At 38.2% G+C, this 576716-nt stretch overlaps 2 protein-coding genes, 1 non-coding gene and 1 pseudogene across 7 annotated transcripts in view; 2 read left to right on the top strand and 2 right to left on the bottom strand.

Moving 5' to 3' along the window:
• The window catches only part of RFX3 (regulatory factor X3), a 297517-nt gene extending 34539 nt beyond the window's left edge, over positions 1-262978 (top strand). For 2 of the 5 annotated variants that reach the window (XM_068552212.1, XM_068552213.1), the window contains 16 exons: positions 97579-97703; positions 148630-148727; positions 168105-168363; positions 186446-186520; positions 194862-195043; positions 198597-198716; positions 209498-209619; positions 211356-211468; positions 215803-215918; positions 216356-216510; positions 220502-220599; positions 223931-224080; positions 230597-230805; positions 240706-240859; positions 258586-258628; positions 262585-262978. In XM_068552212.1, coding sequence (XP_068408313.1) covers positions 97579-97703; positions 148630-148727; positions 168105-168363; positions 186446-186520; positions 194862-195043; positions 198597-198716; positions 209498-209619; positions 211356-211468; positions 215803-215918; positions 216356-216510; positions 220502-220599; positions 223931-224080; positions 230597-230805; positions 240706-240859; positions 258586-258628; positions 262585-262823 — 2258 coding nt within the window. In that variant the 3' untranslated portion in view covers positions 262824-262978. Of the gene's footprint in view, positions 1-9909; positions 9978-14370; positions 14404-26862; positions 26875-97578; positions 97704-148629; positions 148728-168104; positions 168364-186445; positions 186521-194861; positions 195044-198596; positions 198717-209497; positions 209620-211355; positions 211469-215802; positions 215919-216355; positions 216511-220501; positions 220600-223930; positions 224081-230596; positions 230806-240705; positions 240860-258585; positions 258629-262584 lie in introns of those variants that run through there. The other 3 variants (XM_068552215.1, XM_068552214.1, XM_068552216.1) reach the window with 3 other exon arrangements.
• LOC137770199 (Krueppel-like factor 5 pseudogene) lies at positions 252-1950 on the bottom strand (annotated as a pseudogene).
• Positions 118141-118248, bottom strand: LOC137771101 (U6 spliceosomal RNA). Its single transcript, XR_011075315.1, has one exon. It is a non-coding gene; the product is annotated as a U6 spliceosomal RNA (small nuclear RNA).
• Positions 262979-298282: 35304 nt separating the features above from the next.
• LOC137770945 (histone-arginine methyltransferase CARM1-like) lies at positions 298283-556048 on the top strand. Its single transcript, XM_068553985.1, has 13 exons — positions 298283-298466; positions 402252-402377; positions 458770-458876; positions 459874-459978; positions 478515-478625; positions 516096-516273; positions 521467-521557; positions 535777-535858; positions 537090-537175; positions 539785-539874; positions 541745-541882; positions 546761-546850; positions 556015-556048. The coding sequence occupies exons 1-13, from the start codon at positions 298283-298285 to the stop codon at positions 556046-556048; spliced, it is 1422 nt and encodes a 473-aa protein (XP_068410086.1).
• The last annotated feature ends 20668 nt before the right edge of the window (positions 556049-576716 follow it).

Here is a 576716-nt window from a genome sequence, read left to right as displayed (position 1 = left end):
ACCTTAGAAAACGTGTAATAAACCTATAAAGCTGATTTGCATATTTACAAAATTTCGAATAGCAAATATAGGCAACTCATATTAAAAAAAAAAAACAAAAACCCCACATTTGTTCAATGGCTATTTGGAATTACCAGGTATGCTGCGCACCTCTAGAGAATTACCTAGTATTGAAAAAACTCCTCTGATGTCAAGTAACATCTTGACACACAATCCGGCCGACTTCCTGTGCCTGCCAACTTACTTGTTTACTCAACACTGTCACATTAAACGGTGGTGCTTTGGGAAGAACACTGCAAACACACCCTGCACCCCCAATCCGCACTGAGATGAGGCTGCCTGTCTGAGATGATTGGCATCTGCCTGGGTGAAGCCAGGTTACAGCAAGCATTCCAGATTCTGAAAAGGACCAAACACTTTGGTATTAATACAATGTATTCCCTGTTTTCTCAAATATACAAAATATACATTTCCAGTCTTTTGTTTTCGTTTTCATTTTTCTCTATACAGTTAAGCCTGCAGTTTAGAGTTTTGCCAAGCGGGCGGAGGAGTGGCGGCAGGCGACACGCGGGTGGCGGCGGCAGCTCAGTTCTGGTGCCTCTTCATGTGCAGGGCCAGGTGGTCCGAGCGGGAGAAGCTGCGGTTGCACACGCCGCACTGGAAGGGCTTGGCCCCCGTGTGCTTGCGGTAGTGCCGGGTCAGCTCGTCCGAGCGCGCGAACCTCCAGTCGCAGCCTTCCCAGGTGCACTTGTACGGCTTCTCACCAGTATGAGTCCTCAGATGAGCTTTTAAATGAGAAGATTTTGTATAAACTTTTGTGCAGCCCGGATAATCGCAGTAGTGGATGCGTCGTTTCTCCAAATCGGGGTTACTCCTTCTATTGTATCTGACAGGCTGGATGTTTTGCGAAGCAACTGGCAGGGTGGCAGGTAAATTTGGATTATGAATTGCCAGTTTAGAAGCAATTGTAGCAGCATAGGATGGAGGTGGGGTTAAATTCTGGAGCATCTCTGCTTGTCTATCTGGACTTCCAGGCTCTGAGCTTGGTGGTGATGGGGAGAAGTAAGTGGCCTGCTGGGAAAGAAACTGACTTGGCATGGGGTATGTGCAAGGGGGCATGCTCTGGAATTGCTTCATGGCAGTCTGCGGGACGGCAGAGGTGTGAGTGTTAAGACCCGCCATGGCGGCCGACACTGAAACGTTAAGAGTGTCCATCACTGCTGTCTGGTTTGTAGAACTGGGCATATCTAGATCCGGTGTATTCAGGAGCTGGTACAGGTGGCCCTGCTGGGGAGGGACAGAAAGATGAAGGTCTGGTGTAGGAAGTTCTTGTTTGATGAAAATATTGTTCACCTCTGGAGCTGCGGTCTGGTGGGAGCTGAATATACTGGTGAACTCAGGGAGGGCCTGGGTCGGGGCCGGAGGAGGGGCTGTCGTTTCACTCTGGTGGCTGAAAATGGTAACAGGTTCTGTCTTGATGTGTGTTACGCACGGTCTCTGGGATTTGTAGAGGCCAGTTCTCAGGTGAGTGATGTCGGGGAGGAAGACATTCATGTTGATACTGTAAGGTAACCCTTCACTGTCAGTGAAGAACTGGTCTACGACTGAGGCACTGTCTCGTCTATACTTTTTATGCTCTGGAATTATAGAAACTGGAGGAAGCTGAGGTGTCAGATACTTCTCCATTTCACATCTTGTCTGGACCAGCTCCTCGGCTGGCAGTCTCGGGCCGGCGGCGGGCGGCGGCGCTGGCTGCGGCGGCGCGGGCTGCGCCTGCGGGTGGTGATGCGAATGCTTCAGCTCGTCGCCGGGGAAGAGCGCCGCGTCGCGGGCCGGGTTCGCGGCGCCCAGCGCGGGCTTGAGCTGAGCGAACACGGGCTCGTCTTGCGGGGCCGGCGGCTGGGGCATGGGTCCCAGGCGGGCGCTCATGGTCAGCACCCGCGTAGCCATGGGAACTCGGGGGACGGCTCCGGGCGCGGGGTGCGGGTTGAGCGAGCTTCCCACGTCGCCCACGCTGGCTCGGGCCGGCGAGCTCGGCGCGGGGCGGCGGGCGGAGGAGGGGAGGCTCCGGGCGGACCCCTCAGCTCACAGCAGGCGCGGTTTTTGAAGGCGCGCACGAAAACCCAAACTCTTCCGCTCCGCCTCGCGTGAACGCCGATGTCCTCCGGGCGACCACTTTCTCCCGCCCCGCTCCACCACACTCCCTCGCTCCCCCGGAGCCCGCTCCCGCCACTGCCGGTGTCCCCGAGCGAGCTGCTAGCGCGCGTACCTGCCCCACGACTCTGAGCATCTTTTCATGTGCCTCTTGGCCATCTGTATGTCTTCCTTGGCGAAACATCTATTTAGGTCTTCTGCCCATTTTTTAATTGGATTGTTTTAAAAATAAACAAATGGAACTTAATTAAAGTTAAAAGCTTTTGCACAGCAAAGGAAACCATAAACAAGACAAAAAGACAACCCTGAGAGTGGGAGAAAATATTTGCGAAAGAAACAACAAAGGATTAATCTCCAAAATATACAAATGTCTCAAGGTATTTTTTGATTTCTCTTTTGATTTCTTCATTGACCCATTGGTTGTTTAGTATCATGGTGTTTAATCTTCACATATTTATGATTTTTCCAGTTTTCTTCCTGTAATGTTTCTTGATTTTCTGTGTGGATGAAGTATTCATTTATGTAAGTGGGTTATGAGGGTTCTGCACTATGATTGTATTTCCATCACTTTCACCCTTTAGGTCTGTTAATATTTGTGTTGGATTTTGGTGCTCTTATGTTGGGCACATATATATTTACAAATATTATGTCTTCTCTTTGGGTTGACCCCTTTATCATTATCCAATGCCCTTCTTTTATTGTAGTAGCTGTTTAAAAGTCTATTTTTTTCTGGTGTAAGTATAGCTGTCCCAGCTTTCTTTTGGTCTCCATTTGCATGGAATATCTTTTTCCATCCCTTCACTTTCTTTGTGTGTGTGTCCTTATATCTGAAGTGAGTCTCTTGTAGGCAGCAGATAGATGGGTCTTGTTTATGTATCCATTCAGCCACTCTATGTCTTTTGACTGGAGCGGTTTAGTTTATTTACATTTTAAGTAGTTATTAATAGGTATGTACTTACTGCCTTCCTGTTAATTGTTTTCTAGCTGTTTTGTAGTTCTTCTCTGTTCCTTTCTTTTTCTCTTGCTTTCTTCTCTCTTGAGGTTTGATGACTTTCTTTAGTGTTTTGTTTAAAGTTGTTATGAACTTAAAATAGAATGTTATTTTCATAGGCTGTTATTTGTGAGCCTCATAGTAGCCACAAAGCAAAAGCCTATGGTAGATACCAAAAAATAATGAGAAAGGAATCTAAACAAAACACACTTATTTTTGTGTTCCTCTTACCTGATTACTATAGTTATATTTATTTTTACTTTTGTTTGTCTTTTAATCTTCATATTAGCCTTATAAGTGATTAATCCACTACCTTTATAATAGATTTACCTTTACCAGTGAGATTTATACTTTCACATGTTTTTGTTGTAGTTGTTGCTACTAATTAGTGCCCTTTTTTTCAGTTTGTTTAACATTCCTTGGAAGGCTGGTTTAGTGGTGATAGACTCCTTTAGCTTTCGCTTGTCTGGAAAACATTTCTTCTTCAATTCTGAATGGTAATCTTGCCACACAGAGTATCCTTGGTTGGAAGTTTTTTTCTTTCAGCACTTTAAATATATTGTGCTACTCCTGGTCTGCAAAGTTTCTGCTGAAAATGTGCCGATAGTCTTATGCGGGTTCCCTTGTACATAACAAGTTGTTTTTCTCTTGCTGCTTTTAAGATTTCCTCTTTAACTTTTGACATTTTAATTGTAATGTTTTTTGGTGTGAATCTTTTTGGGTTCAACTTTTTTGGAACTCTAGGCTTCTTGGACCTGGATTTCTGATTCCTTCCCCAGGTTAAGGAAGTTTTCAACCTTTTTTTTTTTTGATATAAGTTTTCTGCCTCTTTCTCTCCTCTCCTTCTGGGATCCCTGTAATGCAAATGGTAGTCTGTTTGATGTTGTCCCATTGGTCCTGTAACCTTTTTTCACTTTTTGAAATTCTTTTTCCTTTTGTTGTTCTGTGTGAGTTCCACTGCCCTTTCTTCTAGATCACTCATTCTTTCTTTGCTTCACCTAGTCTGTTTGAACCCCTCTAGTATATTTTTCAGTTCAGTTATCCTATTCTTCAGCTCTTTGACTTCTGTTAGGTATTTTCCTATATTTTCCATCTCTTTGTTGAAGTTCTCACTGTGTTTATCCATTCTTCTCCCAAGTTCAGTGGACATCTTTATGACCATTATCTTTTTTACTCTTTATCAAGCAAATTACTTATCTCCTTTTCATTAAATTGTTTTTTTGAGGTTTTATGTTGTTCTTTCCTTTCGAACATGTTCCTCTGTGTCCTCATTATGCTCGACTCTGTGTTTGTTTCTGTATATTAGGTGAAACAGCTACCTTACCAGTCTTGAAGGAGTGGCGTTGTGTTAGGAGAGGAACCGTATCTTTCAACCTCACCCTAGGTCTTGGTTGTCTGTTGAACCTTTGTGATTGTCCAAGCAGCCTGATTTATTCCTGATAGTTCCCAGTTGTTGACGGTGTACCCATTATCTATCAGTATTCCAAAGGGAAGTATCTTAGTCAGTACCTAGCTTCAGGCTGATGGGAAGCCAGACCCTCAGACAGCTTTTAAAGGAGGCAAATAGATACAGTCCTGTGGGACTGCAATCATAAACCTTGCTGGAGACCTGGAGGTGTCTTTTGGGCAACAGTTGCAAAAATTGGGGCTTCAGTCATGTGTATAAGCTGTTTTCTGGGAGGTAGTAGAGAGCTGTAGCAAGGCCAAGGGACAGTACAAAGATGGTGTTTCCCAGCCTATGTTCCCTGAGCGCAGTTTTGTAGTCTCTAGCTCTGTGTAGCAAGCCTCAATTCTGCCCCTCAAGATACAATTATAGGACAAGTAAATTGTCCTTTTTCACTGAAAGATCTGGGGTATGTTTCAGTCTGCTGTCTCTTGGTGCCTTGGGGATGGTAGCCTGCCACAACTGTCTTTCCTATTGTTACAGTCCTGTGGGACCCAAGAATGTAAGCCCCTTGGCCACCAGAGCCAGATAGGTGATCAAGGAGAATCCCCTGTGTATACTGCCCATGCCTGCCAGCTTTAATGAGGCAGCAGGAGAGCTCAGGGCTGGGGTGTGCCAACCAGCTTTTGCAGGGCCACAGGAGAGCACAGGGTCAGGGCATACGTGCTAGCATTACCACGGTAGAGGGAGAGCAGAAAACTAACCAGCTCCTCTGCCTCCCCTAGAGAGTTCCAACAGGCCTCTGCCCCTCTGGTGGATGCTTTTAAGACTAGCAAATGAATCTTCTTCACATGTAGTCTAGGCATTTTCATACTGCTGCTTTTGTGCCGGTGTCCAGGGTGAGTGAATCTGCACTCAAGCCCTTTAAGAGAAGTATCTCAGCTCCCTGCAGCCCTATGGGTCTCCTGGATATGAGCCTCATTGTTTTCAAAGCCAGATGTTTTGGAGGCTTGTCTCTTTGTTGCAGGTCCTCAGGGTTGGGGTGCCTGATACAGGGCATGAACCCCTCGCTCTTTAGGGAGAAGGTCTGAATTTGTGAGATCCCTCCCAGTTGTGGGTTGCCGCACTGTGATGAGGTTTTTGGTGAGACTGCCTCTGCTATCTGTCTTGATGTGGCCTTTTTACTGTTTGCCCTTTTACTGTTTGCTGTGCAGAAGTTGTTTGACTAATTTTTTGGTCTTTTTCATAGGGAATTGTTCCATATGTAGCTGTAGCATTGGTTTATCCATGGGAGGAGGTGAGTTTAGGGTCTTTCTATGCCACCATCTTGGACTTTTTCCTAACATTTTGTTTTCTAATATGATAAATGGATAGACATAAGTAGTGACCTACTGAAGCCCATTCTTACCAGCTCGAGAGAGCCAGTGTTGTTAATCTCTTCTTAAATCTTTATTCAGATGTCACATTGCTAGCTTGAAACTAGCCACATTGGGAGTATTTACATCATGGAAATGAGTTGAAACTACAAATTTGGCATTTTTGAGGGTAAAGGAGGGAAAGCTGGCTGTTGAATATATGCCATTGCACAACTAGATATAATACACATAAACAAAAGTTTTTTGGTGTTCTCAAAAAATTTAAGATCGAAATGGGCTCAGGGACCAAAAAGTCTGCTAATCATAAATGAACTGCTGGTAGTTACTTTACTGTACAAGTTCAACAGCAAAGTCTGTGCTAATATATGATCAAGGCGGATTATCAGCCAGGTGCTTTGTCTTTAGAGCCACTTTTCTAGTTCCCCCTATGGTGTCTTCCAACAAGAGGAACTCCATAAAGTGATGTGAAGTCATAAGGTATGTCATATCCTTTGTGGTTGACACCCTGCTAAGTTCATAGCTTACTTACTTGTTGAGCGATCAGAGACTCTCAGTATTATGCGAATATAGAAAATTGGGGATGAGAAAAGATTCTGGGCTTGAGTAGTTAGAGAAGTCTTTAGGGAGGAGGTAAAGCATGAGATGGATCTTAAAAGTTTTTAGGGAGGTGTATTGGCTGAGGGATGTGGAAAAGGGGTTAAGCATATGGGAGGTAGAGGCAAGGTATGATTTTGCTGTGAAGAATTTGAAGAGTTTTTTTAGGAAATAATGAAGCAGATGGGGTTGAAAGAAAAATCAGGCTAAGAATTTGGAACTTAACTGGATAGAGCATAACCAGTAGTGTATATTTTTAAAACTGGATCAAATGTTAAGGTGAAAGAGGTCTTTTACGGAGATTAATCTGGCAGATCTGTGTAGATTAGCAGGGAGTGGTCTGAAGCCAGGTAAACCTGTTTTAATCATCAGAAAGGAAGGATAGGGTGAAGAACCTGGGCTACTAATTCAGAAAGACTTTGGTTAAGATCCTTCTTCTGCCACTCTGTTATTTTCAGCTCATGGATAAGATGAAGATAACTAGCTAGTTGGGTTGTAAGTAACACAAAGGCATGAAAGAGTTTAGTAAAGGTTATGTGCCTCGTACTATGCTAGGACCTTCAGTGAGAGGTATTATCAATGCTACTTTTGCTACTACTACTTCTACTGCCACTACTTTTATAATAATATTTGATGGGCTATAATGAAGATTGAAACTGGTGAACCATAAGTAGAAATAGGATGTAGAAACCAGGCCCATCCTTAACACTGATGGGTGCAAGAGTACAAATGAAAGTTCACTCATTATATTTCTGAATATTTAAATGCTGCAAATCAGTTAACTGTTAAATAAAATGTGCTCTACCTCCTAATTTGACTGATACGGCTTTGTAATGAGGTGGATGATCATTTAGCATTTACAGATTTTTTTAGGAGTTCTGTTCTAGAATATAGTGGCCAAAGGAGAATTGGCCTTCTGTCACCTTGTTCTTCTCCTGTAGTCTACCTCCTTTTGCCCATATCCTAGGTTCTTTGCCATAGCATGTCCACATGCCTATTGCCCAGGCAACCTTGCCTCACCCCTTGCAAGCTATCTCTTGACCGCCCCTTGGGCCTAGAGGTGGGTTTGCCTGCATCTCTGTCTGCCTTGGGGACGATACTTCAGGGCTCTGTATGTAAATTTGGGATCCTGGGAATCTGCTGTGGTAGAGTGCTGAGGAGTCAGAGAGCATGCCCTGGACTCTGCAGACTTCTCACTTCAAGAAGAAGTACCTGGCCAGGGAGCCAAAGTGGGTTCTCTAAAGTGTAAGGCCCAGGGCAGTGACTCTTTTTGCCTGAGTCTCAGGATGGTGCTGGAAGGGATCATCTGACATGGGTGACAAATCAGCAGGATTTGTTTACTATTAGTTGTGGAGTATGAGAAAATGAGTGTGAAAAAAATGAATACCAGGAGAATTATAAAGCCACTGAGAGAGTTAGCATAGTACGTGGGAGCAGATGAGGTGGGACCTGAATACAAAAAACTGTGTTTTGCTTGGCATTGAATACCTAATCAACTTCTAGCATATTGCCAAGCACATAGTAGTGAGTCAATAAATGTTGAAGGGCAAGATGAAGATACTTGGATTATTTGTGCCAGAGATGAGAAGAAAGTCATTGTAGAATATAGAAAGAAACAAGAAAATAAGTTCTTGTGGGGTCAGTGTAGAGTTTTGAGGGAGGGAGCATCTTGCTGTGATTGGCATGGTAGTGAGTGAGCTACCTGTGTGTGTGGACCATCTATATTTAATATTTGTATGTGTGGCGCCTAACATAGTTGCAGTTCTTTTTTAAATAAGTAATTGAATAATATTATATGAGAACAGGCTTTAAGAAATGAATTGGATCTTAAAGTTAAAATGATTAATGGCAAAGACAATTTGTATTATTAGTGATCTGATATGGAGTCTGAGAAACTTGTAATAATTCAAGACATGAAGAGATCCCGAGCAATTGTGTTAGTTTCAGAATGAGGTGGCGAAAGATGTCTTCAAAGAGATTTTACTTGTAACCTGTTTGGAGAGGAGTAGAGGACACAGATAACTGTAGATTAGCTTGAATTTTCTTACTTGATATTCACTCAAGTTAAGTACAGGTGAGGGTGGTTGGAGAAGAGAATCCAAGCTAAAGGACTTGGTAGAATTATCTTAGAAACATCTGATTATGGGTATGTATAACTCATAGTCATTTTGCTCAAAGTTGTTATAAAGTATTTAGTCACTTAATTTATAATAAATATGTACAATAATACCTCATGTCAGAAAATATATGTCATAATGATAATAAGGTAACAGGAAAATCTGATAATAGGGTTAAAATTGCCAAGTTCTTTCTGAGAACTCTGGTGTGTTAATTAGTGTAGATTATTGCATTTTTGCTGTATCTGACTTGTAATCGCCTAAATACACAGCAAACACCTGTGATTACTTTAGTGATCCTTGTCTTGTCATGTTCAAGTAACCCCGAAAATGTGTATTTAGACTGTTCCCTGTTCATATATACTCAGCTGTGCCTGTTTGCTTTGTTATTTTTCTGAGTTTAATGGACCGACATAAAAATTTATGGCAACTGTCACTTAATGTCACCTTTACCTTTAAAGAAAAAAAGAAAACAAACAAAACTAAATCTCGCCAGGCAGCTATGATGCTGTTTACAGTTGACTTAATGATCAGAATACTTTGTACGAAATTTATCTCTGATATCATGGGCCAAATTTAGGGCAAAAACGGTATGAACATATATAAACAATATACTTAATTACATTTTTATATGTAAGTGTTACCCTAAATTTAATTTATTAGCCAGTAAAAATCATTAGTTTTAAAATAGCATTGCCCATTTGTCTCTGAACCAAAGATTTCTTTTTAAAATTTCCATAAAACTGAATAATCATGTATATCTTATTAATTTTCTCCGGTTTGTGACCTGTTTTTATGTTGTTTCTGCTTGTTTATTTTTAAGAAATAAATCTTATTTAATTATTTTTAAGGAATGAGCAAAGGTATGTCAGCTGCTAATCCAGTCTCACTTTTGCTTCTCTATATCAGGCTGTTCTCAGAACTGGCTGGTCTCTCATCTTCACAATTTAAAAGCATAGGTTTTTTCAAAGAATTCTTCTCTTCATTATTTTCCCTCACTTAAATTTTTCCTGATTATTAGATTAATACGCTTACTTGAATTCTAATTCTTTGAAAAGTAGAAGTTCTCTCTCCTTTTCTGTAAAATCAATGCAACTTTTTTTTTTTTTTTGGCTAAATAGGAAACTTTAAAAAATATAGTTATGCAAAGAAATACTTTAAAAATAATGCATTTGTATGGTAATTAGTATTTTTATCCACAAATTCAATAATTTAAAATAATCATATATCTTCTAGATATCAAATAATTAATTTTTAATGTTAACCTAATTCTTCTTGCTTTTAACATTTTAGGCCACTTGGTCACTCTGGCATTTTATGGTAGAGAATACATTGAGTTTGGCTCATGGAAAGAATATGAGGTAATTGATCCATGTTCTCTATAAATTATGAACTAAATGTACACAAAACATAGAGTATTTTAATATGTCAAATACGGGGTCTCATGTCTGAATTTTTTCAATAACTTTTTAAAATGTGAGATTTTGAGATAGGTTTTTCCTTTCTTGATGGTTGACAATAGCTAATATGGTAAGGAACTTTTACTACTTGTATATGTTTAAGACAAAACAGTATTGGAGCTGTTCTTCACATTATACGGTTACAGTTAATATTTTAAAATGCTTCAGATAGCTTATTAGCTCTCTGTGGGGCTATAAAAACCTCAAGAGAACGCCTCCCTCCTATCCACCTCCCCAGCCCACCCGAAGTAGGATTAAAGGCATGCTGCATTGAAAAGTACTAGCAGCTAGCTCAGGAAATAGTGTGAAAGGGCATTGAGGCTCCTATAATGTGAAATTTCTAGGCCCTTCTCAGGGTGGTCTAATGAAAACAAATATGAGCCTCATATGTTAATCTTTTGCTGTCCCTTTGGTACTCTTGTGTCACCCTGCATGATGCCTGACTTGGGCATTCTAAAATGGCACTCAGCTAAGTGCATATGCCACATTCATATCCATAGTTGTTTCATAGATTACCAAGCATCAAGCCTGTATCAGAATTAGTTCAAATTAAAGATAGTAAAATATAGCAGCTATCCTTATGAAATTCAGCCAATGACATGGGAGTGTGAGAATCAGTGGGTACTAACTATTTAGTAGAGTAATTGGCTAACATACTGCTGATGTCATAATTCCCCTACTCAATAATGGGTTGGTTATGTAAGAAGGTGCAGCAGTTTGGTGTGTGAACTTCTGCTTCCACTACAGCAGTACTTTAAAGGGGCTTTCCATTGGCATTCAGAAAGGTGAAAAGTGCAGAGGTGGTAGTGGGAGGGGCATCAGAGGGATAGGCATAGAGTCTGAGTACATGTAAGCTGTTCATCATCATTGGTCTTTGAGATTATGCTTGTACCCGAATTGAATTACTTTCTTACCTTCCCACACAGTTGGAATGCAACTGAAATGCAGCCCATTCAAGGTGGTAAAACACTGCTCTTTTAACATTTCTTCAGTCTTCAGCTTCTGTGGGACGATAACCGTACAATTTGCTGGTTAAGAGACTTAACCAAGACTCAAGAGAAATAAGCTGGAGCTATTTCCTCCATTTCAAACCTGTGGTTTTATAAAAGTCCACCACAGGGTGCACCAAAAATTCCCCTAACCACTTTTCAAAATTTTTTATGTATATAAGGTTGCAGGAAAGATAAAGTAAATAGTTTTATGTCTAAGACCTTTGTAACATGATTTATAACAAAAACTATGCATTTATGTATAGGCGTTATAATTAAAGAGCTATAATCTTTATCACTGATAGTATATTTAAAGAGACTCAGTGCCAACTCTTTCAAATAGTTTTCCTAGGAAGTTTTGCAGCTTTATCATATTTATTAAATCATTTGAGTTGTCTGTATCTAACAAATGAATGATATTCTTTTTCCTTATCATTCATTTTTCATGATTGAGGGCATCTGGTATGGGCATTGATATCATACCTAATAATTGTGAAAGCTCATGTGGGCCTAGAGAAAAGAGTGTCCATAGTGTACTTCGATTAAAAATGCTTGCAAATAATGTTTATTAAAAATAGGTTAGTGGAAATTTAAAATAAAAAACCAGTGGATATTTTGGTGGAGTCCTTCTTCTGGGTAAGTTGTAGGAGATGAACTTAACTTGAATTATCCTGAAAAGTCATAGAAAACAAGTCTATATGTGCTGCCCTTCCCACTTTTTCCTTTTAATCTGACTTTTGGGCTTTCATTTTGATAGCCTTAAACTCCTTTGTTATATGTGAAATAAGTAAGTTGTCTTGGGAAGGGGAGGGGTAGGGAGGGAAAAGTGTTTTTACTTATTGCATAGCATATGGGCCGTTAATTATAATATACTTTATATTTACATCGTAGATCACACTTTACAAGGTTCTTTTGTATGTACAGCATCTTATCTAACTTTCCTCCTGACCAGTTATATGGGACCATATAATGGATAGGAAAGCCGAGTCCAAGAGAGGTTAAGAAACACCTTTGAAAACTGTTGCACAGCAAGTAGTTGGAAGATCTAGCATGTGCACCCAGATCTTGTGACTCTTAATCCAGTGTTCCTGTCCACTACATTAGTAATTTGCAAATTGTATTTTCCAGTCAAAGAAGTTCTTCAGGGAGCTGCCTTGGGGAGTGTTGGTGGCTGCAGAGCAGGTCCATTTTTGTCTCTTTTTCTTTTGAGGCTCTGAGTAGTATTTCATTAGAAGTAAGCTTTTAGAGCCACTGCTCTGTACTGTTTTTTCTTTGTGCAAGGACTAAAGAGAAGCAAACTATATCCCTCTAAGTTACAATCAGGGCTGTATACCTCTTGTCCTACTGGCATTGTGGATCTAGAAATAAGAATTAGACTGTTGGCATTTTCCTTACTTCTGTTCCTTGTCAACTAAGTACTTACTGAATATGTACTGAACACAGTATGCAGGATGCACAAGTTACTAGCTTTTTACCAGGGCCAATGACAATTGGTTTTAAAATAGTAATATAGTTTTTGTAAAAATTAAAATAGAAACTGTTCATATTAAACATATTATATCTTGGTCATAAAGTGACATTAATAAGCATCACCATTTTTATACAATTTAAAATATTGCTTGTACTTAATAATCCCAAGGCTGGTAGTTAAGCATATTTGTTCTTAAAAGTAATTTTCTTAAGCTACTATCTATGTATAGAGTCTTGAAAATTCTAGATTGTAGTAGCATTTATGAGTAATGCTAATAGTGTCACAGAATGGTTCCTTCATCATATTATAGAATTCTAGATTCTTTGATAATAACGGATTCCAAAATATGTTTTCACCTTACCCAAGTATGCATTTAAGCCTTATTGTATTGTAACAATCTATGAAATTACATATCTGCATATAGAAAATAAATTCCATCAGTGGTCAACAAAAACATCATGAAATTTAATAATGGTTAAAAGTTTATCACACAAATTCAAGATAAGAGTAATTGTTATGGAAGCAACCTAAGTGTCCATTGACAGATGAATGGATAAAGAAGATGTGGCACATATATACAATGGAATATTACTCTGCCATAAAAAGAAACGAAATTGAGTTATTTGTAGTGAGGTGGATGGACCTAGAGTCTGTCGTACAGAGTGAAGTTAAGTCAGAAAGAGAAAAACAAATACCGTATGCTAACACATATAAATGGAATCTAAAAAAAAAAAAAAAAAAGGTTCTGAAGAACCTAGGGACAGGACAGGAATAAAGACACAGACGTAGAGAATGGACTTGAGGACCCGGGGAGGGGGAAGGGTAAGCTGGGACGAAATGAGAGTGTGTCATGGACATATATACACTACCAAAAGTAAAATAGCTAGTGGGAAGCAGCTGCATAGCACAGGGAGATCAGCTCGGTGCTTTGTGACCACCTAGAGGGGTGGGATAGGGAGGGTGGGAGGGAGACGCAAGAGGGAGAGGATATGGGGATATATGTATATGTATAGCTGATTCACTTTGTTATAAAGCAGAAACTAACACACCATTGTAAAGCAATAATACTCCAATAAAGATGCTAAAAAAAAAGAACAATTGTTAGACTCATATCATAGCATTGTACACATTTAATGTATCAACAGTTTTGTACTTTTTATTTAAAAAAATTTTTATTGAGATATAGTTGATGTACAATATCATATAAGTAACAGGTGTACAACATTATGATTCACAATTTTTAAAGGTTATACTCCATTTATAGTTATTATAAAATATTGGCTGTATGCCCTATGTTGTACAATATATCCTTGTAGCTTATTTATTTCATACATAATAGTTTGTACCTTTTAACACCCTTACCCCATTTTGTCCCTCCCCTTCCCTCTCCCCACTGGTAACCACTAGTTTGTTCTCTGTATCTGTGAGTCTGTTTCCTTTTTGTTATAGTCACTAGTTGTATATTTTAGATTCCACATAGAGTGACATCATACAGTATTTGTCTTTCTCTGTCTGACTGACTTCACTTAGCATAATGCCCTCCAAGTCCACCCCTGCTGTTGCAAATGGCAAAACTTCATTCTTTTTTTCTGGAGTATTACTTTTCTTAAACTTAGCCATTGAGCTCTTAGTTTAGAGTGCTAAACTGAACACTCTAAACTAGTAATGTTTGACTGTTTTCTCCACAGTTCATTCTGAACATGGAACAATTAGAGAGGCACTGAAAAGGGCAGCAAAAATGGATATTGGCAGGAGTGAGGAAGGATTCAAGAAGCGTGGGGGAATCTGTTTTCAAATTTACTTGTATTTCTCTTTATTTTTTATTACAGAATTTCAGCTAAAAATCAATAAAGCAACAAAATGACAGGTATGTTAGATCCTTAAGTTATCTCCTTGAAAGACAGACGTAAGTAGAATGAGCTTGAATTATAGGAAGGACGATTTTAATTTGTCATAAAGCAGATATTCCCTTAAAGTGAGTGGCAATAGAGGGATATTTGGGATGTCATACTCTATAAAGATCTTTAAGACTGGAATAGTTATCTATTCAACTAAATATATGTTTTATCCTTGAAGTCTCTACCAAGCTGAAGGTTCTTTTAGCTGAAGCTGTTAATTGCTAATTGCTGGAAATTAGCTAATTAATTAGCTAATTAAGCTGCTAATTGCTTGGAAATGTATGCAATATGTATATACTTCTCTTATAACTAAATATGATATATGTAGTTTATGGAGATCCTTATATTATTTTTCAGAGATAAATTAAGATAAAAATTGCAAGTACATTTCAAATTTGGGATTATAGAAAGTACTAAAGTGTCCTTAATCTGAGAGGTAATATATATTCCATATTATTATGTGTGATTTAAAAATACTTGATAAAAAATACAGAGGAAGGCAGCCATTAGTTAAAAATGTGAGAATGAAGCTATATTCTTTGGCAAGGTGGTTTAGTGCAAACAGCTAATGCGTTTATGAGTTAGTCAAACCTGAGGTCAAATCATGGTTCACCCACTTATTAATTCAGTATCCTTATGTAATATGAGGATAATAACTGTTGCCTTGCAGCCTTGTGAAAACTAAATAAGGGATATATGTGAAGTACATAATGCAGTGCTTGGTACATAGTAGTGCTTAATAAATGATACACGCATGCCTTGGAGATATTGCAGGTTCAGTTCCAGAACATTGCAGTAAGTGAGTCACACGAATTTTTTGGTTTTTCAGTGCATATAAAAGTTATGTTTACACTATTCTGTAGTCTATTAAGTATGCAATAGCATTATGTCTAAAAAAATAATGTACATACCTTAATTTAAAAAAATATTTCATTGCTAAAAAATGCTAACCATTATCTGAGCCTTCAGTGAGTCATAATCTTTTTGCTGGTAGAGCATAGACGGTCTTGCCTCGACGTTGATTGTTGCTACTGGTCAGGATGGTTGTTGCTAAAGGTTGCGGTGGCTGTGGCCATTTCTTAAAATAAGACAACAGTGAAGTTTACCACCATTGATTGCCTCTTCCTTTCAAAAAGGATTTCTCTGTAGCATACAAGGCTGTTTGGTAGCATTTTACCCACAGTAGAACTTCTTTCAAAATTGGAGTCAGTCCTTTCAAAACCTGCCATTACTTTATCAACTAAGTTTATATACTGTTCTGAATCCTTAGTTGTCATTTCAACTATTTTCATAGTGTCTTCACCAGGAGTAGATTCCATCTCAAGAAACTACTTTCTCTGCTCATCCATAAGAAGCAACTCCTCATCTGTTCAAGTTTTATCATGAGATTGCAGCAATTCAGCCACATCTTCAGGCATCACTTCTAGTTCTCTTGCTATTTCTGCCACATCTGCATTTAATTTCTCTACTGAAATCTTGAACCCCTCAAAGTCATCCTTGAGGGTTGGGATCAACTTCTTCTAAATTCCTGTCAGTGTTGATATTTTGACCTCTTCCCATGAATCATGAATGTTCTTAATGGCATCTAGGATGGTTAGTCCTTTCCAGAAGGTTTTCAGTTGACTTGGACCAGATCCATCAGAGGAATCACTATCTATGGCAGCTATAGCCTTATGAAATACATTTCTTAAATAATAAAACTTGAACGTTGAAATTACTCTTTGATTCATAGGCTGCACAATGGATGTTGTGTTAGGAGGCATGGAAACATCCTTAATCTTGTTGTATATCTCCATCAGAGGTCTTGGGTGAGCAGGGGCATTATCAATGAGCAGTCATATTTTGAAAAGAATCTTTTTTCTGAGCAGTAGGCCACCACAGTGGGCTTAAAATATTCAGTAAACCATGTTGTAAACAGATGTGCTGTCATCCAGGCTTTGTTCCATTTATAGAGCACAGGCAGAGGAGAGTTAGCATAATTCTTAAGGGCTAGGATTTTCAGAATGGTAAATGAGCATTGGCTTCAACAAAGTCACCAGCTGCATTAGCCCCTAACAAGAGAGTCAGCCTGTCCTTTGAAGCTTTGAAGTCAGGCATTGACTTCTCTTCTCTAGCTATGAAAGTCCTAGATGGCATCATCTTTCATTATAAGGCTGTTTTGTCTACATTGAAAATTTTTTGTTTAGTGTAGCCACCCTCTTGAATTAGCTAGATCTTCTGGATAACCTAATGCAGCTTCCGCATCAGCACTTGCTGCTTTGTTCACCTTGCGCTTTTATGTTACTGAGGTGGCTTCTTTCCTTAGGCCTCAGGAACCAACCTCTGCTAGCTTCAAACTTCTCTTCTGCCGCTTCTTCACCTCTCAACTTTCATAGAATTGAAGAGAGTTAGGGCCTTATTCTGGATTAGACTTTGGCTTAAAGGAATGTTGTAGCTGGTTTGATTTTCTCTCCAGGCCACTAAAACTTTTTCCATATTAGCATGAAGGCTGTTTCACTTTTAATTTGTGTGTTCCCTTTTAATTTGTGTGTTCACATTTAATTTCCTTCAAGAACTTTTCCTTTGTATTTACCACTTGGCTACTTGTTTGGTGCAAGAGGCCTAGTTTTCGGCCTGTCTTGGCTTTTGACATTCCTTCCTCACTAAGCTTAACCATTTCTAGCTTTTGATTTATTTATCTTTTTAATGACATTTTTTTTGATGAGGACCATTTTTTTTAAGTCTTTATTGAATTTGTTACAACATTGCTTCTGTTTTATGTTTTGGTTTTTTGGCCTCGCGGCATGTGGGATCTTAGCTCCCCGACCAGGGATCGAACCCACACCCCTTACATTGGAAGGCTAAGTCTCAACCACTGGTCCTCCAGGGAGGTCCTGCTAGCTTTTGATTTAAAGCGAGAGATGTGTGACTCTTCCTTTCACATGAATACTTAGAGGCCATTGTAGGGTTTAACTGGACTAATTTCAGTATTGTTGTGTCTCAAGAAATAGGGAGGCTCGAGGAGAGGGAGAGAAAGAGATGGCGGAATGGCTGGCTGCTGGAGCAGGCAGAACACACACAAAATTTGTCAGTTAAGTTCACCATCTTGTATGGGTGTGGTTCATGGTGCCCCAAACAATTACAACAGTAACATCAAAGATCACTGATCGCAGATCACCATAACAAATATAATAATAAAAAAGTTTGCAATATTGTAAGAATTACCAAAATGTGACACGGAGACACAAAGTGAGCACGTGCTGTTGGAAAAACAGCGCCAACAGACTTGCTTGACGCAGGGTTGCCGCAAACCTTCAATTTGTAAAAAACGCAGTATCTCCACATGCAGTAAAGCAAAGCACAATAAAACAAGGTATGCCTGTAGTTCCCTTCATTCCCCCATAAGTCTTAATGTTTGTTTAGGAGTTTGGATCAGGAAAACCAATAGAACAGGGAGGGGATTAAGGGGCAAATTGAACTTCAGTCATTTGGGATAAAGATTCAACATACTTCTTGCATTTACTATTTAACTTCTCAAATTTCGCTTTGTCCTGCGGCGGTTTTGGTCCTACCTTGAGCAAAAGCTTCAATATCAGACTCACTCTTAGGAAGAAAGCCATATGGAGTTGTAAGTAGGAAACCACAGGTGAAGCAGAAAATATTAAATGTCTTCAGATTTTAACTTCTGGAAAACTCACTTTTATCGAAAGGAAGTAAATGTTTACTTAAAAGTTCAGTGTGACAGATGCATTAGTTTCTTGGAATTTATGGTCAGTCAACTCTCTGTTTTAATTAGCATAATTGTCTTAGGTTCCCTTCTGACTACTATTCACCCCTGTCCTTCCTGCTCCACCCCCTACTCCCCAGCTATCCTACATTATCTTCACTTCTGAATTTCTAAAGGCTCTGCAAATAGCCAGTTTCCCTAAGTTTGTGGTAAAAGTAATTTAGCTGCAAAACCTGAACAAAATGAGGTGAGGTACTTAAGGGTCTTTCTTTACCCCACTCTTTGAACATTCATTCATTTAGCTGCAGAAGTGTTAATGTGAATGATTATGGGTTGCTGCCCCAGACCCACCTGCAGTGTTGTGTATGGTATTGCTTTCTAAAATTAAAAAAGTTCTGAGTCATGTGACATATCTGAGCCAGTGGCTTCCAGTAGGGGGTTGTGAATCTGTTTCATTATTCCATTTTATAGATGAGAAGACTATGCTAGAAGAAAGTAAATTACCAAGGTTTGAATGGTATATTAAGATGTTAAGTAAATTATTCAGGTAATGCATAGTAAAGCCAAATTTAAACCCAGCAGTCTTATACCAGAGCCCATACTCTTAAACTACAAGGCTGTTTGGCCACCCAGTTGCCAAGGCAAGATTGAGCTTAGTTGGCACCAGTATGCATGTCTTGAGTTGACATAATTACTAATCTTTACTAATATAAGGAGGCATATACCTAAATATCTGTAATGGAAGATAATCTCCTTATAATTTGTATGTGAGTATGGACTATTAAGCTTTTCTGCATATTTGGGTATGGATATGTCTGATCATAGATTTCCCGTAGGTATATTGGAGCCCAGCCACAAAGGCTTGTCTCAGGTTGAGGTAGAAAACTGTCTAGTTTCTCCATTGTCCATCCTCATTATTTATCCTCATTTATTTATTATTATATTATCTATATCTCACTAAGTGCTAGAAATTGTTGTTTTGACTTTTTTCAACAAATTATTAATGCCTCTATGTTGTAGGCTAGAAATACAACGTTGAACAAGAAAATCATGGTCCCTTTCTCAGCAGGGGACACTTGTCATTGTGGATGGGACAGTTCCTGGTGGGTTATCCTATGTTGTAGCATGTTTTAGCGACTGTGGACCAAAATGGCATTAGAACCACTTCCCCTCCCCAATCACTGTGACACCAGAATGACCCCAAAGGTTTCCAAAGTCATCAGGTAAGGGATGGTGGGATGGTGTAGTGGTTTATCTTGATGTTATTCATACTCAGCCTTGAGGATAGCAGCTGCCCACTTGTCCATGCACTATCCAAGTTGAATAATTGATTTTAAGCATTTCTTTTTCTAGAATACTGGCTTCATGCAAATAAATAGAGCTGAGAGAGCTACAAAGCAAATAACTAAACTGATTACACTCCGGGTACAATGGCTAAACTGAAAAGCAAGATTAGTTGTGGATAATCTTACCAATGGCTAATTGAGAATTCTCCTTATACTGTAAATAACGAGCGTAAGTTAATAAACTCCCAAGTTAACATACCAAGATGATGCTATATTTTTTTAAGCTATAGAATCTAAGTCTCTAGGACTTTATATATGCAAATTATTTCTTAAAGACATACAGCACATTTATGCTAAGTATATTTTGTAGCACAAACATTTCTGCTTTGCTTTTATTTTTTTAAGAGAAATTTTTAACAAAATTACAAATTTAAATAATTTGTAAATAGAAACAACTATGAAGGATATATGACTTGAATTTGTCATTTGAAAGAGGAATAAAAATAAATTTTCATTCAGTGTCCATATTAACTGCCTTTTAATCAGTATTTTATATTAAAAGTAATAACATTTGGAAGTTTACAGAGCCTCAGGCTTATGACAGTTGACATTTAAATGACAATAATTTTATTGTATTATGATTACAAAAATTATTTATATGCTATAAAACATTCAGAAAATCCAGAAAGGTACAAAGAAGGGAGTAAAAAAAATATCATTCTGCTCAAAGCTTACTACACATCTGCTCACAAGATTATTATTATCATCTTCTGAGAATTTCTCTCAGTGAGTATGTATGTGCTCACTCTGGCATTCTTGGGTGTGCTTCTCTCCACATATGTGCACGCTCCCTCTCCCTTACAAACACAAAAATACATGCACTTTCTCTTAAAAGTTGGGTCATCCAATTTGTTTTTTAAGTTTGACACTCATATCTTTTCATGATAGTAAATAACATTTTATGCATTCTTATTGGCATATCTACTTAAGCAGCTCTCTAGCTAGACATTTAGGTGGTATCCTGTATTTTGGGTTTATGATTAATTATTGTATGTACACCTTGTGCATCATCCAATTATTTTCTTCATATGAGTTTTTAGGAATAGAATTGCTGGGTAGAAGGCTGGGTACATGTTCAGTGTTTTTATCAAACACCAAATTGCTGTCTAGACAGGTCATACCATTTCATACTTCCAACACTAACACTTTAATGTTTTGTTTCTTTGCATGCTCTCTGATACTAGGTGTGATCAGTCTTTGTAATTTTTTTTTGTATTTTTGCCAGTCTGATAGTTGAAAAAAATCTCACTCATATTTGCTTTTCTTTGATAACTAATGGCATATTTTTTTAAAGTATATTAGCCATTTGTATTTATTTTGCTGATTGTCCACTTATATCGTTAGCACACTTTCCTATTGGGTAGTGTCTTCTCTTCCTCCTCCTTCCTTCTTTTAAATTTCGAGATTTCTTCATAATATAAGGATGTGAACTTTTATTTGTGATTCGTACTCTACGTATTTTGCCATTTAAAGATATTTGCTATTTTTCTCTTTTTGGTTTTGTTTTAGAAATATTTTACTATGTAAATGTATACCTTTTTTTTTCAATTGGTATTCTTACATTATAATTAGACCATTATAACTCATGATTCAGTAGATGGATTAAAGATTAGATATTTTAAAAAATGAAGGTACTTTTCTGATTGGAAACCATTTTGCAGATGAGGAAGGTGATGAATTGCTCATGTTAATTGGATATGTTTGCTGTAATTCCAGTTTCAGCTGCATATAAAAAAAGAATTGTGAGAGAGATATTTTGATGTAGTTAGTTGTAGTTACTTTAAAGCCAGATAGTCCTGGCTTTGTTTATTTTTCTTTAATTTAGATGAGAAATACTTATCAAGCACCTATTATACATTAAACATTCAAAATGGATTTTCCACTTATTAGCTGTGTGACTGTTGGCAAGTTACTCTAAGTAGTCAGTTTCTTGACTCAGTTTATTTATTTGTAAAAGAGGGATAATAACTACTTTGTTGAGTTATTGTAAGGGTTAGTTATAGTTTAGTTGAAGTATTTAGCAGCACCTGACATATAATTAGACAACAATACATCATTAGTATTATTGTTTTTATTCTTTATAGTAACAATACATAATTTTAGCCCATTACTATATATAATACCATTGCTGTGGTAGTAATTTAGCATATGAGGTAATTAACTATGATTATTATAATTTTATTAATAGAGAGAATGGAGCCTAGCTAGACTGACTATACTTAGGATCCTGTCAGATAAATATTACTTCCTTATATTTGTATAGCAGTTTCGTTTTCAGAGCTCTTTCTCATTTCTTGTTTTATTTGCTCTGTACAGTCTTCCAGTAAGAAAAGCAGGGCCTGTATAATTTTCCATTTTGCAATTGAGGAGCTGAGGCTTGTAGAGAATGACAGACTTGTCCAAGGTCATATGGCTTATAAGTGGTTAATCAGGTTCATTTCCTTCCACCTATAGTTAAGATTCTCACTGAACCTAGATTGACCTTCGGTATGGGAAAGAACAGAGAATAGAATCTGACTATAATTGATGAGTCTTCATTTAACTTTAGCCATTTTATAGTTTCTTGTGTTTGCTCACATTCCAGTCATCTGAACATTGGCTTTAATGTTTTAGTAGTCTATTATGTTGATGGTGGTTACAATGAACCACATCTCTGGGTATTCACACGCTTGTGAAGTCTCTTTCCTTTCAATGTGGACTGGGCCTGTAGCTTATTTTAACAAACAGAGTGCAACAGAATTAGAGCTGTCTGAAGTCTGGGCATAAGCCTTAAGAAAGCCAGGTAGCTTTTGCTTTTATGTTTCTGGGAGACCTGAACCATTATGTCAGAAATCTGGCTACCTTCCTAGAGAGACCATGTGGAAATGAGGCCACATGGAGACAGGGAGAGGGAGACAGGAAGAGAGGGAGAGAGAGGGGGAGGGGGGGGAGAGAGAGAGAGGCTCTGAGGTAACATGGAGACAGAAGCCCTGTCACCCTAATCCTAGTATTCTAGCTGAGCCCAGTTCCTACCTGCCAGCTGAAAGCAATTGTGTGAGTGACCACCAGCAAGACGAGCAGAAGAACTAGCTGAGCCAGCCCAGGTTGCAGAATTATGAGCAAAAAACATAGTTTTTGTTTTTGTTTTTGTTTTTTTGAGCAATAAGTTTTGTAGTGGTTTGTTACACAGTAATAGAAAAGCCAGAGAAGCATGACAGTGTACTCGAAAATAAAAGTCTTGCTGAACGGTGTTTCCCTTTCTTGGCCTATTTTGACAGTTTTGGTCTTTTTCTGGTTTGCTAATGTCAGGCAGTGTTGAAGAGAGAGAATAGTAATGAATAATTTTTCCTTTCCAGAAGCTCATCTTACTGAACCTTTAAGTACACAGGTTTGGCTGATACTTGGGTAAACCTGAGGTAAACCCAGTCTCTCTGTGCTGAGTCTCTTCAGAGAAATCTCAGGAGATTGGGCTGCTTCCTATTTTCAGGTCTCTGATTCTTCTTCTCTGTTGAATTTCCTGCTCCCAGTCTTTTGTGACTCTCTTTATCCCTGTCAGAGTTGAATTGGATTTGGCCTAGGTTAGCCAGCTAAGAAAAGATGGCGTAGTCTTTCTTCCTCTCTTGAACTTGTTTCTGTTGTCCACAAAGACTTGGGAGGCCTTTTGGGGCTGAGAGTAAAACTAAGACATGGACTCACCTCAGTTTCTGATCATTTACATATTACTTAACAGGAAAGATATGCTGCAGTGAAACATTACTCGTGCAGTTTATCTTTTCCCTCTCGTAGACCAATTTCTTCCTATTTAACTATAAATACTGCATATTTTATTTTCCCATATAATTAAAATTATAAAATTGTAAAAATAAAAAAATTGCAAAGTGTTTTGTAAGTTTCTGCCAGAGATGAGAACCAGTGAACTAAACGCTTATAAGAATAATTTTTTAAAAACAATTTTGTTGTTGTTAAAAATGCTTTTTTGTTTTAGAAAAAATACATGAAGATAGATTTAAAATATTACAAAGCTTGATTGGCTTCCAGATCGCTGGAGTGAGGGCCTCAGTGTACTCCCTCTCCCTCTAACACAACAAAAACGCAAAACAACTAAAATCAACCAGTTCAGAATTCTGGCAATTGATCAAAGCCAGAGAATGAACTGAAAATTGTCTATCCAAGAGAAGACTACTGAACCTTGAGATGACAGTGGCATCTAACTTGTGCCCACCCCCATTCTCCCTCCTTCCCCAGCTTGTGGTATAGCAGAAACTGGCAGCATTGCAGGCAGTGGAGAGATCTGACCACTTTTGGAGATCCATGAAAAGCACCATCCCTAGATCACAGTTAATATTTTGTCTGAACTTGTATCTCCCTGGGAAAACTCAGTTCTCAGAGAGTGATTGGCTATTGATTTGACTTAGAGCTCAGCTCAGCTGGGGGAAGAAAATGCCTACCCCCTGGGCTTTACTGAAACAATAGCAACTGTTGGCAACATCTCCACTGTTTAAGGCTGTGATTTCAGGTGGGGCAAACAAGAGCCTGGCCAGGAATGTAGAAGGAAATCCTGGAGGATTAGCCAACCATAGGGAACTTTGAAAAGCTCCAACATATTTGTAGATATCTAAAAGATTGCAGATGTGCAAGGCTGTGCATATGCCCAGGAAAGACCTGGGAAAGGAGAGGATCCACCTCTGGCTGACCTTGAGGCTCTGTGCAAGAAGGAAGTGAAAGCTAGGGCTGTCTTACAAGCTACCAGAAGTTTGAAGGTGTGGCTTCTCATGAAGGTTCCTTTGGCTTTGGCAAAGGGTGGAAGATATACAGGCAAGGCATTTAAGGAAATCTTCTGACCAGTCACTGGTTGACCACTAAATTATACTGATCCAGGAAGCCAGGCTTAAAAACAAAAACTTAGAAGAATACTCAGTGGCCACATAATACAGAGACTACAGAATTAGTTCATGAAAGTGCTAAACAAATAAGCAGCACCAAGAAAAAGAAGAGAACTAGTGAGAAAAAATCTTAGTGGGTCAGTGTAGAAGATTCTGCTACCAGAATTGTTAAAATACATTATCTAGATAGCTTGATAACTATCTAGTTAAATAGATAGTTTCAGATATCCAAATAGATATCTAAAACTATCCAAAATGTCTAGTTTTCAACACAAAAATTATGAGAAATAGAAAAGTATGCTACATACATGGGAAAAAAGTGAAAAACTAGCTAACAGGAAAGTGTCCCTGTGGGCCTAGATTTGGACTTAATAGACAAAGACTTTAAGTCAGCTGTTGTAAATATGTTTAAAGAACTAAATGAAACCATGTCTAAAGAATTAAAGGAAAGTGTGAAATTGATATCTTACCAGAGAGAATATCAATAAGCATAGAAATTATTTTAAAAGAACCATATAGAAATTTTGGAGTTTAAAAGTATGATAACTAAGTGAAAAATTTACCAGAGGGGCTCAGGAACTGATATGAGTTGGTAGAAGAAAATATTAGTCAACTTGAATGTAACTCAATAGAGATTATCCAGTGTGAGGAGTAGAAAGATAATGAAAATGAACAGAGCTTCAAGAGACCTATGGGACACCTCAAGTGTACCAACACACACATAATGGGATAATGGGAGTCCCAGAAGAAGAGCAAAAAAAAAAAAAAAAAAAAAAAAAGAAGCAGAAAGAATGTTAAAAGAAATGACAGAAAACTTCCCAAACTTGCTGAAAAAATACTAATTGACACATTAAAGAAACTTAGTGTACTCCAAGTAGAATAAACCCATCATAGTCAAATCATAGTCGAATTTAGACATCATAGTTAAATTTACGAAAGTGAAAGACAAAGAAATCTTGAAAACATGCAGAGAAAAATAAGATCAATAGCTGACTTCTTCTCAGAAACCACGGACGCTGGAAGACATTTTCAAAGTTGAAGGAAAAAAGCTGTCAACCAGGAATTCTGTATCTAGCTAAAATCTCCTTCAAAGATGAAGGAGAAATTGACACTTACAAATAAACAAAAACTGAGAGTCTGTCACTAGCAAATGTGCCGTATAAGAAGTATTAAAGGGAGTCCTTCAAGTTGAAACAAGAAGACACTAGGCAGTAAACTTAAATTCACATGAAATAAAGAGCAGTGGTAAAGTTAACTACATAGGTATTATGAAAGACATAATATAAAAATACATATAGATGCATTTTTCTTTGTAACTTATCGTCTCATGTTTTAAAAGACAACTGCATAAAGCAATAATAATAAAACTGTTGATGGGTTTATAACACATAGAGATGTAGTTTGACAATAATAATAAAAAGGAAGGCAAGGGAACAGAGGCATATTGGAGGAAAGTTTTAAATTATTATTGAAATTAGGTTAGTATAAATCCAGACTAGAATGTTTTAAATTAAAATGCTAATTGTAATTTCCAGAGCAGCCACTAAGAAAACAAGTCAAAAAATTATAGTGAAAGAAACAACAAGGGAATGAAAAAGATACACTAGAAAATATCTACTTAACACAAAAGAAGGCAGGAAATGAGAAAAAAAAAGATATTACAGAGCTCAAATATACCCTTAAAGAGTAGAAGTTACAATGTGTAATTTCCATGTAAAATAATATGTTTATATAATCTTTAAGGAATGTTACCAGTAGAGAAAATTGGTCAATGGATCCTCTTTGGGGCTTAATTTTTTGATGCGATTGGATACTTATCAATAGATTTTTAAAATATGGTATAAGAAAAATGCACCAAAGTGAGGTCAACGTGCAAAGATTCCATTAACCCTGGGTTCTTAAAATGTAGCTTTGTTTCCCTGGAAATGAAACAGTAATGTATGGAAATGAGAGATTCTCTTTATTTTGTTTCTGAAAGTTTGGGTATGGAAAATTTAGTTCTTCCCCTTCCTCTAAATATGGAAAAGAAACGATGAGAAAAATGCTTTGGAGAAGAGAGGAGATCATGGGAAAAAGGCATCTGGAGATAAATGCACATAGGAGAGGGTTGTCAAAAAGAAAAATGTTCTGGACAGAATATTTCAGAAGTCTTGAGAGGTATTTCTGCCTGCATTTTCCATATATTGTTGATTCTGCTCTCCATGGGTGCCCAGCCCAAATGCATATGTGATCTCATAACAAGGATTGTTCATTGTTCAAGCAGCCACACTTATAATGTCTTACATATGCCTTCAGAAAATAAAACCCATGTTTAGCTTTATAGTGTGAAGAAAGTTTAATTATATCAAACAATACATGTAATCTCCTTATTATAGGAAAAGTGATTAAATTGAATTTTCTTATTACTGATTTAAACTATCATTTAAAAATGCAATTCTCAATCTGTTTTCAGTCCCAGCACAGTTGAAGAATGTAGCACAGTTGCATCAGTAATGATGGCTCACTCAACGGGGAGCGTCTCTCTGGGTGAGAATAAGTAATATTTTAAAAGTCCTCCAAGTAGTTCTGATATGGTGTACCTCCTTTCCATTATAAGTAACAAATTTAAATCATAGAGTCCTAGAATTTTATAGAAATTAGTGTTATTAAGAGATTATGGTGATTAAAATTGAATCTAGTAAGATTATGTTGTTTCTTAAGCAAGTTAGAGTGAACCTTTTTAGTACTTTTTCTATAAGCTTACCAAAGTTTTCAAGACATTTTTATTCCTATGTTTTTTTCTCTAACCAGATTAACCATTTTTAACTGTACAGTACAACACGTTAACTATATGCCCATTGTTGTGCAACAGAACTCTAGAACTTTTTCAGCTTGCAAAACTGAAACTTTATACCTGTGAAGAATAATTCTCCTTTCTCCCCTCCCCTCAGCCTCTGGTAACCACCATTCCACTTTCTAGGACTTTTACTATTTTAGATATCTCGTAAACGTAGAATCATGCAGTGTTTGTGTTTTTGTGACTGTCTTATTTCGCTTAGCATAATGTCGTCAAGGTTTATCCATGTTGTAGAATATGACAGGACTGCCTTGTTTTTTAAGGCTGACTAATGTTCCATTGTACAGGCATACCTCATTTTATTGTGCTTTGCTTTATTGTGCTTCTCAGATATTGCTTTTTTTTTTTTTTTAACAAATTTGAAGGTTTGTGGCAACCCTGCATTAAACAAGTCTGTCGGTGCCATTTTTCCAACAGTATTTGCTCACTTCCTGTCTTTGCATCACATTTTGGTAATTCTCCCAATATTTCAAGCTTTTTCATTATTATTATATTTGTTACGGTGACTTATTTTCCTATTGCAAAAGGTTATGACTTGCTGAAGGCTCAGATGATGGTTAGCATTTTTTAGCAATGAAGTTTTTAATTGAGGTTTATGCATTTTTTTAGACATAATACTATTGCACAGTTAATAGACTGTAGTATACTGTAAATGTAACTTTTATATGCATTGGAAAACCAAAAATTCATGTGACCCACTTTGTTGCAATATTCGATTTATTAAGGTGGTCTGGAACCAAACCCTCAATACCTCCCAGGTATACCATTTATCCATTTATTTATTTATTTAAAATTTATTTTATTGAAGTATAGTTTTTTTCAGTTCTTTTTTATTGAAGTATAGTTGATTTATAATGTGTTAATTTCTGCTGTACAGCAAAGCGATTCAGTTATACATATATATTCTTTTTCATATTCCTTTCTATTATGGTTTATTACAAGATATTGAGTATGGTTCTCTGTGCTATACAGTAGGACCTTATTGTTTATTCATTCTATATATAATAGTTTGCATCTGCTAATCCCAAACTCCCAATCCATCCTATCCATTTATTTATTGATGGGCATTTAGGTTGCTTCCACTTCTTGGCTATTTTGAATAATGCTATATTGAACATGGGTGTACAAATATCTCTTCAAGATCCTGTTTTCAATTCTTTTGGATATATACCCAGAAGTGGGATTGCTGGATCATTTGGTAATTCTATTTTTAATTTTTTGAGCAACCTCCATACTACTCTTCATAACAACTGTATCATTTTACATTTCCACCAGCAGTGGACAAAGGTTCCAATTTCCCTGCATCCTCACCGACACTTGTTATTTTATGTTTTTTGTTTTGTTTTATAGTGGCCACCCTAACCACTTCTAGGTTATGTTAGGTCTTTATTTACTCCTAAATCACTTTCTAAAGAAACAGAATAGCTACTTTAGGAGATTTCCTATAGTTATTACAAATCTTCACGCTGCTCCCTGATCTCAAATACTAGAATACTAATTGGGGCTAGGGTTTTAAACATATTAGATTGAATGTGTAAAACTGGACATTTGAATTCCTTCATACTTTACCAGATATGATCCTCTTTAGTTTTGGAATTCATATGATACTACGTTAGACATCACCACCTTATAAGGCAACGATAAAATGCTTTTGTCACTACCTGTAGTTTCTAAAATGGTAAGCGTGCTTTAATGGCATCATCATAGTGGTGATTGCTGTCACTGGGTGGCTTGCCTGCTCTTGTTTCCAAGCAGTCCAAAAATGCCGTATATCTTCGGATGCGTTTCTTCAGTGTATACCTAATGTGCTTCTCTGACGCTCTCTGAACATGGTTTTCTCCATTTCACTTACCCTGTTGCATCTGCATGTGAATCTTTCTGTCATCCATTCTCCACAGATTTCTTGCCTAAGTGGGGTTGTGTTGCCAAAAACTTTGCTTCAGTGATGGTAGACCAGCTCTCTTCCAGTGCCCTATATTTGATGAGCTAGCCAATTTAATAGTAAGTACAGCTTATGGATGATGCTTATGATCATATTCAAAACAGAAGATATAATGCTCATAATCCATCTGCTCCTCACAGCTGAATAAATTTGGGCATTTTCTATTTTGTGGACATGTGGATTGATTGGGAGCTCAGCGTTGTTTCTAACTTGTCTTTGACTCTTCCAAATATTATACTTCAATGTTATAAGTTTGGGGGAAGAAAAGCCACTTTGAATTTGGGGGCAGATCTGTATTCAAGTCTTGACTCTGCCGCTTGGTTGACTACCTTAAGATATGTTTCTTATCCTCTCCGACTCAGAAGTCTCATATGTAAATTGCAGATAGTGATACGTAAACTTTTATTTTAAATGCTTCATTGATATAGTAAGCTTGTGTTTTTAGGAAGTTTTTTAACCAATTCTATCACGTTAGAATTTTCCTCTTACAAATAGTGAAGGTGAAGGGATTTTTAGACTGGTAATACTTTTATAACCCGTATCTGACAGGAGATCTCTTCTGATGAGTTTGGTTCTCATAGTTTGTCCATTAATTGAAAAAAGTCAGTTAATACAGATCATAAAAGATGATGCATACATCCCACTAACATTTTAATTCAAAGCATATAAACAGACTGTCTTTTGATTAGGGCCAAGGCCTTTCCTTATAGTATGAGTTTGCTGACTGGAGCAACAAGTCTTTCTTAAATCTATATTTATAACAAATCATTTCCAGTTTACATTTTGTTTCTCTAGATTAAAACTATAGAGAATTGAAAAGCAGTGGTTCTCAAAGTGTGGTTCCCAGACCAGCAGCATCAGTATCACATAGGAGTTTCTTAGCATGCAAATTCTTTGGTTTCACCCCAAACCTACTGAATCAAGCTAAGAAGGTGGGGCTCTGCAATCTGTTTTCACAAGGCCTCCATGCTAAAGTCTGACAGCCACTATTCTATATTTTATGATTTCCACCAGTTTTTATATTTCTCTTACCCTTGCCTATGTCAACAGCACTGTTCTGTAGTGACTTGCCTTTATCAAGTCTTTCAAAGCTTTTGACTTAGTTTTTAAAGATACATTAGCTTTTGTTTTTGCTTTCATTGTTTATCTAATATGTAATTAAATTTGTTAATTACAGTAACAATGAAACTCCCCTAATCAGCAAATACTACTGATTTGAGGAGAAGATATACTCAGCATTAGGGAGCAGAAGTGAGGGGCACACCAGAGAGTAGTCCACATGCCGTGAGTTTTCAGCACACCACGGGCATCTGTCCGTATGGTTGCAGAGGAAGTGGAGAGTGTGGGTTCAATTAGCAAGTTGGGTAAATGAGGTTGGTCAAGAGAGCTTCTCATATTTATTTTTCTGTGTAAGCTTACAAATTTCTCTGATCCTTACCTTTATAGCCCTTAATTCAGTACTTCTGTGTTAGACTTCTGTCTGTTGATCTGTAAGTAGTCTTCTTGCTTAGAACCTGGAGTTTGAAATGTGTTTTTGATAACTCATAAATCTCTTAGGTTGATGTGGAGAAAGCAGAGAACCCACCCAGCAGCTCAAATGGAAGATGTGTACCTATTTTCATTGACACTGAGCAGGAAACTGCATAGCAGCTAATACTTGAAGTAGAAAACAGATAGAAATGTTGTTTCCTAGCCTGAGACTGTAACTTTTGCTCCAGTTTTTAGTGCCTACTTTGATTTGGGAGAAAGCAGTCATGTGTGGGGACAGTTCAATTCAATACATCACGATGGCCATTCCTGCCGAAGTGCAGGTGAAATATTTGCCCACCATTGAGATACAAAAGGGGTTATGTAAGTCAGTCTGGAATCTGGCCTGCTGAACTGAAAACAGTGCCGTTTGGCAACATTCTGGATGGCGTTTTGATTGAGTGGCTTTTCTAACTGTATGTTTTAATTATTTTTATATTTTTAGCCACATTGCTGATTTCACAAAGAGAAAGGGGGTAAATAGCCTGTCTGTATCACCTCTGGATCGTATTGTTGCTGCAATAGTTGGGTCATAGTACTGCTATGAAACGTGATTAGAAAACTACCTAATACAAAGAAAATAACTATCGTATAACAATATCAGGATACTGTGACAGTGGTCCAGTAAAACAGCAGTACTAGTCCCACTGAAGTTCAGATGCAGATTTGATATTTGTTTAGTATTCATTCTTGAGTGACACAGTGACCCAGTCATTCCACTAACAAAACAATTGCTGCTATAAATCTGGTTAAAAAGAGAAGTGACTGTTGCTTAAGATAGACTGAAGTTTTGTTAAAGATAGGCTCTAAATCCACATATTTTATGTGCGTAGCATAAATTGTGAGTCTCTATTCAAATTCCACTTTGTTGTCTGGAGAAGGGTTTAATAAAAGCAATGAAACTTTAGTTTCATGCCAAACTAAAGTAAAAGGAGAACAAAAATTAACAGATAATAATTATCGAATAAGTTTTGAATGGTAACTGTAGACTAATGATGTAGAACTGTTACATCATTTTATTGTTACAAATATTCCTCTAGAATGTTATTATCTAAGTTTTATAGATGGGTAAAATGGATTAAGAAAACTGGTGCCTTGCCCAAGGCCATGAGCTAGGATTTGAACTGTGGCAAAGCCCAAGCTTTTAAATACTACTTTACACCTTAATATCCGGTGCTTTAATATTCCTGGCCTGCTTTCAAAAACTTCTCTCTTCCTGTCAATTCCAGAGATAACATTCAATAACTTGACAACAGTGACCTTTCTAAACAAATATAGAGTGTTACAGAACTAGGTGGCCCAAGATTATATTTTATTTTTCTGGCTCAAAATAAATTCCCTGCTCTTGGAATGATAAAGTCCAAAAAAGACCCTTCTGTGTCCCAGGACTTCATCAGGCCACATGGCCAGCTAGTGCCCTTTTTCATGAGCCAGTCACGAATACAGAGCCTTATGTCTTTATACTGTAATTTAGATTAGGGCCTAATGAAAGGGCAAGAAGCTGCTTTACTAAATGAGATCATTCTGGCCTTCCGAAATGGCAGTGCATTTGGTTAGAAAGAGTCTGAGGAATTAATGACAGAAAGGCAGTACTACTGTCTGGCCTGTTAAGTGGATATAAGCAAGGAGAAGGCTGATCCATAATTTAACAGACTCCCAAATTAGGCATCTTTTTTTCCATTGGGATTCAAGTAGGATTTTTTTCTAGTATTAGAAACCTTGTTCTTGATCAGTCAGAATCTGGGTGGAAATCTTTTTGACAGTCATAGACAAATATCTTTGGAAAATAAATTCTGTATTGGAAACATAAGTTATGTCATATGGAAGCATAAACATGATGCTTTTATGAGCTCAATTACATTTAGTAGATTTCAGATTTAGAGAGACCAGGTTACACAGGGTAGGCATAGAAATGTTTCAAAGATATATTAAAGCCAACTTGTAATTGACAGTAAAAATTTCAGTGACAGTCACTGGACGTGGAGTCAGGAGGCCTGTGTTTGAGACTTTTCCGTTACTCTGAAGGATCCTAAAGCAAGTGGTTTAAATTCTCTGTGAGTCTCAGTTTTCTCATTTGTAAAATGAGGCCAGAAGAATATTACCTGCCTTGTTTCATTACAGGGTTGTTCTGAGGACCAAGTGAGGGGGCATGTAACAAAGCTATGGCGATGTATAAATTTACGGTGGCATCTAGTACATAATGGGAAGTGTCCTCAGTTGTGAGTAGGGCAGGCCTGCATTTGGAATTGCTCTATTAGTAGTTTGGTGATTTGTGCCAAGTCACCACAATCTTGAACCTTATTTCTCTCACCAGTGTACAATAATAATCCATCTCACAGAGTTGTGAGTGTTACATTAGTTGTAGATGCTATTTTTAAGTTTTTATAAAATAGTGACCAACCAGGAATTATTATCTTGAACAGATTTCAGAAAGTTAGAAAAGAAATAGCCACAGGCTTCTTATCTGTTCCCAAATATCTTAGCAATATTAATAATCCAAAGAATATTAGAATGTTAGTGCTAGAAGGACCCTCGAAGGTCACCTATCTTATCCTCCTCATTTTAAGACAAAGGATTGCCTCCTAATCATATTTTTGTCATTTCTGCTGTGTATATGTGTTTGGATAACACTGTCACCAGTATCATCAATTGTAAAGGATGGCAACCATCACTCAATCTTGATAGATACAGATTTCTAAAAATGTAAAGCTAGAGAAGAATTCTGCTTGGAGGTAGTATTGTGTTATGAAAAGAACCTGGGCTTTGTTGTCCAAAGTTACGATGGAATCTTGATCCTGTCAATTACTAGTTTGGGAACAGTGGAAAATTTACTTAATGTTTGGTGTAGCGTAGCTCCTTAACTATATTATTTCTTTACCTATCACACAGGCCATGTCTGTGTCTATACCTTAGCCATTTCCACATGTGATTCTTGGATCTGAGATGAGTTTGCTTTTTATGCTGTTAACGGTTCTTGACCTTTTTCTTCCTTGTCTCCTACAAATACAATAGTGATTCCTTCAGATGGAAAGGGGGAATTGTAGCAAATCAGACTCTTGGAACTGTGGGTTAGGTGAAGTTAGAAAAGACTTCTCCTTAAGGCTGGTTTAGGAACTTAAACATGAAGCTATTATTTTTAAAACTATAATTCTGTTAGGCCATTTGTCAAATTTTTTCTTACGTGATTGAGTTTCAATTTATCTGTGTTGGCTTTGCTTATATTAGGGGTACATGTGTTTAAAAAATTCATTAGACAGCTAAATGGGCAGTGTTTTAATACGGAATTTTAAAATACTATTAAGTGTATTCCTGTGAGAAGACCTCTTCAAAAGAAATAACAAGAAAATAATGTTTTATCACTGAAAACTCAGTAAGAGCAAATGTAGAGAATGTTTATGTTTATAATTAAGAATAATGACCTTTGAAAACTTTTAAGAACATACTGTTAAGAGATTGCATAGTTTATATATTGATGCTAATAAGCTTGGGGTTTTTTTCACTTATTAAGAGTATTCTTTTCATTCTTATTTGATATCCAGGAAATATACAAGTTGATCCTTAAATTTGGAAAAAGAAAATTCAAAACCAATTAGCTGTTCAATTCTAGATTCTAATGGACTAGGTTGAAAAATGGAACATTGGTAGATAAAGACAACATTATACAACATAGAAGCTGGTGATTCAGTGTGAATTTTCTGTCATTTATCAGCATTTTAACTTTGGAACGTGTTTTTCTTTCTTTCCTTTTGTTAATTAAATAAATGGCTAAAATTTCTCCTTTGATCATCTTAATGTAATTTCATTGCAACCACTAATCTGTGGGGTTTCAGTTGAATTTTTTTAATATGAGTTTATGTAGAGAGGCTTTATATCTTTCTAAATTTTGGCTACGCTAATTAGAGAATGGATATTACAAAAAATTGGCAGTCAGTTTTTTGAAATATTAAAATGAATTGGTTAAGAAAAGGGATACAAATGTTTAGTGTTACATTTTTCAGCTTGTTTTTACATTGTCCTTCAGAATGTTTAATATTTTGTAATGAGATTTCTTCTTGCAAAAAGAAAACAATCGGGCAAAAATATGAGAAGTGTTTTCAGTTGTCCAAGGCTAATGTTGACTTAAATAGGTCTAGGTCTTCATGGTTGACAGCTGCAGATAATTAGCTTTTCTTTCTTAACAAAGAAAGCAAATGGAGCTGCGAGACATTCATTGCCTTTTCTGTCATCATCATAATAATGTATGTATTTAACTTCTGCAGTTCCTTAAATTGATTTAGTGCTAAGCTGCCTACATTACATACAATAGGAGTGACAAGTGAAAGCTGCGGCACATATTTGCGTGGCAAAAGGGAGCAGTGATTGACAGCAAAGTTCCTCTCTACAAGAATTAGCAGTGTTTTGGAGCTCAGAAAGGGCCAGATACACAATTCTTAAAACTGTAGAGCAGATTCACGAAGTGAATTTTAAGAAGTGATTGCCACTTGGTATATTTGAGTGTCTCTGTTCTTGGCTCTGGGTGAGGGGCACAGACGGACAGAATCTCACCTGACTGCCGAATGTGAGGAAGTTTTTTTTAAGCATATTAGTATTTGTAATTTAAGATCGATACTTCCAAATTATAGATCAAATTGTGACTGTATTCAGTAACTGAAAATTTCCTTCAACTCTAACTGATTCACCTTATTTGAAGAAGTCAAATAATACATCTATTCAAATGAGGATTTTAAGACTGTAAATCAAGCTGTTCTTCAGTGAAAATATCCATTTTCACATGTTTCTAAAACTTGAGGGATCATTTTTGGAAAGGTAATTGTGTAACGCTTTGTGATTTCTTTTGACCAGAGAGTGGCTAAGTGTGATCATCTTTCAAAAGTACTCAAAATATCCTGCAGTTCCTTTGTTTGTTCGACAGAAGCCCAGAAGCTGTGGTTGAAAAGACAGTTGGTGATTGCTGTTGAATAATGGTCTGTGAGGAGCCTAGAATACTGGGCTTCATACAATACCATGGAAATGCTTTTTGTTTTGGTGGCAACACCTTGTATGCCTGTGGGGTGGAGGGGAGCCCTACATGTCTTTGTACATTGGCAGCCTCTACTGGCCATTGCAAAGTGTAGCATTGACCTCTGTTCTTTCCACTTCGGGTTGCATATGGTTTTATTTGAGCTCAGCTCTCACTTTTTTGTTAATCCCTTTTAAAAACTAGTTTATCTGTTGGATCTCGAGTTATAGTTATTTTAAGAGCTACTAGTCCAATATTGTTGTCTGTAAACTAATATAAAGAATGGAAATTTTTAGAATTTTGGGAGAAGTTATGAATATAACCCTGCCCTGAGAAATACTTCCATCTAAGAAGTAAGATAGATTTTAAAATACTTTCTCAGTTGCACGCCTTTGATTAGGGATTTACTTGTTACTGGCAAATAAGTCTGATCCCCTGAAAGAAAGCCTTGACTCAGTGATAGATTTAATTAAACACATGTTCATTTGTTCTTTAGTTTTAGGTGTACCAACTATTTTAGAGGTTTACAGAAAGTGGGTGTAAACTCTTACTGGGCTTTATGATTGTAGGTACCTCTGGGGATTGGTGGAGGGTCTAGACTGTTAAGTATAGACAGTTACAAATATCTGTAAATAAAGTATCCAATTGCAGTAAACCCTGGGTTATTCTGGTTTTAGCAGTAAAGACTTAAATTTTGTCTGACCTAATATCTTTGTGTTTGGGGAATAATTTGACCACAGTAGGTGATCTCCTCAACAAAACAGATCTGTTTATTGATATTTCAGTTTTATGAGTGGCTCTACTGGTCTCCTAATTATTTATTTTTTTTGAAAGACATTCTTTATATGCTCTTTTTTTTAATTTTTATAAATTTATTTTATTTATTTATTTTTGGTTGTGTTGGGTCTTCGTTATTGCGCACAGGCATCCTCTAATTGCGGCGAGCAGGGGCTACTCTTCATTGCGGTACACCAGCTTCTCATTGTGGTGGCTTCTCTTGTTGCGGAGCACGGGCTCTAGGCATGTGGGCTTCAGTAGTTGCAGCACACGGGCTCAGTAGTTGTGGCTCGCGGGCTCTAGAGCACAGGCTCAGTAGTAGTGGTGCACGGGCTTAGTTGCTCTGCGGCATTTGGTATCTTCCCGGACCAGGGCTCAAACCCGTGTCCCCTGCATTGGCAGGCGGATTCTCAACCACTGCGCCACCAAGGAAGCCCGCTCCTAGTTATTTTTGAGTCTCTTGGCATTTTCTTTCTTTCTTTTTTTCTTTTTTTTTAAAGATTTATTGATTGATTGATTGCTATGTTGGGTCTTCGTTTCTGTGCTAGGGCTTTCTCTAGTTGTGGCAAGCGGGGGCCACTCTTCATTGCGGTGCGCGGTCCTCTCACTATTGTGGCCTCTCTTGTTGCGGAGCACAGGCTCCAGACGCGCAGGCTCAGTAGTTGTGGCTCACGGGCCTAGTTGCTCCGTGGCATGTGGGATCTTCCCAGACCAGGGCTCGAACCCGTGTCCCCTGCATTAGCAGGCAGATTCTCAACCACTGCGCCACCAGGGAAGCCCCCTCTTGGCATTTTCAAATAAGACACCTTGTTGAACCTTTTTATATAGTCTCATAGATACTGACTTTCATTCCTATTGCTCCCACTTATTCCTGGATTATTACAGTAGAGTACTAGTTGATCTCCTTGCTTCCATGTTCTTTGCCTTCTAATTCAACTGATACATCATGGGCATATGTATTTGACTAAAATACTGCTTTTATCACATCCTGCTTTAAAAAAAAATGATTTAGTGTTTTCCTTAGAAAAAGAGCTCAATAGTATAGAGAACAGAGCAAGAAAGGAGCACTGGGCTAGGAGTAGGAAGATCTCGGTTTTTTGTTTTTGTTTTTTTCCTCCTCGTCTCTTGCTGTAGTACCTTAAGCATAAAAATATACCTTCCTAAGCCTCTGTTTCCCCATTCTATAAAATCATTTGTTGTGAAGATTGGTTGAGATAATGTATGTGAAATTGCCATGAGCTCTGTACAACTCTATTACTTTCATTGCTACAGAGTAAAAAGACCAAATTCCTAAGACTGGAATTTCTTTCCAAACAGCTCCATTTCTGTACTGTGCCTGACATATAACAGGTACTCAATAAATGTTACTTGGGTAAATGAATCCTATCTTTCCAACCTTATCTTCTACTTCTCTCTAATCTTCCAATTCAGGTAAGTAGTCTCTACTTTCTCCATCGAAAATGTTGTTCACATAGTCACATCTGTGTCAGCCTCATGTTCACTCATCTTTTTCAAACCCATTTTTCAGGAATGATCAAGTCCCTCATACCTCATTCTAGTCCATGTTTGCTTTCTTTTCTACCCTAGCAGTCTTCCTTTCTTTATCACTCATCACTCTATTTTGGCATATATATTATCTTGTATTATTACTAAAAGTGTCCTGTATGTATGCCTTCTCTTCCCAGTGTACTATAAGCTCCTGCAATACAGGAATGTTAGCTTTGATTTTGTAGTTACTCTTTCAGGATATTTTAACGTGACTCGTAATATATTCAAATTGATATATCAATAAGTATTGGTTTATATTGTATTTGCCAGGAGATAAAGTTTAGGACTGGCAGGATTGGCAGGTTGTTAGAAGTGAGGTACTAAGATGCTGGCAGACCACTGATACTCTGATTTATAGAGTAAAGACTTCAGATTGTAAGGGCTTTGGGAAGGTTCCCCTATGGGGCACATAATGACCTACATGTTATTAGTTAGAGTCTTCTATTTTAATAAAGTGTCCTTTAAAATATAGATGTCTTGGGGCTTCCCTGGTGGTGCAGTGGTTGAGAATCCACCTGCCAATGCAGGGGATACGGGTTTGATCCCTGGTCCGGGAAGATCCCACATGCCGTGGAGCAACTAAGCCTGTGCACCACAACTACTGAGCCCATGCTCTAGAGCCCGTGAGCCACAACTACTGAGCCTGCGTGCCGCAACTACTGAAGCCCGCGCACCTAGAGCCCATGCTCTGCAACAAGAGAAGCCACCACAACTAGAGAAAGCCACGTACAGCAACGAAGACCCAACACAGCCAAAAATAAATAAATAAATTTATTTTTAAAAATATATAGATGTCTTAGTTAGTAAGCAGGTCCTCATGTACTTATATAGTTTCTTTGCAAATATAAATGAAGTGAAAAAAGGCATAGAAATCATAGGGATGATACAGTGACTGACTTTTCCACTGATAACCTTTTGGGGTTTTTTTTAGCATTTGCATTTTTACTTATTCAAATCAAACAAATTGCATTTATTTCTTGGATAGGTAAGTTACTGTATGTCTTCAGTATATATTTGATTGCTTTTATCTTAATTGGTTTTATTGAGGCATAATTTACCTCAATACAATTTGATGTACAATTTGATGAGTTTTGACAAACTCAGTTTTTTAGTGTACAATTTGATGAGTTTTGACAAATGTGTATGGGGATGTACCACTATCACATCAATATGTAGAACTTTTACATCACCCCAAAAAGCTTGTTCATGACCTTTTACAGTCAATCTTTTACCTCGTCCTCAGGCTCCTGGCAACCATACCTCTGCTCAATGTCATTATTGTCTTGTCTTTTCTAGAATGGAATCATACAGCATGTAGTTTTTGTACCTGTTTTTTTTTTTTTTTTTTAGATTGTACTTGTATCATGTAGTTTGTTCCTTTTTATTGCTGAGACGTAGTTCATTGTATGGCTATGCCACAATTTGTTTATTCTGTTTACTAGTTGATGGGTATTTGGAGTGTTTCTAGTTTTTGGCTATCATGAATAAAGCTATTATGTACGTTTGGTACAGGTATTTGTATTAGCATATGTTTTTATTTCACTTGGGTAAATGAGTAGGAGAAAGATTGCTGAGTCATATGATAAGGAAATACTTTAACGTTGTAAGTAACCACCAAACTATTTTCTAAACGTACCATTTTGCACCTCCACTGGTAATGCATGAGTTCCAGTTGCCCTGCATCCTTGATAACACATAATATTGACGGTGTTTTTTTTTTTTTTTTTTTTTTTTTTTTTTTTTTTTTTTGACGGTGTTTTTAATTTTAGCTCTAGTTCCAGTGAGTATGTAGTAGTAATTTATTGTAGTTTTAATTTGTATTGCACTAGAATGACTAATGATGTTGAGCATCTTTGCATATGCTTATTGGTCATTTGCATATCCTCTTTTGTAAAGTGTCCAGACCGTTTACCTACTTCTAAAAAATCATGTTTTTTGTCTCCTTATTGAGTTCTTTTTAGATATTTACATATTTTGGATACAAACCCTTTATCAAAAATATGTTTTGCAAATTTTCCCCCTCACACTGATGTGCTTGCATATTCATTTTCTTAAGGGTGTCTTTTCAAAGAACAAAGGTCTTATTTCGATGAAGTTAATTTATCATTTGTTTTCTTTGGGCTTTTTGTGGAGTATTAAAATTTTTGTCTAACCTAATGTCATTTAATTTGTCTGTTTTCTTCTAGGAGTTTATAATCTTCTCTTTAGGTTGTTGATACATTTTGAGTTAATTTTTACATATGGTGTAAAGTAAGTTTCATATCTTTCCATATGAGTATCCAATTTTTTCAGCACCATTTGTTGAAAAGACTAATTTTTTCATTGAATTACCTTGGCATCTTTATTGAAAATCAATTGATGATATTTGTGTGGGTGTATTTGAATTCGAATTTTTTTATTATTATCTTTATGTCAGTACCTTATGTTCTTGTTTACTGTAGCTTCATAGTCTTAAAATTAGGTAGTATATGATTCCTCTCATTTTGTCTTGTGTTTCAAAATTGTTCTGGATATTTTAGGTCCTTTGAATTTGCATATAAATTTTAGAATTAGCTTGTCAAATTCCACCAAAAAATTCCTGGGATTTTGATTGGAATTGTATTAACTCTATAGATTGATTTCAGGAAAATTAATATCTTAACCATATTGGGTATTATGATCCATGGACATGACATATCTCTGTTTATTTAGGTCTTCTTTAATTTCTCTTACCAGTGTTTTTTAGTTTTCAATGTATAATTCTTGCATATCTTTTTTTCTTAAGTTTCTCTCTAGGTGTATCATATGTTTGATACTTTTATACTAGCATTGCTAGTACTGAAGTATAATATGGCTGGTATTGAAATATATTTGACTTTTTATGTATTGACCATATAGCCTTATAATGTTACTAAATGTACTTATTATTCCTAATCGCCTTTAAAAAAAATCTTTAGGATTTTCTGCATAAACCATCATGTTGTTGGCAAATACAGTTTTACTCCTACCTTTCCAATTTGTCTGCCTTTTATTAACACATTATTGACTGGGGGATTTTTGCAGAAACTAATGCCTGTGGCCAGAGATTTGTTATGTAAGTGAATATTGAAATGTCTCCGGTCAATAACGTTCAGGTAACAAAAGACGTATTGAGATGTCTCTGGTCAATAAGTTGTTAATCTTTTGGCTTATTGCATTGATTAGAACCTACAATGTTGAATGGAAATGGCAAGGGAAAATATCCTCGTCCTCTTCCTGATCTTAGAAAGAGAATGTTTTGTCTTTGACCATTAAATATGCTGTTAGCTATAGGTTCTTTTTAGATGCCCTTTATCACCTTGAGGAAGTTCCCTTCTATTCCCAGTTTGCAGAGAGTTTTTACGTATGAGTGAAGGTTAAATTGAGGTGATTTTATGCTTTTTCTCTTTTAGCCTGTTAATCTGGTAAATTACACTGATTGATACTGTAATATGAAGCAACTTTTGAATTCTGGGATAAGTTCCATTTTATCATGATTTATTACACTTTTTATATGTTACTGGTTTGATTTGTCAGGATTTTGTTACATTCTTCTGTCTGTTTTCTTGAATATTGGTAGTGGTTAAATTTTCTTGTAATATTTTGGTCATTTTTTTAAAAAACTGGAGTAATGCTGGCCTCATAAAATAAGTTGGTGAACGTTTCCCCCCTTTTATTTTTGGAAATAGTAATAAACACCAATTGATTTATGAATTGGGTGATACGAAAGGTCACTTATGTTACTCTAACAACCTATTTATTGTCCCTGAAATAAGAAATATTTTAATATATGCTATAGGGCATGTTCTTCCTTTCAGATATTCTCCAAATGGTTATTTGTACCTAAAACCAAAATAAAACACAAAATAAGATAGCTTCTGTGGGTATGTTAATGCAGGTATTTGTAAAATTTGATATGCAAAATAAAAACGTAGTGAATTTAATTTCAATAACCATAAATATATGATAGTATATTTCATAGAGATGTTAATACTTGCATTTTTTGTTGTTGTTTCATTGAAAACATTTTGTAAAGTCTTTTGTACATTCTCATTAAGTCACACTTTATATATACTTCAACTTCTTAAGACTTGTCAGTGATAATTGTTACATTGCAGTGAATTTGTGAAAAAACTTTGATCTAGCATTATATTGTTCTAACTGTACTTCTTCCTAGCAAGAACCTATTCCTTGAAAGGGCAGTAGTTCTATTTTATCTTTTTAGATGAGAAGACTGGTAGAATGTATTCCAATTGCTTAGTCATCGATTTGACTTGACCTTATTGGATGGATGGCTTTTTACATGTTGGTGTTAAAATCATTCTGCCTTCATCTAAAGCACATTCTATGAACTTTAGAATGAAGATGACAAATGCAGTTTTACTGACTAACACAGTATCTTTTAAAATTGTTTTGGAGGATTGGGAAATTGGATTAAATGAATAAAAATGATGAACTATATTGTTTAATAAAGAAACACAAAACAATTTATGTTTTCATGTGATGAAAACAGTTTGTTGCTCTCTTATGTACTTTCAAGAGTATTAAAAATTTAACATTGCTACAAGGTTTAAAAACATTTGCTACTTATATTTGCTATCTAGCTTAGACTGTAAATCCCCTGAGGAGAAACCCTATGCTCTGTAAATCATCTAGCATATTCTTGCCTTTATAAATGTCATATAACATTTATTAGAATGATGAGATTTCAAAACTACCTGAAAAGTTTAAATTATATGAAACAGAATTTCCTAAGGTGCTTAAATAGATCCTTTTCCATTTTTCCTCTTACAACCGTCATGAACTTGAAATTTTTCTCCTGTGTAAATTTGCTAAATGCTTACTTTGCAGTAAATACCACCTACATAATGACATAAGATATAAGAATCAATAGCTATAACTAAATTATTAAGCATATTGTTGATATTTCGCATGATTATATTTTATGAAGTATTCACCCCGTGAGTTGCATTTACACTTATTTACTGTATAGAATGACATAAAAAGCCACGTTACAAACTACTCTGTTAAAGGCAGCTGTGGTATTACTACTATACCGTATATTTTAAGTGAGTATTAGTGAAAGAAAGAAAATAAGAAAGAAATAGTGAATCTCAAGGATGTTATAACTCACTGGGAAAAGTTGTATTTTGTAGATTATAATAACCTGTGATTTTACAAGAAAAATATTTTTCTGTGGGAACATTAAATATGTCAAAGTGAGAATATAAAGAAGCATTGGTAGGCGTGTGTAGTTCTCTATTGTACATACAGTAAAATATGTTGCTATTAGGAAATTGATTGGTTAAGTGGTCATCTAAGTATCATTCTTTCTCACTGTAGAAACAGAGGTATGTGTACTTGGAATGGCAAGAAAATAGCAGTGTTTTGGAGCTTTTTTGATAGTGGACATGTGTAGCTTATAACTAACTGCTGTCATGTCTTAATGTAATTAGTGATATTGTTTGAAGGGCTTTTTTAGCCCCTAATATTCCTCTCAAGCCTGGGAGGATGAGAGGTAATGTACTAGCTCTGAGATTCTGTGAAATCCCACCTCAGTTTAGGTGTACAAATAATGAGATGACTAAGTGATATGAATAAACAAGTTTATAAGTTTCAAGTTTAATGTTACGAAAAGTAAAACTGAACATTAAATGTTATATTGTTGTTTTTTAAATGTTGATTTATCTTACTTATGAGTGTGTAAGATAGAGGAAAGCTTGGCAAGTATCAGGACAATAGTCGTTTCATCGAACAAGGACTTTTTCCTAACCATAATGTTAAAATTATTATGTGACGTTGTTAATATTAGGTTATTTCATTTCATGCATGGGTGGATTGAGGTGCAAGAGTTTATTTAGCATAAATTGTTGAGGTGCTCACTTAATGTGTCTCAATATAAAAAAAATTGGCATTTTAGTATAATAGAATTTAATTTTAGGGTCCAGACAGATTTAGTGTCTTTTCTAAGTACCTGATATGTAACTTTTAGATTTTCTCAGTCCTTGCCTTCCACTGTTCAGTTTTTCACAGACCCTTTGACAAAGCTAATGACTGTGCATTCGTATCTAAAGTTGGGTTGTAAGCCAGGAACCTGAGAGAAGGCAAGAGGAAGATCCTAGACCAAGGTCCTTTGATATATATAACCATCTTTTGAAATTGAGAACTTGTTATCATAGTTTTCCCTCATCATGTCACTACCTAGTTATTTGAAATCGTTCTTCTTGTTTATAAAAGGAACACATTTTATAAAGAGGAAAGGAGCTAGTGCCCATATCTCATTACCCATAGATAATATATTTACCTTCCTTAGGTAATCATATTTAAAAATAAAATTGTATTAGAGTCAGTATTGAAGATGCCCTCCTTTAAATTCCACCTTTTATTGAAGGATACCTTATTCTGAATAGAATGGGTGAGAAGATAGTAGGATGAGATGCTGGATAATTAAGTAGGGGCTGAAATGATACTTGTTGAGAAGGTTCAGAGGGGAAGGAGTCCCTGTCAAATTACTGGAGCACAGACCAAATGGAAGAACAAACAGTTGACCGTCATGAACATGTCTGTGGAAATGTAAGGTTATATATAGAGTATTGTTAACCATGTTATATATTATTTCTATATATCATTTATAACTTTTAAAATATATTTTGATTCTGGTTGCTTTTTAGTTAGCTTTCTGCATTCAAATGAAAAACAATGTCTTCACAATAGAGGAACGCCCAATAAGGCTGCCAATTTTGTTTTTAAGTTCTTTATTCTCAAAATTTAATCAGTAGGATCTTGTCCTGGAACTTCCCAGGTGTGTTTTCCACTTTTCACAGATGTGATTAGAGTAGAAATCATTCCTATTTATCTGAATGAGAACCCTTTGGTAAAATTCCTTTGATTCTAAGATAACTAGATGAAATGTGTTGCATAAATCATGTCACAGCAAACAGTTGTCACCTGGCTCTAGAGCTTGATGAAATTTTGCAATGTTGGCTCATTGCCTGTAGGGTTCAGTTATAGTTCTATGGAAAGTCTGTTTGTACAGATGAAGCAGTTCTTGGTAATGCAAGATTCATCTCTCAAGTGGTAGGGCCTGTATGAGTTTATTACAGAGATCCCTACTCTGAGCTGCCAAGACATACTCAGCAAAGCTTTGTTTTAATTTCTCATTGCTCTCCCTTTGGCACACTTATAAGAAAATGGAACAGACCCTCAGCTTGGTGAAACCCTTAGTATTTATGTAGTTCATTATCTACACAGTGCAGGAATGTTTTCAGTAAAATTTCCAGAAGATAGTCAAAAAATTTGGGCTTTAAGATACTGCTTTTATTTGCAGCTATGGACTCCCTGTCAAACCTAGTCTTCAGTTTCATCTTTTACCAAGAGTTCTACATTCCTCTTTACTTATTGGCAGTTTAGTCTGATACCTAGCCTTTTCTAACAGAATGATAAAGATCTACTCAGTATGTGCAGAAAAAGGGTGATGAACCCATGCTTTTTGACTCCAGAATAAACTATAGCTACAGGGCTGTATACTTTACACTGGGCCAAACTTTCTTCCTAAAAACCCCATTAGATTTTGCCATTCCCAGACTTTAAAACTTCTGTCACTTGTTAAGTTTTTTCATGTCTTTGGATGTCAAACAGATGCATGCACACTTTTAAAAAATTCTTTTGTTTCCATTTCCCACCTTCATTACATTCCCTCTCCGTAGGTAACTACTGTCATATTTTTTTTCTGAATCTTTTTATTTGTATAAACATGTAGCTTTATTTTGTGTGCATACAATACTCAATGTGCATGTATTTTAATTTTGCATTGCTGGTATTATGCTCTAGACATTACTTAGTTTGCCCTCAGCACTATTTTAAAGATCTGTACATTTTACTGGGTATACATCTTGATTTCTTTTAATTGCTGCCATAGTATTCTGTAGAGAGAATTTGCTTCTTTTTATTTATCCTATGTGTTGGACACCTATATCACAAGGCCTTTTTATAACTGACTTTATATTTTCAGACTACCTCTTGCACTCCATGCAACTTAAATCCCTGCTACTTGAAGTTAATCACTCTTGTATGAAAACAAGGTATTTTTTATATTACCCTACCTTTGCACATACTTCTAGTCTTTAACGGACTACTTCCTCGCCTCAAGACTCAACTCAGATATCATTTCCTTGATGAAGACTTTAACAGCTATTTCATACTTGAGCTAGTTGCTCTGTACTCTGCTCACACAGCATTTACTTTTATCTTGGTATATAGAAGTCTATTTTTCTTCCCCAAAGTCTGTTTTTTTCCTCTGGATTCCTTAAAGACAGGGATAAGCTCTTAGGTCTCTTTGTATCCTTTGCTCTAGTTTGGTGACTTGCCTGTATTTGGCAAGCAGTAAAACATTAATTGAATGCATGAAATGTCTGCGGTGAAATACTGGCAATATAAGTACAAGTGATCCTCGTACATAAGAAAGGGTTGGAACCCAAATAGAAAAGTAATATAAAAGAGGAGCATACAGGAGGCTGAATCCTAAGATGTTTTGAGGCCTGTAAAGATGCTAAGGACCACAACATATTCTGTTCAGATCGTGAAGGAAAACAAGAAAAAGGAGAAACTATTGCTTGGGTCAGATGGTGTGTAATAATACTAGATGTTGCAGTTAAGGCAGAGCTGTGGTACTCCCGGGTTGGTTTCAACTTCTCTATCAAAAGGAAATGATATTCAGGTTCAGTAAAGGAGACTAATGATGGTAGCAAGGGATTTAAAGTTTAAGGAAGGTGAGACAGTGATAAGAAAGCACTCAATGCTCTCAACTAGTTCATGTTCTGAGATTAAATGACTTGCATAAATGAATGGTTTGGTGTTCTTTGAGCAATTTATGGTCAGTACCAGAGGTGCCAAAAGACTTCAGATCCTGCAGATACTGCTTTTGTTTTCAAAAAAGAGGGGTAAAAATAGGATTCTGAAACTGTGAGATTAGTGGGTTTCATGTCTGTCTTTGGGACTGTTCTTTAATTGATCATGAGACAAATGGTTTGTGAAGACTTAACTAGAAAAGAAGCAGTCCTCTGGAGACCACAGGGGTTCACTTGGAATATGTCATATTAAACTAGTGTAATTCTTTTTCCTATGTAGGTGGAGTAAGTTGATTTTGGCAAGGCTTTGAACAAAGTGTCTCATGATATGTTTATGAAATAGATGGTCAAATTAGGTGCTGTTTAATGAGGACAGGTAGATTCATAGATGTTTGAAAAAATTTGATGAATGGATTGATGTCAGCTTGGAGAGAGGTATTTCTAGTGACATGACCTGGCTCTTTCTTTCACTCTGTTCTATTAATCATTTTTATCACTGACTTGGATGAAACAGGCCCATCGCATTTGCATATCACATAAAACCGTAGCGAAAGCTAATAGTTTGGATGAGGGAATCAGGATTGAAAAAAAGCTTGGCCATCTGAAATGATTGGCTAAAATGAAAATGGTCTATAATAGTGATTAATGTAAAATTCTGCATATAGGTTTGTCAAATTACCACACTAGTAAGAATCAAATAGACATGCTTTAAGAGCAATTCATATGAAGAAGACCTGGGAATTTGTGATATAACTGTCACTGTCTCAGGTGTAGACTGTTTTAATAGAAGCACAGTGTTTGGAACAGAAAAGGTGCAGAGTCTCTGGAATGGTGAGAAAATGCCATTGTGTTCCTTTATAGCTTCTAGGTTTTAAGAAGTGTCTGGGAACTTTGTCATAAAAGGAATATTTTAAAGAATCAGAGTGGTTTCCTCAGTAAACCTTAACTTTTGTGCGTATATGTATAGAGTGAGGGATCATCAGAATAATAGCTGTTTTCAAATATTTAAAGACTAAAAGAAATATTTGTTCAGCTTTTAAAAGAAAGTACCTACTATAGGGCTGGAAATTGTGCTGGGGCATTGGGGATATAATAGTGACTAAAAACAGAAAAAATGACTTCATCTTTACCCTTTGTGGCACTGACAGTCTGGTGGAAAAGTTAGACATTAAGCAAATAATTATATGAGTAAATGTAATTGGAGCTATGATAACTGCAGTGAAGTAGAGGTACATGGCACCCCGGGAGTGTACAGTATGGGCATTTAATTTGGTTAGTAAGGGAAGCCTTGCTTGAGGAAGTGATGCTTGAAGTAACAGAGTATACATTAACTAGGTGAAAAGGGGAGGAGAGAGGGACCCAAAATGAGTGAGCATGGTGATTACGAAGGACGGAAAGCCTGTCCGATTGACGGAGAATACATTCCAAACCTGAAAATGAAGAAGCAGTCAAGCCCCTCAGACCCTGAAGACCTTACCAAGAAGTTTATTCTGTATCTGGAAACACTGAAAAGCATTTGCTGGTCTTACCTCAAAGACTCTCTGATTTAACTTTGGGAAGATGTCTATGGCTACAGACTGGCGTGAGACCAGAGAGGCCGTGGTAAACCACCTGAGGAAGGATTGCAGGGAGGTGGACAGGGGCGTCGTGCTTCAAGAAATGGGGCCAGTCAGTGAAAGTGGAATTCAGCTGTGGCTATCAGCTGGAAGAGAGTGGAGAGAGCACTGTATTTAGGGCCAGAGGTCTTGGGTATGAATCCTACTTTTGCCACTTACTAGCTTGGTGGCCTTGTGCAAATCACACTATCTATCCCTGACTGAATGAACTGCACAACATTTGCTTGCAGGTTTTGTAAGGATTCTATGATTTGACATACATGTGAATGACTTACACACTGTGAAGTGTTACATAAAATGGAAGATTTGAGGGAAAAAAAATCAGTCAACAATGGCCATTATTGGACTGGGTGGTAGTGTAATGGAATGGAATTTCTTAAGTAGTTCCTAGCCTAACCATTTGGGATAGATGGTTCTTTAAGATTTTTATCATTATGGTTTCAGATTTCCATTCCTCTTCCCTTTGTTTTGGAGAATTCACTGATAGGCACAGTCTAAAAGTTTATAGTGACTTTCTAGTTAACACATTATTGACCGGAGATGTATTATTGCCACAGGCGTTAGTTTCTGCAAAAATCCTCCGGTCAATAATGTGTTAACAGTCAAGTTGCTAGAGGTGGTTTCACATTTGAGATACATGAGCTGTTTTTCTTATGTGTGATCTCAAAAACAAGAAGGAGTTTTAAGGAATCTTGTAGCAAACCTCTAAAAAAAAGTAGGAAGTATAAAAAATTCCTCAGATATATCTTTTGGTAAGGTAGTACTTTCATATCTTAAGTTACATTCAAGTACATACAGATACATCTACTCTAGAGTGTTGCCCGTGTACATGTATGTAGATGTGTGAATCCACACAAATACCTAAAAGGTCCTGTGAGTGGAAATAGACCTACAGTTTTTGAAATGCTTTAATTTAAAACCCATGGTAAAATAGAAATCAGTGTAAAATATGTTGTTTAGCTACTTTTTTGAGACAGATAGGAAAGGAATGGTATTTCTAATTACTCATGGGAAGGAAGATGCATTGGTAACATTATTTATTCGCATATTTATACACTCAAAATTCACTCAACAAATATTCATTGAGCACATAAGATGTTTACATGCATTGCTCTAACCTGTATTTTTATTAAAGTTATTTAAATATGTTACCACTAGTCTCAAAAAATCTGTTTCTAGGTAAAATACGACATGCCCCTTTGCAAGTAAACTAAAGCAAAAAGCCAGAATGCAAATATAACCTAAAATTTAAAACTTATGCAATCCTTTGGCAGAATCCCAAAGATGACTTCCAACTGTAGCATTCTGCACATTTAATCAAGTTTTATGTTATTGTCCTTTATTATTTTGTTTTTTTTATGATTCAAAAGAATTATTCAATTCTAAGCATGTTACCTATAGTGCATGACTCCTGCATGTTTCTTATGATTGGAGACATTTCTGTGCAGAGAAGGAAATACTGTTCATTCTCGTTATTTAATGCTTTTTCTTTAGGGAACTGGGAATAGTAATTGCTGAAAGCCAATTGCATTTTAGGGGTGTTAAAACTTGGAAGTTGCTTCTGGATCCATAGCTGAGTAGAAGACACGTCTGAGTGAGAAATCAAATCTTCCCACAGACTTCCATTTATACTGATAAGGGCTGTAATAGATGGACGAGGCACTCTGCTAAGGACTTTACGTGTATTTTTGTTTAATCTTTCCAACAACCCTGTGAAGTGTGGGTATTGTTATTCCAGTTTTACAGATGAGGACACTGGGGTTTAGTGAGGTTAAATAACTAGTACATAGGCGGGTCTAGGTTCTATCTCAAGTCACTTTTGATTCCAAGACTGCTATGCCAGTTGAAACAGCTGATTTGGTACAAAATAAGTTGATTGAAATCATTTTAGACTAATCTCCTGGAGCCATGCTTCTTGATTTTTGCTACGGTACTGTATTAAAAGGAGATAACAGCAGATACAAAGGTAGAAATAAGAAACTTACAGTAATCCCTGAGTAGTAATGGATTTCTTGTTGTTGCTTTTGTAATAAGTTTTTAAAATATCTAGTGCTTATGCATAGTAAAAAATAATTCAGGTAGCCCAAGAGTATATACAGTTAAATCATGTCTCCCTCCCGCTCCAGCGTCCACATAGAGGCAACTGCTATATCTAATTTCTGGTTATTCTTCCAGAGATAGAATTAACATGGATTGATTTTTTTTTTTTTTAAAAGAATGACATTTGAGCATCCAGTCTAAAGAAACAAACTGGAAGCACCCAGGTCTCGGGCCTGGTTAACATATGAGTGGGCCAAACCAGAGATGGATGCAGATGAGACTCAGCGTTGAGAATGCAGACAGGCCATCGCATTAACCCCCTCCCCATCGGGGTAACAGAAAGCTCACCAAGCAGGCTTGCCCCGTTTTAAAGATGAGGAAATTGGTTATTTCTGTCAAGTGGATAGTTGCATATAGAGCCAAAATCCAGTGCAGGACCATGACTCTCATCTTTCCATTCTACTGCAGTGCAAGTGACCTCTGGATTTGAGAGTGTTGTGAAGAATTGTACAATTGAAGTGGTCTAAACTTGACTAGAATTTCTACAGGTAAGCTAGATAGCAAACTTCAGACAGACAAAGGCTGTAGAAGATCTTTCTTTTTTTAACTTTTAAGATACATTTTTAATTTTACAGTAGATTCAGATTTACAGAAAGCTTGTGAAGGTAGCACAGAGAGTTCCCTTATATCTTACATACAGTTTCCTCTCTTATTAACAGATTTCACCATTCTAAAGTTACTCTTTATCCCCTCTTTCCATACTATACTCTTTGAAAGGAGGTTACTACGTGGAGCCCACACTTAAGTCAGGAGTTATGTTGCACCTCTTTGAGGGTAGAGTAGCTTCATAAATTATTTAGAATACTTCTGCACAAGAGATTTGTTTCTCCCCCCCCAATCTGTTTATTTATTTAGCCAATCATTTATTTATGTTAAGTATGGACTCATAGATAATTATTTTATACTTTGGGTTAAAAATCCAATACTGTTATTTTATTGCTCAAATTGTTCCAGTTTTGGCCATTGGGAACTTTTTAATTGTTCTATGTTAACTCCTGTGTTTCTTTTACATACCCTCATCATGATGTGTGTGTGTGTTTTTGTTTTTGTTTTTTCTTTTTTGAGCCCTTCCTTTCCGGCATCTCAGGATGCATCAGACTTACCTTTACGTTTCCTGCTTCACTCCTAGAATCAGTCATTTTTCCAGGGAGCCCTGGTTCCTTTTACTTCAAAATGATATTAGAAACCATGATCTGGATGACAGATAGCAGCTCTTTTAAAACCAAATATCGAGTAGAAAAGAAAATTTTAGCCATTGTTCCATGAAGTACTAAATTAGGTCATTGCAGTAATTTGTTTGTTAATATTGTTAGAATATAAAATTTGCCTGAGTGAATTGAATAGAATGATCCTAAGAGTTTTTAAGGTAAAATTCTAAGAAATATAATTATTACTCTTTTCTGTTACTTAAAAAAAAAAAAAACCTGTCCTTGATGGCACTTTATTTGATATATTTTTTTGTCCTTGACCGGAACCTGAGGCAAAACTTCAAAACATGGTAATTTGAAACAGGTTGGGATTCACACTGGGATTTTGGAAGACTTTATACTCCATTAGGAAAATTACCAAGCATAGAGTCTATGAAAGACATATAATTCATATTTATCTAAAGAATAATGTGTCACTAAGCATTTTAAATTTGTGTATCCATCAGGGAGAGAATATTAAGGAAAAGAAAAAAAAAAAAAGGAGAAAAAAATGACCATTGAGCATAGTTATAGTATCTAGACAGTGTGTCCTAACTGATTTAAGTTATTACAGAGGAATAGTCTCTATTAGAGATCTGGTCTTTCTAACTCTAGCACTGAGGTTTTTCTTAATCTGAGATATTTGTAGATAGATCAGACAACTCTTTGGGTGGGGACGGTTTAAAGGGATTTGTGTGTGTGTATATTTGCAATCTTAGTAGTACTGATGAACATTTCTTAAAAGCTTATTTCTGAATTTTATTGTTTGACCTGCCTTACTAGGCAAGTATTCTCTTTTGCTCTTCAGCATCTACCATTTTAGTAAGCAAGTTGAATTATTACAGCTCATCAAACAACCAGGTCAGAAGAATCACAGGATCTGATAGGTGAAATGCATATAGCGTATGTTGATTGTAAAAAAAAAAAAAATTTTCCTAGAATTAACCAAATGTTTTTTCCTGGGCTATAGTCATCACTATTTATCCTAATCTATTATATTTTAATTTGCTGTCTCTTAGTTTAACTGTGAGGAGTAGTCTTTTGAGTCAATGAAAATAGAAAAGCGTCGAATTAAACTGATGGTGTGCAATTGCAATTAGTAAGAAGCATAGCACTAATGAGGAAAAGAACCAGGCAGGTCAAAACTGTAGCAAAGGTAAATGAAGCACTCTCTAATGAATAAGCAAACGTGACTCAGTGCACAGAAAAACTGAGTGAGGCAGAGATGCCCAGGGAGCCTTAGAATGAAAATAGCCGGCAAACCTCAAAAGGGATGGAGCTGAGTGTAGAGATGGGGAAATAAAAAAGAAAGGGTCTGAGTAAGGGTTACTGGTGAGTCCTGAGGCTGGCAAAGATTGCCAGGGAGAATGTGAGAAACTGAGTATCTTCTTGGTGGTTCTGACAGAAGTGCTAAAGATTATGCTTGAAGAGCCCGGAAACACTGATCTGGGACTTGCTGGAGGGAAACTTAAATGTATTAAGTGTGCACGGTGTGCCAGGTGTATTATGTCATTTAATCCTTAACATCAACTTTTTTACTTATTATGTCATTTTATTCTTACATCAACTCTTTAAGGGAGTGTATTGTTAATTACAGTAATACAGATGAAAGAAATGAGGCACAGAGGGGGTTGAGAATATGCTACAAACCACACAGCAACTAATCAGGTAAACTCTGATCAGGGTTTACAATTTTGAATTTTTAATTTCAAAGCAGTTTGGGAGATCAAGATAGAGAGAGAAAATCAATTCAGTGTAGCATACACGCCGACACTTAGGATCAGGGCAACCATCAATACATTTTTGGAGTTTATGAGTTGTATTGATTAAGAGAGAGGAGTTTAAAATGGTGGCTCTTAGGTTTAGGTAGTTTAGAGCAGTTGAAAAATGAAGGTTGGGGTAGGCTGCTGTACTGAAAGGGCCTCAGAATGGACTGAGGACTGGAGATAGCTAAAGGAGCAAGTGCACTTGGGGATCAACTGAAAGGTGGAGGTGGGGTTATTTTTGGTCCTTTTAATTATCATTTCACATTCATTTTGATCTTGTCAGGAGTCTTATAGACTAAAGAGAGTGATTTGTGGCTCTCCTTTTGGGCGGAAGATACATTTTAGGGGTTATTCTTAGAGTCTGGCAAACTGGTTGTTAGTATAATAGTCCATTTGTGAATGGGAAAGGAGAAAAATGAAAAACCACTGTGAGTTGTAAGGATGTAGTATGTTTTAAATGGTGTGTTTATGTTTACAGAGTAAATCTCAAGAGCAAATTAATTACATGTCTGTAGTTCTTAAGTAGGCTAAGTGAGGAAAAAGCATGATTTAATCTTGCTTTATTGCTGGCCAAAGCTCTAGGCTGGCCATTTTTTCTTTTTAATAAAAATCCCTGTGGTTCCTTGTCTTCCCATTAGCTCATAGTTGAGAGCTCTGGTAAGTTGTCTGTGAGACGGAGTGTATTAGGCTTGCCTGATTAAAATTGTTCATGAGAGATCAAGCAGACAAGGGACTTTTAGCATAATTAAAAAAGCACTGCTAGCCTTTAAAGATGAGATTTCAGAGATTTCTGAACTTATATCCACCTGTAGGGAAGTGTGTTTGTGTAATTAGATTCCAGTTCTCTCATGAACCCTTCTTACTTAATTCACACATGGTGTCCTTTCCTTTTATGGAATATCATATTCTCATGTAGGAGACAAGAAATATTGAAAGGAGCCAGAACTTGAATGAACTGAAACATTTCCCTTGAAAGATCACATGTGATAAGTTAAACAATCAGTTACCTCCTTATGTTAACCTCCTTATGTTTATTTATAAAAGGAAACTCAGGAGCAAAGTTGAAGATAGTAAAAGGAAAAATCAAAACAAATTGCATGTCTTGTGTTTGCCGCCTAATCTGAGAAAATTTACACCAGCTTTTGGAAAATAGTCTCCTTTTATTTAATGGACAGCTTAGCCCAAAGTTTTTTGTTTTTGTTTTTTGTCTTTTCATTTTATAGTCCAAATTTTTCAATGCTGGGATCTGAAATCATTCAGTTATTATCCCCATTTTACTATCATGTTTCAGAAAAAAAAGATGATTACAGTTAATGTGGTTTAAAATGGCTTCTTTTGTCCTTTTAAAGCAAAGTTGACTGCTATATACTGTTTGAGTACTTTATAGAGCACCACAGTTTTCCTCCTATGTGTTTTTTAAAATGCATTTTAATTTTTCAGAAAGGAACCCTTTCTAGCATAAATCAAAATGTTATTGCTGTAATGAGGCAGCATTTTAGAAGAAAATTACCAAGGTGTGAATTTTTTTTTACCTACCTGTGTAAGGCGTTTATTTCATAGACTAAGGATTTCTGCACATGTGAATATTTCTTTAGGAAAGGCATTTTCCTCAGCCGATAACTAATGCTTTGTTTTCACGTGGAAGATTGCTTTCGAACATTTCTCTTGTAATTAAAATAATTTTTCCATTAGCTGAGAGTGGTTCTCAAAGCTTCTTGACTTTTTTTTTAGTTCCATCTTATTTTGCATTTTTAAAAAGAATTAGGTCTAGCCTGATTATAGCATAAAACACCAGTGTCCAACAGGAACCTAAGCTATTTCCATGTCAGCTCTGTACAAGTGAATAAGATGATAAAAGAAGACCCCCAAAATGTACCATAAATTATCCCAGTTATATATTAAGACTGATTTTAGGAACTTAATCAAAGATACATTGGCCAGGCATAAAAATATTTTAATTTTAAATCATGAAGAATGGAAGCAAGGAACCTGAAATTTTAAATGGTGGGAGTTTTTTTTTGATGTCATATTATCTGCAGGAGGAGAGCTCTAAACAAGGTTGTATCTTGAAATGGTAAAATCTGTGAATAGTTTTGTTTGTGGGAGGAGGTCACAAAAAGCTTATTCCTCTGGCTTTCTTCTTGACAAGTAATCAGTGTAGTTCACAGATCCCCTGGTTTCCAACCATTTCATATAGTCTTGAGAATTAATTTTTGCATCAAATTATATATACCCTTAGTTTTGGTTGAATAAACTGTTTTAATAGGGCTGCACGATCCAATAGGCTAGATAATAATAGTTGCTTCGATTAAGGCATAATTTAGGATGAAATCATATAGAATTAACAAGGTGTAGTGTGTCTGTTATAATTGTAGCAACTAGTATATCTCTGTCATAGGCAGTACAGTTTCTTTTGTATATCAATAAAAAGGGAAGACCCTTATGTTTTCCTTATTCTTGTTTAATTCAAGTTGAGTTTAATTCTTGTTACTGGTTACTATAGCCATTTAATTGCTTATTCATCCACCTGTCCATCATCCATTCATTTAGTCAATAAACATTTATTGAACCTTTCCCGTTATGTCAGGAATTGGGCTTGGGTACTCGTGATTTAGAGATGAATAACTGGTTTTGAGATTTTTTTTTGCAAGAAACAAAATCGCAAATAATTATTAGTATGAATAGAGTGATGTACATGTAAAAGAAGGTACATCTAATTGTTGCTGGAATGTCAGGGAAGATTTCAGTAGAGGAGACAATATTTAAAGTGAGTCTGGAAGGATAAAAGTTTCTTCACCAGGCTGAAAATAAGAGGAAGGGCATGCAGAGAAGTGAAAGCAGAAAGTACAAACGTACTGCATTTCATAAGACTTGCCAGTATTTTAGTATATCTGGAATATACAGGAGAAATAAATGGAAGTGGTGTTGGAAAAGTAGACAGGAAGGTCTCTCATTCACCATGTTGATGAGTTTAGACTTCTAAGGAGAGGAGTTACAAGGCACTGAGGGAAATGAAGCTGGATGAATAACATGAGAAAATTTGTATTTTTGAAAAATAAATTGGGCAGGATTATAGGAAATATTTGGGTAGGGAGGAAAGAGATTACACAGTGACCATCAGATGGTCCCTATTTCTTCAGTGAACTAGGAGGCAATCTTATATCATTGGGTTTTGGAGCCAGACTTGACTTCAGATCCTCAATGTGAAGGTCCCCTTAACTTCCCTCAGCCTATGATTTTTCATTTGTAAAATGGGGATAATAGCTATCTTGCAGTATTGTAAAGTTCATGTGTTCAAAATGCTTTGCTCAAATTTCTAGGCTTGTAATATATATTCAATAAATGGCAGCAATTATTATTGGTTATTGACCTATAAGTACTTAGAATTACATGGTAAACATTGTAAGTGCTCCTTTCCCTCAAGAAATTTATAAAAATTTAGTATGTGCAAAAACAGATGAACAAGATAAATACATATTTTACAAACTATGTTTATTTTTGAAGCCTTCTTTATTGCTTTCCCTGTGTGGATGACCCAGTTGAAGATTGACAAGTGTGTTCATTAACCTTGCTCATATATTCCCAAATACTTTAAACCATTCAAAATATTTGGTGTCAATGGCTTTATGGTCTGATGAATATGATTAAATAAATTTCTCCCCAAGTGGAAACTATTCTGTTTTTATAACTAGTACCTTTAAAGATGAAGAAATACTGTCTCCTATCTCAAGTGGGAATTTCTTCTAGGACCTCACTTAACAGGTGATTGAGTTTCTGCTTAAACTCCTTTGCGAGGGTGCTTTACCCTACAGAGAAATCCATGTTTGGACAGCTCGAATTGGAATTGTAGAATATTCTTCTCGTGTATCTGACGCAGCTTCCTTTTCATTTCTACTGCGTGGGTACTAGTTCTCTCTTGAAGCCACATAGGCCAAGTTTAATCAATCTTTCACTTGCTGTGCCATCAGCTGTTTGTCAAAAGCCATCATCCCTTTTTTCAAGCTTCTCATTTCCAGGCTTAGTGTATTTTCAGGTTTTCCAGGTTTTGTGGTTGTTGATTTTTTAAAAAAACAGGTTTGTTGAAGTATATTTGACATAAAATAAACTGCACATATGTAAAGTATACAACTTCGATATATGCACATATCTGTGAAACCATAACTGCAATCAAAATAATGGCTATGCAGTCACCCCAATAGTTTCCTTGCGTCTCTTTATATTCTCTTTGTTCCACCACTCCCTGTCCCATCAAGCCCGGTCCCACCCTCCCAACCCCTGCAATCACTCCTCTGTTTCTGTCAATATAAATTAGTTTACATTTCCTGAAGTTTATATAAATGAAATCATACAGTATGCATTCTCTTTTTTGGTCTGGCTTCTTTCAGTCAGCATACTTATTTTGAGATTTATCCATATTGTTGCAGGTAACAATATTTTATTTTCTTTTATTGATGAGTATCGTCCCATCATAAGGCTATACCACAGTTAGTTTATCCATTCACCTGTTGATGGACAACTGGGTTATGTCCAGTTATTGAGTATTATGATTAAAGTAATTATGACCATTGATGTTATAAGACTTTGTATGGACATAGGCTTTCTTTTTGGGGGAGGAGGGTAAATACCTGGGAATAGAATAGTTGGGTTATATGACAGGTAATATGTTTAAATATTTAAGAAACTTCCAAACTTTTGAAACTGATGGTACCTTTTTACAGCCCCACCAGCATAGTATGAGAGTTCTAGTTCCTCTGCATCCTTACCAATGCTTGGTAAATCAAGCTCATTCTAATGTGTGTGTAGTGGTTTTTCCTTGTGGTATTAATTTGCATCATCCTAAGGTTAATGATTTTGAACATGTGCTCATTTATTATCTTTATATCTTCTCTGGTGTCTGTTCAGATCTTTTGTCCATTTTAAATCAGGTTATTATTGAATTTTAAGAGTTCTTTATACATTATTGATACAAGTCTTGTACTGGATGTATGATTTGCAGGTATTTTCTCCTAGTCAGCTTGTCTTTTCATTCCCAAACAGTGTCTTTCAGATAGCAGAAGATTTAATTTTGGTAAAGTCTAATTTATCAATTTTACCTTTTATGGATTATACTGTTGGCATCTTATCTAAAAAATCTTAGCCTAACTCAAATTCTAAAATATTTTATTACATATTTTGTTATAGAAGTTTTATGGTTTTACTTTTTACATTTATGTCTATAATCCATTTTTATAATAAAAGTTTTACTTTGGAATAGTTTTAGACTTGCAGAAAAGTTGCAAAGGTAGTACATAGAGTTCCTGTATACCACTCATCCACTTTCTCTTATTATTAACATCTTATATAACCATGGTAAATTTGTCAAAACTAAGCAGTCAATATAGGTACATTACTGTTAACTACACTTCAGACTTTATTTAGATTTCACCAGATTTTTTTAACTGTTTTCTGTTTCAGAATTCAGTCCAGAATTTCATATTGTGTTTAGGGCTCATGCCCCCTTAGTCTTCTCTGATCCTTGACAGTTTCTTAGTCTTTCCTTGTTTTTAATGACCATGACCGTCTTGAGCAGTACAGGTCAGATATTTTGTAGAATGTCCCTCAATTTGGGGTTGTCTGATGTTTCTCTTGGTTAGATTGGGATGATATTTGGGAGAAGTGGGCGTGGGTGGACACATGCTATCAACATGCTTTATCACCGGTGCTGCTTAACCATGATTACCCAGCCAAAGTGATATTTGCCAGGTTTCTCCACTGTAAAGTTAATCTTTTTGTTTTTTCTTACCCTTTCCATGCTAAAGCATGGAAGCAAGTCACTAAGTATAGCCCATGCTCCAGGGAGGTGGGGGGAGGAATTATGCTTTACTTCCTGGAGATGAGTATCTACATAAATTATTTGGAATCCTTTTGTAAGATCAGTACTATAAATGGTATTTATTATTTGTCTCTTCTCCTCCACTTATTTATTTCTTCGATAATTTATTATACCAGTATAGATTCATGTATATTAGTTTTATACTTTAAATTATAATCAAGTACTATCTTTTTATTTTGCCACTCAACTTATTCCAGTTCTGGCCATTCCAGCTCCTGTAGGTTGACTCCTGTGTCCCTTGGACTTACTCTTTTCCTTTTTTTTTCTCTTCTCAGCACTTTGTTTCCTGACACTACAAGATGCCTAAGGTCATCGTATATTTTCAGTGCTCCAGCCTTAGAATCAGCCATTTCTCAAAGGAGCCCTAGATACTTTTCTGGGGGTATGTTATTTAGGAACCAAGATGCGGGCACTGGATATGCTGGTTTCTGCTACTGGGGTGTCACTATGTCTAGGTTCTCTCAGCAAGCAGAGCCAGGAAGTATATGTATGCATGCTAACCGATGGATATACACATCTATAATTACTTCTGCATCTATCCATTTTTATCTGTATTAAGCTAAATGTGAATTCATACTGATGTTGCTCTTTTCCATTACCACGTAATGTTTATCCATAATGTCTCTCTCCAGCAGTGAGAAACATGGTTCTCACCATCCATTTAGTACTTATTTGTTCAACCCCAGTATACATGTAAAGCAGTTTCAGAGTTGTTAACCTGTACCCTGCAATCCATTTTGAGTTAGTTTTTGTATATGGTGTGAGATGGATGAGGGTTCACTTCTTTAAAATGTGAATATCCAACTGTTCCAGCAATATTTGTTTAAAAGGCTCTCCTTTCTCCACTGAAAAGCCTTTGCATCTTTGTTGAAAACTGGTTGTCCATTTAGGTATGGGTCAATTTTGGAACTGTATTCCATTTGTTGGTGTGTTTGTCTATTTTTACTCCAATAACTTATTGTCTTGATTATTGTAGATTCATAGTAAAGTTTGAAATCAGGTAATTTTGTTAGCCCTCTTTTCTTCTTTTTCAAAGTTGTTTGGCTATTCTATGTCATTCGCTTTTTTATATGAATTTTAGAATCGCTTTGTCAATTTCTACCAAAAAAAAGCCTATTGGGATTTGGATTTGAATTGCATAGAATCTTTAGAACAATTTGGGAAGAACTTAACAATATTGAGTCATATAACCCGTGACTAAATAATACCTCTCCATTTATTTATGTCTTTAACTTCTTTCAAAAGTGTTTTGTAGTTCTCAGTGTACAGGTCTTACACATCTTTTGTCAGATTTATTCCTAAGGTTTCATATGTATTGATGCTATTGTAAATGGTATTGCTTTTTAATTGTAACTTCCAATGTTTGGTTATTAGTAAATAGACATATGATTGATTTTTTAAATATTTTCACTTAACTTATTCCATCTCTGGCCTTTGGGAGCTCTTTTAGGTTGGGTCTTGTGTCCCTTGGACTTACTTCCATCTTTTTTGTGTGTCTTTTTTTTCCTTTTCTCAGCACTTTCTTGTTTTTTGACACTACAAGATGCCTAAGGCTCATCTTATATTTTCCATGCCCAAGCCTTAGAACCAGCAATTTCTCAAAGGAGCCGTGGTGTCTTGAAACTGTTTAAAACTTAATAGTTCTTGTAGCTAGTTTATAGATTCTGTCTGAGTTTCTATGTAGAAGATCATGTTGTTTGTGAATAAAGAAAGTTTTACATCTTCCTTTCTCAATACCTTTCATTTCTTTTTCTTGCCCAGTAGCACTGGCTAGAACCTCCAGCACAACATAGAACAGAAGTGATAGGAGCAACCATTTCTATCTTGTTCCTGATCATAGAGGAGAAGCAGTCAGTCTTTCACCATTAAGTACGATGTTAACTATAGGTTTGTCATAGATGCACTTTATCAGGCTAAATAAATGTTCTTTTGTTGTCTCCTCTGCAGAGGGTTTTATCAGAAATGGATTTGGATTTTGTCAAATACGTTTTTGGTACCTATTTTTTTTTCTATTTTTTATTTATTTATTTTTAAAATATCTTTATTGGAGTATAATAGCTTTAAATGTTGTGTTAGTTTCTGCTGTACAGCAAAGTGAATCAGCTATATGTATACATATATCCCCATATCCCCTGCCTCTTGAGCCTCGCTATCCCACCCCTCTAGGTCGTCACAAAGCATTGAGCTGATCTCCCTGTGCTATGCAGCTGCTTCCCACTAGCCATCCATTTTACATTTGGTCGTGTATATATGTCAGTGCTACTCTCTCAGTTTGTCCCAGCTTCCCCTTACCCTCCGTGTCCTCAAGTCCATTCTCTACATCTGCGTCTTTATTCCTGCCCTGCCACTAGGTTCATCACTACCATTTCTTTCAGATTCCATATATATGCGTTAGCATCCCGTATGTGTTTTTCTCTTTCTAAGTTACTTCACTCTGTATAACAGACCCTAGCTCCATCCACCTCTCTACAAATAACTCAATTTCGTTTCCTTTTATGGCTGAGTAATATTCCATTGTATATATGTGCCACATCTTCTCTATCCATTCATCTGTTGATGGACATTTAGGTTGCTTCCATGTGCTGGCTATTGTAAATAATGCTGCAGTGAACATTGTGGTACATGTATCTTTTTGAATTATGGTTTTCTCAGGGTATATACCCAGTAGTGGGATTGCTGGGTCCTATGGTAGTTCTATTTTTAGTTTTTTAAAGAACCTCCATTCTGTTCTCCATAGTGACTGTATCAATGTACATTCCCACCAACATTGCATGAGGGTTCCCTTTTCTCCACACCCTCTCCAGCATTTATTGTTTGTAGATTTTTTATCATGGCCATTCTGACTGGTGTGAGGTGATACCTCATTGCAGTTTTGATTTGCATTTCTCTAATGATTAGTGACGTTGAGTATCTTTTCATATGTTTGTTGGCAACTTGTATGTCTACTTTGGAGGAATGTCTATTTAGGTCTTCCGCCCATTTTTGGATTCGGTTTATTTTTCTGATATTGCACTGCATGAGCTGCTTGTGTATTTTGGAGATTAATCCTTTGTCAGTTGCTTCATTTGCAAATATTTTCTCCCATTCTGAGGGTTGTCTTTTCATCTTGTTCATGGTTTCCTTTGCTGTGCAAAAGATTTTAAGTTTCATTAGGTCCCATTTGTTTATTTTTGTTTTTATTTCCATTGCTCTAGGATAATCTCAATAGGTGCAGAAAAAGCTTTTGACAAAATTCAATACCCATTTATGATAAAAACTCTCCAGAAAGTGGGCATAGAGGGAACCTACCTCAACATAGTAAAAGCCATATTGACAAACCCACAGCCAATGTCAATTCTCAATGGTGAAAAACTGAAAGCATTTCCTCTAAGATCAGGAACAAGACAAGGGTGCCCACTGTCACCACTGTTATTCAGCATAGTTTTGGAAGTTTTAGCCATGGCAATCAGAGAAGAAAAAGAAATAAAAGGAATCCAAATTGGAAAAGAGGAAGTAAAACTGTCACTGTTTGCAGATGACATGATACTACACATAGATAATCCTAAAGATGCCACCAGAATACTACTAGAGCTAATCAATGAATTTGGTAATGTAGCAGGATACAAAATTAATGCACAGAAATCTCTTGCATTCCTATACACTAACAACAAAAAATCAGAAAGAGAAATCAAGGAAACACTCGCATTTACCATTGCAACAAAAAGAATAAAATACCTAGGAATAAACGTACCTAAGGAGGGAAAAGACCTGTATGCAGAAAACTATAAGACACTGATGAAAGAAATCAAAGACGATACAAACAGATGGAGAGATATACCACGTTCTTGGACTGGAAGAATCAACGTTGTGAAAATGACTATACTACCCAAAGCAATCTACAGATTCAGTGCAATCCCTATCAAACTACCAAAGGCATTTTTCACAGAACTAGAACAAAAAATTTTACAATATGTATGGAAACACAAAAGACCCCAAATAACCAAAGCAATCTTGAGAAAGAAAAACGGAGCTGGAGGAATCAGGCTCCCTGACTTCAGACTATACTACAAAGCTACAGTAATCAAGGCAGTGTGGTACTGGTACAAAAACAGAAACACAGATCAGTGGAACAGGATAGAAAGCCCAGAGATAAACCCACGCACCTATGGTCACCTTATCTTTGATAAAGGAGGCAAGAATATACAATGGAGAAAAGACAGCCTCTTCAGTAAGTGGTGCTGGGAAAACTGGACAGCTACATGTAAAAGATTGAAATCAGAACACTTCCTAACACCATACACAAAAATAAGCTCAAAATGGATTGAAGACCTAAATGTAAGGCCAGACACTATAAAACTCTCAGATGAAAACATAGGCAGAACATTCTATGACATAAATCACAGCAAGATCCTTTTTGGTACCTATTTAAATGATCCTAAGGTTTTCTTTTTTTAGTTTCTTGACATGGTGAATTACATTTAATTCACCATCCCTGAAACCCTGAACTACCTTTGTAACCAATGATTGACTCCACTTGGTCTTGATATATTATCTTTTATGGATATTGTTAGATTCAGCTTTTTAGAATTTTTATTTATGTTTATGGGGACTATTGGTCACTAGTTTCCTTTAAAAAATATCTATGTCTGGTTTTGGTATCAGAGTAATGCTGGTCTCAGAGTATAGATTGGAAAGTATTCTCTCCTCTGTAATTTTTGGGAAAATTGTTAGGATTATTCTTCAGTGAAGCCATCTGGGCCTGGAATTTTTCTTGTGGGAAGATTTTTAACTATAAATTCAATTTCTGTAGTAGATAGAGGTTTACTCACATTATCTATTTCTTCTTGAGTGAGCTTTGGTAATTTGTGTCTTTCAAGGAATTGATTATTTTTTCTAAGTTGTCAAGGTTATTGGTATAAAGTTGTTATAATATTCTCATATGATCTGTAGATTAATGATGTCACTTCTCTCATTCCTAATATCTTTAATTTCTGATCAGACATCTCTATCTAGACATCTATCAATTTATTGACCATTTTAAAGAATAAGCTTTCTATTTCATTTACTTTTCCTGTTTTACTGTTTTCTACCTCATTGAATTTTGCTATGACCTTTATTATTTACTGTCTTCTGCTTACTTTGGGTTTTATATGCCCTACTTTTTCCTGGTCTTAGGGTAGAAGCTGAAGTCATTGAGTTGAGACCTTTCCTTTTTTCTAATATAGATGTTGTGTACTACAGATCTTCCTCTAAAAACTGCTTTAGCAGCATCCCATAAAGTTTAGTGTGGTGTGTTTTCATTTTTATTCAGTTGAAAATACTTTCTAACTCCACTTTTTGTTTCTTCTTTGACTCTTTGGTTATTTAGAAATGTCTTATTTAATTCTAAAATATTTGGGAGCTTTCCAGAGATCTTTCTGTTATTGTTTTCTAATTTAGTTCATTTGTGAGCAGAGAATATACTTTGTATGACTTGAATTCTTTTAAATTTGAGACTTGTTTTATGGCCAGAATAGTCTATATTTTGGTTTCTATCAGTTTTTGTTTCATGTATTTTAAAGCTCTTTATTAGGTACATAAGCATTTAGGATTATTATGGTCTCTTGATGAATTGACCACTTTATTATTATGAAATTATCCTCTGTATTCCTGGTAATAGTTATTTTCTGAAGTCAACTTTTTCTGATATTGGTATAGCCACTCTAGGTTTCTTTTGACTAGTGTTAGTATGGTGTGTCTTTTTCTATCCTTTTGCTTTTACCCTGTTTGTGTCTATATTTAAGGTACATTTTTCAAAGACAACATATTGTTGGGTCTTGCTTTTTTAGGAGTGTGATAATATGTGTCTTTTAACTGGAGTGTTTAGATCATTTACATTTACTATGGTTGTTGATATGGTTCATTGTAAGTGTGTCATCTTACTGTTTGTTCTCTGTTTGTTCCATCTGTTCTTTGTTCCCTGTTTCTCTTTTTCTACCTTCTTTTGTTTATTTGTATACTGTTTCTCCGATGGTTTCTAGACCCTTTAAGCATCCTGGTTGTCATTGTGTGTTAGCTTCAATTTTTTAAAAGATAAATGTAGATTTATTATGTCAAGGTCTCAAAGCCTGAATGTTTAATGTTTTCTAAATGTTTTTGAGTAGGAATTTAAGGGTTTTTTTCTTAATCCTAAAAAAAAATTGCTTACTAATTTTACATTTGCCGTAATACTTAGATGTTAACGTACATCAATGTTTTAGTTGGTGTTGAATGACCTTTTTTAGGATCAACTATTGGCTTCTGTGTTCTTCCCATTCCTAGATGCAAGACTTTTTATAAGGAGGTGACATACTTGGAGCCTGAGGGTGCTTACTCTTGAGGACCAGATGAAGTGGGTCTTAGAGAAGCCAGCTTGTATTCCTAGGTTTATCAGTGTTCATCTGTCTTGATTCAGGATCTTTTCATCCATTTTATTTAGAAAGAGGAGAAAAAGAGGAGAGAGAAATTATTAGTTATTTTCTATATCAGTCTACTCCTTCTTTCCCAAATAAAAGGACTGATGGAATGTACTTTTCAAAAAAAAATGAGAAACATATTCCTATTTAATTTCAAAGAAGCACATCCAATATGTCATCCAACATAGAGAGCACATTTCATGTCTTGTAATTTCAGTAGAGAAGAGGATGGCATGATGAAGAGAGAAAGGAGAGATGTGCTTAGGTTTGAGTAGTGATATGGTTATTTTATCAGGTTTGGAAGTAGGCAGATCAGCACCTGTCTGTCTTGGATCCTAGGAAGTGACAAAGTATGAGCTCTATATGTAGGTTCCCAAGAGGCCTGTGTTTGAAATAGGCCATTCACTCTGGCCTGGAACTGAGAAAAAAGAATTTCTCCAAACTCCTCCTTTCCTGAAGTTGCCTTATCCCTAGAGGTTTTCCTTGAAGTAGCTTTGTCACTAGAGGATTTTTGTTGAAGTAGCTCTAGTTTCTAGAAGATATATAAATCAGGGTATATTTGTTCATTTTGTGTTTTAAGTCTAGCTCTTAAAATTTCAAAGAAGCAGAATGTGGTACATCCCTATTAAATGCAGGTGCTTTCTGCCCTGTTTACTTCAGACAGTTGAGTGTCTATAGTGGTTAGAACTGATGATTTGTAGGCCAATGAATGGATGCCAAAACCTAAATGTCTCTCGAGTACAGTGGAGCCTATAGTCTAGTCTCCATGAATATTAGGGCAGTGTGCCAACTACAGCTGGCTTAATTCTGCAAGCAGGAGCCCTTTGCAGAAGGACTTGTGGTAATTAACCAATTCAAAGTGCAATATTTTCCTTTCATTAATTTGGCAGAAAACAACTAAATATCTACAGCATGAATGTTTTTGACATTTTCATTTGCTGCTTGGAAAATAATGGATACTTTGAATTGTGCTATAAAAGAAAACTGCTAGGATTTTGTCATTTTCATTTTAACTTCTAAATGTGGATTACTCAATTAGGAACTTTTTTTTTTTTAATTAAGTAGGAGTAGTTGGCTGAAGGGGTGACCAGAATTGACTCATATTTTGAGGTGATTGGCTTGTTGGAGGTTCCTAGGGAGTTTATTGGCTTGGACCCATTGCTTTTTACATCTCCTTTCTTATATGTCTGAGTAATAGAATTCCCGTTGGGTGTAATAATTTCCTATCCTTTCTCTCTTCTCAAGTTTATTTCTTTTTTTTTTTTTCCTCAGGTTTATTTCTACTTCAAATATGACTTAGAATTTCTCTCTGTTCTGTTTCTTTTGGATTAAAGAAATATTTGTTATCTCATTCAGCTTGAGATAACAATAATTGTTCTCAATCAATAATTGTTCATTTTTTACTTTTAAAAAATGTAGATAGGACCAGCCACCTGGAATGAAGTATTTTGAATAATTTTGGAACTAAGGGTCCAGAGATAGCATATTTTTCCCTGGAGGAATTATTGAAATATTTACTTGTTTTAGGATATGTTAATCTTCTTAATATTAATCTGTTATCTTTTGAGAGCATTTACCTTTTTACTAAAAATAAAATCGGTTTAATAATGTTACTCATACCTTTGATTACTGGGGTCTGGTTATTGAAACCTTTATTTTAGTTATTTATTATTTTTATTTATTTGGTTTATTCCTCAACATTTTCTCCTTGTGCAATTTTGACACATATTGGATATTGGCATAACTCTTGAAATCCCAAAGAATAGCCTGGCCTCACAAGGAACTGGACCTCCTCATCGGTAAAGCCATTAGGAACCTAGCTACTAGTAATATTCTCCTCACCTTTTATGTTTGCTTTTATCTACATGTCTCATCGTTCTTCACAGTCTATAAGTTTACTTTCACATGACCAAATATATTGCAACTTTTACGTTTTATTACCACAGTGTTCAATATACAATGAAAATTATTAGACATGCAAACAAACAAACAAATAAATAACCCAGGAAAATTTTATTCCCTAGTGAAGAAAAAAATAAATAAAACAGACCTTGAGATGGCCTAGATGTTGGATTTAGTTGACAAAGACTTAAGTATGCACACCCATATCAGGACTTAAAAAAAACAAAAAACAGTTACTATGGTCTTAATGAGTGAATAGATAGGATATCTTGGCAAAGAAATGAACACTATAAAAAGGAGCTAAATGGAAATTCTAGAACTGGAAAGAACAATAACTATAATTAAAATTTTATTGGTTGAGCTTAACAGCATATTGGAGATAGTAGAAAAATCAGTGAACTTGAAGCATATCAATAAAATTTATTCAATATGAAGAACCTAGAAAGAAAAGATTGAAGAAAGATGAACAGAGACTCAAGGACTTAAGGACAACACCTAATGATTTAGCATATGTGTAGCTGGAGTCACAAAAGAAGAGCATGAGAATGGGGCATAAAAATTATTTCAGAAATAATGGTTGAAAATTTTCTGTATTTAAGAAAACATCAATTTACACATCCAGGAAGCTAGGCACATTATAATTAAACTGCTGAAATATCCAGTGGTCAATATGGTGGTGATAAGGAGACTGTCAAGTGGCTTTAAGTATTCCACCATCATTTTGGAAGGAGCAGTTAACTTTATCCCACATGGGGAAGGATATGGTGCAGGAAGGTAAGGCTGTTTTATACATTTAAAAATATGGAATCATAAGGTCTTTCTACATGCCCAGAGATCCATTTTAAAATACAGGATTTTGCTTTTCATATTATAAAAATAATACATGCTCATTAGAGGAAATATATGATAATATAGAGGTAGAATATAATCTGCTTGTGATCAAATGGCTTTAGGCCCTTTTATTCTACCATGTTTCCTTTTCTTTCTTTTCTTTGTTTTTGCCAAGCAATAGGAGACCATTTTTAAAAATACAGAAGTTTCTTGTTTAAGACATATTGCTTTTTAAAACAATCCTGAAGTCTGATCTCTAGCTAAAGTTTTAACCTTAAATTAAGTTCGGACTGATATTCTTTCTGTGAGAAAAGCTCAGGTTGAATTCAGTCCTCTCTCCTCTCTTTCTCTCTCTCAATTTCTCTCTCTGCCCCACTGTCTCTCTCTCTCTTTTAGAGATTAACTGATTGTGAATGAGAAATTATTCACAGAATTGTAGACCATGAAAATCTCTCATAATTTCTGTATTAGGAAGCCTGAATACATTTTTTTTCAATTAATAAGACAGTCAACTATGTGACTGAACTTGATATTTATCCTTTCTCCTCCCACATCTTGGGGAAGATATTGTCCGCCAAAAACTGTCTATAGACACCTATGAATATTTTTTTTTCTGAATCAAGTGATATGTGGACAAAATGAAATTGATTTTTTACCTGAATGTCACCAAAGACAGCTTCCTGTTTCTTGTTTATTTAGATATTTTTTATCAGAGGAACATAGATTGGAATCTGCAATGGTTCTCAAAATTCCAAAGTGGTAAGTGAGACCATTTAAGTCTTTTCTTACCAGTATTTAATTATTATTTTTTTCTGTATAGTTCTTAACAAATATTTTAAACAATGAGTCACATTAATACTGGGTCCTTTGCTTTTAACAGCAGCTTTCTTTTTAGCAATTTTACCATCTGGTAGCTTTGTACTCTTGTTATTAAAAGTTCTATATCTGTATCCTCAGGGCTTTGATTTATTTGGGACCTGGAACAGGGTTCGAGAGGAATAGTGAGAAACTTTGTGGAGCAGAGGCTACCTTCATGTTGTCCACATTTCCCTCATCCATTTGGAGCTGAATTCCAGAAGTCGATGGCTCTTTGACCCAACTTCTAGTTGATTGTGGCAGATTGAGAATAGAGATGGCACCATCTTGTTTTCACCCCACCAATTCAAGAAATGTAGCCCAGACTCTAAGTCTGAGGCTCATGTGGAGGAGGAAGTTAAAATGAATCTAAAAACATTTACAAGTTTTAAAATATGTGCTTATACGAAATATCCACAGAGGACAAATAAAAGATGCTCAACAAATGGGGACTTAGATTATGTTTGTATTTAACACCAGAATTACTTTAGTAATGAATTTGGCTGTAAATTACAAAACCAGTTTTAAAGTCTTATAGATACCTTGTGTATTCTAGTCTTTTCCTTTGGATGAAGTTCCTGCCTTCTCAGTTTTTGTTGCAAGTAATAAAAATGGTATTTTTTTTAAAAAAATGACTCAATGAATATTGGCCACAAATGAAATACATTAGCTAATGTAACTCAAAAATCCAAAGATAGGGCTACTTTGGGAATGATCCGGTGGCTCCATGACTTCCTTTCTTTATTCTGGCTTCCTGGTTTTGGCTTCATTGTGATATTGCTGTCTTGGTTCTGATTTGGCTCCTAAGGCTTATTGCTCCCATATTTACCTCCCCTCGAAAAAAGAGTATTTGTCTCAGTATTTCCAACAAAAGTCCTTATATTTATTCTGATTCAGCCTGTGTAGGTCATATTTCACCTCAGAACTAATCACGGTGGCCATAATAGTTGAAAGTTGTAATTGTTGAATCGTGCTGGACTGTGTGTTCCATCCCTGAAGTAAAGGGTTGAGTTAACTTCTTTGGAACCCTTGGATCCCCAAATTAAAGTTCTGTCTTCTGGGAAAAGAAAAGAGGAGAGTAAATGTGAAGGGAGGTGATTAATGTTCACCACATATGCCATCATACTTTACATCTGCCTCACATTTAAGAAGTATTTTAAACTAACCTTTCTCTTATTTCTAACATTAGGGAGCTTTTTTTCCCCCTGAAAAGCAGGAAAAACACAATTTTCCTGGTCAATTATTTTCCATTTATAGGACAGCTTGTTATCTTTCTCTGTGTCAACAGTTTTTGGATCATTAGGTAATTCTTGAAATTTCATCAGAAAGTGAGTCATTCTAAGGTGTATTTTATTTTCCCATACTGTGGAATTTTACCATTAGGTGGCTTATACCAACCAGGAACTCTGCATTGAGTATGTTAGTGATGAACAGCAATATATTTTAAAAAGCAAAGCACAATTTTAAAAAATTATTAAATACCAAAATATGAAAGGCATGGTACTAGTAGCAAGTGTAAAGTTCAGTAATTTGAAATCATAAAATTCAGTTCAAGTTTTATAAAAGGGGTAAAATACATTCTAAAAAAAAGACTCTTAGAGGGCATCTAATCTGTCACACTAATTCCCTCTCCAGTAAGCCTGACAGGAAGAGTTTAGCAATGAGAATTCAATAACTACTTTCTTAGAAGGTTCACATTCCATTGTATCTGGAATATAGTGACTATTCAACAAATGTGGTTTGATTTTTAATTTGAGCTCCAATTAAAGTAATTATTGTCTTCTGTATATTGAGGGCAAAATCCCTGTGTTTATAACTTTCACCCAGTAGGTGTCTGTTTCTTCCCCTTAGAGAGTACTGCTTTATACATATGAGGGCAACTATAGGTCCCTATTTCATCTTGTCACCAGACAAAACATTCAGTCATTTCTCATATATGATAACATTGCCAACACACTCACCATTCAACTTACCTTCCTCTTAAATTTCTTTTATTTTTAGTTTGCTTTAAGATGTTCACAAAAGTAGACACCATACCCTTGATATGATCTGAACAGTACAGTTCATATAGTGGGGATATTTATTTCCTTGTTCTAAATATGTTACTTCCAAAATGTTGTTTTTAAATCGCCTTAGTTGAAGTACATGTATTATAAAATGCACAACATATACATTAAAATATACTCTTTAAAAGTGCTCAATTGAGTTTTAAAAATTTTATATCCATGTAACCACCACCACCACAATTGATATAGAACATTTCTGTACCCCTCAAAACTTCCTGTGCCCACATCGGACTCCCAGCCCCAAGCAATCACTGATCTGCTTTCTAGAATTCCACATAAGAAATGGAATCGTACAACGTGCACTCGTTTGTGTCTGGCTTATTTTGCTCAGCATAAAGTTACGATTCATCCATATTGTCGTATGAATAGTTCTTTTCTTTTATTGCTGATTAATATTCCATTTAATGACAATACCACGACAGGTCCATTCACCTATTGATGGGCATTTGATTGTTTTTCAGTTTTTGACTATAATGAACAAAGTTGCTATGAACATTTGTGTACAAGTCTTTGTTCAGACAAATGTTTTCATTTTTCTTGGATAAATACCTGTGAGTGGAATTGCTGGGTCATATGGTTAGTGTATGTTTAACTTTAGAAGAAACTTCCAAAGTACTTTGTGAAGTGATTGTACGTACCATTTTACATTCCCAATGTCAGTGTAATAATAGCTCCAGTTCATACACATCCACTCATTGTTTTAAAGGTGAGTAGAATTCTTAGCATATGTTTGGATAGTTTTAAATTGATGTTAGGAAAGCAGTCTGCAGTCATCCAGAGTCTCCATTTAGTCTGACTAGTCTGTAGTATAGTCCTAAAATTAGGAAGTAACTTGTTTTCATCTTTTCTCCTCTCAAGATTGCCAGTTTTCTTTCAGATCTTCAGCTTTCTGACAAAAAGTACTATTTTTGTAGAGCTTCTTTTTCTGTATGTTTGTTTTTTTTAAATATAGCTCCATTGTGACAGTCCAGTCAGGCATTATACTGAAATCATATTTCTGAAATACATTTCTCCTTTTGAAGTTATTCATGTTTATAAAACCCCCTGCTTCTCAATGTGTCTTATATGTAGCAGATCTTTTCACATAGCAGGTGCTCAGTCAATGTCTCCTTGTTTCTTGAATACCATGTTTTCACTCCATAATATGTATTATTTGCCTCCTAAGCAAGTAGCTAAATTGGGCAGAACTGTAAATAAATCTGACTTTTTATGGAACCTTCTTAACTAGAATAATGAGCGATTCAAATTGTTGAATTTGATCTGTAAATCAATTAGAAGATCTTTTATTCCCCATAGCATCAAAGGGTAGAGAAGAGGTGCTTCTGATAAAACAGTGGTCGGTGGGCTTCTCCTTTGCTGTCTAACAATTCAAAATTCATTTATATTGTAAACTCTAAATCCTATAAGCTGGGACAGATCCACTCCATGCCAGGGCAGAAGAATCATAGTGTTTTTGCCTTTGACTTTAGGTCATTCCTTTTTAAAAATACAGATACACACACATGCACCACCATCACCATTAACAACACAGAAAACCCAAATTTGCTACAGGATCAGTTTGGTAATGTAGGGAAAAGTTTATAAGGCTGAAACAAGACCAGCTTTCCTCTCACATGAGAGGTACATATGTCAGGATGGTTTAGCTAAAGATCTTTCACCTGGAGTAAATCCCATGAATTGACTTTTGTTTTCCAGCTTCCCGTTTTACTGGTCCTTTCTATAGCCACTTCTGCCCTTTCTTAGGCACCTTTTCTATCCTAAAGCACAAATCAGGTCTCTTTTTCCAAATGCCTCATCCCCTCCCATTTTTTTTTTTTTTTCTTTCCTGAAAATTCACTTATAACAAAACATAGGATTTTTGGCTTTTGGAGTGAATAGTTCCCATCGACAGGACTGTAGACCCTATTAATGGACTCAAGTTACCTGTTGGAGTTAACATTGTGATAGGCTTTCATGTACATTGTGTTGGGGAGAGAAGAGCAGAGAGGCAGAGAAAGAGAAACTGGGTAGAAGGAAATGTGTAAAGGAGACAGCATCATTCTACCAGGGTTACTTTCTGTATTTCATTTATGTCATATCGCATCCCTACAACTACCATAAACAAGTCCCATGCCTTGATTTCCTCCCCCGTGAAATAGCGATGATATCCTTTTTTCCTATGTCATTGGGTTAGTGGGATGCTCAGATGATTTCATATAGGTGAAGGACTTGGAATGCTAAGAGTTTTAATCACCTGCTATTCTGTACAATAATAAGTACTGGATAGTATTTGTTTAAAAACGCACACTCCTCCTGTCATATGCTTTCATAAAATAGACTAGAAAAATGTTAACAGTGGTTACCTCTGTGGAGTTGGATGTCTGTAGATTTAAATATTCATTTTATTTTAAGTTTGAGATGAAAGGCAGATATTCAGCTCTTTAGCAACTCCATTTAATCACTAGAGGTTTCTTTTCCATTGTTTTTGCTAGCATCTTCCACTTACTTCGTTTTGACATGCTCCTCAAGACCTTGTAAGCTTTGAGTTCAGAAAGATTGTAAACACTTAATATGATGATCTAGGTAGTTCTTTAGAGGTTCATTAGTATATTATTTTGCTGCTTATTGTGACCTAGTTTATTATTCTCGGTGGTTTTTTTCTAGGTCAGTCACTGAGTGAGGCCAGCCTGCAGGAACAGGAGATACCATATTGGTCCAGGAGATACTATATTCATTATTTATTGCCTGCCTGCTTTTTATGGCATATTGTAGAAATATTTACGTCTGAGATTTCCACAAATTTCATTATTCCTTAGGTCAGTTTCTGTTATAGCCAGAGAACTTAATAGAAGAGAATCCATAGTTAGTGGTTTCAGGTTTGACCTAGGGATATCTTTGGTTGTGCAGATCAGGATCTAAGGGATTTAAATGGACAAAATGGTTTCTGTCCATTGGGTCATCTGAATGAAAGAACCAGGAATGAAGGGAGGTAAGGAACAAAGGAAGGAATGGGACTGATGATTAAAGGTAGGTAGGGAAAAATAGTGGTTTATAAGAATAATTGCTCACTTTGTCCAGTATGGAACCTGCTTCCTTCAGTTTGCCCCTCTTCCTTTATCTATGTGGGATACAGCAGTGTATAAGCTGGAAGACTGAAATCTGCAGTTAGTTTTTAGAAAAAATAGAAGTTAAGTTCCTGCTCACTTACTAGTTAAAGTGACCTTAGGGAAGTCTCAATTGAACTTCTTCAATTTCTTCACCTGAAAAATATAGTTATTAATAAAAATATCTATACTATATCTTCATATGACTATTGTGAGGATCAAATAAAATAATGTATATTAAAAATACTTTGTAAGTGGTAAAGCTTAGGTAAGTATTTGATGATGATAATAATTGATGACCTCGAACAGCCTTCAAAGCCATCTTAGACTTCTTTCTTTGCTCTGGGCTTCTGTCTTCAGGTTTCTGTTATTTTCTTGGTAGGCATTACGCTTAGCGAACCATAGAATGTTCCATTAATACTCGTGCATGAGCGTTTTCCTGGCCTCGATCCTCCTCCCAGTGATGAAAGCTACTGGTTGATAATAGTTACAAAATGCTTGAGGAAGGCAGCCCACATGCTGAGAGTTTTAATCTACATCTGGGTGGCTGAAGGATGGATAGAGGCTGAGAGGCAGCTCAGAGGACCAGCAGCACTGTAGGCATCCACACGCTCTCTGCATCCTCCAGCTAGTCTCACGCACTGCTTTCCGGTGCCGTCGTGACGAGCTTCCTCATAATTTTGAGTGTGAAGAAAAAGTGCCTGTGTGGTATGAGGAGAGGAGAAAGGTGGTTTACAAATGCTAAGGTTATGGGTGAAATTTTAGTTCTGTTATTAAAGGTATACAAAGTCTTCTCACCTACTTCTCAAAACGGTAGAATAGAATAAGTCAGACTTTTTTTGATATCTTATTACCATATTGATTCAGGCACATGCTCATTCAGCCCAGCTGAGGAGGCTTTGGTGTCATCGTCAGAAAGACGAAGCACCCATTATATTAATTAATTAATTTATTTATTTTATTTATTTATGGCTGTGTTGGGTCTTCGTTTCTGTGCGAGGGCTTTCTCTAGTTGTGGCAAGCGGGGCCACTCTTCATCACGGTGCGCGGGCCTCTCACTATCGCGGCCTCTCTTGTTGCAGAGCACAGGCTCCAGACGCGCAGGCTCAGTAGTTGTGGCTCACGGGCCCAGTTGCTCCGCGGCATGTGGGATCTTCCCAGACCAGGGCTCGAACCCATGTCCCCTGCATTGGCAGGCAGACTCTCAACCACTGCGCCACCAGGGAAGCCCGAAGCACCCATTATAAATAGTAGTTGTTAGGAAAACATGAAAATTTGGAGCTACTTAATAAAAATACACCTGTTTTACCTGATTCTGTAGAACACATAAGAGACACATGAAATTAATTAAAAAAAAAACTTGTCCTTTTGATATTTGGAAGAAATTATAAAGTATAATTATATCAATTTGGTATTCTTTACAATTTGATAGTACAGCATCTATTTTTGTGCTTTTAGTAATATATGCAGCGTTGAAAGCATTGAAGTTGCATAAAATAAAAAATGTGAAATGTGTTCCACATTTATTTTGTTTTCACCAAATGGAATTTGTTCAAATAATACACTGCTGAATGCTGCCTTTTATCCATTTTAAAACAAATTTAGAAATGAATGTTTTGTCATTTTAAAATTATAATATTTAAATCCATAAATGCTAGTTGAATGGAGCACATTAGAAGGAATAGATGAAGGCAACAGGATAGCCCTTATGTGTAACTTTAGTATCATCTCATATGTTGATAGTATTACATTTGTTGGTTGGTCCAAAAACACTCCATGTAATAATTTTTCATTGGATCATTGTCTCTTGCCTTGAAAAGAAATTGCCCCAGCTTTGTTTTGACATTGGCTTTCAATTAACTTCTGAGCTTTTTTTTTTAACACTTATGAATTAGAAGCAACCCATTTTTCTGTGCTGATATCCTATTTCAATTGATGTCACCTAATTAAAAATAAAGTCATTGTCTTGACTAATAAGCCTCAAGTAATTATAAGTCAGTGCTATATAATAATAGTTGTCATTTATTGAGCTCTTACTATGCATCAGGCACTATTTGAAGCCCACAAAAGGTGTTAACTTATTGAATCCTTATTATCACTTTGGGAGGTAGGAACTTATTCTCATTTTACGGTTTATTCCTGTTTTACAGTTGAAAAAACTGAGGCATGGGTGGTTAAATAACTGGCTTGATACCATGGTTACTAGTTGTGGTAAAGCCAGAGTATGAATTCAGGCAATGTGGACTGAGAATTCAGTACCCTTAATTATTATACTGTGTGTGCAAATATAGAAAATTTACATATAAAGCACAAAATAAATTAATCAGACATAGGCACAGAAATGTGCACATCTGTTTTATGAAAACTTTATCTGCTTTTATTAGATGAAAATAGGCATTTAAAGTATTCAGACATTTGTGTAATGTAGCTACTAGCAGAGACTGCCCATTTTAAAGTATTTACTATTATAAACCCTATTAAGCAAATTGTATGCTCTTCCTGGAACCATTTCCTCTATAAATTTTGTGAGTTTACACATTTTAGAAAGATTTCTAAAATCCTTCCAGTTTCAATATTTTATGAATTCATGATCCTCGTTCTTTTATTCTTAATTCCTGGTTTTGCTTACTTGAAAATCTGACAACTGATTGATTTAACTCTTTTTTCCTTCACTCATATTTATTGAGGGCGTTAAGTCATCTCATAAATGTTGTATTTTCATTTTCATTCAGTTCAAAATACTTCTAATTTGCCTTTTTATTTCTTCTTGGACCCATGGGTTATTTAGAAATATATTACTTAGTTTCAAAGTATTTGGTATTTTTCCTAATATTTTTGTTATTGATTCTAATTCTATTGTGATCAGGCAACTTACTTTCTAAGATTTGAATCCTTTGAAATGTACAGAGACTTGTTTTGTGATCAGAATATAGTCTGTCTTGTTAATTGTTCTGTATATACTTGAGAAGGATGTGTATTCTGCTATTGGGTGGAGTATTCTATAAATGTCAGTTAGGTGAAGTTGCTTGATGGTGTTGTTCAAGTTTTCTATATCCTTACTGATTTTCTGTCTACTTGTTATATCAAGAATTGAAAGATGGGTTTTAAAATTTCCGTCTATGATAGTGCATTTTACTATTTTTTGTTTTTCAGTTCAGTCAGGTTTTGCTTTATGTGTTTTGATGTTCTGATAATAGGTGCATAAACATTTAGCATTGTATCAATAAGTTCTCTTGATGAATTGATTCCTTTATCATTATGAAATATCCCTGTTTATTCCTGGTAATATTTCTTGCTTTGAAATCTACTTTGTCAGGTGTTGATATAGCATTGTATATCTTTTTCAGTCCTTACTTTTAACCTATCCGTGACATTATATTTAAAATGGATTTCTTATAAAGAACATTTAGCTTGGTCTTTGTTTATTAAATGATTTGACAGTCTCTACCTTTCCATTGGTGTGTTTAAAGTACATTTTATGTGATTATTGATAGGTTAGGTTTGAATCTACTATGTTGCTATTGGTTTTCTATTTGTCCCAGCTAATCTTTGGCTTCTTTTTCTTCTTTTCTTGCTTTGTTTTGGATTACTTGAGTAATTTTATGATTCCATCTTATCTTCTTTATTGGCTATTGCCATACCTCTTTGTTTTATACTTTCAGTGGTTACTGTATGGTTTACAGTATGCTTCTTTAACTTGTCATACTGTACCATCATGTAATATTATACCACCTCCTGTACAGTATAAGAAAAGCCAGTGGTTCTCAGCAGCAGCTGGGGCAATGGGTTGGAGGACCATACTGGAATCATGTTTCGTGTATATGTGAGAACTTTGAAAAGTGCCTCACTTCAGATGCCCTCCTACTGGCTTGTTGCTCCTCCCATAAGAACATTAATAACACCCTTCCTTTTTGTGGATGAACAAACTGAGGCTCAGTTTAAACTGACTGCAGTAAATGGCAAAAATAGGCCCAACATAGCATAATGTAAGGAATAGTGGTCTTGAAGTCAGCTAGACCTAGATTCAAATTCTATCACTATTGCTTGCTAGATATATGACCCTGGATGAGTTATTTAACCACTCTAAGTTTTATGCTCTAAAATATGGATAATAATCACCTCATGATGGTGTTGTCCTATGTGCTTATATAATATTTGTTTTCTATCTTGATTGTCAAAATTAAATGGAATAGCATTTATAAAGTACCTGGTTAATTAAATTGCTTGGCACACTGTAGGACTTCACATATACTTGCCATATAAGGATCATGGAAGTTATTGCCTGACTCCAAAGTAAGTGCTTTTAGTTTACTTTCACAGTCAATTATCTCTTCAAACTTTATTCTGTCCTTTAGACCTGGAAACATTTGTTATGTGTGTCAGGGAAGATAAAGTTAATGTAGATGAGGTTACCATGAATGGGTATGATAATTAAACCAAATAGGTAGGTTCAGAGTTCAGGGGAGATCTAAGTTGTGAATAAGGCTTCAGGAAGGCTAGAGGCTAGGGCAATCAGAGACATTAGCCTCTAAATTCTAGCAATGGACCGAGAGAGGTGTGGTATAAGAGAGAATATCATCTTGCATCTCATTGTACGGCATTTGCAAAGAGGCAGTTCCTATTAGAATTTAGGTCGATGAGAAGAAGAAGAAGGACAGTCGATTTGAAAGTCATCATAATATACAAGTGAACATTAAGGCTGCAATATTATTCAAAGGACAGTGTGTGCATAGTGGAACACAGAAGGACAAGAACGTATCTTCAGGGAATAGTCTTTGTTAGAGAATAAAAGAGGAGGCAGCCAGGAAAGTTAAGGCTTCCCTAATCTTGCCATTTTTCCGGTATCTAAAGGCAGTGACCTACATTCTACAAGTGAATTTTGAATTTATGGTGCACGTAGTTGTGAGCATGATTTATTAGTTTATTATTGTACCTATTAAAATGATATCTAATATGTGCTTTTTTGGTAAAACCCCAAATATTTCTGGGGAACTTTCAAACTGGCGTGTGTAATGAACACTAAAGAAGGCCATGATGTTTTTAAATTTTTCACTGACTTTGCAGGACCATGATTTTATTCTTAAGAGTGCCATTCTCATAACAGTGAAAATTTCAAATGTGAAACCTAAATTTTGTTTCTATTAATTTGGAAATATAAAAAACAAGCAAAAAATTTCAAGCAGACTGGAGTATGGCAAGAACATAGATTTTATAGTCAGATGGAGTTCCATGTGGGTCTTGGTGTCTTTTACTGGTGGTAAAACTTTGAAAAAGTATTTCTGGACCTCAGTGTCCATTTTTATAAAGTAGAGAACAACATACATTTTTACAAGGTTGTAATGAGAATTAAAGTATTAAATTTAGTGGTAGGCGCTCAATAATAAATGGTGGCTTTTTTTAAAAAAATTGAATATAACTGAGAAGCTGAGGTTGGAAGAGAGCAATTCTGATTTATTGGTAGAATCTTTTGGGTACCAAACACCAGCCTTAACTTTCTTCATGTTATCTACTTGGAGGGTATAATTGTTTTCTGTTTCCTGATTTATTACTTAGTATTCATCCTCCCACACTGAGATACCATGCAACAAAGCTTAAAAGGTTTTTCGCTTGCATGCAGCCTTACTCACAGTTGCCAGGAGAACTGCTGTATTACAGAACTTAGCTTATATTTGTTCCAACTATCTTGACTCTAAAGGTGTTGAAAAGCAGTGAGCTAGTAGGTTAAATTCCACATTCAGGAAGCACTGGTTTCTTGTCTTCAAAGCAAGAAGAAAAGGAAGCAGGGATGAATTCTTCAAAAATTAGTGTCCAGTCTCTGCAGTAGATAATAAATTATCAGTAGATAATTTTTTTCTATTGAGGTGGGTTTTTTTCCCCCTCAAGTTAAACCTATACATAAAAAAAGCATAATCTAAATGCTGAAGGTGAGCCATTTAAAAATAAAATAAAAGGAAAAGAGTTCACTTCTGAGCAAATCAAACAAATTACAAACTATAATAAAATATCCCTAAAATATTAATTTAACTCATGTATAAAAATAACTTGGTTATATAGTCTTGGGAAGGAACATAAATCACTTAAATTATGAATTGTTAATTATTGTTGAGTGTTATTCATAATATTTAACAAAATAATTTTGGGGTAAATTGAGTGTACTTAAAAAGTTCTACTTGCTGTGTGTTATGTTATGCTTTAACAAATATTTTAATAATGTTCTAAGAATAGGTAGATGTTGGGCAAGTTCTCTTTACGAGAACAGGTTGTAACTGAAAAAAAATTAGATGTTGCTATAAAGTGACAAAGTTTGTAGAAACTTATGTATTATATGTATTTCCCAAGGAAAGAGCTTTTTGGATTTTTTGTTTTTTCTTGTTAAACTGAGGTAAATTTTCATGTATATAAAGCCTGTGCTTTAAGAACCAACTTATGATGTGCCATTTTTAGATTCATCAATATACAACACATTGGAATCTTATTTTTTCATTGCTCTGTTATCTTTGTTGATTTTTATTCAACTCATATTAAACAATAAATAGATTTTTAGCATTGGTGGTAGCTTTATTAACATTCAATTTGGAAGAAAAGTGAATTTAACACTAGAATTGCCAGCAACGATAAGTTAAAAAGTAAGAAATTTGTAATTTTTTCGTGGAAGTTCAAAGATAGTCATACATTTCCCTGTCTTTGTAAAAATAACTTTGTAATGGGGTTGGCATGGGTAAAAACTGGACAGCCTCCTGTGTTTTGGAACCAGGTGATAGCTTTTGTTGCAGTCGTGTTGCATCTCTGGAAGCCACCTCAGGGACTTGGGTTTCACTAACTTACATGGGTTTGGAGCAACAGCTGTTGAACTTCAGAAATGTCAGCTTCACCCTTTGCACCTTTCTTTTATGACTTTTTACTCAATATATTTACCCTAAGAAAATGGTATTTTTGTTTAGAGTCTTCTCAGGAAGAAAAAAAGCAAAATGAATTAATAAATATTTCCTTATTCAGTTGTTGGAAGCCTTTGCTTCTACTGCTAATTACTATTTATATACTTAAAAACAAAAATAAAGTGGAGTTACCTTGAAGTCACCTTAAGAGCTAAATTCTATAATTCTAAAGAGCTAAATTCATAATATCCCTGCTCAAGTGGTATGGTAGAGCTTCATTGTGGAGATTCAAACAGATAGACCATGGCCTAGACTATGACTCAAGGTCTTACCTTGAAGGGCCTGTCTGACCTTAGCGTCTCTGAGCCTACATTGCTCTAAACATAACCACTTAAAGTGGTACAATGTGACTAGTGTTGACTGTTAGTGGTCTTATTATAAAGTGGTTCTACTGTAGTCTGGAAAGTACAAACCAGGAGTATTCAGCACTGGTGATCTAATTTCACTGTAAGCTTTGTTTTGAGATACCAAATACTTTGGACATGTGGCTTATCTGTAAGTACTGAAAAATAGTTTAACTGTTATTTTTGATGTCTATAATGATTGAAATGATGTGACTGTAAGATCAAGCCTCTGGAAAATGTCAAAATTAGTTGTTATGATGTACAAGGACAATTTCAAAAAAAAATGATTGACATAATTAAGCTACATTGCTGACTCAGCTTTAGAGCAATTGGGAGGCGTTATTGTGTGGCTACTATTTAACTATGGGCCTAACTAGGTCCTTATACTTGGGAAAGTAGAGCAGGATGGGTAAAAGGGAAAGAGGTAAGGGAGAAAAGACAAGGAGAAAGGGACATGGGGAGAGAGAGGGAAAGGAAAAGAAAGGGTGAGGAAGAATGATTGTTTCATTAGCCTACATTAAAAAAATTCTACTGTTGTCTTAATGAAAAAAAATATATCATTCACTGTTGAGTAAACCTTGTAAGGAAAGAGAATGGAGTTTTCATTGTAAATAACCTTTCAGTTGCACTGAGAAAAAAACCATCCTTGTAAATCTGGTTTGTTTGAAAAATGACTCCACAGAACCATGAGAAGTAATCAGCCCATATTTGTATATGGTTTTGAATATAATATGTACATATTAGCTTACTATTTTGGTACAACAAGAAAATCATTTATATTACCTTCATAAGAAAGGTGACATAAAAAATGCAGTTTTTGAGCAGGTTATATTGGGAGGTGTTTGCTTTCACCCAGCTTTAATGTCCTTCGATATTGCAGAAGTACTACTGTGTAAGTTAGTTGTGGACAATTTATGAGGTCATAAAAACCCAACAGTATGTATCAAAATGTACTTTACTCAGTATGTGAGTAAAGAAGTCAAGTAATATGGTTGGTTTTGGAGTTACATTTGTACAAAACAATTTTTAAATTTTTTTAAAAGAAAACATGAACATGATATGTAAAGACGTAATTGCAAAACATTTTAACATGAATAAATAGTACAAGTTGTGGAAAGCTTGTAAACCTGCCATCTAAAACTGATTACCCTTATGAGCATTTCTTGCTGTTTGACAGTGGAAAGTGCACCTTGTAGAAGCTGTTATACAAGCCATTACATTTAAAAGGTTTCCATCTCACACCCCAAAATTACACTTATTTGCTGCAAGTGAAAATTCAGAATTTGTTCCGTGTTTATTTTGATGGCAATTACCATGGTGTTGAATTTTGTTTCTCCCCCTTCTTCCTGGAAAACTAGAAATTAGCCTTTTTTGGTTTCCTTATTTCAGTGTAAACGCAGTTAGTCAGTTTGTGTATTGTAGGTTACATACAGAGATATTGTAATAATAAAATTCAGAGCCTAAAACACTCAGATACTCCATGTAATAATAAAATAGTTGAGCCTAGGTCACCAACCATTTTAGTTGGTATCTCCATACACACACGAAATTTGCCTTACTTGAAATCTTGTTAAATATCCTGAAAGAGTACCTTAATCATTTATGTGAGAAAGAAACTTGAAAATGTCTGAGACCCTCTTATTTTTGGGTTTCATTCTCCATGTTACGAGTATTTCTTTCATTGTGTGATAAGCAGTTTGAGCTTTTGGCAGGCCTTCCTACTTCTTTTTGAGTGCCTTCCTTCTTTCTTCTCTTATACACCATAGTCTGTTACAAAGAGCTATTAACTGGGAATTGGGAATTCTGAGTTCTAATGCCAACTCTGATACTAATGGATCCATTTGATTTATTGGTCTCAGATTCGCTGTGAAATGGGGACCTGAACTAGATCTCCTGGATACTTTTTAAGTTTAAATGCTGTGCTTTGAGAAGTAGGGCATTTATCTGAAAACCTATTACACCCCCTTCCCCAATTTTTTTTACTGAGTGATCATTTACTGAATAGATATTTCTCCTAAAAGCAGTTTGCTGAAACATAAATTCACTGAGTGGCAATTTTGTTAAATTTACCAAGTACTCTGATTTATTAGTTGCCTAAGAACTAGTTTTCCAAATTAATCAACTGCCTAAAATATGTTTCTATTAACTACATATAACATTTATCACAAATCACACTGCATTAGTCACAAAATCTTTTGAAATTTTTGGTGGGAAGTATTAATTAGTTTTAATTTGGTTTTAATTTTTCCACAGCAATTTCACCACAGACATTTTGCAACAGAAATATTTATCAGTACAGCCCAGCTGAGTGCCAAATTTGTCATTGATATTTTATATACGGAATTCTTTACAGTTGCTTAAACGTGAAGCTATATATTTATTTAGTTGTAGTGGTTAACAAATGTGTGAATTAAGAGAAGTGTAGAATGCATTTAATGGGTGAAAAATGTGTTAAAAGAAATAAACCTTCCCTGTTCTCATTTATAAACTCCATGACATTCAAGACATGCACAGCCCTTTAATTAAAAATAAATGCTCATTCTCAAAAGTCATTGGCCCAGAAAATGGTGAAATTCCAGAATATAGTTATGGGTAGGCTATAGTGTGCTGGCTTGTAGCAAAATTTCAGATAAATTTAAACTTTGAACTCATCAATGTAAGTGTCAAAGAAATCTTCAAAGGCCCTTTAAAACTTTTATTCAATACAAATTATGTCCACAAGATAAATGGTTAAAAGAAACAAATTTTGAATGAATTGGTCAATTTGTCAAATCAGCCATTAGGCAAAATGATTCTTAGCAAGTTGATTTTTGGAAAAGTGAACTTAGTGTTATCATACCCCCATCACCATCTCTACCAGGGATGGGGGACAGGGAAACTGTTATGGAAGAGTACTACTGCCTTTAGAAGTAGAGTGTTTTTTCCTCAGCCATGCCCTATAGCCAAAGTTGGAACTATTTGGAAGGTCTTCTGCCTCTGTGTGTATATGCATGTGTGTAATGTACTTACTATGTGTTTAGCATAACTTTTGATGCTAAATATCCATATTGTGTGTGTGTGTGTGTGTGTGAGCACGCGCACGCGTGTGCCATGGCCACCACAACACAGGCTTTCTGAGACATTGAAGAAGTACAATAAAATGTCTGGGTGAGAACTGAGAAATTTTTAGTTTTCTCTGCTCTTATGATGACCATAGCAAAATAAGTCCCATATGAATATTTGACTGAAGTAACAAAACAAATAGATCAATGTATATGATGAATCACTTGGTGTATGCCAAGGAAAGGTGGTCCTGTGCTCAAGCAGGAATAGAGATGTTAGCTGGACTAGAGGACTATTCTAGAACATTGGTATGGCGCTTAGTATTTCTGAACACTGCCTTTGGCCTGTAACCTTCCTTAAAACTCTGTTTGCTTTCCAGTTACTACCCTTGATTGCAGTGCCATTAGGTAGTAGCGTTAAATATATTTTTCTTGGACTTGCTGAAGGTCATTTGTGAATGCAAAGATCAGGGAACAACAACTCCTGGCACTTGTGCCAAAGACCTTTCGGTTTCACCAAAAGTCAATTTTTTTGTGAATTAACTAGTTGAGACAGTCCCTTCTTTTGGCATCTAAGAAGGTGCAGCCAGTCATTCTTACTAATTTAGAAGTGGAATTGATGGTGGGCACCTGAGAGCTCAACCCTTAAGATTTTAGAATAAAAGATACTGTACTTTTTTTGAACATTTTCTGAGCCCTGATTCAAATTCCAACAAGCCTATTTGTGTTAATGCCTCAGCAGAAGTGATATAGAACGCACGACTCAGCATTTTTATTAGTGTTTGCTGAGATCTACAAAATAGAATAGACAGCCATCTTGTCAGGTACTCAGCATTGCTGGAAATGAAATTAATATTTTTTGGAGGATAACATATGGAACATTAGTAACTGGGTTAAAAAATTACAGCATGTCCAATTTCTATATTGTAGAACATTAAAAATATGGAAAAGACTGCTATTTAGACAGGACTACATAGTAGTTGGTCTGTAGAACATTTAAATTATCATTATTATAAGCCTAATACAGCATATTGCTAGGTTAAAAAAAGAAAGAAAAAAAAAAAACAATTTTTGCTACCGGAACCTAATAGATGGTGTGGTATATTCAAGTCCTCACTCTGCCCATTTTTAGCTATGTGACCTTGGGGCTCATAGAGTTATTTAAGCTTTGGGCCTAAGTTTTATCATCCAAAAAAGTGGGATAATAATAGTACCTACCTCACAGGATTTCTGGTTAGATTAAATAAAGCATGTAAAATCCTTACATAAATGTGTTAACTAATTTTAACTAGAGGATTCTTGAAATACCCTTTTTTGTGAAGAGTTTCAATAACTGTTAAGAGAACATAGAAGAATGTCAGTTGAATGTTGCCAAGCTCAAATAAATTTCAAGTTGTTAATTAATGATGAAGTTAGAACAATTACTATTAGGCTAATTACTTATTCTTAGCATTTCAGCTATGAAAATTAAAGATCTCTGAGAGCTTCTGTCTCATAAAAACAAAGGAAGCATACCAGGCTACTTTTTCTAAGATGACATGATTAGAGCATTGGATCTGAATCCACAATTCAGTGAATCAGGTGTACTTATTAAAATAGTAAATGATGTGTCAGGAGGTTCAGAGCAATAGCTGAAGACTTAATTTGCTCATTTGAGTTTATTTAATCCTTATCTTGTTTCTTTATTAAAAAAATTATACACAAAATCTGTTAAGGCTTACAAATATTAGAATATGAGGGTTGTTATAAAATTTTGCCATAATGGGAATTGAAAGTGAAGTCACATTAGAAAATTAAGAGAAAACATTCTTAATGAATAAATTGATTGGAACTGGCTCTAGTAGAAAACTCTATTTTTACACAATTTTTAAGTGTTAAATGCATCTGATATAGCATACTTTAATAGTAATGTTTCAGCAGGGTCTTAAACTCATCCTCTTTGTAGACTCATCCGTTCATTCAACAAATTGAAGATCCTCTGTGTGTTAGGCACTGTTGCATATTTGTAGGTGAAAAAGATAAGCGTAGTCCATGTGCTCAGGGTGTTTATAATCTAGTTGGAGAGACAGTTACACTACAATATGACAATTGCTGCTGGCTGAGTAAAAATAAGATGCTGTAGGAACACTCAGACAAACACCAGACCCAGACTTATTTAGAAGCAGGCGGGGCAGCGAGAGGGAAGAGTGGTGGTGGTTTGGGAGACTATCTGGGGGAAGTGGAATTTATCCTGAGATCTGAAAGATGAAGCGGAGAAAAGGTGGGAAGGAAAAATTGTTTGAGTCAGCGGGAACTTCTTGTTTCTCATCCATTAAAGTGGGATTGGGGAACTTCCCCTTCTAGGTTTGGGGAACTGAGAGTAGTTCCATATGGCTGGATTGTATATAGTACTCTTTGGAAAAAGGTAGGCAGGAGCTGTATTCTAAAGAGCCTTAAAAGCCCTGTTGAGGGCTTTGCAGTTTATCCTGAGGACACTGGGAACCTGTTGTAGGGAGTGGCCTCAACTCTGTGGAGCCAGAGAGATGAAGATATGTGAATAGATTTTTAGAGAGATTAGGAAGCAGAAGCATTGGCCTCAGTGATTGATTAGATTTGGGAATTGAGAGGAGAAAGTTTGGTGATAAAAGAAATGACAGGACAGTTACTTTTAATGTATTTTAAGGGATAAAGGAGAGTTCTCCCCTCTCTTTTAGCCCCCTTGGAAGACCATCAAAGGTTAGGAGGGGGAGGGAGTGTGGAAATAAAACTTATTATGTGAAATTTCACACTTACATAAAACATTACATAATGACAATAGCTTTTAATAATAAAGAACTTATAGGTGATTTTAAGCATATTAATAACCCTAGCTAAGGGGTATTAACCATAGATTTATGAGATAGCCTAAGATAACCCACTTTAGAAGGAACTATTGTTTTTGGAGCCAAGAAAACGCTTTAGAGTGAGTTGGAAGGACAGCCATGTTCAGAGTGCATCACCAATTCCATAAAAGAAGCTCCGAAGGAAGTGTTTTTAGTTCAGTGTAATTATTTCAAGTTTTACTGATTTTTAGAGAGAAATAAATTTTCTGTTAAGTTTGAGAATGCAGAGTTAGCTAGAATCTTCAATCTGTTTTAATTTTCATCTTTTAGCCAAACTTTTTTTCCAAGTGTGTACATATACATTTTATAATGAAAGTCAGTGTAAAAATTTCACTTGATTAATAGCATTATGTTTTAGAGCAATTATTTCCAGAATTTATGTATGTGTGAATATATAGATTTTTTTTTCAAGTCCACCCACGCCCATGTTCACTACATTTGCCAAAAAAATGGAAGTAATGAGAATTCAGTTCTTTAAGATACTGTACATTTAAAGTGGGGTATATTATTTCCATTATTAGCAATGTTATTATACAGTATTATTTTCCCCTTTTAGATGTGTTGATCTCTTTGAGCCTGTCATTGGAATAGTTAGGAACTGCAAAAGGCTCTATTCTTTACTCTTATAAAAGGAAAAAGAAATAAGAGAGAAAAAAACAGAAAAATTTTTTGCGTGGGGAAGAGAATCCAAGAAGAAAGTTGTTATTGGAGCCTTTTTTGGTGTGAAGAAAATTAAGAATTCCTGTTTTACTTCACTCCCTGTAAAATCCAAAGAAAATCCTGTTTGGAAACAACATTACCTGCTTGTTTTCTTTTGTGGCTCTTTAAGTAATGCTGCCTTTTAAGCCAATCTTTGCCCTCTCTTTGCAAAAAATAGTATGGATACTTCCATGTGTGTGGCTAAGACCCCACTAGTAAGTGTAGAGGAAAAAAGATAAAACTTGTGTGTAAAGTTTAGGGTATGTAGAAAGAATAAACAGATGTCACTAGGGCTCATTTAAAAAGGGGGTACCTGTTTCCTTGGTGGGACTAAACACTTAGATTCACCACCTATATCCTCTTCCAGTTTGAGATCCATGGAAGAGGCGCCACTGCTCTTATGAGTTTGAATACAAGGGAGCAGAATTGAAATTCATGTCTTTATTCTAGATTGGACAATAGATTCTGGCGAGTGTTGTAAGGAAAGGATCATATTTGACATTTGGGAATGTGTATTACTGTAGATTTCCTTCTTTCAGCAGAAAATGACACAGATCATGGAACTAGCAATGAATGGATCTGTAGATATAATCTCCAGATAAATTTTTAAAATAGAAACATTGAAAATGTTGTGTTTTAGAGCCCTTTGAGAGTTTTGAGCCACTCAGTGGAAAGGGAGACAGAACTCTTACCCAGCTACTGAACAGATCAAATACTATACAGGTATTTTGGGGATTAAAAGGGCTGTTTTACAGAATCTAAGACTGACTTTTTGGGATGGCTACAGGGTGAGATGGGTCTCTGGAGCTCATGTTGCTTTTGACCAGCAAGCCCAAGGTTAGCTTGAGGCCACGCAAAGTTATGATCATTGGTTTGGGAAGGCCCATATTTCAGGAGTCCTTAGGAGTTACACTGATGTTACTGTATACCCTTAAGAATTTTACCAAATCATGCAATTTTATATCTGTGAATAAAATTACACTGTAGGCTGCATATTATTTGGCAACCTGCTTTTTATGCTTACAATATTATGAACATCTTTCCATGCTGACTTTTATAGATCTGTATAGTATTCCGCTATAGGGGTATAGAATTTATTAGGGATAATTACAGGGATATAGCCCAATTACAGACATTTCAGTTGCTTATTATGGGCTGTCATAAGTAATACTTGAGTGAACATCTTTGTGTTTATGTATAATATTATGTATAGATAGTAACCTAAATGGACCCTCATTTGACTGATTTTTTTTAAGACAAATTTAAATTCTTGAAAGTAAATGAATCTCATATTATTTCCTCTTCCTTCCATAAAATATTCTGTGAACACAAGGTTAGTGCAGATATCTTTTAACCCATGATATGCTTTTCTATATCATAAGCATTATAGCTTTGATGTCATCATAATGATCACATACTAGGTACAGTACCTAGTATTTGCCGTTCACGTGATATTTGTGTCTATTTGTTCAAATTTAGAATTCTTTCTTAGTACCCAAAGTCTCTATAGACTGCTCTATTTCTTTTAAAGTTGATTTCACTAAAATAGCCTCACTGCTGTTGCTGTTTGTGTAGCCGACTAGGATCCAGTGTCAGGGTGCCGTTATTGGAGTGAGACAGACCTGGGCTTGAATCCTGGCTTTATTTCTTAATAGTTCTATGATCCTGGGCAAGTTACTTAATCTCTAAACCTTACTTTTCTCTGCTATAAAATGGGAATATCTACTTCGTGGTTGAAATTAGGGTTAAATGTATGCAAAGATGTAAAGCATCTATCACATAGTAAATGCTCAGTATATGGTAGCTATTCTTATTACTATAATGAAATGATTGATTTATGATAAAATGCTCTTTGTTCATCATTTTTCAGTTCTAAGTGCTATTATCATTAAATACTCCATCTCATAGGTTCTAGTCACTGTCAGGATTGGATTGACCAATAGTAAGAAACACTTATAGGTTTGCCTCATAGATTTCGTAAGAATCTTTCTGTATGTTACATCATTTTGTTCTCAGACTCTTCTTCCAGTAAGCAAAATGTAGGATACTCAGAAATTTTTGTTTGTTGGTTTTCTTTTTCTTTTCTTTTAGCTTTTATGTGAGCACTCCCAGTTTTTAGCTTATGTCATCTAGGTGAGACCAATTTGTCTATTAATTCATGAATGTGAGTGAGAGAAAATGCCAGGATGGCATCAGCAATAGACTGGACAAGCACCTGGTTCTCTTTTCCCCAGAATTACTTCTCTGCCTGATAACAGCTTCTCTTGATAACTGGAAACAATTAACACATAACAAAATTCTTACATCATTTCAGCAGTGTGGCTTCAGTAATATGTTAATAGATTGTTTTATTTTTTAATTAATTCATTAAGATAAAAACTGTTAAAGTAATTTGATTTGTCTTCTCCAAAGAAACAGTTTTTCATTATCTATTCTGAGTCAAAGGAAGAATTAGTTAAGAAAAAACCTTTGTTTGAAAAGTGAAAAAAGTTACCCAGGCAACCTGTATATGTTACTAGTGTGCTGATTAATCATCGCCAACATTAATCTCTGTCATCAGTTATCACAGGAAGATGACTGCCGAACAGTCTACACTATTATCATTCCATCATTTTTCTACGGATCAATTTAGTATAAAAGATTAATTGTACATAGTCAGGAGGATTACAACATCAGACCTAAATAAAGAAGCAGAGCTTTTATAATATAGAAAATCATGAATTTTCCTTTTACATCTCTTCAGTTACCTGATATATTGATTTGATAAAGCCCTGTGTTTTACAATGAATACACTTTTCACAGAGGTATATTTTAAGTAAAAAAGGCTGACTATAGTTTATAGCTTAACCAGTTTCTTTCATTTGTACTCGGTGAAGTGGAAAAAAAGCAAAGTCATAGAGTTTTACATTTGTAGGTAAATTAATCAGCTCAATATATTTTTGTCAATTTCAAAAAAAAAAACTTATCACATTATTTTTAACCATATATATATAAATTCTAATATGCCCCATTATTTTACATTATATTGTTGACTTTGAAGATACTTAATATTCTTAATTTTTTTCTAAAGAATTAGAATAATCTTTATATTTTCATCATCTACTCCAGGATAGTCAGAAGTGTATACATTTCATACTGATTTTATGTTCAGGAAAGTACATATCAGCTATTTTTTTCCAAAAACCATGACTTCTTTTAGTTGTCTAATTTTAATAAATAGAGGTTTCAATTGCTGTGAGTATTATATATGCTAGTATTTATTTTCTAACATTTATTCAAGAATGCTGATGCTTAATCAGAGTATTAGTAATAAAATCTTATGCTATAAAACTTCTATTATGATTTGGGATCTTTCTCTGTGAAAGCACACTGATGTTAAACTCCTTGTTGTGCATTTTAAAAGTAGTAATTTTAGATTATGACAATTTTTTTCTGTAAATAACATTCCTCTGCTCTTACATTGAGCCAGGTTTCTAAGTAAATAATTTATTCTTTAATGTCACATTTTAGGTGTGATTTATTTTCACTATACAAATAAGTGACTATCATAATAATACTGGTTGATTTGGTTCAAATAGGAATTGGAATTACCATCTTTTGTTTTTCTGTACTAAGGAAAAAGGAAGGAAGTTCTCTGTTGTACTTGAAAATTAAATTACAGGTTTTTATTTTCTATACTGGATTAAAACCTGTTACATTCCTCAGTGTAAAAAAACAATATAGTCAGTCAGTGGAGTGGAACCAAACTTTGCAGACTTTGCTTTTTTTTGGAAAGCAAATTATTTCAGGAAGAAAAACCCCAATAAAAATTAGATGATACTACCTATTTTTAAGCGAGCCCAGTTATATAGTTCTGTTTGATAAGTAATTGATTAGGTCAGACTATTTAAGCATTTAATCTGGCATGTACATTGTGTGTGATGAAAGGAATCCAGCTGTGAATTTGAGTGTATTAAATAATCTTCAGGAAGTTTCACAAAGAACATTTGAATGCCTTGAAACTTGCAATAATGCATGTTTGTTCCAAACACATTTGCTTTGCCTAGGTTTTGCCCATCAGGTTGAAGAAACGGTAATCTTTTTGCATTCAGCAGCTGGGTTTTTGCAATATTCTTTTCCTTCTTCTAGGGGTTAATTAGCCTTCTTTCAAAATGTGGCCTATTTAGCTGTAGATTCGCATGATTCAGCCAGAGCTGGCTATACAAAGCAGAACCGTTAACAGGCGGGTGTGTCCAACTGCTTAATTAGCCAGAATAAAAAGGTCCTTTGTCAAACAAGCATCTGTTGCTCTTGACACACCTGACAGCCACATTAGGCAAGGATGACTAGACTGAAATCGTGCATGTCTCTCCTTCAAGAATATACAACTCATTTACATATAGGCTGCATCATGGACAAACTGCAGGGGTTTATTTAGCTTATCAAAATGGATTAATGTGACTGCATTTGTGGCTGATAAACAAATATCACTTGAAAGGAGGCTGTGAAGGAACTAAACTAACCAAATTACTCCCAAACATAAACAAAGCACCAGAAACCACTGCTAGATGAATGGGAACACCTCACATGTACACACAAACCTTTATACTGGATCTAAAACAAAACCTACAAATGAAGCATGCTAAGACACTGCCCTCATGTGATGATCCCTGCTTTGAAGAAATTTTGGAAAGCTACCAGAATACTCTAAATGTGTCAGTGGGTTTAAATGATCTGTTTAGGAAAATTTGGCAGGAAAGTTACACTCCTCAACATGCTTTAACATTCAAATTGATCTGCTATTAAATCAGGTCTTTGGAATTAATCAGTTAAAATGCCTCTGGAAAAAATACTTACTAGTTGGGTTTTATTATGGCCTCAGTAGAAAGAGAGAGAATACTTGCTAATTTCAATGTCAGAGAGAGAAGAGATGTCTCACTTGTTATTCGAAGTGTAGATCAAATAGGATAGATTGAGAATCCCAAAGATTTGCTGTTCAGACCAACAATCTCTAGCTTTCCATTTGGAAGCCTTTCATCATGATTTTGCAAAGTAATATACATAGTGGTAACATCATGGGCTTTAGAGTCAGGCAAACCTGGATTTGAATTTAGGCTCTTACTCTTACCATCTGTGTGGCTTTTAGCAAGTTATTTAATCCGTTTGTGCTTCAGTTTCCTCATTCGTTAAGTGGAAATAACAACATTTCCATTATGGGGTTTTTTTGAGGATTAAATGAAAAGATGTATTTCAAGCACTTTGCATATTGTGTGGCACCTGGAAAAGACTTGTTAAATGAGAGACCTAATTATGGTTATGACTTTTTTTTTTTGTTATGACTTTTCAGCCAGTCTCTGGCAGGGATGTGATTGAGATCCTCTCAAGGCCTGAGGCCTCGGCAAAGAGAGCCTCTTCTTCAAACTTGAGGAAGACAATGAAATCAGAGGAGAATGAAGTTGTGTCTATTAAGAAAAGATGGAGACCAAACTGAGAGGCTATGTTCTTATCCCAATTGGCATGACCCTGTAATCCAGGGGCCAAGGAGACTGGATGATGAGCAGTAACTTGGAAGTAAACAGAAGTTGTTCTGGGACAGTTATTGGTTGTTCTGGATTAGGCTTTCTGTGCTGGTTTTGATGTGGTATGTACATAGAGCCAGAGGTTGGATGGAAAGTTCTCTGCGACTCTCTAAGTTATATAAGCCATCATTTTCTATCCATCTGCTTTTCCCCACTCTATTCTGTAAAGGTTGCTCATATTAAATAGTTGGGATCTTTTTCCTTCTTTCTCATTCTAAAAGTTCACCAGTTTGCTTCTCTTTACTCCCTTCACTTCTGTCTATTCCGTGTCTCTGATGAAATTCAAGACTTCCAACTTCGTCTGGTAGTTTAGTGCATGCGCTGTAGTGTTATGTCCAAACCCTCTTTTCCCACTTTCCTACTTCCCACAGTTTGACCTTGGTTAAGTGACTTAACATCTCTGGGCCTCAGTTGACTCAGTCTGTAAAATGAGGAAGATCTTAGTTCCAATCATCTAGTTACACATTTCTATTAGTAAAGTCATCAAAGCTTAGGTATTTCTCTTATGCCTCAAATGCCTATAAAGGCCAAGCCAGTGAATATGTATTGCCATATAAATAATTTGCATATAAAACACATAATATGGGCTCACCTTTTCTAGATTTTCAGGTTTTTCAAGAGAATCTGGAAATTTGGTTTTTAACACAAAATTTTCTGATTTTTAAAGGTTGACAATTAAGAATTTTAATTTCTAGTTACTCTGTGCCAAAGCCTATCGATGGAGTCTAATATGGTCCATAGGAAGCCAGTTTCCAAATCTATGCCTTTTATCTTCAGATAAGCCCTCTCAGGTGATTTATTGAGGAATTGCTTTAAAAGTACATTTAATTTTTTAGACATTCATTATGTATATTCTTATGTGTATCTGGTCTAAAACAGTGGATGTCATATTATGGGTCATATACCAAAAAGGTGTGTAGGCTGGTCCGCAGTACAGACCCCTGGACACACGAGAGAGCCTCGATAAAGTTCCCAGCCAACACTGGGATAAACAGGAGGGTGTTTTAGTTTGAGTGACTTAACTGTAAGAATCTCATCCGCCCCTTGACTGAACAGCTTAAACAAGAACCCATAATTGGCAACTCTGTGTTCCTCATTTGTGTACTAAACTGACAAAGGCCTGTCTTGGAGTTGGGAAGAGAAGCTAAGAAAAACTCACTGAAGATGATATCTAAAATCTGGTTCGGTCCTCATTCCCTGCAGAAAGGCATCACCTCACTCTCTCTAATAGCCCTCTGCTGTAGCACAAATGGCATCAATTGTCTATAAGTATAACATGTAACGAATCGAAGGACACTGGCATTTGCTTTCTTTTGGGGGAGGGTATTTTTTTTCCCTCTACAATGGAATAAAGAAGAAAAGGCACAGATAGGGTTCCTAATGCGTGTATCCCCTCTCCCAATTTCGAGAACTATTAGTCCTCCAGTAATCTTAATTAGGCAAGAGTTTTATGTAGTGAATACTGTCATTTTCAAACATTTTCAGGCATATCCGTGGTCTTAATACTAGTACAAAGGGCTGTGTGTGTGTGTGTGTGTGTGTGTGTCTTTGGAGATCAGTGCTACGTTTTTTATTAGCCACCATCTTGAGAGATTTCACATAAAAATCTTCTTTTGGAAAATTGGAAAAACTGGCAACTACAGTTTAGCCTTCCCATAAATTCACAATTTCCTTGAGCTAAACATTAGCTGGCCCAAATAAATGGGGTGGTAGCCACAGTCTCCATCACTTTCCTTCTGGTTTTTTTTTTTTTTTTTTAATTTATTTATTTATTTATTTATTTTTGGGTGTGTTGGGTCTTTGTTTCTGTGCGAGGGCTTTCTCTAGTTGCGGCAAGTGGGGGGCCACTCTTCATCGCAGTGCGCGGGCCTCTCACTATCGCGGCCTCTCTTGTTGCGGAGCACAGGCTCCAGACGCGCAGGCTCAGCAGTTGTGGCTCACGGGCCTAGTTGCTCCGCGGCATGTGGGATCTTCCCAGACCAGGGCTCGAACCCGTGTCCCCTGCATTGGCAGGCAGATTCTCAACCACTGCGCCACCAGGGAAACCCCTTCTTCTGTTTTTTAAGCCCCTAGCTACCTTCACTCTTTGTGCCTGAGGTTCCTCATCTGTAAATGTAGATTATAATCATACAAACCACATTGGGTTGTTACATGGAGTGATTTATTTATGAATTAACACGTAAAGCACTTAGAAGAGGACATAGCATGTGTTAAATACTCTTATCGATGTTAGCTTACTGCTGTATCTTTTGTATGCTCTAAGTTTTATTGTGTTGCTTTAGGGGTTTGACTAACAAAGGAATAAGAATAGTCAATCACGTAAAGTGATACCAATGTCAAGGTCTAGAAAGTAAAGAAAGCATAGAGTCGAAGTGAAAAGGCCTAGTCCTTTCTCTAGTCCTGTCACCTTGAGCGAGTCTCTTAACCTCTCTGGGCTTTAGTTTTCTCATTTATGAAATAAGTATAGATTAGATATCTTCAGAGGTCTGTTTCTAAAATTGAATGAGATGATAGAAAAGGTTTGGGGAAAAAATTGGAAGAGGTCATGCTGTGACAAAAGATGTTGAGAGGGGTTAATTTTCTACTTGAAAGACCTGAATACTCGTTCAGAATTTTCTTAGGGAAAATTAACGTTCACCATACTGTTCACAGATTTAAACCATGATACAGTATTTTTCTTAGGCTACCAATTAAATATTGTTTTTCCCCCCAGGATCCCTGCTCAATAGCAAAGAAATTAACATTTATTATATTGACTGCATAAGTAACAAAAGGGAATATCAAGGTCTAAGAAACCATACTTGTTAGAGTGCACACTGTAAAATTTAATCCTGTGTTAGTAGGACAGGCACATGAGAACTGAAAAATGTGCCATGTTGAACTGTGAATGAGAGAAGGTAAAATTTCATGTCTTTGTTTACAAATCTCACTTATATAATAGTGATCCTTCTTACCTTTCAAAATATTAAACATTATTGCTCTTTGGCTGTCTTTGTGTAAGAGTATAATTAAACTTTAATTTTAGTACCATATCATCTCACAGCCAAGAAAATTAGTGAGCTTGATCCTTTGGCTAAATTTAGGGTATATCAGTTGGTTTTTGGATATACATTAATTTTTAAAAATCAGTGAATAGTAAGTTTGAAAGTTGGAAAGGACCTTAGAAACAATTTATTCTAAATTGTACACTTCTAGTGACGTCCTGGAGTTTATAAAAGTGTCTAGAAAGTACAGTTTACGACGTATTTGCATCCAGTTAGGATTTGTGTTCTGAGAATTGTGTCTTGACATAATTTATAATATGACTAGTTTATATTGTGCTTGAAACAATTTATAACAGATGAGGCCTAAGGAAGGTAGATTTCAATGAAGTTCAACCTTTATAGCCTCAAAATAAGAGGTACTAATGGAGATTTTTAAAATGTAGATTAGTAATTTTCTATATTTATTTTAAAAGTGGTCAACATGACTATAAACGTGCATGGAATATCATGAGTATGTTGGGTGGAGTAAGAGGTATTCTGGGAGTAGAAAGTTAGTCTCAGTATAGGATATTAAGAACAAATGTAATGCAGCTAGTCATATAAGGAGAGCATTTTAAACTTTCTTTCTATTTTAATAAATTTCAGAGACCATCATGCAGACATCAGAGACCGGGTCGGACACAGGTTCGACAGTGACTTTACAGACATCTGTGGCTAGTCAAGCAGCAGTGCCTACACAGGTGGTACAGCAAGTACCAGTACAACAACAGGTAAGGAGCTGCTGTTCCCAGAGAAGATGCTGTGCCTTTCCTTGTGCTGCCTCTCCAACATAGCTGTGTCTAAAAAATGATTTGGATAATACTTTCTGGCACAATGGATGCCAAAATAGGCCTCGTTCGATTCTTAGATTAAGTCAGCAAATGTTTCTTGAGCATTTCCTGGATGTGCCACGTTCTTTCTGTGCTAGGCTGTAGGGATAAAAAGATAAATACTCAAACTATAATCCTTCTTCCAAAAGAGCCTCTTAAGTCCTAAAGAGAGCATTTGTTTCTAACTTGGCCACCCTAACTGGGTTTTCTTCTCCTCTTCTTCCCTCCTTATTCTTTATCACATCTTCCTATTTCTTTCATATTGAAATGTCAGCAATCATATTTTTATATAATTGGCTCACAGTAGTACTTAATAAAGGAGAGGATGTGTGTACCTTACAGGCAGGGATTTTGCCTTTGTGATATTTTGGAAAGTGCTTGGGCGTTATGGTGACTGATAAATAGTGTTTAATGAAAATTAAATTATCTTAAAGGTCTGAAAATCTGACTCATCCCATTTAAAAAACTGAGAATGAATTCATCATCACATGTTTACTACAGGGCTTATTCATACTTGGGACGCTTAGCTTGTTTTGGAAAGATACTGACAAAATAGTGCTATTTTGTACCAGTTAATAGTCCTGCTTTGGATTGTGAACACATTGGCCTGTCATTTCTTCTAAAGAGTGGTGAGAAAATATGCGGGGAGGATCACGTCATAAAGCATTATCTTGAGACTTGAGATTTACCTGTAATTTCTCAGTATCAGAGAAAATGTTGCTTTTACAGTTTAGCAAATGTTGCTTTTACAATTATAAATAAGTCATTAGGGAGAGGGAATAACTTTTCCTAAATTATAGACAGAGGGACTCAAGGTTATATTCTTAGGAGATAGAAGTGGGATGGGCAGGGAGAGTGCTAGAATCATGGAGAAGGGTCTTTGACTCTCAGGGTAAATAAAGACATCTGAAATAATTATTTCTTTTATAATTAAATATTGAGGCACACTCTTCTTTCTGTTCTCTACAACACACTGGTATTACTGATCACCAATTTCATCACCAATTTCAAGACTGAACATTATTCAGAAAAGGGTAGTTTATGGCATATCATCCAAAGAGCAAGTAGAGAACTACTGGGACAGTGTTATATATAATTTTAAAAAGATAACTCAACAATCGAACAATATTAAGCACATATTGAACAGTTACGCTCACTCTGGTTTGTTTTTTGTCTCATTTGTGGAAGAAGAATGGCCTTGAGAGTGCCTGTCTCTAACAGTAGTGCAGTGGAGATCCTGTTCCTGTCTCCAGAAAGTGCCCCCTTGAGACCTTAAAATGTCTGTGTTAAGTGTATCTGGCCCTCTCTCATGGACTCTGTGTCTTTTGTTACTCCCTCCTTCCTTTCCTTTCCCTTTCTTCCTTTTTGCCTTCCTTCCTTCTTTTCTTTTTAAAAAGCATTTTCTTTTTATTGAATTTATATGTCATTAGATGTCTACTACAGGTCTTATATAGTGTATATAGTAGTGTAAAGAGTCACATAGTTCAGCAAGTTCGTTATTTAAAAAAAAAAAAGTAGTCCTCATCCTCTCTCTACTCCTCAGAGGCAACTAATTTTGCCTCTGTTTACCTATTATTTTGATATTTACCTCTATGTCTTCACAAACGGTGTTTATTTTCTTTTTTTAAAAAATTTTTATTGGAGTACAGTTGATTTACAATGTTGTGTTAGTTTCAGGTGTACAGCACAGTGAATCAGTTATGCATGTATCCACTCTTTTTTTTTTTTTTTTTTTTTAGATTCTTTTCCCATATAGGCCATTACAGAGTATTGAGTAGAGTTCCCTGTGCTATACAGCAGGTTCTTATTAGTCATATATTTTATATATAGTAGTATTTTCTTGATTTTTTTAGTTTTAAGCATTTTCTTACCACACTCCTCTTTCTAGCTCTTAATATGTGCATACGTGTGCACGCATGCACGCACAAACACAGACTTTTTCCATCCCATATGCTTTGATATACTAGGTTGAACTATATGCATTTTTTTTCCCTTTGCCATCATTCTGGGATTTCCCTCTTCTCTCCTATGTTGGCTTTCCTGTTTCTCAGATCAGTGTCTTAAACTCTTTCTTGATTTGCTCAAGCACAACTTGCAGTAACTTCCTAAGAATTGGTAGATTTTGAGCTCTTGTGCGTCTGAGAGGGAATTTATTCTACTACCTTCACAGTTGTTTGGTAGTTGGATGGGTACAGAGTTTGGGGTTGGATATCATTTTCTTCAGAATTTTGAAGGAATTGCTCCATTGTCTTCCAGTTTGCAGAATTGCTATGGAAAAGTCAAACACTGTTCTGATTTCTGATCCTTTGTATGTGATCTATGTGATTATTTTTTCCTCTCATGTTTTAAATCCCAGTTTCTTGAAATTTCATGTTGATGCAGACCTATTTTCATACATTGTGCTAGAACCTTGATGGGCCTTTTCAATCTGGACATTCATGTTCTCCAGTACTGGGAAATTTTATTCAATTTTTTCATTTATGATAATCTCCCTTCTTTTTTCTCCTTTTTCACTTTTTGGACTTTTTGGTTCTACTTTCAGTTTCATCTTCCAGCCCATCTATTACTTTTAATTTCTGCTATCATAGTTTTAATTTCCAAGAGCTTTTAAAAAATTCCTTTTATGTTCCTTTTTATAACATCATGTTTTATTTCCTGATTATAATATCTTTTTTCTCTCTCTCAAGATAATAATTTTTTAAGTTGTTGGAATTTTCTTCTCTTTATATAGTCTCTTTCTTTCAAGCTATTTTTCTTTTTTCTTTTTTTGGTCTGTCTTTCATATTAGAAGCTTTTCTCAGATGTCTGATAATCTTTGGGTGTTTATTCATATTTAAAAATGTGGCGATAAAAGGCTGATTTGAATGCATAAGCGAGTTTTGTTGACTTCAATATAGGATCATCTGACTGGGCTTTTTAACTGGGGACCTTCTGATGTTCAGTATTTTTGTTTTTCCTCTTGGGCTGGTCATATTTTTAAAGAAGACTTCTCCAGCTTCCTGCCTGGTGGGTGAATGCTTAGTTGCCTGGGAAGCTGAGTGTGGGAAGATAGTTGAGTATTTCTTGCACTAATTCACTGAATCCTTCTCCTTTTCAATATGGTATCACTCACACTTGATGTTCCTCAGTGCAGAGATTAAACCAAAGAATAAACCTTCAAATTTTCACCGTAGTTAGGAAAGGCCAGTCACCTCATTGCACAGAGTTGGTAGAGGAGATCTGATTGCTTCTTAAATAGAATCACTTTTTATATTAAATATATATAAAACCAAAAAAACTAAGTTCCTATTAGAAGTGGAAAATCAGTATCACCAGCCATAGACAGAAAATTACACGTACACACTGTGTGTATACACACTGTGTTCATGTCCTTGTAAAAAATAATCTCATGTACACACATAACACACTTCGGAAAACTTTGTGGTATGCCACATGGCTCGTTCCCAACAGGCATATTTTTCAGTCCCGCAAGTTAGCTCTTTCCTCTAGGACGTTCAAGGCAGTCGACGACTTGGTCCCCTTTCACCAAGCAAAGAAGTTGAGAACTTTCGTTTTCTTTTTGTCAACTAAGTGTTTTATTTCACAGAGTGGATTAGTGTGATATATGCCTGGAAATGCCTGTTATGTTGTCCTTCCAGGCTTATCTTACTTGGAAGGATTTTTTCTCTTCTGTCATTTTCTTCCTTCCTAGCTTCCTTCCTCCATTTCTCCCTTCCTTTCTTCCCTCCTTCCTTCCTCCCCTCCCTTTTCCTCTCCTCTTCTCCCTCTCCTCCCCTCCCCTCCCTTCCCCTCTCCTTTCCTCTCCTCTAGAATGGTGACATATTTGAAGATTTCTAACAGTGTCCCTGTGGATATAGATTGTCTGTAACTGATAAGATAGGTGCTATAGTAACTTCTTATTGCTCTAACATACCTATAATCTTTGTATTGTTAATATGCTGATGTCATCTTGAGTTTTCAGACTTTGGTAGGATGCCTTTAAAATCTTGCAGCTCTTGTCACTGACCCATAATAGATATTGAAATCATGGCATTGACATCAAAGATAGTTACTTCTATTGATTCAACTTTTCATTGTGTCCTTGCTCTGACCATTTTGATGTAAAAAGAACGCCTATAGCTAAATTTTTAAATTTTGAGACATGTAATATTGTATGTATTGGCATGTTGAGAAACCAGAAAATTTTAAGATCGTAATATATATTTTTATTTCTTCAAAGCCCTAAGCGTTCTAATTTCACTATTTCACTATGTAATAAGTACCAAAAAAAAATGTTGTTTCTAAAATTATTTCTGTGGTTTTTCATTTATTCTGTATGATCTCAAGAATCAATTTGTCACCTTTCCTTGAACAATCTGATTCAGGAATGGAGAATTCCGAGCAAAGATCGCAAGATCTTATTATATAATTCTTTATCAAATTTCCTGTCTTTTGCAATTTTTCATTATTTCACAAAACACCATAGAGTCTCAGCTTACAAATACAGACATAGTTGCCCAATTCAGTAAAATCTATAAAAATATTCAGGTTCAGTATATTGATTAGAAACTAAAAAATTAATATTATTTATTCTTATCATATTTGTAAAAAGGCTTTTTGAACTGACGGGTCTCTATCGAACATGACTACAAAAAAATGTGCTGTTCTCCCTTCCCCTCCCCCTTCCTGGAGTGATTTGTTAGAGTTTTTGTAGATAATTCTTCAAGTTGGTCATTTTATGCCTAAATCTGAGAGGCCTTCTAACCCTGCTTGCCCTAGAACTGAATTTAAAAATCCAGGATAGGGGAAAAGGAAAATGTATTCCTACTATTCCATTCTCCTCCATAGCCAGCCAGTTTAGATTCTTTTCAAGGTAGAACCTAGTCAAAAGTCAGAACTTTTATTCCTGTTCTAATCTTGGGATCCAGGTATTTCACAAATGCTGCTGACATCGAGGATAATTCCTAAACCATCCTAAATCTTGAATCAGGGATCCAAGAATATTTTCTCCCATTCAAGCTTCCCAAGTTTTAACTCGTCTCCCAACTATATTTCTTCCTGTCTTTACTGTCTCTGTCTGTCTTCCCTTTTCCTTAGAAAGGGACATACATCTTTTCTCTCACAGTGGGCAAGTGTTTTGTCTCTATATTGCTCCTTCTAAACATAACATCCCAGGTACAATTGAGCTCTGGGGTTGAGGGGCTTCTATTTGAGTTCAAAGACATACATTTTTTTTTTTTTCAAAGATGCTGTCAACTTTGTTCAAATTCTTTTTTTATCAGAGAATGTGGGTCTTGACCTTTTTCTGCCCAGGGACAGTTTGTTTCTTGTGGGTCTTTGGTATGTAACTGTGACACTGAAACTTCTTTTTATGTGATAAAAGCTCATTTCAAGATTATATTCAGATAAGGATATATATATTCTTACAAAGAGATATTTTAAAAAATACATGTATAAATAAATCACCGATTTAGGCACTGACTCTTTGTTGATAATTTGAGTTATCAGAATGAATGTAATAGCTATGTGGCTATATTGTTTCTTTTTGGTTAGTATCAATATATTACATATTTAGCATTTCTACATAAGTTATGGTACATCCTGGAGAGTAAGTGTATTATCCCTGTGGTCAAAAAGATAAATGACATTTTGTGTGGGAAACAGATCCAACCGGAACTGTCAATTAGGTTTTAGGCAAAGGGCAATCTTCAAGAAGGGTAAGTTTTAAATGAATCTTCTCCAATAGATCTATTTATTATGGATATCTTTAAAATGATGCCTCAACCTTTAGGAGATGGATTTTAGGAATTGAAATTAGATATGAATGCTCCTGACTTCCCCACATTAGGCCATAGCTTAAACAGTGGGTTATTTTTGTCCTCACTTCTGTTTGCCATATTCCTGTGTGTAGTAAATCATCACAACCAGAAGGAAGCTGTGATAATTAGCAATATACCCATGAGAAAGTTCTTCTGGTGGAAGCAATAAATAGTGATTAAGGGGAAGAAATGATTGCCTATAGAATGTTAAATCCATAACAGAATGTTCTATTGGATCAAAACTTGATCAGTAGTATTTTAAATGGGACCCTGTGCTAGGCTGGAGAGCTAAGCCTGAGGTAGTGCACTCCATCGTTCTTGTCTTTATCTTTCCTCTGCTCAGGGTCCAGAGGTTTGCTTCTTGTGCATCCTAGCTTCAATGGACATGAATAGAATTCTTTTCATTTCAGACCATTATCTGATATAATCAACAGAAACAGAGACATTTTTCTCTGGTTTGCTCTTATTCAGGACTAGATTCTCATTGGCTTAGTTCCCTAAGGGAACGGTGTTTTCATAATTAAGACTGTGGCAGACAGCCTAAAAGATGGGGTTATATTTTTAAATGAATTCCAGTTGAATGTCTTTTGTGAAAATAATTTTTTTAAAAGACAATAATTTTAGTTCTTGAAGAACATATTTATTTTTGGAATCAGAACTGCTAATTTTTAGTGTCCAATATAAAAAAGTAAGGTGTTTTGAAGGAACATGCTGATTTACAATTGAAATAAATTTTACTGTGCCAATCTAATATGAAGGCTCTTTAGTTGACCATCTGTATATTTTTAAAAATAAGAACTACTGTTTAAATAGTTGGGTAGTAATAGTCTTTGATTCTCTTTTAAGTGATTTTTAAAATATTTTCTCAACTAGAGTTAAAAAATTATGATCAGTTCTGGATACTATATTTTAAGAGGAATATGCCAGGCACTGTGTTAAATACTGGGGTTTCAAAGGTAATTCAGTTTGGTACCCGACTGTAGAAAACCAACTTTTGATGGAGATAGACTTGTTATAGAATTAGATACAAAGTTCCTTAGGCGTAAAGATGGAAATTGTTCTTGGGAATGAGAGTCAGTGATGTCTTCACCAAGAATGTGACCTTTGAGCTGTGTGCTGAAGGAAAAGTTGGAGTTCACAAGAAAAGCAAACTGGAAAAGGGCATTTCTTGTAGAGAGAAGCATGGAAGAGCTCAAGTGAAATCAAGGAGTTGTGTAAGGAGGTGAGGGGCTAGGAATTGAGGGCTGCGGAACAATGCTGCATAAGAACCTCTTGTGGGAGGTTGAGTCTGATGACCTATTTATGGTGTCTTTACGTGTAACCCCTCCCTAGTATTTTCCCACTTCAGTTGACATATTTCTTTATATATTCCCTCACTGCTGATTTTCTTGAAAGAGACATCTGCAGTTATCTAACCACCTCTTAATCCTATGAAATTTGGGTGCCACCCATACAACTATGGATACTGTGCACTTTGGACAGAGCCAAATCCAGTAATTTTCTCTAGGGTGTTTCTGGATTTTCCTTTGACATTTGATACTGTTGACTATCACATATTTCTTTTTTTGCATGGATTTTGGTTTTCCCCTTTTATTTCTTTGAGGGCTATTTCATCAAGTAAATCAGGTTTTGTAGAGCTTAAGAGAGTGAGATTCATACTTAGAAGGGATGGATTTAAATCCTGGCTCTAGCTCTTTCTAGTTATATGACTTTGGACAAATAAAATTAAGTTTCTGAGACTCAATATCCTAATGTATAAAATAAGAATAATAATGTCTAGCTTATACTTAAAGTATTAAATAACATTTATTAAATAATTTAGAATAGTACCTGATATATAATAAACCTTTAATAAATTTTCTATTTTACTATTATTATTTTCATTGTTGTTATCATTATCAGTAGTACTGGTAATGTTATCTGACTCCTCTAATGGAAAATTGGAGTGGGGGGATTTGACCTCCTTTTCTATAAGAGTTGGTCTTTGGCCCTCTCTCTTTGCCCTCACTGTCAAGTAACTTATCCTCTGCAGCTATTTTACTCTTAAAACCAGCTGCTTCCATTTTCTTTACTAAGCAAGAACCTCTGGTCCTTCCTTGTATTGCTCTGGATTGTGAATTATGGAATCTCAGGCTCTAGGTCAGAATGGACACCAGCTTGGTCTGAGGCAGGATCAGTAATGGTGTCCTTCACCCTGGATGGCCTGTCACCCGGTGCAGTCACCATAGTGATTAGAGAAATGCCAGGTTTTTCAATAGAATTCAGGAACACCTCCAGTATTTTATTCAGTTCATAAAATATAATAATTTTGAACCAAGTTTGTTGCTGTGGTATGATATAAGACTTTAAAAGATTAAGGTGAGAACAATATATTAATATTCTAGCTAGCTTGACTAGAATTTGGCTCTCTAGTTAGAAGAGGCTTACACCATTCATTTAATGCAACTATTCCAAAGGACCTCCCAAAGTTGAACTGCAGAAAATTTTCTTTTTCAACAAATCACTTAGTTATAGACTTATTTTAGTTGATTCCATAATTTTGTTCTTAGAGATATATAATGTTTCCTATGAATATCGAATTTGCTTATCAAACTATCAATTTCAACATAAGTACTTTTTGTTTGTTTGGAAAGTTCAATTTGTCCTATAAAATTTTTCATATGAGTAGAAAGTAGAAAACTTTACAATAACTGGCACTTCTGTTTACATATAATTTGAACAAATTGAAACACAATTTAAACAGAGCACGTGCCCTCTTTGCCAAAGTAAATCAGAGGAATTCTTTACGTGGGCTAAAAATACATTGTCAGTATAATAGATCTCAATATATAGCTGAGCCTCTTTGACATCAGTATCTGAAAGAAAAGAAACGTTAAGGTCCAAATAAAAATTGTTATTTGTAGTCTTAGCTGGTCAAGGAAAGGAAGTCTTTCTAGAGGAAGTGATGTTTAAGCTAAGATTTAAAGAATAGAGATGACCAGTGAGGGAATAAACAGAAGTGTTTTCTGAGGGAAGTGTGTTTGTGAAGAGCTGGCGTGAACGTGGTGGGTTTGTGGAACTGAATCAGGGTTGAAATGAAATGGGTGGAGGAGAGGGTGGGAGAGCTGAGTGGTGAGAGGTGAGGTGGAGCGCTAGGTATCTACTGGTTGAGTAATATAAGCTATTTAGGTTTTCAATAATAACTCTCATTTTGAAGTCATCCACCATTCTGCTTTGTCAGAAACCCAGTTGCAACAATGTATCATAATGATAGTATGCCATCTATTGAGCACCTATTGTGTGCTGTTCCCTGTGCTTGATGCTTGGCTCATTATTTCTAAAGCTTATAACAACTCCGCAAGGTAGGTGGTATTATTACAGGTGAGGAAACAGAGGCTCAAAGAATTTAAATAACTTGCTTTGGATTACAGTTATTTGGCCTTGACAGCCTGTGCTTACATTTGAGAAGTATACTCTGAGATAGTAATTACAAAATGTATGTGTGTGGGATTGATGTTATATTTCTTTCGAGAGTGGGATATATTTGTATTGTCATTTAACAAATAATTATTTTTGAAAGTCTTCTTTCATGGGAACTGTAAATGCTGAGCAAGTAGGTACTCAGTTTGTATTGAAGGAATATACTAAATAGTACAATAGCTTGAGCTCTTCAGACTGAATCCTTGTGTGAGGAGGGGAAAGGACTTGCGTCTTGTCCACATCTCCTGCCCCTAACGGCAGCTCCTGAGATGCCTTTGTGGAACCTCTAGGGATATATGGTACACAAGTTGAGCATCATCTCCTCTCCTGGACTCTTTTATAGCCAGGTGAATTGTCCATTAAAGTTCTTCAAGCTCGATGCCTGTATTCAACCAGCATACCATAAGGTTAATTCCATGGAGCACTTAACATACCTTTTCTATCCACGAAAAATGATCGTTCTCCCCTTTCTTTTATCCAGGGCTGATTTTAGAAATAGACACACATTGAGTGGCTCTTTATTTTCTTTAAAAACTTGTGTTGATATCAGTCAAAGCCATTTCTGCTGAGATGCTGATGTTTCATTTTTCTTACAGCCCTTACAAACTGATAGACTTCCTACTGAGAGGAAATCGCAGCCACCCTCTTTGTCCTGGCTGCCTAGTAGCTCAGTGCTGAATCCTAAACCTGATGTTTAACTAATATACCTTCCTTCAGCCATGATATTTTTAGCTGAGAGTCAAACCCAAGATATCTGACTTCAGAACCTGAGCTCCTAAGCCCCACCTTACAGAAGTAAAGCAGTCAGATGAGTTATAACAAGATAAATGGTATAAGCCCACTGACATAGCAGTACTAAACATGGGCAGTCTCATGGTGAAGAACATGATACACTTTCTGTCAAGAAGGATTAATTTTAATTCTATGAATCAATCACAGAACGTTTTTGAAGATCCCACAAGCAAAGCTAGTGAAGCAGCTACATCCGGGGTATAAAGGGCTGCTTGAGCAAGATAACTAGCAAATAAAAAAACTGTAAACCTTGGGAATTCCCTGGTGGCGCAGTGGTTAAGAATCCGCCTGCTAATTCAGGGGACACAGGTTCGATCCCTGGTCCAGGAAGACCCCACACGCCGCCGAGCAACTAAGCCCGTGCGCCACAACTACTGAGCCTGTGCTCTAGAGCCCGGGAGCCACAACTACTGAGCCCATGTGCTGCAACTACTGCAGCCTGCGCGCCTAGAGCCCATGCTCCACAATAAGAGAAGCCACTGCAATGAGAAGCCCGCGCACCGCAACCAAGAGTAGCCCCTGCTCGCCGCAACTAGAGAAAGCCCGCATGCAGCAACAAAGAGCCAATGCAGCCAAAAATAAATAAATAAATTTATTTATTTTAAAAAAAAATTATAAACCGTGAACTTCCTAAAGCCCTCCCTAAACTCAGACCCTAAGTATGAACATCAGTAAATATAGTACCTAAAAAAAAAAAAAGAGGGGAAACATGATAAAATCAATGTAGTAAAATGTTATTTAGATAATCTGGAGAAAGGATAACTTGGGAATATTTTGTATGACTCCTGCAACGTTTCTAGCAGTCTGGAGTTATATAAAAAAATTTTGAAATGAATAACTTTACCGATCGGAGGTAAGTTTGGTAAGTGATAATTTAAGCTACTAATCATAATATTGTGTTCAATAGACATGGGCACTTACTATTTTATCTTTAAATAAATAAAACCTGAAAGTTTTCCTTATACATATGCTAAGCAAAAAGAGTTCTTCTAAAAAGTATCCTAAATTTAAACTACTCTTGTCTCATCTCAATGGATCAGTGTTTTAAAAGAGGAAAATCAGTTCTGAGCTTTTTGCCCAGTTCTCTCTATATTCCCCATCAACTCCCCAGTCTTGATGATTACCACCAAGAAAATAAATAAATAAATAAGCAAGCCTGAATAACACATAAAACGATCAATAAGAAACAAAATTGGTGATACTTTTAAGACTCTTTTAAAAACAGATGTGTATAATGAATTAGTGGTACAATTGAGCGTTGCTTTAAAAATCTGGTTGCTAGAAAATGCAAACAAAATTATTCTCAAGAAAGAAGACAAAAGTATCAGGAAGTAGGAATTAGGTACTAAACTCAAAAAACGATAATTAGCCAGTTGGCGGCTTTGATTTTTGTTTTATTTAGTAGCAGTATAGATATGGATAGTATGAAGGCCCAGACAGCCATTCCCATTCCAGCCTGTGAGGAAAACCAGATTCATCAAATCAATTGATTAGCAGCCTTTAAAAAAGTTAAACTCACCCAAATTTATATTACAATTGATATATTAATTATTGAATAGGGGAAGAGGTGGAATATAGTTTTTTAATTAAATAAAAAGGTGTAATTTTTCATCTTCTTGTAATATTTAAAGATTGTTTAAAAGATTATCTTTTATATCTGTAAGGTATAATTTTAATGGGTGATTAAAAGGTGGCCTCAATGGGCTTCCCTGGTGGCGCAGTGGTTGAGAATCTGCCTGCTAATGCAGGGGACACGGGTTCGAGCCCTGGTCTGGGAAGATCCCACATGCCGCGGAGCAACTGGGCCCGTGAGCCACAACTACTGAGCCTGCGCGTCTGCAGCCTGTGCTCTGCAACAAGAGAGTCCGCGATAGTGAGAGGCCCGCGCACCGCCATGAAGAGTGGCCCCCGCTTGCCACAACTGGAGAAAGCCCTCGCATAGAAACGAAGACCCAACACAGCCATAAATTAAAAAAAAAAAAAAAAAAAAAGTTACTTAAAAGGTGGCCTCAAAACTGAAAATTATAATATGCAGAGCTTTTTATTTTTGGTTTACAAGTTCGTCAAGCTGTTTCTCACAAATCTATACAGCTAACCAAAGCCATGATTTTGTTTTTCTCTGCCTACATTTACTAGTTGGTGTTTCTGGGTTATTAAGTATTGATAACTTTGGATTCTATTAAATCTGTGCTTCCTTATTATTAGCAATCTCAGCTTTTTAAAAATAGTAGGATTAAAGAAACCAAATAAGAAAAATTATACATTAGAAAAGAGAGCACTTGAAATGTAAGAAGAAAGGTGATTCTTAAATAAAAATGCTTATTAGTATAATAGGGATTAGAGAGGCACTGTCCCATTTGTAAATCTCAGAGTAACTTTGTAACTCATCACTAGCAGAAGTAAACTATAATACAGACTAACTTGAGGTTTTGTGGTTTTTTTGTAAATGGAACTATAAATGGAATAACTGAGCAAAATTATTTCTGAAGTTTTGGAAGAGTGATAGTAAGCAAGTTAATTTTACTTTGAATAAACGTAAACTTTAGTTCCCTGTAATAACTTTTTTCTGAGATTCTTATGAGACTGAGCAGACCATTGATTATAGTCCTGTTTATGACCCTTGGTAACATAATTATTCTATGCAAAGCCTTTTTTACCAATAACTTTTCTTTTTTGTTATTGTGCTGACTTTCAAGGCTTTGCTTTGACATTGAGGTTCACTAAGGTGTTTGTTGCCTGTGGTTCATTGATCTGGTAGATAGTTATACAGTTAAAACTCATGATTACTCTTAATTTTTTCCAGGGATTTCATAAATTGATTCAGAGAAATTGTTTCTTTAGTTTATTTCAATTAGATACTAAAAATAACAAAGCAAAAGAGCATCAGGGAACTCTGTCTAGGAAAAAAATATATGACCTAGAGAAGCTAGGGTAGTAAGCAAACCCCATACTCTTTTGTCAGTATAAAAATAGATTCCTGACTGTGTTAACTGATCTCAGTAGGCAATTTATTTCACAGGTGGAAAATGTTTTTGATGTTTGGGCTTAAATTATATTCATATCTATGTTTTGGTTCGTAATACTTTAGTATTGAAAGAATGCAGTTTTTGTTCTTCTGCTTCCTATGAAGCAGTAATATTGCCCAAAATATTGGGGATATGGACTAAAGGAACAGTGACTTGAATTTGATCTCAGGAGGTGTGAGTGAGTCGGAGTTCTAGGTCTGCCAAAATAAGCTACGTGGTATTGAGCTCATTTTAACCTCCCTGTCCTTTAGTCTCCATAACTGTATTACAGGCGGTCACTGGGCATTGATTGAACATCTGTTATGTGCTACTGGCATATAAAGAACTTTAAGGTTAGGTCAAAGAGACAGACAGGTGAACAGAAAATGACACAGAGAATGGTGATGCCTGAAGTATAATATAGAGAGCTATGCTATAGGAGCAAAAAACACATAATTTAGAGGTGAATCAGTTGATGGAAGTGGGCAATTGTGGGAAACTTCCTGAAGAAAAACTACTTTGAAGAAGTACCACCCAGTCTTAGTTTCCTTATCTTTGAAATAGATAATTCACCCAGAATTGTTGTTAGGATCAAATGAGAAAATCTTTGTAATGGGCTTTGTGAACTACAAAGCATTTTGCAGATACAAGGACAAATTACTGATACATATACCAGACACTGCTAGGAACTGGAGGTAGGAAAAGGATTGCAAAGAGCAGTGTTTCTCAAAGTGTGATATATGGATGTTTTCTTAGGAATCCACTCTATGTGTGTATGTGTTTATTTAGATGATCTTTATAATGAAACTATGAACATATTCTAGATTATCTTAATTAATGCATTAGAACTGAGACTGCCATTCAACTTCAGTGTGTTTTCATATGTGTTTAAAATAGCTTTGGTGCCAGGAGGTTGAACTGCTACAATTTTGGGGGCTAATGAGGAGGAATAGAGCCAGCCTTAATATGAACTTGATCAAGGCTAAATGATACCACAGATAGATTGGATGCAAGAGAAACTTCGTATAATAGTTGGCCCCACAGCTATCATTGTTTGCGCCTTGGTTTATGTTTGCATGTTTTAATAATATTTTATTGAACCCTGAAGGTCAGTAGTCATCATCCCGGGGAAGCATGATTGATTCCCCAAACCACTGTGAAATTAAGTCTTTCTGTTATGCACTCTCCTAGACCTGTGTACCTTTCCCTCACAGACCATTTCATTGCTGTGGTTTTAACTGATTTATGTGATCAGTGTCTTTCCGCAAAACTATATCGTAGGTTGATGATCCAGACACCATGTCTTCTTTTGTTTACATTATAGTACAACCTAATAGGTGTACATAATAGGTGCTCAATAATGTTGAATTAATGAGTGAACTAGGTAATACTGAAGTGCCTTCTAAATTAATAGTGATTGAAAATAGTTAATAACAGGTTTAGTGTTAAACGTGCACATGCACATACTCCATATTTTTAAACCCTATAATTTTTGAATAGTACAAATTATCACTCTCAGATGTCTCCAGAGCAGAACTTCTACAGCCTATATTTGTGCAAGATTTATTAGAGTAAGAAAAAGATACGTTAGAATATCTATTTATATTTTTTATTAAAAATGGGAAATATAGCAAAGATATAATTACTTATATATCACATGTATAAATGAGGCATACTGAAGGAAGAGGGGTTAATGGTAGCCCCCTCACTTTTGAAAAATGTTTTATTTATTTATTTTTATTTAATTTTTCTTGAAGTATAGTTGATGTGCAATATTATGCTATTTTCAGGTGTACAACATAGTGACTTGACATTTAAGTACATTACAAAATGATCACCATAATAAGTCTAGTAGCCATCTGTCACCATACAAAGTTATTATCATATTATACACTATACTCGCTAAGCTGTATGTTACATCCCCAATGCCTTATTTATTTTGTAACTGGAAGTTTGCCCCTCTTAATCTCCTTCACCTATTTCACCCATCTACCCACCCCCCCTTTTGCAACCACCATTTTTTCTCTGTATCTATGAGTCTGTTTCTGTTTTGTTTTGTTTGCTTGTTTGCTTTGTGTTTTATATTGATTTTATTCATTCATTCATATATTCAGGCCGTGCAGTGCACATGCGAGATCTTAGTTCCCTGATCAGGGACCAGGGATTGAACCCATGCCCCATGTAGTGGAAACACAAAGTTCCACTTAGCATAATACCCTATAGATAGATCCATGTTGTTGCAAATGTCAAGATTTCAATTCGTTTTATGGCTAATATACCATTTTATAAATAGATAGATAGATAGATAGATAGATAGATAGATAGATAGATACACACACATATACATATATACACACCACATCTTCTTTATCCACTCATTTATCAATGGACACTTAGGTTGCTTCCATATCTTGGCTACTGTAAATAATGCTGCAGTTAGCATAGGAGTTTTTGTTTTCTTCATATAAATGCCCAGAAGTAGAGGAACCTCCATACTATTTCCCATTGTGGCTGCACCGGTTTACATTCCCACCAACAGTGCACCACCATTCCTTTTCTCTACAGCCTCACCAACATTTGTCATTTGTTGTCTTTTTGATGATAGCCATTCTAACAGGCGTGAGGTGATATCTCATTGTGGTTTTGATTTGAATTTCCCTGATAATTAGTGATGTTGAGCATCCTTTCATGTTATTGGCCATCTGTATGCTTTCTTTAGAAAAATGTCTATTCAGATCCTCTGCTGATTTTTTTAATTGGATTTTCTTTTTGATATTGAGCTGTATGACTTCTTTATATATTTTAGATATTAACTTTTTATGGGATATATCATTTGAAAATATCTTCTCCCATTTAGTAGGTTGCCTTTTCATTTTGTTGATGGTTTCCTTCATTGTGCAAAACCTTTTTTGTTTGATATAGTCCCATTTGTTTAATTTTGCTTTTGTTGCTCTTGCCTGAAGAGGCAGATCCAAAAAAATGTTACAAAGACTGATGTCAAAGAGTTTACTGCCTGTATTTTCTTCTAGGAGTTTTATGGTTTCAGGTCTTACATTTAAATCTTTAATCCATTTTGAGCTTATTATTGTATATGGTGTGGGAAAATAGTCCAGTTTGATTCTTCTGCATGGTGCTGTCCGGTTTTTCGCAACACCATTTATTGAACAGACTATTCCTTCCTTATTGTGTATTCTTGGTTGCTCTTGTCAAGGATTAGGTGACCATATAAGCATGGATTTATTTCTGGGCTCTGTTCCATTGATCTATGTGTCTGTTTTTGTGCCAGTACCATACTATTTTGATTACTATAGATTTATAGTATAGATTTGAATCAGGGAGAATGATACCTCCAGCTTTGTTTTCTTTCTCAAGATTACTTTGGCTATTCGTGTTCTTTTGTGGTTCCATACAAAATTTAAGAATATTTGTTCCATTTCTATGAAAAATGGCATTGGTATTTTGATAGGGATTGCATTGAATCTCTAGATTGCTTTGGGTGGTATGGACATTTTAACAGTGTTAATTCTTCCATTTGGTTAGATGGTATATCCTTCCATTTCTTTGTGTCTTCTTTAGTTTCTCTCATCAGTGTCTTATAGATTCCAGAGTATAGGTCTTTCACCATCTTGGTTAAGTTTATTTTTAGAAATTTTATTCTTTTTGATGCAACTGTAAGTGGGATTGTTTTCTTTCTTTTTCTGAAAGATTATTGTTGATATATAGAAATGCAACAGATTTCTGTATATTAATTTTATATCCTGCAACTTTACTGAATACATCTATTAGTTCCAATAGTGTATTGGTGGAGTCTTTTGGGTTTTCTAGTTAAGTTTCTATATATAGTATCCATGGGAGGAGGCAAGCCCAGGATCTTCCTACTCCACCACCTTGTCCCCCTCTCACCGCCCCCTCACTTATTTTTTGCATTTTCTGCTTCCAGTAAGGTGGATTAATAGATTATGTAGTCTAGATTTAATTAAACTAACTTCATGATATGGAAAAGCAGCTTAAAATTTTTCTAACATATAGCCTACGGATTGAAGATAGCACTAATATTGCAAGGAGAATCAAGATGACAGAATGAGCACTCCTCTAATTCTTTGACAGTCACATAGAAAATGTCTGTTTAGACAGTCACTGTCTAAATGATAAGAAGTTAGCTTCACAAGTTCTACATACTGAGAATATTTTTGACATACAGATTTATGTCCATTATCTTCAGTGATGAACCTCTCACCTAAGTACATTTTATGACATTAGATTAAATAATGAAGTTGCATCAGTTAACAGGACATTTCATTATTTGATCTTTAGCTCTTTATAATTCCTACTTTTCTATATGTTTTGTAGAGTGTATACTTCTTAACATGTATGTAATTTGTAAGTAATTTTTTTAAGTAAGAGAGGAAAATGATTTAAAAAGTTTGCAAACTACTGAACTAATATGCTGCTTAATTACCATGCTATCACTTTCTATGAAGAAGGTGCTATTTACATACAATAAAATCCATTTAAGTGTACCGCTTGGGACTTCCCTGGCGGTCCAGTGGTTAAGACTTCACCTTCCAATGCAGAGGGTGCAGATTCGATCCCTGGTCAGGGAGCAGATCCCACATGCCTCATGGCCAAAAAACCAAAACATAAAGCGGAAGCAACATTGTAACAAATTTAATAAAGACTTTAAAAGTGGTCCACATCAAAAAAATCTTTAAAAAAAAAAAAAGTGTACCGTTTAATGAGTTTTGGCAAATGTGTATACTTGTATAAACACCATCACAATCAAAATATTGAACATTTTCATCACCCCAAATAATTTCTTCATGCCTCTTTGCTCTCAGTTCCTCCCCTCCCCCATTTCCAGCTCCAGGGAAATACTGATTTGCTATCATTTAGTTTGTTGTGTCTTTTCTAGAGTTTCAAATAAATAAAATCATGCAACATATAGTCTTTTGTGTTGGGCTTCTTTTACTCAACATAGTGATTTGGAGGTTCATCCATGATTTTATGTCTCTCAGTGGTTCATTCCTTTTCATTTGTGAATAACATTCCATTTTAACGATATATCAGAGTTTATTTATCCACTCACCTATTGTTGAACATTTGGCTTGTTTTCAGTTTTGAACATTCATATGTTAAGTCTTTGTGTGAACATATGTTTTTATTTTTCTTACATAAATACCTAGGGGTGGACTTGCTGGGTCATATGATATGTGCTCGTTTAACCTTGTAGCAACTGCCATACTACTTTCCAAAGTGGTTATATCATTTTATATTCCTACCAGCACTGTATGAGAGTTCTATTTGCTTGGCATCCTTACCGAACTTGGAATTATAAGTGGCTTTCATTTTAACCATGCTAGTGATTTATGTAGTGGTATTTCATTGTAGTTTTAGTTTGCATTTCTCTGATAACTAATGATGTTAAGCATCTTTTGTGCTTATTGGCCAACAGTATATATCTTAATAATTTAGTAACACTGATAGTTTAATTTTCTTCCGTTTATACTTTTACTTAAATCAGTAATTTGTGTCTATTTAAATAGATTCTTAAAATACACTTATATGAGTTCAAGTAATATTTTTAAATTTTATGTTAAAACCAAGGAGAATAAGAAAAGAGAAAATTTTTAAATGATAAATTAATTTAGGTCAGGTTTATGTTTTCAGTAAGAAATAAATAAAATTATACAATAAAAAGACAGGAGATCGGGCTTCCCTGGTGGCGCAGTGGTTGAGAATCTGCCTGCCAAATGCAGGGGACACGGGTTCGAGCCCTGGTCTGGCTGGGAAGATCCCACATGCCGCGGAGCGACTAGGCCCGTGCGCCACAACTACTGAGCCTGCGCGTCTGGAGCCTGTGCTCCGCAACAAGAGAGGCCGCGGTAGTGAGAGGCCCGTGCACCGCGATGACGAGCGGCCCCCACTTGCCGCAACTAAAGGAAGCCCTCGCACAGAAACGAAGACCCAACACAGCCATAAATAAATAAAATAAAATAAAATAAAATAAAAATCAATGAGCCACTTAATTAAAAAAAATTGTAAAAAAAAAAAAAAAAAGACAGGAGATCTTTTATTTAATTTAATTTTCTTTATTAATTTTTTTAACATCTTTATTGGAGTATAATTGCTTTACAATGTTGTGTTAGTTTCTGCTGTGTAACAAAGTGAATCAGCTGTACGTATACATATATCCCCATACCCCCTCCATCTTGCATCTCCCTCCCACCCTCCCTATGCCACCCCTCTAGGTGGGAGATCAGGGGGCTGATCTCCCCGTGCTATGCGGCTGCTTCCCACTAGCTATCTGTTTTACATTTGGCAGTGTATATATGTCAATGCCACTCTCTCACTCTGTCCCAGCTTACCCTTCCTCCTCCCCGTGTCCTCAAGTCCATTCTCTACATCTGCGTCTTTATTCCTGTCCTGCCCCTAGGTTCTTCAGAACCACTTTTTTTTTTAAGATTCCATATATATGTGTTAGCATAAGGTATTTGTTTTTCTCTTTCTGACTTACTTCACTCTGTATGACAGACACTAGGTCCTTCCACCTCACTACAAATAACTTAATTCTGTTTCTTTTTATGGCTGAGTAATATTCCATTGTATATATGTGCCACATCTTCTTTATCCACTTATCTGTCAATGGACACTTAGGTTGCTTCCACGTCCTGGCTATTGTAAATAGTTCTGCAATGAACATTGTGGTAAATGTCTCTTTTTGAATTATGGTTTTCTCAGGGTTTATGCCCAGCAGTGGGATTGCTGGGTCCTATGGTAGTTCTATTTTTAGTTTTTTAAGGAACCTCCATACTGTTCTCCATAGTGGCTGTATCAATTTACATTCCCACCAACAGTGCAAGAGGGATCCCTTTTCTCCACACCCTCTCCAGCATTTATTGTTTCTAGATTTTTTGATGATGGCCATTTTGATTGGTGTGAGGTGATACCTCATTGTAGTTTTGATTTGCATTTCTTTAGTGATGAGTGATGTTGAGCATCCTTTCATGTGTTTGTTGGCAATCTGTATATCTTCTTTGGAGAAATGTCTATTTAGATCTTCTGCCTATTTTTGGATTGGGTTGTTTGTTTGTTTTTTGATATTGAGCTGCACGAGCTGCTTGTATATTTTGGAGATTAATCCTTTGTCAGTTGCTTCGTTTGCAAATATTTTCTCCTATTCTGAGGGTTGTCTTTTTGTCTTGTTTATGGTTTCCTTTGCTGTGCAAAAGCTTTTAAGTTTCATTAGGTCCCATTTGTTTATTTTTGTTTTTGTTTCCATTTCTCAAAAATATGGGACGCTTCACGAATTTGCGTGTCATCCTTGTGTAGGGGCCATGCTAATCTTCTCCATATCATTCCAATTTTTAGTATATGTGCTGCCAAAGCGAGCACTTATTTAATTTTAGATATCATCTTGTCAGCTTGTATTAAGAAACATTAAGAAACATGAGAACCTATGAGTAAATGGTGTGCTAATTCTAATAAGTACGGTGTGGCTGCAGTGTGCTATGGACACAGCTAGACAAGATCAGTGAGCTACTGCGTGGTGAGGTCTTACTCACTGGGACTCAGAATCAAGGTAGAACGGCAGTCATGTGCAGTTCATCCTGACACAGGATTGACCATGAGAGTGTACTAATGTTACTCTGCGAGCACAGAAGAAACTGCCTTTCAATCTGACTGGGATTTAATGGCATTCAAAATGGAGGTGACAGTTTTGAAGAAAGATTAATAGTAATCTTAAATTTGCAGAACTTTCTATTTGGCCATAAGATTTCTTAACATTTAGGTAATATTTTAGTGACTCTCTGTAGAGAGCATGAATAAGTATTAGTCACTGAAGCTCATTGCTTGGATCATAGAGATTAATGGTTATAATACACATACTGCAAATATTGTGGATAATATATATGGGATAAATAATTTTTTTGTTTTAATTTTGTTCATGAACCTTGTATCATGACCATGATAAATTACATAATTGTTGTTAATGCTAATTCAAAGGCTGTGGAGCTGAAAGAGATCTTAAATGTCATATAGTCCCATGGTAACCTGTATTTTTAAAAAATTTAATTCATGATAAAATAAATGTAACATAAAATTTACCATCATAACCATCTTAAGGGTACAGTTCAATCATGTTAAGTAGATTCACATTGTTGTGCAACCAGCCTCAAGAACTCTTTTCATCTTGCAAAACTGAAACTCTATACCCATTAAGCAACAACTCCTCTTTTCCCCTGGTAACCTCTATTCTACTTTCTGTCTCTGTGAATTTACTACTCTAGGCACCTCATGTAAGTAGAATCATATACTATTTGCCTTTTTGTGGTTGGCTTATTTCACTTAGCATAATGTCCTCAAGGTTCATCTATGATGTAGCATGTGTCAGAATTCCTTCCTTTTTAAGGCTAATATTCCATTGTATGTATACACATTTTGTGGATCCATTCATCTGTTGAGACACTTGAGTTGCTTCCAGCTTTTGCCTGTTGTGAATAGTGCTGCTGTGAACGTGAGGATACAAGTGTTTCTCTGAGACCCTGCTTTCAATTCCTTTTGGGTATATACCCAGGAATGAAATTGCTGGGTCATATAGTATATTCTATTTTTAACTTTTTTGAGGAACTGCCATACTCTTTTCCACACCGGCTGCACCATTTTACTTTCCTACCAACAGTACACAAAGGTTCCAATTTCTCCACATCCTCATCAACGCTTGTCATCTTTTTCTTTTCAATAGTAGCCATTCTAATAAGTGGAAGGTGGTACCTGTAGTTTTAAAAGTCCGTTTCCTTTCTGTTTCTTTCTCTCCTCCTAGCCTTTCTCCTCCCCCTCCCTCTCCTTCTTTCCTCTTCACCTACTCCTCCCTCTCTTTCTCTCTCCTGTCTCCTCCTGATCTTCCCAGAACTGCTTTGAAGGAATGGGATTAAGAAACCTACGGCTTCACCTTTGCTCACTCCTTTTGTTACTGAAGTGGCGAGGAGAACAGAAAAGAGAAAACGTGGACCTATTTGACTTTTTTATTTTAAGGTTGAGGAAACTGAGGTCCAGAAAAATGAAGTGACTTGGCCACAGCCACACAAAACATTAAGACTAGAATTCCTAACTCTCTGTTTAATAGTTTCTGAAACTATATAGAGGTCAAAGAACTCTTAAGAGATCTTTATTAATTTTTTTCGGAGTAAGACTGTGAATTAGCTTTCTCAGGTTTATCTATTCTGTAGTGTAATATTTTCTAAAGTGTGGAATGTATATTCCATTGGGATGTGAAGTGATTTTAAATGGTCCAAGATGGACTTCAGGTGGTTATGGGAAAGAGATTTAAGAAAACATTGAATCACAGAGTGAGGAAATTACTCCTCCTTCCATTCTCTGTCACTTGAAGTAATAAACATGGTCAGTTTGGTGCAGCATATCTGTAATACCTCACAAATATTTGCTAATCTTCCCCCACTCCCATGTACACACTTAAAAAAAAAAGCAGGATTCAGACTCAGAGATAATAGGCAGCAATAGCTGGCTAGTATTAAATAACTGTTTTGATATCATTTATTTTTAGTGTATTGTAATAATGAAAGTTGGAAGGTATTAGTTTTCTAGTTCTTGTGTTATAAAAGTTTTTCAAGAAATTTTATAGTTGGGGAATTTGAAGAAACTGTTAAGTATATGAAAAGACAGGTGGTACAATGAAATGGCACGTATGTTGTCTTAGTGTAGGTAGTTAAAAAGCAAACTTGGATATGAAGATTTCAGTGCAAGTAGTTTATTCGGGGGATGATCCCAGGAAATGCCAATAGGTTATTGGGAAAGTGAGACAGGGAAGGGATTTTATCTAACAGAGATCATATTATTATACACGTTACAACTGTGGCTAATCGGAGATGGATCACGTTGGGGCAGTCTGGGAGCCAGTGTTATGCCACATCTCAGAGTTATTTCACCTGAGGGCAAAGGAAGCCTAGGGTATTTATATAGACTCCTGTCAGTCATTGGCCACTCACAGGTGGGGGTTAATTTCCTGACATTTCTGGCTGAAATGCAGGTGGGCAAAGAGGGTGCTAAGGGTCTGATAAATCTCTCAGATGCTGTAGTGTAAAGCTACACCAGTGTATGTTGAAGTGGTAAGGGTGAGTGTGTATGGCCATGGATTTTATAGCCATCTTTATAATTAGGCTCTAAAGTCTTGAAACTGAAAAGGAAACTTTTCTTGGTATTAAACATAGCCCTTCTAGTTGCTACTTACGTTTACCTTCTTAGATCCTTTTCTCAATGGGCAGAGTACTGAAGGTCTGTTTGTATAGTATTACTTTATCTAGTTGAATAAAGACTGTTATTAATTCCACCCCAGTAGTCTGTTCCCTACTAACCCACATTATTTTAGGCTTTCTTTGTTAAGTCATTTCCCAGTCATTTAGTAATTTATATTACTTGTTCCTGGACTTTCTCCAGCTTCTCTTCATCTTACTTAAGTTGATGAGCCTATTTTCCATAACTGCTTTTTCAAGATAATACGTTTATCGAAGTCTTATATAATTTACATTTCTGGCCACATGTAAAACTTCATAGTTTATTAGTAATTCATCATCATTTGAATGGTAATTTAAATTTTAGTTATACAGATTACTGAAATTATCCCCAAAGCCATAGCATATCTATATCAATTATTTGATAGTTATTATAATGTATTTTGGAGCCATGTAAGTGGAAACACTGATTTAATCCTAAGTACTTTGTGCTAATATAAAGTTAAAGTTAAACAATAGGAATTAACTGTGCTGCAAAAGAAATTGAATTGATTACATTATTTTGTAAGTATCTAAATTCATTTGCTTTATCTTCTTAACTCCATTGGCAGAAGAAAAAAAGTACTGTACTGCTGGCATTTTAAATAGAAACATCTGAAAAATGAAAGCCACTGTAGATTGTAAATAGGCAACTCTGATGTTTAGAGAACTAACCCTTGATAGCAACTAACAATGTCCCACTTCAGTGATATATATACAATAGCAAATAAATTGAATGACTTTACTTCTGATCAGTTTTTCCCTTAAGCAGAGTGAAATAATTCAGTAGTTACTTTGCTTCATTTAAAAAAGGATTTATTTTATGTTAATACACAATAATTTGAAGAATCTTTGTTTAATTATGTTCTTGGTCATCATTCCCACAGATGTTTTATGATGCTGTTGTGGCCACATATCATTATGAAAACTTAATAAACTACTGCTTCATTTTTATGGGGGAAACACCTACTCCTCCCCCTAAATTACACACACACACACACACACACACACACACACACACACAGAGGCATCTGTTCTCAGTTTGGAATTAATTACATTCTGTAATTGTGTTTTCATTATAGTCAAGAAATATTTTACATACATTTATTTTTTTGCCATTTAGTTTTTGGTGAGCTGCAATTTATTTACAGTGAAATACACGGATCTTAGGTGACACTATCAGTGTGCTGTGAGAAGTGATTTTATCCCTATACCCATACTTTGTTCAGGATATGGGATATTTTTGTCATGCCAGAAAGTTTTCTGTGCCTCTTCCCAGTCCATCTCTGCCCTCCTCTCCCCTCAGATCAATCCAATTGTGTCTTAGGCACTTATCATTTATAGATTATATATTATTAAGTTTTGTTTCATTTTTAAAAAGCCATGTACCTCACAGAAGAATTTGAAGTTAAAGAGTTAACAATTTATTGAATACTGTTTTGAACTATTGATTAGGTAAGGACTGAATATTGATGTTATGATTCTATAAAGCTCCAAGATAGATCACATGCTAGTCCCCAAAACAAGCCTCAGTAAATATAAGAAAATTGAAATCATATCAAGCATCTTTTCTGACCACAATGCTGTGGGACTAGAAATCAACTACAAGAGAAAAACTGCAAAAAAACACAAACAGGTGGAGGCTAAACAGTATGTACTGAACAACCAATGGATCACTGAAGAAATCAAAGAGGAAATTAAAAAATACCTGGAAACAATGAAAATGAAAACACAATGATCCAAAACCTATGGGATGCACCAAAACAGTACTAAGAGCAGTACTATCGTTTATAGCGATACAAGCTTACCTCAAGAAACAAGAAAAATCTCAAGTAAATAACCTAACCTTACACCTAAAGAAGCTAGAAAAATAAGAACAAACAAAACCCAAAGTTAGTACAAAGGAAAGAAACCATGATCAAAGCAGAATTAAATGAAACAGAGACTAAAAATCAATAGAAAAGATCAATGAAACTAAGACCTGGTTCTTTAAAAAGATACACAAAAGTGATTAACCTTTAGCTAGACTTATTAAGAAAAAAAGAATTATTTAACATAGTTTTGGAAGTTTTAGCCACAGCAATCAGAAAAGAAAAAGAAATAAAAGGAATCCAAATTGGAAAAGAAGAAGTAAAGCTGTCACTGTTTGCAAATGACATGATACTATACATAGAGAATCCTAAAGATGCTACCAGAAAACTACTAGAGCTAAACCATGAATTTGGTAAAGTAGCAGGATACAAAATTAATGCACAGAAATCTCTTGCATACCTATATACTAATGATGAAAAATCTGAAAGAGAAACTAAGGAAACACTCCCATTTACCATTGCAACAAAAAGAATAAAATACCTAGGAATAAACCTACCTAAGGAGACAAAAGACCTGTATGCAGAAAACCATAAGACACTGATGAAAGAAATTAAAGATGATACAAACAGACGGAGAGATATACCATGTTCTTGGATTGGAAGAATCAACATTGTAAAAATGACTCTACTACCCAAAACAATCTACAGATTCAATGCAATCCCTATCAAACTACCAAAGGCATTTTTCACAGAACTAGAACAAAAAATTTCACAACTTGTGTGGAAACATAAAAGACCATGAATAGCCAAAGCACTCTTGAGAAAGAAAAACAGAGCTGGAGGAATCAGGCTCCCTGACTTCAGACTATACTACAAGGCTACAGTAATCAAGATAGTATTGTACTGGCACAAAAACAGAAATATAGATCAATGGAACAGGATAGAAAGCCCAGAGATAAACCCATGCACATATGGTCACCTTATCTTTGATAAAGGAGGCATGAGTGTACAATGGAGAAAAGACAGCCTCTTCAATAAGTGGTACTGGGAAAAGTGGACAGCTACATGTTAAAGAATGAAATTAGAACACTCCCTAATACCATACACAAAAATAAACTCAAAATGGATTAAAGACCTAAATGTAAGGCCAGACACTATAAAACTCTTAGAGGAAAACACAGGCAGAACACTCTATGACATAAATCACAGCAAGATCCTTTTTGACCCACCTCCTAGAGAAATGGAAATAAAAACGAAAATAAACAAATGGGACCTAATGAAACTTAAAAACTTTTGCACAGCAAAGGAAACCACAAACAAGACGAAAAGACAACCCTCAGAATGGGAGAAGATATTTGCAAATGAAGCAACTGACAGAGGATTCATCTCCAAAATATACAAGCAGCTCATGCAGCTCAATATCAAAAAAACAAACAGGCCAATCTAAAAATGGGCAGAAGACCTAAATAGACATTTCTCCAAAGAAGATACACAGATTGCCAACAAACACATGAAAGGATGCTCAACATCACTCATCATTAGAGAAATGCAAATCAAAACTACAGTGAGGTATCACCTCACACCAATCAGAATGGCCATCATCAAAAAACCTAGAAACAATAAATGCTGGAGAGCGTGTGGAGAAAAGGGATCCCTCTTGCACTGTTGGTGGGAATGTAAATTGATACAGCCACTATGGAGAACAGTATGGAGGTTCCTCAAAAAACTACAAATAGAACTACCATACGACCCAGCAATCCCACTGCTGGGTATATACCCTGAGAAAACCATAATTCAAAAAGAGTCATGTACCACAATGTTCATTGCAGCACTATTTACAATAGCCAGGACGTGGAAGAAACCTAAGTGTCCATTGACAGCTGAATGAATAAAGAAGATCTGACACATATATACAATGGAATATTCCTCAGCCATAAAAAGAAACGAAATTGAGTTATTTTTAGTGAGGTGGATGGATCTAGAGTCTGTCATACAGAGTGAAGTAAGTCAGAAAGGGAAAAACAAATACCGTATGCTAACACATATATATGGAATCTTTAAAAAAAAAAAAAAAAGGTTCTGAAGAACCTAGGGGCAGGACGGGAATAAAGACGCAGACGTAGAGAATGGACTTGAGGACACGGGGAGGGTGAAGGGTAAGCTGGGACGAAGTGAGAGAGTAGCATGGACATGTATATACTCCCAGATGTAAAACAGATAGCTAGTGGGAAGCTGCCGCATAGCACAGGGAGATCAGCTCGGTGCTCTGTGATCCCCCGGAGGGGTGGGATAGCGAGGGTGGGAGGGAGACGCAAGAGGGAGGAGGTATGGGGATATATGAATATGTATAGCTGATTCACTTTGTTATAAAGCAGAAACTAACACACCATTGTAAAGCAATTATACTCCAATAAAAATGTTGAAAAAAAAAAAGAAAAAAAAGAGAGAGCCCAAGTCAATAAAATCGGAAGTGAAAAAGGACAAGTTACAACTGATACCACATAAATACGAAGGATCATAAGAGACTGCCACTACAAATTATATGCCTATAAATTGGGCAACCTAGAAGAAATGGACAGATTTCTAGAAACATACAACCTTCCAAGACTGAACCAGGAAGAAAGAGAAAATATGAACAGACCAATTACCAGTAATGGAAAAATATGTAGAGTAATTTTTAATACTCGTACTTTTTGACTTTATAAATATGTTATAATTTGGATTAATATGGAACTGAGCCCTACATATAGTTTACATGTACTCATTTGATAACTTTCTGGAGATCATTTAAAATGTTTTTGACTATTTCAAGTGCCCTAACTGGCCATGTATAAAAATAAAAAAATTTTTTTTTCCATTAAAAAAAATAAAATTTGTCTGTAAACGTAATTGGTCATTGATTCAGCCCCAAATTAGTCATCAACCATTTTTTTGACCCATATCTTTAGTCATTTATCTTTGGCTTCAAAACATTTTTACTTTTGCTAATGTAAAAGTATTCTTCACCTAAATAGTTATCTAATGTAATATGTTGACAGTGCTTACAAGGCCCCATCTTTTTACTTCTTTGGAAGCAGGCTTTCATGGTAGACTGTTTTTTCCTACCATTCCAATGAATTTTATTCTTTAAAATAGCATATGGGTGGAGCTATTAAATGAGAAAGTCATGAAGTAAAGAAAAATAAAATGCATTTATTTAGGAATAGTATGAGAACTGAACTTTCTTACTCCCTTTGCTATCACCTTCTTCTTTTTGCTGTTTTTCTCCCCTAATGTACCATTTGCCTGTGTGGTTTTTTTTTTCTTGTTGTTCATTGGCAACTCAGAGCTATTTGTTGAATTTCAGTTTGTGCTCACCTCCTTTCCTTCATCAAATCCTCATTGAGGGTTTACTATGTTCCAAGCATTGTGATAGAGGATAAAGAAGAAACAGATATTGTTCCTAACTTCATGGGGCTTGCATACAAAACACAATTCTCTCTCTCTCCTCTACATCAGAACTAGCCTTGTTTTTGTGGGGAAGTTACTTGTACTAAGGTGTAAATGGTGGCAAAATATGAAATTTAAATTATCAACTACAATGCTTAGGAATGGGCAAAGCATTAGCTCAAAGGGATCATTCTCCCTTGTGAGGTTCCATGCAAATCATCAGGCAAATGGTAAGTAGAGTTTAGATGTGCTTTCCCAACAACTGTTAAATTGACTGCAATATGTGCGACCAACATGCAGGGACAACTTGGTGGTTAGATCAATAATACCTTTTGTTTACTGAGTGAAAAACCATGGAGACATCAAAGAAAATCAATTAAGGAAATAAGATCCCTGTCCATTGTCCTGATAAGACCATTTGTTAAAACTTCAAGAAGGATAATGGTTCCTTAGTCTATCACTACAATTCTCTTATTTGTATTTCATAGAAATTGGCATTTTGAGGAGAGCAGTATTGGAGAAGTCAATAATTTTAAAAATCATTTTTGACTAAGAAACAACTTTAAAATTTATTTTAGACAATGGATGAATTTTCTTTTTAATTAACTCTCATAACATTGTTTTAATAGTTCTAACAAGTAGCTAACCATTATTCCATGTTATAGTATTTTCTTTAAATTCTTTCTACTCCATTTTTACTTCCCTCTAATTTGTTTTCAGATTCTAAAACTTAATATGTTTCTCTCAATTCTCAAAAATAAAATCGTGATCTTTCATATTCACTAACCTTTTTTTTTTTTTATTTATTCCTTTGTTTTAAAAATTTTACCCAAGAACTATATGCAACACATTTTGTTAAAAAGGATTGAAATAGTATAGAAGCATGCAGACAGAATAAGTGAAGCTTATCTTATTGTCAGTCTTGTCATTGAGTACCATTATAATTTTCTTTCAACATATCTTCTGGAAAATTATATAATTCAGCCATATACCAGTTCAAAATTCTCTAAGCATAGCACAGGGAGATCAGCTCAGTGCTCTGTGATGACCTACAGGGGTCGGATAGGGAGGGTGGGAGGGAGACTCAAGAGGGAGGGGATATGGAGGCATGTATGCATATGGCTGATTCACTTTGGTGTACAACAGAAACTAACACAGTATTGTGAAGCAATGATACTCCAATAAATATCTATTAAAAAAAATTCTCTAAGCTGATATCAGAGCATGAATAATTCAGTATTTCTTAAGAGTATGAAGTTTTAGAAATTTAACATACTATGTAATAAATTGCATTTTCACTTAAAGGCAAAGGTAGATAGTGCAATAATTTATACTAGTGGATTGGCAGTGTTGATTAATTACTATTTTACTAAAATATTGTATTCGCCTTTAAACATCGTAGTCACTATAGATAATTACTGAAAGAAACTTCGTTATTGTATATATCCTGGCCTCTTGTGAAATAGATTTTGGATTCTAGGGTTTGATAACAGTGTTCTCCTAATTTTCATTAGGCGATTTACCCAATGACTTTTGAGGTTCTTTTTTGTCCTTTGATATTTTTGTTTTTGATTTACTGTGTACCTTAAATATTCAAACTTTTACAAGAAGAATTAGCCTTTTATTTCCCCAAAGTCTTAAAATTTAGCAGGAAATTAAAGATTTTGGTTGGCATATATGTCTTAATTAGGGACTATTAATGCGAATACAGTTGAGGAAGGGGGAAGTGGTTCTGAGTGTATTTTCTTTTCCCTGGGAATCCTGAAAACCCATGGAGGGGGAAAGTGGTAATAACAATTGCTTTGGAGTCTATCTGGATTAGTTTCCTATTGCTGTGTAACAAATTACAACAAATTTAGTGGCATAAAACAATACCCATTTATTATCTCATAATTTCTATAAATCAGAAGTCTGAGTGGACTCAACTGAGTTCTCTGTTCTAGGTCTGAGAAGACTGAAATTAAGGTGTCTGTCACACTGGGCTTTTATGTAGTGGTCCTGGGGAAGAATTCACTTTCAAGCTCTTTCAGGTTGTTGGGGAGAATTCATTTCCTTCCTTTCAGTTACAGAGGACTGAGGTCTCTGTGTTCTTGCTGGCTGTCAGCTGGGGTGTGCTCTCTGCTCCTAGAGGCTGCCCACATCACTTCTCACGTGGCCTCTCTTTCTGCAAACGTGCATGTTGAAGCGTTCTCTGCTTTAACTCTCTGACCTCCTCTTCTGCCACCAGCCAGAGAAGCACTCCAATTTGAAAGGCTTATGAGGATGGGTCAGTCCCAATTTTAAGCTCAATTGTGCCATGTAACACAATCACGGATGAGATTTCTCATCACTTTCGTAGGTTACAGGGATGCAGGTTTGGAATCGGAGAGGTTTTTAGAATTCTGCCTACGATATCACTTCAAAAAATAGCATCAGTCTTCATAATAGGTCACTCATAACCAGTGAGCTAGGGGGAAGCATATAACTCACATATGAAAGGCCATTCAGGAGGCCTAAATTTTAAAATGAGATTTTTGCTGCAAAGGATATATGGTGAGATTACTGTGTTTGGGCAGTCTGGATGGGCAGACTCAGTGTTATACAGAATTCATTTCTCTCCCAAACAAATGCATAATTTCAATATAATCCAATCAAAACATCAAACAGGGTTTTCTTAAAAGTTGAAAAGCTAATTCTAATGTTCATGGAAGAGAATATAGAAAAGAAGAGCAGTGAAGGACTTGTTCTACCAATCTTATAAAATACTACAAAGCTATAGTAATAAAAACTGAATGGTAACAGACCAGGAGTAAATAAACAGATCCATGTATAAATGAGAACTTAGTTCATGATAAATATACCCTTTCAAATTAAAAAAAAGATAATGCACTAAATGGTATTGAGAAAAATTGATTATCTGTTTAGAAAAAAATAAAGGTATACCTTTATCTTAATACCCAAAATAGATTGTAGAACTAATCAGTTTTAAAACTGCAAAACCAATAGAAACAAAATCAGGAGAATATTCTTTCATAATCTTAAAAAGGGGAAGATCATCTTACGTAGAATATAAAACATCACAAGGCTTATAGGAAAGGCGTTGATATATTTGGCCAAGTAATAGTTAATAAACACCATAAACAGAGTTAAAGGAAAAATATATATTAAATACATCGGAGTAAAAATTTCATCATGTTTAACAAGATCCTGTAAATCATTAAGGGAAGACAAGCAATGCAGTAGATAAATGGACATAGGATATGAATAGGCTATTCACACAACATGAGAAACCAATGGCCAGTAAACATATGGAGAGGATCAACTCTATAGAATGTTTGATTAAAAACTAGATGTATTCCTTCTTTATAGCACTTTTTTTATAATAGAAAAAAAGTAGCCTGAATATTCATAAATAGTGGAATGGTTAAGTAAGTTTTATCTATACTATAGCATACTATGAAACCAATAAAAATAGTTGTACATGCATGTACACACAGACACACATACATACACACTTGAAAAGAGCTCCAAGATGTATTGTTAAGTGAAGAAAAGTAAGTAGCAGGAAAACACATTATCTGTCACCTGGTTCATATATGTACTATTGAACAAAAAGGTATTTTATCAGATACATAAAATGTTCAACTGTGTATTTTCCCTTATATTTAGGTTGGGCCCTGTGGCATATTCTGGATAGTAGTTTGTGAGTGTATTATTTGTGAGTCAAGGCATTTAGGAGCTATGATGCCACCTCTACAATCTTTAGCTCCTCTAAGGCTACATCAGGATGACACAGCTACAAAGTGGTAGAGCCTTGTTAATCAGAGTCTCTAAAGTGACCATGTGGATCAGGACCTCCTGTGTACCCTCCATTAGATGAGTAACTTAGGAGTTAAAGCACTGAGATTTGGGGGCTGTCTGTTGTTGCAGTTAGTGCTAACTCTTCTGCTCCTGGCTAGTACAGAGACAAAAATGCACATGAAGGTGAATTTATTGGTAGGACGTTGGAGGACTGCATGCTGTCCTACAGTTGGTTAATCAGGTTGGTTAGTCATCATGTCCAGGAACAGGAATAGCCGGAAGTGAGTGTGAGCATAAAGCAGGAGGCAATCACATTTTACTCTGATTATTTCTTTTTGTTTGAATCTTATGCAACTGTATTTATGTATAAATTTTATTATGAAAATATTAGGATAAGTAAAATAAAATATAGCTAAAAAGTAGGTGATATGCCAAGTTTGCTTCAAAATTAACTTGACCCTTGCTATGGTAGTATTACGGCTACTACTCATTTTGTTTAGGAGTTTAGGTAACTAATAAGTTGATACAATGAAGAAGCTAATTGTTTTAATTTATGTATGAAATAAGTTTTCTAAAGTGGAAAGTCTTTTGGTGAGACTCTCATTATTAAAGAGTATGATTTATAGCATATGATATGTAGTATAGTATTTTTAATTTTCAGTCCTTTGCAGACTGCTTAATGCTTTTGCTTTTTCCGAAGTCCACTGTATAGTTATTTTTTACTTACTAGTTTTCTGTAAAATTACTTAAATGAATTCATTTAATAAGGAGAACCTTATATTTCTACCAGAAATGAAAAACTAGTATCCCTTGACATAATTGGAAGATAAACATAAAATTAAATACAGTAAAAATGAAATAATATTACATGATTTGGCTAACTGCTTTTGCTTGACAACACCCAACACTGGGGCTTACTTTCCTTTAAAAAGTGAGATTGTTAGCCTCAGAGGTGGTAAAGACTGAGACCTTCTCCTTGACATATCAGAATGCTTTAAAAATAATTGAAAATGGAACAAATTCTTAGGATATGGTTCATAGTTATTTACTGTCTTGCCTATGTATCACCAATGTCATTAATCCCACATTTGGGGAAACACTGGTATTGTAGAAAGAATTCTAGGATTGGATTCAGAATACCTAGAATCATGGCTACCTGTCACTTACCATGTCTTTGGGTTGTCACTATGTCTTTGTACTTATGTCACTGTTTATAAAGTGGGGGCAAAAATGCCTACCATCTTTAATTCATCTCAGAATTTTTGTGAGGAACAAATGAAATAATATTGTATATCACTATTAATAATAGTTTTAGTACTAGTTTAACAATCGTATATAACTAAGGAATTCTGTTATTTTAAGTTACAGTGCTTTGACTACCAACACAGAAGTTTAATACTTCATTCTCTTAGTTCCGTGTACTCCACCCCAAGGGAGTCAGCATCTCTCTTGCAAATGTGCTTCATTACCATAGACACTGGGAGCACGTATGAATCTGCATCTATGCCTTCTCACCAGGGAAGACATTTAAAGTGCATACTCTGGTGGTCAGTCTAGAGTTGCAAAATGTATTTTATGCATAGCTAGATCTTCTGATGTGCTGCTTACATGTATTGATATTCTAAGTTTCTATAGTTTATTACTAGAGAGACTAGAGAAGCCTCCTATTCTAAAGACTTGTCCTAATACTGCAGCAAGATTGGTATACCGAGCTCATTTGCTCTTTCTGGTCACCAGAGTGTTGTTTAGTAAATTTCTTCCCCCAGAAATTATTACTTAGTTTAGTAGAATCTTAGTATTGGTCTGTCCTGCTGGACCCCAAGGGGAATAATGTTTAAGACAGTGTTGTAATCATGACAAAAAATGTTCCTCACTTGTAGGAAGTAGTTGTAACTTTGTTCTTTTTGACTCACAAAAATGGCTTTATATATATTTTATGTAATATCTATCAAATTTGTCATTGAGAAATCCTTATAAACTAAATCTATTCTGAGTCACATCCCTGCTACCAAAAACACTTCCCCTCTTGCCTTTGGAAACTTGCTTCACCTTTTCCAGGTAGCTCCTGCTCTTTGATGTTAATCAGGTATTTTTTGGGAGATAGATGGTAGGCAGGTAGGGATGATTTATTGAACTAATTCACTCCCAATTGATTCCCTCGTTTTCATATGGTCAGAAGTGCAAGAGAATGAGCCAGGACCTTAATCACTACATTATTAGCCTTCATATGACTCTACTTGAAGTCCAAGTGTAGCAGTAATGTTTACACTTTCATAATAACTTCTAGTTGTCTATAGCAATCACGTAGTTTTAGTAAATAATTCCTATACCTTTCATGTTTACCTCTAGCCCTGTTGAAGAAGCAGACTTTGTGATATTTGTTGGATTTGAATGTGCTAGAAGCATCATTTGTTTACATAAAGTCTACTATGAGAAAAGTATATCCAAAAATCTGAGTGTTTCTGAAAAAAAAAAAATGGGAGAGCTACATAGTTTATAAGTGAGAGAGTTAAATAACACAGGGACAGTGAGTGAATTTACAATGTAAATGAACAAATTCCTTTTTTACATAAAATGAACTCTGTCATTTCAATGAACAATACCCTGTTTTCCAACAGTTCACATTCATCACATTCTTTGAAGTGGAGGACTACCAGTCTTAGAAGATTAAACAGGAATTTTGTAGTTATCACTGCATATCCCAGGAAGAACTTTGTAAATTAACATTAAAGATCTAGGGAAACGTCTTGTTCTTTCTCAGCAAACACAAGGAGAGACTTTAAATAACACTTTTTTCTAACCTGTCCTGTCACTTAACCATGCTCTTTGTTCACTGTGATCTTGTGATCATAATGTATAAACATCCGGTACCTGCAAATAACTTTCAGCATTCAAAATATTTGTAGGATTCTTTGTTGGCAAGATTTATTAAACAGTATTGTAATGTATAATTTACTTTACTTTTAACCAAGACTAAAAAAATGGCTTTAGGTTTTTGATTTCTGTTCCCATAACCGTGCCTGTAAAGGAAATTAGTTTTCCCCTTATGCTCTTTTCTTTTGTTGCATCTTTTCTTCTAGCAACGAGTACTCACACTGTACTCATTGAACTTTTTGACTTATCTTTCCTCAATCCCTTCAATTCCCTACAGTTTTACTGGTCCAGGAATATTGAATTAGTTCCGTTCCTTCTCTTTTCCCACAAGGTGGCTTTTCTAATTAACTCTCTGCTGCTACTCTGGATGTCTTACTTCCCCCCTGCCCTTTTATTAATAGCTGCTCCAGTGTAGATCCTTTTCCTTCTGCTTCACTTTTGGTCAGTCCCATAGCAGCCTCTAACATAGCTGTTCTAATATCCCATGTTTTTAATCTGCTAAGAGCTCTTTCATATCTCTTGTGAGTCTATTAAAGTCATCTTAATGCAGTTTTTGACAGTTCTCAGTACTAAGGTTTGAAATGTTTTGTGCCAACCACGTGTGTAAGGAATGCTTTTATACAAGAAAGGCAATGAAGATCTTGACATAATAAAGACATTTTTACAAAGAGATTAGTATTGTTCTTAGCTGACTAATAAGCTTAACAATTATAAATGATTTCATTTACTATTGAAAAGGATTTCTGTTTTGAAGTGTGATTCATTTTATTTTTCTTGAAGCACATCCAAAACAACATATTGTATAAATTTGTCCTGAAAATCTACTAACTGATTCTGTTGAACTAGCACATTTTCCTGTGGTACGTAGTTTGTTTTTGTATTCACTTCTTTTTATAAATAATAAGAATTATAAAAATTCACAAAAATAAGCAAATGCATTTGTAATACTACATTTGAATAGTAATAAGAAGTGCTTCCATTTAAATATGTATTAGTAAGACAGTGTTAAGTTGCTTAATTCATCTAGTGCATGAATGTAAATACATTGTTGCATATATTTATACCGGGGGATATTTTTTTTCCTTCAGATGACAGAGAATGGATAAATTTCTTGTATAGAATGTTGTTATGGTTTGACTTCATTACCGCCAACATTCTGATATGTACTAGGTAGTCTTTTAGAAATTAGCCCAAGGTCATTTTTATTAAATGAACAGTTAATTGTAGAAATTGTTGATTATTTCTGTTAATTCCACCTTTGTCCATCTCTTTTCAGTTCATATTTTCACCACTTTGTTGTTTATTAAAATTCAAGTGGTGAAAAATATTTGTTCATTCTCTTAGGAAACACTTTTGAGAATTTATCCTGGGAAAGACAATGAAATTAAGAGAAAATTAATTTCCTATAGAGTTTATTTAATCATCTCCTTCCTTTCCCCTGAGGACTTGGATAGGGTAAGCAGTAAAATGTGACAGTTTATAGATTTCACAAAGATGGATGGAAAATACAGTTATTGGGAATAGTAATGACATGCCTACAGGATGCTAGTTTCCCCATATCTTTCAGCATTGCTAACCTCAGCAGTTCCTGCACTGCAGTATGGCAAATAAAATAAAAAATAAACTTTTCATAGATAACTATTTAGTAAATATTTGAATAGAAATTAATATTTAACATAAGGACAGTATAGAATAATATTTGAACAAATTTGAACCACAGTTAATTATTTAGGAAAGAGAAAATAGCATGCAACTTCCTTTTAAATTTTTACCTTTGGTCTTTAATGATACATTAAAGGGCATTAAAAGTAATCACATCAGTTCACTTTGGAATAATAAGCATTCCTTCGTTTTTGTTTTTGTTTTTGCTTTTTAATGAATACACATCCACATTTAGAAGATACTATAAACTTCACAAATATTCACTGGGCATTTCCTTTGCTAGGTGCAGGGCATTATTTAATATTGAGTGATAAATATAGTGTGTTTACACTGTGTTGGGTCTTTGAGAATATATCACAATATAAAAAATGCTCTACGTGTGCACTTCCATCCTGTGACTGGATTTGTAAGTCTCAAAGTTATTCTGTATACATAACTCTCTTCCTGGATCCGAATAATTTTAATTTGAGGTAGAAAGGAGCATTTCTGTGGCTCTCCAATGCACGTTTACTAATAATAGAGCCCCACTGTCCCCTCCCCCCCCCCACAAAGAAAAGAAAATCAAATAACCCTCAACTAAAAACTAAATAAAAGACTTTGAAGGACCTTAACTTTTCATTGGTGAAATGAGACATGTATACATAAGGTAGTTATTTTTCCTTTCTCCTTTCTTTTTCTTTTTTACCCCTCTTTTACTTCCTTCACTATCATTATACCCTTGAAAGAATACTTTCTCAAACTACAGGCAGTTCCATCTCTCATCACTAAATTCTTTCAAAGGCCTCTTTGGCCCAGTTTCTAATGATTAGTCGACAAACCATACTTACTGGATAATAATGAAAATTGTGTTACCTCCAAAATATGCTATAATTCAGTATTTTTAGTGTTTTTCTAGTTTCTATTTAAGTAAATAGGTCTTCTATTTACTTCATCAGTTCCTTAACTTGGTAGATAATGCAAAGAATTATGCCCTATTTTTATGCTGTACTGTAAAGTCTCAGTGTAATCAAGAGACGTATTTATATATTGATGTCCTAGATGAGTTAGCCAGCATCTATCCAGAATTCTTTTCCAAGATTCTTGACACTTTCTGAGTTTCATTTCTACTTTAATTACAGAATCTCATGATTTGAAGAAACCCTTGATGAACATTTATTGTGCATATTTATGGCTGAAGCCAAGTGGGATATAAAGATGAAAATTACACAGATGTAGAAGACAAGATTCATATTTTGAAGTATTTAAGAATGTCTCTCATTATTCAAGATGTATTATAATTATCATATATGCCTATGCCATGCTTTGTATTTATGTTTAATAGTTTTGGCTTCTCACAAAAATCCTTTATGATAGAGTAGATACAATTTTTATTTTACACACAAAGAAATTATTACTTAAAGAAGTGAATTGACTATCCCAATATATAAACAGCAAGTGTCAGCATAAAGACTTAAAATCAGTTCTCCTATTTCCAGATCGACTGAATATGCCACCACACCATATTGGCCCCCATGAAGGAAACCAATTAAGGACATTTGATTCTTTCAGTTTTTGCTTCATGTTCTTTTGAAACTGTTCTTAGATGCAAAGACATATAAGATATATTATTTATTCTTGATAATTTTCTTGATGAAATTTCCCTCTTTATCTTTGGTAATATCGGTTGTCTTGAGGTCTACTTTGACTGATATTAATATAACCAGTCTTTCTTGTGATTGGTGTTTGCAAAAGCCTGTCTTTTTATATCCTTTTATTTTTAACCTGTCTTTGTATATTTAAAATGTGTTCTGGTAGAGAGTATATAGTTAGAGTTTACATTTTTACCCATTATGACAGTCAAGATTTAAATTGAGTATAATTATAGATATGGTTGCATTTAATTCTAGCTTCTTGTTATTTTCTGTTTGTTCCATTTGTTCTTCTTTTATTTCCTCTATTTCTGCCTTCTATTGGATATACTGAGTGTTTTCTAGTATTGCATTTTATCTCCTCTATTGACTATCCTATTTTTTAATATGGTGTTTATATCTTTAATTGATCACAGCCTATGTTCAAGTGATACTACACTACTTAACATATAAGAATATTACAAAAGTGTGTTTTCATTTCCCTCTCCCCTCTTTTGTGCTATTTTTGTCATACATACATTTCATTTCTACATATGTGGTAAATAAACCCTGTTATACACATATTGTTATTTTTGCTTTATATAGGCAATTATCTTTTATAGAAATTAAAAGATGAGAAAACAAACAAAAAACCCTTCACCTACGTAGTTACCATTTCTAGTGCTCCTCATTTCCTTGTATAGGCCCAGTTTTCCATCTGGTATTATTTTTCTTTGGTCCAAAGAGCTTCCTTTGTGGCTACCTTCACTGGACGTCTGCTAGAGCAGGATGAATTCTCTCAGTTTTTGTCTGAGAAAGGATTTCCTCTTCATTTTTGAAGATATTTCACTGGTTGGAGGATTCTTGATTGAAATTTTCCTCTCACTGCTTTAAATATGTTGTTTGATTGTCTTAGGCTTGCATTATTTTTGACTGGGAAGTTTTCAGTCATGCTAATACCTGTTGCCTTGTACATAATGCGTCTGTTTTCTGTCTTGCTTAAAAATTTTTCTCCTTAATATGGGTTTTTAACACTCTAATTATGATGTACTTTGGTGTGGTTTTCTTTTTCTATACATTGGCATATGTTAAGCTTCTTACAGTGTTTATAGTTTTAATAAAATTTGGATGTTTCTACCACTCTTTCTTCAAATATATTTTCTGTTCTTCCTCTTCTTCTGGGACTATAGTTATACTGTTTTAGACTACTTGATATTGTTCCATAGTTCATTGGTTCTCTATTCTTCATTATTTCCTTTTTTTTCCCTGTTCTTCAGATAGTTTTTACTGCTAGGTTTTCAACTTGACTTTTCTTCTGCATTATGTAATCTGCTCTCAATTCCATTCAGCAAATTTTTCATATCAGATACTATATTTTTCAGCTCTACAAATTTGACTTGGTTCGTTATAGCTTCTTTTTTTCTCATCATGTTTGTGTTTTCCTTTAAATCTTAAGTCTATTTAGAACAACTGTTTTAATGTCTCTGTCTGCCACTTCATGTCTTCCATTTCTAGATTTGTTTCTACTGATTGATTTTCTTCCTGGTTATAGATCACATTTTTCTGCTTCTTCATGTGTCTAATAATTTTTTTGGAATGCTGGACATTATGTTTCTTATGGTTTTATATGTCTGGATTTTGATGTCTTCCTTTAAAAGTGTTAAATGTAGTTCTGTATAGGCAGTTACTTGTGGATATTATCAAGGCTTTTCTTTCAGATTTGTTAGGACGGACCTAAAGTAGTCTTTATTCTAGACCTAATTTAGCCCTTCTCCTAAGGCTCGCTCTGCCCTTCTGGTGTTTCTACAGAATGCCGTAGGTGTTCAATAAGGTCATGTCACTGTGGATGGTCAGAATTTGAGCATCTCTGCCCCCTACACACGTGCAGCTTGTATTCAACATCAGACTCAAGGGGATCTCTGTGAACATTTCTGGATCTATTTCTCTGCTTAACTTCCTTTCTGATACTGCCCCCAAACTTCAGGTGACTCTGCTTTCCCAAATTCAGTATCTGTCTCCTCACCTCAGTGAGATCATGATGCTCTGCTTCATTTCTCCATTCTTGCTCTGCACTCTGATTACATCCAGGTCAAAAGCTAAGATCATTATAGGGTTCACATTATTTGTTTTCCTTCTTTTAAAGAACACAATCTTACGATACATTTTGTTGAATGACTGAAAACATTGTTTTACATATTTTGTCTACTTATCTACTTGTTTAGTGGGGGGGAGGGCATTTCCAGTAGTATTTACTCCATCATGGCCAGAAGTGGAAGTCCTTCCATATATCGAGATATATATTTGATATAATAGCTACAAGATATGAATTGATAAAGGATGTTAGTCACATCATCTCTTCCATCTCATTTTTTTAAAATAAATTTATTTATTTATTTGTTTTTATTTTTGGCTGTGTTGGGTCTTCATTGCTGTGGGAGGGATTTCTCTAGCTGCAGAGAGCGGGGACTACTCTTTGTTGTGGTGCGCGGGCTTCTCATTGCGGTGGCTTCTCTTGTTGCGGAGCACGGGCTCCACGCTCGCGGGCTCAGTAGTTGTGGCTGGCGGGCTCTAGAGCGCAGGCTCAGTAGTTGTGGCACACGGGCTTAGTTGCTCCACGGCATGTGGGACCTTCCCAGACCAGGATTCTTTTTTTTTTTTTTTTTTGCAGGATTTTTTTTAACATCTTTATTAGAGTATAATTGCTTTACATTGTTGTTAGTTGCTGCTGTATAACACAAAGAATCAGTTATACATATACATATATCCCCATATCCCCTCCCTCTTGCCTCTCCCTCCCATGCTCCCTATCCGACCCCTCTAGGTGGTCACAAAGCACAGAGCTGATCTCCCTGTGCTCTGCGGCTGCTTCCCACTAGCTATCTATTTTTTTCTTTTTTTAACATCTTTATTGGAGTATAATTGCTTTACAATGGTGTGTTAGTTTCTGCTTGATAACAAAGTGTATCAGTTATACATATACATATGTTCCCATATCTCTTCCCTCTTGCGTCTCCCTCCCTCCCACCCTTCCTATCCCACCCCTCTAGGTGTTCACAAAGCACCGAGCTGATCTCCCTGTGCTATGCGGCTGCTTCCCACTAGGTATCTATTTTACATTTGGTAGTGTATATATGTCCATGCCACTCTCTCACCGTCACATCTTACCTCTCCCCCTCCCCATATCCTCAAGTCCATTCTCTAGTAGGTCTCTGTCTTTATTCCCGTCTTGCCACTAGGTTCTTCATGACCTTTTTTTTTTTTTCCTTAGATTCCATATATATGTGTTAGCATACTGTATTTGTTTTTCTCTTTCTAACTTATTTCACTCTGTTTGACAGACTCTAACTCCATCCACCTCACTACAAATACCTCCATTTCATTTCTTTTTATGGCTGAGTAATATTCCATTGTATATATGTGCCACATCTTTTTTATCCATTCATCTGATGATGGACACTTAGGTTGCTTCCATGTCCTGGCTATTGTACATAGAGCTGCAAAGAACATTTTGGTACATGACTCTTTTTGAATTATGCTTTTCTCAGGGTATATGCCCAGTAGTGGGATTGCTGGGTCATATGGTAGTTCTATTTTTAGTTTTTTAAGGAACCTCCATACTGTTCTCCATAGTGGCTGTATCAATTTACATTCCCACCAACAGTGCAAGAGTGTTCCCTTTTCTCCACACCCTCTCCAGCATTTATTGTTTGTAGATTTTTTGATGATGGCCATTCTGACCAGTGTGAGATGATATCTCATTGTAGTTTTGATTTGCATTTCTCTAATGATTAATGATGTTGAGCATTCTTTCATGTGTCTGTTGGCAATCTGTATATCTTCTTTGGAGAAATGTCTATTTAGGTCTTCTGCCCATTTTTGGATTGGGTTGTTTGTTTTTTTGTTATTGAGCTGCATGAGCTGCTTGTCAATCTTTGAGATTAGTCCTTTGTCAGTTGCTTCATTTACAAATATTTTCTCCCATTCTGAGGGTTGTCTTCTGGTCTTGTTTATGATTTCCTTTGCTGTGCAAAAGCTTTTAAGTTTCATTAGGTCCCATTTGTTTATTTGTGTTTTTATTTCCATTTCTCTAGGAGCTGGGTCAAAAAGGATCTTGCTGTGATTTATGTCATAGAGTGTTCTGCCTATGTTTTCCTCTAAGAGTTTGATAGTGTCTGGCCTTACATTTAGGTCTTTAATCCATTTTGAGTTTATTTTTGTGTATGGTGTTAGGGAGTGTTATAATTTCATACCTTTACATGTACCTGTCCAGTTTTCCCAGCACCACTTATTGAAGAGGCTGTCTTTTCTCCACTCTATATGCTTGCCTATTTTATCAAAGATAAGGTGACCATATGTGCATGGGTTTATCTCTGGGCTTTCTATCCTGTTCCACTGATCTATATTTCTGTTTTTGTGCCAGTACCATACTGTCTTGATTACTGTAGCTTTGTAATATAGTCTGAAGTCAGGGAGCCTGATTCCTCCAACTCCATTTTTCGTTCTCAAGATTGCTTTGGCTATTCGGGGTCTTTTGTGTTTCCATTCAAATTGTGAAATTTTTTGTTCTAGTTCTGTGAAAAATGCCACTGGTAGTTTGATAGGGATTGCATTGAATCTGTAGATTGCTTTGGGTAGTATAGTCATTTTCACAATGTTGATTCTTCCCATCCAAGAACATGGTATATCTCTCCATCTATTTGTATCATCTTTAATTTCTTTCATCAGTGTCTTATAATTTTCTGCATACAGGTCTTTTGTCTCCTTAGGTAGGTTTATTCCTAGATATTTTATTCTTTTTGTTGCAATGGTAAATGGGAGTGTTTTCTTAATTTCACTTTCAGATTCTTCATCATTAGTGTATAGGAATGCAAGGGATTTCTGTGCATTAATTTTGTATCCTGCTACTTTACCAAATTCATTGATTAGCTCTAGTAGTTTTCTGGTAGCATCTTTAGGATTCTCTATGTATAGTATCATGTCATCTGCAAACAGTGACAGCTTTACTTCTTCTTTTCCGATTTGGATTCCTTTTATTTCTTTGTCTTCTCTGATTGCTGTGGCTAACACTTCCAAAACTATGTTGAATAATAGTGGTGAGAGTGGGCAACCTTGTCTTGTTCCTGATCTTAGTGGAAATGGTTTCAGTTTTTCACCATTGAGGACGATGTTGGCTGTGGGTTTGTCATATATGGCCTTTATTATGTTGAGGAAAGTTCCCTCTATGCCTACTTTCTGCAGGGCTTTTATCATACATGGGTGTTGAATTTTGTCGAAAGCTTTCTCTGCATCTATTGAGATGATCATATGGTTTTTCTCCTTCAATTTGTTAATAGGATGTATCACGTTGATTGATTTGCGTATATTGAAGAATCTTTGCATTCCTGGAATAAACCCCACTTGATCATGGTGTATGATCCTTTTAATGTGCAGTTGGATTCTGTTTGCTAGTATTTTGTTGAGGATTTTTGCATCTATGTTCATCAGTGATATTGGCCTGTAGTTTTCTTTCTTTGTGACATCTTTGTCTGGTTTTGGTATCAGGGTGATGGTGGCCTCGTAGAATGAGTTGGGGAGTGTTCCTCCCTCTGCAATATTTTGGAAGAGTTTGAGAAGGATAGGTGTTAGCTCTTCTCTAAATGTTTGATAGAATTCGCCTGTGAAGCCATCTGGTCCTGGGCTTTTGTTTGTTGGAAGGTTTTTAATCACAGTTTCAATTTCAGTGCTTGTGATTGGTCTGTTCATATTCTATTTCTTCCTGGTTCAGTCTCGGCAGGTTGTGCATTTCTAAGAATTTGTCCATTTCTTCCAGGTTGTCCATTTTATTGGCATAGAGTTGCTTGTAGTAATCTCTCATGATCGTTTATATTTCTGCAGTGTCAGTTGTTACTTCTTTTTCATTTCTAATTCTGTTGACTTGAGTCTTCTCCCTTTTTCTCTTGATGAGTCTGGCTAATGGTTTATCAATTTTGTTTATGTTCTCAAAGAACCAGCTTTTAGTTTTATTGATCTTTGCTATTGTCTCCTTCATTTCTTTTTCATTTATTTCTGATCTGATCTTTATGATTTCTTTCCTTCTGCTAGCTTTGGGGTTTTTTTGTTCTTCTTTCTCTAATTGCTTTAGGTGCAAGGTTAGGTTGTTTATTCGAGATGTTTCCTGTTTCTTGAGGTAGGCTTGTATTGCTATAAACTTCCCTCTTAGAACGGCTTTTGCTGCGTCCCATAGGTTTTGGGCCGTCGTGTCTCCATTGTCATTTGTTTCTAGGTATTTTTTGATTTCCCCTTTGATTTCTTCAGTGATCACTTCGTTATTAAGTAGTGTATTGGGTAGCCTCCATGTGTTTGTATTTTTTACAGATCTTTTCCTGTAATTGATATCTAGTCTCATAGCATTGTGGTCAGAAAAGATACTTGATATGATTTCAATTTTCTTAAATTTACCAAGGCTTGATTTGTGACCCAAGATATGATCTATCCTGGAGAATGTTCCATGAGCACTTGAGGAAAATGTGTATTCTGTTGTTTTTGGGTGGAATGTCCTATAAATATCAATTAAGTCCATCTTGTTTAATGTATCATTTAAAGCTTGTGTTTCCTTATTTATTTTCATTTTGGATGATCTGTCCATTGGTGAAAGTGGGGTGTTAAAGTCCCCTACTATGATTGTGTTGCTGTCCATTTCCCCTTTTATGGCTGTTAGTATTTGCCTTATGTATTGAGGTGCTCCTATGTTGGGTGCATAAATATTTACAATTGTTATACCTTCCTCTTGGATCGATCCCTTGATCATTATATAGTGTCCTTCTTTGTCTCTTGTAATAGTCTTTATTTTAAAGTCTATTTTGTCTGATATGAGAATTGCTACTCCAGCTTTCTTTTGATTTCCATTTGCATGGAATATCTTTTTCCATCCCCTCACTTTCAGTCTGTATGTGTCCCTAGGTCTGAAGTGGGTCTCTTGTAGACAGCATATATATGGGTCTTGTTTTTGTATCCATTCAGCCAGTCTGTGTCTTTTGGTTGGAGCATTTTATCCATTTACATTTAAGGTAATTATCAATATGTATGTTCCTATTCCCATTTTCTTAAATGTTTTCGATTTGTTATTGTAGGTGTTTTCCTTCTCTTGTGTTTCTTGCCTAGAGAAGTTCCTTTAGCATTTGTTGTAACGCTGGTTTGGTGGTGCTAAACTCTCTCAGCTTTTGCTTGTCTGTAAAGGTTTTAATTTCTCCATCAAATCTGAATGTGATCCTTGCTGGGTAGAGTAATCTTGGTTGTAGGTTTTTCTCCTTCATCACTTTAAGTATATCCTGCCACTCCCTTCTGGCTTGCAGAGTTTCTGCTGAAAGATCAGCTGTTAACCTTATGGGGATTCCCTTGTGTGTTATTTGTTGTTTTTCCCTTGCTGCTTTTAATATGTTTTCTTTATTTTTAATTTTTGACAGTTTGATTAATATGTGTCTTGGCATGTTTCTCCTTGGATTTATCCTGTATGGGACTCTCTGTGCTTCCAGGACTTGATTAACTATTTCCTTTCTCATATTAGGGAAGTTTTCAACTACAATCTCTTCAAATATTTTCTCAGTCCCTTTCTTTTTCTCTTCTTCTTCTGGGACCCCTATAATTCGAATGTTGGTGCGTTTAATGTTGTCCCAGAGGTCTCTGAGACTGTCCTCAGTTCTTTTCATTCTTTTTTCTTTATTCTGCTCTGCAGTAGTTATTTCCACTATTTTATATTCCAGGTCACTTACCCGTTCTTCTGCCTCAGTTTTTCTGCTACTGATCCCTTCTAGAGTATTTTTAATTTCATTTATTGTGTTTTTCATCATTGCTTGGTTCCTCTTTAGTTCTTCTACATCCCTGTTAAATGTTTCTTGCATTTTGTCTATTCTATTTCCAAGATTTTGGATCATCTTTACTATCATTATTCTGAATTCTTTTTCAGGTAGACTGCCTATTTCCTCTTCATTTGTTAGGTCTGTTGTGTTTTGACCCTGCTCCTTCATCTGCTGTGTGTTTTTCTGTCTTCTCATTTTGCTTATCTTACTGTGTTTGGGGTCTCCGCTTCACAGGCTGAAGGTTCATAGTTCCCGTTGTTTTTGGTATCTGTCCCCAGTGGCTAAGGTTGGTTCAGTGGGTTGTGTAGGCTTCCTGGTATAGGGGACTAGTGCCTGTGTTCTGGTGGATGAGGCTGGATCTTGTCTTTCTAGTGGGCACGTCCACGTCTGGTGGTGTGTTTTGGGGTGTCTGTGGCCTCATTATGATTTTAGGCAGCCTCTCTGCTAATGGATGGGGCTGTGTTCCTGTCTTGCTAGTTGTTTGGCATAGGGTGTCCAGCACTGTAGCTTGCTGGTCGTTGAGTGAAGCTGGGTCTTGATGTTGAGATGGAGATCTCTGAGAGATTTTCGCCGTTTGGTATTATGTGGAGCTGGGAGGTCTCTTGTGGACCAGTGTCCTGAAGTTGGCTCTCCCCCCTCAGAGGCACAGCCCTGATGCCTGGCTGGAGCACCAAGAGCCTTTCATCCACACGGCTCAGAATAAAAGGGAGAAAAAATAGAAAGAAAGAAAGAAAGAGGATAAAATAAAATAAAATTAATTAATTAAAAAAATTTTTTTTAATTTTTTAAAAATAAATTTATTTTTTTATAATAATAAGAAAAAAATATTAAGAAAATTTTTTTTAATTTTTTGTAATAAAAAATTTAAAAAATTATTAAGAAAAAATTTTTTTAATTTTTTGTAATAAAAAATAAGGAAAAAATTATTAAGAAAAAATTTATTAAGAAAAAAAATTTTTCAAGTAAAAAAAAAAACAAAAAACGGATGGACCGAACCCTAGGACAAATGGTGAAAGCAAAGCTATACAGACAAAGTCTCACCCAGAAGCATACACATATACACTCACAAAAAAAGGAAAAGGAGAAAAATTAATATATCCTGCTCCCAAAGTCCACCTCCTGAATTTGGGATGATTCATTGTCTGTTGAGGTATTCAACAGATGCAGGTACATCAAGTTGTTTGTGGAGCTTTAATCCGCTGCTTCTGAGGCTGCTGGGAGATATTTCCCTTTCTCTTGTTTGTTTGCACAGCTCCCGGGGTTCAGCTTTGGATTTGGACCCGCCTCTGCGTGTAGGTCGCCTGAGGGCGTCTGTTCTTCGCTCACACAGGACGGGGTTAAAGGAGCAGCTGCTTCGGGGGCTCTGGCTCACTCAGGCCGGGGGGAGGGAGGGGTACGGATGCGGGGCGAGCCTGCGGCGGCAGAGGCCAGCGTGATGTTGCAGCAGCCTGAGGCGCACCATGCGTTCTCCCGGGGAAGTTGTCCCTGGATCACGGGAGCCTGGCAGTGGTGGGCTGCACAGGCTCCCAGGCGGGGCGGTGTGGAGAGTGAACTGTGCTTGCACACAGGCTTCTTGGTGGCGGCAGCAGCAGCCTTAGCGTCCCATGCCCGTCTCTGGGGCCCGCGCTGATCGCTGCGGCTCGCGCCCATCTCTGGGGTCCCCGCTGATAGCCGCGGCTCGCGCCCGTCTCTGGAGCTCGTTTAGGCCGCGCTCTGAATCCCCTCTCCTTGCGCACCGCGAAACAAAGAGGCAAGAAAAATGTCTCTTGCCTCTTCGGCAGCTGCAGACTTTTTCCCGGACTCCCTCCTGGCTAGCTGTGGTGCGCTAACCCCTTCAGGCTGTATTCACGCCGCCAACCCCAGTCCTCTCCCTGCGATCCGACCAAAGCCCGAGCCTCAGCTCCCAGCCCCCGCCCACCCCAGCGGGTGAGCAGACAAGCCTCTCGGGCTGGTGAGTGCTGGCCGGCACCAAACCTCTGTGCGGGAATCTCTCCACTTTGCCCTCCGCACCCCTGTGGCTGCACTCTCCTCCGTGGCTCTGAAGCTTCCCCCCTCTGCCACCCGCAGTCTATGCCCGCGAAGGGGCTTCCTAGTGTGTGGAAACCTTTCCTCCTTCACAGCTCCCTCCCACTGGTGCAGGTCCCGTCCCTATTCTTTTGTCTCTGTTTTTTCTTTTTTCTTTTGCTCTACCCAAGTACGTGGGGAGTTTCTTGCCTTTTGGGAGGTCTGACATCTTCTGCCAGCGTTCAGTGGGTGTTCTGTAGGAGCAGTTCCACGTGTAGATGTATTTCTAATGTATCTGTGGGAAGGAAGGTGATCTCCACGTCTTACTCTTCCGCCATCTTGCCCAGACCTGGCAGGCGGATTCTTAACCACTGCACCACCAGGGAAGCCCTCTTCCATCTCATTTAATGTCGCTCAGCAAAGTAACCATTTTTAGAAGTTTGGTGTGCATCCTTCTATTTTCCTTTATATATTTAAGTACATTTGTATGCACATGTGCCCATGTATGCAGATATATACATAAATCAAATTACACTGTAGGTATTTTTCAGCAACATACTTTTTTTCACTTAGAATATGTTTTAGAGATCTTGCTATTAAAGTATGTATCAATCTTACTTTATTCTTTTAACATCAACCATATATTCTACAGAATGGTTTCCTATATTTATTTAATTACTCTGCTTTTCACAGTCATTAAGGCTTTTCCTTCTAACTTCTTGCTCTTATAAACTGTATTTTTAAAAATAATATTATACAGCAACTCTTCAGATGGTGAATACTTCTGTAGAAGAAATCACAAAGATGTCAAATAGTTTGCCTGTTGGTAAATTGCTTTCCCAAACAGTTTTTACATATTTATATTACTCCTAAATAATAAGACCCAGGGAAATTTTTAAGAAATAGTTGATTTCAGATCTAGGACAGGAAATACAAGAGGTAGGTCTGGTCCATCTTATCATAACAGAAAGCATGGGAGTTAGAGAAAGATTACTGTAGTCATGTCAAAAGACAACAGGATACAGTTTGAAGGGTCTATCATTTGTCAAAGATGGGACAATTTTAGGGGAAAAAAAGACTGCTGTGTTAAAACAAATCAAATACAGTATGTTCAAAAGTTAAAAATCATAAGGATACAAGCAAAATCAAACTAAAAGCCACATTGGTCACCTTGCGGAGGGAGCTAGGGGAAAAAAATCATTATTCTGAGTACTGGTAAATAATGAATCATGCATTTATCCTATTCTTCCTGTACAAACCTTTTTTCAGAGTAAGCAAATACTAATAAGAGGAATTCCTTTATAGAATTCTACTGATAAATGAAGAGGGAATAACAGAATCAGATTACCATAAGATTGCAGCCTTTTATTAATTGAAATAATCCCTCTAGAAAATGATCATCAATGACTAGTGATATCCTTAGGTAAAACATAGCTAGGAAACATTATAATCAATGTATCCAGCTGACAACACCTGAACCCCCTGATCAAATAATATTGCAGAATGAGAGACAACCAGCTGTTCTGTGGCAACCTATATGATGCAATAAGAAGTACACAGCTTTTTAAAAATTGAATCTATTCAAGGTCCTTGATCTAACTACCCATTTATAGGAAATACGAAGATAGAGGAATTTATTAAATGACATCTCAGGGATGCTATAAGCCAAATTTAGCATTCTAGAAATTCTACTAGATAAATGATCCAGTTTTTTCAATAACTAATAGTCAAGATATAAAAAGGATGGGAAACTGTTAGAGATTAAAAGAGAAAGATAGGAAATATCAGCCAGATGTAACATGTAGACCTTGTTTGGATCTGATTTGAACAAGCCAACTCTAAGAAGACATTGGAATAATTAGAGAAATTTGAACAATCACTGGGGTTTATATGATATTAAGGAATTGTTAATGTTTTATTTCTGATGTTAGTATTGTGTTCATGTTAAAAGTAGCTCTTTTCTCTTAGGAAAAAAGTGAAATATTACCGGTGAAATGATGCAAATTCTGTACTTACTTTTAAATAATCCTGTGAGGGACTAAAGGGGAAGGTCTGGTGACAGTTATTTATCTTGGATGATGATTACATGGGGTTTATTATAGTATTTTTTATATGTATAAGTGTTTGAACTTTTCCATTGTGAATTTCTTAATTAAAAAATAAATGTAGCATTCACCAGCCAGGTGAAGAGAATTTCATAAATCATCAAAATAAGTGCAGAGCTTTCAGAATTTCACCCTAAACACTTGAAGTGTGTATATACATATATAACTGCAAGAATGTTACAGAATTTATTTGCATAAATGCTACAGTTGATTTGGACCCAACATGCACTTATCTTGAAATTAGCATGAACCTAACAGTTTTCATCATAAAACATTCTCATGTTTATCAACACCCTAGAGAAATCTTTGAGGAAATCTAATGCTGTATATTCATTCTATTGTATCTACCCCTCACCAAAGTCCTAATATTTGCTTTCCAGGTGCAGCAGGTACAGACTGTGCAGCAGGTACAGCATGTCTACCCAGCTCAGGTGCAGTACGTGGAAGGAAGCGACACTGTCTATACCAATGGAGCAATGTAAGTTTATGTATGGAAGTTGTATTCATTCTCCCGCTCCCTCGGTTAGAGAAAAGTAAGGTACTTTCTGACACCTTCTACTCATCCCAAATTGTTTCCTTGTTTTCACAGTAATTTTTTACTAGAGTAGGGTTATTAACTTAAACTGATGTTTGAGCTTAAGCCGATGTATGTTCACTAAGAATATATGGTCATTTTCCTCTCACTTAACCCTAGTAGAATATTTTAAGTTATTAACATTGCTATGCCTTTAATCGTTTTCACTAGGTTGAGAAAAATATATCCCTTGTTGGTGATTTCTATATTATAATAATACCTTCTTAAACCCATGCTTTTTGTTTTTACCAATAAGGTGAATTTTTGTGTACGTGTTTTCTGTAAACTAATATAAAGCTACTATATTAGGAGGGTTTTTTGCATTTATTAAATGAGGTACTTACTTTACGTAAAAGTGCCTGATACTCAATAAATCTTATTTTCCTGTCTGAACTTCTCCTCCCCCTAAAACTCCCAACCCATCTCCTTTGCATCAACAGTAATGTCAATTTGTACATTTATTTCATTTGAGTTTTTCAGACACTTTGGGTTAAGATTCAGGATGTTATTATAAATAAAGGGACTAATAACTATTATAAGTCACCAGGTTTGTTTTCATTTACCACAGGTTTTTGTTAGCAATCTGTTGGATCTCTAAGTTCTAAAATGAATTCAGATTCTCTCATTGACTCTTCTGTGTGCCCTAGGTTGATAACCTCTGCTTTCTTTATTCTTACTGCACCTATTCCTTGGGTGATTTCATAGATTCCCATGACACCAACCACGAGGGCAGGGATTTTTGTCCGGTTTTTGTTGTCGTTGTTTTTGTTCCACTGCAATAAATCTAACACCAGAAGAGTGTATGGTATGTGGAAAATGCATTTATTGTTACCTATTATTATAACTAAACAACTTAAAATCCTGGTTTAACTATCTATTAGTTGTATAATCATGGTCAAAGTACTTAACTATTCTGAGCTTTTATTACTCTTTCCTGGGAAGTGGGAGGGTAATTGCCTTACTCTTTCTGGATTGTTGTGAGGATTTAAGGCTATGTGTGTAAAGCAACTGGCACAGGGCCTGGTATATAGTAGATGATACGAAACTGAAAACTCTTCATTGATCTTGACTGTCTCTCTTTTCTCATTGCGTTTGGTCACTGAATCTGCCTAAATCACCACTGCCTTTAAACCTCCATTACCTATAAAATAAAGTGGAACTCTCCACCTTGGCATTCTCCCCCTTCCTACCTCTCTAGCTTCATCTTCCACCTCTTCTAGGAACAACCAACTTTGTGCATGTTTCCCCAAGTACTCTCCTTTCACACCTCTGTATTTTTGGACATGTGGTTTGTTTTCTCTGCTGGAATATCATTCTGTGCCTTTTCTCTTTCCTTCCAAAACTGCTACCCCCGGTATAGTGATATCTTTATAGACTAACACATCACCCCCTCCCTTGAGACGTGGACCCTGGCTCTCCTCTGCAGTTAACTTATTTGTCCCCTGTACAGTAAAGACAGCACTATACCCAGACTTCCACTTCCACATGGTGCTATGAATGCTTATTTATATTTATCATACTAAGAAGAACTCTCCCTGAATGGGAACTGTTGTCATTTTGTTATTTTATTTACATTTATTTAGGTGATTGACACATAATAAAGGGTCAATACATTTCTGTTACTCTAGTGAATCTATAATACTTTACATATTTTAGACATACTGAATATTTTTTACCTCTTTGTTGTGTAAGGCCAGGGCATCCTGGAGCCTGCTTTTGGAATCTGTACCATAAATCCAAACTCCTGTTGGCGTTTATCCCGAAAAAAAATAAGGATGCCTGCCACTTGGTCCTTTATGCTATCAGGGAAAATAAATGGGTTTCTAGACACTGCTAGAGGTCACTGAATTGTATTGTCGTTTCATTCTTGCCTGTGGTAGATCTGTCACAACTACCTCAGAGTAAAGTCATTATATACTCTACCTTTGTTCAAGCAGGTACCATTTCCTACCTAGTGTGTTCTCCTAGTTCAAAGACATCCTAGGTAAAGCCTTACCAGACCCCACTGGAGAGCTAAGTTATCATTCTGCCATTCCATAACATTTTATCTTACATTTATTACAGCATTCTGTCAGCTAAGAAACCAAGAAAATCTGACAAAAAGAGGTTTAAACAAATTAGGACTTTGATTTTTGTCAGGTAATAAGAAATCCAGAGGTAGCATATTGTGCAAATAACTGGCACCATGTGGTGCAAATATAAAATAAACCTTAGTGGAGAAAATCTTACAAGCTGGCATAAGTCACTTCCCTCTAGTTAGACTGGATTGCACCATGGAAATTGCTCCAGTAGAAGATCTCTGGCCTCACAGAGTGCTACATATTTCTAGAGATCAGGGCAGTAGACATTAACTGGTTATGTAGTAGAAAAAAAATGGCTTTCTTGTCTAGGGAGGAGTGGGTGCCTCTGAAGGTCAGTTCCATCAGCCTGTTCTTCCATTAGGATTAACTTCGACCAGCCGAGCCAGCTTAGTGCTAAGCTAACCAAAGATGACAGGAAATGAGCCTGTAGAAACATCCACAATTGTACTTCCTCTTAGTCTGTGGCTGACATTAGTTTAGCAGCTCAAGGATGTCAGGGCCAAGATTTGCTGGTACGGTAGTAAATTTGCTTTGGTTACAGCCATCACATCTGTATTCCAGACAGCAAGAAGAGGGAAGGTGGAAGAAGAGGATATGTTACATATGGTATATACGTACATATATATATATATGTGTACACACACACACACACAAACACACACACACACAGACACACACAGGCTTTCCCAGAAACTCCCAGCTCCATTTTGCTTATATCTCATTGGCCATAACTGTGTAACAAAGTAGTAGTTAGGGGACTTCTGTGGTGGTGCAGTGGTTAAGAATCCGCCTGCCAATGCAGGGGACACAGGTTTGAGCCCTGGTCCGGGAAGATCCCACATGCCACAGAGCAACTAAGCCTGTGCGCCACAACTACTGAGTCCACGTGCTGCAGCTACTGAAGCCCGAGCACCTAGAGCCCATGCTCCACAACAAGAAAAGCCACAACAATAAGAAGCCCACGCACCTCAACGAAGAATAGCCCCCGCTCACCGCAGATAGAGAAAGCCTGCGCGCAGCAACAAAGACCCAACGCAGCCAAAAATAATTAATTAAAAAAAAAAAAAGTAGTAGCTAGCTGCAGAGGAATCTAGGAATGCAGGTTTGTAGCTTTCATGTCTATATGGTAGATGGCAGCAAGGGAAAAGGGTAGTTGGCATGCATGTTGAGACAGTTAACTCCGTAGTATCTATCACGGTCATTTATCATTGACCCAAGGTAAAGGAGAGTGATTACTAGTGTGTGACTTTGTGAAAGATACACAGCCTGCTTCACTTTCTTCATTTATGAAATATGGAGATAGCTTATCAAAAGTATTTTGTGTAGCTTCTGAGAAATTGTAAACACTCAATAAACATTAGTTATCACCGTACAATTATGTGCTCTAGTTTTTTATTTTTACATTTTCCTCTCCTATTTATGGTTCTGAATTCTGCATATTGCCTTGTGCCTTTTAAAACTACCCCACCGCTGACATTAGGGTTTTCCATATAATAGGTAAATGTGAGATTGGTGAGTTCACTCATTCACAAAACCTTAGAAAATCAGCACCTCTAAAGTTGGCTCTTTAAAATTATAGGCCCCATTTAAGTGCAGAAATAATTCAAAGTAAACATCTCATGCCAACATGAATTTTCTATGGCCCACAAACTCAGTTGGTTAGATCATGACTAATGAGGTCTAGGTCATGAGTTCATTTGCCACAAAGTCCAATTAGTTTTGATCCAGTCTGTGTGGGCCCAGACTGCATCCTCAACTCCAGCTAATTATGTCACAAATGTGCACGTTGGTCAAGATAGAGAAGATGCATCTTTAAAAACCTTTCATTACAATTTCAATTTCAGTACAACATTTGACTAAAGATTCTGTAGCACCGTTTTCATATTTACTAAAGAAACATTGTGTTGCCATGAATTACACTCAAAATTTTAGTAGTTAGAGGACTATGAACATCTTTTTTCAAATATAACCAAAAGAACTTTTCAGCTTAAGCTATTCCAGTCTTTCTGTAATTTTGTAGCGCTGACATTTAACTGTGTACAATTTTTGTCTCTAAAGTTCATTTTGAAGTCTTTATACTCCCTCTTTTTATTTGATACACTTCCATGTGTGTTAGGAGAGAGTATTTCATATTCTTCTGTTCCACCATATTAAATTAATAGCCAACTAGTGTTGGGTCCCTGACTTGGATCATAGTGAGATTCCCACTTCTTTGTGATAACAAATGCTTTTGGCTAATGAAACTCGCAGAAGATAGGGATGCCGATCTTTATCATGAACTTTCAAGCACCCAGTACCTGGCCCTGCAGCCTGTGCATGGTTAGTAAGTACTGGTTCACTGTTGCTCCTGTCACCAGCAGCCCCGTGCCAAGTAGCCGTAATGCAAGGGGTCTCACTCAAGAGGTGATGATAACCCTCACAGATATGTGTCATCACTTATGAAAGTGTGTAATCGTTATAATTTGACAATACTAAAGTATTTACTGGTTCTCTCTATGACTATGGACGTTACTGGTAGCATAACAGGATTTAACAGTATGAGTCAGTGAGTGAGGATGTATTTCAAGTGGACAACTGAGACTGCTTTATAGTGGTGTGTTGGAGTAGAATAGCTTTTTACTCAAGGGAGAAGGTAACCTAACTCTTGTTCCTGCTTATCATTGCTTCTGTAGGAGCCCACATTTGTTTATTTCCTTGCAGTAGTTTTCCCAAGAATATTTTTTACTGGGCTGGATCATAGTCTTGTCCATTGTTATGGATTCTTACAATTTATGATATCTAATAATTTAGTAGATTGTAATTAAAACAGCTGGAAAACAGTGCATACCACGTAGAGAGAGTCCAATTCAATTGAAATTTCTTGATGTAGCCGAGAAATCAATTTTTTTAAATAATGATTTTTTTTCTTTCCCCCACTCCTTTTTTGACTCATACTTCCCCACTTATTCCTCCATCATATTAGTCAAAGTGGAAATAAAGACATCATACTATATCTTGTCCAAATTAAGAAATCTTTTTTGAAAAAACTTTTTTAATTTTAAAGGATTTTCTTATATCAAGTGGTCTTTGAAGCTTATCCGCTGTTTAGAGATGATTAGTGTTTTAAAATGTCAAGGTGTTCATTGTAATGGGTATCTATTGCAATAAGACTTGACTGGTAGAAAGCATTCTCATAATCTTCCTGTTTAAATTAAAGATTTCTCATCAAACCTAATAGAGAATTTACCAAACTGTGTTTCATAAAATGTCCCATTAAAAAGTTCTGTGGTTTCACAAGCAGGAAAACACTGCATGAACTTCTTTTGTGGACTCTAAATTTCTGTTAGTTTTTTAAAGGCTCTGAGAAATCCTCTAGGAAAGAAATGTCGTGTTTTAAAAACTGACCACAGAACTCTTATCTGAATAATATTTAATAACATCACATGGTATACTTTAGGAGGTGATACATTATTAATATATTGACATTGACTAGATTTATTCAAAATCCATTGGACTCACCTTTATTTGAAAATCATATAGGTAGTGCGTTTTCTGAAGCCATCCAATTATCTTTTCCATATGCTTTTAAAATAATTAATAAAAAACCTTAATAGGGATACTCTTCAAGTTTCTATTTTGTCTTTCAGTGAAATAGTAAGTTTTAGGATTTTGCAGGTAAAATTATGCTTTATTATTATTTAAATGTTCTCTGCTTAGAAGAAATGGTTGTATGGTATTTCTGTAATTGAGATGAAGAGGCTACTTTCTTTATGCTTCTACTGATATATACATTCAAATCGGTGTAGGATCTGGTTAATGAATCCACTTGCCACTTGGACTTCAGTAAGTATGTGACTGATTACTTAGAAAGCTCTTGGAGAGAGAACTACCATTTTGTGTAAAAAAGAGCACTGAGGTCCTCTACATTTAGAGAAGAGCCTGTTTCATTCATCTCCAAAAATGGAAGGATTTATTTACTTTTTTTAGGTTTATTTTTTGTTGTTATTCAATTTTATTTTATTATATTTATTTTTTTAAATTTTTATTGGAGTATAGTTGATTTACAATGTTGTGTTATTTTCAGGTGTACAACAAAGTGAATCAGTTATAAATATACATATATCCACTCTTTTTTAGATTCTTTTCCCATATAGGCCATTACAGAGTACTGAGTAGAGTTCCCTGTGCTATATATAGCAGGTCCTTATTAGTTACCTATTTTATATATAGTAGTGTGTATATGTCATCCCAATCTTCCAATTTATCCCTCCCCTCCTTACCCCCTGGTAACCATAAGTTTGTTTTCTACATCTGTAACTCTATTTCTGTTTTGTAGATAATTTTATTTGTACCCTTTTTTTAGATTCCACGTATAAGCAATATCATATGATATTTGTCTTTCTCTGTCTGACTTAGACTGACTTCACTCAATATGACAATCTCTAGGTCTATCCACATTGCTGCAAATGGCATTATTTCGTTCTTTTTTATGGCTGGCGTTCCATTGCATATGTGTACCACATCTTCTTTATCCATTCTTCTGTCGATGGACATTTAGATTGCTTCCATGTCCTGGCTATTGTAAATAGTGCTGCAATGAACATCTTTTCAAATTATGGTTTTCTCTGGATATATGCCAAGGAGTGGGATTGCTGGATCATATGGTAGCTCTAGTTTTAGTTTCTTAAGGAACCTCAATACCATTCTCCACAGTGGCTGTACCAGTTTACATTGCCACCAACAGTGTAGGAGAGTTCTCTTTTCTCCACACCCTCTCCAGCATTTATTGTTTGTAGATTTTTTGATGATTGCCATTCTGACCTGTGTGAGGTGATACCTCATTGTAGTTTTGATTTGTATTTCCCTAATGATTAATGATGTTGAGCATCTTTTCATGTGCTTTTTAGCCATCTGTATGTCTTCTTTGGAGAAATGTCTATTTAGATCTTATGCCCATTTTTTGATTGGGTTGTTTGTTTTTTTTGATACTGAGTTTCATGAGCTGTTTGTATATTTTGGAGATTAGTCCCTTGTTGGTTGCTTCGTTTGCAAATATTTTCTTCCATTCTGAGGGTTGTCTTTCATTTTGTTTATGGTTTCCTTTGCTGTGCAAAAGCTTTTAAGTTTAATTAGGTCCCATATGTTTATTTTGGATAGAAAATCCAGAGATAAACCCACACACCCATGGTCACCTAATCTATAACAAAGGAGGCAAGAATATACAATGGAGAAAAGAGAGTCTCTTCAACAAGTGGTGCTGGGAAAACTAGACAGCTACATGTAAAAGAATGAAATTAGATCACTCCCTAACACCGTGCACAAAAATAAACTCAAAATGAATTAAAGACCTAAACGTAAACCCGGATACTGTAAAACTCTAAGAGGAAAGCATAGGCAGAACACTCTGACATAAATCACAGCAAGATGTTTTTCAATCTGCCTCCTAGAGTAATGGAAGGCTTTCAAATATGGCTTCTCAGAATATCAGAGTTGTGAAGGTCGTGGAGATCATTTATTCTAATCTTTCCACTTTACAGGTGGGTAAACTGAGGCCCAGAGAGGTGCAATAATTTGTACCTCTAGTTAGGTAGTATTTAGAGTTCATATTTTCTGACCTTCAACACATGTTCCTTTCCAGTGATCTGTAGGTAGAGGTCTTTTGATCATGAGTTATTTGGAGGTTTGGGGGGAAGGGTTGGCCAATCATAAAAAAAATTTTTAGTAAATTTTATACATTATGCTATTGTATTATTGTATATCTTATTGTAGATAATAAACTCGTGGGGTTTTTTATGACTGATGACTCTTTAAGAGTCTGTTGTTGTTCGTATGAATCATTGTATGTTTTTTTTTAATCCCATCTTATACTTTTATAGTTAAATTTATTTTGTGAATATAGGATGTTCTTTGGCTATTCATAAAATATATAGAAAAGTCCATATTTACTAATTTTTCAACATCGAATGTTATAGTTAAACAGCTTCCAGAAGAAAACGCTATTATTTGACTGCCCTGGCTGTATTCCTTTTTAATATTTCTCATTCGTAGAATTAATTGATGCACATTAAGGGCAATTTGCTCTGTGATATTTTCATATCCAGTAGCATAATGTCCAGAATAATTCTGCATTATAACACTTGGAAAAGTTTAGACCTGTAAATTTTCTCTTCCTCTCCTCCTCCCTCCTTTTTTTTTTTTTAGGTTTAGAACCAACTTGTATTATTTTCTTAAATGAACTTCAGAGACCCAAGTTCAAGTATCATTTGTCTTACTGACTACAGTATAACATCACGCAAATAACACATTTGCACCTAGATTTCCTAATTTGTGAAATGAGGATTAATAGTTAAAAGCATTAATTACTAACCAGGTCAGGTTCAGGATGGGGAGGGTGTAATGAGAGCAGGAAATGGGGTTATTTGTATTGTCTGAAAAAACATATTCACTTTTAGTATAGTTACTCTTATAAAACTAACTGCAAAAGAAGTTAAACTTATAAAAATCTCTGAGTGAACAAATATTTGGAAGCTAGAGTGAGAACTCTTTGTTTGGGAGTATGCCTTGGAAAAGGTTGGGAAACACTGTATTGTGCTTCACAAGAGACTACAGTCTTGTAGATCCCCCAGCTATACAGAATTGAAGGCTGGTTCACAAAGGTTGAGCTTTGTAATGGCCAGAAGGTTTTGGAGGGGACAAATCCAACAAATCTTAGTCTGGCCCTCAGAAGGAGTCAGACGAATAGACTTGCCCCCAGGGAATGCTCCGAGGTTCCAAACTGCCTGAGTCCAGCAGTGTGCCTAACTTTGGGTATGGGGCATACCACATGTTTGCCTGGACATAGCACCTGGGTTGGCCTCAACAACATACACACATGCTTTAGCTGCGTTTATCCATTTTTGAAAGTCCCACTTGACAACATATCCATCTCTAACAAGTACCTGGTTTCTCTGTTCCTCTTTATAGTGAATCCTCTTAGGATTGACCTCATATTCCTCATTCTCTTCCAAGCTGGCTTTTTTCTCCACATTACAATGAAGTTGCTCTTATCAAAGTCATTGATGACCTCCATTTGTTAAATCTAATAGACATTCTTCTAGATTAACTTTTCTAAATCTCCAGCAATCAACTAGTCAGCTACTCTATCCTTGATTCTTTGTCTTCTCTGACTTTATATTCTTCTGTTTTCTTCCTTTGTTATTGAATCCTCCTCAGTCTTATTATTGGCCAAACAGTTTTTCTGTGCCCTAAGTTTCCTTATTGTTTCTAACAGAGACATTTCTTCCACAACACTTATGACTATCTGTCATTCTCCACTATCTACTTTTAACTTATCTAATATCTGTCTTTTCCCCACTAGAATGTAACTGTCATGTGGGCCCAGTACCTTGTTTGTTTGCTCCCCATTCTCTCTCTCATACCTACAGCGGTCGTATATGATAGGTGCTCAATCTGTATTTGTTGAATGAATTGAATAAAGAATAGCATTTGATGACAGGTGAGGCACAAGAGCAGATTACTTGGTAGTTTTAAATATACACGGAAAAATGAATGGAACTGAATTGAGATGCTGCTAACATAGTATTAACACACCTTTTTTTTCAGTTTTTTTTTTTCTAGTACAATTTTTTTGAGCTTATGTGCATGTATATGGTTGCTCAGTTCTTCTTTTTTTTTCAAGTATACAATACAGTATTATTAACTATAGTCACTAAGCTGTACATTAGATCCCCAGAACTTATTCGTCTTATAACCGAAAGTTTGTACCCTTTGACCAATATCTCCCCATTTCTCCCACCTCCCAGCCCCTGTACCATTCTGCTCTCTGTTTCAATGAATTTGATTTTTTTAAAATTGGGGTATAGTTGCTTTACAATGTTGTGTTAGTTTCTGCTGTACAACGAAGTGAATCAGCTGTATGTATACATATATCCCCTCCCTCTTGGACCTCCCTCCCACCCCCCCACCCCCATTCTACCCCTCTAGGTCACCACAGAGCACCGAGCTGAGCTCCCTGCACTATACAGCAGGTTCCCACTAGCTATCTGTTTTACACACAGTAGTGTATTTATGTCAATCCCAATTTCTCAATTCATCCCACCCCCCATGACCCCCCCGCCCCCATGTCCACACGTTCATTCTCTACATCTGCGTCTCTGTTCCTGCCCTGCAAATAGGTTCATCTGTACCACTTTTCTAGATTCCACATATATGCGTTAATAAACGATATTTGTTTTTCTCTTTCTGACTTGCTTCACCAATGAGTTTGATTTTTAATATTCCACATATAAGTGATATCATACAATACTTGTCTTTCTCTATCTGACTTACTTCACTTAGCATAATGCCCTCAAGGTTCATCCATGTTGTTGCAAATGGCTGAATAAGAAGTAAGTGTTGGAGAGAATGTGGAGACAAAGAACCTCTTGTGCACGATTGGTGGGAATGTAAGTTAGTACAGGCATTATGAAAAACAGTATGGAAGTGCTTCAAAAAATTAAAAATAGAACTACCATATGATCCAGCCCAGTTTTTCTTATTTGTAAATTTAGACCAGTAACTCTGGATCAAAATCTTTTATGATGTCATTCCTGCCAAAGTTGATTTAAGTCTATATCTACTTCCCTGACTTCCGTTGTCAGGGCAGATGACCTGTATATGTACTTATTATGTGCACCTTTTTGGTATGCTTCAAAAACCATTATAGCAGTGAACAGAAATTTTGGTAATGGCTTTCATGGATAACTGCCACAGAACATAAAACTTCTTTTATAACTGTGGACTTTGACTTTTTAAAAAACTCAAATAAACTAAAAGCACTAATAGTTGTGAAATAGCACTTTTTTTCCTTACTCCTGTGAAAGTTGGTCTTCACATTTTTATTATCCTCTAGTACAGTGGTTCTCTAAGTGTGTTCCTCAGATAAGCAGCATGTACCTCATCTGAGAAACGCCAACCTTGTTAGAAATGCCAGTTTTGGTTCCCTAGCCCTGTTCTACTGAATCAGGAATTCGGGGAATGGAGCCTAGCAATCTGTGTTTTAACAAACCCTTCAGGTGTTCTGATGTGCACTAAAGTGTGAGAACCACTACTTTACGATATACAAATGAAGAATTGAAATGCACAGTAAAGTGTAAATGTCCAGATATCTTTATGTAATGATAATTTAAAGTTATGATTTCAGTACTCTGCACATTATCAGCATATATAATATTAAAAATACTACATATGAATGAAAAAGCTCAATTAGTTATTGCAAGGATTATTATTGCATTTTAATAATTCATTCTTGTGTTTCCTCTGTAGCTGTTGTGGCAACAGCTCGATAAATGCTTTTATTTTTTACCTATTGTTTTAGCAGTTGAAATAAGTATGTCTTCTGAATTTAAATCAAGTGTTTCATTAGTGATTCTAGTATTTTATTACTTTATATGTAATTTATTGTTTTTTATTCTTAGGTAATAGTCTCTTATATTACGTCACTTGAATTCCTTTCTGAATTACTGTTTTCCCCTTTGGTGTCTTGCACAAAATGGACATGTCACCTCTCTGATGTACCTTCTGCCTTCAGTCTGACTTAGAGCATTCAAGAAATGATCTATGTCAAAACTCAAAAAAGGGGCTTCCCTGGTGGCACAGTGGTTGAGAATCTGCCTGCTAATGCAGGGGACACGGGTTCGAGCCCTGGTCTGGGAAAATTCCACATGCCGCGGAGCAACTAGGCCCGTGAGCCACAACTACTGAGCCTGCGTGTCTGGAGCCTGTGCTCCGCAACAAGAGAGGCTGCGATAGAGAGAGGCCCGCGCACCGCAATGAAGAGTGGCCCCCGCTTGCCCCAACTGGAGAAAGCCCTTGTACAGAAACGAAGACCCAACACAGCCAAAAAATAAATAAATAAAAAAAAACAAAAACAAAAAAAACTCAAAAAAGTAGTGCATGTTAGCCAACCAGATATTACATACCACAAGACTGCAATTTGTTGAAGATTCCAAATAATCTAGCTACTTCTATGCAGGGCTTTGGTGACTCCCATAAAAACTTCACAATGAAAAACTGTTTAAGAGTTCTTGGTTTCAAGCAGCAGAAACCAAGTCTGGCTTATTTAAGCAAAACAAAGAATTTATTGAAAGATATTTGTGACTCAGAATTTCTAGGAAGTCTGAAGAATCAAGCTGAAAAAAGACAGGTACAAGCATTGTTAGACAGCAGCCAGACCAAAGGCAAAAACACACCCCAGAAGTTGTCCAGTAAGGACACCACACGACCACAATCATCTCAAACGCTGTTGGCCATTGCTGCCGCTATCTCTAACAACAGTTCTCCCAGTTCCCAAATTCTCCTAGCTCCCAAACTTTTTGAAAATATTTAAAACTGATTCATTCTGGCTGCCTTTAGTTACTTATATCCTCAGTCAAGTCCAGTCAGACATATATTTGCTAGCACTACATGGAAACACCTTACAATAAGATTATGTCCTCTCATTATATCTAATGAACATGTTTCAGAATCATCTTACATGGCTTATCTGTAGCAGTGTGCCCTGTTTGCTACTCCCTTTTCTCATGGTTTCCTGTTACGTCTCTGACCTCAGGCCTTTCTTTAGGTTGTTTCTCTGGCTGGAACATTGCCTTACCTCCCCGTACCTTAGCTTCCTTAAACTCCTGTCCCAGCTTAAAATAACATCCAAACTTCTTGCCATAGTCCATAATGATATCTTTAAGCTTTTTAAACAACCATCCACATTGAGAAAATTAGATGTACATTTTTATACTCAGATAAATATACACATGCACACACACACACCGTATATGCATATGACAGAAACAAAGTTTCTCAAGATAATTCTTATCCTTACTAGGTGTGATATGTTCTGATGTTGTCTAGTCTACTATAGTCTCTTTCTTTTTTTTAATTAATTAATTAATTAATTTATTTATTTATTTATTTATTTATTTATTTTTGGCTGTGTTGGGTCTTCATTTCTGTGTGAGGGCTTTCTCCAGTTGTGGCAAGCGGGGGCCACTCTTCATCGCAGTGCGCAGGCCTCTCACTGTCGCGGCCTCTCCTGTTGCGGAGCACAGGCTCCAGACGCGCAGGCTCAGTAGTTGTGGCTCACGGGCTTAGTTGCTCCGCGGCGTGTGGTATCTTCCCAGACCAGGGCTCGAACCCGTGTCCCCTGCATTGGCAGGCAGACTCTTAACCACTGTGCCACCAGGGAAGCCCTCTTTCTTTTTTTAATGTTAGTGTGACCCATTAAATTGTGGATCATGACCCACAGTTTAAAAAATTTGTTTACACTACTTACATGTTTAGTTTTTATCTACTTTTTAAACCTCTTTTGTTTCTAATGTCCTTCTCATTCATTTTAACCAACCATTCTAGACTTCTAATTCCTTCCTAAATACCAGGATCTTTCCTGTGTCATGGCTTTTGCACATGCCACACTATATCTTCCTGATATATTTTTCTTCCTGTTTTCCATAGGACTGACTTCTTTTTATCCTTTAGTTTCAACCTAAATATCTCTTCTTCAGAGGTAACATTCCTTGACTAGTTGATCTAATATGCACCCTCCCATTTATTATACTTTAATATTCTATTTTTCTCTTTCATAAATTTAAGAAAATGTCTAATGATCTTATTTCCTTTCTTATTTTTGACCACCTGCCCCTTATGTTATGCAGCCCTTATGACAGTAGAGGTCATGGTCCTTTTTTCCCAGGTGCCAGAATAGATGCTCAGTAAATATTTGTTAAAAGAATGTGTACAGAGTAGCCTGAAAGCAATAAAACATTGTACCAATGTAAGATGTAATGATCAACATTACTATATTCTATCTTCATAATAAATTTTATGGTGTGAAATTTGCAAGGTATTTTATTTTCTTAATTTGCCATTTTCATACCATTGCTTGATTTTGTAGTTGACTAGCTTATTGGTGAGAGGATATTCAAGACCTAGGTAAAATACAAAACACATAATTTAGAGATATTATATATCTGGACTTGTGGATAAGACACCTGAAGATAAAGAAAACAGAAAAATTGGTTATAACTAAAATAAATTGACATACATAATCATCCTAGTGAATAAGCAAGCAGGGAATATTCAGGGTCATGCTTAGTCAAGGTATATGCTAAGGCATGATGGGATGCAAACAGCACTAATTTACTGAATTCAATGGATCAGAGTCCTGACATTTACATAGAACCTGATAATAGAGTCAGCTATGAAGAAGCGTCTGTCAGCAAGTATGCACATATCTATGTGTTTACATTCATTACTGGATACATATGCAGAACAATGGAAAGATTTCTCTTCTGCTATAGAATAATGTGACACATTATTTTCATAACGGTCTGAGGCAATCAGTAAAGAACAATCAGGGCTTCCCTGGTGGCGCAGTGATTGAGAATCTGCCTGCTAATGCAGGGGGCACCGGTTCGAGCCCTGGTCTGGGAAGATCCCACATGCTGCAGAGCAGCTAGGCCCGTGAGCCACAATTACTGAGCCTGCGCGTCTGGAGCCTGTGCTCTGCAACAAGAGCGGCCGCGATAGTGAGAGGCCCGCGCACCGCGACGAAGAGTGGCCCCCGCTTGCCACAACTAGCGAAAGCCCTCGCACAGAAACGAAGACCCAACACAGCCGTAAATAAATAAATAAATAAATAAAAATTTAAAGAACAAACAAAAGGAACACAAAAGCATCTTTCAAGTGTGCACAGAATTGCTTGGGAATTTAGCTGTTTCAGTAGTGTACAGTGCGGAAATAGTTAGCTGCTTTCAATCTGATATGCCAGAAATTGAGTACTTTTCTCAAACGTATGTCTTGGAAATTTCTGGGGAAATAGTGTGCAAGCAATATCTCATATGTATTCATTTTAGCAGTATGAAAGACAAGTTGATCCTAGGTATCAGAATTAAAGAGTTATTATTTCTAGTACCTAGAAAGAAAGAAGTGTTTATTTTTGTTGGTGGTGCCTTTTTTTTAAAACAAAATTTCTCCAGTATTTACTCAGGAGCTTAGAACATTTAGAACTGAAAAGACGTTTAGGAATTATCTGTGCCTGACTCTGGCTCTGGCTCCAGACAGGCCTCCAACAAATGTGTTAATGCTTATCTTCTTACCCTTGAAGAACAATGATTAAGAATATTATGGTCTGCCTCTATTACCCAATCCAGTGTTTAAAAGTCTCCTTTCTTCCCCACTGCAAGTGTATAAGTGTCAGAGACAAATTCAGCAACAATTTGTGACACTTCATTTCCTAATATAATTGTGTCTTTTATCCCCTAGAAATTACCAGTCTTTACCCCAGTGTGTGTTTATGCAAGCCTTCTCCTCAGTCCCATGGGTTATGATTGAGTAATGAGCATAATTTATGGATTAGGCGTACTCTTTAGCGACTTTCACTCTTATCCTGTTCTTTGCTCACTTTTTAGCTAATGAATCATCTCCAACTAGGGGGAAGTACGGAAATCAAAGCTCTTTGCTGCCATATTTTTATGCTGACTTGAGGGCTATAGATACAGATTTTATATATCTGTGATGCATTTGTTTACATTACTATTGTTCACTGAGGACTAATTATATAAAGGAGTCATACCCCAAAGATGGAGTGACTTAAACCCCCTGGAATGTTTCTCTTATAATAGAGTTGCAACTTGCATGATCATAGAACTTATGAAATCTTAAGTGTGCAGTGGTAAGTATCCTCCAAAATAGTCTCACCTTTTCCATCTCTGTTTCTTTACCATTGCAAGTACATCTTCTGCAGATTCCATTCTGAGTAAGAGAGGAGAGTAGTGGGGTGTTAGTAAACAGTTAACTAAGGTATAAGGAACCCCCAAATAGCAACAGAAAGTCCATATGTTCCCTATACCGGCTTTTGGGACTGTTCCTCAATAGTCATTCACACGTATCATTGACATACGTAAAAAGTTAAGTTCTTTTTATGTGACAGAATGGTTGAGAGCATGGGCTAAGTGCAGATTCCAAATCCATTTTTTACCAGCTGTGAGCTTTGGATAAAGCTATTTAACCTATCCAAACTTCAAGTATTCACCTTGTCTGTGGAAATAGAAATTATAATGGTACCCATCTCATAAAGTTGTAATGAAGATTAAATGAGTTAATACCTGAAAAGTACATAAAATGGTGCCTGTTGCGTAGTAAATGGTCAGTAAATATTAGCTATCGATAGCCATTACTACATGATTTATTTATAAAATCAACTTACTACTGGGGAGCGTGCTTAAGCATTTTGTTTGGACTATGGAATGGAAAGCTGGCACCATTTCCTGCACCTGTCAAAGTACTTATTTATTGCCCTATATCTATGTGTACACCTTACTTGATTATACTTAAATACTAACATCAGATTGTGTTATTTTAAGCACAGCTAAATAGGGTCACTATCATATTTAGCAGACATAAATTAAAATGACCTCACTTTTCTTTTCACCTAAGTTTGAAATCAACATGGCTGTTTTATTTTATTAAATAAATATATAATGAAAGAAATACATAAATGAGGTATCCAGCTGGGAAATACAACAAAAATGAGAAGAACTGTGTATTTTAAATGGCATTTTTCTATCTATTAAAAAAACGTTCTCTATGGAGTTGTTTCTGTCACCACCCCAAACTAAAATTTGTACGTTGATCTGTGGTGGCTCTTTCTGGAAAGCAGTAACTTTACCCAGTGTGGAATACTTTTGGAGCACTCTAATTATTTTACTAAAATTTACATTAGAAATTACATTACAAATTAATTTGTAACGGGTTAAAATGACCTGTTTTAAATAATACAGAAGAATCTTGGAATAGTTTAGCACAATTTCTCAATTGTGCTAACCAATTTGTTTGGTTTAACAAAACAAAAGAAGGATTTATGTTTTAGAAATTTACGGAAGTCACCATTATGTCAAATGTACTTTCAAACAGAATCATATTCTATCTGTTGGTTAGTGTGCCCACTGTGTAGCTGCAACTGTGTTAAGTTTTGAGGGTACATATGGGAATAAAACATAATTTCATGGGAGTATGAATACATGAGGAAATTAACAGTGTATAGAGAGCTGTATTTCAGGTATGCACAAGGTGTTAGGAAAGTACAGAGAACAGAACATAACAGGCCTGTGAGGAGTGGCCACAGAGGGCAAAGTGTGCGGAAAAGTAATTCTGAGATAAGGTGATGCGTGAACCGAGAGTTTAAGGGTGATTTAGACAAAAGAAGAGAGCTGAAGAAAAATGTAAAGGCCTTCTAGACAGAGGAAAACATGAGACATAGCAGGGAGGCAAGAGAAGATGGCACGTTACAGGGACCAGCAAAAAGGTCAGTGTGGTGTAAGCGAAGAAAGCACTTGAGGACATGACTGATATCAAGTCCAGAGATCATGCAGGCATCGGCTCTGATGGTTCTTATAAGGCAGGTCAAGGGTTGTGAATTACTTCCGAAGGCAAGAGAGAATCATGGAAAGGTTTTTAAGAAAAGCTTTATTTTCATATGTGCATTTTAGAAAAATTCCCCTGGCAGCAAAGTGAAGATAGATTGGAAGAGAGCCTGAATAGAGGAAGGAAAACTAATTAGAAGGCAGTTATAATGGAGAACATTATGAGTTAAGGCAAGTGAGTACAAGAATGGAAAGGAGAATTGGAGAATTATTTAGAATTATTTAGAAGGTAAAATTAGTAGGATTTAGTGACTGATGTCAATCTGAGCACGGAAAGTCAGCAATAATTTCCAAAGCTGAGGGTTGTGGTGCTGCCCTCTGCTGAGAGGGGGAATATAGGAAAAAGAGCGAGAGAGAGAAAGAATTCCCTTTTAGGCATATGTTCAATTTTACATTTGAGACTTCCCATATATCATGGGGTTCCCTAACAGAGATAGCCAGGTGGCTTTTAGAAACCTAGATTTAAAACTCTTAAAGTATAGCTAGAAAGTGGAGATATCAACTTACAAGCATGTATATGGTCATGTAGTATATGATAAAGGTATATGGTCTGAATAAACGTGAGAAAAAAATAAGAACTGAAAATGGAGACCTCAGAAATTACCAGTATTTAATGTGCCAGAAAAATGGAGCCTCCAAAAGCTCTCGAAACATAGTGGTTAAAAAAAGTAAAAGGTGAAAAAAAAATGTCATAGAAACTAATGAACAAGAGAGGTTAAAACAGAAGGACCTTGCACATAGAAAATGTCTGCAAATATCTACACTGAATTGTCAGTACTGCCTAGCTCTGGAATGTGGTATTGAAGATAATGACCAAAAAACTGGGAATTTTAATTTGATGTTTAAGTTTTTAAATAAAGTATTTTATACCTCTTTACTATTTTTGCAACTTCTTGTGAGCTTATACTAATTGCAAGTAAAAATAAAAGTTATGTTAAAATATAAGTTATAGTCAATTGAATATTAAAAATAAATCAGTCAAACAAGCTGCTTAATCAGGACAGAACAAGGAGGGAAAGGGCAACATGGCGTGGTCAACAATATTATACTGCAGATAGGTCAAGAAAGACGAGGACTGACAGCAGCCTTTTAGCTTGGTATTTAGATGTGGTCACAAGTGACCTTATTAAAAGCACTTTCAGTGAGAGGCTAAGGGCAGAAGTTTGACTGCAGTTGTTGGGAAGCGGAAAGTGAGGACATGAGGTGGCATAGTCATCACATCAAGGAGAAACTTGAGTGTAAAGAAAAAGAAAGAGTTAGGGATTTAGGGCCCATGGTAAGTGAAATCTTTACTCAAGATCCTTATGGTGGCGAGAAAAAGATCCATGCTAGCTACCTTAGTCATGGAGGTTTACTGCAAGTCACCCAGGAGTGTGAAGTAGCGTGGGGAGCTGACTTGCAGCCCCCAGTCATTCTGGATCCCAGCTTTCCTAAAACTGGGATTTGCAGGAAGTTTTGTAAGAAATTTAAGAAGTCACGCAGCAGGATTTCTTGGAGGGAAGAGACCTGAGCTTATTTATATGCTGCAGGTAGACACCAATAGAAGCAAAAGCTCTAAAGTGGAGAAAAGTGTTAAGGTACTTATAAAGAAATGTACCTTTAGTTTGGAAAGTAAACCCAACTATTTCTGGGAATGAAGTTTCATATAAAATACAAAAACTCACCATGTTCCAAAGGCTAAGCTGATATGTTTTAAACATATATTCACACTAGAAAAAAATAAATAAGATGATATAAATAAATTTCTTTCTTTTTTTCTTCTTCTTCTAAAGCCGAACAACAACTTATCCTTACACAGAAACGCAGATGTACAGCCAAAACACTGGAGGGAATTACTTTGATACTCAAGGGAGTTCTGCACAGGTGACTACTGTGGTCTCATCCCACAGTATGGTGGGCACTGGTGGGATTCAGATGGGCGTCACGGGAGGACAACTCATCAGCAGCTCTGGAGGAACCTATCTGATTGGCAATTCAATGGAGAATTCTGGTCACTCAGTGACACATACCACTCGGGCTTCCCCAGCGACAGTAAGTATTTGAGTTTTTATTTGTTTAATTTAGGTTCTTGATAGCCTCTATTGTACATTTTTCTCTTTAGAGAGAAAAAATCCAAAACACTGGGCTGGGGCAACAATGTGTTGAGCAGTTCTAGTGTGTAATTTTTTCTAATGTATGTTAAAATCTGTACTTAAATAGTAAAATTAAAAATGTTTACCCATATGCCATATGTAAAGTCATTTTGCATTCTACCAGAGGGACACTTTGGGAAGCACTGATCTAGGTGATTCCAATGAAAAACATTTATATTGGCTCTTATCATAGGTATGAGCAAATAATATCTTAGGAACACAACTACATATTTGAGTTTTCAAGTTTTTAATATTTAATAAATATATTTATTTTGACCCAAGATATCTTAATGTGCTAAAATGCTATAATAGAAATAGTAATAAGAACCTATGCAGAATTTGATATCCTCAAACTCTGTAACCTGGCCTTTCCATTTTTACCTCAACTAAGCATAGGGAGAATAATAATTTAGAACCACCTAGCTAAAGTAGAAATGGAATTGATTTTCTAGATGTTTCATATAAAAGGGGCCTGGGGATTTGAATTAAGTGCATGTACCCCTTTTCCATAATCCTACCATATAGTTTGTTCTTATAATGAAATAGAAACAAATTGGGTAGAAAATAATTATATGAGAGGCTTTACATTTTTCATTTTGTGGATTTTCTTCATGATATAATATGTACTTGGGAAGTATGTTGTATATACTTTTTTCTGTTTGTAATGACTACATGTGTTCATACTTTCATCATTTAGTATCTTTTCCCTAATCCATTTTTTCAAGCCCTTTATTTTTAATTCACTATTTTCTGGTAACATGAGAACAGATAACTAACCGTTCTAAGTGGAGAGTTCTCTTTTTGTCATTTTTTCTTTGTATTTTTGAAGCATTTCTAATGCCCATTTCTCTCTTGCTTTTTTTTTTTTTTTTTTAAACATCTTTATTGATCTTGCTTTTGATAACACTAAATACAGCATTTCTAAACCTTTTAGTCACACCAGTATATTTATGTAGATTAGAAACTAAATCAAAGCTTCTCTGGACCTCAGTTCCCCTGTCAATAAAATAAGGTGCTAGTTAGACTAAATGATTTCCTAATTTCCTCTCAGCTTTAAAATCATAATATTTACCAAGGAATTGTAAAATGTTCTAGATGTAAAATAACTGTATCTGTACCATAAAAGGAAAAGAGGTAGATTAGGTACCAGTACTGTATAATGCTCCTGATACAGGCCATCTGGAAAGTGATTTTCAGTGGAAAGGGAAGTACTTGCCACTTACCAAGGCCTTAGGAAAACTGGAAAAAATGGGGAGGAAGAGTCCTTTCCCACTTTCGTTTCATCTACCCTCTCTCATGCTGGCTTACCAGCGCTCCATTCCCACCCCTCTCCTGCTTCACCTTCCCCAGGCACTGCTACTTGCCTTCACATTGAATTTTAGCTATCTGTTAAACGTCCTCATGAGCTAGATATGGGTTTACTAAATTTACTAGTGCTATCACTGAGTTAACTAAATTGATTATTCCAGGTCATGTATATATAGGTACAAACATTAGCAGGATGAATCTTATAGCTTGATTTTTTTGTTTGTTTTTCTGTATAGAGTGTGAAAAATGGCATGACTCCTTAAGTTATCCATTACACAAATTTGGTGCAATTTTTATTATATTAATTGGTAAATTAACACAAAATAACTGACTTATAACAGCTGAGAATAGTGGGAAAACTATTTTTAAAAAATCAATTCCTAGTGTCAGTTGCACATATTAATTTACACTTTTAAAAAGGCATTAATATTTAAGGTTCTGTTAAGGATGGTTTTTTGTTTTCATTTTTACAAGAAAATTTCCTTTTTAGCAAAAGGAGTTTAAAAGTTAAATAAAGAGAGAACTTTTGCATGGAAAAATCATAAGGTGTCCTCATCAAAGCACATGATAGTGACATATGATAGATACATATTATCTAAATATACATCTGCTAGTAATTATTACCTTACATTTATTACCACAGTTTATGTTTGATTTAGATCCCCTCTCAGTCGTGCTGAAGATCTTCATCTGCTTCATTCGCAGTGAGGTGGTGATTCTGTACACAATTTCACATCTGTTCCTATCGTAAAGTTAACAAAGTTTAAGTGCTATGACACCTATTTAAGATTTCCTCCCATCCTCCTCTTGCCAAATGCTAGAAAATTTGTGCTATGTATTATAGTTGTTTAGACTCCTAAAACTCTAGATTTTTTGGTAGGTGCCGTGTCATTAAAGGAGATTTGCTTATTTCCATGTACCTTTTTCATTCACTGTAGAACCATACAAAGAATGTCTATGAGCACAGTCTTTAAGAACCTGTTAGTCGAGATGCAAGCCATTTCTTTCCAAACATTGAGCCAGACTGTGCCATATAAATTCAGTTTTTCTGACTGTTCTTTAGTATTCAGCCTATCACCCATAGCATGCCTGATGCAGCTAACTGGGTAGGAGCAGCCTCTACTATTGCCAGAATTCCTGACAGTAGTAGTCAGTTGGGCTGTTTCTTAAGAGCCTGGAATAAGTGGAATGTATAGTCAGTTAATTCAGTTGATGTGAAACTAGTTAAATTTGAGGGCTTGGGAACAGCACAAACCTAACACCTTTATGTGGTTCCTGGTTACCAAGGTTTCCTGCTCTGGTTCCCAGAATAATTGCCTTAGCTGTCTCTTACATTTGACCTCTGTCTATATAGAAATACTTTCACTTAAATTTATTAGGAATGACTTTCTGCCACAAAGAGGTTTACTCCAATGTGCAAACCAACTTCTCAGGATAAATCAGTAAAAAGAGATGATTTGAAATTGAAGCCACTACTAAGAAAAATAAATGATCAGCACTTGAAATATTTTGTTACCTAGTCTAATAGTGAATATAAAACCATCTTTCTTATAATAGAAGGATCTTTACATTAATGGAGAATTTTTATTTGAGCATATGATTTACTTTAGTTTTATAACCTTAAGTGAAAAAATATTTTACATAAACATGGTTTAGTATTTCATTTTTGCTATGCATTGTAAAATGTTTCAGTTTTCAAGGTACATAGAAATTTCAGAATTTTTCAAAAGATTATTATGGTAACATATTAAATTTTATTTGATGATATATTATGGTACAAACTACCAATATTCAGATTTGGTCAAAATACTTTTTCTCCTTTTACTGTGCTCTTTTATTTGGTCAATGGAGTCCATGTGTATAAATTATTAAATATGTATGTATGTATATATTTTTACTTATTTAAATATAAGTATAAACTTACACACATTTAAAAGGCATTTCCTGCTGATAGTATTAAATAAGAATATTTTAAAAGATTATGTAACATTTTTTATTGGAACATCACTGGGTATGACTTCAGCTAAGTTACTAGTTGAGTAAACATTTTACATTTCATTAAATTAATGGTAGGGATCTATTTATTATTGACATTTCAGGAGAACATGGACATTAAGGTAGAAGAGTTGACTACAGTCATATCTGAACTCATTATGCGTTGATCTTCCTTCTAAATACATCTCCATAGTGTTTCCTTATGTGTCTTTATTCATTTTAAACTCTAATTTATCTTTCATCATTATTTTTTATATAACCATATTTTTTTTAGAATTTTAGAATTTTGGAAGCGGAACACATTTTGCATTTGAGAATCAAAAGTTTGTGATTGTAGTTAGTGATATTTTTGTATTTATCACAACATACTTTATCTTATACCAGACTATATAATAATAAGTAATTTGCTGTAAGAAGCTTAATTTATTCATTCCTCCATAAAATAACATTTGCATTCTTTTAATGAGATGGTTATTTATGGAGTTGTTTTTTCTTCTTGATAAGAAAACTAACTAAATAAGATTACATTAATCATTTTTGAGACTGTGAAAGCTAATTTTCTACTTTTCTGTATATACATTTAGTAATTATATATGTTAAATGGCTCTTGCTAAAATTAGATCCCACCAAAGGGCACATGGAAAATGTGTTGAAGCTAATATTGTTCATATCTCTACCTTTTTTGATTAATGAAAAGTACTGTAATTTCTTTCAATTGTTTGGAGGAAAATTTGAATGTCCATCTACTGCTATATAAGTAAAAGTTTGGCCTATCTTATATAATTTATAGAAAGTTAAGAATTCATTCAAGAATTGTAGATGCTTTTATTTCTGTATCCTTGGGTTTGCATGTAAAGTTTTTATGAATTTATATATGTGAATTAGTTATACATTCTTAAGTTGCACAATTCAAAAGATAAAAGAAAGTGCATAATGCAGTGTCCCTCTCACTCCTGTTCCTCAGTTCTTCTCCATAGAGGCAATCAAAGTTATCAAGTTCTTTGAGTATCACTCTGGAGATATTCTCTGAATGTACAAGCAGAATGTCTCTCTTTCCCTCCCTTTAGCATTTTTTTTTTTTTACGAATAGTAACAAAAATACTGAATCTTGCTTTTTTTTCCACCTAACGGTGTGTGTCAGAAATTTTTTAATATCAATACTTGAAGGGCTTCTTTATATTTATGGGGAAATGGCTATATTAGAAGGAGCTGAACTGCCCATTCTTCTTACCAAAGGGTAAAAAATGTTAAAATAATGTTGGATTACTTGTTATGGCTATATAGAGATAGAAAAGCAACATAGTCACATGAGACGAAAATTTCTCTTTAATTGTCATATATAAAGATATGCTTGGAAGAAACTTTTTGTTAGAAATGTGATGTTACACATAAATCACAGTTATTTTATATATTACATATTACAGAAATAATAAATTTCTATTTTAAATAATTTTCTTAGTTTTACAGTTAGCCTGAATGCTTTAAAAATGAAAGTCAAGCAAAACTACTTCTCCACTTATTTTGGCAGAAGTATGTATGTCCATTATGATCTTAGTATTTTCTGTTTTCCTGTGTCCCATTTTCCCTAGGCCAACCTGAGCTCTCAGATAAAACTCCTCAGAGAGAGTACCACGAATCTTCTGCTTTCTGCACTAAATCCGAAATTGACTGAAGGTTCTGGGACCTCATATTCAAAGCACTTAGTAAAATGGGACTTTGAATGACTCGTAGTCTCCATTGCTTCATCTATATTCCATTCAGCTGTCAGTCAGTTTCACACTGCTCCAGCCTTGAAGCTGATAAGATCTAGAGGCAGTAATTTTATGGTTAAGGCTGTAAGACATTCTACTCCTAGAAATCTTGATAAACTAGAAGGTTAAGACAAACAGAATGACAGGGGCCTTCGGCTCCTCCTGAGTATAGCTGATGGATTCCCTTCTAAAGCAAAATACAATGAGTTATTTTAATATTTAGCTATTTCATACTGAAACAGCGTTTCAGAACCACAGGTGTGTTGCAACATGCCAGAAATGGCTAGATTCTATTTCATCCAAAATCTAGATTAGGAAGGTTTAATGATGTTTGTAAATTCTACTTATAAATATGGAAGTAAACTATGTTCCAGGTGACCTGTTGTATAACTTTAACTTGATCCTTATATTTATAAATCAAATTGCAAGTTAATTTACTAGTTTGAAACTACTGTAGATTTTGAAGGAAAAAAATCACTAATGTTTCATTTATGGAGACTAGGTGACCCAGATAAAATATGAAATGTATTGGTGGCAAATTAAAATATACTGTCATCTGTGAGTTACATATGAGTCAGTATTAGACCCATAAAATTTTAATACTGCCTGTTCCACTGGCCCATGTCTTTTATTTTTATTTTAATGAGGGAAAATTCAAAATGATGCCTATGACCAATTATCAATTCTCAAATGAAAGGGAGTTTCTCCATGTTCCCATGTTTATGAGTTCATCCTCCAAAAGCATGTGATTTGGTTACCACTTTCTCAGTATGCATGACTACAGTTGTATTTATTGGCTATGGAATTATTTGGTTTCTCTTAAAATCTAGATTTTAAAAAATTATAACTGTTTGTAGCCCCAAAGTTTCATGGGCTAGGGATTTTGTAATCTATCTGTAGAATGTTAAAATAATTTAACTCATTTATTTTAAATTTACCCCCTATAAGTTTTAGTAACTTTTCCCATCTGCCTTGTGAGAAAGGAGGATGTGATTTTTAATTGTGCTTTCAAAATTATAGGAAACATGCAGTTAGACAAGAGAAGGAAATATAAAATTAGGAAGGAGGTAAAGAGGTCAGAATTCGCAGATGATATGATTGTGTACCTGATAAAAATCATAGAGAATCAAATGAAAAACTGTAACAAATAATAAGAGAATTTAGTAAAGTGACTTAGTACAAAATTAATATACAAAGAAATCAATACCTTTTCTAAATACAAATGACAGTAGCTAGAAAATAATATAAGCAAAGATCTCATTTATAATAAACTCAAAATATACCAGGCAGTAAGCTAACAATATATGTGCAAGATCCAGCTGCTGAATAAAGCTTTTTAAAGTTCCTAAGGGACACAAAAAGAAGCGTGAATAATTGAAAGAGAAGTTTCAGTGTCAAACATTTTGAATCTCCCTAAATTAACTTAAAAATTTTGATATGATCCTAATCAAGATACCAATAGATTTTTTTCTTTTATAAGAAAGGCTGTTTACATAAATAAACATGCAAAATAGTGAAGAAAGTTGTATAAAAAGAAAAATAATGATGCGTGGCGTGGGACACACACAACCCTACCAATTATTCAAACATATATAAAATTAATAATTAAAACAAAATTGTCTAGGCACATGAATAGACCAGTATAGGCCAGTAATAGACTAAAGACCATAAATAGGCCAAATGCATATAAGAATATAATATGACAAATGTGGCATTGCCTGTCAATAGAGAAATGATGAATTATTGATAAATGATGCTTGGGACAACTGGATAACTATTTTTAAAAGAAAATTAGATTGGTTCCATACATTACTCCTTATATAAAAATTAATTTCACTTGGATGGAAAAATTTTTTAATTATTATTCTGTTGTAGTGGGGAAACATGATGTAAAATTCAGATCCTACAAAAAAATACATTGATGTGATCAACTACATAAAAGTAAAAACATTCCATATGACAGAAACCACAGCAACAAAAGGCAACAGTGAAACAACAACCTCGCATAAAGTTTTGAAATGTTATATTCAAATCATGAATTCGTTTAATATATAGACCACTCGTAGAAATCCTTCAGAAAAAAAAAGAGACCAAAATGAGGAAGGCATTTGAAGAAGCAGTTCACTGAAAAGGAAATGAAAAATAAACTACAAAGAGATACCATTTTTCATCTCTCACACAGGCAAAGTTAAAAAGTTAGTAAACCTTGGCAAAGGTGTAAAGAAACAGGCAGTCTCATTGTTCATAGTAATCTAAATTGGTACAGGATTGGAGAGCAATAAGGAAAGTTTTATTAAGATTGAAAATACACATAACCACTGACTCAGAGAGTACTTCTAGGAATTTAATCCACTGATGATACTCTTACATATGTGAAATGCTGCATAAACAACTATATTCACTGTAGAGTTATTTGTATTAGAAAAAGATTGGAAGAAGCCTAATTGTCTATCAGCAGAGAAATAGTTAAATACATTTTAGTGCATTTGTCCATTCAGTGGAATTTTATATGACCATTAAAAAGAGTAAGGCAGTGTGTGTATGTGTTTACATATGTGTAGATAGAGCAAGAGATAGATGTGGAAAGATCTCCAAATATATTGTTAAATGAAAAAGCAAGGAGTAATGTGTGTGTGTGTGTGTGTGTGTGTGTGTGTGTATGTGCATTTAAATAGAAATATACATTTCTATATGCTTGTGTAAGTACAAAGATATCTCTAGAAGAAGAAATGAAGGAAAAAAAGGTGGGAGGCATGTGAATATATTTTCTATTCAAAAAAAGTGATTTATTATTTTTGAAAATCTTAGGCAAGCTCTTAATGATTATAAAGTGTGTCTATTTGGTCATGCTACCCAAATGCATGTAACTGAAACAATCCTTTCTTTATGTGCCCAGTATAAAGATTGTCTATGAGGTATCACGATTCAAGTTAAACCTTGATTCTAGGTTTCAGAAAAAGTCCTTCTTTATTAGACTGTTGCAAGTTTAGAGAATGAAAACACGCATTAAATTTAGTAAAGATTTCTAGAGCCATTCTTATTCAATATTTTGGAGTGAAGGTGAATGTTTGGTATACTCATGTACTTAGAGTCTGGATTATTCTCCATAATCACTCACTCTCTCAAACATTTATTGAGCAATCACTATTGACCAGCCACTGTGCTTCTGTGAATATAAAGGTTTACAATATGAGTAATGGAGCTAATTTCATCACTGAAAGGTACCTAATCCTCCAAGGCAAAAATAGAAATCCATAAATAGCCCCCAAACTTCTTTTAAGTGGTTAGTTTCATTTTCTTTCTCATCACATTATTTTTTAAATCACAAATGTGTTAATATGTTGTAAATTGATTAATTTTAGATTCACGAAAATTGTGCTTATCTTCTGATTATGTTACTAATATAAATTGCAAAATTGTCTAAATGCTGGGTAGGATTGGATAGCAAGAGAATGAAAAGGGGCAAAAATCCAAATAATACTTAAACTTTAAAACCACCCTTTAAACAGAGTTAGCAAGGGCCATTTTAGGAATGCCTGTTACCTCCCTACTTATTCTCCCTGAAGTATTAATTGCAGTCTGACCCTGGCAAAGAAGATAAATTTGATTATGTTTTAGTGCAGTGTTCTCAAACTTGAGTGTACATTATGTGTGGAGCATTGATTAAATGCATGGCTGGACCCCACCCCCAAGGCTTTTTTTTTTTTTTTTTTTTTTTTTTTCCCCAAGGCTTTTGATTCAGTGTGGAGAAGGACCCAAGATGTGCATTTCTTATAAGCACCTGATGACTCTGGTAATGCTGATCCAGAATTACACTTTGAGAAAACCTCTGTTTTAGTGATTATATGAACTAAATACAAAGTGAAAATGTTCTTAGTACTCAGAATAATCTGCAAAAGGCAGATTTGAAATCTTAAATTTGAAAATATCAACTTGGCCTTAAATCCTATCACTTAATCCTAACCCAGCAGATTCCTGAAGGGTAATTGTAGCCCTGAGTGCTTATACAGTTGGTATCTCAAAATTAGTTTTATTGTCACACATCAGTAATGCCAGTTTCACAAAGTCCTGGTGAGGGTGGAGGGATGTCGGCTTTACAGAATAATCAGTGGAAGCCCAATACAACAGTCTTGGTTTCAGTTCACCTAGTTAAACCAAATGTTCTCCAAACACATTCAGTTCATGCAAGTATCTTCTCTATATGTTATTTCTTATCAATATTTCAAATTAGCTTTAGGTGGTATAAAATTGACAAAACTTCAGGCTGAAAGCATAATGATTAAAATTTTTTTCTCTAGATGTCATAAAATTATCAGTGAGTAAAAAATATTTCATGTAGTTAAGCATTTACAAGACCTAAGTAAGGTTTCTTTGCTTTAAATGCTTAGTGTATAAGATTAAGATTTTCTCTTAGCTTTTATTCAAGAGGAGATGAAAAGCAAAGCTGGCTAGGTGTGTTTTCTGGGCATTTTTAATTTCTTTAAGAGTTAAAAGAACCACCTGTCCTGAATCTCTGAGTTAAGCTTCTTTTTAATATTGCTGTGGAGTAATATATTCATATGTTGATTTCTGTATCACTTGAATATACAACTTACAGAGCGGTGTCATATTCACAGCTTTAGCGTCAGTGAGCTGTTTCTATCTGCATTGCAGGGACACGTGGGCCCAAGAGACACCTGTAGATCCTTAGAAGGGATCCAATTACTAGAAGGGAACTGATTTAACTGCTTCGTGCAGGGCATTCAAAGTTTGGGGGCCACAATCTACAATGAGAAATACCTTTACTTTGTGGCCCAGTACTCATACACATACATACATGCATACATTCATGAGTATACATCTATATATACACACAAGACTATTATATACATATATACATTCATAGACAGAGGACTGAAACCAAAGTTCCAGGAAACAATACTTATCTGTACTGTGTGCCAGGACATTTGAGTATTTTCTACTCTATTTGATTTCTTTAATTTTTAAAAAATGCTGGTCAGGATAATTGATATCATAACCTACTAATGGGTTACACCTTACTTTCTGAAAAGCGCTGCTTTGGACACACTGAAGAAGAGATCAAACCATTAGCAATACAGATATGAGCCACCAGAATGCAGTGTCCATTCTTGTTTTTGGTTTTTAGTTGTTGTTGTTGTTGTTTTGCATTGCTAACAAGTGCCCAGATAATTCTAACAAGTGTCTAGGACCACTCTTGGATAAAAACCTGGGTTGTGATTATATAGACTACATGTAAAGTGAAAGGGTTTGTCTCCTTTGTGTTCCTGGTTGAAGTGCTTGCTGTAGAAGTCCCCCGCCACCCAAGACACACTTATACACACCAGAAGGTGGTCATTTCTAACAGGTATAAGGGCGGTGGTCACATGCTCATGTCAGCAATCACAGATACTTTTTCTTTTCTTTTTTTAAATTTTATTTATTTATTTATTTATGGCTGTGTTGGGTCTTCGTTTCTGCGCGAGGGCTTTCTCCAGTTGTGGCAAGCGGGGACCACTCTTCATCGCGGTGCGCGGGCCTCTCACTATCGCGGCCTCTGTTGTTGCGGAGCACAGGCTCCAGACGCGCAGGCTCAGTAATTGTGGCTCACGGGCCCAGTTGCTCCGCGGCATGTGGGATCCTCCCAGACCAGGGCTCGAACCCGTGTCCCCTGCATTGGCAGGCAGATTCCCAACCACTGCGCCACCAGGGAAGCCCCACAGATACTTTTTCTGAACAAGCCACCAAGTAGAAATATTTTCTGTCTTACTTGATCTCAAATGCAAACAAAATGTCAAGTCTTACAGTTCAGGAGAAAAATTACCCCAAAGGAAATTTCCAGTCTTAAGTGTATTCTCTTCATTGGGTTTCTCTAAAGAATTTACTATTCTTTCACAAGGAAACAAAAATGCTGTTTCTCTAAGAAAGTGTTAACTGGTGAGGTTAACAGGACAACCTGTATTAACAAGAAAATTCAATCATTATATAACTGTTTTTATGATGAGTAAAATTTAACTATGCATTCAAAAGTTTTTGTTCCTTTGTAACTTGATCACTTTGAAATCATTTTCAAGTAATGCTTATTACTCATATGTAAACCCTTTCCTATTGGAAAGTAAGTCTTGTTAACTGTAAATCATTTAGCAAATTTTAATTTTACAAGCCACTCCTCAGAAGATAGTTTCATTAAAAACAGTGATATTTCCTCTTGATTTATATTCTTGTTATATTTGTATAAAATGGAAATACTGTTGAACTCAGAGTGATAAACCTTGGATTCCAGTCTCATAGTTAATACCTATGTAATCTCAAGAAAGTCCCTCAATCCCAGAGAGCCTCAATTTTCTGATCTGTGAAAAGGAGATAATATTGCTTGCCTTTGCTATTTCACAAAGTTGTGAAGATCAAATGAGAATTAATGTAAAAAGGCTTTATAAATCATAAAGCATTATAGTATTACTTCTATTTTTAAATCACTTTCTTAAACAGTTCTAGAAAGGAAATAATTTCTACCATGAGACCAATTTTAATTATAGTGGTAGTTGAATATATCAATCTTGACCTCCAGTCTTTAAAAAAGATTAAAAAGCCATTTCAGAGTCAAGAGAATATGCCTTGACCTATAAAGACAATGAATAAGATGATATAATTGTTCTTTTTCCTTCTGTCTTATTGGCACATAATTGAATGACTGGCTGATGTTTACATTAAGACAAAGTCCTAATTGTCCACATATATCATATTCTATTTGGGCCATTGAATAGATGTGCATAATGTGTATATAAATCACATGTACAGGGAATCCTCTTTTTTGCCCCGTGCAACTCATGCAAAAGACTCAGCACCTCTCACTTTGAGATCAGTCTTCCTATTCCTTTTTACTGAGGGTGATTGGCATTCCCCAACAGTGATGTATCCTGACGTTTGAAATAAGGTTAGCTCTAAAACAATTGGTTCCAAAGTTACTTAAAAATAAATAACTCTTTCTGTTAGAAGTAAATAATGGTGATAATAAAATTAATATCAACAATTTTAAAAAGGCTCCGAACCTCTCCACATTTCCCTGCATTTGAAACTGAGGTTTACCTTTTTGACATCATCAGCTGCCCCTAAATGAACCCTGTGCTCCAGCCAGTCTTGATTACTTGTACCTGAAGTATCTGTGAGTGGCATCAATTTTACTGAAGATGTTGTAGAGGAAAGAGCTGAGGTTTTAGCATCACACTCTCCAGAGCACAGGCCCTCAAAGCCTCTCTGCACCACCTGTCCCCCCAAGTCTGTCCATTCATTCTACCAATGAGCATTCACCGCCAGTGTGCCCAGATCCCCGTCTCCTCAAATCTCTCAGCCCTTCAGCAGAGCACTTAAACCTGATACTAACTCTGCAAAACAAGGGGCCATCCTGTGATAAGAATTCTCCTTCCTTAAAAGGCAATGGGGAGCTATAAATACCAATAATAAATAACGATGGGGAGTTGTAAATAATGGGGAAATGCTTTTTTTTTTTTTTTTACATTCTTCTCTTAAAAAGTATTTGCTGCCTTAAGGAACAATAAACAAGATGAAAAGACAACCCTCAGAATGGGAGAAAATATTTGCAAACGAAGCAACTGACAAAGGGTTAATGTCCAAAATATACAAGCAGCTCATGCAGCTCAGTATCAACAAACAACCCAATCCAAAAATGGGTGGAAGACCTAAATAGACATTTCTCCAAAGAAGACGTACAGATTGCCAACAAACACATGAAAGAATGCTCAACATCACTAATCATTAGAGAAATGCAAATCAAAACCACAATGAGGTATCACCTCACACCAGTCAGAATGGCCATCATCAAAAAATCTACAAACAATAAATGCTGAAGAGGGTGCGCAGAAAAGGGAACCCTCTTGCACTGTTGGTGGGAATGTAAATTGATACAGCCACTATGGAGAACAGTATGGAGGTTCCTCAAAAAACTAAAAATAGAACTACCATACGACCCAGCAATCCCCCTACTGGGCATATACCCTGAGAAAACCATAATTCAAAAAGAGACATGTACCACAATGTTCATTGCAGCACTATTTACAGTAGCCAGAACATGGAAGCAACCTAAGTGTCCATCGACAGATGAATGGATAAAGAAGATGTGGCACATATATACAATGGAATATTACTCAGCCATAAAAAGAAACGAAATTGAGTTATTTGTAATGAGGTGGATGGACCTAGAGTCTGTCATACAAAGTGAGGTAAGTCAGGAGAAAAACAAATACCGTATGCTAACACATATATATGGAATCTTAAAAAAAAAAATGGTTCTGATGAACCTAGGGGCAGGACAGGAATAAAGATGCAGATGTGAGAATGGACTTGCGGACACGGAGGGGAGGGGGAAGGGTAAGCTGGGACAAAGTGAGAGAGTAGCACTGACATATATACACTACCAGATGTAAAATAGATAGCTAGTGGGAAGCAGCTGCATAGCACAGTGAGATCAGCTCAGTGCTTTGCGACCATCTAGAGGGGTGGGATAGAGAGGGTGGGAGGGAGGCACAAGAGGGAGGGGATATGGGGGTATATGTATACGTACAGCTGATTCACTTTGATATGCAGCAGAAACTAACACAACATTGCAAAGCAATTATACTCCAATGAAGATGTTTAAATAAATAAATAAATTATGAAAAAAGGTATTTGCTGCCTTAGTAAAAGTACAATATTGATCTCTTCTTTGAGCTTGGGAAAGGAGAATATAAACAGAATATTTACTGTACATCCAGACATCATTTGACCCCTCTTCTCTGCTCTCCCAACCTCTTTTCCTAAGGGCTTAGGTGTGACTTTTCTCTGTTGTCCTTTTCAGGACACTGATTCTTGGGTGGATATCTTACAAGCCTCAAGTGACCTTGGGTGCTTAGAGACTCTCCACCTGTCCCTGGATTCCAACAAGGCAGCATTAGCATTTGAGTGACTGGAAAAGAGTTTGCAGCCTGTGTTTTAGGCCACATGTTTATCATACTGTATATCTATCCCCCATCAGGTAATAGGTGCCCTGTCCCCTTCAGGTCCTTCTTAGAGGGTTTGCGGTATCTTTGTAGGAGCTCCACTGAGCTTTATTTTTTTTCCTCCTGGATGTGAAGTACAGCTTCTCCCTGTTCCTACTGATTTCTGTTCCTAATTCCTGAGAAATCATGGAAGAATTTCTTCACTGGTGCAGTCTGCAACAGACATGCATACTTTCTATATTCCAAACAAATAGGGGTTTCTTCTGCCTTACAGAGCCCAGGTATTTTTTTCCTTGAATCTACCGCACAAGAACTAAGGTCTTCCTGTTGCCATGTGGTCATATTTTTATCACATTTGTGACCATGGCACTCTGTATTTCAGAAGAAAAAATAGTTGTCATAGTCTTTAACTAGCACTCCATTCTTAGTATGGAGGGAAACCACTTTTGCCCAAATGAGGGAAACCACTTACACCATTCCCTGGGATTCTGTCTTTTGAGGATTCAGTGTTTGGTTGGGGGAGCTGAGTCACACCTGTATTTACTTTAATTCTGCAGTTCCTAACTGGTGACACAAGCTCAGACATCGTTTTCTCATAGCAACTAGTATTACCTTCCTCTCTTTCTTTGCCCAAATTAAGCTTCATTCACAGCAAAACTCATGGGTGTCCCTGCACTCTCTGATGAAAGTCTGTTTTCCTGAATAGTCTTCACTGTGAACTACTCTCAGCAAGTGCTCAAACCAGGTCTGATTTTTCGAATTATGCTCTGTAGCGCCTTGTCATGGGATACACTGCAAAGAGGTCTTTCATCTTTCTGCTAATGTGCGGTCAGAAAGAAACCTGGCCTATGCATGTAGGAAGCTCTCCACATTACCTGAGCTCTGACTCTTCAGACTTTGTCAGGCATTCTGTTGGGGTAGCATCTGAGGCTGGTGGTCTCACACTTATAATTCCTATGGCTGGAAGACTTTTCATTGATCTCTATCACTTTTCTGCCCCAGAAGCCTGCCAGTCCTCTAATATTTCAGTGGCGTGTCTAAACACAGTGCAGAATCCTCTTCTCCAGTTTCTGAAAGTGTTTCTGCAGTAGCACTGGACCAAGGGTTTCTGTCTCTGACTGATAACCACCCTCAGAGTAGATTCCCATTCTCATGGGAATCCTGTTTTAGTTGGCGAACCTAGAGGGTTTTAATTCATCCCTAGTATATTGCTAACGATCTTTTTTTAATCTTCCAGAAAAGACTGATTTTTCTAAGAATTCATGTGCTCATTGTGGCTAGAATGGTTATCAGTTTCTTACCTGCTCTTTCACATAGGGAGTTGTCTCACCCACTCCAGTAATGGCACTTAATGCTCTGTAAGCCTGTCTTTCCATGCTGAACATCTCATCTCAAATGGAACATCCCACCATTTGATCTCAGAGGAGTTGCCATAGCTTCTTATCCGATTACGAGGCAATAGTTCAGGATCATCATGAACCAGTCTAAACTGCCAATCACCATGTATCCTAGCATTAGGTAATCGTGGAGAAGAAATGTGCACTATTGGCGATTCAGTCCTAGGATGATTATTCACTAAGAGATACAACTGGGCACTGTACCTTAGTTCAGAGAATTGATTTTTCAAAAAAAAGCTAAGGTATACTCATAGTCTAAAGCTTAATTAGTTTAGGGAAGAAATGGAAAATGTTTATTTACCATACTTATTTTTTAATTGTCAAAACAACCACAAATCCTTTAGTCATAAAGAAATTAAAATTGCTGTTAACAAACAAAGCCAGATGTGGATTTCTCCCTCATTATTGCTCAGCTATTATATTTTTGATAATTTTTACCTTTCACTTAAACCTATAAAATCACAAGATACAGATCATTTTATTTTTAAGTAGACCGAAATCCAACATCAAATTTTCCACACTCAAACTTTAAAGAAAATGTAGGCATTTTAGCAAATTCATATTTTGAGCAAATTCTTCCTAGAAGTGATTTACAGTCACGTGAGGATGAGGCTTTTCAGCTGTCTTTTTATATATGTTGTTTTGGTTTTTTTTTTTTTTTGGTTGTTTAGTTTTTTTTCATGTGGGCCATTTTTAAAGTCTTTATTGAATTTGTTACAATATTGCTTCTGTTGTTTTTTATGTTTTGGTTTTTTGGCTGTGAGGCATGTGGGATCTTAGCTCCCGGACCAGGGATCGAACCCACATCCTCTGCATTGGAAGGCGAAGTCTTAACCACTGGACCGCCAGGGAAGTCCTGATATATGTTTTCTCTCTGAAAACAAGAGCACTTATTGATGCCCTTTTAAGAGATGTAATACTGAGGTCCTTTATGGTTTTAGTTTAACATTTTGGTAAAATGTTTGTTTACTCATTACATTTACATTACTCTTTCCGTAATTTTTTTTTGGCTTGTACAATATCATTTTCTTCAGTTTATTTTCAAGTATAATGATGAACTACATTAACATTCCATCTGGCAAAGAGTGTTTCAGAAGCCAGTTTACTTAATTTTGTGATTAAAAAAAAATTAATAATATAAAAATTGTATTATATCATCTTATGAATTATTATATACTTTAAGAGTATTTTTATCTATAATTTCTACCTAACATTCTTTTCTGTATTACATTTTATTAACTCTAGGGAAGAAGAACAAGTAACTTGGGGAAATAACATAAAATTAAAGCTACTAATTCCTAAGAAAATTAAATTTAATGTTGACATAATTGAGACTGAACATTCTGTGTATAAAGTATTCCACCATAAAGCAGTTGTAAACTTGATGGAAAAAAAAAAGACTTTGCTTTGCTATGGATTTTGCCATCCATCTTTTTTTTTTTTTTTTTTTGGTAGGGGAAGGCAGTATGTTTAAATTTCAAGGCATCATTAATTTTCATAGCCAATGTAAACTATGTTATCTACGTTTGAAAGCATGAAATATTTTTTATAACTGCTTGTAGGGATGTTGATTTGATCAGATAGCAAAAATAAAAATAATGATTTCTTTCCTATATAGTGTGATTTTTAATTTAACTGTAGTTAATATTGTTAATAGAATCCAGTAATCAAATACAGGGTGTTTGGAACCTGATCTTACAGTAAGTGCTATAGTTCTAGGAGCTGAGAGATAGTGATCTTTAAATATGAGGTTATCAAGAGTACATTTCACTTATTATTGGCACCTGCTACTTAATTAAGGTGTTATGATTGCTCATGGTGTGCTGAGATTACACAGGATAAAACTGTTTCTGTGATTGTCCCTTTTCTTTGTTGGCTCTGAATTATCTTCTCTTCTACATTCCATTTCTGCTATCATTTCTAATAGCTCTGACTCACCACCACATCCTAAACTATGATGTAGAGACCATGATTACATCTAAATGTGTTCATACTAATGACCCTCCACTTCCAAATTTTAATACAGGGTTTAGAGAAGAATGGATAGATTTAGAAGCTTTTGAACATTGATGAAGGTGTCTTTGCACATTTGCATTAAAATACTAATGCATATTAATAAAACACAAATCTGCAGTAGTTTTCTTTTGTGACAGAATGGAACAAATATTAAATACTCTTTGGGTGGGAGACTATTTAGAAAGAGAGCGGTTACTCTCTCACGTGTTGAACTACGAAAGTCAAGAATATTTTAACTAGCACAGTCCTCTGGGGTTCCTGCTTCTCAGGTCTCCCTTCTTATTATAATTATGGAATATTGAAAAAGGTTTACTTTTGTGATTGAGCTTATTATTAGTGTGCCTATTTTTATGCTATTCTCTGGGATTGGGGGGAGGAAGGAGGAAATACACATTTAGTGAGAGCTATTCATTAGCCACCATTGAAGAAGAAATTGAACTTTAAAGAATCTATCAAAAATTCTCTGGTGAGCCTTTTATTACTATCTTGTCTTGAGCCCTTTTTTTAATGACATCTATTATCAGATTGAAATGGCGATTGAGACGCTGCAAAAGTCTGACGGTCTGTCTACTCACAGAAGCTCTCTTCTCAACAGCCATGTAAGTTGCCTCTTCTTCATGTAAACTAATCTCTTGCTTGTTCTGCATGTGTTGCTTGCTTCTAAATGCTTGTTTTATTTATTTACTTATTTATTTTGCTTCTTAACCTTCCTTTCTCAGCCCCTTATGATCTCTGTATCACTTAATGGCAATTTTGCACAGTGGAATATCTAAAAATAGAGCCCCCAGTATACTACTTCACTAGGTTTTTGTACTGTTTTGGTACAGATATATTCCAAGTTAATAACAAGCTACCAAATATTGGTAAAAAGTAACTGATGATTTTAATTTTTCTAGTGTGGTATTTATTTACTGTGAAACAAATGTTTGTAATCTGCATCTTCGAGTCTGAGACAGAGAAATGGTCGTGTCTATTTGTATGACCAGTAATATTCTTTAAGTGGAAAAAAGATTGTTAATGCCAAACCCAATGATAAACTGTTTGAAATTCTTTATTTACCAGTAAGACTATAGGAAATGAGCAGGAAACAGCTACCTCTAGATGAGCTCAGGTCCTAAGACCTAAAGAAAAATGAATCTGGGCCAAAAGAACAAGTGAGATTCTAGATAAGCCATAAACTGCTAATAATTCAGATAAAACAGGATTATTGTTACTATTTCTGAAAGCTTTTAACTGTTGTCAGATGCAGCATCACTACAACACCGGTGAGTGTAAGAAGAATGATGACGATTTGTGAAACTATAAAGATTTTCATCAAATGTTCAAATTTTGGAGACTCAATGAAAATGTTGGTTAAAAATTATTTTGTTATCATGATTTCTGAATATATGGGAAAAAGTAAATAGACCTATGACTTAAATCTGTCTAGACAGTTCTTCTGCTAAATTAATGTCAATTAATTGCTAATAATGTACAATATAGTAAGAATTAGAGTTTTCCCTCCCAGCTGACAATGTATTCTTAAATTTGGAGATAAAATTATTATTTTTAATTCTTCCCTATATTTTGTGACTGAAAAGTCCAAAATTGGATCACCCAAGTGAAATAAGATATCATTTTTTTCAATAAACCTTAAACATTTAGCTCATAGAAAATGTTTCACTGTGCTTTTTAAATATTTGAATTTTCAAACATTTAAATTTTATATTCTAACATAACACAAAATACTTCCTTATGTTCTTACACATTTATTTTTAGATGAAGTGGTTTGTTTCTTTTTCAAAGGGAAGTATATCATGACAAATAAAAACAAGTTAACCTACTTGGAGAATGACTACAATTTTGGTGAAAATTATAGATTCTAAATTATAAAACAATATATACCTTGGCCCTTCTTTTGAAAGTTTAAGGAATATGATTTTTCCCCTTTCTGAAAGTTTGTATGCAGTATATCACTCTTTTATATGTTTCATAGGTATATTCCTGCTGTGCTAGCATGAGTCTGTGGTTGTGTGTAGAGGCTGATTTACTATATACATTTAGGATGTATGTTTTGGGGAGGGGGTGAGGACCATCTGGTGTTTTGTTTTGAAAATGGCAAGTGAAAATGTTGTTCATTTTTAGTTGAAAATGTGCAGGGATATAAGAAAAAGAATCCTGAAATTTCCAGTTACCTTTTTTGAACTTTCAGACTTCTATGAAGTTGTGCTTTGATATTCAATTCACATCTCATTGTCATTTGAGATATATACTTTAGTAAAATATGTGATATGTTTAATTTTAACTTGAATTACCCATCTTAATTAGCATATTTATGAACAATTATGTGGCTATACGAACATTTTTGTATATTTTTATTTGTTGATTTTTTGAAACTTTTCAAATATGTTTTTTTTCATTGTTATTCTCTTGTAAAATTCATGAAGTAATATTTAATGTTAATGAATGTGTGAATTAAGCTGCATAAACAACAGATACATGTTCGTTACTCTATGGCTTTGTACTTTTTATTACATAGCGTGGCAACTCTTCCATACTGTTTATAACTGCCAGAGGCATTTCAGTATATAGAGAGTGGGCATAAATGTTGCTAATGTAGTGATACTCTTTCTCTAAATATCCTGATTCACTTTTATTACACCTCTGAGGTACAGTTAAGTTTATTTAAAAACAACACATTTATAGTCAAGTCTCTGGAAATACAAATGATTCTACAGATGGTTATAAACAGTGGAGAAGGGATCAGTGTTTTCTGCTGACCAGTCAGGTTTTGTTTCCACCTGAACCCATTAGAAGATCATGCTGTCTTTCTGTCCTTGGAAAATTAGCGATGCTCCTAATTTTTGTTAGATTTATCCAAACAACTGGCATAAGCTACTACATGCATTCCAGTTGATAGTCACCTGCTAAGGGTATTTTAAATTCTGTTAACCTAATTGATGATTTTCAGCTGTGTAGAAAAATTTTAGTGGCGAGGTTTTTTTTTAATTTAAATGTGGCTTACAACTTAAATGTTAATAAGCTGTAAGTTATCTTTATCCCTTCCTATATAGTACATAATATAGAATCATTTGAGGTTTGTGGGATTCTTTGAAGTGGACATAAATTCAACCTTATGATAATAGTTCCCTGACATCAGTTTCTACAAAGGATCAATTTCATTAGGCAAAACTTGGGAGAAATTATCAATAATTTGTGTCCCATACTTACTAGTTTCCAAAGAGGGATCTTAGTCATGATTTTTGAGCTGAAAGTCTGTTGTCATTCTATTTTGCAATATGGAATAGATGGATTTTCTATTTTCTCTTTATATATTCGATTATTCACAATAATTTGGAAAATTCTTATTGGGATCAAATCAAATAAATAATCCCCTGTCGGTATAATCCAACTTGATTGCTTTGTTTTTCACCTCTCTTTCTACACATTAGAAGATTTAGTGAGGTATTAAATTTTATATCCCTTTTTCAACATATTCTTAAGAGTATTTTGTACTGCTGCTCTGTTTTTATCATCATCATGCTCTTATCGTCCAGGTCAAAATGCATGTATAACTTGCCTATTTCATACCCAACATAGTGCCTCATCTGTGACTGAGTGCAGTTACACTGAGTGCCATGTTCCCTTCTATTAACATTATTAACATAATGGCACTTATTCCAGTAGTAGCATTATATAGGCAGACAGCAAATATTTATTGACAAGTGAAAATTCCAAGACAGTAAGGATTTTATATGTTTTATCCACTGATGCACCCCTGGTGCCTAGAACAGTGCCGGGTACATAGTAGGTGCTCACTAAATATTTGCTAAGTGAATAACTGTAAGAGACAAGTAATAGAAGGGAACAGACCTTATTTTGCCTTCAGTATTCTAAGTACCTTTACCAATCATGTGTGCATTTATTTGGGGACTCACACGTGCATTCTTTGTTACCAAGTATGCTTCAGTTAGGTGTATGTGTGAGTATTGTTGATAAGACAGTGGTCTCCCTGCACACCATTTGAGTGAAAGAATGTATGGCCGAGCTATCATTTCCTCGTGTACAACCTTTAGTTTTTTTTTATTTAAATATTTTTATTTCTAAATTTTTTGGCATGTGAAGATGTTATGGGTAAATGATGTGTAGTCTGCCTAAATCAAATTAGAATATCTTAGTTTTCTTCATTGCAGACTTAAGTTTATTTTATACTTCTTCTCAGTTGTAAATAATATAAATTGGCATTTAATGACTATATTGTATCAAATTTGGGATATTTTAGATTATAAATTTAAATACAGAAACATTCTTAAATTAATTGTTCCCAAATTTCTCGTAATGTTTTTCAGCTTGTGCATTTTTAAAATTCCATTTAAAGTATATGAAAAACTTTAGGCATTTATTTTATATACCTTTCACTATCTAGCAAATAATCGTTTCATGATTTATGCTGGTTTTAGCTGAAATATATTCAGTTCAAAGCAAAACCTTGTTTTATGCTTACTTTCTCTTGACTTGGCTGTGCTGTAAATATAAGTTATGATGGAAATAAGATCTGTCAAAATGCATATCGTCAGTGAACTGAACTTAAAATGAATCCCAATGGATAATAATCCATCTGGGGAAAAATGCCAAATGTTACATTTAGATGTTAATTGGGGAATGCAATAATGTATTTTTTTTTTAATTTGTCAATCAGTATTTCCCTTTGGGAAAAATAGGAACTGTTCATCTTCCTTAATCTACCCTGATAAATATAGATTAAATGCAAAGGTTGAAAGATGCAATTATCTTGGTTTCTACCCTTACGTGAATTTACGTTAGTTCATTAGTAGAATAATCAGGTTTTAAAGATAAAAGTTAAAAGTTCCTATGGTATTTCATGGGCTTTTAAAATCATAAATATAAACAAATATTTTGTAAGACATCTTATAAAAGAGTAAAAGAAATAGCAATAGTTATTTCTAAATTACTAAATGTTAAGGGTATTGAATTAGTGTCCAAATACATTTTATAAAAGAGGAAATCCAAGGAAACAATATATCTTATAATAGGCATGAACTTCCCTGGGGCAGCACATGGAGTGTATACCTTCAGGTTACACTTAACTGCCAAGTTTCTCTTATGATAAAAATTAATCCTTTCTTATACTATGTTTTAGACTCAAAGATCTGACAGAATTTTATCACCGTGTCAAAACTCGAAGGTTAAATACTGACATGTAGAATGCAGATTAATCCCCAGCTAAAACTCAAAATCTTATCTGAGATTTCCACTTACACAGTCAATTTCTGGGAGCACTACTTGTGGGTGTGCAGTTGTTGGCAGGCTTCCTAGTTGGAGCAGTCATGGCTGCAGCAGAGCCACCTCCGTCCTTCAGGGCTTTTACCTCCACTTGACCTCCTGCCCTTCCCAAGTGATCTCCAGGCTTCTGGGAAGGAATAAGAGTTCCTCCTCCTGCAAGCAAAGGACAGGGAACAAAGTGTAGCTTTGCTACTGTAAAAGTGATAGTCACTAGAATACCCGCATACCCACTCTTGTGGAATTTTTCAAACCAACTAATGATTTTATATATATATAAATATAAAATATACCTATGTATGTAAATATGTATACACATATGAGTGTGTGTACACACATAGACACACAAATACATATTACAAATAAACTCAGATTTTTAAAAACTGGATTAGAAATGAAGAAAAATCTTTAAGAATGTAAAATTATGTAAGAAGAACAATCAGTTTGCGAAAGAGCCAGTCCAGATTCTGTGACTTGCTTAGCCACTTCAGAGGACCATGTGACCAATTCAATAAAAGCTTCATCTTCTCCAGGTTATTCACTGGGGGCTTGAGTAATATTATTCAGGCTTATGAGTATTTTAAGTCAACCTTTGCTGTAATTATCTCACTATTTCTGTGCAAAGTTTTCTTTGATTAAGAATGGTCTGATTAATATTTTTATATATGTAGACATACTTTTGGACTAAAATATTTTATATTGAACTTTAATATTTGCACAAGTTTTCACTTTTACAAAAGGCAATTTACAATAGTACCCTTCAAATATTTTATCTTGGATTTGCTTTTTCAAATTCTTTTATAAAATTTTTAATCTATAAGACAATTTTCTGGATCATGAGATATTAATGAACTCTCATTTTTAGATATTTGTCTTTACTTTTAAGTAATTAAATATTGCAAGGTAAACAGTTAAGGCAGTTTACAGAAATTTTTAAGTTGTATCTGATTAATTAAACAAATTATTTTCATTTGACTTATATTTTATTAAAAGTATTTTACATCAGATTTATTTTTATTATTTGTATACTTTTGGTTATAAAGTTCACATTATGAAATTATTTTTTCATTTCTGAAAAAAGAGCCCTTTAACGTTTCCTATATAGATATATGTTCTGTTCATTAGCAAAGGAAGAAATATTTGATTTTTTTTGATTTTTATTTTTTGTTAAGAAATCATACCATTTTGGCTTTGACAATATGCATTATTATCTGAGGATACGTAGACAGACATACAGACATATCTGTGACATTTGTAACTTACTGGCATTGTTCGATGCTTGTGGATGTGGGCACTTCATTAGTTCAGTTGCAAAATATGACTGTTTTTCAAAAAATACTTATAGTTTTTATATGCTTGCCCGTTTAAAAAAAAATTCCTTGATCTCAAGGGATTAAATTCCTCATAGAATATTCCTTTCTATATTCTGTATTTCAATATTCCTTATTTCTATATTCTTTATATATTTAGAATACCAATGGAAGGCTCTATCTAGTATATGTACACAAAACAAGAGCCATCACTTGCGTGCAGTATGGTTCACTAGAGCTGCCCTAACACCATTCAAGTGAGGAAACAATGCTTTCAGATCCCAGTCATCTTACTGAGGCACGTGGATGAAATATGTGAGGCAGGTTTGCTTTGCCACATTTTATGTGTCGTCTCTGTCAGTTGTTTCATAATCAACAGAGTCTTAAAATTTCAAAAGGAACACTAAAGAGACATACTGACCCACTGTTGTAGGCAGAATACTAGTCTGAGCCTTTATAACTGGATTTTCCGATCAGTTTGCCTCCTCTCTTTACACTAAATGAATATGTGTATGTGAACTTATTCTATGTTGCATGTAGAGTACTCAGAAATCATGTGTGAATGCCTCTGGAAAACTTGTTTACTGACAGTAAGGTTACAGATGATTCATATGAAAAGACCTGTAAATTTTTTGGCCATTATAAAAATGAATGTTTATTTTGTGTAATCTTTTAAAAATTTAATAGGGGAGGGTTGTATATGTTCAGAGGCAGTAGGTATATTTAAATGTATTCATGTGCACATGTGGTTCATAGAGAACCTAAAGGCTTCCTGACCAGAACCTTAATTTTATTTTTATTTTTAAAGCTACTCTGCTCTGTCTTATAGGCTTGGTGGCCATATTTTCTAAGCCAACATCAAGTATGGGTTGAATGACATAAATATCATGTAGGAATATTTGAAATTAAAATTGTTCTGGAAAATTCAGCTGTCATGGTTAAAGAAAATAATTCTGACAATATTTTTAATGGATTTTCTTATTAAGAGTCTGAAAGTGTAGGTTCTAAGCTTGATCACAAATCTTAAAATATGTAAGCAAAATGGAGAAATGCTTTAGTTTGAGTGTTCTTATTATCATTTTTAGTATGTGATTGTAAATTCCTGGAGGACAGGAGTGAGGTCACATTCATTTTTACATCCATCGGAGCCTAGCACTTTGCCTGGTTGATAGTTGATGGTCAATAAAGGAATTCTTTTCCTTCCATAACTTATATTTAACTTGAACTGCATGTAGAATATCAGCTTTTTATCACACCTTCTATATATGGCATGGAAATTTGGTTGAGACAAGTAATGTTACATATATGCTGCTTTTGTAGAAATAATAACTGGTATACAAATAATCAGGAAAGTGTGTTGGAAACCAGATCAAGCACTGAGACAGTGTATGTATGGCCTTAAGAAAGTCATTTAAACCTATTTCAGTTCTCCTTTTATAAATAAATAATGAACAGATTGATAATTTGGTTTTTCTAATGTTGAAACTCAGTACTATATACATAAATTAGATTTTTCTAAAAATTTCTTGCACATTATGTACTTTACAGATTATTTTTTAAAAATATAGACGGGTCAACATAAAACTTTAAAATGTGAACTATAGACTGAGAAAACGTTGCTTTACCAACTACCATTGTAGTATGTCTTCCAAAATTAAGAAAAAACATAGCTTTGAGGTAGAAAAACTCAAATGATTGTAGTAAATTATTCCTTTTCATTGCACTAATTTTTTTAAACCAGTCTCTAGGGAGTTTCTTTCTTTCTGGGGAAGAAAAGACTGAAATTTTTCCTTACTGCTTATAGAATTTGTCCCAGTGGATAATACCGTTATTGTATTATCTTGTGTAAGTAAATTGGATAAATAAATTAGAATTTTATAAAAATGAATAGAACCTTAGTGTAAATAATTATACAAGGCAGCCTGCTGTTCATGTGTTGTAACAAACCAACACTAAAGACATATTATGTGCCACGCTGCCAGGCTTGGTAACATCTTTTTTTTCTGTAGCAATTATAAATTATATTTATAACCAGTTAATGGGATTATTTGAGTTCCTTGAAGAGGTATTTGTCTCTAGAATACCTAAGGAAAATTAGTATGTCTTTATATGTGCTTGAATGTTTGAAGGAATGGACATGGTCTGAGGTCAATAAATGACGGTCAGCTATTTACACTTCTGAGAGTTTTCAAAGTCAGATTACACAGTCCTCTGAATTACAACAGTTTACCTATTACATGGCTTGAGGAAGATCTTCTAAGTGTTTCTGTGTATTACAGTTGCAGTGTCTTAGAGACATTTTGGTGAATGATTTGGTTTCTCTGTGTTTACCCTGTCTTGTGTATACTAGCTCCAGTGGCTGTTGGACAATTACGAGACAGCAGAAGGAGTGAGCCTTCCCAGAAGCACTCTTTACAACCACTACCTACGACACTGTCAGGAACACAAACTGGACCCAGTCAATGCTGCTTCTTTTGGAAAACTTATAAGGTCAATTTTTATGGGGCTACGAACCAGGAGATTGGGAACCAGGTTAGTACTAAAAATAATATCATAAACTAATCTCTCTTTTTTAAACTATAGCTTTAAACAATATAGTTCAGTATATTGTTTGGGCAAAAGTACTTGATTACAGATAACATATAAAGAAAAACTAAAGAATTAGCTCAGTTTATAAAATCCCCCAGGAAAAGGAAAGGTCATTATTCACTGAAAACTGCCGTTCCAGTATGATCCATTGTCCTACTAAACATCAACAGAGCAAACAAAACTTTGAGAAAAACTGATTCTCAAATCACATAGAAATGAGCAGACCAAGCTATTAATGGAATATTTATATATGATACTTTAAAAATTAGTATATATCACTATCTTCTCTTTTGAAGAATAACTGTACTAAAGATGATGAGTAAAGTGACACAGTGGAAAACTGTATCTCTTGACTTGCAAAATTACATTGAAATGTCTTTATAAATAACTCCTCTATTTGAATAGAGTAAAAATTAAAGCTGAGTTTTTCATTTCATTTCTGGAGACCAATTAAAAATAATTTAGTGAACTTGAAGATTTGAGGTGTTTGAAGCTCTCAGTTAATGACGTGGTCCTATTTAACTTCTTATTAGCCTTTTTTAAACTCTTGATTGTGAAGCCATGCATCTATGGAAGTAAAAATATAGTATAGTTCCATTGCAGAGAAACCAGTAATGTGAAGAAGACTCTTACTTTCTTTGTTCCCTTCCTTTGTAAATAGATATGAGTGTTTTTACTAATCAAAACATGCTGAAAATAATACTTAGAACTGTAGAGCTTCATTTTTGCCTTTCTATAATTTTTACAAGTTATCATAACAAATATTTTGAATAGCTGAGCAGAATGATATGGATGTTTTTGATTTCCTAAATCTTATAAAATCCGTATTTAGAAGTATAAAAATAAAGATCCTATACTGTATATGACAGATGATATACCTTTAATGAGTTATAAGTCACAGCCTCATAGTATTCTACTAAAGCATTTTTAATATTCTTAATAAAATAAACAGAGCCTCAGTAATTGACTTCACTATAAATTTATACCAAAAAAAAGGAGTGTGGCCGTTTTATGATATTTACAAGGTCTATATGTAGTCAAAGTGTGAATTATTCCTTTCTGTTGCATTTTAAGTGATTGTACAGCTTTCAGATTGCTGGAGGTTCGGTTCTCTCATAAATGTATTTTCTTCTATCTGTACTTCAAAGGATAGTATATTTTAAACTGAAGAATATGATTGTTTATTTGGAGTAAAGGAACTAGCTTCCAGTTCCTTGAAAAAACCTTCTTGTTTCGCTAGTATTTTTTTCCCAGGACCAGGAAAATCGTTATTTGGGGACCTAACCTACTATATCCTAGCTGATGGCTCAGTAGTTACGCATACTGTGCCAATATTTTGAATCTCTGGGCTTTATTCAGCATTGTAATAGCTGTATTGTTGTGCCTCTTTTGTTACTGAAAGGGATTTCAATGGATCCTATTTTGAGGCTCCATTCAAACCTTGAAACACATCTTTAAAATAGAAAGGGACAAAATTGGGGTTGTTTGGGTTTGTGAATGAGTAGAATCCATACTCTATGCTCTATAAGTACATATTGCAATATTGCAGCTTTTTCTTTCTGATGTTCTTTACTTTCCCCTCTCACTATGTAACAATTGTGTCTCCTGTTCCTTTTAAAATTGTATGTAGTCTTTGTAATTAGAGATGGAAAACAAAACCTAGAAGAATAAGGAGAAAAGAAATCCTAGGGAGAAAGTTTTAACAAATGCTGTGTTATGAAGCTAGCAGAACTCTAATGTAGAAAAACTGACAATGGTAGGGGTGAAGTGCCAGAGGTTCTTTCTACCATGGAAACTGTTTTAGCATTCATTCTACTCCTAACCCAGGGAACAGAAAGAAAATCAGTATAAATCACGAGGCAAACCAACTCAGATTTTGTTTTTTTAAGCAAACCATATGTGAACTGTTATTTATCCATCAATAAAATTATCTGGTGATAATTAAAACCAGAACCAGACTTTTGCTCAAGTTTCTGGAGCTAAATAAAAGATAAGTAATATCACCATGTTTCTAAACAAAGGTAAATCAAAAGGTAGTTTTTGTTACATCCCATCTCCAAATTAAGTTTAAACAAAGAAGACCATGGAACATACTGATTTCCCCCAACCATCTTCAGTGCAATAGAAAGAACCACCTCTCCAACAGCCCATCCAAGATTCCAATTTATAGGAAACTGAAGAGAAACTAGATACTTCATGTATTTTGGGGTCTCACAAGAGAGATGTGATTTTACTTTGTATCTTTGTCATTGGCTACTCCCTCCTGTTCTCCAGTTTGTATGGGAGAACAGGGCTGATTGAGTTTCTGGTATTTTTTGTTTTTGTTTTTTGCTGTATTCTACAGTGGATCTTGGAGGCAAGATCTAACGTCTGCAAGTGGAAGGCATTAAGTTTTCATACTGGTTTATTTTGCTGAAACTATGTAGGTATTCAAATGCCCTATGTTTTTAAACTAACAATATTATTTATATAATAAGATTTTAATGTCTTTTCAAATATATGGGATTCATCTAATGTGTTCTTCAATCTTGGAAGTAAAATTCTGTTTTATTTTTATATAAAATATTGAATCCACACTCCACTTTCATTTCTTTTTGTAAATGAAAGAAAAAGTTGGAAAGAACACTGATGTCTTGCTATATATAGACTTGAGAAAAACTACTGTTTTCTCTTTGCAAAAATTTACATGTTTAAAATGTTATTTTTGCAAGAATTTGCAAATTTCATTCAGAGTAAAACTTTGTCATTTCTAATAACAAATATGGTCTTTCTCATGAACATGAGGAAGTTGTGACATTTTTTATCTAGGTGGAAATTTGCCATTTTCACAGAGAAATTTCCCCATGTCTGTTGTGACACATCTTATTCAGTTTGAAAAACTGATATGAATCCACAGAAACAGAGACTAATAAAATATGTTTTGAAATCAATAGATTAAATGCCTGCTTCTTTTTAGGTTTCAAAATATTAAATAATAGACTTCACAACATCTTATATCAATGAAGTTATCTTAATCATCCCTGCAGTAATAGAACTAGAAAAATACAGGACTTCTCCAAGACAGTAGAATTAAGATTTTTTTCTCTTTGTTCTGCATAACCCCTTGATAATAAATTCCTAGTTAGTGTGCAACCCTTTATCCTGTTAATGAATATCCTGTTAACCTAATCTTCTAAATTATAGTTAAAATATAAAGTTGAAAATAAAATTTAACTTAAATCGAGCAAATGGATTCTGACTAATATTTAAGCAAAAGTTTATGAGGAAAGATTTTTCTTAGGGCCTTGAATCGATTGATTCAGAATCTTATTTTGATTCTTCAAATGTAGCCACCATAAAAATATACAGATGTCCAGAACAGGTAAATCATAAATATATAACATTAATATTTTGCCTGTATCTAATTTTTCCAAATATGAAATTAAATGGACATCCTATATGATTAATATTGACTTGACTGACTTTTTGTGTCTCTGTTTATTGTTCTTTTATGAAGAGGAAACTCCAAGTACCATTACTATGGGATTCGTGTCAAGCCAGATTCCCCTCTTAATCGTCTGCAAGAAGACATGCAGTATATGGCTATGAGACAACAACCCATGCAACAGAAACAAAGGTAGACTCTGGAATTATCATTGACGTGTCAAAGCTATGTATTTCTTTAGATGTTGCATCTCCTTTTTTCTGAACAAGTAGAACAAATACCCAAGTGTGCAAGAATGTCGCTATTGTTGACATGCTTTCACTACAGACAGTTCTCAAATATGATTTAGAGTTTCATTCTATTTTCCAAATCTTTTAAAATTACTTATCACACAGCGTGTTTGTCGCCTTTAAGTAAATGTGACATCCCAAACTATTCAGATAAGGAAACTAAACACAAACCGTAAGGAGCATCTGGAGAAATTTGTCAGTATTCATGAGCTGCCTGCTTGTTAATCTGCATATCCTTCAGGTCATTCTTTTTGACAGTATAAATTCTTGCAGAATGTTTGGGACGTCTTACATTTTCTTTGACTCCAACTTTCCTAGATGTATAATTGTAGATATTAGAGCTGTAAGAGATCTTAAGCATTCATGAATGGATGGATGGATGAATGGATGGATGAATAGAATCATAGATCTTAGAATTGAAAAATACATCAGTCTAGTCTGGCCCCTCAGCCTTGTGGCAGTCAAAGCATGAAGACCCCTGTTTTTTCAGATAAATCCCAGAGAGGTTAAATGATTTGTACAAGCCCATAATGCTGCTACATAGCCAAGGGCCTTCTGTCTCATGTGACTTATATCACAGTTTGGAGTAAAGTGAAAAATCTTTCCCTCTTTACCAGTATAGCTCAACCATGACAGTAGCTACAGTTTTTCTTTTCAATTGAACATGCAAAATTAGGTAGGAGAAAGGAGGACTGCACCTGGTGCAGTTGGCCTAATCCATTGATCAGTCTCCCTAAGCCATTGATCTGGGATGGTGAGTCACCGTGGTGAGATCTCCTCCACATCATACTACCTTAATGAGAAGCCTTAGTTCCAAGTAGCTGCTGGAGAAAAAAGTATATCACGCCGTAGTCCTTTATCTATTTAGTCAGCAAGCACCAATTGAGTCTCTACCATGTGCTAGGCCCTGTGTGCAGAGATAAGACACAGTCCTTACCTTTGAGGAGTTAAGAAATTAGATGAGAAGGCACATGGGAATTTTTTTTTTAAGTAATGCAACCTAAGAAACGCTAAAACAAAGCTTTGATCAAGGAACTATTGGAGTACTTTGCTGAACTATTTCAGCAAAGTCTGGGAGAGGGAGGATTGGGAAGCTTCACAGAGAAAGTGCTATTTGAGTAGGGAATTAGAGGGATCAGAAAAAGAGAGGAACATTCAGGCAGAGGGAATAATGTAAACAAAATCACCGCCGAGAGGTAAAGTCCATGACGTCTTTGGTGAATGCACTCTGATCTGGTGAGGTTGATATTGCAGGAGAAGAATTGAGAAGAAGATTGGGTACTTTAACGGGAGATGAGATTTTAAAAGTAGTTTGGATCATAGATGAAGGAATTTGGTTGTATATGAGGCTAATGAGTTTGTTCTTTGTGCTTAGATACTGTGCAAGTCTTCAAAGACTTGCTTCCAAGCAAAACAATGACACTTTCAAATTTTTTCTAGAGAGATTACTTTTTGATTTGGGGCGAGACATATTTAGTGGGAAGAGACTGGCAGTAAAGACACTTGTTAAGTGGATTTAACACAGTCATAATTTCTAGTGCGAGTATTCAAGACTGAAGAGTCAGTTCAAGATTGGCTATTATATAAATTATTATGTTTTCTCAAACTTATTTTTTAAATTGCTGATTCCTGTTTTTTGAGGTATAGTCAGTGAAATATACTAAGAAGGGCTCTGGGAAAAAAAAGCCATAAAACAGTCCCTTGTATAGTTGGAGACAGAGTTTGTGTGAAGTGGAATAAACTGTTGTTGTTGTGAGTTACCATTATTGTTTCCACCTGTTAGTGGCAATACCATAGCTTTTACTTTCTGGTGTGGTCTCTGTGCTCATGCATAGCAGCACTACACATTGGAGATGTTGGTGCAATAAAGAAAAAAAGATTAATTCAAAAATAATATATACTCAAACTTAAATATGAACAATACCTTGGTAAACTGCACCCAAGGCAGCTGAAACTTGCTTCGTCCAGTGATTTCACTGCAAAGAATCCTAGCAAGTTTTCATGGAAATGGAAGCCTTCAAGGGACATTCTTTATACAAAGCCTGGGTTAGGTAAGCAAGACCAAGGAATTACAAAGGTCTCCTTATGAAACAAACTTCAGAGCTATAAAGATTAATGAGCCATGAAAACCCTGCAATATAAGTATAGTAATTATTGCTTTTAGAATTAGACATAATATGGTTGTATTTAAGAAGTGATATAAAATTCTCAGTAATATTCATAAATTGTACCAACTTTAGTTTCTTATAGCGTTTGCTTTCTTATGAAATAAGAATGTTAGAGAACCAAAGAAGTACTGAAACTTCCTTTACTTTGTTGTTGTTGTTTTTTAATGGTACAAGTTTTGGATTATGGACAGTTGCTCTTGGAATGGTGTCTTGGATAACTGCTTGCATTGTTAGTGTTATCAACTTCACCAACCCCTCACTGGGATTAGGACAGAGGGAGGTTTCTGTTGTCTCTCTGAAGGATTATATCACTGGCAACATTGATAGGCCTTAAGTGAAGCCAGTTACCGCATTTAGAGGAAACACTTGGACAGGAGAGGAAAAGTGTCTCTTCCTGATTCTGGATGCAAGGGTTAAGAGTATTTGTTGAAAACAATGAAAAAGGGACTTATTGTACTGTTTGTTTTATGGCTGATAAAATAAGGTGATTCCAAAACTCAGATGATTCTACTGAATATATTAAATTTCACATAAGAAGAGACTGCCATTCTCCTGTTAAAGTACAAGTGACATTTGAAAGGTTTAAAATATTTTATACTAGTATTTAATATTTTGGAATATTCAAATTGTTTAAATGCCTCAAGGTTTTTTGTATGCATCTATATGTGCACATCTTCCATAGTATAAACGTACATGCTTCACCTGTTCTTATAGTAAGAAAATTCAATTATATGCAGTGATTATTTTATCAAATAAAAATTTGTACATTTTTTCTGATAAGTTTGGAATCATTGTAGTTGTAGCATTAATGATGGTTATTGTTTTGCATAGCTTTATAATTTTTAGAGCTCCTTTACATATGATATCTCATTTGAAGCTTTGATAGGGTAGTAGAGGAAATTTCCCCTTATCTACAAATCAGATTCCCAGCAACACCACCATATGGGAACATAACCATGAGTCTGGAAATAAATGGAAACAGCTTCTGACTGTAAAACAGATGTCACAGAGCCCTTAGTTTAGCTTAATGGAAAAGATGAAGCCATCCTCAAGTCATTTACCTAAAATAAAGGAGCAGATTAGAGCCCACTTGATTCATAGGCAATCATGAGATATAGCAGCTGGCAAGAGGAAATATAAGTAGACAAGGGTCTTCGATTCACTTTTGGGTTACTCAACTCAGCAGTCTGTACACATTCATTGGAGGGACACATAGACCTAGGCATTCCAGTAGGCCCTTTAAGTATCCCTATAGTGGCTAAAATCTAGTCTAACACAGTGTAATAACTATTTGGCATGTTGATGACATTATAGGTAATCAAGAAGAGGTTAACTACCCTGGTTAAGGAAACAGGAGAATGTGTAATAGTTGGTTTCTTTTAATACCTTCTGTTGAAAATATTTCATGTGAAAATAACTTCTGCACTTAAATGAGGTAGTCTTCAGTTTTCAAGGAAATTCACTCATGGACTAATTTGCTTACCCTAATTTAGACAATAAATAAATTAGGTTATTATAGAGCAAAAAGGAGATGAGTAATTTTCAGCTTTACAAACTAAGTAAAAATGTTTGCCGCAGTTTATTTCTACTATTTAAAAGAAGCACTCAGAGAGTGTTGGCCCATGTATGTCAGCTATTCTTCCAAATCCTAGTAGCAAAAGTGGTGGAATAGAGCCAAGTGTGTTTGACAATGTGCTCGGCTGTGTTTGATCCCAGTAGCCATTCTCAAAGTATTAAACTGCATATATCATTCCTTCAACAAATACATAACAATCAATGGTTGCATATAGAATATGTCCATCACATCTAAAAGAGAATTCACAGAATCATAGAAAGTTAGAGCTGGAAGGGAGAGGTCACCTAGCGCACCTCATCCTCTTGATGAGAAAACTGAAGTCCATAAAGGATAGATAATGTATCCACGATCATATAGAAACCAGGACAAGAACCCAGTCCTCTTGTCTTTGTTCTTATAAGAATTCCGTCCTTGAAGAGGTAATATAACCCAAAGAGAAACGTGCACATGTAATAAAATTTAAGGGGAAAATCACACTTGAGTATGTCCTAAAGAAGTGAGGAAATGTGCCACTTTCTGCCTCTGTGAATGGTGTTTTCATAGGAATTGGATTCTGTGAAAGAGGAAATCTTCGTGGCACTGAGGAGAGGAAAATAGAGGCCAATTGGAAAGATGTGACAGCAAGGCTCGTTGGCTGTAGACAGATGTGAAAGCATGCGTGTTCCTAAGGAGGGAGGACAAGAACCTTTGTCATTTGAAGACCTTTCTTAATATAGTTTCATAGATTAGTGGAATGAACCTTGTATTTAAAGGTGGGAAATAGGGATTTGAATACAGGCTGCTTTGGCACTTCAGTGTGTGTGACTGAACTTCACTGAACCTCAGTTTCTTCATCTGCAAAATGGAAATAATAATAGACTACCTCAAAGATTATTTTGAAGTTCAAGTGGAAAAAAGTATATAAAGGGCTTTATAACTGGAAATATCCAAGTGATAGGATAAAATAATAATTATTATCATTATTATACTATATGCACTAGAGAAAATATTTCTTTAGAAAGTATTTCTTTAAGAATAAGGCTGTTTTGGAGAAGAATGAAGCCTGGCAATTGGGCAATTTTGGCTTCCATTTCTTTATACCTCCAGGCCTGTGGTTTCCAACTGTGATTGATGTTAATAGTTAACAATTCCTCTCCTGGCCATAAATTCCCGGGGGTCATTACAGAGATAAGCATCTAGGGCTGGTAAATTGCTCTGAGGCAGCTGAGGGTGGCAGGAGGGCAGGAGTCTTTAGTGGGAGGATGATCAGGTATCTGCATTTGGCTTTTAGGAGACAAACAAGGAATCTTGGCACTGAGGTATTTGATGTTCACTGCCACTGCAGCAAGTCCTTGCTGTAAATATATTTTCCATTGAAGATGGGAGAATCATAAATAATCACATTCGGTAATTATTAAGTATAGTCATTCATGTAAAGTTTGTTAATACTAACAGTCACCACTTATCCTTCTGATGAACATTTATTGAACTTGTAAATTGTTCATCAATAAGCACTTTATGTGCAAGATCTCATTTGGCAACTATATCATTATCTACTGTTAAGGAAACTGAAGCTCATTTAATTTTACTGTATGCAAGAAGCTCACTAATTTATTTTTTCCTAGATAGAGCTTCAGATGCCCTTTTTCGTTTTTGTTGCTGTCTTGACATCAGGTGGAGTCAGGTTGTCATTCTCCAAATAAAGGAAGAGTGGGAGCATTCCTGTAGGATCAGTTTAACAGAAAGGACCAGCTGTAGATAAAAGAAGTATCCTAAAGGTGTCATACATATTTGTAGCAAGAATATATCAGGTCTATACAGTTAACCCTAAATTACCTACGCTAGGAGAACTCAATGAAATTCATGAGATAAGGGAACCTTATTTACCTCTTTCAACATTGCATTTTCAGCACCTAGGAGAGCAGTGAGCACATTGTCATTTGTGAAATGAATGAATGATCCATAGACTTTTATTTCAGGCAGCAGCTTCAACCTCTTCCCTTCCCTACCTCTCCCACATTTCCTACTAAAACTGATGCAATTAATACAAATACCCCCATTTGAGTTGAATTTTTCCTCCTATCCTTTCCCAATTATAGATGTAGAGCTAATGACAAGACAAATACTATGAGAGCCACCAACAAGGATTGAAGAGATGTAATAACTATCATTAACCAGCAGGGTTGATGTTAGAAGTTGTTTAGATATAGAAGTATTCAGTGTGGCATCAAGGAGTTCATTACTATTCTGAAAAGATGGCACTCAACATTAGTTTCTTCTGATCTGTTCATGTTTATTATCATTTAGTTCATTTCAGACCTCAAATCATCTACAAATTTTCTGGGACAGTTTTTCCAAAGAGAATCTCAAGATTCCAGCAGAAAATTTTAGCCTTTTGTCCTGATTGTCATGCAAATCAAATGATTGTGTACCTTCTAGACTTATAAACATAATAATGACTCTAAATGCCTATACAGCTCAGATTTTGCATCTTTCATGTACATTTTTCACCTGATTCAAAGGTCGTTTTCCAAATGTTTCATTTAGTCTGTTGAAAATCCTTCCACCTGGTACTGTTAGTTGAATGTGATGGTAACTATATACCATTCTTTGCCTTCCATTGGACTCCTTCAGTGTCTTTATGTGTGAGATTATTGACAGAATTAGATATTATTTTACAGTAGAGTTATAGCTGTCCAAGTTCTAAATAACAGCTATAACTAACCCCATGGGGGAAGATTCCTAATAATTTTCCAAGTTCCTGTGTTAGTGACAGGTTTCAGGCATACGCTCAGCTATTAAAGTATTAGAGTTTCTTTGATTTCTTAATCATTAACAACTTTAGCTTTGATTGCCCAGGGAGTTGCAAGCTGTTAAAATTATCATTTGCCTCTTACTAATTTTGAAACCAAGAGCTGTTTCTTCATTTGATGTAGTACAGGTCTTTCTCAGAGCGCACACAGCTCAAGAGCACTAAGAATCTACTATAAGAAAACCTATTCTAAAACAATGAATTTGTAAAATAAATGGGCGTAAAAGCAGAGAATTCTTAAATACTGAAGAGTTCAGTTTTTTAAAAGATTCGACAAAGAATTTTTTTCAGTAGAAAACATATCTTTTTTTTACAATTTAGTATTTAAATAGTGATTATTTTCTGTTAAAAAAGAGAGAGAGAGATAGGAAATCTGAAAGCTGTGTTTCAAAGTTAAAAAGTCACTTGAAATTCAATCAGAGTTAAGATAATGTTGGATTATCATGTAAGTCAATGGAATATTAAAAAACATCCTGGAAAAATTCTATTTATACACAGCCTTTTCAAAGTCGTGCCCCTACAATACTTTACCCATAGTAAATACTCAATAAATATTTGTTAAATAGATTTGCTATATGTTAAGATCAATTGATGGTGTGATAAAATGAAATGTTACCTTGAGCATTCATTCATACATTCATTCATTCATCCACCATCCATTCAGAGATAGTTATTTACATTCCAAATGTAGTTTATTGAAAAATTGAGAAATGATGACTTATTCTATGAAAAATGACTTTTCTCTAATGTTATAATTGTATTTCTACAACATTGGGCTGAAGGAATTTATTATTGGTGTGAGAAGCTCCTGTGGTCTAGTTCTGTGCAGGCTACTTAAGTAGTACCTGAGAAGCTAGTTAAGATAAAAAATTCCTAATCCCCATTCTCAAAGATTTTGTTCAGTAGATCTAGGGTGAGCCTAGCATTTGAATTTTTTTTTGAAAGCTACCGAGATACTGATATACAATTAGGTTGCAAAACCTAATATAATATCATCTAGAACTGTTTCTTCCAAAAGAGTCAGTTACCACAATTATTTGCTTAGCTTATTTATAATGTGCCTGTTAAACTCCCTCCTTCTCTGGGAAGCCCCAGCCCTCTGAGGTGATGGGAGGGATAGGATGTTTTCCTTAGACAGGACATCAGGAAAAGGAACATCTAGCTTTCCTCAGTTCAGTATTTCTAATTTCTGGTGATTCCTTCTAAGTATCAATACAGTGCCAGGCAATACACTGTGGATATGCCACTACTTAAAGCAGGAAAGCAAAAGTCAATACTACCAGGAAGCTCTCTCATACTTATAGGCCCACACTAATACTGTTCTTTATATGAGCCCTATCCCTGCCCTTTCTGATGTCATTCTTTATGTCACAAAGCCCTCCCAAACTTGTCTTCACACCTTTCTCTAAAGAGATAGAATGGAAGGTTCTGGCTTATAGAGGTCCTATTCTTGCTAATCCAGGCAAGCAAGAATGGATACACATAGTGCATCTTCGCCCAATCCATTCAATCTACCTTTCACTTTGTGACCCTTACTCTGCGCTTAGAATTAGACCTCTCATTTTACAATTCTGACTGTATTTTCTTTTTTTCTTTTTTCTTCACCTCTCCTAAGTAAGATTTGTTCTTAAGTACTGACCTGTACAGTTTCTCCAGAATTAATCAACTTATTTCCTTTTTGTCTACAAGCTAATCTTGATGTATTTTCCATCTCCTGTGTAATAGAATGTACCTCTAATCAGTCCTTCCCACTCAATATCATTATTATTAAGCATAATCATACATTAATTTTAATGTATTGTGACTTTGAGTGCTTATTAAAAAAATCTCTTTCTCGTTTGGAACTGCTGCTGTCTACATCTTTCTAAGGAAGCAGATAATTTTGCTTGCAGACTACAGGCTTGCTAAGCACTATGTGCAAGTAGATAGTGACATAGCATCTGTAAGATGTCTATATGTCAGTCTAAGATGAATATATGTCATATCCTTTTACGGTCCTTGATACTTGTGCCTATTAAACATCTGTAGTATATTAGACGCTGTGCAGGATAAAGCATAGCTGGGCAAAGTCTAATAATTACCATCTCATCCTATACTGAAAGTTAGTATAATTGAAGACTATAGGAAATACTTCCATTTTTCTCTTCTCCAGAGTAAATAATTCAAATCCCTTTAACCACATTTGTTTATTAACTCCATGAACCCCAAACTCCATTAACGTAAATGAAGAGACATGTTTAAACAATTTTAGCCTATTTTATTAGCGATATAAAACTTCACAGCTGAAAAAGGGAGGCTAAAATCAAATGAAACCTGGAATGGATCAATGAGGACAAAAGCGTCCCTAAATACATTCCCTAAAGATAAAATCACTCAAGTCTTCTAGAACAGAATGGTTAGCAACTGCTGCCCCACACAAGTACCCCAAGTTCTTGCCTCACAAAGGTGTTTTTTTTTTTTTTTTTTTTTTTTTTGCCTCTCTAAGATGATTCTTTAAGGAGGAAAAAAAAATCAGAAAAACATTCAATTTTTTATAAATGGCACTTCTAGCACATCACAATACTAACCCTTGTGTTATCTCTTGGTGTGGCCCCCATTGAAGAGTACTTCCAGATTTTTTTCCCATTAATGAAAAGACTAGGTTTGAGTTCTTTTATATCATTAGAAAATAACAACCAACATTTTGGTGGTACAGGGTCATCACTAAAATGATAACAAGAATGAGTGTGCTGTACCCTTTTTTCACCCTGTTCATCTTCTGACTTTATTTTTGCTTTTCATATAGTCCTTTGTGAGATGCTATCACATAAGAAATACATGTAAATGTCATTATGAGTGACTTTGCAGTTTTTCGTGGAAATTTCATTTATCTAAGTCATAATTAATAACATTCAAGATGGAATCATTTCCTAAGGCAACCTCAACGTTAGTTTGTGCAGTGTTTCACCAGGTCTGTTCATTTCCTGTCTATGGTCAGAGTGCAGGCATCTTGGAGTGTATCTTGTTCATGTAGTGGGGACATTGTTACTCACAGTAACTTCATATTAATGATACAGTTAACTTATGGTATCAGTGTACGAGTCAAGTATCTGGGTGGTGAGAATATTAGGTGGTTCTGTTTATAAATATAATTAGAAATGGGAAAAAATGGAAGGACAAACAACATAAAGTGCATGATGATATCTCTAGGTAATAAGCTCATTGTAGATTTTAACTTTTTCTTGCATTTATCTGTTTTTTTAAATTTCTAAAATGAAGAAAAATATATGAAATCTTAGAGAAAGAAGAAATTATAGTTGCTGCTTATTTCTTACTTTGTATTTGCTTATCCTAGGAGACTTACCTATGCATTTTTTGTATGTGGTATTTCTCTCCCAAGCAGTCTTTCCTTCTTGCCCATGCTGCTGAAGCATCTTTTCTCTATTTTAGCAGTATGGAAAGTTCATGAGTTTGTATAACGAGGACCTAAATATAAATACATAATTGTAGCTGACTTTGATTCTTTTTATTTTTTAAATTTGATAACCTAGGTTTGTAGATGGATTTTTGCGTGCATTTTGCTGCAAGCTGATGCTTATGGTCTTTGTATTTGCAGATGTGGACAGGAGTCAGAGGAGATGAATGTGTTGCTATGCATGGGAGGCTTTAGGTGATATGAAAAACAGTATGGTAGAATTTGTAGGCTGAATCACATTTTGGAGATATTAATTAAATGAAAGCCATTCATTAACATTTCTCAGGCCCAATGTCCTAGATCCTAATTCAGATTAACATCCCAATGTATTTAACATGTTTCTCCCTTGATCCATTGGCCATTAAAAGTTATGTTCAAACTGTGTATTAAAACTATAATCATGGACATCTTTGCTACTGCTGTCCAAAGAAATACCTCCTAACACTTTCATTCTTAAATTTCTGAATTTTTGGAAATGGGTCCCCTTCCTGAGCCCCTCCCCTTCTTTTTCCTTTTTACAATTTCAAAAATTTCTTCATCCTAACTTTATGAGACTGTCAAGGAAGAAAATCTTACAACTATCATAAGACATTAAAGAAGACAGAACAAAATTGAATGCCTTGGGAGTTTTGTGTAGTACAAAAAAGCAAGGAATAATTTGGTTTATTTGTTTCTTCCCATCTAATATTTTTAGGTACAAGCCTATGCAGAAAGTGGATGGGGTTGCAGATGGTTTCACAGGAAGTGGTCAACAGACAGGCACATCTGTTGAGCAAACTGTAATTGCCCAAAGTCAACATCATCAACAGTTTTTAGGTATGTTAAGGTGTAATGCATATTAGTTGCTATCAGGATTTTGAAAACAAGAGAACAACGGCAGTGTTTTCTCCAAGTACAATGTCTATTACAGATGTTAATTACATAGTTTTTTTTGTGTGCTGAAACTATGCACATTATATGATAGTTCTAGTTCATTTCTACTTTTTCGTAGAAAAAGAGCTTATTTTTAAAAATCTCAAGCTATGTAGAACTTTTAAATGCATATGAATTAAAAGCTCATTTCTATGAAATTGTTTTCCAGAATTTGTATTAATTGGGCATTTATGATCAAAATTGTGTGGTAGTTTCAGTAGTAACTTGAAGTGCCAAAAAGAATTCTCATTTCCTGCGTATAAAGTTGCATATGCATATAGTCTCAGATTAGAAAAAATTATTATAAACTTTTAAAAAGTAATTTATTCTTTTAAATTGATCACAGTATTTCCTACTTTTGTAATTTTATAGATGGTATACATGTTTCTTGTTATTTAAAGAGTTAAGGAAGTGGAACTTGAACATTTTGCATATTCCTGTCATAGCTAAAGGTGCAAAAATGGCACTTTAATTGACAGCTCTTCTAGAGATGAACATGCATAGTTTCGGTACAACAGATCAAGATAAGTAGAAGCTCTCAGAGAGTGCGTGTGTGTATGTGTCTGTGTGTGTGTATATGTGTCTATGTGCACTTTCTGACAAAGACAACTGAAATGTACTCTGGGGTCAGAAGGGCTACTGAAGTTGAAAGCATTATGGCAGCATTCCCAAGCTAGAGTCCTCAAGTATATTCTTGTAGACCCTTGAGCTCTCAGCAAGAATCTTTATGTTTTTTATTTTGTGTCCTTATTTCAAATATAATCTTAAAAAAAAGTAAAAGCATATTCTGGATTACCTGGAAGACTAGAACGAATGCTGTTCTGCAATTTGAGTTTCCGCATTTGTATTTGAATTTATCATAAGGTTGGCACCAAAGTGTATTACATTAATTGTCCAGAGCCAATGAGAAAAGAACAGAGAGAGACTTACTATGTAAATTGCTCCTTCATGCCAAGGGAAGGCTAAATGCTGTCCCAGTGCTCCGTGTATAGGAAAGTTTCACAGCTCATTTGAATATAGAAGCATAATGGGAGAACCAGCCATCATGAAGTATGTGTTGGTATAGGGCTATCAAACTCAAAAGATCCTGCGCTGCAGCAGTCAATACCATATTCATGTTGCAAGAGGTAATTTAGTTACAGGACAACAGCATCATCTATCATATCAAATTAATGTTGTTAAGTTTAATGTTATTTTTTTAGGTTTCTTTGTACTTATTTTGTAGGTCTTTTAGTTTATGACTATATGAGAGGTATAAGCATAATAAGTTTAAAGCTAGATTTATTTTTATATACCTAAGTAATATAATGATAAAAATAACTAAAATTGATACTGGCCAGCTCAAGGTATTTTTCTTATCATAGGGGTCCTATATTGAGAGACACTGAGATATGTTATTTCCAATATAATCATAGTGAAAATTCAGTTTCTCCAAAATTTTAAAAGTATCCTCTCTATTCTTTTGTGCTGCTGCTGCTGCTAAGCTTTGTTTATAAAATACTAATATGAAAAGTCCTTGCTTTTTGGACCGCTGACCTTTAAATTTTTTTCCTTTTTAGTCTTCTTAAATTTGCCCTCATTAATCTGTAATTGGCACCATCCACAATAACTGTTTTTCTGTTGTGTTGTCATGGTAACAGATGCATCTCGAGCACTTCCAGAGTTTGGAGAAGTTGAAATCTCTTCTCTGCCAGATGGTACTACCTTTGAGGATATCAAGTCACTGCAGAGTCTTTATCGAGAGCACTGTGAGGTAAGTCTTTTCAAACATAGTCGGACACGTGCTAGGTTTTGCCAGGCAACTTGCTAAAGCAAAATAATCAAACATATTCCTAGAGGACAGATAAAGTTACTTCATATTTCTTTGAGCACTAATAAGTTATCTTTTCTTCATGTCTCAGGGAGAATAAATTTTACTTTCCATCTTCTTAGCCTATTCTAATACGAATCCTTTGATGAAGCAATTCCACTTCTAGGTACTCATTCTAGAAAAATGCTTACATGTAGGGGAAGAGATAAGTGTACAGGGAACTTGTTGCATTATGGTTTTTAATGAAAAAGATTGCTTATAACTTCAATATCTAACAGGGAACTGAATAAATAAAATATGGTATGATCTACAGAGTAGAATGCTATGCAGCCATTAAAAAGAACAGGCAACTCTAAATGTACATTTTGGAACAAGCTCCAGGATTTATTTTTAAGGGAAAAAGCAAGATGTAAAACAGTGAGTATAATATACTATCATTTGAGTGAAAAAGAACCTGTTATATACATCTCTCCAGAAGAAAGAACAAAATATTAATGCTGGTTGCCTTTGGGAAGAAAACTTAGTGACTGGGAGTCAGGGGAAAGAGACTTAATTTTTCAATATACTCTTTTTACCTTTTGAATTTTACACCATAAGTGTGTATTTCTATCAAAACTATTTTCTAGAAATGTTTTATAAAGCACTTTAGGTGTTCCTTCCAGGGGTCATTGAGGCTCTAGTTTTGTTTTGTTTTCATGGTTATTTGAGTTTTCTCTTAGTGTTTTCCATCCCTACTCCTACTCCCTTTCTGAGTATCCTATATCAAAATTGGCTACATTGTCTCCAGGAGGTGAACTCTCTCCAAGCCGGCGTGCACCTGCAGCTCACCTGGTAGAAAGAAGATAACAGACTGCAATAAGAGTCTTCTAAAGTACCCCTCCTTTTGAAAGAGGAACTGTTTAGAACTTAAGTAGCTTTATTCCAGGGCTATTTATGATCTACTTAGAAGTAAAAGATAATCCTTGGGCAGTCCTCCTGACTGCTGATGATGCAGTATGCAGTGAGAAGTCTCAGCTCATAACATTCACAGATTTTTGTTCCGACTCCAGAAATAAGAACTGCTTGAGTGAATCTGAGTACTTGTCAAGGGTGCTAGATTATTAACAACCAAGGACAAGTTCTCTCTTTATTAACAAACTGTGTGCCAGAAGTGTTTTTCAACATGTCCTGCCAGTTTGTTGTTCCCAGCATTTCTTGTTATGATGAAAAACACTTACTATCTTTTTCTCTTTGACTGCTTTTCCCAATATTAGAGAATTTCTGGATGATCCTTACCTATCTAGAAAAAAATTTCTTTCTTTCTTTCTGCATGAATATCATGTATATTCAATGAAGATTTACATAAAGATTCTCTAATCAGTTTCTCATTTCTCTGTGTTCAGGTGAACCTTGCTTCAAGCAACCCCGCCTACACAAATATAATTTGGATTGTTTTAAGTTTCTCATATTTATTCAAAATATAACTTGGAGCATGATTATTTACATTACTAAAGAATATACATTAAAATTAATCTAGGAGGGTGGGAGGGAGGGAGATGCAAGAGGGAAGAGATATGGGAACATATGTATATGTATAACTGATTCACTTTGTTATAAAGCAGAAACTAACACACCATTGTAAAGCAATTATACTTCAATAAAGATGTTTAAAAAAAAATTAATCTAAATGAAAAATTCCCCCAATAAGGTGAAAATATTCTTTGGATTACAAAATTTTCATTAATTGTCAGGAATACTCTATATGAAGAGATATGAACATATATAGTAATTAATCTGCATGGGAAATGGCAGTTCATAGAATGATCCTCATTTATTTCAGAGTTACCAGTGTTCATGCCATCTCTCATGGGGCATGAAGACATATATGAAAAGGAAGAATTCTAATTATTTTTTCCTGTCACACTTCCAAACTTTTCAAGGACAGGTGCCTGAGTCTCGGATCCAGTCCTGTAAATGGTTGTTTGCCCTAAGCCAGTGGAATACGGATTATTTTAAACTATATTTGGCATACATTTTAGTTTGAACATATTTAAAAGTGGGTGGACAAATGATAAAATGTTTTATTCATTTGTAAAACTGACTAAATGTGGCTGATATGAATGTCCTTTTCAGAAGAATTATTTGAGATTATTTCATTTGAAGAGATACTTAATTTAAGGTGCACTGAATTTGTTACTTGCCTTATTTTATTTCATATTTCCTATAATCTATGTTTTTAAGAAAGATTAATATACCCATTTTGGCTGTTATTTGGAATTCGCACAGTTGGCTTATCAAAGATATTTTGGAAGTATCACTAGTTATGTAAGGAACAAATATAATTTTCTACACAAGATGCTCTGACAGTCATTTTTTTCTTTTAATATATGCATAGTGTTCTTACAGCAATCTCATAGCTAGAAATATGTAAGGTATTGTATCAGATATTACTAATTGCTTCATTAATAGACATCTCTCGGAATGTGCCTAAACTACATTTGGGAGAGCAGCTATAATAATTTGCCTCCTGAGAAGGTTTTGGGTTTTGCCTGGGAGCAAGGACATCTGGATGCCTTTCCTTCCAGGGCTTGCTTTTGTGTTTTTATTGTTGCTGATATTAAAGGGTGGGGAGCGTGTTAATTAATTAGTCCCCTTCCCTCCATTTTCATTTTCCAACTACTTGCAACATTTCCTACTAGCTCCCAGAACATGCCCCCAAACAGATTTTGCTTAATACTTGAATTGGTCTCAGAGTGTTTTTGTATAGAACATCAATTATTCTCTGTATCATGCACAGGGCCAGATCTACATGGGTAGCACAGACTCCAGAATTACAAAGTTACGGTTTCCTCTTTCTGCCTTAAATGTTCAGACTGATTCTCTCGATTGCCCCTTGTTGTCTCTTAGCTTCTATGAATTTTGCATATCTTGAAGGGGCTGTTTTACGTGTTTTTGTTCTCAATGCTGATGACATCAAACACGTTATACTGAGGACTTGTCTTTTATACTGAAAATAATCACAGAATCACGTGATCTTTGTACAAACAAGTTTTGGTTTTATGACTGCTTTTTTTTTTTTTTTTTTTAATTTAGCAGTGTGGATTTTTTTTTCTTTTCTAATATTTATTTATTTATTTATGGCTGTGTTGGGTCTTCGTTTCTGTGCGAGGGCTTTCTCTAGTTGCGGCGAGCGGCGGCCACTCTTCATCGTGGTGCGCGGGCCTCTCACTATTGTGGCCTCTCTTGTTGTGGAGCACAGGCTCCAGACGCGCAGGCTCAGTAGTTGTGGCTCACGGGCCCAGTTGCTCCGCGGCACGTGGGATCTTCCCAGACCAGGGCTCGAACCCGTGTCCCCTGCATTGGCAGGCAGATTCTCAACCACTGCACCACCAGGGAAGCCCATGACTGCTTTTTATCTGAAGGCGAATTTGCAGACTAATTGCAATGGCAGGGTGAACTTAAATATGATCATCAAAAGTTAATGAAAGTGGCAAATTTTAGCATCATCAAGAAAAAAATGTCCTTGATGCAGCTGGAGATCTAAGAGATAAAATTAAGGAGGAGGTGAGGGCCCCACCCCCAAGGTTAGAAAAGGGGATAGTCTTATAGCTTCTCTCTAAAGGGTGTATGCAGAGAGAGGATTGAATGTAAGCCATTCTGTGACCACAGAGAGGTGTGTGCTGTGCTCTTCTTCTGCCAAGACAGGCACTACCCTCTGGAGGTCAGCCTGACTCTGTAGTTTCTGCCCCCAGCCTCTGCTTGGCTAGGAACACTCCAGAACCCATGGTCAGCAGCCCTAACCAGAGCTGATTTAGCTCTAACGCCATCTGTCATACACAAGCACCTCCACACCCTTCTGCTTTTTTTTTTTTATAGCTAGTGGACACAGCTAGTCCAGTAAAGACTGATGTGAATTGAATGTATGTTCTATGTCCCTATGGATCTGAGAATAGTAAGGGAACCAGGGAAGTAGTGGGTTAAGGAATGAAAGAAAAGTTAGGGAAGCAAGCGTGAAAATGGAGAGAAAAGAGAGGAAAAAGTAAGGGTGGGATGTGAGGTCATTCTGGGAGGAATACAAGTTACCCTGCTTAATCATTTAAGAGTTATTTCCCCTCTTTTTTTCCTAGCTAATCTCTTTTGTTTTCCCATTTCCATTGGCAAAATTTAGTCCAGTTTCACCATATGAATTTATGAACCCAAAAGTATCTTTACATTTAAGTCTTGTTACAGTATGTACTCCTCACACATCCCCATAAGAAATTTTGTAAGGTAACATCAATAACGATTTTGTTTTTTAGGCAATATTGGACGTTGTTGTGAATCTTCAATTTAGCCTGATAGAAAAATTGTGGCAAACATTCTGGCGCTATTCTCCCTCTACTCCAACTGATGGCACTACCATTACTGAATCAAGGTCAGAATCAATATGCTTTTCCAATTCATTTTCATGGCTGAGTAGATGTCACAGCTAACAAATTAGAGATATGTATACCAGTTGTGAACCTTACCTGATAACATTAATTGAATAGATTGAAATAAACCACAAACTACTCTTTTGAGGTTTCAGCGTGTGTATTATAGCTCCCATTTATATTGATTTGGGGGACTGCAGTAGAACTATTTCATCCTCATGGAATTAGTATCTTATCTGCCTTTCATACCGTCAGAAAGTATTAACGTGCATAGGCAGCTCTGGGGGAGTGTTATATATATCCAGCCGTGTGGCACCAGGGCAATGGTGGTATAGTTCTAACCTCAGTAATATTTGATAAACTAAAACTATTTTTAAAGTCCATTTTCTTTTTTATCCTCATTTGCCATCTATTCATTTGCTACATTTATTCACACCAGCAATCTGAGTGAAATAGAAAGTCGACTTCCGAAAGCAAAGCTGATAACTCTGTGCAAACATGAGTCTATCCTGAAATGGATGTGTAACTGTGACCATGGGATGTACCAGGCTTTGGTGGAGATTCTCATCCCCGACGTCCTTAGACCTATTCCTAGTAAGTTAAATGCAGACAAGTACGGATGCTTTTGTTCTCATACATTCCACCCAGGAAGTTTTGGGTAGTGACGTTGCAAACTAGAGTGATTCTAATCTCATTAAATTTGCCAAATAGAAAACATGCAACACAGAGTATTGCATGAAAGCAGCCTAGAGCAAAACTGTAGTAAAAAGGGAAAAATTCTGTTTTTCAATCCTTCATTTTCTTTTTGACAAAAAAGACAACCTATAGATGTGACAGCCCCAATGACTAATTGCAAGAACACTCCCAGGCCAGTCAACCATGTGAAAATCATTCTACCCAAGGAAAAGGTTTCCTTCATAAAGCCCAGAATTTTTGAAATCTGTAATTGCTAGACCAGCCTCTTTCATGTTCGCTTTTGATTTGAAATGAATTTATCTTGGTTTCTACTGAAGTTGAATTTCTTTGTAAAAGCATTTACTTTGTCACCGACATCATGTTAAGAACTACAAATGCAGTTTCCATTAACAGTAATGCTTAACTGGCATTTTGAGAGAAAAATCAATGTAACTGCACGAGCACTGTATTCCTGCCATGAAGCAAATAGGAATTACATAGATAAATTAGATTACTTTTTTAAGTGATAGTGTTTTTTAAACTACCCTGTTGCAAACAAAGCTATTTTTTGCAAGTGTCAATATAAAAGCCATCATGGATACTTGTGTTAGAGGCAGTTGAAATGATTTTAGGTCTACATCTTTATGAGCACCTACTAGTAACCTTGACTTTTAAAGATATGGAACAGAATTGCTACTCTACAGTGACATTAATAAGGTAAAAGCAATCTTTTAGCTTGTAAAATTAGCAGCCTTGTACTCGAAGTACACTCTTCACAGTTAATTTGTGTTAAATTGTTCCAGAAAATATTTAAATAGGGATTTGGCAAGAAATGGTGAAGATACTAACATTTGTATGTTTATACTTTCTTTTTTAAAATATGATAACAGTGGAAGATATGAGTTATTTCATATGTTCCCTACCACCTTAAAATATATGCTTAGACATACATTTACATATAATATCAATGAACACACACATAAACATACATAAATTTGTATAGAAATTAGTTTTTAAAAAAATCCAGCTGCCATGGTCTCACATTTTTATAAATTACTAATATTTTCTACCCTATCTGCACCAAGTTTCCTGACTAAAGATTGATTAAAAGTGATGTTGTCATGGAAAATTTCAACGTGTAAATTCTCTACTGATTTATGTTCCAGAATCTGATTTTCCTGTTTTTGTCTTGCTTCCTGTGCTCTGGGTGATAATCTCTAGAGATGTTTAAGAGAAGTTGCATAGGGTAGCTCATTAGCCTATGACATCTTGCCACCAACATAAATTTCTCTCATGCAATATAAGGAAAGGTGTCAGTGAACGCTTTCTTTTTTGAGGCCAGTCAACAACATCAGTATTCATTAAACAATTCTAAAATCTCTTGCTTCTATGTTAGCATCTCAAGACTCTAACTTGTAAACTCAGCAGTTGCCTAAGTTAAATCATGTATCAAGTGTAGTTGGCTTTAAACCCCAGAATTTTTAAGCACACAATACACATGACCTTTGTTTTTGGCAAATTTTGATTTGAAAACCATTTTATTTTGTCAAGTAGTTTGTCTCTGCATTCAGACAACTCAAATTCAGGAATTATCTCATGAGTATAGTTTTACAGTTTCTCTGAAATTACAAGATGCATTAAGGTGCCACCCTACCAAGTAAATTTGGAATTTTAATTCCTGTTCTATAACAAGACTTAACAAAAATAAAGCTTAAAATACAGTGTAGATCACTATCTTCTGATTGTATGCATTTTAATATTAATCATAGGCAGGTTGAGACAAGTTAGCTTTAAAGTAGTTTTAAATTTCTAACCATCCATTCATGAGAAAAAGTTGTCAATCTGCACAATTTGATCTGACATGAATCCCTATAGAGAGAACGAACTTAATTTTATTTTTGAAAATTTAATTTTCCTGGCTACTAGTACTTCACTCTACCATTTACTGTCCAGATGGGATTCCTTTTTTTAGCCAAAAAAGTCTGCATATCACACTAATTTAAAGTCAGCTTGAAGCTACTATACTCTAAAATACATTTATCTGAAAATGGGGGAAAAAAAAGTGAAGTGTAAAAAATTGTGTAAGAACTCAACTGGTAACACTCAAATGTACAATTTATGATTATAATTAAAGGTGACCCAAAATGTCATTTAGTACAAAAAAGGAAAAACTTACAATCATTTGAGATACAAAGCATATCTTTTTATTTTACAATCTCCCTAGCATTAAATGTGTCTAAATAAAACAAGACCCATATTAAATTTTTTTAAAGTAACTTTTCCTAGTTCTTGTTTTTTTCAGATTAAGTAATTACTGTATATTAATTATAGAAAACTACGTAATACAGATAGCCAAATTGAATCTTGTACAAAATTTTACTGAGTTTCAAAGAGGGTCTTTAATTTTTTTTTCCACTCTTTTTCATTTCCATTCATGCCTGCCCTCCATGGTTCCAGTACATAATACAACAGAAAAATATTTTTCTTTCTTTTTTCTTTTTGGCTGAAGTGAGAAGCTTTGGAAATTTCAAAAAATTAGTTCTCAAGAAATTTCCAACTCAGTGTTTCCAGTAGATGATTCTCATGGTTAAAAGTCTGCACTTCTTGAGTGTTTTTCCTAATCAAAATGTAGCCATCTCAGTCTCTCTTCTGTCATTTGACCACTTAAAGAAATAATTTTTAAAAATTGGTTGTTTTTATTATTGGAATAGTAAAATTTATATCTTTTGCAATTAATTTGAGTAAGTTAACTATTTCTAACCCTGCTTTAACAAAAGTAATAAAGAAGCATGTCAGACTCATTTGAGCACAGAAAGGAAAACCAAGGAATTTAATCCCATCGTTAATATTCTTCGGAGCCTTGGACAAAAATGTAACTTCTCTGTCTCTTATTGTGGACTACCAATTGTAAGACTTACCCACATTATAGGGAACCCACAGGGATTTATTTTCTGTTGTGGGTGCTTCAAACACTAACTTATTAAATGTCTAAAACTGCTCCCTACACTGTGGAGCCTTGGGCACAGGTGAAATAAAATGCTACTGACTGAATTACTTGTTGAACAAGAGAAGAATTCTGTTTCCTATTATACAGCCATCTCAGTAAGCAGATCTGTTCTTATAAAATAGTCATAATCACCCCTGTTAACGGAAAATGCTTCTCATCATTTTATGACCACCATAAAAACTACTTTCATGGGACCTATCCCTATTCAGGTTTTAACAGAGATGTAAAGAGTATGGAATGGACTGTTTTAGGAATATCTTAAGAATATTGGTCTCTGTGACAGCAATTTTATTATCACAGTGTTCTTTTATCGCTACCTGCCAGTGAAATGGAGAATAGTTATCCAGAATTATCAAGGCAGGCAATTTTAATTTTACCTCACTTTTCAACACGAGTGAGAGATAACTACTCTAATTGACATGTTCTAGTGTAAAGAGATGCATACAGAAAAAGAGAAAGCTTTGCATTATTTTCTTTTTAACTAAAGAAATGAAAATAGGTTAAGAGCTTGAAGAAAGTCAAGATAAAGAATTTCTAAAGAAAATACTTAGCCTTTGAGCACAAAGCTGTTTTTGAAAAGAGTGTTTTGTCTAAGATAAAAAATTCCATAAGTATATTCACAACTGGTATATGTTGCTATAAGCAAAAATGTTTGAATGTTTTCATTTCCCAACACAGTATCATAAGTATCTGGGAACAAAATAGCTTTAAAAGACAAGCCCATGATATAATATTTGGATTCTTTCAAAGTTAGGAATAATGTTAAATAAAGTCTTGTCAATGAGGATAATGTAAGCTCTGTGCTATTTCACATGTTGTGCTTGCATGTTTTCCCTTATTCTAGCATAAAGATTAATGTTCTTTGGTATCTTTTTCGTTCTGCTTTTATTCTTTAACATTTAGGTGCCTTGACCCAAGCCATTCGAAATTTTGCAAAAAGCCTTGAAGGTTGGCTTTCCAATGCCATGAACAATATTCCACAGAGAATGATACAAACCAAGGTACACTTTTATGTCCTTGCTTTTTCTTTTGTGTTTAGGAAATCGTTCTGAACTATGAATTTTAAATCTGTCCTATCAAATGATGTTATGTAGAGTATTAATATTATAATAAATTAAATCTTTTTAAATTGATTTTTGTATTTGTATTTTATAACCGTGTGGTAAAGAACTTGCACAAGATATGTTGTTTGATAATACTCCTTTCAGAGAGACTAGAGAAACATTTTAGGTGTGGTGTATTTATCAGCCCTTTTCTAAAGTGTATATTTAAGATTGCTTAATTTCAAATATTGAAAAGAACAGCCTAGAATGTTCAGATAGTTTCCATTTGAGTTTTAGATTTTTTAGGTCCCCTAATATACTCATTGTATTCCGAAATGTTCATGTAAATTAATAACCATTTGCTTTTCAGGATGTTTTGTTTTTTTAACACTGGAGAATGCTTTTGTGAATCAAGTAATTACTTTTTTTTTAATAAATTTTTTTTAAAATTTATTTTTGGCTGCGTTGGGTCTTCGTTGCAGTGCGCGGGCTTCTCATTGCCGTGGCTTCTCTTGTTGCGGAGCACGGGCTCTAGGCGCACGGGCTTCAGTAGTTGTGGCATGCGGGCTCAGTAGTTGTGGTTGGCGGGCTCTAGAGCACAGGCTCAGTAGTTGTGGTGCATGGGCTTAGTTGCTCCGCGGCATGTGGGATCTTCCTGCACCAGGGCTCGAACCCGTGTCCCCTGCACTGGCAGGCGGATTCTTAACCACTGTGCCACCAGGGAAGCCCAAGTAATCATTTCTTAAAGAGAACAGTTATCTCATAGTTGATGAGTGTATTTCAGGAATGTGGATTATTTAGCTAGAGATATGAATTCTACCCTCCACTTTGTCCCCTACTAACCATGTTACTTTAGGTTAATCTGTGAACATACATGACAGATGGGACTGATTCTGTCTAAACTTTGATAACAAAAATCACATTTGTGGCCTTTTGTCAGGGTCTGTATCTACTGTCAGACGCCAGCAATATGCCTTGGCTTTCAGTTTGAGAGTGTGATTGAAGCTCTTGTAGCTGACAAGTCTGTGATAGCACAAGTCTGCTTCAGCTTAAGGTTTGCAGTAACACATTCTATCTCTAAAACATATAGAAGGACACATTTCGTGGATATGCCCACCGTAGATTGTTGCTTTAGAGCTGTGCTGTCAATACAGTAGGGCTAACCACATGTGGCTATTTAAATTGTAAATTTAATTAAATTGCATTAAAATTTACTTCCTCAGTCACACTAGGTACATTTCAAGTGCACCTTAACCCATGTGGCTAGTGGCTACCATACTGGGTAACACATATGTAGAGCATTTCCATCATTGCAGAAAGCTCTCCATGGTAGTGCTATTCTAGAGTGCCACGTTCAGGTAGGCAAATAAAGGAGGTGCTATTTGATTATGATGGTCAGAGGAATGCTTTCCAACTTGCAAAGTCAGTCATAGTTATAACAATACTTTCAAACAGCTAAAAGCACCTCCTGCCCCAGTGTCATCGAAGTGGATGTGGTAGCAATCCATCTGCAATATGGGCCATCTCATTGATCTCCAGAGTTGATTTGGGTGGTTTACCTTGGTGGAAGGTGCCTTCTGCTATTCCTCTCTCACGGACATGCAGCCTTTTTTCAGCTGAGCATTTAATCAACAAAGATGATCTAGCGTGACAGTGGAAACAGCATAATGAGGTTGTGACTGAAAGTTATTATCAAAATGCCTGGATTCATATCCCACCACTGTACTGTAGTTTCTGTGTAACCTTGAGCAAGATAGTTAACCTCCCTAAGTCACAGCATGTGTCTAATAGAATGTTTATGAGAATTGAGCAAGGTAATGTATGTCAGGCATTTAACACAGTGCCTGGAACGTGAAATGTCCTTGATTAGTATAAACCACAGAGATGGGAAAATGTGAAATACTCTCTTTGGGGGTATGTGAACGTCCCCCAGGTTCCACATGGTCCTGAAACATCTCACTATCAAGACAGAGCATCCTTTGGCCTGTGGAACACCTTCTACCGCTCAGCCAACTGACTGTTCAATCAATTGCTTGTTATATACCCATAGTGATTTAATGTCATTCCTGTAAATATGTTAAAGTCCTCATTAGATCTGCTATGCAAATAACAAATTTTCATGAGATCATGAGATTTAGATATTTACCTAGACTTTTTCTTTGTCGTTATCTTTGCTATCTTTCAATATAACCCAGTTTGTTCAGGGTTTCAGCAGGAAAAAAATGGTATATCCAAAGGGGAGAATAATTGAATAGAGTTTAAGAAGGGTCTGTTTCTAAACGTGTGAAAAGAGTTAAGAAAACCAAGGAGGAATGGTAAAGCACCCCAGGACTAGCAATAGTGGGAAGCCTGCCCATCCCTAGGTCTGAAGGGGAAAGAAGTGATTATGGCATCAGATCTTCTCCTTCCTCCAGAACTGTGGCCTTAGGAAGGAGAGAGCAGAGGTTGTGAGGGAATGAATACTTTGACTACTTTCTTCCATCCTTCAGTCTCCTACCAGTGACTTTCACTAGCCAAACCCAACTGGAAGCCAAAGGGCAAGAGAGGCAGTTAATGTAATCTATTCAGTTTAGTCTTCCTGGGCACAGAGCAGAATGGAGAAGGCTGGAAAGTGCATTTTGAAGGACAAATGGAGATTTTTCTGGGTAGCCCTTTTACAGAAATTCAAATTCTGAAGAGTTCTTCTTGTTGCTTGTATCCGATAAGTTTATTAGCTATGTATTTGCTAATAAAGTCTTTCAGTGCTCTTATTTCACCTCAGAATTACCCAGTCCTATTTCACCTCTATAAAATAAAGGTAAAAAGAGTGCATCTTAATGACAGTGCTCTGAAAAGCATGTTTTTTAATCCAGTTTAAAAAGTGGGACTGGATAGTGTGGTTTTCCAAGTAAAAGGAAAAAATTTTTATTTGCTTAATTTGTAGTTGACTGTCGTACAGAGAATAAGAAATGAAAATCAACATTTTTCCTACTTGTCTCGACTAAATCATTTCTTGCTATGGATTAGTAGCTACTTGCAAGACTGGTTTAATTAATGGTGCACTCAGATGTCGAAGAATGTGGGAGTTTGTTTTAGCCTTGACCTCAGCCTACTCAAAAGGAAAGTAATACTTGGTTTAGAGATTTAAATGCTATAATTTACAAGTAAGCTCTCTCACCAAATGAATTTGAAATAAGTATCAGAGGGAAGCATTTAAAATTTGGCAAGGGAATAAAGATTTGAAGATTGCGGTGGTTTCTTTCACTGGAGGGGAAAAAAAAAATCCCAATTTAATTGGATTTCTTTACAGGTTGCAGCTGTAAGTGCCTTTGCCCAGACTCTGCGAAGATACACGTCGCTCAATCACCTGGCCCAGGCAGCTCGTGCAGTGCTTCAGAACACTTCTCAGATCAACCAGATGCTCAATGACCTCAACCGTGTCGACTTTGCCAATGTCCAGGTACTCTGTTTTCTTTCAAAACGTGTCTTTTAATGAAAGGTATCCAATTTTTTTCTTCTTAATTAGGATCATCATATTTCTTTTCAAAGTTACATCAATTCACAGGCACATCTAGGTTCACAATATCCTGAAAGAGGAGAGTTTTACTCAGCTATGGCTTTACTCCTCCTCTGTTTTGCAGTTAAAGTCTGCTAATATTTATAGTGCTAGACAGCAACATATGTCACCAGGGTTTGCTGAATGATTAATAGAGTAATGATGACCACAGTCATTGAAGTTTGGTAGGCAGGAGATGAAACTCTTTCATCTACTAGCTGTGGGTTCTTGGGCAAGTTACTTAACTCTTCTGGGCTTTACTTTCTCCATTTTATAACACATATCTTAGATTATTGTTTACATATTTAGTAATACGTAAAGCCCATAGCACCATGACACGCACACGAGAAATTTGTTTTTAAAAGTGCCCCACCTTGAAAGAAGCAAGAACAACTCTATTTCAGAGTTTACTATAGGTACCTGGTAAATATTTGTTATTTTAAAAGAATTAGGTGCAACGTATCTGACTCTTTTGATCATCCAAATGAAAGAATAATTTTTTAACCTAATGATAAAACTACTCACTTGTACGTCAAAGTACACATAAAAAATAGCTACTTTAGGAATATTATTATGGAATGCCAACAAATATTTTATTTCACATACTAAAATAATGAAGCTAATTGTTACCAATGAAAAAAAGCAGTCCATGGCTCACTCAAAGCAAAAGCAATAAAAGATACATAAATATTGAACATAATCAAAATTTTAAACTTCTGTGCTTCAAAAGAGACCATCAAGAAAATGAAACAGCAGCTTATAGTATTGAAAAAATGTTTGCAAATCATATATCTGATAAAAATTTATATCTAGGCTATATAAAAAGAACTATTATAACCCAACAATGAAAAGACAACCTCGTTTAAAAAATGGGCATAGATCTAAATAGACATTTCTCCAAAGAAGATATACAGATGTCCAATAAAGTACCGGAAAACTCATTCATTAGCCACCAGGGAAATACAGATTAAAACCACACTGAGGGACTTCCCTGGTGGCGCAGTGGTTAAGAATCCGCCTGCCAATACAGGGGGCACAGGTTCAAGCCCTGGTCCGGGAAGATCCCACATGCCGCACAGCAGCTAAGCCCGTGCGCCACAACTACTGAGCCTGTGCTGTAGAGCCCGCGAGCCACAACTACTGAAGCCTGTGTGCCACAACTACTGAAGTCTGTGCACCTAGAGCCTCTGCTCCTCAACAAGAGAAGCCATCACAATGAGAAGCCCGTGCACCGCAACGAAGAGTAGCCCCCACTCACTGCAACTAGAGAAAGCCCATGCACAGCAACGAAGACCCAAGGCAGCCAGTAAATTAACTGATTAATTAATTAATTAATTAAATCTAAAAAAAAACCCGAGATACGACTTCACACACACTAAGATGGGTATTATCAAAAAATAAAATAAAATGGGTATTATCAAAAAGACAAATAATAACAAGTGTTGGTGAGGATGTGCAGAAATTGGAACCCTTATACACTAGTGATGGGAATGCAAAATGCTGCAGCCACTTTGGAAACAGTATGACAGTTCCTCAAAATGTTAAACATAGAGTTACCATATGATATGGCAGTTTCACTGCTAGGTACATACCAAGAAAAATGAAAACATGTCGACCTAAAAACTTGTTCACGCGTGTTCCAGCAGCATTATTCATATTAGCCACATAAAAGTGGAAACAACCCAAATGTCCATTAACTGATGACTATGTGAACAAAATGTGATATTCCACACAATGGAATATTATCGGGCAATAAAAAGAGATGAAGTTCTGATACATGCTACAACAGAGATGAACATTATACTAAGTGAAAGAAATCAGATACAAAGGACCGTACATTGCATGATTCCATTTATATGAAATGTGCAGAATAAGTACATCTATAGAGAGAAAAAGTAAATTAGTAGTTGCCTAGGTCCTGTAGACTGGGGAGATTGGGAGGTGACAGATAAGGAGTAGTATGGGGTTTCTTCTTGGAGAAATGAATACATTCTAAAATTGATTGTGATGATAGAGGCACTACTCTGTGAATATACTGAAAGAAGCCATTGAATTATATACTTTAAATGAATGAATTGTTCGCTCTGTGAATTATATCTCAATAAAACTGTTTTAAAAAACAATATTGTTGCTTACAGATAAACTAATTATTACTCCATTTCCTACAAAGTTTAATCTACAATTCTGGACTAGTTTTATCGTTTAAAATATATCAAAAAGTAACATTTGGGTTTGATTTATTTTAGGGTGTCGTTAATTAGTTAAGTTCATTCTGACTTTCATGAATTGGGTTTAAACTTCTAATGTGTATAGTTTTTCTTAGATCTACATAAATATTTTTATATATACAAGCACACATACGCACACACATGCAAATACGTAACCTCCACAAGAACAAACTGTCTCACGTTTACAAATCCATTAACTTTACATATTTCAGTGGAATTTACATTAACTGATTTTAATGGGAATATTAAGAGTTCATACATTATTGCCTTAAAATGTATACTGTTATGTTTTTTTCAAATCTTCATTCAGAAAAGATATGTTTAAAAGTACTTTAAGAAAAGTTGAAATGGTAAGGCAACTTCTAGTTTTCAAAAAGTAATTTAAGTTTAATAACAGAAAATATATTTAAGAATGATTCCTAATAATATCTGAGAAAGATTTAAAATTTTCTGTTAACATTATTTTCATTCGTATAGTTGTGTGTCTGAACCCTATGAAGTATGTATAGAAATGAGTCCTTCCTGGTTATAAACGCCAGCCTTGGCAACATTATTGCATATAAATGGTCAGTTATACGTCTATACTACTACTCATCCCCCACTCACCGACTTTGAGGTTACCCTTTCACTTCCTTTATTCTCAGCTACCAAGTTTTTCTGGGTCCACGTGACAGTTATTAGTGCTGAAACCTGTGTGCTTAAGTATCTGTCCTCCAAGACCTCCTTCCTTTCATTAGAGGACCATGAGCACAGTGGTGTGCCCTCCATTTCCCCCTACATTTTACGTCTCACAACTCTGTTCATTTTCACATGTAATCTCTTTCTCAGGTTAGCATATTTTATCTTTAACTCCTTTCTTTCCTTTTCTGTTCCACATTTTGCCTGGTTTTCTGTCTTCTGCCTCCCATTCCACCTTCATCACCCTCTCCTGTTCATTTGGAAGTCCCTGCCCCTACGAGATTAACCTCAGTTAAGACTGACACATATAGGGTGATGCTCTTGTAATAAGGGAACTTTAATTTAAAACAATGAAATCACATGTAAGTGTCAATATTTTTAATGCTCTAAGAGCTTATGTTTCTTTCAGGATATCCATAAATCTCTTTCATCACTTCATTCTTCTCTAATTAAATCTTTTCCTCATGCATTCAGGATAATTTTCCTATTGCCGTATAATTGGTTTTCTGTTTTAATTAACTGATAGCATTACAATAGTATTGCTTTCTAATTGTTTTGTGTAAATGGATAGTTTTCCAAATACAGTATGGGCTAAATATACTTGGGTTGGTTGACCTGATAACCTAACTTTTGCATATACTTGTGTTTCTGTATTTAAAAGACATTCTAATTTTGAAGCTACTGACTCCTTATCATCTTGGAGATAATTTATTTCTAACTTAATAATATCTTTAATTTTCATCCTTACCTTTTTCCTCTATAGAATTGAAATATCCAAATTCCTTCACAGGAATATACTTCACAGGAGTATTTACAGTGTACTCTATTGTTAGTATATTTTCAATCTGAAGAGTAGTAAAATGAAATATAATATAAAGTAGTTTGAAAAGTCAGAATAATGTCCTGTGGCTTTACTTCTCTAAGTTTAGTTTTAGATGATCATTATCTCTTGGCAAGAACTAACTTCCTAGGAAGCAGTGAGTTTGAATTTATGTTAAGAAATGAAATTAAATTCTTCCAAGGATACCAGTAAGTTCCTCCTGCCTCTTACCAATGCACAGAAATATCTTCCACAATGGGTATAGAGTTTCAGTTTTGCAAGATGAAAAAGAGATCTATTGCACAATAATGAGCATATAGTAAACACTCCTATACTATACACTTAAAAATGGTTAAGATGGGGCTTCCCTGGTGGCGCAGTGGTTGAGAATCTGCCTGCCAATGCAGGGGACACGGGTGCGAGCCCTGGTCTGGGAAAATCCCACATGCCGCGGAGCAACTAGGGCCGTGAGACACAACTACTGAGCCTGCGCGTCTGGAGCCTGTGCTCCGCAACAAGAGAGGCCGCGATAGTGAGAGGCCCGCGCGTCGCGATGAAGAGTGGCCCCCACTTGCCGCAACTAGAGAAAGCCCTCGCACAGAAACGAAGACCCAACACAGCCATAAATAAATAAATAAATAAAAATTAAACTTTAAAAAAAAAATGGTTAAGATGATAAGTTTTATGTTATATGTTTTTTACCACAATAAAAAAATGCTTGGCCATTAATGAAAAAACGAAAACAACCTCCCCTATCCTTTCTTTTGAGACATAAATTCTTCCCTGGGTGCTCTTCTGGACTCCTAAATTGATATAAAAGTTCTGGGAGTCATTTAACAGTGTATTTTGAAAAATCTATTATGTAGAAATAAGTACAAAAGTAAGCAAAGATGTAGTTACTAGATTGCTAATTCCAGCATTTTTCCTAATAGTAAAAAATTGGAATGACCATAAATGTGTCACTATATGGAATTGGTTTTGTAAATAATGGTATATTTATGCATTGAAGCAAATTCAATCACTGAACAATAAATATAGCTCCTCATTTGCCTATATGGAAAGTCATTTATCATATATAGTGAAGTGAAACTAAGCAAAATATCAAGTAAAATGTATAATATGAGCCTCTTTTAAAATAACATATGTACACAAGCATACATGCATATGTCTATACTGCATGTGAACAATTTGAAAGTTAGTGTGTTGTAGTTATCTCTTAATGTTGGCATTTTAGATATTCTTAATATTTTGTTCCTTTTTGTTTATTTGTATTTTCAATTTTTAATAATCATTGTAGTGTACTTAAAATACTTAAAAGTGATATTTAGGAGGTAAAATTGGAAAGACTATTACTAATTAGATATGAGAAAGAAGGATAGTAGATGGTATCATCAGCTGGGAATGTAGAAGAAACCTTAGGTTTCCCTGAAGAAATAAAATGAATTGAGTTTGGGCATTTTATATTTGAAGTACCTCCCAGTTGAAATGTCCCTTAAATAAGGTAAAGTCTGTAGGGTCAGGAGAGGTGCTGGAACCAGAGGGTGAAGATTAGGGGTTTATTTAGTTGAAATGGTTGATCTGAATAAATTTGTCCTCTGAGAACAGACAGATTGAAAGCTATAGACACTTTTCAGAAAAATACATACATATTCACAATGTTTTAGATATAGAATTAGGACCTTCACAGACACCCCTCCACAGAAATCTATTGTGAAAATATTATCTGGACGCAGTGAACCCAGTTTAAAAATTCTTGTCACATTTCATTTCTCTAATGTTATGCTTGGGGAAAATGAGGCCCACGCAGATTGAATGCATTGCTTGAAGTCAGTTTAGCTAATTCAGGCCCTATGTTACCATCCACATCCTTACTCAAATATTATATTACCAAATAATTGTATTCTGACCTTAGGAGTATAGTATTTTTTTAATGTTAAAATACAACATAGCACTAGAAACATTGTAAAACTTATGGCAACCATTGAAAATTAACTTTAAAAGTTCCTGTTTTCATTGCTATTACCAAACATGAAACTTTCCTGTCAGAACCAGAAGGAAAACTATAGTGATCAAATTTCTTGGCAGGTAGCCTTCCTACATTTTCTCAAAAGTATTTTTGTTGTTGTTGTTGTTTTCGGTTCTGTGAATTAATTGGCATTCATAGCCTTGCCTCTATAGCCCTTGAGACTTCAGTTTCTTATCCATAAAACTCATATAGCATACACTTCTACCTTGTATCATTCAGTGTTTGTTTTTGTTTTAATCCTGAGGGACCACTTTTGGCCAATTGAATCTATTTATCCATCTGACTTACCCTAAATCTTTTCAAATGAATTGGCTTTCAAGTTTTATCTGATTGGGAGAAAAAAGAGAGGGAGTAAAAACTAAAGAAAGACGCCGCATACTGTAGGTTCAGGCTCCTGTTTTTCTTAAGTAATCATGTATTTTAGTCTTTCACACAGACTAGTTAATGTAGAAAAACCAAGTCATACTTTTATGTCACATCACTTTTTCATGCACAAAGGCGATGTTAGTTTCCTTAATAACCGACAAGTAGTCCTTCATTTTCTTAATTCATTTAATTGTTTTACGCTTTCAATATAATTTGCCATTTATGCATATGGTCTGTGTGCTGACACTCAATGAAAAGATGCTGAGTTGAACTTTTTCTTTGCTTTCTGTGTACTGTCCCAGGAGCAGGCTTCCTGGGTATGTCAGTGTGATGACAACATGGTTCAGAGACTAGAAACAGACTTCAAGATGACTCTTCAGCAGCAGAGCACCCTGGAGCAGTGGGCTGCATGGCTTGACAATGTGATGATGCAAGCACTGAAACCCTATGAAGGAAGACCCAGTTTTCCTAAAGCTGCCAGGCAGTTTCTGCTAAAATGGTCTTTCTACAGGTATCGTCTCAACTTTTCCTATTCTGCAATTACGTATGTACATGCTTCTCAGAAAAAAGGAAAGAAGGGAAGACTTTAGTTTGCAGAAACTCCCTGTTGTGATTATCTTCAACCCAACTCATGATTACAACATCATGGAATTGTACCAGGAAGCTTATGGAAATAAAATTTCTGCTAGCAAAAGAAAGGCTCTTATTCAAAGCCCTAGAAGTTCTCAGATGGGAACATCTGAGATTCCAGTCTAGATAATATGTTTAGCAACAGTCAGAAAAGGACTACAGTCCTCCTTCTGGCAAACGTGTATTATTTAGTCTTCTTTCTTGAGGCCTTACCACCACTCTTCTTCTTCTCTAGCTCAGGGATTCTCAAACTGTGGTCCCCTAGACCAGTAGCATCACTATTGCTTGGAAACACATTAGAAATGCATATTTGGGGCTTCTCTGGTGGCGCAGTGGTTGAGAATCTGCCTGCCAATGCAGGGGACACGGGTTCGAGCCCTGGTCTGGGAAGATCCCACATGCCGCGGAGCAGCTGGGCCCGTGAGCCACAACTACTCAGCCTGAGTGTCTGGAGCCTCTGCTCCGCAACAAGAGAGGCCGCGGTAGTGAGAGGCCCACGCGCCGCGATGAAGAGTGGCCCCCACTTGCCGCAATTGGAGAAAGCCCTCGCACAGAAACGAAGACCCAACAGAGCCAAAAATAAAAATAATAAATAAATAATAAATAAAAAATTTAAAAAAAACCAAAAACATATAAAATAAAATAAAATAAAGAAATGCATATTTTCAGACCCCTCCCCAAAATCTACCTGAATCAGAGACTGCGGAGGGGAGGCCCAGCAATCTGTGCTTTTTAAAGTATCGTCCAGGCAGTTCAGATGCATACTCAGAACCACCTAGTTAAGTTCTTAATTTGATCAATTACAATTGTTTTCAAACCTAGCTGCACCTCAGAATTAGTGGAAAGAAAAACAAAACAAAATTCCTAGGTATCTCCCAAAAACTACTGAATCAAAATCGTGGTGGTTAGAAAGTAGTGATTGGGAGTAGGGGTAATCAGAAATTTTTTTTTCAAAAAGCTTACTCCTGGTGATTCTAATGCATAGCCAGTTTAATATCGAATAATCTAGTAATACAAAATGAATCACTTTTTGACTAAAAGGATATATATAGATATATATAAATGTATGTTTTTCTAGACATAGAAGAACCCCAGGAGAGAAAGATTACGTGATATATGATATCAAATGTCGGGGTGAACCACTGACCATAGGTCTACTCCAGGGGTTAAAAACAGAACCTGTGTAAGTTGGCATGTATACTATATATATGACATAGGATGGAATTGACAGAGTTCCATTTCTTAAGCTAAGTTAGGTAAGTTATATTTTTGACCCCAGAATTTATTCTTGTGATGGGAGTTCATTTCTTTGCTTCTTTAGATAATGGGGGCCTCACTGGCTCGGGCCAGAAAGCCATGTCTACTTTGAGGTTTAGGCAGTCCCTAATTTAGTTCCTGTGCAACCATACGCATATCAAAGTAGTGACTACAGGACATACCACTGACTGGTCATCATCTGGACCTCAGTGGTGAGTCCAAAGCAGTTGTGAGGAGAGAAGGTATACAAAGAAGTAGCTGAGTTTAGAGACTAGCAGAAATTCTGAACCCAGTAAGCCCAAATTACAGGATTTTCATCTTGTTTTGACCACCTTGATAAAGATGGAACCAGAGATCTTTTAATTATGATGGTAGTTGCTTGGTTTTTATTGTGACTTCTTTCTTTCTCAACTGATTTGGTCCAATTCTTATTTCTTAAACTGAAGTAGAGGTGTAGATTCGCTGTATATGTTTAATTAGGAGTTAAATTATCCTTACATCCTGAAAATCGTTTTCTAGTGTCTAGCCCAGGGTTAAATGCAGTAAAAGAAAGTCTACCAGTTTTGTGTTGTTGCTTTGTTTTTGTTTTGGGGATGGACTAATTCCACAGTTCTGTCTCTCATATATTTAGTGCTTTTAGTCCACATGATTTGAAAAGCACCTTATTAAGGTGCTGTCTAACTCTGTGACCCACTGATATGCTTCATTAAAGCCAGTCCTAGGTTTAGAGCTGGGTGTCAGTGAGCAATGTGTTGATGATATGAGTTTTCCTTTGATATATGGGGAAGATTTGGAAAACATTATCACATAATTCTCAAAGTAGATGTAGAAATAGTAGTACTAATAGTAGAGTTCAAAACTTTAATTTGGGGACATTTCTTAAGAAGATTTCAGATATTTTCCCATTTGCTTGCAAGTTGATTTCATCCATTTGTTTTTCCTCAGAAAATCATATAGATGGTATATGTGCTTCACGAATGATGAAACAGAAGTTATACTAGCTGTTGTTACAAAACCTATATGACCAAAAGCAGAGTGCATCCTCTATATCAGAAAAAAGCGAGGGTTTTTTTTTTCTTCTTACTGCTTTCTTATGTCATTACATCAGACTTACCCTTACTCCTTCCTGAGGACTTTTTTTTCTATGTTTAGTTGATATCATTTTAGAAATACACTCCTGGAGCCTTTGTCTCCACAGAGATTTGTTACAGGTATCTTGACAGAAAATTACTTACTTGTATTTCTTGTTCTCTGCAGATATACAAACCCAGTAGATCATCACTTGCCTGCCCTCTGTCCTCCCTGAGTTGGGGATAGTTGGCTTGTTATTGTTAGACACTATTATGGTTATTATTTTCATTTCAAGCAGTCTTGAAGGCGTATACTTCAGTGCCACAGAAGGAAAGGCATATTCAGACAGATGCATACCTCCTGCTGGTAGGCGAAGTCAATAGCTTAGAAACTTAAGAGCCTCTAAAATCTGACCTGTTTTTTACCGAGGCATAAGAACATATTGAGTAATGAAAACTGCATTCACAAACAGAAGCAGAATTACAGAGTATTTTTTTTTAATGTTTTTGGCTTTGTAATAAGAATTTGGCAGTCACATATATTAATCCTTCATTTTCTGAAGTTGATTAATCTCATAATTTCTAAAATTCTGTGTATATATTTTTATGCATACAAATAAAGAAATGGACTGGCAGAGAATCATGATAGCAGCAGTTGACATGTTGCTGCAAACACCCTCTGCTCCAAACGGGGGTCTCTCCTTGCCTAACCTGGCTTTGAATGGCTACTGCTGGCTCCCTGGGAGGTGGAAAAAAGATATCACCACCTTTCTTGGGCAGAAATGTAGAAGTTAAGTGGGCCATTTCTCAGCTTGTGTGTTTTGTGGATAACGGAACACAGAATTCCTTAGGGTCACCCTGAGGGTCAACCAAGTATCCCATTTTTAAAGAATGAAATTTATAGCTTTGATACAGTGACTTGAAAGGGGGCACAGAGAACCTAGTTTGCCTACAATTGAACAATATATAAATCTTCCAAAAAGTAATAGTCTTTCAGAATCAGCTATAAGCACTGTTTGAGAAGAGAGTTCACGGTAGCGGGGAGGGGGTGGTCACAGGTGTGACGTTCTCATCTTTCTTCTTTGGAAGGGTGTGATGTATCCCCAAATACATAAAGAGGTGGATTGAGTATCATGTGTTTGGGGATATGTTTCAATTTCCACACCATGAGTTATAAAGACAAATACACAAAGGTATTTCTCATCCATTATAAAATAATTAACATTTATAACTCTGATTTTAAAAGGAGTTGAATTCATGGTAACTTAGCAACATGAAATTCAGTGGAGTCAATTTTGCAACATATCTTACAGAAGTCTGAATCAGACAATAGGTTTCCAATTAAACTGTTAATTGTGTCATTTGATACTTGGCTTGTAGGGCAGAAACCCAGCACAGAGAGCATGAAGCAGACATAGCATTAATAATATAATTCAACTGATTCTTTTCTAAGCATATGACAATAATTTCATAGCATGCTTATCAGTATTTTTTAAAATAACTAGATATTTTAACTGAAGGTCAGCACCCTTTTTTTTTTCATTTTCCAACAGAATTTAGTATTACATGTGTACTTTATGCTGAAATAAGGTGATTGCCCAGCTGTCAAATAGAATCCAAAAGCCTTAGCATGGCCTATAAGATCCTACATGGTCCAGCTGCTAGTGACCTCCAGGTCCCACCGTGTATTCTCTTTGCTCACGTCCTCCAGCCACACTAGCCTCTGGGCTGTCCTTGGAATAAAACAAACATAGTTCTGCCTCAGTCTCTGTATTTGCTCTCCTTTCTGCCAGGAAAGCTCACATGTTCACACGGCTCACTCCTTCACTTCAGTCTTGGTTCTGCTCAAGATATCACCTCCTCAAAAAGAGTTTTCCTGACACCCTAACTTCAAGTGCCGGCACCCATCACTGTCCAATCTCTTAACCTGATTTATTGTTTTTCATAGGGTTTGTCACTACCTAACTTTATATTTTATATCTACTCTGTTTTTATCAACTGTCTGTCCTACTAGAATGTGAGCTCTGTTGAAACCAAATTTTTGTCTGACTTGCTCTAGAACAAGACCCTGGCACAGAGTAGGAACACAATAAATATCTATTGAATGAATGAACGTGAATTCTCTTGGAATAAAAAAATTGACTTTGCATTTTGTTTAATAATACCAGAAAGCTACTCAGTATGAATATTCTTCTTAGTCATTTACATTATTTTAAGGGAAATATAAAGCCTTAAAAGTTGAATTTTGAAATATATATATAATTCATTCTATATCTCTGATATTTATCCCTGCAAAGATTTATTGACATTCAACCGGCCCAGGATTCTTCTATGTTACAATGAATATCTTCTTTTTAAAATAAACATTTTTTGGATTATGAAATTAGTATATACTCACTTTAGAAAATCTGGGAAATACAAATACTATAAAAAGAATAAACTTAAATCATCCATAATTTTACTACCCAGAAATAACTACTGGTAAAATGTTTTCTTTCAGTGTTATATAAAGTTGAGATCCAATTGTTTATCAGAGTTTATTATCTGTATTTTTCCCTTAACATTTTTCATTTAACATTATACCTTAAGCATATCTTAAGAAACATAATTTTTAATGTCCTCACAATATTCCATTTTGTGTATGTCTCATACATTATTTAAACATCCCATTTGTCTCTTATTCTTGAGCATTTAGGTGGTTTTTGGTCTTGTGATACAATTATAAAAAAATACTGTAACGATTATCTTTGTATAAAGTTGCACATTTATCTTCAGATAAATTGAAATAAATTTGCACTTTTTAAGGTGACTAATACTATTTTAATGAAGTGTGCTATCTCGATGCTAATAAAGTATTAAACATTCCCATTTATTTAGGGATAGAATTTTTTTAAGAATTATATAGATGGTTTCTATGTTAAATGGGCTCATGTTATACTTTTTAGTTCTTGCACTTAACATTATATCATTGACATCTTTCCCAGTTACTGCCTATATGTGTACTCTCCCTCATTTCTTTGAACTATTGTATAAATTTACATATATGAATGAACCATTTTTTTTACTTAGTATCCTACAAATGGATATTTAGTGTTGCCCCCTATTTTCTCACTAGTATAAATATTGCTGCAATTAAAACTATCTTTGCTCATTTGTGTAAATTTCTAGAATTAGAACTGATAGGTGATCACACTGGTCAGAATGGCCATCATCAAAAAATCTGCAAACAATAAATGCTGGAGAGGGTGTGGAGAAAAGGGAAGCCTCATACACTGTTGGTGGGAATGTAAATTGATACAGCCACTATGGAGAACAGTATGGAGGTTCCTTAAAAAAACTGAAAATAGAACTACCATATGACCCAGCAATCCCACTACTGGGCATATACCCTGAGAAAACCATAATTCAGAAAAACACATGCACCCCAATGTTCATAGTAGCACTATTTACAATAGCCAGGACATGGAAGCAACCTAAGTGTCCATCGACAGAGGAATGGATAAAGAAGATGTGGTACATGTATATACAATGGAATATTACTCAGCCATAAAAAGGAATGAAATTGGATCATTTGTTGAGATGTGAATGGACCTAGAGAGTGTCCTAGAGATTGTTCATACAGAGTGAAGTAAGTGAGAAAGAGAAAAGCAAATATTGTATAATAACACATATATCTGGAATCTAGAAAAATGATATAGATGATCTTAGTTGCAAAGCAGAAATAGAGAAACAAACATAGAGAACAAATGTATGGATACCAAGGGGGAAAGGGGTGGGGTGGGAGGAATTGGGAGACTGGGATTGACACATATACGTTATTGATGCTATGTATAAAATGGATAACTGATGGGAACATGCTGTATAGCACAGGGAACTCACCTAGTGCACTGTGGTAACCTAAATGGGAGGGAAATCTAAAAGGGAGGGGATATCTGTACGTGTATGGCCCATTCATTTTGTTGTGCAGTGGAGGCTAACACTGCTTTGTAAAGCAACAATGCTCAGCCATAAAAAAGAACGAAATTGAATTATTTGTAGTGACGTGGATGGACTTAGAGTCTGTCATACAGAGTGAACTAAGAAAGAGAAAAACAAATAATGTATGCTAACACATATATATGGAATATTTTTAAAAAAAATGGTTCTGATGGACCTAGGGGCAGGACAGGAATAAAGACGCAGACGTAGAGAATGGACTTGAGGACATGGGTGGGGGGGAAGGGTAAACTGGGACAAAGTGAGACAGTAGCATTGACATGTATACACAACCAAATGTAAAATAGATAGCTACTGGGAAGCACAGGGAGATCAGCTCGGTGCTTTGTGACCACCTAGAGGGGTGGGATAGGGAGGGTGGGAGGGAGATGCAAGAGGGAGGGGATATGGGGGTATATGTATACATATAGCTGATTCACTTTGTTATACAGCAGAAACTAACACAACATTGTAAAGCAATTACACTCCAATAAAGATGTTAAAAAACAGAAAAACAAAAAAACACCGTCAGAGAGAGAGATAGCCTGCTTGTATGAGGGCTTATTTTCCGAGCTTTCCATCAAGGATCGTGGTCTTGGGTTGGTTGCTCTCCAAAGCCTGCAAGTAAAAGGTATTTTGTAAAAACAACAACAAGAAAACACTGCTAGGTGAAGGCATTTGTGCATTTTTAATTTCAACATGTGTTGCCAAATTTCCCTTCATAAATATTTTGTGAATTTATGCTTGTAGAAACAGCAAATGAGAGTTCTTTCCCCATACCTTCTCCAACACTGATCTTTTAATGTCTTATAGTATAATAGATGATATATGGTATCTTACCTTTAGTTTACATTTCTTTTAATTTTGAATAAGATTAGTCATATTTTTGTATACTTGTTAGCCATTAGTCTTCTCCAGGCTGTATTTTAAATAGCTGCTGTCTTTCTTCAGCAAGAGATGTGTACTTAGGAGTGAATATTCCACCCCATATTACTTAATTTTTCAAAATTATTTACTTCACATGATCAAATTTGGATGTATGTAAAAATGTTAGGCAACTTTTTATTGTTATTTTTATGTTGTTTTTGCTTTTGCTTTTTAAAGTAGAGGATTCTCTGCCTGTTAAAATTTGTTCCATAGGAAAATAAAGTTTAATTTCAATAGCTATTAAATTTATAATAATTATTTTTATGAATAGGTGATGTGTTACTGAATTATGGGAAAAGCATGCATCAAATTATAACAGAATTTTGTCATTATATCTTTGACATATAAATGAAAGTGTTAATTTATTTTTAGTGATTCTCTTATAGAGTTCCAAACTTAAGGTATTCATTAAAGTATTTGACTCTAAGGAATCATTCACCAGTACTGCTTTTTATGATAATGAGTATATTATTAACGCCAACATATGGAATAGTGTAGTAATAGGTAGTTTTGCTTAAGATCTCACATACATTATCTCATTTGACTCTCAGGCTAATCTTGAACCTTTAAATATTGAATGACATACTCACAATCAAGATCACATAGTGGTTAACATGGATCTAACTCCAAACCCATGCTTTTTTTCTTTTTAGTAAATAGATCCACAGAATGAGAGACATCTGCCATCATCATATAGTAACACCTGTTCTTGCTGCCGTAGCCAAATGAGAGTCAGAAGCTCAGCTCCTCCTGTTCTGTGTATTAGGAGCATAATCACTTATATTTGAGTCTTGTTCTATTCATTCATAAGTTTATTTCACAACCTTTAACGCATTTTATCCTTGAAATAATCACGCAAATTAGGTAAGACCAAAAGTACTGCTTTCACTTTCACCCAAAAGGAAAAACACTCTCATGGAAATGATTTATTTTGAGATTGATAGTGAATTAATGAAGAACCAGGATCAGAATCCAGGGCTTTAGAGTTTTAGATGTACAAGGATGATCTGTCACTTGCCAAGTTGAATGTGTAGAATTTGATACATTACTAGCCTCTATATAAATAAGGTTGAAAATGAAACAGAAATGTACAGTCTTCTGTTTTTCCATCTGTCTGGCATTTTACAATTCTTCATTGCAAAATAAGGCCTAGGAATATCAGCCCATACATTTGTGAGATTCTATCTCCTCCTATCAGAGAATATAATGCCTGTTTTAGTTTGCGTAAGACAGAAATCTCTAGAAAAGGACACTAAGTGAAAGTGAGGAGAAACACACACACACTCACACACACACACACACACACACACACACACACACACATCCTACCCTGACTCTAAGTTAGAAATATTAAAGAGATTTGAAGTGCATGGACAAGCTTAATAATTGACATGTCTTCAATGAGGCCAAAATTTTATTTTGACTCACTTCCATTTTGAGTATAATAGAGTGTATTGTTAGTATTTTATTAACAATATGGTTCAGATTTTGGTATTTTATAAATTAAACATTCATATTTTTCAAAGTTATGCATTTCTTAATTGATTTTATTATGCTATTTCTAATGGAAAAATCACCTTAATTTAATTTAATGGAAATCAGTAAGGAACTAGAATCACTTAATAAATTTGCCTTCCAACAGAACTTGCACGGATCCCTGTACATAACCTCCTACATTCTACGTTGCCACATCTGGGAACATTGCTTAGTGTATATATATATATATATATATATATATATATTTTTTTTTTTTTTTAATAAATATTTATTTTTGGCTGCGTTGGGTCTTCGTTGCTGCGTGCGGGCTTTCTCTAGTTGCGGCGAGCGGGGTCTACTCTTCGTTGCGGTGCGCGGACTTCTCATGGCGGTGGCTTCTCATTGCGGAGCACGGGCTCTAGGCGCGCAGGCTTCAGTAGTTGTGGCTCACGGGCTCTAGAGCGCAGGCTCAGTACTTGTGGCACACGGGCTTGGTTGCTCCGAGGCATGTGGGATCTTCCTGGACCAGGGACCGAACCCATGTCCCCTGCATTGGCAGGCGGGTTCCTTACCACTGCCCCACAAGGGAAGTCCCTGCTTAGTATATTTTGTAAACTTGGTCAAATACATATATTTCTCACAGCATACCCCAGAGGTCATTATCACTGAGAGATAGTGGCACAGTGTTTACGCATCATCAATAAGACCTTCACTTTGAGTTGCTTTTTCTTATGGTGATGAGTTGTCAGCCTTCCAAAAATCTTTTTTATTCAATTCTGACCTCTTTGTGAATTTAATAGAATCAAAAGACTTGCCTATGACAGTAAAATGGTTTTTCCCAGTTAATATTTGTCTAGCTCTAATAAGGATCTAGTCAAGTTTCAGTGAAGATGACCTCTTTACCACTCTGTTTGAAAGAGTTGAGCCAACTGCTTTCAGTAGTGAAATTATTCCATGGCAGGTTGTGTGCTGTACCAATCTTTTAGACCTCTAACTTCTTTTAAGAGGAAAATTAGATTGAACTCTAATCCTGCTCACTAACAATGGCTGCATATGTGTCTTTTCTCTTGGAACAGCTCAATGGTTATTCGGGACTTAACCCTCCGCAGTGCTGCTAGCTTTGGCTCCTTCCACCTGATCCGTCTGCTCTACGACGAGTATATGTTCTACTTAGTAGAACATCGTGTTGCTCAGGCAACAGGAGAGACACCCATAGCGGTCATGGGTGAGGTAAGAGAGGCTAAAAGAGCTATGACCCCGCAGGGCTTTCTAAAAAGATCTGAATTTTATTTTAATCTAAATGTATTAATCATCAAAGCAACGGTTCCTAACCAATGAGTCTTGGACCCCAGAGGGCCTGTGTGGTTATTTCAGGGGGTCCTTAAATCCCTCTGTTCATATATATTTTCTTAGTCAAAGGTTCTAAAACTGTCGATTATATCATGTGAAAGTACATGGAATATTTCAATATGCTATAAAGGTGTCTATGTAAAAGAAAATCTTGAGAATCACTGAACTTTAAAAAATCCTTAATATTACTCAGCCATAAAAGAGAATGAAATAATGCCATTTGCAGCAACAGGGATGCACCTAGAAATTATCATACCAAGTGAGGTTAAGTCAGACAGAGAAAGACAGATATTATATGATATCACTTATATGTGGAATCTAAAAAAAATAGTACAAATGAATTTATTTACAAAACAGAAACAGACTCAGACATAGAAAACAAACTTATGGTTACCAAAGGGAAAGCAGGGGAGGGATAAATTGGGGGGTATGGGATTAACAGATGCACACTACCATATATAAAATAGATAAGCAACAAGGTTTTACTGTATATAGCACAGGGAACTTGATCCAATATCTTGTAATAAACTGTATGGAAAAGAATTGAAAAAAAGTTTATAGATATATACATATATAAATATATGTATAACCGAATCACTTTGTCGTATACCTGAAAGTAACACAATATTGTAAATTAGCTATACTTCAATTTAAAAAAAATCCTTATTGACTGGAAAATAAGAAAGATTGATGCTTCTGATAAGGCTAAGGGCTAGGAACTCAGAGGAAAAAGTTAAATATGTGTTTTGTAGACTCTTTTTCCAAGTGCCCAAGAACAAAATGAAGGATAATAACAATGATGATGAAAATGATAGCTAACATTTTGGGGGCACTTACTATGTGCCAAACACAGTCCTAAGTCCCTTATGTATGATAAAGCATTTAACACATACAACAACTCTTTGAGATAGGTGCTACGTTATCCTGTTTACAGATGAGAATCTGAGGTTCAAGAAGAAAGCTAAGACACAGAGAGATTAAAGGGTTATATAGCTAGCAGACAGTGGAGACCTGTTTTGAATATTCAGTCTGATTTTCATACCCATGCTCCTAATCACTAAAGGTGTAGGAAAAAAGTTCTCTTCTTCTTAATTTCTGGATAGTGTCAAAATGTATTTTCAACATGTCGTAAAACTAAAATGCTAAAGTTAATATACACAAGGGCTGGTTAATATAATGAGGGAGAGATGCACATGCACAAATGATTCAGCCCTGGCTCACTTTGTTGTATTGAACTGGGTTTTGATTGAATCCAGATTTTGCTGGATTATGCCAGGTTAGGCAATGTTACATATTACTGCCCAAAGCAGTCAAGAAGACATGTTCACTTTTAAGCTATGTGTGTGTGCTTATTTAAATTAAAAAAGTAAAAATAAATATTAGATGCTATTCCTAGTTTAATAAATATGATGGTAAAGGTATAAATTTAAAAATATATTAAAATACCTCAAGGACCTTTATAAGTATTATAATATAAATAAAATACATGTGACTTTTATTCAGAAAGTTGGTTAAAATATTCTTCTTTCCCTCTTTAAAATCCCTTGCTGTATGCTGATCTATATGTGTTTGTATGTTTCTTAATGGTGATTGTGCCTAAATGATGCCATTTATGTGTGTGTGAGATTAAGCAAGATTCATTTTAGCTTTTAAATTACAGGCAGGACCTCATCATTGACCAAAAACAATCTGGACTTTTCTTAGATTTGACTTCCCCTCAGTGCCTCTTTCCTTAGTTCTTTTATAGATGCCTGGTTGCAAAATGCCCAGTTGGCAAGTAGATTAAATATGATAAAAAATTTTTAACTCAGGGCTCAAAACTTCTGAAATAGACATGCCTTTTGGTATATTTAACACATTTGGCAACTACCTCATATGCTCCAGGACCTCTTTAACAGGATAACCAGGATAATGATAAACAGCGATTCTCATTAACACCATGTGGCTAATCCTGATGCGTGATCTCTGCTTCCCTTGCATCTCTAGGGAACAAAGCCTGTGGCCATGAGCCAGTGACACAGTGTGTTAGCGACCTCCTCATATGCTAATACAAGCAGTACTGGCTCACCAGTATTAAAATGGCCTTATGTAGTCTATACTGCCAATTAATCATTCTAATGATTTAATTGACATTCTTTTTTACTATATGTAAACAATGTAAATGAATAAGACAGATTGCCACATGATTCAAAGATATAATATAAATAAAGTCTAGATCAGAAAATAAGGTATAAATACCTTCTCTAAGATCAAAGATCTAAGCATACCTCTTGATTTCTTTGCTTACTATCTCCTTACCCAATTTATAGGAAAATCCTTTGAGCTGTCTTTGCTCATCCATTATTCCGCCCAGGCCAAGTAAAGCTAATTTTACAGACTTGATCTCCCCATAAAACATTGATGCTTCATAGACCAATTGGCCATTATAGACCTGTTGGCCATGGTCATATTATCATGTCTAAAATTTCTTGATTCTTGGGAAAAGGAGAAGGAAATTCAAGAGAAAGGAAGGCTGTTTTCTCATGCATCTCTCACGTGTTATCCTAAGCCTACCCTAGAAATGAGATTGGAGGTAAAAAAGGCTTTCGTGTGTCAAGCCTCAGCTGCATTCTTAGCTCCTTAAATGACTTCCCATTCCAAACCTCAAGTCCAGAAGTGCCTGTGTATATAATGGGAGCAACACCGCAGGCCAAAATCCTTTGAAATCCATAAAAATCACCATTACCCTCAATTGCAGCAAGTGGTTTTCAATCAACAGTAACAACAACCACAAAAACAATAATAATTGTCACTATCTATTGAGAATTTATTATACCCTTAATGAAATCAAGCTCTTGATTTATCTACTAATGGTCCTTTCTCAGTAAATGGTACCCTCCCTGTCGATCCTGTTGGATATGTGAGCGTCATCTTTATGTATCTTTCTGTCTTGACCTGCATATCCAGCCAGTTACTAAGTCTGCCCTTTCCCAAACTCCCCATAGTGCAGTCAGTATCATCTTATGAAAATGCAAACCTGATTGTGTTATCCACACTTAAAACCCTTTAGTGGCTTTTTCTTCTTCTTCTTAAGGAAGAAAAGTCTTTCCTTGGTATAAGATCTGGCCCTGTCTCTCTGATCAACCTCACCCTCCCTCTTCCAGGTCCTTCTGCTGCAATCACAGTAGTCTTTTCTCTATTCTTATTCACCAAGCTTTTCTCATCATTGGACCACTGTGTAAACTGTTCTTTACCTGGAACCCTCTGCCTGACTCTCCTTGCCCATTCTAACTCCTTCATGTCTTAAATATCAGTTCCTCGAGGAGGCCCAATTTCCCCCAGACTACGTTAGATACTCCTTCACTCTCTGATTTTTACTTTCACCTTTCATTCTAGAACCTACATAATATTAATTGCGTGATTCTTTGTATGATTTGTGTTATCGAAGGTTTAACGCCTGGAAATAATGGAGAACTTTAAGTTAGAAGAACTAAACTCTACTTATAGTTCTGTCATTTATGGTAGTATAATCTTGGGCAAATCGTGTTCACTTTTGTTGGTTCTCAGACTTATCTCTAAAATTAATTTATTCATTTATTTAACAAGTACTTCTTATGCATCTACTCTGGACCAAACATTATAACGTTTAGGATATAGTGATGAACAAAATGGATTTTGGTGCTGCATTCAAGGAACTTACATTTTAGTAGGAGATACATATTTGTTAAATGTTCATATAACTACATAGCTATAAATTCTGATAAGTGCTGTAAAGGAAAATTAAAGGGATATAGGAATACTTAAAGAATAATATTCACTTGTGGGTGAATATTATTTTTAATCTATTTTACAGGTGATGAAATGAGACACAGAGCCATCAAGTCACAGTCACACAGAGTCACACAGCTACTAGGTTGTAAAATCAGGTTCTGAAACCAAGCAGCCTGGCACCAAAGCCCTTGCAGTTAATCTACCATGCTTATTACCTGCTGCAGGATGGGGTGAGACTGGAATAAGAATAGTTCAGAAATCAGTAAAGGGAAAGCTGAAAAATAGTCACAAACTTTATTGGACATTTGTTTTACCTTTATAGGTGCTGTATTTGGGAGAGGTGTCAGGCAGCTAAACAGATCCAGAAGCAAAGGGAAAGGTTTCCCTTTCAAAGTAATTTGAGGGCAATTAATGTATCTTTTCACTAATGTGAATTCAATAAATGAGGTTTTAAATTAACGTTATTTACATTATTTGAGCAGGCAAGAGAGACCAGTACATCATGTTTTACATATAAACACAGTATGCACACATACAAGTTTTATTTTTACATTCCCTGTAGCCCTGACATTTCAGTTGTTGAAATGAAGTCTACCATGTAAGGGAACCCCCAAATGAAACAGCATCACCACCATGAGTTTTCTTCTAAACGTCAGCCTGCTACTACATTAATACTGAGCAGTAGGTTATTTAAAGCATTTGCATTTCCAAAGTTTCATTATTAGTTTTATTGTCTTGCCTAGATGATGAAAAGGAAACAATGTATTTACTGCTAAGATTTATGCAATTTTCTGAATTTTTATTTAAATATTATAAATATGCCCATAGAGTTTCTGGCAGTGGTGACATTTTAAGAGTAGGAATAAAGTAAGATAAACAAGTTGCATCTGTTTGCACACCTGTTAAATTTTTTTTAAAAAATCATAAGGTTTTCTGTACAGCTCTGACCAGGAAAATTGAGCAGAAAAATATCCTTTTATTTGGATTTTATGACTATTTGAAGGATATTTAGAAGTTAATGGCATACATGCTTTATTCCTTTAGAATATACGTAGTCTTAATATATTCACTGAATCTACAAATTTTTATTGCTTCATAAAATGATTTTCTGTGACAAACATTTTTATATTTAATGTATTAAATATATTTAAATGGTCTTTATCATAATTTAATTAGACTTAATATTATATCTATGTAATCAACTTTCTGAAATAAAAATAGGAACCAAAAGCTGCTTTAATTGCTCAGCTGTGAATATCAATATTAAAAATATAATATTTTAGTGATATTTTTAGGGAAAAAAAATTGAGGAACTCTTAAGGATTACCATTAAAAGAAAAATGTCTTGGCTTCACTAAAATTGATACACTCAGAGCGAAAGGGGAAAAAACTCTTTAAAATTTAAAAACTGGAGAAGAGCAATAATAATTCACAGGCAAGCTTTTAGGGTAAAAGTTGAGTGAAAAACTTCCATTTGATGGAAGTACAACCATTGTAAATATGCATGGATGCTTAAGATAAAATCGAATTAATGAAAAATAGATTTCAGTGAGCATTATTCTAGTGCAACTAGGGAATACACTGAAAATGTACCTGTTGAATAATAGACTTGTTATAGAATATTTAAAAGGGATGAAGCATATCACAGTTGAAATCATTTGCAGGAAAAAAAAATCTTGGAACAGTAGTAACTTAAAAAGTGTAATGAATACTTGTCAAAAGTTATATTAGTTATTATTTATAATAAAGCTTACTGTTTATTAATATTTTTCTAATTGAAGACTGGTCTTGTGACAACTACTGTGCTAAATGTCTTACATTTTTATTTAATATTCACCAAAACCTTACAAGGGATATGTTAGTGTCCCCATTTCACCCATAAGGAAAACAGAGGTTGAAAGTTGCCCAGTATCAGAACTAGTGGTAGCGCTAACTGTAGGAAGTGGGGCTGTCTCACTCCAAATAGCCAAATGGGTTCAATCCACATTTTAATTTTTCACCATATAAATTGTTTATAGACAGTTTTGGAATAGGGACTAATTTATTTCTGTCTGTACTTTATAACTCCCCCAAATGCCTGCACACTCGCAGTCATGCACAAACCAGATGCCTGGTATGAAAGCTTTCATTATTTTGTTCCAAGGCTTCTTTCCTCTGCATTGCAGGATGCATCTTGATAGTCCTACCACCCTTCCCCTTTCCACTTTTTGTTAGTAGACGTTCAGAATATGCAAACTAAATGGAATATTAGTCTAAGCAAATTGCAGTTGGAAAGCTAAATCTGCCAGAAGACAACAACAACAACAACAAATTACACCCTTCAGCGCCTCTGTACCCACCCACAGACCAGACCTAAATCAAAGTTATGTTTTTAGAATTTGCAGTTTGCTTTTAGCCGTAAATCTGCTCCTCTACATTAGCACAATTCTGACAACTTGAAAATAAATGATAAAAGTGACCCCCTGGAAAGCCTTTCTCCTACACCTTCATCCTCCAAGTTCCTAAGAATTATCTCTGTAGATGCTCTCCTATTTTTTTTTCTCCTCTTTCCTGGTTTGTCATTCTGTTCCTTACTCTCCTTGCATGTGAGCAAAGCACCTATTGACTCAGCAGCCCAGGGCTGCAACCCTACCCCTCTGGGATCCCTGCTCATTAGCTTCCTCCGCTTGGTTTCCTTCCCTGCTTGCTCTGGGCTCTAACCTCTCCTCACATCCTCTTCAGGGAATGGAGTTTTGCTTACAGCTCTGGTCTAAACACAATCCCACAATAGGTGCCCCCCAAAAATACTCATTCAAGGAAGGAAGTACAAAAGAATGATGGAAAGACAGACAACCAACTAACAGAACTTCTCATTTCATTTCATGATGGGCATACTGGATTTCTATATCAGCAGGAAAATAATGCTCCTAGACCAAGAAGAGCTCCCTCTCCCCAGAATACTCCTTCAGTATTTCAGAGAACCTCCGTATGAAGTTGGGTTTTCATAAGTGCTTACAACGAGAGATTAGTTTTCCGAAAGTGTTTGAAAGTGGGAAAAGAGAAGAAAATAGAAATCCAAGATTTCTTGACATTTTTCAAGAACTAAAATGATCACTGTAGACGTTAGGAAGGGAAACTCGGCACACTGTCCTCTTCAGCAAAGTCCACCACTGGGCTCTTTGCTTAGCAACAGGTTAGCCTGGTAGCCCAGCCTCAGAGTCAGCTAGGTGTGAAAGGTTCCCTGGCCTAGATTAAGCATGACAGCTCCCCCTGCTGGCCTCCTTGCCATGCTCTATCATCCTGTGCCCAGCCCAAGTGGCTCTGGCCTTCCATTGTCTCTCTGGTATTTTTGCTCAGACACAGGTAAAGTTGATGGTTGCTGGTCCTCCTGGTAAAGAAATAGTCCTTGTTTGGGATGGGTAATTTCCTCAATTCACAGGAATTGTTTTCTGCTTTTCACCATCACTATACTAAAATATACTTTCATAAGTACGAGAGATTTTCAGCAAGTATATGGGCCAGTTGTGATGATCCTACAGGCACTTCAAATCTGATTCATGCTAGTGGTAAAGGTCTGCTTGGTACAAAGAGAACGTGTTTCCACACTTCCACCACCCTTGTCTCTCCAGTTAGTAATTTCCCAAAAAAGGGAAGTGGTATAATCAAAATAGGTACTCCTCTGACATTATAAATTAACATCATGCTTTCCTGATAGACAGTGAAGGTGGCCTCAGTGGGAGCTTGTCTTTAGTTAAGAGCACCAAGGTTCTTTCTTTTCAGCCCATAGTTTTACTTACATAAAGGATATGCTGCCAGGCCCAACCCTAGCATTTGCAGGACCTATGGTACCCTACGTCTAAATATTTTAAAAGTTATGAATCAAACTAGAAGTAAAACTGTTCTGTCCACCTAGGTTGGTAAATAGATCTTGGTAATAACTTGGAAGGCTGGGTTTAAATTTAAAATTCTTAGGCTTCTCCTAGTTCTATGCCAGAAAATGGTGACATAGACATAGTTGACCCATGGCCCACCCTTGGCCCCTAGACCACTTCTCTTGTGTATCATTCCCTATCCTGTATTGTGAAGAGCCTGTGCTCATGCTTGTGGGCACCTCGGTCCAGTGTTCAGGTTTTGTCTGCCCTTTGCAAATAGCTGCACCTCCGCACTGGCTCTCCCTTCTTTCTTCTGAAGGGTGGACTTAGGGAGAGACCTGCACAGGCCTGAAAGGGGACTTGGGGCTTTAGGCAGGGAATTCTGGGATCTCAGGTAACAGAAGTATGGTCTGGGGGTAGGAGTGAAACACAGGCTCCAGGAGGGCACATCCACGTGGCCCAGTGGACTCCTTGTCTGTGGGGAGGGCCATGGCCACAGGAAAGCCAGAGCAGGGCTCTCCGTGGTGGTGTGGGGCTCAGGACAGAGGCCCCTCTTGGTTTGGCCTAATGGTAGCATTAAATGTTACTGGTTTTGAAATTACTTTTCTCCTCAAAAGCAACTAAGGCCTGTATTCCTACTTCTTCACTACCTGCGTGCTCCCTCGTGAGTGCTTCTTAGAGGTTTTTTTTCTTGAAGTATAATTGATTTACAATATTATATTAGTTTCAGGTGTACAGCGTAGCGATTCAGTACTTTTACAGATGATACTCCATTTAAAGTTATCACAAAATAATGGCTCTATTTCCCTGGGCCCTAAATATATCCTTGTTGCTTATCTATTTTATACATAGTCATTTATATCACTTCTTAGAAATTTTGGAACAATATAAAGGTAGATAAATTACTGTGTTCCCAGGGTGCAGAAGGCAACAAAAAAGCCTGAACAGTCAGAATCATGATGAAGATATGCTACCCGGGTACAGAGTAGCCAACAGCACAAGTTGCCAGGATAGCTGGCTAGCCTGAAGGGGTAGAACCAACAGCAAATATAGGGCAGAATTTGCCTTGGTGTGAAGCAAACTGGCAGAAATCTTAGCCATCTTAGCAGGCTTCAGTAAAACTATTCGGAAATACATAGAAAAGTCCACTTCCAGAGAAACAAACAAACAAACGAACCAAGGAACACAAGATTTTACCAACTGGAACATTAACATGCCTTGCGAATTTTATAAAATCGGAAATCACTTTAAAGTCAGCAATTATTTTTCCTCAGTTGTGAAATCCTGTACCAGTGCTAAATGCAATGCTTTGATTAATTTGGTTCTCATTTGGAAGACATTAAAGAAATTAATAATGTTCTGAAATCCCTTATGACTGAAATTTCAAGACATTTCTCTCCACCGTCAAAAACATTCAAAATAGTTGCCACTACCTAATCCTCTTGTGATCGATTCTACTAACTTCGGTTAATAGAACTGAAATCATAGGAGATTGTGCAGCTATCTAAGGTTTGTAAAGTTCAAGCTAAGTACAGAATGTTGAAAGATTAGAATTGGGTCAAGAACTTCCAAATCTGCATGGGAACAACCTTCCTGCTTTTATAGGAACTGCTTTAAAGGCTCTTACTCCTTTATTGACTTCTTAGAAGAACAGAGCGAGAAGCAGTTGGTTAGGTCAAGGTTTACATGTTGCCATTCATCTGAGCTCGTCAGCTATTTCTGGTTGTGTGATCATCCTCATTACGCTAAAGGTACAAAACATACACACACACAACACCATCCTTGTTTAAGACAGCCCTTCTCATGGTATTTGCTTGAGTCATAAATGGCTTGGTCAGTAGTACATCAAGTGACTTCAGCTTCAGCCCTAGACTGAGTTTATAGTGTCAACAACCTTAGGTCAAAGCCTAAGGAACACTTCCATTCTGAAGCAGCACTCCTTGTAGCCCCACTCAGCTAGAGACATTTCATTTTGAAATCACCATCTTATGGTTTTAGGGTTAAATGGAATTCTAGGACTTTAGTACTTCAAAATTGAGTCTTGAAGACATTAAACCCTGTCTCTTTCATATGTGTGGAAACCTGAGGATCAAAGAGTATTATGTCTGGGGTCACAGGACTGATAGTGGCAGAGTTGGGATTCAAACCCAGATCAGGCTGGCCCCACATCCCAACTTGTTCGACACCCAAATTTAAATTTCATATTTCCCATTTAATACCTTTGCAACCTGGGCAAGTTATATATACGTATATCTCAAGAAAACTTGAGTTTTCTCATCAACAAAATAAACATAAGAACCATTCCTTCGCAGGGATGTTGTGAGGACTAAAGTAGGAAGGAAGATAGGTATAGGTTATTGGGTATAGGTAGATAGATGGGGTGGATAGGCAGGCAAGCGGACAGGCACATACAAGGTACCAGATTTTTGTTAGTTCCATTTCCTTTCCCTTTCCTTTCCATAAGTATATAAATATCTGAAGTTATGTGTATTAGTCAAGAGGGACTATATTTGATTGCCTTCTACTCTGAATTAGATTTTTTAATACTGATTTTACACTGACAACCCAAGTAATGTGTTGAATTAGACCATCATTTCTTGACAATACAAGGATAAGCTTAGAAGTTGAAATTAGCAAAACAGATAACGTAAAGGCACGTGAAGGCTTTAATAATACTATATTACAAGGGGAAAATAGCCTGTAGACAGTTTTTGAATGGTGAGTCAAATGATTCAAGGAATTACAAAGCGTCCAACCACATTATTTGGGATGTAGCCAAAGTGGTCATCAGAGGCAAACTAATTCAATGCTTTATAAAACACCGCCAACATAATAGAATGGGGAAAGGAGTCAATTAGAAAAGAAAATGGCAACATTAGGGAGGAAGCGTGAACATAATTGGGTCTAGCTAGACATAGCTAGACTTGGATAAAATCTTATCAGTAGGATTGATTGAAAGGTCTTATACGTACTTGTGAAGCGGGAAGAAAGTATTATATATAAAATTATAGGTATATAAGTAAAATTTATGCAAGTTAAAAGGTAAAAGTCCCAAAGAGACATCTAATGTCAGCTAATCCCCCGCTAGCACCGTGGCATCTGGCTGCAGCGTCTATACAGCATGGATCCTCACGGAACCATGGAGTAGTGTTAACACGAGAGGGCTTTCCGAGGTTGTTGGAGCTGCTTGTTGTGCAGTTTGGTGGCACAGGTTGCTCTCGTGAAACTGTCCAAAGGACCAAGATGTATGTAACTGGTCCTTAGTGTGTAACTTTATCATCAGGGTTTCTCCTTAGGCCTCTGTTTGGATGTGGAGCTTAGGGCTGTTCTGGCCCCACTACTCAGTAGCTTTTGATTCCCTCAGTTTTGACTTCCACTTCTTTGTCAGGAATGATTTCCTTATGTGTCATCACTAACAACTTTCAGCTCTGTGATCTTGGTAAACTTTTTGGATGTATGTGTGCTTCCAATAAGTCTAAACCGTGAAATGCATGCTATGAAAAACTTTCAGAGATAGGAAGTTTTATACATAAAATTCGAAGTCTGTAAATGAAAATAAAGAACAAATGCCCTTAGTGAGAAATATATTATAAAAAATGAATTTGTGCCTATATACAATACTATCCCACCTCACCCCTAATGAAGAGCACAAAACAGACAAAATTGAGGGGAAAATTACTGTGTTACAAACGGCTTGATCTGGAGGATGTATTTCCTCCAATAGCAGAAAAAAATTTACTGTCAAATGATTTTATTCAGGCAAATGCGACAGTGTTTTTGAGGTAGCTTAGATGTGTGTGGTAGGCGGTATAATGACCCCCAAAGATGTCTACATCCTAACCCTGGGAACCTGTGGATATGTTAGTTTACAGATGGACTTAAGGTTACTAATTCATTGACCTTAAAATAAGGAGATTAACCTTGATTATCTGGATTGGCCCACTGTGATCACAAGGGTCTTTAAAAGTGGAAGAGAGAAGCAGAAGAGTCAGTGTCAGAGTGATGTAGTGGAAGAAAGACTTGACCGGACATTGCTAGCTCTGAAGATAGAAGGGGGTCACACCCAGGACTGGGGGCAGCCTGTAAAAGCTGGAAAAGGAAAGAAGAAATTCTCCCTTAAAATCTTCAGAAAGGAATACAACCCCGCCAACACCTTAATTTTAGCTCAGCGAGACCCATTTTGGAATTCTGACTTCCAGAATTAAAAAATAATAAGTTTGTATTATTTATAGCCACCACATTTGTGGTAATTTGTTTCAGCAGCAATAGGAAACTATTACAGTATAAAAGCTAAATTGCTCTGAATGAAGTCAGTTATTACTTGTGGATTATGAACTCTTCCTCCAGTATATTATTTTTTTCTTACTTCCTCCCCTCCTCTACATACATCTCCCTGACATGTCTCCATGGATGACTCCACACCAAAAACCATCCTCATCTAGAACTATTCCTTATTTGCTTTTACCAATGGAGAACTTATGCTATTGGACTATCTCTTCACATCTTCATCCAAATTGGAAAAAAAACTTCCCACTAGGGAGGCTTGCCCCATCTAAATTACTAATACATGTAATCTTTTTCCCAGTCTCTTTTCCATGCAATCTTTCCTCGTATCCTAGACTTCATCCCTCTTCACCCACTAATTGACACAAAGACCAACCTTTCTCTATCTCTGTCTGTACATACAAGCCTCCATAGAAAAGAGAGGAAGATTAGTCTTCCAACTGATTTCCATCTTTAAAACTTGACCCATGTTTCTTTCCTTGTGACCTTCATTATTTGATGAAGCTAGTTCTTAAAGCCTGTGGTTCTATATCCTCCCTGTGGCCAAAGTCTTCACACCTTCCTTAAAGACAAAATCTTCCATTCCCTTCACTGTCTGTGAACTGGACCAAATCTTCTAGGGTTTACAAGTTCTTTTAGCCAAAGGCCAGCTCATCGTCTATTTTTTATAAAGTTTTATTAGAACACATTCATGCCCACTCATATAACTATCATGTATGGCTATTTTTGCACTATAGTAGCAGAGCTGAGTAATTGCAACAGGACCATAACGCCTAAAATATTTACTACCTGACCCCTTACTAACCCCTGTTCTAGACCATACACGTTCATATTTTGGTGCCAGCATGTAAATCAGTTATACATTGTGTGTGTGTGTGTGTGTGTGTGTGTGTGTGTGTGTGTGTGTGTATGAGAGAGAGAGAGAGATTGTATCTGTCTGCCTGTAAATCTATAAATCTGGGCATACCAGCAGAGAGATTTTGTGGTAAGATGTGGTTTCTGTGGAGGATGTTTACCTGGCTGCCCCGATGATGTGGTTATGATTACTCACTAATCCCTCCTCCCCAGGATGGGGTAAACTCTTCCAGCAGGGAGAGCATCCCCACGGGTGAGGTCTTCATCCCAGTCCTTGAACTCCTTCCTTCTATCCCCAGTCTCTGTTTTTGTGGGCCCCCGTGGATCCTCACCAGTTTGCTGTCTGAGCCCCCTGGCTTCCTCTGCATTGTTTCACTTTCCAGCTATTACAACACAAGGCTTGCCTCCCTTATTGTGGAAAGTTGACTGCTGCTGGATCTAACCTGCAATGGTCTCTGCAGTACACCTGTGGGCTGCATCCTCCCATGCTGAGCCTGGTTTCTCTCATGGTGCCTGTGCTTAGGCCTCACAGTCCTATGATGAACTACTTCTCAGCTGCTTGGCCACAAGTCAGGGTCATACTCAGGGTTGCTCTCAAGGATGCTGCCAGTAGTCACATAGGCTGTGCTGACCGGTCTCCCATGTATACTTCCTGGCCATTACTACTCATCATGAATTTATGGTCTAACAGACTCCCGCTGCCTGCCTTGACCACACATTTTTTAGTCTGCTGCTGTCCAGGAGCATGCTCATTATTATGACCGGTTGTCAGGGCCTGGAGAAATGGTTTCTAGGCTAGGAGGTCTTTCTTCCTAAAAACAACAGATATGCTTTCTCTATGTTCCATTCTGTTTCTACTTCAGAACGTTCCCTATTTATCTATCTGGCTGACAGAATTTTAACTCCTACGTACATCAAAGGCCATATGCTTTCTACCCCAGAGCGCACTTTAAATCCCTTAATTTATATTCTTTCTTCCATGTAGGAAACATACATACTTTCTCTCTCTCTCCCTCTCTCTCTCTCTCTCTTTCTCTTTCTCTCCCTCTCCCTCCCTCCCACTCCCTTACTCCCTCCCTTCCTAAACTGATGGTCAGAATATCTGGTCTCAAATCTAACACCACCATATTTCCTTACAATGTTAGACAAATTAACATGTTTTCAATAGCTGCAAGATTAAATCTAAGCTCCTTACCTAGCCAGGTTCATAAGTTTTTTGTGAGGCGCTGATGAACAGTGACAGGGAAGGAGATGCTTAATTAGGGCTGTGAGGAAAAGCCTCTCTGAAGAAGTGATATTGAGAAAGTGATACTTGAGGTCATCATATTTGAGAGGAAGCCAACTATATGCTGAACCATGGAAGTGCTTTATAAGCTGTAAGACGTCACCTCAGTGAATAGTAGTCCCCTCCAGTCCCCTGTGCAGCAGGGGAAATTAGAAAGCAGTAACAGTTTTTCAGTTTCTGAAGCTATAACTTTTCAGTAATCTCTGGACTTTCTTGCCAACCTCCATTTTTTTATCCAAATCATGTCTCTGCTCCTCCTCTTCTGTTTCCGGTTTGTGCCGGCCTCATTTACGTCCTTGTCGTCTCTCTCCTGTCTGTGATGCTGCCTTCCTTATGCCCACTCTCAGTCTTCCCTGCCTCCCTTCCCTTCCTTCCTCCCTTCCTGCCTCCCTTCCTGCTACTTTGACTTGCTGCTCCCTCCAAACCGCTGCAATTGACTTCCCTTTCTAATAACCCTGTGGTTTTAAAACCTTCTTGAAGTTTTCCTAGGCTGCCTTGGTTTTTGGCTAAACTACCTGTCCTTTTTAACAACTTCTGATACTCACCTTCAGAAACAGGGAATATTTCCAGATTAATCTGACTGGAACTGGCTGGCAGAGTGCCTAGCACATAATAAGCTCTCAGTAAATATTTTTTGAATACTGAATGAATGAACTGATTGTCCTAATCTTACCTACTCTATCTATAGGATTAAGGTGGTTTTTTTCCTTAATCACATGTATATTCTTCTTTTTTTTTTTCTTGGCTGCGTTGGGTCTTCGTTGCTGCCCACGGGATTTCTCTAGTTGCAGTGAGCAGCAGCGACTCTTCGTTGCGGGGCGCGGGCTTCTTGTTGCGGTGCGCGGGCTTCTTGTTGCGGTGCGCGGGCTTCTCATTGCGGTGGCCTCTCTTGTTGCATAGCACAGGCTCTAGGCACGTGGGCTTCAGTAGTTGTGGCTCACGGGCTCAGAAGTTGTGGCTCGCGGACTCTAGAGCGCAGGCTCAGTAGTTGTGGCGCACGGGCTTAGTTGCTCCGCGGCATGTGGGATCTTTCCGGACCAGGGCTCGAACCCGTGTCCCCTGCATTGGCAGGCGGATTCTTAACCACTGCGCCACCAGGGAAGTCCTCAAATGTATATTCTTTCCTCACACATAAAATGCATATAAAAGACTTCACCTTCCACTATACAGGGATATCAAAACCTCTTATTCACAAGATTTTTATTTTAAATCTACTGTATGTTGTACATATGGAACTTTGTCATTAATTCCAGAGACAACTACAGGCATTGGCAGTATCTTGGAGATTTTTTTTTTTTTCTTTTTTTCCACAGTGTCCCTCACAGTGCATGGTCACAAGCCCTCAGCATTGAGTATGCAAATGTTTATTTACTAATGCTAATAATGATTACAGAGATTTCGATTGTTTTTGGTTTTTATTTTCATCATCCTGAGTAATCAGATGTATTCATTCAGATTAAGCAGAAATTTTCAAAGGAAAATCTTTCTATTACGTTGTCGTATTTTCAGTTAAGTAGCAACTAAAAGCAGTGTTTCTTTCGAAGAAAAATTTCCATATGTGTTCAAAGTTTGGTTTTAGCCACTTTGCATGATATTATTGATCACCGATGGCAGTAATAATTTAGTCTCAAACAACTTTTCAAGATTTATCAAAAACAAATGGTGTATTCACTTTTTATAGATATGGAAGTATGTTTAGGCTCATCACTGCCAACTCATTTCCAGTATTGGGTCTTGAAGTGTTGTTAAGTACTCATTTAAAAGAAATAGAAATCTTACTCTGTGTGTCAACTAGAAATAACATATAAACGATCCTTCAGCTTTGGGCATTCTCTGTTTATAGTTCTAAAATATTTAAATAATACCAAAAACAGGTAAAGAATCCTGTTGTGTTTTTTGGTGCTTTTATTATATTCTTTAATTTAAGAAATCCTGTACAATTTAAACTGTGGTTTTTATTTAGACTAACATAAGGTTCTGAGCCATGTGAACAGGAACAACTTCAAAACAACAGTTCAGTATTTATGATTTTATATTTGCTGCCCATGGGACGTAACTATAATGCAATGGGGCAGTCTTTCAAACAAATATGCTAAGAGTTGTGCAACCAGGTGGCCCTTGTCCCTTTCAAGGCAGTCACCTTGGGAGGCTACACATTGGTTCAGTAATACTGCCATGGCTTAAAGTGATGTGGAATGCCTCTTTTTAAACTGCCTCTGAACTGCTCAGAAATAATAAAGAGTAAAATGACACATTATTTTGAATATCCTGAATTGTGGCAGAGATGCATTTAAATTTGGTAAGTAATCAGAAATCATCTCAGGACCAAGTACAATGAATAAAATGTGGAGTGTTTGGAGTCACAGTTTGATGTAAAACAACAAGATGGGCTTTCTTGAATGATACATAAACTAACTCTTGAAACTGATTGTCAAAGAGGAATTACAGAATCTTGAACCTTGGAATAAATGTATAAGCTCCCAAGGTAGCTACTATGAAGAACAATTCATATTTAGGTTAAAAAAAAGAAATTATGTGTGTGTATGTTTGCAAAATAAGATCAGTTTTATTACTTTATAGACATATGTTGTAGATGAAAAAAATACTCCTATCATGGAACTCTTTATAAGCAAACTTCCGAATGTAAGTAGAATTTCTGTCTCACCCTTTCTAAGCTTTTTGAGAAACCCGAATTTCTAATAATGACTTATTCTGAATCTTCAGCTTTAAAAAAAAGTAATGTTTACCATTTAAAAAGCAGGTGCTATGAGGTTTCACTTCACCTTTTTCCGATTAGCTTTGTTACCTCTGCTCTTCAATTTTTTATTTATGTTCACCCTGAGACTCTCAAAATATATTTTTTCACTGTAAAAATACCATCAAGCTTTTGAACTAAGGTAGCAAATAAAGTCTAAGCTGAAGGTTGTTAATTGTTCCATACTATTTTAATACCTTTTTTGTTGGATTAATAACAATCAGATGCCTTTCTTTTTTAATTTGGGACCCTGTTATCTTAGTAAATAAAAAGATCAATTACAAGAAGAGAAGTCTCAAAGATTTTGTAAACATAAATACTCTCAGTGTTGGGGCTCCTATTATGTTTTTCATTTCTACAAATAAAAACTCAAAAAAGCAGAGTTCAACCAGGTGGCTGGACCATGTTTCTATAGTGTAGACTCCAGGTGGACTCACGGACAGTTAATGGGGGTGGAGCTGATGCATCCTGCTTCATCAGAGCTTTTCCAAATTTATTCTACCACATCCATCTTCATCCAGGTCAGCCAGGCCCCTATTGCTTCTCTGCTGAGTTCAAATAATAAAAAGTAAAATGGAGCATGGAAGACAGAAAATTGTTATCCTTTTGCAAAGAGGCTAAGACAGCTAAATTGTGACACAATTTAAACTGTTCAATTTCGACAGGTTTGATTGGAAAATTAGGTGACCTGTGTAGTTAGAGATCAAAATGTTCACTAGTTTACAGTTTTTAAAAGTCATAGTGTGGTATTTTTACTGCAGTCTCTGAGAATATTATTTTATTCTGCTTGGTAGTAACTGTTGCACAAATGACTACTGTTTTGCAGTTTGGTGATTTAAATGCTGTGTCTCCTGGAAACCTGGATAAAGGTAAGAATTGAAAATAATGTACATTTTTAAGGACTTTTTTTGAGTAAGAAATTCTCATAGAGGAAAATGTAGTATATGTGTATAGCACTTTTATTTTGTGGAAATGGCATACAATCCTTGATGAATATGACAGTTAAGTCTTTTGGAATCTTTTTTATTTTTCTATTTCTATGCTTGCTTTATGTTACATATATTAAGTGCAAGAATTGAATTTAAATACAGTTTAAACTCTTCTTGATTTTTTTGCCTGCAGTTAAGTACAAGTAACCAGAAATTATTTCTGGCTTTCGCCAGAGTCCTGGAAAAAAGTAATAAAATTGGGTCAAATATTTTTATTTAAGGCCCACCCGGCAAGAAAAAGATTCCTCAGCCTACTCAAGTCACCAATTCACACTTTACAGTGGAAAAAGAACTCAGAGATAGCAGTGAAGTTTACTATAAAAGCAAGATCAGTATTGGGGTAGATGAAAAGGATAACGTATATACTTCTTAAATTTTCATATCAGCATTGCCACTCTAATATGACAACACAATATATAATTCTGAAGAAACTCACGACCTATAAAAACCACAGAGTAAAAGGAACAGGGCTCGAAGGAAAATGAGGTTGGAATAGAGTGCACACAAACAAGAACAATTCTGAAAAAAATACCAGCTCAGTTGTTGTTTTTTTTTAATGTAAAATTTCTAATAAATAAGCACTGCAGAAAATATACACCTTTCTTCAAAAAACAAAAACAAAAAAAGTGAAGATTTCTTGAGGTTTTAAGGAATTGAGTTTTGGAGTCAGGGACAAAGTGTACATAGATTGGGGAGAACTACACCATTATCCCTTCCAGGACAGAGCCAGAGCCAGTGGGGAAACTGAGGCATGAGGAAGCACGTGGGGAATCCGCACACGAGGTGCCACACTGTCCTCTGCAGCGACCTGTACTAGGGTACTCAGTGTTCAGCTTCCGTGCCTCCTTGGTGATGGAAGACATTCACATGCCGGGGAAAGTCCTGTGTGAATCAACATCACTCCCACTTTAAACTCCTATCACTATTTATCAACTGTGTACGCGTTAATTCCTGTTTTAGCAACATGCATAATAGCAAAACAGGAAAAGTAGAGAATCGATGGCCCCAAAACATCATTGCTGCAAATATATACTCTATAGGATTAACCAAAGAAACATCAGAGAGGTAAATCAATGATGAGGCCAGTTTGTAAATTCAGAGCAGGAAAAGTGGCTGTTGAAATGCAGGCCCAACACAAGGCAACCCTGATGATGCGCTGACACCAAAGCCTCGTAATTCGAATTTGGTGATTTCATCCCAGGCTGTCTGGAGGTGTAGTAGGAATGTTGCTTCTGGGCCAAACACTGAATGGCAGCCAGTCTTCTTTGTCAAGCGTTGAACCAAAGTCTTTGGTAAACTCCAGTAGCACCTAGTTTTAGTTTTTGTGTACCAAATTCCCATAACTTCAAGTAGGTTCCCAGGAAATGTCTTTTGAGTCTTTATAGGAGCATAAAATGTCTGTGGGAACTAGAGAAAGGGCTTGCTTTTGTGATTGCTTTGTAGCCTATCCAAAGGAACCCTGTCACTCACAAGTGGACCTGAAGCAGCGTGGCCTGGAGCACTGGAGTTTGTTCTGTCCGTCGCCCCATTGCCTTTTCCGTCCACAGCAGGGGAGATGAAAGGAAATCCCACTCTCTCTCCACTTGCCTGCCTTCTTGAAATGATTTTTTTTTCTTGTACTGCTGCCTCTTTTATTACTTTGACACTATTTCTCAGTCACAGAAAAGTTGGTGGAAAGGGAGCCAAGAAGCAGTGTGACTTGCCCTCACCTTCCTCGGGTGGCTCTGCTGGTCCCATTCACCTCTAGACTGGATGCTTCTTGAGAATTAGCCAAACTAGCATATTCAGAACCGAAGGTTTGAATGTGAAATCTTTAAGAAATTTTTGTGGGCTTTTTCCACAAAATGAGAATTTTATTTTTTTCTGGATAATAAAAGTAACATTAGTTATGTATAAAGATTTCAAATAATGCAGAGAATTAGAAATTATAGAAAGTAAAAACTTCATAGTCAAAAGCCAAAGAGACTACCACCATTAAGAATTTAGTGTGAGGATCCTTCCAGACCTTTTGTTTGTTCATATGAAAACAAATACAAAAAAGAAATGCAAAAGTGTCATACAAGCATATTTTGATTATATCCTCTTAATGAAGCAAATGTCTATCAAATGTAGCCCTTTCCGACAGCTCGCCAGCCCTTCGAATGTGCTTGTTCGGACAAACTGTAATGCTATCCTCAAGTCCTTTACCAGAGGCGAACGGTAACCGGATAAAGCAGGTGGCCAAGACAGCTTGCCTCGTCCCAGAGAACTCTGTTTATTGTTCAGTGCATCTCAGACACCATTTCTAGTCAGTACATCTAATCTCAATCTTTTTAATCACACAACATTCCCAGAAGACGTTGCTCCCGGCAACTGCACAACTGTACAACCTGCACCTTATATGGAGGCCCTATTATTCCTCACCACTTTTCTCTGGAACCATTTTTGCACCAACTGATAATAAGAGAAGCAACGTCAGGGAGCCCATTTACGCCGAGAACTGTATTAGCAGAACTGCTGCAGGTGTGCCCCAAATGGTAATATTAGACTCAGCACCTCTTAGACAGAGTCCAGCTGACTTTGCAGTAACTTGTTACACACTCTTTGCATGTGACATGCCATAGAATATAATGGAGATCTGATTCTGTTAATACAAGTCACCATAATAAGTCAAATATAAGAGTAAGTATAGATATATTTTATTTATAGATGAGGTTTTGGTGTAATTATGTGTGGAGGCTCTTTTGGTAAACAATAAAACATGTTGAGGATGAAGTAAAAAGACTTTTTTTTTTTTTGCCTGTGCCACGTGGCTTGTGGGATCTTAGTTCCCCGACCAGGGATCGAAACCAGGCCCAGCAGTGAAAGCACAGAGTCCTAACCACTGGACCGCCAGGGAATTCCCAGTGAAAAGATTTTTGAGGCAGAAATATATCCCTAGCTGTTTAAAAATTAGCGCTTATGAAGAGGTCTTCTCTCCACTGCTCTGAGGAGAATCTTACACAGTAGTAAAGCTGTGTGAGAGCATTTTCTCTCTATGCTGTGCTTTTGAATTTTAACAGTGCATGCTGGAAAAAGTTAAATAGTATTCCATTATAATGATGTTTTAGTTAATATAAAATGTATTAAAATTTGGAGGTAACAGTGACTATTTATACACCTAATTTCCAGAAATGAATACTAGCTGTTAACAGAGAGTATCAGTGTTGCTAGGAATGGAAATTCACTGTGCATTTTTAATCTGATACTACTGCCTCAGTCTTCATTTTGTAATAAAAGTTAAGGGCCTAATTAATATTGTGATCTACAACATTCATGTGCACAGAAAGTCTGTAAGCAGCCCCTGCTTATGCATGCTATAGTTATTTTGTGACTCAACGTAGGTCTCACGTACATTAACATCAGCACAGATAAAATTTATATCAGATGTAGATTTTCAGAGGAAAAACAAATTTTTTTCTTTCTCTCTTCCTTTTGTTTTTTTTTTAGTTAGCATTTTTCAGCGCAATACATTCCCCAAAGCCAGCGTAGTGTACCCAAGTGACTACTTTATAATGACACAAATTATGCCACTATTTAATGTAAAAACTTTAGGGAACTCCAAAGGTCTTCTTAAAAGACCTATTAAAGATATCAATCACAAACCCAAGAATAAATTACCTTTGCTGTGTTTAAAAGAATAGAGCACTGACACAGGTAAAATCTGTTGAAAGGAAAACCCACAAGCTTTGTCCCCCAAGAAGGGCTAAGGAGTTGCTTTCTCAATGTACTATATCAAAGTGTTCCTAAAGCATGTGTTGATTGCTCTTTTCCAGTTTGTCTTCTGGTAATAGTCTTGGTATTATTTGTTTGTGCAGATGAAGGCAGTGAAGTGGAGAGTGAAATGGATGAGGAATTAGATGACTCTTCAGAACCTCAAGCCAAAAGAGAGAAAACCGAGCTGAACCAGGCATTTCCGGTGGGCTGTATGCAGCCTGTTCTCGAGAGTGGCGTGCAGCCAAGCCTCCTGAATCCAATTCACAGCGAGCACATCGTCACGAGTACTCAGACTATCAGACAGTGCAGCGCTACAGGAAATACCTACACTGCAGTCTAAAGAATATTAAAGCGTATTTTTCCAGCTAACATTAACCCTGTTGATATTGGGCTTAAGTTGAAATTTTAATAAGCCTGAAGGTCAACTGTTGTCAAATTCTCTGTGCTGAACATTACCTTTTTGGAGTTGTGAAATGGAATGGGTGTATGTATTTTGCCAGGTCTTATTATTATTTTTTTTTAATGTAAACAAATTATTTGCTTCTTAATAATGAGGTTTCTTTCCTTAGTTTTGGGTGTCAAGAAGGATTTTTACAACACTTAATGTCAATGTTTTTGTTTTCTTATAATTAAAAAATAATTTACATTTTTTGTAGCTTAAAATATTTTATTGTTGATTGTTAGTCTTGGTGTATGATTTCATGTGTAAGTTTTTAATTAGATGCACTTCTGTGAAATATCAAAAGAAATGATTTTCTTTGATTTACACTGGAGGCATGCCCATTTGGCAGCAGATGCATCAAATTTGCTTTTGAAAGGTGCTTTTCATTGGACAGAACCACAAGACACTATTTTCATAACATTTTGGCGTATGGAGAGAGAATACAGAGCATTTTTATTATAGTGCTAGAGGGTTGGGAAGGTCATCTATTTTTCTCTGAAGAAAAGTTGAGCTGTGCATTTATCAGTTCAGAGTAAATGACAGAATTGCAAGAGATTATGCTAATATGTACATAATTTGTGTACATAATTATTAAACCATGTTAATGCAAGCTTCCGTTAAACATTGAATTTTAACTGTTATTTGCATACCAATTCCTCTGTTTAAAGACTACTGATTCTGTATTTGGGACCACTGCACAGATGCATTCTGCTGTTGAGTGGGGCTGTTATAGTTAGATACTGAAGCTGAAAAAAATGACTTGACTTTTTTTTTTTTTTAAGTGTACATGCTACTTATGCTGAGCTGGACATACAGGAAACCATTCCATTTGAATGACTTTCTTTTATTCCAGGTCTTTTTCCTAATAGTAGTTCAATATGCTGCTATTATAAAAGAAAATTTATGGAATGCAAGGAATGTAGCAACCTGCATATCGTTATTTCCTTCAAAAATATTTCCTGGTTTCTAAAGTATGTGGATTTAAATTTTAAACAGAACCTGAAGGCAGTGTAACTGGCACACCGCACTGTTGCTTATCCCCAATTCTGTAGGATTTGGATAGGTGGCTGGATGGACCAGTGCCGTTGAAGAATGTACATCAGGGATCATCGTACCTCGGCTATTACATGGTGCCTTAAAACAGAACTGAAGCTAAGGTTTAGTAAGGCTTATTTTGTTCATGTGAATTCCTCTTCAATCCATTTGACAAGGTGTGCCTGTCATTTTCAGATTCCCGAAGTAAGGACAGGTAACATGTTCTTCAAAGGAAATTTAGGGCAAACAAAGCAAAACGAAAAGACAAAAATCACTTCCCCTCTTTGAGTGACCGTGAATTTATTTTTGTTCCTAGAGCTGAATATTACTTGATTACAAATCACATTGCTTAAGGATTAAGGATCAGATTGCTATTGTGAAATAGCAGGCTAGTTTTAATTACCAACTTTGTTACAGAAAATCATATATATTTTAGACCATTCTTATCTAGTTATAACTTAAGAAAATTAACACAATAAGCAGGTACTTATTGAAGTGCATCTTTTCAGTCTAAATGTTTCTCTGTGTGTCTCAGTGTCTGTGTGCCCACATGCACGCGCAAGTGTCCGTGGGCAGGAGTCAGCTACCAAGTCAGAAGGTGAGATCCCAGAGAGGATACACCCATCCCTACTTTAATTTACATGAAAAGCAAGGTTCTTTTAAGCTCTCAAATTATTAACCAACAACAACAAAAACAGGCACATCCATTTATTTAAATAGTTCTAAAAAAGCTAATTAGCAAAAATAAATAATACACAAATACATAGAGCCAAAAAAAGGGAAAGCACAAAATGATTTACAGATTATTAATGAGGCCTATATTACACTCAAGACGTTTATCTTTCCAGTTTTATTAGGGTGGGGAGGGTGGGGGGGTGGAAAGGAGAGGGTGAGCCAGTCTGTACAGTTGAAAATACCAAATGGCTTATTGGGTAACATGCAGTATATTTCAACTGTTGTTACTTGATTGCCTTAGACTACTCAAATGACTAAGATCAACAAAGCTTCTTAAGTAAACTTTAAATCATTCAGATATAATTTTTAAAATCGATTCAAATTTTGTATCATACAACTCACTCACGTGTTTGAAAGTCTTCACTAGCATCCTAGCATCACCTTCATTTAAATGTCATTTAAATGATCATTCCCCTTTTTCCTCCCCTAAAGGCAATGAATTTGCACTATCACACACACACAAACGCAAACAAACACCTTAAAGCTGCAAAGACCGTGTATCTACTTCATCGTGCATTAGGAAAGGTTTACAGGTAAAATTAAAATCTAAAAAGGAAAAAAAATTCTTCATTTTGATGCTCCTTTCTGAATTTTTTCACTTCCCCATTCACAACCCCCAGAACTTTATTGTATCTGTATTGGACCAAATGTATTTACTGGTTTCATCTTGTTTATTGAATGATTTTAAATGTATTTATTATCATTGTTTAATTTAATGTTGGATATATTTGTCTCATTAGAGGAATCTGATAATGGCAAATTTAGATTGATGAAAGTTAGGGATTGGGCACCCTACAGGATTCAACATTTCTTCCAATTGTTCACGGTTTGTTCTAAATTAGGACAGATTAGAGGAATTAAATATTATTACATTTCAACTTGTCTCACTAAAAATATTCTAATGTCTTTTCTGAACACAGTTAGGAACATTAATTCTTTGGGACTAGGGTAGGTAGTTCTGATCAATAGACAAAATAACATGTATGATCTCTGCTATTTCCAGTTATCTGTAATCCACAGTAAGACACACGCACACACATATATGTACAAGATCTCACACACACACACACACATCTTAAGCAATTTTGAATTTGAATTGTGAAGTATATTAGAAAATGAAAACATCATAATTTATACAATTGAGCAAATTGGAGCAAACATTTATTGAACATTTTATTTTCATTTTTTCTGTTCACTGAAACCGATTTTTCTAAATAATATTATGACACTAACATTCTCAGAGTAGATTTATTGACAAGTGGCAAGTACACATTTTAAGGACTTCTTAATATTTCTTGACACTGTAATTAAACACTAGTCATGAAAAATATCTATGTAGACCTAGTGCTGTGCTTTCAGTGAGGAAAAATGTGAGGAAGGCATGTTGGCTATTTTTAAGTTTTAAGAAAGATATTTCTGTGTAATAGGATTGAGTATCATGAGTATAGTTTGATTTCACATACACTTTGAGAATCATACCCAAAAGATTTGCATTCACAAAGCCAGTGAACAATGGGGTGAAATGGATGAACCATCTCCTTGGAACACAGGGCCCAATTTTAAATTTTTTCTTTGGATATCAAGTGGCTGGTCACTTTTTCAGGATTCTCATCCAAACTACGCTTGGACTGACTGTATAAGTCTTACTGCCTTTACAGAAATCTGCTTTCCTTTTTGTGCTTTTTCTTGTACTGTATAGCACGGTTCATGCACCTCTCTTTAGATGGTGTACTTGAAAAACAAAAGTAAATTTTCGAAAATGATTTTTAACACTGCATACCTAAAATTAGTAGTGTGCAACATTGACTGCCTTTGATTTGTAGTAGATGAGTGAAAAGGAACACGTTCTTGTAGAATGCTGTTAAAGTCATTCAGGACTGAATACGGTTTCAATACCGTAATCATGAACCTTTTTACATGAACGCACTCTCTAGAAGTGCTAAACGTGATGCATTTTCAAATTTGAAAAATTCTTCAGATGATATATTTGAAACATCTAAAATAATGCTGTGCTTGAAATATTAGTGTAAAAGAAAAAAATGTGGGTCACTGTGATGTTGGTCCTCCCTGTGTGGACACAAGTAGAAAGTAAAAAACTGGCAAGTCACCTTTGTGTGCAATTTGAGGCAGTGGTTATATACGACAAATTGACCTTTGTTATAACCTCCCCTCCCCCAAATTCCTGGTGAGAAAATAACAATCATCAAAAAATTGAAGTTAGAACTTGTGATTTGTATGAATCACACCAGAACATGGGGGAGAGGGGTTGACATGCAGTGCTATTGAAAATTAGGCTTGTCACTAGATCAGATCAACCTCCATGTGTATGGTTAGAACAAATCAATTAATGGAATCCTAGTATTTCTGCAACTTTGGTGATTTTTTTAAAACTGGAATGGAAGCATTTTAATTCAGTGCTTAGTTCTAGTATTAGAAAACCCCTCTGATGTAATGCCTTGTATTAACCCTTTGAGCATTGTAAGATATACAATGGGGGACAAAAGCCTTTCAGATCATTTATTTAGACTTAGACCGGTAAAATATACTCTATGTCCAAATGTCTAATTATGCTGTTTTTTAAAGGGGGGGTAGGAAGAGAAAGTGTTTCCACGCTGAACACTTGCATTTTATATACAACTCTTAATTTTCTTCAAGAGGGCTTGATATATTTATTCCCAAATATTCACTGCCATCTAAGTAAGTGTACTGTTTACAGAAAAAAAATGAACTTTTCTAGCATCACATCATGACTCTAGAAAAGGAGGACAAATACATGGGCCTGTAGACCTATGTCGTAACTGATCTCTGCACATTGAAAGTACCTAGATTGCCTTTAAAAGGTATGATAAAGAAAGGGTTACATTTCTTTCTCTCTTTTTTTTTTTCCCCCCCAAACAGAGCAAAAGATCTCGTTTATTTAGCTTTAGAAAGTACAATTGTAAGTGAAGCCTTAGGAAGAAACAAGTTGAAGTGGATAAAGGAAAACTGAACTATGGGGCAGGTAAGCTATTTGGAGTTAGATCTCTCGTAAAATATTGTTTGGGAATTTCATATAGGGCATAATTTTATCTATGCTCCAAAACTTTAATACTTTGTCAAAAAATTATATATAGATAGAATGGAGAGCAAAGCACTTGATTTTAAGCTCATCTGTCAGGAGATGCTATGACTACTGCTTCTGATATCCGTAAATGCAAGTCTGCTTACACAATTGCTGACTTTGCTCAAGGGCCTCTCTGCGTGCACTGGGCCCCCTTTGTCCCCTGCGAGAGGGAACGTGAGAGCAGTGTCATCTGCAGATGTGCTTGCGCTGCCCTAGCCGGGCGCTCATAAAGAGTGTAACCTATTCCGATGTCTGGTGAAAGGACATCCATAGCATAGTGCAAGTTTGCCGTAAACATTGCTTTTTTAGGCAGTTTAGGAAGTCAAACCATGCAAATTACTCATGTGTTAACATGCAATACTCAAAGGGTTTTAATTTAACTCTCTTCTTTTGAATTCTTCATGATGATTTACTGTAAATGCTTCTCAGTTTGCATGCCTTGATCATTGCTGCTAGTGATTTTATGTGCCAGTAGACCTGAGTTTAGTTTACCAATTTTACTTAAATAGTAAAAGCCACTTACAAAGTGACTGCCTAGGATTTTTTTTTCCTTTGGTTTGAAGTAATTGGTAATATGTCCTATTTTCAAAAATGTATTTTGTCTCTTATTTGGTTCTGGTATTTGATCCTTCCCTCCCCCCACCCCACCACCACCTCTTTCCTTTGTTTTTTTAAATAAATTACGATGTTGGGATTGGAAGCCCTGAGTAATGAAATCTTTGGTAAGAATTGTTTATGTAGCTCAATAATGAGGACAACAAATCTTTATTAGAGGAATTATGATTCTGGGGAGGAAAGAAAAAGTGAAAACTCCCATTGACAGTTGATAACCAAGTAAATTTTTCCTTCAATGAATTAATACTTTTGAACAAATAATTGCCTTGTTTTAACCTGCTAAACATGATTTTAAATGACCCAATAAAGGAGGTATTGAATTTTATTCGTTTAAAAAGCATCTTTTGTACCAAAGCAAATTTTTTTCTCTACTCATCTCCATCATCAATTGGGACCTATGGTGGTGACCAGTGCATTGGTTACAGAAACTATAAGTGAGTGCCTTGAGAAAACTTGGAAATTTGTGCCTGGGGTGTTAAACTTTTAATTAGGTTAATTGTAGTGCTTACCAATCAGTAATTCTACTATCACTCAGGGCTTTCGTACCTTCTAGGTAAAACTTCTTTCATTGTGTTTTTTTAAAATACTGTATTTTTTTTTAAGTGCCATCATTTAAATTTCACTTAGTAAGTGGCAGATTACATTATTCAGTCCCACAAGCACAGAAACATAGTAACACTAGGAGATATTTGAACATTTATTTTACAATCGACTGAATATATTATGTAAATGAGGTAAGCAACTTTTGTAGAGATTGTATGTGTGAGATAATGTAATGTTCTTTTCCAGTTTTTGGACTACAGTTGAATAAACTTTTTAATTATTTAAAAACATCTTTACCGAATAACATGTGATGGTTTTTTGTATAATGTATTTGGTTTTGTAAATACGTATTTCCTGATGTGATTTTTGTGAGAAATGCTAAATCTTTTAGTATATCATGTCCTCTCAAAATTGGCAGGAGCTAAATAATAGTTTGTGGGCGATTTGTATTGTGTACTGTACAATAACTGGGGAACTTTTATAATTATAAAAATATATATTAACTTTTAGTGTGTTGTTTAAACAAATGACTGGAACATACTAAAGATATTAGTAGGATTTTTCTGAATATTTCAGACTTGAACTCAGGCTAGCTTTCTTGTGTTTTTCAAAACAAAATGGTGTCTTGTCTTTTAAAATCAATAAATTTGTTTCCTTGTTACAAATACATTCGAAATGGCTTGATTCCCACCCCCACCTCCCCCTCCACAAATCATTGCCATGATGCTTATATTACACTGTCTCATCTAGAGGGTGGTCTCTGTGTCATTCACTAGCTTAGAAACAAAATTAAGTTGTTTTCCTTTTTTGTGTCAGATGAAATTGGCAATATTTACACATGAACAGCACAAAAAGAGAAAACAAAATTATAAGCCCAGCAGGGTACAAATCTTACCCTCCAAGAAAATTAGTGATTGAGTGCTGTTTAATTTCAAAAGCTGTCAACATTCCCATTGTAAATTCCAGATTTTTGGATGTTCATAATGTGTTTGTTTTGTGTCACTTCACTTTGATATTTGGCACCCAAGTTCCTTGCTTAGATTGAAATAGCTTATTAAAATTCATTTTAATATACGTAAGAAGATATCCTGCCCCAATTTTTTTTCTTCTTTGAATTATATATTTACATACAGGAAAATTCATCCGTTTTAGTGTACACTTCTGTGAGTTTTGACAAACACACACATTCACGTAAACACCACCACAATCAAGTTTGAAACATTTTTTACCTTCCAGGCTTTTTTTTTTTTTAATCATAATGTACATAAGGTCTCCTCCTAGAATATGGAATAGCCAGTTCATTTGGGTTTCTTTAAAGGATAGAAATGAAAGGCAGAAAATATTATTTTGGGAATCTCCAGCATGGTGCTTTCATATCATAATATAAAGTTACTTCTAAAACAAACATTGACATGTTAGCCCACAAAAACACCAAAATCATTCTAATTTATGTGGACATTTAATCCAGTAACGTAGAAGTGTACCAAATAATGTTATTTAATAAATAAATGAAAGGAAGAGACAAAATTATAGCCAGTATAAGATACAATACTATGCTAGAAAGAAAATGAATCTGACCAATTTAGGCATTTTTATGTTGCAGCCATCACACATGGGAGATATTTAGGACTTTGTACAAAGAAATGGAGTTCACAGTTTCTAACCTTATTTTTGTACTTGGTTTCCCTTGGAAATCTGAGGTCTTTCAAATATATCCTGTAATTAGTACCTTTACTTCTTGGTTAACAATATTCTTTCCCCCATGGGTTCTTAATATTATTTCCTTTTCTTTTAGAATCTGGATATTTCAAGACTTGAACTCAACCCGAGAAATGTCACTGGTTTTCATTAGCTGATTCAAGTCAGTCCACCAGATTTTTTCTTCAGCGTGGTCTAAAAGTAATGCATGTTGAAATTTGTCATTTGGCTGACACACAGAGTTTTTGTGTGTGGAACACCATAATAAGTAGTGTGGCTGCCATTTTGCTGAGGATAATGTACTTTGAAACCGGGGGAAGGGAGCAGGAGAGCACTCTGGTCTGCTTCTGGTCTGCTTCTCTCGGAAGCAACAACTGGACCAGGAGGCAGGGTCTGCTTACCCTTACAGGGGCTGGGTGGCAAGCAGAAGATTTAGGCCGAGGGACCTTAGACATAGTAGCTTTCTGGTTTTGCATCAGCTTATTGCTAGCTCTGAGATTGGGAAGTATCCCATGCATTACTGGCAACATGGGAATTTGTGTCTGAGTTGTCTGAGCAAAAATATATTAGTAATTAAATATAAGCACTATATAACGCAAAAAGTAAAAGACTGTCAGAAGGAATTTTAAAAGGTGACACCTCTCTGTGTGTCTGGATAAAAGCATTCAAGAAGAGCTGAAAGCAAAAAGATAGGGAAAGAAAACAGAAAAACTAATTATGAAATACATAGTGATAAATCTGATGAAAGGTGTGTAAGACCTGTACACTGAAAAACTATAAAACATTTCTAAGGAAATCAAAGGCTTAACTAAATGGAGAGATCTACTGTGTTCATAAGGCAAAAGACTCAATATTGTTAAGATATTTTTTCTCCCCAATTTGGTCTATAGAGTCAACACGGTCTTCATCAGAAGCCCATCAAACTTTTAATAGAAAATGGCAAACTGACTTTACAATTCATATGGAAATACAGTGGATCTAGGATAGCTAAAAAACTTTGAAAACGAAGAACTAAGTTGGAGAACTACCAGTACCTGAATTAAAGGCTCTTATAAACTATAGTAGTCAAGACAGTGTGGTATTGGCATCAAGATAGATCAATGGAATCTATCAAATGGATCAATGGAACAGAATAAAGAGTGCAGAAATGGACCCACACATTTACAGACCACTGATTTTTGACAAATGAGCAAAGGCAATAAAGCAGAAAGTGTATGGGTCTTTCAAAAAATAGTGCTAGAGTGATTAAATATATGTTAAAAAAAAATGAACTTTGATCCTTACCTTACACCATATATAAAAATTAAACATCATAAACCCATATATAAAACCTAAAACTATAAAACGTTTAGAAAAAAAATAGGAAAAACCTTTGAGATCTTGGATCAGGCAGAGTTTTCTTAGATGTGACTCCAAGCATGATCTATTAAAAAACAAATTGCTAATTTGGACTTTATCAAAAATTTTCTGCTCTGCAATAGACACTGCTAGGAGAATGAAAAGACATGTCATGTATTGGGAGGTGATTTTCCTTGGGTCTTTCATTTTTTTTTTGCATGTGTTTTGAGCAAATGCATTAACCACTTTTGTTCTGGACTATTTTTTCAAAGCTATATGTAACAAAAACCCTTGGAAGATAGAGATAAAGGCTCCCACTGGGGCAAAGGGCATGCTTGTTTCCTGAGCAGGGCAAAGGTTGGGTAGCTTTGCCATCAGCCCTCTTTAAATGATCAGGGTTTTAAACCTGGGGTTTCTCAGCTGTGACACAAATCCACCCTGTGTGCAGTACCTACCTGGGCCTTTCCATGTCCCTCAAGGGTCTTGGAGCGTTTGGGGGAGCACATGAAACAGATGTGAATATGCAGTTCCAAAGTCCTTTTTCTCTAACCCAGGAGCTTCGCGTGTCCTGCCAGTGTCTTTAACACCCTGGTAGGATCACTTGTTAGTTTGCCAGCAGGCTAAAATAAGTTTCTGACACCACCAGCTGGGAGAAAACATTTACAAAACATATACCTGATAAAGGACTTGCAACCAAAAGCTATAAAGAACTCTCAGAACCCACGGTGTTGAAAGTGTATGTGTACAGCACTAACCACTTTTAACACTAAATAAATATTTGGATGAATATTTCCTTAATGTCCATTTCCCTGTATAATTCCAAACTTCATGATTTCAGGGACCTCTTGGTCTTTAACTAGATGCCTGCCCCTCAGGCTGCAGTTACGATGGATGATGAGCTGATGGGCCACTTTCACGGAGAGACTGAGCTCCTGCGTCTGTTGCCTCGTCCCGTGTCCTGCGGGGGGGTGAGTGTGTAAGAACTCTGTTCGTTACAGTCCTGTGGGCCACTAGAGCCAGGCCATGAAGAGGTGCTCCCTGGTGGCAACCTTAAAAACCAGGGCACCAGACCAGAGTGTAAGCTTCTTTCTGGGCGATGCTGGTGAGCTGGAGGGAGGCACAGGGAGAGCGCGAAGCCCGGGACCGCTAGCCTCCATTCTCTGAGGCTGGAAGGGTGCCCCCCAGGCCAGAGGTCCTGGACCAGCAAACGGGCTCTTTCTCAAAAAGACTGGGGGTATGTGTCAGTGAGCTGTCTGTGCAGTGTCCTGGGGGTGGTAGCCCGCCACGACTGTCTCTCCATTGTTCCAGTCCTGTGGGGACCAGGAACGCAAGACCCCCTGGCCTGCAGAGCCGCGTGACTGAGCAGAGTTCCCTGGACGCTGGCCGCCGAACCGGAGGCACCAGACAACTGTGAAAGCTTCCTTCCAGACGATACTGGCTCTGGAGTGCAGCAAAGGGAGAGGAAGAGGGCACCTGCCAGGAAGAAAATAGAAAGACCTATAGTTTACAACAACAACAACAACAAAAGATGGCGCCGGTGGCTGGAGCCAGGCTGGGGCGAGGGGATGGCGCCAACCTGTCTCCCCGGAAGGATGCCGGTGGCTCCCAGGTGAGCGGGCTAAACTCCACGCCGCTTTTAATAGAAGCAAATGAGCTTCCTCCTTCACTTCAAGTCTGCGTGGAGCCTGGGGCGGTGAGTCTGGGCGTTCCAGCCCTTTAAGAGCCCTTCTCAGTTTTGCTAGAGCCTTTTGGGTCTCCAGGACTGGAGCCCTGTTGGTTTTCAAGTGTTTTAGATGTTTAGGGGGCTCGTCTGTGAGGTGAAGGTCTTAAAAGTGGAGGTGCCCAATGTGGGGTAGGAAGGCTTGGCTGCTCAGGGAGAAATTCTGGGTTTTGAGCTCCCTCCTGATTGTGGGGGAGGGGGAGGGGGGTGAAGTTTGTGGTGAGGTTGTGTCCCAGTCTCTCCTACCTGCTTTGATGTGTTTTTGTTTCTCGTTTACCCAACGTGTAGGAGTTGCTCAGCCAGCCTTTAGGGTTTTTTCGGAGGAAATTTGTTCCATCTGTAGCTGTAGATTCCGGGTGTCCATGGAAGGAAGTGAGTTTAGGATCTTACAAGTCGCCACCTCCAATTGAAACCTCAGGGACCTCTCAGTCTTGATCACTACATAATTCCCAGGGTGTCGCATGGTACTTAGCATATTATTTAATCAACAAATACTTGTATGAATTAAGATATTCTCATGATTATACCTAATGATTATACGATTTAAGGTTGATGGTTTCTACCATTACAAATAATTCTTAATGACTCCTCTTGAGCATTTTTCTGTGCATTCATCCTATGTTTCCCATACACACACATTCTCTATACACATTTCTGGAAGCCAATACATGGCAAAACTTTTTTGGAACATGTTGCTGAACTCTGTAAAAGCCTAAACCAATTTGTAATTCCTTCAAAAGCTCTGAATCAAATCACTAGAAGCCAGTTAGTTGAAAAAAATTGCTGTAAAATCATCTTATGTTTGATCTAGGACTGTTTGCCATTTTACAGGCAGAGATATCAACGCTTCAAAAATTCCTAAATAATTTGGCAAATTGATTACTCAGCAAAATGATGTTTGATTATTTGGAACCCTTCCGACAGCAGTTGCCATATTAATTGTGGATGCACTTTGGGCAAATAAATATTTTATACCCCAAGTGATCATCCTAAACTTGGAATATTAATTGCAAATACAACACTAAGCACTTATGTTAACATATCATTACATCACTGTCATTTTAATTGTAGCCTGTTAAACATACCTACATATTCTCAGAACATGTAATTACGTGTATAAAGTAGAGGATCTGTTCTTTAAATTATGAAAGAAGAAATTTTAAAAAACTCTTTCTGAGCTAAGAAGTGACTCATAATCTTACCAAACTGAAAACAACCCATTTCCTTCAAATGTAAAATAAAGAAATTACAAGCTATTTATATAAGGAATACCATACGTTAGTGAATAAAACAAAGTACAATTAACTTGATAAATCTCACAAACATTACATGCAAAAAGAAGCCAAATATGAAGGAATACATGTTACATTATTCCATTTATAAAGTTCAAAACCAGGAAGACGCATACCAAAGTTTATTGCTTACCTTTGGAGAGGAGAAAATGAACCAAACTTAGACACTGCGTTGTGGTGAAGGAAAGTGCAGCATTTATCACAGGGCGCCAAACAAGGAGTCCAGGACAGCTAGTGCTCAAAACACCCCAACTCCCCGATGGGTTTCAGGAAAGCATTTTTAAAGGCAAGGTGAGGGAGGGGAGTCTCAGGTTATGTGATCAGCTCATGCACAGTTCTGTGATTGGCTAAGGGTGAGGTAACAGGGCAGTGTCACAGACGTTAGCATTATCAATCCTTAGGTGCCAGTAAGTCTGGGGGCTACATGCTCATGGTCATCAAGTAGTTAATTTCTTCCATTTGGTGGTAGTTTTCGCATCTGTAAAACAACTCAGGAAAAGTGCATCAGGTGCTATTATCTAGGTACTTCAGAGAGGAGACAAAGCAGAGGATATGGGGGAAGGATCTGTCCCAGGAAGGGCCCATAGCATCCTGTTTGGTTACAAAAACATTTGCAATTAGGAAAGAGCTCAAGGTTTTCTGGTGCTAACAACATTCTATTTCTTGATCTGTGTAGTTGTTATCTGTATATATGCTGTAAGATAATTTATCGAGCTGTTTTTTTAAGAACATCAAAACTAGTCTGAGTTCAGTCTCACCTAATGGCTTAAAATCCCAAATCCACCCAACAGTTTCCTTGAGCCCAGGAAACATTTAACTTATGCATTTATATTGAAAGGTGTCCCAAATACTGTGTTTCAGCTTTACCTTTAACACATTATTTAATGATGTCTTAAACCAGAAGTAGCTATGAAATGTTCATGCTTCAGTAATCACAATTGAGTACTGCCTACCTGATTTCTTATATCTTATTACAAAAGGATAAATTTGTTGATTTGAGTTAACAAATAAATGCTAAGAATATTCTTTTTAAAAAAATCTGAGTGCCTGATAAGAGTAAAGATACACTCTGTAACAGGAAATTTTGGAAAGTCTCCCAAATTTACAAGCTGTCCAGATCCTGCAGAAATGTGTTTCTCAGTGGTCTAGAGTTCCCAGTGTTTTTCCACTTTGCCCAAATGACTATTTAGATGATTAACGTCAGCAGGTTCTGTGCATCAGAGGAGTAGCCCTGTGATCTTTAGAAGATAGAGGCCTCGCTGTGACACTCGGTGGTAGACCAAGACCACAGAATGTGTCTAGGGGAAACCCTAAGAAACAGCAGATATGGGCAGGAAATCATACTGTTTGTATTGCAGAAATAGTATGGTTTACTTGCTTGATAGGTGTGCTATCACTACCATATGCCCAATTTCAGTCAAACCTAGGATGCCATATGGCCATCCCGAATGATTTGCAAAATCCAAAATGCCACACAACTTAGGACTAGTGAAACAGCAAGAGTCATGCTCTTGCATAGAAATGCTTTTGCTAAGCAATGTCATAGGAATGAAGAGAGCCAGAGACGGGAACTCCGGGGCTTGTCTACCCCACTCCTCTAGCTGTCCCTGGCCTTGCTGGCTGTCAACTATTGAGCCGATACGGATGTCCACACTCACTGTCTGCCCTCCTATTTAGTCCTACCACTCTACCTCCAGCTTTTATTGAACTCAATTTTCCAGCACTAGAATGTTTCTGTATCTTATTAGAGGCCCAATTTCTTTTCTTTTTTAAATTTTATTGAAGTATAGTTTATTGACAATGTGTTAATTTCTTCTGTACAGCAAAGTGACTCAGTTATTTATATATATATTATTTAATTATATATATTCTTTTTCATATTCTTTTCCATTATGGTTTGTCACAGGATACTGAATATAGTTCCCTGTGCTTTACAGTTAGGACCTTGTTGTTTATCCATCCTGTATATAATAGCTTGCATCTGCTAATCCCAAACCCATTCCTTTCCTCCCCTACCCCTGCACCCCCTTGGCAACCATAAGTCTGTTCTCTATGTCTGTGAGTCTGTTTTTGTTTCATAGATATGTTGAGTTGTATCGTATTTTAGATTCCACATATAAGTGATATCATATGGTATTTGTCTTCCTCTTTCTGATCTACTTAGCTTCGTATAATCATTTCTAGGTTCATCCATGTTGTTGCAAATGGCATTATTTCATTCTTTTTGTTGGCTGAGTAATATTCCATTGTGTGTGTGTGTGTGTGTGTATATAATGTGTGTACACATGCACACACGCACACCCCCCACATCTTTATCCATTCATCTGTTGATGGACATTTAGGTTGTTTCCATGTCTTGGTTATTGTAAATAATGCTGCTATAAACATAGGGGTGCATGTACCTTTTTGAATTATAGTTTTGTCTGGGTATATGCCCAGGAGTGGGATTGCTGGATCATATGGCAACTCTATTTTTAGCTTTTTGCGGAACCTCCATACTTACTGTTCTCCATAGTGGCTGCACCAATTTACATTCCAACCAATAGTGTAACAGGGTTCTCTTTTCTCCACACCCTCTCCAGCATTTGTTATTTGTAGACTTTTTAATGATGGCCATTCTGACCAGTGTGAGATGGTACCTCGTTGTAGTTTTGATTTCCATTTCTCTAGTAAATAGTGATGTTGAGCATCTTTTCATGTGCCTATTGGCCATCTGTATGTCTTCGTTGGAGAAATGTCTATTTAGGTCTGCTGCCCATTTTTTTGATTGGGTTGTTTGTTTTTTTGTTGTTGTTGAGTTTATGAGCTGTTTATATATTTGGGAAATTAAGCACTTGCCAGTTGCATCTTTTGCAAATATTTTCTCCCATTCTGTAGGTTGTCTTTTCATTTTGTTTATGGTTTCCTTTGCTGTGCAAAAGCTTGTAAGTTTGATTAGGTCCAATTTGTTTATTTTTGTTTTTATTTCTACTGCCTTGGGAGACTGACCTAAGGAGACATTGGTATGATTTATGTCAGAGAATGTTTTGCCTATGATCTTTTCTAGGAGTTTTATGGTGTCATATCTTATATTTAAGTTTTTAAGAGAGGTCCAGTTTCTTAACAATAACCTGTAGGTGCATCGAGTTCGAACATCGAGTTTTACAAGGTGGCTTCTGGGGGAGAACATATTTGCTGCCATGTTCTGCTGGGAGAATTCTGAAGCATCACCATCAACCACTTGCTTTTCCTTGGGTAACAGAGTTCATCTGAATCTTGTCCAAAAAGGATTATCATTAGGAGTTAGGAGGAATGGACCCTTTTTCATAAAATAATAAAGTGAAATTGCACAGAAGTATACAAAGTAAACAAAAAAGTTCCTCCTCCCAATCCAATTCTACTTTACAAAGATAACAGCTAATAAGTGTTCTGCTAACCAGCAGAAGGGGAGCCGGAAATAGAGATTTAAAAAATACTTTTGTAACAGAGTGAGTTTATGGGTTGTGAAATTTACACCCACTATGCTAAAATTCTTGGGCTCCTATAAATGGCACACCCCCTCTCTAAAATTCAGCACATTTCAAAGTTTCCACTTTCTTTACATTTGGATGTCAGATTTATTAGGAATTCTGAATGCATTAACTTATTTTGTCTGCATCACCAGTACAAATACATGCTGGGGGCACAGGTCCTCCAGCCTTCTTGCTCAGGACTGAAGGACCAGCAGGAGGTGCTGGTGGGGTAGTGGCCTGATGGGGACTTCTCTCTCTGCTCACTGAGGGCAGCTGCTTAGTCATGGGTTTACAAGAAGTCTGTTCTTTACATTTGACTTCATAATTTTTTCTTTCACCCGAAGAATGAATTTGAATATAAAGGTTCAAGGAGACCAAGATCTATTTTAAAATGCTACAACACATTCCACCAAGCAAAGATAAAAATGGGAAATGTAAAAAAAAAAAAAAAAAAAAATGGGAAATGTGTGTAACACATGACTCATGATTCCTTAGACTCAGTGTTACACACTGGACTGATTCACGTAACAAAATCTGAGAAATTGGAATATGAACCTGGTACAGCTATAAGGGGAGTGAGAGTAATGTGTCTAGAGGAGAAATTTATTCCAGAAGGGAGATGACAAATCCTTAACTTAAGGTGGTGAAGCCCAGGGCACTGGGGTAAGGCGCATGCTTGTTAGCTGAATTGATTTGTTCCACCTCCAACACTCCTTCAGATTTGGGATATTTCTTCTCGAGAGGAGCCAAAATTATGAAATTTAGGTGTTCTTCATAACTGTCCATGGATGTTTTTCAGAATGTAATGCAGTTGGGGCTGGGCAGACACAGCACTGGTTGGCCATGCTGGAAGGGTGAACGGTGTTTTGCGGAGAGGCCTTCTGACTGCTTGCTTCTTGGTGGTTAACGTAAAGGACAAATATTAACTCAATTATCCCAACAACTCTACTTTGGGACAGTCTCTATTGTCAAACCCCATTTTATGAAGATACTAAATATTTGTCAGGTGCTATTTTAAACAACTGTTATGGGTAACTGCTGACCACCTGTTGTCACATAATGGCACAGATCTCAGAATGTCCACATTCTATACATAGCTCTCCAAAGGTCAATCCTTGGGCACCATATACTTCTTTGAAATAGTCAGCACTGGATTATCTGTGCCAAGGAAGAGGAGAGTTGTTGTGGGGAAGCACACATTCCTGATGGATCCTGCTGGGAGGTTCATTAGGACCACTAATAACATAGATGTAGAGGAGAAGCTAAGGGTATGAGTTTTCTAGTCAGTTGGCCTGTCTTCCATCCCCAGCCATGCCATTTACTAACTATGTGGCCATGAAAATCACTTTTCTAAAGTTCAGCGTCATCATCTGTAAAATTAAGATAAGAATAGGATTCACAACATAGAGGTAGTGTGAAGATTAAAAGAGAGAACACATAGCCCGTGAGCTGTGTGGGAAGCCCAAGGGGATGCTTGTGGGAGGGTCTGCAGCCCCTACCCACCATCCTCTGGGCAGTTCAGGGGGAAGGGCTTGGTCAGTCCTTGCTATAATTATGCCAGAGGAAAATGACTTTTTTCTGGGATTCCAGTCTTTCCTTTTTGACTGCTGATAAAGCTAGTAATTAACTCTTTTGGAGTCCTTTTAGGTTCAGTAATGAGGAGTTATTTACTGTCTTCTTTCTCATCTAGGTATTTTTCAGACATGCTTTCTTTGATTAATGCTTCTCTACCATTTGTTCTATCTTGTTTTCTTAATTGTTCCTTGAATGTTTGGTGAACTTTGTCAGTCCAAGCCACTTGGACCTTGAATTTCCTTTTTGGGAATATTTTAAATGACTGGTTCAGTTTCTTTAATGGTTATGTTACAACTCAAGTTTTAAATTCCTTCCTAGGTCAGTTTTGGTAAGTTACATTTTTTTAAGAAAATTTTCCATTTTTTCTAGGTCTTTCTGTCTAATGACATGAAGATGGTCCGGGACATTTTGTCATGTGTGTGTAATCACTCTGAACATTGTCTGATTTACCTTATCATTTCCTGTTTAACCCATGGATAACTTGGAAGTCTGTGTCTTACTTTCCAAACATATGAAGATTTTCTAGTTATCTTGTGATGATTTGTCACTTAATTACATTGCTGTCAGAGAAGAAATTCTGTATAATTTCAGTCTTTTGAGATGTGTAGGTTTACTTTATGACCTAGTATACAGTTGGTTTCCTTAAATATTGTGTGTGCCATAAAAGAACATGTATTATTCAGTACTATGTGCAGATTGTATATACATCCATGTGCTCTAGATTGTAATTATGTTGTTCATATTTTCAGTGTTCATACTGGTATGTTTGTCTTCCTGTTCTATAATTTACTCAGAGAGGTGAGTTTTAATCTCTTAGTCTGATTGTGGATTTGTCTACTTCTCCTTGTAATTCTGTGTTTGCTTGATTGTTTATCTTTTGGCAATGGTGTTAGTAGTACAGCAACTTAAGATTATTTTATCTTCCTGAAGGATTGAGCCTTTTACCATTAGGAAGTGACTACATATCTTCCTTGTACTGCTTTTTGCCTGGAAGTCTATCTTGTCTGATACTAATATAGAATACCAGTATTCTTTTGACTTATACTTTTTCATAATTTTACTTGCAACTTTTATATATTTTAATGTTTTAGATGTATTTCTTGTAAATGGATTAAAGTTAAATTGTTTTCAGACAAATCATGGATGCTAGTTGGAGCATTTAGTCTATTTATGTTGATACAATTGCTGACATGATTAGGTTTCATCTACCATCTTATTTTGAGCCTTTATTTGTCCTGCCTATCCTGTGTTTTCTTTCTCCGTTTGTCCCTTCTATTGGACCGAATACTTTCTATCATTCCATTTCCCCTTCTGCTGGGTAGGAAGCCGTGTACCCTTTTTTCCATTCTTTTATTGATTTACTCGAAAGAAATAAAATATATTATAGTACGTAATATTATATATAATATATATTATTATTAACTATATATATGAACAAGATCTAAAAGTATCAATACTTTTACCTTCCTCCTGGATAATACATGGGCCTTAGAACAGTTTCACTCCATTTATTACCTTCTCAATTACATGTTATAATTGATTCATTAGAACTGTGTATTTTAATTCTATTTGTAAGAAAAACACAATTCATAATTATTATTGTATAGCTCAAAGTTTAAATTTATCTCTATATTTACTTTCTTTGTTTTTCACAAAGCTGTGGTTTGTATTTGTCAATGATCTCCAAATCATTCTCAGTCTGTAAAACATAGTCAACTTCAGTGAAAAACTTGGTTCAGCACAGTTCTACAAATATTTATTATCAAATACCTAGGTCAAGGGTAAAGAACCATCAAGCTGCTGATTCCTGGATTGTTTGAGCGTGACAGGTAGTTTCCTTAGTTGTAAAATAAGCATCATAACAAATACCTAATTTACAGGGTTAGTGTGGTGTAATAAGTAAGACAGCGTATGCCGATGTGCTTTGTGAGGCGGCAGACACGTGTAAAGTAACTGTCCTCAGTCTGCCATTGACAGGTTGTGTGACACCGGAAAGACCTGGTTTTCCTGTCTTCCTCACCTCTAGGGAGGACTTTGGACTGTTGGACTTTTACGACCCCCTCTTTCTGAAGGGTCTATGCTTCTGTGACTTCTGATTCATTGTATGCAGTGTTTCTTCACAGATAAGCCTTTGGAGTGAGAGTGGTGTCTTTGGCTAGAACTTCTTTCAAAATATATCCCCATGTTATCAGAACCTTTTTTCACCTCTTTATTAAAATACAGCATTGCCCCCACTTTCTCCTCTAAGTGTTTGGCCCTGCACCTTTTCATAGGCGTCACTCCTACCACATGGGGGTGACTAGCCCACGGCTGAGTGAGCAACACTGATTTAGGAAGCCAGGTGGGAACCCTATCAGGAGCTGCCACTGCTGAGGCTGGGATGCAAGGCCACAGGCCAACTGCACAGGTGCCGAATGGAATGGGAACCAAGGTCTGTGACTTGGGCAGCTCCCCTGCTGAGATTCTAGGTGTCTGCAGCCAACAGTGCTCACTCTCAATTAGGGGAGAGCCTGTGGGGCTGAGTGTTGGGCAGAACTGAGGCAGAACCAAGGCTGGCGCTCCCCCAATTACTAAGGCCAACTTGGAAAATAGTCCTTCACAAAATAACCTCTGCAGGTGCTCATAACTAGCTGACAGGGTAGAGGAAGCAAAACCAAAGGGAGGGATGTGACCAAGTAGTTTGCTTAATTGTTTGCATAACCATCCATTCATTTGCATATCCATCCATTCACTCATCCACTCAATAAGCATTAAATATAAAGAGACTTCCAAGAATGTTCTTTAAATCCACGGAATCCACAAGTTTGTCTTATCTAAGAACATACTCTTTTTCCTCCTGTGTCCTGAATATTTAGCATGTGGGTAAATTAAACAAGATTAAAAATTTTTGTTAGCTTAATTCACCATAATTTAACTACCAGTAAATGATGAAGGATGGAACCAAGATGTATAGATTCATATCTAGAGTGGAAACAGAAAACATATGAAATTAGAAATATGAGTCCCCCATAAAAAGGAGATCACATTAAATTATAGGGAAGCTTTGGAACAATTTCACAGAACTTTTATTTGCCTTTGTTACATACAACAAATTGCTTTCGTTTGGTGAATTATGAATGAATACCTTGTGAGCTATAGAAACTGTTTAGCTGGATTTGTTAAGATGAAATGGCCTAACTGCCAAACGTGTGCTTATTTTTAAGTTATTACCATCATTTGCTTTCCTGACCTTAAGCTACTAAGAGACAAATCCATTCTCAAAGGTACAATATGTCCATCTTTATCTTTTTTAAACATTTCTTGTTAAGTTTATTTTCAAATATACATACATGTACATGCATATATTTGTATATATTATATACATAAATATATTGAAAATGTGTAGAGGATATTTTTCCCATCATATTTTCTTTTTTTTTTAATAGATCTTTATCAGAGTAAAATTGCTTCACAAAACTGTGTTAGTTTCTGTTGTACACCAAAGTGAATCAGCCATATGCTTACATATGTCCCCATATCCCCTCCCTCTTGAGCCTCCCTCCCATCCTCCCTATCCCACCCCTCTAGGTCATCGCAAAGCACCGAGCTGATCTCCCTGTGCTATGCGGCTGCTTCCCACTAGCTAACTGTTTTACATTCAGTAGTGTATATAAGTCGGTGCTACTCTCAACTTCGCCCCAGCTTCGCCCTCCCACCCCATGTCCTCAAGTCCATTCTCTGTATCTACCTCTTTATTCCTGCCCTGCAACTAGGTTCATCAGTACCATTTTTTTTTTTTTTTTTAGATTCCATATATATGCATTAGCATCCAATATTTGTTTTTCTCTTTCTGACTTACTTCACTCTGTATGACAGACTCTAGGTCCATCCACCTCACTACAAATAAATCATTTTCGTTTCTTTTTATGGCTGAGTAATAGTCCATTGTATATATGTGCCACATCTTCTTTATCCATTCATCTTTCGATGGACATTTAGGTTGGTTCCATGTCCTATCTTTATCTTGAAATATAAATCCTGCCTATATTTTATGGAGATGTCTCCCTGAAATGTGTTCAGAAGCTTTTTCTCTCTCCCAATTTTAATGGCTCAAAAGGAGTCCTTAAAGAAAATTCTTAGTGTTTCTCTTTTCACTCCTGCAGTTCCTCTGTACTTTGTGAATAATGCCACTGAATAATATGCTGCAGTAGCTCTGATAACCCCCTCTCAAGGTTAATGCAATCTTTGCCCAGTATTTTGGTTCTGGCTTGTTTCTATACACACACGTTTGACATTATGATTGTTGTTTTGTACAGCCAGTGTTTCTTTTAGATTCACCTACATGTCTGCCATTTCTCATATTTCAGACCTTCCACCTGGGATCTATCTGAAGAAAATCTTTTTGAATTTCCTTCAGTGGATAAATTTAATGCTTTAAAACACTTTATGGACAGGCACATGTAAAAGTATGAAATTAGAACACTCCCTGACACCATACACAAAAATAAACTCAAAATGGATTAAAGACCTAAGTGTAAAGCCAGACACTATCAAACTCTTAGAGGAAAACATAGGCAGAACACTCTATGACATAAATCACAGCAAGATCCTTTTTGACCCAGCTCCTAGAGAAATGGAAATAAAAACACAAATAAACAAATGGGACCTAATGAAACTTAAAAGCTTTTGCACAGCAAAGGAAACCATAAACAAGACGAAAAGACAACCCTCAGAATGGGAGAAAATATTTGCAAATGAAGCAACTGACAAAGGATTAATCTCCAAGATTTACAAGCAGCTCATGCAGCTCAATAACAAAAAAACAAACAACCCAATCCAAAAATGGGCAGAAGACCTAAACAGACATTTCTCCAAAGAAGATATACAGATGGCCAACAGACACATGAAAGAATGCTCAACATCATTAATCATTAGAGAAATGCAAATCAAAACTACAATGAGATATCATCTCACACCGGTCAGAATGGCCATCATCAAAAAATCTAGAAACAATAAATGCTGGAGAGGGTATGGAGAAAAGGGAACACTCTTGCACTGTTGGTGGGAATGTAAATTGATACAGCCACTATGGAGAACAGTATGGAGGTTCCTTAAAAAACTAAAAATAGAACTACCATACGACCCAGCAATCCCACTACTGGGCATATACCCTGAGAAAACCATAATTCAAAAAGAGTCATGTACCAAAATGTTCATTGCAGCTCTATGTACAATAGCCAGGACATGGAAGCAACCTAAGTGTCCATCATCGGATGAATGGATAAAGAAGATGTGGCACATATATACAATGGAATATTACTCAGCCATAAAAAGAAATGAAATGGAGGTATTTGTAATGAGGTGGATGGAGTTAGAGTCTGTCATACAGAGTGAAGTAAGTCAGAAAGAGAAAAACAAATACAGTATGCTAACACATATATATGGAATCTAAGGAAAAAGAAAAAAGGTCATGAAGAACCTAGTGGCAAGATGGGAATAAAGACACAGACCTACTAAAGAATGGACTTGAGGATATGGGGAGGGGGAGGGGTGAGATGTGACAGGGTGAGAGAGTGTCATGGACATATATGCACTACCAAATGTAAAATAGATAGCTAGTGGGAAGCAGCCGCATAGCACAGGGAGATCAGCTCCGTGCTTTGTGACCGCCTGGGGGGTGGGATGGGGAGGGTGGGAGGGAGGAGATATGGGAACGTGTGTATATGTGTAGCTGATTCACTTTGTTATAAAGCAGAAACTAACACACCATTGTGAAGCAATTATACTTCAATAAAGATGTTTAAAAAAAAAACCACTTTAAAATAATTTATACAAAGTAATATGTGTTCACTGAGGAAATTTGAAAAATTTCTTTGAAACAAAACAGCAATAAATTTGTGAAGAATTGACAAGTCAAAGGGATTTGGGCTCAGGGTAGTAAATGGTGAAGAAGTAACTAGGACGATAAGGGTTAGTTGTTTTTTTTTTTTTTAAACATCTTTATTGAAGTATAATTGCCTTACAATGGTGTGTTAGCTTCTGCTTTATAACAAAGTGAATCAGTTATACATATACAATATGTTCCCATATCTCTTGCATCTCCCTCCCTCCCACCCTCCCCATCCCACTCCTCTAGGTGGTCACAAAGCACCGAGCTGATCTCCCTGTGCTATGCGGCTAAGGGTTAGTTTAACAAGGTTTGTTTGTACAGATTTCTTGGTCCCGAATCCCCTGTCTTTGGTGATATGAATGTCTTTCCTCCTCCTGGTATGGGGTACTTTTCACATAGGCATTTTATGACCTATTTCAGGGAAGAAGGGTGATCAGGAGGAGGTCAGAGTGATCTTCCTGCTTCTGCTGTTTTGTTTTTTTAATTCCTTCGTCTTAAGATATTAATATCCGAACGTGCCATATTTTGGGTAGTGTGTCCTGAACCCCATCACCTGTTCTGTTTTCATGTCAGGACATGTGTAGATCATTATTGTACACTGTCACAGTGTTGTTGAACCCAAGTTCATGTGCCCAGTGCCCAGTGAGGCCAAACGAACGGAAACATTGGAGTTTGGAGCAGAGAAAGGTTTATTTCAGGGCCAAGCAAGGAGAACAGGTGGCTGGTGCTCAATAGACCAAACACTTTCAGGGAAGTGCTTTTAAAGGCAATACTTGGCGGGAGGGCTACAGGGTGTGTGACTTTCTTTTCATTGGTTGGTGGTGAGGTAACAGGGTGGTGTTTCAGGAGTCTCAGTCATCAGCCTGGTTCCGACCAGTCTGGGGTCTGTGTGCTTGTGCTCAGCCTGAAGTTACCATCCTCAACCTGGGTGGGAACCTTAGTTCCTGTAGAAGAACTCAAAAGATATGTATCAGATTGTTATGTATATCCCGCGAGGGGGAGCCCTTCCTTATTACTACACTCTTCTTTCTTGACCGCTTTTTCTTTGTTTCTGCATCCCCTCACTTTCCTTATGCCTGTTTGAATCTCCTCTTTAGAACTCGGAGAAGGTCTGGGAGGCCGAAGCCTGTTTCCTACAAACAGGAAACGGGGCACAGGGAAAGGCTTTTGTACTGGGGAGGGCCTCGCAGGGTCCTGCTTGGTTTCAGTGGGGAGGCTGTTTGTCGCCAGAGGCAAGGGAACAAGGGGCTCAGGCCACCCCAGGTCTTGACACAGCATACATAGTACCCGGTGTGCTGCCATGTGCATGTGTCGCCGTGGAACTCTGGCCCGGAGAGCCGAAGTCACATTCCCAAGACAGCAAACAAGAGGTGCTGTCTGTCTGTCGTTAGTTCAGAACCTGAGCTCTTAACCACGGTGCCCTAATGCCCTAAAACCCACCGTCAGGGCCCAGCAGAGTCCCAGGTGCCTGGAGGTCTGTGGAGAATAGATTCATCTCATCTGCTTTAGAGCTGTACGCAGACTGCTGTTTTGACCCGAGTATGATAGGAGGGGGCGACATACACCTACTCTGGACCGGATGCTTGTGTCCTTCCCAAAATTATAAGTTGAAACCCAAACCCCCAATGTGGCCGTATTTGGAAATGGGCCTCTAAAGGAAGTAATTAAGATTTAATGACGCCATCAGGGTGGAGCTCGTCTGTATGAGAAGAGACACCGGGACACGTTAGGCACTCTCTCCATGGGTGTGCTCCGAAGAAAAGCCTGTGGACTGGTTGAAAGTTAGATAAAAATACAGGAATCCGCCTACTTAATTGATGCAGCCCCACCCAAGAGGAAAGCCCTGCAGCTGTGTGAATATTTGGCTCTGAAGCACCTTCACCATGGACATTGAGCCTCGCACCATCCTCCTACTGCTCCGCCCACGGTTCGCGTCCCCTCCTCGCTCCCCAGCCGCCCCTCACCCAGTGCTGACTTGAGCAGCCCTAGAAATTTCAGTCATTCTGACAGGACTTTGTTCCTGCTCCACGTTATTTTGCATTAATGAGTTCTCTTCTCACTGTAGTAGTAATTGCCGTGGAGTCCTCTGGAGACCACACCCGGCTGGCTGTGTTTAGCTGTGGGCCTCTCAGCTGCTTGCGAGAGGCAGGAAAGATTTGAGAGAAGACTGGGGAAAGTACTTCAGGGGCCCTGGAGGCGCTGATTCCGGGGGCGGTTGAAAGACACCGCGCAGATGTGTCAGCTCTGCGCTGACTAAACAGGGAAGGCGGAGGAAACAGGCTCTCGTCTACGGAGAAGGCAAACAGCGGAAGCATTCCACAGGGCGAGTGGGGACATCCCCGCGGGTGTGGACCAGGGGCAGGGCTGGGAAGGAGCGCAAGCGGGAGCTCTCTGGGCAGGGCAGTTCTGCCTCAGGATGATCCCTAAGAAGGGTGCTGACCCCAAGTGTGCCAAACCTCGAGAACACAGTCAATAAAGCAAATGGGGTTGAATAAGAAGAGGGGGATTTTGGCTGATGGTGTGGTAAGTTTTTAAAGACCATTTTATGGAGTATGTCGGGGGTGCTCTTACCCAAAGCCAACTGAAGCATCAACCTGAAAAATCACATAAAAGAGGAGTTTGGCGGGGCAGCGTGGAAAGAGAATGGAATTTCGAGTCCAAGATTACTGGGTTTTGAATGCTGACTTTCTAATGAAAGGTTTTCCTCTACTCTTCCCACCCAAAGTCTCCCAGTTTCTCTCTCTTGAGATAAATACTTTTATCAGTTTCTTTTTTTCAATCCTTCCTTCTACGTATAGATAAGAACTTGTTCTACACCTTGCTTTTTTCACTCACCACCACATCATGGAAGTTGTTTCATATCAGTACATCTAGTTTCCTTCCTTATGAAAACAGTTATATTGTTTTCCATTGTACAGATGGGCCAAATTCATTTAATCACCTAATTTATGTAAGTTGTTTGCAATCTCTTTAGGCAGCGAATATCCTTGTCTATTTTTGTGATTATAAAGTGCAGTTGCATCAAAGGACATTTGGGTAAAAACGATAAGACCAAATATATTTCCACACATTTCGGAAAAGGTGGATTCTTCTGTAGCCATCATAACAAGGAGCCACCAGAACTCCTTATAAACCAACGGATCAACAACCTGAACACACTTTTACAAAGCAACCAGTCAACGTCCACACGGCTTCTGAAAGCCAGTCAACCAGAGACCCACGCCAATAAACACACCTCAGGTTACAACCAACAGTCTCACCCAAGTAAAACAGGCTTCTACAAATGATGTCAACCTACTCACCCCTCTGAAAAGTTGCAACCCCTGAACTCCACGCTTAAAAACCCAAACCAAACCATGAAAGCTAAGCAGTCTGCTCTATGCAGAGACAAGGTGCCTGAGCATAACTCCCCTTTACTATAATCATCAATAATTTCAGCTTTATCTTTTAATTTGGGGTATTGGGTGAGGGTCTCATCATCCTTTGTTGCTAGAAATACTATAAAAATTATATTTTGCACATGTATGTCTACACATTTATATATTTCTCACATGCAGATTACATTGTAACTCTATAGAGGATGCTGTACTTTGAGGCAGGTTGAAGGGATTTCGGAGTACGTTTATAATTTTCATTTAGATTTTCACCATAAAAATCTGGCCTCCTCATAAGCTTTGACTCCAGTCCATCTACAGTCCATTTTTAGAAGTGGAATTGCTGAGTTCTAAGAGATAGGTATTTTGAAATTAGATATACTATCCTCCAAAGAGATTTACCAATTTGCATAGCCTTCATCACTGAACAGGATGCTTATTTCTCTTGTCTCTTAATCAATAGAATTTTAAAGATATATTGTGATTCTAGAAAGTGAAAAAAAGGTTTTAAAATTTTTATTTCACATTTTCCACACTGAACTTGAACATCTGATCTTATATATAAAGAATTTGTATTTTGTGTGTGTGTGTGTGAATTGGTGGTTTATACCATGTGGACTAAATGATTGTGAAAATTATCCTCAAGGCTGATGATTTCTCTCAATTGTAGTAATATGCCTAAAGAAACTAGGAAAGTAGTGGTAATTAAGTTTTGTTTATAGTTTACCAATAAATGTCCTATTTGATCAATTCACTTCTAATTTTCAGAAAAACAATTCATTATTTGAAAAAATAAAAAACCAAACAGAATATTTTCAGATACAAAGGAGAAGAAAAATCTTTTGAGTGTACCAGGGTTGAGGTAGTTCTCTGCCCCGACTTGTGTTAAGCCTACACAAGTTAAAGTGGTTTTCTATTTTTAAAGAGCAGAGATTGCAGGTGTTCCAGAGTACAGCCCTCTTAGCGGGTCTCTGGGGAAGATAATTGGCAGGTACCACTGAAGGTCGACGCAAAGTGCCGAGCGCTGCCCACTCTGAAAGACCCAAGGAGGTGTGAGCTCAGTAAACCTGTGGGAGGCTTGGCTCATAAGTGACCATTTGAGGCTGTTTCTACCCATGGCTGGCAGCTGTGTTCTTTCCTTACTGGGGAAGTTATTTACAGTAATATTAATAAAATTCTTTCTGTGGTTCTTAGTATTACTAAGCACTTTTGCATGTATTATTCCTATTGCCATACTTTCCACTATAGAACTATTCTTGTTTTGGAAATGGAAATAAATTTTAAATTAGCCCAAATAAATGAGAATTAAGAGGATAATTCTGGCCATTACTCTGTGAGGTTAGTTTTGTTATTATCCACCTCTCATAAGAGGAGATACTTGTGGCACAGAGAGGTTAAGGAGGAGATACCAGCTTGTGTGGGTGAGATGGAAGCACACTTCTGACTAGAAACCCCTGTCTCTTTGCACCGTAATAAACTGAAAACCAAATACAGGAGTATCTGAAAATACCATCTCTTCAGCATGTACTGGGAATCCTTTTCTTAAGAATGACATGATTTCCAAAGTGTAGAAATGAGTGGCAGAAACAGAGTAGACAATGCAAAACTACAGAAGATTTGAATTCATTTTGAAAGCTTTTCAAACTAAGGCACAAGCACTGCAGGTTTAGTTCTGACTGCAAAGCTTAGGAAATCTGTCTAAAATGGCCTACTCTGCATTTATGTATATATAAAAATTGTTTTAAGATTTATCTTTATTGTCTGCAATTAGTTTGTATATGTTGTCTCCTTGGGCAACTTCTGCCTCAGGAACCGAGCTGTTTATTTCTCCTTCTTCCAAGAAAACACCCTTAACAGTGCGCCTCCAGTAAGAGCTCAGTGATATAGTGTCTTTGTCCTATTATGCAATTCCTATTTTTAACTTGTACAGTAAAGCTGTCATACTAATAATGTCCTCATACCAAAAATTAATTTTGGTCCTTGAAAGGTAAAAATTTATGTGCCCTGTGTGTGTCAGTGTTCTTGGCAATCGAATTGAGCAGTTTTTTCCCCAGACCATCATTATGAATTTGACAAATTTGGCAAACCTATAGGAACTATTGAGCTGCAAATGTGCATTGTGTTTGTAAATTCTAAGATTCTTCGCTTATCCCTGACTTAAATTTTCCATTAAGAAGGAGAACTCAGAAAGAACAGGCAATACATTTGAAGGAATCAGAAACAAAGTAGATCCTTAAACAAAAAAGGAGGACCCAAGAGATCAGTAGCTCAGCCTTTTTATTTTTCCTAGGAGGTAATGACCCAACTGTTAAACACCACAGTTGTCAGTCTTGGATTTGCTGTTGCAGCTAGAAACCTCAGAGGTCCCCTGTGAGAACTGTGCTGGCTTTGCAGCCAATTCTAGTGTCATAGTTAGATTCTTAATTATTAAGAATGCCTTCCTTCTCTAAATTTCTCATTTTGATTGCACCTACTATTTTGTGTGTATCCATGTTTAAACTGACACTTACTGAGTTTTTACCACAGGCCAAATATTGTCTTTTCTGATTGCCCGCTAAGAACCAGGAACTGGGTTAAGTGTTGTGGATTCAACAGTGAGCAAAACAGATACTCATGGGGTTTACGATAGTCTGTGTGGGAAAGAGAGAGAGAGAGAGATTAAATCATCATTCCCCCCGCCCCACGTGTCGTTAAAATCTGTGATGAGCCCTCTGAGGGAAGGGAATGAGGTGCCCTGAGAGAATGAGGAACTCAGGGGTCTACTCCCTGGGCAGTGCTTTGCTTTTATATGCAGGATTCTTTTAATTTTCACATCAAGTCTTTGATACTGGAGTTACCATCCTCACTTTGCAGATGAGGAAGGCGAAACATGGAAGGGGTTAAAGTGCTCTTTGTGCTGTACCTGGGATGCTCACGTAACAGTTAAGTATGAGTGAAAGGGAGGTACCGATTGGTTGGCGTACAAGCATGGAGGTGGAGTTCTTTAAAATAATCCTATTCTTCAATTGCCCCTTCTGGAAATTTTGTGTCAGTGTATCCCCTGAAAAGATAAACAAGCTATTATTACAACTTTGAAATGATGTGGAAATAGTTCAAAATGTTTGTGGCAGAACCAGCTCCTGGCAAATACTGCACACGTGTAATTGAATGATACAGTTATCCTTCATTATCTATATGCAATTCTTCAGCTTCCTGGATTAGCTGCTGCACATTTTAACACACTGCCTGACTTTGGATGCAACTCCTCCCAAGGTTAGAACAGAGTTACTTTAAGTTTGGTCCACTGGTGGCAGACCAGCAGCATTGCCATCCCCTGAGATCTTGTTAGAAATAGAATTATTTATCGGGCACCACACTAAGCCTGTTAAATTTGAATTGCTGGGGGCTGGGCCCAGCAATCTGCATTTTAACCATCTCTCCAGGTGATTCTTAAGCATAATAAAGTTTGACCAGCATTGCCCTTCAGAATGTGGAGTGCTAATACTAGCCTAAAGGTAAATCTGCAACCATATGATACAAATGAGAATTCATGTAGACCAATGAATAAGTATCAGCTATTCTACATATTCAAAATAGAACTGGAAGGAAGCATTAACTGGTGAAGCAACATTTTTTTAATGTATGGAGAAACTGAAAAGGGTATGCGTGTGGTAGTAAATTATATACGGACGCATTTTTTGTTAACATCCGTTTTATTCTTCCTACTGTGTTCTCTAATAAGTCAGATAATCAAGCGTATTCTGGTTTCTGGTGGTTGCTGAGAGAATAAGAGGTGGGTCAGTAAGCTTACTATGTCTGTTTTAGAATTCCTGCTTAGAGATCAAGAAAGGAACCTCATGAGAAATCATGCATAGATTTCATACAAACACATCACTTCTCTGGGAAGAACTCCAGGTGCATGATCCTCGAAGTAATTTCTTTGTAACTGCCTATTGCAGGGGGTCTGACCCTGGATTTAAGTGTGGATTGGCAGATTAATAATAATCATATTAGTTTTTCAAAATGCCCTTCCAACCGTCTTCTCAATTTTCCAGCTTGTTTTCTCCAATTTTCATGTTTGCTTTCACCTCCATACAAATGGATCTGGAAATATAGCTGCTGTTTATTTATTTGGTAGTTTACAAAACATGCCAATGTGCCTCTGGGCATGAGTACAATATAAATCACAAGCCATAAATAAATGACAGAACAACAAAAACAAAAATAAATAAAAGCTGAAACTCACATGCCTATGTAACTAGTAAGTCTTTCTTATCAGGGGAAAACGGAGTCAATCCTATATACATACATCTCTCCTACCTCTGGGTGTTCACACTTTTTTTCTTTCAAAAAAAAAAAAAAAAGCTGACAATGCCAAGATTAGCTGGCTAATAGAAAAAAACAATGTAAGAAATAACTCTTCTAAAATAATTCCAATGGTTGTAGTCAGGTGAGGGAATATGATTTATTTATTTAAGCTTTTGTCTTTTTACTTTTCCCTATTTTCTTGCATGAGTAATAATACTAATGATAGCCGCTGTATATATTCAGTGCTTGCTATACAGTGTCATTTAATTTTCACAATAAGCTTATAGGGTCATTGTGTGTTTACTGTAAAAACTTCCATAAATTCAAAGCATCTGAGGAATTTGCCTGAGTTACTCAGGTAAGGATGGGGACTGGGATTGGACCCCAAATCTGCCTCCCCCCAAGCCTCTTGGCTTACTCCTCAGCAGGGCTTGCTCCTGCCTTGCACTCCCAGCCCTGTGGGGGTCCCTTTCATTTCCTGCTAGTAATGATCTGCAATCCTGGAAACAGTCTTCTAGATAAATGCTGTTTCCTCCCCAGGGGACCAGCACATTTCTTTCTCTTATGCTGTGTTCCAACCCACCACCACACTCAGCTGCAGAGGCAGAGCTGACAAACTGCAGCACCGAGATGGGGCACTGAAAGGAACTTACAACCTGAGATGAGAAAAACTGCATGTGAAGTGTGACTTTCCTTGTGAGCTGAGGGAAACCCCTCCCATGAAGTTCCCAGGTCCTAACCTTGCTTCCCTCATCTCAGGTCCGCCTCTGTCTGCAAGACCAGATCACTTTCCGCTTCTAAGCTTGGCCATTCCCATACACCTTTCTCAGGAAACCTGACTGTGATGTGGGTTGGGTTTATCTCAGGGTTAATTCCCGCCTCCTTTTATGAGTACCTTGTCCCGTATCTGAATTACTCAAGCTAGAATCATGTCCCAAGGACAGCAGCAGAACTGTCTGAGGTGGACTTGGGAGTGGCATCAAAATTTCTTCATGATGTGTAGAAATTTGTTTCTTTGGCTGAGGCACAGAATTTTTTTTTTTTTTTTTTTTTTTTTGTTGGAACAACATGCTAAGTAGTGTGGCCGCCATATTGCTGAGGATAATATACTGTGAAGTCAGGGGAAGGGAGCAGGAGGCACTCTGGTCTCTCTGCTCAGGATATGAGGAAAAGAGCTTGTCAGCGGTTGAAGAGCCTGGTCTAGACCTCAAGCTATTTGAATTGCAGTTCATTTGCAGATTGGGCTGCACCCTGGGGAAGGCAGGAGATAGACAAAGGTGGACCTCCTTTCTCTCTCTCAGCTCAGCACTGGTCTGATGATGTCCCTTTGGATGCCGAAGCTGAGCTGAGCTAGCAGCCACAGGCCCCTGCAAATGAGGTTGGCCAGATGTCCTTTTCCATGTGTTATCTGGAGAAAGAAAAGGGTAGAAAGAATCTCTCAAAACTTTGGACACAGATCATATGCATAAACAAAGTCAATGCTTTTGATGCTATACTGACAACAGTCAATCAGGAGCTGGAAATAGTCTCTCAAGGAAATCAGGTACCAGGGGTCCTCCCTCACTTCTGAGCGAACTCATTCTTTCTAGAGGATATGAAAGAGGAAGAATTTGGAGCATGGCTGTAGTTTCCCCAGTTTGATCCTCAGACCTCCATTCTGTCTCTGCAAATGGCTGGCAAAACACAGCTTCCCCCTGGCACATGCTGACGTTGGCAGACCAGAGACAGGAACTTAGCAGTTAAGTTCCAGCTGCTCCCAATCAACATTCCATTGCAGGCTGGCGCTCCTCTTTCTTAACTATCCTGAACTGATTTTTTAAAAAAAGTCTGGCCCTGAAAAGTGCTGATGACAGAAAGGAAGAGATGGAAGAGAGTGATGGCTGTTAGAAAACAGAAGTTTGGGGCAGAAAGTCAAATTCAGTGGTGGTTCAAATAGATGATGAGTGAATAAATGAGTGAATCTACCTTATACTCAACACAGAAGAAAAATGGTTCATGGAACTCTCTGCTAGTGCTTGCACCAGGGCCAAAACTGCTCGAGTGTAAATAAAACTATTGGAAGGTGAAACACCTGTGGAGGGGAAGTCTAAGGGATTCTTAACCATCTGTGTGAGGGTGGGAGGAGGAGAGGAAAGAAAGTGGGAACCGTTTAAATAACATGCTCACAAGTGTGGGGACTCATAAAGGTCTTGAGCGCTATCCATTTGGAATACTAAGAAATTAGTCTACTAGCTTCTAACTTTGAGAAGTGGTAGTAAGGACATTCATGGACTTTTCTGTCTGAACTGTTGTAGAGGACTTATGCTACTTCTAAGCTGTGACTTTGGGCAAGTTGGTTAATCTTTGTGCCTAGTTTCCTCATTCGTCAAAACAAGGGTCGTAATAGTCTTATTACCCTCTCACAGGGTGGTGGGGAGGATTAATGAATTAATGTATGTAATATGCTTGGAACAGTACCAGGCATGTGGTAAGCACTCTGTGTTACATGTCATGATTATAACTTGCTTTAGCATCCCAGAGACCTCCTCCCTGTGGTTATCTGCTCATCTGTCATTCAGGTGATGCAAATTTGGTAAGGCTTCCAGTCTCCCTAGTCCAAGTTCCAAGTTGGGTAGATCTATCACAGCAAATCGGCCATTTTCAAATGGCTCAACCTGATTTTGAGTTAGAGGAGAAGTGTTGCCTTTGCTGGAAGGTTGTAAATCAGTGACGGCTTCTAGCATATGACTAAGACCTCTCTGTAAGATGGAGACAAGACCATCTGGTTAACCTTAATGGAGTCCCTAAATTTAGTCATGACCAAAGTTTAGACTTCCCGGCTTTGTGGTGAATCATAATATTTTGACTTTTTTCTCCAGTTGGCCTAAGTTGGGTTTTTGACCCCTGCATTACTGTGGGGGAAAGACTGCCATTACGTTTTATGTTTTCTTGTTTGCTTTAAGCAACAGAACTCCAGGTTTCTTGAGAGTATGGTGGAAATTCTACTAAGGCCATTATATTGTCCTTGTAGAGATGCTTTATGAGTCATTTTCATCCATCATTCACATTTTAGTATAAATCCAAGTTAACAGCTGACAGCATATGAAGGCTGAACAAGCTTGTCAAAAAAGAGGATAAAGAGGTCCAAGAACTACTTTGGAGGGTTTTGGGTGGCACAAAAGTACTTAGTGCCATCACTAAGTACCTTCTTTTGAGAAGGCAAAAAGAAATGAGGAAGGCAGGAAAATGTTTTGAGGAGGCCGGAAGCAGGAGAGGCAGAATGATACAGTGAGGGGCAGAATACTGGTGTGGTCTTCACACCAGAAACCCTTTCTGCAGCTCCAACTCTTTGAAGGATTTCTGATTTCCAGGGGCTTCCAGGCCGCAAGTCAAGGCCATGAGACAGGAGGAAGTAGAATGAGGTAAGAAGGAAGGGGCGGGGGTGGTATTTAGATGAAAGAGAGAGACAAGAGACAGAGAAGGAGGAGAAGAGAAATCCTTGGGAGGGAATAAGGGGAGGAGGCAGAGAGGCCACATCAGGAACTCGGATCACATGGGAGGTGGGGTGGGAGTGGGGAGATAAATGAGACCAGGGATTTCGTAAAGCCTGGCTGGGTCTAACAGTCCAGTTGGAAATTCTGAAGCTGCAAACCCCAGGACCTCGAGGGAAGCTCATTCTTGTAAAGTCAGCCTGCTTGGTTAAGGACATTGTCTTCATGGAATCCAAATGTATTTACAATCCTTGCTTCTTCCCTGCAGTTCATTGTCAGGAGATTACAGATTTAGGACACAGAAGTTGGTTCAGAATTTGAAAAGTTCCTTTTATAGCAAATGAGTCTACGAGCGAGGGACTCTCCTCAAAAGAAGGACTGCTTCTTTTTCTTACCCCCTGCAGCAGAAGACCAATTTCTCTGCAGAGAAGACAATGTTTGATACGGTTTGGAGCCTCCATGCTTTGACGCTGGAGCTAACTGGGTAGGTTAGGTAGCTGGTGGAGTCAGGCATCAACTTGGGGATGAGACTCCCCGTCCCTCCCGACTCACGTCTGGCGAAATGGTTCACAATCCAGCAGCGAGTACGTTTTCAATTCCGAGTTAGGTGATGGGAGATGAACGTGGTCATCCGGGCCCAGCCAGTCGCAAGAGTGTCCCCGGGCTTCCCCGCCGCCTGGCTGCTACTGCCGGGGCCCTGTCAGTGAGGAAGGGGCTCGGTACTTGGGACGGCTGTTCACACGTGAGCGCTAGGAGCCCCAGAATCCGCCCGAGAGCCAGTGGCCACCCAGAAGAAGGGCGGGCCGCGGCCATTTCCAAACCGACGCCCACGCCCGCCGAGCGGTCCCAGCGAACAGCAGGTGTCACCCTTCTGCTTCCACACCCCAACTGCCTCCAGGTGCTTCGCGTGCTCTCCAAACTTGTGCGTTCGGAGCCACGGCCCCGTGGGATGGCTGCACCCTCCCGCGCAGTTACCGCGCGGCCCTGTGTGCCGGGGGTCCCCGCGTGCCAGCGGCGGCCGGGCACCGGCTGTTGCGGGCGGTTGCGCAAGGGGGCGGGTGCGGCCCCAGCCGGCGGACTAAGAGCGAACTCGCGGCGGAGGTGAGGAGGGTGCTGGCGCTTCCAAGTCCCTCCCCTTCCCGCGGCGGGTTCTGGGCGCACGGAGCAGTGCGGGGCGGCGCTGCTGGAGCTCGTGGCAGAGGCGCTCGCACCATGGCCGAGGCTCCCGCTCCCGCCCCCGCCCGGGTCCCGGCGCGCCGGCACTACCGCGTGCAACTGCGCTTCGTCACCGAGGAGCAGCTCTTCGCCGCGGGGCCGCTCTCGCTTCCCAACCCGAAGTCTCTGCGGCTGGAGGTGCACCCGGCAGGGGAGGAGGCGGATGCGACGGTGACTGACGGTGAGGTACTGGCGCGACCCACACACGCGAGTCGCGCTTGGGAGTGGCGGCCCCTGGCGCGCGCGTGGGAGGGGGGCGCGGGGTGCGGGCCTCGTGGCCCTGAGCAGGTGTGCGCCCCCTCCCCACGACAGCTCGCCGGGGGGAAGTGCGGGGCTACCTGGCCTGTGCCGAAGAGGCCCAGATGGATCCAATTGTGTCTGACTGCGCTCAGAGAAACTTTGGCGCTCGGGGCAGACAGGCTCTGCGAACTAGTCTCGGCCAAAACTTGTAGGTGTCCAAAGTGAGGCGCGTGATTTCCTCGCCGGGAACCTATGCCTCCTTCCTTCCGGGCCTCGCTCCCTTTCCGAGGCAGTGGGCCACCTTCCAGCCTGAAGCTGTCTTGAGGGCGAAGTTCTGAGTGTAGGAAGGACTGAGCCAGGTGTGCAGCAGTCTGAGCCCCTGGGGCGGCTCGTGTGGCGTCCACCAGGCATTAGTTTTTGGTTCAGAAGGTGACCTTTATCAAGGACGTGCAAGTGCAGCCCCCTGGGTTCCTCGAGCCGAGCAGTGGGTATATTAAAGGAATGCTGCTAATCTTTGTGGGATCCCGGACCTTTTTGAGAATTTGAGGAAACGTCCAGAACGTGGCCTCAGAAAATGTGTCTACTTGCGCACCAGACTTTGCATATAAGTATGAGGGGGGTCACATCTCTTACCTGCAGCTCATATTAAGTACCCGGTTCTAATAAGTGTAGGGAATAGAGCCTGAGGCAGCTGCAAGTCTTTTAAGACTCCTCAGGTTTCTTCCGACCCTAACTTCTAAGACGCTATGTAGAGTTTAAAGTGTTCTGCGTTGTGGTTTGGTTCCAGTGGGAATTTAAAGTACTGTCCTCCTCCTCCTCAGTGATAAGTAGGATACCGATTCACTGCTGTATCTCTAAGGCTTTAGAACAGATCCAGGCACATAGTAGGCACTCAAAACTTGCTTGTTGTAGAATAAAAGAAACCCTGCACGTGTGTCTTCTCCCTTTTTACTCTAGGCTGGGATACGGAGGTTTGGGTCTTTAAAAAAAAAAAGTATTAAATATCATTTGACCAGTATCTTAGGAAGCCTGAGGTTGGGCAAGAGATCAAAAGCCTTACTCAGCAACTCACTGCTTTCCCTTTTGGGGAAGGAGAAGGAAAAAGAAGTAGATTTCAGTGTTGCTCCTGGGAATTCTGAAACTCAAGGTGCCAGACAGAGAGTTCAGTTTGTCTGTTATGGTAATTTTGTTTAATCTGTAGCCATACATAGAGAGAAACAGAAGAGCATATTTGAGATATACTTGGTACTTGCTGTCCTGTGGCTTTTCCACAAATGTGCCTTAAAAGAAGAAATATCAGAGGTTCAAGGTGACTGAAGTTGTAGACTCCCCAGAGCACACCCAATGCCTGGCCTATGAGGATATAATTATCTTACAGAGAGGAATAAGTTTCCCCCGATGTAGCAAATCAAGCCTGGAGATGACCTGTGTGGTATGTATTAAACCAAATTAATGGAAATAAAAAGAATAATTAAAGCTAAGGCAAGCAGTCATTGCCACAAGATTTTGACTAAATTCCTTGGGAAAGATTCACTAACCAAAAAGCAGAGAACTCGCTCTCTTAACAGCTTGAGTCCTAACATGCGTTCTGTATATGAACACAGTTACTAAGGTTTGCCACTCTTTTATGGAGAGGTTTTGGAGAACAATTCTGGAGTTTTTTAAAAAGTAGCTCATTTTACTATATAACCAACTAGACTCCTGTGGATGGTGGCCAGGCAGAGCAGCTTACAAACAAATTCTAATGAATTATTAGAAGAAACATTCTATTGTACTCAAATAATGTACATTTAGTAGCAGCATTTTGAAAGGGTAGAATTTCTCCTGGGATAAAGATTGGCCCAAATTCTTTAATGGATTGTAAGAAAGGGCCTAAGCAATGCACCATTAGAAAATGATACAGTTTCTTAACTCATATGTAGAATTAGTTGTTAAACAAGTAGCCTTCGGAGTAACACTGCCTGGACCCTTTTATAGCTGTGCTACATTTAGCAAAACGTTCATCCTACTTCAGCTTCAGTTTCTTCATTTGTAAAATAATACACGTGTGTTATGATAATACACATGTTATGAGGATCAAATAGAAGGATGCAAACACCATGCTTGATACAATACCTGGCATATATTAAGAGATCAGTAAGTGTTCACTGTTTTCAATAATATTATATTTATGTCCTGTTCCCAAAACAATAGTTTTCTCAGGCCGTTCTGAGGAATAGCTGGGCTGTATTTTTGTGAAGATGTTTCAAAGGAAGCTTAATGAAATCTGGTAATAACTTGGAAAAATTGAATAATCTTTTAGATTCCCGGTCTCCATAGTATGTCACGTAAAGAATGGAACAGAACAAGACAAATCAGTTTATTTTCAATCCCTCCAAAATTGACAGTGATTTTATGAAGGGAGCATACCAGGGGATACAGCCAGTAATGTGCTCTAGCTTGTGGAGTCTGGGAAGACATTCATCTATTCCTTCTTTCCTTAACAATTTTTTGAGCCCCTTTCCTACCAGGAGCCTGCCTGAGAGCATGCTTAGTTCATCCTTCTATCCCCAGAGCCTTCCACAATACCTAGCACACCCAAGGCATCAATAAATATTTCTTGAGCGAGTCAGTGATTTAACTCAAGAATTTTTTAATCTTGCTAAAATGAGAATTAAAATACTGAGTACTGAGAGTGCAGGCTCTGAGTTGTCTCCCAAATGGTTAAGACACTGGCTTCACTTACAGTCTAGAAGGATGTTTTAAAATATAGTGAATTAACAGACAATTGGAGGAATAGTAAGGTCAACAGATCAGGAGACAATTGCCGTTGAAAAGATAGTTTGTTACTCAGTTCTCAAGAGGAGAGGGCACACCATGGTGGGGCGGTGGGGTGGGTGAGGAGAAGCGCTGGAGTCCGTCAGGAGGCAGGGGGAGATGGGGAGCTGTGGGCAAGAGGCTTCGCCGTGCTTTCTGTGGGAAGCAATGGCTGAGGCAGGGTGGGCAGGTGTAGATTGGCTAGTTTGAATAATTCCAGTGGATTCTGGTGCATACACGCTCTCCCTAGTGGTCGGGTATCTGGCCCTGGGGTGATTAAGGCAGGTGGATAGTGAGTGGCCCAGAATGTGATGGCCCAATAAAGGAGGTGGTTGGAGTGTGGGCTTTGGATTGGTTGGATTATATTTGAAAAGTGTGCTTGCAGGTATGTTGTTTTCTGTCTTTGGGAATTGGCTTACCCAGGGAGGGGCACTCTCTCCAGCATCAGCAAGGCCCCTGATGTCAAAACATCAGAATACAAAACGAAAAGACATGGTTAATACAAGGGAGAATCAGAATACAAGGGAATTAATAAGTATATAGGGTGGAGCTGGGTGCTGCTGGGAGAGGAGGGTGGCTGCAGGTAGGAAGGGCTTGTGGGTCAGGAGTTGAGTTCAGGTGATGGGGAAGAATATACATTGTTTTTATACCTCAAGTGTATAAAAGAACTGGGAAAGGGAGGGGAACCAAAAAAAAGTGGAGAATGGGACTGCTTCTCCTCCACCCCTTTCTCCAAGGTCTCTGTAAGCCCCGTGCTGGGGGTCTGGGGGAAGAAATTAAGAGCTGAGACTGTATTGTGCAAAGGCTAAAGGCAGAGTGGATCTCCAGGAGAAAAGAGAAAACTTTTCCTCCCTTCCTCAGTTTAGAGTTGTCTTTTAGTTAATCTGGAAGAGTTTGGAAAGTCTGTAAATAAGCCACACTGATAATCCAGTATAAAAATGCAGTGGTTTTTGTCTCTGAGAGGTTGTGAGAGGATGCTAGGCTTTTTGTTCCCTCGTGGTTGCTCATCTCATTAGAGGAGGGAGAAGAAACGTCAGAAGTGTATCCTTTGTACCACATGGGAGGACTAATTTTCCTTCATTAAATCTGTGATAAAAGTGTTAGTAAATTGAGGTCTAGGGACAGAATCTGGAAGTCAGTCACCTCTGTATGACATGAACATTAATTACTTTTCATTCAAAAAATATTTATTGAACATGTGTTCTGTGCTAATCACTGTATGGGCAATACAGGGGCTAGATAAAGACCCAGCTTTATGGAACTGATGTTTTAATTGGGAGAAGACAATAGCCAAACACACAGCAAGATAATTTCAGATTGAGGTAAATGTTTTAAAGAAAACGAACAGAATGAAAAAACAGAGACATTGAGAGGAAGGCTGATTTAGAGAGTGTGGTCAGGGAAGGCCTCTCTGAGGAAGTAATATTTGATCTGAGGCAGGAAGGATGAAAAGAGCCAGCTAAGCACCGGGCTGGAGGAAAACTATCACAGGCCAAGAGAACAGCAGGTGGAAAGGCCCTGGAGCTAGAAGGAGCTGGTGTGTTTGAGATGGCCAGTGTAGCTGATGCTTGTTAAGGGGGAGGGGGAAGAATGTAAGTTAAAGTTAGCGTCCCAGTTATTATTGGAGCATAACAAGCTACCTCTGTGACTTAAAATAACTATTTTATAATGCTCCCAGACTCTGTGGGTTAAGAAACCAGGCAGGGAGTGGCTGGGTGATTGCTTTGCTCCTTGTGGCATTGACAGGTTACTCCTTGGCACACAGCTGGTGGCCAGCCTGGTCTGGGGGATCTAGGAAGGCTTCATTCACCTGGGTTTGCATCTGGGCTGGTGTGATGCTTAATTTTGCATGTTAATTTGGGTGGGCCATGTGCCCAGATATCTGGTCAAACATTGTTCTGGATGTTTCTGTGAGGGTGTTTTGGGATAAGATTAATATTTAAATTGGTGACTTTGAGGAAAGCAGATTGCCCCCCCCACCGAATGTGGTGGGCCTCATCAAATCAGTTGAAGGCCTTAATAGATTAAAGACTGATCTTCCCTGAGCAAGAAACAATTCTGCCAGTAGATGGCCTTTGGACATGAACTAGAACGCTGAGGCTGTCAGTAGGAGACTACATGTGGCCTCTGCATATGGTGTGGCTTCCTCCTGCATGGTTTCTTCACACTGGGGCTTTCTTCCAGGGAGACTTCCCGTTCCAAGTGGGAATTTTCCAGCAGACAAAGCAGAAGCTGCATTCCTTTTTGTGATGCATGCATGGAAGTCAGTTGACATCACCTGTGTCATGCTCTATTGGTCAAAGCATTTATAAACCTGCTCGGGTTCAAAGGGAGAGGATGTAGACCCCGCCTCTTTATGGGAGGAGTATCAAAGAATTTGGGGACAGTGTTTTAAAACTGCCAGTTAGACCAACTGGGTCATGTAGGGTGTAACACACACACATACACACACACACACTCACACTCATGGGGTTTTGCAGGAACTACAATAACAGCCTTCTTCATCACAATTACTGAAAAAGCTGGTAGAGAGCATGGGTTTGGATGTATACCACAGTGGGCTTTCTCATTCTTCTCTTATAAATTGAACTTGCTCCCACTTGGGGTGAGCACCCCATAAAATAACTTTTCTCCAAGCAGCAGACCAAGAAGCAAGCAGGGAGGGGGCCGGAGTGGGCAGGTCCTGTCCTGCTCCCAAAGGCACAAATCAGAGAACCCTGTGGGAGAGAGAGCGGGGGTGGGGAGGGAGGCTAGGCTCCTCACCGGGGCACGGCATTTCTCAGTGGGGCACAAATGACATTTGTGCTGGGGATGTTCTTCCTTGTGAGAAACACTGCAGCGTGGTTAGCACCCTGCGCCCCGCCTCTCATACCCCAGTTTCCGTCACAGTGGAGAGCAGTCTTCGTGCGCGCTAGTGGAGCTCCCGTCACGTGGACACATGAGGGAGGAGAAATGCAGAACTCCCCCTCCTGCCCGCCCCAGCATCACAAATTCAGCATACCCTAACACGCCTCCATCTAAACTATTTGGAAAACAGCTACATATTTCTCTGGCACAGTAGCCTCTCCCCCAAACAGTAGGCTGTTCCTTCTATTCATGGGCAAATCTGACCTTGCTGCTGTTTAATCCTAGCAACTATCTCGATGTTGTTGCCCTGAAGAGTTGTTTGAAGATGTGAAATACTGTCAGAATCCTGTCAAGTAACTCTTTTCTTTCATTGTTATTTTACCAAAAGCAGTGCTCTCATGATTTCATTACAGCTTTCCAAGGAAGATATTTATTTAATGCAGTGAAACAGGCTTTCAGCTAGACCTGGTTTTGTGTTCCAGCATTATGGGATGTATACCAGTGAAGAAAAAGCGTTTCCTTCCTCTGTCAGGCAGTAACGGTACCTCGAACGGATGACAAATGGAAAACAGTTCAAGGCCCTTGTGCATCTGAGTCTAAAGACACCAGAAGTGAAAATAGATGAAAAGACTTGTTTTCATGGCCAAATAAAGACCCTTTAAGATCCCTTTCCTCCCCCATTTTCAATAGTCTTACTAAATTGTGGTCTGTGATCAGTACCAATGAATAAACTAATCCAAAGACAGGCAATCCACTGATTAATACTTAGTCAGTGCCCCTGGGAAGAGAAAAGAGGCATGGGGATCTTGTGCATAAACTGTAGATAGCATAGTTGCCCGTAATTTTCAGAGTTGTTATTCAAAACAAAGAGGTTGTTGAAGGGGAAGAAAAGCAATATCACTGACATCATATTTGTGCTTTGTGTTGTGACTGACCACAGGATATTGGAAATAGATAATTACTTTAAAAGATGACGCTTATAAAAATGTACCAGATTAGAACCACCCTGATGCTGAAACTCCGTCTGTACGTCCTTTCCCCCTCCTGTGGTCGCAGGTGATGTACACTCTTAACCCTGGCACATTGGAGCATATGGAGTGCATTCTGTCATCAGTATCCTCCTCCTCCCAGGATTTTCCTCCCTTATAAATCCCCGGTGCCTGGGAGCCTTCCCCACACCGCTCACTTCCCTCTCTATTTTGCCAGGGTTTCACCCTGAAGATTTGCGGGTAAAAGCTGAAGAGGTTAGGTTTTTCCAGTGCATTAGCATTTTAATAGGGACAAATTCCTTGCTCAGTGGAACGCCCTTATATTCTTGAATAAGGTCTTTTTTTTCAGGTCTGAGAGATGGCTGGGTATCCCAGATCACTTTTTAATTATTATATTTACCTCCATTTAGCTAAGCTACTCCTTCGTGGTAGGTGCTACACGCGTTACCTCTAGCCTCACAGTGACCTGGAGGGTAAATAATATTGACCTTATTTTACTGGTCCATTTTGTTCCAGGTATATTGTCCTCAAAACCTGAGCACCTTCCCCTTTCCATGATACCATCTTGTGTGTAGCTACCCGGTCTTTAGCCTTGTGATAAAGTTGGATGTCTAGCTGCAGACCCATAGGATGAGAAAACACTTGCTTGTTGCTTGGAGGGAGCTGGATTCTTCAATGAGCTTAGAAACCTGAGTGAGCGGGTAGGTGGCTGATAGTATTGTTCGTGGCGTATTTTAGACAGAAGTGAGGTTTCCTGAATTCCAGGCCAGCCATCTAAATAAAATTCTGTGACCTTCTTTTGTTAATTGCTTCTCACCATTTGAACCTCTGTTTTATGATGAGGCTGGTGAGGTGGTTGGATCAACCAGATCAGATTTCCCCATTTACTGGTTTCATGACCTTGGGTAGGTTTACTGGCTTCATGACCTTGGGTAGGTTTACTGGCTTCATGACCTTGGGTAGGTTTACTGGCTTCATGACCTTGGGTAGGTTTACTGGTTTCATGACCTTGGGTAGGTTTACTGGCTTCATGACCTTGGGTGGGTTTACTGGCTTCATGACCTTGGGTAGGTTTACTGGCTTCATGACCTTGGGTAGGTTTACTGGTTTCATGACCTTGGGTAGGTTTACTGGCTTCATGACCTTGGATAGGTTTACTGGCTTCATGACCTTGGGTAGGTTTGCTGAACCTGCCTGAACCTTGGTTTCCTCTCCTGGAAGCTGAGGTAAGTTTTACCTCATAAAGTAATGGGGAAAATAAACAGAAAAATAAAAAGTGAAAAAATTCAAAATGACTTCAATTAATTTCCAAAGTAAACGGAGTCAAACTTATCAGATAAAAATAATGCAAAGATATTTGACAAGCAGTTGTAAAGCTAAGCTGCCACTTTTGTGGAGCTTACATTCTAGCACCATTCAGAAAGCATCAGGATTCTTTGTCTGTGCTGGACTTCCTGCAGGACTATTGGAGGACGTGTGTATTTTGTGATTCTAATAGAGTCATTGTGTATAGTTGTCTTTCCTATTCAGAATATGGCTAACTCTCTGCTGTCAACCTCTCTGCTGAGGGATCTTTTCTCAGGGCCTTTTTATGTGCTGTTCCTTCTGCTTGAAATGCTGTTCCATGTCCACATCCCCATCCCAGCCCTTTGTGTATTTGGGTCCTTCTCATCCTTTAGTTTGAAAGTTATGTTTCTCACCAGGCTAAGTGCCCACTGTTCCTACTGCATCCACCGCCATTTAGCTCAGCCCTCTCGCTTTCATAGCAATTATCACGACTTGTAATGAGGAATTTTAAAATAGTTATTCACTCTTGGTTAAAATTGAAGTTGGAATCACAGGCCACAGTCACAGGAGTATTCAGTGAGAAACCTTGAGAAGAAGGGAAGAGGTTGACCCAAATGCTTCTGAGAATGTGAGGAGAAGGTTGAAGCATATTTTCCAATTAGGAACCATGAAGGCGTAAAGAATAAAGAGCACTTGTCAGTCAGGTGGAAGGACTATTTGGATCAGAGCTACGCGTATTCTGAATTTTGTCATTATGAAATTGAGTTCCTGGCCAGTCTCTTTGTTAAGGGAAAAAAAGTCTCCTGTAATATTTTATTTTTAACTATAGAAAGTTTATTGTTATCTCCTGGGAAACATAAGTCAACCTTGAGGGTCTTAAGACTACTGAAAATCTTATTGAACATGTTTGCTATGAGAAATTGTATCTACTTACTGTATGTTTATTTTAGAAACTTGTATTTGTTAGAATGCTTGTTGTAGAAAATTGAGTTTATTCACATAGTTGTGTTGTACACAGCAGCACTGTGATGAATAGGTTACTAACTTTCCTCAGTAATGCTCCCCATATCAGTGATGGGAATTAATTTCATTTATTGGTTAATGCAGTTCATATTTACTGCTCTTGAGCCAGGCACTGTCCAAGGTGCTGGGTAAGTAGCAGGGTATTAGTTATCTATTGCTGAGTAACAAATAACCACCAACCCAGTGGCTTAAAAACACACACTGCTTGTCTTACTGTTTCTAGGGTCAGGAATCTTGGCATGGCTTAGCAGGGTCCTCTGCTCAGGATCTCCCAGAGCTGCAGTCAAGGCTCTGCTTGTGCTGAGGTTTCATATAAAGATTTGACCAGGGAGGGATCCTCTCCTAAGCCCACTTGTGTGGTTATTGGCATAATTCAATCCATCAGTCGTTGTTCACTGAGGGCCTTGATTCCTTGTGGCCCATTTGCAGGAGGCCCCCTCCAGTTCCTCGGTACATGGGCTCCCCAACATGGTAACTCGTGTCATCAAGGCCAGTAAGAGAGAAAGGAGTCTGACAGCATGATGAAAGTCTCAGTCTTTTGTAACCTAATCATGGAAGTGACAGCCATGATCTTTGTCGTAGTCTGTCAGTTAGTCAGTAGGCCATTCCACACCCGATGGGAGAGGATTCCATAGTGGCATGAATACCAGGAAGCAGGGACCATTGAGGGCCATCTCAGAGTCTGCCTGTCACAAGAAATGACCAAAACAAAGTCACTGCTTTTACCAAGCATACATTCTAGTACCAGTCAGAAAGCATCAGTGTCTTTGTGTTTTCTGGACTTTCTGTGGACCTGTGTGAAGAGAATATATTTGTGCTTCTAACACAAATTGTTAAACACCAGGTGAAGAATCCTGCTTTTTAAAATTAGTTATCACATATAGTCCTGCCGTGAAGCTCTCAGGGAGTTTGCTGCTCAATTGTAGAACTAAAGCACATATCTCAAAGTATAGGAAATCTCTCAACAGAGCTTCACTGATCAATGGAACAGAAAATCAGTTCCAGTGTGCTTTTGGCTTCTAGGTCCTTTGCTTTGCTTTGGATAGCTGGATGGCAGAGGCCCATGTTTATGATTAAGGCAAATCCTGTTGTGGGAACCTCTGTTTAATTTTTAGTCAGCTTTACTTCATCATGACTTCATTTCTTTGTCTGGAAGGCTTTTCTTCTTTGCAGGAATGCAGGGAAGAGATTATTGAAGATAAAACTTGCCTTGTGTTTAGGTTCAGACACTGAAGCATTTTTATGAACTCACTCACAGGGGAGACTGAGTGAGCTGCTGTTTCAAATACAGGAAATTACAGTGAAGTTTTATAGAGTGAAACAAAGAAGTTAGGACAAGATGGGAAAGGAGAAAGAAAGAAGGAACAATGGATGGATTGGTGGATGGATAGAAGGGAGGGAGGGAAGAAGAAAGGAAGCTAGAGTGCGCACTGTGGGTTTATTGCATCTTAGGGGATAAACAACTGGTTCACTCCAGCAACACTGCTCTTTTCTGTACTAGCCATATTTTCTGTACTAGCCATGTTTTACGTCATTATCTAAAATATATTTCACAAACTTTGACATTTACACAGTCATGGGTTTAGAATGTATATTTTAAAAGACATGGAGGGGCTTCCCTGGTGGCACAGTGGTTAAGAATCCACCTGCCAATGCAGGAGACACGGGTTTGAGCCCTGGTCCAGGAAGATCCCACATGCCGTGGAGCACCTAAGCCCGTGCGCCACAACTACTGAGCCTGCGCTTTTAGCCCTCGAGCCAGAACTGCTGAGCCCACGTGCCACAACTCCTGAAGCCTGCGCGCCTAGAGCCCGTGCTCCGCAATGAGAAGCCACCGCAATGAGAAGCCTGCGCACCGCAACGAAGGGTAGCCCTCGCTCACCACAACTAGAGAAAGCCCGTGTGCAGCAATGAAGACCCAACGCAGCCAAAAAAAAAAAAGACATGGAGATAGATAGTGGACAGGGTTGAGAGAATACCTACGCCTCGAATCGTGGATATCAGAAAATAAAAGATGAATGAAAATCCATAAATTAGGGCAGGGAAGAGGAAAGTGAACTTACATTTTATGCATTGCTGTCAGCCTAACCAAGTCCAGCTAATGACACTGCAGATCCCAAAGTATTTGTAAATATTGCAAATTAATGGGAGATGGCCTGCTACACTTGGAAAAAGACCGAGGCACATGGCAAAAGTCTGTTATTGGATAGTTATTTACCATGTATCTGTTCCCTAACATTTCTGCTTTTTCTTTTTGTCTCATATTTTTCACTTTCAGCTAGTTAACTATGTGGCGGGCGGGGGGGAAATCCTTTTTTGGACAGACGTGTACATGTAAGCTTCTGTGATTCTGAGATGCCCAGTCTTCCAGTGTTATTTGGGGCATGAGATTATATGCTCCAATTTACTAGAGAATTAATAAACATGTTTTGGGGTATGCATCATGACAAGGGTAGACAACTCTCATAGCTGACAGTCATTAGAAGTATTTTATGTGGTGGTACAACATTATTAAATATTTTAATTTGAGGGGTAGTTGAGGTAATGGTGATGGTATAAACCTTAATCTCCCAACATATCCTCCTCCCAAAACAAAAGTAACAAGAAGAAGTAAAACTCATGTTCTCAGCATAACAAGAAGACAAAAACTGTCCAAACTTCAAAATACCTGCAACTGCAAAAATAAACATGGAGTCTCAGTGAGTTCTCTCTCATCCTCCCGCTGTAAGCCCTTATAGATTACAAGGGCAGTCCGTGAAAAGTTGCATAAAATAGAGAAGGAAGAACTTGTAGCAGACCTAATATTGATCTAAAGCTATCACCGTAAAAGAAAGTCCACCCTAAGAGTGAAAATTCTGGAAAGAAAAAAAGGTGATGTTGTAGATCAGGAAACTGACAATAGGAAAGAAACTTAAATTGCAAACAGTGTGTCAAGAAGCAATTTTGGAAAGGTAACACTTCAGGAGAAGAGAAGAAGTTTATAGCAGGAGAGGCACCCTTTGAAAACCACATGTTACAGAGAAATAAAGCACATTTGTGATCCTACAAGACAAAAGAAAAAAGAAAAGGACAAACAACCCCACCCCTACAGCCTTGTTCCCAACAAACAAAAAACAGTGGGCAGAAGAACTGAATAGACATGTTTCCAAAGAGGAGGTGCAGATGGCCAACAGGCACATGAAAAGATGCTCAACATTGCTAATCATCAGGGAAATGCAAATCAAAACCACAATGAGATATCACCTCACACCTGGCAGAATGGCTGTCATCAAAAAGAATACAAATAACAAATGTTGGCAAGGATGTAGAGAAAAGGGAACCCTCCTACACTGTTGGTGGGAATGTAAATTGGTACAGCCACTGTGGAAAATAGTATGGCGGTTTCTCAAAAAACTAAAAATAGAACTACCATATGATCCAGCATTTTCACTCCTGGGTATATATCGAAAAACAAACAAACAAGAACACTAATTGGAAAAGATGCATGCATCCCAGTGTTCATAGCATTATTTACAATTGCCAAGGTATGGAAGCAACCTAAGTGTCCATCAACAGATAAATGAATAAAGAAAATATAGTATATATATATATATACAATGAAATACTACTTATCCATGAAAGAATAAAATTTTGCCATTTGCAGCAACATGGATGGACTTGGAGGGCATTATGCTAAGTGAAATAAGTCAAACAGAGAAAGACAAATACTGTAGGGTATCTTTTATATGTGGAATCTAAAAAAATACAACAAACTAGTGAATAAAACAAAAAAGAAGCAGACTCAGATACAGAGAAGAATTAGTGGTTACCAGTGGGGTGAGGGAAGGGGGTGGGGGGGCGAATATAGGGGTAGGGGAAAAAAAGGTTGTTATGGGATTATATGAAATCATGTGTGTGAAACTGTGGAAAATTGTAAAGTGCTACAGAATTTAAAGACTCTTTCATTCAATAAAAAAAAAAAAAATTAAAAAGCTATCTGGTGAATCTACCACATTTTAGTACCCTGATAGAAGAGTGTACTCTTAAAGTAGGCATCTCTTAAACCACTCCAAACCACCTGTACATAGAAATGCAGAGGCATAAACAGTCTTCATTTGTATGTAACTACCTTAAAAATATAGCAGGAAATGAGAAGCAGATTAAATCATCTGATGAAAATTCTACCAACTAAATTAAATAAAATAAGATATTCTCAAACATTTGAGGATTTGAAAAAACAAACTATGTTTGAAGCAGAAATTTAAAAACCAATAATAGACCAATAATAGAGTAATAACCAATGAAGACTAATTTTAAAAATTCCCTAAGGTATATGAGACTCAAATGAAAACCTAATAAGAGCATTAAAGTCTGGAAAATACCAAGAGAATGAAAAATGATATTAAAAAAGAAATAGAAAGGTAAGAGAGGAAGTATTTGAAATGAAGTGTAGGCAAAGATGATTCAATTAGGTATAATTGGATTCCCTGAAAAAAGATATACAAAACAATGGAACAGAATTAATATTTAAAACTATAATTTAAAAATCCTTATTTTTTGCAAGTAAAAGGTCAGAATCTACATATTAAAAAGGCTTACTAGCTATCAGGGAATATTGGCCCATAACAACTAACTCTGAGACCTATCTCAGTAAAATAATTAGATTATATAAAGCTTTTTAAAAAAGTCCTTAGAGTTACATGGCAAAAAGATAAAATGTCTTACAGAGATATTTGGGTGGCTTTAGACATTCAAAAACAACATAATATTTGTTGTTAAAAAACGACATACAAAGTACATCAGCAGTAGAACAGCATTGTTATGTTTTTTACATAGGCAAGAACTCAGGACTTTGTAACCAGGACCCTTCTTGTGCATCTATCAGTCTCCCACTAACACATGAGGAGATGAGCTTCAGAAGGGCTGGTGATGAGAATTTAATGTGTTTCATTGTACATCTAACACTAAAAATGGGGATGAGGCTAGAGAAATCTGTTGTATTTGTTACATGTTAAAGTAGTGATTAGAAGAAAATTTATCATCTTAAACACTTTTATCAATGAAAATGAAAAAATGAAAATTAACAAATTAAATTCCAAACTCCAAAAGCTAGAAAATGTATACAAAAACAAAAAAAAAGGAGGAAAATAATAAAACTAGATATAATCAATAAGTCAAAACCATGGTTTTTGAAAAAATTAGCAAAATATACAAACTACTAACTAACCTAATGAGAAGGTATAAATATTCAAAACAGGAATTGGCAAGGAAGAAATAACACTTAAAACAGAAGAATTAAAAAAAATCATTAGAGACAATTTTGCCAACATCTGTGCAAATAAATTTGAAAACCTGTATGGAATAGACAGAAAGAAAGAAATTGAAAGAAATTGACTAAAGAAATTGACTCTGTTAGAAACAGAAGGTTAAACATACTAATTTCCATCAAAGAAATAGAGAAGGTTATAAGGGAGCTACTTCATAAGGAAACACCAGATCCTGATGGTTTCACAGGGGAATTCTTCCAAACCGTCAAAGACCAGATAGACCCACTGCTCTATAATTTATTTGAGAGTATTGAAATTATTTTTTTAATAAATAAGTAAGCTAATGAAATTATAATTAGAAAATTATTACCAATATAATTTATGAATATTGGTGCAAAGTTACTTAATAAAACATTAGCAAACGGAATCCAACACCACAATAAAAAACTGATAAACCATGATAAAGTGGCATTTATTCCAGGAGTGCAAGATTGTTTCACAATTAGGAAATCCAGTAAAATAATACACCACATTAACAGATCTAAGGAGAAAAAAATCATATAAATATCTCCAGAGATGCTAAAAAATCTTTGGACAAAATCCAACTTAATAAAAAATACGTAACTCATTCTTAAGGCCAGCATCTTAATGGGAAAATGCTAGAGGCACTTCCACTAATACTAAGAACAGGAAAAATACGCATACTATCTATACTACTATTCAACCTTGTCCTAGCAGTAATAGCCAAGACAATTAGAGGGATAAGAATTGGAAAAGAAGAAGTAAAATTGTTTCTGTTTGCAGATAATATGATCTTGTACCTGGAAAACCCTAGGAAAACAACGGTAAAACTTTCTCACATAATAGAAAATTCAGTAAAGCATCAGAATATAAATTTAACATAAGGAAATTGAAATTGCTTGTCTTCAGATAGAGAAACAATAACCAGTTTGCAGACATAGTGGTAGAGAAACCCCCATTTAAATAGCAACAAAGGAGATTAAATACTTAAAATTAATTTGACACTAAATTTGCAGAAACCAAGTAAGGCAATCTTTAAAACACTCCTGAAAGACACAAAAGTTTGTGAATAAATTAGAGACTCTCTCCCCTCATCTTGAAAAGGGTGACTCACATTGTAAAGATGAAATTGGATGAGTTGATACTAGAGTTTATGTGGAACAATAAATGGCCAGGAAAACACTAAAAAAGAAAAACTATGCAGGAAAAGTAGCCCTACCATGCATTAAAACACACCACAAAGCCTCTATAATTGAAACATGAAGAGAAAGTCAGTGGAATAGAATAAAAAGTCCAGAAATAGACCCAAGAGTATCTGGAACTATATTTATTATAAAGATGTCATCTCAAATCATCAGAGCAAAGATGGACTTTTTAATAAGTTATTCTAGGACAACTTATTAGCCATTTGGACAAAGATAAAATCAGATCCATAACTCACATGGTACACAAGAATAAACTCCAGAAGGATCAGAATCTAAATATAAAAAATAAAATCATGTAAGTAACAGAAGAAAACGTGCATGATTCTTCTTTTACCTGTGTGAAGGAAAAGGCTTTTTAACTGGGACTCAAAATACTGATGCGATAAAAGGAATGATTAATACAATTTACTACAGAAAAACACAAAACATTGCAATTCAAAAATATAACTGACAAACCAAGAGAAAATATTTGCAATATATATCACAAAGTGTTAATATCCTTAATATATAAAGAAATCTTAAAAAATTAGGGAAAAAGACTAAAATCCAATAGAAAAATGCACAAAAGACATGAACAGACAATTCACAGGTAAAGATACAAAATGGCCCTTCAACATATAAAAAGTTATTCAGCCTTACTTTAGTAAGAAAAAATGAGAAATAAAGGTACTCTGAAATATTATTTCCTATATATCAGATTGGCAAAAATTAAAAAAGTAGAACAACACATTCTGTTTTTGAGGCTGTGAGAAAATAGGCGTTCTTACACACTGGTGGTGGAAATGCAGATTGGTACAATCCTTTTGGAGGGGAGTTTGGCACTATCTGAACAAAACAAAACAAACTACATATGTTTTGGCATTTGATCCAGCAATTTCACTTTTAGGAATTTACCCTGAAGGTACCCCTTTAACAATATGGAAACACATATGTGAAGTTTTTTTTCATTGCAGTGGAATTTGTAATTGTATAATATTGGAAACAACCTAAATGCTGAAACACTGAAGACTGATTAAATAAACTGTTACATATGTGCGATGGAGATTGTGCAGGTGTAAAACAAACAAAATGTGACAATCTCTATGAGCTGTTGTGGAGTGATTTCCAGAATAAGTGGAAAAGGCAAAGTAGAAAAGAGTATTTAAAATCTACTACCTTTTGTATAAGAAAGAAGGGGAAATTGTGCATCTGAAATTTATACCCCAAAGAAGGAAAGGTACTTGAGAGACTAATTATATTGGTTACCTAAAGGCAAAGATGGGGTATGGGAATGCAGTGGAGAGGGTAGAAATAATTGGGAGGAGAGGCTGAGACTTCTTAAAATACATGTTTTTATGTAGTTCTGACTTTTGGAACTGGCTGATTTTTATATACTCAATATGAATAAAATAAATAAAATCAGCATCCAAGGGGGGAAAACTTTAAACCAAAATACAGACAGAGAAATGAACTAAATTGTATTTCAGATGAAAAGCACAACCACACTACAGCTCTCTGAGAGAAACAAATGGAGAAGACAATAATTCTATGATGTTTGAACATCGTAAGCTTAAAAAGTGCTTAATCTACCGTAACTCTTGACCAGGGGACCAGAGATTGGAGTCATGTGGCCACAAGTCAGGGAACAGGAGAGGCTGAACGAGGTAAAGAATGGATTCTTCTGTAGACCCTCCAGAGGCCACACAGCCCTGGTGACACCTGGAGGCTATATGTGTATTGTTTCAAGCCATCGGGTTTGTGGTCATTTGTTACAGCAGCCATAGGAAACTAACATGTAAAACATTGAGTTACATTCATGTTTGGAAATAATGTAGGTGTGGTTGTTTAAAACAGAAACTCAGTATCTGGATAATTCACTCTTTGAATTTACAACCATTTTTCTCTGAGTAGACATAGCCAGTGCCTTCTAGTGGGAGTTTGTGCTGCATTCTCTCAGTATAATTATGGGCAGTCAAATTATTCCTCTGAGACTGAGTAAAAAATGTAGTTCAATATTCCTCTGGACGTTGGAGTTAAATATAGATCACCTAATGACCATGGCTAGCTACAAAGAATTTGAAATCTAAGAAATATTTGCTCCCACAACTACGTATCATAATAATAATGATACTTTAGACACTTTAAAAAAAACTGTGAGTGTGAGGAAAAAAAACAAACTTCTGAACATTTTATAGTACAAAAAGGTCACTGAATAAGTAGCTTGAGACCATATGAATTAAATCCATCCTTAACTTTCAGATGAGACAACATGACATATTGGGAAGACCGCTAGACTGAGAGTTAGCTTATTCAGTTGCATTAGATTTTTCTGGGTTCATTCCAAGAGGTTTGAAAAGTATAAATTGCTCCATTTATGACTATGATGGGTTGGAAGGGTGTCACTTCTTCCAAGGAAAATAAGCTCTTCAATTGCAGTTTTTTAAAAAAACTTTAAAATTTTAATGACGTATAGTTGATTTACAATTTTGTGTTAATTTCTGGTGTACAGCAAAGTGATTCAGTTATATATATATTTATTTTATATTCTTTTCCACTATGGTTTATTACAGGATATTGAATATAATTCCCTGTGCTATAAAATAGGACCTTGTTGTTTATCCGTTTTATGTATAACAGTTTGTATCTGCTAGTCCCCAACTCCCAATCCAACCCTCCTGTTCTGCCCTCTCCCCCTTGGCAACCACAAGTCTGTTCTCTGTGTCTGTCAGTCTGTTTCTGTTTCATAGATAAGTTCATTTGTGTCATATTTTAGATTCCACATATAAGTGATATCATACGGTATTTGTCTTTCTTTTTCTGACTTACTGCACTTAGTATGATAATCTTTAGGTCCATCCTTGTAGCTGCAGATAGCGTTATTTCATTCTTTTTTATGGCTGAGTAATATTCTGTTGTATATATATATACCACATCTTCTTTATCCTTTCATCTGTTGATGGACATTTAGGTTGTTTTCATGTCTTGGCTGTTGTAAATAGTGCTGCTATGCACACAGGGGTGCCTGTATCTGTTCGAACTATGGTTTTCTCTGGATATATGCCCAGGAGTGGGATTGCTGGATCATGTGGCAACTCTATTTTCAGTTTTTTGAGGAACCTCCCTACTGTTCTCCACAGTGGCTGTACCAATTTACATTCACACCAGCAGTGTAGGAGGGCTCTCTTTACTCCACACCCTCTCCAGCATTTGTTATTTGCAGACTTTCTAATGATGGCCATTCCGACCGGTGTGAGTTTTACAAATCACTTCAGTTTTGATTTGCATTCCTCTGATAATTAGCGATGTTGTAAGCGCTTCGAAAGGAAGTGCAGATGTTCTGAGTACTTGGGTGTTGTGTTTACGGGAACACGTAAACTCAGGATTGGTGGCATGAAAGCTTTTGACTGAGAATGAAATAGGGGGCTGGAATGATATCAAGGTGGGAGTGTGTCATAGAATTCCTGACCTAGTGGAAATCGTGGGTGGATGCTGCATGCCTGGCAATGATCACCAATTAGGTGTAGGAGTGGTGAGAGGTTTCGGTTATCTGTGTATCCACTGGTGAGGAACTTGAATTATCAGTACAAATATTACATTGAGTAAATGTTTGATTTCTTTGGCTGACAGTTTCTTTTTTTTAGAAAGCAAAATAATTGATCCATTCTACACATCAGAGAAACATTATTTAGAGATGTGAAAGTGATGGGAATTTTGAGTAAAAATGGCCCTATTTTAGCAGGAAGAACCCAGGGCATTTGGAGACATGTACTCTAGATTTTAGGAAGTGTGTATAACTGTGGTCCAAGATTCAAAATTTGAAGATGGTCATCATGATTTGGATGTTATCAAAACTGAAATTCTCATAGATTAATTGTGCATAATTCCAGTGAAGAACAAAGGGGTGACATCTTTAAAAGACTGTATGACTACATGAGGAACTCTAGAACAGATTTTTATTGACCGTGAATAAAAAGCGTAAAGCAAAGGTATGTAATAACCAGGGATAAATAATTGCATGATACAGAACTGTAAGAAATTAATCAGAAAATCTACAGTACAGCATGGCTTGAGACTTGCAAAGTAAAATTCAAAGGATTTTTTAGATGGAAAAGTGATCTCCAGGTCGCCTCAGTCCCTCTTGTCTCTGTTGTTTCCCATCATCCCTATTGTTTCTTTGATCTTGAGGCCAAATGTCAGTTATTATTTATCATAGCATTTGTTCTCTCCCTTCCAGTTCTCTTTGAGCACTTACCTGCATTTTTGGCGATTAGGCATTTGACTCTGCAACGTTGGCAGTTTCTAGTTTTCATTATAGTTTTGTTTCTTAAAAAATAAATCCTGTATGTATGTTTGTTTATTTTTTGGCCATGTCGAGTCCTAGTTGCAGCATGCGGGCTTCTCTCTAGTTGTGGCGCATGGGCTCCAGAGCTTGGGGGCTCTGTAGTTGTGGCATGTGGGCTCAGGTGTTGCAGTGTGCGGGCTTAATTGCCCTGAGGCACATGGGATCTTGGTTCCCCGACCAGGGATCGAACCTGCGTCCCCTGCACTGGAAGGTGGATTCTCAACCACTGGTCCACCAAGGAAGTCCCTCATTATAGTTTTTTATCTGTTCGAGAACCTAGCCCCTTTACTCCATTTTCTTCCCATTTGATCGATATAAACACACTGCTTGCTTTGCTTCTTTTTTTGTCTTGTGGGGATCTAAAGTTTCATTATTTTGAAAACTTTTTTTAAAATCACTGCTCTAAAAGCCATTTAAGGTTATTAGCATAAAAATAGAAATTGGAAACAAAATTTTTAAAACACAGGGCCTTCTTGGAAATTTAAAAACAAAGCAAATAAACAATTAAACACCTCTTGACCTATCATAGTCTGTAGGATATAGCTAAAACAGTTGTCAAAGGGAATTTAAGGCATTAAATTATCATATCAATAAAAATGAAAAGAAATAAATACCCAACTCAAAAGTTATAAAAATAACATTCAAACAAACAAAAACAGAAGGAATTAAAATTAAAAGTAGTAATTAATGAGTTAGAAAGTTGAAAATGTGAAAAAACTTTCAAAATCTTGTTCTTCGAGAAAAATCAATGAAAGAGAGAAACCATTAGCTAACCTAATCTAGGAAAAAGGAGAAAGCACAAATACACAAAACTAGAATTGACAAGGAGAAATAGATATTAAAAGAGAGGAAATTATAAAACTCATGAGACTACTTTGTACTAAATTTAAAAAACTGAGAAAGTAAATACCACAAATAATTTAAAAAATGCAGCTTACAAAATTGACCCTTTTAGAAGTCAAAGCTCTGAACAGAACAATTATCATAGAAGAAAATAGAGGAAATATTTAAAGGGCTACCCCATTAAAGCACCAGGTCCAAATGGTGTCACAGGGGAAGTCTTCCAAACTTTTTAAAGGTCAATAGCATAAAGAATACTTAAAATATTCCAAAGTAGAGTAAAGGACATCTTTCAAATTTGTTTTAAGAGATATTTATCATTGATCCACAAACTGATAAAGACTGCATAAAAATTTACTGGTTATAAAAATTTATAACCAATCTCAGTTACGACTATTGATGAAAAAAGTCTTAAATAAAAGTGAACGGACTCCAACAAAATATTTTAAAAATATTCAATAAAATTTCATGGTAAGAATATTAGAAAATTCATTAATTTGTTATTTTAATAGAGCTAGGGAGGAAAACAATTGTATGATTTCCAGGGACGTAATAGACATTTAGCTTCTCTAGATACTCCTGCCCCACTCCCATACCTTGTCAGGCTCTGCACCCTGTGACATCAGGTGTGGGATGGGGCTCTCAGGTTTCCCGCTCTGCATTCAGTCTTTCTCATAAGCACTGTGGAGGCCCATAGAAAAGAGTTAGTGAGTGGGTAAGGACTCCACTTGTGTCTGGGGCTTCCAGGGATTCTAAACTGTTGTGCTAGTCTACTTCAGTCTCTAAAAATGTATTAATCTTTCACTTAATGTTTTTAAGTTTGCCACCTCTTTCTTCCCTAGTTTGCCAATTTGCGTCTCCCATCTCTCCTCAGGGGGTTTTGAATTCAGTTTGCCTTGTAACCTCATGGTTAGTCTTGGTTCTCTAGAGAAATGGAACCAGTAGGATATGGAAATATTTATATATATTTTATACTTATACATATATATATATGAATAAAGAATTGATTGTAAGGAATTGGCTCATGCATTTATGGAGGCTGAAGTCCTATGATGTGCTGCCTGCTAGCTGGAGACCAGGAAAGCCAGTGGTGTAATTCAGCCCAAGTCTGAAGGCCTGAAAACCAGGAGTGCTGAGGGCAGGAGAACATCAGTGTACCAGCTCAAGTAGTCAGGCAGGAGGGGTTGAATTCTTGCTTCCTCTGCCTTTTTGTTTTATTCAGGGCTTCAGTGTATTGGATGAAGCCCACCCACATTGGGGAGGACAAAGTGCTTTACTGATTTTACCAATTCAAATGCTGATTTCATCCAGACATACCCAGCAATAGTGTTTAGCCAAATATCTGGGCACCCCATGATCCAGTCAACTTGACACATAAATATAAAACTAGGGTTAGAGTGATGATCTCTTGTGGCTTTTTATATCCTAAACTCAGGAATTGTGACATTTCCATCAATATATCCTTATAACTGAACACAGAACTCTCCTATTAACCTCATTATTGGCATAAACTAGACATGTTAAGTTACTTTAGTTGGAAAATTTTCTATTTTTTTTCCTTCTATGTATAAAGAATCTTAGTATTTACTCTTGGTTACACCCTAGTGGTAGCATTTTAAAAACAACAGACAGTATTTATTAGTAAATTATCTGACAGCATTTCAGGAATGAAAAATAAGCTGTAACTAATAAGCCAGTATACAGAAGAACAGAAACAAATCCTTTTGGAGACAAATAAGTATTGCTATATTAAAGAAAGATGAAGAAATAATCACCAAGATTTTTCTTAAACAGAATACATTCCTGAGAAAAGTTACCAACCTCAGATTTTTCACCCCAGAGACTTTCTGAAGACAACCAGGGCTTTCTTTTGTGTTGTCAGAGTTCCTCCTCTAATGAATGTTGTATTTAGGGGGAAGAACAGAAAAACAAACCAAATAGATGCAAACTTAAATGCCTAGCCGGGAGAATGAAAAGTCCAGTCCTCTAAAACAGCACACAGCCAGCCAGACTGTTGAAATTAATTGGGCATTTCCTTCACTTTTCATCTTTCCTAGCCTCTGTTCTGTAATTTATTTCTCTTGGTTTCTGGTTTTTGTCATTTATTTATTTATCGTATTATTTTTGAAAAATTTTGATTCTGATTTTGGGTCCTGGCAGCCGCTGTTCTCATGGGTCACTTTGGCCTCAGCTTCACTACTTACCGTAGCTCCTGTTTCTCTGAGTGGGTCTGACAGTCCAGCCCTTGCACAGGTAAACACCTGTGGTATGATTGAGCCCTATTCCATGGCCAGTGTTTCAAATTAGGTTATGTCTTCTACATTTCTATGTATATTTCACATCTGATATTTATCTCTTTCAAGTTTTTTCTAATGTCTACCCAATAATATCTTTTTCTGGGTTAGTTTACCTTAATCCAGATCAGTCTCCATCTCACACTTCCTCATCCACTCAACCTGATTTGTGTGTTAATGTATCTAAAGTATGTGTGTTTATTTTCATGTTTTCCTTGTATTCATGGAATGTCTCTGGTGAGCCATTAGTAGATTATCTGTGGTATCTCTCTTTGTCCATTCTGTTTTCTCAGTAGATTGTAGATTCAGCATAGGCAAGATGGAAACTTAGCCCATCTCTAAACTTTAGAACAAAGCTTAATTTCATGCTTCTTGGGAGGATGCAAGAAAGCCTTTAATGAGTCTGGTGCCTTCATTGTGAGCTGTAATTAACATATGCCCTTTAGTGGTTGTTTGGAAATGGCTTGAGTCTAGACGTGCTAGGGATGTTATACAAAAACTGCTCTTAGAGGTTTTGAAAGATAATGCAGATAGCCACCATCCATATTAACTATTCTTATTCTTATCTTTTGGCACCATTTTCTTTTGGGATTAGAAAAGCATTTCCACAATTAACCACTGAGGACTCTTTGATCATCCACATCTATCACAGACAGTATAGGTGACCAATTCTTTTTTTATTTTAACTGGAACAAATTAATTGTGACAGTTGACAGACTTTCAAAAATGCTGCCTCATCCTTCACTCTCAAATCTGTTGGTTCAGGCAGACTGTCTTCTGAGTCGATAATATCTAATCAAACATATTTACTTCTCATGTGTCCTCACATGGTAAAAGAGGGAGACAGAGCTCTCTGGGGTCTCTTTTCTAAGGGTACTGATCCCATTCATGAGGGCTCCACACTCAAGACCTAAGCACCTCCCAAAGGCTCCACCTCCTAATATCATTATATTAGGGGTTAGGATATCAACATATGAATTTTGTTGGGGGAAACAAACATTCGCAAATGGCAGTTATTATATATTTTCTAACAATTAGATCTTGGGTTATATGAAATCTTTGGCTCTATATAACACACTAAACTTCAAATATCTTCAAAGAAAAATTGCCTTACAAATTAGCTTTGGTCAGCAAATACTAGGTCCTTTTTGGTTGCATGATCTAATTTTTAAAATCTTGGTGTTTTGTTTCTCTCAATCCCATAATACCAATTTATACTTTAAAAAGTTTGCTGTGTGAATTAAGAACAGTGTTCTTTAGCAAAGGCAATTACTTGATTACCTCCCTGTGCTAGCTGCAGCCTGGCATTTAATCTGGCTGAGGCCCACAGACCGCAATTTGAACAATCAGGGTAGTTTTCTGTAATTGCAATAAATCATATCATTAACCATGACAGACTTTTCCTCCCACAGATTTTTTTTTTTCAGTAACAGTTAACTCCTGAACCCCTCATGAAAGCCAGATTTCACTGTAGTCAAATGAATTTCATAGTCAGCTTGCAGAATGTAAAGACGGAGCCTGTGTTGGAAAAACACTGTTGTCCCGAGAGCGGAGCCTGAAGAGGTCACTCTAACTTTAGGAGACGGAAGGCTCAGGTTAATGTGCCACACACAGAGGCCTTCTGAAGGGATAATTTGTGAAAGGATGATCTGCTGCAAGGCTGTTTAATTTTCTAACAGGCAAACAGATGGAGATCAAGATGTGAGGCATACTTATATTGTTGCATTTTGGTCATTTATATAAAATACACCTGCCACTGTATTGAGTCTTCCTGGGATGAAAAATATGAAAAGAGAAAATATTTTAAAAGGAACATTTATTGCCACCTTATGTAAGCTCATTTTACAATATGTCCCTTTTAAATAGGAATTTGAAAAGTGGGCTAGGTTCAAGGTTCTACCATCTTAAAAACTTTACCTTCACGTACGCCCTATCCAGTGCCTGATATGTAGCCATGCTTAATCGTTTATGATGTCACATGATGTAGTCTTCTTTGTTATCCAGTTGGTTTTCAAACTGTTGGCTCTTGTCATGGTAGATGAGAAGTTTAGACCATTTTCACTCTAACCTTACTGATTTTGTTAAGCACATATCTTTTCCCATTATTGATGTTTTGACCACTTATTTCTTGTTCCGTATCTCTAAGTCTCCTTTGCTTTGTCTATAAGTTCAATAAAATAATGTAGTGTTATGATTATCTAAATTGTATTGATACTTGAAACAGTACCAAGTACTGGTTAGGACTTACATAGAGAAAGCAATATAATTTCATATCTCTAAACCCTTGCTAACCAAGGAATAATATCCCAATGGCAAAGACATTGCTTTCTTTAATTTCTTTTGGGATTTCTTTCTACTTTTAAGTCATTTTTGGCTGACATTGTGTGCTGTATTAGGTGCAAGGGAGGTGAATTCTCTGAGTCTTGAATAACCCAGACTGTCTTTATTTTGCCCTCAAGTTAATTTCTAACTGCTGGCTGTACAATTCACCTCAGACATTGAATGCATTTCCACATAGCCTTCTAGTATTCAGTGTTGTTTTGAGAAATCTGTTCTCAGTTTGATCTAGTTTTTTATAGGTGATCCACTTTTTCCCCCGTAGTAGTTTTATTTTTCTCTCTATACTTGGTATTCTGAAATTTCACAAAAATGAATCTGAATCTTTAAAATTTTTTAAAAATTCATCTTCCTCAGCAGTTAGTGGCCTTTCACTTTTTTGACCTTTAGACTTACTCATTCTAATAATCACCTCGTTCCATTTCAGAATTCTTTCTTATTTTTCGTCCCTCAATTACAGCAGCTTGTCTTTGTCCTTGTTTTATAGACCAATATTCTTTTGCCTGTTAACTTTTCAAAAAAAATTTCTGAACATAGAGAAATATTAAAAAGTGGGTACAATGAATACCTAATACCCTCCAACTAGATTCAACCATTGCTAAAATTTGATGCAATATCCTTTTAATTTCTTCATGGATATCAAACCTTCTAAAATGTCCTCTTTTTACTAAATTATTTCTAGTTCTTCTGGTGTCAGTTGTTCTGATTATTTCTCTTGGTTATTCTCTTTTGTGGCATTGATTTTCCTTAGTTGTATGTATTTATATTAGTCGTTTATATTAGTTTATGTATTTTTAAAAAGACTAGATTGATTAGTGTATAGGATTGATGGGCATTTCCTATGCAATTATGTGTTGATTATTCTATAAGCCAGCATGAGTTTCTACTGACATGCACTAGTGAGGGTCTATTTCCCCAACATATTTTGCTCTTCAGTGAGAAGCCTGGCAGTAGGCTCTTGTAAGAGGGCAGGCTTCCCTTTACAGTGTGGATGTGCAGCAGGCAATCAGCCTGGGGACCTCTGCTCCAGTTGCCAAAGGTGTAGATGACACCCAGGACTTCAGTGTATTTGTCACTAGGCAGAGTGATCGTTCTTCTTTTTCCTCTTGCATGTCTGTTGTGTGATTCCAGAGTTATCTTCTGCTTTGTTTGTTTGTGTGCTAGACTTCTATGTTCAGGGCCATTGTTGAGTTAGAAGAAGGTACCTCCCTCTGCACAGATACAAAAGATATGGTTAACAAGAGTGTGGCCTGGATTTCAGCCCCTGTTAAACCCCTGTGTGCAGTGTACAACCTACACGCCTGTGTGTGGTGGCCTTACCTACATCTAAGACCTCAAAGCCTTCCCCAGAGTGCAGTTCACATTTGAAATGCTCCATACGGCGAAGGGAACTAGATGGAAGGCTGCAACAGCCTTTCTAGTGCCCACCCCAATTCCCACTTACGTATAATTTCTACATTGCTACTAGTATGATTTTTCCAATATTCACAAACATAACATCTTCACCTGTCCAACAAGAGAGGGAGATATGAGTGTGAGGCTTCCATCCTGAATAAAATTATATTAATAGATGCTGTGAAGTCATGAGAGGGAGCTACTGGAAAGTCGACAAGGGAAGGCTAAAACAAAGAGGAAATGCCCAGATGGAAATAAGTGGTGTGAGGTAAAACTCGGAAAAGGATACAGGGTTAGCGATAGTGTCTGGAGAATCACCTCCATGGAGGTGATCCCTGAAGCCAAGAGAGAGAAGAAACTGTGAGGGGCCACATGCAGAGAGTGCAGAGAGCCTTGCCAAACATGTCGAGGGTGGAAAAGGCAAGAGTTTGTGAAGTTAGGAGAAGAAACATCTTAGGCATGGGAAAACAATCTATGCCATTTTATATCATATTTATCCGACATTTATAATTATTGTTTCCTTACTGAACACTGGAAAAACAACTCTTGTGCATGGCATACAGTTTCCTCCAGGATCTGACCACTGTTTAGCCGCCTCCTGTCCCCCAACCCCCAGCTTTCCTGGGCACTCCTGCATTTCCAAACCCTTTTGTGTTCTCTCCTATGTCTGTAACTTTGAACATAATACTTACCTAATTCTTTTCCATCAACCTGAAAAACTCATTTGTCTCCTCCTAGGCTTAGCTAGATATCTCTTTGCCACTGAAACCATTCCTAACTGTAGCCCATGTTGAGTTGATTTATTCCTCCATTGTCTTCCCTTTGTGTGTTGCCCTTAAATTGTATTGCATTTAATTACCCATATCAGAATGGTTTCATTCCAAAACTGTCCTTATCATGCCATCCACATTTCCTGATACTCAGCAGGGAGGTGCTTAGTGATTGCCAGCTAAGTGGATGAATGAGGTCCATGCCTGCCGCCCCCCACCCCCCAGCCCTTCATTTTCTGACACATCCTCCCTCCTTTTGGCCCTCTTTTATACATGAACAGTTTTCATTCTTCAGATTCAGAAAAACCCATCTGAAAGACTTACCTGCTTAGAGGCTACAATAACAAGCAGTCTATTTATTCCTCCATACATGCATTCAGTACACAGTACTGGGTACTGGCAGAAATACTGAAGATGAACAAAAGCAGACCCAATTCCTGCCATCTTCGAACTCAGTGGGAGAAACTGATGTCTATCACGTGATTATACAGACAAGTGTAATCTTGTTCTCCAAAGAAAAAATACATGGTGCTAGGAAAACCTCTAATGGGGCAGTAGGTAGTCAGGGAGGTCATGGAAAGTCTGCTTCTGGGAAAGTGGCACGAGCTGAGATTCACCAGGAGGAGAGGGGAGAGTGATCCAGCAAGACTGAGCAGTATGTGCAAAGATCCTGTGGCTGGCACAGGGAACAGAATGCTCTAAAAGAGGCCACTGTGGCCAGTAGTGAGGAGCAAAGGTGAGGATATTGAAGAAGATGTTGGAGAACTGCAGGCATCTGCACATGCTGGGTCCTCTGGGCTAGGCTAAGTAGCTTTTGTCTTTAGTGTGCAGATCCTGGGACCAGTCTGCCTGGGTTTATATACTGACTCTAGCACTTAGGTCCTGTGTGACTTGGGAAAGTCTCTGTGCTTCAGTTTGCTAACCTGGAACATTAGGATCATATTAGTACCTACCTTAGGATGAAATGAGTTAGTGTGAAAAGCATTTAGAATAGTGCCTAGCGTATAGCACTGTGATAATTGCCAGCCATCATCATATCTTTCCCAGGCATATTACCAAAATAAATCTGGGCAATATTATAATCAAGGAAGTATTTGCACTAAGTCATGGGAAAAATACATGAAATATATACCTGTGATGATATGTATACACATATATATAAAATATATACTGATGACAATATAGATGTTTGTACATGTGTATAAAATATATACTAATGATATGTATATTTTATATTTTAAATATATTTTATATCTGTCATTATTGGTATATATTTTTAAAACATGTATATAGTATATATATCTATATCATTGTAGACATATATGTATGATTTTTTTGACAGTGCAAATAATTCCTTGTATCTAGTCTTGTCCATATGTATTTTGGTAGTATGCCTGGGAAAGATGTGTTATATTGGAAAGTAGAGAGAGAAGGGAAATTAAAGGATTGTTTCTCTAATTTTCCTTTCAAACTGTAATTTTGATACGTATAAAAACTTTGATACAGTTAAAAAAACCTGTGTGTAAAGGATTTTTTTTTTCCATTTCTTACCCCTATTTAAGATCAGGAGGACCCTGTAGGTATCATTTTTCTACAAGCTAAGAAACAGCATGCTTTATGCACCTAAATGCATTGATCCAGTACCTCTTGACCCTGTAAATCAAGGTAGACGTGCAATAGCAGAAGTTTTGCTGATAAAAATCCCCTTGTTCAAGTCACTAACTACTGCTAAGATATACTTGCATAAAGGGTATAAAAGGATTTCATTTCAAGCATCATTGAGTTGTGAAGGTAAGAATTATGCATAATTGGTTTCATTGGAACTGTTATTTAAGAGGCCTTATTGATTTTCATTGGTGTCCACATATAACTTGTAATATTTCCTTCAATGATCATTTTGATTGCAGTTGTGTTAAAATAGCATCAAAAGCACAAATAGAGGGAAAAGAGGGATTTCATTTTTTAATTTTTTTATGGAATGCCAGCTTTGTGCTGTTTGGCAAACGTTGACCTGGTTTTTGTGTGTGTGTGTGTGTGTGTGTGTGACCAAGTTTAGTGTCTCTTAGAAGATATTAGCTTCTGAATACATTTGGACCATGAAACAATATTCCCTTTGTCTCCCTTTGTCATTGCTAATTAGGAAAAATTGCCAGACTCCCCAGTGGTAGCATGTCTAATTTAATAACCTGAGAATCTGATGCTTGAAAATATAATGAAATGTACTAAATACCATGGCCGTTTTATAATTACTGATACAAAACATATTGTAACTAATCTTTACTGATTAGAAAAGACTTTTATAAAGCACAAAATAGAGTCAGATGAGAACCACAGCTCTATCTGCATAATTTAATGTAATTATCAATCAGGAAGTTGTTCTTGAGCATGGGCTGATGGGCCAGAATTTGTTTGAAGATAAAGAGTATCAGTCAACAAACCTCTTGCTAGATTTTTTTCTTACCTCTGTGAAAAATTTAGTGGAAGTCTCTCTTTCTTTGGAAAAGCTTCTATCATTTGGTTTCCACCAGCAGCCTAAGTGATCATCCTAACAAAAACGGCAATTTCACTTGATGTTTTGATATCGTGTGTATACTACCTGAGCCAGTATTTCTATACACTTTAGGAAGCCCAGTCTCTTCCAATATTTTCTTTGTTTTAAAAAATTATATAGGTGGTAGTATGGAATAGTCAACCTTACTTGCATTGAATTCCAGTTTGAGTCTGCCCTAGGTGTGTGACCTCAGAGAAAGATGGATTTGGTAGGTGACTTAACCTTGGAATCTCGATCTCCTTATCTGACCACACAGGTACATTTATTACAGGGATTAAATAAGATTTTAATACAAAGCACATTACCTGGCACATGATAGATATCAAAAAATCTTTTTCCTTCCTCTTCTACCTTCTCCTCTTGAGAAAGCAGCCCTGATATGGGCGCAATGACACATGTGAAGACTTGGTGTAATGTGTGACTATGAAGCAGCAACACAATTTGTTTATATTTAAGTGCCTTTAATTTTGTCAGAAGAGCCTAAGCCTACGTGCGTGGGAGATGGTTGAACATGGTGATTCAGAGCTTGGAGGTGAATGAAGTTAAGCTTGGATGAGCTTGAATCCTGGCTTAGCTACCTGTGAGTTTTGTGCTCTGGGGAGATTACTTAATGCCTGGGAACCTTTTCTGATCTGTAAAATGGGGATTGTAATAGTATCACTTCCTAAGGGATTAAATAGTGAAGGTTCAATAAATTGAGGCACGTGAAACCTCGTAAAATAAGGGACTCATGGATGCTTTCCTGTGTCCTTGTATTTTAGGTGTGTCTCTTGTAATTCACACATCCTGGTGAGGCCTTTTCTTCACTGATCTACCCCTTATTTCTGATGTTGGCATCTGAAATTCCCTTAAGGTAAAACATGGATTTTTATTCCCCATTTAGCAACCATTTTGACTATGCAGATATTGCAAGGATAATTTAATTAGTTTGAATGGATTTGTGATTGGTGGTGGAATCAGGTTTTTTCCCCTGTTAATGATGGTAGCAAAGAGGTTCAAAAGCAGGCAGTAGCTATTCACACACGTTCCTCCAAAGAGTAAAAACATCTCTGCATAGTTTCTCCAAAATTACACATTTTGGAGTTGTTTCAGGGGGTTGAGAAGATAGAAGCTCCAAAAATTTTGCATGTTTTAAAACATATTCCCATTTTTCCCTTAGCATAGACCAAATTCCCTGCATATGTCATTTGCTTGTTTTCTCCATTCTTTTCAGTACACATTTATTGAGCGTTTAATAGATACAAAGGTTCAGGTATGATCCCTGCCATCAAGATATTCATAGATAGGGTCAGAGAGCAGTGGGGACAGATTCAGAAATGGATAATGCGATAATACACTCTAATGGACAGTACTGCAGACCTGCAAAGGTGTTACGGGGGCGTGAGAAGGGGCACCTGATGACCTAACCTGGGGAAAAGCAGGAAGGGAAAAATGGAGGAGGCTATAACCAGGGGTTGGTTTTCAGAGGTTGTTCTATGCTCCTAGGAGGTGTTTAGAATATATGAGGGCATTTTTGGTTGTCACAGTGATTAAGGAGTGGCATAATTGGCCTTTAGTGGGTGAAGGCAATAATGCTAAATGCCCTGTAAAGTACAGGACAATTCCACACAGCAAAGTTGTCATTTCACAAATGTTAGTGGTGTCCTGGTTGAATGAAGAGGGGAAAATAAAGGGAGTAGCATTATATCCTGTGTCTATTTTTGGGCGACGGGTGGTGGAGGGGAATGTTTGCTTTGAGCTATGTAGCACTTGTGAAAATAAAAGCAGTGAGAAAGCGGGAATAGTCTTTTTCTGTCTATTGCTTTCTGTTGGAGTGCCTTGAACTGGTTTTGCAATCCCATGACTTTCCCAAAGCTTAATGATCCGTGTTGGCTTGAATATGCCTATTGGAGAGGCCAGGGCTTCTCAAGTCCCTGGAGAATGAGTCCACCCAGCTCACCAACAGAATGATGAAAACCCCAGGAAGAAACATTTCCAATTTTTTTTTTTCTTTCCAACAGACTGCCAAGTTAAGAAGGGGCCAACTATAAAACAGTAGTGACATTCTGAACCAGAAAATCTGTTTTTCTTTGCTTTGATACATTGTAAAATAAAATAGATTTGCTTAGACATGCAGAGAAGTTAATAGAGTTGTCCATGGCTATGGCCTAAAAGGAGAGAAGACACCAGGAGAAGTAATTGAGTGCATGCAGTGGCAGGAGGAAGGGAAGAGGAACAGGGCTCATGAGTCTGGGTGCCTCTGGCCCCAGGGGGGCACCCAGTGATCACAGAGGATATATAGCCCAGTAGTGAAGGCAGAAACAGTATTTCAGCAGAAACAGGAGTCCCATGATGAGATATGCAAAGGTACAGACTCCACTCCATTAAGTCCCAGGGTTTTGCAGATGTATGGTGCAGGCCAGAGTTAGGGATGGGGTGGAGGAGGTGGAGGGAGGGGCTGGGTCAGCCAGTCGCTCCCCTGGCCTTTAGTCGGCACCTCTCACTATTAGATATATTGGAGGTCCGTGTAAGATTTCATTACAAAATAATGAAAAAAGTTTTCCTTTAAAAATTATTTGAAAAACCACTAGTATTGAAGTGCTCTTTTCCTCTGTTAGCCATTCATTTAAAAATTAATCTACTGTGCAACTTTGGTCAGATGCCTGGGCCTCTCTCTGCCACTATTTTTTTCTCATCTGGATGATAAGGGGTTCAGGCCAGAATTTCTAAGGACCTTTCAGCTTTAACATTCTGTGAATTTTCTAATATATTAATCGGTTTACTGCACTGTTATGAAAGGGAATGATCTGTTAGCTCAAGTACGGATTGATTCACAGCAAGTAGCAGATGAACCACACAGGAGACCTGGGAGAGTCTAGGTTTTGGATTTGAAAGTTATAAGAGGTGTGAAATGGAAACGTGGTTATTTATGGAAATTCACAGTTCCCTGCACTCACAGTTGCTAGTGGTTTCATCTAGGCAGAACATCTTGACAAACAAAGAACAGGAGCCCTAATTCACCAGGTTCCCCAATGTTCTAATGTAGATCTTTAACTGGGACAGTTGGTGGGCCAGCCTTCCACTAGGTAGATGTGTTGGTTTCTATGGAGTAACCAAAATTTTTCCAGTGGCATGGTCAGAGAAGAGTTCTCCCAATGCATGTCGTTAAGTGTCTTTAGTTAGTTAATACAGGTGTATGGGGTATAAAATTACTTTTCTAAGGACGCTTTGATTAAGCAGTACTCTCTATATGGCCTTGCTTCCAGTGCAAGGATTTGGAAGCATTGTGCGGCCTGGCTATTCTTACACTTTCATACATTGGCTTCCTATTTTCCTATTAGCGTTTAAAACATTGTATTACTTCTTTGCCCTCCATTCATTTTAAGCATGTTACCCCTGCTGAAGGTTCAAGCTGCTTGTTAAGGAGCGGCACCTCTGGGTCCTGCTATCATCTCTTCTGTTTGCCTGGGTAGGTCCCTTGGCCATCTGCCAGTAATTTTAAATGGTTTTGCAGGATTGTTGGGTTTAGGCTCACTCTCCACTGGTTTTGAAATATACTGGCTGGCATTGTAGTAATTTGTTCAGAGTGATCTTCACACGGAAAGAGAAATGAAATGCCCCGAAAGAAGAGCAAAGCCTAGCACATCTTTATACAGCAATTACAGATCCACATGTTGGTATTTTATTTAAGTCTACAACAACCCCATGAGGAAGGTATTATTATTATTATTATTATTATTATTATTATTATTATAATTATCATCACTATCATCCTCCTTATTATCTCATAATTATAGCTGAGGAAATTGAGACTTAAAAAGGTGAAATAACTTACCCAAAGTCTCCTAAGCCTGTTTCGATTGCTTAGCAAACTTCGTTAGCTAGCTTCCACTTGGTGGTGGTTTGTAGAAATTATAAAGGTATATAGCAATATATTCTTCAGTTACATGTACATTTTTGTAGTCTAGTATCCCAGATTTTTGTACTAATTTAAATTGCAACAAGAGCACATCACTTTTATTAGATTAATTCACACTCAGGTCTGATGAAATGTCATGGACACCAGGTGAAGTGTGACTATTATTTTGTGAGAGCTTTTGGTTTGGGGCTGGCATTTTCATGGTTTATTGCTAATGCATCCAGCATCATGGAGTGACGAAGTACAGCCTGGCTCACAGCCCTATAACTATGAAATGCATGGCCACTGGTGTCTCTCAGTTATGTTTTGAGACTCTGTGGAACAGAACGCTCCATCTAGTTCCTTTCCTTTGTTTTACCTGAAAGCAGATAGGAAGCCTGAAGTCTTTATTTCTTTCCACGAGTGCTTACAAATCAACAGTGAGAGAAAAGGATTCATTAGACGTTTCCTAGCCTTTCTAACAAGGGAGTAAAGCAGATAGGTGGGTTCAAGTGATGTCAAGTATCAATGCTGGTTTGTTTCAATGGCCCAGCACAATTAATCCTTTCAGAATACCGTCAGTATTTAACATTGCCTTGACTCAGATCTCTACAGTTCTCAGAGTTGCTGGTATTCACAGGGACACAGTCAAATAGCACATCATTAAAGTATTGTGGCTGATGCTTGCCGAGCTCACCTGTACTCTCCAAGGAGGTTTGTCACAACTTTCCCTCTTTTGCCCTCATCAAATCTTGTAAACAACCTGAAATTCTTATCAGAAATAGGTAAGCCTATAAATCATAAATGAATAATTTCCACTATGTACTCTGCCTGGTACCTCCCTCCCGCTGCACATCTGTACTTCACTTTATGCTAATTTCTTGCACTTTTTTTACATGTTGCTTGGTCATTATTTTAATTTAATCTAATGTATGTGCAAATTGTTTCAGAGTTTTTGAGGGCGCTGAATTATATTCATTTTTTGGCATAAAGGTTTTTTTTTTCCCCTCAGTGTAGAAGTACTGCAAACTCATTATGTAAGGTAAAAAGGAAACTATAAAAAGGTGGAAGGCAGAAGAAAACAAAACTATCTCATAAGACAATCATCACTAATACTCTAAGTCTCTTTGTTCTAAGTATTTTTTTTTACATATGTGTTTTTACAGCATATGTAAAATTGGTGCTCTGGTTTTCATTGATCACAACATAGCAGTTTTCTGTGCTAAAAAAAGCCCCTCTAAATGTCATTCTAAGTAAATCTATGGTATTGTAAATATTCGCTATCCAACATAATTTTCTGCTATTAAACTCAGGAAGAGAAGGATTCTTAATATCTTTAAGGGTACAGATCTTCACTCAACAGCCTATTTTATAATGTTGATATCGAAGAAACTTTAATGGCTGGTAAGCACGTTGCAGGTACCACCGGACAGGATGGCCAGGAGCCTTTGAACTGGATGAGTCCTTTGAAGGCTTCTGCTGTGCAAAGCGTTAACCTTTCTGGGTGGGAAACTGGGGGTTTCCTGGGGGGTGTCAGGACAGCAGCTCTTTACCAGCCTGTAAGGCCGTACCAATAGACTTGGTGAAAATTAGTTCTGGATTTCTGTTTAGAGGCAGGACCAGGACACCTGCGAAACCATTATCATTCTGGAAAATTCTAACCAATTCAATGACAAGTGTAAAAATAAGAAAAAAAAGAAAGAAAATCTATAGATCATTTAATTGTCTATCTAAAAAAATTAAAGAGAATCAATTGAAAAATTAGAATTATCGAGAGTTGTGACCAGATTCAAAACAAACATACAGAAATAGTTCACATGACCACAGATGAGCTAAAACATAATAGAGCCTATAATGGAATAAATTCTGTTTAGACAATTGGTCTAAATATAAAATCCCTAGGAATGACCTTAAAAAATTGTCTAGCGATTTACATTAAGTGACTTTAAAACTTGACTGGGAGCCATGAAAAACTTGGATAAATGAAGGAACATACTGTGTTCCACATTAGAAAAATTCGTTATTATTAATGCTGGTATCAAAATTATCCAAACTATAATCAACAGGCTGATCAGTGGGAGAGAATTGATATCCCAGAAATGGACCTAAGTATGTAATTTTATATCCCGTGGGTATTACCATGGGGCACTGTGGGCTGTTACTGTGGGAGGGGGAGTATACATGGAGGCTAAAAAAATACACTGTGGAATCAGACAGGCACAGATTGAAATCCCAAATCTGCTAATTTTTGTTCTTTGCTGTTGTTTTCCCCATAGACGTAATGTGAGGATAGTAACTCCTGTTATCTGAGGGTTAAAATGGTACATGGTATTTAGTCAACAAATGGCAGAGTTGATTAATGTTATTTCATCTTAAAATATTTGGAAAATTTTGCTTCCTGATTTTTTCCAAACATTATCCTTGAGATTTTAAAATGTATTCTTAAATCTGTATTTATGTAATTATGAAAGATAAAGAAAATATAATAACATTTGATGGAGTATAAGGAAATTAATATAATATTTTCTGTGTCCCTACAATTTGATCCATCATTAGTTATAATGAAGCCTGTCATTTTCACCTGGGTTCCAGGAGCATCTTAGAAATAAGTCATGTATCTCTATGATTCAGTTATATGCAGCGTCAAGTGTGTGATTTACTATACTGTCATACGTAAGCAATCCTTAGTTATATATAACAGTGATAATTGTCTATTGTAGAAAGTTTGAAAAACACAAAAAGGTATGAGGAGGAAATTTAGAAGGATTTTGTAATTCCATCACTTGAAGATAATCATCGTTAGTATTCTTAGGTCTTTCCTTCTGGATTCTTTTTCCACTTAGGTATGCAATTTTTTTAGAATTAATAAATACATTCAGTCCAATTTTAATAAAATCTCAACTGAACTTGCTGGAAGTTCAATTTAACTTAACAAAATTATTCCAGAAAGCATTATGGAACAATGAATAATAAGAACAGTTTAAAAAATATTTCAAAAAGAAAAATATTTAGAGGAGACTCTCCCCTATCAGATATGAACCTGTGTTGTAAAACTCCCCAAATTAAAATTGTATTGTACTGGTGCAAGATTGGATAGTAGATGTGTAGTATTGTAGATATCCCAGAAATAGAATTTAGTGTTTAGGAGAATTCAGTACTTATCAGTGGGAAGAAACATTATTTAGCAAATTTGTGATAATGAATTAGATCCTTACCTCTGACCGTAAAGCAAAATCAATTTTATACTAATCTCAGGTTAAAACAGTTCTTACGGTTTTAACAGTTCTTACAGTTTTTACAGTTATTACAGTTTTACAGTTTAAACAGTTATTACAGTTTTTAAGTTGGGTACCACATTTGTAATTCTAATACAGGCTTTCTTTATCTTAACCTGTACCTTGCTGGTAATAGTCTGCTTTATTTTAAAAAGGCAATTTCTTCTTTTATCTTATTGAGAACTTGAACTAAAACTTTCTTCTTGCAGTAAGTTTGTTTTATTAAGGTGACTTTTATTTGAGAGCATTATTTACCATGCTTTTTTTGTGTCAGAATAATTTCATAGGCCCAGGACATTTACTTATCCTTAGAGAGAGAGTAGTAGTTATTTTGATGTAGCAGGGTGTTTTTCACACTTCCTAGATGGCTTCTAGGATCTTTTCAGGAGAATTCAGAAGGCGATTTTCATGGCACTCACTCAAGTACCTGTTTTGACTTATGTCTGATTTATTTTGTTTCATTTCTCTGATTTCGTATATGTACATGCTCACTGAGTTCCTCTTCATGATCCAATCTAATATGGAGAGGATTCTACTAATTTGGATTTCTGTGGCTCCCCCAATTAGGACTTTGATTTGTATAACGCATATAAGTGTTTCATCAAATAACAATTGTAAATGCATGCAAAGTTGCTGACACCCCTAGCATTTTAATTGTCGAAGGTAGAGGGATGATTCCAAGATTACCCAAGAATTCTGTGACTGAGTCATTGCTCCTCTAGAATCCTCTGTTGACTTGGATTGTACCGTGTAACTTGCATTTGATAGGTAGATCTGTCATGAAACTTAACACTTGTCTGGTCACCTAACAATTCCCATTTTTGGTTTGTGATATGCTGGGTATATTCAGTAATTTTAGCACTGTTAGAAAATTCTAGAAAGAATCCTCAAGGTAAAATTAATTGTGACTTACTATGAACACAATGTCATATGGCTTCCTGGAGAATGATAAAGGAGGTTGATGCAGTTTGCAGCAAAAAATAATAAATGAGTGATCACATAATAAACACTGACAGTGAAGCCCAATACACTGAAATTTCAAGCTTTCCCTATTGTGTGAACCCTTTTTTATTTTTTGTATCACCCTGTTTTTTAAAAAATAATGCTTGCAGTAAAGTTATTGTTTCCTTTTCCTGCAACTGCTGAGAGGGTTCAGTTGCTAATGAAAATGCCTTTGTCTATTTTTAAACTGTGTGAGAATGTGCTTTGGAGACATGAGTAGTTTTTTCTTCTGCAAATACTCTTGTAATAATCTTTATTGACGTGCTAATCTTCTGTTTGTCTGAATTTCCAACATGTTATGAGAATGGTCATGTTATAAGAATGTTGAGCATCATACCATAGGCAAAAAGAGCTACCATATCCCTTAAGGTTTTTCTAATCAACTATTTGTTGAGAAAATTTGGTGATTGTGTTTGACTTACAGGACTTGGCATGCTTAGTTGAACAATACTAGATTTTGAATGAAGTTTTTTTTAAAGGGAATAACATGCATCATAGCACTGTATCACCAGTGTGCACAACTGACAGTTTTTTAAGATAGTAATTTTAATCCACTTGTTACCAAAATCTGATTCCAGAGTTCCGCAATATTAAAGCTGTATTTAGCTTATAAAACCTATAGCAGCCCATTCACATATTCTGAGATGCAAAATAGATATGATGGAAACTTTTGTCATATGATATTTAATAAAGAAGAATTAAGTAAAGTGGCCATTGGTTTGTTAATCTGTAAGAATATGTGAATTTCCATGTTTCATGTTTCCAATACCAAATTGAAATGGATGGGACCTGAATAATTTTAGTAAATATTGTCTTGAAATGAGAAGGAACTTTCCAGAGTGGCTCTCTAATTTCAGTAAGCATGTCATGGCTACTCAGTATCTGAGATGACCAATGACCCATAAATTTATTTTGGAAAGACTGCCACTGGGTAAAGTTTTCTGAAGTGTTTGATTTTCATGGATCAAAATTGTTTTAATTTCTGTGTGGTTTCTTCCAAGTTTATGCAAACCCCATAAGGGAGAAAACACAAGCTATATCCTTGTTCTACAGGGAAAAAACTACTTTTAGAGAGAATTGCCTTGTCCTGAGTTACTGAGCCAAGTGGCAACTCTAAGAGTAGAATCTGTTCATACAGTTGCATGACACAAGTCTGGTTTTGTTTCTTCCTATCACTGATTTCTGTCCTAATAAGTTAGCTTCTCTTTGCAGTCAGTCTAATGTGATAGGCATAGCTAAAAACCCAAGCCTGACCTTTTGGGTGTTCTGAGGTCTTTTGGCCAATGGACAAGATCTTACGAAGGGCATATGGTACAGGTTTCACGTATTGTGGCAAATATTACCATCCCCAGACCGGTTGTAGCTGATGATTCATCCCTTATATAGAGCCACCAATAACACTCCAAATATAACCTCAGAAAATTGTGAATCACGGATTTTCTATGAAAATCGTATGAAAGGATCAAAGTGACCCAAAGAGGGTGGGGACACACAGAGCATTGTGTGTTTTGAGCTGGTTTCGGTCGGTTGGAGAACCTGGGGTTCAGAGAGCAAGTCCAGTGACTGTGCTTGTCCCCTGCATGAAACCCTTGTCAGAAAACCTCCTTCTCTCTCTCTTTTTATGTCTCTATCAAATGGTTTTACTAACATTTGGGATGGATTTCCCCACCCCGCCAGCCCACCCATCTTGGGAGGCATAATCAGCGTAACTAGTCATCTAAAATGACTAGTTGGAAATGTTACGTGATGGAATACCCTTGGTACCTGTGGTGGTTCATTCTGTGTGTCAACTTGGTTAGACTATCAGCAGTTATTTGGCCAAATACTAGTCTAGATGTTGCTGAAAATGTATTTTTTCGATATGATTAACATTTAAAATCAGTTGGCGGGAGTTCCCTGGTGGTCCAGTGGTTAAGACTCCGCGCTCCCAACGTTAGGGGGCCCGGGTTCAGTCCCTGGTCAGGGAACTAGATCCAGTGTGCCGCAACTAAGAGTTTGCATGCCGCAACTAAGATCCTGCATGCTGCAACTAAGACCTGGTGCAGTCAGATAAATAAATATTAAAAAAAAAATCAGTTGGCATTAAGTAAAACAGATTATCCTCTGTAGTGTGGGTAGGCCTCATCCAATCAGCTGAAGGCCTTATGAGGAAAGACTGAGGTCTTCCAAAGAAAGAGTGAACTCTGCCTTCACACAGCCTTTGGACTGGAGACTGCAACATCAAATTTATCCCTGAGTCTCCCGCCTGCTGGCCTGTCCTACAGGTTTAGGATTTGCTACCCCCTATGACTGTGTGAACTAGTTCCTTAACATCAATCAATCCATCCATCCATCAATCTCTCTTTCTCTTTCTCTCCCCCCTCCCTCCCCCCGTCCATCTCCTTTCCCTCTCTCCTTTCTCTCTCTCTCTCTCTCTCTCTCGCTATATCTCTCTGTCTCTGTGTGTGTAAGTGTGTGTGTGTGTGTGTGTGTGTGTGTATATCCTGTTGTTTCTCTGGGAGAACACTGACTAATGCAGTACACAAGAGTTTTCCTTGTGATAACAAAAATACATTTTAATTGAGTGTGTGTTACATACTGGACACTATCCCAGATTTTATTTAAGTTACATAATAATCCTATGAAACAGATATTTTCTCCACTTTAGAGGTAAGAGAAACCAAAGCTCAGAGAATCTAAGCAACATGCCTAAAGTTTCACATCCAGTTGGCTGCCAGCTTAGAAGTCATTTAAAAATCTTAAATTCAATCCTCTGCACAGAGAAATGGCTGTCACTTTGCTGTTTGTCATATAATTGCTTAGATGACTAGAAAAGCAACCTTGCTTTTTCTTTTCCAGGTTAATGGTAGATAACAACCTAGTCACCGAAGCAAGGTGTGTAATGGAATTCAGGAGCAGCCACCTAGGCTGTTGTTACATTTAAAACTCATCCCAAACTTGTCCTTGACCTAAGGAGTCTCAAGTAAAACAGCCCTTAGGAAGGAAGAACCCAGGCCCAGCAAGGAGAAGCAGCAGTTAGTGTAAATGTCAGTTCAGTTTCCTAGGGGATGGACCTCAGGTGCGAGGATTATGGGTGCCCACATTCCACTTGGTCCCGAGAGGCTTACGTTGATCAGCTTCGTAAACCAAGGGTAACTGGCCAGCTTGAGTTTCCTAGGAGTTAGGGACCTTTCTGTCTGGGCACAACTAATGTCTTTTCTACAGATAGTTAAGTCAGCCAGTGAAGATGTTGCACGTCTCAAACTCTTCAAATTCTGCTCTGATCTCGTATAATTTATCTGTTTAATTCTACAGGTAAAGTAGCACCTGGATGGGATGAAACCATTGTAGATACTATTAATTTAAAAATAGTTTTTATTGTGGTAAAATATACATACAATAAAATTTACCATTTTAACCATTTTTAAGTGTACAATTTAGTGGCATTAACTTCAGTCACAATGTGTGCAACCATTGCTACTATCTATCTCCAGAATTTTTTGTCATCCCAAACAGAAACTCTGTGCCCATTAAATGATAACCCTCCACTCTTCCCTCCTCCTAGCCCTGGTAACCTCTATTGTAACGTTCTGTCTCTATGTGTATGACTCTTAGGTATCTCGTAAAGGTGTAACCATACAGTTATTTGTCCTTTTGCGTCTGCCTTATCTCAGTTAGCTCAGTATTTTCAGGTTTTATCTGTGTTGTAGTGTGTATCAGAATTTTTTTTCCTTGCCTTTGGTCCCACCTCGAGTTCTACTTCTCTGGCCCAGCCCCTATTCATGCATCAGAATTTGATTCCTTTTGAGTCCCTGCTTTAAATTCTTTTGGGTTTATATCTAGAATGGAATTGCAGGATCAGTGATTAACTTTTAGAGGATCCACCAAACTGTTTTCTACAGTGACTACACCATTTTATATTCCCACAAACAATGCACAGGTTTTTAATTTCTTCAGGTAGGTCCTCATTAACGTTATTTTGGGGGGAGGAGGTTGTTCGTTTGTTTGTTTGTTTTAAAAAATATTTATTTATTTAATTTATTTGTTTGCGCCGGGTCTTAGCTGCGGCTTGTGGGCTCCTTAGCTGCAGCTCGCCTGGCTCCTTAGTTGCGTCATGCATGTGGGATCTAGTTCCCTGACCAGGGATCGAACCCAGGCCCCCTGCATTGGGAGCACGGAGTCTTAACCACTGCGCCACCAGGGAGATCCCTGTTCGTTTGTTTTTATAGTAGCCATCCTAATGCATGTGAGGTGGTATCTCATTTTGGTTTTGATCGTGCATTTCCATAATGGTTAGTGACGTTGAACAGCTTTGCGTATGCTTCTTGCCATTTGTGTATCTTTGGAGAATTGTCTATTTAATGAGCCCTTTGTCTATTTTTGAATTAGGCTGTTTGGTTTTTTGATGAGTTGTAAGTTCTTTATATCTTCTGCATATTAATCCTTTATCAGATATATGCTTTGCAAATATGTTCTTCTATTCTTTAGGTTGTCTTTTCCACTCTCTTGATGTTGTCCTTTGATGCCCAAAAGCTGTTAATTTTGATGAAACCTCATTTTTTAAAAAAAATCTATTGTTGCCTGTGCTTTTGGTGTCATCTTTTTTTTTTTTTTTTTTTTTGGCCTCTTTATTTGAGAAGCACAAGAGGACAATACATGATTGCACATCTACAGCACATACACTTTGAAATGAAGTTATACTAATCCCAATATTTACATACACATTTTTTTTTTTACTTTTTTTTTTTTTTAAACATCTTTATTGAAGTATAATTGCCTTACAATGGTGTGTTAGCTTCTGCTTTATAACAAAGTGAATCAGTTATACATATACAATATGTTCCCATATCTCTTCCCTCTTGCATCTCCCTCCCTCCCACCCTCCCCATCCCACCCCTCTAGGTGGTCACAAAGCACCGAGCTGATCTCCCTGTGCTATGCGGCTGCTTCCCACTAGCTATCTATTTTACATTTGGTAGTGTATATATGTCCATGACACTCTCTCACCCTGTCACATCTCACCCCACCCCCTCCCCATATCCTCAAGTCCATTCTCTAGTAGGTCTGTGTCTTTATTCCCGTCTTGCCACTAGGTTCTTCATGGCCTTTTTTTTTTTTTTTTCCTTAGATTCCGTATATATGTGTTAGCATACTGTATTTGTTTTTCTCTTTCTGACTTACTTCACTCTGTATGACAGACTCTAACTCCATCCACCTCATTACAAATACCTCCATTTCATTTCTTTTTATGGCTGAGTAATATTCCATTGTATACATGTGCCACATCTTCTTTATCCATTCATCTGTCGATGGACGTTTAGGTTGCTTCCATGTCCTGGCTATTGTAAATAGAGCTGCAATGAACATTTTGGTACATGACTCTTTTTGAACTATGGTTTTCTCAGGGTATATGCCCAGTAGTGGGATTGCTGGGTCGTATGGTAGTTCTATTTTTAGTTTTTTAAGGAACCTCCATACTGTTCTCCATAGTGGCTGTATCAATTTACATTCCCACCAACAGTGCAAGAGTGTTCCCTTTCCTCCACACCCTCTCCAGCATTTATTATTTCTAGATTTTTTGATGATGGCCATTCTGACCGGTGTGAGATGATATCTCATTGTAGTTTTGATTTGCATTTCTCTAATGATTAATGATGTTGAGCATTCTTTCATGTGTCTGTTGGCCATCTGTATATCTTCTTTGGAGAAATGCCTATTTAGGTCTTCTGCCCATTTTTGGATTGGGTTGTTCGTTTTTTGGTTATTGAGCTGCATGAGCTGCTTGTAAATCTTGGAGATTAATCCTTTGTCAGTTGCTTCATTTGCAAATATTTTCTCCCATTCTGATGGTTGTCTTTTGGTCTTATTTATGGTTTCCTTTGCTGTGCAAAAGCTTTTAAGTTTCATTAGGTCCCATTTGTTTATTTGTGTTCTTATTTCCATTTCTCTGGGAGCTGGGTCAAAAAGAATCTTGCTGTGATGTATGTCATAGAGTGTTCTGCCTATGTTTTCCTCTAAGAGTTTGATAGTGTCTGGCCTTACACTTAGGTCTTTAATCCATTTTGAGTTTATTTTTGTGCATGGTGTCAGGGAGTGTTCTAATTTCATACTTTTACATGTATCTGTCCAATTTTCCCAGCACCACTTATTGAAGAGGCTGTCTTTTCTCCACTGTATATGCTTGCCTCCTTTATCAAAGATAAGGTGACCATATGTGTGTGGGTTTATCTCTGGGCTTTCTATCCTGTTCCATTGATCTATATTTCTGTTTTTGTGCCAGTACCAAACTGTCTTGATTACTGTAGCTTTGTAATATAGTCTGAAGTCAGGGAGCCTGATTCCCCCAGCTCCATTTTTCGTTCTCAAGATTGCTTTGGCTATTCGGGGTCTTTTGTGTTTCCGTACAAATTGTGAAATTTTTTGTTCTAGTTCTGTGAAAAATGCCAGTGGTAGTTTGATAGGGATTGCATTGAATCTGTAGATTGCTTTGGGTCGTAGAGTCATTTTCACAATGTTGATTCTTCCAATCCAGGAACATGGTATGTCTCTCCATCTATTTGTATCATCTTTAATTTCTTTCATCGTGTCTTATAATTTTCTGCATACAGGTCTTTTGTCTCCTTAGGTAGGTTTATTCCTAGGTATTTTATTCTTTTTGTTGCAATGGTAAAAGGGAGTGTTTTCTTAATTTCACTTTCAGATTTTTCGTCATTAGTGTATAGAAATGCAAGAGATTTCTGTGCATTAATTTTGTATCCTGCTACTTTACCAAATTCATTCATTAGCTCTAGGAGTTTTCTGGTAGCATCTTTAGGATTCTCTATGTATAGTATCATGTCACCTGCAAACAGTGACAGCTTTACTTCTTCTTTTCCGATTTGGATTCCTTTTATTTCTTTGTCTTCTCTGATTGCTGTGGCTAACACTTCCAAAACTATGTTGAATAATAGTGGTGAGAGTGGGCAACCTTGTCTTGTTCCTGATCTTAGTGGAAATGGTTTCAGTTTTTCACCATTGAGGACAATGTTGGCTGTGGGTTTGTCATATATGGCCTTTATTATGTTGAGGAAAGTTCCTTCTATGCCTACTTTCTGCAGGGCTTTTATCATAAATGGGTGTTGAATTTTGTCGAAAGCCTTCTCTGCATCTATTGAGATGATCATATGGTTTTTCTCCTTCAATTTGTTAATACGGTGTATCACATTGATTGATTTGTGTATACTGAAGAATCCTTGCATTCCTGGGATAAACCCCACTTGATCATGGTGTATGATCCATTTAATGTGCTGTTGGATTCTGTTTGCTAGTATTTTGTTGAGGATTTTTTGCATCTATGTTCATCAGTGATATTGGCCTGTAGTTTTCTTTCTTTGTGACATCTTTGTCTGGTTTTGGTATCAGGGTGATGGTGGCCTCGTAGAATGAGTTGGGGAGTGTTCCTCCCTCTGCAATATTTTGGAAGAGTTTGAGAAGGATAGGTGTTAGCTCTTCTCTAAATGTTTGATAGAATTCACCTGTGAAGCCATCTGGTCCTGGGCTTTTGTTTGTTGGAAGGTTTTTAATCACAGTTTCAATTTCAGTGCTTGTGATTGGTCTGTTCATATTTTCTATTTCTTCCTGGTTCAGTCTCGGCAGTTTGTGCATTTCTAAGAATCTGTCCATTTCTTCCAGGTTGTCCATTTTATTGGCATAGAGTTGCTTGTAGTAATCTCTCATGATCTTTTGTATTTCTGCAGTGTCAGTGGTTACTTCTCCTTTTTCATTTCTAATTCTATTGATTTGAGTCTTCTCCCTTTTTCTCTTGATGAGTCTGGCTAATGGTTTATCAATTTCGTTTATCTTCTCAAAGAACCAGCTTTTAGTTTCATTGATTTTTGCTATTGTTTCCTTCATTTTTTTTTCATTTATTTCTGACCTGATCTTTATGATTTCTTTCCTTTTGCTGGCTTTGGGGTTTTTTTGTTCTTCTTTCTCTAATTGCTTTAGGTGCAAGGTTAGGTTGTTTATTCGAGATGTTTCCTGTTTCTTGAGGTAGGCTTGTATTGCTATAAACTTCCCTCTTAGCACTGCTTTTGCTGCGTCCCATAGGTTTTGGGTCGTCGTATCTCCATTGTCATTTGTTTCTAGGTATTTTTTGATTTCCCCTTTGATTTCTTCAGTGATCACTTCGTTATTAAGTAGTGTATTGGGTAGCCTCCATGTGTTTGTATTTTTTACAGATCTTTTCCTGTAATTGATATCTAGTCTCATAGCGTTGTGGTCAGAAAAGATACTTGATACGATTTCAGTTTTCTTAAATTTACCAAGGCTTGATTTGTGACCCAAGATATGATCTATCCTGGAGAATGTTCCGTGAGCACTTGAGAAAAATGTGTATTCTGTTGTTTTTGGGGGGAATGTCCTATAAATATCAATTAAGTCCATCTTGTTTAACGTATCATTTAAAGCTTGTGTTTCCTTATTTATTTTCATTTTGGATGATCTGTCCATTGGTGAAAGTGGGGTGTTAAAGTCCCCTACTATGATTGTGTTGCTGTCGATTTCCCCTTTTATGGCTGTTAGTATTTGCCTTATGTATTGAGGTGCTCCTATGTTGGGTGCATAAATATTTACAATTGTTATACCTTCCTCTTGGATCGATCCCTTGATCATTATATAGTGTCCTTCTTTGTCTCTTGTAATATTCTTTATTTTAAAGTCTATTTTGTCTGATATGAGAATTGCTACTCCAGCTTTCTTTTGATTTCCATTTGCATGGAATATCTTTTTCCATCCCCTCACTTTCAGTCTGTATGTGTCTCTAGGTCTGAAGTGGGTCTCTTGTAGACAGCATATATATGGGTCTTGTTTTTGTATCCATTCAGCCAGCCTGTGTCTTTCGGTGGGAGCATTTAATCCATTTACATTCAAGGTAATTATCGATATGTATGTTCCTATTCCCATTTTCTTAAATGTTTTGGGTTTGTTATTGTAGGTGTTTTCCTTCTCTTGTGTTTCTTGCCTAGAGAAGTTCCTTTAGCATTTGTTGTAAAGCTGGTTTGGTGGTGCTGAACTCTCTCAGCTTTTGCTTGTCTGTAAAGGTTTTAATTTCTCCATCACATCTGAATGAGATCCTTGCTGGGTAGAGTAATCTTGGTTGTAGGTTTTTCTCCTTCATCACTTTAAGTATATCCTGCCACTCCCTTCTGGCTTGCAGAGTTTCTGCTGAAAGATCAGCTGTTAACCTTATGGGGATTCCCTTGTGTGTTATTTGTTGCTTTTCCCTTGCTGCTTTTAATATGTTTTCCTTATATTTAATTTTTGACAGTTTGATTAATATGTGTCTTGGCGTGTTTCTCCTTGGGCTTATCCTGTATGGGACTCTCTGTGCTTCCAGGACTTGATTAACTATTTCCTTTCCCATATTAGGGAAGTTTTCAACTATAATCTCTTCAAATATTTTCTCAGTCCCTTTCTTTTTCTCTTCTTCTTCTGGGACCCCTATAATTCGAATGTTGGTGCGTTTAATGTTGTCCCAGAGGTCTCTGAGACTGTCCTCAGTTCTTTTCATTCTTTTTTCTTTATCCTGCTCTGCAGTAGTTATTTCCACCATTTTATCTTCCAGGTCACTTATCCTTTCTTCTGCTTCAGTTATTCTGCTATTGATCCCATCTAGAGTATTTTAAATTTCATTTATTGTGTTTTTCATCGTTGCTTGGTTCCTCTTTAGTTCTTCTACGTCCTTGTTAAATGTTTCTTGCATTTTGTCTATTCTGTTTCCAAGATTTTGGATCATCCTTACTATCATTATTCTGAATTCTTTTTCAGGTAGACTACCTATTTCCTCTTCATTTGTTAAGTCTGGTGTGTTTTGACCCTGCTCCTTCATCTGCTGTGTGTTTTTCTGTTGTCTCATTTTGCTTATCTTACTGTGTTTGGGGTCTCCTTTTCACAGGCTGCAGGTTCGTAGTTCCTGTTGTTTTTGGTATCTGTCCCCAGTGGCTAAGGTTGGTTCAGTGGGTTGTGTAGGCTTCCTGGTGGAGGGAACTAGTGCCTGAGTTCTGGTGGATGAGGTTGGATCTCGTCTTTCTGGTGGGCACGTCCACGTCTGGTGGTGTATTTTGGGGTGTCTGTGGCCTTATTATGATTTTAGGCAGCCTCTCTGCTAATGGATGGGGCTGTGTTCCTGTCTTGCTAGTTGTTTGGCATAGGGTGTCCAGCACTGTAGCTTACTGGTCGTTGAGTGAAGCTGGGTCTTGATGTTGAGATGGAGATCTCTGAGAGATTTTTGCCGTTTGATATTACGTGGAGCTGGGAGGTCTCTGGTGGACCAGTGTCCTGAAGTTGGCTCTCCCACCTCAGAGTCACAGCCCTGATGCCTGGCTGGAGCACCAAGAGCCTTTCGTCCACACGGCTCAGAGTAAAAGGGAGAAAAAATAGAAAGAAAGAAAGAAAGAAAGAAAGAAAGAGGCTATAATATAGTGAAGTAAAATAAAGCTATTATAAAGCAAAGCTATACAGACAAAATCTCACCCAGAAGCATATACATATACACTCACAAAAAAAGGAAAAAGGGAAAAAATAATATATCCTGTTCCCAAAGTCCACCTCCTGAATTTGGGATGATTCGTTGTCTATTCAGGTATTCAACAGATGCAGGCACATCAAGTTGTTTGTGGAGTTTTAATCCGCTGCTTCTGAGGCTGCTGGGAGAGATTTCCCCTTCTCTTCCCTGTTCGCACAGCTCCTGGGGTTCAGCTTTGGATTTGGACCCACCTCTGCGTGTAGGTCGCCTGAGGGCGTCTGTTCTTCGCTCAGACAGGATGGGGTTAAAGGAGCAGCTGCTTCGGGGGCTCTGGCTCACTCAGGCGGGTGGGGGGGGAGGGAGGGGTACGGATGCGGGGCGAGCCTGCGGCGGCAGAGGCCGGCGTGACGTTGCACCAGCCTGAGTCACGCAGTGCGTTCTCCCAGGGAAGTTGTCCCTGGATCACGGGACCCTGGCAGTGGCGGGCTGCACAGGCTACCGGGAGGGGTGGTGTGGAGAGTGACCTGTGCTCGCACACAGGCTTTTTGGAGGCGGCAGCAGCAGCCCCAGCGTCTCACGCCCGTCTCTGGGGCCCGCGCTGATCGCCGCGGCTCGTGCCCGTCTCTGGAGTTCGTTTAGGCGGCGCTCTGAATCCCCTCTCCTTGCGCGCCGCGAAACAAAGAGGCAAGAAAAAGTCTCTTGCCTCTTCGGCAGCTGCAGACTTTTTCCCGGGCTCCCTCCCGGCTAGCTGTGGTGCACTAGCCCCTTCAGGCTGTATTCACGCCGCCAACCCCAGTCCTCTCCCTGCGATCCGACCGAAGCCCGAGCCCTGTTTTTTATTTAAAGGACATTTGTGTATAACCATTCCCTCCCCAAATGGTAGATCCATTAGTTTATTGGACATCCCATTCAAAACGTATTCTAAACCTCCTTTGAAAAAACAAATTTGTGCTTCATGAGCCAAGATAATATAGCATAGCACAGTGATTAGAGCATGATTCTGAAGTTAGACTGGCTAGGTTTTAAGTCTGTTTAGCCACCCTCTAGTTATGTGATTTGGGGCAGATTAATTCATATTTCTGTGCCTCAGTTTTATCACCTGTAAGTTTGGGTTACAATAGTACTGAACTTAAAGGGTTGTTGTGAGAATTAAATGAGGTAATTACTGTCAAATCTCTAGAACATTGCCTATTAAATTATATAAGGCAACGTAGTGTAAGGTAGGCCACTAATATATTCTTTATAACCTTATAGAGAAGTCTGTCAGGGTTCTCTATATAACTTTTCCAGACTTTTTATTGCTCTTTTCTCTGTCTTTGACTTATGTACAGGAGCTAGCTAACTTGCTTAACCTCAATAAAAACTGTCTACAGATGCTTACTTAGAGCTCAAAACTTAATACCCCTAAAAAAAGCAGAATGAGCAGGCAAGGATCCTCTGACACAGAAAATAATTCCTTATGCTGTAAAGCTGAGAAAAGTCTAGCCAATTCTCTTAATTTGATCTTAAAGATGTCAACCAATTTTTGAATCACATTCCTTTAGATAGATAAGGAAAATATAAAGGATATGATTTTAGTACCACAAATTAGAACTAAACTCAACTGACATCTGGTCCTGCTAGATATCTATTTACTGTCAGAACAAACCATGGCCCACAATCAACTACTTCTCAACCAAGATCTTATTTTTGACAGATGTTCTATGATGTTTAATTGGTTTATGTCTAGTAACTATACAAAAGGTCAATTCAAGGTGTTGCCTAGGGGTGAGTTTTGCAACTAATTCATCTTAGAGGGTTCACAAGGAGGTTGCGTTACTTAAAATTAATGCCAATTTTGAAAAATTTCCAGGAAAAAAAGATTTCAGCCATGCTCTCTTTGAAAGAAGCATGGGGCTACCATTCTTTCTCCCCTCTTTGGATGAGAACAGATCCAAAGCTGTTTTCTCAATATATGTTGGCTTTATGCACTGGTCCTCCTCCATCAACTCCTTTGGTCCACCCTCTTTGAAGGTGGAGTGTCTTATTTTGGAGACTAGGATACTGATTAAGCTCAGTTATCAATATAAAAACATGTAAGTTTTCCATTTTGGGGGAAACAGGGAACATGGGCATTCTAGTTTCTTGAGAGAGACTATAACACAACCATCTGCTGTCTGGAGTTGACAAAAGTCAACAAGTCAACAATTTAAAATAATATTCATGTAGGTACATGTCTGAAATAATTAAATTCAGCCCTTCGTGTATAGACTAAATTTTATCTTAGGTAAAAATAGTCTGTTTATGACTGGAGAGCATTATTTTTGATCTCTAGTAGAATAACTTTTGATTTATTTACAATTTGTCCTGAAAGTCTCAACTTAAGTTGAAATACGATAAGCTATATGAAACTTACCCTGGTATTTCTTATCTGTTGAGAGTGTTGTGCACCAAATCAGTCTGTTTTCGTCATGAAAATTCAGAAGAGGAATTTCTTAGGTATCTCTGATATCTATGAGTAATTGATACATATTTATATTCTGGACGTTGTGAGACAGTATCTGATTATGTTCATTTCTGTGTGTAACCAACCTGTTAACCAGATTAAGAAGGTCTGAGACAAACTGACAGCCCATTTCTAGCAAGTGTATGAGACTGTAGGATGTGTGCCTGTGTAGTTATTCCACCTTTAAGCAGAGAAGTGGATTAACCTATTGATTAAGAGGATGGGCTCTGAAGCAGAACAGCTTGGGTTCAACTCCTAGTGCCCTAGTTTACTAACTTTGTGAGTGGGGCTGGGTTAATTTCTCAATTTTTTTTTGCATTTCAATATCCTTATCTGTAGAAGGGAGACAATAGTAATATCTTTCTCACTGATTTGTGAGAATTAAATGAGTACCATGTATAAAGCAGTTAGGACAGTTTATGGTACATGTAATTCTCCACACGTTAGATATTATTTTTGCTCTCTTACTGTTTTTCTTAATTCTCTTTTTTATCAAGTTATATATGTATTTTTATTAGAAGAATAATCTATTTCTGGGGACTTTTTGTTGTAGGTGTCAGAATCACATGTTAAACTGCAATAAGTAAAAAAGACTAATGTTACAAAATTTCAAAAATGATTTTGCTTCAGGCATAGCAGGACTCAGGAGCTCAAATAATGTCATTGTTTCTCACGTTTAATTAGTCCTGGTCTATTTTAAATGCAGCGGAGATCACTTCTTGCCCTGTTGACATAGTCACTCCATCCTGTAGATTTATGTAGAAGCAAATTGAATTAAAATACCTTTGTCGACTGAAAGAAAAAATGCACAGCCTAAAAGTTGAGAATTATGTTTTATTTGGCAGACAAAACTGAGGACTTAATCCTGGAAGACAGCCTCTCAGATAGCTCTGAGGGACTGCTGCAAAGAGGTAAGGGATATATAGGAGTTTTTGCAACAAAAACTAGGTAGTCAGAACATCAAAAGGTTACTGTTAATTAAAGAAAACCAGACATCTTAAATTAATGAATTTAGTGCCTTTCTATGTTTGAGAAGATGCTAGAGTCTGGGCTCATTGAAATCATTCCTTTGATATGCACCTTAACTATGGCCAGTATCCTGCTTTTCTCTATCCTGAATCCCCTGAGGGTGCACAGTTAGGGGTTACTACAGTGACTGCTGGCTTGATGGCCTCAACCTCCTTTGTTTACTGTATGGCAGGCAACATTTTTCCTTCATACCTTGATTCCACAATCTTTAAAAACCACACAAAAGAACACAAAGGAACTAATAAATCTTTTGTGCTATACAGTTCTTCAGGACATTCAGAACCTTTTGGAAATGAGATAGAATATAAGTTGCTATAAGTTACTAAATATGTTACTTACCAGTGTCTTTAAATTTTGACTCTTCTTGTGAATATTACTTTCAATGCTGCACATATTTCTTTTGCTAAAAGGATAAGAATTATTTTGCCTCTACCATGAGAGAATTTTCAGCCTCATAGTTTGAAAATTCTGTAACAATTCAGACTGTGTTTCCACAGAGAATCCTCCACAGTCAACAGAGCTCAGTTATGTTAACTATCAAGTCATGTTTATAGTTAACAGTAATGTGACTACTGCATCCATGACCTAAAGACATGTGGGCAAGGGCCAAGATCACTAAGTTTCTTCTATGTCAACTCTTACAAATAGTAATGCCTACTAGACATTGTGTTGAGAGGGATTCTGTGACTGCTCTGGGCTGGATGGGAAGGAGTGCCCTGATGGATTATTAGGATCTGCATTGAATAATTGAGTTGCCATAGGTTTGTCATCCTTGTTTTATACTATCACTTCTAACAAGCTACAGATTATATCTTGCGGAGCCACATGGAATTCTCATCTGCCTATATAAAATAATTCCAAGATGTTCATAATCTGTCATATGTAAAAACTTAAAGAGTCAGAAATTTTGAAGTCTTTCTTGGTAGAATTATTAGAAACGAGAATTGTCACTTAGAAATTCTAGTTTAACACAACTGTTACTATTTAAACTTATTTTCTTGGCTCCCCTATGTAGAAAACACTTGAATAAAACAGGATTGCTTTATTCAAAACAATTCAAAATAGAAAGCCATTAAATTTCCCAGATGATTAGAATGTGACACATACGGATATAAAAAAAGTTTGGGTAGAGGTAATATATCTTTTGAAGACAGTTATTCAAAACCAATTCATAACTGGCTTTCAAAATATCCCTTTCAAAATTACATTCTATGTGTAGATACAGATTGGATTTCTGATGCAGCTCTAATAAAAATAGCAGACAATGTAAACACAGTTAATTCAAAGTATACATTTTAGGTTATATTCCAGATTAATATGCTTTAACTTTAGAAAAATAGTTATTATGGCCACAAATCCTCCATTTTAAAAAATAATACCACTTTCAAATATTTTCACCTAAATTTCAAGAAGTACAAACTTCCTCTTTACCCCAAATATTTTAATGAAAATTTTATATTGTTAGTTAACATTCATATATCCAAAACCTAGATTCCATCACTAATGTTTTCCTATACTTGCTTTATACATATCTGTTTATTAATCCATTCCTCTATCAATTCATAAATATTTTTGGTTTTCACATGTTTCAAAATCAGTTGTAGACAGCTGTACATTTCTCCCTAAATACTTCAGCATGCAAATCATAAAGTTTGATAACTTGTTTACTGTTTTTTTCTTTTTTGGTAAAATTTATACATGAATGAAATATATAAATCTTATGTGTACCATTTGATAAGTTTTGACAAATTCTTCCGTCCTCGTAACCCAGCGGCTATCAAGATAGAGAACATTACCAGTACCCCTAAAAGTTTCTCAGTCTTGTGCCTCCCCACCCCCTCAAAAGCAACCACTACTTTGATACTTTTCCCCTTGGATTAGTTTTGCCCGTCTTCTGTGTGGAATCACGCAGTACGTACTCTTCTGTGTGGAATCACGCAGTACGTACTCTTCTGTGTGGAATCACGCGGTACGTACTCTTCTGTGTGGAATCACGCAGTACGTACTCTTCTGTGTAAAAAGCCTCTTTTACTCAACGTAATATTTTTGAGATTCATCCATGCTGTTTTGAGTATCAGTACTTAGTTCCTTTTTATTGGCGGCTTGTATTCCAGTGTATGAATATACCTCAGTTTGTCTGTACATTTCTGTTGATGGACACATGGTCTCTTTCCAGTTTCTGGCTATTATAAATAAAGCTGCTGTAAATATCTGTCAGCTGCAAAAAAAAAATGCACAACCTAAAAGCTGAGAAATTATGTTTTATTCAGCGGACTTTCTGAGGACTCAAGCCTGGGAGGCAGCCTCTCAGATAGATCTCTGAGGGGACTGCTCGGAAGAGGTAAGGGGGGAGCCAGGATGTTGGGGCCCCCCATTGGGGGCCGCTGCCATGGCTGACCACTTGGTGGTGTGCTGGGGAACCTGTTTGTCTCCATCCTGAGTTCCTTCAGGGCTCACCACGGAGGTGGCTGGCGGCTACAGTGGCTGATGGCTTGATGGCTGCAACATCCTTTGTGTACTGATATGGCAGTGACATTTTTCATCCATATATCCTTGTACATAGTCTTTTTTATGAACGTATATTTTCATTTCTCATGAGAAAATACCTAGAATTGGAAATGCTGAGTCATAGAGTGAATAGATGTTGGGTTTTGTAAGAAATTTCCAGGCCTTTTCTAAAGTGGTTAGACCATTTTGCACTCTCACCAACTATGCATGAAAGTTCTGGATGCTTCACAAGCTCAATTAAGTGTTCTTGGTCTTCTTAATTGTAGCCGTTTTAGTGGGTTTTAGTAGTATGTATTTTGTTGTAGTTTTAATTAAATTGACTACTGATGTTAAGAACTTTTTCAGGTGCTTATTTGCTGTGCATATTTTCTTTTGTGAAGTATCATTTCAAGTCTTTTGCCTATTTTGGGGTTTTATTTGTCTTTTTATTATGGAGTTGTGGGAGTATTTTATAAATCCTGCATACCAGTATATTGCCAACTGTGTGTTTTGAGGATGTTTTCTTCTCGTTGTGGCTTGCCTGTTCACATTTTTAAACCGTGAGGTATAATGTTTTATGAGGTTTTTTGTAAATGCCCTTTGTCAGATTGAGGAAATTCCATTCTAGTTTGCTGAGAGTTTTTATAATCGGTAATTATTGAATTATGTCATATGGCTTTTCTTTGTTAATTGAAACATTATAGTTTAAAGTGGTGAATTATGTGATTGATTTCTTTTTTAACATCTTTATTGGGGTATAATTGCTTTACAGTGGCGTGTTAGTTTCTGCTTTATAACAAAGTGAATCAGCTATACATATTCATATATCCTCATGTCTCCTCCCTCTTGCGTCTCCCTCCCACCCTCCCTATCCCACCCCTCTAGGTGGTCACAGAGCACTGAGCTGATCTCCCTGTGCTATGCGGCTGCTTCCCACTAGCTATCTGTTTTACGTTTGGTAGTGTATATATGTCCATGCCACTCTCTCACTTCATCCCAGCTTACCCTTCCCCCTCCCCGTGTCCTCAAGTCCATTCTCTACGTCTGCGTCCTTATTCCTGTCCTGCCCCTAAGCTCTTCAGAACCATTTTTTTTTTTTTTTTTGGATTCCATATATATGTGTTAGCATACGGTATTTGTTTTTCCTCTTTCTGACTTACTTCACTCTGTATGACAGGCTCTTGGTCCATCCACCTCACTACAAATAATTCAGTTTCGTTTCTTTTTATGGCTAAGTAATATTCCATTGTATATATGTGCCACATCTTCTTTATCCATTCATCTGTCGATGGACACTTAGGTTGCTTCCATGTCCTGGCGATTATAAATAGAGCTACAATGAACATTGTGGTACATGACTATTTTTGAATTATGGTTTTCTCAGGGTATATGCCCAGTAGTGGGATTACTGGGTCGTATGGTATTTCTAATTTTAGTTTTTGAAGGAACCTCCATACTGTTCTCCATAGTGACTGTATCAATTTACATGCCCACCAACAGTGCAAGAGGGTTCCCTTTTCTCCATAGCCTCTCCGCATTTATTGTTTGTAGGTTTTTTGATGATGGCCATTCTGACTGGTGTGAGGTGACACCTCATTGTAGTTTTGATTTGCATTTCTCTAATGATTAATGATGTTGAGCATCCTTTCATGTGTTTGTTGGCTATCTGTATATCTTCTTTGGAGAAATGTCTATTTAGGTCTTCTGCCCATTTTTGGATTGGGTTGTTTGTTTTTTTGATATTGAGCTGGATGAGCTGCTTGTAAATTTTGGAGATTAATCCTTTGTCCATTGCTTCATTTGCAAATAATTTCTCCCATCCTGAGGGTGGTCTTTTCATCTTGTTTGTGATTTCCTTTGCTGTGCAAAAGCTTTTAAGTTCCATTAGGTCCCATTTAATTATTTTTGTTTTTATTTCCATTTCGCTAGGAGGTGGGTCAAAAAGAATCTTGCTGTGATTTATGTCATAGAATGTTCTGCCTATGTTTTCCTCTAAGAGTTTGATGGTGTCTGGCCTTATATTTAGGTCTTTAATCCATTTTGAGTTTATTTTTGTGTATGGTGTTAGGGAGTGTTCTAATTTCATTCTTTTACATGTACCTGTCCAGTTTTCCCAACACTACTTATTGAAGAGGGTGTCTTTTCTCCATTGTATATTCTAGCCTCCTTTATCAAAAATAAGGTGACCATATGTGTGTGGGTTTATCTCTGGGCTTTCTATCCTGTTCCATTGATCTATATTTCTGTTTTTGTGCCAGTACCATACTGTCTTGATTACTGTAGCTTTGTAGTATAGTCTGAAGTCAGGGAGCCTGATTCCTCCAGCTCCATTTTTCTTTCTCAAGATTGCTCTCTCTATTCGGAGTCTTCTGTGGTTCATACAAATTGTGAAATTTTTTGTTCTAGTTCTCTGAAAAATGCCATTGGTAGTTTGATAAGGATTGCATTGAATCTGTAGATTGCTCTGGGTAGTATAGTCATTTTCACAATGTTGATTCTTCCAATCCAAGAGCATGGTATATCTCTCCATCTGTTTGTATCATCTTTAATTTCTTTCATCAGTGTCTTATCATTTGCTTCATACTAGTCTTTTGTCTCCTTAGGTAGGTTTATTCCTAGGTATTTTATTCTTTTTGTTGCATTGGTAAATGGGAGTGTTTCCTTAATTTCACTTTCAGATTTTTCATCATTAGTGTATAGGAATGCAAGAGGTTTCTGTGCATTAATTTTGTATCCTGCTATTTTACCAAATTTATTGATTAGCTGTAGTAGTTTTCTGGTAGCATCTTTAGGATTCTCTATGTATAGTATCATGTCATCTGCAAACAGTGACAGCTTTACTTCTTCTTTTCTGATTTGGATTCCTTTTATTTCTTTTTCTTCTCTGATTGCTATGGCTAAAACTTCCAAAACTATGTTGAATAATAGTGGTGAGAGTGGTCAACCTTGTCTTGTTCCTGATCTTAGTGGAAATGGTTTCAGTTTTTCACTATTGAGGACGATGTTGGCTGTGGGTTTGTCATAGATGGCCTTTATTATGTTGAGGAAAGTTCCCTCTATGCCTACTTTCTGGAGGGTTTTTATCATAAATGGGTTTTGAATTTTGTCAAAAGCTTTCTCTGCATCTGTTGAGATGAGCATATGGTTTTTCTCCTTCAATTTGCTAATATGGTGTGTCACATTGGTTGATTTGCGTATATTGAAGAATCCTTGCATTCCTGGGATAAACCTCACTTGATCCTTTTAATGTGCTGTTGGATTCTGTTTGCTAGTATTTTGTTGAGGATTTTTGCATCTATGTTCATCAGTGATATTGGCCTGTAGTTTTCTTTCTTTGTGACAGCTTTGTCTGGTTTTGGTATCAGGGTGATGGTGGCCTCGTAGAATGAGTTGGGGAGTGTTCCTCCCTCTGCTATATTTTGGAAGCGTTTGAGAAGGATAGGTGTTAGCTCTTCTCTAAGTGTTTGATAGAATTCGCCTGTGAAGCCATCTGGTCCTGGGCTTTTGTTTGTTGGAAGGTTTTTAATCACAGTTTCAATTTCAGTGCTTGTGATTGGTCTGTTCATATTTTCTATTTCTTCCTGGTTCAGTCTCGGAAGGTTGTTCATTTCTATGAATTTGTCCATTTCTTCCAGGTTGTCCATTTTATTGGCGTAGAGTTGCTTGTAATAATCTCTCATGATCGTTTGTATTTCTGCAGTGTCAGTTGTTACTTCTTCTTTTTTGTTTCTAATTCTATTGATTTGAGTCTTCTCCCTTTTTTTCTTGATGAGTCTGGCTAATGGTTTATCAATTTTGTTTATCTTCTCAAAGAGCCAGCTTTTAGTTTTATTGATCTTTGCTATCGTTTCCTTCATTTTTTTTCCATTTATTTCTGATCTGATCTTTATGATTTCTTTCCTTCTGCTAACTTTGGGGTTTTTTTGTTCTTCTTTCTCTAATTGAGAAAAAGGGAAAAATATATATATATCTTTGTTCCCAAAGTCCACTTCCTCAGTTTGGGATGACTCGTTGTCTATTCAGGTATTCCACAGATGCAGGTATATCAAGTTGATTGTGGAGATTTAATCCGCTGCTCGTGAGGCTGCTGGGAGAGATTTCCCTTTCTCTTCTTTGTTCACACAGCTCCCGGGGTTCAGCTTTGGATTTGGACCCGCCTCTGTGTGTAGATCGCCTGAGGGTGTCTGTTCTTTGCTCAGGGAGGACGGGGTTAAAGGAGCAGCTGATTCGGGGACTCTGGCTCACTTAGGCCGGGGGGAGGGGGGGTACGGATATGGGCTGAGCCTGCGGCGGCAGAGGCCGGCATGACGTTGCACCAGCCTGAGGTGCGCCGTGCGTTCTCCTGGGGAAGTTGTCCCTGGATCACGGGACCCTGGCAGTGGCGGGTTGCACAGGCTCCCGGGAGGGCAGGTGTGGAGAGTGACCTGTGCTCGCACACAGGCTTCTTGGTGGCAACAGCAGCAGCCTTAGCGTCCCATGCCCGGCTCTGGGGTCCGCGCTGATAGCCGCGGCTCGCGCCCGTCTCTGGATCTCATTTAGGCAGCGCTGTTAATCTGCTCTCCTCACGCACCAGGAAACAGAGAGGCAAGAAAAAGTCTCTTGCCTGTTCGGCAGCTCCAGACCTTTTCCCGGGCTCCGTCCCGGCTAGCTGTGGTGCGCTAACCCCTTCAGGCTGTGTTCACGCAGCCAACCCCAGTCCTCTCCCTGGGATCTGACCTCCGAAGCCCGAGCCTCAGCTCCCAGCCCCCGCCCGCCCCGGCGGGTGAACAGACAAGCCTGTCGGGCTGGTGAGTGCTGGTCGACACCGATCCTCTGTGCTGGAATCTCTCCACTTTGCCCTCCGCACCCCTGTGGCTGCGCTCTCCTCCATGGCTCCGAAGCTTCCCCCCTCCACCACCCGCAGTCTATGCCCGCGAAGGGGCTTCCTAGTGTGTGGAAACCTTTCCTGCTTCACAGCTCCCTCCCACTGGTGCAGGTCCCGTCCCTATTCTTTTGTCTCTGTTTTTCCTTTTTTCTTTCACCCTACCCAGGTACGTGGGGAGTTTCTTGCTTTTTGGGAGGTCTGAGGTCTTCTGCCAGCGTTCAGTAGGTGTTTTGTAGGAGTTGTTCCACATGTAGATGTATTTCTGATGTATTTGTGGAGAGGAAGGTGATCTCTGCGTCTTATGCTTCCGCCATCTTAAGCTCTTCTCTGGCAATTTTTGCTTCATGTATTTTGAAACTCTGCTACGAGGTACATACACTTTTTTGATTATTTGTTTTCCTGATGAAATGACCATATTACATTATGAAATGACTCTTTTTATCTCTGGTATATCTTTATTCTTGAAGTATACTTTATGTGATATGAGTGTACCTACTCCAACCATATGCTTGTCGGCTAAAAAAAAATGAACAACGTGAGAGTTGTGAGTCAAGTTTTATTTGGGGCAAAATGAGGACTATAGCCCGGGAAACAGCATCTAAGATAGCTCTGAGAAATTGCTCCAAAGAGGTAGGGGGGAAGGTCAGTATATATGTGATTGTGGTGAAGGGGGGAGTACATGCAATCAAGCACATTTTTTGCAGAAGGTTTCTGCTCCTCTCATGAAGGTTTCTGCTAGTCACGAGGAGCAGTCGTCACCATGAAGTATTTTAGTGCTTTTGTAGATGTGAGGAGATACAAGAATTGGGCTCATAAAATCAGCTCCTGAAAATATCTAACTGTCTGAAGACCTGTTCTGCCAGTTTTTCCCCTAGCACAGAGTGTCTCATTTCTTTTCTCCATCCTGAACTCCTTTCAGGGGTGTTGAAAATCAGCAGCTGTAATAGCACATGATTTAATCCTTGTAGAGGTACATGGCAAGTACCAATTTGTAGTTGACATGCTTATGGATTGCACATATATATATATTTAAAAGTGGTGTAGACGTCATATAGTTGGGTTTTGGTTTTCAGTTAATTCCAATAAACTCTCCCTTTTAATTAAAACATTTAGTTCATTAACATTTAATTAATTATTGATATGGTTGATTTACTTCTGTCATCATTATTTGTTTGTCCCCTCTGCAGTTTTTTCCTCTGTTCCTTCTACCTTGCCTTCTTGTGGATTATTTGAATATTTTAAATAAATCCTTTAAAATTTATCTATTGACTTTTAGCTATATCTCTTTGCAGTTTTAGGAGTGGATTTAGGAATTATAATACACATTTTAACTTTTCATAGTCTACTTAGAGTTATTATGGTACCACTTACGTAAAATGTAGAAAATTTGCAGCTGTACAGTTCCATTTACTTTCCTATTGTTTATATTTATCATATGTATTACATCTCCATTTGTTATAAACCTCAACACAATGGCATACATTTTATTTTAAGTTATAAGGCAACTTTTAAAACAACTAAGAGAACATAATCTTTTTTAATTAAAACTTATTTACTATCTCTGATGTTTTTCTTTCCTTCCTGAAAATTCAGGTTTCCATCTGGTATAATTTCCCTCTGCCTTTTAGCCTTTTTAAGAGTGCAGGTCTTCTAGAAACACATTCTTTTTGGTTTCCATAATCTGAAAATATCTTAATTTTGCTTTCATTTTTGAAGAATATTTTCTCTGGATATAGAATTTTGGGTTAGTAGCTATTTTTTTCTTTCAGTATTTTGAGGGTGTTCTACTATCTTTGAACTCTGTTATTACAGATAGAAGTCACTGATAATTCAAACTGCTGTACTGTTGTATGTTAAATGTCATTTTTCTCTCGCTACTTTCGAGATTTTATGTTTTTCTCTTTGAAGTATAGTTGACTTACCGTATTGGTAGTTTCAGGTATACAACAAAGTGATTCAGTTCTATATAAATATATTTTTTAGGTTATTTTCCATTATGGGTTATTACAAGATATTGAATATAGTTTCCTGTGCTATACTAAATCCATGTTGCTTGTCAGTTTTATGTATAGTAGTTTGTATCTGTTAATCACATCCTCCTAACTTATCCCTCCCCCTCCTACTTTCCCCTTTGGTGCCCGTAAGTTTGTTTTCTGTGTCTGTGAGTCTGTTTCTGTTTTGTATATAGATTCATTTTTTAGATTCCACATACAAGTAAAATCATATAATATTTATCTTTCTCTGATATACTTCATTTGGTATGATATTCTCTAGGTTCATCCATGTTGCTGCAAATGGCACTAGTTCATTCTTTTTTTGGTTGAGTAATATTTCACTGTGTGTATATATCAAATCTTCATAAGCCAGTCATTTGTTGATGCCTTGCCTGTTGTAAATATTGCTGCTATGAACATAGGGGTGCGTGTATCTTTTCAAATTAGAGTTTTTGTTCTTTCTGGATATATATCCAGGAGTGGGATTGCTGAATCATATGGTAGCTCTATTTTTAATTTTTTAAGGAACCTCCATACTGTTCTCATAGTGGCTGCACCAGTTACATTTCCACCAACAGCGTAGGAAGGTTCACTTTTCTCCACACTCTCTCCAGGTATTTCTTATTTGTAAACTTTTTAATGATGGCCATTCTGAATGGTATGAAGTGATATCTCATTGTAGTTTTGATTTGGATTTCTCTAATAATTAGTGATGTTGAGCATCTTTTCACATGCCTGTTGGCCATCTCTGTGTCTTCTTTGGAGAAATGTCTATTTAGGTCTTCTGCCCATTTTTTATTGGGTGGTTTATTTTTTCAATATTGAGTTGTTTGAGTTATTTGTTTATTTTGGATATTAACCCTTGTCAGTCACATCATTTGCAAACAGTTTCTCCCATTCCGTAGGTTGTCTTTTTGTTTAGTTGATGGTTTCCTTTGCTGTGCAAAAGCTTGTAAATTTGATTAGGTCCTATTTGTTTATTTTTACTTTTATTTCTTTTGCCTTGGGAGACTGACCTAAGAAAATATTAGTACAATTTATATCTGAGAATATTTTCTCTATGTTCTCTTTTAGGAGTTTTATGGTGGCATGTCTTACATTTAGGTCTTTAAACCATTTTGAATTTATTTTTGTATATGGTGTGAGAAAATATTCTAATTTCATTGATATACGTGTAGCTCTCCAACTTTCTCAGCAACACTTTTTGAAGAGACTGTCTTTTCTCCATTGTGTATTCTTGCCTCCTTTTTTCGTAGATTAATTGACCATAGGTGTGTGGGTTTGCTTTTGGAATCTCTGTCCTGTTCCATTGATCTATATATATGTTTTTGTGCCAATACCATGCTGTTTTGATTACTGTAGCTTTGTTGTGTTGACTGAAGTCTGGAAGGGTTATGGCTCCAGTTTCGTTGTTTTTCCTCAGGATTACTTTGGTAATTCTGGGTCTTTTATGGCTCCATATAAATTTTAGGATTATTTCTTCTAGTTCTGTGAAAAATGTCATAGGTATTTTTCTAGGGATCATGTTAAGTCTGTAGATTGCTTTGGGTAGTATGGCCATTTTAACAATATTAATTCTTCCAATCCAAGAGCATGGGATATCTCTCCTTTTCTTTGAATCATCTTCAGTTTCTTTTATCAGTGTTTTATAGTTTTTGGTCTTTCAACTCCATGGTTAAGTTTAATCCTAAGAATTTTCCTTTTTTGATGCAATTTTAAACGGGATTTAAAAAAAAATTTCTGATATTTCATTGTTGGTGTAAAGAAATGCAACAAATTTCTGTTTATTGGAACTTACCTGGTGGTGCAGTTGTTAAGAATCCGCCTGCCAATGCAGGGGACATGGGTTCAAGCCCCTGGTCTGGGAAGATCCCACATGCTGCGGAGCAACTAAACCCATGTGCCACAACTTGAGCCTGCACTCTAGAGCCCACGAGCCACAACTACTGAGCCCGCGTGCCACAACTACTGAAGCTTGCATGCCTAGAGCCCATGCTCCGCAACAAAGAGAAGCCACCGCAATGAGAAGCCTGCGCACTACAACGAAGAGTAGCCCCTGCTTGCCGCAGCTAGAGAAAGCCCATGCACAGCAACGAAGACCCAACACAGCCAAAAATAAATAACTAAATAAATTTCTTAAAAAAAGTTTTCTGTTTATTAATCTTGTATCCTGATACCTTGCTGAATTCATTTATTAGTCGTAATAGTTTTTCTGTGCAGACTTTAGAGTTCTCTGTATAAAGTATCATGTCATCTGCAAATAGTGACAGCTTTACCTCCTCCCCTCCAATTTGTATACCTTTTATTTCGTTTTCTTGTCTGATTTCTGTGGCTAGGATTTCCAATACTATGTTGAAAAGAAGAGGTGAGAGTGGGCATCCTTGTCTTGTTTCTGAATTTAGCAAGAAGCCTTTCAGCTTTTTACTGTTGAGTATTATTTTGGCTGTGGGTTTGTCATAAATGACTTTTATTATTTTGGAATATGTTCCCTCTCTACTCACTTTGGTTAGAGTTTTTCTCATGAATGGATGAAGAATTTTGTATTGAAATGATTATGTGATTTTTATCCTTCCTTTTATTTATTTACTTATTTTTATAAATTTATTTATTTATTTATTTTTGGCTGCATTGGGTCTTTGTTGCTGCCTGTGGGCTTTCTCGAGTTGAGGCGAGCAGGGGCTACTCTTTGTTGCGGTGCACGGGCTTCTCATTGTGGTGGCTTCTCGTTGTGGAGCACAGGCTGTAGGCACACGGGCTTCAGTAGTTGTGGCACGCGGGCTCAGTAGTTGTGGCTCACGGGCTTATTTGCTCCACAGCATGTGGGATCTTCCTGGATCAGGGCTTGACCCGTGTCCCCCGCATTGGCAGGCAGATTCTTAACCACTGTGCCACCAGGGAAGTCCATCCTTCCTTTTATTAATTTGGTGTATCCCATTGATCGATATGTGTATATTAAACCATCTTTGTGACCCTGGAATGAATCCACCTTGATTATGGTGTATGATCCTTGTTGTGGATTCGGTTTGCTAATATTTTATTAAGGATTTTTACATTTATATTCATCAAAGATATTGGCCTATAATATTTTTGTAGTGTTTTTCTTTGGCTTTTATATTGGGGTGATGATGGCCTCATAGAATGAATTTGGAAGTGTTCCCTTCTCTTCAACTTTTTGTAATACTTTGAGAAGAATGGGTATAAGTTCTTCTTTGTATGTTTGATAGAATTCGCCAGTGAATCCATCCAGTCCTGAACTTTTGTTTGTAGGGAGTATTTTTATGTTATTGTTATTATTACAAACTCAGATTCAGTTTCCCTTCTAGTGATCAGTCTCTTCAAATTACCTTTCTTCTTGACTTAGTTTTGGCAGGTTGTATGTTTCTAGAAATTTGTCCATTTCTTCTGTGTTGTCCAACTTATTGGCATACAACTGTTCATAGTATTCGCTTATGATATATTTTGTGTTTCTGTGGTATCAGTTGTTATTTCTTCTCTTTTATTTCTTATTTTGTTTATTTGGGTCCTCTCTTTTCTTCTTGGTACACTTGGCTAGAGGTTTGTCGATTTTCTTAATCTTTTCAAAAAAACAGCTCTTGGGGCTTCCCTGGTGGTGCAGTGGTTGAGAATCTGCCTGCCAGTGCAGGGGACACGGGTTCGAGCCCTGGTCTGGGAAGATCCCACATGCCGCGGAGCAACTAAGCCCGTGAGCCACAACTACTGAGCCTGCGCGTCTGGAGCATGTGCTCCGCAACAAGAGAGGTCATGATAGTGAGAGGCCCCGCACACTGTGATGAAGAGTGGCCCCCGCTTGCCGCAACTAGAGAAAGCCCTCGCACAGAAACGAAGACCCAACACAGCCAAAAATAAATAAATAAATTAAAGAATTATTAAAAAAAAAAAAGTGTATCTAAGTATTAAAAATAACAAAACAGCTCTTGCTGTCATTGATCTTTTATATTTTTTAATCTCTGTTTTATTTATTTCCTCTCTGATCTTTATTATTTCCTTCCTTTTGCTGACCTTGAGTTTTGTTTGTTCTTTTTTTTCTAATTCTTTTAGGTGGTGAGTTAGGTTCTTTATTTGAGATTTTTCTTGTTTCTTGAGGAATGTCTGTATTGCTATGAATTTCCTTCTTAGAACTGCTTTTTCTGCATCCCATAGATTTTGTAAGGTTGTGTTTTCATTTTTGTTTGTCTTGATATATTTTATGATTTCTTCTTTGGTTTTATCATTGACTAATTGGTTTTTTTAGTAGCATGTTGTTAAGTCTCAATGTGATCGTTCTTTTCCCACTTTTCTTTATGTAGTTGATTTCTAATTTTATACTGTTGTGGTCAGAAAAGATGTTTGAAGTAATTTCTGTCCTCTTAAAGTTGTTGAGGCTTATTTTGTGACCTAGTATGTGGTCTGTCCTAGAGAAGGTTCCATGCGAGTTTGAAAAGAATGTGTATTCTGTTGGGGTTTTTTTTTTTCTTTTTTCTTTTTTTTATGTAGTGTCCTGTATTTATGTAAGTCCAGCTTGTCTATTGTGTCATTTAAGATCTTTGTTGCCTTACTGATTTTCAGTCTGGATGATCTGTACAATGAAGTAAGTGGGATGTTAAAGTCCCCTACTATAATATTATTGTATTACTGTCAATTTCTCCCTTTATGTCTGCTAGTTTTTGTTTTACACATTTAGATACTCCTATATTGGGTGTGTATATGTTAATGAGTGTAATATCCTCTTTTTTATTGATCTCTTTATCATTATAAAATGTCCTTCTTTGTCTTTCTTTATAGTCCTTGTCTTAAAGTCTATTTTGTCTGAGATGAGTATTGCTACCCTTGCTTTCTTGTCATTTCCACTAGCATGAAATATTTTTTTCATCTTCTGATGTTCAATCTGTGTGTGTCTTTCACCCTGAAGTGAGTCTCTTTTAGGCAGCATATTGTAGGTTCTTGTTTTATGGCCATTCTGCCACTGTATGTCTTTTGATCTGAGCATTTAGTCCATTGACATTTAAAGTAATTATCGATGGTATGTACTTACTGCCATTTTAAACCCTGTTTTCCAGTTGTTTTGTAGTTCTTTCTTCACTTTTTGTTTTTGCTTTTGTGGTTTGATGATTTTCTTTTGTGGTATGCTTGAGTTCCTTTCTATTTGGTTTTTGTGAATCTGTTGTGTATTTTCGATTTGTTATTGACATGGAGTTCAAGTGTGTTGACACACAGCTATACCTACTGCTTTAAACTGATAGTCATGCAGGTTCAAACACATTCTAAAAGATCTATGCTTTAATACTCTTCTCTCCCATATTTTATGACTTTGATGTCCTAGTTTACATCTCATGCTTAATCCTTTTGCTGTTAACTGTAGTTATAACTGCTTTTACAAAATTTTTTTGGATTGTTTTAAAATCTATATACTGGCTTATTTAAGTAACCGTCAATCCTTTTATATATTTGTCTTTCCTGTTGTGATTTCCCCTTTCTAATAGATTCTTCCTTTTTTTTCTGTGGAGAGAAGACCCTTCAATATTTCTTTTGGGGTAGCTTTGGTATTGCTGAATTCTTTTAGTTTTTGCCTGTCTGAGAAATTATTTAAAAAAAAATTTTTATTGAAGTACAGTTGATTTACAATGTTTTGTTAATTTCTGCTGTACAGCACAGTGACTCAGTTATACATTCATATATATTATATATATATAAATATATATGTAGGTGTAAATATAATGTATATATTCTTTTCCATATTCTTTTCCATTGTGGTTTATCACAGGATATTTAGCCATGGCTCTCAGGGGGCTCATCTTTTTTTTTTTTTTTTTTTTTAAATTTTATTTATTTATTTATTTGTTTGTTTATTTATGGCTGTGTTTGGTCTTCGTTTCTGTGCGAGGGCTTTCTCTAGTTGTGGCAAGCGGGGGCCACTCTTCATCGCGGTGCGCGGGCCTCTCACTATCGCGGCCTCTCTTGTTGCGGGGCACAGGCTCCAGACGCACAGGCTCAGCAATTGCGGCCCACGGGCCCAGTTGCTCCGCGGCATGTGGGATCTTCCCAGACCAGGGCTCGAACCCGTGTCCCCTGCATTAGCAGGCAGATTCTCAACCCCTGCGCCACCAGGGAAGCCCTATCACAGGATATTTAATATAGTTTCCTGTGCTATATAGTAGGACCTTGTTGTTTATCCATCCTATATATAATAGTTTGCATCTGCTAATCCCAAACTCCCAGTCCTCCCTTCCACACTCCCTCCCCCTTGGCAACCACAAGTCTGTTCTCTATATCTGTGAGTCTGTTTTCTGTTTCATTGATATGTTCATTTATGTCATATTTTGGATTCCACATATCAGTGATAGCATATGGTATTTGTCTTTCTCTTTTTGACTTATTGTACTTTGCTTACTATGATAATCTCTAGGTCTATTCATGTTGCTGCAAATGGCATGATTTCATTCTTTTTAATGGCTGAGTAATAGTCCATGAGAAATTCTTTATATCTTCTTCTATTCTAAATGATAATCTTGCTGGGTAGAGTATCCTTGGTTGCGAATTTTTCCCTTTCAAGATTTTGAATACATAATGCCACTCCTTGCTGGCCTGCAAAGTTTCTGAAGAGAAATCAGCTGATAGCCTAATGGGCGTTCCTTTGTAACTGACTCTTTGTTTCTCGCTGCCTTTAGAATCTTCTCTTTTTCTCTCAGTTGTGCCATTTTAATCATGATATGACTTGGTGTGTTTCTGTATAGGTTGATCTTGTTTGGGACACTCTGTTCTTCCTGTACCTGGCTATCTGTTTCCTTCTTTAGATTTGGGGAGTTTTCAGCCATAATTTTCTCAAATTCATTTTCGATCTTCTTTTTTCTCTCTTCTCTTTCTAGAACCCCTATTATGTGTGTAGGTTGGCATGTTTTATATTATCCCATAGAGGTTTTTTTTTTTGGTTGCACCACACAGCATGCAGGACCTTAGTTCCCTGACCAGGGGTCAAACCCATGCCCCCTGCAGTGGAAGTGCAAAGTCTTAACCACTGGACCATGAGGGAAGTCACCTGTCCCATAGATCTTGTATGTTGCTCTCATTTTTTTCATTTGTCTTTCTCTCTGCTGTTCTGATTGGGTGGTTTCCATTTTTCTTTCTTTCAGATCACTTATTCATTCTTCTTTGTCATTTGGTCTGCTATTCATTCCAGAAAACAGAAGTCCAGGACCGGATCGCTTCATAGGGGAATTGTATGAAACATGTAAGGAAGAATACCTATCCTTCTTAAACTCTTCCAAAAAGTTGAAGTGTATGGAGCACTCCCAGATTCATTCTACAGGTGCATCATTACCCTGATACCAAATCCAGACAAAAAACTCTAAAGAAAATAAAAAAAGAAAGTTGCATGCCAATATCTCTGATGACTATAGATGCAAAGACGCTCAAAAATGTTAGCAAACCGAATTCAACAATATATAAGAAGGATCATATACCATGATCAGGTGGGATTCATTCTAGGGATGCAAGAATGGATCAGAATCCACCGATCAATCAATTTGATATGCCATATTAACAAAAGTAAGGATAATAATTGCATGATCATCTCAAGAGATGCAGAAGCATTTGACAAAATTCAACATCCATTCATAATAAAAACTCTCATCAAATTTGGTAGAGGGAACATATCTCAACATAATAAAGGTCATGTATGACAAACCCACAGCTAACATCTTATTCAGTGGTAAAAAGCTGAAAGCGTTTTCTGTAAAATCAAGAACAAGTCAAGGATGCCCCCTCTTACAAATTCTATTTACATTGGATTGGCAGTCCTATAGCAATAAGACAAGGAAAAGAAATAGAAATTATCCAAATTGGAAAGGAAGAAGTAAAACTGTCATTATTTGCAGATGGCATGATTGTATATGTAGAAAACGTAAAGTCTCCACTAGAGAACTCTTAGGACTAATAAATGAATTGAGTAAAGTTGCAGGACACAAAATTAATATAGAGAAATCTGTTGCTTTTCAATACACTAATAGTAAAGTATCAGAAAGAGAAAATAAGAAAACAATCCCATTTAGAGGTTGGAATTAGCAGATGTAGGCTTTTATATATGGAATGAATAAGCAGCAAGGTCCTGTTGTATGGCACCAAGAACTATGCTCAGTATCCTATGATAAACCATACTGGAAAAGAATATTTAGAAAAGAATGTATATGTCTGTATAACTGAATCACTTTGGTGTACAGCAGTAATTAACACAACATTGTACACCAACTACACTTCAACTAAAAATAAAAATAAATTAAAAAAGAAAACAATCCCATTTAAAATCATATCAAAAGGAGTAAAGTACTTGGAATAAATTTAACCATGGAAGTCAAAGACCCGTACTCTGAAAACTATAAAACTCTGATGATGGAAATTGAAGATGATAAAAAGAAATGGAAAGATACTTGTGTTCCTGGACTGGGAAAATTGGTACTGTTAAAATGTCATCTATCTCCCATGTGGTATAATGTTGATTGTTCTCAGTTAATGTCTCGATTTGATCGCTGTCAAGTTCAACTGGTCTACCTGACCGTGGAGCATCGTCCAGCGAGAAATCTCCAGCACAAAACTTTGCAAACCACTTCTGACCCGTTCGATCAGTCACAGCACCTTCTCCATACTCTGCACAAATCTTTTTTTGTGTTCCAGTTGTGTTTTTACCTTTCTTGAAATAATAAAACGTAATATGCCAAAAATGTTGCTGTTTTTCTTCCATCTTCAGTTATTAAAATGGCTACACAAAAATTCACCAATTTTGATAAGTTTTTTTTCAAATGCACGCTGGTTTGACAGCTGTCACCATACAATCTAAGAAAATTGTCTTGAATGAAGTTAAAGACAACTAAGTACTGCTAGAGCCATCTTACAGAAAAAAACGAACGAACCTTTTGGCCAACCCAATATGTTTTTTTGGATCTGTCTTCTGAGACAAAGTAAACAAAGGCATTAATAAACATATGGGACCTAATTAAAGTTAAAAGCTCTTTCACAACAAAGGAAATCGTCAACAAAATGAAAAGGCAGCCTACTGACTTGAAGGAAATATTTGCAAATGATCTGACTGATAAAGGATTAATATGTAAAATATATAAACAGCGAATACAAATCAATATCAAGAAAACAAACAACCCAATTTAAAAATGGGCAGAAGACCCAAATAGACATTTTTCAAAAAAAGATATACAGGTGGTTAATAGGCACATGAAAAGATGCTCAACATCACTATCAGAGAAATGCAAATCAATACCACAGTGAGATATCACCTCACACCTGTCAGAATGGCTGTCATCAAAAAGTCTACAAATAACAAATGTTGGCAAGGATGTGGAGGAAAGGGAACCCTAGTACACTGTTGGTGGGGATGTAAATTGGTGCACCCCCTTTGCAAAATACTGTAGAGTTTCCTGAAAAAATAAAAGTAGAACTACCATATATGATCCAGCAATTCCATTCCTGGGTATATATTCGAAGAAAATGAAAACACTAATTTGAAAATATTCATACACCTGAACGTTTATAATAGTATTATTTACAATAGCCAAGATATGGAATCAAACAAAAGTGTCCATCAGCAATTGAATGGATAAATGTGTGTGTGTGTGTGTGTGTGTATGTATACACACACACACACACAATGGAATACTAAGCTATGAAAAATGAAGGAAATTCTGCCATTTGCAACAATGTGTATGGACCTATATGATATTATACTTAGTGAAATAAGTCAGACAGAGAAAGTCAAATACTCTATATGCAGATCTAAAAAATAAAACAAATGACTATACATAACAAACAGAAACAGACTCACAGATATAGAGAACAAACTGTTTGTTACCAGTGGGGAGAGGAAAGAGGGTAGGGGATTAAGAGATACAAACTGCTATGTATAAAATAAATAAGCAACAAGTATATATTCTACAGCACAGATAAATAATAGCCATTATTTTGTAATAACTTTAGATGGGGTATGATCAATAAAAATATTGAATCACCATGTGGTACACCTGAAACTAATATAATACTGTAAATCAAGTCTACCTCAGTAAAAAGAGGATAGCTTAAAAAAGAAAAAAAGCCCATGATCTCAATTGTTTGCTAATCATATTCAAAATGTGTTCTGCTGTGTTTCTCTGATCTTTCTCCAATGCATCATCTGTGTTTGGTTCATTATGTAGCCCTCCTAAGGGTGAAATTTTGTCCTTTCCTGTTTTATCTTCCATTTAGGGCAGATAACAGTGTCTTGCACTTAGTAGGTGGTCAATAAATGTGTGCTGAGTTGAGTTGCTTATGTTCCATCGTGGCAGTTGATCAGGTCTGCTGTTGTCATCTCTCACTGCACTTTTAGTTTTCCTTCATAATGTATTTCCACCATGGTTTACTGATTTACAAGACTGTTTATCTCTCCAACTATATCACATGTATTTTTTAAACCACTTTATCCCCAGTACTTAATTTAATACATGGTATACAGGGTACAATCAGTAAATATATGGTCAGTGAATAGTTGGGAAGGACATGTTTTAGCCTTGAATAATGCAAAAAAATATATCCTAATACATGTGAACCTTATGCTTGGTGTTTTGAATGAGAAGGCTGTTTATTTATTTATTCAGATTAGATTTTAAACCCTGTCCACTAGCCTAAATATTTTACCTAGTAGTGAGCCTTTTCAGAAAGATTTTATTAGAAGTGATTAAACCCCCAAAAGGTTCAGTTCTTAGAGGGATCCTTCATTTTCATAAAACATTGATTTACATGGGACATATTTTTAGATATCAGTTAACATATTTAATATGTTGCGTTGTTTATTTGTTCATTTATTCACTCATTCAAAAGTATTTTTGAGTTTTGTTATATGCCAGGCCTATGCTAGACTCTGGGGATACAAATATGAAAAAAAAGGCAAATTCCCAAACTAATAACTATCCCTCCTAACTCATTATATTTCTGACAGACCATTTCTCTCATTTTGTCTTTCATCTTGGGCTCGATATCCTTTGTCCAGGTAATTATTATCTAGCTTATAAAAATCAAATCTAAAAAAAAAGTGTTATTCTGTTCTTTTAAGGTGTTGATCAAAGTCATACCAAATCATAATTCTCTACCTTTAAGCATTGTTCTCACTGAATTCTGGTGAATTCAGTTGCAGGGTCCACCTGGTGGTCGTTGGCACGTATCACTCAGCGTCAAGAAGTGTACTAGAACTTTTGAGTTAATGCTCAGACTTCGGGACATTTTGTGAATCAGCCCTGCTGAGCCTTTAGATGACAAGTAGTTGTCTATTAATAGAGTGGACTCTATCAGGAAACGGTGCACTAGCTGGCTGGTTGTCATGGGCACATATTCCTTGAATGACAGTCTCTGCATGTAGCCCGTGGTGGAGTTTCACAGAACGGAGAATGAAAGACCTTGTTAGTGAGTGCTTGCTATCTGTGACTGTGTTTGCTTGGCACAGATATTTAGGTTAGGACCATTTATTCCAAATAGGAAAACCTGCATTTTTGCTGGCAAGTGTTGGGTTTTTTTCTGTGAAAGGGTTGATGGGTCTCCACTTTTGGGGAGAATTGTTCCTAAGGGCGTGAACTCCTTGGCATTCCTAGACTACTCTGACCATGGGCTGAGCACATATCTGAGCCAGAATCTTTCAGGTAGAGAGACACAGGTGCTCCTGGTAAAAAAGTCATTGGCATGAATGGGAAGTTTCCACCAAGCTGTGTAAGATCCCTGGACATACTGGCAGGGGACTGACAGCGTGTGGTGCAGAAGGTCTTTGATTATATGTATCCAGTAAAGGTATCCTGTCAGGAATATGTAAAGAATTCCTACAAATCAATATGAAAAAAGGTAGTTGTATCAATAGACAAATGGACAGAGGCTTAAATAGGATATCCAAATGGCTAATGAACATGAGAAAAAGCCCTCAATCTCACTTATTATTAGGGGAATAGAAAATAAAATCACAGTAATATATCATTCTACACACACCAGAATGGATAAAATTTTAAAAGCTGATGATACCAAGTGTTGGTGAGAATTTGAAGCAACTGAATCTCTCATACACTCCTAATGGAAGTGTAAATAGTTACACCACCTTTGGAAAACCGTTTGGCAGTAGCTACCATAGCATGTTCTTACCCTATAACCCAGCAATTCTGTCTCCTAAGTGTTTACAACAATTCTGCCTCCCAGATATATTATAGAAATGCTTATAGATGTGTATCAAAAACACGTACAAAATATTCGTAGCAGCACTAGTTGTAATAGCCCCAAACTGAAAACAACCTAAATGTTCATCAACAGTAGAATGGATAACTTAATTATGAACTTTTCATAAAATGGAATATTTTATAGCAATAAGATGGAATTAAGTATTGTTACATACAATATGAAAGAATCTCATTATAATTAAAGAAAAAAAAAGACAGATGCAGAAGAGGTTCATAGTGTTATTCCATTTGTGTGAAGTTTTAAGCAGGCAGTACTAATCTATGGTAACAACAGTCAGGATAGCAAGTCAGGAAAAGAGACTCAAGAGTGGGCATGAGTGGGGCTGCTGGATTGTACCATTTATTCGTATTGGTGCTGGATGCATGTTGAATTTGTGAAAGTTTCTTGAGCTGTACACTTATGATGTCTTCATGTTTCTTTTGTATGGTGTATTTTGAATTTAGAACATAAGATATAAGATGAAAAAATACATTTGAGGAACTTTCTGTTGATAGTGCAGTAGTGAGTTTTAAAAACATTTTGGCTATGGAAAAGTATTTTACTCTTCCTCAGCAAGCTTGCATGCCTTAATCCAGAAAAACTGAAGAAATTAACAATTTTATTTTGAAACTTTTGATTAAATTATTTCATAGTGTGATAATCAATAATCTTTTAATATTTGGACTTTTAATAACCGATTTATTTTAAAATCTAATAACTCATGCACTTAATTCATCCAGCCAAAAAAATGAATATGGCCTTCTGATCCAATTTCTCTCTCTGTCTCTCTGTCTCTCCCCTCTCTCCCCCCACCCCCTCTCTCTCCCCCACTCTCTCTCCCCCCTTCCCTCCCTCCCTCCCTTCCTCCCTCCCCCTCCCCCTCTCCCTCTCCCTCTTCCTCTCCTTCTCCCTCTATTGCTCTCTGTCTCTCTCTCTCTCTGTCTTTCCTTATCTCTGACTTCTTTCCTCCCTCCCTCCCACCCTGCCTTCCTTCCTTCTTTCTTTTTTGTAAGTATATGCTTTGGGGGAACTTATGATTTTTTAATTGAATAGGTAAGATTCTATTTTATCGACATATTTGGAATGGACCTATTGAAAGAGAAATTTTATGAAAATATATTGGTTAGAATCTGGTTCTAAAGAGGTCATGATCATATATTCCTAGATGGAACAATGATCTTGATGGCCCCTTGGCCATAGGTGACATTTGCAGCTTCCAGTAACTCCCTTGAAGATACTGAATGTTGGCCTTGAGGCAGACAAGAGGAAAGATATATATGCCTCAGGGTAAATCCAGGGTGACCATATCACACTGAGGGCTGCAATGAAATAAATCTTCTGTGAAGAAGAGTTCGTTTCATAAAATTAACCACAAAAATTTGCCGTAGAAATATTTCCTCACCTTATTGAGCATGCAGTTTTGAGTAACTTTCAAGAGACTAACATTATTAATATACGCAGAGCATATATAATGTGTACAATCTATAGAGATGCAGATTAAATTTACTTAGGGGCAGACACTTATCCAGTATGGGCACTTCACCATTTAGAAATGCACTGACTTTAAAATGAAATGTTCATTGTTACCCATTTGATCTTCATAAGCCTCAGCATATTTTTGTATTGCTTGCTGAAACATAGTCTACTATTTTTTCCCCCCAAACCGTTAATCATTAATCCCCTTTATTGCTTCTTCTCATGAATTGTTTCTTTTGTTTACATTATTTATACCTAGCAGGGTTCCATCATTCATTCATTCAGTTGCTCATTCATTTATTCATTCACTTATTCATACTATTGAGAGCTTACTCTGGGCTAGTCACTGTGCTGGCTTCTGGAGATGAAGTTGTAATTAGGTCACAGTCTTGAACCTCCAAGAGCTCACCATTCAGTAAGAGAGGCCAATAGATAGATACATATTTGAAATGCAATGAGCTTAGTACTTTAATACAGGACTCCACAGAGTATAGTAGTGAGAGAAAGAGTTGTTCAGTTCAGCTCTTCTGTATAGGAAGGTTGGGTAGGGAATAGGAAGACTCTGTCTGTCTGTCTATCTATCTATCTATCTATTTGGAGAGGTTAGATAATTGGGTTGGCTCTGGCAAAAGAGGATTTCACCTGCTAGAATAGATGGGCAAAGGTTGGGTACATAACACAGAATGTTGTGGGAATTATTTAATGTAGAGGGAACTATAGATCACTCCACATAGTTTGTCAGGAACAGATCACAATTAATGGGGAAGGCAGTAAAAACTAATAGCAAGAGCTAATATGCTTTAAGCACTTACTAAGTCTCATCTTAGTATTTTATATATAACAACTCTTTTCACCTGCTCAACAACCTGTGTGGCAGTTACTCTTATTGCCTTTTCATAGATGAGGAAACCGAGGTCAGATGGGTTAAATGATTTGTCCAGCTACCAGTTATTGGTGAAACCAGGATTTGAACTCTTAACTCCTATGCCATGTTGCTTCTTAAATAAGAAATAAGAGCTTGGAGAAAGAGGTCTTAGAGGCCCCATGCAAATGAATTTGGAATCAGTTCCACATATTATGGAGAGCCTTCTAAGAGTTTTAAGGAGAGCAGTGGCAGGATAAAAAGTTTATTTTGGAAAATTCACTCAACATCCACGGGGAGAATAAGTATTAGCAATTTTGGAAGCAGGGAGATCAGCTATTTATGTGTCCCCCATTCTATTTCATAATGAAATCAGAGAGACTTCAAAGATTTGAATAATACACAGTAAGAAAATTAATTTCCAGTAGGAAAGAAAGATAAAGAGGAAAAAAAGGGTAAAGATATGAAATGGTATCAGTATTAAGGCAAGGGCAGCAAACATGGTTCTGTGCTATGGACTAGCTAAGGGTGTACGTCAAGTTTAGTTCTAAGCCATCTATGTAAAGATGGAAGAATAATCAATTCACAGTCTCCTATATGGGAGACTATGGGACAATGGAAAGGGGAAGAGGAGAGGTATCAAAGGAAGGATGGATGTGTGATATACATCTTTCTGATCATTTGCCTTAATATAGAGGCGGACATTAGAATTTCAAGGCTGGCAGACATATTTTAAAAATATTACTGTTAGCCCATATTTTGATAGATATTGGGAAGGAGTTCAAAATTATGTTTCTGAGTAAGATCCTTTTGTGCAGCCATTGAATGAAGAGTCATGTGCTTTAACTATCAGCTGAGCTAGGCACATAGTTGGCGTTCTTTTATAAAAATGGGGTTGAGGGAGAAGGTTGCATGCCCGAGTAGAACTAGTCTCTATGCCTTACTCCGTTCCATTGCTTACCTATGCACTCATGCACACATATTCTGCTTGGAAGTGAACTTAAGGGCAACAGTTGAGAGTAGAGACTCAAAGGCAGGATCAATATTATCATAAGAGAAAAATTTCCATCTGTGCTAACATAGAGTCAGTATGTATAGACCAAGACCGAAAGTTCTACTCCATATAGCATGACCACATAAATTTTAGTCTGGAAAAATTATTAAAGCAGGTGCAACCAAATATCCACCACAGTTATGACTCATTAAAATATCCAGAAGGCTGGGTTTGAGCAGGACAACCTCCTTGTGTGTCTTCCAAGATTAATTATTTGTGAAATGTAAACCAAAGTGACTGAAGTATTGTGCTATGTGGAATTATTTGATCTACACCAATTAATAGTTCTTCAGAAGCTTTTCGTGGTGGCAGTATTATACAGTAGGATCAATTTATTCTTAAGGCCCACGTTGCTCCTAATTAGAAAAGAAACCATAAAGCAATAAGCCATGTACTTCAAAAGTGGTATTTGATTAGTAAGGAACAAGTTGAAAAGAGCATGATATAAAACTTTTAAAAAGAAATAGGTTAAAAGAAACATTTTGATTGATGGGAAAGTATTAATGGAATTAATTCCTCAGAACCCTGGCTCTCTCAGTAGCTGAATGGTGGGAACTTGACAAATATCAGAAACCAGGGGTCTACACTGAGAGTAAGTAGCTTTTAATCCATAACCAATCCATAACCAATCCTTGCCTCTGGACTCAAAGGACAAGGACAAGAAAACAGCAGATTTACAGATAATCTTGCATTTACTCTTTTAGACTTCTCTAGAAGTGATAAAGAGAATAATATAGTTTGAAGTAGAATCACCAAGAGCTTACCTTTTCATCTGCCCTTTCACCCTCTTCCTTGTTTTGGGGTAGATTGAACTAAGAAACCTCAGTTTGCAATTTGACCAAGCAAGAAACCAGTGTATGATTTGGAGAGCATTCCAAAAGATAAAGAAGGAGATAATTTTGGAGAAAAATTTTAAGTGTCATTTTTTACTAAAGTGGGGTAGTTAATTGGGAGTCTTTTACCAAATCCTTAAGAAAAAAGATAATTACAGTGTTATTAAACTTGATCCAGAGTTAGAGTATTTTGGTCAATTTCATGAGGCACTGTGTTCATTTTGAGTTAACATGCCGTTGACAGCCAAATATGGCAAAAGAGCAAAGCAACCATAGATTAATCTTCCATAGGAATAAAGGTGTGAAAATATACTAAACTCTTAACAAATGAAACACAGTAGCTTATTAGAACAATAATTAACAATATTTAAGACAGTTTGTCAAAGAAATGCAGGGATAGAATACCTGTGAATAAAATTCTGCGCTTAGCACATTAATAGACTAAAGGAGAAGAAAATATAAATAGATGCTGGAAACATAAATTCAAGCTTCATTTGTGATAAAAATATTAGTAAACAATGTTAAAAATTTAAACTCCCTTAATATGGTAAAGAATTTGTATCAAAAGTCCATAGCAGACATCATACTAAATGGTCAAACTAGAGATGTTAATCTAATAGTAAAAAAATGTGACATAGATGCCTACTCTCACTGCTATTTGTTCCATGGTGTCATCGAAATTTTAGGCAATAAAATAAGTTTTTTCTAAAAGGTGCCAGAAAGGAAATCACAGAATTATCATTGTTTTCAAATATCAGATTATTTACCTAGAATCAACTGAAAACACTGTTAGGTATATTAATAAATTTGGTAAAGTTACCTGATGAAGGGGGGGGGGTAAAGCTTCCAATAAATATTTTAATGGAGAGCATATAGTATATATAACTAATTTATTAAAAGTCAGACAATGATAAAGCTGCGTGGAGAATTAAAATAGGGTTAATGTGATGGGGAGTCACTGAGAGACTAAAGATGGAATGATTGGGGGCAGCGGGGAGGCTTTATTATTAGGAAGTGATGTTGAAACTGATATTTGAGTGAGAAAAAGGAGCCAGTCATGAAGTAAAGGAGTTGTCACCTACAGAACTATGAGCTAATAAACTTGTGTCAATTTAAACTGCTAAGGTTGTGGTAATTTGTTACCAGCAATAGGTAAGTAATACCTAAGGGGTGTCAGAAAGAAAAATAGCTTTTAATTGAGAGGCCTGCAGAGTGAGCTCATTATGGGTCAGCCAGGTTTCTGGTATACAAGAGGATGAGGGGAACTTCAAATACAAGATCAAGGTTATGGAGGAAAAGACCAGGGGTATAGTAACGGGGTGTTGGAGGCCATGGAATTACGGGATACTGGGCCAGATAAATGAGTGACTTGGGAGGCTTGAAATTCTAGTACTAGTATTCTAGGTTAATGGGAAGGTGAAGCATAATGGGATCAGTCCTGAATGTGAGGAAAGTGGGCACCAGCTGGAAGGTTTGGGGCCACTGGGTGTTATTCTCTTCTGTAGTTCTTGGGGTTGTGACAACAAAGAGGTCAATAAAGTTTTCTTGGAGAAGTGTTCTCTTAGTGACTGGGACTAGGAGGTAGCATCTTAGTCTTCTTGGTGGTGTGGAGGGCTGGGAGAAAAGTGCTCTCATTGGAAAGAGGAGGCTAGAAACTGTCTCTTCCTTGCACAGAATCTAGAGTGTAGAGAGATAATAGACTGAGAAACCTAGCAGACGCTAGGAACATTATGATAATAAAATTGACCTTAGTTTATAAAGCAGAGAAAGTGAATCTCCCAGTATTAACCTGCATCTCTATGCTTCCAATCTTGTAACTCTTCAGTCTCCTGCTTAGAATCCTTGGTGACCACAGCTAACATCATACTTAATGGTGAAACACTAAGAACTTTCCCCCTAAGATCAAGAACAAGACAAGGATGTTTGCTCTCACCAGTTCTATTCAACATTGTACAGGAGACTGAAACAAGAAAATGAAATCAAAGCATCCAAACTGAAAAGGAAGAAGTAAAAATATTTCTGTTTGTGTATAAAAAATCCTAAGGAACCCATATACACTGAAAAGCTGTTAGAGCTAGTAAAGGAGTTTATTAGCAAGTTTGCAGTATACAAAATCAACACACAAAAATCAGTTGCATTTCTATACACTGGACAATCTGAAGATAATTTTAAATCGTTTAAATAAAATAATTAGGAATAAATTTAACAGAAGTGTATGACTTGTATACTGAAAACTACAAAACATGGTTGAAAGAAATTAAGACGAATAATTGGAGAGACATCTTGTGTTCATAGATTGGAAGACAATTTTATTAAGATGATATTGGAAGACTAAATATTATTAAGATGACAGTACTCACCAAATTTATCTACAGATTCAGTGCAATTTCTGTAAAAAATCCAATTATCTCTGTTGCAGAAATGGATAAACTGATCCTAAAATTTGTATGGGAATGTAAGAGACCCAGAATAGACAAAACAATCTTGCAAAAGAACAAAGTTGGAGGACTCACACTTCTCAATTTCAAAACTTAGTACAAAGCTATAAGTAATCAAGACAGTGTGGTATTGGCATAAGAATAGACATTTAGATCAATGGACTAGACTTGAGAGTTCAGAAATAAACCCATCTATGGTCAATTGATTTTTGACAAGGGTGTCAATTAAATGGGGAAAGAATAGTCTTTTCAGCAAATAGTACCAAGACAATTGGATATTCACATAAAAAGAAAAAAAGAATTTGGACTGCTTCACCATATACAAAAATGAACTCAAAATGGATAAAATTGTAAGGTTTAAAACTATGAAACTCTTAGAAGAAAATATAGGCTTAAATCTTGTGACCTTGGATTAGGTGATGATTTCTTAGATATGATACCTAAAAACACAAGCCACTAAAAAAACATAAATTGGACTTGGTCAAAATTAGAAACTCACATCAAAAGCAACTATCAAGAAAGTGAAAAGACAATACACAGAATGGGAGAAAATATGGACGAAGGATTTGAATTGACATTTCTCCAAAGAAGATATAAAATGGCCAGTAATCTCATGAAAAGATGCTTACTTACATCATTAGTCATAAGGGAAATGCAAATCAGAAGCACAATATCACTTCATATCTACTGGGGTGGCAATAATAATGATAATCTAATAATAGCAATAATAATAATAATAATAATAAACATAATAACTGGTGTTGGAGAGGATGTAGGGAAATTGGAAGCCTCATACATTGCTGGTGGCAATGTAACATGGTGCAACTGTGGTGGAAGACAGTTTGACAGTTCTTCAGAAAGTTAGACTTAGTTACCATATGACCTAGCAATTACACTGCTGGATGTAATCCCAAGAAAATTGAAAGCATATGTTAAAACAAAGACTTGTGCCGGAATGTTCATAGCAGCATTATTTATGATAGCAAAAAAAAAAAAAGGAAACAACCCAACTGATCAGTGGATAAACTGATGAATGAATAAACAAATGATGGTATTTCCGTACATTAGGTTATTATTCAGCCATAAAAAGGAATGAAGTATTAACATATGCTATGACATGGATGAACCCTGAACTCATTAGGCTAAATGAAAAAAGCCAGACATAAAGATCACATGTTGCATGAGTCTAGTTTTTAAAAATGTCCAGAATAGGGAAATACATAGAGACAGAAAGCAGACGAGTGTTTAGCAGAGGGTGGAAGGAAAGAATAAGGAGTGACTGAGAGTGGGTACGGGGTTTCTTTTTAGGGTAGTGAAAAAGTCCTGGAATTATATAATGAGGGTTGCACAACCTTATGAATTAAATAACCCACTGAATTGTACACTCTAAAATGGTGAATTTAATGGTATGTGAATTACATCTTAAAAAAAAAAAAATCCTTGATGAAACCCAGGTTCGTTTTCAGGGTGTGCTGAAGACCATGTTTTTGATGACTTGAATCCATTTTAACTTTTGTAGCAAGCCTTCATGCAGGCTAGAGGCTGGAGAGTTTCCACCAAGCAGGTGGATCTGGGAGAGCTTTTTTTTAAGAGCCAGAAATGACGCAAAGGCAGTGTTTCTGATCTTTCCACCATGAACATACTGGGAATTTAAATTTATTATGTTTTTTAGTGGCAGAGGCAGCAGAGTTCCCAGGATCTGGTGTTGAGAGCTAGGACTGAAGCACCCATTTTGCTGGCATCAGTTGCAGCTGAAGTTGCGTAGCCCTGTAGCCAGCAGCTGCAGCCAGCAGCTGCAGCGGTAGCTTCTAGATTCTCTGGTTTCTGATTATGGCAGAGATGGTGGCTTCATTGGAGGGTCATTTGGGAGGGATTGCTGTGGGGATTGCTCTTTAAGGGTCAGCCTAGAAGCTGCTTACAAAACTCTTCCAATGATTTTCTAAGCCCTGTTTCTCTAAATATCTTTTGTTTAATCTAGTTAGAGATTTCTGTTCTTTCAGCTAAAGCCTGATGGATGAACATGGTATATGAGGCTCCTGCCAACGTCCTCCTCCTGTTTTTCCTGGCCCCGCCCTTTGTGTTCCAGCTCCATCAAACTAATGTCATTTCCCCTACATACCCTGCTTCTTTATGCCTCTGTGCCTTTGTACCTGCTCTTACTTCTGCCAGGATAATTTCATTCTCGCGTCTCTGCCTAGTTATTTTTAAGCCTCAATTTAGAACCATCTCCTGGAAGTCCCTCGGAACACCTCCCCTCCCCTCCTAGTCTGGGCAGGTGCTCTTCGTCTGCACGCACTGTCACCTTAACACTTGATGGTTATACTTTATGTTACAGCACTTTAAAGTTGAGACTGTGAGCCCCTGGAGGGCAGAAACTCTTCTTGCTCTTCTTTGTTACCTTCTTAATTAGCAAAGCCTGGAATATTATAGCGCCTGCCTATGCTTGCTTTTCAGAATTGAATTTATGCCTGTAAACATTCCTGTTAATTTTTATGTGTAACATTATATAAGGACTAAAAACCGGCTTAAAAAATAAATTAAAATACTGAAATATATATAAGGGAAAAGATAATAACTTGGGGCTCTATTTCTAGGTCCATGATGGAGTATAATTATTTCTTAATTTACCTCCCCAGGGTGATTTAAGGACTAATTACAATGAGAAATATTTTCACAGAATTGTGAACATGGTCAAATTAGGGCATACCTTGATCTACTTCTATTGGGTTGGCCAAAAAGTTCGTTCGGTTTTACATAAAAATAAAAGACACATTTTTCATTTTCACCAAGAATTTTATTGAACACTATATTCACTAACCGAAAGAACATTTTGGCCAACCCAATACAAATGTACAATACATGAGACGATCTAGGTAAAAAAACTTGTATGATTTGATAATTGGTTGGGAAACATTCCAAATTACCATTAATTATTTACTCTTTATTGTCAACTATAACTTTAAACCCACAAATACATATTATATATTTTATGAATATCAGCATATGTATGTATATAGATGTTTTAGCAAAGTATTTCAAGGGTTACAGATCTACAGTCTGAAGACTGGTCCTCACCAAGTGTTTTGGTGATGGAAACTTTAATTTACAATACGGCAGAAGATAAAAAGCAGGGGAGATAAATTTTTGTCTAGCGGTATTTCAGAGAGTGGCCTTCGTGAGTGTCTGGACACTGTCTCACCTGTACAAGGTTTCACGTTCTGAATTTATCAGAAAAATTAAACAGATAAAGATTTCGAGTTAAGAAAAAAAGGTAGGTGGTTAAGTTAGGAAAGCTCACTACTCAGAATACAGCCATGGTATTTTTAAATAATAGTGAATTAGGAAGATAAGCGTAAACACCATACAATATATGAACTTGCACTCATTTGTTTGAAAACCTATGTGAATTTTTAGGGAAATGTGGGAAGACAGTCACACTCAGCCTTGATACTCTCATTCTTTATGATGCATTTACTGAACTCAATGCCAGATGCATTCTAATAATTCGCTAGAGGGGAATTTCAGTGTAGTGTTGTACATACATATGATTCATTTTCTGCGCTTTTCAATTCAATGTAATACTAAGTGATTACTACCACTTTAAGGCATCTGAGATATATACTACATTTTTATCTCTCTTTTTGTAAAAATAAGTTTTATTGTCTTATGAAAAAAGCTATGCATATTAATTACTGAAAAATCAAAAAAAACAAAAACAAAAACAGGGACAAGAAGATAACCTGTAATTCTACCCACAAGAAAAAAATGCTCTTAAAGATTCAGTGCCTATGCTTCCAGACACTTTTCTATAATTCTTTTCCTTATAAAATTAGAGTTTCACAAAATATTTTATTCTTTTGAATATATGAGGAACAACTATTCATGTTAACATTTTTGACAATTTTATGGTGTTCTTTATGTGGAGTACCCTGATCTATTTAATTAATCCCCTATTGCTTGACATTTAAAATTTTCCAATTTTTTGAAAGTACAAGTAGCACTATAATGAATGAATTGTAATTAAATCTTTCCACACAATCTTTATTATATTCTAAGAATAAACTCACCAACCTGAAATTACTGGGTCAGAGGGCATGATTACTTTCAAAGTTTTTGATATATCTTATCAAGTTGTCCTCCCCAAATATTCTCTCATTTACACTCACATTGTATGAGTGTTATTTCTCTGTATTTTAACCCACATTCACTAAAAACATCTTCACGTATTTGATAGACAAAAATGTTGCTTCTCTGCTTGTGGGTCTTTAAAGATATTGTCCTTTCGTTATATATTGTGACATGTTTCCATTCTGTAATTTGTCTTAAGTTTGTGAGCTTGTAAAGAATAGATTGTCAGATGTATTTGGTTTTTTCCTCCATGGCTCTTGACCTCGGTATCATGCCTAGAAAATGTATACACATAGTCTGCAGCCCAAGTTTATATGGCAATTTACCTATATTTTCTTCTGTTATCTTTATAGTTTATTTTTAAAATTTATTTGTTTTATTTATTTTTATTTTTTGGCTGTGTTGGGTCTTCGTTGCTGCCTGCAGGCTTTCTCTAGTTGTGGCGAGCCGGGACTACTCTTTGCAGTGCGTGGGCTTCTCATTGCGGTGGCTTCTCGTTGCGGAGCACGGGCTCTAGGCGCGCGGGGCTTCAGTAGTTGTGGCTCGCAGGCTCCTAGGCACGCGGGCTTCAGTAGTTGTGGTGCATGGGCTTAGTTGCTCCGCAGCACGTGGTATCTTCCTGGACCAGGGCTTAAACCCACCTCCCCTGCATTGGCAGGCGGATTCTTAACCACTGCGCCACCAGGGAAGCCCCTATTTTTTTTTTTTACAAATAAATTTTAATTTTTGGGGTGTGGGGGAAAAATAAGAGGTAAATATGTAATTATTTTCATTCCTCAAATGTTTATCCAATTGTATCAACACAACTACTGAATAAACCATCCTGTCCTCACTTATTTGTGCTTTGTAAAGTTAAAAAGTAATTCAATTATTTAAAAATTTTCATTGTGTTCTATAAAAACATGCTGATGTAAACATTAGGAATCCTTCTGTGACTGCAGTAAAAATGCAACTGCTGTACTGGATCAGGTCTCTTAGTGCCTTTTATAAAAGAATCAAGAATTCCTGTATAAAGTGAAGGTGTGGGGCAAAATTACGATGTGATTGCCTGTGAGAGCCCTCTTGGTCATCTTGTCACCCTTTCTTCAAACCTAGGATTTCTTGGAAAATTCCAAATCAAGATCTGCTGTATTAAATGGCATTAGGAAAACATTTCCTAGTTGCTCCCTAATTAAAGGAGTATTGAAAGTATTGCACATTTAAAAATTTTAGACGGTTTATCTGTTTATTTAGTAACCATTTTGAAAAACATAACATTAACTGCCTTTGCGCTTGTCTACTGAAAAAAAAATGCACAACCTAAAAGTTGAGAATTATGTTTTATTCTCCTCAGGGCAAAACTGAGGACTTAAGCCTGGGACACAGCCTCTCAGATAGCTCTGAGGGACTGCTCCAAAGAGGTTAGGGAGGAACCAGGATACATAGGAGTTTTTGCAACAAAGAACAGGTAGTTAGAACATCAAAAGATCACTGTTAATTAAAGAAAATCATATCTCAAGTTAAGGAATTTAGCGCTTTTCTGTGTATGGCAAGGTGCAAGAGTCTGGCCTCACTGAAATCATTCTTTTTATATGCACCTCAGCTAACTGGGGCCAGTATCCCGTGCTTTCCCATCCTGAGTCTCCTCGGGGTGCATCGCTGAAGGTGGCTGCAGTGGCTGAGGGCTGCAATATCCTTTGTTTATTGTGGCAGGCAACATATTTTCATTGATACGCTTCTTAAAAATTTTTAATACCATTAAGAAAATTGGAAATGCCTCCCAAGTCATTGATTATTGTAAAAACTGGTGGAACAGAGCTGAATTCACTCAATGACTAATTAGATTGTTTCTAGTCTTACCTTTGTGATATACTGTGATTTATAAGAAATATGGAGTTGGTCATTCAGATGACTAAAATACGTTTCTCGTATATATTTGGTGTTAGTCCACGGTTCCTGGCTAAGAGCTCCTAAAACCCTTGGAATTTCCTAAGTGTTGAGAGTGATGAAAGTGTCTCTGGGCTTGTTAATGAGGTGACCTTTGAAATGCACCTAGGGATGGGAGCTGGTTGCCAATGGAGCCAACATGTGGTGAGAGGGCTGGAACTTTTAGCCCCATCCGCTGACCTTTGGGGAGGGAAGCTGGAGTTTGAATGAAATGTGTCTGTGTAATGCAGCCTCCATAAAAACCCAAAAGGATGGGGTTTGGAGAGCTTCCAGGTTGGTGAACACGTGGAGTGCTGGGGGAGATGTGAGCTTGGAGAGGGCATGGAAGCTCTATGTCTTTTCTCCATACCTTGCCCTGTGCGTCTCTTCCATCTGTTCCTGACTGGTATCCTTTTAAAACAAACTGGTAATCTATTAAGTAAAATGTTTCTCAGTTCTGTGAGCTGCCCTAGCAAATTAATGGAATCCAAGGAGGGGGTTGTGGGTACCTGTGATCTGTAGCCAGTTGGTCAGAAGCACAGGTAACAACCTTGGCTTGTGACTGGCATCTGAAGTGGGCTGGGTTGGAGGCGGGGCAGTCTTGTAAGAGTGAACCCTTAACCAGTAGAATCTGATACTGTCTCTGGGTAGATAGTGTCAGAGACACTCTGCTGGTGTCCAGGGAATTGCTTGCTGGTGTGGGGAAACTCCCCTTTACCACATTGTACTTGGTACCAGGAATCTACTTTAACCTTTATGCAGGCAAAAGACCAAAAACATTCAATTATCTCTTTCTCAAGGGTAATTGAAGCAATCATTGAATTAAGCTTAATTTAGTGGTGTTAGAAATTACTTTTGAATGGAATAGAGACTTAGTCAAATGTCTAATCGTTCTAATGATATTTTGAGGTCACTTAGTCAAATGTCTAATCGTTCTAATGATATTTTGAGGTCTAGCATTCACTTCTAGGAACTCTATTTTTCAAATAGCAAAGGTGCTGAGAATATAGGCACATATGAATTAATGAACGTATAAACATATAGGCACATATGAATAAATGAACAGAAAAGAATATGAAAAGGAAATACTTGGCATGACATAAAAAATAGGATAGACAATCCTTATTTTTGGATGGTTAGAACAGTCCTTCTTAAACTTTCTTGTTCATGAGTCATCCTGGGGTCTTGATTAAGATACGAATTCTAATGCAGAATCTAGGGTTGATTAAGATACACATTCTAATGCAGAATCTGGGGTAAGCCTGACAGTCTACATTTCTAGCAAACTTCTGGTGATGATAAGGCTGCTGGTCCATGGACCACACTTTGATTGGCAACAGAGGAATTTGAGTTCTTTCATCTCTATAGTTCTAGGCTTAACTAACAATAAGAGATTCCTCCTTTACTTGGTAAAGGGATACCTTGGACTTAATTTTCCCCACTATATTTCTCTTTCAGTGTGCAAATCATCCACGATAACATCCAGAATCTTGACTCTCAAATAGATTACTTGCCACCTACAGGTAAAAAGAAAGGTGATAGCACATTCTCAGATTTCTCCAGGCAGTAATAGTAGAAGTGCAACAAAGTCAACAGAACTTCAGTGATGCTGAGCAATGCTATTACAGCACATACAAGAGAGACTTTTGCAGTCTCTTCCATTGGGTAGAAAAGACCAGTCACCATGGAGTGTCTCTGCAGTAAGCTTTCCAAACTACACAAGAGCTGCTTCTCATTTGCCAAGAGTTTCTGATTTGCCTGACCATACTTTGGTCTCTTCTCTAACCTATGGTAATCATTAGTGTGTACAGGAGGCTGTGTGGAGTGTGAATGTGTGTGTGTTTAAATTGACAGATAATTTAAGTTTTTTTTTTGAATAAGGGTTTTAAGGCAAATGTAACCAACTAAAGAAAATTCCAACTTTGCAGATTTCCAATTGCAAGGAGGCTAATGGAAGGTGTTAAAGTTCTAGCCCCAGATTTGCTATTAACTAACTATATGGTCTTGGACAAATCACTTTACAACCTGGGCTTCAAGTCCTCATTTATTAAATGAGCAAGTGGGGTAAGATGACCTCTAGTGTCTTTTGAGTCAATAATTTGATAAGAAGAGCTTGGTATAAAATCTGAAATGCCTTTCTCTGTCCTTCTCCCCTTTCTTTTCACTTGTCAAGGGAGCTACATAAGGAAGAGCAATGAGAATAGATTTGAAGCAGTCCAAACTGAGGTCAGCTTAAGCAAATCCCCCAATAACTCTGAGCCTCATGTTCTTGTTTATAGAATGGGCATAAGGAACCCCATCTCATGACACAGCAGTGAGGAACAAATGAGGTGAAAGGTGTGAAAGTGCTCAACCAAGGTGGCTAGCTGGTGGGTCACCCGATTCTCTTTCTGTTACTTTGAGCAACTGTTGTTAGTCAAAATGGCAGCATTAATTGCAGCAAATCAAAACTTTTAAAAAATCCCTTTTCCAATTGCCCTCTGCAGACTGATGTATTAACATTCATTATTCCACCTGCAAATGAAGCGGAACTTCCAGATCTGCCATCCTCATTCATGACATACTCATTCACTAGCCAATGTATCAATACACATGCTGTTCCCTCTGCTTGGAATGACCTTTCTCCCTTCTTTCCTTTCTGCTTGTAAAGTTCTTTTCTTCCAAGGCTCAAGTCCAGTGTAATGTCTCCTTTGAGGGATCTCCCAGGCAAAATTAGTTGCTTGTTTCTCTGCAGTGCCATAACATTTGAATAGACCTCTTCTCCTTGCACTGTGAGCTCTCTCAAGCCTGTGGCTACAGTTTATTTATCTTTGCATCTTCCCTAGTGTCAATCAACAGTGACTGGGTTATAGCAGATGCTCATAAATGTTAGCTGCGTGTGCATGTTTGATTGAATCCCCAAACCAAGACTTGCAGATATCTGGTTCCACCACATCTGCTGCAGGGCAAAACCGAAAATGAATCTCTACAGCAGCTCTTGACAGCAGAGTTGTTATTTTATACTCTTTCATTGGAAGCTCTTGCTTTTTTGTTGTTACAGCTAGTGAATCCACACCAGAGCAATTATCCCTGATTGAGTTAACTTCAAGAGAATAGTTTATAGTCTCTAGAAACCACAAGGAGGAAGTTGGTGATCTGAGAAAACTCTTCCCAGAAAGAAAGTAGATGCCACAATATTTAGTTTAGACTCTAAAGAGACATTCACAATGAAATTAAATTTAAATCTGAGATGACCAGCTTCTTCAGGGAAAGTAGGAAGAATTAAGAATTTTACATTCTTAGTGGAAAAATGAGGAAGTGAATTTTTTCTTGATCTTACATCGTAACTGGAAAATCATTTCATAAGCCAAAAGCTCCAAACCATTTGCCAGAGTTGGAAAAAAAAATGTCAACTGAAAATACCAAGTGTTTGATTGACACTTTGATATCTGTAATGCTCTGAGATTTCATTTTCATTGTTTTTGTGTGGTTTAGGAAGTGACCAAGGCTTCTGTAACTGTACTGATTCAGTTGTTTAATTCAGTAAGCATGTATCAGTCATATTCTATGTGCTGAGTGCTGTTCTGGAAACAGTAGACATGTATTTGATAGGGAAAAATTGAGATTAAAAGAAGAACAAGATCCAGTACTCCTTTTCCTAGAATTCCTAGTAACCATGGCCCTCTGGCATCTAGTCACTTTCACACCTTGAGAAATTGCAGGGAGAGCTGCAGGATTGCTCAGACAAGCATTGCAAATAAGTTTGAGGGAGCAGTAGGTTCCTGGAGAAGCTGTTAGAGAAGTGGCATACTCCTTCATTAAAGGCAGTATGAAATGTTACTTCCTTCTGATTTGAAAATATTGGCCACAGAGGTGTTCAAAATTTCATTATGAAGTTGGTTTCAGTGTTTATTTGTTCTTTCTGCTGTGGTTATGTGTGGAGAGAAGGATGTGGAAAAAAAGAGAGAATGGTTAAAAAATACGTTTAAGCTGATTCAGAGTCTAGAAAGATGAGTCGAGTTTGTCCTTGCACTTTGTTTTCGGCAGTGGATATGGCAGGTAGGCCAGACGTGTCCGAACTGGAGTGATGCTGATGGTGGTTCCAGCCAAGTTAACAGTTGATGGTCCCTGCTACGTACCAGGTCCTCCAGGGGAATCAAAGATAAAGAGGACACAATCCCGCCCATGGAAGGTCTGACACATTGCAAAATGGTTAAGACTGGGCTGAAAATGGCAGAATAAGCTAAGTGCTATCACAGAGGTTCAAAGTGCTGTTGGCTTAGTGAAGTGAGGGAGATAACATATGCCAGTTGGGAACAATCAGGAAAGGTGCCATGGCGGTGGTGGTGTTTAAAATGGACATTGGTAAATTAGGCAGTGTTTTCAGTGGCAGAATTGATTTTCTGGATCGCTTTAGAAGTTCCGCTCTTCCAATTCACATTTCTACTATCACCATAATCATAAGCTTTTCTTGTACAGCAGCTGGTAATTAGTCTGGCTGGAGTACGGTATATTTTTAGGGGGTTGTGGATCTGTTGAGCAGAAACAGGAAAGATACCTGTGGATTTACAGTTCCAGGCAGGAGAGTCTGTTGTTTAATATTCAGTGGGGAAATCTTTGAAGGTTTGAGCAGAGCATTGTAGTGACTGCACTTGTGCTTCATTAATTGTAATCTGGCAGCTTGGAGTAGTGCGAACTCATTTTCAATTGCCAGAGCAGATAAGGGTGGAGAGACTGTCACAGTTGTCCAGTTAAGATGTAGTGAAACCATAGAACTAGCAAGGTCAAGGGACTCAGGCAGAGAGTTCTTAGGTTTGACACCAAAAGATGATCAATAAAAGGACAAATTGATAAATCGGACTTTATCAAAACTAGAAATTTGCTTTGTGAAAAATCCTGTTAAGAGGATTAAAAGACAAACTACAAAATGGGAGAAAGTATTTGCAAATCACCTATCTGATAAAGGACCATATCCACAATATAGGAAGAACTCTCAAAAATAGTAAACAAAACAAAACAAAACCAATCCATTTTGAAAACAGGTAAATGATATAAACAGACATTCACTGAAGAGGATATTCAGATGGTAAATAAGCACATGAAAAGATGGTCAGCATCATTAGCCATTAGGGAAGTGCAAATTAAACCCACAGTGAGATATCACTACACAACTTTAAGAATGTCTAAAGGAAAAAATAGTGACAGCACAACACCATACATTGTTGACTATGTAGAGAAACTGGATTATTTGCCCATTGCTCATATGAATGTTTAATATCACAGTCACTATGGAAAAGAATTTAGTAGTTTCCTATAAAACTATATGTGTAATTACCATCCTTCCAAAAGTTCAGGAAAATGATATTTACATTAAAATGAGCAACAGAAGAGTATTGAGGTCAAATCCCATACAGAATGACTCGAAGAAAAAAGGTGGTCAAGGACATAATAACATCCCTACCAACAATGAAAGCATGGTGTAAAGATATGTTCCAAAAGTATGTCTGTAAGATTAATTTGCAAGACAAGAGACATTAAGAAAATTATATAGGACATGAAATAATAAACATAAATCAGAATTAGAAAAACTCAGAAGTGAAATGAAAGGATTCAAGAAGTAATTAGAAATAAAATAAATAATTAAAAATAAAATAATGATTTTATTTTTTTAATTTAATTTTATTTTTTTATACAGCAGGTTCTTACTAGCTATTTTACTAGTGTATACATGTCAATCCCAATTCATCCCACCCCCACCCCCCACTTTCCCCCTTGGTGTCCATACATTTGTTCTCTACATCTGTGTCTCTACTTCTGCCTTACAAACCAGTTCATCTGTACCATTTTCCTAGATTCCACATATATGTATTAACATACGCTATTTGTTTTTCTCTTTCTGACTTACTTCACTCTGTATGACCGTCTGGGTCCATCCACGTCTCTACAGATGACTCAATTTCGTTCCTTTTTATGGCTGAGTAATATTTCATTGTGTATATGTACCACATCTTCTTTATCCATTCATCTGTTGATGGGCATTTAGGTTGCTTCCATGACCTGGCTATTGTAAATAGTGCTGCAGTGAACATTGGGGTGCATGTGTCTTTTTGAATTATGGTTTTCTCTGGGTATATGCCCAGTAGTGGGATTGCTGGGTCACATGGTAGTTTTATTTTTAGTTTCTAAGGAACCTCCATACTGTTCTCCATAGTGGCTGTATCAATTTGCATTCCCACCAACAGTGCAAGAGGGCTTCCTTTTCTCCACACCCTCTCCAGCATTTCTTGTTTGTAGATTTTCTGATGATGCCCATTCTAACTGGTGTGAGGTGATACCTCACTGTAGTTTTGATTTGCATTTCTCTAAAAATTAGTGATGTTGAGCAGCTTTTCATGTGCCTCTTGGCCATCTGTATGTCTTCTTTGGAGAAATGTCTGTTTAGGTCTTCTGCCCATTTATTGATTGGGTTGTTTTTTTAATGTTGAGCTGCATGGGCTGTTTATATATTTTGGAGATTAATCCTTTGTCCAGTGATTCATTTGCAAATATCTTCTCCCATTCTGAGGGTTGTCATTTCATCTTGTTTATAGTTTCCTTTGTAGTGCAAAACCTTTTAAGTTTCATTAGGTCCCATTTATTTATTTTTGTTTTTATTTCCATTACTCTAAGAGGTGGGTCAAAAAAGATCTTGCTGTGATTTATGTCAAAGAGTGTTCTTCCTGTGTTTTCCTCTAAGAGTTTTATAGTGTGCGGTCTTATATTTGGGTCTTTAATCCATTTTGAGTTTATTTTTGTGTATGGTGTTAGGGAGTGTTCTAATTTCATTCTTTTACATGTAGCTGTCCAGTTTTCCCAGCACCACTTATTGAAGAGACTGTCTTTTCTCCATTGTATATACTTACCTCCTTTGTCATAGATGAGTTGACCATAGGTGTGTGGGTTTTATTTCTGGGCTTTCTATGCTGTTTCATTGATCTATATTTCTGTTGTTGTGCCAGTGCCATGTTGTTTTGATTACTGTAGCTTTGTAGTATAGTCTGAAGTCAGGGAGTCTGATTCCTCCAGCTCCAATATTTTCCCTCAAGATTGCTTTGGCTATTTGGGGTCTTTTGTGTCTCCATACAGATTTTAAGATTTTTTGTTCTAGTTCTATAAAAAATGCCATTGGTAATTTATAGGGATTGCATTGAATCTGTAGATTGCTTTGGGTAGTATAGTCATTTTCGCAGTATTGAGTCTTTCAATCCAAGAACATGGTATATCTCTCCATCTGTCTGTGTCATCTTTGATTTCTTTCATCAGTGTCTTAGAATTTTCTGAGTACAGGTCTTTTACCTCCTTAAGTAGGTTTATTCCTAGGTATTTTATTCTTTTTGTGGCAATGGGGAATGGGATTGTTTCCTTAATTTCTCTTTCTGATCTTTCATTGTTAGTGTATAGGAATGCAAGAGATCTCTGTGCATTACTTTTGTATCCCGCAACTTTACCAAATTCATTGATTAGCTCTAGTAGTTTTCTGGTGGCATCTTTAGGATTATCTATGTATAGTACCATGTCGTCTGCAAACAGTTACATGCTACTAGCCATGCCATGGCTAGGACTTCCAAAACTATGTTGAATAAGAGTGGCGAGAGTGGACATCCTTGTCTTGTTCCTGACCTTAGAGGAAATGCTTTCAGTTTTTCACCATTGAGAATGATGTTTGCTGTAGGTTTGTCATACATGGCCTTTATTATGTTGAGGTAGATTCCCTCTGTGCCCACTTTCTGGAGAGTTTTTATCATAAATGGGTGTTGAATTTTGTCAAAAGCTGTTTCTGCATCTATTGAGATGATCATATGGTTTTTCTTCTTCAGTTTGTAAATATGGTGTATCACATTGATTGATCTACGTATATTGAAGAACCTTGCATCCCTGGGATAAATCCCACTTGATCATGGTGTATGATCCTTTTAATGTGTTGTTGGATTCTGTTTGCTAGTATTTTGTTGAGGATTTTTGCACGTAAATTCATCAGTGATATTGGTACATAATTTTCTTTTTTTTATAGTATCTTTGTCTGGTTTTGGTATCAGGGTGACGGTGGCCTCTTAGAATGAGTTTGGGAGTGTTCCTTCCTCTGCAGTTTTTTGGAAGAGTTTGAGAAGGATAGGTGTTAGCTCTTCTCTAAACGTTTGATAGAATTCACCTGTGAAGCCATCTGGTCCTGAGCTTTGGTTTGTTGGAAGATTTTTAATCACAGTTTCAATTTCATTACTTGTGGTTGGTCTATTCATATTTTCTATTTCTTCCTGTTTCAGTCTTGGAAGGTTATACCTTTCTAAGAATTTGTCTATTTCTTCCAGATTGTCCATTTTATTGGCATAGAGTTGCTTGTAGTAGTCTCTTATGATGCTTTGTATTTCTGCAGTGTCCATTGTAACTTCTCCTTTTTCATTTCTGATTTTATTCATTTGAGTCCTCTCCCTTTTTCTTGATGAGTCTGGCTAAAGGTTTATCAATTTTGTTTGTCTTCTCAAAGAACCAGCTCTTAGCTTTATTGATCTTTGCTTTTGTTTTCTTTGTTTCTATTTTATTTATTTCTGCTCTGATCCTTATGATTTCTTTCCTTCTACTAACTTCGGGTTTTGTTTGTTGTTCTTTCTCTAGTTTCTTTAGGTGTAAGGTTAGATTGTTTGAGATTTTTCTTGTTTCTTGAGGTAGGATTGTATTGCTATAAACTCCCCTCTTGGAACTGCTTTTGCTGCATCCTATAGGTTTTATAGGTTTTGTATCATTGTGTTTTTGTTGTTATTTGTCTCTAGGTATTTTTTGATTTCCTCTTTGATTTCTTCAGTGATCTCTTGGTTATTTAGTAACTTATTTTTAGTCTCCATGTCTTCGTGTTTTTTACTTTTTTTCCCCTGTAATTTATTTCTAATATCATAGCGTTGTGGTCAGAAAAGATGCTTGATATAATTTCAATTTTCTTAAATTTAGTGAAGCTTGATTTATGACCCAAGATGTGATCTGTCCTGGAGAATGTTCCATGTGCACTTGAGATGAAAGTGTAGTCTGCTGTTTTCAGATGGAATGTCCTATAAATATCAATTAAATCTCTCTGGTCTATTGTGTCATTTAAAGCTTGTGTTTCCTTCTTAATTTTCTGTCTGGATGATCTGTCCATTGGTGTAAGTGAGGTGTTAAAGTCCCCCACTATTATTGTGTTTCCACTGATTTCCTCTTTTATAGCTATTAGCATTTGCCTTATGTATTGAGGTGCTCCTATGTTGGGTGCATATATATTTATAATTGTTATATCTTCTTCTTGGATTGATCCCTTGATCATTATGTACTGTCCTTCCTTGTCTCTTGTAACATTCCTTATATTAGTTTATTTTGTCTGATATGAGTATTGCTACTCCAGCTTTCTTTTGATTTCCATTTGCGTGGAATATCTTTTTCCATCCCATCACTTTCAGTCTGTATGTGTCCCTGGGTCTGAAGTGGGTCTCTTGTAGACAGCGTATGTACAGGTTTTGTTTTTGTATCTGTTCAGCCAGTCTGTGTCTTTTGGATGGAGCATTTAATCCATTTACAGTTAAGGTAATTATCGATATGTATGATCCTATTACCATTTTCTTAATTGTTTTGGGTTTGTTTTTGTAGGTCTTTTGCTTCTCTTGTGTTTCCTGCCTAGAGAAGTTCCTTTAGCATTTGTTGTAAAGATGGTTTGGTGGTGATTCTCTTAGCTTTTGCTTGTTTGTAAAACTTTTGATTTCTCTGTGCAATCTGAATGAGATCCTTGCTGGGTAGAGTAATCTTGGTTGTAGGTTCTTCCCTTTAATCACTTTAAATATATTGTGCCATTCCCTTTCTGGCTTGTAGAGTTTCTGCTGAGAAATCAGCTGTTAAACTTATGGGAGTTCCCTTGTATGTTATTTGTCATTTTTCCTTTGTTGCTTTTAATAATTTTTTTTTGTCTTTCATTTTTGTCAATTTGATTATTATGTGTCTCGGCATTTTTCTCCTTGGGTTCATCCTGCCCGGACTCTCTGTGCTTCCTGGACGTGGGTGGCTATTTCCTTTCCCATGTTAGGGAAGTTTCTGACTGTAATCTCTTCAAATATTTTCTTGGGTCCTTTCTCTCTCTCTTCTCCTTCTGGGACCCCTATAATGTGAATGTTGTTGTATTTAATGTTGTCCCAGAGGTCTCTTAGGCTGTCATCATTTCTTTTCATTCTTTTTACTTTATTCTGTTCCACGGCAGTGAATTCCATTGTTCTGTCTTCTAGGTCACTTATCCGTTCTTCTGCCTCAGTTATTCTACTATTGATTCCTTCTAGTGTAGTTTTCATTTCAGTTATTGTATTGTTCATCTCTGTTTGTTTGTTCTTTAATTCTTCTGGGTCTTTGGTAAACATTTCTTGCGTCTTCTCCGTCTTTGCCTCCATTCTTTTTCCGAGGTCCTGGATCATCTTCACTATCATTATTGTGACTTCTTTTTCTGGAAGGTTGCCTATCTCCACTTCATTTAGTTGTTTTTCTGGGGTTTTATCTTGTTCCTTCATCTGGTACATAGCAGTCTGCCTTTTCATTTTGTCTTTCTGTGAATGTGGTTTTCATTTCCCAGGCTGCAGAATTGTAGTTCTTCTTGCTTCTGCTGTCTGCTCTCTGGTGGATGAGGCTATCTAAGAGGCTTGTGCAAGCTTCCTGATGGGAGGGACTGGTGGTGGGTAGAGCTGGGTGTTGCTCTGGTGGGCAGAGCTCAGTAAAACTTTAATCTGCTTGTCTGCTGTTGCGTGGGGCTGAGTTCCCTCCTTGTTGGTTGTTTGGCCTGAGGTGACCCAGCACGGGAGGCTACAGGCTCTTTGGTGGGGCTAATCACGGACTCTGGGAGGGCTCATGCCAAGGAACACCTCCCAGAACCTCCACTGCCAGTGTCCCTGTCCCCGCAGTGAGCCACAGCCATCCTCTGTCTCTGCAGGAGACCCTCCAACACTAGCAGGTAGGTCTGGTTCAGTCTCCTTTGGGGTCACTGCTCCTTCTCCTGGGTCTTGATGTGCACACTACTCTGTGTGTGCCCTCCAAGAGTGGAGTCTCTGTTTCCCCCAGTGCTGTCGAAGTCCTGCAGTCAAATCCCTCTTGCCTTCAAAGTCTGATTCTCTGGGAATTCCTCCTCCTGTTGCTGGACCCCCAGGTTGGGAAACCTCATGTGGGGCTCAGAGCCTTCACTCCAGTGAGTGGACTTCTGTGGTATAATTGTTCTCCAGTTTGTGAGTCACCCACCCAGCTGTTATGGGATTTGATTTTATTGTGATTGCACCCCTCCTACTGTCTCATTGTGGCTTCTCTTTTGTCTTTGGATGTGGGGTATCTTATCTGGTGAATTCCAGTGTCTTCCTGTCGATGATTGTTTAGGAGTTAGTTGTGATTTCGTTGCTCTCGCAAGAGGGAGTGAGTGCACATCCTTCTACTCCACCATCTTGAACCAGTCTTTCCAAAAATAAAATAATGATTTTAGAAATGAAGACTGAATAGAAGCGACAAAAACTACATCAAATAAAGGAGAAAAATGGAAATTTTTTAAAATGTAAGAGAGTATATAAAAACACATAAGAATTCAAAAGAAAATTGCAAACATAAGCAAAGAAGATGCAACATATATATAAGAGTCTCTGAAGAAGATATCAGAACAAAGAAACAAATACTAAAATTACAGTTGAGAAAATATTGATGAAATAATTGAAAACATGTACCGAAAGAATAAACTTTATACCTGAAAATATTATATTGGCCTAGAATGCCCAGCATAAAGCACTTTCTAGTAAAAATTACTGACCTTATAAAGAAAGAGAAAAAAATCCTTAGGAATCTAGACAATATTAGCATATTATCTGTTATGAGAAAGGAAATCAGATTATCATTAGACTTTTGACAGTAATGCTATACGCTAGAAGAAAATGGAGTAACATTAAAGATCTTCAGAGAAAGAAAATGTGTTTTTATATCCAGAAAAACTGACTCTCAAAAATATAAAAGACATAGACAGTGATTAGCATGCAAGAAATCAGAGAATATCATTCCCATGGCCCTTCCTAAGGAATCTACTAAAGAATTTGTTTCAGCGAGCCCTGCCTAAGGTTCCACTAGAGAATGACTTTGGACAACCAAAAAGACTAGAGAGGCATCCGCATAGGACTAGTGTGGAGTATTAAGTAGTTATTAAATGAAGGCTGAGAAGGAACAGTCCTACTGTGTAATGGCTGTATGAGTTGACAGTGTAGACTTAGCATAATTATAAAACAAAACGTAGGGGAAGGGGTGCACATTTACAAAGCCAAACCAACGCCAAACCAAAACAACAAAACAATTAGACATCTGTTTCAGTAATCATAGTTGGTGGTGATAGTATTCATTATTGTTATTCTGAGACTGATGTCTTAAAAGCCCCTTTTCTCTCTCTGTCTCTGTCTCTCACATATGGCAGCTACCCCAGTTCTCAACTCTAGAACCACCTCCAGATCCCTTTCTTCCTTCTCCTGATCTTCCCATTCTCTTCATTTCTTTTCTGCTGTTAACTTTTAGTCTCTTTCAACCTGAATCAATCGATCCGTTTTCAGTTTTTCTTCACAATCGTTACTCTAGCAAGCAAAAGCCTAGAATCTAATCTTCCAAATACAGAATTCTCCTTACCAGGTAGAAGAGAGGAAAAAGCTATGAATATATCATTTATTACTACTGTGTCACATCCCCTAAGAAATTGTGTTATTCAACGTTGATGTCTGATTTTAGTATTAGATTTCTTAGAGTTCCATAATTCTGTCCTTTTTTCTTTACACTCATCTTCCGTAGTTAAATTTGTTGAAAATAATTGTGTAGTAGTCTATATACTTTATTCCATCTTTATAGGTGCTGCCTGTAGTGTCCTTTTTTTAGTTATGTGTCTAGGAAACATTCCTTAGATAGACTAGCTTCCTAGTTCTTGACAGCAAAATATTAAAAGGCTTATTTAGCAAAGAACTGGCATAATGACATATTAGTAGGTCATGAGTACTCTTTGGTCTAGGAATTTATGTATAAAAATATATTTTAGAATATCTGTTCTAGACCATGCCTGATATCTAATATTCTTGATCAACTAGTGTTGTAGCTTTCCTGTGGAGATTGGATTTTGCATTTGCATGGGCTGAAAGGAGAGGGAGGTATATATGTGGAAAAGTAGAGAAATACTGTTTAAGAGAGACAAGGACAATTCTCTTGACTTTACCTAGTGCCACGTTCCATGTTTACTTGTATGCACTTTCCATGTTTACTTGTATGCACTCGTAAAATGGTTGGATCCTGGATTTCTTTGTGTGCCTTTGGAAGTTGTGTCAGATAGGCTGAGGTGGAGGATAGAGTAAGGCATCTGGATTCACTATCATTATGGATTTTCTTTGAGAGTCCTCTGGTAGAACAGTGGCTTTTCCTCAATAAGGAAACAAGGCTCTGGGCTTTGCTAAAGTTCGCTAAATTTTGTGCACATGAACTTACTCTGCTTGTTACTCTGCTGCCACCAAGAGATCAGGCCTTGCCCTTCGAAAAAGTAGCAAAGAAGGTCGTCAATGAAAGCAAAGTTCAAAAGCAGAATGATAGTGAATACACAGAAGCAGCCAGCCTTCCGTATCACTGAAAAGATGAAATGAGATGTTTATAAAGGGAGTCAGAGTGCTCTGCAAATTTTGTTATTATTACAAGTAATAACAACTTGATAGAAAGATAGATGCCCTGTACCTTACTTCAGTGTACAGTGGAAATGATCTCCATACCATCCTTACTTTTCACCAATGTAATGGTATATCCTGGTCTTGGACTTATATGTATTCCTCAAACAATTTTTTATCGTATGTCTTCATTTTTCTAATATAAATTCTCTAAATTTAAAAAGACACAATTCTTGGTTAATACACTCTCCCCTAGAATATCTGCAATTTAATCTTGATCATATTAGTCGACAGAAATCATTTAGAATGTTTGTTTTGTGTACTAACATGGTAAAAGGACAGGAAAGGAAATCAACACAAGATATAAGATTAGCAAATAAAAAACATGATAAAACATTCATTTCCATGAATGATTTTTTTAATTTTAATTTTTATTTATTTATTTATTTTTGGGTTGGGTCTTTGTTGCTGCGTACGGGCTTTCTCTAGTTGCAGTGAGCAGGGGCCACTCTTCGTTGTGGTGCGTGGGCTTCTCATTGTGGTGGCTTCTCTTGTTGAGGGCTCTAGGTGTGTGGCTTCAGTAGTTGCGGTACGTGGGCTCAGTAGTTGTGGCTTGCGGGCTCTAGAGCGCAGGGTCAGTAGTTGTGGTGCGCAGGCTTAGTTGCCCTGCGGCATGTGGGATCTTCCCGGATCAGGGATCGAACCCATGTCCCCTGCATTGGCGGGTGGATTCACTGCGCCACCAGGGAAGTCCATCCATGAATGATTTTTAAAATGAGAAATAAAATAATGATTATATTGGATGCAGAAATTCCTAAATAATTATATTGAATGAAGGCGGTACCAATTAATATGTAATAAATGAACAAATGAAAGGAATGGTAATACCCACCAAGAATGAGAATGTGGCAGTTACACTAGTAGTTAACATGCTAATAACTACATTAGCAGTGGTAGTGTGTCTTTTGTTTGATTGCTTTTTACCAGATGAAAATAGCTTTCTTGGTTTTTTGAATTATAAAAATAAGTAGTCACATAGAAAATTCAAACAAGGCAGAACTTTATGAGGGGAAAAATAAAAATGTTCCCACATCTCTCCATGCAGAGGAAACCACTGATGGCATTTTGATGTATATCTTTCAAAACAGCTTTCTCCAAAGACAAACACAGCGTTAAATTGCCGCAGTAATATTACACATGCTGTTCGGCAGCCTTAACTTGGAGGTGCCTGATTTAAGCAGCCATGTAAGTGATGGGCTCTGGGCCTCTTTACATCTGATAGCTAAATAAACAGCTCTAAGATGCATGTCCTTGAATATACATTTATTCACACTTGATAAAGTACATTGTAGAAAAAATGTTATTATGAGTAGAATATCTAACAAAGAGTACATAGGTTTTAAATTTTGAAGCATACGGGCAGACTGTATTCCAGGAGCATAGAAATTTACATTGTGAATAACTGCCATTCACTGTTTTCTCACACCCTCTCCAACATTTGATACTGTCATTTTATACTTTTAAAAACTTAACAGTAAGACATAAAAAGCTTGATCTCATTGTTTTATCATATATTTCTTTGATCATTTCTGAGAGTCATTATTTTTTCACTTTTTTTTTTTGTTATCAGCATTTTTCTAGTTGCCAGTTGTCTATTAATCCTTCTTACTAAATTTTCAGTAGGTTGATTGCTCCTTATTTTTTACCGCTGATTATATATTGGGGATATTAAGTCTTTGTTAAGTGTGTTGAAAATATTTTCCCTAGTTTATCATTGCTTTTTAAATTGGTTTAAAGTATTTAAAAAATTTTGCCATATGTAGGTTTTAAAGTTTTGAGTAATTACCTGTACTTTCTGGATTTTGTTGCATACTTAAAAAGACATTCTCCACCCATATTTAAACAGAGGGTTAGAAGAGGATGAAGCAAGGAGGATACATGGACAGGCATTTTACAATTTATAAAAGTAGGAAAAGGAGCTATTCAATTTATATTCTAATCAAATTACAACAAAACAAACGAACAATAATAAAACAAAAATTTATGAGCCTATCTGGTTATGGAGAATTGAACCAGGTAAAATATAAAGCCTTTTACCTGTTCTGTGGTGGTATGCAGTCAATACATAGAGAAATGCTTTCACTGATTCAGCAAATATTAAGTACCAGGTACTGGGCTAGGTTTTGATTCAGAGGAAAAAAGATATTGATTCCAAAAATAAAGTAAAATTGCCCCTGCCCACAAAGAGCTCACAGACTATAATAGTCATGTATGTACAAGGGACTGTAGAAGCCTAGAATCCTCATTCCTTCTTCCTTCTCTCTTATTCTACTTCTAAACCATAAAGGAAATAATTGGTAAATGCTAGGAATCCTGCTTTCTTGAAGAAAATATTTCTTTTGATTTCAAAAAAGACATATTGTTTGAAAGACCCCAAACTCTTCTTCTGTATCTACATTCATGGCTACCTCCCCACAAGGAGACGCTTATGGCTTTGCGACACTGACTGGGTTGTAATATCTAAACCTGTAATCATGTTTTATGCCAGGAAGATGTTTTCAAAACATCTGCACTATTTAACCAGCCAAGATGTTTTGTGAAAAATATTTGTGAATGCTTCCATCAGGAGGTACTCACTTGTGAGTGAAATAATGGATGAAAATATTTGAAAATATTTGGTCATTTTAACCCTGTGTGTCTGTTTTGAATGTGCATATGCTCATGTGTAACAGTAGAATTTTATATATATATATAATTATGTTTTTAAGTTAACACAATTATTCTATTTAATTTTGTAAGGGAGAAAGGAAAACATTAAGAATAGAAACTAAGATCTACTTTATAATGAGAGGAATAATAATAGTCCTTTATTGTTTTAATAGGATTTTAGAAATTATTTCACCTTTATTATTCAGTCTTCACAAAAAGCCTGTGAAATAAGCATCAGTATTTTTATTTTACATAATGAAGAAATGTGGCTCAAAATGATTGGGTGATTGAAGTTCCAGGGTTAGTAAACATCAAAGATGAAAGCAAAACTGCAAGTTTCATTGCTCTTTCTACCATACTACAGCTGCCCAAGGTGAAAGCCCTGTCTAACCTGTAAAGAGAGGAATTGAGAGTTAGTTCCCAGTTATCTATAGATGAATCTAATGAGACCATAGCCACTTACCACGGGTTCTGCTTGCAGAATGAATCTCCCTCTTTATCCTGCTTGCACATTGTGGTAGGAAGAACGTGCGTTGGAGTCAAATACCTGGGTTTGAATTCCAGTTCTGCCACTTATTAGCATATTGGACCTAAACTCTTTTCCTAGTATTCACCTAGGAGCACTGGCAGTGATGATACACACAGTGAAGACTTGTTGTGATATCTTGGACACATAGTAGGTGCTCAAGAATCACCCAGAAAACCATTACCTGATCTCTCCTGGGATGGTGTCAAGAGATACAAAATGATTTGGGGAATAAAATGTTATAGGGAATGGAACGATAGACAGAAAGACAAGAGACAAGAGTCAGTTTTGAGCCCTTTGTTAAGCCATATGCGAAGAATTATTTTTTTGACCATGGTTACATTCATCCTCATGTTCACATATGTCCCAGGAGGCATTATATTAAGGAGATAGAAATGGGGAGCCTTGAAAACAAAAATGCAGGAATGGCTGAACCTTTTTAGAGTCCTCAAAATGGATTTTTCTAATCCTTTTTTTCCCACCTTTTATAGCTGATGGTGTCTGTGTCTTCAAATGCTCACTCAACGGAGACACTGAATGTTGCTGTGTGGGGAAGGAGTCCGTCTTGATTTCTCTGGGCTACCACAGTGCTTTGCTGAAGTTTGAGTCTCATGCTGGTAAGTTTTGTGTCTCTTCCAAGCCCCTGGCTTTTCCAAAGGCAAATCTCCTGGTTGGTTGACTTTCAGCACCATGTTTCCTGATGTGAGTTGCCATCCATTGATAGAATGATTTAGAACTGGTTCTGGTGCTTAACTTGATGTGGTGTCTAGAGGGCAGTTGGCCTTCCCTAGACCGTGAGAACGTTTGTATTCTAATACCCCGCCCCACAACCCTGCTTTGGTTCTCCTTCATCCAAAGCTGCAGGAAAGGACACCAAGGATTGTCCAGATCTTCACCACCGTTGTTGATTCTCCTTGAAGATGAAGTTGTTTGCCGAAATGTGATTTTCAGTTTGAGCGTCAATGATTTCATCCTGTTTTTGTCTTTGAATCACTTGCTGAGCATTTTTAGACTCTGGACAACGAATGTCTAGCAATAGGGAGGTAAATTAAAGTATAACTAGAAGTATTTTAAGAAAAGACTCAAAGGCACTCTGAAAGATTTCTGGCTGCTGGTGGGTGGGGCTGGGTCATGAGGATGCTGGCTGTAGGATCTGGGGGCTCCCAAAGCTGGTGTCGACCTGCTGGTGGGTGAGGCTGAGGCCCAGGGGGCCCCAGAGCTAGTGCTGGCTCATTGCTGGGGGGAACCAGGTGGCTGGCTGCAGTGCCCTGTGAGTCTGGAGGCTAGTGCTGGCCTGCTGGTGGGCAGGCTAAATCCTGGTATGGCAGGCTGCAGGGCTTCAGTGGTCCCGGGGCTGGTGTCTGCCTGCTGCTAGGTGGGGCTGGGGCCCAGGGGAACCCAGGACTGGTATCCGCCCAATGGTGGGTAAGACCAGGTCCTGGGCCTACTGCTGCCTCCTGCCGGCTCACTGGTAGACAGAGCTGGGTCCCAGTGTCTCTGGCTGTAGGGCCCTGGGGGTCCCAGGGCTGGTGCTAGCGCACTGGGGTGTGGAGCCAGCCCTGGGTCCTGGCCTCTCTGATGGACAGGGGCAGCTGTGGGCTCAGGGGGTCTTAAGGCCGTGGGTCTGCTGGTGGGTGAGCCGTGTTCACCTGGCTAGTTGCTTGGCCTGAGGCATCCCAGTACTGAGGCTGAAAGGCTGGTAGGCAGGGCCATGTCCCAGCACTAATAAGCTAGAGGGAGGATTCTAAAATGGTACTTACCAGCACCAGTGCCCATGTGGTACAGTGAGCTCCCCAAATGGCTTCTACCGGTGTCTGTGTCCCCAGGGTAAGCTCCATTTGCCTCCTGCCTCTCTGGGAGGCTCTCCAAGATCGGTGGGTGGGTCTAAACCAGGCTCCTTTCAAATTACTGCTTCTGCCTTGGGTCCCAGAGTGTGTGAGATTTTGTGTTCACCCTTTGAGAGCAGAGTCTGTTTCCCACAGCTTTTTGGAACTCCCGAAAGTAAGCCCCACTGGCCTTCAAAGCCAAATGTTCTAGGGGCTCATCTTCCTGGTGTGGGACCCCCCAGGCTGGGGAGCCCATTGTGGGGCTCAGGCCACTCACTCCTTGGGGAGAACCTCTGCAATGTAATTATCTTCCCGTTTATGGGTCACCCACCTGGGGGTATGGGTCTTGACTGTACGACATCTCCATCCCTCCTACCATCTTGTTGTGGTTCCTTCTTTATATCTTTAGCTGTAGAAGATCACCATTTGCATTTGGCTATGATGAATATTCTTTTACCATATATATTTTCTCGTTTCTGTTGGATCAGTATCTAGGAGTAAAATTGCTGGGGCATAGAGTAAGTGTATGCTTAGTTTTATAAGAAATAGCCAGAATTTTTTCCAAAGTAGTCGTACCATTTTACACTCACACCAATAATGTGTGAGAGTTCTGATTGCTCCATATCTTTGCCAGCATTTGGTCGTTCAGTCTTTTAAGTTGTTTTTTCATTCTGGTGGGTGTGTAATTGTATCTCATTGTGGTTTTCATTTACATTTTCCTGATACCTAATGATGTTAAGCAGTTTTTCACATGATTATGAATTAAAATCATTTGCTTGTTACTAACTGGTTGTTTATCTATGGAATTGTTCTTTGTGTATCCAGGATACCAGATATGTATCACATATGTAATTAATGGGTGTTATCTTCTAGTCTGTAGCTTGCTTATTTATTTCCCTAATGATGTCTCATGTTGAGAAGTTTTAAATTTTGATGAAGGCCAGTTTATCCTTTTCTTTTATATTTCCTTTCATAAGTTTTATAGCTTCAGATTTTATATTTTAGGTATACAGTCAATCTTAATCATTTTTTATTTGGTGTAAGGTATTTAGCCAAAGATTATTTTTAGACTATATGGATATCCATTTATTCTAGCCCTGTTTGTTGAAAAGACTTTTGCAAGTCAAATGATTGTATGTAGACTTGGTCTATTTCGGAGCTCTCTATTCTGTTCTCTTGATTATCTTTGTGCCAGTATCACATTGTCTGGATCACCTTTAAAGTAACACTTGAAGTCCATTTAAGTTTGTTCTTCTTTATCAAGATTGTTCTAGGTATTTTTGGTCCTTTGCATTTACATATACATTTTATAATTAAGTTGTCAATTTCTACAAAAGTGCTTGGTCTGATTGTGATTGAGATTGATCAGTTTGTTGAGAATTTTCATTTTAACAATATTAATTGGATTTTATCTGATTTGTAAACTAACAAGTTAGGTTGCCTCTCTTCCATGAATGCTGACAGAAGACATAAGACTCCTGGTGCAGAGATAAAAGACTATTTTAGACTCTCAGGAAAAGAGCAGTAGCCAAAGGGTGAGCATATTTTCTCTGAGTTCTTTAAGCCCCAAATCCCCCAGACACATGTGGAGGATAAGATGGGTGCCTGCACATGCAGCGGGGTGCATTACAGGAGAGGAACACTGAGCTTGGGGAACTTCTATTTAATAGCAAGCAGTAACCAGGCTTGCTCTTTGTTCCAGAGGAAGATATTACTTCATACCTCAAGGTTGCTTGCTGCATACACCACCCTGAGAAAGAGCCCAGGTGGAGAATGGTGAAGGCCTGGCATTCATGGCCTACCCAGTAAGGCATATTTGAGTCCCATCTAGAGACCCATGGACAAATTTATTAAAAGAAAGAAAGAAAGAAAGAAATGCTACAAATTTATTTTTTTAAAAAACTACAAATTTATTACAGAAGAAAAATGCTACAAATTTATTAAAAAAAAAAAAAAAGAGAGACCCATGGAGGAGTATTTCCCAGAACTTTTTCTTTGTAAAGAGAAGGGAGATTTTCTCATTTATAAACTCCAGAGAATGATAGTACAGAAAACTTCATTCATAGGTCAAATCAAATCAGACACAAAGACATATTTTCCAGGAAAGACATTTACGGACAAGGCATTTTAGAATTTCTTCTACAGCTAAGAAAAATAATATCAGTAGTACAGGATGTTCCACAGGCAACCCTCTTAACAGTTCAATAGAGATAGGCCCCTAGTCTTGGTAAAATGTAGACCTAAGTTATAGATAAGTAGGTGCTTTAGTCATTTAAGATATCTCCAAAACTGTAGACAGACAATACCAAATGAGGATGAATACCAACCTCTCAGTACTTTTCATTTGTTAGAGGGGACTAGGCATCCAATAGACAGAAATAATTCAAATAGACTTGAGGCAGAAATAAAGCTAGATATCCAGATAGCAATGAACAACAAATAATTTAGAAGCAGACTCAGTGAGTACACAATTACTACCTCAGCACAGTTAGACCCGCCCCAGTAGCCAGGAAAGATAGGCCTGAACCCAAGGAGCTTGTAGGGTGCATTTCTCAGGCAAGCTCTGATACATAAGTCTGTGTGAGCATCTTAGTAGGACCTCCACGTTAAAATTCAAACAAGAACAACTTAATAAACATTTTTGGAGTACTGAGGGGAGTTTTATCTTTAATAATAAAATACATATGAGGAAGTCCTGCTTTCACAAGAACTGGCTCCCAGATACAGAGAGAAGGCTATATTTGTAGGTCAGATATGACAGCCTGCAATTCCTTTGTGTGTGTGTGTGACTTTTTAATTTTATTTGTAATTGTGGTAAAATACGCATAATTTAAAATGTACCATCTTAACGCGTTTTAAGAGTACAATTCAGTGGCGTTAAGTACAATCACATTGTCGTTCAACTCTCGCCATCCATCTCCATAACTCTTTTCATCTTGCAAAACTGAAACTCTGCACCCATTAAATAACAACTCCCCCTTCCCTGCCTCCCCACCAGCCCTGGCAACCACCATTCTACTTTCTGTTTCTATGACTTTGACTACTCTAGGGTACCTTATAGAAACGAAATTCTATAGTACCTGTACTCTTGTGACTGACTTATTTCACTTTGCATAATGTCCTCATGTTTTATCCATGTTATTGCATGTGTCAGAATTTCTTTCCTTTTTAAGGATGAATAATATTTCATTCTATGCATATAGCACACCCTGTCTATCCATTCATCCATCAATGGACACTTGGGTTGCTTCCACTTTCTGGCCCCCATGAATAATACTGCTGTGGACATGGGTATGAGACTTTTTTGATGGGTGAAATCTATATTGGTTTTGGCTCTGTAGAGGTGCCAAGGAATGAAGAGGATATAATTTTCACATGAAAATGTGCGTCATTAATTTCTGCACTGCATCATTAACTTCTGCACAACATCATTAACTTATGTTACACAATTAAGAATTTGTTTTTCTCTGATTAACTTGAGGTTTATCTTTCTCTGGCAAATTTTTTCTTCAAAGTGCAAATTTTACTGTTATTCCTAGTAATAACATGTATACAACACAAAGCGTTTTAAAATATCTGTTGTCTCAGTTCAGTCCAGCAAATATTTATTGATCACCATCCATATCCCAGGTGAGCTGCTCTGGATGAAAAACACAGCCTCGGACTCTGAGAGATCTTAAGGTTGGAGGAGGCAACAGATTCATGAGCAAGCAATATGAGAAGTTCTGAACGAGTCTCTTAAGTGCTGTGGGGACATTAGTCAGGGCACCTACCTCAGCCTTGAGGGTCGAGGAAGGCTTCTCAGGAAAGGGACTGTTTAAACACGGCAAGAATGGGGTTTAGAAGAGCACATTGGGCAACAAGATTTAGGGAGAATATATAGAGTGAGAAAAAACAAAGACCTAAAGAGACACCTTAAGGAACCACCGACATTTATGGGCAGAGAACAGGAAGTGTGGAAATGAGACTGAAAGCAGCAGCCAGAAGGGCAGGAAAAAACCAAGTGAGAATAGTACTGTAGAAGTCAACAGCACACTTCAGAAAGGAGCAAGGTTATCCAGATGTTACAGAGAGATTGAGTAGGAAAAGACGTAAAGGTGTGCGCTGGATTAAACAGCAGGGTCATTGATGAGCTTGGCTAGGGAAGTTTCAGTCGCAAAATTTAGTACAAGAGTAGTGCACTGAATCAGATCCATTGATTTCTGGGTGAGGGCTACAGACCAAAGACAATCATTTTCCTCCTCTCTCCCGACACCTCAGTAAAATAACAAACACAGCAAGAGTGAAGAGAATGAAGGAAGGACCATCAGGAAATGCAAGTTCAACAAATTCCTAGAAGATGGGTGATCAGAGAGAAGAAGCTGCAGCCCAGAATCTATGAGTGGGTGCTGCCATAAAAGAGAACCCCAGGGGCTCCAGACTCAATCAGACAGTAATATGGAGGCTAGCAGTGAGGACGGGGGAGCCAGATGGGATTAACTAAATGTCTCTCTACCTAATGATGCTATCAACAGGCTCTCTACAGCCTCTCTCCTCCTTCCTTCATCCCCATGAAGAAAGTGCGACAGGCATTTTACTTCCAGGGAAAAACTAGAGGACACCTGTAAAGAGACTGAAAAAAATGGGAAGAATTTCGCTGCTAATATATGTGCTTCTACTTCACAGAAAAGCTGTCCTTCATTCTAGCATTTGTAGCCCCCTTGCACCCCCGTCCCAAAGGGGTGCAGGCAGGTACCCCTCCTGCTCATCCTAAAACATGACATAGCAGTTGCTATTACATATATACAACTTACTGGCAACCATTCTCTTTGTGGGTGAGACCTAGCGGAAAATGAGACTTTCTTAAAAAGTTAAATATGCATTATCCTATGACCCAACAAATGCATGCCAAGGTATTTACCCAAGAGAAGGAAAAACATTATGTATGCCAAAAGACCTGTACAGGAATTTTTACAGCTGCTTTATAACCATAGCCAAAATCTGGAAACAACCCAGATAGCTGTTCATTAGCATGTGAATGGACAAACTATGCCATATCTACACAATGGAAGGCTACTTATTAATAAAAAGAAATGAATGACTGGTGAACTCAACTACATGGATCAATCTCGAAAATTTTAAATCAAGTGATAATAAACCAGGTACGTTAGAGTACATATCGTATAATTCCATTTATATAGAATTCTAGAACAGGCATAGTTAATCTATAGTTGCAGAAAGTTGATCAGTGATTGTCTGGGGCTGGGAGTTAGGGTGAGCTTGACTGTAAAAGAGCATGGAATTTTTTTTTTCCCATTTGACTTTATAGTATGTGCATTTGCTTATTTTTATTGAAATATAGTTGACATATAATATTATGTTAGTTTCAGGTATACTACACAGTGATTTGACGTTTGCATACATTATGAAATGATTACCACGATAAGTCTAGTAACCATCTGTCACCATACAAAGTTACTACAACATTGTTGGGAATTCCTTGGCAGTCCAGTGGTTAGGACTCAGCACTTCCACTGCCTTGGCCTGGGTTCAATCCCTGGTCGGGGAACTAAGATCCTGCAAGCCGTGAGGCGTGGCCAGAAAAAAAAAAAAAAAGTTACTACAATATTGTTGACTATATTCCTTATGCTGTACATTATATCCCTGTGGCATTTTTATTTTTTCTTTTTCTTTTTAAAAAATTTTTATTGGAGTATAGTTGATTTAAAGTGTTGTTAGTTTCTACTGTACAGCAAAGTGAATCAGTTGTACATATACATATATCTATTCTTTAGATTCTTTTCCCATATAGGTCATTACAGAGTATTGAGAAGAGTTCCCTGTGTAGGTCCTTATTAGTTATCTATTTTATAGGTAGTAGTGTGTATATGTCAATCCCAATCTCCCAATTTATCCTTCCCCCCTCCTCTCCCCACCCGGTAACCGTAAGTTTGTTTTCTACACCTATGACTCTATAACTGGAGGTTATATCTCTTAATCCCCTTCCCCTGTTTCGCCCCACCTCCCACCTTACTCCCATCTGACAGCCGTTCATTTGTTCTCTGTATCTGCGAGTCTGTTTTCATTTTGTTTTGTCTTTTCATTTGTTTTGTTTTTTAGATTCCACATATAAGTGAGATCATTATGGTATTTGTCTTTCTCCATCTGACTTATTTCAATTAGCTAATACCCTCTAAAGCCATCCATGTTGTCACAATTGCAAGATTTCTTTTTTTATGGCTAATATTCCAGTGTATATATATACTGCATCTTCTTTATCCATTTCATGCATCAGTGCACACTTAGCTGCTTCCATTTCTTGGCTACTGTAGCTAATGCTGCAATAAACATTGGTGTGCATGTATCTTTTTGAATTAGTGTTTTTGTTTTCTTGGAGTAAATACACAGAAGTAAAATTGCTGAATCAGATGGCAGTTCTATTTTTAATTTTTTGAGGAAACTCCACACTGTTTTCCACAACGGCTATAACAATTTACATTTCCACCAACAGTGCACATGGGTTCCCTTTTCTCCACATCCTCGCCAATACTTGTTATTTATTTCTTTTTGACGATAGCTATCCTGACAGGTGTGAGATGATACTTCATTGTGGTTTTGAGTTACATTTCCCTGATGATTAGTGATGTTGAGCATCTTGTCATGTGTCTGTTGGCCATCTGTATGTCTTTTTTGGAAAAATGTCTATTCAGATCCTCTGTCCATTTTTACTCAGGTTGTTTGTTTGTTTTTTGATGTTAAGTTGTATGAGGTCTTTGTATAGTTTGGATATTAGCCCCTTATCATATATATCATTTGCAAATATCTTCTCCCATTTAGTAGGCTGCCTTTTGTTTTGTTGATAGTCTCCTTTGCTGGGCAAAAGCTTTTTAATTTGATATAGTCCCATTTGTTTATTTTTGCTCTTGTTTCTCTTGCCTAAAGAAACACATCAAAAAAAAAAAAATATATATATATATTGCTAAGCTGTCAAAGAGAGTACTGCTTGTGTTTTCTTCTAGGGCTTTTATGGTTTCAGATCTTACATTTAAGCCTTTAATCCATTTTGAATCTATTTTTGTATATGGTGTAAGAAAGTAGTCCAGTTTTATCCTTTTGCATTTAGCTGTTCAGTTTTCCCAACACCATTTATGGAAGAGGCTGTCTTTCCCCATTGTATATTCTTGCCTCCTCTGTCATATAATATTTGATCATATAAACGTGGGTTCATTTCTGGGCTCTCTATTCCATTGACTATGTGTTTGTTTTTGTGCCACTGTAGCTTTGATCACTGTAACTCTGTAGTATAGTTTGTTCTTCTTTCTCAAGATTGCTTTGGCTATTCAGGGTCTTCTATGTTTCTATACAAATTTAAAAATTATTTGTTTTAGCTCTGTGAAAAATGCCACTGGTATTTTGACAGGGATTACTCTGAATCTGTGGATTGCCTTTGGTCATTTTAACAATATTAATTCTTCCAAGCCATGAGCATGGTATATCTTTCCATTTGCTTGTGTCATCTTCAGTTTCTTTCATCAATGTCTTATAGTTTTGAGAGTACAAGTCTTTAACCTCTTTGGTTAGATTTATTCCTAGGTATTTTATTATTTAATGCAATTGTAAATGGGATTGTACTTTTAATTTCTCTTTCTGATAGTTTGTTATTAGAGTATAGACATGCAGCAGATTTCTGTATATTAATTTTGTATCTTGCAACTTTACTGAATGCATTCATTAGTTGTAATAGTTTTTTGGTGGCATCTTCAGGATTTTCACTATGTAGTATCATGTCTTCTGTGAACAATGATAGTTTTACCTTTTCTTTTCCAATTCATACTCCTTTTCTTCTTCTTATCTGATTGTGATGGCTAGGATTTCCAATACTATGTTGAATAAAAGTGGAGCATAAAAATGCTTTCAGCTTTTCACCACTGAGTATGATGTTGGCTGTGGGTTTGTCACATATGGCCTTTATTACGTTGAGGTATTTTCCCTTTGTATCCACTTTGTTGAGAGTTTTTATCATAAATGGAAGTTGAATTTTGTTAAAAGCTTTTTCTGTATCTGTTGAGATGACTGTATGATTTTTATTTTTCAATTCGTTAATGTGGTGTAGCATGTTGATTGAATTGCAGATATTGAACCATCCTTGAATCCCTGGGATAAATTCCACTTGACTGTAGTGTGTGATCCTTTTAATGTATTATTGAATTTGGTTTGCTAATATTTTGTCAAGGATTTTGCATCTATGTTCATCAGTGATATTGGCTTATAATTTTCTTGTTTGTGGTGTCTTTGTCTGGTTTCAGTATCATGGCGATACTGGCCTCATAGAATGAGTTCAGAAGCATTTATTCCTCTTTAATTTTTTGAGTTTAATAGAGAAGGATAAGTGTTAAGTCTTCTTTAAATGTTCTGTAGAGCATACCTGTGAAGCTGTTTGGTCCTGGACTTTTGTTTGTTGGGAGTTTTTAAATTACTGATTCAGTTTCATTACTGGTCATCAGTCTGTTCATATCTTCTATTTCTTCCTGATTCAGTCTTGGCAGATTGTACATTTCTAGGAATTTATCCATTTCTTGCAGTTGTTCATTTTACTGCTGTATAATTGTTTGACAGTCTGCAGTTCTGATTGGGTTATGGTTGAGTCAGTTTTAATAAAACAAGAAATTCCTATCTTTGGTAATGAGAATCAGGATGTGGCTTATCTCAGCATGTGAATGTTTTATAATTTTTTGGTAGTTTATGGATTTCAGTAATTCAAGGCTTTAATAAATGGAAATTTTTTTCTGGGCTATGTGATCAGCATAACCAAGTTAAGAGCAAAATGTTGTTTTGACTTTTTATACTATAAATGTTAAACCTATTGTCTCATCTAATATACTGTCCACTTGAGGAAGGATTTAATCGGTCATCTTACTGATGAGGAAACTGAGATTCAGAGAAAATCGGTCACTTTCTTAAGGTAATATGACTGATAATTAACTGACTAAGGATTTAAATCTAGAGTTACCTACTCCAACACCACAGTGCATCCTTCTGTAATGACACATTTAGTTTTAAGAAAGAAATAAACCAGTGAAAGAATAAGGTGCAATTGCACAGCAAGAAGACTGAATGGAAAACCTTTCTTTTAATGTGTTCTCACTTAGAGCTCTTAATGCTCAAGGAAACCATACTGGAAAACTATAGATAGAATTCACATTTCTATTATATCCATGTTTCAAGCTTATGGTACTGTTCAGAGTTGGTACCAAAAGTCTTAGCAGGCCTGGGAACTTCATGTTTTAGGGACTCTCAAAGTTGAGGCTGCCTTCATTTTCTGGTTGAAACTTATCTTTGAATCTTTAAATTGCAGTGAAATGGAAATTTTGAGATTTCAATAGACAAAGTGTAAAGAACTTGGGATGTATTTTATTCTCTATCACATCCAATGGCCAAGCAGTTGCCATGTACTACCACACTACTTCTGTCCCTCTACCTGAAGGATACAATCTTAAATAGCTTGGATAGTCATAAGGCCCAGAACCAACATGGCTCACTTAGTACTGGGGGCCCTGATCCTACACCAATGTCCCTGTCATCATTCTGTTGACTTAGGTGACAAGTAGAGAGAGTATACTAGCCCTTTCCATTACATTTCTTGAGACAGAGACTTTGAGGTTCAGTAATTTAGAATACTAAGATACTTCTTAATCCGTTTATACCAATTAAAAAAGCAAGGAAGAAAGTTTCTAAATAAGAAGCCCTTTGGATAGGACTAATTCTGGTATCGTGAATTCTTAGTTGGTTCAGTGTGTAATCTGTACTTTAGGAATGAGCACCAAGACCTGGGCTCACCATGCTTTAGAGCACTGGCTATAATTTATTAGTCTCATTCCTCTGTAAGAAGGAAAAATAATTGATAACAGGAGTTTCTGACTTGAGGATTTTGCCAAGGATGCCTCATGACATCTTCCTATTCTGGAGTTCATGTGTCTCTTGATCTCTGCTGAAAGTGAATCCCAGCACCAAAAGGATTGCAAATGCAGATGTTTGCAAATTGGTGGTCGTCCATGGTTTAATTGAATAGTAGTTTTCAAACTCAGTGAAAGTCCCTGGGGAGTTGGCTGCCTGTCTGATTTTTCTGGCCCTGGAAACAGAACAAGCCCAGCTGACCCCTCATTCTGGATCTGTCAGGGCAGGTCGTGATGCAGGCTGGAAGCCACAGCTGCAGGAAGGTAGTGGCAAGTGAGGAACAAGCTGGCTGTGACTCGGAGGGTCCCATGTGGCAGTGGGATATTGTCATTTGTCAGCCTGGGTGTTGACAGAAGACCGTCTATTGGTGTCACTGCCCATCAGACACGATCGCTGAATTTTTGAGATGTGCTCTGCTTTTCTGGAGTAAGAGGATGTGGCATTTGAAATGTGAGGGTGCTATTTTATATTTAGAAGTGAGTGAACAGCTGCCAATTATCTGTAACTTGGGTAAGAAAGAAAATCAAACTTTACTGGGGAGTTGCCCTGTCTTGATAATTAGGTGGAACCACTAAGCAAGAAATGAGCAAATATTCAGATGTCTGTGTGAGGAATATTTCTTCTTTCCCTCCTTTCCTTCTTCAAAATTGTGACTCAGTGATCTGCAAGCCTGATTTGGTTACATATTAAATAATCGCCAGTGATCTCAAAGACTACGGTGAAATCCAGGGCATTTAAATTCATTTAGAAGCAGTGGGGATATTTAATAATGACAGATGTCAACAGAGAAAAAAACATTTTAATTAAATGGACTTAAGATAATTTCTGTGAAGCATTGACTATGCATGTACTAGATATGTGCAAGATGTACTTCCTTTTCATTCATTCATTCCACAAATATTGAGTGGTATGTGCCAAGCACTTATTTATGTGCTAAATATACAGTGCTGAATAAATAAAAGTCCTTACAATCATATAGCTGACATTTTAAGAGGACACAGACAGTTAGTAAATGGACATATATAGTGGGTTGTGTGTGATAAGCCCTGAAAAGAAAAATAAATCAGGGAAAGAGGCAGAGAATAGGAATTAAGTGTGTTTACTGTTTTGTCAGTAATTTTAGGGGGAAAGCTTCACTGATAAGACATCTGTCATTTGAGTAGAGAGCTGCAGTGGAGGAGGGGAGGAGCCTTGTGTGTGTCTGGGCTAAGGGTGGTCGAGACAGGCGAACAGAACTGCAAAGACCTTGAGGCAGAGAATGCTTGCAGAATGGCACTAAGAACAGAGGGACTAGATGCAATGGGAGAAGCAGAGTGGTGAGATCAGAGAACGAGAGGCCAGATCAGGTGAGACATTGGAGGTCATGGTGAGGATTTTAAGGGAGATTGAAAGTATCTGAGGGCATGAAGCAGAGGCCCAGCATTGCCTGAACATTATGTATGTACTTTTTAATACACTTTCTAAAGCTATGTATTTATACTTTTTCTTATTGTAATTCTCACATCATCCCTGTGAAGTTGGTATATTATTATTACTTATTCCCATTTTCACACAAAGACATTAAGGCTCATAGATATGAAGGAAGTTGCTCAAGTGACAAAGAGAAAATGTAAGGCTCTGTTCTTTCAACAGCTTCCCATCTGCCCCTGCACTCTCCATGGGTTGACGTTTAATCTAGAAAGCGCATGTCATTAATTGGGATAATAATAGAAACATGGAAAAGCCCACTTTTATCAACATTCCACTAAGTGAGAAAAAGAAATGAAGACACAGGTGAACCTTATTCTGGGAATTGTGAATCTTGGAGAAGTTCCTTTATCCTTTTTTGTTTTGAAAAAATTTCCAACTTACAGAGAAGTTGCATAAACATAACAGAGAACTTCTGAATACCCTTTGAATAGGTTCATTAATTTACAACATTTTTTCACATTATATCCATCTTTGTATATGTCTGTACATATATATAAACACATATTATATTGCTGAACCATTGGAGAGTAATTTGCATATGTCATACTTCTTTACTCTTCAGTGTTTCACGAGGTATAGCCTACAAATAAGAATATTCTCTTACGTGACTGCAGTAGAATTACCAAATTCAGGAATTTAACATCTATTCAATATTTATATTTAATCTACCGTCCATAACCCACTTCCAAAAATTGTCCCAATAATGTTTTTGCATCTTTTTACCCTCTCTAGTTCTGGATCTGGTCTAGGATCGTGTATTGCATTTAGTTGTCTTGTCTCTTTAGACTGCCTTAATTTGGAACAGTTCCTCAACCTTTTCTTTTATGACATGTTATTTGGAGAATAGAGACCAGTTATTTTATAGAATATTCCCCAATTTGAGTTTTTCTTATGTTTCCTCATGGAAAGATTCAGGTTATGCGTCCCTAGTCAGAAAACTACCTAACTGCTCTTGTGTCCTTCTCAGGATTTCACGTCAGGGAACATTGAGATCTATCTACCCCTTGTGATAATAGAAATTTTGATCACCAGGTCAAGATGTTTTTCAGTTTCTCCACTATAAAGTTATTATGCTTTCCCTGTTAGATGTAACTAATAAGCAACCTGTGTGAAGGCACTTTGAAATCATGCAAATGTCCTGTTCCTCATCAAGCCGCCCAAATTTAGTGTACATTTATTATCCATTGCTTTGGAAAGACAGTTGGCTTTTTTTTTTTTTATATGTAAGCAAGATTCTGCAATCTTGCTAAGTCACTTAGTTCTTTTTTTTTTTTTAAATAAACAATAAATAAATTTATTTTTTAAAAAGACAATTAAACAAGCCCACAGGTGATTCAGATATTAGGGTTATTGTAGATTTTAAATATCTGTACATTAATATGTTTGAGAAAATAAACTACCAAATAAATAATATTACTAAAGAGTTAGATGTCTTAAAAGAGAATCAAATGGAAATTCTAAAACTGAAAGATACACTGATTTTAAGAATGCAATAGATGAGCTTGATAAGTAAGACAGACTAAGTCACTTGGTTCTTGTAGGTGTCTTGTATAGATTACTAGGATTTTCTGCATAAATGATTGTATCTTCTTTGATTAGAGACAGTTTTACTTCTTGCTTTCCTATCTGTATTTTTTTTTTAACTTCTTTTTCATGCTTATTGCACCAGCTAGGACCTCTAGTACAGTGTTGCCTAGAAGAAATTAGAATGGAAATCCTTACCTTGTTCATGATCTCAGCATGAAAAGCATTCACTTTTCACCATTAGCTGTAGTTCTTTTTTGTAGATGTCTTTTATCAGGTTGAAGAAAGTCCATTCTACTCCTAATTTGCTAATAGTTTCTATCTTGAATTATCTTTTGTGAAATGCTGTTTCTGAATCTGTGATGATTGCATCATTTTTATGTTTAGCCTATTAATATCATGAATTAAATTTATTGATTTTTGAATGTTACAACGACCTTGAATTTCTGAGTCAAACATCATTTTTGTGATGTATGATCCTTTCTATATATTGCTAAACTAGATTTGCTAGAATTTTATAAATAATTTTTGTGTCTATGTTCCTTAGGTATTGCTTTCTTTATTTTTTTGTTTGATTTGTGTATCAGAGTAATACTGGTCTTATAAAATTGGGGCAGGTTCCCTAATCTATAAACTCTTTGTGTAGAATTTGGCATTGCTTCTTCCTCAAATGTTTGTTAGAATTAACAACGGAAGCCAAATGGACCTTGAGTTGTCTTTGGGAGAAGATTGTTAACTACAAAGTTAATTTATTTAATATATATATAGGTCTATTTAATGTATCTACTGTTTATTGAGTGAGCTGTCATAGTTTATGTCTTTTATGGAATTTGTTCATTTCATCCAGGTTGTCAAATTAGTTGCCATTAAGTTGTTCATAATATTCCTTTATCTCGGTATCATCTGTAATGATGCCCTTTCTCTCATTTCTTATATTGGAAATAGGTTTTTTTCCCCCGATTAGTCTAGCTAGAGGTTTATCAACTTTATTGATACCTTTCATGAAACAGCTGTTTGTTTCATTCATTTTCTCTATTTTGTCCATTTTCTATCTTATTGATTCCTGCTCTTTATTATTTTCTTCCTCTGATTACTTTGATTCTCTGGTTACTCTTCTCTCTCTAACTTCTTAAGGTAGATGCCTAGATCATTTATTTCATTCCATTCTTTTTTTTCAATATACACACTTAATGCTCTACATTTCTTTCTACACATTGTCCTAGCTGCATTCAATAAATTTTGGTATGTTCTGTTTTCCTTGCCATACAGTTCAAAATAATTTGTATTGTTACTTGTTTTTTGGCCTATGGGTTTCTTTTTTGATCTATGGATTATTTGAAAGTATATTGTTTAATTCCCAAACATTTGGACATTTTCCCAATAGCTTTCTATATTCTACTTGGATTCTTTTGTGGTCTGAGAACATGGTTTATATGATATCAGTAGTTTCATATTTGTTGGAGTTTGTTTTCAGGTCTACAGTATTGTCCATCTTGGTGAATTTTCCACGTGCACTTGAAAATAATATGTGTTTTGTTATTACTGGGTGGACTGTTCTCTAAATATCCGTCAAGTCAATTTATCTTTAATGATACTTGGTCTACTTATTTATTAATTATATAGAGAGGAAAGTTGGAATGACCAACTATAGCTGGATTTGTTGTACGTTATAGTTGTTTATGCCCCTTTGCTATATTAAAGTTGATATTCTATTGAGTATATGTGAGATTATGCTTCAGATAGTGACTCAAGAAAGCAAAAACTAAAGGCTCCAAGTTTCTAGGAGCTATTTTTCAATTTTTTTCTCTTATGAGGAAAACTCATAGTTCACTTAAACTCAGCTGGAGCATGGCTGCTCCACGCCTCTCTGCTCTCAGCATTTATTACATATTCACTGGCCCGTTTCCTGCCGAACATGTGCACAAAGATATCTGCATACTACTGATATATTTATGGACGAAATGACATTATGTCTGGGTTTTGCTTTAAAATGTCCAGCTAAGAAAACAAAAAAATACGTGACTGTAGAAATGAATTAAGATTTACAAAATCTTAGTACGTTTTGAATCTTGATGATAGAAATCTTTATATTAATCTATGTATTTTATGTACTTTTGAAAATCTTTATAATCAAAGTAAAAATCATATGTAAGTCTATAAAAATATGATTGGCTGGGGGAGGCGCCTTCAAGATGGCAGAGAAGTAAGACGTAGAGATCACCTTCCTCCCCACAGATACATCAGAAATACATCAACATGTGGAACAGCTCCTACAGAACAACTACTGAACACTGGCAGAAGACCTCAGACTTCCCAAAAGGCAAGAAACTCCCCACATACCTGGGTAGGGCAAAAGAAAAAAGAAAACACAGAGACAAAAGAATAGGGACAAGACGTGCACCTCTGGGAGGGAGCTGTGAAGGAGGAAAAATTTCACACACTACGAAGACCCTTCACTGGTGGAGACGGGGGGAAGCTTCGGAGCCACAGAGGAGAGCACAGCAACAGAGGTGCAGAGAGCAAAGCGGAGAGATTCCAGCACAGAGGATCAGTGCCGAGCAGCACTCTCCAGCCCGAGAGGCTTGTCTACTCACCTGCCAGGGCGGGGTGGGGGCTGGGAGCTGAGGCTCGGGCTTCAGAGGTCAGATCCCAGGGAGAGGACTGGGGTTGGCAGCGTGAACACAGCCTGAAGGGGCTAGTGCACCACAGCTAGCCGGGAGGGAGTCCAGGAAAAAGTCTGGAGCTGCCAAAGAGGCAAGAGACTTTTTCTTGCCTCTTTGTTTCCTGGTGCGCAAGGAGAGGAGATTAACAGTGAAGCTTAAAGGAGCTCCAGAGACAGGCGCGACCCACGGTTATCAGCACGGACCCCAGAGACGGCCAGGAGACGCTAAGGCTGCTGCTGCCGCCACCAAGAAGCCTGTGTGCAAGCACAGGTCACTGTCCACACCTCCCCTCCCGGGAGCCTGTGCAGCCCGCCACTGCCAGGGTCCCGTGACCCAGGGACAACTTCCCGGGGAGAACACACGGCGTGCCTCAGGCTGCTGCAACGTCACGCTGGCCTCTGCCGCCGCAGGCTCGCCCCACATTCCGTACCCCTCCCTCCCCCCAGCCTGAGTGAGCCAGAGCCCCCTAATCAGCTGCTCCTTTAACCCCGTCCTGTCTGGGCAAAGAACAGACGCCCTCAGGCGACCTACATGCAGAGGTGGGTCCAAATCCAAAGCTAAACCCCAGGAGCTGTGCGAACAAAGAAGAGAAAGGGAAATTTCTCCCAGCAGCCTCAGGAGCAGCGGATTAAATCTCCACGATCAACTTGATGTACCCTGGATCTCTGGAATACTTGAATAGACAACAAATCATCACAAAATTGAGGCCATGGACTTCAGCAGCAACTGTAGACTTGGGGTTTGCTTTCTGCATCTAATTTGTTTCTGGTTTTATGTTTATCTTAGTTTAGTATTTAGAGATTACTGTCATTAGTAGATTTGTTTATTGATTTGGTTGCTCTCTTCCTTTTCTTATTTTATATATATATATATTTTTTTTTTTTCCTTTTTCTCTTTTTGTGAGTGTGTATGTGTATGCTTCCTTGTGTGATTTTGTCTGTATAGCTTTGCTTTTGCCATTTGTCCTAGGGTTGTGACTGTCTGGATTTTTTGTTTGTTCTTTTTTTTTAGTTTAGTTTTTAACGCTTTTATCATTGGTGGATTTGTTTTTTGGTTTGGTTGCTCTCTTCTTTCTTTCACTCTTTTTTTTTTATTACTTTTTAATTTTTAAATTTTTAATAATTGTTTTCTATTTTAATTATTTTATGTATTTACCCTTTCTTCCTCCCTCCTTCTCTCCCTCCCTCCCTCTCTTCCTCCCTCCCTTCCTTCCTCTCCCTTTTCTTCTGAGCCATGTGGCTGACATGGTCTTGGTGCTCTGGCCGGATGTCAGGCCTGAGCCTCTAAGGTGGGAGAGTTGAGTTCAGGACATGGGTCCACCAGAGACCTCCCGGCCCCACATAATATCAAATGGCGAAAGCTCTCCCAGAGATCTCCATCTCAATGCTGAGACCCAGCTCCACACAACGACCGGCAAGCTACAGTGCTGGACACCTTACGCCAAACAACTACCAAGACAGGAACACAAACCCACCCATTAGCAGAGAGGCTGCCTAAAATCATAATAAGGCCACAGACACCCCAAAACACACCACCAGACGTGGACCTGCCCACCAGAAAGACAAGATCCAACCTCATCCACCAGAACACAGGCACTAGTCCCCTCCGCCAGGAAGCCTACATAACCCACTGAACAACCTTACCCACTGGGAGCAGACACCAAAAACAACAGGAACTACGGACCTGCAGCCTGCGAAATGGAGACCCCAAACACAGTAAGTTAAGCAAAATGAGAAGACAGAGAAATACACAGCAGTTGAAGGAGCAAGGTAAAAACCCACCAGACCAAACAAATGAAGAGGAAATAGGCAGACTACCTGAAAAAGAATTCAGAATAATGATAGTAAAGATGATCCAAAATCGTAGAAATAGAATGGAGAAAATACAAGAAATGTTTAACAAGGACCTAGAAGAACTAAAGACCAAACAAGCAATGATGAACAACACAGTAAATGAAATTAAAAATTCTCTAGAAGGAATCAATAGCAGAATAACTGAGGCAGAAGAACGGATAAGTGACCTGGAAGATAAAATAGTGGAAATAACTACTGCAGACCAGAATAAAGAAAAAAGAATGAAAAGAATTGAGGACAATCTCAGAGACCTCTGGGACAACATAAAACCCACCAACATTCAAATTATAGGGGTCCCAGAAGAAGAAGAGAAAAAGAAAGGGACTGAGAAAATATCTGAAGAGATTATGGTTGAAAGCTTCCCTAATATGGGTAAGGAAATAGTCAATCAAGTCCAGGAAGTGCAGAGAGTGCCATACAGGATAAATCCAAGGAGAAACACGCCAAGACACATATTAATCTAACTATCAAAAAGTAAATACAAAGAACAAATATTAAAGCAGCAAGGGAAAAGCAACAAGTAACATACATGGGAATCCCCATAAGGTTAACAGCTGACCTTGCAGCAGAAACTCAGCAAGCCAGGAGGGAGTGCCAGGGCATATTTAAAGGGATGAAAGGGAAAAACCTACAACCAAGATTACCCAGCAAGGATCTCATTCAGATTCCAACAAGAAATTAAAACCTTTACAGACGAGCAGAAGCTGAGAGAATTCAGCACCATCAAACCAGCTCTACAACAAATGCTAAAGGAACTTCTTTAGGCAGGAAGGACAAGAGAAGGAAAAGACTTACAATAACAAATCCAAAACAATTAAGAAAATGGTAATAGGAACATACATATCGATGACTACCTTAAATGTAAATGGATGAAATGCTCCAACCAAAAGACACAGACTGGCTGAATGGATACAAAAACAAGACCTGTATATATGCTGTCTACAAGAGGCCCACTTCAGACCTAGGGACACATACAGACTGAAAGTGAGGGGATGGAAAAAGATATTCCATGCAAATGGAAATCAGAAGAAAGTGGGAGTAGCAATTCTCATATCAGACAAAATAGACTTTAAAATAAAGACTGTTACAAGAGGCAGAGAAGGACACTACATAATGATCAAGGGATCAATCCAAGAAGAAGATATAACAATTGTAAATATTTATGCACCCAACATAGGAGCACCTCAATACATAAGGCAAATGGCTAACAGCCATAAAAGGGGAAATTGACAGTAACACAATCATAGTAGGGGACTTTAACACCCCACTTTCACCAATGGACAGATCATCCAAAATGAAAATAAATAAGGAAATACAAGCTTTAAATGATACATTAAACAAGATGGACTTAATTGATATCTATAGGACATTCCATCCAAAAACAGCAGATTACACTTTCTTTTCAAGTGCTCATGGAAGATTCTCCAGGATAGATCATATCTTGGGTCACAAATCAAGCCTTGGTAAGTTTAAGAAAATTGAAATCGTATCAAGTATCTTTTCTGACCACAACGCTGTAAGACTAGATATCAATTACAGGAAAAACATCTGTAAAAAATACAGACACATGGAGGCTAAACAATATGCTACTAAATAACCAAGAGATCACTGAAGAAATCAAAGAGGAAATCAAAAAATTCCTAGAAACAAATGACAATGAAAACACAACAACCCAAAACCTATGGGATGCAGCAAAAGCAGTTCCAAGAGGGAAGTTTATAGCAATACAATCCTACCTCAAGAAACAAGAAACATCTCAAATAAACAACCTAACCTTACACCTAAAGCAATTAGAGAAAGAAGAACAAAAAACCCCCCAAAGTTAGCAGAAGGAAAAAAATCATAAAGGTCAGATCAGAAATAAATGAAAGAGAAATGAAGGAAACGATAGCAAAGATCAATAAAACTAAAAGCTGGTCTTTGAGAAGATAAACAAAATTTATAAACCATTAGCCAGACTCATCAAGAAAAAAAAGGAAGACGACTCAAATCAATAGAATTAGAAATGAAAAAGAAGTAACAACTGACACTGCAGAAATACAAAGGATCATGAGAGATTACTACAAGCAACTCTATGCCAATAAAATGGACAACCTAGAAGAAATGGACAAATTCTTAGAAAAGCACAACCTTCTGAGACTGAAACAGGAAGAAATAGAAAATATAAACAGACCAATCACAAGCACTGAAATTGAAACTGTGATTAAAAATCTTCCAACAAACAAAAGCCGAAGACCAGATGGCTCCACAGGCGAATTCTATCAAACATTTTGAGAAGAGGTGACACCTTTCCTTCTCAAACTCTTCCAAAATATAGCAGAGGGAGGAACACTCCCAAACTCATTCTATGAGGCCGCCATCGCCCTGATACCAAAACCAGACAAAGATGCCACAAAAAAAGAAAACTACAGGCGAGCATCACTGATGAACATAGATGCAAAAATCCTCAGCAAATCCTAGCAAACAGAATCCAACAGCACATGAAAAGGATCATACACCATGATCAAGTGGGGTTTCTCCCAGGAATGCAAGGATTCTTCAATATACGCAAATCAATCAATGTGATAAATCATATTAACAAATAGAAGGAGAAAAACCATATGATCATCTCAATAGATGCAGAGAAAGCTTTTGACAAAATTCAACACCCATTTATGATGAAAACCCTGCAGAAAGTAGGCATGGAGGGAACTTACCTCGACATAATAAAGGCCTTATATGACAAACCCACAGCCAACATCGTTCTCAATGGTGAAAAACTGAAACCATTTCCACTAAGATCAGGAACAAGACAAGGTTGCCCACTCTCACCACTATTATTCAACATAGTTTTGGAAGTTTTAGCCACAGCAATCAGAGAAAAAAAAGAAATAAAAGGAATCCAAATCGGAAAAGAAGAAGTAAAGCTGTCACTGTTTGCAGGTGAGATGATACTATACATAGAGAATCCTAAAGATGCTACCAGAAAACTACTATAGCTAATCCATAAATTTGGTAAAGTAGCAGGATACAAAATTAATGCACAGAAATCTCTTGCATTCCTATTCACTAATGATGAAAAATCTGGAAGAGAAATTAAGGAAGCACTCCATTTACCATTGCAACACAAAGAATAAAATACCTAGGAATAAACCTACCTAAGGAGACAAAAGACCTGTAGGCAGAAAACTATAAGACATTATTGAAAGAAATTAAAGATGATACAAACAGATGGAGAGATATACCATGTTCTTGGATTGGAAGAATCAACATTGTGAAAATGTCTATACTACCCAAAGCAATCTACAGAATCAATGCAATCCCTATGAAACTACCAATGGCATTTTGAAGAGAACTAGAACAAAAAATTTCACAATATGTATGGAAACACAAAAGACCCCAAATAGCCAAAGCAATCTTGAGAAAGAACAATGGAGCTGGAGGAATCAGGCTCCCTGACTTCAGACTCTACTACAAAGCTACAGTAATCAAGACAGTTTGGTACTGGCACAAAAACAGAAATATAGATCAATGGAACAGGATAGAAAGCCCAGAGACAAGCCCACACACATATGGTCACCTTATTTTTGATAAAGGAGGCTAGAATATACAATGGAGAAAAGACAGCCTCTTCAGTAAGTGGTGCTGGGAAAACTGGAGAGCTACATGTAAAAGAATGAAATTAGAACACTCCCTAACACCATACACAAAAATAAACTCAAAATGGATTAAAGACCTAAATGTAAAGCCAGATACTATAATACTCTTAGAGGAAAACATAGGCAGAAGACTCTATGACATAAATCACAGCTAGATCCTTTTTAACCCACCTCCTAGAGAAATGGATATAAAAACAAAAATAAACAAAGGGGACCTAATGAAACTTAAAACTTTTACACAGCAAAGGAAACCATAAGCAAGACGAAAAGCCAGCCCTCAGCATGGGAGGAAATATTTGCAAACGAAGCAACTGACAAAGGATTAATCTCCAAAATATACAAGCAGCTCATGCAGCTCAATATCAAAAACACAAACAACCCAATCCAAAAATGGGCAGAAGACCTAACTAGACATTTCTCCAAAGAAGATATACAGATTGCCAGCAAACAGATGAAAGGATGCTCAACATCACTAATCATTAGAGAAATGCAAATCAAAACTACAGTGAGGTATCACCTCACACCGGCCAGAATGGCCATTATCAAAAATCTATAAACAATAGATGCTAGAGAGGGTATGGAGAAAAGGCAACCCTCTTGCACTGTTGGTGGGAATGTAAATTGATACAGCCACTATGGAGAACAGTATGGAGGTTCCTCAAAAAACTGAAAATAGAACTACCATACAACCCAGCAATCTCACTACTGAGCATATGCCCTGAGAAAAGCGTAATTCAAAAAGAGTCATGTACCACAGTGTTCATTGCAGCTCTGTTTACAATAGGCAGGACATGGAAGCAACCTACGTGTCCAATGACAGGTGAATGGATAAAGAAGATGTGGCACATATATACAATGGAATATTACTCAGCCATAAAAAAATTAAATTGAGTTATTTGTAGTGAGGTGGATGGACCTAGAGACTGTCATACAGAGTGAAGTAAGTCAGAAAGAGAAAAAGAAACACCATATGCTAACACATATATATGGAATCTAAAAAAAAAAAAACGGTTCTGAAGGGCCTAGGGGCAGGACAGGAATTAAGACACAGACGTAGAGAATGGACTTGAGGACACGGGGAGCGGGGGGGAAGGGTAAGCTGGGACGAAGTGAGAGAGCGGCATGGACTTGCATATACACTACCAAACGTAAAATAGATAGCTAGTGGGAAGCAGCCACATAGCACAGGGAGATCAGCTCGGTGTCTTGTGACCACCTAGAGGGGTGTGATAGGGAGGGTCGGAGGGAGACGCAAGAGGGAGGAGATATGGCGATGTATGTATATGTATAGCTGATTCACTTTGTTATACAACAGAAACTAACACTCCATTGTAAAGCCATTACACTCCTATAAAGATGTTAGGGAAAAAAAAGTGTTGTTACAACGTAAAAAAAAAAAATATATGATTTGGGGCATCAAGAGCTACAGACGTTTTTCCTTGAAACAAATCTCATTTACCTATATGTTTATCTACCTGCTGGTCATCCGAGGTGTATTGATCAAGAGTTTTCAAGTTGCACTGAAATGCCCTCTTCAAATTACAGTAGCAATTGCAGGAAGGTGAGGTGACTGAGCAGTAGAAGTTGAGAATCTTTATAATTTGGACTTTGTTGAATTTGGCTAATAGTTTTTGGCGAAACAGAGCAAGGTTATTTAATATAGGATAGTCTGGGCTCGGCATTACTCTTTGCAGTCTTCCTTAGTGCCATCTCCCCATCCTTCTTTAAAGTGCTTTTAAATGCTTTCGCTGTCTTGAGAGTGTCAAAGGAACTATGTCATAAAATAGGTTAACAGAAAAGAAAATATTTAAGTATGTTTTAAATATTTAAACTTATTTATTGATTAAAAAATGGTTAATGCACTATGATGGTGGTGATGTGGGGAAATAGGCATTGTCCTATATTCCTGTGGAGTATAAATTATAACAGTCTCTATAGAGGGCAATTTGGTGATATATTTCAAAATTAAAATGGGCGTATCTTTTGATCTCACTTCTAGGAATTTAATTTACAAATATGCTCATAAATGGGAGAAATGAAATTTAAGAAAATACTAACATTAACTCATTATTTTTAATATCAAAATACTGAAAACAACCAAAATGTTCATCATTAGACTGTTGGTGATTTGGAATACCATATAGCTGTCTAAAAGCTAAAACCTCTGCATACTTAGGAAAAAAACCTTCTAGATACACTGTTAAATTAAAAATTTTTAAATGGGAGGCATTATTTATATCATCTGTGATTCAAAGAAAAAAAATACTTATTTGGTGTTTAAAACCCTCAACCATTCAGGCACTGAGCTGGGTGTTAGGGATATAATATTCCCTTTCATTGATTTTGTTTGTTGAGCAGTTTGTTACCAGGCAAGTGCCTCCCCCAACCCTCCCACCTTCTCTTTGTAAGAGAAGACTCCCTGTGGTTCCCAGATAAGATAGGGATGTCCCGAAAGCAATTTAGTTCATGTCATCTTAAGCTATTTTAGTGTATCCTTATGGAGTCATGGGGCATAAAGGCAGAGACAGTATTGCTGTATTAAACTCATCTCAAGGAAGAGGTATCATTATAAAAAATTTGTTGATGAGACAACATGTTAGTTTGCTCATTTAAAGGACTACCAGACCTCCTAGGATGTATAGTCAATGGTGGTCTTACATCAATCAGAATGGAGTTAAAATCTGCTTCTCGTGGTTTGAAACTCAGAAATCATTTCTCTACCAAAGTAACTTGCAGGAGGCATAGGTTCAGGCCAGTTTGCAAATTTCACAGTATACCTGAGGCTTAGTATTCAAACTCTTTATAAACAAGTAGTGTTATAGAGTATAACGTCCATATTCAGCAGCAAGAATAATAACATGGGTGAAGGTTTCTCTGAGGAAAGAATTTAAGATGCCACCATCTTCTCCAGTAGTTCACGTGCTAATGAAACATATTCCCGGAAACTCACAGATACAGTAATGGTCTGACATGACATTGCATATCACACAAATGTATGGATAAAGTGGTGCTTCCAGGAGTCCCCAGAACAAGGAGCTAGAACAACCTTTTGCCTAGGAACGCCTATAGCTCTTTGCTAACATCTTGGTCACCCCCTTTCCCTATGCTGGTTCCAGAAATTGGCTAACCTTTTTAGTTTCTACCATCCACACCTATAGATGTTCATAGGGTTTAAGAATTCTCTTCTCATCAAGCTAAAGGTCTCCTTTTTTCCTCTCTCCTTTTTTTCTTTTCAATTCTTACAGAACTACTTTGAGCAGAGTTTTTCCGCAGTGGCACCATTGACCTTTTAGTCTGGATAATTCTTGGTGGTGGTGGTGGATGGAGCTGTCCTGTGCACCGTGGAATGGTTAGCGGCGTCCCTGGCCTCTAAGCAGCATGCCCCTCCCCAGTTGTGACAACCAGATGTCTTCAGACTTTGCCAGATGTTCCTCGAGGGGAACAAAATCACATTTGGTTGAGAAACAGTAAACTTGGAAACCTCTTGAAAATTCTGTGGGTTTGATTGCTGAAATAAGGAGGAAAATTAAGGTTCAACAAATAAGCTGCATTTCTATTCCTTTTTTGTTTTTTATCATCACTGATTTGACCAAGAACTACAGTTTGCAAATGTAGTTCTTGGTCAAATCAAGAACAGTTCTCTGATCACCAGAGAAATGAATTTCCCAGAAGATAAATTACATTTAGCCTACAAAGTGATTTTGTTTTTAAATTAAGCTTTAAGGCATTTAGACTAGGTCTATACCCTCCAGATTCTTGACAGTCGCCACTATCTAAAGATGCACGCACTTGGCCTGCTTCACTTATTTCCATAACCTGTTCTGAACCGTGAAGGATTTGAGTGTGCCAGTCCTTTCTAGGGTAGTCTATGGAGGAGAAGGCAAGGACTAACATGTATTCATCAAGCATACTTTAAAGCCACCATAGTCCACATAACACTTTATCCAAACTAGAAAAAAAAAAAAAACCCTTTCTTAAGATAGTTTTTCTCTCATCTGCCAGAAGGTTATCTGTATACTGATTCTGTCAGAAGAAAATACAATTGCCTGCCATTTGCTAAAGAATTGTAATAAATAAATAAGTCTGCAATGCTTTTGATAAATAGTGTGGCCCCAGGGTTGGGCAGTACACACCCTGTAAAACCATACATGGGGGTCTTACATACTTAAATTATGTAAGGTCTATATTCCATAGGGAAACTTTGATTTAGGCTTTCCTGGGAATTTCATTAAGTGATCTGGGTTTAGAGCATATCATTAAAAGAACAGGGCAGATCGTAGAGTGAGAGTAAAATCACCATTATCTTATCTTCCCTGTGGTTGAGGGAAAATATCTGCTCTTTCTAATAGGCAGGCATTCCAACTCAGACCCTGTCCTGGACCAGTCTTGGGGATGGGAGGGGTAAAACTCAAGGAGGAATGGTTGAGGCGGAAAAGGAAATAAAAGCAGAGGAGACTCCTGAGTGGTGGTGACATCAAGGAAGAAATGAGTTTCTGAGGCTGATAAAACCTTCCGGCCCACATCCTGGGCCAGAACTAATCTAGGGAGGCTGTTCTTTCTAGGCTTGACTACTATTTATCTCGTTAGTGATTAGTGGTAACTAGCCAGGGTTCTTAAGAGAGATAATCCCTCCATTTTCATGTTCTCAATTCAACATTCATTTATGATTGTTTCTCTTTCTTTTCTCCATTAATCTTTTTCATTTATTTATTCAATAAATGCTTTTTTCTGTTTGTTTATAAAAAAGGTATTTAGTGTTTACTTTTTTACTGCTTGTACCTTTTTCTTATTTAATTTTTGTTGTATATTGGAGTATGGTTGATTAACAATGTTGTGTTAGTTTCAGGTGTACAGCAAAGTGATTCAGTTATATATATATATATATATATATATATATATATACATGAATCTATTCTTTTTCAAATTCTTTTCCCATTTAGGTTATTACAGAGTATTGAGCAGAGTTCCCTGTGCTATACAGTAGGTTCTTGTTGGTTATCTATTTTAAACATAGCAGTGTGTACATGTCAATCCCAAACTCCCAATCTATCCCTCTCCCCAACCCTTTTCCCCTGGTAACCATAAGTTCGTTCTCTTAAGTTTGTGTGCCTGTTTCTGTTCTGTAAATGAGTTCAATTGTGTCATTTTTTTGGATTCCGCATATAAGCAGTATCATATGATATTTGACTCTCTCTATCTGACTTACTTCACTTAGTATGATAATCTCCAGGTCCATCCATGTTGCTGCAAATGACATTATTTTATTCTTTTTAATGGCTGAGTAATATTCCATTGTATACATGTACCACATCTTCTTTTTCCATTCCTCTGTCAATGGACATTTAGGTTGCTTCCATGTCTTGGCTATTGTAAACAGTGCTGCAGTGAACATTAGGGTGCATGTATCCTTTTGAACCATGTTTTTCTCCAGATATATGCCCCGGAGTGGGATTGCTGGATCATATGGTAGCTCTATTTTTAGTTTTTTTTAAGGAGCCTCCATACTGTTCTCCATAGTGGCTGTACCAATTTACATTCCCACCAACAGTGTAGGGGGGTTTGCTTTTCTCCACACCCTCTCCAGCATTTACTTTTTGATGATGGCCATTCTGACTGGTGTGAGGTAATATCTCATTGTAGTTTTGATTTGCATTTTTCTCTAATAATTAGCGATGTTCAGCATCTCTTCATGTGCCTCTTGGCCGTCTGTCTGTCTTCTTTGGAGAAATGTCTATTTACGTCTTCGTTCAATAATGTTTTTGAGCAGCTACTGTGAGCTTGCACTATGAAAGATCCATGCTTTTATGGAGAAACCATTTTCTAAATGTAACTTCTGCCCAAGCAGCCTCTTCACAGAAGCCCTTGCAGCTGGAGATAATTTTTAGTTTTTATCAGTTTCCATTTTAAAGTTTATTTTTCATTATTGTTTCTGAGGTGAAAATGTTAATACAATTTCTGTTAGCATTTTGGCTTAACTATTTTCAGCATTTTTGTTTTGTACCCATTTCTAAATGGTTGTGATTATTATTTCCATATTATTTTGCATCCTACTATTTTTCATTTAGTACTCCATCATAAGCATATTTCCATATTTTTGGACTTTATAAGCATAATTGAAAATACATAAATAATATTCCCCAAAGAGTTCCTATAGCTTACTTATTAACCTGGCCTCTATAGTAGGATGTTTTAATTTTTTCTACTTTTTAAATTATAAATATTTTTGCTATTATAATTGGTAATAGCAACATTTTTTATGTTACAAATAAATGAATGTCTTTGGGCCTATAGTTTTTAGATGGTTTCATTCAGGTCAATCCCCAGAAGTTGAACAAATGTGCCGAAGGATATGAACTTCCGCTTCTCGCTCTGATACGTACTGCCAGACTGCTTTCCAAACACATGTTCTGACTTATGATGGCTACAGGAGTGTTTGGGTGTGTCGTTTCACTGAAACCTTAACAAAATTGGATGTTGTAGGTTTTACTGATTCAGTTGTTCTTAGAAATAGTACATAGTTTCAATTTGCATTTCACTGCTTTCTATGGATATGAAATTGAGGGCAATTTTGTTAGAATCCCAGAATTTCATCTTTGGGCACTGGGTGGTGTCATTTCTTTGCCATCACCTGACTATCTACTCAGGGCAGTGGCAGTCATCAGAGCTCTTCATGGGTGTTACTCTCCTTTTCTTCTTTTAGCCATAAGATAAGATTCCACTTCCCTACTCCCTTAAGTTAGACGCGGACATATGACTTGCTTTGGCCAATAGATGTGAACAAGAGAGGTGTGTCATTTCTGCCTGAAGATTTTACAAGCCATGTTCCTGCTTTCTTGCAGACACAATCCTGGGCACTTCCTAGCCTGGGTCCTTTGGTGAGAATAACATGAAGCAAAGGCCCTGCACTGGCCTGTTGCATGTAGCATAAATGAGAAGGAAACGTGGTTTTAAGCCGCTGAGATTTGGTGACTGAGTTAGGAACATAACACACCTGTGTGTCTGGCCCAGCCAGCACAGCTGCTCCACCTGCCTGCATGGCTATGCCATAGTGCCCGTGTGCAGGACCCCTTCAGCACCACAGAACACGCAGCAGACCTTCAAGTCAGGTGCTTTTCCAAACAAGGAAAGAGTGGTACTTATGTACAATCCATTCAATTCCAAGCAACAGAGTGGGTGACATACACCATACATCTGCCAGCTCAGATTATTTTTGTCATCTCAGATTGAAAATTGTTTTAATATTCAGCAGGGAAATAACTTAATGTGGGTTGGCTTCAGGCAACTTTTAAAAAGTTGTTTTTCCTTCACGACGGGCCCGTAAAAGCTAATACAAAATAAAAGAAGCTAACATTTATTGATCATTCATTATGCTTCAGGGACTGTGCCAGCAGAATCTCCTTTATTTCTCCTTGCAACATGATAAGGTCAGTGCTGTAATCATCCCCCGTTTACAGGTGAAGAAAGGGAGGCTTGGGGTGAATGTCACTTGTGAAAGTCATTCTCTGGTTCATAGCGATACTGGGATGTGAACCAAGGTCCATGGGCCTGTGCACCAGCCACTACATGACAAAGGCCACCTTGGTTTTTCCCAGACATTCTCAAGGCCCCGGATAGGGCACATTTTGGTCTTGCAAAATGTCCTTTACTACTGTCATCTTTCCCTTTCACCTGCCTTTGTCATATTGTGATCAGAGATTTTATATGTATGATTTTGTGCAACCAACACTTAGGAAGCAGACACTGTACAGGCTTGAGACACAAACATTAATGAGACACAGTTGCTTCCCTCCAGGAGCTAATACTTCAGAGTAGCACTCACCAGTAGAAGTGCAAGGTGAGCCTCAAAAGCGAGCCATGTATGTAATTTAAAACATATATGTGTGTGTATTTCACTCCTTAAATTAAAAATACACATAACAAAATTTACCATCTTAACCATTTTTAAAAAAATATTTATTTTATTTTTGGCCGTGTTGGGTCTTAGTTGCAGCATGTGGGATCGTCTACTGTGGCGCGTGGGCTCCTCGTTGTGGCGCATGGGCTTCTCTTTAGTTGTGGTGTGCAGGCTCCAGAGTGCGTGGGCTTTGTAGTTGTAGCCCGCATGCTCAGTAGTTGTGGTGCTCGAGCTCAGTTGTCCTGTGGCATGTGGGATCTCTTAGTTCCCTGACCAGGGATCGAACCCGCGTCCCCTGCATGGGAAGGCGGATTCTTAACCACTGGACCACCAGGGAAGTCCCCATCTTAACCTTTTTTTTTTTTTTTTTTTTTTTTTTTTTGGCTGTGTTGGGTCTTCGTTTCTGTGCGAGGGCTTTCTCTAGTTGCGGCGAGCGGGGCCACTCTTCATCGCGGTGCACCGGCCTCTCACTATCGCGGCCTCTCTTGTTGCAGAGCACAGGCTCCAGATGCGCAGGCTCAGTAGTTGTGGCTCACGGGCCCAGTTGCTCCGCGGCATGTGGGATCTTCCCAGACCAGGGCTCGAACCTGTGTCCCCTGCATTGGCAGGCAGACTCTCAACCACTGTGCCACTAGGGAAGCCCCCAACCATTTTTAAGTGTACAGTTTGGTGGTATTAAGTACATTTATACTGTTGTGCAACCATCTCCGACATCCACCTCTAGAAGTCTTTCCACATACGTAATTTTAAAGTTGTAGTAAACACATTTTTTGAAAAAGCCAAAAGAAACAGATAAATTTTATCTTAATAATATAATTTAACCCAGTACATCCAAAATGTTACAGTTCAAAAGTGAAGCCAATATAGAAAATTATTAACGAGGTATCTTACATTCTTTTTCTTTCATCCTGTGTTTTTGAAATCTTGTAGATTTCATTTTAGGCTTAACAGCACATCTGAATTTGGACTGGCCCACGTGTCAAGGGCTCTTTTTGCCTTATGTGGCTAGTGGCTATCGTATTGCACAGCACAGGTCTAGAGGGAAAGATAAAAGCATAGAATGATTATTTCAAGGTAATGAGGAGGATGGTGGGATGGAATGTCCATGGGACACTGTGGGAGGACAGCAAAGGAACACTTACCTCACCCTGGAGCTCCAGGGAGGCTTCGGGAAGATGGTACCTGAGTTGGGCAAAGAGGAGGAGATTTAAGGCATGGAGGCAAGCCATGCAAGGAACTGCCAGCAGTTTGCTGTGGTGAGCAGAAAGTACAAGACAGGGGAGGTGGTAGGAGGTGTGACTTAGCAGGGAGAGCAGGGCCCAATCATGAAGGGCCTTGTATGGGAAACCAAGGAGAGTGGATTTTATTTCATGTCCTTCTGCAGCTTTACAATGTCCTTTCATACACATTAGGTAATTTGGGGACAGCATCGGCCCTTGAGGTGAGCATTTGTGGCCAAGACTACTTATTGCCTCCTCATTCTATTCTCTCCTCCTTCCATACTGTCAGAAGTTCTATTTTATTAGAGGTGACAGTGACCATCGTTAAAATGTACACCTCCCAGCCAGCCTTGCAAATAAGGATGGCAGTTTATTGGATAGGGTTTCTGGGAAATCTCCTTAATATGGGCTGATTCAGAGAGGAATTATGTCGTTTATTCATTGCCTCTTCCAGCTTCTTGCTGCCTGGAGTGTAGACTTGATTGCCGGAGTTGCAGCAGTCATTTTTGACTATCAGGCACACTGAGGGTGGAAAGTATATCATAAGCACATCAGAGGAGAAGGATTCCATGGTACCTATGTTTGTTTGACTGTGGAACTGCTGCACCAGCCTTGCACTCCCTAATTCTGGACTTCCTTTATATGAGAGAAAAATAAGTCACTCTGTTATTTGAGTTTTTGTTGTATGCAGACAAACCTAATCCTGACATGCAGGATACATAACCCATTGATTAATTCTGATAGTTCATTTTGCAGAGTTTACCAAAAATCTGAAAAACTAAGTGATCTGATAAGGATCATGTAGGGAGTACTAGTGTCAGAGACAAAACTGAAGCCCGGGAATTCTGACCCCAAAGCCTATGCTTTACTAATTGTACCACTTTGTTTTCCAAAGATGTAATTTCTGTTAATTTTCCCCTCCTGTTACTGCACATTTTCAGGAGAGCTGCTGTGCAGAACAGTGACCTTAGAGTACCAGGTCACAGTTAATGACATAATGTCCTGTATGGGGGATCTAGTAAGATTTGGTGTGCTGACCACTTTGTCCCAGCCCTTACCTGGGCATGGGTGTCCTTTGCCTTGACCATCTGGCAGGAGGCCCATAAAACATAGTGGCAAGTAGTGACTGTGTCTTTCTTTCTCCTGAGCCCCCCACCCACTCCCCAGAGCTGGTTTCTTGCTTTTAGGGCTCCCTCTGGCTGCTTCCACTGTGTTCTCCTGGCTGTGCAGAGAGAAGGTTCATCCATGCCCTACTCATCCTGCAGGTACAGGATTGTACAGACATCTGGCTTGCCGTTCTCCCGTCCTGTGGTCTGCCCCCTGGCTATGTCACTGCTCAATTAGCATCTCTAGCACAAGATGGCGATACCCCAGTCTGTTAGTTTTGCAGCTTGTTGGCATCTTTGCAGAGAGCTCAGCAGGAAAGGAGGTTGCTGACTGAAGGCTAAATGTGATTTTCATATCATCTGCACGGCTCAGTCATCCGCAAGATCTTGTTACTTGCAATTGGCTAAAGCAATCAGTGGTTTATTGAGCGTCCTCATTGACCTGCAGAACTACCATCAGCAATACCTCCTCTGCCAGCAAACGGTCCTGAGCCAAGTGCCTTGTGCCTGCCTCCCGGTTCCAGGTGTGGCCAGGTTGTAGCCATGGCCTTCAGATGGTGCTTGCGAGCTGACCTGATACTTATCACTCCATGATTTCTCTGACCTTATGTGCCAATATTCCTGCACAGCTGGGTAGAGAAGTATGTCTGCTGCTTGGCTCTGTATCTAGAGATGAAGTGAGTAAACTTTTTCTGTAAAGGGCCAGCTACTAAATATTTTAGTTTCATGGGCCGTATGGCCTTTGTCAGAATGACTCAGCTCTGCGCTTGCAGCATGGAAACAGCCATGGACAATATGTAGAAGAATGAAGGTGGCTGTACTCCAATTAAACATCTTTTATGGACACTGAAATTTGAATTTCATGTAATTTTCATTTGTCACGAAATATTATTCTTGCTTTGATTTTTTTAAACTATGTGAAAATGTAAAAACTTCCTTAGCTTGTGGCCGGTACAAAAACAGGCCAGAGGCTGGATTTGGCTCATGGGTGATAGTTTGCCCACCCCTAATCTGGAGGAAGGGTAATGTGATAGTTAAAAGCATGACTTTTGGTGCAAATCCTGGTGCTTTCACCAATCAGCCGTATAACTTAACAGCAGTCACTTCATCCTTCTAAGGTTTGGTTTCCTCATTGTGAAATGGGAGTAATGCCAGTATGTACGGCAGAGGACTGCTGGTGGATTAAATGAGATAATGGATAAAATGTACATAGCCCAACACACTGTAAGCATTCACCACGGGCCCAGTGCTGGGCTAGTCACTACGGGAGATCCAGAATGAACCAGGCACAGCTGCACTCTCCAGGAGCTAGGAATCTAGCAGGGAGGTGGCCGTGTGCCCCAGTAACTGTCACACACATGGCAGAGTGATCATAGCTGTAAGAGAGGCACAGCAGGGACAGTTTGTCATCTGGATGTTTGCAGGACTGCTTCTGGGGTGTTTGGGAACGCTCAGGGTGTTCTCTCCAAGAAAGCGTAGACCCATCTGGGACTGCCACGGCGAGGCCAGTCCCTGTACCTGTGTCAGCCCCCTGCCGCCCAGTGGCGCTGCGGCGCTGAAGCCCAGCGTCCCCATCACCCTTGCCAGCACGTCTGCTATTCCCTCTGCTCAAGGTCCCTCGGCAGCCACAGAGGTAGAGCTTTCCCTTTCCATCCTTTGTGATATAGCCCACTTGAGGTTTGGGCAGTTAACGCTTTGTCATTGGTAAATTTCTATTACACGGAAGTCATTCTAATAAAATGTACACAGTTTGCCAATAAGTCATTTTGCAAGCAAGGTGAGATGTATGGTTGTTGACCTTTGAGGTATTTGCATTATTTTAACTTCCGCTTAAAAACCAATCTTACCCTTACTTCTTCGTAAGATTACTTGTTCTGCCCAATCTGGCCACCAACTAGAATCCTTACTGGGCTTATCACCTGGGGACCACCTACCTGTGTATTCCTGGCCTTGAGGATAACAAAGTGACTTGTCGTGAATGCCTAGAACTTCCATATGGTTTTAATGGCATACAGCTTTCTAAATTGTTTCCTTTTATATAACAAATGAATTGCAGACACACTTCTGAGACTATAATAATAAGTAGTGATATTCACATACTAACAGCTGATCTTACCTCCAGAAAGAATTGGTGAATCCCTTAGCAGCAGTCCTGATCCTTTTCAGTTTGTTTCCTGAAGTCTTCCTGAATTGACATCACCCACGAATCCTTTTGTGTCCCGTGTTGCTCATATCCTGTGCTGTTTCGTCCCAACCTGACCTCGCACCTTCTTGAATCAGGTATTTTATACTGATTGCAGAGCTTTCTCTGTATCTCCGACTGCAGTTAGTCAAGTTCAAGCCTTTAAAGTAGTGATCTTCTTATTCTTCCTTTTTGCAAAACCCTTTAAGAGGCTCTTTTTCTTCCAATACACTTAAAAGATGCCTGCTGCAGCTGGCAGTTACCTTGGGAATGCCTTCTCTCATTTTTGCACTGTTAACAGTTTCTTTCTACTCTGTCCACCCTTTGATCTCCCTTCTGCTATGACGGTAGGAAGGGGTTTTGAGGTTATTCTAGAATTTTGAAGTGTGAAAGGAGCTTCCAAGTTCAGTATGTCATGGAAAGCTGGCCTGTGAGGGCTGTTGTGTAAAACAATTCCAGACAACACTATTCTCTTCGTGGTCTATGTGAATATTTTGTGCAGTGCACAACCTGCATGGCGATACTCAGCTACTGTGGCCCAATGGACGGGACTCATTGAGGCCCTGGTGCACATACTCTACCTTACTCATGAAGAAGGGGGAGGAGGAAGAAGAAGAGAAGGAGGAAGGGAGAATAGCAGTACTTTTGTAGAGCTTCTTTTGTGCTAGGTACTCTTCTAAGCATCTTACATGTATTAACTTATTTAATTATCAAATAAGGGATTTTTACTTATTCACTCCTATACTGTGCAGTCCCCGTCCTGGATGATGGTGAACAGGCCAGAGACAGGCTTCCTTCCCTCATGCAAGATGCGATCAAATGATTTTTGATGGAACTGATCAAAAAGTTAACTGTGATATCCATGGCAGGACCAAAGCTCAATGCAAAGAAAATTGCTGAAATTGTCATCAGACCCTCCTCAGCAATCCACACAGGCTACCTGTTGCATGAGATGACAAATCTAACCTTGTACTGAACATTACATCACCAAGTGGCCTTTCTGTCCAGCCTTAATTTTCTCTGTAACTCCATATGTTGGCCCCTCCACACTGGAAAATTAGGCCACTTCCCCAGTTGCACAGCAGACTGAAAAATCTCCCTGCTGGGAGCTTTGCGTCAGGCCATGACCGTCCTCCTTCCTCTCTGCCTTTCCAAATTCCTCCTGCTACCTGCAGCTCACCTTTCGCCTCCCCTAAACAGCCTTCCCTGATGGGATGAATACACAACACTTGGTCTCCTTGGATTTTTGAAAACAAATTATCCCACACCATTTTGTGTGTACTAATGCATCGGTTTGTAATAGTCATTTTGTGTGTGTGTGTGTGTGTCTCTTCTTTGAGGGTGGGAACCTCATTTCTAGTTTTGTTTGTACCCCCTGTATAGCCCCCGCTCTTGTGCCCAGCACACAGTAGGTGATCAATAAGTGCTTTTTAATAAGGAGCTGACTCACTGCCAGCACTCTGGCCCCCTTGGCTCAGGTTCTTCTGAGGCATGCAGCCTTCCAAGAAAAACTGACTTTCTTGGCTTCCTTCCATAGTACTGGAATGAATTTCAATACTAGACCTTCAAAGAAACAACTCAGAGAGGGCCATCCTACCCTTGAGGCATTGCAAAAGAAACAAATCCCCAGTGGAGGGGAGGCCTAGGGGCCCCTTGGATAAAATTCACACCTGTGTCTGTTCGTTTTTCTTTAGCAGAATAAAATAATTTCCAACCTGAGCTAACACTGAGTACTTATTATATGACATATATATGTAAACATAGATATAAGTGTATATACATTTGTAAGTAAATGTAAATATGTACGTATATATGTCCGTATATTTATATTCAGCAACCACCCTAGGGGATAGGTATTATTATCAATCCTCATTTTTCAAAGGACACCTTTAAGTAACCTGTGCAAGGTCACATGATAGCAAATAGTAGAGCCACAACTGGATGCCAGACAGGCTAGTTTGAGTCTGAGCTCTTGGCATTTGCACTATATGCTTTTATACTGTACCTCTTCGGATTAATTAGAGTCCTGTGAGTGTGTGTGAGTGTATGTGTGTGGGTGTGGGTGTGTACCTGTGTGTAGACAAGACAGGAAACAATTTTAAAGTGCAATATTTTATAAACTTGATGCTTTTTTCTAGCTTTATTGAGATATAGGTGACATATATCATTGTGTAAGTTTAAGGTGTACAGTGTGTTGATTAGATACACTTTATATATTGTGAAATGATTACCTCAGTAGGGTTAGTCGACACCTCCATCACCTCAAATAATTACCATTGTTTTTTTGTGGTGAGAACAGTTAAGGTCTACTGTCCTAGCAATTTCAAGTATATAATACAGTATTATGAACTATAATCACCATACTGTACATTAGATCTCCAGCACTTACTCATAACTGGAAATTTGTACCTTTTAACAGCATCTCTCCATTTCCCTCGCCCCAAACCCCTCATAACCACCATTCTACTCTGTTTCTATGAGTTCAGCTTTTATAGAATCCACATATAAGTGATATACAGTATTTGTCTTTCTCTGTTCGACTTATTTTACTTGCCATAATGCCCTCAAGGTATGTCCATGTTGTCATAAATGCCAGGATTTCCTTCTTTCTCATGGCTGAATGATATTCCGTTGAATATATATGCCACATCTTTTTTATCCATTCACCTGTAGACAGACACTTAGGTTGTTTTCGTATTTTGGCTGTTATGCATAATGCTGCAGTGAACATGGGAGTGCAGATAAACTCTTCGAGATAGTAATTTCATTTCCTTTGGATATATCCCCAGAAGTAGGATTGCTGGATCATATGGTAGTTCTATTTTTAATTTTTTGAGGAACTTCCATACTGTTTTTCATAATGGCTGTGCCAATTTACATTCCCACCAACAGTGCACAAGGGCTTCCTTTTCTCCACTTCCTCACCAGCACTTGCAGTCTCTTGTCTTTTTGATGATAGCCATTCTAGCACATGTAAGGAGATATCTCATTGGGGTTTTGATTTGCATTTCCCTGATAATTAGGATGTTGAGCATCTTTTCATGTATCTGTTGGCCATCTGGATGTCAGCTTTGGAAAAATATCTATTCAGGTCCTCTGCTCATTTTTTAATCAGATTGTTTTTCTGCTGTTGATTTGTATGAGTTCCTTATATATTTTGTTTATTAATCCTGTATCAGACAGATGATTTGCAAGTGTTTTCTCCGATTACATAGATTATCTTTTCATTTGTTGATTGTTTCTTTTCTGTACAGAAGCTTTTTGATGTAGTCCCACTTGTGCAGTTTTGCTTTTGGTGTCATATCCAACAAATCATTACCAAGACCAATATCAAGGAGTTTCTTTCTTGTTTTCTTCTAGCAGTTTTATGGTTTCAGTTCTTATGTTTAAGTCTATAATCCATTTTGAGTTAATTTTAGTAAGTGCTGTCCAATCACATTTTTCTGCATGTGATTATCTAGTTTTCCCAACACCATTTTTTGAAGAGATTATCATTTACTCATTGAGTATTCTTGGCTCCCCTGACAAATATTAGTTCACCATATATGTGAGAGTTTATTTTGGGGCTCTCAATTCTATTCCATTGATCTGTGTGTATATTTTTATGCCAGTACCATATTGTTTTGGTTAATATAGCTTTGCAGTATATTTGATATCAGGAAGTGTGATGCCTCTAGCTTTTTCTTCATTCTCAGGATTGCCTTGGCTATTCAGGGTCTTGGATGGTGCCATACACATTTTAGGATTGTTCTATTTCCATGAAAAATGCAATTAGAATCTTGATAGAGATTGCACTGAATCTGTAGATAAGTTTGTGTAATATCGACATTTTAACAATATTAATTCTTCTGAATGATGAACATACATGTTTCCATTTATTTGTGTCATCTTCAGTTTCTTTCATCAATGTATTATAGTTTTCAGTGTATAGATCTTTCACCTTGGTTAAATTTATTCTTAAGTGTTTTGTTTCTAATGCTATTGTGAATAAATGTGGTTTTTTAAAATTTCTTTTTCAGATATTTAATTGTTAGTAAGTGTATAGAAATGTAACTGATTTCTGTATGTTGATTTTGTATCCTGCAAATTTACTGAATTTGTTGATTAGTTCTAACAGTGTTTTGGTGGAATCTAGGATTTTCTCTATATAAGGTCATATCTGAACACAAAGACAGTTTTACTTCTTCCTTTGTAATTTGTATGCCTTTTCTTTCTTTCCTTCTTTCTTCTTTCCTTACTTCCTTTCTTTTTCTTCTAATTGTTCTGGTTAGGACTTACAGTACTATGTTGAATAGGGTTGGTAAGAGTGGGCACCCTTCATCTTGTTTCTGATCTTAGAGGAAATGCATTCAACCTTTCACCATTGAGTATGATGTTATCTGTGGGCTTGTCATATACAGCCATTCCTATTTTGAGGTACATTCCTTTTAATTAAAAGGGATAAATCTTTTTAATGTGCTGTTAAATTCCATTTGGTAATAGAGTGTTGAAAATTTTTACGTTTATGTTCATCAAGGATAATAGCCTATAGTTTTTTTGTTGTTGTTTGGTTTTTTTTTTTGTAGTATCCTTATCTGATTTGGTATCAGGGTAATGCTAGCCTCATAAAATAAGTTCAGGAGTATTTCCTCTTCTTCAATATTTTGGAAGAGTTTGAGAAGGATAGGCATTAATTCTTTAAATGTTTGATAGAATTCATCAGGGAAACCGTTGGACCCTGGGCTTTTCTTTGTTGGGAAGTTTTTCTTTTATTACTGAGATTCAGTCTCCTTATTCATTATAGCTCTGCTCAGATTTTCTAATTCTTCATGATTCAGTTTGGTAGTTTGTATGTTTCTAGAAATTTATCCATTTTTTCCAGGGTATCCAGTTTGTTGATGTGTAATTGTTAAGTGTAGTATCTTTAATCCTTTGTATTTCTGTGGTCTTAGTTGTAATGTCCCCTCTTTCATTTCTGAAATAATTGAGTCTTCTTTTTTTTTTAAAGATAGTGTAAAGTTTTTGCCAATTATATTTACCTTTTTAAGAAGTACCTCTTCGTTTTGTTGTTGTATTCTGTTGTTTTGCTGGTCTCTATTTTTTTTTTTATTAATTTATTTATTTTTGGCTGTGTTGGGTCTTCATTTCTGTGCGAGGGCTTTCTCTAGTTGCGGCAAGTGGGGGCCACTCTTCATCACGTTGCGCGGGCCTCTCACTATCGTGGCCTCTCTTGTTGCGGAGCACAGGCTCCAGACACGCAGGCTCAGTAGTTCTGGCTCACGGGCCTAGTTGCTTCGCGGCATGTGGGATCTTCGCAGGCCAGGGCTCGAACCCATGTCCCCTGCATTAGCAGGCAGATTCTCAACCACTGCGCCACCAGGGAAGCCCCCTTGCTGGTCTCTATTTTTATTTGAATCTGCTCTGATCTTTGTTATTTCCTTCCCTCTGCTAACTTTGGGCTTATTTTCTTCTTCCTTTTCTAGTTTCTTGAGGTATAAAGTTAGGTTGTTTATTTGAGATCCTTCTTTTTTCTTTCTGTAGTTGTGTATTATTATAAACTTCCCTCTTAGAACTGCTTCTGCTGCTTCCCATAGGTTTTGGTATGTTGTATTTCCATTTTCATTTGTCTTATATATTTTTAAATTTCTTTTTTGACTCATTAGTTATTCAGGAGTATATTGTTTAATTTCCATGTATTTGTGAATATTCCAGCCTTCCTCCTGTTATTAATTTCTAGTTTCATACTGCTATTGTCAGAAAAGATACTGGTATGATTTGTTTTGATACTGGTAAATTTGCTAGGACTTGTTTTGTGATCTGTCGTATGATCTATTGTGGAGAATGTTCTCTGTGCATTTGGGAAGAATGTGTATTCTTCTGCTGTTGGATGGAATGTTCTATATAAATATGTTATGTTCATTTGGTCTAAAGTATAGTTCAGGTCCAATGTTTCCTTGTTGTTTGTCTGGTTGGTTTATTCACTGTTGATAGTGGGGTATTGAAGTTCTGTACTATTATTGTATTGTTGTCTATTTTTCCCTTCAGATCTGCTAGTATTTGTATGATAGATTTAGGTGCTCCAGTGTTGAGTGCATGTATATTTATGATTGTTATATCTTCTTGATTGATTGACCCCTCTATCATTATATAATCACCTTGTTTTTCAGTTTTTACAGTTTTTGGCTTAAAGTCCATTTTTTTCTGATGTAAGTACAGTTGACCCTTAAACAATACTAGGTTTGAACTGTGTGGGTCTATTTATATGCAGATTTTTTTCAGTAAATACATACTGCATTACCACATGATCCATGGTTGGTTGAATCCATGGATGTGGAACCACAGATGTGGAGGGCTGACTGTAGTTATATGCGGATTTTCAACAGCATGGGGGGTTGGCAGCCTTAACCCCTGTGTTGTTTAGGGGTCCACTGTATAGCTACCACTGCTCTCTTTTGGTTTCCATTTGCATGGAATATCTTTTTGTGTCCCTTCACTTGGATTGGAGCCTTTGTGAGTCCTGAAAGCTGAAGTGAGTCTCTTGTACGGAGCATATAGTTGGGTCTTGTTATTTTTATCCATCCAGCTACTCTATGCCTTTTGACTGCAGAAATTAATCCAATTACATTTAGAATAATTATTGATAATTGATAGGTAAGGACTTGACCAATGCCGTCTTTATTATTTTCTTGATGAACAAATTCCCTTGTTCCTTGTTTTCCTCTCTCGATGCCTTCCTTTTTGAATTGGTAATTTTCCACAGTGGTATACGTTGATTCCCTTTATCTTTTGTGAATATACTATAGGTTATTGCTTTGTGGTTACTATGAGGCTTACACAAAACATCTTATAAATATAACAGTCTATTTTACACTTATAATAACTTCAATAACACAAAAACTATACCCTTTTATACACCCCACCCCTGTTTTAGTTTTGGTGTCTCAATTTACCTCTTTTTATATAGTGTATTTATTAACAAATTATTTTAGCTATAGTTTTATTTATTTATTTATTTATTTATTTATTTATTTATTTATGGCTGAGTTGGGTCTTCGTTTCTGTGCGAGGGCTTTCTCCAGTTGCGGCAAGCGGGGGGCCACTCCTCATCGCGGTGCGCGGGCCTCTCACCATCGCGGCCTCTCCTGTTGCGGAGCACAGGCTCCAGACGCGCAGGCTCAGCAATTGTGGCTCACGGGCCCAGCCGCTCCGCGGCACGTGGGATCTTCCCAGACCAGGACTCGAACCCGTGTCCCCTGCATTGGCAGGCAGATTCTCAACCACTGCGCCACCAGGGAAGCCCCTATAGTTATTTTTAATACTCTTGTCCTTTAATCCTTATACTGGAATGAAGTGGGTAACACACCATGTTACAGTATGACAGTATTCTGAATTTGACTATATATTTACCTTTATCAGTGTGTTGCATATTTTCAATGTTTTTATGTTACTAATAGTGTCCTTTCACTTCATCTGAAAGAACTCCTTTCAGCATTTCTTGTAAGGGAGGTCTAGTGGTGATGAATTCCCTTAGCTTTCGTTTATCTGGTAGTCTTTATCTCGCCTTCATTTCTGAAAGATGCCTTTGCCAGATAAGATATTCTTTGTTGGCAGTTTTTTCTTTCATCACTTTGAATACATCATCCCACTGTCTCCTGGCCTGTAAGGTTTCTGGTGAGAAATTTGCTGATACTCTAATGGGGGTTCCCTTGCAAGTTACAAGCTTCTTCTCTTTTCCTGCTTTTAAAATTCTCTCTTTGTCTTCAGTCTTTGACAGTTTTATTATAATGTGTGTTGGGCAGAATCTCTTTGAATTTGTTTGGTGACCTAACTTCATGAATTTAGATACCCAAATTTCTCTGCAGATTTTTGAAATTCTCAGCCATTATTTCTTTAAGCAAGCTTTATGCACCCCCCGTTTTCCTCTGGAACTCCAGTAATTTTTAAGTTGTTTCTTTTTATGATGTCCCATAGAGCACATATGCTTTGTTCACTGTTTTTCATTCTTTTTTCTTTATCCTCCTCTGACTGGATAATTTCAAAGGTCCTGTCTTCTACCTCACAACTTCTTTCTTCTGCTTGATCCATTCTGCTATTGATGTTCTCTATTGCATTTTAAAATTTAGTTCATTTTATTCTTCAGTTCCAGAGTTTCTGTTTGATTCTTTTTTACGATTTGTCTCTCTTTTTAAACTTCTCATTTTGTTCACGCAGAAAAAACTTTTCCTGATTTTGTTGAATTGTCTTTTTGTGTTTTCTTATAGCTATCCAGTTTCCATAGAAGAGCTATTTCAAATTATTTACTGGATAAATCACAGATCTCCCTGTCTTTTTGCTTGGTTACTAGAAGATTACTGTGGTCTTTTGGTGATGTCTTGTTTCCTTGATTTGTCATGTTCTTTGAAATTTGCTTGCTGTCTTCACATCTGAAGTAGCATCACTTCCTCCAGTCCTTACTAACTGGGACAGCAGTACCTTCCATCAGCCCTGCTAAGGATTCTGAGGCTCTCAGACCTTCTATGGATACATCTGCTCTGTGTTTCTTGCTCCCTCTTGTGACAGAATTCTTAAGTTTGAATGTCCTCTCTTGATCCTGCAATGCCCCAGGCTGAGTGCTGACAGTCTCCCTTTGTCTCCCCAAAGGTGGTGCTAAAGCTTAAGTTTATGGGTTCTCCCTGGCCTGCAGATTTGGGCTAGCTTTCTGTACATGCTCACTAGCTATTTGTCAAAGCTTGCTGTCACTGACGCTCTTGGGAGCTTGCATAGAGAGCTGGCCACAGGGTAGATGTGTGTGTGGGTAAGGCACACAGAGCATTGGGGATGCCCATGAGCCAGTTGGGGAGATCCACAGGTGAGGTGTCCCCAGCAGCTCATTGGTGAGCTTCTTGGTGGAGTTCACAATGCAGTTAATAGGATTCTTGTTCATTTCGTGCCCTCTGAGAATCCTATCTGCTCGTCTCCCAGTCTCCCCTCATCCCCAGTACACGCTGCTTACGATTCAGTACTGTGGATGGGGCAAGAGAGAAACGAGCGTCTTTGGCAGCAGCCTGCACAGCTGCGGAAGCTGGGCACTTACACACTCTTGTTTTTCACCGTGGCAGAAATCACGAGCAAGATCTCTCTTGGCCCTGAGCTTTACTGCCTTGGGTGAGGGGTAGTTTGAGTAATGTCAAAATGTTCCTCTTACCCTCTCCATTGTGTCCAAATTCACCTTTTGTTTTGCTTCAATGGTGTGCTGGCACTTATCTGTTGGAAACCTGGACTTCCACAAAAGATCTCTTGTCCATGGGTGATTATCTAAGACAGTGTTTTCCAGGGCCTCCCAGACCATGGCTAGGAGGGGCTGGAGCCAGTTCATGGGCCACTCAGGGTCCACAGCTGGGACCAAGATCTGCATACCTATTACCCAACACATGGGTGGGTGAGACTTCTCCTGGGTTTCTTGGTGTATGGTTCTGGATCCCACAGCTCCCACAAAGGCACTTTTGTCCGTGGATGGATACCAAATTGTTATTGTTAGGAAGCGGGGGTTGGACAGGAACAAGAGACGTCTCATTCAGCTATGATGCTGGTATCACTCTAAACTTGATATTCATACCATGTATACTGATAGTTACCTGATTTAAAATGACAGTGAGATCTTGTTTTTTGGACATCTTTATTGGATTATAATTGCTTTACAAAGTTGTGTTAGCTTCTGCTGTATAACAAAGGGAACCTGCTATATGTAAACATATCCCCTCCCTCTTGCGTCTCCCTCCCACCCTCCCTATCCCAGCCCTCTAGGTGGTCACAAAGCACCGAGCTGACCTCCCTGTGCTATGCGGCTGCTTCCCACTAGCTAGCTGTTTTACGTTTGGTAGTGTATATATGTCCATGCCACTCTCTCACTTCAGCCCAGCTTACCCTCCCCCCTCTCTGTGTCCTCAAGTCCAAAGACAACAACAAAAAAGAATAATATGTGACAGATGGCATATATGACTTGCAAAGCCTAAAATATTTACTATTTGTCTTTTGCAGAAGAAGTTTGCCAACCCCTGATATAGAATGTTGACTTTGTTTTAAGTTACAAAAGGATCTTATGTCCTACCATCATTCTGAAACTTGCTTTAATATTCAGCCCTATTCTTGAAATCTGTGTTTGTTGGCATCTGTATCTACTTCAGTCCTTTTAATGGCTGCATGGTATTCCATCGTATTAATATAGCACACTTTTCCTGCTCATTCCTCCGCTAGATGGACAGTGACATTGTTTACACCCTTCACTATTAAAAAAGTCAAGAAACATTTAAAAAAAAAAGTGAGAAATCAGCTAGAGTATTTTAAATAAATTTTTGGCAAAATTTCGCTGACCTAGAATAATAAATAACTAGATGTTGGAAGTAACATCTCCAAATAAGGAAATTCTGCAGTTACACACAGAGAACCCTTTGCTGTCATGATTTTGTAACACTTGGAGTCAAAAGGATTTCCCTGTTTAGCCAGTCTCTCTGGCTGCAGCTGAAGTCATTTCCCTGTTATTTATGTTACATTGATATGTTACATCTTAATTTTTGTTTTTGTTCCTTATTTTCCCAGCCATCTTCATTCATTACATAGACAGCTTCTTCCAGTGTAGAACATGGACTTTCTGTATTTTAGAATTTCCCACTTTCTGGAATGCAGATAGTGGTATTGGAAGGAACATTGGCCTTGCTAATTTTTCCTCAGAACAAACTGTGTCTTTCCCTCTCCATGTGTACAGTGGCGATCAGAATACCTCTTGGCAGTGGGAATTGAATTAAGTGACACCATAAATGTGCAAACATTATCAAATGGAGCAGTTCATAAATACGTGCTTGCTTTTTAACCGTGGCTGAGACTGGTAGCAGGAAGTATCTCTCTTCTCTGCTCCTGATTGCTCTTTTGTGTTTCTCTCCCCTCGTGCTCTTTCCCCCAGCCTCCTCCTCTTCACTTTGGTTCCTGGGCAGCTGCTACTGTGAAGACAGTGCAGATCCCATCTGCTTTTAGCATATGGGACCAACGCTGTTGCTTCCAAAGTCCTTGCATTTGCTGTTCAGAGCAGGGTGGGTTATTGTATGGAAAGTGAGGCAGAAAATTCCAGAATGATTTAACAACCAGTCTTTGTTAAATCTTCATATAGTAATGATGAGAACAATAGATCAATTTTTCTATTCATCATCCATCCATCTTCCACTTTTTTCTACTGAGAAGTTGTTTCTTCACACTTTTATATAATAAAGTACAAATAGATAAATTTTAAGATCAGGGAAAATATAGAAAGACTGAAGCCAAGAGGAAATTAAAGCACAGACCTACATATTATAGGACCCATAAATCATGGGTACTGTAATTACTGCCAACCCATGATTTTGGCTCTGAGCATCCTGGCACCCAAGCAAAAGAGAAAATGCTGTTGACTTATAAGATTCCCAGTGTCCATAAGGGGCAGATCAGTGGTAGGTGGGCAGAATGTCAAGCCAAGTTTCCCTTGGCATTTCACTCTGAAGAAAATTTTTCTCGAGCGGGCTCCTAATAAGATTTGGAGCATTTTTCAGAGTAGAGTATCAAGGGTTTCTAAACTCAGTGCTCATTCTAGAGCTAGGATGCAGTTAAAGTTTCAGATACACCCTACATATAAAAAGAACTGCTGGTTGTAGTTATGAAAACACTGAATGATAACCAGTATTCCTGGATTTAATTTTCCTGACTTTGGAAAATTAAAATGGTCGATGTTATCCACCGTTCCATATGAGGAAAGTATAGATGGATGTCAGCCAGGAAGCATTCATTCAACAGTTAATAAATCCACTAGCCGTTTGTCATCAAAGTAAATGGTTGGATCAGTTTGTTAGGGGATGATGATAACGCAGTGCATGCTGTGGGCATCCTGAGTGGAATTGCTCTTCGACTGTGGATGTCACACTCTTGAGTCTCCTTGATCATATCTAATTACAGGGGAAGGTTGGGGGAGGTGGATGGTCTAATGAAAGCTCATCTTCACAGCTGAAATCACACTATAGGTCAGTCAGCAGTACCATATTCATATGAAAATAGTTTGTTTGGGAATGATAGTGATCATTTCACCAGAACTTATCTAATAGCTCTAGAGTTAAGAGTTTGAACCTGCCCTAATGAGTGTCTGTACAAAACAGCCAGATAAAATCATTGTCGAGAAACTCAGCAACTTCTTCTGTAAGCCTAAAATGCAACTAACAATTGATTGAAAAGATAGCATGATAAAGTGTGTTTGGCTATCATTTTCCTTAGCTTCAGTGATTTCATGGTGCTTAGAAATTGAAGGGAAGTAGTTGATATTTTAAGTTGCAGACTTGCTGTCCACTGAGTTTTGCAATGGACCCCTGGGGGTATGGGATCACAGACTCAAATGCCTACAGAGCCCAGGCAGGTTATGGAAATGCATGAAGTGAGCTGGTTGCAAATAAGAAAGAATGGTGGCAGCTGTGGTGAACGGGAAATCTCGTATTCATTCAAAAGGTGGCAGCAGCTACTTCCCTCATGTGCTTGTTGCCACAGAGCAAGTCAGACCCAGGGATTTCATGCTGTGCAATTTTAGCCAGAAATTCACATTTCCTGTGAGATTTTTTTTCCTGATTTTTAAGACATATGATGACCAGGTTTAAAAGTGCCTGTAGGCTGGATTTAGCCTCTGCTCAGTCATTTTGCACACAGTGGACCAGCTGTATAAATGTGAAAGAGGAAACAAGAGAAAAGCAAAGAGACTGAGCTAAGAAGACACATGCACATCCATGCTTTTAACCAATTATAGGTTCATGTCATTGGGAAAACTATAGTAGGTGCATTTTGCTTTCTAAAAATGAAGACAAGATTAATTTCCTATAAGTATTGTATGTAGTATTACTGTTAAATCCATATTTGAATGGGAAGAGAGCTAGATCTTAAAAGTTGTATTGCAAAACCAAAAGATGCTACTTGTCATCTGAAATTTTTTTTTTTTTAATGTAACTTGAAATCTTAAGTCTTCCAGGTATAAAGTCCTTTCTTTCCTTTGCCTTGCAACAGGTACAGAATTTCTCAGCCGAGTTTATGGGTATTTTTGTCTCATTCGTCTACAGATAATATATAAAGAGAAGGCCCAGAGAGATTTTTGTATCTAGTTATTAAGCTAAGTTTTCACTTGGCAAAGTGAAGTGCCCCAAACATTATGTACTGAAGGTACAGTCTGCTATTTCAAATTTTTAGGTTTCATGTTGGGTTACAGTAATGCTTACCTAAAGTCAACTGTTTTGGGAATGTAAGGAGTATGGCATAGGCAGCTGTAAAAATGTTGGTTTAAGTTGTTAAACATCATTTTAAAAACTGTGTAAATCTAATCAAGTTGGAAATGTGCCTGATGCCACCTGTTTGGTGTTCACCTGTGCTGCTTTGCTTGCTGGGAGGCATGCAGAGGCCTTGGGAAGCCATGAGAACTAATTGAATAATGGCTCGTGCAGCCGCATAAATAAATTAGTCCCTCTGTGAATATATGCTAAATGCTCCAGAAGGTGCATTCTGGCCTCACTTAGTGAACTGAGGTACCATTTGTCTTTCTGCAAGTCTGTTGACCTTCAAATAACTAGGTGGTTTTGTGGAATCCAGTCTTGATCCTAAGTAGTGCACATATGGGAGGGTCTTCACTGAAATTGGTTAAAAAATAATGGTAGAAATGAGCCCAATTGCAAAGACACTGATTCACCTCTAAGGTAGAGAAAAGTATGGTGTAGATTAAAAAAAAAAAAAACACTTGAAATGAGTACAACATAAAAATATATAAAATTGTTAGTAAAACCAAAAACCAAACCAAACCCAAACCAAAAAAACTCTTAAACCTGAGTCAACTGGCAATGACTAAGAAAAAACAAAAAACAAAAAACAATTCTTGTGAAGTGGGAGATTTCTGTTCTAGTCAAGGCTACCTATACAAAGTAGCTCAGGACAACAAAGGAAAGTTACTGTAAGGAAATGTCTCATGACATTTAAGGCAGAGGAACAGAGTGTCCTGAAACCATGTGGGGAAACAGGTATTATCTGTGTGGTCTTCCCCATCTGCATCTTTCTGTGTCATCATCTCTCTCAACTGCCTATTCCTCGTGTACTTGACCCTGCCTGGCTACCTCCCCTAAGACTACATCATCTTGTAGCCAGGGTGATTCAGTAATTTATCATCCCAACCAGGACTCTTGAGTGTGAGAGGGAATGCAACCAGTAATCTCTCCAGGATGGCAGACATAAATTGCAATGTCCCAGGTAAACCAAGATGTAGGATCACTCCTCTTTGGAGCCCCAGAGCCTATCCTGTTTATTAGTACCTGGGTCTTTTGGTCCAGGCTGAGTGACCCGTTAGTCAGCAGCTCATTCTTAACTAATCTGCTGGATAAGATGTAGGATCTAATGGTGCAAACAGAACATCAGGGGCTATGAGCAGGGCCAGAAACTCTTAGGGAGTATGGACAGGAAAATAGAGCTGGTAGCTGTCACAGTGTCAGGGATTCAACATGTTATAGGACCAAACATGTTAGATCAGTTGCTTTGTAGTAACCTTTCACACAGCAACGTGCTCTGGGAGCAAAAGCTGGGTTTAAGCTACCCCCAGTTCAAAGATTTCCGAAGCCAAGAGGCTTATTGTCTATTTTCCATGGCTCACCATCCTCCAGTTTGACCCCTGAAGTACATATATTTTCTCACTCCCATTTCGCCAGTTTCAACTTAGTCTATAATGCTTCTACCTCTCTTTTGGCAGTGGTCAACTGTGGTTAATCTACTCTCCTTTCTTCTGATAACAGAAGCCCAGTTTTCCTTTGGGTTTAGATAGGGCTGACTCAAGTCTGGTCAATAGGCATTGATCCCTAGCCATAGCAATTGATTCAGAGATGGGTCTTTAATTTAACTTGGTTCAATGAGACTTAATCTGGGGCTTTTGTTGGAACATTTTGGAAGGACTGGGCTTGCTAAGCTAGTAGCAGTGTTGTTCTGGAGATGATGATAGTCATCTTGCCCTTTGGGAGGGGAAACCCGCCAGAACCTTAAGGTAAAACAGAGAAGTACAGAACTAGAGCGAGAGACCAAGAGCGAGAGAGAGAAAGGGAAAGAAAGAGAAGGGGGTGGTGAGGTGGGACTTAAGATCATTCGAACTCCTGGACACAGCCGTTCTAGAAAATGGAATTTTAATCCTGGATTTTTCAGTTTGGTGAGCCATAAAGTTCCTATTTCAGTTAAACTTAGTTGAATTTCCACCTCTTGCCAACAAAAGAGTTTTCACTGATATCCTTTCCTTAGAATTTTGTTCCTGCTTTGGCTTAGTCACTTATCCCTCTGTCCAAGGCTGACCCCTGATCCTTCTGCTTATTGGAAACCACACAGTTCTCAGATCTTGGTCTTTCCTTGCTGATGGGTGGAGTGTCAGGGCAAGTGCGCTAGGATCCCACAGGGATCGGGCAACTGGCTCAGTATTCAGACAAATGAGACAAATGAGCAAACTGTCCTTACTTTCATAAATGGTGAAGCTCACTTTTTTACTAATGTTTTGGTCACTGCTGGTCATCTCAGAAAGTGTTTAATTGGTTAAAGACATGCATGTAGATTGCCTCTGACGTTTGATAAGATTTGTAATCCAGTTATTTTGCATAAGATTCTTCATATTTAGAGATGTGACAGATATACAAAATACTCCCAAATAGCCCTTCCCAGTGCTTTGTACTAATGTTTTGTTTGTACAAAAATAATTTTAGTTAAGTATTACATATGTTATGAATTATAGGTTTGGTTGCTAATTGTAAGGTTTTGAGAGGAGAGCAAAACCAAATAAATACATTTGATTTCTTAGAGCTTATAAGCATATTTATTTTAAGAGAGGTTGATTGGCAGTTGCTCTTAAGAAATGCTAACAAATTTATTTTAAAGAGGAGACAAAAGCACTAGCTTGAAGTTTGGGGAAGCTGTCCATTTTTCTAGTTTTCTCATGTATACAATGGAAACCTACAGTGTCTTATAGTAATGCTATCTATGGTGGGCACTCAGAGAATCTACTTTATGTCTAATCACTTCCCAAAGGCTCTACCCTCTAACTACCATCACACTGGAGACTAGGTATGATTTTCCGGGGGGACAGACATTGTCTATAGTAATGCTCACTGGAGGTTCCAAAATAAGATGCAGTAATAGTAACCCATCTTCTCTTCTTCAGTTCTCCAAACTAGAGGGAGAGACTTTTGGTAAGAGGAGTGAAGGGATCTTTAAATCCAGCAGGTGATTATGCCTTTGGAAAACATTTTAGCAAGGAGTTCTTTTTTTTTTTTTTTTTTTGGATGGAGGAGACTTTTGATCTGCAGGCACCATTTGTTTGAAAGATGCCATTAATTCTGTAGAGCCAGGATGACTGCCAGAGGAGAGTAAAGAAAGGCCAGCTGTTGAGAACATAAGAAAACTTAAATGGTATTCACATTTGCATATTGTCTCCTTTAACTGCTTAGAGCAGAAAAGGTGGGAGGATATGGCTCCGAACCACTGCTCTGGAATAAGGAGATCCCTGTGGGGTGTTTCCCAGAGGTCTGAGGGCAGAGTAGATAAGGATGGGGAAACACCCTCAATTGCTAGTAAAAGCCAAGTGCCTCAGACACAGCATGGATTATGAGTAAAATGGGAACTCCTTTCAAAGGACACGTTTATCCGCACTGTTTCTGAAGAGAATGGCCTGGTGGAACTGGCATTGTAACTACTCTGGCTGTAAACCATCATGTTTTGTCATTTCTCAGCACAATACATAGATGTAATTTTCTCTATCATATAGATATTAACCAAGGACTTGACAGTTCCATGCCTCAGCCATGATTCTAACTATTCCACTTTGATTCTCAGACTTGACTTAGGTTCTTTCTTGACAAACCATTACTTTCAATTTTAGCATGTAGTTATACTCAAGGATCAGTTAAAGACTACTCAGACACAGCATTTCCTTTTTGTTCTGTTACTCCTAAAAGACCAGATTGAAGGGATCTGTTTTTGTTTGCTTGCTTCTCTTAAATAGCTACTATTTACAAGTGATACTGTCTGTGGTGCTTGCCGTACAGAGTTTATTTACCAAGATGTAGCATCTTTCTGTGCCAGGAAAGGGTGATACCTGTCTGACTGCCTCAGCTGTTCTGGCCACATGTCCCAAAATTATACTGGAAAATCCACAACTGACAATATGATAATCATGGTATGGATTTTTTTTAAAAGGTCAAACTGTAGACATTATTGCAGAGCTGCTTTTGGACTGTCTTGGATAATTTACAGATAGCCCATTTGAATTCTCTCTAGTCCATCAGCTCAGATTTGCCAGATTAAGGTCTTTTTACTGGGAAGGAAGTAAAAGGTATCTATTTTCCTATAGTCAGTATACAAAAAAGGGAACAAAACTGACCATGTGCCCCCATTCAATTCTGCTTCTCCTGGTTTCATGGTCCTTAGAATCAAGGATTTATTTTCTCCTATTTATTTCCTAATCAGAGGTGTGTGAACTAAAGTATTTGGGCCCAGTTGGCAGTGAAAGTTTAATTAGTCAAAAAGTTCTAGTTAGGTATCACTGGCAGAATCAATTATCTTTGGTTATGGTGCAATTTAAGTCAAAATCTATTCACCGTCTGAACTCCTAAATGTCAGTATTACTGTTCTTTTCTTCTTTTTTTAATGAAGAGGAACATAATATTCACATAAAAAAGTTTCCATACCTTCTTCATTCCTGCTCCCAAAGTTAGATAAATGCAAATTGAATTTCAGGAAATTTCCTATACAGATATATTCTATGTGTGTTTCCGGAGAAAGGCGTAGCAGTCTCAGGTATAGGTGGGAACTGATTAGATCATAAGGGTGGAGCCCTCATGAATGAGGTTAGCATCCTTACAGAAGAGACCCCAGGGAGCTCCTTTGCTCCTTCCACCATGTGAGGACACAGACACAAGTCTGTAGTCTGCATCTCAGGAGAGAACCCTCACCAGAACCTGACCATGCTGGCACCCTGATCTCAGACTTCCAGCCTCCAGAACAGTTTTTAAGGACAACTTTTATTGCTACCAGAGGCGTTTATCATCAATACATGGTTCTGACTGCAATACCTTTTTCAGACTGCACAGGGAGCTCAGGACCCAGAAGTCATTAAGAGAAATACAGGTAGGCTGGGGAGGCAGGGGGATTAACTTTTATCAAGAAAATCCTAATAGCTTAACATAAAACTAGGGTACTGAATTCAGTTATTACATGTTACAGACCCAAATCATAGAGCTGCCCCAACATCTAGACAGTCTCTCCTACTGATTATAAATGAGTGAACTGAATAGTTCATTTATAATCAAAATAAATTTCTCTTATTTATATAAGTCACTCTGTGCCACTCTGTCATAGCAACCCAAACGGACTAAGACAGTGTCTTTAGTGGCTACCAGAGTCTTTTCTTCTGGAGACTGAGGAAAGGGGAGAAATAAACAATTAAATTTCTTTTCCTTTTTAATATGTGATTTTTTTTCTATCGTTATACATCAGGTAGAAACACAGACATTTCTTTACACACATTAATTTAACCATTAAAATAAAGGTAAGGGTGACTTGTGAAGAGAACATTCTCTTGGCAGCCGTTGTGACAGAATTCACAATAGTCAAGAGTTAATTGATGTTGATTCCTGGACTTGCCAATATCTGACTTCTAATTTCCTAAATCCCATAAATACATCCCAAACTGGTCAAACTAGAGACCCTGATTTTTGGTTTATCAAATGTGGTCCCTGTGCCAGGATTACAGAGCGATGATTATAGTGTGTATAATGTAATACGATTGGATTTTTTAAAAATAGCAAACACAGAGCCAATACATCCAAATTAGTATTGATTTTGGAAGGCTGTTTATGTATTGCATGAATGCTGGTGTAACACAAGACTTCTTTGGAGCTTCTCTTTCACCTTTTCCTTTGAAGACAATTGGTGAGGTACACAGGCAGACTATCCTTATTACTTTATATCAAAATTTTGCTCTTAAACCCAAAATGGTACTTTGCAACTCACCACACATCCTATTCACTAAATTAGGCAGCCATTACTTTTGGCTGTATTAAAGGTAAAATTTCCCCCAAAGGATAGAGACTTGAAACTGTAGAGAATATTCAAAAGACTATTTATTGGACAAGTGAGTTTACCATAGGCTTTGAAAGCCCAAACAACTGAGATGCCCAGGACTCAAAGAACTCACAGAGGGGTAACACAAACCACTGCTGGCAATCTCTGAGAACTCAGAGGGAATTGGAGAGGTGCCAGGAGACTAGAGCTGGGTAAATAGTATCCAGTATCATCTTTGTTTTTCAGTATATCCGAGAATTTATTGTATTTTATTTTACTTTATTATTCCTTTTTTTGTTGAGAACATTTAAGTTCTCTGTTAGCAAAGTTCAATTATATAGGGACTTCCCTGGTGGCGCAGTGGTTGGGAGTCTGCCTGCCAATGCAAGGGACACGGGTTCGACCCCTGGTCTGGGAAGATCCCACATGCCATGGAGCAATGAAGCCCGTGTGCCACAGCTGCTGACTCTGTGCTCTAGAGCCTGTGAGCCACAACTACTGAGCCCGTGTGACACAACTACTGAAGCTCGTGCACCCTAGGGCCCCCGTGCCGCAACTACTGAGCTTGCATGCTGCAACTACTGAAGCCCGTGTGCCTAGAGCTCATGCTCTGCAACAAGAGAAGCCACTGCAGTGAGAAGCCCGCACACCTCGACGAAGAGTAGCCCCTGTTTGCTGCAACTAGAGAAAGCCCGCGCACAGCAACGAAGACCCAATGCAGCCAAAAAAAAAAAAAAATTTCAATTATATAATACATGTTAACAACTGTAGTCACCACGTAATACATTAGATCCTCAGGCCTTATTCATTTTATAGTTGAAAGTTTGTACCCCTTTACCAACCTCTCCCTATTTTCCCCACCCCTTAGCTCCTGGCAACCACTTTTCTACTGTCTGTTTCTATAAGTTTGACTTTTTTAAAAAAAAGTTTCCAAATATAAGTGATGTCATATAGTATTTGTCTTCCTCTTTCTGGCTTATTTCACTTAGCATAATACCATCAAGGTCCATCCATGGTGTTGCAAGTGTCAGGATTTCCATTTTTCTCGTGGCTGAATGATATTCATATATATATATATATATATATAATATCTTCTTAATCCATTCATCTATTGACAGATGAATTGAAACAATTTCACCAAGTTCATTTATCATTTCCCCAAATTTATTGAATTCACATTTTCAACCTGTTACTGGGTGGCTGTTATGTTAGCCCTATGTTCTGAAGACTAGAGATAAATCAGGCTTGACACTGTGCCCCCAAACCATGCCCTGAAAGAGTTTGATATATATAGAGAGATGGACACTTTAAAAATTGATAAATTGGGTAAAATATGAAATAAGATGGTAAACTGAGAGCATGAGATGAGAGCACAGGTTCTGGTCCCTGGCTACACATGAAAACTAACTGGAGGCTTTTGAAAAAAATAGAAATGCCTTCTCCCCACTACCAGAGCATTGAATTACTCAGTATAGGTGGAGGGTCCAACACCTACATTAAAAAATTCTTCCTAGGTGATTCTGGTTTGTAGCCAAGTGTTGAGGCCCAGTGTGTTACAGCAGTTCATTCTGCCTATGGGTGTTGTAGAACACAGCAGTGAAGAAATGCTCATTGAACTGAATCTTGGAGAATGAATAGGAGTTTCATGTCAAAAGGTAATCCAAACAGAAGAGACAGGGGTTTCAAAGTCGAGAAGCCAGGCCAGGCCCAGGCTGACCTGGAAATGTGTAAGTGCTTCAGCAGCACGCTGGGCGCGTACGGGTGTAGTGCAGGTCTTATGTGTGCAGGAAATGGGGGCGAGGAGGGCACGCACACAGGGGCGGACAGACGTGAGGGGCTGGAGCTCATGGTGAATCCGGATTGGGTGGGCATTAGGGATCCCACGTGGGCTGTAAGAGAGAGACCCGGTCACAGCACCAGCAGTGGAGAGGAGAGAGACCCCAGGCAGCGAGGACCACTGGGCGGGACTTTGAGAGACATTTCTAAGGCAGAAGTCACAGAATTTGACCACTGTGCATGCTGTGTTATCTATCAGTAATATCACTTCTGGGATTCTTTGAGCCTTCACTTCTGTATTTTTTTCCTCACACAGTAGAAAGCATTCCCTTGTATACACATATCCCCAGTTATTTTACCTTTTCTCTATACGCTTAGGGAATACTAAATATGAAAATAAAAAACAAAACTTGTCACTATAATGATAGAATGAGATTTTATATATATACTCACTTATATACATATATATTTTGTATTCACATATATTTTATTTTTCTTATCATCAACAATCACCTTCCTCAGAGCACATACTGAGAATAAGCCTATGAGCTTTGTTAGCACCATACCAGGAGAATTCAGTGAGCCCAGACTCTGCCTGTGTGCCATTATGGTCTCAAACTTGACATTTCTGAATGCAAATATGTCTGACAAGTGTAAATAAGGGTGTCACACCTCAGAGTAGTACCCATCCCCGCCTTGCCGTTCCTTGTCATGCGTGTGTTCAGAGGTGAACACGCTGTTTTAATCTTCTAATAGTTTCTCAGCTGGAATTTTGTGAAGAGTGCGGTGGTGAGTGCTGTGGTTTGCAAGGTGTAGAAATGGATCTGCTTTCTTCTCCTTGCAGAATTCAGCGCATTTTCAAATACCTTGAAAAGATGCCGGCGTGAGGAAAAGGAATACTCAGTGTTCAGCCAGCGGACAGAAGAGGCGTCTGCTGCACAGTACTTCCAGGTCAGGGGAGCGGTCCCAGGTGGAACTGGGTCGTTTCAGAGTGACACACACCTGTGAATACACCTGGGCGAGGCGGTGGGTGGAGAAGAGCGCAGCGGTTTTTTTCTTTTTCTTCTGCCACGCCGCGCGGCGTGTGGGACCTTAGTTCCCCGACCAGGGATCGAACGCATGCTCCCTGCCTTGGAAGCGGGGAGTCTTAACCACTGGACCGCCAGGGAAGTCCCGAGAGCGCAGCGGTTTCTGGTGTGTGGTCCTCTGACCAGCAGCAACAGCATCGCCTGGATTGGTACCTTGTCTCTGTCACTTAGCGAGTTGTCAGGACTTGGGCAAGTGGCTGTATCTTCCTGAGCCTCAGTCTCCTCAGCTGAGGAACATACTTCATCTGATTGTTGTGGTGATTTAATTTGATTAGAGGATGTATGTGAAACACTTAGCATGGTGCCTGGCACATAGAAAACTCTACCAAATGGTGGCCATTACAATGATGATATTTATTAACTCACTGTCAATGCTCATGGATTTATACGTACCACATCACCCAGACGGCTTGCCTCAGGATCACCACCGTCACTGCCTTCTACCCCACCCCACCCTCTCCTGGGATTTCTATCCAAGGCCCATCTTTCTCTCTAGGCTGATGGGACTCATCAGGGCCATCCCTTTTGGCCCTGGCCCCTTTCTCTCCCGCTTGCCTCTGTTATTCTTGATCTGTGCTCTCTCAGCCTCTGCTTTGGGAGGGGACCCTGGGCGCCAATCTGGTCAAGGTCTAGGTCTGAATCCACTGTATGAAGCAAGAGGCAAAGTTCTGGGGTCTCCTTAGAGTTGTGGGCCCTACAAATAGGGCCAGCGTGGAGAGGTCACGGGTGTCTCAGAGCCTCGGCCCCCCGGTGCGTTAGACCAAGCCTGCCTTGACCCAGGTGGCTGTGAGAGCCAAGTACTCGTGCAGGTCCTGCCTCATGGCGTGTTTACCCTCCCTGTCCTTCTCTCTTCCTTACAGTTTTATGGCTGCCTTTCCCAGCAGCAGAACATGATGCAAGATTTTGTGAGGACAGCCACTTACCACAGAGCCATCCTCCAGAACCACACTGACTTTAGAGATAAGGTAATGCTGGCAGCAGGTTATTAATCTCAAACCATTTTAAGAAGCCTTGTCAAAAAACTAGAGTGAACATTCAGCTTTGATAGAATTACCATATGACCCAGAAATTCCACTTCTGACTGTATACCTAACTAACTGAAAGAATTAAAAGCAGGTATTGAGATAACTATTTGTACGTGAATGTTCATAACAGCACTATTCACAGTAGCCAAAACGTGGGAGCATTCCAAATGCCCATTAACTGACGAATAGGTAAATAAAATGTGGTATATCCATTCAATGGAATATTATGAATATTGTTTGTATTTATATTATTCATAAAAAGAATGTAATGCTGATGCACGCTGCAGTGTGGATGAACCATGAAAACATATGCAGTGAAAGAAGCCAGCTACAAAAGCGCATATGATTCCATTTATAGGAAACATCCAGAATAGAAGTCCAGAGCGAGAAGGCAGACTAGTGGTTCCCAGGGGCTGGGGGAGGGGGACTTGGGGAGTGGCTGTTTAGTGGGTACAGGCTTGCCTTTTGGGGTGATGAAAATGTCTTGACAGAGGTGATAGTTGGATAACATAGTAAATGTGCCAAAACCCGCTGAATTGTACCCTTTAAAATGGTTGATGGTTAATTTTATGTTATGTGAACTTTACCTCAGTAAAGAAATTAAGTTTTGAGAGCCAGGAACTCAAGAGACTGAATGCACTATGTTTTGGTGCACAGAACAGGTTAGGAGCTGTATTGCTACATAATGAATAGCCCTTATTGTGTCACTTTACTTCAATTTTTTTTTTTTCATGGACTCCACAAGTGCCTGCATTTATTTCCTTCACAGAATGGATCTGAATGATGAATGATTGCTAACACTCTGTACAAGTGTCGTCCCTTATTTTACCACCTGTTAAACAGCCAAGGTGTTCAAGATACTATACAGCTCATCTCAGAAACAGGGTCACTGGTCGGTGAATCAGCAGTCATGGGGTCTAGTTTCATATTTTCCCATTAAGTAGCTCTGTGATCTTAGGCAAACACTAGATTTCTCTGGGCCTCACAGTCTCTTCTACTGCCATAGTAATTGTAGACCCGTGGCCTTTGAGATTTGCAGCATTAATTCCCCAGGAGGAATGTGGTAGAACATTGAAATAAGGATCCCAATCCCTGCATCCACACCCATTTGCAAAGTTGTACAGCTGCTCCTTTCATGAAGAGATAGTTTAGTTTTTTATCCCTTATCTCTGTGCAATCCTTGGGATGTACTTTGATCAACAGAATATGACAGAGGTGACATCGTGTGAGTTTCAGAGCCTAGGCCTTCATGAGCCTTGTGGCTTCTGGGCTCACCCTGGTGGAACCCTGAGACCACCATACTGTGAAGAAGCCCTGTCTAGCCTGCTGGAGGTTGGGAGGTCACTTGGAGGAGAAGTGAGGCAGTCCAGTCAATAGCCAGCACCAACTGCCAGACCAATAACTGAGGCCAGCCTGGACCTTCCTGTCTAACCAGCCCTCCAGCTGAATGCAGGAACACGAATGAGTCTAGGCAAGACCAACAGAGAAACTGCCCAACCCTCCCACAGAGTTGGGAGAAATAATACATTGGTTCTCATTCAAGCCACTAAATTGTGTTGTAGTTTATGATGCTGAAATAGTTAATTAAGGTAGAGAGAAGACGCACGAAAAAATAGTGATAAGTAGGCCCCCAGCTAGAAGTTGATTTGCTCATGGGTTGCTTTCTGCTGTCATGTCCATTCTGCTATAGAGCCCATCAGAGAATTCTTAATTTTGGTTATATTTTTTCAATTCCAGAATTTCCATTTGGCTCTTCTTTATGTCATATATTTCGACTGAGACTATTTATTTTTCCCTTGATTTCAGTAGTGTTCATGATTGCTGCTTGGAGCTTTATTATAATAGCTACTTGAAGGTTTTTGCCAGATAATTGTAACATCTGTGTCACTGCTGTGTTTGCTTCAGTTGATTATCTATTCCCAGGGAATTGATATTTTCCTGAGTCTTCCTGTGCCAAAGAATTTTAGATTGTTTTCCATACATTTTGAATATTATGAGACTCTGGGTCTTGTTTAAAGCCTATGGAGAGAGTTAATATTTCTGATTTAGGATGCGTTCAACCTGGTTAGGTTCGGACTGCGTGTTCCATGCCACTAGTTGATTTTCCAAGGGCTCTGGTTCCCGTGTCATTTCACTTTTCAAAGCCTTAGCAGTGCAGCTGGGCTCTGTTCCATGTGCACGTCACTGGATGGTCAATCTGGCACCTAGGCAGAGTTCTCAGAGTTTTGATGTGCTCATGATCAGGTCCATGCATGTATAGTTTGAGGGGTGAGTACAGGAATTTATTTTAAAAAATACTTTATGGGGTTTCTTTGCCCAGTTCCTTCCACTCCATGATCTCCCTGATACTTTCTGGTTCCCTGGGACCACTTTTTAGTCTCTGGACAAAAAGCTCACTCTGCCGTGCACGTCTATGACCTCGCCTAGGTATCGCCAAGCAGAGAAAGGACAAAGAGAGGGAAAAAAGCAGTGGGGCTTGGCCCCAGTTTTTGGGAACTATGGCACCATTGAAGGCAGAGGGAGTTTCCCCTGTCTCATAGTTTGGGCTGATGTGATGCTATGACCCCCACAAGGTTTCTGGGGGCTGGAGCATAGAAGAAGGGAGGAAAGGGACGGGAAGGAAGAGGAGGAGAGGGGAGGGGAGAGGAAAAGAAAAAAGAAGAGCAAGGGAAGAACAATTTGCACACTCTCTTTGAGCATTCGGAGTTCCCCTTCTCGCAGCTGGAGCTGGAACAGAGGACACCTCCCGCAGCTCTCTTGCCCGCACCCTGGTGTCCATTTCTGGTGTGTTGAGTTCAGGCCACGGGTGAGGGTAAGGGGGTATGGATCAGTAGTATTTCAAGTTCTGATCCTCTTTCCCCGTCTCCCTGCTACTATTGACTTTTCAGAGGCTTCACGTAGCTGCTGCATACATTCCGTCCAGGTTTTATAGCTGTATTCAGTGGGAGAGTCAGGGTAAAGTGGGCTTTCTCCTGCTTACCCAAAACTGGACATTTTCAAAAAGTCAAATATAGGTACTCTGGTGGATGAGGGTGATGGTAAGAGGAAAAGATAAGACCAGAAATGGCCATGCTTGACCAAAGGGTCTCATATGTCTTGAGGTACCAGGACCCTTGCTTTGCCAGTGGGGCATTCCTGGTGAACAGTGAGGAAGTAATAAGCATTCCTCATGAGGAGGACCAGGTTATGGTAGGTAGGCAAGGTGAGGATGGAGGGGAAAAGCTTGTTTCTTTTGACACCTTACCTGGGGTTCAAGGTTGTGGATAAGCAGTCTTACTGACCTAAGTTTTACAGGTTTCTCATCAATTAAAATAATTCAGCTCTCAACTGTTGATTGTAATACTTTTATTTGGGGAAATTTCTCTCCTTCTGAAATTGCTTAGCTTTTTTTTTAAGATTTTTTTATTTTGATGTGGCCCAATTTTTTAAAGTCTTTATTGAATTTGTTACAATATTGCTTCTTTTTTTTTTTTTTAATGTTTTGGTGTTTTGGCCGCAAGGCATGTGGGATCTTAGCTCCCCGAGGGATCGAACCCACACCCCCTACATTGGAAGGCCAAGTCTCAACAACTGGGCCGCCAAGGAAGTCCCGAAATTGCTTAGTTTTAATCTATAATCTATTTTCTATTTTCTATATTATCTATAATCTGTTTTTAATTCTGGTTATAGCTTCTAAAGACCACTCCCCCAAATTCCTTGCATTTGATGAGTTTTTCACAGAATTTCATATAGATTTTGTCATTCATCTGTAAAAACAAAGATATTGGACCAGATCATCTCTAAGGTCACTCCCACCTCTAAACTCATTTGGTTCTACAAAATACCTTTTTCCTGCCAGCCTGAAATGGGTTTTTCTGCCAGTGAAATAAAATAGGCATCCATCTGTTGGGGTTTATGAAGGTGATAATTAATCACATGACTGATAATTAATTATATCCCTTTCCCCCTCTGAGTTCTGAACCAGTTTAGAAATAGACACAGATGTCAGGTAGAAATCACAATATCAGCTTTATTTTTGGTAATGCTATTTGCAGAATGGGGCTTGGGCCTGTATCCACATAAGGCTTCCTACCCCTTTTTTCCCCCCTCAAACTGAACTTTTCCTCTCACTTGTATGCTGAACATGTGGTCTCCCCAGACAAGTCCAGAGCCTGCCCAGCAAGCTTCCACCTGGGGGACTCAAGAGCACATGCTTGGGTAGAGGATCGGCAGGCTGGCCCCTTCCAAGTACCAGCTATGCAAGCTCAAACCATTTTCCAGCATCACCAGTCAGATAAGTCACTCCTATTAGGAGATAAAAAGAGGAAGGGGAGATGACCTCTCTTGCTTCTAGTACTGCCCACTCCTAGGAGTAAGTATCTCCTCCCCACTGGAAACTGAGGGAACAAATTGTCCCAGTTTTAATGTCCCAGGAATCCCCTCTGTCCTAGACAGACTAGGATAGTTGGTCACACTAACTCCAAATCTATCAAATCCACCACAAATCCAAAATGTTTAAAAATCCTTTTCTGTTTGCTTCATCATACAGAAGACCCTCCTCGAAGGACCCCTCAGTCCATGGAGGATGCTACCTTTTTACTAAGCTCTTGTGTTCTTTCTCACTGAAATTGATTCCCTAAAAGGGCTTGGGTTTAGAATGATCAATACCAATGGCTATTATTTATTGAGCAACTCAAGTATCTGCAAGCACCATGCTGAGAGCTTTCCATACAGTTTCTGTCTCAGTTCAGGCTGCTATAACAAAAATACCATAGACTGTGTGTCTTAAACAACAAACACTGATTTCTCAGAGTCCAAGATCAATGTGCCTGTAGAGCTGATGTCTGGTGAAGGTTCATTTCCTGGCTTGTAGACAGCAGGCTTCTCGCTGTATCCTCACATGGCTGAGAGGGAGAGGAAGCAAGCTCTCCTCTGTTTCTTCTTATAAGGACACTAATCCCATCATGAGGGCTCCATCCTTGTGACCTAATTACCTCCCAAAGGCCACATATTCAAATACCATCACATTGGGGATTGGGGTTTCAACATGTGGATTTTGGAGGGCACAAAAATTCAGTCTATAGCAGTTTCCTTTGATCTGCATTACAACTTTATTACATAAAGACTAATATTTTTGCCATTTTAGAGATGAGAGAACTGAGACCTGAGAATGTTGATAATTTACCTGATTTTATACAACTGATAAATGAGAAAGCCAGAATTTGAACCCAGTTAACCTTACTTTAGAGCCCATGCACATAACCTCTGAAAGGCACTGCCATGGGAAGGTTGGTTGAAATTGCCAAGAGTGACTTTTGTTTCTCTGGGCTTAAGGATGGAGTGAAAATATTGTGGTTACTTAAACATCCCCATGCAGGTATGAGGCAGCATTGCACCTTGGCTATGTGCATGAGTTCTGGAGCCAGAGAGCTGAGTTCAAACTCCAGCTTGGCCACCTGCTGTGCATGTGCCATAGACCTTTATCCTGTGTGCCTTGAGGTCTTGAACAGGTTATCTAAAGCCCCTGGGCTTCAATTTCCTTATCTGTGAGCGTAGCAGCTACCTCCTAGAGTCCTTGCAGGATCAAGATGATACAATGCATAGGAAGTGCTTAGTACATGGCCTAAAATATCAACTCAGGCCATAATAGCAAGTATTATTATTATTGATGGTCTTGGGGATGGTGCTATAGTTTCTACCGCTGCAATAATTTTAAATCTTTCAAATCTTGATTTCTTCATTCTGCCTCCTCCATGCAGTTTTAATGAAAATCCTTCTTTGGCCAGAGCACTGCTGGCTGAGAACCCCATTTGGAATCTATCCAGGAAACTGACGCTGCTGGAACCCACCCCCTCCCCCTCCTCAGAGTTTCTGTTAATTGCCATATGGCTATTTTTAGTTTCTTTTGAGTGCGCACTTGGAACAAGCAGGGAAAGTCCATCCTGCTGAGGGTACGGGGTTGTGTGAGCCGTAGGGTTTTAATTTGGAAATGTTTTGACGCTTCATTTGTCAGGGCACCAGTTGCTGGAGACTTGTGAGAGTAAGCAGGAGCCGGGAGCTTATTATTTTTTTTTAAATCAGCATTTTCACTAAAGGAGAGAATTCCCAGTTGCGACAGCTGCTTAGAGCATCCAAAAGTGAGGCTGGCTTGGGCAGAAGGGATTCAGGGATTTGAAGGCTTAAAAGAAAACATAAATAACTACAACAAACACGCAAAGCAGCCTGTTCAGATTGTCAGCTGATATTCAGATTTGCAGAGCCTGAGCTTCTGGCTCTTCCAGTTTGAGTTTTCTTTGGTGCGGACTTATCATCAGTTTGGTCGAATGTCCTTGAGTCCATCTCTGATCCTGCTCTGAAATTCTCTGACTTTAAAACACTGCTACTACTTTATTTGGTTAACCTGGCACACTAATGAGGCCCAACCTTAATCACCGATGGAATAAAGGCTGCAGCACAGGCCTGCCAGATAGTCGTGCTGGCATGTGTTAAAACAGGTCTTGCTTCCTGAAAAAATGTTTAACCTCTTTAATGAGGTATGAAGCACATACAAAAAGCTGTACATATTTAATGTATACAACTTGATGAGCTTAGGGATAAGTATACACCCATGAAACTATCATCACGATCTAGGCCATAACCATATCCATCACTTCCAAAAGTTTCCTCCTGTCCTCTTTATTTATAATGATAACTATTATTATTATTTTGTGATAAGAACACTTAAGATCCACTCTCTTAGCAAATTTTTAAGTAATAAATACAGTATTGTTAACTGTAGGCACTAAGCTGTGAAATAGATGTCTAGGAAGTAAGAATTATTCATCTTTTTAAAAATTTATTTATTTTTGGCTGCGTTGGGTCTTTGTTGCTGCATGCGGGCTTTCTCTAGTTGCGGCGAGCGGGGGCTACTCTTCGTGCGGAGTGCGGGCTTCTCATTTTTGTGGCTTCTCTTGTTGCGGAGCACGGGCTCTAGGCGCATGGGCCTCAGTAGTTGTGGCACACGGGCTCAGTAGTTGTGGCACAAGGGCTCAGTAGTTGTGGCTCACGGGCTCTAGAGCGCAGGCTCAGTAGTTGTGGCACACGGGCTTAGTTGCTCCGCGGCATGTGGGATCTTGCCGGACCAGGGCTTGAACCCGTGTTCCCTGCATTGGCAAGTGGATTCTTAACCCCTGCGCCACCAGGGAAGTTCAAGAATTATTCATCTTGCATGACTGAAACTTTGTACCCTTTGACTAATACTTTCCTGTTTCCCTCTCTCTCCAACCCCTGGCGACCACCAATCTACTCTCTGCTTCTAAGAGTTTAACTCTTGTAGATACTTCATATAAGTGAAATCATGCAGTATTTGTCCCTCTGTGTCTGGCTTATTCCACTTGGAATGATGTCCTCCAGGTTCACCCATGTTGTCTGTCACATATGGCAGGATCTCCTTTTTTTTAAGGCAGCACGGTATTCCATTGTGTGCGTATGCCGCAGTGTCTTTATCCGTTCTCCGAATCCTCCGTATCTCGCCCTGAGTGCTGTTAACCACTGACAGCAGCATCCTCATTTAGAACTGTGGAGGGAAGTGGGAAGAAAGGAAGTAACTCATGACTCCTGCTAGGTGCTTTGCATATCTTATCTCATTTTAATCCTTGCATGTTAGTCAGGGTTCTTAGCTGCCAGCATCAGAAACCAACTCTGCTAATTTAAGAAAAAAAAGAAAAAAGAATTTCCAAAAAGGATATGGGATCATCAGAGAGCTAGGCGTGGAGGCTACAAGGCGAAAAATAATTTCCAGAATCATGCTGCAGAATTGATCTCTGGGAGACCTCCATGCAGCCAGACGTGGGCACCACAACCCGCATAGGCTTCACCCGCTGCTACCCTGGAGTGTTGTCCTTAGAACCTTTCTCTGTTGTGCTGCTGGAACCGGGAGGTGGCCATGACCGCACCTGAGTGGATTCTGTGCTGTCCTGCGTCTGCACACTGCCAGCTTCAGAGTGCAAAGTGCATCTTATCAGGAGAGCCCCGGTCATGCCTGTGCTTTAGCTTCAGGGGTGCTGGAAGAGAGCAGCAGACACCTGTAACTTCCCAAGTGGGAGGCTGGTGCTGCCCCAGAAGTGGGACATTCTCCAAGCATAGGAAGGGGGTTCAGATGCTGAGAGGCACAGAAGAATGGTAAACGCCCGCCACACCACACGACAAAAAAATTCAAGGTATATTATTAGCCTGATAGTATAGATAAAGGGACCAGAGATACATAAATTTAACTAACTTGCTTTAAGGTACACGACTACTAAGTGGAAGAGCTATATGCGAACTCACGTCTGCAGGGACTGCACAGTGATTTTGGGAGCGACATAAAGCCATTCTCTGTGTGTTCTAGGTTGATAATCAAACTGATATTTTATTTTATCTTTGTGATTTTTGGAACGTGTATGGGGGCAGGATGTGATAGTGAAAAATGATCTCTGATACATCTATATATCTCTGTCTGTCTAGTGTGTGTGTGTGTGTGTGTGTGTGTGTGTGTGTGTGTGTGTGTTTCCCTATGGCTTGGACTTTGGAGGCCGTTTTAGTTTCCTAGGGCTGTCATAACAAATTACCACAAACTAGGTAGCTTAGAACAGCAGAACTTTATTCTCTCACAGTTCCAGAGGTCAGAAGTCCAAAATCAGGGTGTCAGCACGCCCATGCTCCCTCTGAAGGCTCCAGGGGAAGATCCTTCCTCGCCTCCTTCTAGCTTCTTGAGGTTGCTGGCAGTCCTTGGTGTTCCTTGACTTGTAGATGCACCACTCCAATCTCTTCTTTGTCACATGGCATTCTCCCCATGTGTCTGTGTCTCTATGTAAATTTCTCTCTCCTTGTAATGACGCCAGTCACATTGGATTTAGGGCTCACCCTAATCCAGTATGACGTTATCTTAATTTGCTATATCTGTAAAAACCCTATTTCCCAATAAGGTCACATTCACAGGTTCTGGGTAGACATGAATTTTGGAGGACACTATTCGACCTAGTACAGAGGCCAAGGTTCACGTTAGGTCATATATCACAAAAACTCATCTCTGGGATAAATTCTCTGTAATACAGGTGAGGAGAAAGAGGTAGAAAATGGATCTTGGTCTTAACTGATCTCTTTGGCCACTTAAGCTCTAAGGGGGTGTCCACATAGATTTCCTGAATGTGAGTAAAGCAGATGGTGTGTCTGTGCCAGGATTCTCCTGAGCCTGAATAAAATCTGCTCCTGTAAGAGTACTGGAGAAAGATGCCAGAATCAGCAGAGGAAAATGCTTTCATTTGGTATGAAAGCAAAGTGCAGCTTTCAAGGAGAGCCAAGAAGACTGAATAAACAACGATCACAGGCTGTCTTTCAGGGCATTTGGGAAAGAGGGAGCTAGGGGCTTTAATGCAGTAGATGGATTTTCTAGTCAAGATATCTGTGCTCCAAGCCTGTCTCTGTACCTTTCAAGATGCTGACATGTGACCTTAATCTTTTTGGGGTTAATTTTAAAATGGGATAAGAACACTTAACAAACATGATGGTTATAAGAATTTAGTGAACTGCTGTACCAAAATCTCAGCACAGCATCAGAATTCTGCGGACATACTGGGAAATTTGAATCAGAAATCACTGGCACTTAACTGGGCTTATTAGGGTCAACTAGGTTATGCTGCTGTAACAGTCAGCCCCCAGACCTCAGTGGTTTAAGCCAATAGAGCTTTATATCGTGCTCATTTAATCCATTATAGGTTAGCTAAGGGCTGTATTTTGTCTCATTCTCACTCCAGGACCCAGGCTGAGGAAGCAGCCTCCATGTGAAACATGACTAGTTCCTGTTGCAGAGAGAAGCGGAGCGTGGCAAAGCACACCCCTTGTTCTTAAATCTTCCACCTGAGAGTGACCCATGTTAACTTCTGACCACATTACATGGTCCAAAGCAAGTCATGTGGTCACTCCTAATTCCCAGAGAGCAAGGGATACAATTCTACCATGTGCCCATAAGGAGAACCAGAAATATCTGGTAAGTGGCACTAATGACTATCATACCAGATGCCACTCTTGCAAAATCATTAAAGAAAGGGACAGATTGCTAAGGTGAAATTCTCAGTGCCTCAGCTCCGCATGGGAGGGAACTAGGAAAAAAAGAGGTTTGAAAAAAATCAGTATTTCACTGGTATGGTTTTAATGGCTAACTTACTATTAACTTCTGCCTGGTGGATTCCCTTCCCACTGAAGTCAAGGCATTTTAGAAACATCCTAGGGTTGAATTTCTAAACCTTTCCCATTCCCTCTAAGACAGTGCCATGAAGGGCCAGTTTGGAGCAACGACTGACTTTGTTAAAGGCTTATATAGAAGACTCTGTGCAACAGTAACTTCTAAAGTACATGTCTTTGTTTTAATATCTGCTTTCCAGGATGAAAATGTAAGTGGATAAGTAGGATAAAGTCAGTAAAAAGGAGTTAAATTGCTGTACTAGAACCTGGTCTTTTCCAGCACTGAACCAGGAATTGGGCATTGATGAACTTAAGAGCTTGTGCCTGTATCTTCTTTGTGCTTGATTTCCTAAATCTGAGGTATTGACACAATCACTCAACTCCAGAGTGATGGCTTAGGTTTAGAATTTAGAAGTTCAGAAACCCGGAAAAGACAGAATCACAGAAAAATGTCAGTAAACATGTTGAATTTTGTTTAAGTAGCACCACGTTCTTAGCCTCAGTTCCCTGAATCACAGATCATGCGGCAAAGGCTTACGTGGTAGTATTTTCTTAGGGGGGGCCATCTAAGTGGAGCAGGAGCGAGGCAGAGCAGGAGGGAGAGCAGGTGTGAGGGAGGGCGTTACTGAGCTGGCCACAGCGTGATGAAAAACTGATCACTCGCTGTCACCGGACATCTTCAGGGAGGTCGTATGAAGCCACTCTGTCTTCAAACAGTTCATCGGGGGAGAAAAGGAGAATGATTTCTCCATTGGCTGCCATCTCCCACTGGTAAAGCACACCCCCCCCCCCCCCGCAGGGTGTTAACTCCCTACTCTGCATGGTGCACATGCATGCGTGCCAAGTGGGTACTGTCGTGCCTGCCCCATGCCTCAGCTGCGACAGGGGCACTGGGGTAGGAGGCAAGGGACAAAGTGCATGTGGCGTGAGGGAGGTGGGCACTGTTTTATTGTACCCGTGAGCAATGTGAGGGAACAGGAGAAGCCTCTGCAGCGAACTCCTTCAGCTGTAGCAGCAGCAATGAAACTCAGCTCCATGTTTCAAAGACCAGTACAAGCAATTCCTAGGGCCACTCTGGCCGGCCAGCAAGGCGAGCATTCCATTCTGGCGTGCTGCAAAAACTGAAGGTGTTATAAACATCGCCCAAGCCAGGAACCTGGGAGTCAGGCTAGACTTTTTCTTTTCCTTTCCGGTTTCCAAATTCTTTAGCTTCTATTAATCCAGCATTTTTGCAACTCCTTCTCTTCCCCTTTGTCCCACAGCTGATTCTTTGTTCTCATTGTTGCTATATCTTTCCTGGAGGATTGCAAATATCTTCCAATTAGTTTCCCTAGTTGTCCCAGTTAAGATAGCTTTGGCCTCCAGTAGGAGGAAATGCCTACTTAAATTGGCTAAAATGTTGGAGGTAGTGTGATTCTGAGGTGTTTTAATCCAATTTCTCTGAGCATCACATTTCAATTTAACCATGTCCAAGAAAGAAGCAACATCTTTCTTACGTCTGTCTTAGAAGGGAGAAAACCTTTCCAGCAGCTCCCAACAGACTTCCCCTCAGGTCTCATTAACAATATTTTATCACACATGCAAGTGTAATGATCACTGGCAAGAGAAATGGAGCCACTTATGATTGCCCTGGACCAATCAGGATCCCCTCCCTGGGACTGGGGATGGTTAACCACACAGAGGAGGATAAATACGCAATAAAATGAGGTTCTGATAGGAAGTAAGAAGGGACTGATGTTAATTAGGAACCACCACTGTCTGCATTGCAACCTCTGATCTTGTGCCGTCCAATCCAGGCCACCACTGTGATGCTGCTGAAATACGACCATGAAATAATTCTTCCACCGAAAACTGTTCTATGATCCTTCTTTGCTTACGGATTAAGTCCAAGCTCTTAGTGTCGTATACAAGACCATCTACAATCAAGCATCAGCTTTTGCTCTTGCCATGTTCATTTCTCAGCCATGCCCCCACTTGTACCTCTAACGCACACATCATGCTCCTGAGAAAATTTGCTGCCTCCCAGACATGACTGGCTCTGTCATTCTTGGGTGCCTTTGTTCAGACTGCTCTCCTGCCACTCCCTCCATTCAGGTGGCACACATTGACTTACCTCTTGATTTTCACTCCTCGGGTCATCTCAGTGAAGTCTTTCCAGAATCCTTGGTAGAGTAGACTAATCCTCCTTCATAGTTTCACTGGGTCCATTATATAATACTATCGTTGCCACTGTAACACAGCATTATGCTTCTCCCTAGTAGACAGTCATGTTATTTTCAACTTTGCGTTCCCAGCATCTAGCAGTATTTGGCACAGTGGGTAATAGAAGACACTTTTGATGTCTGGTGAGTGATTGAGTGCCTGAGGGTTTAGAGCTGAGTGAGCTGGTCTGAGTCTATTGGCAGCATAAGAAGGGGGTTAATCATGGAGAGAGAAGGTAGGAGTGATCAGCATCTTTGTATTTTCTGTAATAATAGAGAAAAATAGTTGGAGAACTGGTGAAAGGGTGGTTAAAAGATTGGTGAAGGGTTTATCTATCCTCTGCCAGAAGACCAGGTGGAATGAAACAGGGTGCTCATAAGTATTATTTATTCATTATTTAAATACAGGCAACCCTTTTGTTGAAAGCAGGTTTCACTGCACAGCAGATGTAGAGTTCTGTCTTAACGGGGAGCTATCACAGCAGAATTCTTCTGCCATAGAGAAAGTTCTAATTATCTGAACAAGATTTAAGCCTAAGCTGCAAAGGCCATCAAGGGATGTCTTCTGCAACTCTTGAAGTGATTTGGAATTTTCCTTCTTTGACAAAAGCTAGAGTAAGAGATGTGATGGACTGCAAAAGGCTGTGTAGTTCCCTCATTCTGTTTCTGCTTGGAAGCTGTTCAGTCACCCTGTTGGTCAACAATTTGGATGTTGGAATAGTTGGGCGCAGTGTATGGGGTAGGGAGCCCGTGGCAGGTAACTATGATGATAAAGTACATGATAATGCAAGAGCGTGGGGTACTTGTAACTTGGGGTGGTTCAGTGGAGATATCTACAGATGTAATAAAATAATGGCTGGAAGAAGCAGCAATGGCTGTGGAAGTGCCAGGTGGGTAGGACACAATTTCGGAGTATAAGGCATACAAAAATGACAGTTGGGGTATTGCAATTCAGAGCAGCCATTGATATGCTCAAGCAAATAAAGAAAGAATGAATAAATAATAACTGGCATAACTGGAGGAATTGACTGTGGGATAATCAGGACCTCAATATTGGAAAATAGTTATAAAACTGCTAGGGTGAAAAGAAGGCTAAATGGGACAAATATTACTGTAGCCTGAACAACACAGAAAATAGAATTGAAAATGAAGGGAGTGGCTAAGAGCATAGGGTTTCAGTTAGGTACATTTGTTTTTATCTCATCTCTGCCATTTATTAAGTGTATGACTTCAACTCCATCTGATTCTCAGTCTCTTTATCTGCAACATGGAGAAAATAATGGTACCCACATTAGATAGTTGTCATCATGAGTAAATAAGGTAAAAGTACTAAACAAGCATAGTACATAATAAGTATAAAAATAATGGTACATATTTATTTTTACTTTATTATTCAAGGGTAGTTTTGTTTCATGTTTTCTTAAGGACCTGGATGTTCTTTGTTAATTTTAGCCTAGTGAGTCCAAATAAATAGCTTTGAACCCTCTTGGGGCTCTTTAGACCTGTTCAAACATTTTGCAAGATTTCTTTGCCTAGGAAACCATAAGAGCATGTAATTAAAATCATCTGTACAAGCAAAATGACCTTATATTTTTAATATTTTTAAAACCTTATTTACAAATAAATTCACAGAACTTTTGGCCACTGTTACATGGACCAATTGTTGACTTTTCCCCATTAGCCCTCGCAAGGATTTCATACCATTTTCTGGTGCTGCCCCACATAAGCCCCAAATTAGCCATTTTTATAGTTGCTGCCTGTGTATCCAGGGGAAGCTGAGGATGAATTCTCTCTCTAGAGGAACATTGTATACCAGAGCTAACTGGATTGTAATGTAATGACAATATGGCAATGTCCAAAGAAAGTCATCCTTTGAAGGATGCTTCAGATCACAAGATTGAAGAGGATGTGTTACGCTGGTAGAAGGTACTTTTCTCAGGGAGGTAACAGATTCGCGCTGTACCTTTTGGATCATGAATCTGTTCCCTACCTGTGGTAGTGAGACACATTTTTATCTATTCAGTTTGTTTAACAAAGATGTAGTGAGTGTTTTTACTGTGTGCCAGACCCCATGCTATATCAGGGATGCAGTAGTGACCAAGAAGCAGATAGAGGTCTCTCCTTTAATGAAGCTTGCAGTCCAGGGGAGGGAGCAGAAATTAATCAAATAATGCCTCTTTGAATGAAAAATTATAACTGTGATGAATGTTATGAAGGAAGGGTTTGAGTAGGTGATGATAAGAAAGCATAGAGCTGGAGGACTTTACTTACTTAACCTGGGAGGGGAGCAAAGGCTAAGGAAGTCTTCCCTGAGGGAGAGCTGTTTGAGATCTGAAGGATGAGTTGGTGTATCAGCCAGGGTTCCTGCAGGAGAGGCAAGGCACACCCGACAAGGTGTTTTAGAAGAGTTAAATAACAGGACCATTTACAGTGACGTGGGCAGAGTAAAGGGAACCAACACGGTACGGTGAAGCGCCCTGGCACTACCAAGAGTGGGGACCTGTTACCACCCCTTGGCCTAAAGGGGGAGGGGGAAGGGGTAGTTGCTGGAAACCTGAGAGAATAGTCATAGCTATAAGAGATGGAAGCCCAGCAAGAGCTGTGGCTTTTGGTAGAGGGGACACAGCCAATGCATGGAGACCCGGGAGGGAGGAAGCCAGGAGAATAAGTCATCTGACCTCACTGTCCTCACTCCCTCTGACCTCCTGTTGTCTTTTCTCTTGGGTGATCCCAACCAGAGTCCAGTAGCATGGAGCCATCGGAAGTGTTTAGGGTGTGGTATGGTCAGATTTACATCTCTTCACGGTCCACCCTTTCCTCCCATCTTCTGCTGCACAGAAAGATGGCCATGGTGCTACAGACAGCTGAGCACTGGGTCCTCATCCGGCTCTGCCCTTTGCCAGTAGTGTTACCTTGGGCTGGAAACAGTCTCTCCAAGCCTGTTTCCTTCTCAGTACAACGGGGACATAACTGTGTACTCTCCATCCCAGAGGGGCATGAGGCTCAAATACATAGTGTCAGGGGAACGTCCTTTGGAAACTGGCAACTGCTTTACACGTGGAAAGGGATTTTATTACTCTCTTTTGCCTCTGTCTGAGGTGAGATACTTTTCCCTAGGATAAGAAAGTATAACTTAATGTCTGCCAAGGTCCTCAAACATACCCAGTTCTGTGATGGCCTACCAATGGTAGAATAAAAAATGGGCTCAATATAATCTTCTGTGAGGACAAGAAAACGTGATGAGAGGCAGCTCCAAGGCTTCCTGAGGTGCCAGATGAGACAGTGTAACAGAATTATCTGCATTAATGTCCTGTCTTCTCCTAGTCTGGGAAACCCCAGCTGGAAAGGGCTGAAGGAGTGTATTTCCATTCGAGCCTAAATACTTGCTTGGACTTGTTTGTTTTTCACCAGAGAATGAATTCTCAGCCTTCCTCAGCTTTGTTTCCAACATTTCATGGCTTACGTAGACGGGGCAGAATGTCCCTCCCTCTCCTCTCCCTCTCCTACAAGCCCCAGACTGAAAATTCACTTGTTAACTTTTTAAATATACACACAAGCGGGAAACAGATGGCATTATCTGGATAATGCTAGCAAAAGATCAGATTCTTTTTCAAGGGCTATGCTCTGTTTTGAAATAGCCAAATGAATAAGGTTGTTTTGGCTTGAAATTAGTTATCGAAATAAGGTATTTGGACAACAGTTTATAATTTTTTAACTCTTCTCTAGGTAGGGTCTGGGCCTGTCAGTGCATCTTCCTACCAAAAGGCCTAATTTGGCAAAAAGCTGAACCATATCAGGCTGCCTCCCATCTCTGAATTTTTCTCTCTCTCCCCATTCCCTCTGTCTGATGTCTCTCTCCCAGTGGTAAAACGTTTCTTTGGTTTTTAGTCTGCAGGATCAAGAGAACTGAAAAACACTGCTCTAAGATGTGCTTCATGACACCCTAATAAAAGAGACAAAGTGTTCCCTTCACACATTTCTAGGACACCTGTCACCAGAGCAAGCAGGTGCAATTTCTATTGTATCTTAATTTTGTATCCATATTTTGGACTGAGCATAGTATCTAAGGTATTATATTTTTAAATTAATTTATTAATTTATTTATTTTTGGCTGCGTTGGGTCTTCGTTGCTCTGCACGAGCTTTCTCCAGTTGCGGCGAGCGGGGACTTCTCATTGCGGGGGCTTCTCTTGTTGCGGAGCATGGCCTCTAGGCGTGTGGGCTTCAGTAGTTGTGGCACGCGGGCTCAGCTGTTGTGGCTCGCAAGCTCTAGAGCACAGGCTCAATAGTTGTGGCACACGGGCTCAGCCGCTCTGTGGAATGTGGGATCCTCCCGGACCAGGGCTCGAACTCATGTCCCCTGCATTGGCAGGTGGATTCTTAACCACTGCGCCACTAGGGAAGTCCTATTATATTTTTAATTGAAGAAGGCTCTGGAAAGGTTCTTCTGGATGTGGTGCATCTTTTTAGGGGACCATGGATTGCACTCTCCAACCTACAGCCTCCTCTCTCTAGACAGCAGTCATGGGTATTCTTGCAATAAACCAGGACCATGTGAAGATGAAGTATTTCCTAGGGAAGATGAGGAGAAGTGAATAGTGGTATTTCTAAAAGTATAGACAGCCTGACAGCAAATTCCAGAGACTGGGTGACATTTTAAATTAGTAATGCTCCTAATTATCCAAACCCTAGGAGACCATATGGAATAGAGCCACAGCTCTAGGATTAATATAAGTGAGCACCGTGAACCCATTACTAACAGCATGTTCTCTTAGAATAATGGCACCGTAGCTGTGTCAGCACAGTGTGATACTGCAATTAAAACACAGATACACACATGCACAACCTCTGATATTTCCTATTTTTTGGAAAAATTTTCCTACTATCAAAGTAAAAAAAAAAAAACTATTATAAATTTTCCTGAAAAAAGTAATACTTTGTTTACTTGTCATTCATTGCCTATTGGTATTGCTGGGTTAAAATATCAGATTTATAAAAGTGAAATTAAATAATCAACGTGTGATTTTATAGAACGTGAGCTTGGAAGGCAGAAGTGCCCAGATTCAACTCCTGGCTCCCCTACTTACTGCTAGGTGAACTTGGGCTCATTCAATGTCTCTGATTTTCAGTTTGTCATCTCACAAGTGGCCATAATAAGGCTATCTATTCATACATTTATTGTGAGGATTTAGAGCCAAGTGAAATGCCTTGCTCAAAGCTAGTGCTAAAAGATGCTAAGAATAAAAGTCACTGATGAGACGGAAATACAGGAGCCTGAGATTTCAGCGATCAGACTGAGCTTCAGACCTCAGCTTCAGCTGTGCATGGGGCCAGGGGCCCAGTCCATACTGTCCTCCTCTTCCTCACAGCGTGCAGGTCCAAATGTTGGTTGGTCCCTTTGTGCCAGTGAATGGTGGTCTTCTTGATTTAAGTCCTAGGTCTGAACACAGAGAATAGAAGTTTCTGGAAAGAAGTTTCTGTAAATTCTATGTGTCCACTGTCTTAATACCCTCCTACCCTCCATATAAACCTCCCCAACTTTTTGGAGGGGGCCTGAAACAAAAAGCACATATCTCACTTTTGGATTTTTAAAGACTATCTTCAGTTTTTCCTGAATATATATACACACACATATACATATACATATAATATGCATATACATATGTATATATGTATATAATGCTAAAAATTATTTGAGACAGTTTTCATTTTGTTCATGCTGACAGGTAGGGTAAGCAAATTCATTCATGACCCACTACTTTTCTTGGCCCTAAACATCCTAAAAGTAAACCATGTTAACAAAGAAACTGTAGTGATAATAACAATAATTTGAAAAACACCAATTATACACTAAGTGCTTTGTATACACTTCATACTGATCCCCACAGTAAACCTTAAAAGGTGGGTATTATTAACCCCATTTAACGTAGGAGAAAAAGAAGTCTCACAGAGATTCATAACTTGGCCAAGGTAAGACCACTTGTAAAAATCAAAGCTAGTACTTTGTCTGATCGCAATGCTCAAAGTTGGCATGATGCCAACAACTAAGCTCCAGTTTGTGTTTTCACCCCTTTTTTGTCTCTTCCTTTCCTTCCAGGTTGTTCTGGATGTTGGTTGTGGATCAGGAATACTGTCATTTTTTGCTGTGCAGGCCGGAGCTCGGAGAGTCTATGCAGTTGAGGCCAGTTCAGTAGCACAATATGCTGAGGTAAGTGGTTGTACTTTTACAGCAGTTACTAACTAGGTCTTCAGTAAACTTCAGGGGACTGAGTGGATGGACCTTCAGGGGACTAAGTGATTGACCTTCCACATAGGTCAATCTAGAAGAATTTTTGTTTTACCAGTCTGATTTTTTTTTCCTGTTGGGATGTTACTGCTGAAAGAGCCCGCCTTCCCTGTAGTAATTGATATGAAAACAATTATTTTAAAAATTTCACGATACTAAAATTATAACAAAACTTTCTTGGGCCTGGGGGAGATAATGCTATCTTATCTTTAATGACCTGCTGAGGTGAGGAGTCAGACATCCCTGGAGCTAGGTTTATTTTTTTTCTTAAATGCTGTACTGACAGTAACTGCACCACTCACTTTAAATTTCAATTTTGGTTTAAGGGACTGTTGCTACATGGTTGTAGTTGGAGCATGGACAGATGTCTGTGCTTCAGGGAGCTTTTTCAGATTTCAGGTTCTGATTGGAGGACAGGGAGATGCTTTGTTCTAAATATGGTACTCCATTATCATTATAAAATGTGTACAAATATTGGAGAATAAGTCAAAGTCAAGAGTCAAGTAATAATAGCTTTCAGTAATATTTGGATGTAATAACAACCCAGTCAAGCTGCAGAGCTGGATGTGTGTGCGCACGTGCACTCACAAGGTAATGTGCTTGTCATTCACACCTGGGGGATGCCTGCATTTAAATGAGGGATAGAATGGCAGATAGAGAGGGACGCTGGGCTGCTGCTTCTGAGGAACAGCCTGAAACTTTCCTCCGACCTGGGACAAGTGCTAGCTCTGAGTGATGGTTGGTTTTGGATTGAATGACCCAGAAGGGGCCAGAGACCAGTAGACAGTATGGCATGTTCGGAAGGAAAGACTGCCAGGGCCTGATGGCTGGCATGTTGTTACACTCTCTTCTTCCAACAAGTCTTGGATAAAATATTTTTGGTCATTTGCTTATGTACCAATTCTTAAGAGTCATTTTTATTAACTATTAGGGGCACACAAAAGAATATTTGTAAGATGTGTACATTTTAATATTTGTAAAATGTGTACAAATGTGTACGTTTGTAAGATGTGTCAAGAACTACAATACAATGAACGTGTGTCCACTGCGTCTTTTTTTTTTTTTTTTTTTTGGCCATGCCACGTGGCTTGCGGGATCCTAGTTCCCTCACCAGGGATCCAACCCACGTCCCCTGCAGTGGAAATGTGGAGTCTTAACCACTGGACAGCCAGGGAAGTCCCAACTATGTCTTTTAAGAGATAGGCCATTAGCATTTCCATTAAAGGCTCATGTGTCTTGTCCTGATCACTTCTCTTTTCTGCCCTAAATAGAGGTAACCACTGTCTTGAATTTCTGTTAATCATGTTCTCGCTGTTCTTTATAGTTTTACCGCATATGTTTCTATCCCTAAAAACATATCCTTTATGAACTTTCCATAAATGGAATCGTAATGTATGTATCCTATAATTTGCTTTTTTCACCCAGCATGATTCTCCTGAGGGTCATTTTGTTGATGCATACAGCCATTGTTTATTCCTCTTCAGTGCTGGATAGTGTTCTATTACATGAAACGCTCAGTGCACTGAGCTGTTGATGGACTTTGGATGGCTTCCATTATAAAAATATTATTATGAATATTCTTATACACACTCCCCACTGCATCTGTGCTGGAGTTTCTCAGTATATACCCAAGAGTAGAATTGTTGGGTAATAGGGCATGTATACCTTCACCTCTGTTCTGTGATGCCAAATTGTTTTCCAAAGTGGTTGTTCCAATTTTCACTCCCTCCAGCAGTTAACGAGAGTGCCATTGTTCTCCAACTTTGTCAACACTTGATACTGTCAGGCTTTGGAATTCTTGCCAATCTGGTGTTTATTACGTATTTGTGGTTTTAATTTGTATTTTCTACTCACTAATGACTTTGAGTATCTTTGCACAGTGTTTGGCCATTTGTACTTTCTCTTCTGTGAAATACCTGTTCCAATTTTTTTGACAGTTTTTCTTTTGAATTGTTATACTAACTCTAATTCATTTGTAGAAATGATTTCTATATTCTGGATATTAATTCTATTCAGTTATACATGTGAAAAATGTCTTCTCCCGGTTTTGTACCTCACCTTTTCTCTTTATGGAGTTCTAAATAAGATTTAAATGTGGAATTCTAAACAAGAAAAGAGGAAAATACAAGCTTATATAGAGAGAACCCATAGATAAAAATGCCTCTGCTTCGATTTTAATAGATCTCAAAATGCAGTCTTAAGGGTGAGGAGTTGAGGGTAGAACTGTGTCTCAGGTGTTGCCCATTCATTTAATCACATCTTCATTCACTTGCATCCCACAAGTCTGTTTCTTGGGGGATACAGGAGAAACAGAGATGACGAAGGTGTATTCCTATATTCAGAGAGCTTCTGTTCTAATAAGAGATTGATCTTGTTGTTGTCTCTTGTATCAGACACCAAAAAGAGAGAGAGAGAGAGGGAGAAAGGCATTAATTTAGAGATTTCCTCTTTCTCATATGGTTGGTTTTCTCATGTATTTAAGGTGGTTTGAGACACACTTGATAGTTATTTTTAAAAATTTCATACCCTTGGTTGTAGTATTTTAAGGGAAGAGAGGAAGAGCGAGCTAGTGGTGCATTCCCTAGACATAGTCCTGTCTCCCTCAGAACTGTGTCCCAACACACACTCCCAGTAATCACCAGCACACCGTGGGAGGGGCCGCTCTGGAACTGTGTGTGTGATTGGTTTCTCCAAGAGAATTCTCAGCCTGATTAAACACATCAGCAGGACTGTTGGCTACTCGCAGAGCGGGGCTACCCTCATGGACACTTTTACCCAGAGGGTCCGCTGGATAATTGTAAGGGTCTCTAGCAAGAAGCCAATACAGAGAAGAAAAGGGAAGGAACTTAAAATTGTAAAACTTTGTATTGTTTTAAACTTTGAAACTATTTTAAACTATTTAAAGCGTGGACCTAATTTCAAACTTACAGATAAGTTGTAAAAATAAAAATAATTCAAAGGCTACCCAAATGCTCTTTACCTAGATCCACGTGTTGTTCACATTTTACCCCATTTGCTGTATCATTTACTCTTGCTCCCTTCTCACCATACCTGAACACACACATACCCAAATATGTATACATACGTATATATTTTTTACATATATGTAGATAGAAACACACACACTTTTTTTCTATGGGTTAGTTATATACATCATAGCCCTTTATCCTTATACGTTTCAGTGTGGATTTCCTAAGAACGAGACCATTCTGTTATATAAACCAAGAAGAATTTAAAGGTGAAAAAGAAGCTGTACAATGACTTGTCCATTGAGTCTTTTGATGTTACTGAATAAAAGGTTTTGGGGAGGCCCCAGCGTGAGGAGAGATACACTGTCACCATGGGCGTTGAGGCGAGAAGAGTCTACACTTAACTGCCTCTTTCCTTGCTTAGTATTTCCAGGGAGACTTGATTTTTAAAGCGTTAAAACCAATGTTCCAAAGAATTCTGAAGCATCAGAGCTTGATTTTATCTTTGGTTTTAGCTTCTATGGAGGATTTTTGTATTTCTGTAATCCTTCTTTTCTGTGTATGGCTAGGGCGGGGGGCGGGGGGGGTAATGGGGCGTGGGCAGGGGTAGCTTTCCAAATGTTGTGGGGACTGTAAGGCATCCTTGAAACCCTTGCTGCCAAGTCTCCTTTGCCCCTGAGGCCTTCCCGGCATGTGGCCCTAAGGACAGGCTAGTTAAGAATGCATTCAGGGCCAGGGATGGTTAGAATCTTCTCAAAGGATGGCTTTAAGGACAGCCTGGTCCCTCCTGATGGAAACCGTGGCTTTAAGGACAGCCTGGTCCCTCCTGATGGAACCCGTGGCCTCCGCCGTGCTCCTGGCTGCTGCCATGGGTCTCATGAGATGTCCCCCTGTGGGCCAGGCCTTTCACCCTTGCGGAGGATGATCTGCACCAGCTCTTGGTTTCTGCTGCTTCTGTCGACACTCGTCTGTACAATTTGTGGGTGGCAAAGGCGAGTGTAAGCAGCACACAAAAGATTTTCACTCCAAGAATAGGCTTCAATAGCCTCTCGGCGCACAGTACACGGTGCTACTTTCCACCTTTTCATATTTGGTAATTGAACCAGCAGACATTTAATTCTTTTCTCTGGAGTCTTCATTAAATTGTTCGGAAAATATAAAATTGTAACAAGAAAGAAAAATGCATAAATTTAACTACCATTGCCTGTCCCTGGATTCTTCTCATGAAAGGCTTCTGGGCTTTAAGTAAACAATATTTTCAGCTTGCATAGAATTCAGTTTCAGTCGCGTTCAGTGGCTCAAACTGATTTTTGTAAGGGCTGACCTCAGATGACGAGATGATGTGTATGACTCCTTGTCTGGAGGGCATGCACATTTAGTCATTTTTTGCAGGGTGGTCATGAACCTGCCCAGGTGCAGCCATCTGCTTTCACCCTGGGCCACATCTGACATTTCTGGGTCAGTAACAAGAGATCATTCTTGTCCAAGGAACAGGGCAGAACTAAAGATCTCCCGTGGGTTCCCAACCCATGAGCCTGCCCACCTCTAAAGGGCAGCTATCTCTTGCTTTTTTTTCTTATTATGAAACATAAAGCTGAAGCCCTCAAATCATACAGACCAAATGGGGGAAAAAGGCATTAATCAAATGTATACATGTATATATAGTCAAGGGGAGGCTATTTCTTAACTTAAAATTGTGCACGAATGCATGTCATGTCTCTCCATCTAGATGATAAATTCCTTGAAGGGCAAGGAGATTAAAAGACTATGAGGGTAAGCAATCACGAATAGATTTATGTGTTGTAGTCAATTTAAACTTACAACAAAGCTCTCTGGCTCTTAGATTTAACAATGTTCATAATAATTATTGGGCCACTTAACAATTAGACTTTACTAGTACACAGTTCCTATATATGCTTCATTAGGATGACTTTTAAGGAGTCAGACCAAGTATTTCTAGGTCATGGATGGTGGAGGTAAAGGCAGGTGGAATTGGAGCTATTGTGACGCTGCCTTTCTAGACCTGCTGGATTCATAATCTAAGGCTGCTCTGTCCATTATGGTAGCCACTAGGCGTGTGGCTATTTACATGTAAATATAAACTAATTTTTAAAATATCTTTATTGTAATATAATTGCTTACAATGTTGTGTTAGTTTCTGCTGTATAACAAAGTGAATCAGCTATATGTATACGCATATCCCCATATCCCCTCCCTTTTGAGTCTCCCTCCCTATCCCACCCCTCTAGGTCGTCACAAAGCATCGAGCTGATCTCCCTGTGCTATGCAGCAGTTTCCCACTAGCCATCCATTTTACATTTGGTAGTGTGTATATGTCAATGCTACTCTCTCACTTCGTCAAATTAAATTTCTTAGTCGCACTAGCTGCATTTCAAGTGCTCAGTGGCCACAAGTAGCTAGTGGCTATCATATTGAACAGTGAAAATACGGAATATGTCCCTCATCAAAGAACGTTCTAGTGGGTAGCACTGATGAAGAGGACACAGGTGGCCATACGTCACTTTTCTGGCATGTGATGGCCAGGCTGGTGGCTGTGTTCACTGCCAGGTATTGGCAGCCATGGCCAGGTCAGACTGGTGTGATGTTAGGTGAGGCAGCCCTCCCCAATCCCTCTTGCTGTGGGCATTGTTTGTCTTTCCCTTATTTATGTGTAAGATCTGGCATAGAACAGGTTCCCTAAGAAACAGACTCTAATGCACAGATTTGCACGCAGGAAGTTTATTGCAGAAGGCTCTCAGGAACCTGACCTGTGAAGGAAATAAGATAGAATTGGGTAGAGGAGTTAAGCTGAAATGTAGTTGGAATAAAGGGCTCAGGCAATCCCACAGGGGATTCTTGAGCTGGGGAAACCCATCAGAGTTGAACCACCTGAGGCAAGGGCCTTTATATTTCACATTTTTAAATATACACTTCCTCAGGAAGGAGTGTAACTTTGGGTAAGGTGGCTCTCTTGGGCCGAGGGAAGTTCGTAGACCAAAACTCACCTGAGAAGCATCATCTGGCAACATTTCCAGCAGCTGGGGGAATGACGCCTTGGTCCTGAAGGAAGGATCTTTATGGTACGCCACACAGCAAGTACTGCAAAATCAAGATGCAGGATCCTCACTTTGGTCTATAGACAGGAAGCTGATGGAGAATAAAGATATAATGGTAAATCAAGGAAGAAGGTTGAATTGGTGGAGCAAATGGGATGATACTAAAAGCACAGGCAAGGTCACAGGGTAAATATGTTATGTGTGCTTTAGGGGTGGGCAACGATTTTCTAGAAACTCAGTCCATCATCTGATCTGATGTGCTTTGTACTATTCTAAGGTCTGTGAGGACACAAGGTACATATAAGATGTGATTGCTCCCCTCAAGCAGTTTGTCATCCAATTGGATTTCACACAAGTGAGATTCTTGCCATAGGACAGTGAATGCCAAGTGCATCTGAATGGCAGAGACGAGAAATGTCACCGCAAGGAACAATTCCCATCAGCTGGGCTGGTTACGGAACCATCAGAGAAGAGTTGCAATTTGACTTGAATCCTTAAAGATGAAGAGAAATGAAATGCTCCTCTTCTCCTTTTTCACCTCTTACAGCCAACAATGAGATTTTTTAAAAACCCTTGGATTCTTATGGGATTCCTCACCTTAAATATGTTGATAATCTCTTCACAAATGCTTTGAAGGCCATTTGTTGAAAAGGTACTTCTAATTTTTAATCTTGAACACGAGAAAGACTGTATACTTTGAAGTTTTCTAACGTGAGTTTATCCTTCGAGCTAGGATTTTTCTCTAATTTCTTTAGTGTCTCCAATAGCTAACTTCTCCATTGTCACTCTCCCACAGACACCAAAAGCCTGAGTCACAAAATTCCATCCAGCCCCATCAACAGTTCTTTATTTTTGAACTGACAATAAAGTTAAAAGGTGGCAATAACGGATCTGTTAAGGAAATAATAATACACATTTTGCAAAGTTGAAGTTTTAGAATTTAGGTTGCATTTCCACATCTATAAACTCATAGTTCTTCAGGAAGAGTTTTTGAGGTGCTTGGAGCAGATAATATCATCTCCACATTACAGATGAGGAAGAACCTTGGAGAAGTTAGGTCGTGAGGATGGGACACGGCTCATGAGACACAGTCCTTCACTGCCACCTCCTTCTTCAACATCCAGGTAAGCAGTGACTAGTGGTGTCTTTGGAGGTGAAGAGATGAATGTGTTTGTCTAGAAGCTGGAGCACCTACCCCTGTAGATAGTTCATACAGGAGCCAGGAGGAAAAACATCTTTTTCTTCTGAAGAAATCTATTGTGGGGACTTCCCTGGTGGCGCAGTGGTTAAGAATCCGCCTGCCAATGCAGCAGACACGGTTTCGATTCCTGGTCCGGGAAGATCCCACGTGCCGCAGAGCAACTAAGCCCGTGTGTCACAACTACTGAGCCTGTGCTTTAGAGCCCATGAGCCACAGCTACTGAGCCCGCATGCCACAACTACTGAAGCCTGCACTCCTAGAGCCTGTGCTCTGCAACAAGAGAAGCCACCGCAATGAGAAGCCCATGCACTGCAACAAAGAGTAGACCCTGCTCGCTGCAACTAGAGAAAGCCCGCACGCAGCAACAAAGACCCATCGCAGCCAAAAATAAATTAAAAAGAAAAAAAAGAAAGAAATCTATTGTGAAGCACTTAAACAGGCAGATAGGTCTGCCATGTAAGAAGGAAACCTTCCTCCATTGGCAAAATCAACTAGAAACACACTTAACATAGGAGCAGTTTAAAGTAGTCCACGTGGAATGCCACCCCATTTGCCACAAAACCCCACCTAGGATATAACCCTACTTGTAGCTGGATTGGTGATGGATGAGGCAAGAAGGCAACTTGGGAGAGAGTATTGATGCCTCTTCATCTCACTCAATACTCTCTTTCCAGTAGGGGAGGCAGGCGCTAAACACCTTTGCCAGGATTAAAATTGATGATGCAGATTCTGGAATCACACGGTGTGGGGTTTTATCCTTGATCCATGGCCTAATGGCCACGTGACCTTGACAAGTGTATTAGTTTCCTAATTGCTGTAACAAAGTAACACAAACTCAGTGGCTTAAAACAGTACATATTTATTACCTTACAGTTCTGGAAGTCAGAAATCTGAAATGGGTTTTATGGGGTAAAATCAAGGTGTTACAGAACTGTGTCCTTTCTGGGGGTTCTAAGGGAGAATCCATTCTTTGCCTTTTCCAGCCTTTTAGAGGCTGCCCACATTACTTGGCTGGTGGCTGTATCACTCTGACTTCTGAATCATCACTTCTTCTCTGACTCTGACCCTCCTGCTTCTGTCATATAAAGATCCTTGCAATTATATTGGCCCGCTAGGATAATCTACGATAATCTCTCCATCTCAGGATCCTTAATTTAATCACATTTACAAAGTCCTTTTGCCATGTAAAGTAACATATTCCCAAGTGTTCAGGGAGTAGGATGTAGACACTTCTGAAAGGCCATTCTGCCTACGATCACAAATTACCTGATCTTTCTCTACTTCATTTTCTTCACCTATAAAATTATAGGTAATAATAGTCCCTAGTGAAGATATTATGAGAATTGAATGAGAAAATCAATAGAAGCATTAGCACAGTGCCTGACATTCTCTAGCTACTGTTATCACCGTCGTGGTTATTAGCAGTATCATTATGGAGTCTCATTTCATCCATGTCTCTGTACAAATCAACTGAACGGATATCATGGAAGAGGGATGCCAGGCACAGTGGGAAGCATGGGACCAGGCAGAGCACATTTTTCAAAAGTGTGTGTTTAAATTGCATTTTGAAATTTCCTTATTAGTCCTTTTTGTTTTTTTTAATGTTTCAATAAAACAATTGATGAATACTGTAATGTAATTTTATTTAATTTAATTTTCATGTGTCAAGTTATATCATTCTTCTTTTTATTTTTCCTAATCTTGTAAAAATATAAAAACCACTCTTAGCTTGCAGGCCGTGCAAAAAGAGGTAGTGGGCCAGATCTGCCTGTGGGTAGTAGTGGTGACTCCTGGTCTAACATACCCCTAATTCATTAGAAAAAAATTTTGTTTTAGTTGATTACCTAGTGTGTGTCAGGTCTTACGCTCGCCACCATAATGGCTAACAAGATAGACGTGGTTCCTGTCCTCATGGAGCTCGTGATATAATAACCACACAAATATATGATTAGAAACTGTCAGTAGTGGTTGAGAACCACTGGAATTTCGTAACATCAGGGATGAAACAGCCCCTAAAATGTATTTCCCACAGTGTTTTTGAAGGATGCATCAAGGAGACCCTTCAGGGGCTGAATTAGAGGGAGAAAGGAGCTTGAACAGCAGCAGTGAGCCTACCTGCCCCAAGCCTCCTAAAGTGAGAGCAACACCCTCTTTTTACAGTGATGGATAAACGTTATTACGTCTAATTTAGTAAATAGCCAGAAAGACTAAAAGCTTAATAACAAATGGATTCTGCACTCCCTTGAGACTTGGTTAAAAACAACTTGACTGTCTGTTTTTCTTTTTTCCTTTCACTTTTTAAAAAGTTTGCTTTTATTTTTAACCTCAGTTTTCTTTTTTTTCCAGTTTTATTGAGAAATAGTTGACATACATCACTGTATAAGAATAAGGTGTACAACATGATGGTTTGATTTACATATATTGTGAAATGATTACCACAAGAGGTTAGTTAACATTCACCATCTAATATAGATACAATAAAAAGAAAAGGAAGATTTCTCCTCGTGATGAGAACTCTTACAGTTTACTCTAAACAACTATCCTATATATCATACCACGGTATTAATTGTAGTCATCATGTTGTATATTACATCCCTAGTACTTATTTATCTTATAACTGGAAGTTTGACCTTTTGACCACCTTCTTCCAGTTCCTCCACCAGCCCCCCACCTCTAGTAACCACAAATCTGATCTCTTTTTCTATGAGTTTGGTGGGGTTGTTTTTGTTGTTTGGGTTTTTTTTTTTTTTTTTAGATTCTACATATAAGTGAGATCATACAGTATTTGTCTTTCTCTATCTGAGGCATAATGCCTTCAAGGTCCATCCATGTTGTCACAAATGGTAGGATTTCCTCATTTCTTATTATAGATAGATAGGTAGATAGATGGATAGATGATAGATAGATAGATAGATAGATAGATAGATAGATAGATAGATAGGTCACAACTTCGTTATATAGTCATCCATTGATGGTCACTTAGCTTGTTTCGTTTTTTGGCTATTGTAGATAATGCTTCAGTGAACGTGGAAATGCAGATATCTTTTTGAGGTAGTGGTTTTGTTTCCTTTAACACCCCCCCTTTTTTGCTTGATTGAAGCATAATTGATATTTTAAAATTGCACACACTTGAAGTGTATACATCTTGAAGAATTTGATGTATGCATGATCCATGATACCATCACTACAACCAAGTTACTAAACATATCCATCACCTGCAAAAATTTCCTTGTGTTCTTTTGTTTTTGTTTGTCTTTTTTGATAAGAACACTTTACATGAGATCTATCCTCTTAACATATTTTAAAGTACACAATGCTGCCTTGTTAAGTATAGGTGCTGTGTTGTACAGTAGGTCTCTAGAACTTCCTTATCTTGTATAACAGAAACTTTATACCCATTGAAAAACAGTTCTCCATTTCTCCCTCCCCTAGCCCCTGGCAATGCTGTTCTATTTTCTGCTTCAATGAGTTGGACTGTTTTACATACTTCATGTAAGGGGAATCGTACAGTATTCTCCCTTCTGTGATTGGCTTATTTCACTTAGCATTATGTCCTCTAGGTTCATTTATGTTGTAGGAAATGGCAGGATTTCCTTCTTTTTTTAAGGCTGGATAATATTCCATTGGATGCATATACCACATTTTCTTTTGTGAATAATGCAGCAATGAACACGAGTGCAGATACCTCTTCAAGGTCCTGATTTCACTTCTTGTGGATATACACTCAGAATTGAAATTCAGAGATCCTACGGTGGTTCTATTTTTAATTTTTTGTGGGAACTCCAGTTTTCCATAGTGGCTGCTGCACCATTTTATATTCCCACCAACAATGTATAAGGAGGGTTCCAATTTTTCCACATCCTCACCAACTTATTTTTTTGCTATTATTTGTAAAAAGCCATCCTATTTAAGGTGATGGCTCATGGTGATTTTGACCTGCATTTCCCTGATGGTTAGGAGAGCAATACCCCTTTTATCTGTTTTACTGACTGGGTTTCTGGATCAACTTTTATTTAAAGAAGGGTCTGGAGGCTAAAAGAAAACCTTTTGAAGCTGATGTCCAATTCCTTCAAATTCCAGAGGGGGCCTAGATAAGTAAGGGCTTTGCCCACATCCACAGTTGCCTTTCTTCTGCTGTGGGAAACTGTCCTTATTTCCAACATTGACACGTCTTCATATCTAAACCATAACCCACGCAGCTCCTTAGCTCACTTTGCAGCTTCTGAAATCTACTTTCCTTAAGACGGAGTCTCAGCTCACAGCCACTCACCTTCTTGTCCCTCTCCTCCTTCCTAGCAGCCCCCATGGTGCAGAGCTGTCGTTGGCCCCCATTTCAGGGCCAGTTTGATTCTGGCTATTAGAGGAGAGAAGCAGCATGTTTACAGAAAGTGTTTGTTGACCTGAAGCATTTTTCTGCGGTGGCAGCTACACATTTTAGGGGAATTGTGATTTAGGCTACACGTTTTCTTGGCAAGCAGAGCAGGGAAGGTGGTACAGACGGTAATTTAAATTTGTCCAAATAAGAAAGGTGTCATTTGAACTCTCCTGGGGAGTGAAACTAACAAGCATTCAGATGGTTGATTACTAATGGTTGCTAACAATGTCTTGATGTCTTAGAACTAACTCCCTTCAGCTCTAGCTGTGAATTTGCTTCACACTCCCATCCCCACCGCAACTTTACTTTCCCCAGCCAGTTCCAGGTAGCTCAAGAGCTTCACCCTATAGGAAGTCCCGCAAGAGAGGGAAAAAAACAATATCGGTGTTTAGCAGTGAGACCCTTCGAAGACCAGAGCAACGTCTGAAGAGGAAAAAACTCAGTCACATCAACAGGTTGGCTTCCCCACACAATGCTAAGTAATCACTTTGACTCCTCATCTTCCGCAGGATTGATGAATCCTCTTTCGCTCTGGCTGATGGTTTGGCCATCATGTAGCCTCAGATTGGTGTCCAATCTTGCTCTTTTCATCTGCTGTAGCTGAGGAAATGATAACGGGTTTTGCCACCTGGGTTACCTTTTAATGATCTGAGAGACCACAAGGAGCCGGCATTTCTTTTGTGCAGCTCCTCATTCAACAACCTAATAGCCATCGGAAAAGAGCTTTCTTGAAAAGAAAAACGTCTGCTCCTCTCAGGCAGAAGCAATAATACCGCACGATTCTCTGATTAAACTATCACACTGCGCATATTACCGGGCATCTGACCTGCTTGAAACGGACTTACCGCTGAGACTTCTTGGTATTTGCACTGCTGCTTTTCTGCCAACAAGCCACGAAATGACAGATGAGTGTCCCTAAACTTTAGTGTGGACGGCAAGTAAAGTGCCCAAGAAACTGCTGGGGCCCAGCCACCTCCTGGGGCAACGCTGGAAGGGGAAACGTGTTTTTTTTTAGGGTCACCCTCTGTGGAAATGAACTTCAATCACGGGTGACACTAAAGCCAGCACCACAGGGTACGTGAAACTGGAGCAGAAACACGCAGCACAGTCTCCCCTCTGCCCCAGCAAACAGGCAGCCTCTGCTGACAGGTATCGAACTTGGAACTGAAAGCAGGAAATTGTTCTCTCTCCTTCTGAGATTCTTTTAAAAAATAAAACATTTTAAACCTCAAAACCACCATAATGTATTTAAAAAAGCAACTTCCTGTGTGTTGGAGTGGCTAGTACTTAAGGCAGGGACCTGGTCCTTACGGTGATTATGTATCTGCAAAGCTCTGCTTGTGTATCCTGATTGGTGTACATTTTTAGCTATCCCATCAACATATATTTATATATAGATAAGTTTATTTTGAAAACTATGTATGTACTATTGTACTCACATATTATGTACATTATAAACATACTGCAAAGTTAAAATGATGAGATCCCACTATACACCCGCACATAGCTAAAGTTTAAAAGACTGACGATAAAGCCTGTTGGACCTGCATACATCGTTGGTGGTAATGTAAAATGACATAAGAACTTTCGAGAATAATTGAGCAGTTTCTCTTAAAGTTAAAAATGCACTCCCCCTGTGACCCAGCAATTCCACTCCTTGGTGGTTACCTAAATGAAGTAAGGAATTTCTTTGCGGAATATATGTTTCCACAGAGATTTGTATATGAAAAGCTAGAAGCAACCCAAATGTCCATCAGCAGATGAAAGGACAAGCCAATTGTAATAGTATATCCAAACAATGGGATGCTATTAAGTAATACAAATGGATAAACTACTTTTATACATAACAATATGTATGAATCTCAAAAATATTATGCTGAGTAAAAGAAGCTGGATACAAAAGAGCATATTAATTTATTCATATGAAATACTGAAGTAGGCAGAACTAATCTAATAGTGACAGAAAGCACATCAGTGGTTGCCTGAGGTAGGTGGTGGCGAGTGGGGTGAAGGAGGGGTCAGGATTGACCGTGAAGGAAATCGGGGGTGCTGGATATGTTCTATATCTTGATTGTGGTGGTAGTTACTTGGGTACACATATTTATTAAAACATATTAAACTACATACACTTAAAATGAGTGTGTTTCATTGTATTTAAATTATTCAACAAGCATTCAGTAGACTTGCTTTTTAAAAAACAAAAGTAAAGTTCTGTTCACTTTTGTACTGGAAGTCTTAGTTCGTGCAGTAATATAAGAACCGGGTATAAAATGCATGAAAAGGGGGAAGAGATGAGACAAGGATGAAAATCAATAATATTTTAAAACATATGCATTTCACTAATAGCACACAAAAACCTATAGAGTTGTGTGATTTTAAATATTGATTTAATATTTGGTGATAATGTGATTTAAAAGTCTGGTTCTGTATTAAATATAGTTTAATTAGTTAATGAGGGCTGTTGCCCCTGGGTGGAAAACATACAAATACATGTAAATTCAAATGGAAGAAGGGCAAAATAAGTTGAGCTAAATAAATCACAATACTCAATTTTTAACCCATCTACAGTTATGCAATGCAAAACAAAATTTAGTTAATACATATCTCTTTTCTCTGATAGTCAGTCAAAAAGTCTTACAAACTAATCAGAAGGTGTTACATTTTTACATTTTTAAGAAATAGGTTTAAAATTATTAAAATTCTTCTTTTGGAAGATTTTTAAGCAAATTAGAAAATCATACTTCCAAGTATTTTAAGTTTTTCCCATCTGAGACTTTTTATATCCTTTTCGGAAATGAAATCATGAAACCATGAAATATCCCAAAACAACAATTTTCAAAATGTTCTTTCCATAGCATGAGTTTCTCTTGAAAAATTGTTCCTCCCTCATTCATTACTAAAAGTCATCTTTGAAAGGGCAAATTAAGTTTATTTTTTCAAAAGTGCCTGCTAGTAGAATAATTCTGACAGCTACATGTCATCATAGAAAATTTCAGCAAATTACAGCTCTTGTCTTTAACAAGAAAATTCCATGATTCATTTGTAAGTGGAGCAGCTCTTATAAATACTTTGCTATGAAATAGCCAGCAAAGGCTCATTGCTGTAAAGATTTCCCAGGACATCCCTATGTTATTACAAAGTACTATAAACAGTGTACTATCTCGTAAAGGCTTGCTTAAAAAGCATAAAATTATTCACATCGATGACATCCCATAGCCCATGTGGACTTCTTACTTAAACTTTTTGTCTCTAATAATTTACTGATATATGATGCCGTGAAGGAATTTCACGTGTGAGTTATCTCTGAAACATTCTCTTTATGTGAATTTTTTAGAAATTGGCACCAAAATAACTGCTCCGTCAGTGGTTACATGTACACAGTTTTCCCATACATTGATACTATTAAAGATCATGAATCTTCTTCAGTACATGGTTTCTTTAGTGGGCTCTCAGAAAAACAGTTGTTCTGGTACCTGTTTTTGAAACAGAATCTAGAATTTAACGTAACTTATGTTAGGAACATCTGTGTTTAATACAAACGTAGCACACCTTCCACATAGCATATTTTTTCTGAATTGTTTCTTAAAGTCATCAACAATGTTTTCTCTTAAGCTGTCAATAATATTTGCTAATAGATGAATGCATTTTACTTTTTTGCTATATTGTTTCCATGTATTATTTCAGTCGTTTTTACCACAGCAGGAAGAACCAGTATTTCTCATTGATGTGTGGCTTTGATCATTTGTTATTATGTAAGGAACCTCAGAAATGGCATATAAAGCTTGGAGAAATTTTATGCAGAACTGGATTGAGTAATGTATTTCTTTAAACAGTTGTTCAAAAAAAAAAATTGTAAAAGTTTGTCTCCGTTATCTCAGATGATAAGCTGTTTAAATGCCTTACAAATCCGGATGCTTTTTACTAGCACCATATATAACCTTAAGGTGAGCTTTGTTGTGAATGATATTGGGTGTAAATATATATTTCAAAAAGTTTTCTTGGTAATTTTGAATCTTTTAAGCTGTCTTCTTGTAAGAATTAAATATCCATTATTTTTGCATGGATCTAACAAGAGCTATTAATGAGAAAGGTCAGGTCTGCCACTGTCTTGTGTGCTTGTTTCTGTATGATGACTATAGGGGTACGTCTGGGATGTCCTGGACCCTGAAAGAGGGTGACAGGGTGCTATGTCGGAAGAAAATGGGTAACTGGAGCGCCTCAGTTTGCTCCCCCCCGCCCCACCTCCGCTGCCAGTCCTGTGATTGGCATATAAAATAGAGATCACGAGTGTAGGCTCTGGGCCCCGTGCCTCTGGGTCGTGGAGCGGCCGCCCGCGGTCTCCTGCGCAGATGGGCGCCGTGGCCTGGCGTCCCCGTCCCCGACGCCGAGGCCCGCGAGGGGTCGCCGCCGAGGTTTCCAGCAACCCACGAGGCCGGGCGCGGCAGCCTTCCCCTCCAGCGGCTCGCTCGTGGCCACCCGCGACTGCTGCCGGCGCCGCCTGGGCTCCTCTGCCAGTTCACAGCTCCTGCGGAAGCCCTTCCCCTCCGCCCCGTCTCCCCAGAGCGCGCCCGGGACACTGGTGGGCTAGCTGCTTTTTCGGGAAGTCCGCTCTCCCATTCATGGCCACAGTGTTGGAGTCTCGCCAGCACTCAGAACCCGCCCAGGCCTCCGCCGGCAGTGATCACCTGTGACCCGGCTCGGGAAGCCGTGGGCGAGCAGCAGTCTGGCGGCCGGCCTGACAAAACCACCGGCAGGCCCCGTCCTGAAGGGCCACCGCCAGCTGCCCGGCTTCCTTCCGAGGCGCGAGGCTCCTCAGAGCCCCGCCCCTCCTTCCCCTCCCCCAGCCTAAGCAGGCTGCAGCCAAGGGAAGCAGTTGGGTTTTTTAACATCAAAACACCAAAAAGGAAGTTGAGAAGACCCCACTCTTTACTGTCCAAGCCACATGAGAGCCTTACTGACACCCCATAACCCTGTGCCTTGCGCCAAGTGGAAAATAAACTCCAAGCAGGCAGCAAAAAAAACAAAAAAAAAACAAAAAAGAGTGTAGGCTGTGATATCAGTGTCTGGGGGAAAGGCTGGCTCTACCACCTACTTAACTATGGTCTTGCACAGGCTGCTTCAACTCTCTGCACTTTGGTTTCCTCATTTGTACCATGAGGATATTAATCATAGTACATCTGATTATCTATTCCTTTCCCTCTTTCTCCGTATCCAACACATCAAATCTAGCAAGCTCTTCCTTCAAAATATATCCTGAATCCACCCACTGTTCCCCACTCCCCTCCAGGCAAAGCCGTCTCTTACCCAGAAGAGCAGATTAGCCTCCTAACTAGTCTTCTTGCTTCTTTCCTTGTCCCTTTTGTTCTGTTTTGCACGTTGCAGCCTGAGTAATTCTTTAAAAGGATATGTCAGAACCTGGCGCTCCTCTGCTCAAACCTTCCAGGGGCTCCCCAGACTAGCCTGAGTAGAGTCCAGAGTCCTTCCCACTGGCCTCCCCCCGGCCCCCCTCCCCGACCACGTTTCCTGCCACACTTCCCCTCGCTCACTCTGCTCCAGCCTTTCTGCCTTATTGCTCTTCTCCGAAGGAACGAGCACACTTCCTACTCCTCCTGGCCTTTGCTCTCACTGTTCCCTCTTACAGGAAAATTCTTCCCCCAGGTGGCCACAGGGCTGGCACTCACTCCACAGTTCTCCTCAAACATTAACGTAGAACCGAGGTCTTCCCTGATCACTCAGCGAAGAAGCACCTCCCTTTGGACCGTTCGTTATTCCTTTACCCGCTTTATGTTCACTAATGGCACTTTTATACCCTAAGGTATTTCAAATCAATAGCCCGCTTGTCTGTCTCCTACCACTAGCCCAGTGTCTCTCAGTCTGGGCTGATCTTGCCTCCCTGGGGACATTTGTCAGTGTCTAGAGACATTTTCGGTTGTCATATTGGGAGAAAGGGGTAGAGGGCAGGGACACTGCCAAGCACCTCAAATGCTCCAGACAGAAGCCCCCGACAAAAAATGACGTGGCTCCAGACGTCAATAATGCTGACATAAGCAACCGCGCCGTAGAATAGAAGGGGTGTGAGAGCAGAGGTCTGGTCTGTGTCGTCTCCATTGTCCACAGTGGTTACAACTGTGCCTGGCACATAGGAGGTGCACAGTCCATTCCTGTTGAGTAAATGAATACAACGAGAGTGTGTGAACCCTTCAGCGTAGAGTCTGCAAACGGAACTCTTCCCTTTAACGTCGATCAGATATTTATTGAGCTTCACAGCGTGCCAGGCACTGTGCTAACTTTTGAGGATATAACAGTGAGCACGATATCCTAGGTCTCTGCTCTCATTAAGGCTCCCTTTTAGTGGACGTTAATATTAGCTGTTCTTGTTATTAGCTTGGTCATTGTTTACATCAGTCATCCTGGCACGACCTGCGGTTTTCCATGAGACTATGGTTTGTTTTGTTGTGTTGTGTTGTGTTATGGTTTTTATTTTTCAGCGATACTTTGGAAAACTTGGCGAGTTTAGATTTACCACAAGCAGCCTGGCATAGTGTAAATAAGGACTGAAGAATTTGGAATCAAACAGCCTAGGTTGATATATGGGCTGTAGCATTTAATGTAGGTGTATCTGTCAGGATAGGCAAGGTTTTTTCCCTCAAGGTTCTGTTACAGTAACAAAAAACTCCAACTTCTGGGGCCTAACAACAACAAAAGGTTTAATTTTTTGCTCCCATGTCCATGGCTATGGCTTATTTTATTGCCTAAAGCAACTCACATGACCAAGCCTGATGGGAATGGGTCACAGGAAGGGGAAGAGAATATTTGTGGACAACAGGAAAACAGTTTGGTTTCTTCAACTTCAGAGATAAGTCTAATTTTGTAAAATCTGTTAGTCAGGCTTTAGGTTGCAAATCACAGAAGTATAACTCACATTGGCTTAAGAGAAAAAAGAATTTATTGCCTCACATAACCAGGGAGTCCAGAGGGGGAGCGGCTAGCCATCCAAATGAGGTTCGTTTTCTCTCTCTCTCTCTCTCTGTCTCGCTCTCTCTCCCCCTCCCTCTCTCTCTCTCCCCCTCCCTCTCTCTCTCTCTCCTCCCCCACTTTACCTCTGCTTCCTTCTCGCTGTGTTGGATTTATGCTCCTACCATAGACAGTCCGTCTACATGTGGAAGGGAAGACCATCAGCAGCCCCTGAATAACATCCTTTCAGGTGCATGACTCAGAAAACAAGTAACCTTCGCCCCCAGGTCTACGTTGAAGACATCTCGGGAAAGGATTTTGATTAGTCTAGCTACCTATCCTTCGGATCATTGTTGTCCGAGGAATGGGAGTACTACGATTGCCTGGCCTGGGTCCCAGGCCCACTTCTGTGGCTTGGAGCGGGGGGAAGCTGGCTGTAATTGGCAGCCTCACCAGCATTGCAGGATCAGAATAGGGGAGGAAGAATTGCCCAGAAATTCCCAGGAAGAGCAGGTCCTGCTCAGGTGAAATCAGTGCAAGGCTCAAACACATACCTGCCTAGCTCTAAATAAGATAAAGCATGTGAAAGCCTTTTGCAAACTGTGAAGCATTGTCCAAATGCTACTGGCTGTTGTTATTCCTTTCAAGTTGAACACAAAGCCCCATTATTTACAAGGGTACATTAATGCTTTTGGCAGGCCAGCATTGTTCCACACGCTTACTTAGGTGAAAGTAAAGTTGCAATAAACAGGCAAGAGGTTACTAGCAAATCGAGTAAGTCAGTGACAAAAACTGTTTAGTATTAAACCTAGAAATGGGTGCTTGTTACTTTGGAATGAGGTTGCACCTGCCAGACAACAGCTTTATGGTGACAGTGTGAATAGTTCTGCAGTATGCATTTGCTGAGTGCTACTATGACCCTGGCTTGGTGCTAGGGGATATTCTGGAAGAATAAGACACAGCCCCTCTCCTGGAGAAATGTTTCACTCCGAGCAGATCCAAATAGCTCCAAATATGCAGATTATGTCAAGGAAGGATCAGGACAAATTGAATTTTTCACTTTCCTCCTGATGCCTTGACAGCCTATTTCTCATACTTACTGAATGATGTTTAATTTAATTCGTGTGCTTGAGGCAGCACGCTCTGCGTTGCAGCTGTGCACAGTGTGTTTGAAAGGGCTTTCGTGGCAAGGCCAAAGGCAGGAAGCACACTACCATGGTACCTTGATGAATGGATCCCTTGGGAAGGAAGCACCTTTATAATGAAGTCACAAAAGAAATCTTCATAAATCCTTGGAAGCTCAGCAGCGAGTGTGTGTGAGTGCAAACAAAAATACTTGCACAACGACCCTGTTGAAGGTAAATAAGGCCAATGCTAGGCAGAATTTTAAAAAATCTTACTGCTGTGCCTCCACGCACCATTTCTATAGCCGTCTTCCCAAACACACACACACATGCACACACTGCATTCATCTCTGTTGTGAACCCTCCTCCTGCTTCCAGCGCCCAATGCCTCCTGCTTTTCCAACCAAAACATGGAAGAAGAAATAACTGTCACTTTCCCTTTGTTGATTGACCAACTGGGTTACTCTTGTGTTACTGAATTTCACCTTCTTAATCCCTTTGCATTTTAGGCCTTGAACTCTAACTGGGATAAATGACAGCTTCTGAGAAAACGAATATGTGTGTTGGGGAGATGGGCAAGGTGTTTGGAATCACACTTAACCTTATTGTGACAACAGTCCTAAAGGTGAGTCTGATTCAGTCTTTATAGTAAGAGGAGGGGACAGCGATAAGATCCGTCTCTCTTGAGCCTCCCGCTTCCCACAGCCTTAATTGGCTGGGGGCTTTGTCCCACAGCTGGCATGCAGAAAGGCCCAGTCTCTTGATCTTGACTCCCTTCCAGGAACCAGAGCTGCCCCAGAGACAGAGAGGATTCACTGACAAATATGTCCCTTTCCTTTTCCTATATCACCTGTGTATTAGTTTCCTTGGGCTGCCATAACGAAGTACCACAGACTGAGTGGTTTCAACAACAGAAATTCATTGTCTCACAGTTCTGGAGGCTAGAGGTCCAAGATCAAGGTGTCAGCAGGGTTGGTTTCTTCTGGGGCCTCTCTCCTTAACTTGTAGACGGCTGTCTTGTCCCTGTGTCTTCCCATGGGCTTTTCTCTGTGTGTGTCTCTGTCAGGACTAGGGTCTGTGTTTGTGTGTGGGTTAGGGCGCACCCTAATGACCTCATTTTAACTTAATTACCTCTTGAAAGCCCCTCTCCAAATACATCACATCTGAGGTGCTAGGGGTTTAGGACTCTGAACATATGAACTTGTGGGGCGGGGGAGGTACACAATTAGCCCATAACAACTCACCTCCCTCCCCTTATCCTGACAAGTGGCCCGGCCCCCTCCCCTCCCGTAAGTGCCTGATCCAGGCAGACTTGGCTGTCCCAGGTCCCTAGTAGCCAGATGTGTGGAACCAAAAAAGCTGGAGACAAAGCCAAGAAGCCCTTGAAGCAGGGGGTGGAAAGCGTGGCAGGTGTGAGATGGTCATAGAAGCTGAGGTTTAGATCTGAGGAGTCAGGCAGCCAGAGTGGACATGAATGAGGAACAGGAAATCAGCATGGTGACAAGAGGGTGGCCTGGGCTAGCAGCAGAGGCAGCAGGCTGTAGCCCAGGGCTGCTTTCTAGACGTTAGTGGCACTAATCCAGCCTTACATGGTTTATTCGAAATCTGGGCTCTCTCTTCCTTGCCTTGCCATCTCCAATTTGTGATTTTGTGACGTTATACATGTTGTTTTCTCTACTCAAAATCTCCTCCACCCCAGTATTAACCTCATAGCTCCTGCATGACCTTCTGGATTTTACAGACTTCTGATGTCAAGCCTCCCTAATTCAGTACATTTTCATTTAGCTGTTCAGAGATCCAACTAGATTATTAAATTCCATGAAAACAGAGACACACCTTACACTTTTTGAGTCTCTACAGTTGTAAGTTCTCAACAAATGCTTTATGGAATGAATGTTTTGTATTAAGTTACTCAAAATCTTTCTTTGAACTGACTTGGCTTATATATCCCTTATGTGGCTCTCATTCTGCCTTATATGTAAGGAAGTGTATGGTGTTTAGCTCAATGCTTTAAATAGTATAAGCAGTTTAGTGAAATGGTTATGAATGCAGACCCTGGCACCAGACTGCTTGGGTTTGTGTTCTTTTTTTATTGGCTTGGTGACTGTATTGGCTTGCTAAGGCTGCTGTAACAAAGTACCGCTGGGTAGCTTAAACATAGATTTATTGTCTCAGTTCTGGAGGCTAGGAGGCTGAGATCCAGGTGTTGGCTGGGTTGGTTCCTTATGACAGTTATGAGGGTGAATGTGTTCCATGCCTTTCTCCTAGCATCTGGTGGTTTGCTGGAGTCTTTGGCGTTCCTTGACTTCTGCTGTATCAACCTGATCTCTGCCTTCATCTTCACATGGTGTTCTCTCTGCGTGCGTGCTGGTGTCCAAATTTCGCTGTTTTGATAAGGAGACCAGTCATGTTGGATTAGGGACCCACCCTACTCCAATGACTTCAACCTGACTTAATTACATCTGCAACAACTGTATTTCCAAATAAGGTCACATTCAGAGGTACTGGTGATTAGGACTTCAACCATATTAATTAAGGTGGGGGGAGAGACAGTCAACCTATAACAGTGACCCTTGGCAAATTACCTAGCTTCATTTTCCACATGAGCAAAATAGAATAAAAAATATAGCCTACTTTGTAGAGATATTGTGATTAAACAAATGAATATATTAGGCACTTGAGATAGTGCAAAACATAAGTAAGCCCTGCATCAACCTTAGCTGTTATTTTTGGCCGTGTATATGTCTGTCTCCTTCACTAACCTATAGTGGGCAGGGCCTCTGCTTGGTCATATTTGTAATGCTCTCCCATCATGTAGTACAACAGAGCAGAGCACTTTGTGCCTGATACCTAATCTTAGAACTGATTGGTTAAACCAAACGTAGGGACAATTCAGAGTGAAACTGGGGCTGGAATTGTCCATCTGGCTTTGTGAGATAGTATATTTGGTAGATTACACTTTATCATGCCATTCACATAGTTGGGTCCCGAAAGGCTTGCCCTGGCCTGGGAAGTATTTGAAACCCCTTCCCTTTCTTGATCTCTTCCTGAGGTTTCTGGCTTTCTTAGAAATGCTTAGGGAATTTGGTATTATATATACAAGTGCTGTGTTTTGTCTCCAGGTATAGAGAGAGCATTCAGCCTGAGCGGCTTACCTTTATTTATTAGCATAATTGAATGCTGCAGTTCTGTGGTTTTCTACTCTACTCCTTTGTGGTATTATCAGTGCAAGTCAGGAAAAAGAAGGGAAGAGCAATGTGACATTTCTTCCTCAGAGGCCAGGCTGGGCCATCTGGCAATCTTTAAATCTGGGTGCCAGATTGAATAACATGCTTTGGGTGACTTTTTAAATGTATTATTCAGGGTAGATGTTGTTTTAACCTCTGTGCTTCACACAACTTGCTAGCTAATAGGAATCTTTTCTCTCCTTTGCTTGAAAATTATATGGAACACAGCCCAGTAGAGACTAATAAATCAGCAGGAGAATTCCTCAGCTGGTCTGCATAGCAGCCAGTGATGGAGAAGGTGGTTGAATTATTCTGCGTAAAGCCAGGACAAGGAAACGATGTGCAAGTGTCGTTCAGCAAATCTGTGAGGCACAGTCTGGATCCTGACTGATCTAGCAACTCGGATCTTCCTCCTGATGGGGGACAGCGAGTTCAGCTTCTAGCCTTGACTGGGTTGCTCCTTGGTATCTTGAAATTGACAAGTCACATCACTTTTCTGCATCTCAGTTTCCTGTCTTGTACGATGAGGTCATTGAACTATGATCGTGATCTTGGAGGTCCCTTCTATGCTTTCACTTCTTCCATCACATTTTATAAACCTATAAACCCCAAGTCTTCTGTCTTCAGGCTAAATGGTTACAATCACTGGAGCTTCTGACAACCTACCCTTCAATTACTCTCTTGGAGCTCAGTGCCAATATTTGTATATTCTAAATTGCATTATCTCAAACTGAACTCAAGACTCGAATGAGAGCCCGAGTCTGTTTTATAAACAAACCCTACGAAACAAGGGGGACACATGAGGTCAACTCTATTAATACTGAGAAATTATCTGAGTGTCTCAGCAAAGAAGTGTCCCCACGTGTTAAGATAGAAGACTAGGCATCATCACTGTGCATATGTGTTAAAGGAAAACTGTTTCTCTACTCACAATTCTTATGACACCAAATGTGTGGGCTTTCTCCCCCCATACCAACCAATTTTCCAACTCTCTGGATACCAACTGGGTGTCACATAATTTAATTCAGTTCTGACACTAATTACTTGGAGTTAGTGTCAGATTCCACAGGTTTAAGGGCTCAGCTTCACAAGACTGCCCTCACTTCGGACACCAGTCGCAAGTGATGGGTCCCCAGGGTACCCATACTTCTGTCCATCTTGGCTACTAAGTCAGGGTTTCCTACAAACCCACTCAGTTTCAGTAATTTGCTAGAACAGCTCACAAAACTTAAGGAAGCATCTACTTACATTTTATCAGTTTATCATAAAGGATATTATAAAGGGTACAGATGAACAGCCAGATAAAGAAGTACATAGGGTGAAGTCTAGAAGGGTCCCAAGTACAGAGGTTCTGTCTCCATGGAGCTGGGGTGTGCTGCTGGCACGTGCATGCATTCACCAACCTGGAAGCTCTCTGAACCCCCTAGATGAGTGGTTTTTGTGGAGGCTTCATCATGTAGGCATGATCACAATCGATTATTATTAACCCAATCTCCAGCCCCTCTCCCATCCTTGGACAGTGGGGGATGGGACTAAACACTCCAAGCTTCTAATCATGGCTTGATCTTTCTGGTGACCATCCTCCATCCTGAAGTTATCCAGGAGCCCAAGAAGAGTCAGCTCATTAGAATAAAAGATGCTTCTGTCACCCAGGAAATTCCAGGGGATTTAGGAGCTCTGTGTCGGGGCACCAGGGGCAGGGATCAAATATATTTCTTGTTTTGTCACAGTGCCTTTGTGAAGTTATAGAGTAAAACAGAAATCAAGAGAAGGGGGACTTCCCTGGTGGTCCAGTGATAAAGAATCTGCCTTCCAATGCAGGGGATGCGGGTTTGATCCCTGGTCGGGGAACTAAGATCCCGCATGCCGTGGGGCAACTAAGCCCGCGTGCTGCAACTACTGAGCTCGCGCGCCTCAACTAGAGAGCCTGCGTGCCGCAAAAACTACAGAGCCCACGTGCCCTGGAGCCCACGTGACACAACTAGAGAGAGAAAATCCACATGCCACAATTAGAATCCCACGCGCCCCAACGAAGAGCCGGCGCCTCAATGAAAAATCCCGCGTCCCTCGAGGAAGATCCAGCGTGCCGCAACTACGACCCGATGCAGCCACCCCGCCCCCCCCCCCCCAAAAAAAAAAGAAATCGAGAGAAGGAAATGCAAAGAGGGGAAAGCATCCTTCACCTTTAACTTAGGACTTCTTAGCAAGAGGACTAAGGTCATTGGTAACTGGCAGAAACAGATGAAGGGTCTTGCAGAAATACTTCACCAGGTCACTTTTTAATCAGATCTTGCTGAAACATTTCTGGGAGATAACAAGTCAGTTAAGGCACTAACGGCCTGGGGATGAAATTTTCTTTGGCAAGCTTAACTGGGACAATGTGTGGTTTGGGATCATCTTGGAAGGAAGATGCTCTGTGGCTGGATATTTCTCTGAAGCCAGAGGGCTTCAGATGTGGAAGAAGTTCTGAAACGTCCAGTCTTACTGAACCATCCCTGTAAGAAGGCAAGTGGTGTGGGGAAGGAGGAAGAACACATATCAAGAGGCAGACGCTAAGAGTCTATGAGTTTTAAGAGTAGAGTAAATGTGTTTGATTCAGACCTAGTTTCTTATTAGAGCCCTACTGCGTCCGTGTGTTTATTCTATAAGCTCCTAATTATAGAACTCCGTAGTGGAGTTCTGCCCAAGCTAACACTTCTTTAGATCTGTTTGTGGTTGTTACACATACTTCCACCTATTCATAATACTGCTTGGATGACCTTTTAGAAATGTGGTTCTTTCATAGGCAGCTTTTTTAGACTGGGTATTCTTCTTAAAAGGGACCTGGAGAAAAGAAAATTCAGGATGCCTCGGCTACATCTTTGTGACACAGGCGTTTATCTGCCCTCACCCTGGAGGAACAATCCCATCTGCTCATCTGCTGTCTTCAGAGCTCTGTAGAGCTGCCTGGAGATCGCGCCGCTAGATATTCTCAAGTCACTAATTGCTCTCAAAGCCAAGGATGGGCTAATTAGCTGAATTTCACATTTGAGAAGATGTAACATGTGAAATTTGGTAACACCTGAGACAGTTTTTATACTCACATATTTGGTGGAAAATGCAATCCAAATAATCCCACTTCCTTCATATTTAAATTGTTAAAATGTTGCTTTGTCAGAATTATTTTATAGATGCATAATTTTTTTCAACAAGGCTCCTCACATTGTTTTGACCAATAGCCAGTTTACTGGTATTGTTTTTATAACTTCCAAATCAGCAGAATGAAGAATATAATTTGTCGGTCATTTTTATATATCGAAAGCTCTAACTTCAAATGCTCTTTGTTGTATATTTTTAAATGACTTTTGCTATTAAAAAATCTCAGTTCAGTCAAGGGTTCCTTCAGCGACCAGTTGGTACAGCGAAACAGGAGCAGCCTTGATAGAATTAATCATATTGAATTTCAGTTTTCGTACCTGTAAAGTAGAAATAATATTAACACCTCACTCACAGTGTTATGGAATAGATACGAGAAAATAAATGGGACACGCTTTGTGATAGGTAAGGGTCTAACATTATCATTGATTCTACCAAAAGCAGAGCCACCAAAATATAATCATATAAATATATAATTATCTAACCTAACCATAACCATAGTTATATAATCATACAACTAAGTACTGTTGATACGTCTGCCCACAGGAGGCAAATCAAAATTTAATTTTTGTATTCATATGCTGACATGTGGCATTTCTCTAATGACCATAATTGCACCGGAGACTCACAGCCCTGAAGACTGCTTATGGATGGACAAAAAATGCCTCACTGGAGAAATGACTCATTTGTATAAGGGGAAGCACAGACTGAAGAGGAGACTCTTTGCCCATCCACACAAGTCCTCCACTACTGTGTGCTCCCTTGGAGCCCACAAGTAACTCAGCTAAAAGCAAAAGGGTAGAAATTGATCTGAGTTCTCAAACTACATGGTTCTGTTATGACTCACACGGTTAAGAGGCCCCTTGGGCTGAACAAGACACCCAGCATTTATCAGTTAGTTCATCTCCATGTAACTGACACAAAACCCAAATGAACACTGACTTAGACACACAGGAGCTTTTCTATCACATGCAAAGGAAGTCTGATTGAGGGAACCTAAGGCAGTGTGGCAGCTCCACAAAATTTGTAGAACCCCAGGCTTCTTGCATCTACCTGCTGCACTAGCCTGGTACGTGGCTTATCTCTTGCAAGTCACCTCAATGTCCAGGATGGCTGCTGGAGCTTCAGCCAACAAATCCATGTTCTAGCCAATAGGATGGATAAAGGGAAGACTCAAAAATGTCTTTCCCTAGCTTTTCCTCCCTCTTTCAAGGAACCTCCCAGGAAGTCCCTCCCAACAAATTCATGCTCTCATCTCAGAGGCCAGAACTTGGGCATTAGCCACACTTCACTGCAAGAGAGGCTGGGAAATATAGTATTTCAGTTGGTACATTGTTGCCCACAGTAATATAGGCATTTTATTAATAAGGTGAAAGGCAAGAATGGATTTGGATAGGCAACTAGCAATTACCGCACAAAGTATAAATTACTTCGGACTTTCTGGGGACAGCATAGAAAGGGAAACTTATGGTCAAGGAGAATTGCTGCCTGGTGACTTGACCAACTGTCTACTTCCACACTCCCACTCCTACTATACACTGATCGCTGAAAGCCTGGTTCACCCACCACAGGGCAAAAAAAAAAAAAAAAGGGTTAATAGCTAGCAGCTATGGTGCACTTGCTATTTGCCAAGCCATGTATAATCACTTTTCATGTATTATCTCATTGTCTCAGAGCAACCCATAAAGTAGATGCTAATATTATTCCTGTTCTACATACATGGAAACCAAGGCTTGAGATTAATTAATTTAACCAAGATTACTAGGAGATTGAGAAGCAGAGATTTGAAGTCAGGTCAGTTATCTCCAAAGCAAGTACTCTTAACTAATGTGCTGTACATTACACCTACAAGAAAAGGAAAAGGGAAGAGGAAAAAAGTCATGAAGAGGTGACAGAATAAAGTAAGTCCCAGAACTAAAGTGAAAATGGTATATTAATATGCTAAAATATAATTTTTTAATGTAAAGTCATGACTCCAGACAAAATTAAATTAATGTGACAACTATTTTATTTAACTCATTAATAGGTTAAATGGGTACGATATTAAACCTGTTCAAAGGAGAAGTCAAAGAACCACATATATAGGCAATGAGGAATGCTGGAAAGAGTTTACAAATAGGTGCAAGACTGGTCTATCTGTAGGGCAGTAATCATTTGCATTCTACCAGGTATAATTCCTTTCCATTTCTAAGGACAAGAATTACTTGCGTCATCATTAGTTTTGCTTACAGAGTTGAAAAATAGCTCTAAGACTCTGAAAGGCCAAGATACCCTGAAAGGGTATGCACCACAGGACACGCAGTAACCTTTTTGTCCATTTTAAAATATCATAATTTAAAAACTTTCCTGAAACACCTAAATTATCCTCTCTCTGTTGCCAAATATGCCAGCATTTAGAGAGACATAAAGAATATCCCCCAAATTCCTTTTACCTACTTACCCTCCATTTATCTGCTACTAGAGGAGCAGCAAAGAGCAAGGGAAGGGCACAGAATCATCTTTTCAAACTAAGATGGAAGCTGAATTCCAAGGGCTGCCATATCACCTTTAGTGAGGTAATTAACAGATACTTACTAGATGCCTTCGATGTTCCAGACGCTCCGCTGGACAAGCAAAGTAGACCTGGCCCCTGCTGTCAGATACTTACAGTCTACAGGGGACAACTTAACCTTCCAATGGAGGGCAAATTACCTGGCCAATAGGATGTACAAAGGTTCACACCCCCCTCCCACCCACACACACACACTATACACAACTCTGAGTTGCTTCTACAGACATTACATATTTCTTAGTGCTTATTTTATAACTTAGTCAAAGCATCCTTTCCAAGTCTAGACAGCTTGTCTGCCTTCTTGATGTTCTTCTTCCCCAGTCGTTGAGCATTCTGGGACATCATCAGAGGGAAACAGCCATGTGTATTAAAGTTGCCAGAATGTTTTTGTTGCTGTTGGCAGCCAAACTGTAGGATTGGCACCATCTCCCTCATGAAAGCTTCACGTTACTTCCTTTTGCCACCTTTGGCGATTCTGCAGCGATAAAGGGGTGTATAATCCCTCCATACAAAGAAACTTCTGGACTCTTCAAACTCTGCCCGTAAGTCACCCCAAAGAGAAACAAGAAGACGTCCCTCTCTTTGCCGCTCCTTCCCATCCTTCTGCATCTGTCACTCTCTGTCTTTCTCACTCTGTGTGTTGTCCTCTTTGCCCTGCCAGCTAGCTCTTGTTTGCAAAGGTTTTTTTTGTACTCACAGCTCTCACTGGTTCCTCCGGGGGCCCATTTACTCTTTCGTGGCTGCAGATTCCAGAAGGCCCTGGTTTCTGCACACTATTAATGACACACCAGTAGCCCAAGAGGGGTCATATGGGATGCTCAGTGTTCACCTTGATTGCAGGCAGGAGGCAGCTGCGCGCTGACGGAGGGAGAGGAAAAGGGTGAGGGACAGTGACCTGGTACTTCCTCTTCAGAACCTTCTCAGAAAGCGGTCAACCTGTAATGCTACCAGCTCTGATAACAGTTACGGACTAAACTTGTTCAAACACATTGATAGATATAATCGCTTTCCCCCAAGTCTGCCATTGCCTTGTAGCATGTCCTGGGCTTGGACACTGACCTCCCCAGGACTTAGTTTCCTGAGTTATAAAATGATGGGGTCAGAAGAGCAAGTTAGTAAAGAACTTTAGCATACATATTCTGTTTAAGAAAACTAAAGCCACTGAATTTTTTAACAGTAAGGTTAATACGACTTTTTAAAATATTTAAGCAGGTATTCGGAATTGCCCACTAAGGAACAGGGTTGAAAGGAGAGAACAGTTTACGTATTCTGTTGTTTGGGGGACTGCTCACTGACTTTTTAAAATTAAAGTGATACTTAAACATGAGGAAGGGGAATCAAACTGTATAGGAGAGTCTAAAATAAAAAGTAATCATCTTGCACTCACTCCACTCATGCCTGATCACATTTCCCAGTGTGAACTACTCTGAACTTCCGTTATTTAATTTCTTTAGCTGATTACCATGGTAACTTTACGTCTATAATACTCATATTTCTGTTTCCTGAACTATCTACGTTGCACGCACTGCTGACCCTCAATGTGATAGTGGAAGAACTTTCCTCTGCTAGTGTAACTCCCAATTTTGTTTGGTTATATTATTTCTAGATTGTCAAGATTTAAAATATGTACTTCACTAAGTCTTTAATGCTTTGTTGATAGGTTGCTTCAGAAAATGTACCCCCCACCAAAAAGCATATTAAGTATAACGATCGTATAGATATCTTTCACTATGGAACCAAGTATTTTTTTTAACCTCATGATAAAAATTCACTCCTTCCTGTGAAAGAAATGAAGTCACCAGCACTCTCATACCTGCTCCTTCCTCCTGTACCTTTTGTTAGTTATATTTATTTTTACTGGTATATTATCAAGGTGTAATGTAACTCTCATTGAAATATAACCAAAGTTCATGTAACTGTTTAGTATTTGTTCTGTAATTAAATGGATTCATTTCAAACCATTAGTCTTTTTTCTGTGTGTGTGTGAATGGCAGAAACATTTATTCCACCCAGCAAAGTCACTGAAGAAAAGTGAAGTTCCAACACATTTCTTTTGTCTTCTCAGTTAATAAGTAAAAGAACAGGCATTTTATCAAAGAAGACATACACCTGGCAAATGAACACAATAAAAATGTTCAACATTATGAATCATTAGGGAAATGCAATCAGACTATAGTGAGGTACCGCTACACACTTTAAAACAGGCAATATTTTAACTACTGACCATACTAATCAAGTACTGGTGAGGACTATAGGGGAACTGGAATGCTTCCATACTGTTGACGGGAGTGCATAAGGGTACAGTCATTCAATTTAGAATATGAAACCATATATTCATATGAAGAATTTTATGCACATGTTCATAGTAAGCTTATTTGTGGTGGCCAAACTGCAAACAAACCACAAAACCCCTTTTGTTATTTTTCAGGAAGAAAATGAACTATTCATACCTGCAACTTAAATGATTCTCAAAATAATTATGCATCGTGAAAGAAAAAGACAAATACAAAAGTAAACATTAAGATGCCAATGATATTAACAGTCTAGAAAACACTAATTGAGTGGGGAGAAAAGTAAATCAATTGTAATTGCCTGGGAGCCCTGGGAGACATGTCAGAAGGTGGTAGATATTGGTGTTGGATGTTTGTTGTTATGATAATGGATCCGTGGCTTTACAAATATGAAAACTTACCAAACTGTACATTTTAGGTATGTTCATTTCAGTGCATACCAACTGTACAGCTCAGTTAAGTTTGAATAGAAATTGGCTTCACATAAAAATCTGAATGTCCTTTTCAGTAGAACTCTGCCAACCACACGTCAACTCCACCACCTCTCCTTGTCCATGGGAGGGATTCTGTTGCAGTAGCAATGAAGGCTGGTGAGCAGTGAAAGGTGTTTCCACTTGAGTCATCCAGGAACTCTGCCTGGGTCCTAAAAATCACATGCCTGGACTACACGACTTCCACTCTCATACAGCTCCAGAATCACTGGTGGTTCTCACAACTGTCCTCCTCTCAGGGTGACCTCTGAACCCACCCAAAATTCTGACATCCAGGACGCACCATTAGTCCCACAGAGCCCTGCGGTCTACCCTAGGAGGCCTTGGAAAACAATGCAAATTAGATGACAACTGGAGCGAACGCTATTCTCTGCCATGCTCAAACCATTAGTTTTTTAATATAGCTTCCTTATTACCAAATTCTTTATTTAATTCATATCTTAATTATATGGATTTATTTTTTATCTTTGGCAAAACGGTTTTTGAGGAAGGGCTTATGTGTGCTATCCTGCTTTCTTTCATGTTGAAAATATGAATAGTACCTCCTCTGGATTTAATCTTCTTTTGGTCACAATTTTCTTTTCTTCTAAATTTTGTAGATGTTGTCCCGTTGTCTTTTTAAAATGAATATGACTATAGAGCAGTCTAATGCCAGCCTGATTTTCTTTCACTTTTAAGGTGATTTTTTTTTCTGCAGGGTGCCCAGGGAATTAATTCGTTTTTCTTTAAATCTAAAATCTTGAGCAGAATATAGTTCCATGTTGCTATTACTGTATGACATTTTCTTATGACCACTATGTGTTTTTGCTGTTAACAGATTCCATTTTTTTTCCTTCAGGGGGATTTTATTTTAATGTACCTTTGAGTGATTTTTCCATTCTTCAGAGACATTAATTACCTTTATGCTGCTTTGTTTTAATCTGTGTTCCATATCTGTTAGCTTCTATCTGATTGCAGAAATCAGTTTGTCTTTTTAAATCTGCATTTATTATGATTATCTCAAACTTTTCTATTAAAAGGATAATTTTAAATTTCCTATTATTAAATGCTTTTTGCATCCAAAAATAAAGGTGAATATAAATGTAAAAACCACATATATGCCCACAACCCAGTGTAACAACTAGAATAATATAACCGCATTAAAATTCCTATATGTTTCTCCCAAATTTCATGCCCTCTCTTCACTCCCAAAAGTACCAACATCTTAGCATAAAAGAGTTTTAAAAAATAATGTAGTATAACCTAATCAATACAGTTTACTTTTGAATACATTTGACCTTTTAAATAAAAGGAATCATACTATATATTCTTCAGCAACCTGTTTCTTTTCCTCCCGAAAATTCTGCTTGTGAAATTAATTTATGTTAACACAAATACCTGTAGTTCTTTTTTCTCACTGTTAACCGTATTCATAGTATAGATATAACACCATTATTTTTTATAAATCTATTTGTTTTATTTATTTATTTTTGACTGTGTTGGGTCTTTGTTGCTGCGTGCAGGCTATCTTGAATTGCGGCGAGCAGGCTTCTCATTGCGATGGCTTCTCTTGTTGCGGAGCACGGTCTCTGGGCATGCGGGCTTCAGTAGTTGTGGCACGCGGGCTCAGTAGTTGTGGCTCGCGGGCTCTAGAGCGCAGGCTCAGTAGTTGTGGCTCGCGGGCTCTAGAGCGCAGGCTCAGTAGTTGTGGCTCGCGGGCTCTAGAGCGCAGGCTCAGTAGTTGTGGCTCGCGGGCTTAGTTGCTCCGCGGCATGTGGGATCTTCCCGGACCAGGGCTCGAACCCGTGTCCGCTGTATTGACAGGCTGATTCTTAACCACTGCGCCACCAGGGAAGCCCCTAGATATGACACCATTTATTCATTCATTTCCTTGTGAATAGTTAATTCCAGTTTATTTTAAATTTTTATTTTATAATTACCAATATTATAAAGTTTTAGTACAGATTATCTTATACACATGTTCAAAAATTTCTCTAGAATGTATATTTATAAAGGGAGTGATATTTCTAAGTTATAGAAATCTTCAGCTAATTGAATAATGCCAAATGGTTTTCCAAAATAGTTATATATGATTTAAGTGTAATATATTCTCTTCCTGGATATTGGTTATGTATTACTCTAGAAAGGATAGTTCTGCTGAACTTCAATTTTGGAAGAATGGGATCTGAAGTGACAGGCTAACATAAAACTATCTGTTGTAAACCAAAGAGCAGGGAAGGCAGCAAGACTGACTCAAAGAATAGAGTGTGTCTCACATCTGGAATTAGCTGCTCTTGTGTCTTAGAGATATTATTGGTTGAATTTATGTCCTGTTCTCAAATATCTCTGTCAAGGAATTGTATTCAAACGTAAGATTATCAAATAACTATTTTTATTGTTTCTTAAAGATTGATCTGTGGGAGATAAATAAACATTCAATAAAAAAACTGCCAAGTATTCAAGTAAGTTTGGATGTCTGATTTTAGCCAAACCAAACAGTTTTCTGCAGAATTTCTCAAATCCATTAATATGCTAATAGACGCTGTGAATTCGTAAGAAGGATATATATTATAAAGAAGTTCCAATATTATTTGATCATGAAACTCCTTATGTTCATGGACTCCTGGAACGTACTTTGCAGAAATTTTGCTTTCTTCTAATCATGAAATGTTAGAACTAGAAGGAGCCTTAAAACAACTCAGTTTTAAACTCCAATTTTGCAAGAGGGAAACTAAAATTAAGAGAGTTTAAGTGACTTCCCCAAGGACACACAGCTCTTCGATGGTAAAGGCGGGATTAGGATCTGTATCTTCAGATTCTTGATCTAGTGTTCTTTGAATTTGGTTAAAAAATAAATGAAGTTGCAAGATGCAGTGGCCTGTACGTATGTGGTATGTCCTTCTTTACCAGTGAGAATAGTGAGACTAGATTCTTCCCTGTGAACCTCAAATTGCCCTTCTGACAGCTTATAACATCCTCTCTCTGAAACTATATTAGATCTCTGATCTTCATGAGGGTTCAAGAGTCTAGGATTATTCTCTGTAAAGTCTCCATGTAGAGTAGATATCACACAAACTTGATCATCCTATCTTATTGGTCCCTCCAGCAAAATTTAGCCAGAAAAATGTCCCTTCCAACATCACGGTTCAGGTGGATGAGGCAGTTTTATACTTTGAGGTTGTGTGGACACCCTCACACCCCATAAGCAGAATTTAGGAAGGGCTTGAAATTTAGAAATGGAATCACCTTTCCATTAGGCAGTGGAACAGTGTGAACCAGAGACCCTTAAAAGTTCCAGACGCTTTAACTTTGAAAAAAGTTGTGAGAAGTATGTCCCCAGATTGAATTGCATTGTTATTTGTCGATACACTGTTGTAATAATGAAACATTTGATATAATCTGAATGTCCGGTAACTTGGGGGTGGTTAAATGAATCAAGGTATGCTATGAAATACTATACAGTCCATAAAAAATTATGTTCTAGAGCAATTCATGGAAAGATGTCTAAAACAGAGCTTCCCGAAAAGTGTGCCAGGTAATAAGTTTTGATGCCCTTTGCCCTCATGGGAGGTGGTCAGGGTCTTGTGTGGCCTGAACCCCCAGCTCAAATGTCTCAAACTGCAGGCGGTCTTTCCTATTCACACTAGTGTGTCATAAAAATGACTTACTTTTTTATGTATGCCATGATGCAAAAAATATTCAGAAAACTGGTCTAAACATATTACATGAAACAAAAGGTTATGAAATATTGCTACAAAAAGTACATTTTAAAAAATAAATTTATTTATTTTATTTTTGGCTGCGTTGAGTCTTGGTTGCTGCGAGCAGGCTTTCTCTAGTTGTGGCGAGCGGGGACTACTCTTCATTTCGGTGCACAGGCTTCTCATTGCAGTGGCTTTTCTTGTTGTGGAGCATGGGCTCTAGGTGCGCGGGCTTCAGCAGTTGTGGCACGCAGGCTCAGTAGCTGTAGTGCACGGGCTTAGTTGCTCTGCGGCATGTGGGATCTTCCCGGACCAGGGCTCGAACCCATTTCCCCTGCATCGGCAGGTGGATTCTTAACCACTGCGCCACCAGGGAAGCCCCAGAAGTACATATTTTTATAAACAGAGATACACTCAAAAGTCTGCTACGAAATGCATCCTGCCTACATCCGGATGATGGGAATACAGTTATTTTTATTTTCATTTTTTTGCTCATCTACATTTCTCTTTTTCAGTGAACACTTTTCTTTAATAACAATAATATGACAATACTAATTTAATACTTACATGACCCTTAATATGCTTTATCTTGTTCTAGCCTCAAGCAGGCCTGTGAAGTAGACGCTGCTATTATTATTTTCATTATATAAATGCTATTTTTAAATTTCAGATTTGAAGCTACTAAGAACTGGACAAGTTGATGCAGAAAGGAAAAGGTGGAAATGAGACATATCTGAAAAGTAGAAATAAGAAAAGGTAGTAACTAATTGTCCATGGGAAGCAACTATGTATGCCTCCAGGATATTGAGGATTATGGCATTAGTAACCAAAACGGAATCAAGGAAATACAAGATTATATAGAGATTTTAAAGAAATTTAGAGAAATGGTTAGTTTTCAAGAAGAAGCTGAGGTTGGCTCTTTACTTGTTGAGATTGAAGAGATAACAAAGCAGGTTGGTAGAAATGTCCGGGTAATGGCCTGCGCTCAGGTGAGAGAAGAAACCTAAAGCTGTAGTGTGAACAGCCATCCACAGTGGAGCCGTGCTTACAGCTACGCAGGTGAAGGGCTCTCCTGAGAAGAGAATGTACAGAGACAAGCAGGGCACCAAAAGTTTTACCCTTTAGACCTCGTGTCCACAGACCCCTGAACTTGCCATCCATGTGTAGAATGTTGGTAGAATGGACTTCCACGACTCCTTGTGCGTGGGTAAATGTTGACAGTGGATGACACGTACAAATAGTTTTCTTCATTGTTTTTCCTTAGATCAGAGATTACTTGATTTCTTTCAAGGAAAGTATAGGTGGAAAAGACATTTAACAAACTTGCAGTGTAATGTTGGTGAGAAGCACCCTAGAGGATGGAATTCAAGGTGAAAGATACCCTAGCTTTGGGAAGAAGTGATCAGAAATTGAGAAAATGCAACTGAATCATGACAAATGCTTGGTTTACTGCATTTAGGGTGAGGAAAGGGTCAAGTTCCAAAAATTCAAAATGGAGGGCCTCTGACTACATATAAATACAATGAGCAAAGATCTAAGAGTCTCAGGAAACCACAACTTGAAAAAGGATGTGCTGTATATATTTGTGCTGGTGCATGTAAGATGTTTATTAGGATATAGTTTTTCAGGCAGCAGAAAGACATACATGTAAATAAACCACCTTGTCATATTTGGCATTAAGAAATGTATTAGAAATATAATAATTATATTTGTCTTCAAGGTCCCTCTTTTAAGAGAGTTCAAAGTTATTAAATAGGATACAGAGGACATCAAAGAAAAAAGGATAACTGTAAAATGTACTTCTAAAAAAAGGCTAATGAACATGGTATTATCTATTTTTGGAATCAAAAGATCAAGGGATGATTTAATAAGGATCAGGATTATTAAGTTATGCAAGATTGTTATACAGAGCTTTTGGGCATCTTTACTGCCAGTAGAAAAGTAGGAAATAAGCTGAAGCTATTAATAACCCCCCCCCCCAAAGTACATGTGCATATATACACACACATACATGGACCACACATACTCACACACATGCACGTAGAAGTGTGTGTTTGTATAAAGAGCCCGGAAGGGTCTACATCAAACTATTAGTTATTATTTGTGTGTGGTATTGATTATAGGTGTTTTTATTTGTTCCATATCTGTATCTTCTAATTTATCCATAGTAAACATGAAATGTTTGTGCAGTAAGAAAAATGTTTTTATGGTATTTATAGAAGCAGATAGGTCACTTCCCTCTCATCCGTATCACCCTGCCAACTCCTAACCTATAATACTTAATTTTTATAATATTCTGTATAACAGTAGTACTGGTACTCTACTTTATCTTTTACAGATGCTAGTGAAAAGTAACCACCTTTCAGACAAGATCATTGTTTTGCCAGGGAAAATTGAAGAAATCTCACTTCCTGAGGCTGTAGATGTGATCATTTCAGAACCAATGGGATACATGCTGTTCAATGAAAGGATGTTGGAAAGTTACCTTCATTCCAAAAAATGGCTGAAAGCAAATGGTGAGTTGGCCAATTCCTGGTTTAGAAAGTAGGCTAACTTTTCTGTAAAATATGCCGTCTTACTTCCCCCATATTCAGTCCTTTACAGAAAGGAGGAGAGAGCATTTCTATTAAACCAGTTCTTTGATTTTCTCATCTTATTCTCCCATAATAAATGAGCTAGTCTCCAAAAGACATTGATGGCAGTGGCTGCGTGGTATTCAGTATGGTAAAGGAGACCAAGTTCCGAGTTATGTATTTTTGTCCTAGTTCACTCACTGTTTTCCTTAGCTAACTTGGCCTAACACTTGACCTTTTGACCTTGGCTTCCCCATCAGTATTATTAAAAGTAATCTCTAAAGCCCTTTCAAGTGTTGACCTTCTGTAATGTGAGAAACTCTCTGGTGTCCATTTCTTCTTTCTAACATATTCTCTTCCTACTGTATGTCTCTTTCCCTATGGTCACTACATATAATCGAGATAATAATATAAAGTCCAGTATTCTCTTTGTGCTTAACGAGTGTCTGTGTGTGCTAAGCAATTTGCATAAATTATTTTATGAAAACCTTACAAAGTGTGAATAATGAACGTTTTCAGTTTATTTGGAGGGTTAGTGCAGAGGTTCTCGGTGATTTTATACTCCTTTCCCAGGGGACATTTGGTGATGTCTGAAGACATTTTTGAGTTGTCACAGCTGGCAGAGGTGGTGCTACCCGCACCTAGGGAGAAGGGCCAGGGACTTGCTAAGCATCTTTCAATGTGCAGGACAGCCCTCACACACATCAAAGTGTTATCCAGCCCAAAATGTCAGTAGGGCCAAGATTGAGACCTGGCTTAGCAGGAGACAGTATTACGATCCGCACTTACGAAGAGAAAACTGAAGCACGATGAGGGAAAGCAACGTGGCAAGGACACACCTCTAATAAGTGACAGAGCAGGGGTTTGACCCCAGATCTGTCTAACCCTGAAATCCACACTCACAACTCCTTGCACACACACTGACTTTCCACTGTTCACCCCAGAGAGTGGACATGTTCCAACAGCACATTTTTTTTCAATTAAGGGTTAGAAGGTAACTGGCCAGTTTTAACAGTTGCATCTCTGATGAGAATTGCAGCTCCTTACCCGTTTTACTTACTTTAAAGTACTATTGTTGTGGCTCCCTAGTCATACCCAATGAAGACAAAACAGAGAATAAACTACAACTCCTACCCACCAGGTTACCCGGTCTATATGCATAAGTAAAGCTTTAAGTTTGTCTGTAATTTCCTGCATGTTTCAAAATTTAGGGATTTAGAAATAGGCATTTTTTAAAAAAAACTCATGCAAAAATAAATAAACTTGGGCAAAGTATACCTAATGTCAAGAACTCCATTAGCATTCCCATTTATAAATCAGCCCAGGATGATCTTGGAGGCCTTGTGTTCATGTGATAAAATTGAACTACAGGAGATGAAAGCAAAGTAGCTTGGATTTCCTCCTCAATGCCTCCCAGAAAGAATATTTGTATTTTTTTTCTGGATTTTTCTCAAATGGTTAGGTGCTTTTGTATGATGAGACTTTAAGCAAAGTTAATTCACATGCATCTGTTGAGCTGCCCTCTAAGCGGAATATTTACACAATATCTGGGCATCCTTTTTCCCCAGATATTTGAAATGGTTATGAAATTTTATATTTGGCTATGTTTCTTTAACTAGACAAGTAGAAATGAATACTGATTTTATCAGCTTTCTACCCTGTGCAGTCCTGGGGGAAGGATGATTGATTTTTTTCCTAATTATTTTTATTTTCCATCAAAATAAGGCATAGCTTACAGCATCACATGACAATAAAAAGGCTTACAATGAAAAATAGTCACCCTCTGCCACACCTCTTCCTATCCAGAGACTGCTCCCCGAAGGCTTTTCCTTTCAACTCTGTTCTCTGTTGCTTCTATTATTTACCTACATATTTCTATGTAAAATTATCATATTGCTATTCTTGTCACTCTCTGGTTGAGAAGTTAGCTTTCCTACATAGCAGCTCCTTCCCTTCTTGAGGCATCCCCCCATCCTCTAAATGTATTTATACAGGTCCTCAATCCCTTATCCAAACCCTTGGGGCCAGATATGTTTCAGAATTCAAAATCTGGAGGACTTTGGAAAGGTCATAGGGTCATATACCATGTGTTACTTAACACCTCCAGTGGGATCTGAGGCAGCCCTCCATAACGAAACACATAGTATTTCTGCAACAAAACATGAACATGGATACCAAGTAGGATAAATAAAGACTATAAACTCATGTCAGTTCAGGTCAGGTTTTGCCATCAAATGATGTTGCAAACTTACAAAAATCTGTTGCTTTGCAGAGCTTTTTGGATTTCAGGATTTTTTTTTTAATATAAGGAAATATAGACCTAGATTATTACTTGTTTAAATCAATAATCGATGTTTACATTATTATGACAATGTAAATACTGTTCAGTGCTGAGTCAGGTGGTGTAATAGGTGCATATGACTATATATTTTTTTCATGAAATCTTTTGTTTTTCCTGGAGTTGATTGCCTTGTTTTTTCATTAGTGTAGTTTTCTATATACTCATGACTAATTTTTTCCATGCTTTAACAGGTCTGACAGATTGCCTATAAATATTTATTTTGTGGAATTCTCCTGTAATGCTCTGTCCTCCTCTACCACACATGAACTGGTAGCTCTCTAGTCCTGTCGTATGGCTACCGCACTTTGACTTTCCGTCATATTCTTTTGTCTTCCCCTTTCTTGGTTTATACCATTCATTTCAGCAAAGAATATTTTCTAATAGCTTCTGGAGAAAGGGTGGTTGAGAAGTTACTGTGTATTGAGTCCTCGTATTATCATTTTGTTAGGTAGAGAATTTTAACTTGAAAACAATTTTTACTCAGTATTTTTAAGGCATCTTTTTTTGGCGTCTGGTACCCAATGTTGCTATTGAGAAGTCGAATGACATTCTGACTCTTAAAGTTTTAAAATGACATAGTTTTTCCCTCTGGATGCTTTTAGTATTTTTTTTCACTTCTAGTTGTCTTAGTGTGAAACTTTTTAAATTCTTGTGCTGGACATTTAGTGGGTATGTTAAATCAGAAGACTCATTTTCTTCGACTCTTGGAATTTTTCTTATATTTTACCTTTGATGATTTCCTCGCCTCCATTTTATCGAATATCTTTTCAATTCCTGTTAGGCTTGGGCTCAGATCATCCTCCTCTGAAACTTCCCAAGTTTACACAAATAAGGATACATATGACTTTTCCAAAGTTGTTTAATAACCTTGTATCTTGAAATTGAAAAACCATCAAGCAATCATTATTGTTTTAACAACAGTGCTTGAGATTTATATGGAGAAATATGAATGATGTTACAGTCGTGGTTCTTCTCTGACCACCTCTGAAAATACCGTAATTAAAATGATCTGTTCTATTTTAACAGACATCAAGGGGAGCATAGTTAACGTATGAGAGCATTGACTATTGGAAGAGATTTCACCCCTGGGTTTTTTCTTTCTGCTTATTATCTCTGTGGTTATGGCTGAATCATTAAAATTTCCCTGTTCCTTAGTTTTCTCATTTATAAAATGGATATAGTAATAGAACCTACTTTATATTATTATGAGGATTAAATGAATTAATACATGGAAAGCCCATAAAAAGGTTCAAGGCAGAGTTAACATAAACAAGAAATTTTAGGTATTATTATTAGAATGATGATGGTGATGATGATGAAAGATCTGTAGTTTTTTAGACGACGAGAATAATGATTCTGATCGCCACATCTGCCTGCCCAGAAAGGCCCAGCTTCAGGTCTGCCAGCCTAGGTGTTTGTTTGCCTGCTAAGTTATCTGCCCTTTCCCCCAGTGACTGCAAATGTCAGGAACAAAACACAAGTGCTGCGGGCTTCCCAGCGTGGAGGATGGTGAGCCTGCCTGCACATAAGCATAGATTCTAACAGCACTTAGAAAGATAAATGGTCAATATGATTATACATCAACAAAGTCTAAGAATGAAAATAATCATGTGATAGGATGAGGGAACGTTGATTGTTTTCAGCTAGTAGCTGAAGTGGGAAGCAGCTGCATAGCACAGGGAGATCAGCTCGGTACTTTGTGACCACCTAGAGGGGTGGGTTAGGGAGAGTGGGAGGGAGGCGCAGGAGGGAGGGGATATGGGGATATATGTATACGTATAGCTGATTCACTTTGTTATACAGCAGAAACTAACACACCATGGTAAAGCAGTTATACTCCAGGGACTTCCCTGGTGGCACAGTGGTTGGGAATCTGCCAGCCAATGCAGGGGACACAGGTTTGAGCCCTGGTCCGGGAAGATTCCACATGCTGCGGAGCAGCTGGGCCCACGCGCCGCAACTACTGAGCTTGCGCTCTAGAGTCCATGAGCCACAACTATTGAGCCCATGTGCCACAACTACTGAAGCCCGCACACCTAGAGCCCATGCTCCGCAACAAGAGAAGCCACCACAATGAGAAGCCTGTGCACTGCAACAAAAAGTAGCCCCTGCTCGCCGCAACTAGAGAAAACCCGCGCGCAGCAACGAAGACCCAATGCAGCCAAAAATAAAATAAATTTAAAAAAAAAATCGGGGCTTCCCTGGTGGTGCAGCGGTTGAGAGTCCGCCTGCCAATGCAGGGGACACGGGTTCGAGCCTTGGTCTGGGAAGATCCCACATGCCCGGAGCAACTGGGCCCGTGAGCCACAGCTGCTGAGCCTGTGCGTCTGGAGCCCGTGCTCCGCAACAAGAGAGGCCGCGATAGTGAGAGGCCCGCGCTCCGCGATGAAGAGTGGCCCCCGCTCGGCGCAACTAGAGAGGGCCCTCGCACAGAAACGAGGACCCAACACAGCCAAAAATAAATAAATAAATTTAAAAAAAAATCATACTCCAATAAAGATGTTAAAAAAAATAACAAACAGTAGCTGAGAAAGCCAATATGCCAGGTTAAATGCCTCACCTAGGACTCTAAACTTTTATTATAACGTAGCTTTGTGACTTGCTTTGACATTCTTTTTTATATTCCCTCCAATCTTCTGCCTAATTTTCTTATCATTGCTTTGAGGCAAGTTTACGTTTTAGCCTGCTGTGTAATAACTGAGATGGAATGAAAGAATAGAACAGGTCAAGTGGCAGGTCTTCAAGTAAGAAGGCGGTAGGAGTCAACTTTGAGTCTGTTGTCTTCTGCTCAATAGGAATGATGTTCCCGACGTTCGGCGACATCCACCTGGCCCCCTTTTCTGATGAACAGCTGTACATGGAACACCACTCCAGAGCCAACTTTTGGTAACGTTCTCTTCTCTCTTCCCCTCCTTTCAGAGTAAACCAGAGTTCTTAAACTGTTGACATTGTGGGTCATATACTGGGGTCAGGGGCTGTCCTGTGCAGTGTAGGCTGTTTAGCAGCTTTCCTGGCATGCACTTCCTGGATGCCAGTAGCACCTTCCCCCTAGTTGTGGCAACCAAAAATGTCTCCAGACATTACCGAAAACATCCCCTTGGAAGGCAAAATCACCCCCTGTTGAGAACTACTGAAATAGACAAATAAGGGAGCCGGTTAGGCAAAATCAAACATCCAAAAAACTGCCCTAATGCTAAAATAATAGTGTCCTCCCCCTGCCTGCTGTCCCTCCCTTTCCACTTCCTCCATCCATTCTTTTGGCCCAAGGCTATGGCTTCTGCTAGAACATGCCTTTGTCAGAGAGCAGATCAATCAGTATACCTGGATGTAAATGAGTTGATCAGAAAATTTTTGGCGCTTTCCTACTAATTAGCTGTTGACTTTTGGGCAGTTCACTTCATCGTCTGAGACTTGGTTTCTTCCATTGGTAAAATGAGAACACAAAACTCCTGCCAGTTTGAAACCACCATTCCTTCTGCCTTTCTTTCCTGAGACTGGTTTTTATAAGGAGAAGGAGGGGAGGAGGATGACAGTATTGGACCTGTGGGGGGGAGAAACAGAAGAGGTACCATCCAAGTGGGAACGTGAGGTGTGTAGGAGGGAGCGCAGCATGCACCACAGGTGGGTGAGGATGCGTACTAAAATGTAAACTTTGAGCTCTGGCTGAGGATGCGGAACCATGCAACAGAGATATCCAAAGTTGATTTCCAGGGCTTTCTCTTTGTAATGCCATCCCTTGGTGAAGGGGCAGGAAATAGGAAGTGCTTTGGTTTCCCGCATTACGAAGTTCTATGAGGAGTGAGGGCAAAGGGTTATGATTTTTCTTTCTCCCCAGTTTTTTCCTGCAAAATAGGCTTTCCCACCACAGTTTCATAACCTTTAATGGCTTCGATTCAATCTGTAATTTTGAAACTACAAACCACAGAATTTCCAGTGGGGGTGAATGGCCTCTTAGTGTGTATGTGTGTGGCGACAGAGGGGGCAATGATGTCATGTAAGGTCATGCTGACCCTAAATGTTTCTATTTTAAATGGAGAGGTTGGAGAGATAGGAATTTCAGGTGACAGAGTATGCCAGACTTATAGGGGAGGTTGGTCGTCCAGGCAGTTTTTTTGTGATCTCTCAGCAGTACCATCTACTGCACTGGTGGTTTTGGCAGAATGTCTTGAGAGAAATCAAAGGGGTGGGGGGGGGGGGGAGGCGGAGTTGGAGACTGTTGAGTAGAGACACCCCTTTTGAGGAATTTCACTGCAAAGGGAGTTAGAGAGATGGGTGGTGGCTGACCAGGGAAGTGAGGTATAAAAAAGGTAGTTTTTTTGATGGAATGAATAGAACATGTTTGTATGTTTGATGGGGAGCCCAGCCCGTCCACTGTGATTATTAATACTCTCTAGGTAGTAAGAACTCCCTTGATGAGCTCGCCCATTCCCACAGTTCAAATACCATCTCTATGCTAATGATTTCCGAGTGTATCTCTCCAGACTTGTCCTGTGAACTCCATACTTTTCCATAGCCAACTGCCTCCTGGACGTCTGCCCTTGGAGAGACGCACCATGTCCACAGCTCAACTCCTGATCTCCCCCACTGCCACCCCACACCTGCTCTACACAGTCTTTCCACCTCAGTTGCTGACAACTTTATCCTCCTAATGATTCAGGCTCCAAATCTTGAAGGCATTCTTTCTTTGTTCCCCATACCCAAACCATTAAGAAATTATGTTGGTTTTACTTCCAAAGTACATTTGACCCCTGAACAACACAGATTTGAACTGTGTGGACTTTTTTCAATAAATATATACTCTAGCTCTACATGTGAATCTGTGCATGTGGAACCATGGATACAGAGGGCTGACTGTAAAGTTAATGAGGATTTTTGACTGCGTGGAGGGTAGGTGCACCAACAAACCCCCCCCCCTTTTGTTCAAGGATCAACTGTATATCCAGAATCTGACCAGTTCTCCCTGTATTTACTGTTTCCCCTTGATCACAACACTGTCATCTCTCACCTCAGTTATTACGGTAGCTTCTTAACCTGTCTATTCCAACATCCCCAGAGCCCTCCAGTAGGTTCTACCCAGTCTGGCTCCTCATTTTCTACTGCTGCGTTCACTCCAGCCTCCCAGACTTCCTTGCCCATCCTCAGGCATACCTGACACACTCCCACCTTAGGGCCTTGCATTTGCTCATCCTCCTCTGGAATACCTTTCCCTCCAGATTCACATGGCTAATTCCTTCAACTCCATAAAGGCTTTGTTAAATGCCTTCTCAATAGGACCTACCCTGACCACCATATTTAAAGTGGCAGCCATACCACTCCCAATCCCACGTTTTCTGCTCTGTATTTTTCCTCCAACACTTATCACCTCCTAAGAGACTTACTTATTATTGTTTATTGTCCGTATCCCTCCTCGTAGAATGTGAGCACTGCAAGAGCTGGAATATTGTCCCCGTTCACTATCCTGCCATGTGGTAGGCCCTCAGTAAATATTTCTGATAAAAACTCCTGTGATCTCAAGCATGTATGGAAATAATTACCATCAAGATTTTAGTTGATATCTTTCTCATTTTTCTTTTTCTTTATAAAATTAGACTCATACCATAAATACCATTTTATAGCACTTTTTAAAAACTTTATTAATACCTTGTTGACATGTTCTCAGGTCTTTTAGATATTATTTTGCTGCAGAGTATTTCTTTTGTGGCTCTCTTGTAATTTATTGACTCAAGATCCACTGTTGGGTATTAAATTATTTTAATTATAATTTAACCCTATACATTCTATTAAGAAACAATACTAAGGTATTGTTCCTATATTCCACAAGAATGTAGAATTTTATAGACTTCTATAAATTCTGTAGGAAACGATGCTAAAGTGAACATCCTGTTATAGAAATCTTGTACATTCTGATTATTACCTTACAATAAATTGCTAGAAGCAGAATCACTGGACCAAAAGGTGTGAAGAAGGAACTTTAAAAAAATTATTCTTATATGTTGCCAAATTGCCCTGTAGAAAAGCTTTACCAATTAACACTTCCACCAGTGGTATATGAGAATGTCTGCTGAGTCTTGCCCGTACGGGATATGTTCTGTTAAATGCCAGTTTGATTTGCAAAAAAAAAATGGTGGCCGATTTATTTTTAATCTGTATTTCTTTGATAGCTGGTGCATTTGAATGGTTTTATTTTTAGTCAACAGATACACACACAAAATTTTTTAATATATAGTTATCAAAATTCATAGCCTTCACTCTGTTTCTACTTCCTGTCCCTTTATAAGGGGGTTTCAGCATTAGACTACTACCATGAAGGCCCTATGTTGTATTGATCCAAGGAACAGGTGGTGAAAGCTTGCACGATTTCTGATTTCCGTTAGAAGAGGTAAAGAAGTGGATGCTGGCTGAAGGGAGGGAGGGGGATGCAAAAAGTGAGTCTGGGTGTATTCTGAGGGAGTGGGCTGAGAGACTGAGGAATAACTAACAGGCTAAATAAATAAGATCCCCAGATACAACCCATCGTCAGTCCTCACCTGACTTAACTATCAACAATGCCGCTTGACGCCTTTGACTCTTCACTTCACTTCTGAGCCTAAGCCTGATTTTCTTCCTCCCTTATTGACCCTAAATCTCCTTTGCTGATTCTTCCTCATGACTCAAATCTTTGATGTTGGATTGACTCCTGGTTAGTTCTTAGATGTCTTCCTATTTCTGTCTGTGCTCACTTTCTTAGTGATCTCATTTAAATACCGTCTTTATGTTGACAACTCCCATAGTTAGAACTCCAGGCCAGACTTCTCCCCAGAACCATAGACTTTGGATGTCCAAGTGGCTGGTGACAGCTCACCTTGGATGTCTATTGGGCATCTTAAATTTAATACATCCAAAGGCAAGCTGCTGATTTTCACCACCACCCCCTGCCCACCCCTGCAAAACGAACATAAAACAAGCAAAACGAAAAACCCTGCTTCTACTACAGTCTTGAAATAGCCTCCTAACTCATTTCCTCTTTTCAAACAACAACCAACATGATCTTGATAACACATGATTAGATCATGTTCTTCTTCCACCCAGAACCCTCCAGTGGCTTCCGATCATCTGCATAGGAAAGTCCAAAGTTCTCCCGATAGATGGTAAGACTCCGCCTGATCAAGTTCCACCCTGCTGTCCCTCGGACATCATCTCCTGCTACTTGCTCTCTTGTCCTCTCCACTCTGGCCTCATTGGTTGGGCTCCTTGCTTCCCCTCAAACATACTCGGCTTGCTGGCACCTCACTGCCCTTCCCTCTGCCTGAAACGCAGGTGTCACTGTGGCTCGCTCTCACCTCCTTCAGGTCTTAGCTCACCTGTCATCATCTCAGGGAGACCGTCTGTCAATTAAAACTTGTAATCTCTTCCCTCCTGGAAGCCCTTATCCCACTTCTCACTTCATTTTTCTCTATGGCACTTATTATCATCTGCCATATATATGCTTTTACTTATCTGTTTTATTTCTTGGCCATCTCCCCCCATGAGACTACAAGTTCTGTAAGAGTGGCTGTTCTGTTTACTGCTGTGTCCCCATCGTCTGACCTAGATGATCATAATTGCTCAATACATTTTTGTTAACTAGAAGACAAATGCATTATTTATAAGATTTCTTTATATATTAAGGATATTAAGACTTTGTTGTAGTTTCTTCAGAATTTTCTCTTCGCCTTGTAATATTCTTTGTGGTGGTTTTTACCACAAAAGGACTTAAAAACTTTTATGTACGTAAATCTACCAATATTTTATTTTACAGTTTATTTCTTTTCCTTTATTTGAAAAAAGGCTTCCCCACCCTGAGTCTGGTATTAGCTTCCTTCTACTTCTTTCATATTTTACTTTTTTTTTTTACACTTAACAGTCTTTCAAATATACATTTAACTCTAAAATTCATTTTAGTTTAAGTATGCACTAAGCATATAACTTTACCCTTTTTAAATAACCAGTCATGGGGTTCACTCTTGGTAGACAAGCTTACTACATTCTGATGTTAGTAGCAGTCACCTACAGAATTAATAATTTCCTTTTCTTACTTGATTAAGATTCCTCGGCCCTTATTAATTAAGATTCTGAAAAGTGTCTCCTGAGAGTAAGGCTCAGTCATGAAGAATCATCATTCTCAGCTGTAAAACTTCTTTAGGTGATGGGTACTAGTGACGGTACTGAAAATATATAATCGGTTCAGGGGGTTAAAACCAAGGCCTTTAAATACAATTTTTAATGGATTCTCATATCAAGAAAAATATATACATAGGATCAATTAAGAGGAGTAACCAAATCTTCTCAAGAAGTTTGAGATGATACTAGTTTACCTCATTACATTTATTACAGTTATAGAACACACAAGCATAGGCAAGTAGGCAGTAGTTAAAAACTAGATAAATCAGACTCTAGAACCAGATTCAACTGTGTTTAATTCTTGGTTCTGTCAATTACTAACTGTAAAACCTTAGCCAAGTTAATCTAATTTCTTTTAGACCCAAGTTTCTTATTTATAAATTAAAGCTAACAGTGTTACCTACCTGGGGATGGGGAGTTTCAGGGATGGGACCTCTCCTTGTACAACTGTCATAGCCCTTTCTTCAGAGGCCAGTGTGAGGGTTCTACCAGGTGCTGAATATGTCTGTCCCAGTTGCACATTCAGGGACTGGGAAAATAACTACATGGTGGGTATGAACTCATTGGACACCCTGCGCAATAGACTTGGTCAGACCTTCCTTTGCTACCTCCGTAAACCCTTACTAACCAGAGATATCCTAAGATTTCTCATATCAGTATCACTTCTTATCTCACATTCCTCAAAAAATCTAGATATTCTCCCTTCTGCTACATAGTTGCTTTGCCACAGAGAAGAATTGGGGAATGTTTACCATATGTTCCTGCGGTGGCATTGCAGAGTCCTCCCTCAAGGGACTGGGTTTCCACTTCAGTCATGGGCCAGTGGTCACTGGATCCATAAACCAGATCTCTAAGTTAGATCTGGAAATTGGGTGAGGCACCTAATCTTCCCACTGTGACAGCTAACATCCTGCTGATAAGCTAGCAAGATTTCTGTTGTTGTTGTTATAGAAATTGAGCACTGTCTAGTGACTGTGCATGTATTTCACCTCTCTGGTAACACTAGGATCTTTTAGCAACCACTTACAGATCCCTCTGGATCAAGGTACCTTGACTGTCACTCTAGTCTTGCTGTCCAACACAGTAATTATGTCATTCTAGCCTATGATGGTTAATTACTGCTTTCTTGCTTCTGATATTCTGAAATTCCATCCAGATTATGCTCATTCGGAGCAGAATTTAATGGCAGCATCACCCGTCACTGTCTTTGATGTACTGAGGACAGCATGCCTCCAATCTTTCACTAGTTTGTTCCCCATTACCTTTATGAATGGAGAGTTTCCTGGACTTTGCCTGAGACTAGTCAGGTGGAACATTCTTACGTCTTCCACAGTAAATCCATCTAGCATTTCGACCTCTCTGAGCCTTTGGACCCCTTCCTCAATACTATACTGCAGAAATTCTGGAATCTCCATCTCATTAACTGCAGGCCATCATGATGACCAAGCTTCAAAGTGACATCCCAGCAGACTACTAGGAGTGGCATCTCCTAGAACATTGAATCCTGGGAGTGCCGTTGTTGATGAATTGCACTCTATGCTGACATATTCTACCCCCACTAGTCCAACACCCTTAAAATCTACTCCAATACCCATTTCCCTGGTTCTTAGCAGAAAATATTAACCAGCTTCTCTAATGTTTTAGTTACGTAAGTTATCTCCTCCTGGAGTAGGAATTGTACTTACTGCTTGGGCCGTGCTGGAGTTACCAGCCTGTCAGCAATGAGGGACTGTTAGCCTGGAGGCAGTGGGCAACAGTGAGGCAGATCTTGAGGGGAATAAGATTATCTTGCAAGGCCCAGGCTTCAAGAGGAGTTGTTGTGCAGCCTTCAGGCAAAGGGAAGCTGTTCTCCTCTGACAGGACAGATGAGAATTAGGCTTCTGCTGGTTTGAAGGATTCGGAGGAGTTGGGAAGGTCTTTTCAGGATTCTCTGCCTTGTCCACTCTACTATCTTAATTCCAGGTCTCAGGGCCCTCGTCTCTTCCTGTCAGGGCCCCAACTGTGATATGTAAGATCTGTCAAGGTTGCATACCCAATATCAAATTCTATACCTGATTTTCTGTACAGAAGGCCTTGGAGCACCAAGGAAATAGGAATTCCCTGAAATTCTGCTAAGGAAGCCCTCCGGATTTCACAGTGTGTCTTAAGTTGGGAGTTGACTGCTCTGAGATAATAGTCTTCTTTTTGCAAAGCTTCCAATGGTATTAACGGAGCCTTGTCTACTCCTCAATCCATATAATTATCATCACCCCAAAACTTCAAGCACACAGTTACCATATAGCCCAGTGCTTCACCTTCCACATTTACTGCATCCTAATTAGCCACTAGTGAGACTGTTAGTAATTGTGATGAAACTACATGCTAAGGGTTTTCCCTCCCCAATTACCAGTAATTCTACATTCAAGGGCCACACCCATATTGATTGTCTTAGCTTGGCTTCCCCAGGAATCAGGGTCTTAGGCAAAGCTCATAAGCTACTTTATTAACGAATGCCATCCCAGTAAAACAAGAATGAGGAGAAAACAGAGGGAGGCAGGAAAGGAGGGAGAAACGATGCAAAAGTGCATTACTGAGCTGACCACCACGTGGTATCAAATACCAAGAGATTGCTTGATCCCTCAGGACCATCTTTAGAGGTCAAATGAGCTATATCTCAGGACAGTTTATACAGATGGAGAGAAGTGTATTTATCCATTGGCTCTTAACTCCTCATTGGGCAACTGTTTACCCCTTAACATTAAGTAGTCTGCGCTTCGGGGTTGTGCATGCATGGACACCAAATGGGGGTCAGGGCACCTCATGCCCCACAGTCTGCAGGGATGCTCAGGGCAGGAGGGGAGAGCGCACGGTGCAGGTCTGAGGTGAGGCGCTGCTGGGTTGTGCTCACGTGGAGTCAGATGAGTCCATACCTTGACACAGCGGGGGCAGAATACCTGGCTGAGGACTCCAGAGGCAGATAAGACAGAGGATCTGAGGTGACCCTTAAAAGGTGATATACCACTTAAGGAACCAAAAGACATTTCCCAGTTTCCTTTTCAGAGTATTGTGAGTGGATTGTACGCACCCATCACGCTTGACAACGGCAGAGCGAGTTGAGTGATAGCAGGGATGCCAGTGGTGGATGGTCTGTAGTCACCTGTTCTTTACAGAAATCAGAAGTCTGTGCTTACAAAGGACAAGGGAAGATGAATGTAAGCAGAATTCTGCCACGGGCAGTGAGAGCTCCCTTCTTGCACCTTTCCACTCTGACTCTACTAAATGCCTTCTTGACCACGGTGTTGCTGAGAAAGATTATTTTGAAGGGAATCCATTCCGTTGAATGAACAAGCTGCTACATTCTACTGCAAAGGCACTGCGTGGTTTGTTCTTAGGCTAGTTCTGCCCCCAAACTGAAATTTCTGCTAAAGGTTCTTTTGGTATAGCTAGAAGTTTAGGCCTTCTGGTCTTTCCCAAAAATATATTTGGCCCTGATAGTCACTGGTTCTTAGAAATACCATACGGACCAAATAAGAACATTTCAAATTACCATGAGATACAACCAAGTTTTTGTCGGAAGTCAAGTGTATGCACAAAGTATCACAGAGAACTTTTGCAGGAATACTACCAACACAATTGTGTTTGGACTTTCATATGCCACTGTCCTTACTTCATTTACATTCAGTGATTCCTGGAACTATAACCTTCGTTCAGCTACCCAGTATTTCTTCTTGATATTTCCTCTGCTTCTCTTTTATGTCTGCAGCTCTTGAACTCACCTGGCTTTTGCTCATGAAATAAGCCTCAATTTCTGTATTCATCTTTTTTGTAACCTATGTCAAACTCATAGCTCTTTCATAGTATTCTGCCACTGGACCCATACACATCCAGATCTGTGTAGTCAGGGATACACTATTTCAGTTTCTGGATCCTCTGGCATCAGAGCTCTCCATTTTCAGACAGAGTTCAACTTCAGCAGACATCACTTCTTCATCCCTGGGCTTGGTTCTGTACAGTCTAAGCTAAAGCACTTTAGTTCTGTACTCACAGAATTAGGACTCCCCTGAATTAGACAAAACTATTCATCAGAATTATATTCATAGCACACATAATGGCACACTCTTACTGTTTTCTTTTTAGTTAAGACACTTAACGGTTTTAAGTGACGAAATAATTTAAAAATGGCTTAAAAAAAAGAATATTTTTGACTAATGTATCTGAAAAGCCTGAGTAGATTCAGCTTCTCAGGCACAAATGGATTCCAGGGCACAGACACTCATTGGGTCCAGGTCTCTCTCTATCCCTTAGCTCAGCTCCATTCTTGGATAGGGCTCTTCCCTCATGACAGCAGTGTGGTTTCCAGCAAATCCAGATTTATAGACTCACAGCTCCATGTCCACTTCTCTGTTGCAACAGCTTGAACAAAAGTCTGACTTGACTTTCCTTGGGTCACATGCTTAACCCTGAGTCCATCATTAAGGCCAGAGAGATAAGACACTCTGATTGGCTACAACTCAGCTACATGCCAGACTTTATTGCTGAGGGCAGAGTCAAACCATCCAAACCCCAAGAACTGAGAGTGAGGAAGAAGTGCCTCTCAGAAGAAAATCCGGTGCCGTAATCAGAAGAAGAGCAACTATTTGCTGGGTAGAATGAACAAAAGATGTCCACCATAGTTGTCTTGACTGATCCACTCTTTCTTCGGATCCATTTCCGTAGGTCCAGTTCTTAACACAAACAAGTAATGTCTAGATTTATGTTGGTTCACCGAGGGGTGCTCCATGGGTTCCTTTACAGAATCCCAGGCTTTCCCTTTCTTCTTAATGAAAGAGGCAGTCTGAAGCTCGGTTCCTTTTAAGGCCTGTGCACCCATTTCCCTTTCTCCTTTATACTAAAAAAAACCCCTATTTTTACAAATACAAAAAGCATATAAATATAGCACATGTAAAATATAAGCCACTTTGCTGGGGTTTAAGCCAGCAAAACCAGAGACGTAATGAGCTGAGCATCTTTATAGATACCACTTTACAGAATGGTATGTCTGCATGCTGTTGATGCAGAAAATCGTCAAAAACAGCCAAGCTTCAAGTCCTGCTATATAAAAGGAATGTATAAGAAATAAAGTTGCAATTTGTTTCTGGACACGCATCCTTCTCCTACCAGGCATTCCCAGCAGGCCATTCCAGCCACCCTCTTACGCTGCATCCTCAGCGTCGTGTGCGGCTTAGGTGACATTTTTGGATCCTTGTTTTTGTCTCCTAGTTCTTAGGGTTATATATGTCTCTCCTCAGGTTGGCATATCACTGGTTGTTAATTCTGGTAGAACATATTCCATTAAGATACCCAAAAGTTGCTTAATTGTCAAACAGCAGAATAGGATTTTCCTTCCTCCCTTACTTTTCTTCCTTCTCTCTCTCTTTTTTTGGCCTTTTTAAAGGAAGGAAGTATTTAGTGGGGATGAGTGAATTTTTTTGTTAGAATAGAATGAAGAAGCAAAGATTTTTTTAAAAAAAATTTTATTGGAGTATAGTTGATTTACAATGTTGTGTTAGTTTCTGAGAGATTTTTATTATAGTCAAACATCTGAGTTATGCTACGAGAGCGCGTGTGTTCATATTAGCAAGACAAAGGAGTGTGTGTGTTAGAGAAACCCCCCACTGTTAACTTCTGCAAGAGAACCTCGGGCAGTACCACCATCCTTCTAAGACAGATCCAGGACACTGTGGGAGGAGATATGTGAAGGAGGAGGAAGGACAAAAGACCAAGTTGAGCTAGAGGAGAGACAAAAACAAAAGAGACCCAAGAGGGAGGATTCCCCTGGATGCTTCTCCAAGCTCGGCTCTGCATGGAGACCATGGAGAGGCTGATGGAATGGTAAATGGGTGGCCTCTTTTGCTGTACTCTGGGTGTGTTTAGGTGTAGCTAATGTAAGATTGTTTTCCTTCTGGACTGTATTTGCAGGACTTTTCAGATGTTGCATGTCTTACGGTGGAAAAGGAAGAGAGGAAGAGGGAGGTACACTTGAAATTTGAAGTCAAGAGAAAAAAATGCATGTAGACTCCTTCTTATGCGCTCATAAAGAGGCCATAAGCTAACTTGGAAAATAAAACCCACATATGATGAAAACAATGGAAATTATCCCCAGCTTCCAAGTCAACAGATTCGTTTCCTGATCCATCCCCCAGCAGTGTATCTTAGGAAACCCAGAAAGGTGCCACCTCCCATCTGCTTTCATTATTTTATGATGCATTTCAGAAGGAGATTTGAGATTTCTAAGAACTGGAAATATGGTCCAGCCAGAAAGGTTTTAAAACCCAGGCAGTGGGCTCTTTGCCTACAGCTCTCCGTCTGCCCCAGGAATGGTGCCCGTTTGCACCACACTGATAATAGGCAGTGAACACACAAAGAGAATGGCACATCCTGGGCCCCTCTCAGAGCTGAGGTTGAATGCAAAGACTAGTACACAGAGAATAGAGAGCAGTTTCCAGCCTCCGCCACTGCCAGGTGGAGGGCTGTCTTTGCCTTTGGGATTTTCTCTTTCACCTACTTGGCCAGGATTCTAGAACAGCTAACTTAGTAGTCTTCAACCCTGATCGTGCATTAGAATCACCTGTTGAGCTTTGGAAACAAACAAGTGCTAGGGCTGCACCCCCAGACCAAATAAATCACAACTCGGGGGATGCAGTCCAGGCATCGGCACTTTTTAAAAGCTTTCCAGGAGATTCTCAAGGACAGTCAAGGTTGAGTCCTTCTGGGCTTTCTGGGAAGTTCTCTGTCTCTGTCTGACCCTCCACTCCTCTCCCCTTCCCTGTCTTCACCCCCTTCTTCCCTCCCACCCCTCTCCTCTCTTCCCCTTCCCTCTCTCTCCCCCCTTCCCTCCAATAAAAAAATTTGTGATAATGACTTACTTCCCCAAGAAAACCTCCACTCTCTTTCTAAATACTGAGAAGATCGTCTAAACTTACAGTGTTCTATTTCCAAACATCTTCTACTATTATAGGAGTCTTGTTTTCAAAATGTGTATTTATAAAGTGATATACAGCAGTTTGGCTTTACCTGTGGACAGCCTGGCTCTGGCCCTTGATGGAAGGAGAAGATTAGGAAACAAGAGATGAAGCCAAAGAAACTTTGGCGAATGATTTTCTGTTTCCCCATTGTCCTTATTGGCACCAGTGCCCACACACAGGGCCATTCAGGACACCAAGTTCTCCATTCATTCATTAAATACATAGATAGATAATGTAGATATTTTTAGTACTAACAGTATTCAAGGCCCCATGCTAAGTGCTAAATATACACTGAAAGAAAAAGAATAACTTCCGCTTTTAAGTGCCTAAAACTTGAATATTTAATTATAATACCAGGTTTTACATTTTCGAATGGAAATATTTGAGCTGAGTCATAAAGATTGAGTAGGAATTAATAGAGCAATAGAAGGAAAGGAGCATTCTAGGCAGGAGGGAAAATAGGCAAAGGCTCAGAGGTGAGAAATGGTATAAGCCCTTCAGGATCTGTAAGAGGCTCCGGGGGATGGTGTTTTGCTTGCAGGTTGGCGACTGGCTGTTGACTTAACAATATTAGGCCTCCCTGCCTCTCGTGAGGGCATCTGAGGCATTGCCTCCTGATTAAGAGCCTTACTTTGACTGAAAATCTAACTGCACGCCCCCCATTTTTATGATTATTCTGTGTTTTTTTTTTCTCTCTTTTCCCTGCAGGTCAGCAGGTGTAGGGGTGGGGGAGGATAGACACTGATGAATTGAATTTCCATTTGATTCACAGGCTATATACAGCATGTGCACACACACCCTTAGTAGGGAAACCTCTTTTCAATCTAGGGATAAAGGCCTTCAGCCTCTAGTGATAAGGGCCCCAAGCCTTTCTGGAGTTGGGCCTGGGAATTTGAATTTTTAACAAGCTCTCCAAGTAATCCCATGGCACAGTCATACTGGGAAGCGCTGCCCTAGTGCCCTGTGCTGATCTGAGAAGGGAAGTTCAGAGAATAATAGCCAACACTTACATAGTAGTAACAAAATGCCCAGCACTGCTTCAAGTGCTTTACTTATAGTAACTCATTTAACCCTTACTGAAACCCTACAAAGTAAGCTTATAATTATTCCCATTTTAGAGATAAGGAAACGGAAGCACAGAGTTCAGGTGACTTGCCCAATGCACACAGTCAGTCAGTGGCAGAGTGTGAGCAAAGCCACTCTTAATCCACACCCTAGATCTGCTCTGTAAAGAGCCAAGACCATTAGCCAAGCTGGCAGGGAGTTCTTGCTGTGCTCCAGGCACCAGTCATGTGCTGGTAGATGCTTCACATCTGGCTCAGTGAGGGGAGGAAGCACTTGTAGAACTTGTCCATTTCTGTGGTCCAGATGTCCCTGACCACAGAATTGGGAAGAAATGTGCCCAGTGATGAGTCAGCTCCAGTTCACCACCAGACACAGCTGTCACTGACTTGTGACTCTAACTGGTGTTGGCCACCATGGCAAATGCCAGCAAGGTGCAGGCCAGTGGCTATGGAAGAACAGAAAAGGGAAATCTATTTCCTAAAACAGTGGGAGTATCAAGAGGCTTTGGAGATCTCAAAACCCAGGCTTTGTGCTCTGGGTTGAGATAATGAGAGGGCCAAGGAATTGTATTTCGGGACATGGAAGGCATGTCCTGGAGCAGGCAGCCACGTTGTGGTGTGAGGTCAAGGGTGGGGACCCTAAGGCCTTCCTGCCCCCAAATATCCTTGTCAGTATTCTCCCCACAAGTAATTTCCTCCATCTCAGCTACCTCCTCCCTTCTCTCCCCACCCCAGTTCAAGTGCAGATTCTCTAGAGAGGTTTCTTCCTCTAATCTACCCCTTGCCCTTCACACGTTCTCACACTTGCTCCAGGGCTAACTTAGAGGACCAGTGAGGCGACCTCGCAGCGCATCACAGCTCTGTGGGTCTTGGGGACGCAGGACAGATGCATGGTGATTCTTTGTGCTGCCTGTTTTAGGTACCAGCAGTGCTTCTACGGGGTTAACCTGTCCAGTCTCCGGGGTGCTGCGGTGGACGAATACTTCAGACAGCCAATAGTAGTAAGTGTGCTCTTTCTTCCCATGTGTTTATCTGTTGATTCATTCACTTACTAACTCAGGCACCTGGGACGCACTGTGCTCTCAGGCTCTGTGCTAAGCCATCACAGAAGCAAAGAAAGAGCTCCTTGGAGCACTATGTTTCAAGTTTTCCAGCTCTGATCTCCCGATCAATTAGGAAAATTCTCAGAATGGTACTGTTGAAAGCAAGGAGATTTTCCAGCTGCCTTTCAGTAAGTAACTTCTGATTCTCCAACTGTCCTGACTCACCCCATGCACGTACTCAGCCCTCATACTTGTTCAATAATTCACATCCTCCCATTGACTCTGGTGGCCCAAGGCATAATAAAAAGGGGAAGCTTTGGGTAATAAATAGCTTGGAACAGGAGTTTTGTTGTCAGACAGATTTGGGTTTCAATTGTGGTTCCATCTAGCTGTGTAACCTTGGGCCACTTAAGTTTGCATTATCTGAAACTCTTTCAGTTTTAAGTGGAAGGAAACCCAACTCAAACTGGCTTAAACTAAAATGAAATTATTGGTCCTCAAATATTGCAAAGCCTGGAGACAGAGCTTGCTTCAGTGACCTGTTGCAGGAGTTCAGACAATGTCACAATGGTCTGGTTTTTCTGTTCTCGTCACTTATCTCCATTTCCTCTGGTTTTACTCTGTTCCTAGACAGGATCTCTCCTCATGGTAGCAAGATGGCAGCAGAAGCTACAACTTCAGATTCTTACAACTCTAAGTCCCACAGGAGAGCCTGCCTTTTCCTAATAACTTTGGCAAAACCCCCAGAATTAGTTTAGATAGAGCCTGATTGTCCTACCTTGGGTCCTGCGTCCATCTGTGAGCCAGTTCCTGTCTTCAGGGGAAAAGTAATGCTCTCGTTGGCCAATCTGAGGTCATAGGCCACACCTGGAGCTGATGGTAGACTAAATTCCTATGGAACTTCTTGTAGTGTCGAGAGGAGGTAAATTCTGGATGGTCCAAAAAACACCAAATGCCTGCTCCAGAGTCATTGGTGAGGATTAAATGATATAACCTAGTAAAGCACTTACTAAATAAAGCACTTACTAAATAATTGTGAGCTTTTATTATTAATATTATACTCGTTAAGCTCATGCCCTCTACATTCTAACTCTTGTTGACTTAAAATTTCAGGAGGAAAGCTAGACTGCAATCTTGTTTGAGTTCAGTTTATTCTGATAGAAAGGCATCTTTGGTTTTTTTCCCCAAGGACACATTTGACATTAGGATTTTGATGGCTCGGACAGTCAAGTACACAGTAAACTTTATGGATGCAGAAGAGGCAGATCTCCACAGGTTGGTACCAACCAGTGTTGCTCTTGATTTTTAAAATCTCCTCAAAAATAAATAAAAAAAAATAAAATAAAATCTCCTCTCCCCCCCCCCCCCCCCCGCATCCCCCAAACTTAAGGACAGAGTTCCACAGCTCACACAGGGAAGAGATTTCAGGTGTGAGTCACACACAGGAATGGTCCATCAATTACTAGTTTCATTTATTGCAAAATGAGGGAAATGATGCCTCCTTCATAGGATTGCTTTAGGAATTGAATGAGAAAAATTAAATAGTAGTAGCTTATGCTAACATAGCCAGACACTGTTCTGAGCCCTTTACATATAATGACTCATTTAATCCTCACAGCAACCCTATGCAGATGGTACTATTTTTGTCCCCACTTCACCAATGACAGAAATGAAGCAGAGTGGAACAGTAAGTTGCATACACAGAATTATGTAAAATGCACAGAATTAATATGTGTGTTAGAGGTAGTATTGAACCTTTCAGAAGGCCAGAGTCTGGGCTTTTTAACCGCTCACCCAGGCCAGTACCACAATAATGACAGGAAGAGGAGCTACACCTTGTTGAGTGCTTGCTACATACTAGGTAACGTGCTAAGAATTTTACACGCACTGGCTCATTTTCAAAGAGGGCCCTCAGTAAATGCTAGTTTTTGCCCTCTTTTTTCCACTTGAAGAGACTCTGAAATGAAGACTCATTTCTCAGGTGGTGATATGAATCCCCTTTGGATTACCTTTCATTATTAGTATTTTACCCTTTTCTGCCTGAGAAGATTGATATTCGTATTTTTTTCTGGGTAAGAAATGTAAGACCCAGCTAGGTTATAATTTGCCTGGACTACCGAGGAAGCAAGAGTCAGACTTCAGAAGGTACAGCTGGCTAACTCAAACCATCATCTGTCTTGAGATCATGATGGGCAAAGGATGCTGTATCAGTCAGGATAGGCTAGAGCATGCTGCAGTAACAAAACCAAACTTCAGTGACTTACGATAACACAGGGGCCTTTCTCTCCTACACTGTTTATTCATGTGCACCAGCTTTAGCTCCATGCAGCATTGCCAACGCCAGCAGTCAGGCTGGTGCAGCAGCCTCTGTCTGGAACAAGGCTGATTACTGAGGAGGAAGAAAGAGCACGGCAAAGCATGTACTGGCAATAAAAGCTTCTGCCAAGAAATGACACAGCTCACTTCTGTTCACATTTAATTGGTCAAAGCAAATCACGTGGCAGTACCTAAGCACAGGGAGGTGGATGAATGCAATACTACTGTGTGCTCAGAGCAAGAGAAGTGGCATTTGGGAACAAGTCCAATGACTACCACAGGTCCAGACAAAATTGACTTTCATTGGCTTTATTTGCTGCTCTGAGCTGCCTCCTGAGTCAGGGAATTTTTTGAAAATTATGTCTTTGTTGGCTTTTCAGAGATGTCATTCATTCATTTGTTGCATTGATTCAGCAAATGTTTGTTAAGATTCTACTTTGTGCTGGGTACTGTACTGGTGCTTGCACAGATACATCAAGTAATTTCTTAAGTCTCTCCTTGAGGAGCTCATGGTCTGTTTAGGGGAATTCCAGAAGTGGGAGGAAATAATTACAGTGCATTAACAAACAAATTCAATGTGACAAGTATAATGGAAAACTCTAGAAGTGCTCTGACTACTGCAGGGTAGAAGAAGTTAGTCCTTTGGAGGCACCATAAATGCAAATAATCTTAAAAATAAGATTTTCCTTTGAAAATCTCTAGCACATTCACTAAAATGTGTCTCCCTGGAGTAGTACAGCCCCAGCAGTGGACCAATAATATCATCTTTTAATTGTGGAATACTTTGAAGTTTACAAAGCACTCTCACATACATTTTTTCCCACTTGGCACACACAAGAACCGTGAAAGGGAAGTAGAAGAGAGATTTTGCCACTCTTCAACAAAAGAGGAAACTGAGGCTCAGAGAATTTAAGTGACTTACCAAAGTTCCACAGCTAAAACAGGTCCAGCTTCTAGATTTTGTTATATCTTTTCCAGCATTCCTTCTCTTCCCACTTACTCTGCATTTGGCATCAACCATGGCAACTTCTGCATGACTCTTGCTGTAGCCTGGTGGGAAGTCATATCGCCTCCCTGAAAAATAAATGAGCTATGACAGTGACCTTCTGAGCTTGATGTTCCCCCTTGTGGTCCATTTCATCTTTTAGGGGCCTGAATAGCCTTTCGCTTCTGAACAGCTGCGTAGGGGAGCTGCCACAGCCCGTGTTTTGGCTTCTGGAAGGACGGTTGTCAGCTACGTCCTGAGTCATCCTCCTGTTTAGTAGTCCAGCCCAGCTCCGGATGCTGCACTCGCCCTGTGGAGTTCTGGGTCACTGCAGCACAGTGGGCTGGTCCTTGCAGAGTTTCATCAAGAAGCAACATTCTCAGATGTGCAGCGTCACCCAAGCATTAATCACCCACTAAGAGAATCTTGCTGCCAAAGCGAGAGTGCTTAAGAGAAAAAGAAAACGTTCTGTGAATGTTCCCACTGATCTCACAAATGTATCCAGTATGTCTGTCAACAACAACAAAAATAATTCCAAGTGTTTCTTTTTTTTCTTTCTTTTTTTTTTTTTATTTCCTTGCAGAGTAGAAATTCCCTTTGTGTTTCAGATGGCGCAGTCTGGCCTCATCCACGGCCTGGCATTCTGGTTTGACGTGGCCTTTGTTGGCTCTCTGTACGTATCATACCCCTTCTTTGCCTACTCTCTCCCATGCCGTCCTCTACCGTAACTTCAAGGTTTTAAAAAGACTAAGCTCAACAACCGTAATATTTGTTTCTCCACGTTTCCAGAAAACAAACACTGATGTTAATGTTACTTTTAGATTTTAGAGTGAAATGAAAATAAGACAGTTTTCCATAGTTGCCATATCAACTCTGGCTAAAATACTCTTAGGCCAATTGTGTTGGGATTTGGAGGAGTGAGAGAGGGCCTGTGCTTTATCAGCCAGCTTGTTCTTTTCCAGAATAGATGGGGGCGTGGGGGAGGCAAGCCCCTGACATTGTTTCCATCACACCTGGTTATAGAACCTCTTGTGTCTGAGTCATACCTCAAATCATACTTTCCCCCATGTTGGTTCACAGGTTGCAGTTTCACGATCTAGAATCCTTTTTCAGTGATCAGGCAGGCAGCATTAGGTAACTTCCCCCTCTGTGCACGCCTCTCTCCCCTACTGGAAAGGTTTGCAAGTTGTAGGGGAGAGACCACCTACTAGTTGACTGTCAGTGTTGGGTGTTCTCTTAAGGGCTGCGCTGCTCCTACGACCCCCAAGTCTCTGCTCTCCTCCTGACACCCCTGCTCTCTTCCCAGGCTTCTCCATGTGTCCCAGCTAGCAGTGAGGGTTGATCTGGGCCACGTGACCAGGCAGAAGGAAAACTGACAGTGCACTCTCTTCCACTTCTTATAAAAGTATCCAGGCTCTCCATAGCACCTACTGAGAAGGACGTGTCTGTGGGTCCGTGATACAGCTCAGGGGGCTTGGGGGACTCAGGGGAGGCCGGGATCCCTGGAAGCCTTGTCTGGGCTGACAATCAGAGAGAAGGGAAACAATGTACGAGTCATTCCTATTCCACACAGCATGTGTGTTCAAGGAATCTGTGCATCTATTTCTCAGACTCTCCCCCACTAACATCCCAAGTAAACGAATTTGTTCCTGCAAGGGTAAGGGAGATAAGCTTGAAGCCGCCTGCTTCAAGGGGGAAATTTCTTTGAAGTTAAATGCTTTATCTTAAAAAGCTGTAGAACATTTGCATTCTACTCCGTAATATAGCTGAATATATATTTTGATATAAAGGTGGTTTATATTACTTAGCAGTTAAATTATATAAAATTTCCCCCCAAAATCTTCAAGGCAAAATGTCCTCTCTAGCAATTTTCCCCGTGTTCAATGTGCACCTTACTGCCCGCAAGCCCATGACCACTGCCTAATCCCAGGACAGGTGACCTCAGCGTTCAAAGCACCAGCAGGGTGTCCCCACTTCTTCATATGAAATGAAGAACGTCAACTTGTACACACACACACAGACACACACACACACACACAGACACACACACACACACACAAACACACACGATGTCCGGGCTTGAAGGGCAGTAGAGGCCATCTGCCCCCGTAGTTTTTCTTGCTTCCAGAAACCCCATCAGGACCCCTGAACAGGTGGGCATGAGACAGTAAAAGGCTACACTCCAGACTTTTCACCCTGCCAGACTTTTCCAGCAAATCAATTCCCAATTTAACTCTGCTGTTATCGGGCTTCTAATGAACTTTGACATAGCCATACAGATTGATAGAGTGACCAAGTGCCTGGGTTTGAAGCCTGGCCTGACTCCGTAGCGTTGTTGTGGGATTTAATGGGCTAATTACATAATGCTCTTGGCACTGTACCCAGCGCATAGTAACTGCTCAATAAATTGAGCTATTCGTATCTTAAAAGTGTTCCATGAGTTAATAAACAATGAAAACCACTTGTCCCCAGTTCAATCCATTAATGTGGGCCTGGAGCCTAATTGGGCCTAATTGGCTTTTAACTCTTCCCTTGCCCCACAGGGTAACAGTTTGGCTGTCAACAGCGCCCACTGAGCCTCTGACTCACTGGTATCAGGTGCGGTGCCTTCTTCAGACTCCTCTCTTTGCCAAGGAAGGAGAGACCCTCTCAGGGAGAGTGCTGTTTGTGGCCAATAAACGGTAAGCAGGAGAGTACAGACGCGATCCCGCCTGTTTCCTGGGTGCTGACAGGTGGGGGCGGGAGGAAGCTGGCAGGCCCCTGAGACGCCAGCACCAGAAATGGACAGCAGGCTTTACAAAGGCCTGGCTGAGTTTGCTGAGATGCCCTCAGCCTCAAAGCCTGCAGGGCACACGTCACCTTGCACTGAGCACGGCCAGGAAGAGAAGCTTAAGATAAGTCAAGGGCAGTGTTCCCCACCTGACCGCAGAGGAAGGAAGGAAGGAAGGAAATCCATCAGCTTATGGGAGCACTTGCCAAAGACTTGAATTATCAAGCGCTCTAAAGCCCACGTCAGCTTCCTGACCTTACTTCCATCTGTCTAGCCACACATCCCCAAATTTAGTACCGGGAAATTGATCTGTACTGCAGGGGGGAAAGTACTGCAGGGGTGGTGCGTGGTGTGTCAGGCAGGACCGGCTGCTGCCCTCTGGTAATGGACTCACGAGGTCTCAGCAGTGACTACTTTGACTTACCTCATTTTTAGAAGGCTCTATTTTCTTTCATCTTGTTGGAGCTTTTCTTGGGTGAATTAACAGAGAAAGGCATAGAGGAGTAGCTCAGGGACTCTCAGGATATTAAGGGTACTCAGAGGTCATCTCATCCAACTTTCTTCCCTCCCTACCGGCACTCCCACCCCCACCACCTTCCTTGGGCCTGTGCTTAAACACTCCAGTGACAGAGAGCTCACTACCTCACCAATCAACCCTTCCATTTTTAAAGTCTTTATTTTTTTCATGACAAAAACCAAACATGCTCACGTGTAAGTTGAAAACTACAAGAGTGTCTAGAGTCCAGCCACACTCCCACCCTCACCCCGTTCCCCAGATGTGAGCCCTTAGTCCATATCCTTTCACGTGATTTTTGGTGCATGTACCAACAAATAACATCGTTGTAGAGTTGTTATTGTTTTACAGGAAGGTTGCACTAGCAGTCTGCAACTTAAGTTTTCACTTAGTAATAAGTCCTGAATCTGTACAGATAGATCTGCTTTGTTCTTTTCATAAATGCAGAACAGCCAAGGACATGGATGTACCATAATGTCTTTTTAAAAATCCCTGATTGACTGACATTTAGGTTGCTTCTAATTTTTTTTTTTTTTTTTTGCCATTGCAAAAAATTCTGCACTAAGTATCCTTGAACATAGAGCTTGCACAGTGACATGAATATTTCTAAATGAGATGCCTAAAAATAGAAATGCTGGATCAAAGGGTAGGTGCATGTTACAGTCTACTAGATCCTACCTTTCTCAGTGACTGCACCAATATCCACTCATACCAGCAACAGATAAGCAAACTCTTCTCCACGTCTTTCATGAAACTGGATGATAGCTGTCTCTATGGCTTTTGCAAATCCAATAGACTCCAAAATAAGTGTTTAAAGTTGCATCTGGTTGTTTTGGTTTATAATTCTTTAATTACTTATAAGGTTATGACTTTTCATATAGTCATTGACTGTTGACTACTTTCTTCTACTTTAGACATCTTTAATTATTAAAAAATTATTCTTGCTGTTGATCACAGATCTACTGATACTTCCTGTAGATTCAACTCATTGATCTTAGTTATGTTTCTGAATTCAAAAGAAATAGGTCTGTTCCAGCCTCCAAATGGCAGTTGTTCAAGTATTAGGAGCATCTTACTGAATATACTCCTGGTCTCCCTGTCCTCAGGCTAACGTCCTCAACTCCTCCCTCCTATAAGAGAGATTTTGAAATAGTTTAAAATTCTAAGTCCTTCCCTCTGGAAATACACAGGTTCTCAATGTCCCCTTTAAAATAGTTCTCCAGAAAAGGGAACCCTCTTGCACTGTTGGTGGGAATGGAAATTAATACAGCCACTATGGAGAACAGTATGGAGGTTCCTTAAAAAACTAAAAATAGAACTGCCATACGACCCAGCAGTCTCACTACTGGGCGTATACCCTGAGAAAACCATAATTCTACAAGAGTCATGTACCACAGTGTTCATTGCAGCATTATTTACAGTAGCCAGGACGTGGAAGCAACCTAAATGTCCATCGACAGATGAATGGATAAAGAAGATGTGGCCCATGTATACAATGGAATATTACTCAGCCATAAAAAGAAACGAAATTGAGTTATTTGTAGTGAGGTGCATGGACCTAGAGACTGTCATACAGAGTGAAGTAAGTCAGAAAGAGAAAAACAAATACTGTATGCTAACACATATATATGGAATCTTAAAAAAAAAAAAAAAAAAACCTAGGGGCAGGACAGGAATAAAGACGCAGATGCAGAGAATGGACTTGAGGACACGGGGAGGGGGAAGGGTAAGCTGGGACAAAGTGAGAGAGTGGCGTGGACATATATACGCTACCAAATGTAAAATACATAGTTAGTGGGAAGAAGCCGCACAGCACAGGGAGATCAGCTTGGTGCTTTGTGTCCACCTGGAGGGGTGGGTTAAGGAGGGTGGGAGGGAGACGCAAGAGGGAGGGGATATGGGGGTATATGTATTATTTATAGCTGATTCACTTTGTTATAAAGCAGAAACTAACACACCATTGTAAAGCAATTATACTCCAATAAAGATGTTTAAAAATAAAATAAAATAATTCTCCAAAACTAAATACACAGGACGGCATACATGTCCTGGTAAGTGCTGGCTACAAAGCGGCAGTGAATACTGCTGTTTTGAGTACCATACTTATAATAATAATGTAATTAAAGTTTAAGTTAAGTTGGGGGCCATTTTACTTGAGTGTTTAGATAATTAAAAGCAAAAAGTATATTTTTACATGATCTTTAAGTCATTTCTCCCTTCTCCTAGTATGCAGCTGATTTTTGTCAGCTTCAATTCAAGTTTTTGTATTTATTCCACCCATGCATTCATCATGCTGTTTTTAGATCCTTACTAGAGCCAATGGATTATCTTACTTACTTAAAAAAATTTTTTTGTGTAGCATGTTAGTGAGTCCTACCATTTTGTATCATTTGCAAATTTAATAGGCAAACTTTTATTTAAAAATTATTGAGCAGAAAGAGGCCCAGAGTGTAGACCTTCCTTCAAAATTTGCATAGCCTAATTATCCTGAGCAAAAGAAGCCAGTCTTAATATGTTACATACTGTATGATCCCATATGTATGACTTTCTTGAAAAGACAAAATTATAGTGATGGAGACAGATCAGTGGTTGCCAGGGGTTATGGGTGGGGAGACAGTGTGACTGCAAAGGAATAATAACATCCTGTTTGTGGTGGCAGTATTTACATAAATCTATACATGTGTTCAAATGAGTGTTTAAAAAATATATATATGTCTATGTCTTCCTCTTATTTTGTTTGTCCTCAATAAAATCTAGACCTTGAGTTACTGGTTTCACAGAATCTGACCTTATATTTAAACCTACCCAGGCCACTATTGGGAATGATAGGGAGGGATTTATATCACTCACTAATTTCTGGAATTTAAAAAAGAAGCCTAGTTATCAAGGAAATTCAAATTAAAATAATAATATTTTAATCCCAAACATTTAAATACTAAGAATTGGAAAAAGTATAATGAAATTAGTAGTTTTATGCTTTGTAGATGAGGAAGTAATTTGGTACACTTTCTGGAAGATATTTTAGCAGTAGGTCTTGAGAGCCTTAAATATGTTTTATATGCTTTAGCCTGGTGAGTCTACCTCTAAGAATTTATCCCAAGAAATATAATCCTAGATAGTACATAAAGATGTATTACAGGAATGTCTTTTGCAGAGAATTCCTGTCATAAAACCAGATTTTTGTTACCATAAGTAACAATATGTTATTATAAAAACATAAATATTTAACAATGAGAAATTGCTAAATGAATTGTGCTATACCCACATAATGGTATTGAAAAATACATTGTTGAGAATTATAGGATAAATGCTAACGTTAAATAAAATAAGGAGATAAGAAGGACTATTTAAGCAATTTAAGCATGATTTTGCTAAAAATTTATATTTATAAATATATAGAGGGAAAATTACATAGAAGGGAAATATTCTACAATGCTAGTTGAAGGAATCCTTGTCTAGTGACATTATGATTATTCTATTTCTATTTTTCCTTATTTTTCTACAGTGAATATGTCACCCTTTTATAACCAAAAGAAATACATATATTCTTGAGAATGACTAATAAAAATCCCACAAACATAGCCCCTTCAGATTAGTCATCAAGGATATAGCATATTACTTGTTATTATTAGCCGCTTCTTCTCACTGTAATTGCTTGAGCCTTCGTCTGGGGTCTCTTAAAATCAGTCACATTTGTTGGCTGTTTTACGTCAGTTTGAGATTTTAGCTTAGCCAATTCTCGCATGGTTAAGATTCTTTTGGTACATCAGTGGTGACCCATAAAGGGTCTCTGTTACTTAAAGCCATTTCTGCCATTTATATTGATAAAGATTTTTTTTTTAAATACTTTAATCAACCAGAAATACCATTACCTTTGTAATATTTAAACCAAGAAATTATAGCTGTCAAACTCTTGTAATAAACAATTTGCAAACAAACAAGCCTTCAATTGCCTCTACCAATATTAATAGTATCCAAATAAACAGATGCAGAAATGTGTAAGATGCGAAACACATGCTCTTAAAACCCGCATGAAGTAGGTATGCGTAGATGATGCCCAGGACTTCCCTGGCGGTCCAGTGGTGGTTAAGACTTCACGCTTCCACTGCAGGGGGCATGGGTTCAATCCCTGGTCAGCAAACTAGGATCCCACATGCCACATGGTGCGCCCAAAAAAGTAGAAAAAAAGGAAAAAAGAAGATGCCCTAAATACATGTGACTGGCTAACACCAGCCTTGTGAGTTGATGTGTTGGTTTTCTTTTTCTGCCTTACAGACAGAGCTATGACATTCAGATCGTGGCGCTGGTAAACCAGACAGGCTTCAGGTCTGGGAACACCCTCGATTTAAAGAATCCTTTCTTTAGGTAAGATATGCCCTCATCCATTTCACACCTATGTATGTAGGATCTCAACTGACCATATGACTAGGTAAAGAGGTTTAGAATAATTCCATCTTTCCTAAGAGGAGAAAAAGCATCTGTTCTTCTTCTCTAAGGAGACTTGGATCCCGATATGGAGTTGAGTGTTTTATGTTCCATTAAATAGAATTCAATATATAACAATCTGATCCTGATACAGCGCAGGAGAGTCCTACAAAGTGAATTCTCCTTACAACTGAGCTGTAAAGAGCTGTGTGACCTCAGGTAAAGTCACTTTCCTTCTGGCATTCAGTTTTCTCATCTGCAAAATGTAGAGTTTAAAGATGATCTTCTTTGACCTTCATTCACTATGGGATGATTTTATGTAGGCAGTTATTCCAATACACCTAAAACATGAGTCCATTTAAAGTAAATTTTTTTAGATGTTTTTTGAGATCATGTAAGTCAGGACATAATTTTCTTTGGCAGCTGTGCAGATTTTGTCTGATATGAAGAACTTGCCACAGTGGGTTGGATACAACAAATGTTTCTGGAAAAACTCCCCATTTGTATAGCTATTCAATGCGCGCCAATTAAATATCCACACATGAAATCAACCACACAAATAAAACCACTGGACACTGTCACTCTTGACTTTCTTAATAGAAAGTGACTTTTCTTTCATATTTTAATGTCTCCCCAAGGCTTTAATTCAAAGCATCATGTCTGTATAGTATTAAAAAGCTTGAAGAGAAGGGGAAACTCAGGAAACCACACCAAGAATTCTTTGGCCAAGATGGGAAAATGAAATGTTGACCTTGAAGCAGGGGAGGCAAGGCTGTAATTGTGTATGTTGTATGTAGGCTATCACACATGGTGTGACTCTTTGAAACCTATAGTCAGTTAGGAATATGGATCTGTCTCTAATTCCGAGGGAAGAGAGAAGTCCTCACTCCCATCCCCTTGCACAATCCTGCCATGTTAAGCAAAGGGCACAGGTTTTGGCCTCGGAGAGAACAGGCTGACTACTCACCAGTACTATTGAACCTGCCTAGCCCTCAGTTTTGTCATCTGTAAGATGGGATAAACAGCATACCTCACCAGGTGATTGCAAGGATCTATAACATGTCCAAGTACTTAGTAGTTCACATAACTGGTGCTCAATAAATGTCACTTTCTTTTCTTCCTGTTCTCGGCTCACCAGCTCTCTCTCTGAGTAAATAGATGTTGATTTGTAGTTCATTCCAAACAGAATCATTTGGGTTTTGGAAAAGAAAATGAATTCTTGTAGGGTTTCAGAAAATCCACTTTTGAATGAAAGAACCACATAAGCTAGTAACTCTGAGTCCCCCTTCCACTTCATCGCACAAGACCAAGGTTTGAACCAGAAAACCACGGAGAGAGGGCCTGGGCCTTGGCCAGCCTCTGCTTCGCACAAAGACATAAACACAGTAGCCACAAGGTCAAAGTGAGAGTGTCAGAGGTCTGCTGATGCCTAAGATGGCTACAGCCCTGTCAAAACAGGTGGACAGTGGAGCAAGGGGCAGATGCCTTTCCTTTTCCCCTTTTCCCTCACTCAGCAGCAAGTCTGATTCATGTATTTAATTAAGCAAATGAGGTGCTTGAAAATGTAACTTCCCTGGGAATCACAGATCTTGACTATATTTTTTCACCAGCCCTTCCTGATGTCTAGGCCTCGGTATCCTCAATGGAGATGTGGGCTAACTGACAGAATCTTTGATGAGTACTTGGTATATAGTAGGTGCTTAGTTAAATGTCCAACAGTGTTAATACCCTTCTCCTCCTCCCCCACATGCAACTCCAGTTTGCTATTGCAGCAACCGAGAAGCAGCAGCCCGAGAGAGAGAGAGAGAGAGAGAGAGAGAGAGAGAGAGAGACAGACAGAGAGAGTGTGTGTGTGTGTGTGTTGTATGTGTGTATGTGGGAGAATTAAAATAAATGGCGTTACCCAGAGGAGCAATTGGTAATACAGCCTCAGAATAACTTTCTCTCCATTTGCTTTTTATTCTGCCCATTTTTAGGGCACAGTAGGCCCTACTGACACACAAAAGCAAAAAATTCATTTTGGGGTTTTGGCAGATCCCCAATACCATCTGGCCACCAGTGACATGCTAAAAGCACGTCAAGATCAACAAATTAATTACTGAACACATGAGCATCCACCGTTGCACATAATGTGAAAGTTTCTCTTTCTCCTTGGGCAGGGTCGGGGGGACTTTTATTTTGACTATTAATTATTTTAAAGTAATTTGAAAATAAAAGAAGAGCTTACAGCTGTTCCTAAAAGTGAGCAAAGGCACAAAACTACTCCATCAGGGAGTGAAAGTTCTCCGGTAACCTAGTAGATTTTCCAAGAACTGTGAGACTAGTCCTTCATCATTAGGGTCCCACACAGTCTGTCCCAGGTCCTGGCTGGGCCACTCACTGTGCTGGGCTGTGGAAATGCGGCTGTGACCAGGGCAAGTACAGCCCCTGCCTCCATGAAGCTCTCATTGTAGTGGGAGGGAAGTGGGCATTAAATAGCTATCTGCATAATTAATTATATCATCATAACTGCAATAAGTGACACGAAGGAGAAGTAGAGGGCACCAAGAGAGTGTTACTCCGTAAAACCACCACCACGGGTGCCCCAAACCCAGAACAGCTGAAGCTGCTTCAGAGCACCAGGAGAGAGAGCTCTGAGGTACTGTTGCCAAGTCCCACTAAGGAAAGCTGGGGCCCAAAGTTTCCTATTGAAACTTGAGACCTTAATCAAGTATGCTCACTTCTGAGAAGCCTCCCAAGCCCGAGGCGGGCTGAGATGCCCCTCCCACATCACTCAAAGAGTGCAGATTCCACTTATAGGGCACCTGGATGGCTCTGTCTCAATTATTATTTTATTTGTCCGCAATGCCACATACCTTGAGCACAAGATTTTGCCTACTGCCGTTTATAATGCAGTGTAATGCAGTATCTAGCACATTAGGTGCTAGGTAAACACTTGATGAATGAGTGAATGAATGTGGCCCCATGGAGCTCCTGATGGCTCCGAAAAGAACTGTGACCAAGATGCCATGGCCCAAAGAGCATTTAGTCTTCCATGCTCACACAGCAAGCCAAGCCTCTGTTCTACTCATGGCTTCTCACAAAACCAATTTGACCCTTCTTCCCCCAAAATACTAAGTTCCCTTGATTTCCTCAAGTTAAATATTGGTTTCCTTTGTGCTTTTTTTCAACCAGTTTATTAAGTAATTATTGTGTGCCAGGCACTCTTCTCAGTGCTGGGGTATAAGAGAGAATGAGATAGGTACAAACTCCCTGGTCTCATGGTTTGATGTCTCCCAACAGACATCAGGAAAGTAAGCAAATAAATAAGATAATTTCAGATAGTGGTAACCTCTGAAAAGGATAAACAGAGTAATGTCTTCCTGATTTCAAGAATTACAAGAAAGCTACAGTAATCACGGCAGTGCAGTATTGATGAATGGATGGCATGTAGATGAATGGAATGAAATAGAGATCAGAAACGGACCCAAACATATATGTCAATTGATTTTTGACAAAGTTGCGAAGGCAACTCAATGGAGAAGTGATAGTCTTTCAAAAGTGGTGCTGGAATGATTGGATATCAGTATGCCATTTAAAAAAAAAAACAAAACTCCCTTCCATATCTCATACCATCTCTAAAAATTAACTCAAAAGGGATCGAAAGGGATCATAGATTAAAATGTAAAGCATAGAAGAAAATTTTTGTGACCTTGGGTTAGACAATAATTTCATAGATATGACACCAGAAACAATTCATGAAAAGAAAAAAATGATAAACTGTCCTTTATCAAAATTAAAAATGAATGAAAAGTCACAAGCTGGGTGAAAATGTTTGGAAGTCATATATCTGGAAAAAAAACTAGTATCCAGAATATAAAAAGAAGGTGTGATGCAATACTCTCAAAAATAATAAGAAAAATAGTAAGAAAATAATGATTTTTTTTAAAGAGCAAAAGATTTGAACAGATACTTTATCAAAGAAGGTATAATAGCAAATAAGCACATGAAAAGATGTTCAACATCATTAGTCATTAGGGAAAATGCACATTATAACCATAATGACATACCATTACACACCTATTAGAATGACTAAAATAAAAATCCTGACAATACCAAGTGCTGAGGGATACGTGGAGCTCCTGGAACTCTCATTCATTGCTAGTTGGAATACAAAATGGTACAGCCACTTTGGAAAACAGTTGAATAGTTTCTTCTATCATTAAAAATTCACTTACCATATTACCCAGCAATCCCACTCCTGGGTATTTACACAAGTGAAATGAAAACTATATTTGAATGTTTATTGTATGTTTATTTATAATCACAAAAAATTAGAAATAGCAGGAATGTCTTTCAAATCGAGAATGAATAACATCCATACAATGGAATAATTTTCAGCAGTCAAAAGCAATGTAGTACTGATACATGTAATAATACAGCTGAATCTCAACTACATTATGCTAAGTGAAAAAAAGCCACACTTAAAAGGCTACATACTATATGACTCCATTTCTATGACATTCTGGCAAAGGGAACACTGTAGATACAGGAAACAGATCAGAGCTGGGGTTGGGAGAGGGTTGACTATAAAGGGAGTATGGGAACATTGTGCATGGCGATGGAATCTTTCTAGATCTTGATTGTAATCATGGCAGTATGTCTTTATGTGTTTGTCAAGACTTGCGGAACTGGACACTAAAAAGGGTGAACTTTACTGTATCTATAAAAATAATTATATAAAAACTTACAAGAATGAAAAAGGGATAGCAGAAAACAAATGAACAGAGTGATGTGCTGGGCAGTGGCAAGGCCAGGGATCGGGGGGTGGGTGTTATTTACGTGGGGTGATCTTCTAGGCCTCTCCAGAGAGGTAGCCGCAGAGTGAAGACATAAATGTCAGGAAGGAACCAGCCTGGGCAGACGTGCACGCAGAGCCTTCTTGCAGGAGTGCAGGAAGGGCAAAGCCCTGAGGCAAAACGAGCCTATTGAATAGCAAGAAAAGAGAGTCCTTGCTTAGTCTGCTGTAAACCTATAAAAAAAGAAAAAGTCTTTCAGTGAACAGAAATCTGGATCATCATCTCAGATCTGAATTTAGGCTATGCATAATCAAGCTCACTAAATATAGTGGGTAAATACAGATCTAAGGCCGCCCATGACAACTCCAGGAAACGGCATGGAGCAGGAAGAGGGAAGTAAGAGGGGGCAGGGAGGGAAGGAGGGGACGTGAACATACAACCGGCTTGCCTGCAGCTTTGGATCTGGTGGAATTTAATTACTCAGTGTCACAGAATCACCTTCTCTGTTTTAGGTTTGCTTAGAAGATAGTGACAAGCCAAGCCATAAGTAAATGAAGGCCCGAGAAGTCCCTTGACATGCAAGTTCATCCTTCATGTTCACATGCATTCTAAATTTTACAAGGATGTTTAGGTTTATTTAAATTCCTTTTTTCCTCCTTAACTTTAAAATGTGCATCCTAATTTTACTGGCAAATCTATTTCTTGGTGCTTCTTTACCTGGACTGGTCCTTAACAGCTTTCTGCATGTAGCCGAAGAATGATTTTCTTTTCTGGTTTTTTTTTTTTTTTTTTTTTTTGAAGTATTTAAAAAAGAAATTGAACAAAATCCTACCTCATGTTTATAACGTATGCATATGTATGACATGACATTAGAGCATGTGAGGGGTGATCTATTTGCAATTTTAATCTGTTCTTGCAAATATTTTCAGTAAATCAATAGCTAGCGCCTAGCTCAGCGATGTGTTAAAGAATTTTTGCTTTATTCAGGTCATGGAATAATATGATGTCAGGAATGTTCTTCGTTGGCAATATTTGATGACTCTGTGTGTAGTTAAGAAAATAAAGATGGAAGCTTTGTCAGTCCTCTTAGGTTTACAATAAAAATGTACAGTGTGAGACACCAGTGAGGCCTCTCCTTTACGTTAAGACATTTGTTGTATGTCACACTTCAAATGGTGGTGAAAGATGATCTTTCTGAAGAGCGGGTTTTCCCCTGGCTTAACAGCCCTTATAAAAATGGATGTCACGTCAGCACCACAATCTAATGAAGCCCAACAGGCAACCTGCTCACTCCGTGGGGGAACCTGGGATAAAGAGCGGTTACATATTCTCATCAGTCAGCCGGTCACCCACAGCCGTCGGCTTTCCACTCTGGTGCTTTCACTCCTTCTGGCAGCTCAGTTTGAAATAGCCTTCTCCTTCTATCCATGCCAACAGTCCTACTCCCAAGACTGCAAGGCTTCCTTGCAACTCACCCTCACCAGCGTGCCTCTCTAAAAGTACCCTTTCCTACCTTTAATGTGTCTCCCTTCTTGAACGAACTCTTTCATGCAGCATTTTATCACTTCCTACCATAAGCACACACATCTTTCTCTTCTATTAACTGGTTCTTTGTGGCTTGGATCAGAGACCGATTCACTTTTTAATTTTCCACAATGCCTAACAGTACACCCAGTGCGTGGAAGGTGCTCAATAAATGTACCTTGATAAAATAAATAAATCTATCCTGAAGTTAAGAGTAATCAGGATAATGGAATCGGGCCTGACAGTGTTCTTCTTTTTTTAATCAATATTTTTGTATTGAAGTATAGTTGGTTTACAGTGTTGTGTTAATTTCTGCTGTACAGCAAAGTGATTCAGTTACATACATATATATGCATTTTAAAATATTTTTTCCATTATGGTTTATCATAGGATACTGAATATAGTTCTCTGTGCTATACAGTAGGACCTTGTTGTTTATCCATCCTATATATAATAGCTTACCTCTGCTAACCCCAACCTCCCACTCCATCCCTCCCCCAACCCCCTCCCCCTTGGCAACCACCAGTCTGTTCTATATGTCCATGATTCTGTTTCTGTTTCATAGATAGGTTCACTTGTGTCATATTTTAGATGTCACGTATTAGTGATATCATATGGCATTTGTTTTTCTCTTTCTGACTTCACTTAGTATGAGAATCTCTAGTTGCATCCATGTTGCTGCAAATGGCATTATTTCATTGTTTTTTATGGCTGAGTAGTATTCCATTGTATGTATGTAATACCACATTGTCTTTATCCATTCATCTATCGATGGACATTTAGGTTTTTTCCATGTCTTGGCTATTGTGAGTAGTGCTGCTGTGAACCATAGGGGTGCACATATGTTTATGAATTATAGATTTGTTTGGATATATGCCCAGGAGTGGGATTGCTGGATCATATGGTAGTTCTATTTTTAGTTCTTTAAGGAACCTCCATACTGTTCCCCATAGTGGCTGTACCAACTTACATTCCCACCAACAGCGTAGGAGGGTTCCCTTTTCTTCACGCCCTCGCCAGCATTTGTTAGTTGTAGACTTCTTAATGATAGCCATTCTGACCAGTGTGAGGTGGTACCTCACTGTAGTTTTGATTTACATTTCTCTGATAATTAGCGATGTTGAACATCGTTTTGTGTGCTTATTGGCCATCTGTATGTCTTCTTTGGAGAAATGTCTATTTAGGTCTTCTGTCCACTTTTTGATTGGGTTGTTTTTGTTGTCGTTACTGTCGAGTTACATGAGCTGTTTGTATATTCTGGAAACTAAGCCCTTGTTGGTCGCATCATTTGCAAATATTTTCTCCCATTTGGTAGCTCGTCTTTTCGTTTTGTTTATGGTTTCCTTTGCTGTGCAAAAGCTTGTAAGTTTGATTAGGTCCTATTTGTTTATTTTTGTTTTTATTTCTATTGCCTTGGGAGACTGACCTAAGAAAACATAGGTACAATTTATGAGGCCTGACAGTGTTCTAATTGCTTTTCAAGAAACTGTAAACCCTGGATTACAGAAACACAGTATGGCTGCTGCCACTGCGTCCACCCACACCCGGGGCAGACATTCATAATCAATCCCCACACTCTTTCCCACCAAACCCTGATGTGACCTCACAGTCCTTCTCAGCCTGACACCCTAGGAAGCCATTATCAATCCATAGACGTGGGCACAAGAGATGAAACCCATGACTTCTAATGATTCAAAACATTGATATTATTTCCCAATCTTTGAACAGTCCTGAAGATCTATAATATTATGAATTTATGATTTATAATTTGCGCTGAAGCACAGATTTGATAACGGATACCTGCTACAAGGGTGGATGATAGGGAGGGTCTTTCTGTCAGTAACTCAGAGGATGCATCTCCACGTCATCAATAACTATCCCGAGGTATTCCTTAAAAATTGTGTGTCATCATCTTCACCCTATTTTTAGAAATTTAAGTAAGCTCTTAGTGTTACTAAACAAATGATGTAGAGAGGAGCTTACTTTAATGGAGGAATCTAGTAACTTTACTACTTATTCCAGTCCTATATCTTATAGAATTATTAAGAATCAAAGGGAATTACTTATTAAGTGTTAATTTACTGTGTTTTATGGGGAAATTACATTACCGTAGTATTTGCAAATTTGAAAGTGACCTCAAAACATGTCCCCTGTGAATATCAAGAGTAGATTCTGAATTTAGGGAAGCCTTGGAAACCTCAGTCTTTCATGAAGCCATCACATCATAATTAAGACAAGGCCAGAGCCCTGGGGAGTCGTAGCAAGTTGGTAAGGAGCTGATGTCAGGAGCTGCTCTGAGGTAGCCCGCATCTCGGGAAGTGCAACCAGGACAGCTGTGGGACTTAGAGGTCGCACAGGCTAAGGAGCTCCAGGACATACACCAGGTATTTGCTGTAGAGGTTAAATTGTGCCTTTGACTGCCAGTAAAATGAGGCGCTGACTGAAAAAAAAACTGTAACTTTATCATATCACAGAACAAGAAGTGCAGAGGTAGAGTGGACTCCAGGATTGGTGACTCAGTGGCTTGGTGTTTTCATCGAGGACTGAGGTTCTTCCCTCCTTTGGCTCTGCCATCCTCCCTCATGGGTCAGCCCCCTTAAGAGGCACAAGGAGACCATGAAAGTTACAGGAGTCACATCTACACACACCGACGTCCAGGGTCATAAGAAGAGGCTGTCACTTCTGGTGTCTCCTCTTAAAGATATGATGGTTATCACTTATATAACACTTATTATGTACCAGGCACTCTTCTAAGCACTTTACAAACATAAACTAATTGTGATCCTTACAGCAATCCTGTAGGTATGTATTATTATTAACCCCGTTGAACAGATGAGGAAATGGAAACAGAAAGGTTAAGTAATTTTCCTGATGACACACAGCTAGTAAGTGGTGGTGCCAGGATTGTAAACCAGGCAGTCCACTCCAGAGTCTGTGCTCTTAACCTCAAAGCTCTCTGTACTGCAAAAGAGCCTTTCAGAAGTAACCCACAGACTTGCCTTCATGCTTCCGTGGCCAGACGTGAGTCACATGCCCACCTCTAAACCAGTCAGTGACAAGAGACATGGGATTACTACAGAGGGGCTAAACTGAACAAGATTTATCTCTGAGCTGGAGATGGACTGAGCCTGAAAAAAAGTAGGGTTCCATTCCCCAAGAAGGGGAATGGACATAAGGCAAGGAACCACTATCACCTGCTTATGAGGGGCTGCCTACAGACAGTCCAGCCTCACTACTAATTCCATTTCCTCTGCACTTAAAAGGTAAGATGGTGTATTATACCGTAGTCATCCACACATGCATGTCTCCCTCTTCCCACTTGCTTGCAAGCACTCCGAAGATAGCAACAAATCTCACAAATCTGCATATTCCCCACAGGACCTGGCATAGGGCCTGGCTCATAGAAAGTGTTCAAGAAACGTTTGTTCGTTATAATTGAATTTTCATTCTCAAGTCTAGTTAATTGGAGAGGTCAACAGTTGGCCATGCTCAAGGCAGGCCGATAATGCATTTTCACATTGATCTAGCAATCAAATAAATTCTGAGAAACTTCCCTTGCCATGCAAAATAGCATGAAATCACACATTAACATAGGTCAATACAAAAGCCTAAACTTATTAAATTGTTAGTGTCTTGCACTCAGCACCCTTGGAAGTAACATTAATGTCACATTTTATTGTGACTTGACAGTTCCACTATATTTAACGAAACACATCAGAGAGCCATAGACAGAGCAGGCTTCATAATTTGTACCACCCGGTGCAAAAAAAAAGATGCAGAGACCCAGCCTGGGTAGATGAGTCTGTCTCCCCTTTTGTGAGCTTATTGTTCCAAACCACGGTGGATGGGTGACCCCGCAAGAGACTGTGACTTCCCAGTACTGAGATTGAGAGTGGCTGCGAGGGCCCCACGGATTTGCAGACTGAGCTCAGTCCCTGAGCAGGAACTAGCATTTCTCTTCCCCACCTCTGGAAACAGCTGGACACATGCCTGATTCCAACTCTACCTGTGCCGTGCACCCCCCTGGGGGCAGAGTGTAACAGTAGAACTCAGGCCACCCTGCCTGGTTGCTACTGTAGTCAGAGGGACAGGGGCAGGGTCAGGGAGGGAGAAGCCAGGCGGAGCCTGGGGCTTAGTGGATGGATCCCAGAGAGGCAGTGGGAAGGCGGGACCCCCTGTGAGCGGAAGCTACCAGCCCCAGGCGCGTGCTCTGTAGTCCCAGCATGTTCCACTTACGTAAATTCAAAGATAAAAGTATTAAGGATCTCAGGACAGCAACTACAGAGCGTTAAAACACAGGACCCTGTGCAGCTGCACTTATCACACGCCCTGGCCACAGAGGTGAGCTGTAGTGCCTTGCTCAGATGTGAATATCCATCTATGGAGACGAGAGACGCCATTTTAAGTCGTGCTGTTATACAAAAGCTGGTTGAATGCACGAGCTTATCTCAGGGGATGGGGAAGAAATTAGGCAATGAAGAGGGTAACTGCTCTCCCGGGTTCCATTCAGTGGCTCCTCTCCTGATGTATGCCATGGTGACTTTGGACTTTACCCTGTAGACAGGGAACCAGGGACCATTCCACGTTTTTTAAGTGGAGGAGTGACATAATCAGATTTGTCTCAAGCATGGGTTTCTTTGGGGGCAGTGTGGAGGAGGAATTCAACTGACCCTAGGCAGGCAAATCAACCAAGTTCTACATCAGTTATTCCTGAGAGTAATATAAGAGCACCACGGTTAAAGGCGAGGGCTCTTTAAGTTAGAGTATAGCTGGATTCAAATCCTGGTTCCGTCACTTACTAGACATATAAACTTGAGCCAGTCACCTGCCTTCTCTGAGATTCAATTTCCTTATCTGCTAAAATGAAGTAATAGCAATAGGGTTCTTGGGAGGGTTGATGCAGTGATAGACATAAAGCATTTAACGCATCATTAAATATAGCTATTATCATATTTTATTGCCACAGGAAATAGATTCTTATCGGTTTCTCTTCCCAGCTCCATGTTGATACCCTTTCTAAAACTTCTGTGCTTCCAATTAGAAGAGGAGAAGGGGCACATGCCTGACCACCCCCATCTACCACTCTCTCTCCCCTCTGGAACCTGTAATTCCTTGGGGCAGAAGGAGTGGCTGTTCCTTCCCCTGCTTTACAACCGTATTCCTCTACCTTAGGACAGCAGGTCTCAAGATCTAGCTGTCCAATAGGGAGTAGCATGTTATCTACTTACAGAAGGAACTCTTGTCTGTGTCTCTTTTATATGAAAGGAATTTAGAAAATTCCACTTTCTGCTCATAACCTAATTTTAAACATATTGTGGCTAAAGAAGTCATCTCATTCATTTACTCATTGCTTCACTCATTCACCCTCTTGCCCTGGATCAAAAAGTCTATGTAAAGGATGAACTAAAGGGTGATGACTTAAGGAAGAAATAAAAGCATGTTAGTTTAATATTTGCAGTATATTGTTTCCATTAAAAACAGAACCCATCAGTGTTCTATTAATGTAAGTGAAGTAATATGGAAATCCCATTTATCTGTAACTCACCAGGAGAGAGATCATTTGGGGGACACAACAAAAGCAGTTACATACCTCAGGAGCACCAGAGGCGACTGGCACTGTTTCCCAGGTATTAGGAAATACCTAGAAATTAGAATGAAAGAATGTGTTTATCAAAACAAAAACTCCAGGGCCATGTGCTTTCAAAGGTGGAGAAGTTAAACATCGTGAGCTTCAGAAGCGGGCACGCTAGGTTTGCATGTGCATGGAGACTGGCAATTTTAGGTTTTGCAATTTGGCAAAACCCGTGGGCAATCGGAATCGCCTTGCCGGGCCCACTGAGTGATGCTGCAGATGAGGAGCAGGTGTGCTGACCTGCTTGGCCCTAATGGCCAGTTAGAGAACTTGGGGCTGGGCTAGGGCAGGAAATGGAGATGCAAGTGGTCTGTGGGTGCTACTCCTCAGACTTTAATGTGCATATGAATCACCTGGAGAGCTTGTTAAGATGCAGAATCTGATTCAATAGGTCTGGGGGTGTGACTTGAGATTCTTTATTCCTGACACACTCCGCCGTGATGCCAGCGCTGCTGGCCGTGGACCACGCTTTGAGTAGTGAGGGCGCATACTCCAGTGGGTGGCCGTGTACCGAGTTAGCTTTTGCTGCTGGTCCTGCTGTCACCTGGTGCTTCAGTATTTGTACATTTCTATGTTGTGCATCAAACTGGTAACTGGGTCTCTTTCTTTCTTATTCAGTTGTTAACAAATATCTGCAGAGTACTTACTATCGCAGAGATAATGGCAATTTGAAGGTTTGAAGCAGAGGGGTGATGGGACTGGATTTATCCCATGTACTGGTTCACTTTGGCTGCTTTTGATAAACAGATAGTATGTGGGCAAGAATGGAAACAGGGAAATCAAGTAGGAAGCTGTTTGCATAGAACAAATGAGTGGTGAGGAGTTAGGGCAAGGTTTTTAGTGGTGAAGATGTTGAGAAGCGACCAGATTTAGGATCTGTTTTGGAGACAGTAGTAACAGAACTTGCCAATAGATTGGCTGTCAGTAGGAGAGGAAAAGAAGAATCAAGGTCAACGCCCAGGTTTTTGGTCTGAGCAACAAAGGGCTACTTACTAAGATGGAGAAGACTAGGGGAGGGGCAGGTTTGGGAGGGGAAATCAAGAGTTGTGTTGTGGGCATGTTGGGCTTGAGATGGCCGCTTGTGTCAGAGGAGAGTTGAGAGCAGGCAGTTAGATGTGTGCATCTGGAGCTCAAGGGGAGCCCAGTCTGGAGGTCGGGGCGGGAGAGCCACAGAGCATGCAGGTGGGAATTAAAGCACAGGCCTGGATGAGGTCCCCTGGGAGACAGCGTAGAGAAGAGAAGAGAACCCAGAGCAGAGAACTCTAACATTGAAAAGCTGGAGAGAGTAGAAAGGGTCTGCCAGAGAGCCTGAGCAGTTTGCCCAGTAGAGTAGGAGGAACGAGTGACAGAACAAAAGAAGAAATTGCTTCAAGGACGAGGGGTGAACAATTTGTGTCAAATGTGGCTATGAGGTCATATATGATGGGAACAGACTTAGCTGTTGGGATCAGTCACATGGAAGTTATCAGTGGCCGTGATAAGAGCCATTTCAGGGGTGAAGAGTGAAGGGGAGAATGACAAAGTGGACAGAGTGTATCTAGACAGCTCTTCCCAGGAGTCGTGACGTGAAGAATAGCAGAGACATGGGGTGAGAGCTGGGTGCCTCTATCTGAATCTCTGCCTTGACAGCACGTAAAGCACCTCATTTTCTCCACCTTCGGTTGGACTTGGGCTGCAGCTTGGTCTTTATAGACTACATGTAGGCTGGAGTCTTTTCCTGAACCTTAGCCCCACGTCTGGCAATGTACAACTGTCTGCCCGACGACCCTGAAGACAAGTTTCTGCCCACTAGAGTCTCCGTTTAAAGTAAGAGTAAACCATGTACCCGGGAGAGACGTGGACAAAAAGAGAAAGAAAGAGGTAAGTCTTTTCTTTCTTTTTTTAATTGAAGTATAGTTATTTACAATGTTGTGTTAGTTTCTGGTGTACAGCAGAGTCATTCAGTTATACATACATATATATTCTTTTTCATAGTCTTTCCCATTATGGTGTATTACAGGATATTGAATATAGTTCCTTGTGCTATACAGTAGGACCTTGTTGTTTATCTAGTTTATATATAGTAGTTTGTATCTGCTAATCCCAAACTCCTAATTTATCCCTCCCCCACCCCCTTTCCCCTTTGGTAACCATAAGTTTGTTTTCTATGTCTGTGAGTCTGTTTCTGTTTCATAGGTAGGTTTATTTGTCTTATATTTTAGGTTCCACACATAAGTGATATCATATGGTATTTGTCTTTCTCGAAGTAAGTATTTTCCTTACAAAACCAGCAAAGTTCTATGTAGTTGACGGCAGTCCGTGACGATGCTGGGTCTTCAGAAAGCATGACCATCAAAACGATGACGGTTGAAGGTAAGAAGTCAGAGACCTCCCATCATCAGCAATTATAAGCAAGGTGACAGACGCTCACAATGCTAGGAATTATTTAAATTTAATTTTTGAACTGTCAATACCTTCACCTGGTTCAGAGTTCATAAAGTAAAAAGAATGTACAGTGGAGTCTCCATCTGAGCCCTGTCCCCAGCCTTCCACTTCCCATCCCCTGAGTCAACTAGGCTTGTAAGTTTCTTGTCCATCCTTCAGTACACACGTGCAAATACACGTGCATTCTTCCCTCTCTCCGCCTTTTGGCACAAGTGGTATTGTAGCCAACATACGATTCTGCATCTACAAAGACAGGAATCTGGCAACTTGGAGAGAAGTGGATTTTTTCAGCTTCACCTAACAGCTGTGAAATTCATGATGAACGTCTTTTAGGAAAGCAGTTTTTTATTAAGTAGTAGGTATGAAAAACGGAGTCTAAGTTGAGATCTCTCATGTGTCTGGGAGCATCTGTTGAATGGGGTGGACCTGTGAGGAGGTAGAAGGTACCTGGGAGAACAAGGTAGGAAATGTGACATTTGTGCCTAAGAATTCTCATACAAGTTCCCAGGTCTGTCATGGAACCTTGCCATCACTGACGTGTTTGCTCGCCATCACCCCATCCCTTCCAGCACTCTGGGAAGGCTCTGCCCTCCTGCCAGCACACCCACGGGGGTCCTTGGCTGGATCCCTCTTAAGTCAGTCACCTACGAAGATCACCTCCTGTTCTCTGTCAAAGTTGGCCTTGTATCACAAATGCCTCCGTCTTGGCTGGCCATCCTTGCAGTGCCTCCATCAGGATTTATCGTGTGACCAGGTCCCCGTGCTCCTGGTTTAACGTCCCACCACCAGCTGCATATCTGAGCCCCTCTCCTAGCAGGGTGGGTGTGCCTCTTGAATGTGAATCAATTCTAATATTTTTAAAAAAAGGATCCAGTTTTTTAAATTACCATCTGACATGCCAAGTGAAGTGAAGCTCATTTTCAAATGATTCCCAGCTGTCATAATAGCATTGTGCCTGGATGGCTCAGTCATCACAGAAGAAAGGAGGGCGATTTTATTTCAAATTTAACCTGATAACAGGAATTGTGATTGGAAATCAACTTGAGATATTTAGAGCAGCTACTTAGAATCACATCAATTAACATTTGTCCATTGCTTTACTGTTGATAAAGCACTCTTATGTACACTGTCATCATATATGTTAGGGAGTGATGGTGGCTCCAAGGAGAGAACAAAACAAATATTTTACCGCCTAAGCTTAGAAATGGTGAGGAAACAGACAGGTTCTTTCGACAGGAGACCACAGAGCTAAGCACAAAAGAATAAGCATTACCAGCACCAAACCCAGAGACACTGAGATGAAAACATTGTCAATTCAAGATTGATATATTGTGGGAGGAGAGTCAAGCCAAACTGAGCTCCTATAACAAAGTGTCAGGATGGAGGGCTGTTAGACAACTGTTTGGCCAAAGTAGGTTGCTTGTTCCTTTATTTATCGCATAGGTAATACATAGCTTTGTATTAAAATATCACAACTTCAGATAAACCCGAAAGAAAGTGGCAGTATATTTTAGGCTTCTCTGTCTAGCCTCTCTTATGGCCACATTCTTGGAAACATTTGCCTGAATTTCATATCCACTGAGACCCCCCCAATTTGCTGCTCCTTTCCTTGTCTCCCTGTAAAGTCTTTACCAACCTGCTGTCTCTTCCAGTGGTTTGGGAATCAACATTTTCCTAGCTGCTGATGACTCAGGAATGGACTTAACTGTTGATAACCGCATGTCCTGGAGGGTTGGCACTCATAGTTATCGTTTGTCTCAGAAGCTGAAATGCACACTCTATCCATATAAATTGTGAGAGAATTCATCTTGATGAATGCCGAACATGATTCGCCACATCTGGCGATTTTGACTGGCCAACTGTGAATAAGTATTTTCTTTATGGTGCTTTCCCCAGAGTTTTGCGGAACTGGCTGGAGCACATTTTTGTGTTTCTGCATCCCGCCCTCACTCCCTTTGCCTATCAGGTTCCCTTGCATACAGTAGGTACTCAATACATGTTTACTGAATGAAAGTTCTCTTTCTTAGAGCAGGATGAGGCTGCACCGCTGAATGGGTTCCGAAGGCTTCGTTTCCCATGAACTCCTCCTGTGCGAAGCGACTGTCCTGATGAGAGAGTGAGAGCTGAACTGTTGAAAAGACTGATTCTCCCCCTTGAATCAGGTGAATGTATGGGAAGGTGTGAGACTTCCGGGCATCACTGCTGTGTGATGAGTCTGAGTATGTGCGTGTACGTAGGTATCATTACTTTATTCCTGGACTGTGGACGTTCCCAGCATGTGACCCTTCTCACCAGGAGCCAGCATTCAGAATTCTTTCTTCTCTGACAGTTCTCTTCTCAAGACTCCCCTCCCTCTGTAACTCATCCAGCTGATTACAGCTGCCCCCAAATGCCTCGAGTGAAAAATGGGCAGGACACAAGGTAGAGGTGAGCTCTCCAGAATGAAGACCAGTGATGGCCAAGAGAATGGAACAAGAGTGGGAAAGGTGCCAAGAAGATTAACACTGACCTCGCGTTTCTGGAACACACTTGAGGGAGCTTTTTTTCCTGGAAGGTTCTAATAGTGCTAAGCCTGCACTTACCCCAGACCCTCTCCTGGGTCAGAGATGAGGAGGGTGGCAGGGATGGGACACAGAAGGCAGGATAGGAACGTGAGAGCAAAGAGAAGTTGAATCAGAGGGAGAAAAGAAGAGAGGGAAATTGTAAGTAGAATCAATGGACACAGTAAGGATTTATCAATAGCCCTTTTCCCAGGTGGCTGTTAAAGAGTATCTGTCTATCTGCCTATATATCTATCTATCCCTCCATCCACTCATCTATCCATCCATCCTGCCCTTTTCCAAAAGGATTTAAGTGCGTTTCCAAGGATAAAGTATATATGATGACAGAGTATAAACTATAACTGGGTAGAGTAACAAAGAAAGGCAAGGATGGGGACAAAACGGAGCCGAGAGCAGGGCTCACCCCCATGTGCTGGGCTGGATGGCTGAGGGGCTGCCTGTGACACATGACCAGAGGGAGAATCTTGCTAAACCTGGAGCTCTGGGCTGGGAAGTGTGTCTTCCTTGGTCATGTCTTGCTTGGACTTAGCACACCTGGTTGGGCCTTGTGGGTTGGCCGCTCTATGCCACAGGTGGCAGGGGAAAGGCAGACCTAAATGTGTGTGATTGTGAGGATTGTCTACGTTAAAGCCTGAATGCAATGATTGCTTCACTCGCATAAGGCAAATCAGCTGAAAGAACCTGCCCAACTATAGAAAATACCTTGTCAGAAGTTATAAAACAACATTCATTTTTTCAGAGTTGCAAAAAGAGCCAAATTTAAAAGCTTTTTTTGAGTTGAGAAAAAAATGGCCTTAAAATCCTATCGACCAGGCCTGTGAGATTTCTTTTCTTAGCTGACATCTCCCTCTACTGACAGTACATCCTCTCACTTCTCCTTCACAACCCAGCAGGGAAGTCCTTTGAAACGCCTTTGAGTCCGTGCTCACAGATTGAGGAGGACCCGGGGGGCGGGGTGGGAGATCATAGGTTCTGCTTGGGACTTGGGGAATCGGAGCCGTCCAAGTTCAGGCGGCAACAGGATACACCTGTCTGGAGCTCAGAAGCGAGACCTCAGACAGAGAAAAGTGGTGGAGTGGTCAGTGGGAGTGGATGAAAGAAAAGCGGTGGAGGAGGAAGATGCCTGAACCTGGAGAGCCTCTCAGACAGAAAGGTCAGGAAGATGGGTAGGAGCAAAACAACCTAAGTTCAGGAATTCATTCCCCTGAAGGCCTTTTTACAGCCACCCATCTTGGCTTGTTGAATCCCAGTGTTGGGAAACTCACTCCTTCACTGTCAAGAACTGTTTGACAATGTTTATTGTTAGAAAGTTATTACTTATAACGAGCTGGAATCTGCTTCCCCACAATCTCCATCCGTTTTTATCATCCTGCTGTTCTGTGCTATAAAGATAGAATCTGTCACCTCACACGTTTTCCCAACAAATGCTTCCCCACAAGAATCCCATGAGAAAAATATGGCTAAATGGTTCAGTTACCCAGTTCAAGGTCTGTTCTCTCCTCCGCCACCCCCTATAAGCCCTTGAGAGCAAAGCCTCCCCTCCCTCCCCAGCCTCCAACCTAGCAAACTTTTCTGTTGTACTAAGGGCTTCGTTTGCATGATCTCTTTAGACATCGTATCAATTGCATGAGCTAGGCATTATGATTACCACCATTTACAGGTGAGAAAGCTGAGGCTCAGAGAGAGAGGTTACTTGTACAAAGCCACATAGCAAGTGTGGGTAGAGCCCAGCTTGACATCCATGTCCCTCTAATAATCAAAGCCTGGGCCCTTCAATCAATGTGATTCTACCTATTTTGTCTCTAGACAGCGTGGGCTGTCGAAAAAGCCCATAGTGTTGCCCACTGGACTGAACCTACTTGAAAATTGGTAATTTGGGGTCATGGTGCGTATAGATAATACGGTTAGGACTTTGTCTCTGGACCCGTTTCTTCCCAACTGATGCTACTGACTATTCCTCATCTCAGTGTCAGCATCCGTGGAGCCGCCTTCCTTCCCAGGTTTATTCCATCCGCTTAGCAGCGCCGCCGACGTCTCCTATTTGACTCTACCTGTGGGTGACACAGGCGGCCTCCAGCCCTCTCCACTCAGCGCTCATCCATACGGGACTCCTGTTCTCCTAAAGTGTCGGTCAGTCCTTCCAGCACCCGTTATTCTGGATTCCTCCAGAGGACAACAGCTTCCTGCTGGCCATATTTTGGATGCAGTTGGCTCCCTACCAACCACCTCTGAGACATCAGTAAGTTACTGAACTCCTTTGTTTCTTGAGTTTCTTACCTTTAAAAAGGGAACAAGTACTTGATGATATGCTGTGAGTTTAACTGAGAATGTAAGTGGAATGTCCAACATAGTGCCTGTCCCACATCACATCTACGCAAAAGTAGTAGCTATTATCAGTCTGTGCTGGGAAATGGAAAAATATGTGATTGTTCTTTCTACCTGGAGAAGGTAAACAATTAGAGGAAATGCTGGCAGCAAAGGGAGAGAGAAGTCCGGGGAGTAAGAGAGCAAATAAAATGCACTGTCATGGAAGCCACAGGAAGAGAAGGTGTTTTCCTCAGGTCCTGCTTCCTAGTGGATGTTCAAGAGTCTCTATCTTGGCATTTGACAAAGAGATAACAGGGGGTTTTCAAGACTTGTTTCTGTGGAGCAGTGGGGATAAAGACAGATGGCAGAGAAACAGAGCAAGATCTTAAGGAAATAAAAGCAGTACTGAGGACTCTTTATAAAGTGTGGCAGGAAAAGAAAGCAGAGGAGAGAGGCAGCAGTCCAAGGGCAATGGGATATGTCAGGTAGATGACTGATAAATATTCACTGAGGATTTATCAGGGGGCTGAGAGAGCGACTGAGTGAGTGAATGAAGACGCTTAGGGTTTGATTAAATGTATTTGATAACGTTGACATTGTTTAGTCTGTGGCACCTATATGCCTCTTTAGTAATACTGGTGGGAGAAAAATTGGGAGGATTATATAATATTTTCAGCCCCCCAAAACACATCTTTACCAAGAGCCTTAGGTAAAAATCCTTTCACCTGCTACCATCTGTGCAGATTCTGCCTAAATTAATCTGGGTGGGCCCTAAGAGTCTCTGCTTGGAACAGGCTCCCTGTTGGCACTGCTGGCTGTGCTGCTGGGCGCCAGTATGATGGGCCATACTTTGGGTAACAAGACCGTAGCATATCTGACCTTGGTTTGCCCACACCCACTGTGACGTGTGGTGGGTACCTGAGACACCCTTGGTGTCAATTCAGTTCTAGCACTGGTCTCTTCCCCTTCGCCTCTCCCCACCACCAACCCTCACCAGGAAAATGCAATAAATAAAAATTCAGGGGCTTCCCTGGTGGCGCAGTGGTTGAGAGTCTGCCTGCTAATGCAGGGAACACGGGTTCGAGCCCTGGTCTGGGAGGATCCCACATGCCGCGGAGCAACTAAGCCCGTGAGCCACAACTACTGAGCCTGCGTGTCTGGAGCCTGTGCTCTGCAACAAGAGAGGCCACGATAGTGAGAGGCCCGCGCACCGCGATGAAGAGTGACCCCCACTTGCCGCAACTAGAGGAAGCCCTCGCACAGAAACGAAGACCCAACACAGCCAAAAATAAATAAATAAATAAATTAATTAATTAATTAAAAAAAAATTCAGTAACAACAGTTGCTTAGCATCTTGAATTCACAGCTTCAAGATATTGTCCCTCTGTTTGCTTTGGGCGGGGAGGGGAATGATTTTTCTTCATTTTTGGATCTCAGAATTCTTGATTTTTTTTTTTTTTTTTGACATTAATGGTTTGGTGCAAACCCACTTTTGTTGATTTGGCATTTCCTCTGTGGATAAACTTTCTGGCTTTGGGAAAAGCCTCCTTCTTTTATGAGGCACTTTTAACCTGCAGGATTTCCATTTAGCTTAATTGGCATATTTATGTATTGAGATGGGTGCCTAGAGGGCTGAGGCCACGGCATCTTTTGTATAAATCGAAAAAAATGAAATGAGCCGTTCTCACCGTTGCGTGCCCTTCAGTCACGGAGCGCAGTGAAAGGCTCATCATTTACAGGCTGCGAAAGCTCAGGCAGATCAATAGGCATAATGCGACCTGGAGTCATTTAGAAAAGCAAAACTCGGGGTTTTCAAGGCCCAATTATTTCTGGAGCTTGGCCATTACTAATTCCCTGTTAAATCCTTCCTGGGCCTTCATTCTGTCTCGATGTGAAGGAATGGCCTTCTCTACCCCTGATGAATCCTCCTCCTCAGGTGAAGCTGGAAAGCCTTCTCCTGAGGGTTGGACGATTTGTAAAGTGTGAGGAGCTCACTGTTCCCAGCCAGCCCCCCCGGATGACAAGCCCAGCTGCAGGCTGTCACTCTTCAGGCCCCTTCTGGAGCCTGGCATGCTTTGAAGGCAAGTGTGGGAATGGGTTCTTATTGGCTTAATATGGCTATAGTTAATGGCTTATAGATTTTTAGATAGTCTGGCCCCGCTAGGCATGTCTATTAATTCTCTCTTAAGATTGTCAGAGGTGAGAGAAGGTCAGAGAGCCTGGGACATGGGTGTGGCTTTCCTCCAAGCCAGACCAAGAAAGGTCTCCTTAACAAGAATTCTTATGACCTCCTAAAGGCTTGAGAAAGAAAGAGGGACCTTTTGGTGGCTACTGAAAGAATTTGGCCTCTGGGCTCAAGAAGGCATGTTTCACAAGAGGGACAGGTGATATCAGAGTAGCACAAATACCCTGCTTGGATGAGTTCATAAAAATAGACACAGGTGAACCAGCTGCCCTTGGAGGTTTTAGCTTCTGCCACTATGGCTATAGTGGGTTGACTGGTGGTCCTAGGCACTTGTGAATGTGACCTTATTCGGGAAAGAGATCTTTTTTTTAAATTTAAAAAAAAATTGAAATTGAAGTATAGTTGATTTACAATGTTGTGTTATTTTCAGGTATACAGCAAAGTGATTCAGCTATATATATCTATCTATATATTTATATATCTATATAGATATATATAGATATATTCTTTTTCAGATTCTTTCCCCTTATAGGTTATTATAAAATATTGAGTGTAGGTCTCTGCTATAGAGTAGGTCCTTGGGAAAGAGGTCTTTGCAGATGTAATTAGTTAAGGATCTCTTGGTGGGCTCTTTCTGGATTATCCAAATGGGCCCTAAATCCAGTGATAAGTGTCCTTATAGGAAGAGGAGAGGACACAGATACAGGGGAAAAGGCCATGTAAAGACGGTGGCAGAGACTGGAGTGACGCAGCTACAAGCCAAGGTGTGCCAGGGATCGCCAAAAGTCACCAGAAACTAGGAGAGAGGCAAGAAATGGGTTCTCACTCAGAGCCTTCAGCAGGAACCAATCCTACCAACAGCTTGATTTTGGACTTCCGGCCTCTAGAACTATGAGAGAATACATTTCTGTTGTCTTAAGCCACCCAGTTTGTGGTCACTGGTTACAGCAGCGTTAGGTAACCCATGCAATGACCAGCCACCCAGGCTGCTGGCTCCCTGCTCCAGAATCAACCCTGGAGTAACTCAAGTACCAAGAAGAAATATGGATTCTAGAAACTAGTGATAAAAAATGTGAGCTGCCCCTGCGGGTTGCCTGGCTTCGTGGGAGGACCAGTGGGGGGCTACAGCCAGAAGGGTGGCCTGAGGCCACAGGGAGAAGAGAAGTTGTAGGAAAGCCTATGAATCTGCCCTTCCTCTCCTCCAGGTCACTTGGAGAAATCACCGACCACCTCTTCAGATTCCCTCTGTCAGTGTAACCGGGATGCAGGCAGGCCCTAAAGCCTCCTAGGGTAAGGTGTTGAAGGAAAGGAGCTACCGGACAGGGCAGTCTTGAAGGATTCACTCCTCTCCTCCTCCATGTCTACCCCAGAGCGACTGCTTATAACATAATGTAGTGAAGAGGTGCCCTCCCCACAGTACTGCTGCTCTCTAAGTTTTTATTTATTCACTTATTTTTTATCTTTATTGGAGTATAATTGCTTTACAATGGTGTGTTAGTTTCTGCCGTGTAACAAAGTGAATCAGCTATACGTATACATATATCCCCATATCTCCTCCCTCTTGCGTCTCCTTCCCACCCTCCCTATCACACCCCTCTAGGTGGTCACAAAGCACCGAGCTGATCTTCCTGTGCTCTGCAGCTGCTTCCCACTAGCTTGGTTCTGAAGAACCTAGGGGCGGGACAGGAATAAAGATGCAGACGTAGAGAATGGACTTGAGGACACGGGGAGGGGGAATGGTAAGCTGGGACGAAGTGAGAGTAGCATGGACTTATATATTCTCTAAGTTTTTAAAGACGCATTTCCGACCACAGAAGTTGCCTGGTAACTCATGGGGCTCATCCTTTCCTCTCTTCAAAGTCACACACACGAGCCCTTCAGGCTCCATCCAAAGCAGCACTGCTGGAACAAGAATTTAAATGAACACAAGAAACGCCTGTGATAAGGGATGTTAGATATACAAAACAAAATGTCAAAAAAGAACCAGGTGAGGGCTTCCCTGGTAGCGCAGTGGTTGAGAATCTGCCTGCCAATGCAGGGGACGTGGGTTCGAGCCCTGGTGCAGGAGGATCCCACATGCCGCAGAGCAACTAAGCCCGTGCACTACAACTGCTGAGCCTGTGCTCTAGAGCCTGCGAGCCACAACTACTGAGCCCGCATACCACAACTACTGTAGCCCGCGCACCTAGAGCCCGTGCTCCACAACAAGAGAAGCCACCGCAATGAGAAGCCCGCGCACCACAACAAAGAGTAGCCCCCGCTCGCCACAACTAGAGAAAGCCCGTGTGCAGCAACGAAGACCCAATGCAGCCAAAAATTAAAAAAAAAAAAAAAAGAACCAGGTGAAAACTACGATATTTTAAAGAGAATATAATAGATGGAGTAAATAATAGGACAGATACAGCTGAAGAAGGAAGCAGGGAAATAGAAGATCAGTTTGTAATAAATACAGACAATGGGCTGAAAACCTAACTATATAAGGAAACTGCATAAATTGAAAATAAAACCTCTTAACACTCCAATTTGTGAACGTGCAAAAGAAATGAGCAAAAATTCTCGATAGATACAGAAAAGACGAATAAACATGAAAAAATCCAAACTTACCGATAATAAAATAAATATAAAATAAAGCAATGATGTACTATTTTAATCCCAAATTGGAAAAGATGTAAAGCATTTTCAGTGATCAACTTTGGATGTCATTTATGAGTGTTTAAATAGAAATATCATTGAGAGAGTTAGGAGTTTTATCAGTGATACAGATTTTAATGCAATACCTAAAACTGGGGCTTGATAGAAAATTGAGAAGAGAGATCATGAACGCACTGGGTACCTAGGAATGAGGTCAAGTGTGACCAAGGAGGGCAGTGAGGTAGCCACTCTCATAGATTGCTGGCTCACAGCTTCCCTGGGGGGCAGTTTAAAAACACGAATTAAGACCCTTTTGGGGCTTCCCTGGTGGCGCAGTGATTGAGAATCCGCCTGCCAGTGCAGGGGACACAGGTTCAAGCCCTGGTCCGGGAAGATCCCACATGCCACGGAGCAACTAAACCCATGCACCAAAACTACTGAGCCTTTGCTCTAGAGCCCGTGTGCCACAACTACTGAGCCCGCGTGCCACAACTACTGAAGCCCGCGCACCTAGAGCCTGTGCTCCGCGACAAGAGAAGCCACTGCAATGAGAAGCCCGCTCACCACAACCAGGAGTAGCCCCTGCTCGCCACAACTAGAGAAAAGCCTGCGCGCAGCAACAAAGACCCAACGCAGCCAAAAAAAAAAGACCTTTTGACCTACTAGTAGTCCAGAGATCTATACAGAGATGTGGGCAAACATTTGTGACCTCCATTGACTTCCAGCCTCTGCCCTGTCAGGGGAAATGTCCTCCATCTCCTCTCCTCTCTTCTCTGCAAAGGCAAAGCCTCTTCATCCTCCCATTCTAGGTCTAGGTTGAGGCTTTGCTAAAGTACAAGAAGAGTGGTTGCCTTCTGGCAGCCATCTTGGATGATGAAGTAACATCCTTGGGGATGCAGCCATGACCCAGGGTGGGGAGGCAAAAGGAGATGCCTGTATTCCTGGTAGCAGTGAGTCATCACACCAACCTTGGACTGCCTACCTCTGTATCCTTTTTTATGTCAAAATTATACCCCTCATCTGTTTAAGCTGCTCAGATCAGGTCTCTGATTACCAGCCGTCAAATGCAATTTAAATCTAAAGGCTTTTAATGAAGATTTTGAGCTTAGTTGCCTCTGTTCACTAGCACACTTGCCATAAACCTCTCTTTGGTAGCAGGCATTTGGGTGAGTCTGACATCCATTTCCTGAAATGCTATGAAACTCATTAATCATTGAGTAGTTTATCCAGTTGTTCTGTGACAGCTCTAGAGCAGGTGGTTGATGATGCATGAAGAGGTCTTGTCCAAGTAATACACGAGAGTGAGCAGATGTTAAAGGGCTTTACCAGTTAAAATGGAAAGAACATCTGTGAAATAGATTTTCCAATAGATGAGGCCAGACATTACCAAGGAGAGGTTGGGAAGAAAGAAGGAGGTGACTGGGACCAACTGGCATGGGTGGAATAAGGGTGAAGGCACCCTGGCACTCAGGCACTCTGTTGTTGTATGTCATCTTGTTTAAATTCACATGACATACAAAGTTAGTTTGATCCATTGAGGTCATTTGTAAATGAGATGTTAAGACATTAAGGAGAGTTCATCTCTAGTCTCTTTTCCCATCCTATTAAATATGTAGAAACATTTTTTTTTACTGAAAAAATATGAGAGGGTAATTCTTTTATAATTTAAGTCTTCTGAATCTAAAAGGAAGTAATAAGAATTACATAAATGAGATGTTGTTATAAAACAGGTTTGGATGGGGACTTCCCTAGTGCTTCTGGGGCTCCAGGCCCCAATGCAGGGGGCCTGGGTTTGATCCCTTGTCGGGGAACTAGATCCCGCTTGCATGCCGCAGCTAAGAGTCCGCATGCTGCAACTAAGGATCCCTCATGCCACGACTAAGACCCAGCGCAGCCAAAATAAATAAGTAAATATTAAAAAAAAAAAAAAAGGATAAAAAAAAAAACAGGTTTGGATGAAGAGACTTCCTAGGAGCAAACATTGGGAAGAGGGAGGAAAGAAATGAAACTAAATAGATCTATTTTTTCATTACTGAAGATTCAGTGCAAAAGCAAAGGGCAAAGAATAGCTAGGGCACTGCTGAAGAAGAAGATGGGAGAACTTTCTCCATCATAGGTCAAGACTAACTATGGTGCTGTAGACAGACATCCAGGTATGGGTGCAAGGATGAGCAAGTAGAGAGTGGCACAAAATAAAAAACCCAGACAAATGTAAATTGGTGCAGCGATTATGGAAAACACTGTGGAGGTTCCTCAAAAAACTAAAAATAGAGTTGCTATATGATCCAGCAATCCCACTCCTAGGCATATACCCAGAGAAGACTATAATTTGAAAAGATACATGCACCCTTATGTTCATAGCAGCACTATTTACAATAGCCAAAACATGAAAGCACCCTAAATGTCCAGTGACAGATGGATGGATAAAGAAGATGTGGTGCATATATACAATGGAATATTACTCAGCCATCAAGAAGAATGAAATAATGCCATTTGCAGCAATGCCATTTGGGTGCTGGTAAGAGCCTTCTTATGAGTTACTTTTCATTGTCTTCCTCACAGGGCAGAGAGCAGAGCAGAGAGGAAACAAGCTGCTCTCTCATGACTCTCACAAGGGCACGAATGTCACTCATGAGGGCTCCACCCTTATGACCTCATCTAAGTTACCTCCCAAAGGCCCTACCTTCTAGTACCATAATGCTGTGGGGCAGGGTTTCAACATAGGAACTTTAGAAGGACACAAGCATTCAGACCATAACAATTCCCCATGATTTCATTTTTATAAAGGTCAAAAATGGCAAAAACTAAGATACAGTGTTGAGAGATGCACGCTTATGTGGTAAAAGGGAAGAAAAACAAGGAAGTGAAGACCATAAAAGTGGGGGATGGGATCAGGAGGGACTTGGGGGACTTTTAGGGTACTGGAAATGTATTTCTTGACACAAATGGTTGTTACTCGGACGGTCACTTTACACTGATTCATTGAGCTGCGTATTTATGTTTCATGTGTTTTTGTATATGTGTAATTTTTTTTTTCCAAATGAAGTTTAAAAAAAAACAGAACTGAAGAGGCTCAATTCAGGCAGATATATGAATAGGGGGAAATTGGTAGATTTGATAAATGACCTCTTCATATTTCAAGTAATGTCCCTCATACTTTGAGATGTTTGTTTTCTGGTTTTGTTAAGACATTGTAAGTATTTTCATCATGTGTCTCTCCTGGGCAGTAACGACTGAGTCAGTGATCATGTACAGCAAGAATATTTGATTTTCACAAAAGTTGTATTTCATATAAAATATTCAACTTACATCAATTTTTCTTTACTCTGCATGAGGGGACACAGGTAAGAATGTTCAGAGAAGCATTATTCACAATAGCAAAAAACAGGAAAAGGTGTCCATCAAAGTGAAATTGATAAATCATGCTATATTTTGGCTATATTCAGCTACAAACTAAAAGCTACATACAGCAATCTGGATCAATCTTTTTTTTTTATTTTTTTAAATGTTGAGCAAAAGAGGACCAATACAAAGGACAGGTTTTCTATGACTCCATTTTCATCAAATCCAAAAACATGCAAAATCTAAACTGTGGTGTTTAGAGGTGCACGCTTATATGGTAAAAGTGTGAAGAAAACCCAGGAAGTTATGAGCATAAAAAGGATGGGCAAGGCAGAGGAGCAGGGCTGACATGCACTAACGCCATTCTAGGCTTACTGGGGAGAGAAATCAAGTCTAGGAGAATCTCATTCCCTAAGGATGCTGAATAGTTTCTAGAATCATATATAGCATCTCAGGCTTGGAAGGAATCCTAAAGATCACTAAGATAAGTAGCCCTTTGATTTTTTTCATTTCAATTTTCATTATTATGTTTCAAGACAACTTAGAGATTTCAATAGAGGGTTTCCAAACTTTTAATTTTGCCAGGTAAGGTATATTTAAAAACATACTACTATCTATCATTACCATTATTTCCTACAAGGTATGGTATTTCACCCTTAGAAAGTAAGAGGTAAAAAATGGAATAAATGGTAGTCCTTTAAATTGAATAAATGAAGGTTTAGAAACTTTCATTTATAAGATATGTTGCCTATATCTTTCCAGGGACTTTGTAAAAATTTTATTGTGGACCATCAGCAGTCCCTAGACTAGCATATGGTGAACCTTGACCTCACCGACCACTTCTCTAATACTTGAGCCTTCTTCCCAAATCCCTGAGAAGTGTCATTTGCTTGAATACTTCCGGTGAATGAGAACTCACTCCCCCCTAATGACATCTCTTCATCTTTGAACATCTGCAGCTATTTGAACATTCTTCTGTTTGTTGAACCTAATTCCAGTTCTTTCCCTTTTGATTCATCGGCCCTAGATCAGTGACTGCACAGTCTTTTATTTGTCAGCCTCAAGATCTGAGCCACGTGCTTTTACCCCTACCCGTGACCCATGATCCTCCTCATGTTTAAGCAGCCTCAGATCTTTTGTACAGATTTCATATACATATCCCAAGTCATCGGCATACTTGTCACTCTGCTAATAGTCTTCCTATTTGTCTATATCCACTTGAAAAATGTGATATTCCAAACTGAGTACAAACAACTTTCCAGGTGTACTAGCCCAGAGGAGAGTAAGCCCTTCATCTCTCTTATTCTAGACTTTATACTTCTTCATTTAGTGTAGTCTAATTACAGTTTTCTCCGGATATGTGCCCAGGAGTGGTATGGCAGGATCATATAGTAGCTCTATTTTTAGTTTTTTAAGGACCCTCCATACTGTTCTCCATAGTGGCTGTACCACTTTACATTCCCACCAGTAGTGCAGGAGAGTTCCCTTTTCTCTGCACCCGCTCCAGCATTTATGATTTGTAGACTTCATGGTGATGGCCATTCTGACCAGAGTGAGGTGATAACCTCATTGTAGTTTTGATTTGCATTTCTCTAATAATTAGCCATGTTGAACATTTTTTCATGTGCCTGTTGGACATCTTTATGTCTTCTTTGAAGAAATGTCTGTTTAGATATTCTGCCCATTTTTTGATTGGGTTTTTTGGTTTTTTGATATTGAGTTGTATGAGTTGTTTGTATATTTTGGAAATTAATCCCTTGTCGGTTGCATTGTGTGCAGATATTTTCTCCCATTCAGTAGGTTGTCTTTTTGTTTCGTTTATGGTTTCCTTTGCTGTGCAAACTTTTAAGTTTCATTAGGTCCCATTTGTTTATTTTTGGTTTTATTTCCTAATGTATTGTAAAATTGCCCAAATCGACTCTCTGATTGTTATTAACTCATTTGATAAAAACAATCTCATATGTGATTCAATGTGAATCTAGAAATTGGTTGGTCATAGAAAGGATAGAATAGTGAATCTTACAATTTGATAAGATATGAGAATGGCCAATTATTTTTTAAGTGCTCCAAATTCACCTAATTTGTGCTTAGCCCACATCTCTCCACTTGTCAGAAAGTGTACAGTGAGGTCCTCAGATGTCTTTCAGGGGGACTCATGCATGACTGTGGTGTGCTGGCCAGTGTAGCGTGCTCCAGGAAAAAGGAATTGAAGTTACTGAGCTGCCACTTGTCCTTGGGCCCGGCTCGCTGGCTCCACCCACTGGCACCAGGGTGTCTTACAGCTTCTCCAGGCTGGCTGACTGGAACTGAGACTCAACTCCCCACTCTGCAGCTTGCAGAATTTTTCTCCCTTCTTGGAAAATGAGAATAACGTGGATTTCCCACTTGCAGTCTTCTGTTACCCATGTTACTCTTGAGGTGA

Source organism: Eschrichtius robustus, chromosome 10 (genome assembly GCF_028021215.1).
Source record: "Eschrichtius robustus isolate mEscRob2 chromosome 10, mEscRob2.pri, whole genome shotgun sequence".
NCBI classification, from domain to species: domain Eukaryota; kingdom Metazoa; phylum Chordata; class Mammalia; order Artiodactyla; family Eschrichtiidae; genus Eschrichtius; species Eschrichtius robustus.
Note: the sequence above shows the minus strand (reverse complement) of the source record. Positions and strands in the feature narration are given on the sequence as shown.

What these genes read in the sequence shown, in the direction of transcription:
- LOC137770945 (XM_068553985.1), top strand. Translation starts at nt 298,283, where the DNA reads ATGGCCGAGGCTCCCGCTCCCGCCCCCGCCCGGGTCCCGGCGCGCCGG. An exon ending in ACTTCAGACAGCCAATAGTA is followed by an intron (nt 535,859 to 537,089) that starts GTAAGTGTGCTC and finishes TTTTTCCCCAAG; the next exon opens with GACACATTTGACATTAGGAT. An exon ending in GTGGCCTTTGTTGGCTCTCT is followed by an intron (nt 539,875 to 541,744) that starts GTACGTATCATA and finishes CTTGCCCCACAG; the next exon opens with GGTAACAGTTTGGCTGTCAA.